Source organism: Strigops habroptila, chromosome 15, assembly GCF_004027225.2.
Source record: "Strigops habroptila isolate Jane chromosome 15, bStrHab1.2.pri, whole genome shotgun sequence".
Taxonomy (NCBI): Eukaryota; Metazoa; Chordata; class Aves; order Psittaciformes; family Psittacidae; genus Strigops; species Strigops habroptila.
The window spans coordinates 4,071,428-4,557,612 of NC_044291.2; the positions used below are offsets into that span (position 1 = coordinate 4,071,428).

Consider the following 486,185-nt stretch of genomic DNA (forward strand, 5'->3'; position numbering starts at 1 on the left):
GAAATCAAAAGGAGAATTAAGTGCCTTAACCTAGGATTCTATTGCAAGTGCAGTTTACAACCTTGAGTCCTGGCATAAGTGAAATCACATTTTAACCAGGTAGATGTTTTATGCAGCTTCTCTGAAGCAAGGCAGGGGTGAACCAACACACTTAGATACCTGCTATATGACAGGAGGAGTAGAAAGTGGTTGCTGTCTGTTCTCCTGCAGGAGTCAAACATTTTGTGTCCTTCTACTTTCTGTACCAATTCTTGCTTCCCTCTCAGCCTTCTATTGTGGTAAGACAAAGCTAGACTTTTGACTGAGTCCAGAAGAATGCTCTAAAAATAACACTTATGAATTCCATTGGCCATTTGAATGTAAACATGAAAGCTTCCATCACTGTGACAGGCCTGAACTAGTTGTATCCCTAGAAAGTGACTATAACTATCACAAGGAGGTATCTCCCAGAGATGCTGCTTCTGTCCAGTCATGTCGTGGTGTCTGAACTTAAAGAACTCATGGGTTTTCTTCCTTCTGTGGTCACATCTTGCTCACAAGGTCTCTTCTAAAGGTATTGGCAAGAATAATTTATTGCTGTTATCAAAGGATGGACGTGACCAAATATTTCTCTATCCAACATATTTTCAACAGCTAGTATCAGAATTTAAAGAACTGTAACCAAATCAAGGCCTGGGTGAAGCACCTGAACTTGGGTAAATCCATGGGCCAGTCCTGTGTGTGTAACATACTCAGTAAATACAAGGATCCTGTTTTATGCAGCTGCAGACAGTAAAGTGTAGATAGCAGCCTAGCAAAGAGATTTTGCAGCTTGTCTATTCCATGACACTTTGTTAAATACATTATTGCTTCATCATTGCTTGTGGTTTATTTTGGCAAGGCCACAACATCACATTTCTCAAAGTCTTCTGTACCTTAATAAATCCAAGCACATTTGGAACGGAGAAGGAAAGAATCTAGATGCATTGTGCACAACTGGTAACAGTTTCCTGCCACGCCTGATTAACGGAGTAAAAACAAAACTCAGCTTCTGTTGGAAGAGGTCCCATCCAAGGTATAGGTTGCGTAAATTGCCCTTAAGGAAAGGAGGAAAAGGGATGCTTGCTCTGGGGAATTGTTGTGGGCTTTTGTTAAGGTTTGTTTTATTACTGTTTTTTTTGAACAAACAGTTTGATTTTACTATGAGGGAGGAGAGGAGGGAGTCCTGCCAAGCGGGACTGGGACACTGGTTCTACTACTACATTTGCTGCCAGCACAACGCTTCTGCAAGCAGATTTGAACATCCTGGTGTATACGTCTTGTGCATCTCCTGTGCAGAGTCCATGGGCTGCATGGGGTTCACACTGATGTGGTGCAGTGGTTCAATGGATAGGTGGTAAGATGTAGTATTTAGGAATGGGGGAACTACCTCTTTACTAGTCTAAACATGACTCCAGACAGGAAAATTCCCACCTCCTACCCCCCCACTTCATTTCATCATGCTTGGTTAAATGATGTCATGAAACCCAGTCACACAATTATGCCCGTTTGTGTGCCAGTCACTGCCTCTGCTCTACACATGTATTTCAAAGAAAAACTATGGAGTTAAAGTAGCCAATTCTCTGTTGTTCGCTTTTTCCTTTATTCTTTTTAGAACAGAGGAAAAACCCAATTTTTATTCCTGCACAGGTTACTTTCCATTCATTCTGGCAGCTACTCCTGACTTCAGTGCCCTTAAAATGGTACAACGGAAAACTTCTTTTAGGTCTTGCAGTGTATAGTTAGTGTTAATGACAGCAATTGACAACTGTGTCATTTTACACAAGGTTGTCATCCTCTCTCATTAGTATCTATAAATATTTATTTGTCTACCAAGGCAGATTCAGTTTGCCTCCACTAAGACAGCCAAAGGAATTGATATCTTCATGTACATTTGTGACTTCTTTTGAATCCAACTGTAAGATCTAATTGTGAATCCAAGAAATTAAGTGGCTTCCTAGAGATTTCCTTTGCTATAGTTCATCCTCTGTTCCTAGAGCTCTTGATTCTTCATTGCTGAACCGTTCTAAGATGCTTACAGCAGCTGCTGAGTGCTCATGGATGTGGAAGGTTTGTTCCTCCAGCTGTCACTCAGCAAGCAAACGCTATATGCCTTATGAAATATTTGTTGGCTGGCACAGTTGCCCCATTTTTTCAGGTACCACTGCTGACTGCAGCTAAACCTTGAGAAACTTGTGAAGTCGAACAGTTAGCAATGCATACAAATGTTCTACCAGCTCTTTGTTAGAAGTGTATAACAATTTGGAGTTTCCTGAAACTAGGTGCTTCCTGGATGCTCCTAGAAGACACTGCTGGCTCAGTGGTAAAGGAGCCTGCCTCAGTGTTGTAGGTGGGAAGGGATTGCAGCCTGTATTACAGAGGGGGAGATGCTGAACACGTACCATTAATATACAAATAATGAAAGAAAAGAAGGAAAGAAGAACCCTAGTTTGTTTCTAGCCGTGATGGACATATAGTAACCTTATGCGATTTCTGTAGCACTCCAACAGATTTCCTTATTGCCCTTTTCATGGCACGTTGCAGAATATAGCTGGGATCTGCAGGCCAAAGCAATGTCAAGCAGGACAGTTAAGAGACGTTCCCACAAATTGTTCCAGCTTGGGAAGATACTGCTTTGTGATCACAGCAGCTGGAAGTAGCAGGAGCTGAACTGTGGCAGGGAGAACAACAGTGTTGTAGTTACATGCAGAAAGTTTTATAAAGTCTTCAATGTATGTGCCTTGTCAGAATTTACAATAATTTAAGGTGCTTATTATTCCTCCAGGCATGGAACTCATAAATATTACTCAGTGCTATTTGTCATTGGCTTCTCTGTCATGCATAAAGTAAAATTAAATACTTATCTCTATATCGTTAACGTATTAAACATTAGGATTTATGGGGTTTGAGATCTTACTTGCTCTGAGAACATTAACTTCCTGATGAAAGATCTAAACGCAAATAGAAGGAACGCCAAAATACCCTGGAACATAATTAAAGATACTGAGGTGCGAAGAAGCCCCAGGCATAGGAATGTGCAGTTTTCTTATTTCCACTTTCACGGTGGGCTAGTTTTCTTTGTTCCACATTTCTGTCCACTCTCCCGAGGTGCCACCATGCTTCTTTGCACCGAGTCATCAGGTGAAGAAAATGGAAGTGCATTCTTACATGGATTATCAGAGAAAAAGCATCCCTGGCTTAAAACATGTCCTCACTATCTGTGCTGGGAAACTGCAATTCAGCGGTGTCTAGAAGATTAAAAATATCATAGATTGCTCTTTCCATATGAAGAAAAATTCCTTTGGTAGCTTTACTTGATTTATTGCTGTTGTTGCTACTTGAGGGTTCCTGCAAACATGCATTGAATAGGGACAACTTTTAACCAAATCTCTATTTCTGCAGCACAATAGAAATGCTTTCTGTGTTGGTCTGTATCTCTAACCAGCAGGTAACTTTTTCCATTTCTCCACTTCCATGAATTTGATGAAGTTAGTGGATTTATGTAAGCACTGATTTTGATTCTATGGTTTTAAACAAGGATGGGAGAGGGTCTGGCAAAATTGTGCAAATACATGATTTTATTCAGTGAATTAATCCTCTTGTGAGAACAAGGTCCTTAAAATGTGTCTTAGTTTCCCATAGTGTCTGTCACTTTTCTGACAGAAACCAGAGGGTGCATTTAAGTTTACACTATTGATGCTCACCAAAGCTGTCCCTGTATAGCATTGTGCAGGCATCTGCCAGGGGGTTTTATGGGCTGGGATGAAGAGCCTGGCCTCAGAAGAAGGCTGTGCACACAATGGTGGTAGAAAATGGTGTTTTACACAATGAAAGTGCCCATGTCCATCTTGAATAGCACAAATAAAACATAATGCAGGTGGATGCTGCATTGTGTCACGTCCCAGGCAAACTTTCAGCGTCAGAAAAGACAAGTTTCTTGGGTAGAGTTGAGGGCAGAGAACAGATCCATCACTGCTCACATGCTCTCACAGTCAGTAAGCATTGCAGAAAACATGAGCTATGACAGCAGAGGCGTGAGCCCAGAGGATGCTAGCCTCCAGGACACCGCAGCCCAGCCAAGGGTACCACTGCTGAGCCTCCACTCCAGTCATGTACTTCCCCTTGTAAATTTTTCCCTGAAGGCCCTATTTAGGCAGCCAAAAACACTTTACCCCCTAAGGATGCTTCTCTACACACATACATTTGCTGCTTCACCATGGGAGACCGTCACAGTCTCACAGGAGGTTTCAGGAGCTGGATTTGTCAGGACTCTGCCTGGGTATGTCTGGCAGCCCTGAAGCCACTCTTCTTGTCCTCTTTACAGCTGAGGCCAAGCTACATCCCAGCAGCAATGTTGGTGGCCTATTCTAAAACATAGAATGAACTTATTGGCACTGTAACATCTTGTATCTCATCCCAAAGGAGTAAGATAAGTATTCTTTTCAAAAGACATTCTCTACTCTACCTTGTTCTAGTTGATTTAAATGTCCTTAGTGACGTACTCCACCCTTTGCTTATGAGACTTTCTCACAGCCCAGCAGCGCTCACTGCCAGCCCAAGGTTTGCCATTATTCATTCCTTCCATCATTCTTGCTTTTACAATCCTAAGTAATTCCTCTCCCACTTACGTGTAGGCTGTAACGTCTCATCTTTGAGGCCAACTAACCTCTGCCACTTTTCTCATCTCCCTTTTGGCCCATTTTTATTACATTTTGATTCTTGTTAATATTTGTAACTCTTTCCATGAAGGTACAATTAAGTAATTGTATTAATCACTCTATGAAAAAAAACACAAGTTAATGAGTTCAGGCTCCACACCAATTGTTGAAAACCCCTAGCTGATCCTTTCCACTGCTAATGGGAAGCAGAGAACAGCAATGAAGGTACCACTGCCACCACTCACCTACTGTACTGCTTTTCCTCATTCCATAAGGCTGTTTCCGCTTCTGTTCATCTACATTTACTTGTCAATATTGCATTCAGTCAGCACTAGGCCTTGTTAACTAAAACACGCCAGGTACCAGAGCTGCATCATGCTGTTTGAACAGCAGCTTCCTCCATGGCCCAGATACACCACTCAGAGAAAGTGGGCAGACGCTATTACTTCCTTTCTCTCAAGGCAGTTAAGAGGGAGAATTTGCATCGTTTCATGGTAAGACAAATACCAAAATACACTTGCTAGAACTGTGCAAAGAACTAGCAAATCTTCGTGCTGTCCTCCATGAGCGAGCAGCAACCAGCTATGACCCAGCATAAACTACTCAACAGATGGATACGCTTCTCTGTGTGTGTCTTGATTAAAGTACTTTTCACAGAGATTACTGTGCAGTGGTAGGAACTGGTTTACAGACTGGCAGAGGGGCTCAGAAACTTTTCCCGTGTGTGGATTTAGAGTATGCTAGCTCTGACTTCAAAATAGTGATTGTTCCCACATCTCTCTCAGCTTTCTCCAGATTACATTACCATTGTGTTTGGGACAATCTCTTTAAGCAACCCAGTCTCAGCACTCAGGAGAGCACTGTACGCGCCAGACCAGACTGTGCTGCCTCTCCAAGTCTGACTTGTGACAGGAGTTTCCTCAGGCTGCACCAACCTTCATGTGATCAGCAAAATGCCTGTCTGAAAACCTCTCTCTAATCTATGGAGTTTGTGCAGATCAATTTATCGACAAGTCAAATCATCCTCCTGATCCAGGCTGTTGTTGTAGGCGGAGGTGAGGAGGGCTGATTTTTTGAGGGAGACAGGAGGTAACTGGCAGCTGATTCCAGCTCTGGCTGATCTGTGTCTTGTTTTCTAGGTTTAGGGCAAACAGGTACCTTTTCTCTGGTTACTTGTACTGTGCACAGATTAAGGATTTTCATTATACATTAATAACTCAAAGAACAGTGGCACATTCACATGACTGGAGTCACAGATTTTTTTTTTGGAACTAAAGAATCCTGAAAAATTAAAGAACCTGTTATTTGTTTGGAGATTACTTTCTAAACCCCAAAACGAATACTAAAATGTCAGCAATGTGATTTTTCAGTATCCCACTCTTCTCTTTTAAGGAGATCTTTTCTCATTCTGTGCATTACGGATGTTTAATTGAAAGGTTACACACAGGGTCATCAACAAGGCTCACAATGCCTCTAGCCTTACAATACACTTCACTTCAAAGGGATTGGCTGCATTCCTGAGCCTTGTACCAATAAGCACTAATAACACTGAAAAATGAAAACTGAAACAGATGTCTCCAATAGCATTGATTCTTATTAGCTGTTCACAGCTATTCTTACACCTCTAGGCATAACGAAGCCAAGCCTGCGTGCTGGGTGTGCGGCTGCACAGGGCCTTGGTAATGCCGTTGGAATGCTCCCCTCCGCTGCTGCTCGCTGCATTCTTGACAGACTGTCTCCATTATAATCTTAAGAAAACTTCTTTAAAATGTCATTTAAAAACGCATCAAATATGTAAACTCTTACTTAATAAGGACAGGATTTGACAGGAACATGTATTTCTTAAAATTAACTGGGAAAACCAGTGATCGAATGTACGTTAGAAAGACAGAGCTGAACTGTACGTTTATCTGTGCCTCGCTGCAGATCCTGTTATGACCACCCAGAAAGAGCTTAGGGCAGCAATGTGGCAAGATAGTGGAAGAATGGCAATCAATAGGTAAAAAAGAAAGGTGTGCATATCACTCTGCTGTACATAGTCAAAACAGACAAGTAATAGACATCAATTCTTTATGCAATCTGTTCAGTGAACAGAAGTGAAACTGATTTGGTATAACCCACAAGTGTAATGAGTATCTGTACCCTCGCACACAAAACCAGAGCCCAACCACACACTTATTTGGGTTTGCAGAGCTTCCTTGTCTGCCTGTTTTTCTAACACATTTTTGCTCTTGGACACCATCCAAAAAGAAGGGCAGCCATGAGAAATGTCTATCAATCTAGAAGGAGCAGATTTTAACCTCATTTAACACATGGACAATGGAAGCTGCTCCTGCTGAAGAAGTAGATCATATTTATATTGTAAAGGCTTGTAGTGTGAGAACAACTTTCCAAGTGGACCAACAGCCTGTGTGACAAGAGGGAAAGGAGAGCTAATGCAGAGATGCTGAGAGGGATGACAGGAAGAAAGCAGTGGGCTGTGCTGAGGTTCACAGTCCAGCTTGTGCACTCACACGTGTGCCAGGAACTTGCACATTTCCATTGCTGGCAGAGTTCTGTATATTCACCACTGAGTTTAGGTTTGAAAAGTTGGGGTTGTGGTACACTGTGTGTTCAGGCCCAAGTGTCCACTTTCCATGCAGAAGAGCCAATATAAGGGAGAACTGTATTTTGCTGTGGATCTCTTAGGAACTAGATCCACTGTCAAAGTGGTCAGTGAAAAGATACTGCTTAATACTATACGAAGCATCCTCCCTTTCCTGAATCTCTCTTCCCTGAAGACCTCCATGTATCTCTGGAGACCATTTTATACCTTTGAAATATTAAGTCTGACTTAATCCTGCATCTAAAGATAATCCTGAAAATCATCCTCACCCCTCAAAGTAACAGAGTAAAACTGGGAAAGAAAGATGATGCCTGTCCTGTGCAACTGAGAATGAAAACACGGTGCTGTGCCCACAGAATCATCCCTGTAATGTTCTAGATCCTGTAAAACTGTATGCATTAGGCTGTGGAAGAAAAGCAGGAATCTGGTGCGATATGCCTGTGGTAACTTTATCCATGCTGAGAAGATTTCCAGACAAAGGTGAAGCTCCTGACTGTCCATCCCAACCATTGCATCATCCTCAAGGTACGTCTCTGCTCACTGTCCTGTTCAGCTTGTTAATTTAGGGCACTGAACAAACCCAGCAGCTCTTCCCCATGCCTATTCTGGCACTAGGGAATTCGTGCAATCAAATCAAGATGCTGTGCTTTGCCACTGATAGTGATTTTTCCTATGCACGCACTGTCTGACCACTCAGCAGTGCATTCTTGCCTCAGATGAAGAATGCTATCACACAACATACCATGTAACCAGACCAATTGTAAAAGTCACTTCTGGAATATTAAGAATGGGCTGGTGATGCCTGCACAGGTCTGCAGGGATTGTTCAGCTTGCTCGAGGGGAGGAGTTCACGGCATTTATTGTGCGCTGCACCACGCAGAACACATATTTTGACTTTTCAGAGAATACCCCTGAAGGGAAACATCATTCAAATGGCAGAAAAGGGAGGGGACCTTTTCCATGGAGGTTGTGCACCAATGACAGGTTCAGATATATCAAAACCATCAAAAACACCGCTGCAAGAGTTTTCGTACAGCTTGCTACTCGCTGTTGTGAGGATAAAGAAAAAGGATGTCCATCCGCAGCTACGAATACATTGTAGCTGCATTTCAACTGTGAAAATTTCCTTTTATCTTCAAGTGGAAAGCCAGGTTTTGTTTTGGTAGGTGTCCATAGAAATGTGAGCTCGTTGCTCGTGCAGGTTTTACCAGTGGCTTCTAGTTCCATACATAGAAACATTTCTGCCTCGTCAGTGAGTCCAAGTGAGCATTCACTGCTCAGAGATGTAGAAGAACAGCATTCTGCCTGAGCTGGGGTCAGGAAGGAACTCCAGTGTCACGCATGGCTCCTGAATGGCTTTCATGGCTCCTCCAGTGTCACACCAGCTCCCCTCTGCCTTGGATCTGCTTAGGGCAGTCATTCAGGACAATCCAACAGGCTCTGGAGTGTGCTGAATGCTACCAGCTATTCCCTCTGTTTCCTTTTAGCTGCCAGTCCAAACTATTTTCTCTCAGTAAAGGCTACACAATGAGGTGGATCCAGATGCTTCATCCAGATGATGCATAAAACTCAGGGAATTCAAATACACATCTAGTTACTCAAAAAACCATAATAAAAGCAGAATTTATTAATAAATAACCAATTTTCCTTGGTTAATAAAGGTTGCTGGTGCAGGTAGCATCAAGATCCTTGATACAAGGATGAATCACTCCACACTGATAACTGAATGCCCTTCTGTTTGTGGCACGGAAAAGGCACATAATGGCTGCACCTCGCTGAGTTCTCATGCTGTTGCTTCTTACCTGCACAATGCAGCTCACACTAAATTACCACAGGAAGGAAAATACCATAAATCTTCTTGTCTGCTGTTGAGCTCACTTACTTGCAGCTATTCTTGCATCTCAACGGCCCAGCCTGTTCATGGGTGGAAAAGCTTAAGATATGGGCCATAGCCAGGGAACAAAACTGGCTCAGAAATAGCTAACATGGATGCAAATTATGCTGGAAGCAGAAAGGCTGTCAATAAACTTTCAGAGCTCCTGCTGGAGCTCATGGAGTACATTAGCACTCAGGTAAATAAAGAAGGATTTTAATGGTCTAAGTGACTATTAATGCAATAGAAACAAGTGCTACGGACTGGTGAATGTAAATGGAGACCCTGGAGAAGGATCTCTCTGCAATCACACCTCCGTGGAGGAATACACCCAGGAAATATAGGAAATTCCATTCAAACATAACAAAATACTTTTTTATGGTAAGACTAGTTGAGCACTGCTGTGGGCTGCCCAGAGAGGTGGCAGAGTCTCTGTCCTTGAAGATAATAAAACCCAGTTACACACAGTCCTGAACAACCTGCTCTAGCTGGTCTTGCTTGCGCTGTGGGGTGCCTAGATGATCTCTGGAGCTGCCTTCTAACATCAGTGTTGTGTGATTCTGATTCCTGCTATTATTTGCTGTGTTTAGACAGTAAACTCTTTGGAGACAGAGCTGAAGAAACACCATGCAGGCTTTTACGAGTTGACCATGAAGCATTCTCCAGAATAAGTGTAACCCAAAGAAGGAATGCAGACAATGCAATTAATACCCAAGGGAGGACCAGACAAGCAAAGCAATAAAGTTAAGAACTCTTTCATAGAGCAGTTATCCATGTGAACAACATGAGCAAAGATGAGATCTTCTGCTTCAAGCGTAATTCATACATTACTCTGCTTTTTCCTTTTCCTCACCTAATGCCAGAGTTATTCTAAAGGCTCCATGGTGATGAAAAGCACAGTAAAGGAGGAAACAAAGATGATTGCATCAACCAAGGGAAGCTTCAGAGAACAGATATTTATTGGGTCCATTTGGATCCATTTGTAAAGTAACAAGTGGAGTATCACTCAACTGATTGGATGGAGCTTAAGGTAGGCAGACAGATTTAGGACTTAACTAGAAGAAAGAAAAGTTGCAATGACTTGTAAAATATGTCTGTTGGTTCTTGGCTTCAGCCATCCCCTCTTCTGTCTGTAAAACCCATTCCACAAGCTCTATATTGGGTTATATCCCAAATGAGATTATTTTACACACAACTATATTTAATTTGCAGTGAGGGGAACACCTTGGTTTGTTTTATGTCCACATGCCTGTTTAATTGGGCTTCTGATTATTTAATGTCACTGCTGCAGAGGTAGCTTTTATGAGGCACAAAAGAAAATTTAATGAAAATTATTCACAAGCCCAACTTCTGACTAGTAAAACCAAGAGCTTAATGTAAGAGGCAAAGTCCCCATCTGGTACTTCTCTTTGAAAAGAACAGCCCACATGAAGGATTTATTGTGACATTACAATGCTTGATGTCAAATAATCTAGCCAGAGGAACAATATTGCCCTAAAGAGAGCCATCAGGCCCTGTGTGACATGGGTATTTGAAAGGATTAACTACACTTAAATCAATACGGGCAATGAAAACAGAAATAACCAATCTCTTAGCCGCTCAATTATTTAAGAGTGTCTTTAGTCCCCACAGAATGGAATTAAACGCTTGTTTAAGAGGACTGACAATTAAATCTATTTCTTTAATGTCAAGATAAGGACGTGGGATCCTTGACAGTGGTATGGTGTGAAGGAGTGACATTTCAGAGAGAGGAACATTCAGGAGGAGCCCTTAGGGTGCTCACCAGTGAAGGGCTTTCCCATGGGGGGTCCCGGCTGCCTCCCGCAGGCACAGCTACATGCACTGTGCACGCACCTCTGTGTGTGCCTGATCACACCACGTCTGCTTCCCCAGGGGTGCTGCTGCTCCACATCCACCGGCACATCAGGCTGCGGCTGCCAGTCTGTGCCTGGGCCACCGTGATGGCAGTGCCCGCGCTGGTGGGGATGGCAGCACCGGCCAGGATGGGACCGGCAGCAGTCACCACCCCATCTCCAAACCCACTGCGCTCATGCAGGCAGGTCTTCATGAAAGGCTACATCCAGATACAGCTTTGTAGCTGTCCCATTTCCTTCCCAGTGCTATGTTTTAAGAGTAGAAACTGCAGGCTTTAAAATTCACAGAATACTAATAACTGTTATTTCAGGTGATAACATATATGTAAGATAATTTAATTGAAGTGGGCTGACAATTTCTCAGTTATTTGAGTTTTGAAAAGTTTGTCTGACCTATCCCAATATTTTTTTTTAAGATTTTTTTTAAGATGTTTTACAGAGCAACCACTCTGACCTTTGCTGATGATATTATTTCTCCTGAGGTGTTTGTTCATCTCAAATGCAATGAAGAAATTCCTAGTGAGGAAAATTTTAATAAGAAGTTCTATTTTCACACGCTAAAAAGGAGGCAACAGAAGCAGGATTTATGCAAAGCATTGAATGTTCATCCATCATATTGCAAATACTCTAGGCAACAGGAAAATACCAGATACCTGCATGCCTTCAGTTAAAGTTCCCTGCCAGAAAAGCTGAAAGATGTTCATACATTAGAGACAACCCAATACACTAAGAGGTCGTGAAAAAGAAGTTCTAGTGGCAGTTGTCCATCATGAATTTCAGTTTTTCAAAGGCTTCTGTGAGTTGCAAGGCAGTTTAAAAGCCTGATGCTTGATTTTTAAGCTACTTCACTACATGGCAAATGAACGCAGAAGCCCTCCTCTGGTTTGTAACCAACATGTGAAAGTCATTGTCAATGTGCCAGACTGACTCCTTGCTGTGGTTGAGCTCTGAATCACTACAGACAAGCCCATCTTCCATCCCTTTTTTGCATTTTCTATCTGTCCATTAAGATATCACTGTGATTTAATACATTAGTTTCTTTCAGGCGGGGAAAAAAAGGGCAGTCCAGAAAAGATTATATTTTTCTACGTATTTTTTTTTATAACAATTTGTGAAAATGTATTGCAGAAAATCATTACTCATGATTTTTGTCTTGACACTTATAAGCATAATAGCTTGGAGGTATTGTTGATTAATGATTTCTAGTTCCTCTGATGTTCTTGTACGAACTTGTCCACATTTTAGTGTCAGAGTAAGGTGCAAAAAAAGAAAAAAAAGAAAGAAAAAGAAAAAAGACAATTGTCACTTTGTAACCAGAGAATGTAGATTTTATGGCTTATATGTGCCGTGACAGCTTTGCATGCAATTCTCAACTTCAACACTTTTACTATTGATCAAATGGCTGCGATGCTGCTATGTTGAGCCTCACCCTCAGCACATGTCTGGTTTTGTGGTCACCCTGCTGGTTATTTTCATGCCATTATTTTGCTGATCATCACCAAATGATTTATTTCTTCATCTCCTGCATCAGTATTACACAGCTGTTCATTCTTCTCTAGAGCATTTAAATCGCTTTCTTTGCCCTTCTTGCCCTATTACTCCTTATACATTTCACAACAGTTGCTTTGGCACACATCTTTCAGCCACACATAAGCCCATCTAAACTGCAGCTTTCCTGATGTTGCCATCATTATTAGCTGCCCTGAAGAGCTGACAGTCTGGGTACAAGATGATTCATGACAGGTAAAGATCACAAAGATCTGCAGAACATAAGGTAACAATGAGACGATGCTGATCCACATGGTCAGATACAGTCACAGCACATCTGCAGCCTAAGCACTGTCGATGCTTTTATAGCTACAGATGCATATCTGACATAGTCGTCTGTGCCTGTAATTGCACATGTGCATGGGGAGAGCGCCAGGAGCTGCCCTGCAGAGAGCTGGGACGCTCCTCAGGCCATGGGGAAGGTGCAGTGTTAGTGCTTTGTGAGGGGAAGGCTCTGGGGCGGGCACCTGCTTTGCACTAGTGAGAGCTTCTGTGTCCCTTTTCCAATCCTTTGGAATGAAACTGTTAAACCAATGCCATTGTTTCATGAGCTGTTCTTTACCATGTCATTTCAATCAACTATCATGCTTGGTAAAATTTGCATTACCTGTATGTACATTATACAGGTTAGAGACAGAAAAGGCAGATTTGTTTGCAGATTTCAGAACCAAGGTAGAATTCCATAGAAGAGAAAGTTTTTTTCCAGCATGGAATTAATTGTATGAATCCAAATCTGAAGCATTCATTCCTCACCAGCTTACTTTTGCAGCACGTGAAGGATATGGACCTTGAATGACTGTGACACTGCTGGCATGCTGTTGGTCTGTGAAGCTGGGAGCTAACTACTCTGGACAATAATCTTAATGCAATAAGCATGATGAAGAAATCCAGGTAGACCATCACTGAGCTGTCCACAGGAACTTACAAGGGACTAAATAGCTCAAGAAGCAGCCCTGTGGATAGCCGGCCTCCCTGTAGTGCTACAGTGCTATCTACTGAGAGCAGATAGCTATGATTTGTTGTTAGCAGAACTCTTGGGAACTGAAAAATAAAAGGGAATCTCTCACTCATTCCCATCTTTTATTCTGGCTTCAGCTGTTCATGGACTTGGAGGCTGGATTTCAGCTACATCGGCACTGCACCACAAGCAAGAGGAACTCTGTTTCTCATAATATTTTACTTTCCATCCTCTTTTACTATACAAGAATTACTGTTATTACATGTAAACAGTTCTAAACTGGTGGCTACAACCTAGGAAATATTTGTCCAGAACTGGTGCCAACCTCCTCCCCTTCCCCCTTTTTGACCTGAAAGCCTTTTCTGATTCTCCTGGGAGGAAGACACAAGTCTCAGCAGGAGAGCTCTAACTAAGCCAAGGAGGAATCCTGCTGTTTGCTTTCAGGACTGACTTCTATCTGCTCTGCCCCAGTTGTTTTGACCCAGTCACCTGTGGCTGCTCTTTGACAGGGCTAGTTTATGCCTGCCTCTTGCCACTCACTGAGTGGGAGAACTTGTCTTGCTCAGACTGTGCTGTCACTTTTTTTTCACCTGACAGCAGACTGGTCTGACACGGTTCCTGCCACTCAAACGGTGTAGAGCACAGATCCCTTTAATCCACCTAACAAGAAGTTCTCTTGTCTTCTCTCGGCACCAAAACTAATTACGCAGCAAACCACAAGTGTGTGGTTTCATGCAGGGATATAAAGGAAGAAAAGACAATGTTTGCATGAGGGTATAGAGAATACCATCAGATAAAGTCTGTCACATTTTGCTTCCTTTCAGCCCACTTCCCACACCTGAGAAAAGCCAGGGCATTGCCTCATCCCTCCTAATGCCAAACCCTTTGCTCTTCGTGGCAAGCTGATGCTGCAGCTCCTTCTGATACAGGTTGCCTTCACCAACTTTGTTACAAACTGCAGCAAATTATGCCCTTTAGCTCCGGGTCCACCTCATTCACAGAAAAGTTCAAATCATGGACCACCCTTCAGAGGAACCACTGGTGGTCACCTACAATCACAGCTGTGGACACATCCCACTATGACCATTACATCAGTGCAAACTGAAGCTGTGGTCTCCAGCTCTCCATGCCAGGTTTCTGCTCTTACTTTTACTCAAAGTTTCAATAGAAGAGAGGTTCAATATTTTTGAGATGAGAAAATAAGGATGTTTTCCCTGTGTTAATTTTTACTGTTCTCTAGTGTCACAGCACACCTGGAGCATTACACTTTAATCTACCTCTTAGCCCAGTTGCTAACTGATGGGCAGGAAAACAAAATTATGCAAGACAAGAATTCATCCAATGCTAATGCTTGTTGCTTGTCTTGGTAATTGAAGATCTGTGTTAAATAAATGGAAATAGGGTCATGTCTGCTTAAATAGAAAGATGAGGAATGAGCAAGAAGTAAAATAAGAAGTCTAATCTCTGTAATAGGAAGACCATTAACATTCACGGCATGGGGTGCACTGGGGGAATTGTAGAGTAACTCATTAGAGTTCCCAGCCCACGGAACAAGGGGTCACAGCAGTCGGGAAGGAAGGAGCTGTTAGAACAGTAAGGCTATTCTCTTATGAAGGAATCTGACTTGGACAGTATGTTTTGGAAGGAGTGTGCTGGGTAGGCTGGAAATCAACATTTTACTTTGTGACTATACTGTTAGTATGAACTGTCAGCACAACTATAACTAGATGCACAAGAACATAGGATTTGAATACTGCCTCTAACCTTTGCTATCTACTACAAAAGAAATAATTCCTGCCTATGAGTTTTAGAAACAGAAAGGAAAAGATGTCAAAAGAACAAAGTTCTGTTTCAAATAGTGGGATCTTTCTGCCCTGTATTTCTCTTATGTCAGGAAGTCAATCAGCTAATCACAATGGTACTAACAATTGCCAACTGTTCTCTGTGAAGGTATTTCTGGTCAGGACAACTATCAGACATGGGAGTAACATGGGCTTTTTTTGTGGTTGATTCAGACTAGGTTTTTAAATGCACAGTCAGCAATGGTCATGAGGCACTAGTTGTACTTTCAAACTGGTTTGACTGCTTACCACTTGTACACAGCAAAGCGCTGTTTGAGAGCAAGTGGAGAGGTGTAACTTTCAAGAGGGTGTAGATTTAACATTTCTCTGCACTCACACGTGCCTGCACAAGGTGCACTGCAATGAAACCGCTTCTCAGGTGGATGGGCAGAGCCAGGTCCTGTACAGCACTGTACATCCACTTAAAATGAACGCTTCCAAATACCTAAAAAGAAGTACTTCAGGTCTGTCAGTGGTGCTTTAGTGCACAGTGCTGTTCACTAGCTGGCAGGTAACATTGCTGGTACATCTCAGTACACCTGCCTTGTGGGGAAGGGGAGCCCATGGCCGAGGGCTCTCAGGGGGCTGAACATTCCTCCTGCAAACCTTCAATTCACCTGTTTCTAAGCTGTGCCCCAGCTCCTCCCCCTCACCAGAGCACCCTTTCATCTTATTTATTAGGCAAAATGGTGGGGATAGGTTTAATCAGTGGAGAGGTGGGATGGTGATAGCCCCAGGGCCGCCCCAGCTGTGTGATGGAGCAGCACTGCGGGGGGAGAGGATGGCTGATGAGCTTTTCAGCTTGAATCTCCCTGGGCTTCGTGTTCACGTGGGGAAGCCCATCTTAGATCTGAGAGATTGCTCAGCACAGGGCTGCTAGGCAGCTCTGCTGCTTACAAAATGCTTGTTATTTGATTAATTTGTTGGAACACAACATAGCCAGGAATACTTCAGAAATCTCCCCAGATGTCCCCCTCTGTGTCTTTTCTACATTAATGTGAACAAAATCGATGGAGTCTGAAGATGCTCTTTATAAATAAAAGATACAGCATGTCAAAGGCAGCAGTGACTTAGCACTTCTCAGTCTGTTGGAAAGCGGAGGCAGTTTTGAATGTAGCAAAGCAGCAAAGTGCATTTGTGCATGTGCTGAGAGAAAGAGAGAACAATACTGGCCTATTTTACTTAAAAGTAGTGGAAAGCACATACAGAACATTGCAACATACTTTTGAACGTATGTCGGGGGATAGGCAGGTTCAAACTAATTCTTATTAGTAGAAGCCAATAATTCTGCTTATTCCTATATAAAACACAGGGAGTAACTTGAAATCTGATCCTTCTTCAAAATGCACTTTAACTGTAATAAAGCAACATTTCTGAAGTAATGTTTCTTGTGTCTGTCACTATGGCAACCTGCTAGGTGCCAGTATGACAGGAAACCTGCATTATGAGGCTGCATCCCAAGTGGTTGTATCAGAAGGCGAAGGCAGTATCATATATGCCAAAGAAACAAACACAGTTTAAAAGCTTCTGATATTGTTTTAAGGCAGTTCACAAAGGCGTTGAGCAGGACTTTTCAGCAAACTCGGAAAACAAACTGAAGGTTGTCAAACAGCTACCTCTAAAATTACCTTTCAGAAAGCCTTTCAGGCTGCATTGCTTCCTCCAGCCTTTCGTTACTGTGACACCAAGATGATGGCTAGTGCCTGGGCTTTGGTAACACATTCTAAGAACTGCTTCTTGCACATTTTTGTTCATAAACCCAGTAATAACTTCTTAATATTGAAATACTTAAATAGCAAATAAAGCAACAAAACATTTTCAAGAGAGAATTCATCAGGTAAAAGGCTTTGGTGATTATCAGAGGCACAGAACTGAGAAATTCTCCTTTCTACAGCATTTTTAAGGCAACACAGAAGAAGAATTACAAAGTCTCAAGTCAGATGTTGGTAAACATTTCTGTGGGCAGCCCTGACTTGTTGGGAAAACATCAGTTTTATTTTGCCACTTGTTACCAACAAAATATTTTTCTTACAACATCTACACTGGAAAGTTTATTTCAAGTTGAGAGAGGGAAAGAAAAAGATACTTTCGGAAGAAGCCCTTTTTCTGTGTGATCTTCGAGGATGCTTACAAATTAAGTATTTTGCCATTGTGTTACAGAAATTAAAAGCCTTTAAGAAACAAGTTCAGGCATTTTGCTGGAAACAAATGTCCTGACCTGCAAATTAATGCCAGTTCTGTAGTCAGAGTTCTCAGAAGGATAAACATTTCTTGCATACTTATTGAGAAGGATCTGCCACTCATCCAGAGCCTGCTCCAGAGCCCACTGAAGCAGATAATAGTCTTTCCATTAACCCCCCCAAGGTGAAGATCTGACCCATATGCAGACAACTGTAAAGACTGGCCCTGCAGTCGCTAACATCACTGCTAAAACTTTCAGCACCTTCCACCAGGATCACAACTCAGCATCCAGAAGGGCCCATCTGTGATCAGAATAGTATTCTGAGACCCTGACCCTGTGCTCTTTACTAAGCCAAGACTCCCACTCAGAGTCAGTAATGAATAAGGTAGGCAAGATCTGACCTTCCCTGTAAAAATGTGTATCTCTTCCCAGGACAGCTGATGTTTGGGAATATGCCTCCCTTTACTTCCCCACTGAGTAGCAAAGTTTTCACGTAGCTGGAACATGGACACCCCACTTCTTTCCCAGGTGACTGAAAACAAAGGTAGAAACCCAAACCAACACACAACTGCACGACAGTTATGGAGACAGGGAGTGTTCCCTGTCTTTGGTGCAACATCAACCATACATGGATGTTTCCATGCTTTCCTGGGACAAGAGCCATTATATCACATCACGGAAAAATAGCATGCAGTGAGGGTATCACAATAGAGGCTTTACACCTTCCATGGTACAGATAGGTAACAGAAAGCAGTGCTGCTCCCAAATGAACACACGTCATAGCTTTTTATTCCTCCTTACCCAAGAACAAAAGAATTGCTTTGCATATGGTTTCTTTTTTCTAGCTGTTCAAGTTCCACTGGCCAAGGCTTCCAAAACAGGATATCACTTTATTATGCATCATATCTACATATTCATTTAGCATCATATCTACTTTGCAACTGGATAACAAATACAAATCCAGAAGAATTGCATGTTACTGCCTAGTAATTGTACTCAGGATCACCAAAAAATTCAGGAACTAATGCCATGAGCCTTATATTCTTTTCACCTCCTCCTAACACACAGACCTTAAGCAGGCATTAATTGTTTTTTCATTAGCTTGAATTCTGGTCAAGAAACCTTCTGGGCTTCACCTGGGTAAGGGGTTATCCCAAAGCTCATACTCTTCAGCAGCACAAAATACCTCACTCCTTTGGTGAAGCAGTCACTGTCCTGGGCTGGAGCATCACCCTGAGATGCCTTGTGAGGTTCTTCTTACCTCCAAGGTGAAAGGCTAAAGGTTTGTGAGGGCACACCAGACCATGGGTTACTTATTTCCCCTGAGCTGGTAGGTGGAGTAAGAGACCAGAAAAGGGCAGTCTAAGCTCTCTTTATCTTCTGACAGCTACAGAAACTGGTTTAGCCTTTTGTCTGTTTGTTCCTTGGCATCCAAGTCAGATCTAATTTAGAATCATTGTCATACCAAAGCATAATCAACAGTGTCAGCGGAGGTCTGAATCAAGCTCAGCCCTGCTATTCTGATCTGACAGTGCTGCAAGGGAGGTCAAACAATGTTTTCTCTGCTGAGACTACCAAAGGGGATCCAAAGACAAGGAAAGGCATTATTGTTCTTTCCTATTTTTTTAAGGTTTAGATTACACCCTGCTAAACTGTAGCTTTTGTTAATGAACTTAAGAGAAAAACTGACTCTCCAATATATCAGGACCTGGCTTAGTCTTTGCCCTTTACAGGTTATTAATGAGAAATGGCCAAGGATAGAAATGTTATCTATGCTAGGTACCAAACCAATCTGCTTTCTGCAAAGCAATTTCCCCCCTTCCCTCCCCCCCCCCCAGTGCTCTGATCAGAGTTTTCCAGAAGTATTTCCAGGTATTTCCAGAAGTATTGAGTATTTAGCAAATATTTAAGGCTTTAAAGATACAAAGAAGCAAGGGGAAATTCAGCATCACCAAATCTACAGTGCTAATTGCAGGCAACAATGTTTTCTGAAGGAAGCAGTAGGTGAATTTAGGGAGTTCCAAAATGAATAGATGTTGGTTAGATTGGCAAATCTGTTTGATCAGTTTTGATAGCAGCCTAAGATACCTAATTCTGAATAATCTTATCAGTTCAGATTAGAACAAGATGCTCAACTAAGCCAACATTTTATACAGTTTGTGTTTTCAATTAGAAATGAAAGGGTCTTCATATCAGTAAGGCAAATCTGTAACTATTAGAATCTCAGTTACTTTCACATACAGGAGCCCATCTGAAATGACAGTTCATCTACGCATCCCTAACATGGTAAAAGGGTATTACTTTGCTTATCAAAGTAAGCAGGTGTGGCAGTGAAGATAAGACAACAGGTTACCCAAGAACTGCCAGTGAAGCAGGCAGCATTCCTGTCAGTGGCATGTAAGAAGTAGGACATACAGAAATTTCTAGGAGTTTACTCACCACTGCCATCTCTTCAGCAAAACCGGTGCTGTACTGCAGAGATCCAGGTGTATGAGCAGGGTGGTCACAAGGCAGAACACATGAGTGTGCCTTTTTGCTTGCAGGTGGTTGCCTTGGTGGCAATGCAGAAGGAAATTCCCCTGTAAAAAAAAAAAAAAAAAAAAAAAAGAGACTTCTATCAATAAAGAAATTTTAAAAACCTATAAAGAGACAGAAAAAAAGAAAGGCAGAAAAGTCTCTAATTCTCTAATTCTGCACTGTGATTGAGTTTCAGTTCCTGAGCTGATAACTCCTGAAAAGCCATGGTAGGTCTTTATTTCTTTTCTATACCAATACTGTAAACCTGTAACACAAAATGGATCTGCTATATGTATCTTACTGCTCTGGCCTCAAAAGCCTCTTTCCTGAAAACAGAAGTGTAATTTAATTATGCAGTCCTCAGTAATGGCAGAGCCACAGCACCTGAAGGTGATGACAATAGTGTTATTAGAGTTTTCAGGATAGACTTCCTACATTATAAACTTCCTAAAAGATTTTGACCCATTCCTGTGAGACCACTATTCTTGTCGAGGATCCTCACAAGACACACATCTTCAACAGATACTACAAGTGTATTGGGAAGCTCCTTTTCCATGCTTAACCGAGGTTCCTTTTCTTTCTGCAGCCATAGGTGACTGGGTTTCTCTCACAACCACAGCCACTGAGGGAAGCTGGAAATGCACAAGTGCAACAAAACACTTAAATTTCCACTCTACAAAAGGCTGGCGTAGAGATGGTACCTCCATCATGAGAGGCTCAATCTGAGATTGAATCTCCATTTAATGTTCTTTTTTAACCATTTTGGAGAAGACTCTATTTTTTGTCAGCTTCTTGGAGAGCTTTCATACCCTCACTTTAGCTTTCCCCACATTTTCTTCTTACATTGATTTTTAAAAGCATATAGGCATAAAAAATGCTGCACAATTATATACCTGTGTGTAAGGGACAACTCAGTAAATTTGCCATAGCTTCCAAAAGGACCAGAAATAAGTCCATGTCTCCCATAAGATATGGGAGACAAAGATATCCTGCTTTTCTCATTCAGGCACTCTTCAGAAGTTGGAAAAGAAACAAAGAAACATTAAAAGTAGAAAACAAATCACATTTAAGATTAATACCTACGTATTGTTTTAAGGTTGCAGTTACTTGGGTTACAGCTACAAAGAGCTAAGTAAAAGCTAGATGAACACAAGGGTTTTGATCAGGCAATTTTAAATTTATACTGAGAAAACATTTGCAGCAATGTTGTTTGAAGAGCTTATGCCTATTTTCCAACAGAACAACACTGTGCCCAACCAACACATTTCACTGTGCTAATGGAGAAGGAGGACAGAGTCAGTCAATTACATCTGAAAGTTTTTTAAATTCACAGAAGAAAACAATAATATGGTTTCTAAAAAACGAAATAAGGTCATAATTTGCTTGTGGGTATTCCACAAACAGGAAAGACGCCAAATTCATTTAATAAATGATTCACCAGGAATTACACACCCAATATAGACAAAAATAAAGTTCATTCACACAGCCACAACCCAGCCTTGATGGTTTCAGCTGTTGCTTTCTCTGTGAAGTGGTATTTCATTAACAAAAATCAATGAGACGATATTAGGTGCTTTCTTATTATCTCTGTGACTAGAGCAATACCATCTGCTTAGATCAAGGACCAGGAAGTAAGGAGGAAGAACCTCACATGTAGGCTAGGAAATTTCAGTGCAGAGGTGAGGTGGGGATGCAAATAAAATACAAATCATTCTTATACTGAAATTGTGCCTAAAATTAATAGTGAACAAATACTGTCCTTCAGCCAATACTATGGAATGGGTAACAGGCTTACTAGAAAATTAGTGGGACTATTAATGGATTACTTTGCCTCAAAGATGCTCCATAGAGGAAATCAGGTTATTAATATTCTAGTTATAATAGCCACAATTCCTTTAAAAGCAGGTCACTCTAACCTCACTTTCCTGATCATTCTTTAAAAGTCCAGGTTTTTGGAATAAAATAGGTTGTCAGTAGTGTGAATTTGTGGTGTAAATTACTTTAGAGAGAGCACTGTGATATAATGGAAACAGGACGATATTAGCATCTGCAGACACAGAGCTTGGGGCTTGCCCATGATTTTTGCACAACTGATGGACATTAACTTGCACAATTAAGGGTACAAGATCAGTTCCCGAAGCATATCTGTGCCCTGGATTTATAGAGGATGCATTTTCATTAAAGATGGCTGAGTATTAAGATGAAGACAAAGACAGTGATGGTGAACAAAAAGAACTGTGTATTTATCAAAAGGTTTGGCATAAATATGGTGCTGGTAGAGGGTTTCAGCTGTTTTATGTCTCAGCAACAGTTTAAACAATAACATTCATATCACAGAATGGTGTAGATAATATCTGCAATAAAACTGGGTCTTTTATGTTCAGAAGCAGACAAAGCCAGGAGAGCACATTGATAAATGAAGCTGAACCTTTGTATTTCGTTGTGGTGGAGCTCCCTCTAGCTTATGGCATTAACCCTGTATCTGTAAATCATATTTGCTTAAACTCATCCCTCCATTTTCAGGGTAGAAAAGGCTTCTGATTCTATATTCTTGGAAGCATTTATGACATTTATAATTCAGCTGAAAAAACCAAAAGCCCCTAAAGCCCAGCTGCTAGTTGAATGACATTAACAGGTCTGATGATAGTAAATTTCATACTTTTAGAAAGAACAGTATAGGGAAAAATTTTCTACATCTGGGGATGTGACTGTCATGAGGAGTGCTTTCTGCCTCTTCCAGCTCTATCCTCCTTTATTTTTATGTATATAAAAATACGTATCTTTTTACCCACTTGGTTGAGAGAATTAGCCCTTCCAAAATGGCAATAAGCAAGGAAAGTAGATTCTGCAAGGTAAATTTGTTTGCTAATACAGCATTAAATAGTCTGAGTAATCCCAATTCCTCAAAAAATTATCACCTTAATTTACTGACAAGAACAAATCAGAAAAACTGATTAAGTAGTATCTTAGTCTGATTAAAGGTAGGAAAGTAATCACCGTGACTTCTCTTGTTCACAATAAGAATAGTCATTTGTTTTAGTTGCAGAATACATAGAGGTTCCCCTCTTTAGGATTTCTCTACTTTTCAAGGCTGAATTAATGGTTGTAAATACTAACTGTACCTTTAAAAAAAGGTGGAATGAATGGTGCATTATGGAAACATTGTTTTGCTGAAATGCTAATTTGGGGAGATTAAGACAACATTTCTGAAGAACAACATCCAAAATCTGATGTGAAGCTTAAATAACTACTGAAATGATAAGCAGGCAGAGCTACAGGAGAAGAGTTAATTAAAAATCTCCAAGGCAACTTATATTCCTTTGTCACAAAATAAATGCTATGCTACTGATACTGTACCTGTAAACTGAAAAATCACCAGCTGCTGCAGCAGCTAACCAGAGAATAGAAAAGGATTTACTGGTTAGCAATGTCCGAAATATTCTGCATTTTAAATGCATTTGGCCACCCTTCTTCATAAATATCGCTCCCTGGGTTTTCTTTTTAACTTCACAACTACTTATCATAAGCTCCTTTGTACACTGAAAAATTAAGTTCACCCATATTAAAATTAACAACAAAGAATCAGCTTATTACAGACTTTGAAGAATTTGATTCAATAGGAATTAATATTAAATCCAGACTGAACATTGAGAGACAAAATAGACGCTTTATATACCTTGTTTGAGATCCTAAAGCATAATGTAAAAATCTTTAGGGCTGAAACTGTGTCTGTATTATTGCTCCCCCCAATAAATCAATGTATGAGATTATTTTTATTTTTAGAAATTAAGTGTTACGTAGCTGGTTTAGAATGCTGATTTTAGGAACTGAATGCCCTGAGAATTGTCTCATCCGAATTCCAATTTATCTGTTGAACTACAGCACTGATAAAGAGATAAAATGTTAAAAATAGTCTGCTGAAGTTTACTCTTTATTATCTAATGAAAGCAATTCACCACAGAATCTGCTTTAATTCAAGTTACATTTAAATGTACCTTAAAGAGATGGGTGAAAAGAAAAAAAATTACTTAAAGGGACAACTTAAATTGTTCTCAAATATTGATGCTCTTAAAGTGGTTTTTGTCTCATTTTTAAAAACATGTTTGATCAAATTCATCTTGTTCAAGTTTAAAATCCGAGCAAATGCAGTGTAATTTAAGATGAGTCATATAGGTAGAAGCCACAATCACAGCTGATCAGTGATAAGAATTTAAAGGAAAGAAGGGTTATTTTAAAAGCCTTTTCTCTGTACCATGCAGTGTGTTTGTTTGGAGTACCAGCATGGCAAGGAACTGTGACAAACCCACTTTACTGCCCTAATTTTAGATTAGGAATTCTTGCTCTTGAATTGACTAGTGTCAAACTGCATATCCAGTTCCATAGGCTTTTTGAATTAATTTTTCCTATTACATGCTGAAGTCAGCCTCTATCCTCTAAGTTTGGAGGGGGGTGAGAGGGCAAGAGGCTGACACTCGCTATCCCTAATGATTTAAGGGAATTGTCCCATTTAGAAGCATTTAGTCTGCATTTGATCTAACAAGATTCTTGTCACCTTGTTTTAAAATGTATTATCCAAGTTAAGCTTCAAACTGAATACAGCTTACTATGAAGCTCAATAAAATATAAATTATTTTGAAATGTATATTAGACTTGAAACTAAAATCTTAAGCGCAAATAGATCTGATAGTTGTGCACAGGAAGAATCCAGAGGCTTTTATTAAACATGCTAATAATAGGAATTACATTCCTTAAATCACACCCAATACAATTAGCATGGATTTGATTTATAGTAAATTCTAACTGCTGTATTGTAACAGAAATTGCTCTTTTGATTTAAAGAATGAAAATTAGTTATTTGAAGCCTTTTTCTTGCCATAAAATATGAATACTATCATACACTGAAATACTTAAGAAGTCAAAATCGGAATACAGAAGTCCAACAAAAAAAGGTGAAATTACACTATTGCAGCACTATACAGTACTATACTTCCATGAGAAGATCCTGCTTTTGAATTATCACTGCAATAAGAATGCTTTGGAGTTGATCTGATTAGGCAAAAAAATGTCTTTACTTTGCAGCCTATGTAGGGAGACAAAACTTGTTGTACACACTCATATTCAGCTTTAGTTTTCTGTGTGCTAGCAGTAATCAATACAGCAGGAAATCAGAAAAAAACCAAACATGAAAACAACAGCCTAAATGTTGCAGCTTAAAACCAAGTGACCTGGACTGGAACAATTTGGCACCATTGAAGTGTGGTTATTTAATGCTTTTTCATTGAACATTTTCAGACTACATAGAACATGTTCAGGTTTTTTTTCTTTAGACTTGATCTGCATTTAGGTGTGCAAGCAACTTCAAATACAAAATGTGAGATAATTGTGGAAATCTTCCCAAATGTCTATGTTAAAGGACAACTGTTCTTACACAAACTAATATTATCTTTCTTTTCCTGTACATTCATTATAAGGATTTCTCTTAATTTCAAAACCGTTAACACTAAACCTGCAACTTTCTACTTCTTGCTGTGTATTCTTCACTAAAACTACGGTGTTCCTGTGAATGAGAAACCTACAGAGAAATGTTCATTTTCTCTTACTTGCTGCATTTCACTCACTTGCTGCAATTATTTTGCAACTCCCACAGTGAATTTCTAAGCCATCCATAACACTGAGATATTTGCCCAGGAGAGAACACCAACCAGGGCAAGATACAGCCTCTGAGGAAAAAAAGAATATACACACATCCATCCCATCAAGTATATTATTCATGAATCAAATCAGAGACGCAGTGAACCTGTGTCTAAACAAGAATGGGGAAATCTAGGGAGGAAAAAAAAGGAGGGGGGGGAATAAAGAGAATGAAAGAACCAGCAGAGAAAACAGTCCCACAACTCCCTGAGCAGGGAAGCACTCAGGATGGTTCATCACAAGCTCCTTTATATCCTCTGTTGCAGGCAGGGGTGCTTTGTGACTGAAAAAGATAACTAACACAAATTTTTCCTTAGCAGCACAAATAGTTTGCCTTATTATTGAGTTTTGGTCTCTGCCATAGGTAGATATAATTACCACATCAAGCAGGGTCAGTGGTGGTTGCTCCCTTCAACTGTAGCCATCACAGCCAGTAGAGAGAAGATCCCAACACTGACCCACAGCAAAACCTCTTCCCAGCTCCCAGCATAGACTGGTACATGGCCCAAGGGAGGAGTTCAGCATCCTCTCTTGTGTTTTGATTACCCACACACCTTTCAAATCTTCCTCTGACTCCTGGAACAACCCCAGGATCTTCTGGAGCACTGAATTTGTAGGCTAATAATATAGCTTTCGTAAAGGAAATCCCTTTTATTCAGATTTCTTACCTTTAATTTCACTGAATTTGAACATATGAGGAAAGTGAGGATATTTCTCTCTCCCACAGGCTAGCCCAAGTGATTCCTGCCTCTTCTCTTGCCTCTCAGCAATCCCACTGCCCACCCTAGGCGCTTGGTATCATAGCTCTGCCTGAGCTGAGGCTCCTACAAAGCAGAGGCCAAGCTTCTCTTTTCATCTGCACAGTTTGCTCTTACACCTCACACAGATATCTAGAAAAAGACAAGGTGAGAAAAATCATGCATAATATTTAACTCTCTACAACTTCTCCATGAACTTACTCACCCACAGGACAAGCACAGCAATCATATCATGGATCCCACCAATACACCAGAGCCAAACCCAACAGACAGAGCACGCCTGGTACCTTAAGAGCACTGGGGCAAATCCAGCGTCCCCTCCCACCCCACACACCTGAAAGCACTTCCCTTGTTACAATGAGAATCATCTCCTTCTAATGGTGCCTCTTTTCAGGTTTTGTGCAGCAGGTTTTTTTAATATAAACACCTCATGGCCCCCACAGCTGGGATGTGAAAATTAGCTCATTAGAGTAACCTGTGCTTTTACTTGGTGACTTTCTTCATGCTGGTTCATGATTGTTTTATTTTTGAGTTACCTTGCTGTCTGTAAAAGAGGTTCTCCAGAGCAGAGGTTTCTCCAGAAAGAAGGATAGAAACAGCAAATACAGTGGGCTGAGCTAGCCAAGGAGTCTACCTCTGACTTCCACAGAGCAAAAGGCTTGCTATAGTGCTGTGTTACTTGTGGATGGAGGAACTATTTGCTCTGTAGCCTCATTAGAAATATTGGTAGAAACTACTGTTACCTGAGCTATGACTCACAGGGAAATGCCTTCAGATAAGCATGGTGCCACAGTACTGGTGTTTAGTAAATCAGTTCAAGAACTGCAACAGCTCTGTTGGGGAAAGTTACTCTGCTTTTGAACCTGGAAGGATCTGTATGCCACAGAGAGTAACGGTTCTTGTGCTTTTGCCTCAAATGTTTTCCTGCATTCTTTGGAAGGGAGAAAATATTTAGTCCTGGAAAGAGTCAACCCCTCTGAGGGCAATACATGTTAAAGGGAAGTTTTTGTATAGGGAAAATAACAGGTGGGGAATTAGAAAACATTGCATGTTGGGTCAATTTGCCCAACTATAGTTTGTCACTCGGTTTATCCATAGAATATCCATAGAATTCAAGGAAGGCAGAGGTGACACAGGTGGCCAGCCCACAGTGCAAGCGATCGAGCACCTCTGGCCCATCTCTGATCAGATGGACCAGAGAGGAGCTGTCAGGGTGAGCAGGGCAGGGAGTCACAAAAGACTCCTTATTACCACGTGTACTTATGTCCTGATCTTAACAGGTTGAAGCAGTAATAGGCAGGTAATAGCTGAGCAACATACTTCTCTGCAAACGTTTGCCTTAAGGGAAGCAGTCTGATTTTTCTTGCATCCTCTGAAATGGGATCTGTTGCCACACAAAGCTGTACTTGAGTTTATGATAAAGAGGCTTGGTTTAAAAGAGGATTATTCACAGCCAAATGCAACTTTAGGAAAAAGCTGGTTTATTACAAAATTATTACAGGATGTAAGAAGAAGAGATGCAAGATACACTGACCTGGGCTGAAAATCCCAGCAGATGAAGGCAAACTCCTGAAGCCACCCAGTGTAAAGAACTTGCTTCAACTATTCTGGATTAACTCCCTTTGAGGGCACAAAAGCATCTTTTTCCTCAGCAGCTAAGAGGCCTTTAAAAAATGGACTAAGCTAACAGAGAAACAAGACTGTCTTGTTAAAAACCACTTTATGTCCATAGGAGGAGCTAATCTTAATGTGGGAAATTTGAAGTGCATTACTTACTAGGCATTAATTTCCCAATATAGTTCAGCAAAAGGAAGAGGCGAAAATTATCCTCAAACTTTGTGTGACAGCTTTTCTTTCCCTGGTCATCAAGAGCCTGCAGCAGGCTGTATCCCTGGCTGCTCCCACCAGTGCTGCCCTAAATGTGGGCAGCTGACAGCAGGGAAAGCCCTTGGGGTACCAGCTAGTGGGACATGGAGCAGTCACATCACAGCTGCACCCTTCTGTCAAAATGCCGCCTCAAAAGCAGAGGTTTACCTGTGTTCTTCAAGGACTGTGAAAAGCTTAGTGACTGTAACCCACTTTCCTGCAGCACACCCTCAGTGGTGCTCTGGATGGGCTCAAAGGCAGCTGTGGGTGAGTGGAAGTATCTCTTCTTTCATCCCATAAATTCATATGCAATCCTCAGTCTGTGGCTTAGGCACGGATGTGATAATTGCTTAACTGGAAGATTACTGCTGGGAGCAAGGTAAGAACTGTCATTTCCATAATGCCACTGATTTTTTAAAAAGTTTATTAGCACGTGTAGTATCATCTTTTTGGGTTATTTTTCTTTTGTTATTAAATTCCACATAATGACTGAAATGTAAATTAATTTATGCTGCAAATTTGGCTTCGACTGTATTAGGCTGTTTTCTACTTGGTGGCAAAGACAGCACTAACGTTTCACTTGCTGAGAGAGTGCACTTTGTAGCAGGTGTGCTAAACAAAGTTACTGCTCCATTTTATGCAGACTGATGTCCTTATTGCTCTGTGTTGAAGTCTGCTGTGTGCTTAACTACAATGTGCCTAAGGTAACAAGGAACTGGAGTCCTGCTGTGTTAGGTGCTATATGTTGTCTTTTACAGTCTAAATATAAGTAAATGTGGGTTTAAGAAATCAAATGTGAATGGAAAGTCTTTTACCTACTGACATGCAGATTAGCTCTGTGGCCCCCAAGACAAGAGGGACATGGAGCTGTTGGAGAGAGTTCAGAGAAGGGCCACGAAATGCTCCAAGGGCTGGAGCACCTCTGCTACGAAGACAGGCTGAGAGAGCTGGACTTGTTCAGCCTGGAGAAGAGAAGACTCCAGGGAGACCTCAGAGCAATCCTCCAATACTAAAGGGATACTACAAGAAATCTAGAGAGGGACTTTTTACAAGGGCATGCAGTGATAGGACAAGGGGGAATGGCTTTAAGCTGACCAAGGGGATATTTAGATTAGGTATTAAGAAGAAGTTGTTCCCTAAGAGGGTTGTGAGGTGCTGGCACAGGGTGCCCAGGGAAGCTGTGGCTGCCCCATCCCTGGCAGTGTTCAAGGCCAGGTTGGACACAGGGGCTTGGAGCAACCTGCTCTAGTGGAAGGTGTCCCTGCCCGTGGCAGGGGGTTGGAACTGGATGAGCTTTAAGGTCCCTTCCAACCCAAACCAAGCTGCAAGTATTACAGCATATGCGCTTGTGTAACATTTCTTATTTGGTATAGGTTACCATGAGAAAAGTCTAAAGTCCTTGTGCATAGGGTCACATAAGCCGCATCCTAAATGCAGCCACAGCTCAGACAGCTTTTAGCAGCTCTTTATTAACTGCAGCATTATGGCAGATACCTCCACTCTCTGCAGCTAAATTAGGTCTTACAGACACCACATCTCTTAAACGTCTGTCAGAAGGCAGAGCTTTCACAAATAAACAATAACTTCTCAAAAATGTAATTAAAATCAGTAATTTCTATTTTAAAATATTGTTTCAGGTTTATTTCAAATTGGGGTGAAAGTTTAATACTAGATACAATCTAACCTGACTGATAAGGGCACTTTTCTGCTAAAAATATCCTTCAGTATAAAGTTCAAAATAACACTATTGTTGTTATAAATAATGTGGTGTTTATTAATGTGTGACTTATTAATAAATTTGGAAACATCATTATTAAATAAGTTGGCGGCACATTCTGGATGACATTTCCCAAAAAAGACCCAGTGAAACCCAAGGTAAAAACACAGACACTGAGCTGGAAAGGTTAGGAAGCGGATTTAATCTCTTTTCCCTACCAATTCTGTTTAAGCAGGGTGATGAACAGGAAAAAGGCCCTTTAAAGTCTTCTATGACCTGTCTGTGTGTTACACACTGGAAAGGACAGCTGACCTGTGCTGGAAAGAGCTGTAGCTTTGCAGAAGGATGCGAATTCTTTGCTACAACCTTAAAATCATAGCTCAATGTTAATTTCTAAAGAATAAAGTCAAGAAGAATCAGTATAAATTCAGAGACAGTTTAGTGTGACTGAAGCGAAGAGATACCGTGATGCGTGATTTAAAGAGCTCATAAAAGCAGACAGCTGGCTTTAGAATCTATGGAAAGCAATAAAGCAGTTAAAAATTCTCCCAGTTGTAAGGCCTATAGATTTCCTTATCTGAAATTCTTTGGCTAAAGCCCTGGAGCAAATTGCGGGGCGCATGGTGGGAGTTTTGTCTTTCAGCCTGGGGGCTCGAGGGCAGTTTCCCGGCCCCTCTGTCTGACCCCCCTCGGTGCGCAGTGTCTCCACTATAGGGGAGCTTGTCTTGGCGGCAGTGTCTAGACATTCCCAGCTACTATCCTTCCTGACAGTCTCATGCCAGTGGTAATTTAAAAATTGTTTGGGATAGGCTGTGCCTCATAGACGCAGGGAGCCAATAATAACCCCCAGTTCAGTGACCCTGGTCGGAGCATCAAAAAGCCGGTAGAGGCAACCTCAGTTCAGCATTGGGTCAGGAATCGTGACCTCCCCTGACCTTTCTTGTAGATTTAAAATTGTTTTGAGAAAGAGAAGAATAAAACAGATACAACTCCAGGCGGTTCTGAGCAGCACTCCGGCTTCCTGTACTGTACACACGCACGTAAGTAACATGTTTAAACAGATGCAGCTCTGGCAGGCCTCAGAAATTAGGATTTAGATACTTGGTGTATTTCTTTTTAATGGAGTGCACATTGCTTGTATCTGCTTTGAAAGGACAGTGTATGAAAACATCATTTTCACTATACTTAATAGCAAAGACAGAAAAGAAGGGCACTAAGATTATTTAATAAGAAGAAAAGGAGAATGAGCTAAGCAAAAAAAATCCCCAATAAATCACCCCATGTGGGTTCTTCTGTGGGTTTTTCAGATGTGTTACAGAAATCACTGTCCGGTGGATCAACCAGATGAAAAAAATTAACACTGAGATTACTAGACAAATTGCCTTGTAAGAGTAAAATGCATACAATTGTAAGCTGGTTGGTTTTCAAAGGTTTCCTTTGTGTACACAGTATTTGCAGTCACAACCAATAAAACAAAATATACTAGCACTTTATTTGTGGTTTTGGTTTTGGAATTGCATAATGGTGACTAATATTTTCTCAAAACCTACTTTATAGTGTTTACTTAGCAGAATTTTCATGCACCGTACCTGGAAAGTATGAAATGTACTTTGTGTGCTTCCAAAGGGTTGTGAAGGCTCAGGAAGAGGTTTACCAGTTTATGGAAAGAGAGCAGAGAGTGTTTCTCCTCGCTGGGTTTTTATACGGGCTGGTACAGATCAGAAACACTTTAGCCTGGAGAGGGAAGAGTAAAGTAATAGGAGCTCTCCGAGAAACGTAGAAATACAGAGCGGGCAGATGAACTGCAAGCTCCAGAAGAGCTACATACAGATTTTACAGAGATAAAATTCAGTTTAACAACGCCAAGAACATCAATGCTGTTGCTGTTTACAAAAGGAAAACATATAAATTTCTGTAACAGAAATGAGACTGTCAGCAAAGCTCAGCACCAACACGTCACGGTAGGGCCCTGGGCTCTGTGCCATTCCAGAAACAGTAGCATGTTCCCAGCATTTCCACTAAGCAGGCAGCATGATCAATTAGCTTCTGATCATGTCCAAGCCATCAGCACTCTTCCCACTGGCTGTGCACACTCCATCCTGGAAAGGCACAGGTAGCTCCTGTGAGCTGCTGGTCTTGAACTAAACACTCCTTGGAAATACATCTGGAGTTCTTGCTATGCCAAAATTATTGCTTCAGACTCTCCTCAAACACAGGCAGCTGTCTCTATACTTTGAGGCAGCTGATTGTATTCCATTGGTATTCCGAAGTTGTCTCCTAACGCCTCAGAGATGCACTCTGATTCCATTTTTTGTATTGAAAGGTTACAGCCTGATCTAATCATGAGCACGGGAGACAGGGGCCCTACAGTCGCATCTGTGATTTCCTAATCCAGTGCTGGCAAGACTAAGCTTTTGCAGCATAAACCATTCTTTAGAGGCCTATTCCTCACGGAATTCCTTTATTTAACAAGAGATAAGTTTGTCAGTGTTCTCACTGTGAGGAACTACTGGCCTAGAGTTTAAGCAAATTCTGTAAAAGCCAGAATTACTTAGAATTTACTCTTAGGTAAAATTCCTAAAGACTTCCTATTCCAATAGACCAGGGAAAGAAAGGGGTTGCAAGATCTGATGTCATCTCTGAGTGAGGTGGGACATGGTATTTGTTTGCCAGAAGCCATTCATATTGCAAATCCTTTATAATTTGTTTTCTTCTCCAGCCTTCTCTGGCTGCAGCAGTCGTCGTAGAAGAGCAACTGGAAGAAGCAGCAGTTCTAGTAACATACCTTTCCTAGTGCAGAATCTGCCATGGGCCTGGATCCGCTCAGCTCTTAATGATGCAGAACTCACCCAGCAGAGACCTTTGGTATCTCTTTGTAATCAGTAATGGCAATTTAAAACAATAGCTGCATGGTTTTTTCCCACCCTGTTTGAAGTATCACAGCACTAGCCTGCTCTTTGATGCCAGAGTATGTGCTCACTAGGGTGTGCAATGTCAGTAAACTGATCTAAACATCACAACTCACAAGGACTGAATACAACAAAAAGCTCTGGTTCTCATGGATTCCTTGAAACTGCAAATTATTAAAGATTACCCAAAATTACTGTTCTCTATGCACCCAATTATAAAGTCATATTGCCTGTCGGAGACAAGTACTGGAGGAACAGTGCTCCCCAGTACTTTTATTATAAAGGTGCTTTCCTGCCCTTGTGACCTGCAGATATTGCCATTCTTAAGTGGGAGTAAGAGGAGAAAATAACAGAATTCTACAGGCTAAAGTGATCACTGAATCATGACAAGGTGCTCATAGAGGGCTCATACTAGGCTGCAGTCCATGTGATGGCCAGAGCTTCCCCAGAAAAGGAACAAGAATCTGAAAACCAGCAGTAAAAGGGGGAAAACCAGTCTGGAGTCAAAAGTCTCCAAAGCTGAGGCTGCAGCACTGTGTGCTAAACGGAGGTTGCAGTTATGACCAGTGTCTGCAAGCACAAGAAATGTGATTCAGTGGAACAGACCAAGCAGGCACTGTGTGCCAGGCCCCTGGCTGAGGCACATTCCAGCACGGGATTCAGGAGCCTCACTTGTCCCCCAGGGTCTCATCCAGGTCTCCCTGGGCTCACATGTGTATTATCCTGAAAGTTTTCCTCTACGGCTGCATCAGTAGATGACTGAAACTGGCATCCAGTTAGTCGTTTGAGCAAACAAACAATAATAATAACAATAGGAGTAATAAGAGTTATGATGGTTCTGGTAACTACGGTGTTGCTGGTGCTAACAATTAGCTGCTGTAATTTTAATATAGCATTAGTGGCGTAAATAATTAAATCTGCAGGAGAAGGTCCAGCAGGAAACCCGGGCAACCAAAAGAAAATCACTTCTAAAACTTAACATCAAATTGATTAATTTTTAAGGGCTGAATTTCTGCTTCCCATGGGGGCTGATATAGGAGAGCGAGAGGTTAGACCCAACTAGATGCTATTGTGTTTCTATGGCAACGTGGTGTTTCAAGTAGCCTCTGCCATTACCTATGATTGGTAAAATCACTACACAGTGTATAAAGTGGCCAAGAGAAGCGGCAGCCAATAAATGCAGAAAATCCTTAAATCAAAGAGACACAGAAATAAGAGATGGAAACAACCTGTTAGATCATCTTGTTCATTCCCTGAGGCCCTGTGCAGTATTATTAACAGTCTCAAGAACCCTGAAAAATCCTAAAAATTCCATCCAAGACACTTGTAAAAACTTACTGAAGGGGAGAGCAATTTCTCAGGAAGTTATAAAGAATCTTCCTAATCTGCTTGTGGTAAGTATGCACGCACTGTACCGAGCATGCTTAGGCATCATGTTTTCCAGCATTTGAGAACCAGGGTGCATGGCAGAGGTGTCAGGGTATTACTTACCCTAACACAAGCACCTTTGCCAAAGATAAGACCTCTCAGTGTCAGCTACATTCCACTGGATTATCCCTTCCCCGCCCCGGAACAGCTTTTTGTACCCTGGAAGCAGAAGAACTATTTTGAAGATCCTACAAGAGCCTTTGCTACTGCCTGTCCATTTAAGCTGGTGGGTTCCAAATGTCACGCTGATGAGCTGCAGAGTAAATTTCATATAGAAAGAAGACATTTCAGACAAGTGTTTGTGTCACAGTTGAAACTCCACGTCTGCTTTTTCAGACAAAAGGGAAGAGAGGGATTAGACTGCCTCAAAACTTTGTTTAGCCAGGATGCAGCACTACCTTCTTGAAGCAAATGGAAGCCAAGTCTGACAACTTCTGAGTGAGTAATTCCCTAAAGCCAATGGGATTAACATATGTTTGCTCAGGTTAAGAGAAGATACATCTCTTCCATAGGTGTTATTATACGCTGATCTTCATACAGAGCTATGCCTGCAAGCATGATTTCCTCATCAGCCCAGATATATCCTAAAGGAATGCTACCTATACCTTGGCATTAAATTATTGCTGTGCTGCATAACACAGTTACGCAGGTAGCCACATTTTCTATGTGGGTGCACCTCATCCCTTGTCAGCCTGACCAGGGCAGAGGCTGCCCATCTCTGCACAGGGAGCTGCCAGGAAGATGGTTCTGCTGCAGCTGCTGGTCCAGGATGTTAAATCTGTCAAGAATTGGGTGAGCAGGAATAATGCTCAGCAGCTGATACAGAAGCTCTCGCATCTCTCCACATGCTTCATTTTCTTGAAACCACCTATTGATCACACTCGGCCTCTCAAGAAAAGAAAATATGACATCTCATCCCATATTTTTATTCCCATATTTTATCCCAGCTGCTGTTCTTTCCAAGCGTGGGATCCTGATTAGGTTCATATTGAGGACTGACTCCTCCTCTGATAAAGAAACATGGACTTTGAAGCTAGCCCAGGCTGGGATCACGTTACCAGCCCAGTTGCATTCCCGGTGGAAATGAGTCTTATTTTATTTACAGATAAAAAATAAAAAAGTCGTATGGTCTATTATCCCAAGGGCATTGTTTACATTAATTTAGCAACTGCTTTCAAGGAGCTACAGAGTTCAAGAGCATTGCTAAACAGTGAGAGCCCATCCTGGATTGAGTTACTGACAGAATTACAGCTGACACTAAGAACTGCTTGAAATGTCTTGAGGGGAACTGCAGACAATGGGCTGTATTATTTAGCAGAATAAAGGTGAAGTTACAGGGGATACTTGAGATCAAGAAAGGCAGAGTCAGTGAGTCTACCACAGGCATCAGCTGTGGTTATACTAACAGCTAGCAGGGATCCCAGACCAAGGCAAGGAGGAGTTAAACTCCAAGTAAACCAATTTGCTGAAACTTTAGCGATTTTTACTCTGTCTTCTCCCAAAACGCAGCCACACATTGGACCATCAGACACATTCTTTGCATAGAATCATACAATGGTTTGGTTTGGAAAGGTCCTTAAGATTATCTAGTTCCAACCTCCCTGCCATGGGGAGGGACGCCTCACACTAGACCATGTCACCCAAGGCTCTGTCCAACTTTCTCAGCCTGTCTTTATTCAGGAGGTGCTCAAGCCCCCTTATCATCTTCATGGCCTCCTCTGAACTTGCTCCAACAGCTCCATGTCCTTCTTACGTTAGAACACCAGAACTGCACACAGAACTCCAAGCGGGGTCTCAAAAGTGGGGTCTCACATGGAAGTGAACTTCCATATGTTAAAAGTCTTTGCACCAGCTTTCTTAACTCAATCTATATGAGAAAGAAAATCTAGAAGCACCACAGAAGCTGTCTGATCACTCCCCGTTAAGCAGCAGAGCTTGAGTTCCAAATATTTATAATCATTAGTGCAAAAGATGGAAGAGCATTTGAGTTAGTCTTTTAGAAAGCACAGTACATTCATGGCATTTCACAGGCAGAAAATGAGAATAAATTTGTCATAGAAGTTATTTGCTGAAAATTATTCCCTAGAGTCCCCATATTAGCTAAAGAAAACAGGCACAAAATGCAAAAAAGATAAATTAAAATGCTTAGTTCAGGTTCTGATACCAGTGTTTATTTACCATGGGGGTACTTTGCAACTCTCCCACTTCAGTGGATGTGGTGAAATTCCTTTCCAAGGCAGGTGCAATATTTTCTTGACAAGTATCAAGTGAAGGTAGTAATATGTTATCGATAGTGTTGAATGAATCTCCTGCCTGTAATTAGCTATTAAAGCATAAAAGTCTTGTGCTCTGCTAGTGGGAGAGGTTTATTGCATTGTGGGTAGGGACAGTGGTCAGATGTTTCCCATTTCACACATACATGCAGCTTTCAGACCTGCACTTGGCCATTTCGCGGAGCACTAGATGAAATTTAGGCAGATGAGTTTCCTTCAGTGCCCCCACGTCAGGGCACTTCTCAGCTTCTTGAGAAACATCTACAGAGAGCACTAAAGCCCAATTGTCCAACCAAGCTCTGCAATTGTGCCAAAGCACTATCAGGGGGTTCAAAAATCATTCTTCACTCAGTGTTCCACTTAGTTACTCTCTACATTAAAACTCTTCACCTTTACTGCATATATGCACCCTTATGATTCTAGCACTGCTCAACACTCCTGAACAGAAGGCAAGAATTGCCTAATGAAATTTGCCTAACAAGAAATGATAATTTTGTTGCTTACTTCAGTTGGGGCATGAGCTACAATTAGCAAGAGCTAGCAACCTTTCAGATGTAAGTACGTGTCCCACAGCACCTCTCAGCAGAGAGCGCAATAGCAAATAATGTGATCCCATTACAAGTTATTTCATTCTCTGCCCAACTGGCCTGACAAGGCAGCCAGAAAACAACTGCAATTCTCTTTCTTTTGCATGAAAGAGCATTTCCAAAGCACGCAAAGATGGAGCTGAAGATTGAACTTCAGAACTGTCAGAATCGAGGAGGAAGCTGTCTGCTGTGGCCAGGTTAAGCAGGTCTGTGTTTAAAAAGCTGTTGGTTCCTACAGGTTGAATTTTATTTCTTCTTGGACACCATGGAAAATGTGGGCCAATTTTCTTCTGTTTCCTGCACAAAATACTGTCAGGAGATAGCGATAGAGGGAGTCTGCCCTGAGGGCACTTGACTGCACATGCAATGGAGCTGGGCTCTGAACCTGCAACACTGGCTATCAAAATTGCACCAACACGTAAGTACAGATACAACCAGCACCACTCCTCCACCAGCCTCACATGCCAGGGTCAGTGAATGGGCAAAAAGTTGCACTTTAAAATACACAGACCACGGTCAGAAGGGACACTCTCACCCACAACAGCAGGGAAGAAGGTGTGATATTTGTCCATAGCAACAAAACATTAACCTCCTGACTGCTGAAAACCTGCTTTCAACTCCTGCAGCCTTCCAGGAGTCGGGAGCAGGGAGATTCCCTTCAGAAACACTTCCTCTGGCAGTGTTTCCTTTGCAGATCACCACCCCTCCATCTGACTCCTCCCTGCCCTTCCTCTGCTCTCCTGCCTTTTCCTTCTCCACCTTCCCACAGCAGGACTCCCCTCTGACAGGACTCTGCAGGAAGGCAAGAAGGAATCCCTCCTCCCCTCCACGAGCAATGGGAGATCATTCCTCATGTATTTTATTCCATATTATTTTGACATTCTTAAGTTAAAACACGATCACTTGGCACTTGGGCCAGCAGAGCAGCATCTCCCTTTGATCGCAGGTCAGTGCACAGCTCCTGCTGGGCTGCCTCACAGCCTGTGTCAGGAGCTGTGCTGGGAGCGTACCAAAACCAGCTCTGATTCCTGGCAGCACAGTACAGATGGTGCTTGATGGAAGTCACACACAGCACTGAAAATCAAAGAGAAACGACGACGACAAAAGCTCTGAGACATACAGAGGGAAAGGTGCTGAGACTCACTTTATACTTCTGCAGCAAAACAAAGCAAAAGACCTAGAATGTTTTCTTGCCTGAAACCCTTAAATCTAATCTCGCTGCCTTGCCCAGCCCAACACTGCCCAACTGTAATATCCTTACATAGAGATCAGTGAAACAGCAACTGCTGTGAACTCATATACATCATATCTGTTACAGCATTCTGCGAGTGATACTGAAGAATTTCCCCCCTATCTTCTGGTAATTCAAAGCACTACTTGGCTTTTTTTGATGGAAATCACATGCTGGATGTTCAGCAGGATTCAGAGTTGGGCAAAACATTTGGGAGAGTGGCAAGCACCCTGTCCTGCACCCCAGCAGGACGGGCAGCTGCTCTTCTGCAGAAACACAGGGTATTTCTACAACACAGATGTGTCCAGCAGCCTGAGCCACTGGAGAGCAGCGCGAGGCTCTGGTCGAGGCTCCCTCAGCCTGCAGCAGGGCAGCGTGAGCAGTGAGGGGAAACGTGTGCAAGACCTGAGCTGCCACAGCTACCGAAGCGTCACGGGGACATGTCTTGAGAAACACTCAGATGCCCATGATGGTGTAAAACAGCCTGACCCGGCTCGTTCCCTGGCCAAAGGCACCTCCCTGGAATAGCCTTTGATGCTGAAGAACACAGCCGCCATCCTGCCTGTGCCTCCTCGGTGCCGCCCTGCCAGCCCCATGCTGGGAGGGCCCAGGCTTGCTTGCCAAAGTGAGAAGGTATTTTACACCCCCTGTTTATTTACACACAATCATTTGCCTAGGCCAACCTGCTGAGATCCACGTCTCGTTTACTGGTATGACCCACCTATTGAACACATAGGTCCCATGGAAGAGAGCAGGGCTGGCCACTGCAGATCTATGCTGCTATTGTGGTGTAGACTACCCCCTACCATACCCACAGAAAACCTTCCAGATTTAGCACACATGTTCTGGCATGCCATCTGATCCAAATTAGAGCAGGCTTGCGCTGGGTTCCCTTGCTCAGCACTGAATTCCAGCTGCGGTAAGCCACTAACGCTGTTACACCTAGTCTCTAATTTGAATGCATTTTACATTTCAATATATTATGTCTGAACGTTAAAAATTTCCACAAGAGGTGGATTTTTTCCTACTCCATCAAGTCAACCTGCAGCACAGTCAGCCTGCAGAAAGCCACGGTTTGATAGAAGTTGTCTCCTCTCCTGCCAAGGCCTTCAGAAACAGAAGACATGGCTGCGAACATAGGGATAGGAGCCCCTTTAGTGATGCTGCTTAGAAAAGCTTCTATTATAACAAAGCTTTTTGTCAAAAAGGCTATTCTGATGAAGCTGCATTTTTCTGTCAAAGTTTTTCAACTCCAAGGAGTTACTGGTTTACTTAGCAGTAAACAGCAACTGTCTTGAATGACTTTAAAAGTAACAGAAAGGTTCGTCTACTTCACTGGATCATTGTCACAGCCTCAAAAACAAACAAGCAAGCAAAACCAGCAGGGAGGAATGGGTAGAACACCCATTTCAGAGAAGCTGGCCCAACCCTGAGGCTTTGCGGGGCTTGATGGATACATGGGGGGCTTGGGACATCCCTGTCCCATTCAGACCAGTTTTCTATATAAATTTAAGTATCTCTGGAGCCAGATCAGTGAGAGCCATGCTCCAATGTCACCTTTCTCCAACATGCCAAGGATGGCATTAAGGTTACTTAACCAGGTAAAGGCTTCCTTGCTGCCTTCCAGACATGCAGCCCACTGGACAGAGACTAGAGTTCAAGTATTCTTGTGCCCTGGGAAGTCTTGTTTGCCAAGGCAACGCAGCTTTCTCTCTTACCATCATCCCTTCTGGACACTTTTCAACAAGCCCACGCCTTTCAGTCCAGGATTATTGGTGTTAGACAGCCTTTGAGAAGCTTCCTGGCCCACTGGCCACAGCAGCCCCTCCCCACTGGAGAGCTCTTTGTGTTGATTTAGTCTCTCTGCCCCCAAGCACCAGCACTGCTGAGCACTCAGCAGGTCATTCCTGGGACCCAGAGGCCCTAGGGATGTTGTTGGCAGAAACTCTCCTCACTTCCCTCACCTTCAACCCACCACCAGAATGTGGTTGTTCATAAGTCAAAGACTGCAACTTGTGCCAGCCCTTTGAATTGTGAAAAAGCTGAATGCACTGAGGAAACACCTGGCTTGGCTGATTTACAGGTGCAAACTGATTGCCTGTGTGACTTTAGAAGCAGATTCCATACACTTGGCCTGACAGCCACAGGTTAGATTTTAATCACCAAATATCCATGCACTGCTCCACAGAAAGCTCTAGACACAAAGTCTAGGTGAGATACTCAGAGCTTAATACACACACTCCCAAATTTATCTGCAGTCTGTACGGTAGGAGCAGCACCACTAGCATCCTCCAGGGCCTTGTCCCAGCCCAGGGAGCTGGTAAGGGGTCTGTAGTGCAGATTAGCATCTCCTCCAGCACCAGATGAAATTAAGATGGCAAGGCAGCCTGTACAAGGTCAGCTTTTCACTTAGGCCAAAGAACTATTAATGAGGAAGAAAGGTTACAAACAAGGTAAGGAACAGGAGAAATAAATGCCCATCTTCACAGAAGCTGAGGGCAATTTCAACTGACAAATTTCAGAACTTGTTTTCAATGATAATTAGGCTTAACAAAAGAAAACAATGAACTTCAAAGGAACACAGGCTGGATGTTAACTGCACCATGCTTATTGAAAAGTAGTTTGTTTTCCTTTCAGCTACCCCCGTGCCCTCATTTAGTAGAAACCTGGTATTCCAGACAAGCGAAGTATCTGCTGAGTTGGATCTCTCCCCATCCACAGCGAGGAGCTCTGGTTAAATCTGGAGCTGCACTGCTGAGATTAATACTGACAGCAAGCTCACAGAGTCCTCCTGTCACAGCACCTCTCTTGTCTCACTTGGCATCAGGGCGGGTTCACATCCTCATGTTAAAGACATGCAGTAACAACACAACTGCTGCTGTCTTTGGAGCATACTATTGCCCCAGAGAATGTTCTTGTTCACCTGCAGATGAAGTAACATGCAACTAGTGAGTTTGGAAAAGGTTCAAGAAAGAAAATCCTACAGCAATGACTACAGCTTTTGTTTGTGTTTGACACAGCCTAGAAGTTCATCTCCAAAGATGACATGCGAGAAAGGACACAGGTGCAAACCACATTCCTGAGTATTGTTTCCACCATAGTCAGGGAACAAAGGGACAGTCTTACCAGGCTGCTAAGGCACAGCAGTCACTCACCATAGCGCCAGCACCGCAAACTTCCTGGGGCAAGAGATGAGTTAGGATTCCCAGGAAACTCTGAAATAGAAGGCACAAGTGGCACACAGAAACATCAAATTTAGGTTTTGGAAGTTCAGAGGAGCTTGTTGAAAAATATCCCTGCAGACTTAGAAGCCAAAGATAGAATCAGCTACACATAGCTGGAGACATGATGCAGATTAGAAATGTGGCAGGTGTCAAGAAGCAGCGATGGCCAGATGCTTGCTAAGGGATGGGAGCCAAGCGTGACAGCATGGCTGGCAGCTTAGAGGCTTTTTAGCCATGGCCTGTCCCTGTCCTGGAGTACCTGGCAGGGTGGATGGAGCAGGACAAGCCCAGGGATGGCAGCTGGTGTTAGCAAAGAGTCCAGATCATCAGGCAAGTCCATGGCAACGAGGCAGATCCAGGGTCAATCCACAGGTCAGGGTCAGGTCCAGGTAACTAACACCAGAGACATACTTTCATCTGCATCTGCAGATTTCCTAGTGCAAGATACTTCCCATATTAGTTACATGAATTCTGGGAACCTAAAGAAAGGAGAAAAAGAAATCACCCCCAAAATGAACAGGTTGTGTTTAAAAAATTAAGCACAGGATAAATAAATTATAAAGAATAAATAGAACATGTGCTGATCACATCCTACTCAGCCCTCACCCCACTTGGGAGAATGGCCAGCATGAACTGCATGCAAAATGCTGTCTCAGATCCTGCAAAGCTTGGAGGGACAAGTACAGGGATAAAAGTGATGGTGTCTCAGAGAGAATACTTCTTCCAACTCCTCCTCACCTGTGCCTGTAGGTACCAGCTTTGCCAGAGCTGGAGGGGGCTGAAAGGACTCATTTCCAGCATGAGGACTTCACTGAGCACTGTTGCTCAGCATAGTGCTAAGCCTGCTGTGCACGTGCCTTACCAGCCCCATCCAAATTCACATCATCTTCCCAGTCCCGAGACTACCACGACACACACCATCTGCAGCAGCACTCCCTGCAATCCCAGGAGGAATGAGCCTGCCCTCCCTCCCTGTGCAGCTCTCCCCACAAAGCCCATGCAAAACCCCCCTAGATCACCTAAGTGGGAAGGTGTGAGGTGTAGCACAGGAGCTGCCCATCCAGCCAGGTACAACCTCCAACAACCTGCTAAGTGGAAAAAGCACCAATCTCCAATGCCACTTTCCTTGAGTTTTGCAGGTGACTGGACCTCTATTTCAAAAAGAAAATGACAGTTGTTTTGTCCAGCTGAATACTGCAGCTTTATGCTCAGTGGACATGCAGGAAGGAAAACAGTTTTCCTCAATAGTGAGGCCAGAAGAACTGCAGAAAACCTCTCTTGCTAAGGAAATTACTGGTTAAATCTGAGTACAGGCTCCAGGAGAGTGAGGGCAGAATGGTGGGTAATTCACTGAGATAAGGAGCACACAGCAGGTGCTGCTTCTGCTGATACCAATATGAGAGTGACAATGTTGGCATGTAGGTTCTGTAACAGCAGGCACAGGGATAGGCAGAGTAATGCAAGTGGAAGAAACAAGGGGGATAGGACACATACAAGGTCCTGGGTTCTATAATTGCAGGAAAACAAATTATAAAAATAATAGTAATTTTGAAGGTTTCAAGAGGTGAAATCAAAGAGATGATATTTAAGTCATACAATTGGAGCTGCTGAAATTTTATTTGAAAACTGTAATGAAATCTGTGTGACCAGTAGCTTTTGTTGTATGTCTGCCAATTATTCCCATTGATCTGCTAATAATAGGATATGGAATGCTTTTCATCACCAGAGAAGCTGTAGTTATTAGTCAACCTTGGGGTTGTTGGTTCAGTTCATTATTCTCAATTATGCTAATGGAAAAGCTGATGTGCAGAAATGAAGCTGTTGGTTTTGCTGGGATTGCTCTGGAACCCGGGAGTACAAGGCACCTCCCCAGGTCTTTGCTCTTACCAGCTCCTCCTGTGGAGCAGAATGTCCTGGATCCGTGGACAGGAAACAAAGGTTCAGAAAGGCAAAATAAGGCCTAAACCAAACCAGGCCCAAATATCTGAGCAATGTATCCCTACCCCAACCTGCTGTTTTCTAAGCTATATAGTGGAGTTTATCTAGGAAGCAGCTGGAACAGAAATGGCTAAGTCAGAGAAAAATGGTTTTCTTAAAACCTTCCCTGGTTGTAGCCAAAATACTTTCAACTGATGCAGCTGTTCAGGTGCCTTTGTGGGACTGGGATGAAAGAGGTGCTCAGGTGGCCATCAGCTCTGAGTTTCATTCCACTGGTGGTCACTAGCAAAGGTTCAGTATTTGGCTTATTTACCTCATCCCATGAGCTGAGCCACAGAACAAGGCAAACAATGCCAGCTGTCTGCAGATGACATGCAAAAAGACATCACGTTGATCTGTGCAACTAGAGAAATTGCATCACAAGCTTGATTTGGTGTGCTGAATAACAGCCATATCCTGTCACCACCAGGCAAGGGGGCAGGCAATAACAAAATGAAAATCCATGGGTTAGAAATAAAGGTAGAGAAGTCATTTTATTGTGTGGCATTCCTATCAGCAGGTTATAGGGCAAGTCGCTCCAACAGGATTTAAAACAGGGCAGGTAACTTGGTAAACCCCAGAATAATACAGACAAATATATAAGCTAAGGTGATGATGCAGAAGAAAACACGCTTAGGTGTGTAAAATGACTCTCTGGGGGTCAGAGGATGCTGGAGTTCTGCAGTTGGCATGAACTGCAGTGGGAAAGGTGAGGTGTGAGATAAACTCGCTGGACAAGTGCCCTGGTGAGGGTGGGTGCAAAGCCAACAGGGCAACGCTTATCCTAGATCTGGCAGAGAGCATCATAGCTGAGCTCAAGTCATGAAGCAGCTCTTTTCTACCAACCATTTCAACAGCCAAAATATCTTTCATTAAAACTATATATATATATTTCATTTATTCACACATTAGAACTTAATCTTCCCTTACAGATTCTTTCTTAGAGTTGTTCCTATTTGCATAATTGAAATGAGGAGAGCAGAGTCTGCTGTGTCCTGCCTTCACGTTTCCTTTTTCCCAAAAGGCAGGGGCACCACCTAACGGTGACTTGGAGCCCTTGGCTTTTTCTTCCTGCACTTGGCTAGTGATGATACCAACACTGACACTACAGACACCAGAGACAGAATTGAACTGTTCGAGTCTGAGCTCTCAGTTCCTAATCCCAAACACGGACAAGATTGATCAAGGCACCTCGTATCACACATAAACCCCTCAGCCCCTGTCCCCAGCTGATCTTAAGAAAGAAAATAAAGCAAAGAGTGCTTTATGCCAACTGTGTGTTAAATTAAACTTAATCTCTTAGAGACTAAGTTATTCTAGTGCAGGAGAACACAAAGCCCTGATTATAGTCTGGGATCTGTACAAGCAAACCAGAACTGCAATACGTTGTTTTAAAAATAAGAAAACAAAGCCACAGCTGCTGGCAAAGCTAGTTTGTGAAATAAACCTTCTCTCTGTCACAGCTCCACACACAAACCTGGCTTCTCAGTGCCCACTTCATCAGATGCAAGTGCAGAGAGGGACAGGGCACACAGACCGTGTACCAGGTGGTAACCACCAAAGACAGGCTGTGAAGTTGGACAAAGGCAATATTTAAAAAATAAAAAATGGATTTATTATTCAAATAATACTTGATTTGAAAAATATTGTTCAGTAAATATAACAATTATTTAATATTTTCACTTTAAGTCAACTATAATGATGTTGGTTATATACATCCTATAGTTTTTAGAATCTACTACAGCTATATACTTCAAAAAAAAAACCCAATATCCCAATTATGTATGACGGTTGTGGCAATTTAAATCAAATAATCAAAGTGAAGGAAGTTAGCAGAAGGTATAAATCTAGTGTGGAACAGTGAGGAAACATAGGTGTTTCTAATTCAGACTGTGTAACAGCGTCAGAAATCATTAGAGAGGGAAAGTTTAGCCTTCAGCCCAAGTTTTGGCAGTCCATAACAGAGTACCTGTAATTGAAGTCACTGAGTATGAAAGAACAAAATACACCTATTGCATTATGACAGATTGACATTCCTGCATATGAACTGTACAAATCTGAGAGGTAACGAAAGAGCACTCACTTTACAGAATGCCTAAGGACAAAACGTGGAACTCTGGCCCAAACTAATTAATGGTCTGTAGAAGCCAGAAGTTTGGAAGAGAAGTCCTTGCTTTGTGTCTGTAAGCAGACCGGAGGGGTCTCTAGTTCTTGTTCCTTCAATCAGAACTGGTCTGGCACTGCAGAAATTTGCATTTTGTTGTTTTCCTCCATACACAGGCTACGACAGAATGAACTGCTTTAAAAGCTTCCTTTTAGCAAGATGCAGTCCTCACAAGTGTCAAAGCCCATTTACACCCACCCACCTACATGTGGTTAAATAGCTGTTACAGGCCGGGCAGGATCAGGCAGGCTCCTCTTGCTAAATGCTGTATGCATGCCTAGTGAGATCCTGTTCTTGCCCCAAGGAACTTTAAATTGAGAGTAAGCATCCAGACTCCCCAAAGTGTCTTAACAAGCTTTCTAACACCTCATCCTTTCTCCAGGTAAGGCTATTGATCAGCGTGACTTCTCATAGGAAATGTTACCAGTCCCTCATTTCCCTGTACCTGACTTGTGTTAAGCAACTGGTACCTTCACTGTATCATCACATAGGCAGCTAAGAGGAATTTAGGAGCTAAGCCAACCTAATGCCATACATTGCTTTGGCTCTCTGGGTAACTGGTGCCTGAGTGTCACAGGTCACTCTGTCACAAACCAGGAGCCTGCTCTGTCTCGCAATGCTGGGCTAACACAGCAGCTTGAGAAGCCCTTGCAGTAGGTGCCTGTCATTATCTGTCCTGTGACTAGAAAGCACGCTGTCCCAAACACTTCCAGACCTTTGGCTTCTGTGGCTGGGCTTACTTGTAACATCCCAAGCAGCCTAGATCCAGAACTCTGTAGTCCTTATCATTGTTCACAGTGTTAGCAATCTCCCCTGAAGGTAGTGCACAGAAGGATGGGAAGAGATGAGAAGAAGGAAAGAGCGTTTTGCTTTTGTGAAATCCAAATACCTGTAGATTATGTGTTTGGAGGACTTGCAAAACTGTAACTGAATAAGTATAATGCAGATCAAGACATTTTGCAGGGAGAGCGTGGCATAGGGAGAGAAAGCCTACGTTCTTCTAAGTTACCTAGAAAGGACTTTATTTTACAGTTCCCCACAAGTATTTATCAAAACTATAAGAAGAAATAGCTCTTCTCCATACACTGACTGGGCAAACCTAACTCTGGACAAATTTCCAACACATGTAAATGTCACTATTATAGCTGTAGGGGATTCTTCACTTGTACCAAAATGCTTCTTACACAATAGCCTTTTGCCACCCATATGCCCAGACCTGCTTTACCTTGTCATCTTCTCATACACATTACTCTCCAGTTAACTTCTCCCTGTTGGTGTGAGGTGGGGACAGCTCCAATCAGGACCAGCAACTCCTGCACGAATCCCTCTAAATGTCTGTTCATTTTCTAACAGTTTCAGTGGGTCTCTGCAAAGCAAAACTCCACCAACCTCCTTATTTAACATGATGTGCCAAGGAAATGCTTTCATTTTGACATAGTCTGAAATTGATTACAAAGCTTTCAAATGTCTTTTTCTATAAATACAACACAGACTATTTCATCTCTGAGTATCACACCGACAAAAACAGCCCAGACGTTCCTGTTGCTTTCTCAACCAAGAATTTAAAATGCCATAGCTACCTGTTATTGTAGCAAGCAAATGCTTTTTGGAGCAGAGAGCTGGTGCCACTGTTACTGCCACTAAGCATGTCCCATCTGCTTTCCTTCTCACAAAACCTCCTTAATAGTCAGGTTAAGGTGATTACTGCCTGCTCTGACTGATAGAAGCATGGTGCACCTCTACTGCCTTTTGGAAAATGCCTGGCTTTGCTTGTTGTATTTGGCAAACAGGGACCAACCTGGTTTCAGCCTCAATAAAATGGAGTTGTGGGCAGCTTGCTCTCTTTTTGGAAGAGGATTTGGGGACTCTTGACCCAATATGACCTTGACTTTTATGCACTTTTTTTATAGCTTTATATTGTAAAACCAGTTTGGACTTAATGAATTGTTTTTACTACCAACAGGGTGTAAAATCTGCATGTGACCTGCCTGTACTGCAGCAGCCCACAATGCTCTTCATTGCTGCAATAGTCAACTCAAGTTAGGTCACAGCAGGTCAGCAAATAATCTCCAAAGTACTGAATAATTTAAAGGGTAATTCAGTGGTCAGCAAATGTCAGACCTTTATAATTCCATAAATCATCTCTCCAAATGATCTGTAAATTGCATTAAACAATGAATTTTACACAGTTTCCCCATTGACTGTCCTACGTAAGTATGGATTTGAGGCAGGTAATTGTACATGCTCCAATTGTTCTGATAACTTACATGACAAGGAAGCCAAGCTGGTTATTGTCACTTGCATTCAAAGCAATGTGTTACAGTGTCCTACCAATAGATAATTCAGTAGAACACCATCTCAGGAACACAAAGGCTCACACAGTTTGGAGCTGCTGTGCCCTTAGGGTTCATTGGGAACACTTTGTACTGGATGAGCTTCATTTTTGTTTCTTGATTTGCTCTGAAAAAAATGAAGCATCTTGCAAGCATTAAAATCATGAGCTGTGGGGGTACTAGAGACTGTACAATGGGTTCTGCCAACCACGCAGTTCATTCTGAACTGAATCTGAGTCTTCAAAGTATTTTCATCTAAATATGCTCACATTATTTTGATTGACTAAGAAGTTTTTACTGAGCATGCCCAATGTTGTGTAAAAGTTGCTTTTAGTGAATATTCTTTGTATTGCTTCTTTAAACATCTGAAGTGATAGTGGTTTTTTTCTGTACTTTCTTCCATGTAAATTAGTCTCCAGCAAGTTACTGTGCAAAGTCAGGGATAGCAGCATGGAGACAACGAACAGGCAAACCCTGAAAAGAGAAATTACTGATGCCATTTCCACCTCAAGCAGAGCAAATGTGCCAGCCTCAGTTTCTCCTGCGGCCCTAGGCTAAGCACATGGTATTTCAGTCTACCAGTCAATGACTCTGCTAGCCACTTAAATCTGATCAAGGCAGATATAGCACTCCTATAGCAGTTTCCTCACCCCAGAAATGCCAACTGTCTCACTGGGCAGCACAAAGTCACTTTATGGGTGATAAAGATCCTTTTTTCTGAGGCTTATTAATAGACTCCACAAAGCATAGCAAACAATTCTTGGTTCTTTTTTGTGGTGCTGCTTTTACGTTCCCATTGCTATTATAGAACAATGAAATCTAGAGGAAACTAATATATCCATTTATTTAACCTAGAAAACTGATGAGCAGATTATCCAAGGTTACTGTACCTGCTTCAGAGATTAAACATCATTTGGAAGTCAAAGGGCAACTATTTATCGGCTGCAATGTATTTGATTCAGAGCCTTGAGCAGGATTATATTTCTCATGGGTATTTGTGCTAATTTCAAAGGCTAGACTGACAGACAGTGTCTGAAAACAAGAGTATAGAGGGATGGATTTAAACAGAATGTTTTTCTTTCCAGAATCCAAAGTGGCCTTATTTTTCAGTTGCTGGACTGCAAAATACTTCCACGTCCTTGGAGGATCAAGGGCTATCAAAACAGACAAAAGGAAGATCTGTGGTTTAGTGGCATCATAGTTCACATGGTTCGTATTTCTACTAAGCTCATTGTGCTGTTTCACAGACCATGTGGCTTGGGATTGCTTTCAGACACAAAACTATGCACGGAAGTACAGATTTAGATACAACCTAAGATACATCCACAGATATTTGGTGCTTCTGAACAATCTGTATTGAATCAAACCTGCTTATATTAAAGTATTAAGTACATGTTGTCTTTAGAAATTTTCAAAGGCATCTTTGGGAAGTTGTTATGTGGAAAATTTAAGTAATAGCTTTAGACCAAAAGGACAGTGTGCCATCTGAACAAACAGTCTGCAGAGTATCTTTTAGGGTGAAGGTCTATTTCGCTTGGACCTGCCATAGCAGTAGCATTGGATTTTGTTATTCTAGCACGTGTTGTAAACAAAACATATTTTACAGTTTCTTTGTCATTAAAACAGAATTTTTTGCATTCATTCAGAGCTCCCAATGCAGTGTTGAGGTAAAAAAATATCTGAAAGAAAGCTCTGAGATGACTTTGGGTCTGAGCTGACTTTGGGAGTAGGAGACAGTATCTCTTGAACTCGGAGAGAGGACTGCAGTTTGTACCTGACAAGCGATATGAGTTGAAAGTCTCAGTTGCTCCATATGAAAGGTGCTGGTTATCCCTGGTCGGCAGCTAAGCTGCACACAGCCACTCACAGCTCCCCCGCAGTGGGATAGGGAAGAGAACGGGGAGGATAAAAGTGCAAAAACTCATGGGTTGAAATAAAGACAGTTTAACAGAACAGCCCTTGATGCTGTGTAAGAGCTGCTCAACAATACCTGAAACATCAGCTTCTGTGTTCTCAAGGCTGGTTTGGTCACAAATCCAAAACGCAGCACCACACCAGCTACTACGAAGAACAGTAACTGCATCCCAGCCAAACCCAGCACAATAACGTAGTTGTAAAATGTGCTGACCAATCATATGCAGTCATAGTGGATGCTAGGAATTAAATAGGGGTTTCTAGGAGAAAATAGTAAGCAATTTGAAACTAACTAAGCACCTCTTTCTTAAGAACCTGCAGGGAACAAGAAGATCCAGCCCTTAGCCTTGCAATGCGTATCTGAGATGGACACATTATGAAAGCTTTGGCTAGATTTGAGTCATTCTTCTAAGCAATAATAATCAGCGTGTGGAGGCCACAGCTAAAAAATCTTCCTTGGTGCTTTGCAATCTTTTGCAAATTCCAGAATTTCCAAATCTGGGTCACAAGCAGTTTAAAAGGCAGAGAACTGATTCTGGACTCCTTTTGTTTTGCACAAGAACTCCTAAAAGCAAGTGACTGGTCAAAATTAAAGAGCAAGGTCTACGCCAGTCCCCATTCTGGGTGCTGGGGTAGAAGGTTTCTTCTTCCAAACAGCTCTGATCACAGTTGCAGAATTTCAGATGCCTTGTAGGATGCCAGGCCACACACTGTTCACATCTGAGCTCTACCAGCATCACCCTAGACCTGACCTCTGTTCTCCACAGTGGACAGGTACAGCCACACACCTGCAACCTACAGTGTAAAGACAAAGCAACAGGGAATGGAATTTTTCAGTGTAACACAGGGAACAGCACCCTTTCTGTCCCAGAAAATAGGCTATTTAGGGTTTCTGCACAGTACCTGCAGAGTCCCTGCTCCTTGTTTCCTAGACTATAGTGTCAGTCATCTCCAGAGAATCCCCTGCAATGCATTCTTACCAGCACTTCTGAAATGATGTGTCTGGAGAACTGCAAACTGGTTCAGATCACTCTAAAGCCCCCTTAGTGGTTAGTGCTGTGGGACATTAGTTCTGGATGACTAATTATTTGGTTTAAAAACAGGTCTTTTGTTTCTTGGGCTATAAAGACAACATGACCACTTTCTGTACTTTTGACCCCAGGGAAAGAAAAGCCACAGATAATAGAATTAAACCCTCATTTCACTTGAGATAATATTTGTGTAAGCTCCCTTAGTAAAATGTCATGTACACTGCCAAGTCTGCAGGTTATCACTTCCACAGTTTGAGTGTTTGGAGACAGGGCTTGGAAGTAGGGGGTATTTGGGGGAAAGCTCTGAGAATTATAAGAGCTGTAACTGTAGAACTTTTTTCCTACTCAGCCCAACGTTTCCTTCAAGACTTGAGCTCAGACAAAATAACGGTGAGGATATTTTTTATTGGCCCAACACAGAAACATTATATAAGGTTTCAAGGCCACACAGACGATTTTCCCCCTTTTAGTAAGGCTCTCTGTAGACTTTGCAGGGAGAAGAATCAACACATTGAACTGTGATTCCAATTGTGCTCTTCTTTCAAGGGATTAGTTTAAAATTCTAAGCGCCATGAAGCAAGAGTGCAAGTCCTCCCCATCAGCACTCAGAGCTTTTTCCTTATAACTCTGAAATCACACCAACAATAATAAAGCTTCTTGGCCAAGCGTTAGTTTGAGACATGTCATTCCATTCCAGGGAAGAAATGAGCTCTCCCTCCCTTTTCCTGCTGCAGTCCTGTTGTGTTTGGATGCCCGTATGGTTTCAGGTAACTGGGAACTAATTCTTCCACCACCTTCTCCCTTCCCCACCATGTTATCTTTCTTAAACAGTATTGTTTTGTAAACTGCAAGAAACACTCATAAAGGGAGAATTTCAAACTCTCCTTGATATCAGTAACTCTCTGAGCGAGTTGGGCAGTCTGATAATACAGAGCTTTGTAGAACGGTTTGACTTCTCCATAAGGAAATAGGAGTTAAGAAACTTGGCTTCAAAACGTACAAGCCCATTCTTTAAATATTCATGTCATTGGTATTTCTGAACTGCAGAACACAGCTCCAGTCTTCCCCATGAAGGAATTGAAACTACTAGTTCTCTATTTTGTCTGTCTCCTATCAAACCTGAACACACCTTTTTAGGGTGCACATGTTCATTCAGTAAATATACCACAGTATAATGTCTTCCTTAATTCACAGCTCCCTACTGTTTCTCCTTTTATTATATCTCCATGCAGGAATTACAGAGGCAAACCACTGGACTGCTGTGTCTTCATGTACAAAGCTGGCTTTTGTAGGCCAGAGAAGGCTGCTGGAGCCAACAGAAGGAAAACAAAAGACAAAGAAAATATTAGTTCTGCTTTGTGCCATATGCTTTGGTGTCTTGTTACAGAATAGTCAGTCTACAGTGGAAATCAGAGTCCCCATACAATGCCACAGCTGAGACGTGACACAGTATGCAGGTGGCTTTTAACTAGGGCATATGCATATAGGGATACTCTTTCATTCAGCATCCCCCTCACACGTCAGTGTCCGCTTTGAGCAGGTCCAGAATGTTCATTTGAAATACTTGTCCAAAAGCACTGAGAAAGCTGAGCTGTAAATAAACTCTGGGAAAGAAATGGACAAGGGTTTGAGGAAGAAAATCTGGAGAAAGAGATTAAAGCAACCTATAATGTTATGGCTAAGATGCAGGATTCTGGGATTGGAACAACACGAAAAATATTGTAAGTGGAAAGATGCTGAAGTAATGCTCCTTAGGTCCTCTTGGAGTTTATTATGCTTCTGGCAGTGGCCAGTTCAATATTACCTGCCAAAAAGCAATATGACCTTGCAGACAGGAGACTGGCTTTGCTGCTCATGGCCAAGTTGCTATCAGAAACACAACCCAGAAGCGACCAGAAACTAACTTGTATTCACTTCCACGGGAGACAGGCACTTGCCAGTCAAGACAAGCAAAGCCCCAGCTCCTGGGCTTGTGTTTCTAACCATTGCATGGACCACGTACTCCAAAACAGGACAGCTGTACAACAGACCACTTTTAAGGCCATAAGGAGGCTCCTCTGGTTACTTAGTGTATACTGTGCTGTAATAACAAGCAATACAATAATCTCTTACTAAAAAGGAAAAGGCTAAAGATTGTTTGAACAGAAATCTTGGGGAAAAAGAGCCCTATAAAACTTTCCACAGAAGTTTAAGCAGATTATTTTAAAAATCATACTGTTAGTAAAGCCTTTACAATTCCACGTGAGAAGGATTATTCAGCCAAAATCCCAGAGAGCAGTTGTAGATAATTTCTAGTTGTCTTACTGTTCAAGCAGAGTCCTTCCCAAGGATTTCCACTACTCATCCTCTGTTTCCACCCCTCCAGCAGAAAAATAAATGAATGATGGGTCTTCAGGGTTTTTTATATTCCAGATACTTAATATTGAGCAATATGAGGGATCCAGAAAAAAAGAAATCTTCCAAGTCTTCTTTTTCAGCCTTAAAAATGCTACAGAGAATAAAAACACTAATTCTTCTCTCTTGCAGGTCACTTGTAATAGACAAGCTGCTTGTGATGCATTCCATGCTGGGACCAGCTATAAGCCATGCATCTGCTGAATTCAGGAATAAAGAGCTAGTCCATAAAACGTGGAATCAGAGGAGTGGCCTCAGGGGCCTAATGGTGCATTACTTCTGTGAGATCAGAGTGTTTCACTAGAAGATATATATTGTTACAGGAAAAGGGCTTCCATGCTTTTTGATTCTGTCATTATTTATTGTTTGCATTGCTCGTTCTGCTATGCTAGATCACACAGCAGAGGTAACCTGAGAGAACACTGCATCTTGCTCTGGAGCTCACATTATTTGCCACTGCAAAGGAGATTTTTGCTGTTAGAGTAAGTTGTGTGCAAGAAAAATTAAGCTGTTGCTCATCTAAGATCCTTGGGCCTCCAGTAAGTGTGAAAAACCTTCAGTTTAGGACTAACCGTGCTCCCAACAGTATTTCCTCTGTGTTCCTTTCCCTTCTCACTAGAGGCATTCATGTAAGCAAGGCCTCTGCAAGTAGCACCATTGTTAACTGTCCTAGAAAATCTCTTTTACAGAAAGGATTTCAACTAGTTTTCTCACTGTAGTTTGCATGGTTAAGATGACTATGACAACAGGAAATGTCAACTGCAAGAGAAAGGTGGGGAATAACCAAACAAATCCCATCTTAAGTCTCTTTACCAATACTGCTTAATTGTAGAACATCAAGGAAATCCTATTGACAAAAGAGCCTGCAGTGGGACTCTGCTGCTGTGGAGCTCTGCAGGAGGACCTGCCAAGCCAGAGGCAAACCTTCTGGGCAGGGAAGGCAGCAGGAGGATTGCACTGGTGTGCAAAAGCTCAAGACACACTTTTCAGAATACTTCCATAGCTGAGTGATTTTCTCTGTTGCTCTTTCACATGTTTTCTTTGAACTAAGGCACAGGAATAAGGTATCCAGCCTCAGCCACAATGCCAAACACAAGGAAAGTAAAAACTCCCCATTTCCACTTCAGACTCCATGTATACCTGCTGTGCTGTGCATACCTGTGACATTCTGCTTTCCTGAACAAAATGGCAATGGTACCACAGCAAATGATGTACTAGAGGCTGCTCTGCCTGCATCACTACTGCAGACTACAGCTCCTGCTGTTCTGTCGTCCCCTGCCCAGCCATGATCACCAGCAAATACTAAGGAGACATATATAGACCAGCCTTCCCCAGGATAAATCCCCATTTCACATCAACTGCCAATTATGGATTTCCATGTTTTCTCATAATAAAAATAAAAGATCACAGATAGTTGACAAACGTTGTTTTTCATAACCCAGGCGATCAGCATTAATAACAGCTTTGTCTTTTGCCTTCCTATTGACTGAATCTCATATCAGCTGATGCAGATCATTCCTGTGACCGTTGCCAGCCTCAAAGGCCTATAAATTATCTCTCTAATCCCACTTATTTATTACTTTCAGTGTTATCATAGAGCTTACTAGCTTCTACCTGCAGGTGCTTCCCTACAGAGCCTACTGTGGTTATTCAGCCTGAGCTGGCTCCAGCCTTCTTGCTTTGCTTCCTGGTACGTTCACAGACAGGCATTGCTCCTTGCTACCTCTTCATTAAGCAGATTGATGGAGACGCACAGGAAGAAGAGAGAGGAAGAATGAGCAGGACACGGAGTGACTTTGCCACACAGACAACCTAATTTAACATTAGTCCCAGGCACAGTTCCAGCTCTCACCCTTTTTAATATCAACAAGAGGCAAATATCCATTCCATTCTGATCAGGCCTTAGTTACTAGAAGTCCCCCGGCCATGGGAGGAACTACCACTCAAGTGACTGTTACCAGCATTAGTTATTTGCTGAATACACCTAAAAACTGTGACATTCATAAAGCAAGAGCCAGTGACCCCTTCCCTATTGATTAGCTGTGGATAGATATACTAAGCTTTTTCTTCTGTAAGGGTTTCTCCATAGTATAAGCTCATAAGCATATCGCTCCTTAGCTTTGTTGGATTAAAAAAATATGGATTAGAAACAGCTTGAATTAATTATTAATTAACCATCTTATGGGATTTATGGCTAGGAATAGAAATATGTCTCTTTAGATTCAGGTGTCTGTATACATTCCTGCAGCCTGATTTGCAGCTTACTGCCAAGTGCCATTTGGACTTTCACATGCTCTTTGAACTGGTGTGATACCTGCCCTTGCCGAAGCTGGCTCAGATAGGCAGGCTGGCCAATGTGTTTCTGCTTAATAACTTCGCACATAAAAGCAGCCTTGTCCAAAAAGGCAGAGCAGCACTGAGTGGCAAGCAGGGATGGATTCCGCATGTTGGGGGGTGTAACTTTTACTAGGTAAATCAATACCACATTTCCCTTCTTATCTTGAAAGCTATGGGAGGACAAATTACATTAGCATGGATCTCTGCTTTGGCTCCTGCCATGCTCCTGCAGAACAGCAGGCTGCAGCTTTGCAACCCTTTGCCCTGCCATGCTGTCAGTCAGCTATTGGGAAGGCTGTGGCAGGCTTGAATGCAGGATCATAGAATGCGCTCAGCTAGAACATGTCTGGGGTATTTTTTGTGGAGAAAACACGGAGGCAGTGGCTGCACGTGCACTGGGGAGCCAGCTGTGGATCCTGCTGCTGGTAAATGGTCCCTGTTGGCTTCAGCGTTGGTTTCTGGCTGATGACAGGTAAGACCAGTCTCACCTGAAGCTGACATGACCAGAAGCACCACAAACACTAACTCTGCTCTACCTCTGCTATTTTTTGGCTCCTCAGAAAGTCCACTCAGAGGTCAAGGGGGGATTCTGAGTATGAATTTGTAGTTTATCTCACTGCCCAGAGATGATTCTGGGAGTTACAAACTATGCCAGAAAAAAATTGGCAGAAAATATACAGAATAGGATTACTAGATAATAGCTAGATCTAATACACTGGTTTCTTTTGTCCCTTTTCAGCACTGGCTGAATTCTTCCAATTTAAATGTTTCTATCAGGAGAAACCCTGCCACTTCTACCTTGTATTCCAAGCCCTTAGAAGATGGAGGTGTCAGTACAGTTTGTTCCCAGCCTTTTACAGAGATCGGATTGCATTCAGTTATGTTTCTTAAAGCCTGGCAAGGCCAGGATTGTAATGGAAAATAAGGTGCCTTTCTGAGATGGTGGTTCTGGCTGCCCTAAGCCTGCAGAGACTGACAGCAGTGGAAGCAGGATCAGCAGCTATCATCAGTGCACACCTGCAGCCCAGCACGCCAGTGAGGTGGTGCATACCTTCCACCTTCCCTGGGTACAGCACTGAGTGCTGCCAGACCAAGCAGCAGCCAGGCAGGTGGATCTGCAGCCCATGTGGAATGCCCAGTGAGTGCATACTGGGTGGTTTTGTGCTATGGATCGACTTTGTAAAGATGATACTTTCTATAGAGAAAGCTTTGTCACTATCACACAAGGTATCCTTTATTTCTTCTGAGCAGTTCTTGGCATCTGCAAATGGAGTTTCTAGGTAAAATGCCAAAATGAACTTCATCTCTGTAATCCCAGATCAAGTGAGGGCATCCAGAAGATTAACTGAGGAATTTTCTCTACAGGGCTGCTCCTGGAGAGACCCAAAACACCCCCTGTGACTTTGGTTTGCTCTTTTTATTTAGGTCCCCCCTTTTTATTGTGGGGCAGGCTGTGAGGAACAAGAGGGTAAGCCACTTAGCACCACAGTACAAGTTCAGTCCGCTTGCGCCAGACTTTCCACTGACAAGACTGGTTGATCAAGGGCTTTTCAGTGGTGCCAGATAGGAAACTAAGGAAAGACTCATTTGGGTTGGAGTAGCCATGCTAGACAGGAGCAGACAGGAAGGCCACACGTGCATCAGTAAAACAGGAGTGACAATGGCACTGAGGACAGCTGGCACAGAGCCACCAGTGTCTGTACTATTCATTTCAGTCTGCAGAAACAGTGGCCACATGGAGAATGCATAACGGGAATACTTCCTAAATTGGGTTAACTTCCAAACAAGGCTGGGAACTGACTGGAGAACGGTAGCTGGCCTGAGCCAGAACTGGGCCGAGGACCATGCTAACACTTCAATGATTGGTATGAATTAATTCCAGCACCATGAAGTGCTTAAATACTGGCATAAATGTAGCCTGTATTGGCACTTGCCATCCCCTGCCACTTTTTCCCCTGGGAAGGGGGGACTCAGCAGCATCCTCCCCAGAGGCAGCTGCAGGTACCTCCACAAGCACTGCACTCAGTCTGCAGCACAGCACAGAACAGATGTCTTGGTGTCTAATAATATCTGCAGTGAAGAATCTTTGCCTTTGGTGAGGATAAGAGATGGGTATGATTTTTAGAGGCTGGGGGAGTGCCATGGGACCAGACTGTTTCAGACTGAAAATTATTATTGGAGACTGTGTGCAGGGTTAGAGGTTAAACATGAATTTGTATTTTATAAAACAGCTTCTCCTGCACTGGCTTGTCAGATATTGACCTCAGGGTTCTGTATTTCCCATATTAGATTGATGATCTCACATATTCTGCTGAAATAAGATTTTCAAAGCTGGTTTAGGTGCCTCTCATGTCACCAGTAAATATATGGAAAATCCTAACCCCAGGTTCTGGCTGAAATAGTAAACAGGATATGGTATTTAAATCTTTCTTTTAAGATGCTTTTACCTTACACGCCTGTTGGATAAACAACATCTGAGATTTTATACTGCATGGGGATTCTTTGTGCAAAGTTTGTGAGCCACATTTGAAGGTATTGGGGTTTTTTCCCCAAGTAAATACGGATGCCTGAATATACTGCTGGAGATTTCAGAGGCAAGTCATTAATATCCTGAGAAGAAAACAGGTTAGTCAGTGCCTTCTTTAATACAAATGCCATACGAGAGGATATAAGACATAAAACCTGCATATATATGCTTGATATTAAGTTGGACACTCAGCAAACTAGTCAGAAAATGTAATTGCAGCAGGGTGAAATGTGGAAAAGTGGTCTCTACAGCCACAGCCCCGTCACCCATGGGGACATATCATATCTGCCAGCCCCAATCCACTCCAAAAATCAGTGCTGAAAGGGCCAAGTCCCTTCTGGGCTTTAAACAAAGAAACTAGACGCAGAAAGAGAACTACATCCATTTTGCAAGGATGAGTACTGGGTCACGGGTCTTTATATTGTTTTGTAAAGAAAACCTTCCCGAGATGGTTATTCTCAGGAACAGCCAAAACAGACATCCTTCTGACAATATAATTTGAAACTCCAGAATCAGAGTTCAGGATCAATCCCCTGTTCACATCCAATCTTTATTTACTTTGGGTTTGGGTTTTTGGGGGGGGGGTGGTTTTAGTTTGGGGTTGGGGTTTTTTTTTTGTCTGTGATGTTTTTTTTCCTTAGCTCGAATTTTACAGCACTACAAGAAAAAAACTAACTCAGTATTGATCCTTTAAGGTTAAGAACTTGGTGCACTTAAATTATTCTAACCCAGAGAGTTTGAAATTTATAGTCCCTCTTGAACCTCCCTGCCTCACCAGCTTCCTTGGGAGGACCCTGCTGCAGGCTGCATGCCAACTGCAGTAAAATTTAAAGAGGTGAGAGAGAAACTTCCCAGAAAATATAAACATTTCATGGAAATGAAATAAGTCTTCCCTTATAGGAACTCACCTCAGCAAGCTTTAGATAAATGGAAAGGTATTCAGAATTGTAAGTGGATATAAAGTGTGGTGTTTTAGATACATTTGTTTATGAGCAATGCAGAAATGCATATTGTCTTAAGACGGTGGAGGCAAACAGCAAAGGGCTGTCAGTCCCCCTCCCCCTGGCCCGAGGTCAGCAGCGAGCAGGAAAGCACGGGCTGCAGAGGTGGTTGGCTCTGGTTTATGCCTCCCTGCAGGATGGATGGCAGCCGCACACACCTTCACCCCCCCCCCGGAGCAAGCCCCCCACTCGCTGCAGCCACAACACTTGAACTCGTGACATCAATACACCCTGCGAGGGAGCTGAAATATTCCCCGAGCTCAGAGATGGGGAACTCAGAATAATAGCAACGAACAAGGTACTGGAAAGTGCTCTCCTCGTGTGTCCGAGGTCTCCGGCTGACACAACACAGAAGGCTCACATGGCTGCACAATAACAACAACTGAGGAGAGAAATAAAGTGTGAGCATTAGAAGGGCTGTAAATTCCTCAGCCCCACTCGCTGGGCACCGGCTCTGGAGGCCTGCTCCTCTTGCAGCTCCCCGTGACCCGTGTTTCCTCAGAAACCTCACCACAAGCACAGAGGGTCTGGGAAGCTGCTGGGAAATGACACACTGGAAGCACGAACGGGGATTTCAGAAGGGAACCTTTTTGCCAGGGGAGATGCTGGAGAATTCAGGTCAAGTGGTAGCTCAGAAATGCAAGGGGTTTGATGCATAGGTAGTGCTGCTCCCTTTCTGAAGGTCTCTGTCATGAGCTCAGAAGAAACCTGCCAACTGGATCTCAACATTGCTGCTCTGGCCATGCTTCTCACACATTCAACAGTGGCTTATGCAAAGAGCGCGGGTAAATGTAACATAGGAGCGTGCAGGCCCAGCCCCACAGGCTCGCTGCCCAGCAGCAGGGGGTTTGCTCACACCACACTGTCCCCAGCGAGCACCTTTGCTTTGTAAATGTTTAACTAACCCCTACGTGTACCCACAAGAAACCATATGTTCACTTCTGTACACGCAGCGAAATCACAGATAAAATCACGTCCTTATCAGGCTTGTCACCTTTAATAGGAAATACAGGGAGGGAAAGCTGATGCACAGGATGAATCGTGCAGATTTAACAACTGTTCCCAAGTTTTTCAAAACATCCAGCAAACTCTCTGCTGTTTAATCCTTCTAAGGTTTCCTGTGTCACTCTGTGAATTTTAACTCCATGCTGCTGCTGCAGACATGGCTTATGTGGATGTGTTTCTGTGAGAATGAACGTCAACAGCAGAGAAGTGATGCTGCACTCCAAAATGCCACTGAGTGTCACAGGACAGGTGCTTGGGATGTTTCTAACGTATAAAGCAAGGAAATTGCTGTCCTTTTAATGCCAAACAGGGATATCAGCTGAGGAAGAAAGAAGGCAGAAGCTTCTGAAACACAGATAAAGCCAATGAGCTGTACAGTTTGGAGAAGCCTGTTGCTGAGATTTTGGAAGGCAGGATGTGAGAGTCTGTCTTCAAAATCCTGCTGGAAATTTTCTCCCAGTTTCCTCCACACTTGGAAAAGCTCTATTTTCCAGTAAACACACACACACCCCCCCACCATGGCTGATTCTGTGGTAGAAGTGCTGAGCTGGGGAGACAACTGAGTTCCTCTGTGGGGCCAGTAGCAGCCTCTCCATAGCACTGGGTCGATCACTTCAGGTGTCATTCACATTTGAAAGAAACAGTCTGGGTTTGACCCTGCTTGCAGCGAACTTTGTCTCAAGCCCTTAAACTCTGTGATCCTTGGTTCCTGTTCAGTCAAGCAACACCAGCTGTACTCTCACTCCTTGTCTTATCTATTCAGCTGTGCACCTCAGGACAAGGGACTGCTTTCTATTCCCATGTCACAAACATCCAAGAACCCTTTCTTGGTCAGGGCCCCTGAATTCTGCCTTTATTATGATTGCTACTTGTGTATGCTGAGAGGTGATTAGGCCACGAATCCATGTTAACAATGTAAAATAAAACGAAGTAAGAAGTCACAAAGCCTGGCATTTCCATGTGTTGTAACTAACTGGGATAGTTTCTGAGGTTGGGTTTTCCCTTCCCCGTTGTTTCTATAGAAATGTAATGACCTGATACATTTAGAAACTTAAAGCCATGCAATATTTGTGCATAGGAAATAGATTCTGTGACTCTTCAGCTCAGATTTTTTCTAGAGGCTCTTGGTTTTTTCCTTTTTGAATATTTGTTTCTTACAAACCAGCCAACCTCAGGCAAGTCCCTGCTCAGCAATTGGAAGCTGGCTTCATGTTTACTGACATCACTAAATGTTTTCAGAAAGTTGTTTTTAAAGGAGTTTTAAGCTGCAAGCTTGAAAAAGAAGTTGTCAAAACATACATATGGAAAGGAGAGAGTGTCACGCCAGCTCTGCATGGAAGTTTGGGCAGTGACCTTAGGGAGAAGCATCACAGGCCATAAATCTTCATTTTAATCTTTTAGCCAAAAGCCATACCTTTCTCGTCAGCTAATGGCATTTTGACAGGGTGTGCAGCTGAATTTCTGTAAAGAGAAGCAAGGGATACTGCAGGAAGATTCAGTAGTTTAGGGGCAAAATTCTTCACACCCGCACCTTTGAAACGGGAGCACTGGTGTTGTGCCTCCGCTCTCTGAGAAAAGCTTTATTGCCCACAATTTATTTTAGAAGCTTTATGAGTGGAGTTAAAGATCAAACAAGGATGTCGTTGCTTTAGCCAAAAGCAGACAGGGTATGGACAGAGGCGGCTGCAATGGCCCCATGCCCTCCTTCTTCCTCATACTTTAAACCTGCAGATTCTTTGCAATCACATCACTGTCCCCAGCCTCCACCAGGGCTCTTTCACAGCCCTCCCACCAGTCCGCACCATCACAGTTTGCATCTTGGGCTGCCTCTGGTTCTGGCATTCCCTGCAGCCTGCACTACCTCCCAGCACTGGCACAGCCCACTCGTGCAGGTCTCCAGGAGAGACAGGAATGGTACTTTCATGGCTTGAATAACCTGTGCCTGCGTTGGCAAAACCCACCTGAGACCTGTGCTGGATGTCTGACAGTCCTCCACCCCACCAGTGTGACGTTCTCTGGGCAAAGGAGCCCTTCACCGCCAGGAGATACGGAGAAGGGTGAGGACTCTGGTGTCAGCAGATGGGTACATGGACATGCAAGCACATAGCTGTCAGGGGTCTGTTAAGGAACAGCAGCCTCAGTGCCTGGGCTACCCACAGATTCATGGCCAGAGGGGTAACCATCCCCAAAGCCACAGCCAGACCACTCAAGTACACCACTTCTCTTGGCCTTTAGTCTGTGCTTCTGCTTGTGTTTGTTCATTTTCTTCACCTTTCTGCTAATGAGATGGAGCAACTGGTTACCCTCGTGGGCCTTGCTGTACCCCCAGGGGGGTTCCTGCGAGCACAGAGGACTAGACATGTATGGGTTCTCAGGAACATGTTTTAGCATTTCTGAGAAGTCATCACTTACAAATTCTACTGCAAAGGCTCAAGCAACCCCTGAGTGTGAGCATTGCATGAGAGGGGAAAGAAGCCAGGGCTTGCTGTCACGGTTTAATGTATCTGCAGTATCCTGAAGGCATGCATGGAGGAGGAAAAGGGATAGCAGCAATGCTGCAGCTTCACTTTTTTGTGACATATTACATCCAGAAGAGAAAGAATTGCCTTGTAGGGAGCATAAATCAGGGGCTGCTTTCAGCTTTTAAAAGGAGGTAAAGTTTGTTTGAATATAATTATAGCCTCTGATGCAAATAAAACAAGATGTGACAGATATAGAAAGCTGCCACTACTAAGCTAATGCTATAAAACTTCAGTAAGTGACTAGCACTCGGCAGGAAGTTCAAAGAAGATTTTACTCCCCCCCTGACATTGATATTGTGTCTAAGATATCTCTTTTTAAGGCTTTTTGTTGAATTTTATATACTTTTTAAAACAATGATTAGTTAGAATTGCCTTCGGCTGCATCATTTAAGACAAATTTATTGATTCCGAAGTACCAAATAACTTTCTTCAGTCAGCAAAAAACAACGGTACGATCTTTGTGGTATTTGCTTCTTGACAGTGATGTTCCATTTTCATACAACAAACACATATTCTGTTTTCCAAATTCAGACTAACTGAGGTTATTATTTAACTTCTCTCTAAAGCCAGTCTTATGGCATCTCTCTGAAAGAGTACTTCACTCTACACGTCCCACAGACAAATACATGGAGTTTCTATAGATACACACAAACATGGATGTTCACCCAGCAGCAAAGAACAGTTCAGTTCCTCCACACCCTGAACAGCTCCCAGTGGCTATGGGGACCCTTGACAAGAAGAGCTCTTCCTGATCCCTCCCAGCTTGAGATGTCCCCAGACCACTGTCTCTGGAGCCTAAGGTACACCTTGGGAAGAACTGCTATTTGCACATTCTGGTCCTATGGTCTCTCCTCACCATCCATGACAGCCACTGTCAGAAACAAGAGCACAGACTTTTGGTCCAATCCAGTATGGCTGGGAACCCCAGTGGTCATTAGTGCCTGGCTCCCAGGCAATCCTCTAACCAGTAGCCTTAAAAGACATATGAAACTGTTTCTTCCATTAGCAAGAAAGAGTTTCATATGTATTTTCACGAAAAAAAAATGGTCTATAATGAGGCATTTCAGAATCTGCAGGTTTAAATTCCAAAATGTTGTCCAGTTTGGGTGTGTTCTGGTTTGGTTTTGGGTTTCCTTATGTGTGTAGCAGAGCAGAGTTCAAATGTGTGGGCAATGTTATCTGGAAGTGTGTAGGTTTCATAAACAGATATAGCAATGTTATTTATATGCCAAGTAAAGTGGTTGGATCAGGTACAAAATATCTAGAGGACTGTCCTTGTCCTGACAAGGAATTTGCAGGATTTAGGGATTCCGCTTCCCTCTCCATTAGAAGTTACCCGATTGTTCCCCATTTGACTGCACAGATACTCACCAAGTAATCAATCACCGTGACTCCTCTCAAAGATAACGTTCTGAGCAAGAGTAAATTATAATGATGGAGTCTCCAAGGGAGTATTTAAGCAAACTATAATTACAAAAGGTTACTATCTATGACACTTTCAACTGCGTATTCCTTATCACCAAGTCTCCGGCAATTTGTAACCTTAATTTATAGCCTCCTGGGCTACATTTGTCTTACAAATTGCCAAATTTCTCTGGTATGACCCCTAAAATGATCAGAAATCAGGTCTCTTGATTATACCTTCCATGTTTTGTAAGGCCAGATGCTGTAAGGATCAGAAACACTACCACCATACAGGTGGTGTAATAAGCAAGGAGGCATAATTGACATAGAGGTTTGCAGCCGTGGCTTGCATTGCTTTGACTTCAGCAAGTATTTATTCTGTTGGCACACATTTTCCCCTCGCAAATAGAGCATGGTGCTGGCTGCACTGGTCTTTAGTATCATCTCTGTGCCTCTGTGCCAGCCTCCCTTTTTGTGTGGAAGGTGACTTTTACATCTCAGGGACATTACACAGAGGTGTGCCATGCCGTGTGGTGCCATCTCGGAAAGGTTGCTGCAAGCACAGCTATTCCTGGCCCAGGCCATGCAACCTGCATAGAACAAAGCACCACCTTTTGCTCCCTAAGTAGAGGGTTTCCTACTCTTCAACCCGGGACAGGGTGTTCTGTGGTGAGCCAATTCCAAAAAGAAACCTTCCTTTTGTCACCTGGATGCAGCAATTCCCCACGTCACTAAAGCCGATCTTTCCACACAGTGTCATGCACATACTGTTAGATTGGTCCCTCAGAGCTACACAGGGCCCAGCGAGTGCCTGCAGAAGTTCTTTGGATGAGTCACCCCCAGAGGGGAATTAGAGTCATGGAAATGTCAGCTTTTGTGCTGCCAGACTAAGAAGGGGGCAGCTATAAATCTCTCATCATAGACAGCTAGAACCACAAACTGGAAGATCCTGCAGAAATGAATCCAGGCACCCACAGGCTTGAAGTTTCTCCTCCATTGCCTTTACTAGTGTTAACCCCAAAGCCAAACCCCCAAAGGCAGGTGTCTCACCTCAAGCTGCACAGCACAGTGGATGCAGGGAAGGGTAGGAAAACTAACAGCTTGCATGGCCCAACATGCTGCTTTAAATCCTAGGCATAATAGGAGCTGTATTGATATTGTTTGTCTTCCTTAGGTCAAGCATGTGAGAAATGGGATACCTGACATAAGAGATGGTCATACCAGTCCCTGCCACCCTCCTTTATCTCTCACTATTGCAGGCGATTTAGTCTTCACCTCCACTGCAACTGAGAGCCATCTAAACCATAGCTGCTTCCACTCTGAGCAATATGACTTTCACCAAGTCATTTGCTGTTTTGAGTCTAATAGAGTTTTGCAAAATGCCCTTTTTTCCAACCTCACTGAGTAAGTCTATCCAGTAACCTAACACTGGTCAGTGCCAAAGAGCAGGCAGCCTCCAGCACTGCCTGCTAAAGGTCCCTCCCCGTGCCCCAGCACCCATTCTACTGTGAGACAACATCACAGATCTCCTGAAGGAATTAGAAATAGAGTCAAAGAGTGACAATGGCAGCAGAGAACAGCCTTGGGCAAAGGAAAACAAGACCCACTGCCCCTCCAGCATGACAGCCAGCAGCAGCTTGCCCCACTGATGCTGTCAGGCAGAAGCTGTGGGCCAGTACTGGAAGGCCATGGAGCAGCTGTGGTTCACACTGCTCAGTGAAACAATTAATGCAATCAGTTACTTTCCAGGAATGTCTTGTCTAATGAATCACTGGGCCATTAACCTGAACAGTCGTAATGTATATTCCCAGTGTCAGGATTGCATGAATAATCCCCAAGGGAATAATTAGAAATGCATCCCATGGAGGAATGTGTAATGTGTTACTGGATCCTAATAAACACAAGCACTCCCTAGCACACTGTCAGTGATTTAGAAAGGAGTCAGTGGATGGAAGAAAAAGAGGAAGCGAGAGTGGCAAGATGTATGGGTAGCTCATGTTTATACCTTGCTATCAGTTTAGAGAATTTGTGTATGTCTTTAATGGCATTAAGACTGAAGATGTGAAGCACAGGAGGAAGGAAGTTAAATTCAATGCTCAGACTGTTTCTAGGTATGGGATTTAGTCCTCCCTGTGGCTCACCTACCAGTTTGCTTGCTCCCTATTTATTGCAGACCCTGGTGTCTACATAGTCCATACTTCAGCCATGACATTTCATACTTAGGTTCCTTTCTAGTTAGCCAGTTAATTCCATCCTTGAAGCAAGCCAAGCAGAGCTGGCTGAGTAATTCACACAAAGGATACTCCAAGCAGCAATTATGCATGAGAAGAGGCAAATTTCCTTGCCTCCGTCCAGAACAGACTTCTAACACTAACCCAAAAGCCTCCATCCACCTTTGTGCCACACCACAAGCACACAGAACATTCCTCTATGCAATGTTTCACCAGGCTTGCCCTGGTTAGGGGACGCACCAATGCCACAGTGCACCATCACTGCACAGGAACAGGGGGACAGGGACCAGAGGTTCTGCATGTCCGTGGCACTAAGGGTCAGCTATTACAGAATTAAGCTAAACTGGCTCCTCATAAAATCCCTTTGGTGGAAAAGCCCCCTTTACGCAGCTGAGACTGTAAGAAGACATAAATAATTCACTGTCCTGTACCTTTCTTACTGTAGAAAAGATTTCAGGTAAAACTGACATTATAAGAACATAAAAACAGAGATATACACCCAACATCCACATTTTTTTTCCTCATAAGGATGAAGAGTACATTTAGTGACCTTCCTTTCCAATAGGATAAGAAATCTAATGCCAGCTTAAGAAACTTAAAAGTTGTTAGCAGTTATATAATACTGGCAACATATTTTACACTAGGCAGCTATGAAAAAAAGTCATAAAAAATGCAATTAAATGTCTGAACTGTTGCTATTTTGGAAATTAAAACAACACACAGTATCCTTGCTGCAGCTTATATTACTTACTTATGACTTGTGCACAGTTATTTTCACCAGTTTAACCATGCTTCTTTTCCATAAAAGTCTGCTGTTAATAGGTCCTTTGGGAACCCTGAAAATAACAAGATCTGTAATAAAAAAATTAATAACACTGAGAGAAAACTCGAGTTAGAAAGGCTTTTTAGAGCGCATTAAAGCTTCTATTTAAAAAAAAAAGGAGATATTTGTGCAGAGAACCCCCCCAGTGCTCTGTAGCAGGTAGATCTGAACTCCCCTTGCTAAGAAGTTGAAGAAGGGAAGCCAAACCTTCAAGAGGATGTCAGGACTTGACTATGCTCATGACTTCCTGGTTACTGAGAATACTACCAGCCTCTCTGATGTTGCAGTAAAGAATCTTGTTCTCTTGATAATATCATAACAATGACATGGGTGCCAGTGAACATCAGTCATGTTTACATTATTTCTACATGTATATTCTTTCTGCACATTGAAAATTCTAAAGGTACCACAGCAGAAGGTAGAAATCAGTTTCATATAAGGTTACAAAGATTCCATAAGCTAAGGGAGAGAAGGAAAGAGAATAATACAAACAAAACATGTCACTGACTGTTGCCAACTGGTAGAATGCTGAACTCTATAAACTTCTGTGGTTTCACAAGATAATGGTTTGCTCTTCCTTGTTGCTCAGCATTTGTCACATATTGGTCTAATTGGGACACGGATGGGGAGTTGTATGTAGCAAGACTACAGAGAGTTCTGAAGCTTTTACTGTTTCTAACGGAAATGGTAAACTGATAAGGCAGAAGAGGCAGTGTTCAATATATATTTCTAGCTCAAATGTGAGAAATATTCACCAAAAATCATTATATTGATGGAAGGTGGTGAAACAAATTTCATCAGTGAGGCTGAAGGTTACTAAAGAGCAATAAGCAAAGTCAGATACTTTTAAATCAGCAAATCCAAATCATTTGCATCCAAGCATTCAAGAAGAAATAAGTAAAGGCTGACTTGAACTTTCAATTCTAATTCTTTCAAGAGGCCTTTGAACATTTGGCAGTCTGGAAGATAAATAATTTTTGTTGAGAAAGTGTATATGCAGTAGTGCAAGGGTTTGTAAGCCAGAAAAACCAGTTGTCAGCTTCACCATTACTTTGACAGCGGTGGAAAGGTAGACTTAGAATCAGTGCCAGCAAGGGTAAATTTATGGAGCATAATTCTGAGACTAAATCCCTCATTTTTCCACATGGATTACTAAGATTGATACGAGTGCTGCTGAAAGAGGCTTCTCTACAATAACTGACTTGTTATAAGTCAAGATTTTAATTTAGAAACCCAAAAAACCTCGAAACAAAAGAATATGCAGCATGTAAAGTGGATTGAACATGGTTCACAGATAATGTCAAAATGCGTTTGTTAATAGGAGACCATTGCTTAGTAGGCTCTAGAAAGGAGCTGAAACTGTGTAAATTCAGGCTAAAATTACGTCATTTTTGGTTTTCAGACTTTTTTCCCTTTGACTGTGAGGAAAGCCAAGTAACTTACTGATACTTGTAGAGGACTTTCCCTAATAGCACTTATTTTTCTACTGAGATTATGTGTTCTTACTAAAATGAACTCTTTCGTTCCAATGTCATGACTCTCCGAATTCCCATATCTCATGTTCTGTGGGAGGTTGGAGCTGTTGGTCCCTTACAATCTGTATAAACTGGTGACCAGGACATGATTCACTGGCCAGCAACTCTGCTTCCTGTGCTTCCTTGGCCCTGCAGTGTACTTTCTTAGGCAAACATTTGCTTGTCTGGTGGTCCTTCTGCACAGCAGTGCAAACATCAGCTCTTCCAAAAACATGTATAAGCCAAATCAATTATCAGTAAATAGAGCTAAATTAAGATTGCAATTGAATTGGGTAATTGCAACTTGGGTACCTCTTAGGGGCTACCCCAAAGCTGCAGTGTTACTTCCACCCCTTTTATCCTGACACAAACTGGTCCCAGCTCCAGGGTTAGCTAAGGAGTAGCAATCTAACAACTGCTGCACTTCAGAAAGAGGCAGAGGTGAACAGTTTCTGTCTCACTGCTAACCAGCTTGGCTGGCGTTTCTCTGGGAGACTGTGGTAGCCCTGGGATATTAACAACGACTTTCCCACAGACCATCAATGCCTAATTCATCTTCCTCTGCTGCTGATTCTAACCTGAGATGTCTGGATCTTCCTGGGGTGTGGCAGGGGTTGATGCAAGCAAGCTGAATAATTTTGGCTGCTAATAAAAGTTCTAATATTTGTACTAAAAGTCTGCAATGATCGCAAATCCTGATCTGCATTGTATATGCAGGAGAAAATAGAACAATCTTTGATGGGTCTTCCAGTGTTGGGCTTCATGTCTATTCCTGCTGCAGATTCTGTTGCTGCCTTTCTCAGGATAGAAAACGTGAGCAGGATATGAGACAGGAGCAAAGCTGGGAAGTATCAGTCAGTAGGTCTCTCAGTATGCCCAGAGGAACCAGGGAGGGAATGAGATGCACTTAGAGAAGTGCTGGAAGCAAAATCGACTTCAGGAATAAATCAGTGGCCATTACAAAATGAGTAATAGTCTAACTTCTTTCCCATCTCTCAACTGTTGTGGGAAACATGAGGCAGCTGTGGATGCATTACACATATTCTTGTGTTTGAAGATTATGAGGATTTGTTACCACATCCTCCATTAGCCACTGAAGCTAAGACAGCTGAAAGTGTGCAGGGAGACCCATGCTCTTGGTGGAGAGATAAAAGTGCAGCACCATAAAAATCCTCCTGTCCCACATGAGGGTGTGCGAGTGCTGTTTGTCCATCCATCCCAGAGGAAAGGATCCCTCAGACCTTTGAAAGAGATGAAACCCCCGCTGTGGAAAGGATGGTGTAGCTGGTTTAGAAACAGGTGATCTTCAGTGCCTGGTGAGGCAGGTGGGGACAGGAGCACCTTGGACCATATGTCTTCTCCTCTTCCCCAGAATGCCAAGTGCCCGCCTTGTCTTTTTTCTGAAGCCAGAAGTGAACTAAGGAAAAACCACATTTAAGCCGGGTCCTTTGGCTGCAGTCTGTGGTCAGGGTTCTGAAGTTAATTACATGAACTGATCACACCCAAAAGAGGTCACCATCAGAAGCCAGTTTTACTTATTCTTGTGTCATCCAGACTTTGTGATGTAAAACAATAACAGAAGAGAACTTTTGTAAAAGCACACACGAACTCCTCAATGTGATGGAAACAACTCTGAAGACAAGTTGTAAAAGCCCAGATGTGTGAGAAGTCTTACTCCGCAGCCTTTTAAACTGCAGACTTTGGTGTGATATATATTTTAATAACTAAAACATCCTCTGCAAAGATGAACAAAGACTAACAGATTATATTGCCATTAGAGCTGGTATTTTTATTATTCATTATATCAGCAGCCAAAATGTGTCAGGCAACAAACAAATGTGAAAGAAAGTATTAACATACAGGTTACCCAAGGGAGAAAATTTAAGGTTTGCCATGCTAATCCTGTTATGCAAGAAACTTTATCTGATTTGACCTTTATGACAGTGATTATTAAATGCTTATTATATAAGAGGTGGCCAAACATCTGAGTTTATAGTTTTATAACCAAACATTGTTGGCAATGGCTATATAGTGCTGCAGCACTGGCATCCAAGATCTAGATCTCTGACGGCTGATGTCACCTGCTATGCTGGTACCAACAAAAGTAAAAGATTAAATGATTAGGCATGACTGAAACTCTCTCTTGCTTGCCCTCTCTAAAGAATGTTCTGTGTGGCTGAGAACTGCCTTGCTACAAGGAGAAGCAAAATGGTTAACTACTGAACTGACATCTGGTGCTCCGAAAGAGCCAAGAATGTTACTGCAGAGGTCACAAGGTGAGTTGCGTAGTCCCCGAATAAAATGAACCAGGAGATTTCATGTACAGAGTATCACATTTCTGAGCATATTCTTGACATCTTGTCATATACACATCACCACTGTTATAAATGGGTCGTAATAGCAGTTCCCTTTGAATGCAGTGCTTAAACATACAGTGTTCTTCCAACAAATTCCCTGGTTTTGAAGAGATTTGAAAGCCAAACATTTTTAAAGCAATATGCTCAATCTGAGTGACTCATGAGTCCCTGCAAGGTGCAGACAATGACTAACTGACTGAGACAAAGACATTCACACAATTTCTCCCACCTTTTTGTTTAATACTTCTATTCATCTACACATCTGCCTGGCAAAACTGGCAGCAAGAGAGAAGCATTATCTATGGAAAGCAACTAATAGAAGAGAGAAATTCAGGTTGGCGAGGAGAGGCGAGGAGAGGTGAAACCTGCTCCATATGATTCTGGCAGCCAGGCACTCCATGGGTCTCATCTGAATTTCCTTTGCAGTGCCAGTTTCTTCCTAAACACACTGCTTAGTGCTTGTCCTACCAGAAGCAACAGTTTTTAATATCTCTAAGATGTGAAAGAAACCGTGGATGTTATTTCTTTCACTGTTTAAAATCTGCTAAGTACCTGCTAAGCATCCTGTGAATTCCACAGGATAACCAGGGAGAAAAGCCTTTCCTGCCCTCAGCTGCGTTTGTTCTTACATTATGAGAAAGGATAAATGTGGAGCATGATTTTCTGTGGACTTTTTTGACTTATCATTATTACATTCTCTCTTTTTCATCTCTTCTTTCAACAAAACCAAGTTATGTACAGGAAAATCGAACCCCTTTTGTTGCCTGCCTCTGGACTTGCTGATCTTTGTGCTGTATCATTTGAGGAATGAGAAGTGGACAGAGTAGTCCTAGAGCTTGGATCTGAGTAATACAATTATAACAGGTTTTAGTTTGTTTGCCTGGTTTTTATTTACCACTCTTCTTTGACTCAGGGCTGCACTTTCTCTGCAGAATTTGCTCTCCCAAACCACCTGTTCTTCTTCTTGCCAGCAGCCAAAATATGTTCTCACTCCTCTGTAAGTCTGAGGGCACCCAGGCATCCTGCATCCACACTATCTGCGCTTCCAGGGAGTTTACTTTGCACTGTCTCTGCAGACTTACTCAAATGCCACTGGCATTTGGGGAGCACTGCAAGAGGCCAATCCTGGTCTAAACAACAACATCTTTCCGTTGTGCTTTTGCACCTATTTCCTTCACTGTAAACCTTCTGTCACCAGCAGCAGGAATGCAAAGGCACCTTATCACCAAAGTAAAGTTATATTTTCTCAAACAGTATGTCAGTAGAATACTTCAAAGCCACATTTATTATAAAATTCATACTTGATCCCAGATAGTGTCCCTTAGGGAGTTCATGTGGTTTTATTCCAAATTGCCTTTTTAGTTCTGTTGTTCTGTAGCGTTTTATCTGGCAATCTGACAATATCCACTGACCAGCAGTGACATTGCAAATCCAACAACCTATTGATGGTTTTATGAGTTGTAGCTAAGAGACATCAATTCAGCTAAGCTGTAAATAGCCTTTACAGGCCTTAGAAAGTCACCTCTAACATCTGCTCTGCTTAATGCAAAAGGCTGAGCCCCAAGCCTCTGTCACAGGAGCAGGGCTGGGGTGCTGGCAGCAATGATGGCAAAGTGACAGATACGATTTGCATGTGCCCACAACTACCCAGAGTGCTGAATAGAGGCTGGAAGACACAACAGGACCAATTCAGTAGAATGCCAGGGATCAGCTAGAAATTGCCACATGACTGCTTTTCAGGTTTATGATAAAGGAGACTAGAATTTTACTCTGCTGAACACACCTTTCTTTCCTGTTATACCAACAATGAACCACCAAAGTTAAACTACATGGGGCAATCTTCTTACACCAGGTCTGAGGCAAGAGTGGCCAATACTCCATGTTCTGTGAGAAAGCAGTGAATACAGATTGGGCTCTCTCACAGTGCATCCATTCACCGTCTATAACCGACGTTCAGAAAAGCCATTTCGTTTCAAGCTTACCAACTGTTTCACTCTTGCAAAAGCATTTCCAACTCAGTAACAGCTTATACAGAAAAAACCTATATAATTAAACAAGAGCCATGCAGGAAAAGTTGTCTTCTAACTGCAGTGTGGCAGAAGTCCTGTCGGTCACATCTGTAGTTTCACCCCAGGTGAAATGACTGGAGAAGGAGGCTGCATGTCTGTTTCATTCCACCAAGTACAGTCCACTTCCAATCCACTCTGTGCTAAGATCTGAGGGTACAGATCCCTCCCAGTGTTTTGGGTTTGTACTGGGAGCTGGCTCTTCATCACCACTGGTTTTTGAATGTCTATTGTCAATGCTGACAAATGTGCAAGTCTGCGTTCAAACAAGGACTGGAAATATTACTGGGATTATCTTGCATGTCAATGTCACTACCCAGTCACTTAACAATCACTCAAAGAAATGATATAAAATATCACTTTTTTACATAAATGAATAATAGAGTGTTTGTCAGTCACTTCTAGGCTGACTGAGCCCCTTTAACTCTCTGAAACCAGAATCCTTTTTTTTTCCTTAAACCTCCCGAGAAAATGTTGACAAAACAGGCAATTTTCTGTAATTTCTCTGCAAGCTTCTGTCAGCACGAGAGGCAGCCAGAGCCCGCTCATTTCAGATAACACCATGGGGTAACCTTTGACATCCACCCCCTCGCTGCCTTCGGAGGCTCCTCTAAGTGCAACAGTTGTGTCTTTCAGGTTGCAGGATGCAGGCCCACAATTTGGGCTCTTGTTCGCTGAAGGCAGCCTTTGTTTCCCAGCTGACTAAGAAGCTCTTATAAAAGGGATAAGAAATGTAGTTAATAGCTTGAGAGTGGCCTAATCATCGGCTGCTATTACCCCTCCAATATTAGGGAGGATGACAGACCTATCAATAACAGAGCCCCAGGTGAGGTACGGGAGCTGATAACGTGAACTTTGGCTTGATCTTTGCTCTGCAGAGCACAGCACTTATTTGAAAGAGAAGCCAGCATCTATTTTTTTCTTCATATTGTGCCAAAAATCATTCAGCTGAGCAGCTTTTGTTGTGTTTTTCTATCTTAAACCACAGTGATATGACCAATTTCATTTATAAGCAGAGATGAAAACTTAAGAACTCTCCTATCAGACCATGTAAGCTGGAGATATGCACCTGTGTGCTTGAGGCCACTTGCGTGACAGTAAAATGAGGTGAAATGAGAAAGCAGGTCTCCATGTGCTGCTTATCTTTATATACACATGAGTATAGCACCACATACATGCAGATTTGCACACAGATGGCATCACACATCTACTGGTTTCCAAGCAGTTAGTGTGCCCTTGAGTGAACAACATACAAAAGCTAAACATACAGTGAACACATCATAATACCATCTTATGGTCATGGCAGAGTAAAACACAAGCAAAAGCTACAGACTAGCGCAACTGGATATACTCTTGCTGGAAAATAAGGCTTGGGCACACTGTAGGAGAGGCTCTTTTAGTACCAATCTCACTGCAATCTCAGACATTATGAGCCTGGATCCAGTCTCCATACAGTGGCCAGGACTATCTGTTTTGGAAGATGTGCAGAAGCTCTGTGTTAAGAGACAGGAAAAACATCATATCTTTCTCGATCAATATTAAGTCACACACTACCCACTATTTAAAGATACATCTTTCACAAGCATCTTTATCACCAATTTAGATACAGCTCTTGCAAAAAGCCAGATATGAAGACCTTCATGTGTCCCTAAGCTCCATCCCCCTGTGCGTGTTCAGTCACAGTGAAAGTCTCCCTGTTCTGGGGATACAAGATAAGAAGGCCACTTCCCCATCCAAATTTTTGTCTCAGCTCCATGTTCTCATCTCATTCTTGGAAAACACAAATCACAATGCTGGACTATCAGTAAGCAATCCTCAAAACCAGCTCTTACTAGTGCCCGGGGTACATTGTAGCAAGGCTGGAAATGGGAATTCTGCCCTGGTGTCAGAGTGGGGAAGGTGCATTTCAGAGGACATTTTCAGTGCTGCCTGGAGCAAGCACCTTTATTATGGTGTTTTTCCACTGACTGCTTTTCTCCTGGAGGTGACACTCGGTCAGGGACCTGCCCTCTCTTCCACCCACATGTAAAGGAGGTTATGAAGGGCTGTAGCCTGGGGAGCAACCATTGCCCAGGTAGCTGATACTGGGACCAATTCGCCTTTCAACATGACACGGAGACACCCAGGATGCAAACCACAGAGTCCTTAGCAGGCAGCTGCATGCTCCCACTATGTTTCACTGCATGAAGCTTAGTATTTAGAAGAGATCACAGCTGAGCTGGTTTCCTTCATTGTCAAACTATGTTTAGTTTGGTTTGGTTAAAAAAAAATAGAAATCTGTTTAATCCTTTTCTTTTGAAATAAAGGAACTTTCAATATAGCCAAAGTGGATGCTGGTTTTAAACAGATCCAGTCTTTTGAAAACGGCTTTATTTTCATCAGGTATTTAACTGGAGTTTTGTTACTAATGCTGGACTTATAGTAGCTAAAGCCAATATAATACTTTCCCGAAATATTACTCAGAACTGCTTAGGCTAATATTTCCAAAGCCAGAATTCTGTAAAAAGCTAAGGGCACAATCTCAAATGGCTCAGAGCCACATACCGCGAAGTCTGACGTTAAAACTGTTTTTACTCTAGGCAAGTTCTGTGTTCTGAAACTATTGTGGCAATTCTCGCATCAACTCCTGCTATGGCAGCCTTTTCCTAAGCACTGGTCATGGCAGTCTGAGAAGCGTAAGAATTTGTAATCCTAACACTCATGAGATGATGCAGTGAACAGATTGGGATCTAAACCCAAGGAAATGTGAGCCCAGGAAGAAATAATCCCTTTGAATGCCAGCAGCAAGCAAAGGTGAAGGAACCACCCCAGCTGCACTCAGGGGCCCTCTGCGATTTCCTGGCTCAGAGGATTAAGCAGTTCTCTGCAGGGAGCCTGTTTCATCCAGCTGCTGCTGCCTTGGTCTAGGAGCATGGAGAGGAGCAGTTTTGATCTGAAAGATGCAGAGATGCAGTTCCAGACATTGAAGCCTGTCAGCAGCAGGGCCCCAAGCACAGAGCATCCTGACACTCACAGCACTCACCGTGCACACGGGTCCCGTCTCGGCAGAGCTATCCCCTGCCTCATGCCCGCTGCACCAGTGCCACAGCAGAGTGCCATGCACAGCCACCATTCTGCTCTACAAGAGCCAAAACCCTGACACACCAGAAAGGCTCAATCCATGTGCCTGTAACGACTGCCTCACCAAGGCAGCCTGTGTGCCCAGGTCCCTTGATGTTGTGCTTAAGGATGACAGTGGGCCTGCAGGCTTGCCATGTACACAGCATGGTGATATGCAGGCGAGGTCTGGAGAAAGGCACTGGCTTTCCAGAGCCAAGGACACCAAGATACTGCTGGATTTGGCTGTGCTTTTCATGTGCACTTCAATCAACATGCATCCCAGCAGCTGCCACATCCTGTCCAGGCTAGGATGTGCATCTGGAGCACCCTCCTTTGTCTGCTAAACTCTGTTGTCTGTGAGTGAGGCAGGGTTGATGTTTCCATTGTGCTGCAGCAATGCCGTTAGTGATATTAACTACCCTCCACCCAGAAATGACAATCCAGCATATCTCCAAATTAGCCTTTTTATTGAAATCAATAAAGGAGAAAACACATGACACTAAACTATTTGGTGGCAGCTTTGTTATAAACTCATTACTGGGAAAACAGCAATTGGACAGACCTTTAGCCACTGTCATTGATTCCAGCACAGTGAGGGTGATCTATTGAGTTAATCAGTGAAGTTAGTGCGGTTAGCAGGGGCTGTATGCTGCCCTGCTCAGCACCCAGCCACAGCTAGAAAAACTCCCCATGTGCGGGATAGTTGTAGGCCAGGTATAAGTCTCACAAAGCAAAAATTACACCAGCACCACTATCCAAACAGACCTGTTATAAAGGCAGTACTTCACATTCTAGAAAAACTAATATCTACATGTGTGTATATATATAAATAATTATTTTAAAAGGCAATTGTGGTGCTGAATGGCTGGCACACTCATGTTGGCTTCTGTAGCTGTTTAGCCTTGTGAGCAACCTGCTTCTGCATTTCCTCAGCACCACATCTGGAGGTGCTGCAGGACTCAGACATGCTCACCCTCAGACCTGGGTGTTCAGCTGATGCCTTTGCACAGCCACTACGGTCCAGGAAAACAGCACATAGGTGTAAAGAGCAGCCCTGCACAAGCAGCTCCCAGTGTACTCTGCAGCCTGTGCAAGCCTGCAGAGATGTGCTCTTAAGAATTGAGCAGAAGTTTCAAGGGATATATTCATACAGGTGATTATTTGATTTTTGCAAGACTGACCCTTTCTGACCCTCATTGCCAGTGGCACGCCAAAAGTTTCAGCCCCTTGAACACCGGTAACTTTCAGGGCTACGTATCTAAGGAAAGGTTAACATGGGTTTTTCTCCTTCAATGACTAGACTTTTAAGTTCTATTTGTGTTCCTCACAATTCCTTTTTCATCAAGGTTGCTAATAAAAGAGAGACAGCATCAGTATTAATACAATACTCTATGTCTCATTCCTGGTCTCATGACAGAATTTAGATAGTAAAACACTTAAAATAAGATTTGTTTCACAAGAAAGAATGAATTGAATTTTTGTAGGTATCCAGTATCTAAGAGCTTTAAAGAGCCAGCATCTGATAACAACCCATTCTTGCAGGAGCCTGATATCAGTTTATTTCTAAACACATATTTACTTGCAAGCATTTGGCATCAAGCTGCTTCTTGAAAATACAAGGATATGGCATGTGATGCCAAATCGTTTTTTAACTTTCTTTTTGTCCATGGTGCCCCAGATAAGCCTCTGCTCCCCAGCGCCTGTGCAGTTTAAAAAGAGCAACAAAAGAAATTTTGTCAGGAAGCAAACCCATTGGGTAAAGAAGAAATGTCTGAGAATAAGGCACATGTCTTGAGACACAGGAGACAGAGTTTTCTCCCCTCCTCCCTCAAAAAATTTCTGTAACAACAACCAGGATTTAGAAGTGAATTTCAAAGTGCTTCCAGCCACATTGACAGTTTCCATGAGCTGCCTTTCACTTGCTATTGGCACAGGGTGGAACAAGAGTCTCCCCTCAGCCCCGCAGCCACCCTTTGGCATCCCACAGCCTCACAGGGTAGTTGGGTTTGCTGCCTGCCTGAGACATGAGTCCTGCCCATCACCAGGGACAGGCAGAGCAATGATGTGTTTGCCAAAGACACCATCCCAACAACAAAGATGCATGGCCCCTCTGACTGCTGTATTAAAGCTGAGCTACACTGTTCTTTCTACTTTATAGATTCTTTTAATAATTTTCCCATACAGATACTAACTTCTTTTTACAGAACTTTGTGAGGATACTCTAATTCATCCCAGGGAGAATCTATTCTATTTACTCAAATGAAAACCAACTCTTTCCTTGCGAACTGTGTGCGGGTTTGTCCCAAGGATGAAATTCACTAATTTTACATAAAACCCTATGAAACAGTTGCCAGAGTTGCTGGGTTTGTTTGTGTTTTACAAAGTAACTATTTCACATGACAGTAATTCTTTTCTCCAAGAAAAACAGGAAGCAAATTGCAGCAAATGTGAGAACATGCACTTGTAAAATTTTTTAGAGACCAAAAGCACTTCAACTTTCTTATACAGGAAGAAATGAATGTAACCTCAGAACGCTCCTCTCAGAATGCTCCTCTTCGAATGCCAGAGATACAGAAACTAAAGCAAGACAATTAATTAGACCCAATTTTTCCAGGAAGAGTTCATCTATTTTATGCACAGCCCCAGCATCATAATAATACCATTTTTGTCTCCTTGTAAACCAAAAACTTTATGTGAATGGCCTCTTGGGCAAGACTAAAACCCCTGCCATACAGTTGAAATTTCTTACCTACCTGAAAACACACTGAACTATGCCAGTTGCTTTGGCAAGCCAATACATAACCCCAAGTTTACAAGTGTTCATGCAGCCACACAAAATTGCCTGCAGAAGAGGCTAAAGTCGATGTTGGTAGAATAGGAAAACTTGGGAATCTAGAAACAACAGCATAGGGTTTTTCAACTTCAGTTGTTTAAAGGAAGGCCAGCAGTAATTTCAGTTCCACAAAACAACACTCAACAGACTAGCCTGTTTCTGGGTAGGTTTCAAAGAAGCTCATTTAAAATAGCCACAGTTTACAATAGCGCTATTCTGTGTAAGCATCTGAACTGCCTCAGCTTCCCCATGGTAGCAGACTATGGCAGATTGAGTCTACCATGAAAACCAAACACGTTTTCAGCTTTTCAGTACCATTCCTGGAGCCAAACTTTCATCATTCATTTCAAGAATTCAGTTCAGGGGAGGCAGTGCCAGATTCCAAGTGCTCCACTAAAAACTGTTCAGCTGTTTTTCACATAACCTTTTAACATGAAATCTATACATGGACGATGACAGCTCTGTCATGAATTGAAAGAGAGCTGCTCCTCGTTAGCTGCACATTAGCACTGTCTCATTCCTTCACTCCATGTTAAAAGTGAACCTGACAGTTACCAGGAGAACGCCTTGGACCACTGGTGGTGAGAGGTGCCCTGTGCACTCCCCACGGCTCTAAATGGGCCCCAGGGGAAGTCAGGAGCTCTGCTGGATCCCATTCTAAAATGCCAAACAAGTGCTGACTTGCCAGTCCCTTAAAATTCCGTTTCCCTGGTTAAATTAATCTGACTTTTTTTGTGTTTCCGATTGCAAACCTTTGGATTTATAGGTCTTCTGCTTATCACACTGAGCATCTTTCTGCCACATAAGATCTGCATGGTATTTTTCCTCTACAAAATTCAACATTTGATGGCCTTTACAAACATAATTTGGATAAAAAGATGAGTCAGGATTTTCAGCACTCCAGATAGCAACAAGTTTATGAGTCACAGTCAGCTCTTATTATGACTGAAGGGCTTTTCAGCTTATGGTGCAAGAAAATCTTGCTCCCAGACCATTCCATACTTTATTGTGACTGAGGTAGAGGTGCTGTACTTTCCTGGTAGCAACAGATCGTTTCCTACTTGTATGTCCTGTGCTAAGGATATTTGTGTTTTCTTTCCTCAGCCATCTCTGCGTTACACTATTCCTTCTTCACATTTTCTCCTTTCATATCCTCTGGCATTCAAGACTTTCAGTGGGATTATTGTTTCTTCTTGAGTCTGTCTTGAAATGTTATTAATTTCACAGTTTGATTCTGAACAGCCTCAGTTTCCAGTGATAAAAGTTGCAAGAATCAGTCTGATCTACACTGGACTTTGTGAAGTGCTTTGGGATCCTCCAGAATCAGAGCAGATGGACCATGTCTGATAATATCAGCCCCTGAATGTCCTTTTCTCATGCAAAACTACAGAACTTACAATGGAAAAGAACATTTTATTCCCACTCTTTCCTTGAACTGTTAAACTGACTTTGTTGCTGAACATCAGTATTTGGCATATAGGAAGTAAAATAATCTTTTTTCAGAGCTTTATTTCATTCCTGAAAGGATGTGACAAGCAACTAGTCATGTATTGGCCCCACTATTCCCTTGGATAGCCAGGAAATTTGGGAAAGACTCAGAGGGTTCCCAGGGTTAGAAACACAGCCAACAGCAGCATACTGTACATCTTGTTGAAAAGTTCCTAAGCTACACACTTTAGTTTAAAATTATACTTCAGTTTTCAAGTTCCAGGATATTGGCTTCTCTGGAGACAGTTTGGGGGTGTCATACTTTGATCCCTCATTCAGTTCAGAGGAAAGGAAACAAAAGGCAAGGAAAGAATTTTGTTAAATGGCCAAGTCCCCCTCATTCCCATCATATTGCAGAGTCAACTACATCTCATTTCAAAGTGAAAGAAAGGAGGTAACTGCTGTAAAGTGCACAGACTCCAACCCTGATTTAATATTGGAACAGACTAATGTACTTATCGTGGGAATATATAAATACAAAGCTTAAAATAGCTCATGCAGTGCACTGCAATGTGAAATGTGCTCAGATAGAAACATAAAAAGATGTTTCGAAAATACAAATGAGGAGAAACATACAGATACTGTGTATTCCAAAACTTCTAAATTTTGGTCATTGCATGATTCTTTATCATCGATCCCATATCCAGCAAAATTAGATTTACTGTCCTTGCTTCTTATGAAATTACACAGAGGCTGCTGCTTTATTCCTCTCCAGGACAGTAAAAAGCAATAAAATTCTTGCAGATTTCGACAGCAGGCAATTCAATAAAAGGCTATATATATTTTATAAGTACAATAAAGACAAGTCTATAGCTGAATCATAAATGGGGTTTTGTTTGGTTGGTTTGTTTTCTGTAAGCATCCTTGTTGGAGTCTGTTTTCAACACAGGTTGGTCTTCTCAACACACAGCCTTCCCTTTTTGGGGAGAAGCAGAATGGAATTTATATCGTCATAATGTATTATTTAAGTTTTGCTCAAGGGATTTTGCAGTGTGTGTCTGTTGAAAATTTAAAGGTGTTGTGGAACTCAATACTTGCCAGTTCTTGATTAGCGCTATAAAATTTTACATATAATTTTTTGTTACACTGTAAAGCGTATCTATCTTATCACTGTGGCATTCCCTTTTTTATGAGCAAACAGTAAATATTTGATACATACGTAATATTTCCTAGACTTGCATCAATGATCAGAATATTTTGTGAATTCTGCAATGATATGAGATAACGTGGGGATTAATGGCTTAGTGTCTTTCTGAACAATAGTGCTGCAATGAATTTAGTGCCAGTGCCTGTCTGCTGAAATACAAGATTTGATACAAATGTAAACCACAAACTTAACAACATGCAAATGAACTGCCCTGTAAAATTACAGAGGTGTACATTTTTTCTTCTCTCTTGAAGCAGGAAATTTAAAGATTGTGAGGAAGCTGGACTCAGATTAACTAAAAAAACCCCCAAGTCCCTATTTCCAGTTCAAGTTCTCCAGCACTGAAAAACAGTAAGAGGTTTATCTGAGCAGGGAGTGTGGCATCAAACCCTAAGTTTCCTGGCAAAAGAAACTTTTCTATTCACTTACATAGAATCCATAGGTTCCAGAGTTTGCCCTTCTAAGTTTGCTAGTTAAAGTGTGACTCATACATCAAGGTACAAACTATTGTCATCTTATTAGATTAAATGAGGATACAAACTTTCAGAGTATATGAACACTATGGGACAGACCTAAATACCTCTTTTCACCATCATTGTGCAGCTAAAGCCATTGTGTCTGCTCTAAGAATTATAAATAAAGGTGTTTTGTTAACCAACAGAAGATGATGCAGAATATCTCTCCCAAAATCAAAATACGAATGCTTTGGGAAGACACTTACATCATCCCATCAATGTCAAGGAAGAAATCCCTTTCAGTTGACTTATTAGAATATTATATTTGTCCTTCTAAGAGAAAAAGTGTGAAACCCCCCCACCTTACAAATAAATTATTTAAATGAATCACAGCAGGGAACACAGAGGAGGAAAAAACCCCACACTATTACAAAAAGAGCATTCAAGGGAGAAAAATGATGGTGTCTAAGCTTAGAATTATCAAGATGTGAGTGGGGAAAAGAAAGGAAAAGAATGAGAGCTATGGACTCACCTCAGACTTCTGTTTCCAAATTACTGGTGATTTGAAACCTACTCCTAGATACCAGCCACATAAAGCACTCAGAGCTTGGTATGTGAGCGCTAAACCCTTTCTAAAATAATTGCAGCCTTCTGCTTTCTGCCAAAATCTGATGATAAAATTCTCCTTTGGCATTGTCATTTTGCTGTCTCAAGATGTGCAATTTGTATATTTCTATATGCTTGTGACTTTGGTGGTTAAATGTTAGGGGTTTGCGTATCAGAAGCATTAGACCTAACTGCTTTTCTCCCTTCCAAATAATTTTTTGTCTATTGAAAGCAGATATAACGCTGGAAAAACATTGAGTCACACTGGACCTATACATGTACTGGCACTTACATACCTTGCAGGACAGCAGTGATTCAGGCAGATACCCGGGAGTGTGTGTCCTGTCAGAACATCTCAAAGGTTTGCCTGAAGAAGCAAATAAAACAGAGCAATCAAACCTCAACCTTGACAATGGGAAGATTTTTTTTACAACTGAATTAAATTTTAAAAGCATAATAATTGATAAATGGCATTTTGTCCCACAGCTGATGCACTGGGGGATAAAAAAAAGAGGACCTGGTAAAAGAATGGAGAGTGCTTTGAAATTGCTGTCTTAAACATTAAACATTCCAGGCTGGTCACTGGAATCATCACACACCATCTCCCCAGGGCAGGGGCTCAGGAGTTTGGTTTCCTCCCAAGGATGGTTCTTCCACTTTCCCCCAAGGACAGACTGACTGCCAGCACAGGGCCTGGAATGCTATAGAGTAGGCCTGGCTACAGTCGAACACCATACACTCTTGAGTACGATTGGAGACTGGTCTATACAAGTTACAAAAGTCCTGCAGACATAAGAGCTTCTGTCTTTTCCACTGTGCTGGTGCAAACTCAGCTTTCCCAAAGATTTTCCCACTAGGATGTGACGGTTACCAAATCCAGTTTGCAGCTGCTTGAGAGACTGCTGTTTCCCTCCTCAGGTAAAATTGCCTCTGAAGAGCAAAACTTGACTTGTACTAGAAGTCTGGTACAGAATTGACTCAAAGCTCTCAGGACTTCCCTGTGACCCCACAGGGGAATGAAGGAGCCTCCTGCGGCACCTGAGGAGCATCCAGCCTCCCAAATCCCTCTGCCCAGCCCCTGGAACACCAGTGCTGGTGTCAGAGCTTTTGTATGGCATACAAGAGGTATAGCAAAACATTTCATTATCTATAGTGTTTTCAGCAGAGGATTTTCAGGACATATAGAAATTAAACCCTACAAAAGTGCAATGTAGATGTCCTTCTTTTCGTTCTGTACTTGTACATGAATTTGCTCAGCTTGAAAAGAAATGGATCCTATGAGATGAAGAACTGTCCACCGCGACTGGCACCTCATACCAGAGGGCACGGCTTCATAGAAACACATGACTTTTCCCTACCTGAAGTTCAGCCATGGCTCTAAATTCTATTAGCAAAAGATGGAGGTAACGGTGATTTTTAGCACCATTATTCTCTCTCTGCAGTGTAAAGTAACATCAGTGCAACTGCATGCCAGGACATGAAGCCTTAACTCATAATTCAGAGAGTCCAACTTAGTGCAGCAATCTATGCCAAGCAACTACAAGCTTTAATCAGACTTCCCTTCTGGGAAAATTAATTGGGGGGGTGTCTTTTTTTTAATTATTATTAGTTTTAAGAAACGCTTATAAAGGATTTGATTCTGCGATGAGAGCAGTTAATGAGTATTTCCTCTAAAGAACTAAGCAGTTGGCAGCGCTATTACACAAAAGGACTATTTCAAGTATATGGCTTTGCAGATCACAGTCATCCATTTCAAAATAATTTCTTTTGTATAGATCTGGTGTTTCTGTTTTCCAGCAGGAAGAGGAAGTGCTTTACATTATTTTTAGATGGTATAAAAGTAGGCAAAAGCAAAAATTTCCAACCCTTCAATTCAATGTCAAGAGTGGCCAGATGGTGCCATGTGGGAATAAAATAAGGGTCCCCTCCACAGCACAAGCTTCTGGGATGGTGCAGCCAAGGCTCTGGGAATGACACCATCTGTGGTTTCCTGCTGACCTCAGTGGGCCCTGGAGACATATGTGGCCATCGGGACACAGCGCATGAGCAGCAACCAGGCAACATTCCCAAAGGCTGCTACCAGCAGAGCAGCCAACAGGCAAATATTCTTTTAAATTAAGAGCATTCTTCTTAAAAACACCCATGAAGAGAGATAAGCTTATGAACCACCTGCAGCCTCCATGCAACTGATATCCAAGGAATAATCAGCCTGCAAGCTGGGCCAGTTATTTTGTCTCTGCAGAGGATCCTGGGTAACAGAAAGAGGCCAGCTGAGCTGCCAGCCAGCTTTGCTTCTTGCTTTCTCAGTGCCTTCATTTAGTAAGCATCAGAGAAAACAAAACCAGCTAAAAAAACCAACCACCACAAAGACAACCTTGATGGGAATCTGACATGTTGATAAGCGTCCAACTTGTGAAAGATATGAGCAGTATTAGCACTGCATCCACCCAAAGCAGGAGGAGGGAGGCCAAATGTGAGCTGTGAAATATGCAAGCTCCAGTGCCCCTGGCTATGAGCAAACCTCTTCAGCTGGACCTCTTAACACAAGCATCTCACTAATGGAAGCTGCATTTTTGTGTAATACTTTACAATTCTATTATTGCCATTTTAATGCTGGTCATAATAACCACTGGTTATAATAACCACCAGCCCTAGGGCCCTTGTTTGTGCCGCAATTGAAATGCAAAGTAAACTTGGACATGCCACTAATAGACAATAAAATTCTAACATTTGGTTTGGTATCCACAAGGCTTTTATATTTTTGTTATGGCCACAGATCCCAAACTGAAGCTTCACTATTTACAGGTGTCTGGAACACCAGAAAGTGCCAAAATTGGTAATATAATTGCTTCCATTCAGGAGCTTGATCCAAAATTTTATAACCTCAGGAGAAAGTAAAACATACAACAAAGAGTTAATGCTGTTTCCATTTGCTTCCTTTGTAAAACAGAAATTCTGATTTAATAAAATCGCCTTGACCCTGCAGCTCTGCTCCTGGAGTCAGTGTGATTACACGGTAACTGCAGAACTGGTCACATGAAGGAAATCCAAAATGCTTTTTGGGCCATGCTCATGGATAATCATAACAGGCATTGCAGGAAGATTTTACCTTTAAAAACAGTATTTTTTTCTGAAGGAAATGCAGGAGGAGGAAAGCAGAAGCTAGCAAAAGTAGCTGTTAGTTCCCCAAATCCTACAAAGTAAATCACTGCAGGAGTTCGCAGCACAACAGTTCTGATCCTAACACAAGAAGTGAGTGCTGTCTGTCTGTGAACTATATTGAATGATTTTCTCTCTGTTTCAAATCATAATCATGTATTTCTCATACAACCATGCCCTTCTCCCACTTATTCCATCCACTGAGTGTGCTGCAGCCGGCTGCCGGGTCTTGCGTCCCTTTTTCAACAAATATTTGGGCAGGAACATCCTTCATTTATTCATTACTTTGCACTATGGGATCCTAAATCTAAGAGGGACTGACAGTGCTAATTCAGTATAAATGCTGAGCCAATATAATATTCCAGATCTTTTGCTGACAGTGGTATGCAAAAGAGCCATGTAGAATAAATTCTTTAAACTCGAAGAAAATGCAAGACTTTCCAAGTAGTAAAGAATCAGGTGAGACACATGTAAAAAGAGAGGTTAAAAATATCCATCTAAAGAAAATAGTTTAGTAACTTATAGAATTATAAGGAAGAAAAAGAGGGTTTGATTTGATATCCTTCACCATGAATTCTACTCCACAGTTCAGAGCTGTATCAGGTATGTATTCACTCTAGCTGGCTTCTATTCGACAATGCAGAGTCAGAATCTGTTTCAAGGCAAAGATGAGAGTCTGGCAGGTGAATAATCACCAGCACCTGACTAATTCAGCACAGAAAGCAGCAGGAGCTTTTAAGAGACTCACAGAGGCCCCAGTTTGCAGTATAAACCTGGCACAAGCCAGGATATCTTCTGAACCCTGAGATTTGCTGGTGTGGGCTTCCTGCTGTTGTAACCAGAGGATGGAGCTTGTTGAGTCAGGTAGCAATTGTATTTGAGTGGTTGACTATTTACAGAAATCTGTCATTTAAAAAGTGGATTACATGGTTGTTTCCTACCCAAAAGCTTTGCAAAGCTACCTGCCAAGGCAGGCAAGATGCAGATTTAATACTGTGGTAGCCTAGAGAGAAATTCCACAATACATCTGTGCAAAAGTGGTTTGTGCAATCAGTTACAGTGGAAATTAGATTACCCTTGTGGTAACACCATGAAGCTGTACCTGAATAGTTTGCTCACCAGTAAGGAGTGCTTGACTCCTATACCAGGAGCAAACTGAATCCTCTTTCCTTTCGGCTGCATGCTAAACACACAACAAGGACTGCCAGGACAGGCAGGGAAACCTCTACTGCTCTCTGTGCTACTGAAGGTTGGGCTGAGTTCTTTTCTGATGTCTCTTTCACATCTGCTCTATGCATCACCATTATTCAATTTTTGCAACACTGTGCTTGTAACTGTGGGGTCACAGTGCCCTCCACACAGGCCAAAACATAGGCTTCAGTTAGCGGTCTGCCACGTCATCTCTCAACTACAGTTTATTTGTCATCTAAAAAGCCAACTATGGAAGGTTGCATAAACTTGCTCTTTAACAAATTAAGTGCTTTGTGATAGTAAATAAGGAAAGAAGTTTTTGCTTCTGCCATCTTGACTGCAAGCAAATTGCATTAAAAGAATTCTTGATGGGTGGCATGAGCCACAGAACAGTAAGTACCTGGCACTGCTTGTTTCAGAAGCACATACAAAAGCACTCTCCAATAAACTAATCCTTTTTTTTCCTCTTTGACTCAGAGCTGAAAGTGTTGGCATCTGCAACCAGCATCTGGAATTTGGTCCAGGACAGCTGATTCACTACCTGTTCTGCAAAACCATAAGACATGATGTCTTGAGATAATCATCCCTGTTAGTTTGATCCGGAAGAATTTTTGGTTAAGCAAACAGTAGAGCAGATAACGAAGACAACTTTCAGAAAAGATTACAAGCAAAGATAGGAAACTTTGATTAAAAGCCATTTAAAATATGTTAATAGCTTGATAGCCTGTCAAAGGTGGAAGAAACCTTTTCAAATCACATAAGGGCCTTCTTTCTCGATAGGAGTTTTCTCTCTGGCATACAAAATATTAAGCAAAACCTGTTAATCTGATCTGTCAAAAGAACATGCAGCAGCACTCTGCCCCTGGCCCCAAATGTCTCATCTGCTGTTACCATAAAGGTTTGGTCCATGAGACTGCCCACCAGCAGCAAGGAGCAGTTCAGACCCAGCAACTGTCAGCTGTGTGCTGTAAAAAATAAAAACAAAACCCAAAAAAACCCTAAAACCGAAACCTGAACAAAAAAAACCCCAAATGGGGACAGGCATGATACATACTTATGATCTATTTGGGGCATCAGCTGAACACACTGTATAAACTTGAAGGCTTTTAAGGCTTCTTCATATTTACTTTCTGATTTTTAGAAATACTGTAAATCCTGCATAAATTGGAAGGGGACTGCAGGATTCCCCATGGACCAACCTTGTGTTAGACAAATCCAATGACAGTAAAACTCAAAGTATAGTGGTAGGGTCACAGTGTATCAGCCTTGTGTCTTCAATGGTTAAAATGCCAAGTTAGGAAAAATGTCCATCTAGCTGGTAACTCTTCAGAGCCTAAGAACTCCTTTTTGAGCCATTTCTATGTTATTAGCATTAGATAACATTAACTATGGAAGTCTAACATAGTGAGGATCTTGTACTGGCCTGCTGCCTGCTGCTAAACTGTAGGTTGTACATAGACTTCTACCACCAAGAGACTCAATTCAAGCACCGATTAGAGCCTGCCCTGACATTGCTGAGGAAAAGAGTCGTCACAACTCTCAAGAGCGTGTGTTTAGGCATATGTTCTCAGCCAGCAGAACCCACCATAAGTTTCTGTTCATAGGAGCTGTTTCTCAGCAAAGGAGAATCTGCTTTGAGAAGAGAAAGAGACAGACCCTGCCATTGTGTTAGGGGTTCTTCTGCAGCAGCTGCAATAGTGTAATTGTTTCCTTCCCAAATTTCATCTGAAAATACATCTTTCGTCATTCAAAACTTCCTTGCCCTACACCTTATCATTCTCATATATTGCTTAATTTGCTAAAGTATTCTGATAATGACTACAAAAGACAAGGAGATAATTGTGTTCTATTAAATATCAGCTTTCCCTTTTCTCATGTTTGCATTAAAGTTCTTATTAGGGTTCCTATTCATGTAGGAAGTACATGGACTTAAAACCTGCGAATGTGCACTATTAGACCTGAAAATACATGCAGAGACCAAATGTTGTTCAGATATAATACCTGATAAAACGGGTACGGTTTCCATCTCGAGGAACTCAGCCCCTGTGGAACAGCTCCCTCTTCCCTTCTGTGTTTTAACATGCCCCATCCCTGGCAGCGTTCAAGGCCAGGTTGGACACAGGGGCTTGGAGCAACCTGCTCTAGTGGAAGGTGTCCCTGCCCGTGGCAGGGGGTTGGAACTGGAGGAGCTTTAAGGTCCCTCCCAACCCAAACCAGGCTGGGATTCTTGCTCCGTTGCTTCAACTTTGGGTGACATGCTAAGGAGAGGCGGGATGAGACAAATGCAGCCTGTGAGTGACCCACACCCGCCATGTGCTGACCGCTGCACCGTGGCCTTGCTCCACTGGTGCCTCTTTGCCTCACGGCAGGGCCGGTTTCTGGGTTAGAGCTTTGGGAATGGGAACCAGCGCCGGTTCCCTCACGGCCCGTTACAAACATTTCTGTGCCACATGTCTCCATTCGGCCGCGGTTCGGCCACGAGTCAAATCCAGTTGAGGTCTTTGTGTTGAATTTAAAAATCTAGAGGTTATCGTCTGCTTTCTTTTAAAAGGGATTGAAGACGAAGCGGAATAAACACCAATTCGGGTGAGTTTAGTGCTGAGGTAACAGCTCGCGCCCGGCCTGGGGCGCCACCTGCTGGAGCAGGCGGGAAGGACGCGGCAGGGAGCGGAGCCGGGGGCGCTTCCCGGAACCAGCGGCGGGGTGCGGAGGCCTTGGGGGGGGTCCTGGGGCGGCAGAGGGCATGGCCGAGCCTCCCGGCCTCCCTCCCCGGCCTCCAGGGCCCGAGAAGGATAGAGAACTGGCGACAGAAACGCCAGCGATACTGTTCCCTGGCACAGCGCGCTGCAGGCGCATGGTCACAGTTGGTTTTCCTTGAAGACCATTTTGAGAGGAACGCCAAGTACTCGTGTGAGCTAAAACTGAAGTCATTATTCACAGCTAGACCCAGAGAATCTGAAAAGGACAAGACTGGGAAGTGTAGAGACTCACTGCTCATGCCAGATACCTCCAAGACCAAAATGAGTTTGTAAAGATTCTGTCGTGTTTTCTTTGTAATTGAACTGAATGAGAAACTTGTGAAACCAAACTCGAGTGCCAGCAGCCTTGCTTAGCTCGCCGTTGCTTACCGAGGGGCAACACAGGTCTTTTCCTGCAACCTCAACAACTGCAAGAAGATGCCGCACCATCTAGTGCCACAAGACCCCACTTCAGCTTCGTATTTTTCTTAGAACAAGTCACAGATTCAGTGGTTTACTTTCCAAAAATGCCTGGTATTTGATCACCTCTCTTCCTAGCTCAAGATATTGTCCAAAACTGTGTTAACTTTTTGTTTTGAGGTTTGATTCCTGATAGAAATAGAGCAACTACCTGTAGGGTTATGAATCCCCTTAATATCCAAGCACAATAACGCTGTTATGAAGGCCACGGGATTGTTTGGTGAGTTAAAAGTTGTTGATCTTTTTTCATCCTATAAATTGTTCTTGTGGAACCTCATCTTAATTCTAAAAAGTTCATGTATGTTCTTGTTCCCTGCACAGCTGATGGTCTGACCATAGAACCACCCTTTGTCACATAGTGGATCAGTATCTGTCCTTAGCACGTGAAGGACACAAGCCAGAGCTCTGCCAGGACAGTGGAACAAGGCACTGGTAGAGCTGGAAGCACTGCCATGGAGAACATCAGTGGAGCAGAGGAAAGGGAGGACTCCTCAGGGAAATTGTGTGGTGACAATGTTATTCTTATTGACTGCTTATATTAGAAAACACATCAACTCCCAAACCAACCCATGGAAACTAAATCATCTTCCCAGCAATTACACATTATCACAATCCCTGAGGGGCAAATGCATCTCTTCAGTGTACTGTGTGATGTTGGTGACTTTCCTGCTACTTCGTTTTCCTGTGCTCGACTTTGCATTAAATTTATTTTCTGAAGTAAATGCAGCTAGAAGTGACCTGTACAAACTGAGCCTCTGCATCATCGTCATTCAGGCCAGTTTTCCAGCAGGATTAAACCCAGTATATACTGGGTAGCATGAGAGATTACACACAGCGCACTGCCTGCTTAACGCAGTCTGGCTTTCCCCCCTCAGGGACCCGCACAGAGCTCCGGAGGCGGGAAAAAAGCGCGGGCGCTCCGCGGGCTGCGATGACCAGGGGGCATCGCCGTCGCTGCGGTGACCGGGGCGCCCCGCTGGCTGCGGCGACCGCGGGACCCCGCCATCACTGCGGTGACCGGGGGACCCCGCCGTCGCTGCGGTGACGGGGGGACCCTGCCGGCTGCGGTGAGCGGGGGTCCCGGTCCCGGTGCCGCTGCCCCGAGGGGGACCCCCGGGCACGGCGGGCTCCGAGCGGCGCTCTCGCAGCTGGCCAGCAGAGGGCGCCGCCATGAGGAGGGGAGGTGTGTGGAGAAGACTCGGTGCCGGGGCGGAAGCAGAAGGGCTGACCCGAGCCGTCACGTTGCCGGTACGCGGAAGCGCTGCCCAGGAAGCGGGGGGGGGGGGGCACTTCCGGCGTCGGCCGGGCTGTGCGCGGAGGCAGTGCGGCCGCTCGGCGCGCTGGGCCGGCTCGCACCCCGCTATGCGACAGACTCCGCGGCCCGCAGGTGAGGCGCGGCCCGCGGGGCGCCGCGCTGCCGCTGGCACGGGGCCCGCGGGCCCGCTCTGCGGGTGGGGAGGTGGCGCGGCGCGCTGCGGTGCGGCGAGTGAGGCCTTCCCCATCCCCGCCGCGCCGAGGGGCTGCGCGCCGCGTCCCGGCCGGGCGGCTCTTCCCCCGCGGGACGAGGCGGGGAGGCGGGTGCTGGGCTCTGTCCGTCAGCTGTGGGGGCGCCGGGGCCTGGCCGGGCCTACAGCCTCCGGGACAGGGCCCCAGCGGCGCGGCCGCGGCTGTAGCGTGGTGGAGCAGGCGCAGGGGTTGATGCTCCGGGAGCTTTACATGCGGGGAGCCAAAGTAACTGCCTGCAGGCGCTCCTGAAAGGAGTTTTATTCCTGAGCGAGTAGTATCTGCCGTGTATGTGTCACTCAGTGTTGCAGCATGGAGGCTGTGGGGTTTTAATTATCTAAAATAGAAGGACTTTGTTCTTGATGAGTTGGGATAAAGAAGATGCAGACAGCAGACTGTAAAAGGAGGAAGTGAAAGCAAAGCTTTCTTGGTGTGTGGCTTTATCAATAAGAAATACTTACATTTTGATTTGGTTTACATGAAAATTTAAAATACATGAAAGTTGGCTTCCACCTGGAATTGTTCGTGTGGTGGCATGATGACTGCTGGCTGAAAGCTGCCAGTTCAGACTAGCAGTAACTAGATAAGGTCTGTAGGCATGTCTCTTTAAATTTCCATTGAATGTGTCCTGAAGGTTTATCTTTTTCTGTAGGCAAGTGGTGAAAAATAGTCTTAAATCTGGGAACGTTCTGAAAGGAGGAACTGCATCTGCATAAAAAAGTATGAGTGATAAGAATAAAAGATACATTTTATAATGCACACTAGGTATAAGGCAACTGTTAGAAATGTATATGTTAAATGACATTGTCAAGTTGTTGTAAGCAAAGTGGTAATAACAGTTGAACTGGCTGGCATGGTGTTCTGTTGCTCTCTGGAAAAACACCAGTATTTGGTCTCACATTTGGTCTCCTGAAGTGGTTGGTTCTGTGGGTGCACAGCAGGGCTGATGCTTCCAGGAATAAAAGAGTGCTGAAGACAGTAAGTTTGAAGGTTGTCTGCTACTGTTGTGTAGGTGACAACTTGAAGGTCAGCTGAACTGCAGGCTCTTCAGAGCTTCCTTTTCCAAAGGAGTAATTTTAAAATCTGCTGTTTCTAGTATTAAATACTTAAACCAAGTTGTGAGGGTTGAAGGGGAGGACTGTCTGAGGGGGGATTAATACTTTGTGATGTAAAGGGCTTTCCTCTTTTATAACACTGTTAATCAAAGCACTTGAGAATAGTGGTGTGCTAAACCTGCAAGTTGTGAGCTGTTTCCTCAGTTGGTGTGTGTTGGTTTCTGTCTCAGCAGAATGTAACTGTTTACCCGTGATTTATGTGAGCTGGTATTTGTAGGAAAACTGCCTTGTGCCACCACGTGTTTAAAAACCCCACTAAAAGGATGACTGATCCTCATGTTCAATCTGAGGTAACTGGTAAACACCTCAAGTTAAATAATTATTTCAACCAGTAACACAATAATGATTTGTGAAAATGTAAAGTGAACGTGACTCTACACTGCGAGTTATGATGCTCAACTAGAAAATTTTTAGTCCTTCCATTTCCTCCCACTACCCAGCATTGGAAATGAGTGTAGGAAGAAGGAAAATGCTCAAAAAAGGTACCTTTTTTCTTTGGACTGTTGCTGTGGTTATTTACGGTTACAAATGGCTTTCATAAATGACAGGTTATTCTCCCCAGTCTGTTTTCTTCAGAGACGTTCTTAAAAGCCAGTCTGATGTTGTGCTTTTAGTGAAAAATGAAAAGGAAATTTAAAAGCAGAACTTCTTCATGGTTCTGCAGAAGATGCCAGTTTTATAAGGAGCTTGGGCCTGTATTTATTGAGGTCTCAATGGCTTTCTGGCTCCCGTGCTGTTTGCTATGGAAAGCCTGGTCACCTTTCTGTAAGGTAACAGCGAATAGTCTGTGCTCCATATGGTTGTCATCCTTCTCTAGCTCTGAAGCTTTGGAGATGGGCACTGAGGGTTTTCAGTGGGGGAGAGCTGTCAAGAATATGATTTGGAAAACAGATGAGAATGGTAAGGAAGGGATTATATAACCATGAGCTGTTGATTAAACATTGAGTGATCTACATAATCCCTCCTGTGCTGTCTGCGTCTTGGCAGCGAGCTCTGCTGCTCCTTCTGCACTCAGCACTCACATGTTTGTGCCGACGTGCCAGCGTTTGAACACAAAAGTGCACCAAAAGAACAGTTTCCTCCTGCTGGTTATATAACTGTGTGCAAAGCCCTGTGGTTCTTGTGCAGGCTCTCTGGAGCAGGGATTCATAATCGTCTCTTCTTGATTCTGTATTTCCATAGAAGCACTTTCATTTTGGAGTCCTCCAACTGTTTGTAATGCAAATTCTGGTTTTACACCATATTAACAACGCGCTTTATGTTCTGTGTGTATACACTATCTGCTCATTTACTAAGTATTCTCTCTCAGGTGTGTCTGTTAAAACTTTGACATTTTCCCACTGATGAGAAACAGAACATGTCAGAGGAAAACTGCTTTCTACTTCCTGGCTCTTCTGGAATTCCATTGTATTCCATTTATGTATTATCAGGGTGAAAAATTGCACGAGTTGAACTTACTCAGGCATTTATGTTGGTTGCTCATCGTTGCATTTAAATTTCTGTCATTATTTTTAAGGATAGCATGTAAATTCATCTCAAATTTAAAATTTAAAGTAGACATTTTAAATAATTACTGCTTAAAAGACTGTTAACTTTGTAGTATGACATCTGGATCAAGTGGAAATAGAGACTTTAAAAGCTAAGTGATTAGCTGAGCTTCTAGTATATAATTGTTGCCTTGTTACAGATACAAGGTACCTGCAGATAAAATTCTGTATAGCAGAGGTATCCCTTTCCTGATGAACATTTTAAATTCCATAAGGTTTTTCTTAAAGTAAGGAATGTTACAATAACATCTGAAAAAGCTTGGAATTCCAGGATTGGCTTGTTGTCCTGCAGCTGTACAAGATGTTGCTATTCTACCTTTCAGTTAGTAAAATGACAGGAAAATGTCACTAGAAGAGTCATAAGCCTCATTCTCACTCGAGTTCTGTCTGTGCTGCCTTTGCCATTGTATGAATCAATATCTTGGCTATTGAAAACTCCATTTAAAGTGGAATATTCTGTAAGAGTATCATCAGTCTTTACTGGGGATCAATGAGATGATTTTGTTAGCAGAATCTCTCATATGCTGTTATAAACTCTGGGACAACCTGGAGTTAGAACTTGACTGATAGAATTCCATTAAATAACTGTTATCTTAAACTTATGCTTGAAATGCTTAATCTATCTCAACTGGGTAACATGCTTCTTGTGTCTCCTCTTGATGAGTCCTTTTGGGTAGAAGAAACACAACAAAACGTGCTGGCAGAGCAATTTGTGGCCTCAGTACAACTTTCAGAAAAGACAGAAATGAGGTGGGGTGGGAGGAATTGAAGTGCAGCAGTGACACAGGTTCTAGAAAATGTTGGGTTGAGTTCTGTAGGAGTCTGCTTAAGCGTTACTTGTTAAAGAAAACAGAAAAAGTGGAGAAGGAAATGGAAGGGTCAGTACTTTACTATAAGAATATCTGATTTTCTTTCTCTTTTTCCTTGCAGCACAACACTAAATTTGTAATGAAATGGAGTCTGGGTCAAGCTCTTTTCGAGTGGAATTTCCAGATTTTTCTAGCACCATTTTGCAGAAGTTAAACCAGCAGCGCCAGCAAGGACAACTATGTGATGTGTCCATTGTAGTTCAGGGCCATCTCTTCAGAGCCCATAAAGCTGTTCTTGCAGCAAGTTCACCTTACTTCTGTGATCAGGTTCTCCTAAAAAACAGCAGAAGAATAGTCCTGCCTGATGTGATGAATCCCAGAGTATTTGAAAACATTCTTCTGTCAACATATACAGGTCGGCTGGTAATGCCTGCTCCAGAAATTGTTAGTTATTTGACAGCAGCAAGTTTCCTTCAGATGTGGCATGTGGTGGATAAATGCACTGAAGTGCTAGAGGGGAACCCAACAGTTCTGTGTCAGAAGATGAATCATGGCAGTGATCATCAGTCCCCGAGCAGTAGTAGTTACAATGGCCTGGTTGAAACCTTTGAACTTGGCTCTGGAGGACAGACGGAATTCCACAAAGGGCAGGAACTAAGGGATGGTGAAAACGAAGAAGAGAGCTCGAAGGATGAACTGTCATGTCAGCTGACAGAACATGAGTACCTTCCCAGTAATTCTTCAACAGAACATGATAGACTTAGCACTGGAATGACAAGTCAGGATGGTGAAGAAGGAACTAGTGATAGTGCAGAGTACCAGTATACCAGACCTATGTACAGCAAACCCAGCATCATGTCTCACAAGCGGTGGATCCATGTGAAACCAGAAAGATTTGAACAAGACTGTGAAGGTGTTGATACTCCTTACGATGAACACCAGGTCTCTGAATCCATGAATGCCATTCAGGCAGATCATTCAATCCAGTCTTCAGGTGTTGAAGACTTTCATATAGGTGACAAAAAGATGGAAACAGAATTTGATGAGCAGGCAGATGAAAGTAATTACGATGAGCAAGTTGACTTCTATGGCTCTTCTATGGAAGAATTTTCTGGTGAAAGGGCAGATGGAAATATAAATGCTCACAGACAGGATCTTATGATGGCAGCAGGTTATGGTGAAGGCATTGAAATGGCTACAGGAATTAAAGAAGAAACATCCCTCACTGGATTCTCACATGCTGATAAGCTGTATCCCTGTCAGTGTGGGAAAAGCTTTACACACAAAAGTCAGAGAGATCGGCATATGAGCATGCACCTTGGCCTCCGACCTTATGGCTGTGGTGTCTGTGGTAAGAAGTTCAAAATGAAACACCATCTCGTAGGCCACATGAAAATTCATACAGGCATAAAACCCTATGAGTGTAACATCTGTGGGAAAAGGTTTATGTGGCGGGACAGTTTCCATCGGCATGTGACCTCCTGTACCAAGTCCTACCAAGCTTCTAAAGCTGAGCAGAGTACTACTGAGATGAACTAAGACATCAGTGCTTACATTTGTTTATTAGAGTAAGCAAATTAAACTAATTATGCAAATAATGTCTGGTACTTGCTATTGTAAATTCTCAACACCAACACCCACCCCCACCCCACCCCAAGTTTTAATGATTATGCTGGTATAAACCTACCAAACTTTTATTTTACTTTCCACAGTATTACTCCAGGTGTTCAAAGTGCAAACGGTTAATCTGAAAGGTGCTTGCAAAATGAGGTCTGTAAAGTCTCTGTGACATCGATTGTCATCACAGCAGTATTTAGAAGCCCTGTTGATTTTCCTAAGCCTTCTAAATTCACAGCTCAAAATTGACCCAAATCCTGCAAATGCTTAGACGAAGCAAGAATTAAAGCAGCCCTACTTAAGGAAAAAGAGAACTAGGATGACCAAACCTGGGTGTGTATCACAGAACCACAGACTGGTTTGGGTTGGAAGGGACCTTAAAGCTCTTCCAGTTCCAACCCCCTGCCACGGGCAGGGACACCTTCCACTAGAGCAGGTTGCTCCAAGCCCCTGTGTCCAACCTGGCCTTGAACACTGCCAGGGATGGGGCAGCCACAGCTTCTCTGGGCACCCTGTGCCAGTGCCTCAGCACCCTCACAGTGATGATATGATTCACATTTTAATGAAAAAAAGTTAGTATTCCACCTCAAACTGGAGACTGCCAACACACTTAATGTGCATCATTAGATAGTTTACATTGTTAAGTAGCCTTTGCTGTATTACTTAATGAAAGGCTGTGTTAAATATGGTTTGGCTTTCCTTTATCTGTCTTCCATTTTTTTATCCATCTTCAGTAAAACAAATGTTGTCTAATTTTGTGCCCATTTCTATTCAGAGTCTGTAAAGCCCTGAAATATAGTCGAGCACTATATAAACTTCAATACGCATTAAGTATAATTTGTCTCTGCTCCTCTAGGTCCTAGTACTGTATGACTCTTGGCTTGACTTGATTTTGATTGCTACATCGTGAGAGCTTCTAGAAGTGTGTGTAATAAATGTCTTGTCAGGAAAAAAGAAAGTAACATTTGGAACTTATCCAAAATAATCAAACATTCAAACTGCAGTTCTCTGTTCAGATCTTTTGTGGTTTACTACAGTAGCAAGTACCAAACTCTGTGGATTCCCAAATTAACTTTTTATTGGTACAAAAACTTCTTTGAGAACTTCTATCTAGTTTTAGAAGCCTGCTTTAGGAAAATTATTTAGTCATTGGTAGGTATTTATACTTCTAATTCTTTTACTCTTTGAATAGGAAGAACTATAATACAGATTCTTGGTACTGAACTACTGTGACTGTACATGTGATCACAAGCAGCCAGAGTTGTTTATCTCTGCAGATGAAGTTGCTTGTGGAGAAAAAAAGTAGGAATTATGGTATTTGGATCTATTAATGGTACTGAGAAGATGGTACCGTGCTCATGTCTGAAGTCTGGGGTTTTGCTGGGGAACGGGTGCTCCTGCTTTGTTAGGATGAGGATCTATGTGCTGGGCTCTCATTCCTGGCAATAGATGGAGGAGCATTTGTAGCTCCAAGAGATGCTGCCAGCTCTGCAGGTAGAGTGAATGCATCAGTTGTGAGTGCATCAATTGTAAAGGTGGCAACAGGATTTGGGGGTTGAAAGCTTAATGCAGTCCTGTGCAAAAGCAATTAACCCTTCTTTGTAGTTTACTGAAACATAAAAAGGAAAGAGCCTTCAGAGCATACACAGACTATCACACTAAGAGTTGATGTCCAAGTACAGTGCTGGTAACATGGCAGGGGGGAAGTTACCCAGCACCAAAGGCCTAAGCCTGTCTGGCCCAAATTTATGTATTAGATATTGTGGAATGCAGGATAACATTCTTAAACAGAGGACCCTGTATGGTGAAGCAAAACCACACAAAGATAATTACTATTTAGATGCTCTTTTGAACTCCCAGTTACAAATCGTCTTAAGATACAACCAAACCGTATCCTGAATGTGAATGTCTGGTACAAGCTGGGGTTTTACTTCTCAGTGGGCTGTAATGACTGTAACTTCTTTTCTGGCATTCTACTTACAAACTTTAATTTTTCTAAGAGGCTCTTAATTCTTCTAATGCTTCAGATATTTTTCGTATGGAATTTTGTTAAAACAGATATTCCCAAATAGGATGAACCCGTTGCTGGCAATGGGCATAAATGGTCAGCACCACAGAGTTCCTATTCTTAGCACGTAATTGAACTCTACAATTGTACCATGGTGGCCATATATAACCCTTGTAATCAAGGTAACTAAACAGGGATTTGCTCACTAACACTGTAACCTGCTTAATGTATAGAAGCACTTTGTATTTAAAAAGAAAAAAGTGAAAAAAAAAAAAAGGAAAAAACATAAAACTTTATAAGTATGTTTTTTAAACTTAGAAAATATATTCCCTTTATGGTTTGTTTCCACACTGCTAATATTGTCTTTTTTAATACTGAAAAAAAATAACTATAATGCTTGCCTGTTTACATGAGTGTAGAAGAAAGAGGGTTCTTGCACTCAGTGGCCCTATTTTTCCATTCTGCAAGGCCTTACTACATACAGGGTGTCATTTCTGCAAGTCCCATCATCACACCTGAGGGAAGGTATTCTCATACTCATTTCAAGAATGATTCTGTGTATTACATTAGTTCTCAACCCCTTTCGAATTGTCACTTCAGCGTTGCATACAAAGGTTAAGGCTGCCTCTTCCCATTGAACCATCAGAAAGGCTGGTCAGAGACACCAGGCTGAAAAACACGGTCAAGCAAAAAACCTCTTTCTGTTAAACCCAGACTATCCTACAGAGCTGCCAGCAGAACTGTTTCTTTTACCAGCTTGGAATGACTTTTATACGGGACATTTCAAAGTTAAACATTACTCCTATTTGCAGTTAGACTACTTTGAAATAAAGCTTTAAAATAAAATGTACTGCGAGAGACACTTTAAAGGTTTTATAACAGGTCCAGTAGATCATATTATAGAACCATGTCCTCTTTTAATGACTTAGCATGAATAGTAACTTTATAATATTTCTTATTACTGTTTTACCCCATTTTACGACATTGTCCTGGAAGTCCAACAAATGTTGCTCCACTGATTTTGTAGCACTTGGCTTTTTGATGTTAATTTACATGAAACCAAGTGATTGCAGGAAAATATTGATACGATTGTCATGAGGTTGAGAGGATTGATGATGTAAGGGAAGCTTGAGATACATGTCTAAAATCCTTATTTTTGCTTATCACAGGCAAAACAATTGACTTGTGTTGGTTTTCCTGAATTTAATTTATTGCCCTTTGACAAACCTCTAATCACTGATTCAGGTATTGGGGGGGAAAAAGATAACAAGAAATTACTTTAACGCTTAAGGAAACCTCTGTCCTTCCCCTTCCTCAGTCTCAGCTTAAGGCTAACACCTCTCCTCCCTGCCTTTGTGGTCTCCTACTCCCTTGCTTTCACTGAGAGCTGCGTTCAGCCCGTGCCAGCTCTCGTAGCGAGGTGACAGATCCCTCAGGAGGTTGGGCTCATTGGCACACTGGCTTGTCTGCCGCTCTTCATTTCTCAGTGGGTGTCCTCTGCTGCTCTGGGCTGGTTGGTGTCACTGCTCATAGTGGCACCACACAGTCCCTTCAGGGATGTGTCTGTTCCAGCTTGGCTCTCCTGTGGGCCTCAGGCACTTCGGAGGTGTACCTGCTCTGGCATGGCTTAGCTACAGGCCAAAGTCCCCTCAGAAGTGAATCTCCCAGGCATGGATGTGTCCTTCTGTGAGTGTGTGTCTATACATGTCCTCAGTGTCTTCTCCACTTGTTTTCCCAAGGGCAGCTCTTCAGTTTATCCACGTTTCCAGCTGTGTTTCCTTAGGAGTATCTTCTCCTTATGTGTCTCCTTGCACCTCTTGCTAGCAGCCGCCACTCTTCCTTAAACATGTTTGAGCAGAGGCACCGTGCGCACCTCTGGCTGAGGTTCTGGCATGCACTGGATTGTTTGCATGCACTTCAGTGCAGGCTAGAACCTGTTGTGACCAGCACGGGGCAGTTTGTAACCTCCTGCTGTATGTCAAGGAGTGTCCGGACGACGCTCTTAGTCATATGGTTTAGTTTTAGGTAGTCCTATGAGGAGCAGGGAGTTGGACTCTGATCTTTATGGGTCCCTTCCAAGTGGAGATACTCTGTCAGCCTTGCAGCCCCCTGCTACTGAAACCCTGCAGTTTATGGCCGATACAGTTGTACAGAGTAAACCAAGATCTGCAGATGCAGCTTCTGTCAAGCTCTTGATCTTTGCCATAGAGTGGTCTTGTTCAACATACAAGAAATTGTTTCTTGTTTGTGGGGAGGAAGGAAGCAATCCCTATAAATATATAATAGGAATGCATATGTATATGGTGAATTTCATTAATCTTCCCTTAAGCTTCATCATCTTTAATGATATGGCTTAGAAACATCTGTGCATTTTTATATTGCTCGCTGTTGCCTGCAGTAAGGTGAATGTCTTCTGAGAAACAGTCATTGTACACACAGGAGGCTTTCAGAACTCCCTGCTACCGTGAAGCCATTCATTGTCCTATCAGTGGTAAGAAAATGATAAGCTAAGTTCCTTTGCATTCCAATTTGTAACTAAGGTGTTAATTGCCATGGAATCTGTGTAACTGATCATGCAAAACTGTGTAAGATTATGAAACATTCAACTGTTAGCAGCGTTAAGATCTCTGCTTAGGTGTATATCTGACTTTTTTAAAGGAGGAGGTTCCTATTTCACACACCACTGTTGGGGTTTTTGTTGTTGTTTTGGGTTTTAAACATGACTTTGTTTTATGGGTGAGCAGGTAGACTCTAGAGGGTACTGTCAGGACAAGTTTTGGTCTTCGCTTTTGTTCATCTGAAGTGTTCCTGGGGTTGAGAAACGTTGTCCTGTACCAGAAGCAAGGCAGATGATCAAAGGCTGATGGGTTTCTTGTTACAAAAAGAATACTTGATGTCCCTGTGTTATTGAGCCTGAAAGAATGGAGGCACCTCAGGTCTTGTAATCTCATGGCGTTGGTGCCAGGAAGATGACCTGTCTCTGGGTTACGAGAGCCTACAGCACTGAGTATTTTGCTTTAATGGAATCAGAACATTTCTCAAAATAACATAGGAAAGTTGGGGGGTTTTTTGTCATTTAAATGCTTCATTGGCTCGCTAGGCTTCTTTAGCTGTAAGCTGTAAACTGTCGGTGCCCACAGGGGAGATGCTGGAAAACAAAACGATGGTATATTTTTAATGTGATTAAATTGTAAGTTCCGATTTTTGCTTGAAGCCTGTGTCTGTCGATTGCTGCTCCTTTGTTTTATTATTCATGGGATTCCATATTTCTTCCAGAAATGTAACTGTTTATGCAAGTCAAGTGAATCTTTCTTAATGAGCTCTAAGTTTTTATTCTAAACAAGTCATTTATAATAGTAAATTTGCATATCTTGATATTTTGTGAGATGTTATGCCTGTATTGCAGAGGTTGGATAGTTTTGTCTATAAATATTGCTGTCCTAATTGTACAGCATGGTTTTAATTTAATGTTACTGTTCAATATTTTCTTCTTATAGAAGAGTCCCATGCCCCTTTTTTGTATAACATGTTTTAATAAATGTTATCTGTCAACTTTGTAAATGTTTTCTTAAGCTTGAATGAAAGGAATGCATGTCTAGTACTAGTATTTAATATTTCACTTTTGCCAAAACGATAAGTGCTCAAACAAAAGTACAAATCCAAAAGTTGTTGATATATAACTTTATTAAATATATAAAGAAAAAACGTATCTAGTAACGTGTCTTCTTGAAACACTGAGAACATGCCAGGACCTAAGAAAACACTAAAACCTGGTTCTCCTGACACAGCAAGTGGATGAATTTGTGGAATTGGGCACATTTCTTCGGTGCTGAGGTAGTTAGTTGCCATTTTAGTCCAGATACATCAAACAGGTTTTATTATAACTGTTTTCTGCAGAATATCATCTCTCAAGTCACAATACAGAATGTACAGAGCATTCACTTCATAGTAGCAGCAACTCCATGTCCAAAAAGCCTACAGGTAAACTTGAAGTAGGTACAGATAACACAGAGATTCTTTCTTGTCTAAGTATGAAATAAATTCCACACTGTGAAAAAGGATTAAAGATTAAGTTTCCATTATCTTCCTGTGAGGGTCCCTCTTCTCCCTGAAGCACTGGGGTGCTCCTACTGAACAATTCACTTTGTCCAGCCTCTGTCTATTCTGTCCTAATGGAACTGTCAGAGCTGATGCTTCTTATCCAGCAGCTTAATGCTTCCTATCTAAAAGAAGGAGCTCGCCCTCTTTTAAAGCATATTCAGCTAATTCGTGGAGAAACCAGTGTTTGGGTACCACAGTCCTCAGCCGTCAGCAAGTTGAAATGGAATATGGTACAAGCAAACTCATTTCCTATTGGTGTCAGTTACACTTAATGCACCTAAGAACAAGCACACAGTGTTCTGTCTGTTCAGAACTAGTTCGATTTCCTTTGCTGTCAGTGAACCAATGCCATTTGTGTGCCTGTTATGCCTGGGGCTGCTGCTGTAACCCACCAACACCTCATTTCTCAGGACTCTCTTCCATCAGTTTCATAGGGAGAGAAAGACCCCTTCGGAGGACAGAACGTGATGTCCAAGCCCAGACCATGCGGGTGCTGCAGTGGTACCCACTGGCACCATAGTGACTGACTCATACCCTGAGCTGTGTGGTGAAGCAGTGACTCCACCAGCACGTCCAGGATGCGCTCACAACCCACGTGCACGCTGCTAAAGCAATAAGCGAGGTGTAAGGGTGGAGTAACATGTGAGCTAACTCCTCCGTCGCACCGCTGGGCGCAAGCAGCAGCTCACCGCGGGCGGGGGATCCTTTGAGTCCATCTCTGCACACCCAGAGCCGGGTGCGCGCAGGGACAGACCCCCCCAGCATCCCCACACCACGGGGCGCAGTTCCAGCAGTGAGCGCTCTCATGGGGCGCCCGGCCGCTCGCGGTGATCTCGACCGCTTTCGTTTTCATCCTCTGCGAGTCCCCGCGTTTCGAACTGCACGGCACGAACCCCAGCACCGAGAGCACCCCGGGAGCGGCGCTGCCCCTGCGCGGCCTCGGCTGAAGCGCCCGTGTCCCCCCGCACGGGAGGCGGCGGGACGGGCCCGGCTCGCCCCGGTTCACCGGCGGCTCCGCCCGCGGCACGTCACCAGGAAACGGAAGCGCTGCCAGCGGAATCAATTCCGGGTGCGAGTAGCTGTGGGAGCGGGCGGGAAGCGGCAGTGGGAGCGGGCCGGAGCCGGGCCGGGGACCCGCCATGTGAGAGGCGCTGACAGCTCCGGGTGAGCGGTGGGCGGGCCGCCGCGGCGCGGGGGGAGCCTGGCCCGGGGGCCGGCGCGGCGCTTCCGTGCGGGACGAGGCCGTTCTGCGGGAGGAGGAGGAGGGAAGGGGGGGGGTCCCGGCGCACTGACAGGCCCCGCAGGGGCGGCGGCTGCGGGACGAGCGGCCGGGACGCGGCGCGGGGCTCGGGCTGGAAGCGGTGTCAGCGGCTCCCGCCGGGGCTGCGCTGCTCCCAGCCTCGCCTCGCCTGGAGCCGGCGCCGCGTAACCCGAGTCCGTGTCTCCGGCGCACTCTCGGCTTGTCAGCGGGGCGGGCGGAGCGGCCCCGGGGCCGGTGTCCGCTGCTGGTCGGTGGCGGAAGCCCCGGTCCCTGTCAGCGCCCTTCAAAATCCCGGCAGGTGCGCGCAGGGTTGGGTTGATTTTAGAGTAAACCGGAGCCGAGCGTGAGCTTGGAACAAGCCCGAGCGGTCCGAGGAACACTGACAGGGGAGAGCCGGGTTGCCAGAAAGAAAAGGTGGCTCAGGATTAGCTGCACCGCAGCTTGTGACAGAGCTCCCGGCGTGTGGGGTTGGGATGTGCCGGTGCCTCATTGCTGGGTCAGTGAGAGCCGCACAGTGTTCAGCCTGGCAGGAGTAATGGGCTGGGACAACACCATGGAAACGTGTTTGTCAGAGCTACTTTATATCTACTGCAAAAAACGCTGCTGATATCTAGAGAATATAGGTGCTTCCTTGCTTAAAATAAACATAGGTGCCAGAGAGTTGTGATATGAGCAAGTGGGACTAAGGTTAGAAAAAAAGGAACAAGTAGATGGATTAAAGTGCATAATAGCAACCAAGTATTAGTCGGTAGCACATAACCTATTGCAATAGCAGAAGATACAAAAGCCCTTTCCTCTCCCACCCCACTTAAAGTTCTGGGGGTGTGTGTATATTTGAAGTCCCACGCTATCAGCTAAAGGGGTTCTTTTCTATTGACAGTGACTTCTGAAAGCTCAGAGTTGTCAGTAGTCAGGTGTGGACAGTAACTATTTAGGATTACATAGCATGTTTTATGAAATTGATGCACAAAATAAGTTTGTGATCGTTACTTGTAGGGTCTTGTCAGGTCACTTTTGTAGTCACTTCTAGAGCCAAAACATAGAGATGATTTGCTGAGGTTGCAAATCGTTGGGTGAAGCTTTGTTTATGCATCAATAGTTGTTTCATTTTTACTCTTTTAATCACTTCCATGCAGGCAAGCAATTGTGAGGAAGATAATTTGAGAATAAGGGACGAAGGTTGGACTTCAGTTTCACAACTGCTTTCTTTGGATATTTGCTCAAATAAGAGGCTCCTGTTGTTTTATTTGTTTTGCTTTGGGGTTTTTTTTTTTCTATGAAATGCTAAATTTGCAGTTCCAATAATTTCCCCTGTTGCACCATGCTGAGCATCGAGAATAGGTTTGTAGCGTTACTGATACCAGCACGTGTATGTATGTGTGTGTATATATACATACATATAAATCAATTGCTTTTAATTTGGATGTTAAAATCACCCCCTCCTTCAAGTGATTTTCTGTTCATCACGTTGTGGATGTTGGTGAAGGAAAAATAAATCCTTTTCAATTGTTGTTAGGCAAAAGTCTGAATTAGGAAAAACATTTCTCCCCAAAGTGGGGGGGTTTAACGTGTAGCTCACGCGTGCGAGTGATGGGGCTGTGTCCTGCCACGCTCCTTGCCTGGCAGACAGGAGTCTTACCCTTGGTTTCACTGTGGGTGTTTGGTACTTTGAGTGTTGCCTCTCTGTCTGCAGAGGAGGGATAATGACATTGACTTTCACTGTTATTGTTCTGATACCTACTGATAAAATTGTGCAACAACTAAGTTTTCTAGTAACTACATTTCAGCCTGTACTGACTGGCTTCAGCTTCTGAGGAAACTGGGGGTTTCCTGCATTTTACGAGGTAATTTCATGAAGCTTTACATTGTTTTGTAGTCTGCACAAAACAGGTTCTGTATTTTAGTCTAAAATAGAAGTGAAGCAGACTCATTTCAAAGCTGGTTTCTGATGAATAATAAGACACATGCACCTTTTATTGTATGCTTTACTACAGGTAATTCACTATTTCAAGTGTTGGCTGAGCTGTCTGTATTTCCTTTGATTCCAATGGGCACTTTTTTTTAGCTTAGTTCACACTTTCCTAAAACATAATACACTTTGTGAATCAAAATTGTAGTGATTTGCAAATGGTTGACAATTGGAGGAATGAGGATTTGAAACCTATTTTGGTAAGAAAGGAACTAATTGCTTCCATGGCCATTTATTTTTGAGAGATGTGGTCATTTCCACAACTTTTGCATTGCTCTGATATTAGACTAGTAGAAAGGTTCTCATTTAGGGTTTTTTTTTTGGGGGGTGGCTTTTGCATCAGGAATCAACTGTACTGTGTTCAAAATGGTACTGAGCTTAACAAAAGTGTGGGCAGGGAGTTCATGTACAAACACAGGCTTGTGCAAGTTGCTTTTATTCACGCTGGCAGTTTTATTTACCTGTTAGAGGTGAATCTAACAGAATGACGTGTTGAACTGAGCTGGAAAGGGGTTTCAGATCACTGGAGATGTAAAAGAAGCCATAAATAAAGTGCATTTTATCCTATTGGAGATGCTGCAAACAAAATGAAGTTTCATGCTGCAACAGAGATGTTACAGAATGTTCTGTTGTGCTGTAGCATCTTTTAGGATCTGCGTATCACCTCTTTGTTAAACTTCCATCTGAGTCCATGACTGTCCCACTTTCTGAGATATCAAACTTTCGTGTCTATATGCAGCAATCTCTCCAGTGTGTCTAAGCTTAAATATATTTAAGTTTAAAAACAAGGAATACAAATCAACCAAAGCAAAGATTGTTGTTTGCTTTATTCTTCTATGGCTGATAACGCTTCTAGAATTCAGCTTTGTAATTCCCTGAAAACTCTTCTTCACAAAAGAAGAGTGTAAATAAGAGTGATTTAGGAAATGGTGGTGTTTGACATGACAAATACTTGATCACTAAGCCCGTACTTATTTAATGTTCCATTTGAGGGAAGCTTTGAAAGAAAATGGATGAAGCTATTACTTTATGTGGTCAAGCAGATACTTGCAATTTCACCACCAATCTTAAAGCCTATTGCTTTGTGTTTTCTTTGGTTTTAGTTAATAGTCATGTGCTGGTGAATTACTGCTATAAAGTAACATCTAGATGACCAAATTCAGACAGAGTAAGGTTTTCAACAGCTTTTTGCTTGCCAGAGTGCTATGACTTTGGTGATAAATAATACGTTAAAGAGCTTCTAAATGTTAGTTCTATGTAGTGCAGTCAGAGTTTAGAAAAATCTAGTTAGTACACAAAGACTTATTTTATAGGTCTCGTCATTAAGCTCCAAGTGTTCCCTTAAGTGCCAAGTGGAAACGTTCCCCCAATCATTCTTTCTGTGGTTGGAAGGAGTTGTTCTAATTTTATGTAGATCTCTATGCGTGGCTCTGATTTTAGTGCATAAATTACACTGAGAAGTGTGTCATTAGGTATATTTTCTGTCACCAGGAGGATGCCTCTGGCAGCGTGTTGTACAGAGCACGAAATAGACTGCAGGGATGAGCTGAGAATACACAAGGCTCTATTTTTATTATTCATTGTGTGTGTTTCTGGAAAAACCTTTAGTGCAATTGAATTTTCAATCTATAGAAAACAGCAGTATCTGATCATCTCACCTGAGATAACTATAATTTAGTTTCCTTCATGATCTTTAAAGGCTGGAGAGTTCTTAAGAAAATGGCTGCTTGAATTTAGGAAGAATTGATGCAAAACCCAGTGCTACGTATCTACATAGTACTGCTTATATTGTTATATTATCATAAGTATGCTGCAGTTCTGCACAAAATTGTCTCAGTCGCTGGGAGAGTAGCCTGCCTTTTTACATTATTTATTTGTTTGTTTATTAATGCCTGTGATACTAAAATCTGTCTCCTCACTGCAGGGAAGCTGACCATGCTTCAGAGCCAGATTTTCAGTGAGGCAGCAGCGCTGTGTGGCACACTCCATAAGGCCACGCAAGGGCACTCTGTTAAATGTTGGCTTTTTAAAGAGAATATAGTACTTAACTGTTAGGAGTATAAACTGGCAAAAGACTGTATGATCAGTTTCTTTCCTGTTTTCAAAGATTATTTAAAGAGGACTCTTATGAATGGCCCTAGACTGTGAAGTACCAGATTGTAGTTTTTCTTTGGTACAGCGTTAATTATCGCGGCTGCTGTAATCTGAAAACAAAGGCAAATTTGAACTGAAAGGAGTGAGAGTGCTGAAGATTTTTGCCCTAAATCTTCCCTGATCACAGACAAGAGAGTTACATTCCTAGGTTAAAATTCTTTTGAATGATGATAGTTTTTTGCACTGATGTCTTTTCGCAGCTGGTGTAGTAAATACTGAATGCTCCAAAATGCAAGGGAGGAGTGCAGTGATTTGTACAAATGCCTGTTTCTTTTCTTGCTTTTCCTCTGTATACTGAGCTTTTTCTCTGTATACTGAACAGAAATGCATGGAGTATCCATTCTTGGTGTTGTGAAGCACTTTTCTTGTTTTAGTCTTGATTTTTATTATGATCCTCTTAACTTTTCTACGTATTTCTGTTTCCAGACACACGCTACAACAGCTTTGATTTGTAGCGTCTGGTTTTTCCCCAAGGAACCCATGTTGCTGAGCTAACTAAAGAAAATGCAGGGGATCTTTCCTCGCACCTTTGTGCGAGTTCATATGAGCAGAATCTGTGTTACTCACCTGTCCATGACAACAGCAAATCATACATCAGTGGTGAATGAAATTAAACAGGTGCAGACTTAGAAGCAGAAACTAATACGCCGTTGGCAGACACACAGCTTCGTGTTGTAGTTATATGATGCTTCTCTGCTGCTACTGTATGATGTCAGTAAAATTAAAATACCAAATGTGTTTTCTCACCATCTATTCTTGGGGTTTTAAGTGAAACAAGAGCTTTTCTAGAACATAGTTTTTAAAGTAAGTTTCTATTGAAATGTGAAATGTTCAATGCGTATCGTATTCGCTCTCATGTTCACAGGTTACTGCAACGGACACTGTTGTTTGAAGACATAGGGCAGCAATCCACTACTAGTAAATTCATACTATGGTCTGTGTTTGCTGTGTAAGACCCTGATGAATAAATGCAATGCAGGCGTGAAGAGAATTGATATGATTCTTTTGGGTGTGACTGGATCATCTCCTACAGAAATAGACAGGAGGCTCAACACTGAGCCCTGCTAAGACTTAGTGAACTTCGTGTCCAGCTCTGGGCTGTGCTTTAAAACAAGAAAGCATTTAGCCAATTTCTTGGATATATAATATCTATGAAAACCTTAAATACTTTGATCTACTTATGCAGGAAGGTAGAGAAAGGACCTATTCATAGCCCAGTGCCCAGAGGTGGACTTAAATTTTACAGGATTTTAACCTAACGTTGCACTCTCCCGCAGGCAGGGGTAGAATCTAAAGCAAGACAAAATGCATTACTTTTTAACCATGAGAGTACCTGACATTGCTATGGCTTATCCTAGTTCTTACTACCCTTCAAATGCTTGAATCTGTATAACACAAACAAAATTGTCTTCATTCTGAACTTTCGATAGGTCCCAAGCTAATTTGTGGTTTAGAGTATCTTTCTGCTACTCTCCTCACCCCAAGAGAAGAGCTTAGGGAGACATTTCAACTTGGAGGAAGCTGTTAAAAAAATTGGAAGTTTCTTATCAGCTTTACAAACTGCAGTGATCTTCCAGAATGGTTTCAGAAATAGTTCAACCATAAATCATGCTCTTGAAAGAGCTCCTGGCCTGCCAGCATTGAGGAATAATGGAGTATTGTTATGATGCAGTACCCTCCTGAACAGTATTTTGGTTAATTCTACTGGGATTATGGAACTGCTAACTTGATTCTATATAGAAATAAAATAAAACCTTCTTGTGTATGAGAATATAATCTAAAGATTACTTTTATTGTCTAGGTAGTGACATTGGGGATTTACGTGAATAAATAAGATCGTTCTTCTAACCATTATTCATCAGTAAAACACTGCAAGTGGTGCCTGCTCTGGTGTGTGTAATGCCAGATTTTTTCCTCAGGTCTTGCCTTCCCAAACTGATGCAACAAAGTTGGAATACCCCCAGCAAAACCACTGCAGCCTCAGTGCTGTTCCTGCTGCAGTCCTGCCTGAATGAACCCTGAATGTGGGGTTCATTGGCGTCCTTGTCGGTTCCTGGACTGCTTCAACCAGAGATTTCAGAGTTTGGCTGGAGGTGAGGGAAGGGTTTCCCTTCTGCCAAGTGCTGCTCCTGTTCTAAATTCTTGTCATTTAACCCCAGCTTTCTCCAGATGTTTTCAAGGTCACAGGAAGGATGTGTCTTCAAAGGAGGAAACTAAGGTGGAAAAGTAGTCACAAGTGCATGCTGGAGCTTGTTTGCTTTCTTCTTTTAAGAGCAGATGGGTACAGAAACTCATTATCCACTGCTTTTTGGGGCCGTGTTTTGTGTACTTGATCTGTTTGCTTTCAAAGCAATACTGTATATTCCCTTGATCCCTATTTCTGTATTTTTCTGCTTACATTGACAGCCACACTTGCAGACTTTTAGCTCCATCATTCTCTCCACTCATTACCAGGATTTGTGCTGTTTACTCCTAACATTTTAAGGAAAACAAGCTTCTTTGTTTCCCAAACGAAAGATTAAACAAATCTGAGAACAAGGATATAGCATTGCTTGTGGATATATATACCTATGGACATAATTGGATGTTCTAGCAGAGTTGTGATGTGCAAGGACCGCTGAGGATTCCTTTCCTCTTGGTGTCCCTCTCTTGCTGGTTCTCATGCTTTCTCTGGGATGTGGTCACAGTCCTTTTTCAATGTGTGGCCCTGTCCTAGGGAACGTGAATTCATTTAGAGATACGAAGATGCCATGATCAAAAGAACATTTATTTTTCTTCTCCATGGTAAGGCATAAAATGTCCATTTTCCTTCTACTCAGGTACCTTCATTCATTCCTTCTGTCTGGACTAGTGCAAGTGGTGACAATTTGTGTTGTCTAGGACTAGGTTGTCTTCCCAGTGGCATGGGTGCGTGTGGTAGGGACTTGAGCAGGGGCTCTCTGCACCATGTGCAGGGATGCTCAATAACACAGATGAGGTTGCTGTTTAACTACACTGCTGCTAGGCCGGGGTTTGTTTGGTTGTTGTAATGTTTGATTTCTGACCTGTGTCTGACTTGCATCAGCTCACGAGCTCCGAATCGTTTCGTAGCTTTGTTGCCCTGCCAAGGGTATCTTTGTATAGGTAGCTGTGATCATATCGCTTCTGTTAACCACCTTCTAGCCCTTATTCCCCTCAGCAGATGAAAGAGCACGTAAATCGTCTTTTGTGCTGCTTTTACGTTACAACTGGAAAAACTCAAAGGAATTCTGGTTTACCCATTTTAATCTATGACCCACTGGTATCTTACAGAACATGTTCAGCAACTCTGACAACGTGATTTTGAATGCTCTAGGAGAGTTTTGGGCGGTTTCTAAGTCAGACATAATGTTACTTAAGTCAGGAAGTTGGCTGTCTTGTTTCTCTGCTGAAAAGAAGTTCCATTTGTGGAGATTATGAATGTTCATTTTAAGTGACAGCTGATACAGCTCCAGCTCTTCCTTGTAGGCTTTTTATCATATTCCTATCTGTTGATTTTGTTTTTAGAGTGTCTGAATTTTCATAATTTGATTTAAATTGTTCATATGTCCCATTACAGCATGTAACATAAGACATAAATAGAAAAAAAAAATCCACTAGTATGTTGTGATACATTGGACATGCTTCCTGCATCAGAAGTCAATGGATGATGTTGAGCTCTGTTTATGCAGTTGGAAAAACAGGTACGATGGCAATATTATGTGTTTAGACTTCTGCATTAGTAAGAACAAGAATAGCAATAAAAGTCTGAAGATTTGGGGGCACTGGATTAGGAGCCCAGTCTTGGAAATGTAGGGTGGTGTCTGCTACAGAGAGACACATTCGAGGGGACAAGTGTGTGTGTGCTTTATGTGATAATACTCCATGAAAAATTGGTAACAAGCTTTAGAGCTTGTTTTGAAAGGTACACATCTCCCTACATGCTCTTGGAACATCCTTTCCCGGTGTATCAGGCAAGTTTGAGTGCCCATGGCTTCTGAGTTATAGAGTTCAAATGTCAGATGATTGTAGCGAGGAAATCGCTGCTGTGTCAGATGAGCTTCAACGTTCACATCATGGTTGGTCTAAAAAGAAATCCCAAAAGGAAATTTAAAAAGCTTGAGAGTCCCTGGGTGGCTCCAACGCTTTCCCTTCAAACGCTGCCTTGTAGATTGACCCAAATTCAGTATTATCTGGGAACCTCTGACACGCTGGGTAAATTGTTTGGAACTGAGTCCACGCTTAAATGTTCCCTTTCCCCAGGATTTCTTTGGTTTGTGATGTGCATATTGAAAGATTGATTTTTACTTTTTTAAGTAGTTATTTAGATTGTTTTCTAAGGAGGTAAATGTTTAACCAGAAATGTCACTGTGTAGTGTGTTCATCTTCTCTGAAACAAATTTGACATATCTAGACTTAAATGTTTTTAAAACACCTTTGTGTGTGTTTGTGCACGCACACACGCTCCTGTTGCTTTTCTTTAGCAGGTTTTTCAAACTTCATGAAATACCTTCCAAAAATCATTCTCGGGCAATTTAACAATGCAAATATCAATGTAGTATCTGGCTTGAACAACTCCTAAAGCTTCTGAAGTTTTTAACTTGCCTAGAGTTAAATCAGAGTAAAATCACAGAGTTCCTTTTAGGACATAGACTGAGTCTGTCAAGGATTATGAGCATTGAATTGTGAATGTTGCAGAGGAATAATTGAAATTATAGAAATGCAAGAAATGGGTAGATTAAGACTATTTTTTTGTATTTTAACAAGTGTTTATGCCAACTGTTTTGTTGTAATGCACCTTAAAGAGATCAATGTGGTGATTTAACTTCAACATGTGCAAGCATTTATTTTTGAAATGGAGAACTCTGCCTTCATTCTCGGCTGTAAATCTTCTCATTTTTCTTTCAGATTACTCTTGACATCAGTAGAAATGGACAGCAGCAGTTTCATTCAGTTTGATGTGCCCGAGTACAGCAACACTGTTCTGAGCCAGTTAAACGAGCTCCGCCTGCAAGGGAAGCTATGTGACATAATTGTGCATATTCAGGGTCAGCCATTTCGAGCCCATAAAGCTGTCTTAGCTGCCAGTTCTCCGTATTTCCGTGACCATTCAGCGCTGAGCACCATGAGTGGCTTATCGATATCAGTTATTAAAAACCCCAATGTTTTTGAACAGTTGCTTTCTTTTTGTTACACTGGAAGGATGTCCTTACAGCTGAAGGATGTTGTTAGTTTTCTAACTGCAGCTAGCTTTCTACAGATGCAGTGCGTCATTGATAAATGCACACAGATACTGGAGAGTATTCATTCGAAGATCAGTGTTGGTGACGTTGACTCTGTCACTGTCGGTGCTGAAGAAAATCCAGAAAATCGCAATGGAGTTAAGGACAGCAGCTACTTTGCCAATCCCATTGAGATATCTCCCCCCTATTGCTCTCAGGTGCGACAGTCAACAGCAGGCAGCGATCTTCGGATGGAAACTACTCCAGGCAAAACTCTACGTAGTCGTCTGCAAGAGGAAGGGCATTCAGATCGAGGAAGCAGTGGGAGTATCTCTGAATATGAGATTCAGATTGAAGGTGATCATGAGCAAGGAGACCTGATAGTAAGGGAAAGTCAGATTGCAGAGGTGAAAGTTAAAATGGAGAAGTCTGACAGGCCGAGCTGCTCTGACAGCTCTTCGCTTGGTGATGATGGATATCATACTGAAATGGTGGATGGAGAGCAAGTGGTAGCAGTAAATGTTGGTTCCTATGGGTCTGTCTTACAACATGTTTATTCGTTTTCCCATGCCTCATCACAGGCTGCAGGTATGTCGGAAACCTTCGGAAGCCTGAGCAATACGAGTCCTTCCAGGTCAATGCTAAGCTGTTTCAGAGGGGGTCGCGCACGCCAGAAACGGGTATCCACTGGTCACTTGCATAGTGATGTTCAGGGCTTGGTGCAAGGGGCTGACAGTGAATCCATGGTGAGTAACCCAGGATATGAAAACAGTCCACGGGAAAGAAACACAAGAGGTCATTGGTATCCATACAATGAGAGGCTGATCTGTATCTACTGTGGAAAGTCTTTCAACCAGAAAGGGAGCCTTGATCGACACATGCGATTGCACATGGGAATAACTCCTTTCGTGTGCAAGTTCTGTGGGAAGAAATACACCCGCAAGGACCAACTTGAGTATCATATTCGTGGTCACACAGATGACAAGCCCTTTCGCTGTGAGATCTGTGGGAAATGTTTTCCTTTCCAGGGTACACTCAACCAGCACTTGCGAAAAAATCACCCTGGGGTAACAGAAGTAAGAACCAGGGTAGAGTCTCCAGACAGAACAGAAGCATTTGCGGAACAGAAAGTAGATAATGATGCTTCAGCTTCTGAAGCTATGGATTCTAGTATGGAAATTCATGCAATGTCTAATGCATCTGATTAAAATACTACATTCTAAGTGCAACACAAACAAGCACATTACTAACGTATTTTTAAAAATATATTATTCTTTTAGTAATCTTCAGTACAAGTATAACAGTCTTTTAATTTTCCTGACCTTCTGGAAATCAGTTTGAAATGGTTTCTGGAGAAGACTACATAAGTATTCTTTGTTTTTGAAGGAGGCTGGGTTGGTCTTTGTTTTGGTGGGGGGGGGGTGTTTTGTTTTGTTTTGCTTTTGAAGATGCTCAAAATCTAAAAGACAGTGTGCTGGGGAAAGCATAGAAAGAGTCTGCTAAAGTGTCCCTCCTGGTTGATCTGGCAAGACACAAATTCCAGTGGAGAAAGATATTAGAATAAGATTGGCAGCTCTGCTGGATACACCAAGAAGCTGTAATCTTCCCTTATTTTATTTCTGAGACCCTGTTGCTGGTAATGAGTTACACAGCAGTGGGGAGAGAGAATATTACAGCTTTGGTTCCTTCCGTGTGTCACGATGAAATCTGTTTGCTTTTACTAACTGTTTTTGGTAGTTAGTCTGTTTATATATATAAATTTGCTTTATATATATAAAATGCTTTCACTTTTCCTATTCTGGTTGAGGTGAATGTAAAAGTCAAGGTTTATACCACGTACCACTCTTGCAACTGCTAGGTCTCCTCTCTGCTTAGGATATAGAACTTCGGACTTTGGGAGGATGGTTTTGGTTTTAAAAGAATGTTGTTTGGTTTTCATTTTATTCAACTCTTACTTTGTGTGCAAAAGTGAGCAAAGCGAATTACCTTGGTTTAATAGCTTTGCTTTATAACATATATAAACCAAATGCCATAAATCTATTAAATTATGGTTAAATTGTTGAAGGGTTATGTTAGTTGTCTGGAATGCAAGCTGGACAACCTGTGGTGCTGACCTTTTTATATATATAGAGATAGATATATCTATATATATATATATCTTAAAAAAAAAATATTAGCAAACCTAAAAGTAGCATTGTGGTTTTAAATGTGTTTTTACTGGCCTCAGAATCTACCTTCATTTCGTACTGTAGAACCATACCAGGTATCTAAATTTAACTTCATCACTCTTCGTGGTTGGTTAAACCTGAGAGCGATGTTGTTAACCACAGTATTTCCAAGCAGTGTTTTAATAGGTCTCTTCACAGAGAGCTGTTTTCAGGTGCACATTGACTTCCTACTTAAAGCTCCAAGTGATATGTCAGCACTTGGAATTTGTACTTTTTTTTGTATAAAAAAAAAAAACAAATACTCTATGGGAATTTCGAGCAATATGTCTGTTATTTCATGTGTGAGTATTACAGAGTTGCTATGGCTTCCCTCCTATTTTCCGTGGTTGTTTTCTGCATAAAGGAACTACCAACAACTTTTAAAATGCTCTAAATCTTTCTGTTTCACCAAATGTGTTTTATTAATATGGTGCTAACTTTGTCATTTAGGTCAGTATAATATATAAAATGTGAAGCATAATGGTAACAGTTAAGCAAAAGAAAATAAAAAAAAGAAAAAAAAATACCCAAACCCACCACCAAACCAACCAGAAAACCCTCACCCCAAGCAAACCCCAACAAAAAGAACAGTTATAGCCTAAGAGACCTCAAAAGCATGAACTGGCAAACCCTACTGTGTAAAATTCTACCTGATGAACAGAATTAATCACGTGCTTCTTTAAAATACACGTTTTGTATAATTGGGCCTTAACGTTTGTTTAGCAAAATATTGAAAAATCCATCTGGGAACATGCTGTTTAACTCCTGAAATTCAGAAAAGAAAAGCTCATTCCTAAATCACAGGAAAGCGAAAAGGTAGGTTTGCTACCTTGTCAAGCTTTGCTGGCTCCTGTGAAGTTGGGGCATATTTGTGCAGTAGCTTTATTAAATACACTTGTTCTTAATATTGTGACAGTCTGCAATAAGAATCAATTTCACTCAATACAGATTTACAGTCTAAACCCCACCTGCTCCACTGGAGCAGTTAAATTGAGTCCAGGATTGGTCCTAAACCCGCCTCAGTACAGAGGCAGGGGGTGGGGAGATGTTTCTCTCTTTGAAGCAACAACAGAACTTTCGTTTCCAGTAAGGGAAAAATCTATGTCTGTGTCTAGGGAAGGTAGTCTATGTGTTTACCCACTTAAAAACATGTTGGTGTTTCTGATACTGTTTTTTTCCTGAATGTTTGTTTTAAGTAATTAAATGCAAAAAAAAAAAAAAAAAAAAAAAAAAAAAAGGTGTTTTGACAAATGAAGTTTGAGACATGCAAAATCCAAGAAATGTACAGTTGTTCGTCACCCTTTATCTCGGACCTGTGCTGTGGTGCCTTTGGTGTGACTTTTTCCATGGAAGTATGAGTTGAGGATAGCAGGATATGGGTACTAATTTTATATTTCTTGAATTTCTCCATGTCACAATCTTAACATTATTTAAATCTAGTTCTTTGTATTTGTAACTGTATTAAAATGGTTTGAGTTTACCAAAGAGTGACTTATCCAAAATTGTCTCTGACAAAATAAAAAAACAAACAAAAAAAAAAAAACCAACATCACTTTGATTGTACAGGTTCAGGTTCAAAACATTATAACAGGACTGTTAAGGGGCAGGAAATGATCACTTTTTCTACAAACTCATGATTCAGCAGTGCAAGTTCTGCTTGCTCCTGTTCTTGTGGATGCGCCATTTACCCTCTCCACTGCTAGCAGTGTTAATAATTATCAAGCCATAACACAGTACTGTAAAGTCCAGCAGTGCTTCGAAGGATGCATACGTAGGTGAGCATAAAACATCATCCAGCATTTACATTGACACTTACCAAGTGTGTAACTCTGGTAGGAAACGAACTTCAAACCTGGCAACATCAGTTAAATTGTGCCTTGTCACATAGTGGTATGCCAGGATGAACGTTGTCATGGAACATGAAGCATTATGTGATTGAAGTTCATTTCACAAGTCCACCAAAACAGAGTATGCTGTGTTATTTTAAGCAAATGATGGAAGTACTGTACAGGGTCATGTGTCTGTACAGTTTTAAGTTAGCACAGAGCTGTTACACATTTCATTTACAATAAATGCAGAAGTCAAAAAAAAAATATGTGAAGAAATATTTGACAGCAAAATAAATCATGAAATTATCTAGGCTGGTTCATAATTGAGTCTCTTCTTAATCTACCTTTTTAATTACAGACAAATGTGAAAACAGTGACAGTGTCCTTTCCTCTAGATGTTTAACCTATTATGACAAACTGTGAAAATAAAGGATTTTATACCTTTGCTAATGTTTGTGGTTTTAAACAGCTATTTTAGTTTTCTTAAATCAGTTATCTTCCATATTGTTTCTTTTAAACTTGTAAATACATTTAGAAAACAGCTTTGTAAATACTTCCAGTATATTAAAAGTTCAGTTTGGTCATTAAGGCCTCAAGATTGGCTCAGCTATTTTAGTGTGAAATCTTTCAATAGCATAAAGGATACTGTCAGTTCACTGTTCAGCAGAATATACTGTAGGCCTAAATTGATAGTTCTTAATGCAGTCTTCCCAAGCATAAATTCATGTTTTATGCTGAAGCCTTTGGTTTACTTTCAGACAAAACAGTGAGGCCTCTTAATATGTTTAGGCTGAATTATGGGAAGAACAGCAGGAATAAAATCAAGGGCTGGGAAAAGATCGAATGAGCTTTACCTTTAAATATATATATATATCTCTTATTTGAATTTTTGTATTAGTTTACTGTGATTCTTTTATTGTCATTTTTCTAAACAGGTTTCACATGAAACCATTGAAAGGGACTCAAATATGCAACACCTAATCTATTTTCCAAGGGAATTTTACCCTTGAATGGTGCTTTTTGACTGGTCAGGGTTATTTATTAAATTTTATATTTGAAAGTATTTCGGGAATTATGTAAATTCTTTATATGAATCTGTTTATTTCATGAATTGTAAATTTCATAATACTCAGTGATTGAATCGGAAGTTTAGTAAAGTCATTCAAAATGTTCAAAGTTTATAGAATCTGTGTGCATTTTACATATATTTTAACAAGTGCCAGAATAGTTGTATTTAATATTGTAGATATAAAACTACTTGCACATCCCTGTGACAGCATTAAGTTAAGTTATGAGAGTTTACATTTTTTAAAAGAAATGCTAAACAAACAAGCCTGAGAGCCATGTCCTGTGTTTCTTCAGGAGGTGTGAAGCTGAGTGTCAGGAACGGAGCAGGTTCACTTCTAGTTCATGGAACTCCTGCTCTGGTGGCTACAAGAAACTGCTGTCTCTCCCATTCATATACACTATGAAGTCAGCCTCCGGGCTTGTATTGCAAGCCCCTGGTTGTGTATCTGGTTAGAGGTAGAGCTCTTGCACGATTTAACAGTGTTTGTTTCTGACTGAAAAATGGTATTTTTAAATAACTTTTATTTGTATGGTTGTTTTTCATGAGAAATAATTGAACAGTTTGAATGACTTGACTTGGTGTCATTATCTTGCAATATAAACCGGTAACCTCACAACTCCACACTTCATCACCATATGAAGTAAATGAAGCTAGCTAAGCTGATGCTGTAACAATGAATAACTTGCCATTAAGGATTATTTTATAGCATGAATTTTAAAATATTTATTCAAATGATATTTTACTCTTGTATTCACTTTGGTTTTAGATTTGTGACATGAATATTTCAGTGCTGCTTTATTTTGTTCTGATGAATTTGTTTCTTGCTTGTAAATTGCTTTTTTTATGGTATAAAGTCAATGGGAATTGCTGTTTGTAAATTAAAATGCTTCTAGAGCAAATCTATGGTGTCAGTGTCTACATTTAGATATTTAGTTACTAAGGAACTTGCATTTTAGATGCTTTTGCTGAAGTGTTACAAGAAGCTGTGGTTTAATACTCATGTACCAACAAGTAGTCAGACAAAGTACTCCTGAAGTTTCTCCTTTTTGCCAGCATTGCTGGTTTGGTCCTGAAGAGACGATCACTTGAGTTTTGTGCTCCAAAACTTCGTCCAGCTCTCGGAGCAAAACGAAAGCCTGGCTGGGTGGTGGCAATGTGCCTCGCACCGAGCCAGAGGCAAGTCACTTGGGTTGGGGGTCATGTTTCTTTTTGACAGCAGCGTTTGCATTTTATGTTACACCATATGTAAGAGTAGAGCTAATTCTGTCCTCAGCAAGCCTAAGGGTACAGCTCCTCCTAGCCCACAAGCTTGAATTGAACATGAGTAGCCAGCAACTGCTCAGCTACTTTCTGCTGCTGGCCCAGCCTTAACTTGCTTCATGGCAGCTGGCTGTTGACAGCTCTTTAAGTGCCTTTGTAACAAGCAGCTTCTTGGAGGAGTTCATGTATCCTCAACCAAGTTGTATACTACCAGTGATTTGCTGAGACAGACTTACCCTTCCTGGGACAACTGGAATTCTGCAGAAAGAATTTTTGCTTTATATTCATGAAAACACAGCTGATATTATTAAATTTGGTTAAAAATTTACCATCATCATTGCCAGTTTTTCATTGTGTGAGATGTATGCCAGCAAAGACTTTTGTTCTCTAATAAAGCTGAATTAAATTTAAATGGGTTTTAAACTCATGTGGCGGCAAAGGGTGTGTTTGTCTAATGCTAATGCAGCTGAAGGATGTAGTTACCTTGACTGGCCCTGGGGTTTTGGGAGGGCAGGAGGCTGGTTGGTATGGGCAGATTCAGGAAGATAAACCATTTCAGCAAAACATCTGCTCAAATCCCCTTGCTTATATGGGCTGAAAACATGTGATGCAGAATGGGGTAAAGAAGACATGACTGCTAGGAGAGGAATAAATGTCATGTTGCTTTGACCTGGAGAGCAGGGAAATGGAACACAACGTGCTTCTTGCATCCCCTTCCTTATCTGGTTTGGTTTGTTTTGCTTGAGCTGGTAGAATTGTTCCATCTTGTCAGGCAGCCATCCAGGTTAGAAATGAGATGCAGCAAGGTTGTGTCCATGGAACTCAACACAGCTTTTAGAGCCAAGATGCTCACCAGTTCCTTCAGGAAATACTTGCTGTGTTTCCTTAATGATGTGTTTCTGTTCACAGAGCAGTAATACAGGCAGCTTTAGCTCCTTCCTGTGCAAGACTTGTGAGTTGGGAAGCATGTGAGCTGACCTGATCCTCCACAAGTGCATTATAAATGTCACAGACTTCTTTACAGCAGTCTCCACAGGGAATGTGGCACAGATGTCACAAAACACTGGGCACCTTGTGAAAATTGCTTTTAGCATGCAAGTGTACAGAAGGGGCTGCACTGCAGCATCACTCCAGTGCCCCAGTATCTTGTGCTTATTTCTGTTTGAAGGCAAATGGAAAGTTTCCTCTTTGATATGGCTGACTGGCTTTAGTCAAGCAAAACAAACATGCTGGATTTCGTTTGTGCTATGCAAGTGCAATCTAAGTTATGGAGTTCCAGATAAATTTACCCTTTAGAACAGATACTATCTGTAAGGGCACTAAACTTTTGGGGAGTGATGGAGGAAGGGCAAGTTTCTAGGAAATTCTTTCACATACATACAATCTGGAGAGAGGCTTCTGGCGAGGGCCTGTAGTGACAGAACAATAGGGAATGGCTTTAAACTGGCAGAGGGGAGACTGAGATGAGCTCTTAGGCAGAAGTTCTTCCCTGTGAGGGTGCTGAGGCGCTGGCACAGGGTGCCCGGAGGAGCTGTGGCTGCCCCATCCCTGGCAGCGTTCAAGGCCGGGTTGGACATAGGAGCTTGGAGCAACCTGGCATTAGAGAAATGCCCTTGACCAAACAAATGCCCATCCTTCGATGAAGGATGACTTTTTGAGGCAGTTTTGCAAGGCTGATGGAGAATTCATCAGTACAAGGCAGTGCCAGGGACAGTACAAAGGTGCTTGTTTGAAAACATAGTAAGCAGGTAAAGGACAGTGCCTCTGGCTAGATATAAGTGAAATGTGATGATAAGAAAATAGATATATTGAGAATTAATGGAAAAGCCCTTAAAAGTGAAGATACACAATTGCTTTTGTAAGAGAAAACTTGGGAAAACAATTAAGGGATATGACCAAGGCAGCAAGATTAGATAACTCTGTCTGGAGGTTTAATGCGTCAAAACTTGTCAAGCTAGTCAGAGCTGAAGTGATGATGTTACAATCAAAATGTCACACCGTGTAAAGCACAGTGTCTATCACTTCAAGAGTCATTCATAATACATCAGAAGACTTTGCAGTATCTGAGTAGTCTCTTAAGATTGGTTTCTCTTCTGCTATAGAGAGGAGAATCTTCTGATACAAGACAGGGAGTTCCACTGGGCTCAGATACAAGATGACACAGGCCAATTGCCTGTGTAAATTGGCTCGTAGCTTCAAAGGACCCTTTCTTTGTCCGTGTTGTCCACACAAAGATGTGGAAATAAGAGAACCTGTGGTGGTGTACATTATTTTAAGGTTTAAAAACTGTCTCTAGACTATCAGAATAAATCTGATATTCTTTGCACTTAGCACTAAGAAATTTTTCAGGTTTTTCTTTAAGTCTCTTTTTGTTTAGTGAACCTTTTTTCCATGCATTTTTGCTGCACAGGAATCTAACGTCATCTAGTTTTACCTAGGGATACACCACTGACCTTGGATAGTTCATATTTGCTTAAAGTTGCAATCCATGGCAATAACTACAGTGCCATAGTACAGTATGTGTAGTTAAACTTCAACTTACCTGCTTGTTTAGAGTTTGTCTGCAATAAGTTGGAAAACATTTTAGGCTACTTCAGCAGAGATAGCCAATAAGAGAATTGTGTTGGCTTAACTAAAGTAACTTATTTCCAAAGCACAAATTTGGTAAAGCCTGAAAAAGTCTTTCTCTAAATCAGCTTCAAGTAATGGTGACAGACAAATGCACACAGAAAAAAAGTTTGGTTATTGAAACTAATAGTTCAGAATTTTAAATAACAAACAGAAGTTCTTGATCTACTTTCATTTGGTTCATTTTTCCTACTTTCAATTGTATTGTGCATGGATTTAGGAAAAAATAAATGGAAAATTCAAGCAAATGTCAGTTGAACTATAGACAGAAACATTTTTTTTAAATCTTGGGAAATTACCTGGTTAATGGCATTGTCCAAAGTGACATGATGTGGCTGTGTACTTTGCCAACCTCTTCCCGTAACTCAGGTCAGTATAACCCTAAATCTTGCCTATGCACTTTTTTCCACCAGAGGGTGCTGGCCAGTTTTTGACAGTATAAATTACGTAGGGATCATTTAAGGTGCTGCACGTAGGAGAAACCTGAAACAGGAACTGAAAATGAAGTTTCCAACCTTTGTTTATTATCGTACCCTCAACAGGAGCAGCTGCCACGTAATCCCATTCTTAGCAGGGCAGTGTTTATATCCAGGATTTCAGAGGGTGTCCTGCTGTAATGCACAGGACCTATGTAGGCAGTGGACATTATCACTTTGCAGTACTTTAAGCATGAGTTTGGAAACTCGGACTTAGGATCTCATAATTATTAGGATAAGAAGTAACTACCTTTCAGATTGTTTTTTCTGAATCCTTTAGAAATACCAGTAGATATATATAGATATATAGATATATAAATAAAATTATTTTTTTTTTTTTTAGAGGATTGTAGCCCATTAACTGCAATTTTAATGTCCTGGCATAGTGATATGGGATGGACTGGAAAACATTTTCCCAGACAATCTTGTACTCTTTCTCTAGAGGGAGCTGATGCTAGAAGTTTTAGAGGAAAGTGTATGTAGCTTAGTAGTACCAACAGGATAAACTCTAGTAAGCAAAGAACAGTCTTTGCCTATGAACTGACCAGAGATTCATATGAAATTGGTTTAAATTCTTCAGCCATTTTGGGGGGGTAGTGTGTAGGGAAAATACCTTTTCATATAAGGTAGCATTTGGTTTTGATGTGGATATTGGAGTTGTGAGCATCAGTATTCACAAGCAGATCCCAAATCTATGTTTAAAGTTATTTTTATAGTATATTCTCAAATAGAACTTTTCTGCTTTGGAAAGAAAGCTCACACATTTAATTGGGATGTCTGAAGGCATTTAAAATTTTCTGGACCTGATAGTCATTGAAGTAACTAGGTACTAGCTACTCCTAGTCTCCTTTAGTAAACTGGGAGATTGGAGAGTGTCCTGGTTTCAGCTAACAGTTATTCTTTTCTCCTTCCTAGTAGCTGGTGCTGTGTTTTGTAGCTAAAGCTGTGTTTTGGCTTTAGTCTGAGAACAATGCTGATACCAGACCAATGGTTTAGTTGTTGCTCAGTAGTGCTTACTCTGATCAAGGACTTTTCAGTCTCATGCTCTGCCAGTGAGGAGGGGCACAAGAAGCCGGGAGGAAGCAGAGACAGGACACCTGACCCAAACTAGCCAAAGGGGTATTCCATACCCCTTACCCACATACCTCCCTACCCACAGCACATCATGCCCAGTATATGAACTGGGGGGAGCCACCCAGAAGGGAATGATCACTGCTTGGGTTGGGCTGGGCATCAGCCAGTTGGTGGTGAGCAATTGTATTGTTCATCACTTGTGTTTGTTGTTGTTTTTTTCTTTCCCCTTTTGTTTTATATTCTCTCCCCTTGTTACTTCCCTTATCATTATTAGTAGTAATAGTAGTTCTATACTATAGTTACTGGAGTGTTCTTATCTCAACCCATGTAGTGTACATTCGATTCTCCTCCCCATCCCACCCAGAGGGGGGGAAAAGGGGAATGTGAGTTACCGGCTGGGCTTAAACCACGACAGAGAAACAACTTCTGCATGTGTTCTGGACATCATACTCTCTCTCAAACGGCCTCTGAGTATGCTCACTAGGGTTTTGTTCTGTTGTGTGTATCACTGCAGTTCAATCTGATGGACTGGAAAGCAATCCTGCATGTAGCTAATACCACACAGGGCAAATGTTTTCCCTTCAGTGGTGCTCGCAGACCACCTACCCGCTGACCATTGCTTGTGGCGAAGCTGTCATTCAATGAAAGATGCACCCTGCTTTTGCCATGTAGCTTCCAGCACTGCCCTGCACCACTGCCGAGAGGTGAAGCGTTTAACATGTGGTAAATCATGCACTGGAGGAAATGTCCTCTCTTCCAAGCACGCTCAGGAAGCCGCAAAGCCCGGCCTGTTGCTGGGGGGGAACGCGCTGCTTCACTGCCGGGCGGCTCCCGCACCGCCGCTGGGCTGTGAACCCGAACCCGGGCTCGGTTCGGGGGTCGAGATGTTCTTCGATGTATCGGGGAAGAGGAGTTCCTACCCGCACCGCGGCAAAGGTCAGTGACCGGAGGCAACCGATTTACCGCCTCTGCGCATAAGACGGGCTGCGTCTCCTCAGGGACCGCCTGAACCCGCCGCCCGGTGCCAAGCTGCGGGCGGGACTGACCAGGGGCACGTCGTCCTGCAGGGACAACACCGGCCTTCCCGGAGCCCGGTCTGCGGCCCACGAGGCCCTCCCTGCCCCGCCGAGGGCCCGTCCTCTGCGGGCTCGTCCTGTGAGGGGCCGGGCCGGGCCCGCCGGCGGGAGGGCGGGGGCGCAGCCCAGCACGCGCAGCGCACCTGCAGGCGGTGGCGGCGGCTCCTGCGCAGTGCCAGCCCCGCAGCCGATTGGCTAGCGCTCCCGTGCGCAGCAGCGATTGGCTACCAGGCTTGTCACTCTAGTGCTCCCCTTTGCCGCCCCTCGGCCCCCCTCAGCGGGCTTGGGCCTCGTCCGCGGCGGCAGCAGCAGCGGGCGGGGGGCTCGGTCCGGCGGGCGGCCTGAGGTGGCCCACCCCCGGTCCGGTGCCGGCGGGGTCCCCGCGTCGAGAGGGTTTGTGGGTGACGTTGGGCGCAGCCTTCCCCGCGCAGGTGAGACGCGGACAAGCCCAGCGGGACAGGTGGGACCCTGCCCCCCCCCCACCCCTTCACCTCAGCGCGGGGCGGCTGCGCTCGCCCGGCTCCGCCCCGCCGCGCTACGGGCCCGTCCGCCGCAGCCCCCCCGCCCGCCCGTCGGTCGCTGTCTCCGCTTCGGGCGTGTGCTGCGGCCGAAGCTCTGCGGAGACGGGCCCGGCAGAAGCCCACCCTCCAAGGGCGCGCAGCTCGCGGGGCTCCCGGCGCTCTGGAGGGGCGGTGAACGCGGTTGCGGGGCGCAGCCCGTCTCTACCGGCGGCGGTGGCGCGGCCCGCGGGCAGGTGCGCGGGAGGAGGATCAGCGCCGCTCACCGCGGCCTCCGGCGCGGGGCCCCGCCTTGTGAACGCCGCTCGGGGCCGGGCCCCACCGGGCTGTGCCTGAGGGGAGGCGGCGGCGGCGAGTGCCTGCGCGGCCTTGCGGAGCGGCGGCCCCTCGGGAACGGCCGCTGGGCCCAAGGTGCGGTCCCTGCCCGCTCTGCGCGCTCCCCCCCGCGCCCGGCCTGCGCGAACCCTGCGCGCCTCGGCCGCCGAGGGGCTGCGCCCCCGCGCAGGTATTTCCCACAGGGGCTGCGGTGGTTCGTTCTGGGACACGCGGTGCTGAGCTGTCCGAGGCGCGGTGGGCAGCGGGAGGAGCCCTTCTAGAGGGTATGTGTGTTGTGCAGGGTAACGGGGGGAGCAGGTGGAAACCTGCTGGGTTTGGCCATATCCTCCACTGGACTTTCAGAATAAATCTGAAAACTGTTTGCATATCATGTGAATGATTCTATGCAGGTCCTGTTATAGAGCTTGGGTTGGTTGAGATCTGTTTTAAAATCGCTTCAAATAATTTTTGGGCTGGCTTCGGCATGTCAAAGGGTTTGCCACGCACTGGAGAAGGAACTGTTGCTGAACTTCTCGTTTGCAGAACCGCAGCATGCCTGTTGTCTATTGTTCTGTACCTAAAAATGGGAACATAGTCTCTTACATGTCTAACTGTTGAAAAAAAGCTTATAGAATCACAGGATGGTTTGGGTTGAAGGGACTTTAAAGCTCATCCATTTCCAACTCCCTGCCACGGGCAGGGACACCTTCCACTAGAGCAGGTTGCTCCAAGCCCCTGTGTCCAACCTGGCCTTGAACACTGCCAGGGATGGGGCAGCCACAGCTTCCCTGGGCACCCTGTGCCAGCGCCTCAGCACCCTCACAGGGAAGAACTTCTGCCTAAGGTCTCATCTCAGTCTCTCCTCTGTCAGGTTAAAGCCGTTCCTCCTTGTCCTGTCCCTACATGCCCTTGTAAAAAGTCCCTCTCCAGATTTCTGGTAGGCCTCCTGTTTAAAATTCAATTTAAAATTTAAAATTAAGTCTGGCTTGGTGCCTTTTACGATGTGGAAAGATATTCCTTGCCTTGAAGACATCGTAGTTGAATGTAGCAATCTGCCCTTTATGGCCAACAGATGCTTTTAAAGTCAGATTTGTTTTCATGTTGAACATTCATGCTACGCCTAATAGTAATTCTTCATGTGTGAGAAGGACAGGAAGTGTGAGTAATAAGGACAGAACTATGTGCACTTGTTTGCGGGTTTTCTGTGTGTTGCCTGTCCTGCATGATGTGAAGAAAAAAAAAAAAAAGGAAACTCCTATTATAACCAAGTTATTTTATTCGTTTTTCTGTTCATTTACCTTATTTTAGTAAAGGGACGACATCTAGAAATGAAGATGGGCCATAGTTCTGAGCTTTGCTTTTTTTTCCATGTGAACTTTATATTATGAACTCTCAGTGCAGTGTTACAGGAAAAAAAGGATTAATTCTATAAATAAATAGCAAGGAAGTAGTGGACAGAATCAGGAAGATTTTAAGTTCTAAAGCGTTTGGTGAAAATGATACTTGATTATAATGCACATTTTCATATCCTCATTTTAAAAACGAAGATAAAAGTTCTGAATTTATCTTATCTCATCTTCAAGTGATAGAAGATGAATAAGTGAAAGATTTAGGTGCAGGGTTTGTGCCAATTAGTGTTTTCAGATTTTAAATGTTGAATAAAAAATTCTGCAACTGGTATGTGAATGTAGATTCCACTTTTGTCCTTTGCCAAAGGAAAAAAGACTGCTTAAATAACATAGTTAAATTATGCTGCTTTAAATGATTTTCTGTTTTGACTGCATCTGTTGATTTCATAAGCAGTCTGAAATAGATATTCAGAAGTATCACATCTCTGAAGTACAAGATTTTTTAAATAAGAAAAGAGATTAGTTTAAAAAGTACGTATTTTCTCATGTTTGGATCTGGAAACAGTTTCCTGTTTTGCATAAATTTCTCCAAAATAAATATTTAGATACCCTCTTACAGAACATGTTGAACCAAAGAAGTTGAAGAAGATGGAAGGTTAATGGAAGTTATAATAGTTCCTTTAGCAAGTAATATGAAACATAAGGATTTTGCACTATTTTATAGTTACCTAAGATGTGGTTTGGAATTACCTCATTTTTATAGGTTGTTTTTTTTTCTTTCCTCCCTGATTCCTGTCATTCCTTCATATCTAGAATCATAATCATAGAATGGTTTGGGTTGGAAAGGACCTTAATTTCATCTAGTTCCAACCCCCTGCCATGGACACCTCGCACTAGACTATGTTGCCCATATGTTGTCCTAAATATTTTCCTTAGCTCAAAGCTTTTCATCAGCTATAGCAGAAAACTGGATTATTGTAAAAAGTTATTTTTACTGGGTTTGTTTTGTGAAACACATGCTTCAACTTGAATGAATGTTGTCTCTTTAAAAGTTGTTCAGTTAATTTGTGGCAAGGTGCAGAGGTTGTGTTTAATACAGGATTCCAAATACTGATGCCTTTTTTTTCCAACAAGAGGCTCTTTTCTTCCCTGTTTGTTAATGTTTTCATGGACTTCTATTTGCTGACATCAGGAGCTGAGGGTGTGTATCTGTTTCTGATAAATGCTTTCTGTCTGCCTCATAGATGTCTGTCTTCAATACCAAATGACTCTTAACTGCATGGGGGGAGGTGGAGAAACAGGAAGAATGAATGCTGCCTAATTGAAAAGTTTGGATACACTGGACATTGCCAGCACAGAGTTTTTGCAAATGCAATTTTTTTTTCAGATGTATCAAATTTTTACTTGGAAAGGTAGTTTTTAAAGCCATTGAGAGTAAAAGAAGTAGTCAGAACGGAGCACACTCACAGAGACACACAAAACAAAAACTGAATTGGGAACAAGTCTGACTGACAAAGCTGAGATGGGATGTGAACGAACGTGATGTGTGTAATTTTGCTTGAAATACTGAAGTGGATGCTAACACATGTGTAACTTGTCATTTGAATTCTTTTATGAACTAGGATCCTTTGCTTATGCAGGGAGTGCCTGCTGTGTGCATACTCAGAGCTTGGATGAGTTTTGAGTGGATGGGTGCTACTTTTCTGGCAAAAGATTGCTTTCTCTGATGCCAGTGGGAATTAAACGTATTTAAAGACTAGAAGATACACATTTTTGTAAGTGGAGGTTCCTTAACAGTAGAAGGAGAATAGAGGCTGCAGTAGAGGCACAGTAGTAACACCATGTGTTCCTCAGTGATTTTTAACTTTATCGAAGCAACCTGGGCTTTAACGGGATTTTCATGTCAGCTTCCACATGAAAATATCTATCTTTGATATTCTTTTGTTCTCATTTGATATATACTTTTCTTAAACATTGGCTGTTGTAAAAGTTGGTATAAGGCAAAAGAGGAGAAAAGGGAAGTGCTCTGTCTAAACATCACCACTCAAGTTATCTAAACAGTATTTTCTCAGGTTTGTGGCTGATCATGTTTGGTGGAAGAGCTGTGGCTTAATTTGCTGATACAGAAAAAGAGGAATGATTGTATTTGGTTTTGTGTCCATTCTGCTTTGTTTAGTTAAGTCTTGAGGAAAATGAAGTGAGAATGAGTAGCATTTACCATTCATAAAGCACCTTGAAAGAAGTTATTAAAACCAATAAGCAAACCCATAGTGGCTTGGATATTGTGTTGAGTGGCAGAGTGAGGAAGAGTTACAGGTACATATTTGGAGAATATTTAGTTATGAAATTCCTAGAATGTTGCTCTTCCCTCTGTGATGTATTCTTTAGTTTTGAGTTTGGGAATTTATCACATACCAGTGGAACTAGAATGGGGAACTATCCATCAAAGCTGGGAGGGAGAGCTAAGAACAAAAATAGCAGAGTGCATATTTCGGGTAAAGAATGCACAGTTTGAGAAGAACCAAGTTATATGATAAGGGTCACCACAATCCTGTTTCCTATTAATTTACAGGGATGTCATGCTTTTAAACAGGAGAGAAACCTGCTGAATAGCCAGAACTAGACTCAACAACCAACTGATGGAGGTGTGCAGCAAAATGGGTTGAGTGAGTGCAGAACCACCTTATTCCACTGTAAGTACGCAACTGTAATTGAAGTAGCAGGTATTCCCCTATTTTCACTTGTTTGATACCACAGATTACAGAAGTATCTGTCAGTTCTCTTCTGTTCAGAGAATCTAGAGTCCCATTAGAGTCATGATAGTATTATACTGCAGTGCAGCAGATAGCCATTTCTTTTGCTGTGACTGTTTTATTGAGATTCCCCTGAAGTATAACTCTGCTAAGCATGTGCCTTGTCCTTCTAACCTGTGCAGTCAGCAGGCTTGCTTGAAGGGTAATGGCTTGTAAGGCAGGACTTATGCTGGAGAGGAGGTTCTTAACTTGTGGGTTTGTTTCGTTTCTTTGGGGTTATTTTATTATTTGTTCGTTCCTAAGGACAATTATTGTTTTGTTACTGCTGTTAACCTAGAGATATTTTTCACTTTGTTCCCTCTGACATTATGCAGCAGTGCTTTCTCCCTTTTCCCCTCATTTTATATATTAATGTTTCAGTTTCTTAGAATTTGCTTCCTTCATCAAGGATATTCAAAATAGGCTTCATCAAGTGCTCAAAAGTCCATCACTCAGCAATTTTCTAGCTACTGACCTAAAGGATTCAGACCTGAAGAACTGGTTGGTTCTGGATAGCAACCATTATTTTGTTGGATTAAATGAATAATCATCAAAGCTTTTGCTTTGGTTTCCCAATTTCTGGACTATTGTAAATCAACCTCTGCCACCACAGTGCTCAGTATTAGTTCAATGAAAAAATGGGAAGGGGAGGAAAAGGGAGTTTGTTTCATCCATTTGTTTTCAATTAAGGCATTCTTTACTGTTGTCTTGCCTTTTTTTTTTTTTTCTCCTCATTACTAGAGGAAAAAAAAATTCCATTCTTTTTTGAAGAGATGCTGTAAAATAGGCTCTCAGAGTAATTGCATAAACCCCTAAGCCCTAGAAAGCACTTTTTTTCCCATTTTCATTTCTTAATCTGTCAAAGATGAGTACCTGTTCTTAGATATGAATACACATTAAAACAAAGGATTTAAGACATTTTGAGAACAGGACTGTAGTAAGTTAAGAGTCGCTGCCACCTAGTGGAACGCTGGAACCTTTGAAGTGTTCAAAACTTGATTAAATGAGATTTGGAGAGGAGAGTCCACAGGTTTTTATGGCTGACACAGAATGAGAGATTCCAAGTGGCAGCAAAGGATATTAGATTTCTTATTTTGGAGTAGCTTCTAGTCATTGTTTTTCATTTAAGAAATGCGACGGGGTTTTTTATTCCCTCATTTGTAGTACAGCAGGTGGAACACTCCTCCTGGCTTCTAATATTTGAATACAAACCCAGCTTATTATTAACAGAACACTCAAACCACAAAGACCGTTAAGTTTTCGTGGCAAATATTGCAAATACTGGTCCTTACTAGTTCCCATATATTGTTTCTGTACTGTTTCAAAATACGTTAATGCTGCTTTGTGTGTCAGGCAAGGTGGCTTCTAGTCTTGAGACTGGTATTAAATATGAAGCTTCAACTAGTTTTGCTGAGTAATGTAAATCAGGATGCCATGTGTGAGGAGAAATTGCTGCTTTACTTGAGCTTTGTTGGTTTCACAAGGAGAATGGAACTCAGGGTTTGCAGAAGTGGAAAATATATTCCAGATTCATAATTTACCATAATGCAGCTTTAACCTAACCTGGGGAGGAGTATCTGCAACACTGTGGTATGGGAGCATCACATCTGTCCAGCTGAAGTAGAGCTTTACTCACCTTGCGCTTTCCCAGAAAATCCATGTTTGAATGACAAATTAACAGACACCTCACTGGTTCCCACTTGTCTTGTGGATGTTTACTGCAGAGTTTGGGCTTTGTCAGCGGTGGTCGAAATTGCCAAGTATAGTTGTGTACTATTCTTAGTAGTTTCTAGTGCTCAAGAAAGGGATTTTCAGCATTAAAGCTTTTGTTGTTATGTGTTCTATATTAATAGAACATGAAAACAAGAGAGGACTCTGGTGATAATCACTGGTGTCTTCAATACTGTATGTCATAAAACTTCCTTGAATTCTCATTCAGTCAGGGCAGAGGGGAAGAGGTTATTTTGCATTTTTATTTAGATAAATTCATCCTTAATATAAAGATTTCCAGATGAGGGTGAAACTTCACAGTCTATACAAAGTTCTTCAAATGGTTTCTAATTGTTAGAAACCTGCACTGTATTTGTTATCTTGTTTCACTATCCAGACTGTGATCTTTCTGCTGTCTTCACTTAGTAAATGGCACTTTGCTATGTTTCTTTTCCTTTCGCAAGTCGTGTTGATTGTCTCATAACTTCTTGATGCAATAAATTATGGTAGAGGTAGCGGAATAGGGAGATGAGGAGAGAACGCTTAGTAGTTAACTTGTAAACATAATAAACAGTCATTAGGGTGAACTCAGTTGTCGGTGGATATAATAAAGATATGGGGCATAATCAGGATAAAAGTAGATCCCATTCAAACCTGCACTGTCAGCCTCCTGCTCTTCCATGGTTTTAGCAACTAAGGATCCTGTGAGATATTTAATAATTTTGAAATCAATTTTGACAGTTTAGGAGCACTACGAAGAGCCTTTTCATTATGAGATTGTGCACTCAGGCCTGTATGACCTTGAATCTGCTTTTTCATGAGTTAGATATGATTCATTGGCAGCTCTTGGGAGATGCTGCAAGAATCAGTTTTTCAGCCTGTTTATTCAGGAGGGATTCGTATTATTGAAGAATATTTATTTTGGTGATTTCAGTTTGTGAACAGTTAAATCAGTGGAGTTAACACATAGTTAATCCACAGCCCCTTAATAATATTTGTCGTGGTTTTGGTTAAAATCCTATTTCGGTCCATTGAAGATTGACAGGTCTAGTGATCCTGAGTCTGGGACACACTTACTGTGTTAGTTCTGCTCAACTTCTGTCTTTGTGCTGGTAGTATAACAGTGACTGATCTAAGTTGCTGCACTGAACTTTGGAGTGCTGTTTCCCTTCAAAAGGTGTATTGTCATTGGATCTTGTCACACCCCAATATAGGGCTTTATATAGAAAATCATAAATTATTTCCATTACATTTTCATTATTATTCGTTATCTATAGCAAGAAGTTTCTCAGAAAGGAATGTGCATGAAACTATTAAAACTGTTCATGGCCTATTTTATCTATAGGTGGTACTGTTGCCTAAAGCATAATGGAATATATTAGCCAATTTCTGGTGAAATGGATACTGAAAATATGCAAGACAGTTTTTGTTCAGAATGATCTTTAGTTGTGTAAATGTAGTGGCTTTTTAATCATCTACAGCCTAATTGCTTTTTTCTTACTAAACTGTTGGCAATTACTATTTAAATCTAGGCTTTTGAAAACTTCAGTGTTTTCATGTTGTACAAAATGGCCACCAAGGTCTAATGTTGAACTACTTCAAAAGGACTTTTGAAATGAAAAGAGCCTTTTCATAGAAAGCATTGTGACTATTTAGACAACTCAACTGTCCAGTCTCACATGTGCGCTCGTGCATGCAGTGTGTGTCATGAAAGGGCTCAGAATGGCAGATGAACATTGCTATTTTCTGAAGGAAATGGGCTTCACACGGATCTTTTCTGCCTTTGCTATAGGAGATGTGGTCTTTTTGCTCCACTTTGCAGAAATCATATGTAAGGGGATGAGAAATGAGATTTGAGAGGTGATACTTAAGCGGGCAGGGGCACTCAGGAAAGTGGAGGTATGATGCAGTGTTTGAATGTACTAAGCTTTTGTGAGGGCATGCTGTCAGGAATAAAATGGTTTTATCCTAGTGTTGCTCAGTGCTGCTGAGGTTTGTGCATCAACCTTTCTCTAAGTTAGCAAGTATCCACATAGCACTTACCAGCTGCTGCTTTGAAAGATTTAAAGAAATTCTCTTCTAGAAATCCTTCCAGACTGGCTTGCTCTGTCACTGCAATGACAGAACAGCTGTCTGACAGACAGCTGATGTCTCAGACTCAGAAGGATTTTGAAAATTTGCTTTTTCTTCTGTTTTTAATATTAAAATGATGATATTAAACCAGATAAACTTAGTGGAATATGGAGAACGAGCAATGCATAGTTTTGGATACCTTGCTGCTAATTGCCTTTTTATTCAGCAATAACACAAATAAATGGGACTTCTCCCCCCTTATGAGCCTCTGGGCTGAAGCTGGATGTGATGTAGATACAAGTTTCACATCAGCGGCTGAAAGCAAGCACAGGGGGGCATAAGTGTAGCCACGTTATTCTTTCATCCTGTTTTCATAATATGGTCCCATTTTCCTCTTCCAAGATGTTAACTGTGCTAACATATTCTCATCTGTACTCTACGCCCACAGCATCTGAATATGGACTTTGTCCATGGTTCCTCAAGAAAAGAAATGTTTTAATGGTAAACATCTGGAGAAATAGTTTTGGAATGAAGAAAGAGGAACATGAGTGTAATGATGAAGAACAATTCAGAATTGAATATGGAGCTCTATATGGTCTATTGTAAATGTGTCCTTAGGTTGTGGCAATTGTCAATGAAGTGGAATAGTGTATTGTTGATCTTGCTGGAGGTAGAAAGCAAGATTCTTTCAGTATTCCTTATTCCCTTATCCTAGTTGCTGACAGCTAATCATTCTGATGTTAGATACCACATCCTGGAAGGCATGTCCTCTGAGGAGCAGTACCAGGTCCGATCAAAAGCCTGTCTAGCTGAGTATTTTTTCCTCCTCCAAGAAGATCAGTAAGAACGCTGTTTATCAGGGGGTGCTTATATTGTTATTCTCATGTTTGCTGAGAGCGGTGTGAACAGTTTCTTCCCCAGGTTGCTCTGGTAACTTTCAGGTACTAGGGCACAGGGACTTCCTTGGCCAGAGGCGATGTCTGTGCTCAAGAGCCTTTTAGTGACTTTCTTGTGAGTTGGATAACTAGAAAGGAGAATGAACTTATGGTAATTGTAACTGGATTACATGCATGTTACTAACAGAAATGTAAAACTGCTTTTCTGCTTTTAAAGAATTTTTGCCATAATTTTAAAGAAATTTTGCCATAAATGCCCAAAACTGACAAATGCTGGTAAAACAATGGCTACAGGAATTACTTTTGTGCTCAGTTTTGATGGTGGTGGTTTTTGTTTCGTTTTACTTTGCAGTTGTTCTTGCACCATCTTCACTCTCGCTTCAGTGAGAACTACATGTCTAAATGGGTTTGTTAAGCTGGCAAAGAAGAACAGACAACCTCTGGTGGTATGTATGTTTGCATCCTGATTTATCCATTTTGTTTCTGGCAATCTGTGAATGAGATCTACTGCAATGTACCTGTGAACCCTCCCTACAAACAGATAAGGAGTTTTCTTTGTTTTGATTATTTTTTTTTTCAGCACTGTTTGTATAAGGAATGATTTTAATGATTAACCTGAGCAAGTTGAAAGAGCAAGTTGCAAAAGCAATGAGAAGAAATCATGTCATTTTTTTACCTTTACAAATCATTTTGCTTTTTACCTTTAATTGCCAACATGTAAGTATGGGGGAGTAGCTTTGGTATTATTTTTAGTATCTTTCTGCCTGAAGTCTGATAGCCTTTTGTTACAGTATGCTTAGTAGTAGCTCCAGTGTAACTTCATTTGCAGAATAATACCTTCTATGATAGCAAGTGTGAAAATACTTCAAACGACTGATTTCAGTAGAATGAAACCTACTTGGATTTAACTTAAAAGCGTAATTGCTCCCTGTGACTTTCCTCAAGGTGGTAAAACAAGCAAGTTCTCTTCATAGGAGATGTGAATCTTGGAGAAGCCATGCACACAGGATAAAGTGGTGCATATTTAATGCTTGTGTTATATTTGAAACATTTTTTGGGGGAAAAAAAAATCCATTTTGGTCCATTTTAGAATGAAAGTATCTAACCTTGCAGCTTTTTGTATGTACTGGGTGTTGAAAAGCAGAAGTATGTTAGTGCTTTTTCATTCAGAGATTAAAGCACTTTTGTTGCTCTGGTTTATCGAATGTTAAAACTTGGAGTAAAACTGAGCTTGGGCAGGATACAAGATCACATATGGGATTTTTCTTTCCCCTTTCAGAGCATTTTTGAGCCCCCGCACTCTGGAAAGCCGAGTCAGAAAGGCGGAGAAGGAGGAGACGAGAATATTTTTGTGGCCTTGATGTAAATGCCACGTTTTAAAGAAATTACATCATGAAAATTACTTTCCACTTCAGTATCTCTAAGGGCTATTAACAGGAGCAACTCCAGACCTTAGAAATACTATGCAGTCTGTTAGTACTCAAAATATGAGTTAATCTTATCAAGACACAAGATAAAGGAAATTGCTTCTTGACAAGTTTAACTGAGGAGATTCTGGCATTATTTGAAACACAGTTACAGATCTGTTTCATGTATGCCCATGAGATTGTGGGGAGAGTTGTTTTGTCATGTAAGGCCTTACAGAGGTGACAGGTAGGGTGAAGACCTCATCTTTATCGAGGGGGTAAAATCAGAGGTTATTTTTATTCTCAGCTGCTTGCTTTCCTAGCATTTTCCTGTTTGTGTGATCAGAGAGAGGGTTGTGGGAAAGGGTGAGGATGCAAAGGGAGATGCAAAGGGAGATGTGGCAGAATCCCAAGTTGCTTATTTGAGGAGCTGCAGATTTTGCTGGAAGAGTACCCAGGAGTCTGTGGCAGTGGTTGCCTCAGGGTTCATCCGTGTGTGCTGTGGGGAATGATGCAACAACCATATATGCTGTTTGTTTTCTCAATTTAAAATGAATTAGAGCTTGAGCTGACTTGGTAGTTCTGTAAGCAGTTGTTGGGTTTTGTGCGTGCAAGCTTATACACATGCAGAGACACAGAGTGTATCTGTGTCATTGGAAGTATCTGTTGTCATTGGATAAGTGATTTTATTTTAAAATGTGTAATTCTTTTATGAGTACCATTGCTATCTGAGTTGAATCATGTCATTTGTTCTCATGTTAGTTGTGCCTATTTATGTACAAGTTCTGTTTTTCCTGAATGAGATGCAACATAGATTTGTGAATATATATCCACCTATGTCCATACTGTGTATATCCTTTAGTGTCTAATAACATATATCCAAGAAGGTGAAATCTGATTTCCCAGTAGCAAAGAGATGAATATTTAGAAATACTTAATACTTCCCTTTGTTCAATACTCAGGAATATACTGTCTCAGAATTGTGTTTTATTTCAAGATTGATTGGTTCTTTCAGATATGAGTATTACTGTTGTGATCAACAGTAGTTTTATATTAAACACTTTATATTTCTGTGTGTTCATTAAATAATTAGAGATTGTCAAACAGATTATTTGATCCAAGTAGATAGAGGCAGCTTCTTCGTGGTATCACATACTCAGATTTTTTTGCAGTCCAGTCTTTTGGTTTCTGGAGGAAGCTTAAGGTACATCACATACATGAAGCCAATTTGGACTTGCCTCTGTCAGCTTAATCCAGTTTGGAAAAGTCTCACTTCGGTCAGTGCTGTTGCTGGATTAGCAGAGATCCTTGAGATTCATCCTTCCAGCTAAGAAGGATGACGTTGGCCAGTTCTCTTCTCTGGAAAACTGTTCCTTGGGGTCTGACATAAAATGCTTTTTCAGGCACACCTGTCTGTATAGATATTAGTTGAAGCTTAGCAGCTGCAAATAGGATTTGCACAGTAAGAAGGTACACTGGGACTCAGATCACCAGTTTTGAGACTAATTCAAGTGATGAGCAGGGAAAATTGAGGGAAAGCACCTGTATTTTCAGTAAGTTAATCGTTCTACTCTTTCACAGTTGGTACCTGAAACATAAAAGAGACACTAGCTCCGAAGATTGTCTTGTGTCTGAAGTTCTTTTCTCTGAGAAAGGACAGTGGAATCTCTCGTATTGTTAGGTGGTTTTAAATTTTATTTATTTATCCTCATAAATACATTTGCTTTGCAGGAATTCTGTCTTCATCATGTTGTCTCACCAGTGCGGGCTGAGCTGAAACTTCCTGCATCTTGGGGAGAGCATGTATAAAAGGAATGAGCTCATGGCCAATGTGATGGTCACCTCCGCCACTCCAGAGGTACGGTTCCTTACTTGGTGTTGTCCTTCTGTATCAAAAAGAACATCTTGATTTGTTTCAGCTTTCACAGAAGCCCCTTCCATTATTAGTCCTGTCAGTCCTTTTTCTTAGAAAGGAGTAATTTTTGACACCACTCCATGGTTCTCAGTGTTCACAACCAATTTGTTTTATTGTTGTTGATGATGATTACTCATTTAGATTAGTCTGAAATGGCATTTTTGACCTGTTACTCTATAACCTACAGCAGCCTTTTATTATTAGTAAGTTAGGAGCAATGTAACATACCATCTAAACAGAGCCAGTCAGAAATATTCCAGTTGGTTTGGTTTTTGAAGACCAGGCAGCTCTGTTGTGCTGCTTCCAAGAGCTATCTAGTTTGATGTTGAGCTGCTGTGCGCAGCTGACAGCAAACTGAAGACTGTTTGAAGTTAGATTCCCTACTGAATTTTGCTGGTTTCTTTCATGTAATATTATGATGAAATATTATCAATCGGCTACAGTAAAGCTTGCCCAGTAAAGCACATGCTTTAAATGTATGATTTGAAGTTTTTTTTGCTTTTTCAAAACAGATAACATTTTGTTGAAATTCTTCCCTGCTTGAAAACTTGAAAAATTCTTCTATTTCATCTCTTCAGACAGCTGAAGAGCTGCGTGAAGCAAGTTTTTCCATCATAGTTATGCCTTTTGCACACACAACTTAATCCTGTCAAAGCAGGATTGTCCTGATTTTCATGAAACAAATCAGCTGCTTCAGTAGTGAGCTGATCTTTAAAAATCTTATAACAAACTAAAAAATGCATAATACAGCTGTGCCCTGCAGAGGATTATTTTCTCAAGCGTAATATAAATGCCCTCAGACTAACAGAAACAGGTTTTCATTCTCTCAAGATGGGGGACAGGTTGAATCTAGTTCCCCTTTATTCTCGTCTTGGGTTTGCCAAGTACAAATGACAGGCTTCCTAATCAGTAGTTCCCCAGATACTTTGTAGGGAAAGAAAAATAATCAGATCTCATTTACCGCCTAATAGTTCTTTGCTACCAAGTCAGTTTTAAGTGAGAATTACAAGTCGCAATCAGTTAGGATACCAAAACATCTTGATTTGAAACCAGTGTTCTTCTAGCAAACAAATAACCTCAGCGAGGTGTGAGGGCTTAAGACTATACATGCATAAGTTTTTATTCAGTATGTAGTTTTAAGATAAAAAAGAGAAAACTAATGCTATTATTATTATTAAATCACATTATCCTTGAAGAAAGGAAAATGAACCTCAAGTGCCCGCATTGGAGCCCAAGGAGAAAAGCTTCAAAAGGAAAGCAAGGCACTAATTTTTAAGGCAGGACACACACAGTACTATTCTAAAGTACCCTGGAGCTAAGATTGGGTTAAATTTCAGGATGTGACAGGTTCTGCTCTTTTTATTATGTTATGGATAGAGCAGCATGATTCGGATCTACCCACTCTTTACCTTGCCTATTTAATTTTACGATTTCTATTCAGTATGAATCTTCAAGATCTCAACGTGTTTCCTTTAGTGTGACAGCTCTTTTATCTAGTTTATGATTTTAAAAACAGCTTTCTAAAGCTGAAAATTTACTGGAGCTAAAATTGAATGCCACTGTGGTTTTTGCAGCAGAAAGTGAGTTGGAAACATTGATGAACCATGGAAACTAAATTTTATAACTCAGTGCCTGAAGCTTTTTGAAGTTCTTACATTTTCTTGTCATTTCTTAATATTTTTACACTTATTTGTTTTCTGAATTTGACATGAAATTCATCATTCTGCAGATAAGCCAAATGCTCTCTCTTTGTAGGGTAGTAGCAGCTCAGATTCTCTGGAAGGGCGGAGTTCAGACTATGCCAATAAAAGCTACGATGCAGTTGTGTTTGATGTGTTGAAAGTAACTCCTGAGGAGTTTGCAGTAAGTAGAAATGGTTTTTGCATTTAAGCTTGTATAATATTCAGGGCTTGCAGGATATTAAAAAATAGATAAAACTGTTTCTTAAAATACAAATCTTTTAAATGAACTTCTGCTGTTCTTGGAAACAAATTTCTGATTATGTGAACTTCAACAAAATGAACATGTATTGGGATTTGATCATTCAGTACTGGCCTGACCAGCCATATTTGTTGTTCTGTATAAAGCCATTTGATTTTTTTCTAGTGTTTTAGAAGACCCTAGCATAGGTTTAAAGATGTTAGTTATCCACAGTCTGGTTCCTTTTTCACATGTATATATATATGTGTATATAATTGAAACCACAAACACTCATCTTTTGTGCTGAGACATCAGTTTCTCAGAAAAATCAGTTTCTTAAAAGCAGGAAAGAAGCTTGTAGAGAGGAAACAATTTGCATTCCTTAATAACAAGGTTTCAGCAGTAGACTGAGGGCTGAACTGCACAAATGGCAGAAGTCCCGTATGCTTCTTGTGCTTGACCTCTTGTTTTTAAGTTATATGTTAATTTGTTTGGTAGCATGAAGGAGTGAGGATGAAAGCTACTGAAATTTCAATGTTTTCATTAATATTCTGGGCATCAAAGTGATGTTTCCGTTATTTGGTGTAAGTTCGTATAATACCTGTTCACAAAAAAGTGATGTTGACTTTAATATGGTCACACAAACTTTTAACACCAATGTTTTCCCTGTGTCACGTTAAAACCATTTAATTGGTTTACCCTGATTCTCTTTTTTGTTGACAGCTCAAGTGATGTTTACTGCTTCTGTTCCATACAGAGCAGCAGATCACTTCTTTTTTCAGTAAATAATAGCAGCCAGTAAATTACACATATCATTTCTTGTTACTAAAGACTGTAGTAGTCTGAGTGCTTCACATAACTTGAAGCAGTTCACTTGGGGAGATGGAAAATAACCACTGGTCTGGGTTTACTGTAGTTAGTACAGTTTGGTCACTGGAGACCAGGGCAAAGAGCTATCGAAGATGAGATCTCTATATTGAATATAAATATTTAGAGAAAGGAATGGAGCCAAGTTAAGGTCATTTCCGAATTTAGTGTGTTGTGTTCCTTTATAAAATTTAGAAGGAGCAAAGGAGAAATTCCCTGGTAGTGATCACGTATACAACAGGGACACCAGTGGCTTGACATTGCTACTGAATTTTACTTTCGCCTTTTTGGTGATTTCAATTGAATCTTACTAAAATTACATTTAAGTAGATAGTTATAATTCTTAATTGGTGGGATCAAAGGAGCAGTTTGAGAGGAGATTAGCAAGTTTTTGCTATTTTGGGGTTAGCTTAACAAAATGGCCAACAGAGAAACTTCGCTGGGGAAAGATCCAAAAAGTGTTTTTTGACGGTTTCTTTTACACATGTAAATCATGTAAATTACAAAGTTAAAAGCTCTGTAGGTTTATACACTCACAGTGTAACCTATTGGTTAAACATAATTTACCTAACTTCCAAATACATAATATCATTCGATCACTGAAGCAATTCAAGTATTTAATCACTCAGATGCTAAAAATGTTCTATAAATGCTGTTTTTCAAAATCATTGGCTTTGAAACAGCATTAAAATGTCTCATCAGGACATGCTCATCAGTGACTGAGAATCTGTGTATGACCCCTTTAAAGCATATTCCAGTCATAACTAATTAACACATTATAATGCTTTGTCTTCCAGCCCAGTGAACGTAAAATGTATGATGCTTGCTTGTGAGAGGAAATAATTCTTCCTGCCATTAGTGTTTGGGCCCTTAATTAAATAACAGAAAGACTTTCAAACATAAGTTTGACCTCTGAGACTGCTGCAGGTACTGATAACCCTCACTGAGTTACAGCCGGTAAATGTAAGAGAATATAATGACATGTAGCCACTCAGGATGGTGAAGTTCCTGCTTGTGATGTGTCAGCCTGGACAGGGGAAGCCAAATTCAGGTCTGGTCAGTTGTGGTCTGTGGAGAAAATGTGCCTGTATGGTTTGTAGTTACTAAAAGACAGAGGTAAATACATGATTATTAGCTCTTCATATTATTTAAAGTTTTATCTTTATTGCAGAGCCAGATTACATTGATGGATATGCCAGTATTTAAAGCTATACAACCTGAGGTAGGTTTTGCATTTGCTTTAACTGTTATAACTACCTGTGCCATAAAATTTCATAGCAAAACCAAATACTGATTTGCTGTTCTTCTTTTCATTTGTCATTGCTTCATTTTGCTTTCTGGGACTGAAATTTCCTGAAGTGCTACTCTGGTTGGCAGGTAGATGTAATTTAGTGAGAAATAGTCAGAAAAAACCTAATGTCGTATTTTCAGCTTCTGCTAGAATACAGGTCTGTGAATAAGTAGCAGTTGCTATAAACTATTAGTTTTTAGTTGTATTTTCTGCCTTTCATCTTACTGCAATTAGCAACATAATTTAATTGTTTGTTTGCCAGAAATAAACATCTGTTTCTATCGTGAAATTCTGCCAACTGTAAGACTAGGTTTTAAAGCAAGATACAGTCTGTGTTTTTGTCATCTACCTGCCTCTTGTTATTAGGTAAACTATTAAACTAAGAAGGTTAAATTTTCCCTTCAGATCAAATTTTAATTTATACTCTGTAAGTGTCTGCATTTGTTTGAGGCCTTGTAGCCTTTTAAATTAAGTTGGTGTATTCATTCTTCTGTGTCCATAAGTGTGGATACCCTTTGATAAACTACCCCACTGAGACCTGCAGGGTTTCACATAGGTAACTACTGGCTGTTGCGTTGTTCATGGGCAGATGGTTGTCTGCCATTTTACACCAGAACTCTACCTTGTCAGTCTTCCTCGTCCTGTATTGCATGGAAGAAGCTCATTAGTCAGCAACCATTGGGCTGGCTGCTTTAGGGAGTTAACCTAGTGCTGAATTTTGTGTCTGGGGGAAGAACATTATCTTGTTTTTTCTTCAGGATTTAGTCTTTAACATGAGCTTATGCATGGATGGAAAGACTTAAGATTTTGGAGTTCTGGTTGCCAAGCCTTGTCTCACACAAACATTCTTTAAACCTAGCACTTACTGAGGCGCTTTTCTGCTTCTTGGTTGAGCTGTTACTAAAAAACACATCTGCATGTTCCTTTCCAAGAGTTTGGTAAGATTAACAGCTCTGTTCTCCAGCAGAAATAACTATGCTTACATTTCTAATGTAACTTTTAGGGTTTGTTCTCTTTTCTTTTGTTCTTTCAAAGTTCTGTAAACTGCAAACTCCACAAATTTTGGGGCTTTCTTGCACGCTTGATTAGAAAGCTGCTTATGGCTGTGTGCATTGAGGAATTGCCTGCATCCTTCCATACAAAAAGACGAAGTGTAATTCTAGAACACAGTACGTTTTAGCAATATTAGAAAAAATCCAGCAGGGGCATGTTGGATCACTTACTCTTATCAATCTTCCTGTTCAGGCCAAATTTTAAACCTAGTCAAATGATTTTACCATGCACAGGATTTTCCGTTGTTGCTCACTAGCCCTTTGGCAACTGCTTAATATCCTTAGGTTATTGACCTCTTCCATTTTCCTGATAAATGTAGATTTTGCTGTCCCTAGTAGAGTGACTGAGATTTTTCCACATCAGCATGTGATTACCAGGCTCTTAAGACCAGATCACGTGCAGAATGTGTGTCTTGACAGATGTGAATTGGCATTTTTATCTGCAGAAGGCTTAAATGCTGGAACATTGGGATACAAAATACGTTTGGAACGGGAAATGCTTTTCCTGGTGCTCACATGGGAACATGCAGACCTCCACATCTCAAGAGTGTGCTCTGTTTATCAGAATGTACAAAGTGCTTTTCAGCGGCAGAATTCTCCTTGGCTGTCTCTCTGCCTTTTCATGTGAAGGCATCTAAAGTTAATAGCGTACATTTGGAAAGTTGAACATTTTGATTGAAACTGAAATTTGTGGGTCTGAAAACAGAAGAGTAACTTAGAACTGGTGTTATGGAGAACTCGTTTCCAGTACGAATGTATCTGCCACTTGTCAAATCTGAACATAAAGACTGTATAGATAGGTGGTAACTTGAATCTGTAGTTAAAAAGAGCCAGGCTGTCTAAATATAGTTGGAACTGCCTGAAATAACTGTTGGAAAATGGACATTTTCTTTCTGGCTGTAGTGTCTGCATGTAAGTTTTACTAATTGTAATAATGAAGATGACATTCGGGAACAATAGCTAGTTACTACCTCTGGTTGCACTGCTGAATTTTGTACTCTTTACTACTAATTTTGCTTATTTATATGTTTAGCTTCAGTTTTGAACCAGGTAAGGTTATATACTAGCAAAGTTTTTACTCCTGTGTCTGCTGAGTTGCTCGTATGAGGGAACCCTGGACTGAAATAATCGATGCAGAATGAAACTTCAAACCCATCAATTGTGGCTGATTGCTGAGGCTTTCTGTGTCTGAATATTTATGTGTCTTTTTCTAGTATCAGGGAACACACAAATCACATCATTTATGTACATCAGGAAAACACAAAAGTGTTTGCTTAGACTAGTCATCAAATTGGTTTTAGTAATCATCGGATAGCAGCTTCTGTTGTGTATCAGTTTTTACACTTTAAAATGTTTTTAAACATGATGGATTTGTAAAGCAATTTTTAAATGTGTTTCCTAGGAACTAGCAAGCTGTGGATGGAATAAGAAAGAAAAACATATCCTCGCTCCAAATATTGTTGCCTTTACTAGGAGGTTTAACCAGGTAAATGACTTGATTGCTGTGATGAACAGGTACTGTTTGACAGTTGTCTTTGAGTATAAAGTGAAATAGAGCTACTCCTATGAATTAAAACTGAAGAATATTTTTGTTGCATGTGTTTACTTTATAGGTCAGTTTTTGGGTTGTACGAGAAATATTAACAGCACAGACCTTAAAAATAAGGGCAGAAATACTGAGCCATTTTGTGAAGATAGCTAAAGTAAGTGCAAATTTCCTGTACTATCATTGAAAATCTTACTTCCTTTTTGTTTGTTTCTGCACTGCTCCTGTGAACTTTTGTTGGAGTACAGAGGCTAAAGTTCTTCTTTTAGCGTATCAGCTATGTTTTACCACATGAATAAGATACAGGTATATGACATCTGCTGGTTTTACTTGTAAAATAAAACTACCCAGTTCAGTGTAATTGATCTCGTACCTTTGCTTAGTGTTTTCTGCAATCATCGAGTAAAACTTTGTATTTTATTAATGCAACTTTGAGATTAATTAGTTCTGCTTCCCTTTTCGATGTGCTAAAAGCTATTATTCCCTTTCTTCAGAAGCTTCTGGAACTGAATAACCTTCATTCTCTCATGTCTGTGGTGTCAGCACTGCAAAGTGCACCCATCTTCAGACTGACCAAAACCTGGGCTGTAAGTTATTCCTTAACCATTGTCTTTTCTGTCTTGTTTGAATTCTGAGGGTTTCTGAATTCTTCTGAATTGTCAGATTGCATTTCCTGAAGATTCTTTATAGTCTTGGTTTTGTGCTATGAAAATATACCAATATTTCCTATCTGTTCTAGAAGCCACTGCTTATATACTTGAGAGGACTTTACTTGATAAGTAGTCTTAGAAGACCCTCATACAGAGTGTGTATCAGTATCTCATTATCCAAATCATTGCGTGTGTCATTAATACATTGCCAGAAAGGAAGAATAAAGACCTGTTACAAATACAGAAGCATTAATGATGATGAATTTAATCCTAACTTGACTGTGCTTTCATTTACTGTGGGTGATTCAACAAATTTTATTATTTGTTGTTTTCTTTGTATGGATTCATCTTAAAATTTAATGATCTCTTTCATTTTTTCTATGTAGCTTTTGAATCGCAAAGACAAGACCACCTTTGAGAAGTTAGACTATCTACTGTCTAAGGAAGATAATTATAAGAGGACACGAGAGTACATCAGAAGCTTAAAAATGGTTCCTACTATTCCATATTTAGGTGAGTGTGAACAATTACTTTCTTTATTCTGGAGCTCCTGCTGGCTGCCAAGCACTAACGTAGCATGTTGTGCACCTGGAGAACACTGTAAAGAGAAGGTATGGTTCACTTCATTTCATATTTAAAAAAATTAGATCTGGTGAAGATTTTTAAGGTATACACTGTCTGGGATCTCTGACTTGCAGAAGTTTTGTGCAATAATGACATCTGAAAACATAAGTGTGTCTTTTCTGAAGACATCAAGAGGACAGCATTTACAAGAGCATTGGATTTCAGAAGTGTCTTTGAGTACAGCATGATTTAAGACCTTGTTTCTGTAGCTGTCATTTTTGCTGTAGTGTTTTCTCAGATCCCTCATAATTTGGCATCTCTAAACTGTAGTTGTTGGTTTGTGTCAGTTTCTTGTAAATACTTTGAAAAGAGATACAAACTGAACAGTCAGTTCAATCGATTGACTTGTCTTTTCAGTATTCCCTTGTATTATTCATGCAGGCACACTGTGTCATTATTTCCCCTGTGGCTCTAACTTGCAGTTCCTGCCCATTGCTGAACTGTGCTAGCATTCCTGAGTAACACTGCAAAACCCAGGCTGCTGTTAAACAAGGCCTTTCAGACACTGGAATGTGTTTCTAGTGATGAGGTTTTTAAAAGGAAGAGTTAATCTGAGAAGTATTCAACTATGTCTTCTGTAAGCAATATAATAAACTTTAAGATAATTTATTGTCATTATTTTTAGCCCCCAAGAAGAGAAACATAGAGTTCTTTTGCTATAGCAGTCCACGTATGCAGAGCATGCTCCTGTTGAAGTAATTGTTTAGAACATTCTGTAAATATGACTTCCAGAAAGAATGTATTGTAAAAAAAAAATGAACCTGAGTCTGGAATTCCCATCACAGATATTCAGCACAAGTCACTAATGTTTGACAAAGTTATAACCAACAGAATACACCATAAAGAGTTGTCTTAAACATTTTAAAGTATTGGTATAACCCTAAACTCCACTTCTAAATGCAACTTTTCTCCTCATCTAACATCATTCTGCCTTGTGCTTTAGCTACATGAACCCTGCATATATTGCACCTCAGGTTTCGTACATCAGAGAGCCTCTCCCTGGTGATTGCAAAGACTGTGTTACTGCTCTTTTAAAGTAAGGTTTTCCACACTTGCATTAAATATTTCTTACCTGAAACTTAATTGTTTTCCAGAGTCCAGTAAATAAACCAGTGGAAGATAAAGCTTCAATACTGTTTGAAAATTCAGGGTTTTCATGTGACCTACAAAATGTTCTTCCTTTTTGGGATTTGTGGAGATTTAGTATTAGCTGAAAAATGCTTTGGTTTTGATGTTGCAATATTTGCACACTTCTTACATGGTAACAGCAGTTGCGTGTAAGAGTTGATACGTGACTGATTTGAGCTGTGAGGCAGAGTGGTGTGGAATTAAGTAATTATCTATTCTTTTCCTATGAGTAATCTGAACTAAAACAGGATAAAATCTGAACATGTCAAAATAACATTCGTTGCTTTATTAAAAGATTACAGTATTACAGGGGTAATCTAATATATTAAAAACCCTACTTTCAGTTATATACAACACATGCTACATCACACGTCAGTTTAATGCACATCATACTGTTGGAAAGAAGTGGTGAGGTAATAAGGGAAAAAGTGTGCAAGCACACGAATGCACAGTATCTGACAGGCTTACTGGAAAACACATTGAACTTCCAAGGGCTTTTGCTCTCCCTCTCATATGCAGTCTTTAACTTCTGCTTTTGTAGTAGTGTGTTACAGCAATCTGCTCTAGAAACCTACCTTAGAACAGTACTAGAATCATCCCTGTCCATATTTCGTAGTTGTGACTGACCTCTACATAAATGAGTAAATCTAATAATTTGACAGTAATACAATTGTGAAATATGATAAATATAACTTCTCCTGGCTACAGGTAACTTCTTTATATAATTTTCAGCTACTGGCTAAGGATATTAAATAGCTTATATATTGGTATCCATCATTTGCCTGCAAAGTTGGATAGTCCCTTTAATTTATATCCAGCCATTTCTGATTACAGAGGCTACACAGCAGGTAATGACTGAAATCAGGTACAAAATCCTGTGACAGTTGTTGTGTAGTACAACACATTGGCTATATAGCACCTTCTATCTGTTGTAAATCTGGATTTATTTCCATATGCAGGTAGTAACTTCATTTTGGTAAGAAACATCATTAGTGTTTTTAATCTAAAATATTTGACTCAAATGTGAATTCTGATTTATAGGAGCAGATTATTAAAATGCTCAAAGTGAAGGGAAAGACTGGGTTTATCACAATCTGCTCTCCAAGTCAAATGATATAGTACTAACTTTATTCACGGCAGTTAACAAAGATTAAATCAGAATAGTCACACTAATGTACATATACCAGCTACACAGTTCAAAGGATATGATTTCCTGTGTCAAATGATTTCTCATAATAATAATAAAACTCTTGCTGTACAGTTCTGTATTTGAGAATATTTATACATAATATAACATACAAAAATATTTAAATGTTGTGGCAGTATTTTTACCATCCAAACTTAATTTACAGGGAATAAACACCAGAAAGTTTATCTACAGTCCATCTAAACTGCAGTTCTAAAAAGCTGAATGTAACTGATTTTAGTACCGAGAGGTGTTCAGAATGTTACATTATTTCAGTTCCTTTTCTTCAGCTGTTTTTTCTGGGAGTGATTCTTGAAAATACAATATACAAACCCTCATATCTTAGCAATAAATGTACAATATCTTACATTCCTCACTTCTGAAAAGATATTTTCAGGTAATAACATCATAGCTTTATGGGATGTTCAGAACAAGAAAGCAAACCAAGAGAAGAATTATTTCAGTGGAATGTGTTAGGGTTAGGTCTTATCATCATAACAACCTTCTTTAGTGAATATGATCCCCCCCGGAATTCAGCCCAGTAAACACCATCCTGATACCGACTGCGGTAGTGTCCTCCACGATACCAGACTCCATTAAGATTTGAATGAGCACACGCGTTGTACCACCATCCTCCCTTCTGGTAGTGAGCACAATTACCTAAAGAAAAAGAAAGCTCCAGTTCAGTCCTGTGAGTATATGAAAAACCTTACAGCAAAAAATCCCAGGGCAATGGAAAGGGACCTCGTACCTGTGTATACATCATGGTCCCGGTCCAGCGTGGTGAACTGTTTGCCATTGTGCCAAGTGAAGGAATCTCCTGCATTGCCGTTGTAGCGTCCCAGTCTCAACTTGTAGTATTCACTTTCTGGCTCCAGTCTGAAGCTGGCGTACTCAGCAAACACTTTTCGACCTGACCAGTCTTCCATTGTTATGAGCAGTTTGTAGTTGCCTTGATTTGTTAACCAATAAATATTTTCTAGTCCGAGCCAGTATTCTCCATCTATGTTACCAAATCCTTGCTGTAAAGGAAGCAGGAGAAGCATGTTATTATTATGCATCTGGTTTCATGGTAAATCTGAGTGTATTCTTAAGTAGAAAACCACAGTAACTTATTTTATAGAGACTTCCTCTTCTGGAAAGGTAAACACACAAGTTCATTTTCAAGGAAGCTGTTTGCTAGACTCTTGAATCCTTCTTTAATTTAACTTTACCAATACTTTTTAGATGGTAGAAAATACTAAACTGCTCACTTGTCCTAACCTTGTATGTCTCCCAGTTCCTGAAAAAGTTGACAGACCCATCCAGCCGTCTCTGAATGACTGTCCAGCCACCAGGGTCATGCCGTTGGTCACACCAGACCTGCATAAGCTGGTTTGTGTTTTCTGGCTTTACAAGATAGATGGAGCTTGTATCATGGCCATCTTCTAGTGCTTGTAGACAGTCTCTCCAGGGCCCTGTGTCAAAACAGAAGGACTCTGCATCAAAATGCAATTGAGCGTATCTTTAATAGAGGGCAGCATCTGAATTGGGAGCTTTTTATACTACATTTTCTTCTTCTGCATAGTGCGTTTGCTCTTGCTCTTACTGAAGGTACAGTGTCCGCTACATGTTTTCAAGCAGATTGATCTGTTGTAACTAGTAGATTTTTTTTTTTTTTTTTTTTAAAGCAGCTGCAGTTGTAAGATTGAGTATATCTTCAAAGAAACTCAATATGAAGGGCTCCATATATAAGTATTAATAGTTTCCTTTAGAAAACAAAATAGCAAGTTTGACTTTCTGTCGTGGAGAAATTCAGCTTTTAGATCCCTCAAAATGTCATTGGCACAGACATTAACAATGGAACTGGCAACATTAAGAATGTAAAGTTACTGTTGTCACCTTAATAAATGACAAAAACAAAACAAAAGAACATGTCAGTTCAAAGTTATTATTAAAGAAACTCCTGAAATAGTCAACTACAGCTCTTGTTCATTAACACAAATATATAGCAGTGTATGATGTGGCATTTACAGCTTTCTAATCTTGCAGTTTCTTTCTAGGCCACATGGTAACAGTGCTTTACTGCATATGAATCTTTTCTCTGAAAGTGCTTTAAGATGAAGATAAACTACTATAAATACTTCAAAGCAGAGTTTGTTGGTACTTTTCCATGGCAGGTGTGTTTTGTCAGATACCGACTTTCCAAAACTTTGACTGAGGTGTGTAATCTGAGATTTGTCATCGGGAATCGGAAGTGAAAGGGGAACACGCTGATGACAACAGGCCCCTGATCTGTCAGACACCACAGTAAACTTGGCCTCATGGAAAAAAAATCCCAACAACTTAATTAAGGGATTTTTATGGTTTATTTGTGAGGTTTATTCTTTGTACTTTGTAGCAGCTTAATTTAAACATATTGAATAGGAAACCTGTTCAGTGCTGTCTGGAATTATATACGAACTGTACGTCAGCCAGGACTCCAGTGGCATAGGCACTGAGTTAATTGTTTCATATTCAGTTTCCTTTAGAACTCTTGTGGATGTGCTTTACTCCGTGCAGTTTGTTAATATTCACTTCTTTCATTGCTCTTATAACCTCTTCTATCAACATTTCAGTTCTGAGGTAAATCCTGCAGAGTATCCTCTTTGCCCCTAATTTAGCACAGGAACACAAAGTGTCCCCTCGGTGAATACTCATATCAAAATTAATTTAGATTAATTAATGGCCGTTGCCTTAATTTCTCTGAGTATATCTTTTTATCCTGAAGGATATATCAGTTTAAAGCATCTGCTTCATTAAGCCATAATTATCAGTATGAATTTATAATGTCTCATGTTATTATGTATGTTTATTTTTGTATACTACTGCCTCTTTTGATAAAGTGTGTGACCATATAATATTAATATAAGCTGCACATTAATATTGCATTAACCTTAGCGTTCCTCTTTGCTGCTTATTACTTAACTATTTAGTTTTTATAATACAGCAAGGGCTTAAAATGTTTCCCTGCAAGTTTTATCTGGCAGAGTATAATTAGCCGGCTTGTGTGCATGTTTTTCTAGGAATAATGGCTTGTGTAGCAGTTGCACAAGGAAACATGCATTTCATAAGTGGTATAACTGATGACTAAATGTTTTGTTCCCAGAAAAAGATTTGTTGATTTGTTGGGTAAGGATGATGAATCAAATTAATTTAGTTTTCTAGTTCAGCTTTCGTTTGTCTTGGGTCTAGTCATCTTCCTATGCTGCACTAGCAAATTTATACAGAGCAGTATTTTGGTAAGCTATTCGTGTAAGTCTGTTTTATACAGAAAATGTAGCAGCGCTTCACATAAGAGGGTTTGTCCTGGTGTGTGTCAAATTCTGCACTTTGGTAAATTGCTGTTTCACATCTACTTGAATTACTGATCCTGGGGGCCTTTTTGATGTCATAAACTAAAACCCACTGTAGATAAACCACGTCTATTTGCATTGGCATAATAAAACTTGCAGTTGTTGGGCATTCACACATGCAAAGTTGTTGCGGTTTGGTGTGTCGCAGCCCTACATCCCACCCCAAGCCCCTGGGTAATAACTCCCAGAAAGGAGGAGTAGTTAGTGTCACAGCTAAACCAATTCATCCTGAAGTCTTTTTATTAGGCTTTTAGCTCTTTCAAGCAAGTTTAAGGGGCAGTGTTCCTAAAGAGGACTATAGAAATTTTACTTGGAATTCATATTTTGCTTAGAAGAAGGGAGTGAAATATAACCGTAGTTATTTTGAAGAATCTCTGGTGTTGACATTAGGTGACTTACTGGCTATTGACTAATTATTCATTTTCATTTTTCTGTAGCATTTCAGTGTTGTGTACATGTTCAGTATTTTGCAGACAGAATTAAACTTACGCAACTTATTCTTTTGGGCATGAGTGGGAAACAAGAATGCACAAATAAGAAGAAATAAATGATTTATGGATAAAATTGCAAATTCTTCTACGCAGAATAAAAACAAAGTGTTTTTTTTTTTTTTTAGTTTCCTTTATTTTTGCAAAGAACCAGCAACAGGAACGCTGGGGTGGTTTTATGCCTCATAAAATGAGACTTTGAGAAATGTAGCTCAAAGCATGACACCAGTCCTTGCAGAGAGATAAATTTTTCTGTTTTGAAGTATGTATCTCTGAAAGTACTTCATATCCAATGATGATGCCCACATTTTATACTGCATTCTTTCAGTTTCTTTTCTCTGGAGCATTTTGCTATGAGACTGGGGTTCTTTAACTTATTTACATCATGTTTTTATGATTTACTGCCAATGTGTTATTGTACAGTCATCAGCTACTCTCAGAGGCAATAGTCTGTGATGTCTCTGAAATATGCAATGCTTCAGGTATTTCTAATACATTTTTAACAAGACACTTCTTCTAAGCCTTGCCTCTCAAATCAGGCACATTATTTTGGGTTACTTGGCTAGTTGTTTTGGCTTACCTTTGTGAGTATGGAGAAAATATTCAATAAATATATATTTAAATCACACTACACAGTAAATTATAATAGCAGGTAGGGAAAGACATTTCAAACGTGACAGATAAATACTTCTAAATGACTGTCTTGTAGATTGTAGTCATAATGTTTTGTTCTGAAGTAGCAGATGTCAAATCTTATCTTAGAATCATGGACTTTGGAAGGGACCTCTGGAGATGGACATGAAAAATAGCTGGATAAGCAGTACTTCTTCAGGTGAGGATCTAGGGATTCTACAAGGTTGCAAGTTAGTCAGGAGTCAAGGTTTTACTTTGCGAGAAAGGAAAATGCTGTATAAGGATAAATCAACAAAACTGCTGTGCATGTGAAGTAACTTTTCTATTCTGCTGTGCGATGGCGCAGCCTCGGCTTCAGTTTGGGTACTTTAAAAGCATAAGGAGGACATGCACTGGTTAATGAGTTTTCAGAAGAGTTTAACAGGAAGTGAAAAGGTCTTAAAGGAATGCTTGAAAGATACTTCACTTAAAGAAAGATAGGAAAACACTGTACTAAGAGCTTGAACCTAGCTTGAGATCAAAGTCACAGTGTAATTATTAAAGAGGCAATCCTGTAGTATATTGCTCCAAAGAAATTGTAATAGGTCTGATTTTCTCCTGGGGGTTTTTGGTTGGTTAGTTTTGGGATTTTGTTGTTGTGGGTTTTGTTTGTTGGGTTTTTGTTTGGTTGGGTTTTTAAGATAGAACATTAGAATCATGGTATTTCTGACTGAGGTTCTGCATGCCACAGTGCAGTCTTTGGTGAGTTCATCTCTGGCAATATTGTAAAATAACTGCTCTGTAGAAAAGTGCTTTAGAGCTGGGCTTTAGACTGAAACACCTGCTCAAGTTTCTCTCGTATTTCCCTGGAGAAATAGCTGTTTGGGGTTTTTTTGTGGTTTGTTTCGTTTTGTTTTAATGTGGCAGTTGCATTATTTGATAATTATAAAGAGTTTGCTGTTGTCATTTGGAATATGTTGCAAATAGCCTTGAAATATATTGAGTTCAATTCATGTGCATTACTCTGTATTTGTATCTTTCAGTTGGCTATGGGTACTCTATCTTTTTTCTGAAGCAAGTACATGTTGCCCACACACTGCAGAATAGACTTCTCTTGTGTGAGACACATAATACTTGAACTGTTTTTTTTAAATATGTGGAACCATATGTGAAATGGATTCTTTACCTCTTCATCATGTAGATCAACTGATCTCTAATGTGATTTCAGATGCCTCTAATCTTGCTTATGGCAGAACTCCTAAGACTCTTAATGAGGCTGTATAATATCTCTTATTATCCTCACCCTGTGTGAGGTGCGGAGCAGTTACATATTACTTTTTGAGTTACATAAGCACAAAAATTACCACATGCTACATCAAAAAACTTGTAATAACTAACTTCATAAAAGTTTGCACAGAAACCCCTTCAGATGTCATGAATTATAGGCACAGGTAAAGAAAATTTAGATGACTGACTGCTCGTGACTGAGATTTTTTTGCGGCTCTCATCTCATACATGTAGTATAGATGGTGGGTTTGTCCTGACAAAGTAACAAGAGGAAGATCTGTGGGGCTAGTGTGTCTGTATCTGTTAGATTTCTTTTTTTGCTTTCATTCTGTGCTTGTACTATGACATGTATATTAATACACAAGGTAGATTCACAGACAACATCAGATCTAAGAAATGAGTTCAGTTACTTCAATTCTTCTGCATTTATTTTGCTAAATAAATCTGTCTGCATTTTTGACATTACAATTAAAATGTTACCCACTGCATATTAGCATAAACTAATGTAGATATATCAATAGTATTACTTACCGGATGGTTTATCAGTTGAAGTTGGAATACTAGTGACTGCAGGCATGGTTGGTAAGGTAGGTGGCAGGACCTTTAAGTTCTGATCACTCTGAATCTCATTAGTAGATATCTGGTTGATAATGCGATTGTAAGTAGGAGGCTGGTACACTTTGTTTGGTGGCTGTGGAGTTTGTGGCAGTGGCTTTACAGACGGCATTTTTTGACAGTGTTCTTCCAGTTGGGCAATTATTATTGACTGATTATTGGCAATCGACATCAAATGTTGGTACTTGTGCTCTAAGTCTTTGTATTTGTTTGCAAGTTGTAGCATATCCGCAGTTTGGTTCAAAATCTTATTCTCCAGTTGAGAAAGTTCTAAGGCGTTGTCACGTTTTCGGATAATTTCATGTAGTAACTGCATGTAGAGTTGTGTGACACGAGAATTCATATTTCTGCTCTCTTTTCTTAAGAGCTTGACCTCATTAACAATCCCACCATCCACTTCCACCAGTTGCTGGAGAGTTTCTATTTGTCTCTTTTGTTTAAGAAGTTCATTGTTAAGTAACTGTATTTCTTGTTTATTTACCCTGTTTTCAAGTAGAACTTCAGGCTCCTTAGAATTGACGCAAATGGCACCTGTCACTCTCTGCTGAGGTACAATAAAGGTGTAAGTGCATTTGTCCTGTGTGTCACTAGAACGCTTATATCTGTTCATATAAATGAATTCCTGCTCTGTTTCCTCATCATTGCCTTCCAGTTCCTGTGTCTCACTTGCAGTAGCTCCCATAACAGCTATTAGCATTAAGCAGGTGAATCTTATTGTCATCATGATCCTCTTATTCTGGTCAAATATTCTTCTGCAAAGAACTTCTTAATCTGTTTAAAAATAAATTTAGCAGTAAGTAACAAATAGCAAATAGGTACACATTTACAAGACAAGTGATAATCTATCCTAAAACTTACAAAATATTACATAGTAACTAGTATGGCTGTGTACAAATGAGAGACTTTCCTTGTCCAGCATGAACTTACATTGGCTAAGGGGGACATAATGGGAAATGATTGTCTCATTCTGTGGCTGGAACTGTAGTTAGTAGTTACTAGCTTATCTAAAGCCTGCCACCAACCACAAGAAACTAAGTAATAAATACCAGGATTTGAAGGGTCCTTTTTCCAGCCAAGTACCACCGAAGTTTCCAAGATTGGTGTTTTCATTTAAATACGAATTACATTTTCATTTCTTAGTTAAAAATGTAACTGTTCAATGTATGCACAACGTAAGTTAATAGCTGCTGTTAAAAGTTCTGAAAATATCAAATAGCTCATTATAATTAAAATCTCTACTGTCAAAAATCACAGGCAGTAAAATCTGACTAGTAGAATTTGCAACTAAAATATTTATTGTTATGGAGACATCTCTATGCTCAGCCTGCTCATTTCACTTCATAGTCCTTTCTCAGAAGGGAAGACCACATGCATACATGCATGGTGGACAAAGATGACCCCCTGGCTATTAAAATTAGCTAGTTGTGCTTACTGACATACTGCAGCAGTACCATTTTGGTGAAATTATGCTTAGTTCTCAGAGCAGATTCATATTCAACGTGGAAATTTGAGGCCATCACCATCTCTTAAAAAAGTAAGTCAATACCAGAACTTTATAGGCAGCAGTCGTCTTGAAAACACGAGCTTGGCACTGTCACTGCTGCCAGGAATGCCTTGTCACAAATCACTCTTTTATCAGCTGCTTGAACAGCACTTTGGTATCATGTATTTCTACCAGCTTTAATAGGCGTGTATATATAACCTAGTTTTCTTAAAATAAATAAAATTGGGGAGAAATGCTGTATGGAGCTTTTTCAGTGTATAAAGCCTGCTTGATACTTTTTAAAAGCAGGGTGGTGTTACCATCACATTTTTCTTTGCTTGTAAAACATTGCACATGGAATAACCATTCCGTGTTTAAATAACTGTCACCTTACTGCTTGGTCATCTTTAGTACAGCAATCTTTTTTAAATTACATGAAATGATGATAGTAGCAGCTGTGAGAAACTGGAATGAGTCCCGCTGAGAGCAACCAACGTGGATAGCTAGAGGCTGGTAGACGTTATGTATCAGGAGCAACAGAAAGAGCTGGGCTTGTTTAACCTCCAGAAGAGAAGGTGAAGGAGACCTCTTACTGCTGTCTTCAACTACTTACGGGGTGTTTGTAGGGAAGATGGATTCTTTTAGGAAGTGCACAGTGAAAATATAATGCTCAATGCATACAAATTGCCCCAGGAAAAATTGATTTTTGGGTAAAAGAATTTCCCAGTGAGGCTGTCCAAGAACTAAAGCAGTCACCCAAAGAGGTGGTGGAAACCCCATTCCTGGAAATAGGTAAAGTTTGGATTTGGGCAAGGCTCTGAGCAGTCTGATCTAGTGTTGAAGTTAGCCTTGCTTTGTAAGGTGAAGGTGAGGTCCCATCCGATCTGAATCGTTCTGGGATTGAATCTGGGATTCTAGGCAGCTGCTGACTTATTAAGAGATTTTTTCGTAGGGTTTCAAGATAATGATGGATGTGCATGCTTAAATAAATATACTGAGAAGAGGTATGCTGTCAGTCATTCGTTTTCCTGTTGTTTTGAAATAAACCATAGAAGTTTCTGTAAATGATTCAAACAAAAGTGACCAGGACTTGCTCTTTCTTAAAGGTTTTGGATATACATTTTTGCTTCGGTTTCTTATTTGGAATAAACTAATTTTCCTTTTGCAAATGGAAGGGAATTGCGCTTTACAGCACCTGCCAAGAATCTTGAAAACTTGTCAGATAAAAGTTTGGAGTTTGACATGGATTCTGTAAGCAGTGGAGTGTTATTTGGAGCCCTGGAAAACAGGGAACATAAATTTACCCCAGACAGCTTTAAATTGCATAATCAGCATTTGCACGGCAGGTCACACTTGGAAACCCTGGCACTTTTCCAGGCCTCATATTTCTGCACAGATGGAGTGTTTTTGCAATGTGTCTCATGTATGGGTATAAAATGGGTTTTATTTTTTCACAGTTTGAGTTGAAGTATCTTTCCCTGCCCACTCAAAACCTGTAATTATTGTAACCACTGAAAAGAAATTGAGATTTTCTCAGAGTTCACTTGTGTCTTTGTTACAGCATCTCATGTCTTTAATTGAGGACAGGATTTAGGGTGCACATTCTTTTCCAGGCTGAAGAAATACAGAGCAACATATAACACTTGGATTTTTTTTTTTCTTCAGTTTTTTTATGAACTCTTCAGGAAAAACACCAACCAGAGTTCATCAGCCTCATCTTAACATGTCAGTACAAACATCTGTCAAACTAGGATAGACTATTTCAGTTGGAAGGGACCTACAATGATCATCTAGTCCAACTGCCTGACCAATTCAGGGCTGACCAAGTTAAAGCATGTTATTTATTATAGCCATTGTCCAAATGGCTCTTAAACAGTGACAGGCTTCGGGCATTGACCACCTCTCAAGGAAGCCTGTTCAGTGTTTGACCACTGTTTGCCATCAGTGAATAACATCAGCATAATTAAACAATGCTGAAATGCTTCTTTCTCATGATCATGCCTTTTCTAAGGTGTCCTTCCTATAAGAAAAAAAACTGGAAGGAAAAGTACATTGGTAAGAGAATGCTCCTTACAAATAGCATCAAGAACCATATTATCTTCAGATGTCTTTCTTCCTGTTTATAAGTGATCTCTTCTGTCTTTTTTTTTTAACTGCACAAGTAGATAATAAGTGTTCAGCATGAGGCCTTTTGTTGCATATTGTGGAGAACTGCATAACATAAATGGCATTTCTTCCTTTCTGCAGTTGGATTCAAATGAAGTTCACAACAAACATGCTTGTTCAAACAACTCTCAGTGATTAATCTTTCACAGAGAAAAAAGCTTCCAGAGGAAGCGGGGAGGGAAGCCGGAGAATCAATTTTAAAGTATTCAGTGCTTTTTAATATCTTCCTCTTCTTTTTGAGTAGGAGAACATCAGATTTTACAACATCAGAATTCCTTCCCATGGGAGAGGAAGATCTAATTTACTTGATGTCCAGCACACTAGCTTTCAGTTTTCTTCTGTTGCACTTACGCCAAGTAATTGCTCATACTCTTTGTACTTCGCTAGTGCTGTTGCATGTTGATCACTTGGTTTTTACTGTTTCTCTGGCTCGGCCCTGCTCTTCTCTCCCAGTAGCTCTTCTGTAGTCAACTAGGAAGGAACTATATTACTGGGGCCACATTTGTCCCCAGTGCGAAATTCCACTCAGGTAACTGTAGACTCTTCAACCTCACCATTGCACAACGCTGCCTTCTGTAACAGCATGTTTGGTGCAGCTTTTCTTAATTACCGAAACTACAGCACGTCTGTCATCTATCCTCATGCATGCTGACAAAACTTCAACGAGCAAACATACAAACAAGAGGTGAAAGAGGCACACTTAGAGATGTGTTATTTTAATAAGAAAAATAGAACTTCTAATTAGAAAAAATATGGGAGTTTGAAGCAATTTCATTTCTAGATTCTGTTGTTCAAGACTTGTGTGCTTGTAAAAGCACTTTTCATGGGAGCTGAGCTGAGACAAACTTGCCCTAGTGCATCTAAACCCAGTTTTGTGTGGTTTTACCCTACTCAGCAGTATGGAGTACTTTATTCAGGCAAAATACTATTTTTTATGTTTGTCTTTTGCCAATGTTACTGCATCTGTATGAAAGCTTCTGGCAGCATCATTGTGTGGGTTAGAATCATAATATTTTTCATGCTCCTAGCCAGCATAAGCATTTTGGTTAAAATTTCACTCTGTAGAACAAATGTTGGCCTATCTCTCCGTATAACTGGAAGTAGGTAATTATAAGTTGGTTTGTTTGCTCCTTCATTGTTTGTCCAACTGAGGATGTTCCCATGATCTGGTGAAAAAAGAGGAAATAAACTTTCTGGAAGGGCTATCAGATGTTTCAGCATTTAGTTGTTTTTTCCTGTCGCTTAAAGGAAAAAAGTAAATACAGTCTTTCTCTGGCTTTGCTTTGAAACATTTGTGTGTCCTGGGCTGTCATGCTTATATGGGACTTTTGGTTCCTCAGAATATGTTACCTTTTGATTGTTACCAATATCTTGAAATTTATATGTGATATTTCACCAAGATTTGAGTATTTTACCGTGTGAAATTACACAGGTGCTTCACATCCTATAGTTTAATCAGTGTCATGATCCTGAAATGATAAAGGTAAAAATATTTCGACATGCAAAGTATTAGTTTGGCAAGTGTTCACTTTGTTTTAACCAGCTTGCCTTAAGCAGTAGCATCAAAGGTAGCAATGTCAGCAATGTGACCTTTTTTTTTCTAAGCCGCTTACAACAGAATACACATTTCATTGTGGATATTCCAACATGTACCTTTTTCATAATCTGAATGTTATGATGACATGCTTCAGAGGATCTAATTTTTACAAAATGGACTAGTTAACTCTCAGGTTTTATAAAATACTTTATCTTTGGGATTTTTGTGCCCAAGAGAACAAAGGTATGTCTCTGTCAGATGAAAAATGTGACTTGTAATAACATAACAATTATTAAGCTTATTTGAAAATGCTACCCGTAGCCTTTCAGTGCTGTGGCTGTTTTTTGCTGGATGAAATCTGTTCATAAACTAGACATTTGCAGTATTATTCTGGAAAGAAAAGCCTGAGTATACATTGTCAACACAGTTGCATCTAGATCTAAAGTGGTTTGCAATGTTGAGTCTTTCAACCACTGAGAGATTGGTATCTTGTCTCTGGGAGTTATACTGTGTTCTTTTTATGCCTACATTTTCCAGTGTTCTGCAAAAAAACCCAGAAAGAGCTGAACCAGTAAGAAGGTCACTGGATGGTGGCTGAGCACTGAATTTTATTATGCTTTACTTTGGATTGCAAGTCAGTTCAAGGAGGAAATGTTTTGACGTGTAAGGAAGATATCACCTATACTACAGCAGTTTGGAGAAATATGAAAGCAAAATAATAACCTGGGTAAATCTTGTGTGGAAAACCTTAACTAAGACAAATATGGAAAATAATTGTCTGGATTTCATATAAGAATATACATTTTGTGTCTTAAATTGCACTGACCTTTGTTACTCTTAGAGATACAGAACATTAAAGAACCCAGTAGTTAAAAGCAGCAGAAGTGCTTCTTGCTGCTGCTCTTGTTTTTCTATATATAGTAAACTGTTAATAAGCCAGAGGACTGTAGCTAAGAAAGTGATGCACTGAGCTATATAAATGCAGCTTTTGTACAAGTGATACGTGACACTGTGTTTACCCTTGGAGACTGGTTTACAGAGAAGGCAATTTTCTATGCTAAAACTTAAGATGTTACATGAGTAACATCTTACTTCAGTAACTAGTTGAATTGCACTATCGTGGAATTTATTGCAAAGATAATGTAGCTAAAAAAACCTGCTACCAATATGGTTTGAGGAGCTAATACATCAGAACCTGGTATGTGATGAAGATAGCAGCAATTCTCACTTCAGAAAGTTACAGTGGAATTTTGGTTGCTTGTATGTCAAAGCTCAGGAACTAAGGAGGTATTTTTTAGTTTGTTGGGCTTCAGTTATGATAACTATTTTAAACAAGGTGGGTTTCCTATGGCACTTCATACGCTTAAGCAGGAGTGCTCAGTAAGCTGTCAAAATAGGATTCTCCATTTAAGTCGTATCTCTAGGATAACTTGTTTTTACAACAAACTGCTACCATTTTCTGTCATTGTCACTCAGTCTCCCTAAAAGGGCTCCCAGTGTTACATCCCTAGTTAATTCCAGAATTTGGGGGATGGTGGTGGTGTATTTATTATTTCACTCTTCTGTATGTGGTTCTATTTATGTGTCATTTTAATTTTATTGCCAATAGGTGACTTTCATTTCATTAAAGAATGGATAGGCTCACAGTTTGTTCCTATCCTTGTAAATTGCTCTGACTCAAGCACTTACAGTCTAGAGGCTGGACTGTTCAGAGTGTGTGCAGTTCTAACATGCCAAAATTCAATGCACCATAATTAAACTGGTAATTCAGAGGCTTTTAGAAATATCCAGATAGATGGAAAAAAAACCCCACGTGTATAATGAAGGATGAGATATGCACTTTTTGCAGAGCACTGATGTTTTGTCTGACATCTCCCTATATGGTTGTTTTGACATGAAACAAAAACCAGGTCTTCCATACAGATGAGCTCATTTTGCTACACTGAATCACTGTTACAAAATTCAGTTCTTGTGTGCTGGTCATATTTAATATAACAAAGATAGCACTCATCTGAGAGGCTTTTCCTACATACCTCCCATGCTATGGTACCTTTTGTGCCAATTCCTCAAGTATTTAGACATAAATGGAGGCATGTTCACAAAAGGCATAGTGTTAGCTGTTTCAGCATTTCTTCTTGAAAAGAGAAACTATTTTATTTCATTGTGAATTCACACTTGGTATGATAACTGTTCATTCTAAAGAAACATGGCAAAACTAGCAACAAATCTTCACTGCTTCTTTAATACTTGTGTCTTTGGTATCAAAAGGGGTTTATAGGTTAGTGCAGTTTTACATTTTAATTGAACGATAAAAGCAAATGGAGCAAGGGTGTTGAAAATGTAAAATCCTGCTATAAAAAGATCAGAGGGTTTGGGTTTTGTTAACAAACATTAGTTTTTGCTTCTGCAGAGTCCTTTGATAGTCGGTGTTTGTGGACTTACAGTTAGCTGGCATGTTCCAGGCACCAGGCCAGTAATATGATCTGGATTTCACAACACCATTGTGATAAGATAGATAAGCATGAATTTTCTGAAGCTGCTTTCTTTCTTACTCCCTGCCCCTTTTCTCAGAGCTCATGCTCTGTTCTGACTCCTTCTCCCAAACATCCTCTTGCAAGGAAGTATATTAATCCATCCTCTCAAATTTTCAGGTGGTCTTAATTTTTAATGTGATTTATTAGTTTTTTCTCTTTTATAACAAGAGTGACTTCTACTGGTACAGTTTGGGTCTTTTTAGAATTAACATCATGTACTTTGGTTTTCAGATGAAGGGTACTGCTGTGAAAAACCTCAACACTGATTATTTTTTCAGTTTTGTAAAATGAAGCAGCAATTCACAGTGAAAACACAGCACAGTAGTGTGCATGCCACATGTGTGAGGAAAAGCTTTAAAGTTTTGCTTGAAGTTTTAAAGTAAATGTAACAGGGGATAAGGAAGAGCTGACACGTAAGACCATGCAGTCTCAGTTAAACATGATGTAAAACTAAGTTGAAAAAAATAACTCCTAGCTTATGGGGGGAATATTTTTGGGGTTGTTTTTTGTCACTAGTTGCTTGATTCCATTGTGGGCAGTGCTATGCTGACAGAAACCAATTGATTCCTTTAGATACTTCGATTATAATGCATTCAATACTGAGCTTTTCTGTCCACTTAAAATTGGGGTGAAATTTTGGTTCAAGCACCAATTCTTAAAAGGAAATACTTGTTTCACTGAGCAGAATGGATGACTAAAGCAACCCTTCAGAATGAGTGTGTCTTAATTGGCTCCTGGAGAACTTTTGTTTTGAAATACTATCAAGTGCTGCAAGAAACTTGAAAAGCTGATGTATCTTTTGCTGCTGTGCAACTTTTTTTCCAAGCTTTGGGAAAAAATGAGCTTTTTTTTTTTAGTTACACCAAGTACACATTTTCTTTCTGGATTACCAGGAATTTTAGTCATGTTGATTGTGGATTGTTCTTTGTGCTTTAGTGAAGTTCTGTCATAGATGTGGAATGTAATTATTGAAAGAGAGCACTGCTTTTGTTGTTGCTTCCCTTAACAGTGGCCTCACCTTATTTTCACTTAATCCAATCACTACCAGAAAGTGCTCATACTGTGTGTGCTCCTATGTGTGCATGCACATTGTCCATAATAGCCCTTAAACACGTTCACATTTTAATAAATGTGACTCCTTTTGCCCATGAAAATAGTAGTTAGATCAAACAGTAAATATTTAATGCTTACACAAATGTATTCATAAATGTTAAGTTCTTTTTTTAAATGAAACTTTTCCGAAATCTCTCATACTTATTTTATAGACTCTATTACAGGAACTTTTGTATCTCTTTAATCAGACACCAGCGTAAGACTGAATGGAGACTTCATAGTTTTTAATACAGGTAATCCTTTAGTAAAGTTATCATAGGATTTAGTATATCCTAGAAGGTTTGTTGAAAGGTGAGCATGTCTGAGGTAGCTCAAAGTTACATGCAGCATTAACTAAGATGATAAAAAGATTATGTATCTTGAAAATAGTGGCAAGAAGGCTTTTCACTGCCTGGCATCATAAAATGTCTCAACTGTATTTTAGTCTGTTTAGGGGGTTGTTTTTGCTTTAAGGCAAAAAGAGTCTTGCTGTTTTACATTGGAGCAGTGCTATCTTTGACAAGCTAACTCTCACTGGTACCATCGTCCGGCTGCAGCCCAGTCCCTGGGCACCAGCCGCACACCTCGCATCAACCCGCCTGCATGCCCGTCCTTACCCGTCTCCTTCGGCTCTGCTCCTCAGCCCTTGGTGCGTCTCACCCGAGGTTTTCAGTGCAGCCCGTCCGCAGGGGCTGTGACATCTCACTTGGCTGTGTCAGGGAGCTGAGGGAGCTGCACGGCTCCGTGCGCTGCCCTGCAGTTAGACGAGGCAGTAACCAGCGGCTCTCACCATCCTTTCTTCCCTTGTTCTCCGCTTTTTTCTCCCTGAGGGTACTTCACTCCGTGGCAGCCCAGGTTCAGCCGCCCATCCGCGCTGCTGTGGGGCACGGCCGGGCTTTAGAGTCCGCGGTCCGTCGCGTCAGGCGAGAGGCTGAGGCAGCCCGAGGTGAACTTGAGCTCCTTTGTGGCACGATTGCGTCCGGGCCGGGAAAAAGAGGAGGAAAAAAAAAAGGGGGGAAAGGCGATCCTGCGGCGAGCCGCCCGGCTCCGGTTGGGCGAGCGTCCTCCCTCCTCCCACCAGCGCCGGGACCCACCCGCGACAGACGGCCCCGGGCCCCGCCGCAGGCATGACCTCAGCGCGGGGCGGGAGCGGGGCTGAGGGGCCGGGCCGCGGGCCGGGTGCGCGGCTGTGTGCTCGGCGGCCCCCGGTGTTCCAAAGCGAAACGCCTCCGTGTGTCACGGGTGAAACGGTCAGCGTTGTTACAGCGCTTCACGTTCCGCAGGCCGCGTTGAGCAGCGGGGGTTTGGTTTCTTAGCTCGGTGTTGGAGCGTGTAACTGCGGAGGGTTCGGCCCCAACATGTCGGGGGCGGGGAGGGCCGCGTCCTGTTCGGTCATCTCTTCACGGTGTGCTCGGTGGTGTGGAGAGGTGAGGTGCAGACATTGAAGTCACTAGTCGTGACTTCACTACAGTGACCAGTCACTGACTGGTCCTCTCTGATGCTCAGAGAAGGAAGGCAAGGCAGCTTTATTCAGAGAAGTGCCAATATTCTCCATGTTTTGCCCCTTCATAGGTAGCTTTTATCAAGAAACGGCATGTTCCTAGAACTAAAGGAAAATAAAGTTGTTCAAATTCAAGTAAGCTCTTAACATAATGCAAAGATTTTTCCAAGGCACTAGTTTTATACTGAAAAGGCTGTTCTGGTTGAACCAGAAAGTGATAAACCGTTAACTTTTGACTGACTTAGCAATAGGCCCATTAAATTTTCTTCTAAGGGAGTGGGTTGTCGTGAGTGTGGCTGGTTTTCACAAATTCCTGACTACTTCCTGACTAGGAAGGCAATTCCCTACCTAGATTACTCCTTGAGTATTTAATTTGCATTTAAAAATGAACATTTTCAGATTCTTTGCTTTTGTAGAAAAACACAGGTTTCTAACTTACTGTAATGCCCTGGCACACCAAGGTTCTTGGAAATACAGGATTTCCCAAGGATAAAGTTTGTTATTTAGGACCATATTTCTAAATCACCCATAACCACTTTTGAGCTCTTTAATATATACTTAAGCTCCATTGATTTTAGGGCACTTATTTAAGTGCAGTTATTAAATGCCTGAAAACTTTACCCATTGAAAGAGACTAAATAGAGACTTCTCTTGTGAGTATTTTAGTCATTAATGTTCGCTTACACATAATTGTGTTATAGATAAAAGTATTTGAAAGATCAAAAGTAGCCAAACCCTATTTCTTTTATTGTCCTCTTTTCTGAATAGGAAACAACGTATTATTACACAGATCAACCTTCTGATGAGGTGCTGAGTACCTTTCTGTCGTTTTTAAAGCTAAATGGCCTGGAAACTTTTATATATAGGTCATGCCAAATCGTGTATGATGAAGCTGCTTGATTTCTTCAGCCTGTTGCAGTTTTGTCTACTGGGAAAAATGAAGTTGTGCCAGCTCGATAGGTGGCACAGAGCTTCAATGGATGTGCCAGTGTAGGTATCAGATTTGTTTGGGTAACATGAGGTGTTTGCCCTTTGGGAAGGATTGAAGAGAAAAATGGAATTGGCATTCTGCTGGGACCAAATGGGAATGCCTTTTCCTTGGATTTGTAATACTGTGGAGTTCATTGCCTTTTGTTAAAGGCTTTAGGCTGAATTATGTGATTTTCAAAACATTTCATAGTTGTTCCATTTGCTTTTCATACTGAGAATCTCGGAGATCAGGTTCTATTTAAATCCAGGATTGGAGAATAACAGATCCTGCTAATAGTGATGTACTAGTAGCCAGTTATCTCTGGCTGTGAGAGCTGACAGTTGTCTTCACCAGAGTAATTCAGTCACCAAGGAGAGGTCCAATGTTAGACTTGGCTTTGAGAACTAGTGAAACTACTGTAAAACAGATGGTCAGAGAAGTTAACTTTGAGTCAGTGATCAGACATTCGAGGTAAACAAAACAGATAAGAATGTGCCAATCTTAAAAAGGCAAACTTTGAGCAATCAAACTGATTAGTTTTCTCAGACAGTGCAGTTCAGTTGCTGAATTCGTTTGCCAGAAGATCATTTGAAGCCAAAAGTTAAAACAAAAACAAAACCTGTGTGTGTAGGAATAGCAGGAAAAAGAAAGAGTGAACAGACAGATTCAAAAAAAAAAACCATAAAAAAATACCACCCAGACTTAAACACAAAAGTGTTTATCCAAGATCTATCTCAGGAAGTCCCTAAACCACAGTTCACTGCTGACAGGAAGCTACATCTGGAAAACAACTATTGTACCTTTGCCTTTTTCCTATATTCATTTTCTAAGCACTGTCTTCTTTCTGACACTGGTTATGTTTAGAAATGTTTACATGACTCATTATTACAATATTTAATCTTCTGGGTTTTTTTTTCCCTGATAGATGGGAAAAGCATTAGGAGATGGTTGGGTTTGGGAGAAAAATAAAGAAATAAAAGTAAGAAAATGGTACTCTTGAGAAAATGTGATGTGTTCAGGGGGAAAGCTTTGCTAGGAAGCTCCAGGCTGCTTCAGAACTTTTTAGACTGGTTCAGTGGACGAGAGATTGATTTGCGCCACTCAGAGGTGATTTTGGCCATAAATTCCTGAAAATAATTCCAGCTGAATTAATGGTAACATTTTCTTTCACACACTGGTATCTCATTTTGAAAGTTGCTTCGTTTGTGCTTCACTTGTCTGGTTTTCTATGTTAGGTTTCATTGCTACAGTGACAAAGGTGGAATTACTAATTCCAGTGATCCATTAGAGTGAGGATATTCAGGAAACACCACGGGATTGTTTCCTTCTTTTAGTTTTGGCATGACTAAGGATGAAGCAATGGCAATACTTTACCTCGTTCATTAAACATAGATGAGAGGAATGGCTGGAAGTGAGTTAGTTGAGTTAAACCGGTTTCTTTGGCGTTCCAGTGATTTTCTGAGAAGTCTTATGTTCACAGATGCTCTGGAGTGACCTTTTGGGTTAGAATCCTTGCTTCTGACAGATTTTCTTCTGAGGTCACCACTGTGCCTGAGTGAAGAAGAGCAAAACTTTATATAGATCAGCAACAGCCTCTGTTCGCATGAGACACAACAGGATCGTAGGCTGCTCGGTTGAGGATTTGATATATCAAAAGGGAAGAGGGAATGTCTGTTAGGAATGTTTTATTTTCTCTGAAGCCCTTGATATCAGCTGTCAAACTGAAAAGTCAATTCGCTGAAATTGTGTTACTTTCAATTCCTTGAAAACTTGTGAATTTTTAAGCATGCTGAAACGTCTCTGTAGAAGCACTAGTATTTCCATCTGTCTCTGCCAAGCATTAGTAGAAAATGCTTGTCATACTGACTCACTGTTATACTCTTTGTATTCCTAACAGGACTGATACTACCCATTAATTCAGTTTCAAGTCTCTAATAAATGAGCCATGGTAGACCTGAGAAACCACGGAAAGGTTAATAAAGTTTGGAAAGGCTGGTCTACATCTGTAACACTCATAGAAGCCATAGCTCTGCAGTTAAAAGCATTGGCACTTTTGTTTGCGATGTGTTTTTTTTCACAGAAAAGTTAGTTATTTTCCTTTATTTCTAGGAAAAAAAAACCCCTTACAGAACAATGTTAAATATGAAAAATGAAATGCAGTTTAATGGTTTGAGTACTCTGCCTGAGGTAGATGTTTCAGTGCTGAGCTTTTGATTAAAAGAAGGACATTACAATCCTTCTTCTGATTAGCAAATGAAGCTGTTTTGGCTTTGTTCTTAATCTTTGTTCTTACGACTCGGGACACAAAATAGATATGACTGAGGAAGAAAAACGTAAGCATTATACAATCATATTTGTGGGTAGAGCTATAATAAGGAACAGGCAGTTGTCATACTCTGGGACCAGGGAAAACACTGATTCTTTCTAAACTCACCCAAATGCTCACAGCTTCCATTTTACCAACTTTCCCAGGGAAAACTTCAGTGAAAATAAGTAATTTTTTTCTGGTTTATATATCCAGTGAATCTTAAGTAACCTGCCTTATGAAATTATACTTTTTTTCTCCTGTTTATTTCACTTTTAACGTATCGACACTGCAGTATAGCATCTAGTGCAAGATACTTTTGAATGCCTCAAAATAATTAAAGATCTGCATTTCAGGATGTGCAGATGTATGCAGGGTTTTAGGATGGAGCGAACAAGGCTGCACAAGCCCAGTGCTTTAGGTCTGTCCTCAACCGTCAAGTGCTCTTGCTCCTGGGCCAGTTCAGTGGTCCTTTGCCAGCTTCTCTCCACTCTGACGTCTGTCCTGTACAGAGGTGTACCAGGACTGTGCTGCAGTATTCCAGATGTTGTCTCACCACTGCCAAGGAGATTTGAAACACTTGTCTTTAATCCCTTTTTCAAAATGAAGTGTATTCTGTTTGGTTGCCACCTCTGTGCATGTAGTAACATTGCATTCTGTAAGAAGACAACATTTTCTGCAAGCTGCATGTTGTAATCTACCTTAAAAATAAAGTGAAATTTGTCATGCTGCTTTCTTAAAAATCACAGGTGGCTGGGGAGTTACTTTATTCCTTGTAGGTCAGAGCAGAGATGTTTAAGCAGTTCATATATTCAAGCTAGCAGCTGAGGCTAAAGTAAGTGCTGCAGCTTCTGAGAAGACAGTGTGGTCTGAGCCCTTTCCCTTTTTCGGGTGATGATTATTTCTGTTTTAGGAAAGAAGAAGCCAAAAGAAAAAGGGCACTGTCGGGCAGTATAGGAGATGCTCTTGGCAGAGGGTGGAATTAAAAGCTACATAGGTGCTGGAGTTCTGATTTTTGTTGAATGAATGCTTGAGTTTAAAGATTCTCATGCCTTTCAGTGGACTTGTTTAGGAATAACGTAGTTGCTCATTATATCCCGTTGTTGAAGCTATTGCTTGTGAGTGGAACTGCTTTTGTACTCCTGCATATGCTATAATAAGGGCAGTGTAGTTTCCATTAATAATGTTACCCTTTAAAAAAAAAGATGTATTTGCCATTACTGTCATTGTCAGTCTTTCAATACTTGAAGTATTGTCTCTCTAAAAATATATACTGATCTTAGCTTGTGTTCTGACAGAGGTAACAGACTACAGCTATTTTAATTAATTGTACAGGATACCATTTGTTGTTTGCAATGATGTTTAGTTGCTTTCCCTGAAGTAAGATAATTTTCAGAATGTTCACTTCAATTTTTGAATAATTTGGGGTTTGTGTTTGATTAATGGAGATGGAGTTGTTGTGTATTGGTTACACTCTGCATAGGTAACTGTGCACTGACACAGCTTTTGAACCCTGAATTTGCCTGAATGATCTCTAAGTTTTATTCGGGTGAATGGTGTTTACACTGAAAACTGAAGTAGTTCTTCCAGTGAATGTCTCAATTTGGATGTGATCATACTTGAGGAATGCTGGGCCTGTAATAGACTGTGTTCCAGAGTAAATATTCCAAAATAGTTTGTCTATGCTTTCCAGGTATAGACAAGCCCAGAGTGGTAACGTGGCTCTCAAGTACTGTTTTCTGGTTCTGAAACCAGAAATACAGAAAACTTCTCTTTGAATTCATCCTTGTGTTGAAGAAATAATGTTGAGAAAGCAATCATAGTAGCTATTCCTCCTCTTAGTAACTTACTAGCAACATCATCACAGACATTGCTTTTACCTGTGTTTTAGGAAGAAGGCTTTTGTGGCACTGTGAGTATTCGCACTTTCATGAGGCTGGTGATAAACAGGCGAAGATGCCAGAGGATGGCAAGAATGCCTGTTGGGGAATTTGGAACTGTATAAGTAAAAATTATACAGACCTTTTTAATGGAGAAAGTTCTTTGTCTTTTTGACTCAGCCTCATTACAGCTCTCCATTTGTGCATGTGTGTGGTACCGAGGCCATGCTCTCGCTACCTGGCATCACATAGAAGCGTTAAACCTGGTCGTAATCCCACCTTTACTTCCTTGTGAGTGATCCCATTCACTTGGCCACTGCGTCAGCAATATATTTTACAAATCACATGTTGTTGCCTTGGCAAAGATTTGTCTTCAGTTGTTTCTAGAGTACGCCAAGTCCTACCAAGGTTAACCAGTATATACATTTGGGTTTGTAGAAAAATTTTCCAGCCCTTAGTCCATGGAAAATATCCAGTCGTCTTGAAACCAGTGATACCACAAAACTGCTGGCGTTGCTGACTATGAGCTAATCTCCTGAGAATGGTGTCTTTGGTTTTACAGACTGCTGACTGCAGTGATTTGGACTTTTTACCACTTAGTTAATTGATAAGTTGCTTTCTCGCTGCCCTCTGCTTTATTTAGTATGATACAAACACACTACTGTGTGTGGGAAAAGGCTTTCATAAATATAGCTGACTACAAATTTGAAACATATTTTTGTGTCTTCTGGTTTTCCTATCAAGCCAGTGTCATTATTTAACTTTTGGGGAGAAAGAAGGGAAAATAATTACTTTCCATGGGTTTCCTTCTGTTATGCATGGCAGTTACTGCGTGTCTTGTAGACGGTGCTTCCTGTACTGAAATAATGCTCCATAATACCCAGACATCCATGTTAGACTGCAGCATCTGTGCATTCAGGGGCTTCTGGGTTGTGAATATCTTCAGAAAGTGTACGTGATGATCAGTAGGGAACTAAATTTGTTCATTAAAACATTTAACTTCTTTTTTTTTTCTCCTCTCACAGTATGTTTGTGGTTGTCACAGTAACAGTACAATTTACCAAACAAGTGTGGAAGACTGTAATAAATGTTAAGTAAGAATAACAGATTGGAAGTCCCGAGGCTAATCTGAAATACTTCCACATCAGCTAATTCTGTGTTGTAAAGTAGTGAATGTCTGACTAACAAAAATACCATACAGCAGTGTTTCCTAACTTGTATTTGCAGAACTGCACAGCAGAGCACTGTGCACTAAAGTATATGTCAAGTATACAATAGGGGTGTGCTTTAACCCCTTAATTTTGGGTTTGTTAGCCCTACTATTTCACAGGATAGTTTTAGATCCATTATGAAAAATAAAAGACAAAAAAAAAGATACACTTGAGAATGATGTGAATTTTCAGTCTATATCTGCACAGGTTTTTTATGATCAGTTTTGCAACAGTGTGTCCTTGTGAGACAGTTTTAAGTACTGTAAGTTTTGGATTACACCTTCTGCTTGCAAATTGTCATAACACACGCCCCACACACAAAAAGATATTTGAACTTCTGAATTGTTAAGAATAAATGGTGCTGCTCTTTCATAGCTGCACATAGTTATGTGTTTTCTAGAACTTAATCCACTTTTGTTAAGCTTTCCTGGTCATAATATTTATTTTCCTGAGGTCTTTCTGGCAGAGCAGTGCTATCTATCTCCCTGAACTCGTGGGAAGTAGTCAAAGAAATCTGTGACAGAACAGAAAATTTGAACCCAAATTTAAGGCAAATATGTTAAAAACAGGATTCCATTTGTTTCTGCCACTGTGGTTTAAAGCAATACCATCCAGCTTTTCTCACTGGTCTAACTCTGTACATGTGATTTACTTGACTGAAAGTATTCTGTCTTTCATAACATGTTATGTCAGTCTGTCTCAATGAGGAACAAATCACACACTGTAGCTGTTCATGAACATTTTATATGCTTGCACTGAGGCTCATCAGAATTGGGTGAAGCTGAATTATCACTGATTTCAGAAGGCTTGGGATTATTTTTCTTACGAGTATGTTGTTGGTACCCATCAACTCCAAAGTGTGCTTATTTATTATCTGCCTCAGTGCTATTTTCTTTCTCAAAAGCTGTATTGAATAAAGAAGTAATAGAAGCATCTTAGCTATGAATGAAGGCACAGAGACTTAAATTTGCATCCTGCTGAACACTGCACTTCTCCATAAATGCTTTTTCAGTAAAAATTTAGCCTTGGAAGTTGTTGTCTGGAGGATGGAGCCCTCAAACTGTATGATCTGGCTGGTGCTGACTGACATTTCAGGGTCGCTTTTTTGTTGTACTTCAGCTTCCTTGTCTTGAAATTGTCAGTACTATTACTGCTTGCTTTGAGTTCTGAAATACAAAATTAAGAGCTGGGTATTAGAGGTTTTTTTGCCAATTTAAAAATAATCAGTTGCCTTAACACAGTGTGAATTCGTTGATAAGTTTAATTCTGGATTATTTGGTCATGCTTTTCCTATGGCTGTGTTATTATTTCCATGATGCCATAAACTAATGAATACGGTGTTGTCTGCACACAATATCCAGCTGCAAAATTAGTTCTACTAACAATGGAGAAAAGTCAGTATCACTGGAAAATGTTTTGTCTGTGGAAGCAGCTGCCCATGAGCTCACCCTCTGGAAAATATCCTGATGGCTTCACATCTTAGAGAGCTTTTTCAGTGCACAGTAGCACAAATGTAAGCCAAGGTTTGAAAAACTAGTACTGTGTGTTTTCTTTGGCATGTGGCAACCCCAAGCCTTTCCTTTGAGAAGCAGGTCTTAAAGTCTTTTGCTGAAGGGAAGAATTTGTATTTCTCTGAGCAAACTAAATGTATTCTCATCTATTCCTATTATCACATCATATATATGGAAGAGTTCAGAATGCCACTGCCCAGATGAAGGCTGGTAACACTAAGGAAAAGATCAATAAAAACTAATCATCCTTCTTGCTTTGAAAGGAGGCAGGAGAGAAACACTGCCGAAAAGGTGTGAGCTTGATGTGAATTTACAGAGAATATGTTTTGCTACATTCCAGCATATTACATTAAGTCTAATTTTTTATTGGCATCCATCAGTTTGCTTGCTTCTGCTTTGAGCTGCCTCCATTGGTCAAGCTTTCGTGCTGTATGGAGTGTGTAGTGACACAAATCATCACGCGCAGGTTATTTTGGGATGTTTAGTTTAATTTATACAGAATCATTAAGTTTTGAAATGCAAAAAGACTGTTTTAGTCCTGCTGGAACTTAGTTATATTTGTTGTAAGTTCACTGTGTAAACTGTGATTTCCTTTTAGCATTGCACATCCAGCAGAATCTGATCTGCACCTCATTTTATCAGTAGAAGTCAAAATATCAAAGTCTATATAAAAGATTTCTACTGTAAATGGTATTCCAGTATTTGGGCTCACTTCATTATTCTTTATCACTACTGGCAATGGCTTTGTGTTTGTGTAAGTTTTACATAAATTGTTTGCAAACCTGTGTTCAAAGTTACGTGATTACAAATGTAAGTGCTTTGTATTTCCTGCAGATTGTGCAGTTATGGGATTTTTCACTTTTAGAAAAGCAAAACCTGTATTAAGAATGGCTGACGCCACACTTTCTTTCTTGTATTGTCCAGTTTGGGTATGTCTGGCTGTCGCATGGCTCCATGAAGAGGCAAAAGAGCAGCAAGTCTCCTTTATGCAGTGATTGCCTTCACTTATTTCAGGAGGTCTTTGGCACAAAATGCCCGTGTGGCCAAGGACACACTGATGAAGATGATGAAGTGTATTGTTATAACGCTACCTCAGCAGATTATTTCACTTCCTTAAGCCACAAAGTACTGTGCATTACAACTTTGTTCCTTCCTGTGACGGCACCCAAGGCCTGATCAACAGAGAGCATAGCTGGAAGTCCTAAACCAAATTGATTTTACACGCACACTCAGAGCCTCTGTATTCCTTCCCTGCATTCATACAATTGAAATACTAAAACTGATGAAAGTATCCTCACAAAAGGCAAGAGTGGTACTCTTCCTCATCTTCATTTAAATGCATTCAGTTAGTTGCTGAAGTAAATAGATGAGCCTTGCGTTATGCTTTCATAGTTGCTTTCATGAGTTTTGCAAGACTGCCTTATAGAATTATCTTTTAGTTTTCCAGTGTTAAAACCTAGAACTTTCCATATAATCACAGTGAAGATCCAGTTTTCTCCAGCTTGATGATTGTATATTGTATATACTTCCCAGTTAGTATTTTCCCCTTCGTTTGTGATTGCTGTCTGACTGTTCCAGGGCTGTAAAAGAAGCCCACTAAAAATCAAAATAGTTTGTGTGAAACTGAATGGCATGTGTTGATAAAAAGCAGATGGGTACTATGTAAAAGGTGTTCTACTTTATTGTGGATTTATTTCAGCCTTAAGTCTGCCTTTTTCTTATAATGTGTAAAGGTAGAAGTACCATACAACAGAGACTTAACTCTGCAAAATACCTGCCTACCAAACACTGGATAGAGGTATATTTATCATGATGAAGATAGCTGACATCTTGCCACACGTAACTTCTGTATATAATACTCTTCTTTACCAACCAAAAATGATGTTTTGTCTCGTAAGCCAGTGTTTTGGAAAAGTGCAATACAAGTAAGAACAATCAGCATCTTTGCATCTTTCTGTATCACTGAGAAATCTGGACCTAGGCAAATAACTGCCATTCTTTCAATTAAGAAATTAATAAATAAACCCCTTTTCTTTCTGCTTTTTTAAAATCATCACATAATCAAAAGCTAAATATCATCTCTTGGTGGAGTTGCTCCAGCAAATGCAGCCTGGAGCCTCAGCCGAAACATGCAGTAATACCATAATGTGGTAAATAGTGGCAGTGCAGTGCTAAACTCTGGTCAGCGTGGCCAGAGGCTGTTGTGCTCACTGTCAGCTTCGTGAACGCTGCCTGTACCGTCATCAGTGGTTCGTAGCAGCTTTCACTCTTTTTTTAGTGTCCTTGAGATGGGCCTGCAAATTGCTCATAGCAGACATTAGCCTGTATAAGAGCAAAATCTTTTCTGTCCTTTCTTCAAGGGGTGTCATAGAACTCAAGTGCTAATTCTGAAGTTTTTCAACATGCAAATCCCAAGCTCTCCTTTTTGTGGTAGGTCCAGACCACAGTGGGGGTCAATAGTTGCTGGCTGTTCTAATCATTAAAAACGATGCAACTATTTCTGGTTGAAACATGAGATTAGTTGGTTGATTGGTTTGTTTGTTTCAGGAATTTATCTCCTGGATTTAATCTACATTGATTCTGCGTATCCCGCTTCAGGCAGCATTATGGAGAATGAACAAAGATCCAATCAAATGAACAATATTCTCCGAATAATAGCTGATCTGCAAGTCTCCTGTAACTATGGTTGGTAAATTTTGTTCTATCTATTAAGCCTTAACTAAATTTTCTGTAGGGCAATATTGTGTGGTTTCAGCCCTGTGTAAAGGCAACACAAGAGGCTAACATTGATAGAGTTGATTACCAGTTTAAGTGATGTAGCTTCCACTTCTACGCAGTTTCAGTCTTACAGTAAATTAGGCAAATAAGCATTTATTCTTAATTGTAAGAGCTATACCAGAAGTTGTGCAGTGTTTACTGCAACATGTAGACTACAAATGACATACTTTCAAGTACAGCTATTGCATTTGGGTTATATTCTGTTTCCACCAGAGGCAGTCAGAATTCTATCTTAATATGTTTCCTTTCCTTTGCAGTGGATATGATGTCTTTGGAGCATACAGCATCTTAAATTCATTATTGATTTATTGTTGACATACTGATGATACGTTTACAAAATGAAACACAAATACTGCAATCTATACAACAGTTGTAAAATTGTGTGTTAAGCTTTTCCACATACCTCACTTGTTGATGAAGTGAGGAACTTGGGGGGCTGCTCCTTTTTGTTAACAGCATTTTACTCTCCAATTCATTTCCCCAATTCTAGCCTGTGAGTGAAGCCTTTTGTCAAGAAATGTGCTGGTCTGGGGCTCTTGACAAATACTTAGTGCTGTTGGTGACTTAGCATGTCTTGTCTTTGCTTAAACATGAAATAAGCTGGAAAACATTGAGAGCAGCTGCATAATTGAATAAATTCAGGACATTTAAATGCTGCAGTTTTGGAGAGTTTTGAAGAGGGAAAAAAGAATTTAGATTGTGAGAAAAAGAGGTGAGAAATCACTTGTGTATGCTTAAGTATTCAGTTCTTGCCCTTTGTTGTCAGCTTGGGTGTTATAGAGTATTCAAAGGTAGGGACTAGGCATAATAGTGTATGATTCTGAATAGCTGGATTATTCAGCTACCATGTTCTTGCTATGAGTTTCATTTTGTCTTTGAATACTTGGACAAAGAAACCTCATTATGTCACTAACCTTTTCCTTTTTACAGTTTTGGTGGCTTCCTGTATTGCTGTGCATTAATTTTTAGTGCTTTTGTTGAAATGAGAATGAAAATTAAAGCGTGTCCTTGAAGAAATAATATTCTGGAATAATAGGTGCCTTTAAAAGAGTTGTCTTTAGGAGAGGATAAGTTAGATACAACAGGGTGTGTTTCTGTCCTAGTTCCGGACTAGATATCAAAGGATTTTTCTGTCATTCTGAACTTAGTGTCTTTGTTTCTTAGTCTTCAGCATTGTTATTTTTAAATCTCTTCATGTTTCTACCTGATTTATTGTTTAGGAATGTTCAAAATCTCAGTTTCCATTAAGATAAGCCTAGGAACCAGAAAAAAAAAGCCAACCTGAAAGAAAAATGAATTTCGGTTGACATGAATGTTCATCTTTCTTCTGTTTGAACACTCCACAGATCATCTTACAACACTGCCCCATGTGCAAAAGTATCTGAAGTCTGTTCGTTACATTGAAGAACTTCAGAAGTTTGTAGAAGATGACAATTATAAGTAAGTTCTATTCTTGTCTTCAGATTTTGGGGAATTCAATGGAAAGATCACTTGGCTTTGGTTTGATTTGGAGTGGAACAGAACGTCATTGGCTGAACATAGTTCACTGTAAAAGATCATACTTGACTATGGTTTGTGCTTTTGTGGCTGGTTGATAACAGATACTGAGCATAGTGATGTTTCTGTAGGAAAATTATTTGGAAAAAAGAATGTGTTTGTATGATTTTTTTCATAGCAAAATTTATCTGCTTTATGGAATTGGAATTCCTGCCAGAGTACCAACGATAGAATACGTATGTTCTTCCTTTTCTCAGCCTCCTGGCATTGTATGTGTTCACAAATAGAGATGCATTGTGCAACAGATGCATATTGAACATTAGCATCGTGCACAGCTTTTTGAAAAGCTCAAGCAATCCATGACTTCTGTTAAGAGTAGCCTGAGATTTAAATCTCAGTGTTAACATTTAACAAATGGTCATTATTTACTAATTTCCCACAAAATTCTGTGCTGCTTTAAAGTTATGAAAATACAGAAAAACTACAGCAGCGATTGTGAAGAACTGCAGTTAGTACAGGCTTTACAGTCCCTGGCTTGGGTTCAAGAAACTGGTCATGTTGTTTAATGTGGTTTTTAGATGGAGTTTCCTGATGATGCATCAATGTTAACATTGTATATACAACAGCTTTCATGAACTAATATCTTTCACGTAATATCTTAGGAAAAATAAATTAAACAAGTGGTTTCTGTAAGTATATGATACTATGACATAATCCTTTGAAAAACTGCAAGTCATGAGTAATTCCAGTTTAAGTTTGAAAATCATTTTCACTTTAGCTGCAGCCTTGCTGATAATGCTGGAAGGTATTTGATGTGTCTTAAAGATTTCGTACTACTTCTTTTGCTTTAGTTATTTCTGAGACTATTTCAATCAAATTTAGGAGTTTTCTTTCTAGACTTCACTATGTAAAGGAAAATCAGGACTAAAGTCACAAGAGGTATTAAAAAGAGGGAAATATTTGATTCTTAGCACAGTGAAGTTGCTGCAGTTTTATGTACATTGGAGAAGTTGACCTTTTTCTGCCATGTTTGTTTCATCAGAATAAAGCTTTAAATTAAAGCTTCTATTCATCAAAACTGCACACAACTACCCTGAAGGAGAACTCTCATTCCTCTTCCATCTTTGTATTTGTGAAGAAGTTTTTGGGTTTTGTTTTGAATATTTGGTATCACATTTTCCTCTCAGTTTTCCCTGATGGATCTTCAGTTTCATAGCATTTTCTGGTCCCATGCCAGAAGAAACTGTAAGCCTTAAAAAGGCAAAGACTTCTAAGTTTTTCTAGTGGAAAAGAATCTCCTGTCTCTTTCTCTTTCCAGTGACCACTCTTTTTGAGCCAGGGACAGCATTAGTGTACTCTGAAGAGATGTATGCTTGACCTTTGGCAGGGAGAACAGAACTATCTCAGTACCAGGCTGTCGGGGAGAGAAGCTTAGATAGTTGCCCTAAAATGTGTTGGCAGGATCCCAACACACATTTTGCCAAACGAGAACCTCAATTACACTGAAAAGGGAAATTTGGCAGCCACTTTATATAAACAAAGCTCTTCTCCACAATTTTTGTGCCAGTCCAATCGCTCGCTTTAGGTTCGTGCTTGTCAGCAAGTAGGGACACTCCAGAAAACCCCTGACAATGATGTCATAACCTAAAAATAATAGGTCCTTTTTGCTCAGCCCATATACTGTTCTCTGCAGAAGCTGGGAGATTATAACTTTTGCTGTTTAGAAGACGAAGGGGGCTAAAATAGGACCTAAAGCATCAAGATTCTTTCCAGCTGTACCCAAAACGTATTGCTAATCATGGTTATCTCAGGGCGTTACTGGTACCAGATGCAGAGGTGGCCTTCAGAGGTACCAGATGCAGCTGCTGCAGGATCTTCTTCCACCTTCAGAAGTGTAAGACAGTGCTTGTCCCTAGGTATGCAGTGTTTCCCTTAGCTAGACAGTGCTGTGTTAGAGAGAGATTTCTAGTGATCCAGCAGCCATATGGGTCATAGATTCATAGAATCATAGAATGGTTTGGGTTGGAAAGGACCTTAAGATCATCTAGTTCCAACCCCCCAGCCATGGGCAGGGATGCCTCACGCTAGAGGTATAGATCAGTAGCTATAGTTGTGACTTGGCTGCCTCCTCCACAGGACATTCTTGGGGACAGTGAAGCTTCCAGAAGCTGTTGGACCTACTGTGTAAGTGCTATACAGGCAGCCCAAAATGTTCCAGATACATCAGACCCCTTTTGCTTTGTGCACAAATGCTGGTCAGAAATGCCCTCAGTGACAGCTTTGAGGACTGCACTGCTTTACTGCAACTTAGGTCTTGTCTCAAGAAAAATGAATAAGTTTTGTTCAGCCTCCTCATGGAGCAGCTAAGTTTCTTCTTCATGTAAGGCTATTCCCTCTCGTCTTTTACTCCCCTAATATTAGGAGGATTGTGTAAAAGTAGCTTTACTGTCCTAGAAGTAGTTCCATCCTGTGCTGGAGAGAATCTTCCCGTGAAACAGAACCATGTTCAAGACTGACTACGTATTGCATTTTCTGCATATGTAGTGAGGTGAGAGCAGAGCATGCGTGTACACGCGTGGAACCTGGGCTGCTCAGTGGAAAATGCACTGTCAGAGGAATTGCAAAAATGAATTTGGGTGGTGGCAAACAAGCCAAGGCTGGTTGAGACTGTACTGACTATCAGTATCTCTTTGAAATAAAAATGTTTTCTACTGTTGCCAGCCTTCTGGGCAAGAGAGGGAACAAGAGAGGAGGTGGTGGAGGAGTGACATCTCATTGTCAAAATATATTCCCTTTTCTCACAGTTTATTTTCAATGTTTTGTTAAATGGGTCACCATGAGTATTTTATATTTAACGACATTCAAATTTCGGCTCATACTTATTTCTTATTCTTTTAACACATCCTGTATCCTCCTATGTTGAATAGCTAGATTGCATTTTTGAAGGACTGCATTACAAACCACATCACTGTAAAAGGGAGAAGCTATTTGCTTACATGAACTGAATTGCAGTTGTATCTTTTTGCAATGGGCTTATTAGACAAATGTTTCCACAGTGACCAAATAAATTGTGGCTCTTGCCACAGGGGACTAGTAAAACTGAGTAATGTCTTTGATAACAACATAAGGAAAGAACATCAGAGATGAGTTCCTCAAAGCTGGCAGAAACTGCAACATGCAGTTATCACATGTGGGGAAGGATAAGTAACAGCTCCCTTGTACAGACAGAAATAGAAGAAAGAAATAAGCATTTGTGGAACAGTGAGAGGTTCGCAGGATAAGGGTTGTCTGCCTCTGTTTGGAGAACAACTGTTATATGAAACAAGTTGAAATGGGTGTTCTGTTTTGCATAAGGACTTTGGTTTTGAAATGCTGTCTCAAGTTGTTGTCATCCGTTGTCATCCATCCCACCCCACTCCTGTGCATGTCTTTAGTACAAAAGCCTTTCACTGGTGTTTGTATCCAGCTGAGTACTGCAATCTGTAGCTTGAAACCTTCACAACTCTTGAGTGTGTAATGCCATGCAATGACAGCAGTTACTTCCTTTGGGTTTAAGCCTGTTCCATTAAAGTTTACTTAATATTGTGGCCTTCCACACTTCTTTTTGTCAAACTGGTGCAGAACAAAGGACCTATAAATGTCAAGTTAAGAGTGTGTAAACTTGAGAGGTGGCAGAAGTCATATGCACTGGAAGATCAAGATGTGTTGGAGTGCTGAGATAAGGCAACAATGAGTGCATCATAAAAACCACAGTGAGGTAGGGTGGCTTTTAATATTATAACTTCTAATTATCTTCTTTTCCAGATTGTCATTAAGAATTGAGCCAGGTAACAGCTCTCCTCGACTCGTTTCCTCCAAAGAAGATCTTGCAGGTACGAAAGTTCATTTGAAAATTTGAGTAAGGAAATAATTTTCATTACAGAAATCCTCCACTGAAGTATATGGGTAAACCCATTTTATATCAGAGGGATTTTGGAGGAGTGAATCAGTTACAAATAGTTTCATTTGCAGAGTCTGTAGAGGAGGGATATACTGTTCTTTGCCTTTCTGGAGAACAGGTTTACCTGGATGGCAAAGAGGAGTGGTTTTAAGATGATTTATTATTAGATTTCACATTGGGTTCAAACTTAAACAGGGGAAGTTTAGATTAGATATAAGGAAGAAGTTCTTTACAGTGAGGGTGGTGAAGCACTGGAATGGGTTGCCCAGGGAGGTTGTGGATGCTCCATCCCTGGCGGTGTTCAAGGCCAGGTTGGACAGAGCCTTGGACTACATGGTTTAGGGCAAGGTGTCCCTGCCCATGGCAGGGGGGTTGGAACTAGATGATCTTAAGGTCCTTTCCAACCCTTACGATTCTATTCTATGATTCTATGATTTTTTTAATAGGTAGCATAAAAATCTCTTGGACTGAGATTAGAAACCTAGGGAAAAGGAATAAGGAAAAAGGAATCAAGTTCTATGGAAAAAGGAGTAAAATCTATAGAAATAAGAATTTGGAAGAAAACGTTTCTTCAGGAAGGCACTCTTCCCCTCCCCCTCAATGCTCAGTGTTATTAATTGTTGTGTAGAATACGAGGAAGTTGTTCACAGGAGGAAATGTTTTTTAACTAGCTAAGTTCAAAAGGAGTTCTTAATTAACACTTGCTCTGTGCAGATGTGTATTGGGTCTGGCTGGGATGGAGTTAACTTGTGCTTGTGGCTAGAAAGGTGTTGATAAGGCACCAGTGTTTTGGCTACTGCTGAGCTGTGCTCGCAGCATCAAGGCTGTCTCTCCAAAACCAGCCCCCCCAAAAAGGCCAGAAGGCTGGGGGTGGGCAAGAGGTTGAGAGGGGACAATAGCCAGGACAGCTGACCCAGGCTGGCCAAAGAGATGTTCCATACCTTATGACATGCACAGCAATAAAAGCTAAGAGAATTGAGGGCTGCAGGGGGGGCATTCATTGTTAAGGTGTTTGTCTTCCACATGAACCACTGCAAGTGCTGAGGTCCTTCATCCCAGTGGCTGGGTGTTGTCTGCTGATGGGAAGAGGAGGATAAATTCTTTTTGTTTTCCTCTATTTCCATGTGCAGCTTTTGCTTTTCTTTATTAAACTGCCTTTATCTCAGCCCACAAGGGGTTTTTTAATCTTATTTTCTCCCCCCATCATGCAGAGGAGGGGGAGTGATGGAGCAGCTTGGTGGGCATGTGGAAGCCAGCAAGATCAACCCACCACATCATGTAATATTTGATTTTGCTCTTGTGAGGATTTGCTTTTTCATACTTGAAACTTAAAACTAAGTCATTGCCTCTTATATGATTGTATTTTCCATATGTGAAGCAGACACATGAGTAAACTTCTCTGTTTTCTGGCTTTCACTTCATATTGCTCATGTTTAAATGCTTTACACTAGGGTTTTGATATTAACATTTCATTAGGATGATGGTGGAAGTTCCAATATTGGTTGTAGCAAGATAGGATGTGATAATCACCAGTACTCTGTAATTCTTAATCGAGGGCTTAGGCGTTATTGGAGCTGTTATGGAAGGCAACTAGAAATCCAGTTCCAAAGAACTGTGGAACTCTCCTGGCTTTACACTGCAGTGAGCTCAGCTGGAGTACACAAATATTGATCAGCCCAGTGTTCCGTGGTACCCACTCAAGTGACTATGTGATCGTATGGTATCAGGCAGTATTAGGAGAGGATGAACTTTCCCCTCTGAATCCACAGTGCCCTGTATCCTCTGTAAGGTTGCTTTATTCAGAGTAAGAATTAATATGATGACTAGAAACCAAGTCTTGAGTCATCCCTATTGCTCTGTCCATCTGTTAATATTTCCTTTGAAAGCTTGACACGCTTTTGGACTGATGTACTTCGTGCTCAGCTGGGCAGTTCTCACTTACTGCCAGTTGGGCAGTGGATGCCACCAGCATTTTGTAATCCCCACGGGAATGTTTCCGTGACCTGCACCTATGTGGCTGCAAAAATGCTCCTAAAGGGAATCCAGTGTACTTCATTGGAAAACCCAATTAATTCCTGGGGAAGTTCAGTTAAATTAGCATGAATTCAGATTGAAGTTTAACGAAGCATGAAGGCAATAATTTATTATTTATTTCACAGCATTAATAAATAGAAATATAGTCATATGTTAGTCTTGAATAATTCTGAGCTAAAATACCCAACTCGCAGTAATGAGATACTTGACCATGCAGAATTAAAACCAGCACATTTGAAAGTGGGTGAGTCAACTTTATTTGGATTCAGATTAGAGTTTGAGATTGTTTCCACTTCAGCCATTGCGGACCAGGAGTAAATCCTTTGCAGTTAGCAAACTATAATGGTAAGAGATGATCTCAAAATAATTTAGGCAGTAGTTTAATGTTCCACTCAATAGTTTAAGGCATATGAGTCTGAACATAATGATCCTAAGGTTAAAATAAAGGTTCTTGGCCCAGAAGGGCAGTCACCAGTTCAGTTTTCCCGACAGTCAAAAAGTTATTAGGTTACTAATGGCAGTTTAATGTCGAGTTGAGTTCAGCATGTGACATACTACCTTCTATAGGTTGTCATGTGTTTCCAAATACGGAGAAAAAGCTTGATATCACTGGCAATAATTCCAAAGGCTATAATGGACTTAAGTGCAGGGAACAGTGTCTTCATCATGTCCTAAAGTATAACTACTTATGTCGATGATGGATATTAATTTTTCTTGCCAGCTTTGTGACTTTATCTTCTACCCAGCTTCAGTTTCCTCTCTTTCAAAAGACGATTAACAGTTTACTTTATCCAGAGACATTGTGGGTTTCTTTTTTTCCCCTTGAAGTATCTTTATGAGTGTGAGGCTCAATAAAAACAGTTAAATCCTTCAATATTTCTATTTGCAAAGTACTGGAGAAAACCATGTGTCCATTTTCCACTTTGGTTGCCAACTGGTTTTCCAGTAAATTCAAACAGGAGGCAGACATCTGATTAAAGTGAATGTCTCACAACAAGCTATGTTTTGTGTATTAGTGGCTGAGATGGTCTCCTTTAATTACCAATTGCATATATAATTGTGAATAGTGCTTTCAAAGGGCGATTTCATGCCTTCCATAACGCCGCAGAGATTCTTGTCTCTTGCAAGCAGCCTTTAAAATGGAGCTTTAAGCAGTTTAATTGAACGCTTTCAGGAACTGTGTGATTCACACAACTTCCTTGGCAGCAGCTTAAGTCTGTTCATTCTGCCTTGCTATGGTTTGAGAGAGAGAGAGGGAGAATGTAGCTGGAGAGCTTATAGTATGCTAACTGTTCACAGTTTCCAGTTGAATTAGCTGTAAAAGACATCTGTGTTCCTGCGGTGTTGGCTAGAAGGTGCCCAGCGTTTATGGTACAGCTATTAAGCAGATTGTTTTGGAAGGTATAACTCAATACGTTTTCCCAGAACAAAAGAAAAGATTTAATGTTCTATATGGTAAATAAGTTAACCTTCTAAGCAACTGAAGTGCCTTAGAATTTGCACACCAAATCTAGCTCAGTACAGAAAAATTTGTGCATGTCCTTTACAATCATAATGTTGTTTAGCAAAGTTCAGGGCTTAGTGCTAATCAGAATATAGACAACAGTTACTTGTTCTTTGAAATATACCATGTTTATCCTGTCTTGGAAAACAGTATAAAAAGATTAAATAATGTTAAAATAATTACCATATCCAGAAAATTATATCTAATACTAAGTGACTCAAAGGCTACTCTTCATGATATTTTGGGTTTTTTTTTTTTTTCATTTTTAATGAACCCCTTCATTACAGTTAACATTTAGCAGTCATTTTTAGCAGCCAGGTCTCAGCTGTGGGCAACCCTCATTTGGGGGGGGTTGTTCTGCAATAGTCAGGGACGGACCTTCACCCCCTTCTGGTTTCTTCTTTTTTCCTCCAAGTAGGTCCTAGTGTTATTCTTGAGAGGAGAATAACGAGCCCAGAGGTTTTATGTTACTGCCCTACCAGGAGGCTGGAGTCATTAATCTGAAACAGGTGTATTCTCTGTTTTGTTATTGGGGTAAAATCCAGCCCATTGTGCTGAGTCCATTCAGCTTTGAGAGTTGCTAAAGAACTTTTAACATATATTTTCATTACTTAGAAGCAGTCGCTATATCAGATGTAAAAGATGTAAAGTCGATATATCAGACAGGTAGGGGTTAAAACTGGGGGTAATGTGGAAACGGAAGGGAGGCTGAGGTGTTTGCACATTTGTAACCCTCTGAAAGCAGGTATCCTACACCAGTGACATCTGTACAGCAGTCCCAGCATTTCAGAATTAAAGAAAAAAAGCCGTACACCGTCATTTTCCATGTAAACACTGAGTCTGACATTTAGTTTTGCCATTTGTTTTAGTGGTTGCTTTGGCAACTAATAAATAGTTTGTGCTAAGTGCTTTAGCAGCCAATCAGTCTGTGGAAAGGAGGATTGTCTAATCCTCCTGCAAGTGCTTGCTGATTGCTTCATGTGCACAGTGTCTGCTTTTCTTACACTGCACTTAAGGTAGAAATGGAAGAACGTGAGTTTTCTTCACAGAAGTTTAGAGACCATCCAGAAAACTTTGCTCTTTAGTTTCAAACTTACACTCTTGCCCAATCTCTGCGTCTGTGATACTTTCCCTACAAGTTTTTACAACTCCATTGAGTGTTTTTGAAAGAAATTAATACCAGACAATTGTGTGGGATTCACATGTTGTTATCAACCACTAAATCCAGCCAGAATTAGTGTGCTGTGGGGTTTTTTGATCCACAGACCAAAGCTTCACAAAAACTGTAGAACATTCTGTCAAAGCAAATACAGAGTTTTCAGGAAGGGAATTATCATGCTCAGTTTTTCACTTTATCACTCTCTATTACTTTCTGTGACTTCCTTACCAAACTAGTCTCTCTCATGTCCTAGTTTACTGATGCTTATTTTAACTACGAGGCTATTAACTTCCTCAGAACATTTAAGAACATGTAAAACTGCCCGAGGACAAGAGGCTTTTCTGCTCTGTGGTTTGGGGTTTTTTTTGGAGGGGGAGGAGAGGAGGAATTGTCTCTCTTTTCAGAGCAGTCACCTGAAATAATGTCTCCAAAAAGTTATTTTTTTGATGGTGGGGTAATGTATTTTATTGAACCCAAACTTGAGAGTTTTCCCTGCAGCTCTGCTCTCCCAATGGGTATGTCTTCACTGCCAATGTGGATGTCATCCAGGTTCATGCACTACCCTGCAGGTCCAGCTGCAAGAAATTCAGTGTTTTAGCTGATGTGTAAGTCAGGGTTTTGCACATCCCACTGGTGCAGTATCAGTAACACAAATGCTGGCAATTAGAGATTCCATAAATCCATAAAAGAGAAGAAAAAATAAGTTCATATGCTCATGTAATTGAAAGTTCTCTTTTGAGTAGTTGTTATTATTGATAGACATTACACAAGACTGACACACATCACTGTTTATTCCCTCACTGCAAACCAGGCTTTTAGAATTAACCTTTAAATTAGTAGATTTTGTTAATCCAAATTTGAACATAAAGCAAAGACTACGTCAAAGGAGGATCACACTGTGGCCTGGGCCAAACTGTTCTTGTTACAGAGTTGAGGATATATACAGAGACAGTAAGGGCTATAAAGGAATCTCTTCTAATGAATTGCCTAATAAGTGTTTTCTGGAGTCATGTAAACATAAAATAGGTTCTAAAAATTAGAACCTGGCAGTAAAGTGAAGCAAGAGAATACCATGTACTACAGGTCTCTCTCAATCTCTCATTTTTTGTTCACTTGTTTAAGAAATTTGGGATGGGAGGTCACTTGCACAAAAAGTATCAATTACATTTGAGGAAGGAAGGAAATGTCCATATCATGACTTTTTTGGATTACTAAATGAAGTTTGTTACTAGACTTCTTTAAGCTAGTTATTTAAAAAAGCAAACCTGTCCGTTTCACCTGAAAATCCACTAAAGGCTTTGATAAAGGAAAGACCATTGAGAAGCGGAAGGGAATGGAGGAAAAAGAACAAGCTGTAGCTGGTAAAGTGGGAGGTAGAAATTAAATGGAGAATGTTTTCAAGGCAAATGTGAACAGCAGGATGTTCCTTACACACAAGTAGAAGGCACTTGGAAAAATTGTGGTTCATCTGGACTGTCAGTGAACGAAAAACACTTAAAGCAGGAAAGGACAGTGCAGCAAAGCCAGACAGATTCTGAAATCTGCTGAATGTTTGCCTAGATTTAACGTACTCTTCTTAAATGCAGAATTGAAAAGAGAATGAGGATTTGTGGAAGTTGAAAACTATAAAGTCTGGAATGAAACAGTGAATTCATCTTTTTCTTCCTGTGGTATTTCTAGAATTAGAAATTCTTGATTGCCAAAGTAGACAGACTAATACTCTATACCACAGATTGTCCTTAGGGTAAAAAAAATAATGCACTGCAGAATGAGGTTTCCAAATTACTTCTTATAAACGCATCTGTACCTTTTGCTGTTACGTAGCTTAGAGGTGGAGATTAGAATAGGACACTAATTACAGCAACAGGGGTCATGTGGCAAAATACAAAACCCTCTTGATGTTCCCCTTCCTCCCAGGGCAGGGTGTTAGAAATAGTTCATGGTCCTTTTGAAACAAACGAAAAAAAAATAAGAGTGCTTTCATTGAACAACCAAAATCATGTTCCTGACCTCTGCAGCAACAGGCTTTTGCCTACTGCTTCCAAAGAGAGCAGGCAGGCTCCAGTTTTGCTGAGCAAAACACACCTTTCTTTTCTTCTCTTGAGGGGACTGGGGGGTTGGCCTCTGGAGGAGCTGGGGGGACCATGGAGAGGTGCAGCCAGAGGCTCTGATTCTTATTCTTAGTTTGCCCTTGTCTGAGAAGCATCCAGAACAAATATGTGCTTTCATGTTGTATGCATTCTTAGGCTTTAGTTGAATTGTAAAGCAATACTCTAAACATTAAACTATGCTTTTACAATAGCCGTCATTCCAGATTTATTTGGTTTGCATCATTCTTGATTCTGTGCACAAAATTCTTCTGAAGTTCTTTATTGTGTGTTTTGTAAGTAGGTCTTTCTGTTTGAAAATTTTAATTATCACCCACTGACTTTGGTTACAATGGCAACAGAACAGTAAAAATTTACAGCGAAGATTTAACTAGAGAGTCTGTGGCTTGGAATGCCTTTATTAAGTTTTAGAAAGAGAGCTGGGAAGTATCAGTTTTACTTCTTAGCTGCTCACCAGAAAATAGTAAAAATGAGACTGTTTTACCTTCCTGACAAATCACTCTGTTTTTCAGCATATAACATGCAGCTCATGGTCAGTTTTTAACTTGGGTGCCTCGTGTTGGTTTATTGGTAGGTTTCAGTGGAGAAAAATTGCGAACTGTAACTCCTTCACCCTGGTGCTTTTTATAAAAGCTCTGGAGACTGTAAATGTTCACATGTTCTACTGGAGGATTGCAAAAGTAACATTCATTTATAACATTTGAAGGATTATTCATGGAAAAATTATGCAAAGGAAAAAACAGTGAGATCCTTTGGGATATGTGTAAACTTTTCCAAATGTTCCTGCCACAGATCTCTGAGCAGCACTCAGCTCGCTCTGATGAAGTTGTCTCACGTTCCCTAACGCAAACAAGTCTTTAATAATGTTTTAATATTTTTATACATTATTTTTGTGCATGTCAGCATAGTCTTGAAAATGATGCTGAGAAATAATGAAAACCAAACTAACCCTTGTTCATGCCAGCTGACTGGAAAATCCTGCTAAGAGTGCTTTGTCTCCATGAAAGGCAAAATAACAGAATAGCAATCATGGTAACAGTATGCACTAGGAGTGGAGCCAGGAGAGTAAAGAGGAGAGTTAGCAGTAGCAGATGACTTCACTTATTGGAAAAAAGGGGGCAAAATAACTCAATCTCCAATGAATTTAAATATTGGAATTTTGTTATCAGCAGTATCAAGCATAGCTTCCCCAGCTAATTGCTCAGCAGTCTGGTATGTCCATAAGTATCTCACCACTTACCCTCTTTGGCATCCTTCTTGGCACAGGCTCTCTTATCTCTTACCCCTTTACAGAAATGAGGTCATCTCCCCTGAGCCCCATAACTCATGCTGACACCCTCTGCACCCCAGACTTCTTGCTGAACTGAGTGTGCCCTGCAGCACAGGTCCTGTCTAACGAGAACTCTGAACTGCAAAGGTCTTACAGACTTCTGACAGCAGAGCAGATGCAAAGACTTTGTAAAGGGTTTTAAGCTCAGATTCCTTTTCCCTTAGCATAGGGTTAACAGAGCCAAAGTGTACATATTCCCTTCTCTTGCCTTGGAGATGTGGAAGATGCTGAACTACATACAAAATGGCCACTTCAGAGAGAGTAATACCAGCACCACTGGTATTTCTGTCTTCATCTTATCCCACAAAGCATTCTGTTTCCTGCTGTCAGGATCTTCACTAAAGACACCTAACTAGGAATTAGAATAAGTCCATTACCTTCTTTCACAGGACTGATGCAAGCAGTTGTAATCACGTTGTAGCACAAGGAAGCCAGGCTGGAACTGTTGGCTGAAGTTGTAAGGCTCCTATACCTACTTCCATAAATTCTGTCAGCCTTGACACATGTCACCCTTAGCCAGGTAGAATTTTAACCTGAAGTCTGAATCTGTAACCTTACTTTCCGAGACACACAGATAGGCTTTTGTTGGTAGACATCAAATTAATCAAATAGTCCTACTGCTTGCAGCTCTGTGACTCTCCACAGTGACAAACCTTTAAGTTATTATGTATTAGAAAATTCAAGTTATTTTTACGTGTGGAATGTCTGTGTGAAGAAGCACTGCACCATACTGGTACTCATTTAGGGCTGCGCCTTGAGATTGCTACTCTTTCACAGGCTGTACTTTCAACAGTTTGTTAAACATAATGTTTCAGTAGCTCTCTGTGAACTATGTCATCCACTTAAAAGAACTTAATATAAATCAGGATTTAATACTGGCACCAGAGAGACAGAGCGAATGACACAACAGGAAGCAATAGAAAACCGAACAAATCCTGCAGCCAAATTAAGGGACAAGCAGTGATTTAATGTGTTGCAAGGTGTGATGGTAACTTTAGAGTGGCCACATGAACACTGAAGTTTATGCTGAGTTTCAGACTAAACTCTTGCTGATACATGCTCATAATTTTCAGGAAAACTCTGTTTCAGCTGCCACTGTCTCCATACTGGGTCTCAGTTCCAATATATTTTAAGCTTCTTAGCAGGTAGTAAACACCTCAGTAGTCCTCAGTATTTTACTGTTCACGAGTTGAAAAATATCTGATGGAAGGGCACTACTTTTTATATTCTAACTTGTGCTTAGCCTCCACAGCAGAAGAGGAGGATGAACCCTATTTTCTCTAGAGAAAAAGCTTCCAGTATTGTCTTACAGCCCAAATGCAACAAAATTTTAGGGTTTGAAAATGAAGCAGAGCACTGCACTCAGCCCTCTTCCAGCCTCCCAGGCATATGGTTCTGGTTGAGCCTCTGGACCAAGTAATGATTTTAAACTGCATTTGGCCTTTAAGCATAAGACCTTCTCTGCAGCCACATATGCCAGTGACTCATGCTACTGCTGTCATGTTTCACAAAGTCTCAATTGTGTGATGGCAGCAAAGACAGGCAGGCAAAAATGCTGTCCTATGTAAGATGGGATATAGGAATAAGGTAGAAAACAGGATCACAAACTATTGTTCTCCCACTAAATTGATGATCTGATGTATGATATTACTGGAGGTTCTTCTAATGAACCCATTTTCTCTCTCTGTTGCTAGAAGCATTTTACTCTTTCTGCTTGTCTTGAGGCTCCTTTCATTGTTAATTAAACAGCACAATGAATGATTTGCTCAAATGTGCACATCACTGTGTGCATGAGATTTTTCCCCTTACTGCGAGGGAAAAACCTTTGCAATTCTTCATAGTCATGACCCAGTTCGTAGTGGAATTCCTGAGTCTAGGCTACGGGGAAATAAAAATACAAGTAATGTGGAATTAAATCCGGTGTTTCATACAACTTGATTTTGTTTGTATTATTTTTTGCCTCTTATTAGGGCAAACTCATTACTGATTCTCCTATTTCTTTGTTGTGTCTCATGAATCCTCAGTTCAAGGCAGAAGAAATTGATTAATAACTTCTGTGTTTGGGGAGAGATGGTGTGGGCTGTGTAACATAGAATTAGAAAGTATCTCCAGTTGGAAGGATCCCATAAGGATCATTGAGTCCAACTCCCTGCTCATTGCAGGACTACCTAGAACTAAATTCTATTACTGAGAGTGTTGTCCAGATGCTCCTTATACTCTGACATGCTTCGTGCCATGACCACTTCCCTGGGGAGCCCGTTCCAGTGACCAACCACCTTCAGAACCAGGTGGCCTGGAATGTTTGCCTGATTTGAGGCCAGACCTTTTGTAAGGACTTTGACGATAGTTGTATGTGGTTTCTCAGATCACAAAGTTTCTGTCTGTGTTGACCTCTTAATGGGTGGTTTTAGGTTAGAGGCTAGAAGCTGACTAAGCTGAGATCGCTGGAGCCTCCAAGAAGCGGTTCCTGTAACATAGGGGGAAGTCTGTTTCGCTGCTACCTGAGCTGTACCAAGTCTAGAGACAGATACAGGGCAGATGGCCACTTTCATGACCATTATTCCCACTTCTGTCACAAGCTCCAGTGCCACGACTAAATGTTTAAAAGTGAAGTCTCAGCTGTTTATTGTGAAACCAAGAATAGCCTTGCATTCACTGGGGATGATAGGCCATGTTGTTCTTCACTGTACTGCAAAGTTCACTGCCAGCCTTTTGCGAACAGTGTCAAGGAACTGGAACAAGGAACAGCTTGTCCGTGTTTTCCGTGAGGCCTCGTAAAGTCTGTAAAATGAGAGGAAGAATAACTGCAGTGAGACATCTCTAGAGCTCAGAGATGATTGAGAAGTAATGCATCTGTCTGGCCATTAGATACATGAAAAGCCCCTGCTTTCTCTTACATGCTCAAGCTGTGAGTCAGTATGAGCAGATTGTTTACAGTTTATTCACAACATGGAGTTGTGAACAAAATTCAAAACATGTGTGAGCATTCCTGCTCACACCCGAAGTACAAACTGACTTTATGGCTCTGCATATTACATTTTGGCACATCCAGCTGTTGTAAGGGTGCCAAGACTTTTTGTAGGAGTTCATTGTTGAAAGTATGTGCAAAGCTGTTTTAAAAATTACTTCCAGAGAGTTCAAGATTATAGAGATGAATTCATAAGAGAAATGGATGGTGTAACCCTAATGCGCAACAAACAGTTCAGAAATGGTGCCTTCTGGTTATCTGTAACAATTCATTTTAATCAGTAGCTGAACACACCAGCCCATGAGATTTCTGGGGTTTGCATCCGTTCAGTGTTAAAATGGTGTCTTTTAGGTCCATCTGATGTGTCAGCAATTATGAAGTTCGGCAGGAGACCCACGTGTCCCGATGCTTCAGTGTCGGCAAGTCTACCTACGCCTCCTGTACCAAGGCACAGGAAGAGCCACAGCCTGGGAAACAAGTGGGTACTTCGGGCTGGCTCGTGCTCAGGCCATTGCATGCATCACCAGGGTTTAAGCTAGCAGCAGAACTCTGCTGTTTGAGAACACTCTGGTATTTGTCTCTTCCATTTCGTGTATTTCAAGAGTGCTTGAGGCTTTACTGTGTATTCTCTAGGTTTTCTCTTGACACTTTGTTATTTTTACTGACTCTATTCTCTGCTGGTGCCAGACATCGGCACTACTTGAAAGCTGTGTATCCACTTTGTCTGTGGGTTCCTGGTGTGCAGAACTGTTTGGTTTTTTCTTCTGTTCAAACATCTGGCTAATACATCTAGGAAGTCTGACTAGCTGCTTTGCACACCTTATTCAGGAGAGTTGTAACCTTTTATACTGTTTTACCTGGATAATATGGATTAGAAACATTTTTCTCTAGCATGTAGAGAGCACTGCCTCCCCACTGAAGGTTTCTGCATCTACCAAATTTCACAATTAATGGGTTAGGGAAAAAGAAATTCGTGAGACTTGTCCAAGGTCACAGAGTGTTGATGTGTTAGTTCAGCTTAGTGTGAAAGACCACTAAGCAGTGGCTTAGCTGGGGTCTGCTTTTTCCTGTTTCTCTACCTTTGCCTTCACCCAGGGTGTTCAGGTTTTGTATGGAGAGGAGTCAAAAAACTTAAAACTTCCCATCTGCAGAGATTTCATAATTGTTACTTACAAAGACCACTAAAAGCTGAAACTTGTGTTGGTGGTCAAGGAGCAGATGTCCAGCAGAGAAGTGTGAGCAGTACATTTAATTGCCTGCTACTTCATAGCCTGTTGATAAGGCACAGTCTGAGTGGAAATATCGGGATCCAAGAGCTGCTGTTAGATGACATAAGAGGGGTTTTGAATTTTTCTCTTTCCAACTTTGCAGCATGATGTGTCAGTTCAGTGTAGTGGAGAGCAAAAGCGCCACCTTCCCGACGGAGAAGCCGCGGCACCTCCTGGATGACAGCGTCCTGGAGTCGCACAGCCCAGCCCGCAGCCACGCACCCAACTCGCATTTCACCAACGGCCTGTCCATAGGTAGAGTCTGGGAGGGGATCTGACATTCCTGCTTTTCTGTCCCAGAGCGCTGGAAACTCAGAGAGATACCCAGAAGTAGGGAATTAGGAATATCATTAGCTCCTGTGCAAAGACTAGTCCCTTTCATGGCAGAAGGTAGATCAGAACAGCTCTTCAAAAAGGCATGAAGGAAGATTTTCTTTGTGTATGCTCTGTGTCTGACACAGTGTTTGTCAGCTTTCAACAGGGGGTGCAAAAGAAAGGGCTATGGAAAGTGGGTTTAGATTTTGAATGCTCCCTTTTTACCAAGAAAAGTTTAACAGTATGGTTTAGAATATGGGAGAACGGTTCAGCTGTGCTGAGACTTCAAAAGAATCAGAAAACAAACTTGTGAAAGAGAGTGGTGGCAATTATGGTATTATGATTAATAAAATAATTATTATGATAAAAAGCAAAGTGATCAAGAATCTAAGTTAACAAGAGAAAGCCACCTTTTAAGTGACTTGGGCTCTTTCTAGAATAGGAAACAGACTGTGAAGGGTAGCAGGTTACTTGATGAAGAAGGATTTGGCGCAGATGATCTTTGAACTTCTGAAAATACAGGCACAGCTCACTGTTACACTGAGCATTAGAAGATCAGTCCTGGGCAAATGAAAACTGTGAGCTGAAAAGGAGGGACAAATTGGTCATGGGCTTGGAGGAGAAATAGGAACTATTGTTGTGAGTACCATCATACTGATTTGTTACGGCTCCTAGCAGCAGTGTACAACTGGCATATCCTCTTTTACAGGTGTGCTTGCTTTTTGAACAATGATATCATGTCTAATAACTTTTAATCGACTTAACAGATGTGGTAGAAATACTGTCTTATAAAGTAAGTGGATTTTGTGTTCCTGAAGTGCTCAGCTGCTGAAGGAAAAGCAGCTTAATGAAAATTAAAGTAACGTAGATATCTGATGTTTAAACACAGCAGTAACAATGACTTTGTTCATCAGTGATATACTATATTCTCATTATAAATGGGAAGGCTCATGTAAGCCTCTTCCAATTTTAGGTTTTACCACAGACTCTAAAGACTTCACCTTTGAAATGCGATTTGAGTAAGCAGTTTCCACGGTTCTAGATATAAAGATTATTCCGGTGATACACAAACATTGGCTTTGTATTTTCCCTTGGGTGGTTTTCTTACTCCTTCTCTTTACTACTCTTTTTCTAGATAGCAGTGAAAGCTCAGAATTTAGTGAGGAGCTGCCGTCAGGGCTTGAAAGGTGAGTCAGTCTTCATGTACGCTCAGCACTCTACAGATTTAGCTAAGAAATTCACGAATGATCCCTAACATAGGTAAGCCCTAAATCAATAGTTATTATTATCAAATTATCGATTAGTTAGGGGGAAAAAAGACAAACTTTTTGAATTAAAGCACTGTAAAGTTGTTGTGGTTTTCTTCCCATGGACCTGAAAAGATCGGGAACTCTCTTTGTCACATTTACCAAACCCCTGAACTGTTGAAGTCTCAGACTAGAATTTTCCTCATGAGATATTTGCATTCACAAACAGGGGTCGTTTATATGCCACGCTGGGGCCTAACTGGAGGGTACCGATGCGGAATTCTCCTAGAAGTCGAAGCTGTGTCTACAGGTACAGTTCAGGGTCTACCTTGCTTAGTGTATGGTACTAAACTTCCCCTTGGGTCTCTACGCTTTCCTAGCGTAATGTATTTTATGTCCAAAAGTATCCTTGTATGACCATATCAACTCATGGGAGCCCTCCTCTCCTGCTTGTAAAAATTCCTATCAATGCTGAAGCAGGGGAATGGCCCACTCAGATGAAATTGAGTTTAGCCGTTGATTTAACCAGTTATATTTGGCTTCTGTATTGCAGAAAACTCGTGTTTACTTTGGGGTTTGTGACATTACAGGAGCAGGCTTGTCATAAAGGCCATCTTTGCCTCCTGTGACAAATAATGATGTTAGAAGGATACCTTCTTGATCCTTTCTCACAGTTTATTTCCTGCTTTGTAGGACAGCTACCCATAACATCTGTTTGTATCAGAGAGCTGTAGTATGATGTGTTGATTTTGTACAGTAAAGAGGTGTTACTTGGACCCTGAGTAAGAGAGGGAACATCTGCAATGCCATATGTAGCAGGCACTCCCAGTGTTGCTAGTCACTAAGACATGGACTTTGCAGAAACAGATAATCCATTTACAGGCCAAAGAGAGGTGACATGGAAAACTCTGTATAGTTACAGGGATAAGAATCATTCATTGCATCCATAACTGACCCGGACTTCATAAATTCTGTGGTAGTGGGAAGTGAAGAAGTGTATGTGAACAGTAAAGAAAATAGGCCCCTGAAATAGGCCCCCCATTTAGTTGGAGTTTAAGTCCAGCTGCTTGTTATTTTGTATGAATTAGTTTGGTTCAGTCATTGCAGAATTGTTGATATAATGTGTAAATGTAAGTACAGTCATTTTACTTGAGCTAGTACCATCTGGTAGCAGCACAAGTTAGAAGTTAGTAATAAAAATGCATGCATTATAAATAAGTAAAGGAATACATTTTGGAACAGTATTTCATCTATTACACCTGCTTCTAGAAAATCCTTTCATACCATGTCTGTGGTAGATTTGTTTTCAAAAGGTATACAAGCTAGAAATACAACATGTAGGAGGACAAAAATGTGAAAAGCCTGTTAAATCCACAAAGAAGAATTATTCCCTAAAATACATTTGTGATGTTTATCCACCATCAGGTAATTCACGTGCTTGCATTCATTCTTCCTTTTCTGGAATCTTCTACTGCTTTTATCAAAAGACTAGAATTGGCAAGAACACACATCAGCACAGACAAAGCAATTCCATTTAATCCGAGGAGATGCACTTGTCAGTGGTGGTGCTGCATCACTTTCCCCAGCATGTGTTTATAGGAGACCATCATACTTGTTCACAGACAGAATAGTGTTCCTTTCACAACTGAATGGTAGATTGTACACGTCCTTTTCCTTGTATTCATTATTAGACATTAGAATAATTAGAATTAGGTGGCTCTGGTAAACTTCACTGGCCCTCCTAAGAATATCAGGGCTGTGATCACTTGGCAATGAAAAGAGATCAGCAGCAGCTTCTAGCAGATCATCACCTGCCAATCTTTGGTTCTTATGTTCTCAATGGCTGTTTACATCTCTAACTTAGCCTGTGCTTGGGTTCTTTCAGCTGGAGCACTTTCTCACTGTGGTATGTGGGGAAGCTCTATGTTCATCCTGGGAAAGCAAAAAATACTTTAATCACTGTACAATAAATCATTTGGCAGTTTTATATAGTTTTCTCAGCCTTCTTCCAGTTAGCCAACATAGTTTTCTACGTTCTTTTTTGATAGCTAAACTTTATCTTAAGATAAAATTACATTTGTGAGAGCTCTTATTGACAAAATTGTAAGCCATAAATTTCCAAAAATCCAGATAATTTCTGTAATTTGCCAGAATAAAACAGAAAATTGCTTGTTTTCCCTTGGATGATTTGCTGTTTTTCAAAGATCCTTGTTCCTATTTGATATCTGGGTCTGGAAAATACATAGAGTCAAGCATCAGGTGATACAATATAGGTAAGGCAATGCAGGAAAAATGTATTTAGAGCTAAATTCTATTGCCTACTTCTTGTCCTTATTTGTCTGCTCGAATACATATGGCAGTGTTTTGTCTCTCCAGCCCAACAGGGGCCTGCAGCTGCACATTAGGTAGTTCCATAGGAGTCATTACCATGGAAGGCCCATTAAGAAGAAAAACATTGCTCAAAGAAGGCAAGAAACCTACTGTAAGTGATTCTAATTTTTCCTCTGATTCTAATTCAGTAGTGGTTGTTTTAATTTCCAGGATTAGATTAAACCTGCAGCTTGACACCACACAAAACAGTGCTTTTTGTTGTTATCATTTTCTGTTCAAAGTTTTAGCTGGGTTAAAACAACGTAGTAACCTTTGTATGTCATTTGATCTACAGCAATTTTCCTTCTCCCTGCATTTGCAAGTAATGTCTTTGAGTTGTGAGAGCAGAGCAAGAATAAAAGCACTTTATAAATCAGCATGCATTTCTGTGAGGGCAGTAATTTAGTATGGTGGTGAAATGGAAGGGCTGCAGGGCATCCACCCACAGCCCCAAAGTCATGGTAATTCACACTTCACCTAAATTCACAGGTTTCACATGGTTCTCGTCCTATTTATTTGGTAATTTCTTTGTTTCCATAGAGTTCATTGATATTTTCTATGTGCAACCCTTCTGCTTAGTGCTAAAAGATTTGGAGGATTGCAGAGATGTCATCTCAATAATTTTTACTGATCAAATGCACAAGTGTTAAGATCTGGCCAGTAGAAGGCAGCACGCTATTTTGCTGTGAAGCAATCAGTCCTGGTATTTTTAGGAGACAGCCGAGTAAGATGGATTGTATTCACAGCCAGCCATCCAAATTTAGGTAGCTGGGCTGATTTACACCCGGAGACACTTTTTATCTAACTCTCCATTCCTTGCTTCTGAAATTAACTTTGGTGGCACTTGGACTGGCTTGTGGATAGACTTATGAAATGCCAGAGAAATGCAGAGTTTTTCCTAATATTTTTCCTTTCTTATTCAGCTCTCCTCATGGACGAGATACTGGGTTATGCTTTCAGGATCAACTCTTCTGTACTTTGGAGCAAAATCTTTAAGAGGCACTGAAAGAAAACATGTAAGCTTTAAATTTATTCTAACCCCCAAAATTGCATATTCATAAGCAGACCTGGATGGGTCGTTGAAGTGTACTTGCTGTTCCAGGCTAAGCCATATGTCTGCACAACTTTTACAGTCAAAACTTAATCCCTGCTGCTACTACAGCCTCAGCTGTGACTGTCTCTTCTCTTCCAGTATAAGTCTACACCTGGTAAAAAAGTCTCCATTGTGGGCTGGATGGTGGCACTTCCCGACGACCCTGAGCATCCTGATATTTTCCAGCTAAATAATCCTGACAAAGGTAGATGTTGCAGGATGGATGTTGTCTGCATTGTATTTCTGTGACAGAAAGTAGATTGATCTCTGTTAATGAGTTTGCAGGTTACAGAACTTGCAGTGGCACTTATTTAAAAGGCTGAGGAAGGAGATTTTCAATATAGAATTTTCAGGGGAGGGTACAAATTAAATTGAACATACTTCTATACTATGCTCCTATGGTGCCTACAGAGATATTGCTGTATCTTGACAGTTACAGTTCTAGAGAAATTGCCCAACCAATATGAGATTACTGCATGTCCATGTGCCCACATACCCTGGTGTCTCAGCTTCTGCATAGCTTTCTTAAAACTGGTCAATACCAAATCTTGACTTACCCTGAGGCCAATTAAAATACTATGAGAATTCTTCAAACATCGAACCATTTTATTTAAAAAAAGCCTTTGGAGTACTTATTAATTACTTTTTAATAATTACTTTTGAAGTGCCATAACTCTGCCACCTTGATTAAACTTCAAAAAATCTGAAAGCTTTTGGAGTTATTTTGCACTTTGAGTGGTTCCAGAAAGATTTTTCAGGGTTCCTTCACTTTTCACATTTTCAGCTTTGGTGCTGGCCATGGATTTGCACCTGCTGTACAAAGTACATCTTTTGGGTGTTGACTAAAACGCACAAATTGTTTGATTGTAGAGTATTTACAAAATAACGAGGCATAAAGGAAACTCACAGGACTTTGACGAAATAGGACTTTGACGAAAACTAAGTTCAAAAATATCAAGAACATTCATGACAAGTTGGGCAGTACACATAATCTCTGATAGATGAGCAGATCAATTTATCAGTTTACTTCAGGACTTTGGCTCCTGCACAGAAATGAGAATCCCTTTGAAAGTCTGTGTCTCTGCAAATGTAGAGCCTTTGATTTTCTGGTTTCTTGTAGGCAATGTTTACAAGTTCCAGACTGGTTCAAGGTTTCATGCAATATTATGGCATAAGCATTTGGATGATGCATGTAAAAGCCACAAGCCTCAGGTAAGGTTGTGAAACTTATTTCTACCAACTTTGTAACATTTTCCAGAAAATCCTGACTAGAAAAGATGCTTCTTGTCAGTCTGTGTGCACACACAGTCCTGTGGGGACAGACAGAATTCCTCATTTTGTACGTTGGTCCAGTTTTTCAGTAGGAGGAATTAAAAATATCTAAAAGTACATAATTCCCAACAAATCAGGAATTGTGCAGGTCTAGCTATAGGTTTGATTACCTTAACAGCACATAATGTCTACACTTACCACTTCAAGGGAGGTTAACCCCATCTCCACTACAGAAGGGACTTTCTCATGGACAAAGAAAGCAAACATGCTAGCATTCACTGCAGTGCCTGGGGCTGTAAGTGCCATTGAAGAGAGTGCTCTATAAAACATCGTGTTTGTTCTTTGTATCGCAGCCTTGTTCTTCTCTTGAGGAAAATGTTCATTCTTAAAAGGATTTCCAAACATTATATTAATAGGATGCTGATCCATATAGGACCTAAAACAGGATGCAGCTCAAGAAACTTCTTAAAACACACACATACATCCCCCACACACATACTGATGACTACTTAGAATACTTCAGTTGGTTTTGGTCCATGAATAGAAAAATCATTTGAGTCTTTATCTTTCGGTTATGGGGTTAGCCCTCTTTTGGGCCTGCTGTGGACTGATTACACTTTTCACGTTGGATAAGAAATGATTGGCCAACTTTATTTCGTAACCTTGAGATTTCCCAAGCCTCAGGAGCATTATACTGCTGAATAATACACATTCTTTTCCAGGTACCTGCTAATCTAATGTCATTTGAATAATTTGCTCTCCTACCTGGTGCGACTTCAAGTGCCAAACTGAAGAAACGGGCTATTGTTCTCTAAGGAGGAAGAGGAGAATGATTTTCCTGACATGAGCCAGCCACAAATATTACAGCACTTTCCTATGTAACTTGAAAGTGATTCTGACACAGCTTTTAAAAGCAGAAAGTGAATGTTGTCCTTAGGACCTGGTATAGTCTCATGCACTGAGTGAAAGCAGACAAGTTAGATGGACAGAAGATTAATCCTGACTCCTGCAGGATTCTAGACCCCTCAACTTCTTGTGGTCAGAGACTGCCATGAACTGATGTCTGGCCACAAACTGAACATCATATCTTCTGCCTATTCTTTTTTAAACAGTTCTTTTTATTGTTAAGCTGCTTTGTGTGACTGAAAAATATTTGGCCCATGTTGGGTTTCAATTCTTTCTAATGCACAGAATGATTGACAGTGTTAACTTGCTGTAAAGTGTCAATTAGAATAGAAAATGGTGGAACAACATTTTTATAATCTAAGTGCACTGAGCTGCTTGGCAATGTGGCTGCCTCAGATTTTGTATCAAATCTCTGGACAATTCTGCTGTTCACATTTGAGCTATTTGGGAAAACATGTATTTTGGCACAGGACACTTGGGTTTCTTTCCATTCAGTTATGTTACTCAGGAGTGCCCTGACAGTGGATTTAAGGCTGTTTAAATTTGTTGTGCTACGGGTTGTCTTTCATTTTCTTCCTAGTGGCATAGTTGCTTACAAGTTTGGGGGTTTTCTTCAGTCTGAATGTTGTTCATCTTAAATGCCTTGGTACAGGGAAGCAGGTAATGAGGTGTTACGTATTACATGGCCCTGGCTGCTCAAAATGATTCCATATCATCATTTCTGTTCTGTCTTTCTGTGGATAACTCCACTCAATTCCAGTATATGATGCACCTTTATGTACTGGCACATGGTACTGCTATTATGAAATCAGGATGGCAATGAAAGGTAAGGAAAACTGTCTGACAGTGGAGCAAGTACAAAGAAGCCTCCAAACCAGTGTCCAGAGAAAAAACCACCAACCCCCCACCCTGCCAAACCCACCAAAAAGAATGTACCTGAGCTGCCTTCGCTGAAAGAACTCTCTCTGCATCAACAGCTGTATCTCTGCTGTGCCCTGTCACTCCTGTGGTCAGAGTTTTTCTCTGTTCCCATGCTAAGTTCAGCACTTTCTGAGTTTGAAACTCTTTGGCCATAATGCCAAAGTATCCAGACTTCATCAATCACCAGAAAACCTCTTCTGAGTTTCCTAAGATTGCACAGAGGAGAAATTTGCAAGGCAACCTCTAGCTTACAAACCATGAAAAAATGGAAGTCAGTTTAACTGAACAGAACCTCTATTAGAACAAGCTCCCTGGCATTGGGAGTATTTATTCTGTAAACGTGCATGATTTTCTACATTTTGGGTTTGAAACTTCTCTAACAACAACAAAACAAACTGTATTTTTAAATGTAGGTCACCTTTGTGTTATTTTAAGTGTCCATGTTACAAACCTGAGAATGAAGCCTAATACATACCAGCTTTTCAAGAAAATTAGTTCCTGACAATTGCATTTAGATCCTGAGACTTGTCAAAGTGTATATAAAGTTGACAAAGTTTCTTTTATAACTTAGGACTTGTGTGAAGAGTGCTAATGCAAAATATATTAATACCTTTTTCTCCTTCTTTGCTAGATTAAGACAACTTTGAACTAGGAAAAACATCAGTATCTGTGACTGCAGAGGGTCTAGTGCCGTTAGAGACAGTGTAGAAGCTTTTGAATGTGGTAAAATCCTGTCACCAGTAAGTTACTTCAGGCTGTTAGACTATGATATAAAAGTATTCTGCAACTGTGGACTTTTGTGATTAGTTATCAGTGAGGTTATTCATGAGGATGCAAGTGTTAAGCGAACTGTCATTTTAGTGAATGTGCCTCCTATGACCATGTGTATTGTGTGTTACTAGCATTAGGGTTTGAACCATGTGCAGAACAGTGACCAAAATGATGACACACTGCCCAAAACACATCTGGTTAAGGTAAGAGGGGTTTTAAGTTACTTTATTAGTAGCCATTTCCTCTTAAAAGATAACCACCTGATCTGTCTTAGATATAAGCTAAATTTAAAAGAAGCATGTAAATACCTACTCATTCCTAATGTGATGTAGTGTAAGCGAACACCAGTGAGACTAGTGACATGTTTTCTGGCTTATTGCAATTGAGATAAACTAATGGATGTTGTAACAACTTTCAGTTATGTTTAACAAGTGTTCCTTGGAAAGACGAATAGCTGCTGGCTGATTCAGTAGCAATAAATGAGCCTGTACACACTCAGAATTTAATGGCTTCTAGAATTTAAGGGTCTCTAAAGTGTTACGTGTTATTTTGTGTACAAGAGGTAGAGTGTGCTAGCATTCAGAAATACACTTTTACTCAAAATCACGAGCCATAGAGCCTATTGGAGAAGCTACAAAAGGGTCCATTTGCACTTGATTGTAAAACAGATTCCCAACTAGAGAGAAGGCGTCTTTGCCAGAAACCACCACGGGCCCCAAAAGAGCGTGGCATGAATGAAAGGCAATATTTATGAATGATTCTTATACTCAGTCATCTGTCACTGACAGAAGCTGGATCTGTGGAGAAATGAAACCCTTCAATCCTGTTCAAGCCTCAGACTCAAATCCTACTCAAAACCTTGGAATTTGGAAATACATCAAAAAACCCCTTTAATTCCATCACACTACTCTCATTTGAATGTAACAAGTGTTGTATCGAAGAAGGATGAACATAGCAAATAATAGTTTTACACAATAGCCAGGTGCACATCTTTCCAGGATAGCACAATTGTGGCATTGCTGCACAATATGACAAAAAATCAGCATTATGGCAGTGTAAGGATATTATTTAAATATCTTAAACCAATTTTAAGTGGGGTTTTAAGTATTAAACAGTTCGTAGCTGCTGATTTGAGGTTTTATGCTGTCATTTGGTACTATTTGCTGTCATCTGGTACTTCTAATGTGAATTGAAAGCTGCTATTGAAATACAATGTATTGCGTATCAGTCCTGATTAATACAGCATTTTCACAAGAATACCACAGACAATACAAGTGTTCATCCATCAAAGAGAAGAACTGCAAGAGTTGGATACAAATAAACATTCTCTCAGAACCACTGTTTTCAGAATTGTGGAGATAGAAAACGTATGTAGGCAATATATTGATTTATTAATGTGCAATTTTGATGTCACTCAGTGCCAAAATGCATGTTTTTCCAAATAGCACTAAAACGAGGCAAATAAAGTAGTTTTCAAATTGCGACTTACTTGTCACATTACAATGTAAACCGATTTCAACATTTGGGTTTGTTTTGTGTGAAAACTGTTGCACTATTTTTGGCTGTATTTTCCAGCAGTCCACTGCATGCCATTTGTGTAAGGACTCTTTTCTTTAATCCTTGTGAACTGTCTCACCCATAATAACCCTGGCGTTGGAATCTAGGTTTTTGGCAAAGTATTTTGTTACCTCAGTCTTGTATCGAGTTGCTGTATTTTTCAGTTTGTTACATTGATAATGATTGTTTCACTAATTAAATAATGTAAAAAAAAAAAAAAAAAGGAAGAAAAAGTTTGTTTACTTCAACAGCAAATTGCATTTGGTTGTAAGTTGAAAAATGTGCAGACTGTATATGCTGTTAACAATAAAATATTCTGAAAAAGACTAGTAGAGGTATAGAAGGAACATGTGAGCTCAAAGGCAGCAAGCATGTTTTCTTTGTGAATTAATGGTAATAGAGTTGAACAGATTTTATAGTGTGGCCATTTAATAGTATAAATACAACATCATCCAAATTAGTAACAGCAAATTGAAAACCCCTCCAAATTTGCAGTTCTTTTCAGTGGGATTTGGAAAGTCCAAAGAAGTGGAGACAAACCTATCCTGTTGTTTTCCTAAGAAATGTATTTTTGTTTGATGAAACACTGGAGCAGGTTGCTCCATCCCTGGCAGTGGTCAAGGCCAGGTTGGACACAGGGGCTTGGAGCAACCCACTCTAGTGGAAGGTGTCCCTGCCCGTGGCAGAGGCTTGGAACTAAATGAGCTTTAAGGTCCCTTCCAACCCAAACCATGCTGTGATTCCCCACTCAAGGCAAATCAGCTCCATGTTATGACTGGCAAAGAAGATGCTTTAATTTCTGCAGAAACATAATTTCATGAGCAGTTGCCTGAGAGATAAATTGTTACCTAATGCGAAGGTGAGACCAAAATCAGCTCATATAAAATAGCTGCTTTTAGAGCTGAAAAGGAAAGCACATATCCCTTTCCTGAAATGGACTCCTTTTCCTGTTATCCCCCAGAAACAGGAAGACTGGTTTGGGGTTTTTTTAATTGCTTTGTAGTCCTGGAAATCACTTGGATCTGTACAGCTTTTCTCCAGGGTCATGTCCAGTGTTTCACTGTAAATATTTCTTAAGGGAAGCATCAGTAAGTGTCTCTTAGATCTACCAAATGGCTCTTTGCACTGATAGCATCAGTTTAAATGGAAAAATTCTTTGAAATTCCTCTCCTCCCTGTAGACAACAGGATAAAAAATAAACAAAGTGAGGCATTAGGAAGGAAAGGCAACAATCACTACATGCCAGATTGTCTCTGTAACAATAATAATGGCAAATTGCAGGGGAGTAAAAGGACTGCTTTCTGCATTTCAGTATTTCGCTATAAAGGAACATGCTTTCATGATGAAACACCCAAAGATGTGTACCGAAGAGCTCGTTAAATGCTGCTAATGTCCAAGACATTTATTTTGTAACCTGGGAGAGAAAAACCAAAAGGAAATCTTTAATAAGTTTGTTCCTACTTTAGATGCCAGGCTGTGCTGGGTATGTGAGTGAGGGCACTGGTAAATGGCATTTATTTTTGTTCTGAAATCAGTAATGGTGGTTGTATTTCTATAGCTGTGATCTACTACTGTGAACATTTATTTACCAGATTCTGAAATTCTCTTTCCTTAGGGGGAGTGTAAAGAAAAAAGAAGTCAAAGTTCACATGTCTCAGCAGACCTCAGATGTGAGAGTAACTCAGATAAGCATATTAGGAAGGATGAAAACGCCCGTTTTACGTCAACTAAAACACAGTTGTGCATAAGAAAATGCGGATAGTAATGAATTGGAGGAAGTATCCTTTATATTTCTGGACTTGTCTGTAGCCATGCTCTTACTGCCAGAAATCAGCTTTTCAGATTTAAGGAAGAGTAGATTGTGTTCTAAGTGATTATTTGCTTCCTATGGTCCCTGCTTTGGGTTTGCAAGCACGTTGTAACCAAGTAAAAAGCGAACAAGCAAGATCAGAAAGCAAATCCATTTGTTGTAGTGTACGTATAGAGAAAAGTGTAGCCAATTCTGCAGAATAAAAAAAGTAAGTAAGCAGCTAGATAAATTATTTTACATCTGATTTGTTAATCGATACCACTAAATAAAACAATAACTTTTTGAACACATAGGAACATCCTCGAACCCTGGAAACACTGGAAAGTAGTTGTAGCAAAATGGTTACCATTGCTTGCAATAATACAAAACTGGTTATGTGAACCTGTTTGACACGAACACAATGAATGTATGTCTTGTCTTTTAGAGGGTAACGTCATACTCTGTCATGAGGCAAAGGCAAGGAAATGGAAAGCAAGGTAAGGGGCAGCCAGTTGGTGCAGGAATGAGTAGGTGAAGATTAAAGAAAAAAAACGAACCAAAAACCCCTAATTTCTTTTCAATTACAAGATGTTCTTTGCCGCCTTCAAGTACAGCATACTCGGAAGTCCAGCTAGTCCTGCCTGCATTGTTTAGTAGCAGAATTGTTTTAATTCTTTCAACAGTTGGGAGTGGGGGAGGGAATAGTTTCTATTTTGTTTACCAGCCTCAAAGAAGGTTGGTTTGTAACTGCTGAGGAGACTTGATCTTCAGATCTTGAGGGTGAATGCAGGTGGCAGAGTAAAAGCATGTGTTTGCACAGCTACTGAGTTACAAAAGTTACTTAAAAACACCGTTTTTGCAGCCATGTTTTTGGATCACTGTGTGAAGCTGAGCACCTTGTATGTTGTATCTGAGAGTTAATATAATTTAGTGTTTTGCATAGATTGTTTCCTACAGAAGCATCGCATGTGCTGAACCCCTCCACAGCCAGAGAGGGCTTCCTAGGTCCTACAGCAGCACAAACAAGGATGTTTGCATGGTAGTTCAGATGTGACTAATTTTTAAAGAACTAAAAAGGTTTTTTCCCCTGTATATATTTGCAGAAAGGGAGAGGAAATGTGGGGCACACACAGACAGGGAACAAAATTCACACTTGGGCTTACCCCGCACTGCTAACCTTGGCATGCACTATGAGGAGCACAGGGCTCCATCAGCCCTAAAGAGATCACCAAGTGGTGAATTTAAAGCTTTCCTGAATTTGCTGAACTGAGTAAAGGGGGAATGAGAGAAGAAAGGGCCTTAAGGGGGACGTGGTTGGGTTTTTATTTTTCTCCTCCAGTTATTATTTTGTAAATCCTTCTCATGAGGTACTTTGCTTATGCTTTAAGGTAAATGGGCCAGGCAAGTCCTTTGTGTCTGTGAGTGAACCCTTTAGTCTCCCTTCTTACCTGTCTCTGAAGTTTACCGTTTCTCTTACCTTTCACCAGGCAGAATAAACAGAAATGCTCAGTGAACTTTCTGTTTCCACAGAAACACTGAAACTTGTCAGTATATTTCAGGATGGTTTTTAACATGTTCAAACATTCCTCTCTCTCTCTAGTTAATTAACAATTAATGTAGCCACCAAGGAAAGCTCTGCCAGGAAAGAGGGACACATCGTTACAAAGTCCAACTGACAATGGCCTGGTTCCTTCTGTTGGTGATTTACACAAAGTCACAACGGATCAGACTGAGAGACGCCTCTTGCTGACCCCCACTCTTCCTTCAGTTTAGTAATCTCCTGACATCATGATAGGGACCATGAGAAGAGACCTAGAATGGAGATTTCACTGAAGAAACTGGAAGTCAAAGGTAACTATAGATGTTTGGAGTCACCTCCAAGTACAAGGTTTTCCTTTAGAAAAGGACTAGGCATGAGCACAAGCCCTTTGGAAAACCCAGAGTGCCCAGCGCAAACTGCTGCAGCTCTGGTGGTGTGGTACAGCTCTATGAAAGTAAATGTGAAGTCTTAAAGGTGAAAGACTTTCTTTTCCTAATAATGATTTGTTTTATCATGACGTTGGTGGGGATTTGTGTTGGGTTTTGGTGGGTTTTTTTAAGTAACTGGCGGTCCCAGCTGCCTGTTGCTTTCAGAGCCACCAGCCCTCGCTGCTCTGACACATTATATGTGATGGGCTGAATGCTGAGACGTGGAGACTTCCACAGCTGAGATGGATTCTAGGCCTAGTTTATGTCTTTTCGGGGCGGGGGGGGGGGGGGGGGGGGGAGGGGGAGAGAAAAATGAGGAGGAGGGAAGCAGAAATGTGTGTTTGTAGCAAAAATACGAAACATTTCTGAAGTTGCACAGTGGCATAGGTGGATTTTGCAAGAACAGATGTGTGGGGAGATAGGATGAGGAAAGAGTAGGCTGTCGTTACGTTCAGGAAGAGAAAACAATGACAGACTGGTTGCTTAACTATCTGAAACGGGTTATTTAGCAAGAATAATTACCTTCTTTTTTTGTCCAAATAAAAGGTAAAAAGAATGCCAGAAAAAAAGATGAAAATGAAGCTGCTGCCTGGCTGTGTTACTTCATTCCTCTTGGTAATTTTGTACAAGTATAAACTAATTTCACTTTTGTTTCTGCCAAGTTTCTCTCTCTAGTTCATATGTATTGGTTACAGTCACCAAAGAAGAATGTGCCACTAGTGTTATAAATTGCATTATTACCTAAAGAACTTTTGATACAATTAAACAAAAGTGCAAGATGGTATAAAACATAACACAGTGGGTAAGATAGTGCCAAGTATTTGGTTTCCTTGTCAATAACGGAAATGCAAATTATTAGCGCAGGGAAATTACTAAAATTTGCGTATTAGGAAAACACAGTCGACAGCCAAATTTCAGTGACAAAATTCTGTTTAGTATGAATCTCTCTTCTGCACAGAAAAGCTGCAGACAGCTAGTTAAAATTGTCTTAGTACAGACTTTTCTAGTCCTCACACTAAAACCAAGAGATGAGATTTGAAGATTTCCAGTCAGGTGCCTACAAGTGTTTGCCTGAAAGTTCTCCAGAAGTGAGTGTGTGTGCACTGCAGCCCTTGCTGCTCAAGTGCTTCACAACCTGAACCTACTGAGAAAAAGAAAACAAGACTGTAGCGCTTTTAGGGCAGGGTCCCTCTTGACATTAGTCTACTGAAGAGTATAATTAATACTAGGTAGCTGTAGCACTGTTCACTCCAAACCTTTTAAAACAAACATACAAAAATTCAAAACCTTACCTAACGCTCTTATAACCTTTACATTTAGTGATGGGGGAGTTATTTATTAGTGTGTTTTTGAAACCTTGTAAATGAGAATTTCACAGATCCTGATAGTTTTATAGTGGCATCTGTTGCTTATGCTGCTGAGCAGTAACAGGCTGAATACGGGAAAGATTTGACTGCATTGCTAACTAAACACTGTAAGTCCACAACTTTTCCCAGGAATTAGCAACTTGGTTCCATCAACTCACATACGCAGGCAAATCATGAAATACTACTTTCATAACAATCCCTGCAGTTATCATCATAATATTCAAATATAATACATGAGTTACTGGCAACCTTCTTCAACCTTTGAAAAACTTTTATAATGAAAGGTACGATCCAGGTCAGAGCTCTCAATCTGCCTTCTGAGAAGAGTCAGTCGGCTCTTCATGTTACAGCTCACATCAGTACAACGTGTGTTACGAGAAGAGATAAATCAGCAGAGGTGATGTGCTGCTTACTTCTTCCCCTCCCTTGCCCCTCAGCTGACTTCTTCTGAAGTGAAAGGCAAACGTAAATTCAGACTCCTTTTGCAAATAGTTCCAGTAAGGACTTCTTAAATAATAATAGCATGGTTTAGAATTCAAGGAAATTTAACAACATATATGTTTGAAAATGTTGACCTAGTGATTCTGCTGACAAAATGGGCTTAAAGGAGATCAAAAGTTCTAATATTGAACTGAACTAAGTCAACGTGTGGCAAAGGGAAATGGCTATTAGTCATGTAATAAATGGTTTTGCTTAGTATCCAAGTTACTAATGGATTCCTGAGGCTACCTTAGTTGTTGTTACCTTGTTTTACTTGGAAAAAAAAACCCTGTGTAAAGACTTGTTAACATTGCCATTGCAATTCCATAGCAATGTTACCTAAAGGGCACAACCACGTAACACAAGCAGCTACGCTTTAGACAGGAGCTGGGGTGGACACTTTTTTCTGGTGGTTTTACTCCCAGACAATGCTGAAGAACTTCTAAGGTTGTTGAAAACTGCATGTTTCTTCTGTTGATTTATATTTATCTATTTATTTTGCCATGACTGTGCTGACAACAGGATGGTAGAGAAACAAGTAAATGTAAATAACAGTAAAAATTGCTGGGGAATGTTTATTGTTCCCCTTGAGGTGAATTAAACACATCTGTGCTTAATTACAGAGAGATTTAATGAACAATGCATTGAACATCCCATCACCATAAGCAGTTCTACAAGGAGTCAGCAAAGGTACAACATGAGCCACGTCTGTATGTGCCTTTGTGTGAGCGCTGATCCTCTGAGTCTTGGCACACACGTGATGTGACAGTTACTGCAGCAGGTCTTATTGGCAAGGGAGAGTTTTCTCCCTTAGATGGAGTCATTCTGTTTCTGGTCCTTGCTGCCACACAGCTTAACCCATTTGAGAGTGAGGCATCCTTGCCCTCCATGCCAGATCGTTCCTTAGTCACAAATTACCACTACTGAGTAATGGTTACAGTTTGAATTTCCCCTTTAAAATACTTCAGCTGTAATCACGCTACTGATGCAATTTCCCTTTTCCCATCTAAGACAGCTGAAGATGTGTCTTTCCATAGAAATAAAAATTATTTAAACTAAGAATTGCAAGCACTCCTATTAAAAGACAGGAAGATCTTTGTCTCTCTAAACAGCTAGTAAGGTAGGCAAATCCAGGTTTTGGCCCAGAATAAATCATTCTGTTCTTCTGCATGTCTACCCAGTCTACTTCCATTTAAGTTACTATTTATATTAGCTATTAATACAGCCCCACCAGCCAATCAGTTGTTGACTCAAGTTATGCAGCAGCCTTCCAATACATAAAGGTAGGCTTACCAGAAATCTGGAGAGGGACTTCTTACTGTTGCATGGAGTGACAGGACAAGGCAGAATGGCTTTAAAGTTACAGAGGGGAGATTTACACTGGCTATAAGGAAGAAGTTCTTTACTGTGAGGTTGCCCAGAGAAGCTGTGGCTGCCCCATCCTTGGCAGTGTTCAAGGCCAGGTTGGACACAGGGGCTTGGGGCAACCTGCTCTAGTGGAAGGTGTCCCTGCCTGTGGCAGAGGTTGGAGCTGGATGAGCTTTAAGGTCCCTTCCGACCCAAACCATTCTATGATTCTACTATTTCAGACACCTGCTGTGGTAGATTTAAGGTTGATGTGATGAAATACTAGGTTTTATTTTTTTGGTCCCACAACTGTGCACACAATTGCTGTGTTGATTTTGTGTCACTAGAAAGTGAAAGAGAGAATTTTAACAGGGGAAGTTTAGCTGAAAACTCCCCAAAATTATGATCTATCATTCTGCCAGTTAATAAACGTGACTGTTGAGAGGCTGAGATGGTATAAACATCAATTGAAAAATGTGTCATTTAATTAAGTTAAAGTTGCTTATGTGAGAAAAGTGAGTGAACAGAACAGAAAGCAAATTGATTTGCCGTACAGGAAACTACAAGTCACGGGATTTCCCACAGGCTGTCAAAAGTACTAATAGAATTGTAGAGGAAGCAGATGTTGGGGAGCGAGCAAGGTTGCAAGGTCTCTCCTATCAGTGGAAGCATAAAACAGAATTGGAGCACTGGAAAGCATGAAGTGCTAGATAAAGAGGCTCGAAACTGTGAGTAAATGCACTGTCATTTGATTCCTCTTATGTTAAGGAGGGCACAATTTTATGCGTTCTGGTGAAATACCGACGTTGCACATAGCAAACATAAACTCCGTTGTTTTCTCTTTACATAACAACTGAAAAATGTTGAGGTGTTACCTAACTGTTCCAGGTAAAATGGGTGTCAGATTTATAAAGTTTCACTAAAAGCAAGATATTAAAAGCAAGGCTTTTATTTTTTTGTGCGAATAAGTTTCTTGAACTGTGTTGATATAACATATCTTGCAGTAAAAAGTCGTCTTCAAGTTTCTTCTCTTTCCTGTAAGTGATATTAATCTGAACAGGCAGAGAAGGTCCAGAGTCGCTGAGGTATTTTAAAACTCTTCTTTTAAAGAGGAGGGATATTTTTCTGTTTCAGAGCACACAAATATTTCATTCAGTAACGGAGGCCACAGTGATATCAGACACAGTGAAACAGCGGTCGTTTGCTCAGTTTTGGGATATTGTCTTACATGAAGTGAGGCTTTGCCAACATGTTCATTTGAACAGAGGACAGTACAAAGCAGTACAATAAGTACCTCTTAAAAACTTCACATGTATAATCCTTTATCAGAATGACAGTGGCTAGTTCTGCTTAGAAATTATTTCTCTGGGAAATAGTTGAAATGCTGGATTTTTTTAATGAACTTAAAGAAGAGAAACTTAGCATTTTTAGTCCCCTTGTTCAGTGGACAGCAGCTAATGGTTGCAGCTTGTGGATTCCAAAAGAGGTGGCACAAGCCTGAACCCAGAATCATATTTCATATTTAGGAACTGATGCCGTTTCTTCGGAAAACAACTAATTTCCCTTTGAGCAGGTCAGGACAAAAAACAGAAATGGGGTGAAAGTTAGCAACCACTGGAGGTTTCCAGACACTCCCCTTTTTGAGGAGAAAACACTAGATTATTTAAACAGTGTATGTAGATCTCTGTGTGCCTCTATCGTTTTTATAGACTACTTCATGTAAAAGGGACTTACTTGTTTGTTTATTGTCCTTGTCTGTGAAGTTTTTACTCACAGTCACCATTCATGCCCTGGCAGGCCTCTGGTTTCCAAGAAGAATGCTAGTTTAGTTTTTTCCAGATCAAATGCTTCATACTACTTTTGGCATGCTAAAACTACTCGTTGTTGTTAGTCTAAAAATAAGCGATTAGGATGAATTTGCATTGCCCGAATTGGGAAACACATGCATACAAAACTCATGAAGAGAAACAATATCAAAACGTTGTTCACACATAGTTGAAACAGATTGTTTCGCGTAGAAAGCGTGAGATGCAAGGGAACATCTGAGCGAAGTTCCTCCTTTATGTAACTTGTATGTAAAACTAAGATGGAGACTTCTGTGCAGATGCATATACAGGAATTGCTGTCTTTTTATATGGGCTAGAAAGTAGTACTTGCCATGGGTGGATTTTAAGATTAGGTCTTTATTGCAGGAGGAGAATACTGGTTTTCTAATATTCCTTACATCTTAAAAATGCAATTTTTATGTAAATTTCCCAAGCCTGATTTAACAGGAAATTTTTAAGGTGTATTTCTGCCTGGTGTAAGACTGACAGTTGAAAACATATTTCACCAAAACAGTGTAATGATCTTTGCACTTAGCATCTGTATCAAAAACCTCCAAACAACTGAACGCTGTATTTCTGTAAATAAATGTGACAGACATTAATGATGAGGACCTTTATTAGTGCTTTGTTTCATCTCACGCTTTCATAAATTTGTCCCATCTCTTATGCAGTAGATCATCCTCCCCAGAAAAGTTTATATCAGGATTCTGTGATGATCTCTACCTTCCTCAGTCACTTTGAGTCCTACTGAAAACAACGGTGGATTTAGAACTGTGGTCTGAGACTTGGCATCTTTAGTGGCAAAAGCAATGTACATTTAAGGTAATCTCAGCCCTCTGATCAAGTGAAAAGGTCATTGGTTTCAAACCTCTTTTATTAGATAATGTTGACTACCATAAGATCCTACTAGGCTCTGAAAACATTTTCGTTGTGACTTAGTCAGGAAACTGAGAGACTGTAACAATACAAAAAAAGGCAGTTTGAATTTCTGTTCATAGCACCTTTAGTTAGGAAAAAGAGGGGAAAGGATAACTCTACAGTTTTACAAGCTTCTTGGAATACCAAAAGATAGAGATTGTGGGTTTTCACGAACATAACATTTCTTCCAGGCCTTAAAGTGATTCAAATTACACTGTATTACCATTGCTATAAACTAAACAGCTGAAACTGTTGTACTGGGCCCAAATGTAGAGTAAAATATAATAAAGTTTGGAATGAGAAAGTGTAAGAGGATGTCTCATTTTTTTTCCAAACCTGTATGAAAGGTCAGATTTTCATACTGAAGTCTGAAGTATCAAAACAGTAACTACCGTGTTTAAGAGAATATAGTTGGATAGAAAACATTCCTCCTTTTTTGGCAAATCTCTGAAAATGTGGGGGGTTTGTGTGTTTGTTTTTGTTTTAGGGAAAGTGAACAGAAGACTGACTGTAAAGACCTGTGAAGTTCCAGATTGTGAAATTCAGCAATGATACACTGTGGAAAGAAACGTATTTGTGCTGTTGTCACATGTATTCTTATTTTTGCAACTGCTTTAATCTGTTCCTGGAAAGATCCTCAGCTACCAAATAACTTAACTAGAAAAATCTTCCCCAAGGTAACAACTGCCAGTCCAGCAGGTCGGCTTTGTAGGGGAAAACCTGCTCAAGATGTTATAACACCATTAACAGATAACAGAACTTTTATTATATCCCCGTACTTTGACAACAGAGAAAGCAAAGTCACTCGTGTGATTGGGATTGTTCACCACGAAGATGTAAAACAACTGTTCTGCTGGTTCTGCTGTCAGCCCGATGGAAAGATCTATGTATCAAAAGCAACAATCGATGTTCACTCGGACAGATTTGGGTTCCCTTATGGAGCAGCAGATATAGTTTGTTTGGAACCCGAAAGCTGCGACCCAACGCATGTATCCATTCACCAGTCTCCGCTTGGAAATATTGACCAGCTGCCAAGCTTTGAAATCAAAAACCGCAAGGCCGAGCCCTTCCCTGTTGACTTCACCGTGTGCATCTCTGCCATGTTTGGCCACTACAACAATGTCTTGCAGTTTATACAGAGCATGGAGATGTACAAGATTCTTGGGGTACAGAAAGTGGTGATCTATAAGAACAACTGCAGCCACCTGATGGAGAAAGTCTTGAGGTTTTATATGGAAGAAGGAACTGTAGAGATAATTCCCTGGCCAATAGACTCACACCTCAAGGTTTCTTCTAAATGGCACTTTTCTATGGATGAAAAAGACATTGGCTACTATGGACAAATCACAGCTCTAAATGACTGCATATACCGTAACATGCAGAGGAGCAAGTTTGTGGTTCTTAATGACGCTGATGAAATAATTCTGCCCCTTAAGCACCCAGACTGGAAAACCATGATGAGCAGCCTGCAGGAGCAGAACCCAGGGACTGCCGTTTTCCTCTTTGAGAACCATATCTTCCCAGAATCCGTGTCTACTCCCATGTTCAACATCTCATCCTGGAATACTGTGCCAGGTGTTAACATATTAAACCATGTTCACAGGGAGCCTGATAGGAAAGAAGTTTTCAATCTTAGGAAAATGATTGTTGATCCACGAAAAGTGGTTCAGACGTCAGTCCACTCTGTCCTACAGGCTTATGGGAACAGTGTGAATGTTCCCATGGATGTTGCCCTCATTTATCACTGTCGGATGCCTCTTCAAGGAAACCTTCCCAGAGAATCCCTCATCAGGGATACAACACTGTGGCGATACAACTCATCATTAATCACGAATGTTAACAAGGTGCTATATCAAACTGTACTGTAAGCTCAAAAGTGAAACTCAGGTTAGAAGAAGGAGGGAGAGTGAAGAGTTACCTGTGTTGTGGGGAGGCAGAGGAGAGAATCTGAAAATCATAAAATGAAATTCACTTCCACGTGAAGTTTACATCTGACAGAGGTTTAGGAGAACATCTCTTCTACGTACTGTACAAAGGTAAATGCATTTGATTTGTGAACTGAATCAAGGTATCCAGGGAAGAGATTTTCAAAACTGAAAAAATCTTTTGATCCAAGAAGGATGATTGAGGCCTCAGCCCACTAGTTTTCAGTCCAGTTTTCTGGGGATGTTTGCACGTGGTTGGAAAGGGCCTGATAACATTGTTGTTACGTGCCTTTGCAGGAAATCAGTGTGACATACCTCTTAGCAGGGATACATCCTCCTGGAGATACACATCTTTGGCTCTGAAACTTAACTGTGTTGGGTTGCTACAACTTTAAGTGCAGTAATGAAATTTAAAGGTGTTGCAATAGGCATTTAATGCCGTGTTCTCCCCAACAATAAATGCACTGTGTATTTAAGATCATCTAGTACTCACAGGAAGAAAGGTCTGTAACATACGGCCACCACCAGAAAAGATCCCATCCTCATATAGGGTCTCATATGAATGTATTTCGTTGTAGGAATGATTCAACTACCAGTTGCTGTCTCTAAAAAGTAAAAGTACTGGTGTGAACGACTGGGTTTATCATCTTTAACTATCACATTTTCCTTTGCTTTTTTAAAAGTGATTTGCAATTGGAGCTCACTTCTGCTTTTCCGTTTCACACAAGTTAATGAGGCGAAGTGCCAGCGAAACGCTGGGCTCGAGTCCGGAGCCCTCCTCCTCCGAGGCACAGCCTCTCCCTGCACACTCTTGCTCCCCGTGCTGTTTATCCCCGCGATGCTCTATGCGGGGCGGTCCCCGGCGCTCCCGGCACCGGCCGCCGCGTTGCTCCGCTCCCGGTTTTGCGCGGGGTCTCCGCGATAAACGCACCGGGGAACCCGCGGCGGTGGCGGAACGGCCGCAAGGCGCGGGCGGGGCGGGGCTGCGCTGCCCGGTGACCCGCACGGTACGCGCCGGGGCTCGCAGGGTCTCTCCGCCCGCCCGCCCGCAGCCGCCGCCTCTCCCTGCGCTGCGGGGTCAGCGGGGCTGGCGCAGCACGGGGGGGGCCGGCGGCCGCTGCTGGTATCCGGTGCTGCCCCAATGCCCCCTCCACACCCTGCGCCGGGAAAGGCGATCCCGCCGGATGGAGGATGCGGGAAGCAGTGGGACATGAGGCTGCTGCCGGCACGTCCGTCTGGTCACACCGCGGGCACTGCGGAGGGTGTCGGGCGGCGGCTCCTGCTCAGGGTCCTGTGACCGGCATCGCTAGCAAAAGAGGCTCGGCGGCTCGGGACCTTGTTTCCACTCAAGAAATAACAAATCAGATGGTGCTCAGCTGTAGCAGGTTTTTTTGGGGTACTGTTTAACGGTTTAAGGGTAAGTTAAAGGTGTATGTTAATTGCACAACCCAAATTTTTGAAGTCTCGCCCTCCAAACTTGGAGTTTAATTTTAGATTTAAAGAACGCGTACCTCCTCGCAAGAGTGGTTTCAGCCTGTGTTGTGGGTTAACCCTAGGCAGCGAAGTATCGCACAGCTGCTCACTCACTACCTTCATCCTCCTCCCCCAGCAGGATGGGGAAGAATGTCGGAAGGGCAAAAGTAAGCCAAGCTGTGGGTTGAGATAATTTAAGAGTTAAAGCAAAACTGCATGCACAGGCAAAGCAAGATAAGGAATTTACTCGCCACTTCCCATCAGTCGGTAGGGGTTTAGCCCTTTCCAGGAAAGCAGGGCTCCATGAGGTAGAACAGTGACTTGGGAAGACAAATGCCATAATGCTGCCTGTCTTTCCCTTCCTTCTTCTTCCCCCAGCTTTAACTGCTGCCACCGCATCTGGAACAGGCCTTTGGTCAGTCTGGTTCAGCAGTCCTGGCTGTGTCCCCTGCAGACTTGTGCTGCCTTACACCTGGGACAGGAAGGAGGGAGCAGCACGGGAAACAGAGGTGGCCTTGACGCTGTGTAAGCGCTGTTCAAGCTCAGCTAAAACATGAATGTGTTTAAAGTTTGGTCACAAATCTAAAGCACAGCCCGTTACAACGTGCTAAGAAGAAAATTAACTGTGTCCCAGCTCAAACAAGTGCAGTGTGAAAGACACACAGTTGAAAGAACAACCTTTTAAATGTTGTCATGCCTGAGCAGTTCCTCCTCAAAGGACACAATGTCTGATTATTTACAATAGCAGAAACTTGCCTTAGGGATGTACAGTGGATTATAGTGGAGAAGTTTATGACTGGTCAGGGAAACTTGTGGTTTGTCAGTTCTAACGGCACAAATTAAGAATATGGCACCAGTGTCTGGCTTCCCTGCTTGTGTTTAGAATAGAAATGGCCAGCTTAAACTTCTTTTAGAGCAGTATTTTATGAATAGTGGGATAATACTGCACTCAGCTTAATATGCTTCTGACTTTGGATTGTATAAGAGAGGAACACTGGTGTTTCAAAGAGTCTTTCTGGAAAAAAGATTAGCTTTCAAAAGATTAGCATCAGACAATCTAGGTAAAGATGGTAAATGATTGTTAGCCTTTGGAATTTTTATTTAAGTACCAGTTTGTTACTTTTGGAGAAAAAACATAAACCAGAGGATAGAGAATAACTTGTTTCCAGAAATAAGAAATTAATAAGGCTGTTTGTTAATGGTGACTTTTTAGTTAGGCCCTGGATAAACCAAGGATTAGGCTGTTTATTCTTTGTATACTGTTGAATCTAATACTGCATATTAGGGACTGAAACTTTGCAGTTGCCTCCTCTCAATTGTCCCCCATCCTCACCCTAGCTTGGGAGATAATGTAGTAAGCTGAGAGTTACCAAAAATCAAACTCAATGTGGGCATTGCAGAGATACTGAAACGAGCAGCATAGAAGGTCTTCAGCTGTCTCAGTGCAAAGAAAGCAAATTACAAAGGAAAGCCACAATGCAGAGAGCATGTGAGGGAGATTAGACCTAGGAATGGCTCTTGAGCTAAATTAGCACTTTGTTCCACCTTTTCTTAAGGACAGTTCTAATTGTGGATGGTTAAAGAAAGATGATGGAAAAGAAGGTTTGAAAATAGAAGTTGTACAGCAGAGGTAAAAACAGTATTCCAATTAGAAGGTGATACTGAATAATTTCCATTCCAAAAATGTAAGACAGGCAAGATATTAAAGAACCTATAATGGGTGTTTAATAAATATGGCAAAAGAAAGGATGAGCAGCTCCTTGGTTTAGGGAGGCAAAAAAAACCCCTGATTTAAATATATGGAAGCTTGTAAGTGCACTCTTGGTCACATACAAGGTTTTAGAGTAGGTTTCAGAAGCAATATGGCAAAAGAAATAAGGAGAAATGTGATTAATTTGAGTGACCTGATCTATTGAAAGATGTCCCTGCCCACAGCAGGGGTTGGAACTAGGTGATCTTTAAAGGTCCTGTCCAACCCAAACCATTCTATGACACTGTGATCCTAACTGGGGCAAGAGTTCTTTAGTATGACCTTGCCAATGAAGAAAACACATTGTGTAACTGCACCCGGCTGAAAGACTGGCTGGATGTGTTAATCGGTGGCTGACGACAAGATTAGATGTATCTGTGCAGTGTGATGCATCTGCAAAAAATACAATCCTAGCATATGTTGAGAAAGAAAATTTCCAACAATGGTGAGGGCTTGTCACTGTCACGTACAAATGGACAAGGAACAGAGATTTCTGGTCTCCTGTGCTAGAGGTTGATTGAAACTGGGCCAATTGCACACAAGCAGCTGGTCAAAGAAGAGTGTTTCTTAGGAAGTGGTATTAGAACTGTCTTGTTTAATGGAAAAGTAGGAGGTGATGTGACTGCAGTCCAGGAGGAAGAAAGGCTCTTTACTATTAAGGGGAATACTGAAAGAGAACAAACTGATGCCGAGTAGCCACTGATACCATTAGCTAATTTAGTATTAAAGCAAATCTGTGTAATTCGTATCATGTTCTATCTGAATAGTAATTAGAATTAAAAGACACTAAACCAGAATGAATTATTGTTGTTATTCTTACATGCTGGAAATATATTTTTTAAGTTAAAATTTGCCAAGTCCTCTCTGTAGTGAAGAAACACGAATGTAATGTTCCTAATTAATCTGACTGTATGTATTTTCTGACTACACATCTGTGCTGTTAATTTCAAGGGACAAAATTCATGAGTCGTGTTGGGAAAACCATGAATTTAACTCAAATAATTACATATTTCTGTAAGATTCTGTGTTCTGGTGTGTCTCGAGTTCTGTATTTTGCTCTTTCTTTCTGCTTCTAGAACCTTCTGTAGTTTCAGATATCTCTCATACTTACTCATCAGAATCTGTATCTCCCTATTTTAATTAGGCCTATGGTATGTTACTAAAGAAATGATTGCCCAAGAAGCACTGATATATAGTACATTTTTCTAGTTCTCTTTAAGAAAGTATGTGAACTGTGGCTATATCAACACACAGCATTCAATTCCAGAAGGAAATTAAGTAGCCTTAAAAAAAATCCCCCGAGTGCTTAGGTTTGATTTGCTTCAGCAACCCCATACTCAAGTTTGTAATTTATAAGTTAATGGGAGGCAACTGTATGCTTTACCCCAGAGAGGGAAAACTTGTTTTTCCTGTAGGTGTGGCTGCTGTTACTGACATTAAAGAACATGAAGCATGGAAATGAAATGTATCGGCAAGGTATCGTACCAGCAGTTTTTGCCTCAGCGTTGTTCGGAATTGAATACCTCCTGCAATTTATCTTAAAAACATTTATGTTTTTGCCTGGTTACCATAAACAATCTGTAGGTTATACCTTAGCAAAAAATAAATGAAGAACTGAACAGAACTTCACCCGGCTATCTGCTTTAAAAGGTACTTTTTCCTTTCTGATGTTCACTGCTCAAAACACTGTTGAAAAGGTATAATTTTAATTGTTTGTTATTTATAGCTAGCAAAAGCAGAAGAAACAACAGGTAATAAATGAAATTGTATTATTTAATGTTGACATGTTTTGCTATTTCTCTAGTAAAAACTGTTTGTAAGACTGAATAAGATTTTAAATCATAAATAGGTAAAGACCGAGATAAAAATGTTAAATATGACCTACTCTATGTTGGAAGAATGCTGGGAATAAGAATGTTCAGGGGAACCTTTTTGTTTAATGAAACCATTCATGTTTAATGAAAAGACTTAGAAAATTGGAGTTGTTCTCAGCCACAAATCTCCAGCAGAAAGTTGTGTAACAGTATCAGGCTCTTACCCTGTATTTGCAGTTCTGCTCTAAATTGTAAGGACTTCTGGGGGGGGGATACTTAGAGACAGAACAGTCAGTGCTGGCAGTTGTGCTTTGTGTCAAGTGCGATGTAGTGAGATTTCTGGTGCTCTATGACTGTTTCAGTGTGTAAAGCAGTTTCTTGGTGGCTGGAAAGGCTGCTATAAATCACATCAGCTTTGGCAAATGGGGCATTTTAGCAAGTATGTCATGATAACAGTTCTCCTTACTTTTTCAGGAAAGAGCAGTTGTGAAAATACTGCACATTTTTCTGAAGGCATGGACTGTTATTTTTTGCCTAAATTTGAGATTCAGAAGCGAGATTGCTGTATTCAGAAGCCAGGTTTTACTGTTTGGGAAACACTGTGTTTAAGCAGAACACCAGACTCCAGGGGAAATTTTCAACCTAAGTAGTGAAGTTGCCAAGGAATTTAGGTACTTCCAAAGTTACGAAGCTGTCAAGTATGATATCTGGATCATAACTATGGATTGAGGTTCTTTCTAGTTTTGTATCTATCTTTGAAAATGCTCATTTCCTGTTCCATCACAAAACTGTATTGAGACATGGACTCTCAAAAGAGCTTTACACAATGTGTGTGGGGGGGGGAATCAGATTTAATTATTATTTTAGAATAGACTGAGTAATATGCTTTGGAAAAAACATTGTTAGATATTTATCATGTGCATGTTCTCTGAAGATACCTAGATTAATAAGTACTTAAGCAAGTGATTTTATTAAGTCTCGAGAAGTAAGTGAGAGGACAAGAAATATGAGAAACTTCCAATACCTGCTGCACTTATGACGTTACTACCTGTTCTAGCTATAAAATATAAACCTAGAAATCTGGGCCTTTTAATGGTATGGTTTATTTTTTTTCTCAGGAGCTGGCTTTATGCAGCAATGACATGTCTATTAGAAACATTTCCTTCATCTTGTGCAATTGAATCACTTTATTGCATCTTGGCATTTTACCCTACATTTCTTGCGGGCAGTCAGGGCTATCAGTCCAGTTTTCTGATCTAACATGAATCTGATTAATCTGGGGCACTCTTCTTCCAAGAATCCCTGTGGTACAAGCAGGCCTTTGAAGAGACTTGCTGTCACCTTATAGATCATATCTGGATGCCTAAAGATGAGTTTGTAGGGGAAACTTCAATTTGGGCTGATTTACACAAATTACTGCTTGAAATTGCCATGAGTTCCCTGTCAGGCATGAACACTTGCTAGCATGAGTGCTCCTAAAGGCTTTGGCCAGTCTCTAGGAGACATCCAGTACTTGGGGATGTCTATCTGTTCCTGCAGCAGCAAGAGATTAAGACCTGACCCTCAAGCCATGACAGGATCTGAGCCAGCACTAAGGCAGTGTGAGGAGGCCCACATTTCTAGCAAGCACAATATGAGGTGACATTTCTCTGCCTTGTACAGTGCTGAGTAGAGTAGAGCTAATAACTAAGAAGTTTTATACCTGCATAGGTTTCAATTTCTGCTGAATTGTATGAATTGACCTTCCTCTGTATGTATTGTCTCATCTGTGGTGAACTGCAAGTTAGGGAATTTATGTATTAGCAATTATATCTGGACCATCATGTGCAATCCCCAACTGCCTTGTTTTTTATGAACTCAGTTAATTCTGTATACATTTAATTTTTGTGTCTGCCCCTAACTTGTCTGTGAGAAGTCTGGTTGAGGGGGATTTTTCCTGTATAATTTACATTTACACCATGGGGAGGGAGGGGGAGGAAGAAAAGCTTTTGTTCTGTTTAAAAATCACTGCCTAATTGTTTAACTGGATATTCGAAAATGTGGCTTATAGAAAATAATGAATAATGCCTCCTTGTTCTCCTGTATATAGACCTGTATCATACTCTTTCACAGAATCCTCCATGTGCAGAAACCATTCCACACATCGACACAGAGGCATTCAGTGTTATATACACTATTGTGCAGCCCACTGACTGTGTGTTCTGTGATTGATTTTCATGAAAGACTAGTGGCTGGGTCTCTGATGAAGTCAGTGCACAATGCTACAGATTTGCCCCACATCTTGTTTGTGAAGTTCTTGAGCAATGATCATGAGTTCATATGATCTCATACTACATATTTTCTTTTCTACAGATGCGGCAGCATAAAGTGCAAGGACAAAGAAATGTGCATCCACATTTAGATACGTTCAAAATGTTCTGTGGTGGGAAAAAATCTTACTTTGCTGCTACCGTGTGCATTGTTACTCTAACTTCAATGGTCACACTTTCTTATCTTAGGTTACAGAGACCTTCTTACCTGCCAAAAATAATTTATGAAGTTAGCAAATGTAAAGGGAAAATTACCAATAGCACAATAACACCATTAACAGATAACAGAACTTTTATTATATCTCCATACTTTGACAACAGAGAAGACAAAGTCATTCGTGTGATTGGGATTGTTCACCACGAAGATGTAAAACAACTGTTCTGCTGGTTCTGCTGTCAGCCCGATGGAAAGATCTATGTATCGAAAGCAACAATCGATGTTCACTCGGACAGATTTGGGTTCCCTTACGGAGCAGCAGATATAGTTTGTTTGGAACCCGAAAGCTGCGACCCAACGCATGTATCCATTCACCAGTCTCCGCTTGGAAATATTGACCAGCTGCCAAGCTTTGAAATCAAAAACCGCAAGGCCGAGCCCTTCCCTGTTGACTTCACCGTGTGCATCTCTGCCATGTTTGGCCACTACAACAATGTCTTGCAGTTTATACAGAGCATGGAGATGTACAAGATTCTTGGGGTACAGAAAGTGGTGATCTATAAGAACAACTGCAGCCACCTGATGGAGAAAGTCTTGAGGTTTTATATGGAAGAAGGAACTGTAGAGATAATTCCCTGGCCAGTAAACTCACACCTCAAAGTTTCTTCTGAATGGCATTTCATGCATGATGGAACACACATTGGCTACTATGGACAAATCACAGCTCTAAATGACTGTATATACCGTAACATGCAGAGGAGCAAGTTTGTGGTTCTTAATGACGCTGATGAAATAATTCTTCCCCTTAAGCACCCAGACTGGAAAACCATGATGAGCAGCCTGCAGGAGCAGAACCCAGGGACTGCCGTTTTCCTCTTTGAGAACCATATCTTCCCAGAATCCGTGTCTACTCCCATGTTCAACATCTCATCCTGGAATACTGTGCCGGGTGTTAACATATTAAACCATGTTCACAGAGAGCCTGACAGGAAAGATGTAATAAATCCCAAGAAAATGATTGTTGATCCACGAAAAGTGGTTCAGACGTCAGTCCACTCTGTCCTACAGGCTTATGGGAACAGTGTGAATGTTCCCATGGATGTTGCCCTCGTTTATCACTGCCGGATGCCTCTTCAAGGAAACCTTCCCAGAGAATCCCTCATCAGGGATACAACACTGTGGCGATACAACTCATCGTTAATCATGAATGTTAACAAGGTGCTATATCAAACTGTACTGTAAGCTCAAAAGTGAAACCTCGGTTATAAGGAGGGAACATGAAGAGTTGCCTGTATCATGTGGAGGCAGAGGATATCATAAAGATCATTAAATAAAAATCACTTCCATGTGAAGTTTAAATCTTGCAGAGATTTAGAATAACAGCTTTTTAATGTGTTTTAGAAAGGTAAATGCATTTGATTTGTGAACTGAGGCATGGTACCTTGTAAGAGTCCACAGTGATCAAGTGCTGACTAATAACTGAGTTCCTCAGGTAAAGTCTCTACTGCAACCTTTTAAGATGTGTGAGCTGAGGCATAGTGAGAGGATAGCTCTTTTATATGCCTGTAACTATGAAGGGGCATTATTCAAGGCCTAGGAAGTGTCCATGCAGAAATTTGAAATTTAATTTACCGATTTCCAGCTTTCTCTCTTTTTCTGTTCCCATCCTCATATGTTTTAACTTGTACATGAACCTGTAAACTTCCTGAAGAAGGAATGAATTGGTTTTTGGTTATTTGTGTCTCTGAAGGACTTGGTGGTTAACAAAATACAGCTGTGTTTAGTGGTGCCTATTAAAAGATGGCTTGGGACAGCATCTCCCAGGTGAAGAGCATTAACACTGTAACTCATTCTAATCACACAGGCAGGATAAGAAAACCCACAGGCTATAGCACTGAAGCTGTCACTTGTTAGAGGTATTTCTTCTTAAGGGAAGTAGGAATTCGTAGCAGAGCCATGAGTCATTTAATGATCCCAAGCATCAATGCAGATGGTATTTCTTCTGGAAAATGTAAAATGAGGTTATTTTCAATTAAAAAAAAATAAAATAAAAATCAGTATTTCTCAACTGATTCATATAATGCAGAAGGTTGTACAGAGCTTTCAACCTATGTACAAAAAATACAACTATACTATAGTATTAATGTTGTTTAATTCTTGCAGTCTGTGTGTCACTGTTTGGGTACAGAATTTGTATGTGCCAAATTGAGTAAAAGGCAAACTAATACATTGTGAAAATAATTGAGCAAAATCTACCAGTTTCCATTGTAAGAAAAAGAACCTTTTATATTCTTGGAACTAGTGTTTGTTCAAGCGGTGATGTATTGTAACAGGAAGCTGTTGCAGTTTTGCCGATCCAAATGGCTGCTCAGCTGGGGCTTTGACACATGTAATTTTAAGAAGAATGGTGATCCCTTTTGTTACCCACAGCTGTTGTGAATTACTTAAGTGATAAGTGCTGAGTTGTGTTGGAAAGCTTTAAAACAGGCAAGGGCTACAGATTGATGTTGAAGGAACTGTGAACTGAAAAGCTGGCTGTGTCCAGGTGGAAAGATGGAAGAACAAATACTTATGGTACGTAACAGTTGTTGGTTTTTTTCTGTGACCTTGAAATTTCGTAACAAACTGTTTCTTCATGAAAATTAGATATCAGGTGGATTTTAGACCTTCCTGTGATGGGTAAGTTAAATTGTATTGCTTTCTTATATAGGTGTAAGGGTAGAGAAGCTGTGTCTTTTCCAACCCCTATCTAAAACCAGTGCTAAGTAGTTGCTAACTTCTGCCAAAGGGTCAGAAGGAAAGAAAAGCAAACAAACCCTATTTGCTCACTGTAGTTTCACAATTTCAGTCATATTTTTTCTGTTTTCTAAATGCTGTGTTCATTGTACTGATGGGGTGATGTATTAGAACCTTCTTATGAAGGGACATCTAGGGGCAGTTGTAGTCTGATACTGGTATGTGACAGAAGTGTGTGTGAGAGCAGCTGTGCTTGTTTTCATTTCTACACCAGCTTCATGTTTTCATTCATTTGTTTTGAGCTGTCATTAGTGGGTTAGTATCATTAGCTTGCAAATGTCCAGTGGAACTTTTAATTGGAAGTCTTCAAAAGACAGTCTGTAACTGTTTGCTAATTGCGTTTATAACAATCATCAGCTGCTATGTAACAGGCTACAACTTCATTTGTAAAGCTAAAGGGGTAGAAGAGCAGTTTTGTGTGTTATTGGATGCTTCTCATCATGGTTTTTTGTTTGCATTCTCTGGATAATGCTTCCCCACCCTATACCCACTGCCACCTTCCCTTCCCACCATTCTCTTTGGAAAGCTGAATTCAGCTCTCAGATCCCTTGTGCTCCGCCTTTCTGTGGCCTCTCATGGAACTTGCTCCAGTGTGTCAGTGTTTTGTACTGGCTAACACAACACTGGACTTGGATGTGGCTTTGAGCACAGAACAGAGGTGAAGAATCCCTTCTCTTGAACGTCTAGCTATGTACGTGTTAGTACAGCTCAGTATAGTTGGCCACCTTTGTCACAAGAGCATATTGCTAAATTTGTTGTGCAATAGCATTCCCAGGTCCTTCCCTGTAAGGCTGGTTTCTATGTAGTTGGCTCCAACCTGCCCGTTGTGTGGGATGACTGTGTCTCAGGTGAAGGAGTTGCTTTGGTTAAACTTCATGAGATGTCTGTCAGCCTACTTGTCCAGTTTGTTGAGACCCTTAGAGTTAGGATTCCCTGTGCTCTTGCATATTGATTGTTTCTCCTTCCCCTCTAAATAAATCAGTGTTGTTGGAAATTTCCTGAGAGACTGCATCATAAAGGTCACTATTAAAGTAATTAACCAGTTCTATCCCCTAAAGAACACTTCCATTAAGTGGTTTGCAATGTTTTATAGGTGGTCTGTCATTACATGGCTCCTTTAGAGTTAGCTGAGTTACTGCACACATCATACACAGTATAGTTACACTCACATTAAGAATGAGAACTGGGTTTCAAGAAAAATTATTGAAAGCTGTTTCATGTAAGCTTTCACTTTTGACTGAGAAAACAAAAGCTCTTGTGTGCCCCAGTGAGTGAAGGCTGTGAATTTGGCTTCCAGCTGGTAAAATCCTTGACTAAAAACGCATTTGAAACGTAAGTTTATGTGCATAAAGGTGGAAAACCAGTTACTTAAGACGAGCATTGTATTCCAGAGACACTACTGTCACTTCATACAATTCCGACTGCATCACTCAAATGCTGATTCTTGCATATAAAAATTTCCCTTTCACTGGTGTAATTTATACTGTATACAGTTGGGAACCTTGGCCTTTGTTCAGTACCAAGTATGGAATTAGGTTTCCTTGGATAGTGGAAAGAAAAAAACCATCACACTAACAACAGTAATGCCAGGCAGTTCAGGCAGCTTCAGCTTTTCTAGGATTTGAGCCAATCTTCATGAAAACTCATGTTTTCAAGTTGTGAAAACAGGAAAAAAAAGACATTAAGGGGACATTTTATTGTAAGGGAGGAGGGGAAACCAACCTAAAGCATTTCTAAACCAGGTGTTGTCATAGATACAGCTTTTAAGTACATGTCAAATACCACAAAAGTATGTGGATAGGCATTTGCTACTCAATAGTTAACTCGTGTGTACATCAGGTCTCCTATGACGATCAAAGCAAAAGACCTTTTCCTACTCTTATGCTTTTCTTCAGACTTTTACTTGTTTTCCCCAAGAGATGGGGCATTCTCACTGTTATTTGCCCCCACTTTCCAAATCTAGATGAAGTAACTACTTGAAGTGCAGGATTATCTTAAATGTAACGTCTGGAAAGAATGAATGGCTGCTAGACATCATTTAGTATAAGAGAGTGATGCTGCAGAGATTGAACATCATCTTCCCACTCATTAGATTTCTACCTCCCTGTGAGCTAAAGCATGTTCTCACACAAACTATAGGAAATGTGGCCTATGAAATACTGGTCAGGCCATTCTGAGTTACCATCAGCAAATACGATGAATACTGTCAGAGGTTCTCTAAAGTTAATTGTGATGGCGAGCTCTATCAGATAGATGAAAAGGTGGCTCATTCTCACTGAGGAGAGTTCATATTGACATGTTCCCAAACTTAAATTATTATTGTTAGCATCTGATCTTAGTTAAAGGACTCACTCAATTCCTTTATTTCAAAGGCTAAGTATTTAAAGCTATCATTAGGAAAAAACATTTTGAAGAGAAGGATACTGGAGAGAGAAAGGGTTTGCTATCTTCCCATTTGCAGTAAGCAGCCATGCACTGTAACCAGTATTTGCTGTTACATGTACACAAGCCTATGGTTCTAAAATAGTAGCTTCACCTTCTGTTTCAACATCAAAAAAAATAGATCAGAAGTCAGGTCAAGCACTACTTCATTTCAATCTTGATGGTGGATTTGAATGGTTTAAATGTTACAAGCTATGCTTCAGAGCCCAAATAGGTATGTTTAAACATGAGTACAGACAGAATTTTGTGGTGAATACTGTTGGCATGCTGTATTGCATTATGTCCAAAACAACCCATTCCCAAATGCCCAAATAAAAGTAAATGATTGTGCATTGCATGATGATACCATTAGGTGTGCAACTTTGGTTCATGCAAAGTCTCATTTTATGGACACGCTGCTGATAGTCCATAGATTCCTGAAGATGCTGCACATGTGAGCGTCTCAGCCATGTTCTTTCCATAACACCAAATGGATACTATGGTCTGGCATACTGGTGGCAAAAACCAAGCCCATATCATTTTGTCCATTTAGTCCATTTAACCAAGACATTTCACCAGCCAAAAAGCTTGAACCTCTCTTTGATTTTCTATACTCTGGTAGAGGCCAGCGGCTTATCAGTTTTTCTGTCCTCAAGTCCATTATATACAGGTATCTGTTATCAAACAGTAGAGCAAATATCTCTCCAAAGCCCAGCAAGGAAACATTTGAGAAGTCAGGAGGCTTGATAACCCTAGAAAACAAGACAACATCATGTTAACAGATGGTAAATTAGAATTAAACCTGACAATATATGTAAAGAAAGATGTTTACAGAATTTTCATCAAGATTCTTTTGGCCTATATCTAAACTAATGTGTTCTACTTATTTAAATAAAGAGATATTAAATAAATACATATTCTTCTTCTTATTTAAAGAAGATGAAGTCTTAAACTGAAAGATTTACCTGAGAATATCATAGCTGGCAAAGTCCCACTGGTATAATCCTAGGGCTGAACTGCACACTATGTATTTGCCATCAAAGTGTAGCCTGGGCTGTAGGCAGATGCTGCGATCCTCAGAAACAGACAGTGTTTTTAAGCATTTGCAGTTTATTTCCCTTCCAATAGGCCAAATCTACAATTAAAACACAGTTTAAGGCCATAAAACATTCACATTATAAACCATTACATGAACAGAGCAACCCTCACAGTCTCTCTTTAAGCATCAGGTAAATGTGTGCATGTTTCTTCGGAAATACTTATTTCCTTTAGGTAGGAACATCAATTCTGTAAGTGACTCATCTTACAGTATTGTTGCAGTGTGTGGTGTTTCTCGCCTAAAAAAACCCAGTGAAAATGGGCACTTTAAAGAACAAATCAACCATCCAATTGGACAAAAATGTGTTTCAGTTGTGAAGCACATCCATAGCCACAAACTACAGCACTCTCCCACCCAAAAGTCCCCAACTGTAACAGTACTTGCAGTTAAGTGCTTTGCTGTCAAGTTCGCACATTAAGCATGCACTGAAAGCACTTATTGTTTGCATTACCATTCATGTAGAGCTATGATTTAAATCTAAATGTGAAGGAAAGCATTGAAAAGATAGCTTCCAAAGAGCTGCATGTCTTGTACACAACTCTACAAGCAGGGAACATAGGAGAAAATAAAGCTTTATATTATTTGTAAACTTCAGTGAAGCACTTGAGCATTTCTCTAGATAGTGAAATGATGTATGTATGAGATATGGTACACACCTTGATTTCATACTTATCTGCACTTAGAAGAATATAATCCCCAGGACTATGCATAAGAGATTTGACTTTGCACTTCTGCAAAACTACCTGTAATTGAAGGATGTAATGATTTATGTTGATGCTGGTAAATAACCAAACTTTTGTTTGCATTTTTCACTTCATTGACAACCTGCATTCTGTACTCTTGTATAAAGGCAATTATAATACTTTTAGCAACTGAAGAGAACCTACAGTTTACATTTTTCTTGTTCCTACTAGTGACAACTTATTTATTAATAAGCAAACATACGTACTTCACCTTTAGAACGACTCCCCCCCATCTTCCAGTTCTGAAATACTCGGAAGAAAAACACTGTTTCTTGACTTCACAACACTTTTCATGCTCGGATTTTGGTTATCGAGATAATTTAGCTTTTCTGTATCATTTTTAAAGTAGCTTTCTTTCAGAACCATTGTTCTATTCAGTCTTTGAACCAAGCACTGATTCCTAATGCTATTCCACCTGCTTTGAACTAGAAATATCTTCAGTGGTCTGAAAGGTTTAATTACAGCTTCTTTCAGGGGGTTTTCTGCTGTATTTTGCAGTATTTCCTGAGGTTCTAGAGATTCTACACCTACTTGCAGGGTTAGGAGTAGGATACAGAAACTTAGAACAAATTTATGGCAAGCGTTTTGCAAGATTAATTGAAAATCATTATTCCCACCTTAGTGACCCATTCTGTGTGTCCAGTGAGGGTATTCAGGCACGTTCCTGTTGATAAGGCCCATACTTTCACAGTGAAGTCTGCAGAGCCACTGACCAGAATATCAAGTTCATCATTGTAATCCACACTAAAAACTACAAGCAAAGAGGGTACTGAATGAGGAAGACAAGTCTCTGTGCACGTGGTTTTCTGTGAGACATTAACTATTAGCCTCTAAACCCATATGCTGCTGCAGCTTTAATATGGTTCCTGAACTGTAGACATGACTGGTTGCTCTGGATTCCTAAGCTTCCATTGCAAAATTACTGATTTTTGTCCAAATTAAGATTATGTACATCAATGGATCCTTTACGGTTGGATTATGGCAAAGCATAATTTAAGATAGTTCCTATTTTAAGAGTTCTAGTAAATCAGTTCCAGCAGGATTAGTACATTTGATGTATCTCATTACTCACAGGGGAGAACAGACCTACAGCTGAGTTGAAGATAATTTGCAGTAGAGGACAGAGAAGTTAATTATGAGGGAAATGCAAATACAGACTTGGGACAAAGCCTAAAAGAAAAAGGTATTGTGCAAAGAGCTAACTTAAATTATAATTTGATGATGATGATGTATGTTACTTGACTGGTGAAATTACAAATTGTAAAGCTCAACATACCTGCACCAGTATGTCCTCTAAAATGCTGTGTCTTTGCCCCAGAGCTCCATTCCCAACAGGCTACTGTGTTATCAAAAGATCCAGTTACAAGCTTTTGTTCATCAAACTTCACTGCAGCACAAGTGTGTGTCTGGATACCATATATGCACTGTCCTGTGCTTACATCCCATAGTTTTGCAGACAAGTCATCTGATCCTAGAATACAAAAGAACAGGGTAATTGAAAACAAAGACTAAATAGTATTTCCACTCCTATACTCATCTTTCACATTTGTCTCAAATTTTCATGGAATCACAGAATGGTTATGGTTGGAAGGGACCTCTGGAGGTCAACTCTTCCAACCCTCCCTACCCAAACTGGTTGCCCAGGACCATGACTAGATGGCTTTTGAATATGTCTAAGGACGGATGCTCCACCATCTCCCTGGGCAACCTGTGCTCAATCACTATCACAGTAAAAAAAGCATTTTAGAGGGAACCTCCTGTGTTTCAGTTTGTGTCCACTGCCTCTTGTTCCCTTACTGGGCACCACTGAAAAGAGCCTGCCTCCTCTTTCTCTGCACCCTCACTTCACAAATTTATGAATATTGAGAAGATCCTCTCTGAGCCCCCTCTTCTTCAGGATAACAAGTCCCAGCTCTCTTAGCCTTTCTTCATATCAAAGATGCTCCAGTCCCTTCTTCACCTTCATGGCCCTTTGTTGGACTCTCCAGTGCATCCATGTCTCTTTTCTAGCCCAGAACTGGACAGAGTACTCCAGGTGTGGCCTCACTAGTGCTGAGTGGAGGGAAAGGAGCACCTCTTCCAGTCTGTGCCAACACTCCTCCTAAAGGAGTCCAGGATACTGCTAGCATTCTTTGCAGCAAGGGCACATTGGTGGTTCACATTCAACTTCGTATCCATCAGGACTCCCAGGTCCTTTTCTGCCCTCCTCAGGTGCAGGGCTTTGCATTTCCCCTTGCTGAACTTTTTCTCATTAAACAGTACTTCCAAGCTGCCTGAATGAGGAATAAGCCCTAGTTTTAAGTCTCAGCACTACAGCAAAGCCTCTTGTTTTCATGTTAATTAAGTTAACAGATGTCTGGCCTTCCACTTTCCTCACACCCTTTTAGCACCTTCCATAGATTCCAGCACTGCCTCCGATTGACAGTGTCTACTGAAACAGACATGTGGAAGTTTTACATGACACATCACTCAGCTTTGCAGAGCCACTGATTATCCTGCAAGTTTTGGTTTGTTTCAGGTAGGAAAGGAGGCCACCAAATCTCAAAAGACAGCAGGTGAATACCAGGCCCCATCACCTGCCAGTTTCCTGTCCCCAAAGCTTCCTTTCTCTTTTGAAGAGAAAGCATAACTGGCAGCATAACTTTGTTACTGTTCTTTCATATTTAAGGTTTTGTATTTGTTCTGGCTGTATTTTTAAGTTCAAACTGAAATCTTGAAGTCTGCTGTCTTCAGGGAGGAAGCTGAAATTATCATTACAAAGTGCAAGTCAGACTAGTAGCAAGTTTAAATCAAGTTTACAGGTCTTCATATAAGCTCATATGTTAAGAACTGCAAGTACTTATAGACAGTATCAGAGAAACTGTCTTGTTTCAAGGAAGAAAACAGCCTTTTCCTGCCACACCTTAGGAGACTGCAGTGATCACGTAAGCCCAAACAAGGTCCCTTTAACTGGAAGTTATCCTCTAAGAACTAACATATCTGTACTTCTCAAAGCTGAAGCATGAAACCTGCTGTTACTGTTTTTTTTTAACAAACAACAAAGAAATTGGTTTCCTTTTTTAAAGGAAATTCAAGAAACTAATAGGTCTGTTGGTGTGCCAGGGGTTACAGAAACAGGGAAAAAACAGAAGTGATGTTGCATCATCTTAACCTGTGTTGGCACTACAAAAATAATCTGGTAAAGGAAAAGCAAATTGTGATTATCATATGGGGAGGGGAAAAAACAAAGAATTGTAAGACTCCAAGTTTTCTGTCCATCCTACCTGTACACAGAAGTCCATCCTTATAGTAAAGTGCATATACTCTGGCACTGTGTCCAATTAAAGAGGATGTCTCAAAGGCTTCGTGGTCCTTCAGTTGCTTCATCCTTAAAATAGCCTTTAGGTAAACCTTCTTCCAATGCAGAGGATCCTGAACAGAGTCATCTATTTGCCAACCCAAATTCTTACATGCAGTCTGCCACACCTCTGTACAGGCACTTATAACCTTGTTCCACTGCTTAGAGACGAGGCAACATGTGAGTAAGGTCTGAGGATCAAGCCATTTTAACAGATAAAAACTAAGCTCCAATGGAAGAAGTTTGAGGAAGTCCCTCTTGAGGAGAATCTCTAGATTATTGGAGAGGTGCCTGAGCTGGACTGCTCCACTCAAGCTAATCAGGTGATCCAGAGTTTCATTTTTCTGCAAGTCCGTCAGAGAAAGAAATGTAATAGAAATGTTATCAAGCCATGCTTCAAAGTCCTTTTTCTCCATAAGGTTATGGAAAAATTTACCTGTGATACATCAAAATACTGTATTAGTTCTGTTCAGAAAACAAGGTAAGCATCACATCTTTATTACTGGTACATCAGTATTCCAAATGGCATGTTAACACATAGACAGAAGTTAACAAACACGTTTTAAGATATACATTAGGTCAGGACTAACCATTTGCATGCACTCTCAACTATCATTTGTCCCACATCAGACTTAGAAGTGAACTCTATGGAGCTAGCGAATGCTGGTTTTCGTTATGAATGGTAACAGCTTTCCTCTTCTAGGTTAACACTTTCAAATTCAGAATCCAATAAGGTAAGGGTTAGTTTTAAACCTATTATAGCAAATAAACACTGTCTTAAAGTTTACTCATGGATAATACTGGTAAATGGAAGAAACCAAAGCATTATAAGCAGAGGGATGAGCTAGCTGCTGACAGAACTTATTAACACCTTTGTCCTAAACTATTTTAAACACAAAGCAGGTAACTTTGTGTTTAAAATGAAGTTGCAGAATAGATACAGAGAGATGTAGCCAGGTTGGATGGAGTCTTGGGTGACATGGTTTAGTGCAAGGTGTCCCTGCCCATGGCAGGGGGGTTGGAACTAGATGATCTTAAGGTCCTTTCCAACCCAAGCCATTCTATGATTCTGTGTCTGAAAAACTGTGTTGAAGGATATATTGGCCATCTTTCTATTTGACTTATCTAAAGACTATAGATTGTGCTGGTCTAGGATCACTTCTAACATGTTTGTACTGCTTTGACCTAAACACCTTTTTTTTTTTTTTTTTTTTTTTTTTTTTAATTTCTGCTTTTGTTTTGTTTTTTCCTATTAGGTTATTTTTAATGAAAAGAATTAACTGTGGAATTGAAGGTCTGAAATACCACCTCCTGAGCTACACGATCTGTACGCATTTGCACTATCCGAACTCCTACAAGAAGCTTGGACAAGACAAACATCAGGCAAGTTACAAAGCCATAGTTATTTCTTTTCCCTGGGAGATCTAATTCTGTTCATTAGACTGGCTGAATTTAATTAATAGAGGCTCCCAAACCCAAAAAATTGAGGAATCTGGGAGTCTGTATCGTGTTTATTTCTATACAGACTTTTTACCTTCACAGAATAAGATCTTAGCCTGCACCTCTTAATGTTGCACAGTAGCACAGAAAGCGCAGCCTTTGCTATGCAAGGCTGCACCTGACACGCAGTGCTGATAAACGCACAAGAAGGTGCTGGGGGTCAAATGCACTGAAACAGCCGCTCCCATCAAGTCACCAGTTCGTACAGTAGCTCCTGCAGCCGACAGCACTTACCGGCTTTGCTCAGCACATAGGGCAGAGAACATACCAGCTGTTCTAACGGGCAGGGGCTCGCTTTAAAACACACAAAAATTTCTAACGGGCTCCCTACGAACAAAAAATAGGTGAGCTCTAAGGGTCTGTTGTGCTCAACACGGGAAGCCAATACTGCGCTCAAGGGCTGCGCTGAGGCCGCGGCACCGGTGCCGAGCTCCGTGCACCAGCCTCGTTCCTCGGTGCCCCGCTCCGCTCCCCCGCCCGCTCCCAGGTACCTCCGCACGCAAAAAGCTCGGCCGAGGCTGGTGCCGGCAGCCGCCCCGCCGCTCACCCGAGCCCCGCGGGCCGCGGCGCTCACCTCAGGTACCGGCCAGGCGCGGGGCGTCCTTCAGCAGGCGGCAGCCGCCACGGCCCCCCCGAGCCCGGTATGGGCTGGGGCTTCCCTGCGGCCATCGCTCCCTCGGCCGGGCGGGGTCCCGCACCGCTCGCTGCGGGGTCGCTCCCTGACGGCGCTGGCGCCTCGGCCGCGGGAAGGGCGGGACGGGCCGGGCCGGGGGAACCGGCCGGTGCCTGAGGGACGGCGCTGCCCGGGACCCGCGGCGCTCCGTGCGCGGCAGCTTCCGGCGCACCTCCGCGTCGTCATCCCTCCCCGCTGCCGCTCTCCATCCGTTTCCGGCCGGGGCTGGAGGGCTGCGGCGGGACCGTGCCTCGTACCGGCTGCCCCGGCAGCAGCGCCCGGCGCCGGCCGGCCATGGCTGCAGAGGAGTCCCGCTCCCTGCTGGGTCACCCCGCGCCGGACCCCGACCCGAGGTGAGCGCGGGCGGGCTGAGGGGCAGCGCTGGCGGCCATGGGGCGAGCAGTGCCGGGCCCGCCCGAGCGTTACGGGCCCTCCTGAGGGGCCAGGGCTGGGGCCGAAGCGGGAGGTGGGAGCGGCGTGATCCTTGTGGGCCTCTCCTGCCTCAGAGTGCGGAACAAGAAGCTGTACCTGGCCGCCTTCGCCGCTGTCCTGGGACCGCTTAGTTTTGGCTTCGTGCTAGGCTATAGCTCACCGGTTATCCCAGAGTTGAGGAAAATCGACGATCCTAAGTTAAGGTTGGACAGCGATCAGGCCTCGTGGTTTGGGGTAAGTCTCTGTATGGTGCCTCACCATGATGTGAGTTCACTTGAAGGTATGGGTCAGGATGACGCTGCTTGTATGGTGGAGTCTTACTCCTCTTAAGGACGAGGGTAAATGCAGATCTTAATGAAATCTAGTTTCATTAGCTAAAGTCGGTGATTGGTTCGAGTTTTTCCAGAGTGACAGGGCTGTTGTGCTCTGATAACTTCCAGTTGGCATGTACGACATGAGCCTGAGGGAACTGGGGTGTTTAGTCTGGAGAAGGCTCATGGGACCTTATTGCTCTCTACAACTGCCTGAAAGGTGGATGGAGAGAGGAGGTGGCTTATCTCTTCTCCCAAGTAACAAGCGGTAGGACAAGGGGAAATGGCCTCAAGCTGCACCAGGGGAGGTTTAGATGGAGATGAGGAACAGTTTCTTCCCCAGAGGGTGCTCAGGCACTGGAACAGGCTGCCCAGGGCAGTGCTGGAGTCACCGGCCCTGGAAGTGTTCACACACCATGTAGACGAGGCCCTCAGTGACATGGGTTAGTGGTGGCCTTGGCAGTGCTGGGGGCACGGTGGGACTTGATGAGCTTAAAGGTCTTTTCCAATCTAGTTGATTCCGTGATTCTCTTAATAAATACCCTTATTATTTGAACTTATTTTTTGCACTAAAATGTCCTCTTAACTATTCTCATGTTTCTCAGTTGAACCTGTTAAGAGACCACAGGAAATAAACTTTTTAATAAATTAGTGCAGTCCATCAACATGGGGAATATTTGCTTTTTGGATACAGGCTGGACTTCAGGTTAGTCAAGATAACGATTTCTTCAGGGCTTTAAAACAGTTTGAAAAGCCTGTTTGGGAATGGACAGCTGTGCGGACAAATTAAGAATCAATTTCTGCTGCTTCTGGTTTTTTTCTTAATTGAAAGAGCTTTGTATATGATATGAAATGTACTCGCTGTTCACTGTGGTGAGAGGTGCTCCTTGACTAGGTTTTGATTAGGAAGTTAATGTTTATCTTGATTTTCAAAACACCTGCGTATTCTTGCACAGTTTTTGGAAGCTGTTAGTACTTTTCAACATGTTAAAAGCAATTGCTCTTATATTTATTTATACATATGTATAATATATATTTTTTTTTTTTACTTATTTTTGAAGTCAATAGTAACATTAGGAGCTGCTGCTGGAGGAATACTAGGAGGCTATCTTGTGGATAAAGTTGGGAGAAAGCTGAGTCTAATGCTGTGCTCGGTACCATTCGTTTTTGGATTTACAATTATTATATCTGCTCAGAATGTTTGGATGCTTTACCTTGGACGAATGCTGACAGGCTTAGCCAGTGGAGTTACCTCACTTGTTGTTCCGGTAAGAAGTTCTGCTGGGCTGCGTGCAGCTGTGGCTGCTTTTGTGTTTGTCTGTGGGGCTTTCTGTTTCTTTTTCCATAGCAGCATTGTAAGTGACTTGGGTGAAGGAACTGAGTAACTGTGGCCAAGGCAGGTTGTGGATTTTGAAGAAACTGATTTCTATAGAACCGTATTTTGCTTGGTTTTAGTCATGAAGAAATAATAAATGAGTTTCTTCTAGTGGCACTTCTGTACTGTGCATTCCTGGTACAGTGGTGTGATCTGTTAGATTAGTAGTGCTTTATTTGATTGCTTCTGTTTATGTTCTACCTTAGTAATATCTCTGCAACTTCCTTCTATGTGGCTGCAGTGATGAGGGGGGAGAGTGTCACATGTAACATCAAGTTTTTGTAGCTCTATCCTTGAGATGAGGATTACTTATTGTCCTTCCAGAAAAAGTAAGAACTGTGACTTTAGAAAGAATTGTATCTATAAATGCAAATAATTTCTTTTAATGTATACAGCTAAACTGTAGCTGTTGACTTGGGGTCAATATATTAAAAAATAGCTGAAAACTTTAAGTTGATCCCAAATGTTGGATGAGGTGTGATGCTGTTCATGGTCTGTGCTAAGATGAGCTGTCGGTCTAGAACTTCACGGAGAATGAATTCATTTGTACTCTTAATGCTGAATTAAAACTGGAAAACTTTCCTTGCAAACAGTTGGGCTACACATTTGTGCAAGGATTGCTCTAAGCTCTGCTTCGTGCTGTGTGTTTCTTGTTCAACATGACTAACAAAAGCAGCTCTCACTAACACGAGTTCATTCCCCTTTCAGACGCGACGCTGCATCAGCAGCTCCCGGCTTAGTTCCTCCCTTTTTTACAGCACTTCTCATAATGTGGTTATACAGTAGCGAGGGGGCACCTTCCTGCCTGCTCCCTTTTAGTGAGGCTTTTCTTAAGGAGGGAGGGAAACAGAGCTGTGAGTGGGTTTGGTTGGGGGTTTTTTTGTGGGGGTGGGGGGAGAGGGGGTGTTCCAGAAATGAATTACTTCTCAATTCCTTGATCCCAAGTTGCATACAAGTAGTTATTTGATGGTTTTCTCTCTGCTTTAGGTGTATATATCCGAAATATCTCATCCTAAAGTCCGTGGTATGCTTGGCTCTTGTGTGCAGTTGATGGTGGTGACTGGCATACTGGGAGCCTACATTGCAGGTACTGGGGTTAGGGCTTGAGGTTACAAACAAGACTTAGTGCATGCAATGGAAGTGCTACACTGAAAAAGTCAACATTAACTTGCTTGTACCACTCACTGATGCTCATAGTCCTCTTTCTTTCCTTTTTATTACCAAGGAATGATACTACCATGGCGCTGGCTGGCAGTGCTGTGTTCCTTCCCATCCTGCATAATGCTCTTGTTCATGTCCTTCATGCCTGAAACACCGAGGTTCCTGCTGAGCCGGAGCAGGCACTCGGAGGCTGTAGCTGCTCTGCGCTTCCTGCGGGGGCCACATGCGGACCATGAGTGGGAGTATGGGCAGATTGAAGCTGGTGTTCAGGAAGAGGTGATGAGAATCTCATTTACTCTTAAAAACACTCTTTTGTATGGGGATAGCATCTGGAAGCAGATAGTCATTAAAATGGGGTTACCAAAGCTTAGTTAATAGACTTTTCTACAAGCGGTGTCCAAACCTGTTCCCTCAGACAAATGATAAGAAGCAAGTGAGATTCTTTGACTCTTTCTCCTCTACCTTTCAGCTGTCACTGTTGGCTGCCATCAGTGCACATGAGTAGTGTTCAGGCTCGTGATCTTATATGACAGCTATTTTCTTTTTTGCTTTATTTAGCGATTTGTAGGATTGTTTCACACCTCTGACACTAACGCCCTGTTGCCTGTGTTGTATGAATGCATTTCTCTTGCACCTCTAAAAGCATCATTGACCCTGTTGTGGGATGAATGCTTAAATAGACATTGAAGTTCAGCTTGTGCAAGCTGTGGATTTGTGTTAACTTTCTCTACAAAGTACTATTAATTTCTGTCTTTAGAACCTGAGAAAAGGGGAAAAATGCTTTTCTGGAGTTCTCATACTCCAGATGTAAACATTATTGCTGCTAAGGCACTTAGTTTTGCTAAAGAAAGGGTGTAAAACACTGAGTTTGAACAGATTGAAATGTTTTGAGGAGGTTTTTTGTTGGTTTCGTTCTTGGAAAAGATGTTTTTCACCAAACCATTGCTTAATCTTTTTAACAGGAGCTGAATGTCTCTGAATTTAAGAACCCCTCAATCTACAGGCCACTCCTTATTGGTGTGGCTCTGATGTTCTTCCAGCAACTCACGGGCATTAATGCAGTCATGTTTTATGCAGAAACTATCTTTGAAGATGCAAACTTCAAGGTAATTGGGGTCTGCTTCCAAACTGACAAATGTCTGTAATAGTTTCAGCTTAGTCAGTGCTGTAACAAGTCTAAAACACAGAACAAATGACTTGATGATGATGCTGCCTGTGTCATAATTACAGAGTTTGTGTTTTAGTGGGCTTTTTTTGGTTTGGGTTCTAGATACTCTCTTGACTGTGTTACTCTGGCATTCCTGAGTGTTCTGGGGAGGGGGAGCTGGGGAATGATGTTGTGTTTTGCTAGTCTGAAGCTTTGGTACTGATAGAAATTCATATTATAGTCATCTTCCTATAAAATCTTTTTAATTGGAGTTGCAAATGGAATGTTTCAGAGAAAGTGAAACTCTAGGAAGAAGTTGTGGCTTATTTTAAACTTTATTAAGAGGATTCTATGTTGTATTAACTGGGGATGGGGTTTTGTTTGGGGTTCCCCCCCCCGTTTTTTCCTCTCACCGTTAATTTCTGTGGCATAGTTTGTCTTCTGTCAGATTCAAGTAACAAATGCATTTGTACTGCTTGATAAGTGATCCTCTTGTCAGCCTGAAGGAGTAAATTCTCCTTACTTCTTACTTTCTTTCAGGACAGCAGGCTGGCTTCTGTTGTTGTGGGCTCCATACAAGTATGTTTCACTGCTGTGGCTGCACTTATCATAGATAAAACTGGACGAAAAGTGCTGCTTTACATATCTGGTAAAACATGTTACTGAATTTTGTTCAGCAAGAAAAAATTACATATAGTATCAAAAAATGTCTTAACTGTTGGGGGAATTAAGTGTTGTGATTTACACATTTTAAGTGGTTTGCTTTTATATTTATAATTTGGTATAACTGTAGATTTGAACTTGTAAGAGGAAACTATCATATTATATATACATTGTAGGTGGAACCCCTGGAAATTACTTACATCTTTTTGTCTTCTTACCACGGATGTTTCAGTTGGTGCTAAGCAGAGCTTACCTAAGTCAAGGACTTTCAGTCTCTCATGCTCTGCCTGTGAGGAGGGGCACGAGAAGCTGGGAGGGAACAGAGACAGGACACCTGGCCTGAACTACCCCCAGGGGTATTCCATCCCACAGCACGTCATGCCCAGTATAGAACCTGGGGGGAAGAAGGGACCGATCGCTGCTGGGGGACTGGCTGAGCATTGGTCAGCAGGTGGTGAGCAACTGTGTTGTGCATCACTTGTGTTCCTTGGGATTTGTTCCTCCTGTTTTTGTTGTCTCTCTTTTCATTAGTAGTAGTAGTAGCAGTAGTAGTAGTATATATTACTTCAATTGTTAATCTGTTCTTTCCTCAACCCATAGGTTTTACCTTTTTATGATTCTCCTCCCCATCCCTTTAGGGGGGGTGGCTCTGTGGTACTTAGCTGCTGGCTGGGGTTAAACCATGACAACTGTGTTGTGTGGCTGGTGTTTAGAATGCTTGTCTGGCACCTTTCACTCCTGTCAAGGCCAGTGTTTATTTCTGCTAACAGTATCTTTTCAGAAACACTTTGTGAGGGGCACCATATCTTACATTTGGCTGACAAACTCAGAGAATACCCAAGTGGTAACTAGTGACAACTTAGTTCTTGCTTACTTTTCAGGGCTGATCATGGCTCTCAGTACTGCATTGTTTGGCCTTTACTTTAAAATGGTCCTTCCAACTCCAAACAACTCATCCAATCCTGATGTATGGGTCACTCTGAATTCAGCATCACCAGGAACAGAAAGCAGCATATCCTGGCTTGCAGTGGTGAGCTTGGGCTGCTTTGTTGCTGGTAAGTGGAACAGGCGCCTGAGGAGCCATTACACCAAACTCAAACTTTCTGTTTGGCTGAATGTGCAAAACTGGCTGAATGTGCCAGTTTTGTTCCATTTTGTCACATTATTGATAAGTTATGTCTTTGACAGACCTTTTCAGGGTATAATGCAAAGTTAGGCTGAGCGTTCAGAACCCTGCTGGTAAAAGCTAGGAGCTTAGTTAAGCCAATTCCCTGAAAAAGGAATTTATACCTCCCTATGCTAGTAGTGAGTAGTGATTGCTCAGGTTAAACTGCTTTACTGTTAATGGAAAAAAACCAGATCGTGTTAGTGTCTGAGCCACACTGAGTTCTGCAATGGCACAAGGCAGCAGCAGTAAAAAACAAGGTTGGATTTTAAGCTTATCAGTAACTTCATGGCAAGAAGTCTCTCTTGTTAAGAATACTTGTCATTAATTTGCTGTAAAATGCACTAGGGTTTGTCATGCTGCCCTAAAATAATCTACTCTTTCCTTCGGGCAGAGGTACTGTGCTATTGGAATCACCCAAGAATCTAGAGTGAAAATTGCATCTCCCTTGTTTGACTAATGGGCATCATTCAGTCTTCCCTTTAATATCTATTTAACTTGCATTTATTCTCTTCTGTTTGTAATTGCAGGTTTTGCCCTTGGCTGGGGTCCTATTCCATGGCTGGTGATATCCGAAATCTTCCCCCTTAAAGCTAGAGGCATATCGAGTGGTGCTTGTGTGTTAACAAACTGGGTTATGGCCTTCCTGGTAACCAAAGAATTCAATGATTTAATAGTAAGCATTGGAAATTACCATCTGAAGTGTCTTTTCATAGGGAAATTGATTAAAGATGCTCTTGAGAGAGCCTTGAGCCACAGTCTCTTCTGGCAATACAGAACTGCAGTTGTACAGTAGCGAGCTGCTACTAATGTGGGTTCTGTTGTTTTCTCTCCTTTAGGGTTTCTTAACATCCTATGGCACGTTCTGGCTCTTCTCTGCCTTCTGCTGCCTCAACATAGCTTTTACAGCCTTTTATGTTCCTGAAACAAAAGGACAGACCCTGGAGCAAATCGAGGCCTACTTCAGAAGATCTTGAGTAAGGCTTTTTATACTGCTACGAAACCTTGGTATCATGAGTTATGGTGCTGTAGTTGAGGGCAACTGCATCACATGGCAGACAGCTCAGCTGGTAAACTTGCTATCATCTAATTTTAATGAATTCTGATAAATATGAATTCTGGTTTTTAAAAAAGTAGCTATGGGATGTGCATACACTTCTGCATAGTCCCTGTCCACATCTCCCTTTGTGGGTGTTGCACGTATTCTTTGATTCTAAGATGTAAATTAAAGTCTAATTTTGTAAGTAAATAGATCTAGTTTCCTTGCTCCACTTTACCTTTCCCTTATGGCACAGCTTGCAGTGAAGAAATGAATTATGTAGCCTGACTAATGTTAAGTTCAGGCTGCAGTACTTTACCTTTCTGGTGCTGCTACTGTTTCTGGGATGCCTGACCAGGGAATAAGTCTTGGTCCCAACAGGAGATGAATGCTTGGATTTCATGGCTGTTAGGGTTAAATTGACCTTATTTTTCGTATTGCTGTCAAGTTGGCCAGGAATGCATTGAAATCACAAGAAGGGCTGTAGCTCTTAGGAATAATGTATTACAGAATTCAAGAAAGAGCATTGCTTTTTCAAAAGGAATTAAAATATATTGGAGCCAGTGAGAATATACTCTTAGCCAGGTAAGGAGAAAAGCTTATCATTTGTAGTGCTGATTTAAGGGGTAAAGATCTCCAAGTGGAGGAGGTCTCTGAAAGTCTAACAGATGCCTGGAAACACAAAGCAGTGCTGGATTATAGCTCTTGTCAAGCATGGGTAATGCTTAAAAGACAAACACCAATCCCTCAGGCATGATACAGAGCTTAAATGAATGAGATCTCTGAAACACAATTTCTAGAGAACTCAGATGGAAACAGTAATTCAGAGCTGTCTGCAATAGTTCTACCTCCCGTCTGTTTAATGTCTTGTCTGATGAACCAAATTCAGAATAGTCATTAGTTCTGCATGTGTGGAAAAAAGAAGTGAGGTCAAATTTATGATTCATTATACATGAAGGAGTAAATCATCTACTCCTTCATAAAGGTGATAAATGGCACTTAAAACCGTTCCAGCTGGGATAGGACTGTTTCTATTTGGAAACACAAACTGTACACGCTGTCACATGACATTAAAACCAATGGTAATACAGCAGCAGTTAAGACAAGTGGTAGGTAAAGAGATTGTGTCACAAATGTAGCAACAGTCTTAACAATAGGCAATTACTAAATTACAAAGCAGTCTGCTAACATTCAAAGACTTAGTTAAAACTGACATTCCAGGTTGATAACACTTTTTGCATAAACCTTTTAGAGACACAACATTTTCCATCCAACCAGATAAATACCTAATAGAGCTAGAAATCAATATGCAGAAAATAATCTCTTACATTTGCTCTTTAACTCATGTGCTTAATGTCATGATTTCCAGGAGCAAACAGGAGGCAGCTGCAGGTCAGCAGCAAGGGAAGCAGGTAGGCAGTGTACAGGCTGGTGAAGCTGCTGTGCTCAACTAGCAAACATACTTTCTAACCTGCATGCAAGTACAGATGTTTGCTGCATGCTGTCACATGAGCTTTCCTGTACTGTTAGTATGATTTATCCCTCCCCAAAATCAGGCTAAGCCTATCTGAGACAACACTGCTTCAACTGAATTCGCAAGCACTGTGTGCATGAACCATGCCATCAAGCTGGTAATAATGACAATAGTGTGGTACTCATTTTCATACACAGAAGGCAACAAAAATTGTTCTCCAATACCTCATCACTTGCAGATGTGATAAGATCACATTACTTTAGATTCCTATAGATGCTTAGGACTTCTAATCCCTTAAAACTTGTGGTAAAACATACACACAAGTATATATATATATATATATATATAATCCTTTGGATTTGGTTTTTACCGTATCTCGAATGCAGATTAAGCCAACAGCTCTGGGAAAGCTGCTGCACAAGTTAGAGTCCACACCTTTAGGAAAACATGCAGGAGTTTGTATCCGTGCCTTGGTCAGAGAGACACGGACGAGCAGAAGGTAAATGGTGGGAGCAGCACCCTGGACCCTATGTAACTGGTTATGTAGTAGTGTTACACTTCCATGGGTGCTGCCTCCCTGCTCTATTAAGAACTGTTTAAGTATTTATTCAGTTGACTGGCCTAGTAAAACCCAAATATCACACAAAGCCATCCCCTAACACTTGCCCCCCCACCAAACCCCTAGAAACCAAACACCTCAGCCCCAAACCAGGGAAGATCTATAATCCAAACAGGCTCTACTTTTTCCTTGCAAGCTGGGAAACTGAAGGTTTCATTCAGCCTAGGGGCAGAGGTGTGGGTACGGAACTAGATGATCTGCAGGGATTCCTTCTAAGCTCAGCTATTCTGTGATTCCATGAGTCACTACCCATGCTGGTGAGGAGGCACGAGTACACTCTGAATTAACTGCCTGTACAGTCTAGTGCTTGCACCAAAGTAAATGACATTCCTATAATTTAGTCAGACTAAGGCACAGTGCTGAAGTGGTGACAATCCCATTAGCCAGAAGAGGTTAAGAGCCCTGCCTCCTCCAACAAATCCAGCCTGTTGGGATAGTAAACATTTCTTGCACAATCTGTTATAAGAGTCCAGAATAGGCCTTCAAGTGAGCTTGACAGCAAGTGTCCAACTTGGTAACAATTCTTCCTTTATGGAAAGGATTTCTTCCATCCATCTGTAGCAAGATTTTTCAGTATTCCTCTCTATTAGAGCAACACCCGTCTTACACAGCTGTAAATTAAAGGTTATCTATCTTTTCTCCCATACATGAGCTGGCCAGCCAGTGCCAAGAATGCAGGCTAAAGGCAGCTTTAACAGATGTGAAAGTAGGAAGGGTTGTGCTTAGGGTGGACATGGCTACAGTTTGTGCCCACGCCTATTTTGTAAGTTCTAATGAGCAGATGCATGCACATGCTGGAAAAGCAGGAGGGAAACAACATGGCTCTAAGGCTGGAGTGAACAACAATAGAGCTGTCTACCCCAGCAGCCCTCCAACAAGCCTTGTCATCTAACACCAGTCTGAAGCAGGACAGGTTGCATAGATGCATAAAAACCTTGCTCTTTATAAATGATGCACAAGAGCTTATATACCACCAGTTGGCTTTAATTGGAATTAGCAGTCAATGGCATGGATTTAAGACAGTATATTGAGAGAAACAATGGCTAGAAGCTAGGTCAGAGGATGCCAACTCATCACACCAAGAGGCACAGAACTCATGGGCATCTGATGAGACACAAGCTCTGGATATAACATTCTCAAAAAGAGTTACAAGCTCTTGCAAAGACTTGGAGCTGGCACTTCCCTTTAGATGCTTATTGAGGTTCACCCCACACATTTATGGGTGCAAAAATACTAAAATCATAGTAACCACTGGTTAATACTGCTTCTGCTCCTAGATTAGTTACTGCTTAAAATATTGCTTCTTTCCTTATTGGCCACTCCAGCTGAGAGTAAGAAATGATCCTTTCAGGTAAGGCATTGTGTATTTTCTTAGGTGGAGCAGTTAAACCATTGTACACAATAATCTGGGCAACAAATACTTTGCAAAAAGAGTTTTACATTCAGACAGACTGAAGCAAAAGGCACACGTCCCCAGATGGGCATGCTTGGAAAGAAAGTGAAATCATGACACAGGAATGGTATTATAAAATAAAATCAAGGCTACAGAAGTATTTCTACATATAGAACAAGAAATACTTGCTACTAAAGCTAAAATCTTTCTGTATCTATTAAAAGCCTGGAAGCATCACTCTTTCATGGAAGAACAAAACAAGCAAAACAAAACCCCCCAAACAAACGCAAACCCTTTCAAAATATGGTTTGAAATAAAATTATTGGCATAGAGGAAAGGGTTGAAAAATAATAAGCTTTAAAAATGAAACCCTGTCCTTTAACCTAACAAAAGCTTTAAGATGACTATTTCATCATAGAAAACTAGCTTCTTAGCAGTGCAATTTCCATCTGGATCCAGTTAGAAAAAGCTGATTATCTGGAATAATGACTTACACTGTTGGTGCAAGAGCAGGCAACAGCTACTGCAGTGTTGCAGGAGATGGAGAAATGCACTTGGTTTGGGGTTTTTTGCTTGGTGTTGGGTATTTTTTTGTTGTTTTGTTTAACTTCCAATTCTTAAAGAATATTTTGAGAGTTTGTGTTTTCTATAAAAAGTCTCAGTTCAAGGATTCTTGACTCCAAAACAGTTTTCAAGTTTATCTAAAAAATATGCATGGACAGGCCAGAGCAAAGGAAGCAGCATCTTCATATCTTACCTGATCTTTATAGAACATCCTTGATTCTTCACTGAACATACCCCAGCTGCACCATTTGGAGGACAGAGTGACTGGTTGGAAAGACCTTGCCTGCAAGCCTTTGGTTTGGTTGGTTTTTTAAAGACTTGAAAACCAAAAGGAGTGATTTATGTCATAAAATTCCTCTTCCCACATGACATACACTGTTGTAAAACAACTCAAGATAGTAATAACAGTGATTAACTTAGCTCTTGTCACTCAGGTACTTCAAATTACAAGAAGCTCAGAACAAGTAATACTTTTTATTTACTTCATTTTCAGCCTAAATCTCTCATTGATAACCTACTGTTAGAATTCCACAAAAAGTAATGGGTCGTTAACTGAGAAAACAAAACATACCTATGTCAAAGATATAAGCATCACCAAATCAGGCTGAACTATCCAGAACAACATGGGTTCTATAAAGATTAATCACCAATACTTCCAGCCACATTTTACCACTAGAAGCAGTGTTTGTGACATTCCCACAGAGCTCACAGAGTTGTAAGAAAATGTAAAGTAAGGAAGAAAGGTTTAAGACTGTCTTCACTTCAAGTCAATGATGTCTTCATCATATAAAGAAATGGGCTGAAAGGGACAGCTGGATGGTGAGCTCTCCTCCCTGTTGGCTAAAGTATCCGGATCTGAACTAGTGGAAAGATGACGTCCTTCAGAACAGCTTTCAAAAGAGCTTGAGATTATCCTGCAAAAGGGAAGACAAAAGTCACTAAAATACACAGCTCAGAGCAAGGAGGATCACTGGCTATTTCTAGATTTAATCAGGTTATCCTAAAGACACAGACAGACCATTAAAACTGAGTTTCTCTGGTTTACTGAGTATCATCAAAAGGCAACTGTTAATGAAGAAGTCCCCACTCAAATAATTTCCAAATAGTGAAATCAATCAGACATGGAGTTACATTGCAGCAGGTTTTGTGTTTTATTAATCTCAGTCTACTGTATCTTGGCTAAATTCTGTCACTGCTCTATACAAACATAGGTTATGAGCCAGTGAAAATAAGAGAATGGCAGTGGGGCCAGGGGAGCAGCGCCAGGCACACCAATGCTGTGGTATTTCTTTGGAAAACACATTCTGGAAATAGCAACACAAGAGGATACGAAGCAAACAGCAAGTGACCTGCACAGTGCAGATCCAGCAGTCCAAATCACATCACAGGCTCAACTGCAGCAGATCCCCACAAAATCCCCTTTACTGCTGCTTTGCTCTTTAACATGTCTTTAGCAAACAGTGGAGTTGCTTCAATATTTACAGTATTCAGATACTCTACAAACACAGCAGCATGAAATTCCCATCATTGTACAAAGGTCTCAGTCAGCACCACACCAAGCAAAGCCTGAACAATCAATTCGGAAAACATTTACAGCCTAACTTAGGTTCTTTTCTAAAGCCAGTATTTACCTGTCACTACTGGTTGATCTTACTGCTCCCTGCTTGGGGTCTGACTGTCTTCGAGGAGCCTTTTTTTGCTTCGGTGCAGTTTCTGTCTTGGGTATAGGCTCATCCAGGAGGCCTTAATAAGGCAATAAAAGATACTCTTAACAGAAAAGAAAGCATTCAGGAAAATATTCAAGTATCTATTACTGGTTTCTGTTATTAACTAAAGAGTTTCTATTTGGCTTAGAAATAACCTGTGATCAGATGCTGGCTAGACTGCTTGCAAATTATGTTTTCTCAGAGTTTCATTTGTTTGTTCATACTACTTAGTTCTGAGTACTGGCTGCATGTTACAAATCTGACTGTGATGGCTCGAAGATTATGAATTCTGTACTTAGCAATTGCTGTGTGCACTGAAGATTGAGGAGAGCTTACCCAGCAATTCTTTACGTGTTCTGCTTGCAATTTCTTTAATTTCCATACGAGATAAGGAGAGTGAGTGAGTAACGGGCAGAGAGGGAGTGCTGCTGGAGGTTGTGGTAGTGATGACCTTGGGAGCCAAAGGTGACTTCAGAGGTCGTTCAATGCTTCGCCCAACCAGGTTACTGAGAGGAATTTTGTATAAGTTCTTGCAGGGAATTTCACCTGCAACACGAAAGGAAAAAAGAATGTTACACTTTCACTATAGAATCAATTCTTAATACTTGAAAACAAAAAGTTATACTCACTGTGCTGGGTGCTTTGTAACCCAAATAACAAAGATCTTTCTTGCATTATCTACATGATGTTCCCTTGTTTCTCTGTTTCTGTTCCCCTGCAGACTGATTGTTCACAGATCACATTACACTACATTGACTGTGTAAACTCTTTCAAGGCTAGAATTTCTTAACTTCTTTCTTTGTGTTCACAAAGGAGCTTTAACCATCCAGTGGCAGGTTAGCTTTTCTTAAATGAAAGGAATTGTGTATGCGAAAACACAAGTTTTCCCACAATTTTATACCTCTTTTTGCATTATTAGTCTTGGCCTTAGTGCCAAAGAGTCATCAAGCTACTGAAGCTTAATTCTTCCCTTCCTACAGAAATGAGTTCTTCAGAACGGTGCTACCACACAGTCAGAACTGAGATTCTGTGAGGCAGAAGCTCAGCCAGGTGCTCTATATCTGTGGAGAAACTGAAAAATCTCTCTTCCAGACTCTCAACTAGGAACTCAAAATCTTTCACCTGATCAATTTCATCTTACTAAAGATCAGATGTGATAGCTGTTGGAATGATCAGAGATGGTTATTCGAGCTGCTTGGAAACCATGTTACCTTCTAGAGAAGAAAGAGGACTTTCTGGCATTTCATAAGCTGTCGGTGTTTGAGGAGAACTCCTTGAACTCATTTCCTTGGAGCTGCTGTCAGATGATCCACTTACTGCAGCAGTAGCTTTAAAATAAATATCTGACTGAAATGACAAATAACTCATCGTTAGTACAGCGAGACTTTATCTTCTGAGTAAGAGCTCAAATGTTTGTCCACTGTGTTCTATTGCTGTAATGCTGCCAAGTCAACTAGGGTTGGTCATGGAAAGGTTATCCCACTGTAAGTGGGAGGAACGTCTGTGATGTGGAGGATAGCATTTGCTAAATGGTAAAATATCTCAGATCTGCATTACGGGGAGCAATAAAGGACAGTGAGATCAATTTTGATTCTCTTTGTACTTGATATAAACTAAGAGCATGGAGATGAACAGTTATCACAGATCAAGTAGCTCATGTTACAGTTTTTGGTTGGTTGGTTTTTGGCTGCAGCAACTTTATATGTGAATTAGATGACAACATATGACAGAAACAGACAAACATGATTTTCCTCTGTATTACCTTTGATGCTACAAGTTGAAGCTCAGGCACAACTGCTGTGTGGACTAAGTTCCCATTCACCACTAATCGGATCTCAATGGAATCAGTAGTGAAGGCAAGGATATAAGGGAAAGCACAGACTGCAATGAAACAAAAATTATTTGGCAAGGAAAAATGGTTAATGGAAATGTTTTTTGGATGCTCCATCAAAACTGTTCTTGAGTATCTGACCTCTTCGGGCATCTCCCTTTCCTATGAAAAGGGTTGTCTAACATACTGATGGACATTGAGCTACATCAAGCCTGAAGAAAACGTCACTCTCCATGCCTGGCAGAACGCAGACTGAGTGGAAAATGAAAAACAGAAAAAAAGAGAAAGGAAAAAAAGTTCAGCAAAGAAAGAACTTGGCACCAAGACTCCACTTTTTAAAATTACCATATGCAGAAACTTAGCTAAAGTGGCATCACGAATGTAACATGCTTATTCTCTAGCACACATACTGTAATTCCACTAAAAGCCAAGTGCAAATCTTAACAGTCACATCGTAAAAAGAAATCTTTTCTTACCAACAGCATAAGGGACTTGATTCCAGCTGAAGTGGAAGTCATAAGCTGATGGCTGGATTAGTGGAGAACCTCCATTGAAAGGATGTACCTTTCTGTACTGGCAAACATCTGTAACAGAGAGAAAAGCAGCATCCATCACCTTACACTGCACGTGACAAACACCAATCTGATTGATAGGCACATTTTGCCTAAGTGTGCCCATTATATGCATAATCAAGCGTTTATGTAGAAGTCCCTCTAAAGAGATCAGGAAGTGTGCTTCCTCTGTGAACAGAACATTTGAATGATCAAAATGAAAGGCCTACATTTTCATAAGTTGTCATATTCTTTACTTCTTTACTCACATATTTTGCGAGGGTGGTGTTCCAGGACTGGAACAGGCTGCCCAAAAGAAGTGGTGAATGCTCCATCCCTGGCAGCGTTCAAAGCAAGGTTGGACAGAGCCTTGGGCAACACGGTGTAGTGTGAGGTGTCCCTGTCCATGGCAGGGGGATTGGAACTAGATGATCTTAAGGTCCTCTCTAATCCAAATCAGTCTGTGATTCTATGATCCTGTAAGTGTACTCAGGGATCCAGGTAAACATCTGTGACCCTCTCAAATACGTGCTGCTTCCAGCTCTTTTCTATTTTCAGGCAAAATGGGATTTTTTTTTTTTCTTGTAATTACTGTTCTTAGATTAAATCAAAGTTTCTGTCCAGAAATGTATTACAGGTCTTTTTCTAAACACAAACTTAAGCCACTGCCAAATCCTGTGTCCCATTTTATAAAAGGAGATTGGGAGAATTACAATGAAATAATGCAACAGTGCCAAGAGGCAGGCTGAAGGAAAAGCACAAAGACAGAATGGGGCAGCACACAGAGGAAAAAGGGCTGGAATACTAAATTGTACATGTCTTGCAAATGCCTAGGAAGTGTGTAACTACCTACAGAATGAGCTAGAAGAAATAGGACTTTTGTGAGTAAGGCAGTAACATATATAAATATATAGATACCCATCTATATACCTGAAGGTAAAACCCAACACCTAGAATGTCTAAATTCAACATACCCTGCAATAAAATACTTCAATTTCTAGTCTCTCTAACACACATTTAAATTCAAAAGCATGTATATTGAAAAACTTTCCATGAAACACTGAAATTTACTTAAAAAGACAGATCTAGACTCCAATGAAAAAAGATTTACATATACAGATTGAGGTACTATCATTTTCAACCTTCCCTAAATACTTACAGTTGTAACACAACAGTAGACCAGCTTCACCATCTTCATATACATCAATAGCTGCAACAAAATTAACCTGCAGAGATAATGGGAAAGGTTAATGAAGAGGCAGAGGATACTGAGATAACCTATTAACAAGAACCAGCAAATGAAAAGAGAGACTGTAACTGCCTCTCTTGGGAATGATGATGATTATCATGTATTCCAAAAGGAACAAATATCTCATAGTGCCCTAAAGCAGAGGTTACAGAAGTGAAAAGTAAGAGACATGAGGATATTAACAAATTACACTTCCAGAAGGTCAGCACAGGATGCACCGAGTCTGCAAGAAATTATGTTCAGTGTGGTTCTGCAAGAAAATAGTCTCAATGTTGAAAGCTTACCTTGTTTGTTTCAACGTGATGCAGTCTGTAGGACTCCCCAGTGCTCTCATTAACTAAATCAAACTGATGCCGATACGCTACACAGATCATATTGTCACTGTCTCCAGTAGGCCCATCCACCAGCGTCATAACCACGGGAGGGTCAGAAAGGCATATTTCCTATAATGTAAATAACAGAATTATTCTCTTTTTCAGGCTCCTACTGTGGGTGCTGCAGGTACTCCGGGAATTTAAAGGGATGTGCTCTAAGAACAGAAACACGAAGCAGAAACTTCATTAAAAAAAATGTGAAAGATTTCTTTGGCATACACGTGATGGAACTCCATCAGTCGGCTTCTCCCTTTTATTTGTCTGGAGGTTCGGAAGATAAACCCCATGTTCTTTGGCTTCCCTCCCCCAAGGGCTGCCCAGTCTGTTAAGGTAATTAGTGATTAGATCACACATACCCGGATGTACTGGAACTCCTCTACTGGAGATTCAGATGAGGACAGCAGAGAGCTGCTGGTTAAACTGTTGCATGGATTGTATTTCTTTGTGACGAGAAGTAGTTTGTTGCGAATAGCCACGACAATCCTCAGTTCACTGCCATGGTGAGTATTAATGGCATACAAATGGCAGCCTGAGGAAATAAGGCTCTAGATCAGAAGTCTTTGAGGTAGGATCTGCTTATCTGTATAATGATTAGTACAACAGTGCTCTGATGCATGACTTAGCAACACAATTACAAACCTCCCAACAGGATAACATTAACTTCTAGAAAAAGACAAAAGGCAAATTCTGCAGGTTTCAGCTTTCCAAAGCAGCTTGCATCTCAAGACTAGAAAACGGCTTTGTCTACTAGTACAATATGCGACACCCAAAGTAATCTAAGCACTACTATTTAATGGAGCTTTGTCAGTGTTCCTCCAACTTAAAATCTTAAGTCTCACATAATTCTTCTCAAATCCCTCAATCCTGAAAGCAACGTATCTATTTTTCTCTAGAGTTTTCCACCAGCAGTGATTGCCAAGTACCATGGTATTTTCACAAAGTTCTAAAATACCACGTTGGACTACACCAGACTTGCTTTCACATCTAAGCTTAACGAAGTTTGAACTGACTGTCCAGAGAAAAATATGAAGGTGAACACCTACAACTGCCTCAAAGGAGCTAAGAAGTCCCTGGCAACTACAAGCATTATACCACAGTGGATGTTTTTAACACAAGAGAAAATAATCACCTTTTGTTCTCTCCAGTTTATTTTCTCTGCAGTCGTATTTGCTTCTTATGATTTGCTTTGTTTCTATATCCTTTTGGACAGCACTGAGTCTGAAGACAAGGAGACGAGAGTCTTTGCCTGAAGGATGAAGAGAGACAGGACACGGCAAGTTAAAAAAAGATGATGGTAGTTTGAAATGAATACTTTCAAAGAGAAGCAGCACCTCCCAAACAGAGTTCATAAAAGGTGTCAGGAGAGTTTTCTGTTAACTGAGCCCTAGTCCTGTCAATTTTTGTAATAACTACTTAGGATTATGTGATATCTGTTCAGAAAGTCTCACAGCTTTTTGCCAACTCTTGGAGAGTGCAGATTATAATGGATGGCTGAGGTTGCTGCCTAGCAACTGGTAGGTTTTGTCAATCTTAAGTCCCTAACAAGTTTGTGGCATCTTTGATACCTGCTGCATTGGTGCCTTCTTCAACACCTTCAGCAGCATTAAGTCATCTCCCCGACATGTTTGCACAACTGAATAAACATATGATTCAGTCAAAGAGATTTCCAAAGAGTGTCGAGTTCCAACAGTGGCTGAAGAAAGCCCAAAAGACCACATGATCTGTTTCAGGCTTGCCTTGAAGGAAGCATGAATGAGCATTCTGCCTTTTGGAAAATAACAGCAGTTGCTGTATATGCTCCCCTCTTTGAAATGAGGCATCTAACACACTTGCCACTCATAGACACAATTGCCTCATGAGACATACATACCCAGCACTAGCCACATTCATATGAGAAGAGAATCAAAGAACAGGCACCTCTCCTACCTTTGTCTGTTCGAGCAATCAAAAGATCCAGAGTTTCCAGCACATGCATCTGCTTTACTTGGAGAGTTTTATCAAACACTTGCACTGAGGGTTGACCATCTAAAAATGAAACACATACGTGTGTATTCAAAACCCTGCTAAAATTTGCTAGTCACTGGTTTTGACTTATTTCTTTCTTGTAATAAAAGCCTCAGGTTTTTTTCTTAGGAAAATGAGAAAGCTGCTACATATACCACAGCATCATAGCCAGTACTTGCTCATGGGAGAGTTTTATCATCACCATGGATCAGATTATGCAACTGAAGCCCAAAAGGGACCTTCCTTTGGAAGGTTTGAGAATTATCACCAAGAACTAACGTCATTCCCTCAGTACTGCTGGCCTTATGTGACAGCCAGAAGACAAGGGGTCAAACTAGCAATATCATTGCTATGCAAAAAGCAGGCTTTCTTTGTCACATAAGCTTTTGGCTTCATGCTCACTATTATCAAGGGCTAAGAAATCCAGACAAGCCATTTAAACACTCCTTGAGCTTGGATGCGAGTTCATGAGTCTTTTCAGATGGTCAAGAAAACAACATCTGCAATAACAAAACATTCAGCAATCTGCGTTAACATTGGCTGCCCAATATGGCTTGGTTCTGGTGCAGCAAGAATTCTTGCAACTAGGTTACACAAATGCAATAAATTCACTTGGACTGGGAACTATCCCTGCAGGTGAAGACCTCCCAACACCTGAACATTGCTTATGAACATACATTTTCAAGAAAGTGGTCAGATACATAGAAATTGACACAAAAACACTGGATCATTTACTAACCATCTATTAACAAGATGCCAGCATCTGTAGAAACCAGCAAGGACTGGCCCCAAGAATCTGCACAGACAACCTCATGAGGAAAATTACTGCAGAAAGATTGAGATTCCCAAGGCTATGAAGTAACATAAGGGATACATATTAAGTACACTAAGAAATACAGAGCATACAGACACAGAATGTGATGGACAATGGCAGGTAGTAACATGTAAATGCTTTTGGCAGGATACATTTCCAAACACACTATTTTTTTGAATTTGAAGTATCCAACTTAAGTTAATTTTCTTGCAGAGGAAATAACTTCCATGTTAATTGGGTTTGGAGCTAGTACGTGTAATACACATTCCTGAAACACTGGAATTACAACACATGCAGCTGATACTCAGTGCAACCCTGGAAATACCCAGTATGTATTTTACTTACAAACAAACAAACAAACAAAAAACTATAGACTTAAAACATAGGTACCACCATGCACATGCAATTTGCTTACATTTTATGGCTCAGTTTGTGATGTTTAGTCACTAGCACATGGTACAGCTAAAACTGTCTTTGTGCCAAACTCTTCTTGCATCATACGTTCTCTGTACTTACCTCCCAGTACAGAGCCCCTCCTCCCCCAATTTAAATATTAGCTGAAGTCTCTGAAATTCTAGAAGTGCTTCTGAAGCTTCTGTATGTAAGATGCATGCAGAAGAGCGTGGTTTGCATCTCTGACTCCCTAAATGCCCTTGAACAAAATCTGGGACTACAGGAAATAAAAACACAACTGAATTTTGGTTTAAACTTCATGCAGAAGTTAAAATAAAAAATGACTGCATATGGAAAATGATACTTTCATCAAATATTCTCAGATATAACAACATCCACACTTGCTTTAACTTGAGAAGTGCTTCCACCTCTAGGCTCATCCTTTATTAATTTGGTATTGGCTGCAGAATCACTTTGACACTACACGTCATCTTTGCTGCTACAGCATCTAATTACAAACGTAAATACACAATATGCAGATACGCAAAGCCATACTTTCATAACTCTCCTCAGACAGACAGGTTCACTCACCTCCTTTTTACAAAAGCTTGTGGTTGCCAAGTTAGCTGTGGCATCCCCTTTCACAGTGGTTTTCAGTTTCAATGCCTAATACAAACAGATGTTTTATTTAAGTTGAGTTTCTGTCAGCAATACCCAAGCTAAATACTATAAAGAAAAGACAATTTAGGACTACAAAGTAACTTCAGTTTGAAATTCCTATCACATTTCACATTTCAAGTAATTGGGGAAGAAGCAGAATTCTGTATATCCTGAATAAAGTCTACATGAAATACTAGAGGGCTGCTAAGTATCTTCTCAGCCAAAACAAATTCCAACAAAAGCAGTGATGCAGCCTTTGTAAACGTAGGTGCATACCTCCTAAACTGATCCTACCTGACCAAGTCGGACAAACTCTGCTTGCCGGGCTTCCTCTTTCTTCCGTGTTGATTTTGGTGACTCTGGTAGGACATCACTGAAGGATCTTCTGTTGAGCATGTTCTAAACCAGAAAACATTTTTAACTAAACCAAAAGTTTTCATAATCTTTCAATCTGAGTGAATGTGATATCATTTAAATATTCTTTTTCCTGGATATTTTCCTGTAATGATGACTCTAACTGTAGAGCTTCTTAGAGAACAGACATTGCAATTCTTCCAATCCTTGTCTGCTTTACTTTCCAACTTGTCATAATTTGTCAGTGTCACATTCTATACAATCATAAGAAAGACCTCGGACATGAATGTATGGACAAAAAGGTTCAAGCAGATCTATTTAACTAGGAGAAATAGTGGGGGGAAAAAAAGATAGCATCTTACTAATTTTAGAAGTATTAAACTTCTTTTAAGTTAGTTAAGAATCACCTTAATAATGTCTTTATCATCTAAAATGAAGTTATCTCATTGTTACCCAAGGGTAAAAATCATTCAAGTTTACACACAACAGGATGAGTAAGTGCAGTTTTTATGGTGATGAGACTGATACCTGTATTTGCAGAGCATAAATTTCCTGCCTGCTGCAAGCAAGCTTATACAAAGTATGACATTTTTATGCTTCTCCTCAGATCTGGTTAAACAAATGCATGAAAAGTCCTATCCTGAAATGACAGTCTGACAACTTCCATGTAAAACATATATGACAACTGGCGTTTAGTGTATGCAGTTCAGTGCTCATCAGGATTACAGTCTTCTAAAGGAACAGAACATGCATTTACGAGTGAGAACAGGAAAGCACATATGAAGGATGAAAAGACTTACATTTACCTTGTGTAGATCAGGCATCAGGTCTTGGTATAAAGAGCGGATCAGCATGTCCAGAGTGCGCTGACGTTTCTGGGAAAATGTTGGGGTTTCCAAGGTGGCTTTTTCCCCATTGATTACTAAAATATTATGGAAAAGAAGATACGTTACCTAAACGAATGGTGACAACTGCCACTGACTCTACTTGGCCTCTGCATAAAAATACCTGTTCTCCCCTTAGTAATTTAGAGTTACCTCCTTTTTGCACTTTTTTTAGTGCATAATGACCCCTTAAGTTTAAAAGGGAAAAATAGTAATAGGAGAATTCTACAATAACTACCTAACTAATAAAAAATTAAAGACAAATTGCTGATCAATTTAAGTAAACCAATTTAAATCTGTGAAATGAGTTATCAGTCCAGTTCCTGTCAGCTAAGCATTAACTGTAATCATCATGATCAGTTCTCAAAAGATTTCTTTCTTGCTGATTTAAAAGGGCGAGTCAGGGTCAGTGAAAACTGGAACTGAATCCTGACAGAATTGAAAAGCTCTTAAAGGTGCTGAAAGGCACCTCTGCAGCTTACATCCAGAAAAGCTTACACTTTTGGGTTTCCAGAGCTGCTAACCTAACAGCTTCTATTCCGAAATATTGAACAGCATTACAAATGCCTTCAGATCTCCAAGTCCTTTAGGAAAATACAAAGCTAAGTATGGCTGCACATTCTGCAAATGAGAAAGTCAGATTCTGTCTCGTAGAGAAGCTTAATTGCATAGGAATTAATTTCTTTGTTAATCTGAGTGGAACAGTTTGGTAGAACTGACATCCCACCTATGAAGACAAGTGTACACAGAACAAGAGCATACGCAGGAAAATGTGTTTACATTTTAAGCATCATTCATTGAAAGCACTTTTTGTAGTAAGTGTTTCTAGCAAAAGAAAAACTGACTTACATTTCACTAACAAAAAATCCCTGAATTCCTGGTGATTTGTAAACACAGGTGGGGATGGAAGGGGAGGCCCAAAGAGAGGAACACTTTCTTCTGAAAATATTTTCAGCCTATTGAGAGAACAAATCTTTATCTGTATTGAAAGTCACATTCAAAATGCACCTTTTTTTATAGACACTATTCGAAATAGAAGAACTGCAAACTGTTATCTAGGTATTTCTTAGGTAAGATGTCCCATGGGTCTAACAAAAACCATTCACTTGGAATTACTCAGTAGAGCAAAATTCTTCCTTTACACAAACTCATACTGAGTTTGTTACTAACAAGTAAAACAGAACTTTGCAGTTCTACCCATAGAATAATGCTTTTAATGGCACTAGCAAAATCTAGTCCTTTTCCAAAAACAAGCTGTAAAACAGTTCTTTGCCTTCACAACATGTTGTCCTGATAGATTTCTCCTTTACCTGTGCACTCAGCAAGTGCATGATTTGTTTCTTTCTGAATAATAATGCCTTACTACAGCTGAATATGTATCTTGGGAATAGCAAATTCATTTTCACTGAGGAAGAGAGTCAGAATGACTTCCATGCCAGCTGGACCTGCTGAGTTCTTTTGATCCATAAGGAATCCAGCATGGATCCTGCGTGGTATGCACTATGGGAAGATGTGTCAAGACGGGCAGAATGAAGCCACTAAGGAGTAAGATGGACTCATCTAGTAAAAGCAGTCAGTTATTCACAGCGAGAGAGGTAAATTTATCTTACTTACTGCTACTCCTTTTCTTCCCAAATAAACAGCAGTGTAAAATGTAAATGTGTTTACCATGGACAGCCCATCTATTGACTATGAGCTTATCTGGTTAAAGCGATTTTGCTCATTAAAGCCTAGGCACAAGGCTGCAGAAATACTTGCTTTTCAGATTCTGGTGAGACCTAACAGACTCAGACTTGGACAGCATATGCCTCCAAGAGTGAGGGTCCCAAGGCTAACTGAAAAACAGATGAAGAACACATTATTTACCAGCAAAATTCCAGAAGGTTTTAAGTATGTGATGTCCAACTGTACTAGTACTCTATGAAGGTCCTTAAAAATTAACTGGTTTGCTTTGCTACAACCAAACCCAGACCTGTAAAAGGATCTGCAGTCCATGGCTATCACATCACATCTAATTAACTTTCATCATACATGTAGTTCACCATGTCATTGATCTCACCATGTCAGAATATTCCAGGCATATCTTCCATCATTTTGTTACATTTAATCCAGAAAGTAGTTTTGTTTTGCCCCCTTATCTTATGCCTGTTTCTTCCATTTTTCTGATGCAAATAAGCAACTATTCACAGCCAGTTTAGAGCCACCCACATCCAGGTCCGTATTGCTCTTCAGTTTCTTAAGTTCATTTAGCTTCCTTTGGCATAAAGACAGGTAGACAATACAAAATGTTTTCCCTTTATCTCTAAACTGAATCAGAAATTCAGTGTGAAGTTATTTGTTACTGCTGTGGTTTACAGTCAGCACCTACCTGTAACTATCATTCTGCTTATTGTATCTCACTAAGGCAAAAATATCTGCCATGCAGTTAAGGAAGTTAATCCAGTACTAATGACTCACAGGTATTTTAATACACTTTTTTTCCTCCTGCAGAAGATCACAGATTTAATAAGGGTAAAATATATTAATCTATGTAAATATTCTAGACTATACACGTTCTACTGTTTATAAAGGAGGTCCCATACAAAATTATAACACAGCCTGTAAGTTTTCAGTCCTCATAAACAGTGTCAAAGAAAACATAAGTCTGAATAGCTTCATTGGCTGTATGGGTTTGTGCCAGATAGAATGGAAAGACCTTTGCCAGCAGCTGTGATCAGCACGATCAGAGACTGCACAATAAAATAGACTTATAATGGGAATCTATTATTTCAATGTAAGCATCCAGTGCAATTTAGGATGCTTGAGAGGATATTGCCTAGTCTCCAGCTGCTATTCCAGAAGGGACACAGATCTCCTGTAGGCCCTGTGTCATCTCTGCCAGACCTGTACAGGCATGTCAGATATGCTGGGATATCTAAATTGGTGCTGGATGCCTTTACCTGGGTAACTCAATCCTACCCTACAGATGACACAGGGCAAACCCTTACAGCAGCTATTGTTGCTGTATAGGACAGCACAGTGGGATATCTATATGCTAGTTTTTCCCATTAAAGAAGTAGCAAAAAAGGGGTGCTACAGTACATAAAGAACGTGAGTATGAGGAGCCAGTACAGATTCAATGAGCTTTGAGATTTACCACATCTGACACAGATCAGTGGTAACCTCCAGTTTTCTTGCAGACACCTTTATTCCTGGCTGTTGTCAAGTTAAAACATCAGGAAGGTGATGGAACTCCACTGACCAGCTGTGGATTACTTAAAATTACCTAAACAATAATATATAGTAAGTCCTGAGGCAGACTCAGAGCCTCCTAGTCAAGCAGTTGAAGGTAAAGAATGCAACTGTCTTTCTAAAATAGCTTTCACTCCCATAACCAGCAGGCAGGAGGGACTTTGGGTAGGATTAAAAGTAATACCAATCTCTAATAAATAAATAAATAAGTCATTAGAAAATGTAAGGAAAAAGATACGTGTAAAATGAGAGCGAATCATGGATGGCTTGAATGCTGGAGAAGACTCTTCGCCTTCCTGAAACACGATAGTGACAATGTCGTTCCCAATGTGTCGCTTCCTTTCTACCTGGAGAAAAAAAAAAAAAAGAAAAGAAAAAAAAGGAAAAATATAAAAAAAAAAAGGGATGGGGGGAGAAACAGACAAAATGAATTAAAAAAATGTATCTAAATACCTTAACAGTTCTGTCAGAGAACGGTAAAACAACGTTCCTAAACTGCAAATAGAAAAGTTGTGATATGAAAATTATGTCTGAAGCCAATATAAATTATAGCAGTGCCAGCTGCTAAAACAGCAGCTATTGCATATTAAGTTAGCAAAGCACTCCTATTTTCCAGAATTTCCATATTTAATATTCACAAATAGGGCATGGAACACCCAGCATTCAAAAAAAGCAGATCCACCACTTGAAATAAAAGGAAAAAACCCCGATGCTGAATTATTGCTTAACAATAGTAAATGTCCTGATTGGCCTCTGGTTTCTGCTGTGATCCTGTCATCAATGCAAGGCAAAAGCATGAGAAAACTGGCATGGAAATAAAAAACCAGTAATATAATTATATTATTATTATATATAATTATTGCTTAAGTAAGAAAATAGTAAAACAATTTGTGAATAATTTTAGGTAAATCATTACAGATGTGATGGAGAGGTAAATGCATGTGCTTATAAAGTATTTTTTTCCATCATATAATACACAGAAAGGTTCAAGCAATGGATGATGGCTCATTTGAACAAGCACCCAAGAACTCACCTGGTCAATCTATGAGAGGGCAACAGCAGTGCTTTAGAGCAAATGCACAAAGCTTACCATTAACGGTCTCACACAGGGAATTTCTTTCAAGCTACATGAATTGCTACTTGTGTATGAGTTGTCTGTTACATATGTAATCTGACAACTCACATGACATAATTTCCAGCCTTCCTGAATTCTTTGAGGCAATGATAATTGCAGCAGTGAAGCTCTACAGTCATCTGATTAATAGAATACTCAATCACTTCTCAGACAATCCATTTTGACCTTCTTCACAACTGTCTTTTGTACCTTAATAGAGTTGATATGATGCATTATCTTCTAACAAACATCATTACATTTTCAGCATTAGCTATAATATTGAAGAAAAAAAATACAGCAGAAGCCTTAAGGCTTAAATTTCTAAAGTATTAACAGGCAAGAAATCCCTCATTTTCTTTTAAAGTTTTGGAGTTTGTGATTTAATAAAAAAAATAATTAAAAAAAGAAAGGAAAAAAAAAAGAGAGAACCACGTACCTGCTGCTTGTTCTCTCTAGAATATGGTAGCATGGTTGAAACATGGAACATGATTTCATGCCCTTGAAAAACTGTATAGATGGAAAAGATTCCTGTTGTATCATCTGCAAGGGAAAACAACATTCTCAGCAGGGATGTGAACTTTAAGTTTTCTAAAGATCAAAAGATATTTCAGGTCCTTCTACCAAAGCTGCTTGAGTCATCCTTTTTCCTGCTCCATTCTAGAAAATGTTCACACTGCATGTTTCACATGGGTCCAAACCCAAGTTTGCAACCTAATCTGCACATTCACACTCTTATGATGTCCACTATTATGAAAAAAGTAACGTCAGGTATTCTTCATCCCATTCCCATATAAAATGAAAGAGTTCACCTTGAAAATACAGGTCATATAAATACTTTTCTTCAATAGCATTACATACGAGTGATTTAAGCTAACCTGACTTTTTCCTGGTGAAGCAAAGCATTTAGCATGCACATATTTCTCTAATATATACAATATGCACATGCAATAAGCAAAAACATTTATACTGCGCACCCCCCCCTACTTTTTTGCTTTCAGATGAGTTCTTACTTTTAGTGTCCAGTCCTCCTCTGTAGCCTGTCCAGCCTTTCAAAGTAACTGTGTCACCCAAGAGATGCAAAAATCTCTGAAAGCTTTCACTTCCCATTTCTATATGTGGAAGAGAGAAACATTACAACAAAAAAGCACGTGCAGTAACAGAACAGCTATAAAAAATAATCAAGATACAGGAATATTCGGATTAATAGAATAGAAAGGTGAAAAAAGAAAGCTCACCATTGCTGAACATTTCATCATCTGTAAGCTGCCCATCCTTAGCATAAAGGATTCCAAATTTAAAATTTACAGATCCCTGAGAAATAAAACCAAATAGTGTATGATAAAAACAGGCAACCAAAAGATGTAAAATCATGTTTTCTCTAAGGACTTTTATGTACGTACCTTTGTATACATCCTACACATGTGAACATGAAATTCATTCCAACTCCATTATGTGCTCAAGTAGCAGAAATCAAGTAATGTATCTCTGACCATAGATTATGAATTTTATGATATACCAAGTTGGTGTTCTATTTATATGATCTATTAAGTTGGAGCTTTAAGCTTTGATCTTATGTTGCAAAGAAATACTTTTTTACTGCAATCGCAATTGATTTCTAAGGTGTCACAAGCACGTCAGTGCAAATAGTTCATACAGAAAGCTGTACTCATTAAATAGGTCGTGAGCTACAAGTGGTAAGTTTACATTTACCTCTTGCTCTTCAAGAACCAGTAAATCCTGTAAAAAAAAAAACAATACCTTTAGCACACTGGTATTAAAGATAACACAAATAAAAAAGTAACATCCTTGTATACTTAAGTTTTGTTTTGAAGCAGCTAGTTCAGCTGATAAAACAGTTAACTTCATAATACCATGTAACCTGACTCATCGCTCTCATCCTGCTACTGAAACAAACCAGTAGCATTTATAGTTAATGACTTATTTTTCCTGAAAATAATTAAGAAAAAAACCACCCAAAAAAAAAAAAAAAAGGAAGTTACCTCCTACCTTTTGTATCTCAGGATGAAAGATTTCCCTTGGGCTCTTCTCAAATTTGTCAAGACTCATAGCACTGAAATGCAAATGAAATACTGCTTTAGAGAAGGGCACATATATGTATCAAAATTAAACCACTCACTGGTTGCAGTTAGAATTGGTTACAAAAGGAATTGTTCAAAGAGCCTCTCTTACTGGTGTCAGGCTTGCTCACTTTATATTCTCTTCTGCCACAAAAGAGGCAGGACAGACCACAAGCATGCCCATACACACTGTGACTGGGAGAAGGAATTTTCTTGGTTTCACTGTGTACAACACACCCATAGCAAGACTTACATGGAGAAAAATCAACTGAAGAAATATTTATTCTTTTTTTCCCGTTTGCTTCCTCCTGCTGGGGTCACACAACCCCCACCTCTCTAGTCAAAATCTGCTGTTCCTTATGTCTGTTTATTGTCTAATTTAAAAAGGTATTTCCTCACAACCACTGCAGTTCCACTTAGCACCTGATTTCCAGTTAACTTGAAAATAATCCCTCTGCTGAAGAAAAAGTGCTAAGAATTCTTCTCTGTTTTAAGTTGTCACTTCATTTGTTCCAGAACAGGCTTTAAAACCACTTTTTGCTGCCTTAATGACTAAGATTTGTAAGCCTGTTTTTACTGATTTTATAAATCTATCACGAAAACCATGCAACACAAGCTCTGAACTATAGGAAAAGGCATACAGACAAATAGCTTAACTGATTATTTGTAAATACATACCTTAATATAGATTTCACTGATAATGTTTTTGTGGGACTATATGGGAGACATATTTTCTGAGTACCCTATAAAGAAAAAAAAAAGCTAGGAGCTACTACAGGACATACTGAATTGTTCTGTATATTCAAATAGGAATATTAATAAAAACAAGTAAAAGAAACACCAAAACTGTGCTAGTTTTACTTAGCCACATTTTCCACTAGCTTGGAAAAACAAGCGAACAAAAAACCACAAACTGAATGTAAAAAGCCATGGACTGCGCAAAATTACTTTTTACCACATGCTAACGTAGTCAAAACTAAGTATAAGGACTGCTGAAACTAGAAAACATTACAGACTATGAACCATGCATGCATACAGCGTAATTTTAAAATCAATTGCTTGGATAAAAGGCTCTTATGGAATGTTAAGAGGAAAAAAAAAAATACATTAAACAGTACTACTGAATCCAGTATTACACCTGCCTACTTGCTTAACATTGCATAAGAAAAGCACTATAAAGTCACAGCCTAAATTGATCATAGGACATAATCAAGAACAATTTAGGCAACATTTCCAAGAATAACAGAATTGAAGGTAAGAACAATTGAAAAATATCTGGCATTAGAGATTTCTGTCAGAAATTTTAGTACAATGTTATCTACAAGACTGGTTTAGTTTTATCTACTATGGTAGAATTATGTGTTCTTATTGTATAAAATGAAAAATATGTCATAAATACTGGAATTCTGAAGAAAGCAAAAAGGGCATGATAAATGTATCCAAAACGAACAAGCAAACCAATATAAAGCCAGAGCAACAGTTAAATATTGGTTTCTCACAGTTTTTCTCCAAAGTATTGCATGGTATTGAGGAACACGCTGATTATTTTGGTCAGACAGTACAACAGACAGAAAGAAAGGGTTCTTCTCTGCATCAGTACCTATGTAATTTTGATGAACTGTTAGGGAAAACCAAGAAGCATTATCAACCATAAAGAATACACACACACCCGCTCGCACACAGACACACAGGTATAGATGTGTAAATATATGCATTCAGATGTAAAAATCTACCTAAATAGCTATGTATTTATACAGGGATGTATAAAAACCCCAAGAGAAAGGTACAGCTTTAAAGGCCAAGGGTTTCAAAACATCCCTTTTTGGTAGCAGGGATTCTGCCACTTACAGAAACCCTCTGTCTTCATGTTAAAAATATATGAAACAAGAACTTGTTTTCTGTACAGCATGGAAAATGGATACTAATTTAATACTATACTTTTTTCCCATATTTAAGTAATAGCAGTTCAAAGCTACACTGCATTTTCATTGATCAAAACTTCAATCCATTCACAAAACGATCATTACCTTTCCCTAAAAAATATTTGAAATACCATCTTGTATGATACTCTGGGTTTTCCAAATGCACGTCCGTTCTGTGCCATGTGCCGGGAGTGTAGTCTGTATTCTGAAATGGAATTGGGAGACTGTTAGATCAAATGCTGAAACTGAATCATTTTTTCAGCTTTCTGTAAGTATCTTTAGCCACTTACCTCACCAGAGGAGCCATTTTCCACACGGAACCGTCCAGCTCTTTGAATGGCTCCATCAGCATCGCTAGATATAAGCTGTAAGAGAGTTTAAGACAGAGGTTCTAGTTCCAAAAATAGCCATATGATCAGCAGTCAAAGCTTACCACAGTTTCTTCTTCTCCCAACCACCAGATGACTACCCACAGAGAAGGGATCGGCACTGCTATTACCAATTTGACTACAGATTTGGCATGGCTCAATTATAACTCTAATCAGGTAAGACAGCTGGAGTTTAGCTTCTTTACCCCTCCCCAATTCTGTTTTCCTGCAGTAAGTTTATGTAATTTCATTAGAGCCTTGTCTAACTTCATTAGAGTGACATTATTTTAACTGTTGATATACTGCTGCTTTCACAGTAGAGAAGAAATTTAGATACGAAAAAAATGAAAGGCCAACTTCATCTTTAAATTTGAAGAAAATGCCGAATAAGTGATAGATTCTAGGGAACAGCTTTCCATATCCTTATTCCGACTAGTTCCTTTTAATTTTAAACCTTCTCCCACTATTCTGAGGCACATACGCATAAAACCACATACATACATAAGTACACACACAAGCACGCACACCGTTTTTAACCCATGTAATTGCACGTACTTCATCAAATACTAGCCTAATATTTTGCCATCTTCAGCTCGTAAGAGGAAAAAAGCTCAATCTGGAGGTAAACATAATATTTATATAATGCTTCCTGTCCCATTATGATGAAATATTCATGAACAAGGCAGTAAAAAGATTTCCTAGCGCAGGTCAATATATCTATACTGAAGCTTCTTTTTATTACCCTCTAACTTTCAAGTCCAGCTTAGAAAGCACATTTTTCTAAACTAGATCCAATTTTTTTACCTGGAAATGAAAAGGATTTGAGCTCTGCATTATAAGCTGCTAAAATCAAAGGACCGGCTGTATAAACTTACAAGCTCCACAGATCCGTAATGCTTTCTGCTAAACTCTCCACGTCTGCAACCCAGATCTTCAGAGACAGAGCTGGAATAGAAACACTTCATCAGTGTACACAAGCAACTCGCCTTCCATCTCCTGCAATGCTATACCCTGCCATTAACAAATATCATTCCTGCAGAACAAGGTTTGCAGTGCATAAACTCATTACTGCAGGGAACACTCCTTACAATGTGCACAACCTCCAGCAGCCATTGCAGTCTGGCTTTCATATTATCCCCAAAGGAAAAGAAATGTCTGTCCTGACTGGAGGAAAAAGCCAAGATTAAATTAAATATTTAGTCATAATTTGATCAGAGTTCCAAAGCAGATGGTGGCTTATAACCACATTTGAAATCTGCATTTAATCTAAGGGAAGCAGAACCTGTAATAAACTTAATGCCTCAAACAGGACAACTGCACTATGCTCAATATCCCCATGCTTAGTAGCTTGCTACTGGTTTTTTCAGATGCTTTTTTTGGACTACACATAAAGATAAACTACACAACTACTTTAATTCAAAAGCATAAGGCAAGAAAAGCATTTCATGTGAAGTTCAAGATCTACATGCATTATCACATATAATCTCATACCTTCACATCACATTAAGCACATCACTTAATGAGGTCAAAACAGATAGCAAACACCTCCTCTAACTGTAAACACTAAGCCTCCTGCCTTTGCAATGGGCATATATATGTTACAACTAGAGGCTAAATAAAGATTCAGATGCAAATTTAACATAAACAATTTAACAGAAACAAAATGAGAAGAGAAACAGTATTAAAAACTTAGAGATACATAAATTAAAAATGACCAGTCAGTTCCCATGAGTAAGGCTACTTCAGGTTGCTCCCTGAAAAAAAGCATGCCCCAAAGATGGAATTTTCAAAGTGTGTGGCAGCACATCTCTATCTATCTTTTCACATTTGTGACACAGAATTTTCAGAGCCTTATCAATTGGATGGAACAATCTTAAGAGAGACCAACAGAAAAAACTGTTCTGAAGTCAGGAAGTCTGAGCATCCAGAAGCAGGTTCAAATCTTAAGCGATCACACACCATGAGGACTTCATGTCCAATACTTATACACACCAACCACTGCTACTGTTGGACCTTTGAGTGAACATTGCCATGTAACAATGCCACGGTGTTGCACAGTTGTGGCACTGTAGGTTTTCTATTGGTTTTGAACTCTTACAGGAAAATAAGGTAATCGTGGTAGTGCCAGCATTTCTTCTGTGTGCTACTTTTGCTCTACAAAACTCACTTTTGTGGCTAGGTGTGCTAGTTACCTTAGAAACCACTGTAAAAGCAATCTGAATCAATGAACACTTGTCACCCTCAGTACTGGTGGCAGAATGTTATGGAAACAGCAGTCAGGGGAGATTTTGCAGTTGCTGATCTCTGAAATTCAGCCTTTGATCAAACGAAGAAATGTATGTAAGATGACAATTCAGGGAGTATGGAAGAAAAAAACCAAAAAGATCCAACAACAGTCACTAGCACAACAAATCTCAAGCCTTGGGAAAGACAGGTCACTGTTTTGTGTGTTTGTATCTGGACAACCCCAAACACAAATATAGAACAAGTTAGAAAGTCACCACAAAGAGCATCTGGCCTACTGTGCTTTGAACAGAACCATCTCTGCCTGGATAATTTTTAGAGACTTTAATCAGTCATGTGATAGCTCCACAAAGCAGGAGAAAAAGCAAGCTGTGGTTTAGAAAACTGAACTACTTTCAGCCTTGTGGAAAAACTAACCTCAAAATGCATGAAACCAGAGGAAAATGCCATCTCAGGAAACACCCGCGTGATAAACCCAGGGAGTTCCAAAGGCATTTTAAGCTATCCGCATACACACAAACTAAGTCCTATACTTTCATTTGGTGACATTTCAGCTGAAAGTCAAACTCCATCAGGAAAAGCATACTGAGATCTGAGTATATTAATGCTGCAGGGATAACAAAGTCAGTAGCTAACAAAAAGCTTTAAAAAATAAAATCTGAAGAGAGTATTCAAAACCAAACATTGTATAACTAAGATATAGGTGTACAACATATGAATACAATAATGTAACATAATATGGGCTACCAAATTAAAGGAGAACATGACATGACAGCCATTAGTATTTTTCCAACACCACTCTTGCTGTTTAAAAAGAAAATGTTGATTAAAACCATAGCAGTTTAATATTAATATTCTTATCCATTTGTGTCCCAATTCAAAGTACCTAAAACACATCTAACTTTCAAATACACTAGCAGTCCTCTTAAAAATCAGAATAGCTCACCTCTGCTGCTTCTCAACCTAACTACTTCATGTTACACTTCTACTTTGTATTGCACTTGTCATCTGCTTCATATCAAGCACTTAAAGCAAAATCTCACAGCAGCGTAAATGCTACACAGACAATCTCATGAAAGTTAAGCATCTTAGTATCTATTTATGTATAGGTACGATTTACATTATCAGGCTATTTGCATAAGTGCACAATTCCCCAATGAATTCTAGCCTGCACATCTCTTTGGCTCTCTGTTCTGTTACCACCAAGAGTTGTACTCAATCAATTCTCTGACATATCACATCATCTAATGTAAAGAAATACGCTGTAATTTATTAACTTTCCTTATTTTCTTCACTGGATTACATCCTTCCTCAGTCCCAACCTGATCTACATCACAAAAACACTGTTGCTCCAGTTATGCCAGTTTTAAAACAGTGTTCATCCTATTAAGAGGAATTACGAGCATGGAAATATTTAGGGTTACCAGTGGCTCGAAGAATTTTGGCATAATAATTTAAGATTTACTTATATTGCAAAGTGTTTTAATACAGATAAACCTTTATTTATGTAGTGGCAGGACAAGGGGGAATGGATTCAAGCTGACAGAAGGTAGATTTAGGTTAGATATTAGAAGCTCTTCCCTGTGAGGGTGCTGAGGTGCTGGCACAGGGTGCCCAGAGAAGCTGTGGCTGCCCCATCCCTGGCAGTGTTCAAGGCCAGGTTGGACACAGGGGCTTGGAGCAACCTGTTCTAGTGGAAGGTGTCCCTGCCCGTGGCAGGGGGTTGGAGCTGGAGGAGCTTTAAGGTCCCTTCCAACCCGAACCATGCTGTGACTGTCACAGGCGCGGGTATGAGCCATGAGAGCACCGCCGCTCCCCTCCCTGCAGCACCGCTAGCGCCGAACGAGCTCCTGAGGGCGCCCGTCTGGCCCCGCCCACGCCACCTGCGGCAGCCCCCGAGGGGAGCCGCGGCTCCCGCTGCTCCGCTGCCTCAGCGCCACCGGCCCAGCGCCGCCTTTCCGCCACCGGCAGCGCGGGCCCGCACCGCATCGCGCCGCGCCCCAACCGAGCTCGGGCCCCGACCTCCACCCCCGGCTCCGGTTACCGCTGAGTGAGGCCGAGGAACCGCGTGGAGGCCGCCTCTGCGCCGCTCAGCTCCATGCGGGCGCCCAGCCGCAGGCCTCACCCTTCCAGCGTCGCTCTACGCGGCTTCGGCCCGCGCGGGAGCAGCGGCGGGAGCTCCGAGCGCACATCCCGCCACACGGCCGCCGCGCACCCGCCCCGGCCCGTCAGCCACTCATGCGCCGCCGCGGCAGCGCCCGCCGGGAGCTGTAGTCCCGGGAGCGAACCCCTTCGCCAGCTCTCGGTCCGTCTGCGGGCTCTGATCTGCTCTGGGAGCCAGGCTTAATGCTGCTGCGCCAGTAAAGGCTCGTAGAATGTACTCTCAACCTGCTCCCCCACAGCCCAGAGCCGTTAGAAGCGCAGTCACCTCGCAGAGGGACGGGCTCTGCCATGTTCAATCGCAGTCACCTCACAGACTGATGGGCTCTGCCATGTTCAGCTGCAGTCACCTCACAGACTGATGGGCTCTGCCATGTTCAATCGCAGCTGGCCAGGAGGGTGAAACCTCACCGAGGAAGGGATGAGAGCTCAGCTCAGTATTCCTGCTCTAACAAAGTAGACATGTCAGGCAGCACACGGCAAGGGTCTTGGCCTGCGAGCCGGCACCAGCCCACTTCATCACACCTGGGCTTTAGACCATCTCCACCTGTGTGACTTCAACACAGAACCTTCAACCAGCAGCACCTGCAAGCGTGTCAAGCTCTGCCCTCTGTTTTCTCCTTTTACATAGGTACACACTATTGTTCTCTACCTCTTCAGAAAGTAAAACATAGTCCATGCTTGCCATGAGACATAAACCCTGGAGTAGGGTTTGAACCCCCACTTTGGGAATCAAACCACAGCCCAGTCACTGAAAGTACTTTGACTATGTGAGGACTTACTTTAAAACTTTCCAGTAGGAGTTGAAGCCAGTATTACAGTCAAGTACTATGGCTAAAGATGAACCAATGGATAGCTCCTCTGTGAGGGTGGTGAGGCACTAAAACAGGATGCCCAGACAAGCTGTGGCTGCCCCATCCCTGGCAGTGTTCAAGGCCAGGTTGGACACAGGGGCTTGGAGCAACCTGCTCTAGTGGAAGGTGTCCCTGCCCGTGGCAGGGGATTGGAACTAGATGGGCTTTAGGGTCCCTTCTAACCCAAACCAGTCTGTGATTCTATGATTCTATAATGTTTTGGTAGAGCAACAACTTCTACCTGGGCTAACCATACGTTAGATGACTGCTCGTTAGACAAATTTCTTCAGTAATTTCAATTGCTTTTATGTCTTGTAATGAACTGTATTGCGATACTGTGTATTACTAAATACTGCAGCCACCTATGTAGTAAACTGTAATGGCTTACTGAATGATGTGATTGGATATATAATCTTATCTTTCTTTACAGCAATTATTACAAAATAGTAACGTCAGGTAATATACTAACACTCTACTTTGGGGTTTGAATTTCATGAAAAGCTTCCCTAGTGTTAAAAGACAATTCAATTCAATGGGGAGTGACACAAGAGGGCAAAGGACATCCATTATGCAGTAGAAGCTACCAAAGAGTAATTTTGAATTAATGCTGATCCCAGCTGGACTCAAGCTGGTGATGTACTGCTGAGGAATTCTGTTAAGCAATAGCCTTGCCTTAAAGAATTCAGACAATGTAGAACCTAGAGCTTATTAGAGTTAAGACCCATTTGGATCTTGGATAAGCAAAGTTTACAACATACTGACACCTGGGATAGCTTCACAGTGCAGCCTCTGACAGCAATTCTGTTTAAGTGAGTCTGCACCTTCCACTAGTTACTTAACTCCTCTATGATTCTATGTCACAGTATCACCCTTTGCTGTCAATTCTGCTATGGTGTTTGAGGAGTCAAACTTAGCAGCTGCTCAATTAAGTAACTTGAGGTTAAAATTAAAAAGTCTTAAGTCTTAATAAATAGTAGGGAGAGACTCTTTTTGGTTAGCCAGGGAACTAACAGGATACAGTTGGACTGTGAGTATAATTATAGATTGATTTGAGCAAAGTGCAAGCATGAATAGTGATAAAATGCATCTGGAACCCACTATGCTATTAACTCTGAATCTCACATCAACACACAGGACCACTTAGATGGCCCACAGCTGCTCATTTGTACCCATACACCCAGCATCTGCAGCCTCTCATCAAAAACTAATACAGTGAGAATTCCATGCATGGGGCATTCTTGGAGTAACATCTCTTAATGCTTTCTCCTGCATACTGCCTTTTCCCTCATACAGGTAACTGTAGCATTCCATAGTTCTATCTAGAAATAATCATAACTTCATTGTCCAAACACAAATCCAACCCTGTGCCACTTGAAACTACATTTCAACTAGTTAACAGCATAAACTCAAAGCTGACTGCTTATGTATCAAGAAATACCATAACAGACTTAAGTATGCAAACCCAGTAAAATAACTTCAAAGGAACTTCCATACTAAAAAAACAAAACTCTTTATTGAAAGAAATACCAATAATAACTCCTACTCAGTAGTTTGCACTGAATCATAACTTTCCCTCTTTCTAAATATCTGGATTGCTTTACAAGACTGCCAAAAATGCGGCCTCATTTCTCTGGTTCCTTCAGAAGAACCTAGTTCCACGGAAATAATTAAACAGAAAGAACCTTCCACTTAATTTCCACTTTAATGCAGTTGTCATTTACCCCATTCCCCCTCCCTTCCATGCACTAGGTATAAAACAGAGTTAATATGAATACACTCACTCCTTCAAACCAAACTGGCTCTGTGGTGCCCCTTTGTCACCCTGGAGAATACCAACTTTTAAAACACAACCACTCCTTCAAACAGCAAAGAAACAGCCTGCTTCTGCACAGATCCTCCCAATTGCAACAACAGCTTTTTCTCAGCCAATTTCTTTCTAACTACACCTCCTGAAATAGAAATCCCAAAAAAGTTCTGGGCTGGTCTTAGGCCGTACAAGTCTAACAGCTGCTAAAATTCCACACAGGGTGGAATGCAAGCACAAAGCCTCTGCATGAAAATGGCCACAACAATTGAAATTTGAACGCTGGGGGTTTTAAAATGTTGGGAAAAAAAAAAAAAAAGGCATTTCTGAAGCAATATCATTTCAGTGCTGCAATAAATCTTGAACACCATAAAACCCATAAAATTCTTTACACAAAGGACTACCTCCCTTTACAACATACTGTCTGCAGTTCTTTCCCCATTTTCTCAAACAATAAGCACACAAAGATGAAAATGAGAAAGGTCATAGCAAATTAATAAGAAAATAGAGCGGCTAAAGAGGTATTCTGCAAATGCATTGGCTTGGATGCTGTCTAGCTAAAATCTGGGATTCCTGTTGGCAGCTTTTAGCAATGAGATGTTTCCAGTACCCTGTTGCAGGATACAGCATGTCTCTGCAGCTAGAGGCTGGCAGAGACACAAATAGTAAATCTCCTTAACTTTATTTCTAGTTACTGCTGTTCTATACTTCCCCCAAAAGAAGAAAACCCAACATAATGTATTTCTTGATACCCATGTGGCATAGGTTGGCTACTGCCTGGGTAAGTTTGAGATTCTACACTCAGGGTAGCATACAGGCCATCTCTGAAGGCTTTCACAAGGCCAAAGTGCAGCCTGCTTGCAAAACAACCATGCAGAATGATGACAACGTACTTCATGTAAGCTCTCAAACTAGCTATATATAAATATATATATTTACTTGGTAAAAAAATGGACCAAGACCTTTAAAATTACAATGATTGGCACAGAGGAAGTAGGAAAATAGTTTATGTTTAAAGATTTCCAGAAAAACCTACAGCACTAGCAAGGCAAGAGCCCCAGAAGGAGCAGCCCCTCAGCTACTTCTTACTAGCCTGCAGCACACTGATTATTTAATGGATTGTAAAGGCAGAACATCATTTCAGCCATCTGCAGGGAGTTTGCTGGGGAAAGTAAACCTGTTCTGTCTGCCTGCAAGTAGCTGAAACTAGGCGGTTCCAAAAGAGCCAAGCAGGTAGGTCAGTCGGATTTGCTGTGGAATACTACTCTCAAGATGTCACACCAGAATAACTTCCATTTGCACACTGCAACTAAAATCACAGGCTCACGTGGTGACTTGCCTGCCAGATGGAAAGCAATGGAATTGTACTGAAACTAGAAGCACTACAATCGCATTCTTTTAAGTGCAGCCAGCATCACGTTTGACACCAAGCAGACAGGTAGAACTTCAGTGGAGAATTTGGTACATGAGTGACAGTTCTGGCTTACTAGAAATGGGGGGAAAGTTCTTGCAATGACACAGCTGATGCAAAGAGGGGTGAAAATCTAAATCAGTAAAGTCAATAAATCCCAAACCAGAATGCTAGCTGTTAGGAAAAAAACAACAACAACCAAAGGCAACTCCAACATGGGGATGAAAGTTCAATGAATATTTTTAAGAAGGCTCATGTACAAAATGAGTAACTTAGGAAAAACCCCACATGACCATTAAACTGTATTTCTTCTGGGGGAAAAAAATAAGGGATATTACATAGGTAAAGAAATTATCTTCTAAAGTGCACTGGGAACTTTACAAGATTGGCTGAACTACCTGCTACTTCTGCAGGTAACTGGTTGAGCCATTTCCATTAAAACAATCATTCTCAGTAATTAAAACAGCTCATCAAAACAGTGGATGAAGGAAGAAAATACAGATTTTTAAGAAAGCAGCAGAACTCCTTACTTTTTAAAAACTAGGAATTTCCCAAGGGAACGATTCAACTGTACAGTTCTTGGTACAGTTTTGAGCGGTTTTTAAGTCAAAGGAGCAGAATTTCTTTTCCCATGGGCAAGACTTTCTTATGTCACTGAGAATACGCACGTGCCGACCCGTACGTATACACAAAGACATAAGTGCAGTTAAATACATACAGAACACACGTGTCAACAAAAGGAAACGCAGCCTTATCGAGGGTTGGAGCTTCACCCAGACCTCATTCCGAGGAGTTCCTCAGAGACCGTGTTTGCTGGTTTATTCAAGGCAAATCCCTGGAGGCTTCTCCTCAGTTTTGTCATGCTGCAGGGTCACCATCAGGTCGGGCAGGCCGCTGCCACAGGAGCAGCACGTCCACCTCGCCTGCCCCTGCCAGGCCGCCGCGGCTCCGGCCCCGCCGCCCCGCCGATGCCCAGCGAGGGGCCGCCCGGCCCCGCCACGCCCGCGGCCCGCCCGCGCTCCCGGTGGTTCCCGGCGGCACCCCGCCGGCCGAGCGCCCGCTCCTCTCGGTCGCTGCCGAGCCGGGTAGTTACCAGAGGACTCCCAGAGGCGCCGGGCACCAGCAGCAGCTGGCGGGGAAGCTGCCCGGCGCCCCTGAGAAGGGCATCGGGACGCGCTCCCGCCGCGGCACCCCCAACGCTGCCGTCGGTTTCGGCGCTCCCCCGCTGACGCACCGGGCCGGGGGTGCGCGGCGGAGCTCCCGCCCCTTCGCCCCCTCCGCTGCGGCGGCGCCCCGGCAACCGCGGGGCCCTCGGCAGCGGACCAGGGCGCAGGCCGCGGAGACCCGGGTCCTAGAGCCCGCGGGTCCGCGGCGCCGGCGGCGGGGAGGGCGCGGCACTGTGTGTTAGCGAAGCCCTGCTGCTGTCCTTGGTGCGGCCAGGGTCAGCTTCGCCTTAGCTCAGTCCTTCCAGTGCCTGGAGGTTTTAGAAGCCGTGTTTTCATCGTGTCTTGGCTGGACACAGCCGAAGGTTAGGCTGCACACACCGGGCGCTCTGGCAGTTTATGTGCCAGCGCTCGCTACAGAGGAAGGACTAGGGTTCCACTTGGTGCGAAAGTATAAATGGACTTAGCGGGTGACAAGACTGGGGAGCTGGCGGTGGTGGGTAGTCTACTGGCTCTGTATGGATGAGAGGCACGCTTCTGGTGACAGAGCGCTGAACAGTAGCACAGTGACAGATGGTCCCCTGGGCATCCCTTCCGCCTGTGGAAAGTGAGAGGATCGGCTGCGGCACCAACTGATCGTCAGCGGGCGGCAGCACCACCGCAACGATCGTGTTCCTAACAACGGCCGCGCTCCCAGCCCAGTTTGTACCATCCCAGGACGGTAACTTCTTATTGGGCGTACAGGGCGCACCTTTCACTGCCCTTTTCGCACTCGAGCCAGGCAGAAATATTCTGCCTCTGTCCCAGAAAGCGTCCCAGTAGCTCAAGCTTTTCCATCCTTTGCATTTGACCACTTTAAAGTTCGGGGGACTGTTCCTGTCCATGCCCTGTTCCTGTCCCATGTCTCTGCTGAGAAGCTCCAACTCTGACACACGCAGACTGAGACAACACAAACACAAAACAAATGACTCAACCCAGAGACATAAAAACACTCCCAGCAAGAAGAATTACTCCAAAAGGGAGGAAGCTTTTAGGTGAGAAGACATGGGGGGCCACGAGGAAGAATCTACAGCTGCCATGGCCTGTTATAAAAAGATACAGCTGCAACTGCGATGATGGATGCAGGAGAAGCCAGGCTTTAAGACCTAAGGCCAAAAGGATGCACAGAAGCAGCAGTTCCAGAAAAGGGCTTCATCAAAGCAGACCACTCAACAGCAGTGCTGGCACATTCTGGGTTGCCACTGCAAGAGAAGACCATCCATAAACTTCTCGGACACAAGACACACCAGACGGATCTGTGCAGTGAGCCTGTAGCACAAGTAAGGAAGTGCTCAGTTGGGATTGTGCACACAAGACCATTGGTATGGCTGCAGACATTCCCACCTAGCACCAAAAAACAACGGGAACATTGAGCTCTGAGTAACCTGAGTCCTTAAGTCGGGGTTGGTGGCATGTCTGTGTGTGTGTGTTAGTGTTCCAGCCGCTGCTGTTCCTCCTGCTCATCCCAGCAGGGTGGGAAATGGCTGTGTTCATTCTGTGAGAGCTCTGGGATGGGGCGGAAGCAGGACCACCAGCCCCAAATCCCCAGGAGCCATGAGCCAGCCTCCCTCCCCACAGAGATGAGCCTGGCTTAGAAACTGCGATTAAAGAACCTGAATTATCTATTCGCTGTTTTCAGCCTGTAGAGTGCAGTAGTACCACGTTTTCATAGAATCATAGAATCCCAGCTTGGAAGGGACCTTACAGATCATCTGGTCCAACCTTTCTTGGCAAAAGCATGGTCTAGACAAGACAGCTCAGCACGCTGTCCAGCCAAGTCTTAAAAAGTGTCCAACATTGGGGAATCCACCACTTCCCAGGGAGATTATTCCAGTGGATGATTGTTCTCATTGGGAAAACTTGGCCATTACCCCCCTCATCTTTTTTCCCATGTGACCCCTTTTAAAATGGAAATCTTTGTGTTCTTTGTAGCCACCCTTGAAATACTGGAACATGGTGACAAGGTCTTCCCTTTTGAGCCTAAAACCTGTAATTCCCTCTTATTTTCATTAGGATTTCATGGCATTCTTGGAAGGCTGGGCTCTGACTGGAGTGTCAGGACTGAATGCCATTAGGGGAAATATTCCATCCCCTAACTATGGTCTGGCTGAAGTTTCTTCTTTACTTTCTATTCTAGGGACTGTAAAGCTCATACTGTATTTCACTCTGGAGTGGTTACAGGAAACAAAAGGATTATGGAAAAGGCCTTATAATACATAAATGTGATACAGTGGCCAAAACTGTCAGAAGTTAAAACATCCATTCTAACTGCTCTCTGCCATGCCTTGGGTACAAATGACTTACAGAACTTTTATTTCAGGAACAGTAATGTTTGAAGTACCTGACAAACTATTGAAAGTCTTGATTACAGGGATCAGAAACTCCTGAAAATAGTTTGCTTAGTGGAACTTTGTTCCAGTGTAAACCAGAATGGACTATTCAGTTCTCATCTATACCAGTAAAAATCCATATCAGCCCTGTGCAATGCCCAGATAGCAGAGGGCAGAATGTGCTTCACTTCCTTCCACCTTGTGTTCTTTTTCACTGTTAGCAGTGTTTCACAGTGTAAAGAATCCAAATTACAACCCTCTTTCTACATTATTATTGCCCTCCTCTCTTTGTCAGGCCTTGGATCATGCAGCTTCACCAGCTTTTCTCTCCCTCCTTGGAGGCACAGCTTTTCCCTGCTCATCTTTGTAATCTGACATTGTGATTTCTTCATTTATGTGCTTGTTTTTCTCCTTGGAGAAGATTTGCTGAATCATTGGGGAGGAGGCAAGAGCTCTACAGGCAGCTGGTGGCCAGTGATAAAACCACGGCCACATCCAGTCTTCAGGGTTTGCAGATGACAGCCCTTCAGTTGAAGGCCTGAGGCACATTCCCTTCCGAGCTAAGATTGCTGAGGACTTTGGGATTGAGGAAGTGGGGCTGAGGAGATGGTGCCCCAAAAATATAAATTATTGATCCTGAAAACCACAAGGTTTGTGTTGTATCTCCTGCAAAATTTATAGTGATGCTGTGAGAAAACTTGCTGGCTAGGGGCTAAATCCTGCTGACTGTTGTATGTGGTACTCACTTCAGAGGGGGCACATAGTTAAGAAAATAGGAATTTTGCTTGAAATAGGTCACAGTATGTAGTAGCTGCTTCCAGATTTGCAACAGCAAGGTATAGTGTGAGTAAAGGTGTGCCAGAGCTCCAAGGCAGTCATCTGCCTGTTTATTTGGAGAGAACGCACCAAATTCCACTGGTACAACTTATGCAGCTGTTTCTATTGCAACAGGTCTGAATTTTGTCCACTGCTCAATGATTGAAATAAGAACTGGGAGCTAAAATGCCTTGGTTCATTTCTTAAATCTATTACTTACCCTCTGTACATCCTCCAGTTACTTTCTCTCTCCCTGGCCCTTAGTTTCCTTGCAGTAAAACAGGGATAAGGTGTTTCCATCTTTGTGGAGCAGTTTGAAATCTTTAGGTTATTCACATGCGAAGTATCATTAGTATTTCTGAGCCTGCAGCACCATTGCATTCACTCTGAAACCAAAGGCTTTCTGTCCTGTCAGCTCTGCCTTTAATGTAAGGCACTAGAAAATGAGGTTTGTGCATAATTTTATAAGTATCTTTCAAATCTTACCAATAGTACATGGTACTTTTCCTGAGACCAGAGTTTTCACTTGGGATGTTCTACTTAGTTATACTTCAAGGATGTAAAATAGTTGGTTAACAAACAAGACTGGAAGCCCAGGTGACCTGAGTTCCACTTCTACTTGGCCTATTCAAATTTAGGCAAGTATTTTAACGTGACGAATGCAGGTTGGCAGATGACAATGCAGACCTCCCTTCGATGCCTTCTGTGGGATTTTGTATTTCCTGTGGCATTTCTTCACCATGCCACTCCAGTGTAAGGTTACTGTGCGTGTGCAGCAATTCTACCTTGCTCTTATCCGTAGATCTCAAAGCATGTCCGTGTCATTATCCTCACTTTGCAAATGGGAAACCTGAGACATGGGGAGGGATAGTGACTGGTTCAGATCAGCTGGCAATGTCAAAGCCAGGAATGCAATCCTTCTGCTTTGAGTTTTGAGTCTCCTATGTGGTGTTCTCCATGATGCTACGGTATCAGTTTCTAGATTCTCTTCTCCAGGTGCTGTCACACCCGGGTGTCCACCAAGCCTGATGGATTTACAGTCAAGCTCCTCCAGGCTGGATCTAAATAAGGAGCTGGGTAGGGACGTGTGACTGACACGCTGGTTCCCCATGTCCACACTCTCAGGATGGAGCCCTTTCTAGAACAGGAATGCTCCATCATTTCTGACTTCCCCTTCCTCAACTGAGACAAGAGATAATTTTTATTTTATAAGGAGAAGAAACCAGTGGACTTGACCACTGCCAAAAATCCCACCAAAGCTCCTAATATAGAAGGGCCTGGGATGTAAGATAAAGTCTCATTGCTTTAAAATTATTCAAGAGGAAGGCAGAATCAATGGGGTAGAGTTATTTTTAACTCCTTATTCTTCATGAGAAAGCCCTGAACCTCAGAGTTGTGTCTACCAGTGCTGAATATGGCTGTTGTACTTAGAGCTTATTTAGCAGCCCTTGATGCACAGAAGAATTAAATGGCTTAAAGGTTGTTCATGTCCTGGAGAACAGTAGATTATGGATTGGAACAGAAACAGCTGTGAGAAACTTGGCTTCAGAGTGGTGCAGAAACCACAGGGGTGTGACACATCTGTAGACATCTAAAGTTACATGAGATACGAGGCTCCTTTTCTCTTCACGGAGAAAAGTAGGTGCGTTGAAGGCACGACTTCTGTCCTACTCTAGATAGGTGCTTTAGGAGGAGCTAAATTTCTTCCTAGATATATTACTTGCCAGAAAGGGAGCCTTTGAGTGACTAGCTCACACTGGAGATATCCTGGCCTGCATTGCTGGTGCAGAAGGTTTTCTGCCTTGTATCCCACGGAGGGCTTGGGACAGCACTTGCCCCCAGGCAGCCAAGTCTGAACACATCCTCCCAGCAGAGGGTCAGGGCTTACACTGGGGCCAGCTCTCAGTAAAATCCCCTGTGACAGACTGAAGCAATGCGGTGTGTTGAAGCTGCTGATCTGACACTGGTTCTATGCTGCACGGCCCATCCTCAGCATGGAAACCAAGGATGTGCCCTGTGGGAATCTCTTGTCACCCTCCCTGTCACAGCTGAGGTATCTGGACAGGGAGCTTGCACAGGTCCAGGGAAGCTCATCCAAACGTAGGAGAGTCTCTCTGCTATGATCTTAAGCTGTACTGATTTGGTTATTGCTGCCCTAGGAATAGTGTGAATGGTCATTTGTTGGCCCATACTCTTGCAGCTCAGATGGGAATGGTCAGGTTTTTCCTCTTCTATTCACTGTTTTTACTGGGTTTTTTTTCAGAAACAGTAAAGGGAAAACTAAGCAATTAACTATACATCGAAATTTAGTGGCTGCTGTTGTTCTGAAGTGCTAGATTCCTCTCCCAGACCTAGGGAAGGCAGTGTGGGGGAGAAGTGCTGCTCTGGGCACTGAACAGGAGCAGCTTGCTCAGTAAGCATCTGAACTGTTTGCTGTAAATCTGACTCTCCCTGCTGTGCAATGTTCCTAAGAAAGCCTACCCCCTGCATTCCCTTAGGCCCCTATGTTCATGTTTGCAGTCCTCATGCTGCACTTACCAGGGTTATTTGCGTGGATGGGGGCTCCCTGTTGATGCCTGGGTGGCAGAAGCGAAGGGCTGACAGGCCTTTCCTGCCAATCTGTCTGTTGTTCAGATGAAGTGGTTGGAAAGTGCTCACTCTCCAGTTCCCTCTTTGGCTCAGGCACTCTGATAAGGCATGGGCTGTCCTATCTTGCCCTGGGAGCTGTTCCTCCTCCCTAACAGGCCCACTTTGCCGGCTGACAGTTAGCAGCCGGCAGTGCTTGATAAACTTATCGGAGCAAAGCTGAGCTCAGCGCACATTCAGCTCCTCCCCAGCCTCAGATTTCCCCATTCTTGGGGACTCTTTGCTCTCTGCCTGTCTGTCCATCTGGTTTGGTGAACACAGATCACCCTGGGGCCAACAGGTCAAAATCAGCCCAAGGACCAGATTGAAAAATGCTTGTATTAAAGCAACAGCTTTAAAATGAGGATATCAAGGAGGATGTTTGTAGCATCCATATCCAGCTCTGTATCTCTCTCTGGAATGTTATTCACTGGTGAAAACGCTGCTCGTGTCTGGTTTATCCTCTCTGTTTTATCCTCTGCTTGCCCTGTTTCTCCTCTCATTTGGCAGTTTAGTGGTTTTAATGTAAGGGTCTTGCTGTGCTTGGAGGATTTCTTTCTAAGCCAGTTAGAGAAATAGGTTGCTTTGCTGAATTAAGTTCCTATCACTCGTTATTAGTAGCACTTGGGCGTTCCAGCCGAGATCAAGGCTTCATTGTGGAGGTGCTGTATGTAGAAGATAAGGAGGGGCAGTCCCATTCCTGACTATCTTACCGTTGAAATAAACAAGTGAAATGAAGGAGAGAGGGGGAATTATTGTCCTCCTCTCACAGATGAGGTGAAGCTTTCTGTGAGCCTCATAGTGAGCTGAACAACTTCAGAAATCCAGAGCTCATGTCTCTTGCCCTAGGTCATACAGGAAACATGTGGCAGATCTCAAGTCTCAGTTCAGGGTTGCAGCCTTAACATCAGTGTGTGTCTGTGGTGACTGTTAGTTGTGAGATGGTTTGTCAGAGCTCTGCTGGGATATGTGTTTTCTTGGCTCTCATTCAGCTGAGATGCGACTGATCGATTTATTATCCTTGAATAATTTTGGTGTGGCTATTTTTGGCCATCGCTTCTGTTTGGATGTGTTATTCCAGGGGAAAAGTGGGAAAAATTCTCTGCTTTGTGAGCAGGAATGTTTGCCCTACACAAGGATATGTGTGTGTGCAGCTATTTCTGGGAGATAGATTGTCTAATGCTTTCAGGTTTCTCCTTGTGTGCCCTGCTGATGGGCTGGAACTAAACTGCTGGTGTGTCCCCATCACATACACTGTGTGGCCCTGGGGGAATGACCTGCTGTGAGGACAAGGGACTCTGCTCTTATCTCCTTTTTTCACTGAAGAGACTTTCTCTCAAGTCTGGGGTGGGAAAAAACTGGACTCAGCAAGTTTTAGTTTACCTTTTTCTCCCCCCCAATACAACCTGTACCCAAATGAAGCCTAATTCTTCCCTGTCCTTCTTCTCGGTTCCTTTTAGGCCTTCCCTAACCATTGCTGACACAATGTGAAAACTGCAGGGTTTTCCTTCTCTGGGATTCCACTCTGTGGAGCTTAATACAACCTGAGCATAAGTTCCAGTGTAATGCCATGCTCTGCTTCCTGCAGGTGTCCCGTGGCTCTGTCGTCATTAGGAAGAGAAAGATGCATCCTGTGCCCATACTTAAATCCACCCTTGATCATAGTATTTCTGGGCTGCTGCTCTCAGTGCCTAAAGGGTGTCTGGAAGACACAGAGGCACCTCTCTCCTTCTGACAAATGCCCGGGGTTATTGCTTTGCATGTCCCTCATTTGCTAAACAAAACAGCCCAAAGACCAGGATTTTCTTTCCCTGGCAATAAAGAGAAGAAGGTGTGAGGAGGACTGGGGAAGTGCAGGATACAAGGCGGGCTTAGAGGGAGGCAAACAATAAGCTCTTTCTTCAGCCACAAAGATTAGTTGAGATTTTGCTTTTTGTTATCTGTTTCCTTGATTGACTGACCAGAATGTTTTTGATGCAAGGGGAGATGGTGGGAAATGAGTTGTTTTCAGGATGGTCAGAACTGGGAAGGATTTGCATGTTTGGCGAACAAGGGCAGGTGTGTTTGGAGTTGGTGACAGCCACGGCCAGATCCAGACAGGTTCTGAGCATCCTTGAGTACCTGTCATGTGGATTGAGCAGCTCCAATGATCATGGAAGCCCTTTGCCCGCTCCATGCAGCAGGACAGCCCACGGCTGGTGCTGTGTTGGGAGTGGAATGCTCTCCCCCAGCCTGGTGTGGTGAGATTTGGGTAATGCCAGCTCTGTTTCCTCCCTTGCTCCTTCACCTACATTTCTAGAGCTTCAGGGGGTGCAGATGAAAGCCCAGGGGTTTCCTTTGGGCTGCTGGCATCATAGTTCTAAAGGAAGCAGGGCATTACACAGTGGTTCTTCAACAGGAAGAAACTGTAGTGTCTTAGTGGAAAACTCTGCAAGTTAATTCCCTCTCCTCCTCCTCCTCCCTGCTCAGGTCCTGACTCTGGCTGTACTGTCTCACTCCACCTTTGCTGGTTGGCCACCATCCACAGCCTGTGTTCCTAGAGATATGCTCCCAGTGCTGGTGGGAGTGGGTCACCCTGGCCCCCCTGGGCTGCTTTGGCCACAGACGTGTTTTCCTGAGCACAGCTCTGCAGCAGCATGCTGCCTAAGACCATCACAGTGTGCCCATCACAGTGCCCATCCATTGAAAGCAGTCCTTGCATCTCCTGCGGATGTGCCCACCAGGCTCCTCTCAAATGTAAGGGTACAGCAGACACTGCCTCCTCCAGTGTAACTCCTCTTCAGTAAGCACAATAATGGTGTAAGATCTGCCTGCCCTAGAGTGTAGGGCAAATAAAAGACAGGACTGGGGTGATCTTGCTTGGTTAGGAGGGAGAAGCAAGCTGTAGAAGCACAGCCTTAGGACAGAAGACCCCAGCTGCCCACTGAAGGTTATACCTCCTCTGTAGCGTGGAAATCAAAGATAGGAATGGAAATCTAATGGCTGGAGTAGCCCTTGTTCAGCAGGCTCAGAAGAACCAGCTGCCTGATTTGCTTTTATGAGTGGTTTTACAGGCAATCTTGCCACAGTGCCAATCTGTGTGTGCCAGCACTTCCCTCCCCATGTGTGCCCAAAGTGGGCAGCTTCAGCACACCTACTGTGCCAAGACACAGGCAGGGAAGTCTGTGCTGTTGAGCCTGTGTGTTTTGGGGCTGGAGGGTATTTACTGCTGAGCAGTTCAGACGCTGACGTGCTCTTTAAATATTTCTGTTTGCAGATTTGTGGAGGATAAACAGGGTTTGCATTTTTGGCAGCAGTTTCAATAAGCTGAAATGACTTGACTTTGAGTAAGGCTTGTGCATGTGTGAGGATGTTCACACGGGTGTGTGTGCCTGGTGTTACAATCAGGACCTGGGGACCTATTCTTTAAGCCCAGTTCCGTCACTGGTCATAGACCTCCGCTGGAGTCCCTGCCTTGACCAGGTTCTGGCATGACCAAGGAAAGGACAGCAGTTCTGGTAACAAAAAAATGGGGGTTTTGGTAATGCCTTCTGCTGGGCACACAATCCCACGTCATCTGTGGTTGTAGCTACACAGCGCTCTTGCTCTGCAGAGCTGACTGGCTGCCGGTGTGGGCTCTGCACCAATTTGTCTCTGAGGATGAATGTCTCTGATCCCAGGCTTTAAGCACTGTTTGTGGCTGTTCTGGAGCCAATAGGCCCCTGCTCCCTGAATTTTATTTCTTTCAAGTCTTACTTTGGGAGCCCTGTTCTGCATGTGAACTTCCATCTTTATTTCCACTTGAACCATATGGGGCAATGCTGTACTCTCTCCCTTCTCCTTTTCCCCTCCATCCCACTGCCTGCACCTCCAGAACCAAGTATGAGCCTTTCTTGAAATGGGTGTTTTTAACATGGAATACACTCTGTTAGCCCAGTTACTGAGAGGGAACAGATTTATCAGATAAATCCCAGCAGGCCTGTACATGTTGTCTGGTATAGTGCAATAAAAATATACATTAGAATAAGTATAAATACATATTTACAGTGTACAAGTAAAGCCAGGAGTACAGACTCTTGAGCTTCCACAATGCATAATAATGACTAACAGCTTAGGCACAGGATGATAAAGGGGCAAGTACATTTTAGGTCTTAGGAGAATAACTGGATTTACAGCAGTGTAACTGAGGGCAGGACAGATCTCTCCTGGCAATAAGTGAATTTTCCACTTGGACCATTTCTTTGCCCATGATGGCCCATTCTCCAGGCTACTTCCCACTGGTGCCATTGTCCAAGGCCATGTGTTGAGGGATGTAGTTATGGAGTGGGCTGTGTGCTGCTACAATGCCCTGCTTAACTGAAAGCACTTGTCTTTTTAATGCTATAATAATACTTTGTCCTTCCTGTTAAGAACTGAAGGGACTCTACAAACCTGAGTGAATGACTCCACATCACCAGGAGGGGTGGAGAAATAAAAGCCCAGTGCAGTGACTTGCCAAAGGTTATATAGCGAGAACATAGCACAGCTTGGAGGGGAACTGGCTCTTATTCCAGTGCTTTGCTTTAACCCCTAGACCTGGAAGAAGGAGGAAATACCACAGCTCTGATTGTACAATGTTTGTAAGGTACTTGCATACTCTGCCAAAGTGTACAGGCTGGGTCACTTCCTCCTTTAAGAGTGGCTGGAAAGCAGAACTCTGGCCCTTGACATTGATATCCAAGGGCCATTCCTGACCATGCAGTGAGACAGGATTGCCCAGGACACCTCTAAGTCGGTATGTCTAGCATGCAGTGAAATACTGTGGGACATACCAGCCTGGATTCCAAGAGCAGCTAGTCTCTCTTGTGTGGTACTGAGATATGGGGCTTACTAGCTTACGCCTCATGCTGTGGCGTGGCTCTCTCTGGAGCTTGCTTGGTTGCCACTAACCCAGGGATTTTTGCAGCATGGTGCATATGGGGAATGCATTTAGAGACCCCTGTTATCAGCTAGGGATAAGGAGCTGTTTCTTCAGTGTTTTCCTCCCACTCCAAGCTAAAAATACAACACAGTTAACTTGTCATTTGATCACAGTAAATGTTCTGCTGGAAGAAAATTACTTTAGGTGCCTGTTGCCAGAATTTATGACCTGGGCAAGTCTCTGCAGAAGCCTTGTCCAGGTTGAACACAGCTCACTAAATGCAGTCTATTTGCATGCCCTGGCCTTATCTTCCTAACCATCAAAGCAGAACATGGTTACAGCACTAGCTTGGCACAGCTTGTTGCTGCCACTAGCCCAGGAGTTCCCACCTCACTGCTGGTTCAGTCTGATGAGCTGAATCCTGCACATGGGGTAAAACCAGAGTAATAGAGACCTTGGAGGAACTCCTTGGCTTTGCACTTGAGCAGGTGATGTCAGATCTGGGCTGGTACCGGTTGTAATTGAGAAGTGAGAGCTCCCGCAGGTTTCTTTGTCACCTACTGGGATGTGCAAGGCCCTGGGGTGCCAGAACTCCAAAGCCAATGGCATGACTTTGCCAGTCCCCAGGGGAACACAGGACACTATATGAGCTTCATAGGGTAGGCAGCCCCACGATGGATGGAGATGCTGGGGAGAGTCTTCTTCCCTGGAGCATGTACTGGCAGTGGGAGCTCCAGCAAAGACTTGGAACCATCCCTCACTTGAGACTGTGTTGGGTCTCTCGGTGCCTCCGTAGATCCACCTTGCGCTGGAAGCCCTTGGCACAGAGCTCACAGCTGAAGGGCTTGAAGCCAGTGTGCTTGCGGCTGTGAGTGATGAGGTTGGAGCTCTGGCTGAAGGCTTTGCCACATACCTGGCATTTGTGGGGCTTCTCCCCTGCAGGGCAGAGAAAATATTAAGAAACACTTCAACAGATGAAAGAGGGGAGGTAGAAATGCCCTTTAGCAGATGCACACCTGACTGGCTATACTTGGGTGCTATACCAGGGTGCTAGTGTCCTGCTAATGTGTCTGTGCTCTGATCCAGCACCAGAGGGTGAGAAGAACCAGAGGCAGTCCTCTCCAGCTCTGTGACCCATTCTCTTTCTGCATCCAGGGCTAGATACAACCATGACATCCTCCAGAGGCTGGTCAATAACCACCTCCTTGTCACACAGGAGGACATGCATCTCAGTGATGCTTAGACCTTCTGCTTTCTTACCACTCAGGGTAAGATAGGTGCCTCTGGGCACCTACCCCCAGTCCCGTATCTCTGTGTCTGGGATTTGTGTATGTGTAGCAACATGATGGACTCTAATTTGCATTTGCTTACTGGGAATATTTTGTTTCTCACCAGTATGGATGTAAGTGTGTTTCTTCATATCCGACTTCTGGTGGAAGCGCTTGCCACAGTATTGGCAGGGATAGGGCCGTGTGTCTGAATGGATCAGCAGATGAGTGGAGAGGGTGGAGGAGCGTTTGAATGTCTTCCCACACATCTTGCACTCAAAGCTTCTTTCCTGTTAGGGAAAGAAAATCATGGGAATGTCTGTGGCTGCAAGACATGTGACAGAGCTTGAAGAGTGTTACAAGTGTTGAGAATAGTAGATTTGATAAGCAAATCTCCTCAGCTCATGGACTGATACGTGAGGTGCAGTACAAAGAAGACTGTGGGAGGGATACTTATGGAAATGGATTATGTCTTGTGATCCAAACTCCTGTGCCCTTTAGGAGGAGGTGAGGCGCAGAAGAACAGGTAGCAACAATCCTCCCCTCCCATCCAAGGAATTCTCAAGGGCAGTCTGTGATTTGTGAGACCATGATCTTCAGAGCTCCTATCATTGTCATTGAGTGCTACAGGAAAGCCATCACGTTTGTAACTTAGAAAGTGTCACTTTCTTTATGACAGAGAAAGCAATAGCTAAGGTCCAAGCACTCCTGAGCTCTGGAGAGCTGGTTCTCTGGGAAGATGCTACCCACCTGGGAGTGAATATTGGTGTGCTGCTCCAGGCTTACAGCGTGTCCAAAGGTTTTGCCACATACTTCACAAGCGAAGGGACGTGTTCCACTATGAGACCTTCGGACATGGACCTCCAGTCCATGGGGAGTGGAGAATACCTGCAAAACAAAATGTCAGTGATGTTTTGAAGTGACTGTCTCCATCTCTGTTTTCAATTCCTTCTTTTTATTTGATTCTTCCCTTCCATAGGCCATGTGAACTGCATCATTCCTAACGCCTTAGTCAGGAGAACAAGTAAGTACCCATTTTGAGCTGCATGCACTACACTCTGGTATAACCCAGTGGAACATTGATGTATGCAATGAAGATCACTCCAGGCCCTCCCCATCCCTGAGCTTCTCATCTGACACACACCTTGTTGCACTTCACACAATGGTAGGTCTCCATGTCTGAGGAATAACGCATGCTGTAATCCAGAGGGGGCTCAGTGCTTGGCAGGAGGTGGCTTCCATACAGGCTAACTGGGTGCTCCAGGAGGGCTGACTGCATGGTGGGAGACATCTGTCGGTAGCTGTATGGCAAATGGAAAGCATCCCAAGAAAAGCCAGTTTTGTAGAAGGAAGAGGTGCTTGTCGTGTTAGTGCAGTCTTTGATCTGCAGACCTGGGATGGCCATCTCTGAGTTTGCAAAGGAGAGGGAGAAGTGAGTATCATGCCTGCAGCTGGGCACCAGTAAAAATGTTCCCCAGGTATCACTCCCCCGTTTGATGTCTTGCCTGACCTTTTGCAATTGGTAACTCCTCCTTCTTACACTCAAATCCTGATTCTCATACAAAGCTCCTGTTATGGCTTTGATTTCAATCTGAGGAAAGTTTATGGGAGAGAGGATGCTGAGGGAGTATTAACCTCTCTACTAGCCCTGCTTCATGCGGTGTTTGAACAAATATCAATAGGACACCTGCCTTTACCCATATAGCTACATTAGTCCTTCAGATCTGGAGGCTCGCTCATTGGGAATCAGTGCCATCCTTCAGGGAAATGCTGATCTAGACCAGAATCATAAAGGGAAATACAGAATTCTCTTGATGAGCTCTGCCTGGGCCAAGTTTGACCACTGATGGCAAAATAAGAGCCGCATTTACTGAAAATCTGGACCTAGCTGTAGGGGCTCCATAAGCCAGCTCACCCCGACCTCTTTTGCAATTGTGGTCTTGGGTAGCACACCTTGAGCTGAAGGGCCTGGTGGCATCCTGCTTAGGTACTGGACGGGGACACTTTCTTCTTTCAGTTCAGATGGGTCATTTTCTTGTTTTGGAACCACACATTCTAGGTCCTGTTTCTTTATGTCCTCCGGTGTCTTGTCTCCTATGGCTGTAATCACATAGTGGTGTCACAGTTAGTTTATTCTGGCTGTTAAGAGCTTGTTAAGGTGGGTTTTGTACCTATGTATGAACTCATGCTTGGATACATGAGCCCATGCTCAATTCCCTGAATAAGTGCAGAGTGGCACAATCAGCACAGCAATCAAGGTCCATCCATTGCTGAGAAAGGGAAATTCCAAGCAGGATGAGATAGGCAAGGTAGAGGGGAGCAGGAAGAAATGAGAGAACACTTGATACCCTTTATAGTTAGAGAAAATTAACCCTACAAGGCCACATGTCTGTAAGAATGATTTCCCTATTTAAAACTGTTTTCATTTGTGTGGGTAACTAACAATCACTGATTTATTAACCTCCCCACCCCTCTGCTAAGAGAGTTCATTATTGTTAACCTGAATTTATGGTCAGCCAAGTAGGGAAGCAGAGAGGGGAGGTAACTGCTTACACAGTTAAGCACTTACTGCTGCTTACACAGCCTTGTCTCCTCCTGCCCACACTCCATTTTCTTCCAGCCCCTAAAGGGATCAACCAGCACTTGTTAGAAGTAGACTTTATAGTAAGAATCTAAAATGGACAGAGATCCAGTACATGTGCCTCCTTTCTGCTGGAGATGGGCTGCTGAAGGACAGTATTCATCTGTTATCCAAACCCTCTTGTGAGGGTCACACAACAAAAGGATGATGGCAGGAACTGAAATTAAATGTCACCTCCTTTCTTTTTTATCAAACTTATCATAGGGCTGGGCTCTAATTCGATAGCCAGGGCTGGAACAAAGGGTAAATTGATTGTGGATTTGAATAAAGACTATTTGAATGGTGCATGAAGGAAGAGGGTAATTGCTCCGGCCCTGCCACTGCTGTGGGAGAGCATGAACAGGAGCAGAGAGAGGACAGCAGGCCTAGGCAGAAGCAGTGTTGGTTGGTGTTAGTACAGTATATAGCAGCTGGCCCTTCACCTGTGAGTGTGTAGGACTCCTTCCACAGTCACTGTTAGTGTCACTAGTATTTTCTCTCTCTAGCTGTAACCTTCCTTGCAAATCATTGGGAGGAGGTGGTAACACTGAGGTAGAGAAGATGTAGGTCCTGAGAGAATGTGGGCAATGAACATAGCAACAATCTAAATTTGGTTTCAGTGGGACAGTGTGGTTTTGGTCTAAAGAAAGAGAGCACACAGCAGGGAATCAGCTTGTCCTTAGACTAACATCCCTGTGTGAAGCCCTCAGCTGCTCTTTAGCTCACTCATCCCTTAGTTTGCTACTCAATTATTGATCTGCCTTGGTGTATTCTTACAAGCCCAGCAGATGGACTGACTCACCAGTGAAGGGAGAGGTTACTGGATCCCAGGTTAATATAGGCAGGTCATCTTCCACGAAGCGGTGCTGATGGTAGGTATGAGCCTTTTTGCTCTTCACCAAAAAGGAACGTGGCATTTTCCATTCACTGCCTGGGCAGAAAGACAGAAAAGCAGCAGGTAAATCTCTGTGGTTTGAGGGGTAATTTCTCATTAGTTCCCCCAGCAAACATGCAGCAGTGACAAGAATTAAAACTCTTCTACTAGCGAGACAGAGAGTTCATCTCAAAGGTCCCTCCACCCAGCTGAAGAGCAGGGAGCGTTGCATGGATTTAGGTGTATGGTGGATCTCAGCTCTGGGGAAAACACAGCTGTGGATGGGGCTAAGCAAAACAACTTCTCTGCCACTGCATGTAGAGATGGGATGGCACATTGAAATGGGATTGCACATTACAGCATTCTCTGTAAAAATTACACCCCACAATCTACCCCCAGTTTGAGGCAAAGGATTCTGCTATCTTTATATTGTAGGTGGAGAAACAGAGGCATGCTTAAATTGAGTTCTGTGGCAAGGATACATTCGAAGGCAGGATCACTCTCTTGTGTTCTCTGCTCTGGCTACAGGACATAGTGCATCTGACCTTATCCTCCCTGGGGGGACACACCAGGGACTGCAGGTTGGAGATGACCCCTTTGAGAAAGGGTCTGTCCTAGTGTTTGTACCGCACCTTGAAGAGCATGGTCCTGAGCCATGACATGGGCTCCTGTGTGATATTGCTACAAAAATAATTATAGAAACAACATCAATAATAGGAGAGACAGTGGAAAATCCCCACAGCCATGTCGTGTGGCAGGTTTCCTTCTTGTTGGTCAGAGCTGGAGTATTTTGTATTCTGGCTGACAAACAGCAGTCAAGCAGAGGCAGAGCAGAAGTGCTGGGTGACAGAGGTAACTTTTTGGATCTGACTCAAGTATCACAGACCGTTGAAATGTTGGGTTAGGAACAAACATAAAATGCTGAAATTTAATCATACAAAATGCTCTTGAAATGCATCTGTTATCTTTACTACCCAGAACCCAGCCCGCCCTGTGCCCGCTCCCCATGGCTGGTAACTGCTCTCATGGAGGCAGTATGACAACAGGCTCGATGCTGTGTGTGGCAATATCAGCTGGCACCTTATTTGCATATGTATTTGCATTTTCCCTTGTAATTGTTCAGGATAGGAGCACTAGAAGCAAATCTTGCTATATTTCATATGAAAAGTCAGCAGTAAAAGCCCTGGCTCTCTGTTGATGGGAAAGTGCATTAAGTTTCTTTTCCTGAGAGCAGTTGAAGTGTATTTTATTATTTACTAAAAAAACAAAGAATAAAGTTCTTTGATAAGTAGGAATGACCTGAAACATCTGTGTAAGCCAGGACAGAGCACTGTAGGCTCCTGGAATCCCAAACAACCAGAGATGGAAAAGGCATCACTCACAGGATTCCGAAGTACCCGCACTACCCCTGCACACTGAATGTAGTCACACAGCCCAGTGGTGTTTTGTTTAATGGTCCAAGAGCCACATTTACACTTGTGCCTATGGCTGCAGGTGCTGTGGAATTCACACAGCAAGGTCTGCAGGTCTGCTGTGGACAAGTGGATTGCCAAGCCTGCTGTGGTTGGTGAGAGTCAGGTGCTCACCAGCCCAGCTGCCCTTGGAAGCACAGTTACAGCTGTCTCTTAAAAGCCGGTCCAGGATTCCCACTGCTTCTTCTATGACTTCAGGGATAACTCTTGGTGTCTCTTAACCATATTTTTTTTCTTATGAAATGACTCACCTGTTTTTCTTCATCTTTTTCCAAGAAATTTGCATGTAACTTGAGATGAGTAAGAGAAAACAGAGGCCAAGAGTAGATTTGTTAATTTAATTTTAGAAAGAGGACAAAACAGTGCTGAGAATGAACCATAAGTATGCCCTTGAGGGAAGGGACACTGAAGTACATTGCTGTATTTGCTGTATTTACTCTCCCCTAACTCTCTAATGAGCTTACTTCAAAGTATTGTAACGTATGTCTCTGCCTGAAAGGCTGCAGGGGCAGAAATACCTCCAGCTTGGTACAAACACAAGTGCTCTGCAATGGGTATAACCCTTTAGCAGTGTGCTCTGCTTTGCCTGTGCACCTCATGTCCTAGCAGAAAGGCTTAGCTTAGGGGGTCTTGCTGCTCTTGGTCAGTCCCTGATCCGTGCATGGAGCTGCACTCTGCAATACAGACATGCCCCAAGTTAAAGTCCTGCCACAAACCCTTTCTACATGGAATTTCCATGCATGTCAAAGGGATTTTCCCATGTGGTGGGGCAGGCTGCATCCACAATGGAGGGTATTCATACCAGTAAGCTTTAGACATTGGATTTTCTGCCTGAATTAACCAGTTAATTTCCCAGGACTTCCTACACAGTGGAGGAAGATGCTCCAGCAATGGGTAACTCTGAATGTAGGGTTAAAGACTGTGCCCAGCAGTGCCTGTTGGAAGAGTTCCTCTTTCTGCCCACTGGCTGCAGGACCCTATAGCCAGGTAAATTACCCAGAATTGGAGATGGGTGCATAAGCAGTCTTGCGGTGGTTTATGATAGTACCCATATGCTAACTACATGAAGGCACTAAGTGCAACCCCTCTTTTCTGATGGTGGTTGAAAGTAGATGCATATGAATCAATGGGATTCTTCTGGATGTGTTTGCCCCAGCATATGTGAAAGTCAAATTTGGTCCAATATCTTGACTGCTGACAAGGGCCTCTACTGAGCACAACGATCTTTAATGGACTACTGAGCGTTACAAAAGGAAGTTACCTTCCCCCACCCCATTTTACAGAGAAAACAGGAACTGGGAGCCCAAAGCATAGTTAATTAACAACTGCATTGGGCTGTCTTTGTGATTCACACAACCAGGTTAGCGGAAAGCTAGAAGCACAGATTGTGAGAGAAAAAATACTATCTGTCCTTGAAACTGAAAATTATCAGTAGCAAGTGATCAGCTGCTACTAATGGCTAACTATATTTCACAGGGAAGGCAGTGCTATGGACAACAGACCCCGCCACGTCTTAAAGTCATTGCAGCTTCTGGCAGAATTTAGCTTCAACCTTTTGCTAAAAATTAAACTCTATTTTAATGGAGTCTGTTCTTGCCAGCCCCTGTGGCAGCAGCTTCTACCTTGACTGGCAAACACACAAGGGAGATCATTGCTTGGGCAGGAGTGCCTACCCAGAATGGAAATGTAGTGGCACTTTTTGGATTCAATGCAGGATATAAAATCACTAGCTGGCTAGAACTGACATTTTTATTTGTTGCCATTCATGTAGCTGTACAATAATGTTGTAGTAATTATCCCTGAGGAGAAGACAGCCAAAAGGACCCAAGGGAAAAAACCTGCTTCACTATTTTAGTGAAAAGAAGCACCTTAGAAGAGCTTCTTTTGCCGGTTACAAATGTCAGACCTGAAAGCAGATCCAGTATTTGCGTGTTCCCCTCCTATGTTCAAACTCAAAGTTCCTTCATCCTCAGTGATGCTCTCTGGTGATTTTGCAGAGTATCACATGTGAAGCTGTAATGTAATACTGAAACACTGGAGATTGTGGGGAAAAAAACCCCAAATTAAAAGGCAGTTTTTTAAGAGGGTGGTTTCTGACTTCAGGATGTTAATTTCACTTGATCCCTGGTGAAGCCTTAACTCCTGCTTCACTACATGGCAGCTCAGAGTACCCAAAAATACAGGATTGGGCCCTTTGATATAATTTAGAAGAAATTCATATTCTCACTGAATTATATCAGGGAGCTGTTCTTTCTGGTTCCTTCAGTGGGACAATCCACAACACAAACCACTGTATTTGGGAGTAGGTGTTTGCAGGATTGTGCCACGCTGAATCAAGAACCCAGTTTGCAGCGTAAGTTCCATTCTAAAGCTGACTTGCATTTTCCTCTAAATTCAGGTAATCCTGTTTTGAAATTTTCAAGGTTAACTGTAGAGATTAAGCCCTTCTTCCTGCTACACTCAGTGGAAATACTTAATTTTAACCTACAATTGATATATGTCTTCATGTAACTTGATGAGTGTATAACGTTTTAGGCTACAAGAGGCTTATTTCCTTCCCGTTGCTTAATTTATATTTAAATCTTATTATTGCTCTTTTCTGTTCTTTCTGGCAAAGGTGAAGCTTCCAAAGATAAAGCACAGTTTGTCTTTCAGAAGACATTTTTGAAGAAAAAAAAGCACAAAACAGAACACAACCTGTGTCTGAAATTTTTAAGAGCCCAAATAAAAGAAGAGGTTTTATGGATTCCTGATTCTTTACATATAAAGTCATACTAAAAAGAATTTCGGTTCTTTACAACAAAATTGTAAATAATGATAATCATGTATCACTCATCCAGCCTTGCAAAATCAAATGTCCTTGGGGCAAGTAATTTGAATGTGGGGGGGTTTTTGTGGAAAAATGAGCAGGATATTTGGAATTCCTGTGGTAAAACTGGGCAAATGGACATTCTGGCAGGGAGAGTAAATTATGGTAGAAAATTTGTCCAAGATGAATGGAAATCCTTGTACATCTGTAGTATCTATGAAAAATGTTTAGAATAGAACTACAGCATTTGTTCTTTAGAAACCTCATTTAGCTCCTAGTGATGTTCGGAATGCCACCGGCTTTACCAAACTTTGCCGTAGGCTTCCACGGATAAATATATAGTGTGATCTAACAAATTCTACATCCCCTGAACGTAGAGATGCACTTACTGTGGGAACTTGCAAATCTTTTGCTTTCCTGCTTTAAAGTATTGAATCAATCTGGTGGTATATGAGAGCGTCTATAAATAGCTAATTCCATATGCTAAAAATTGTTACCCTAATCAGCAGATCATCCTTGGGAAGGCTGGAAAATTAATAAAATCGGAGATTTGAAGCAAAAATCCTAAACAGGAGAGACTGAATTTGCATAAAGCAAAACTGGCACAGATGAATTGGTGTCAGCAGAGGTGTGCTGTTCTCTGAACTTAAAAGTCTGGCCCTATAAAAGAGCAATTAAAAGGAAAAATTTAGCACATCCTCTCCTCAATCCTTAAGTATCAAAGTCTACATGTAGAGGCTACTCCTGCTACATGGAGCTTGCTGGGACACAGGTGTCTGAGACCATTGTCACATCTTTTCTATTTTGTTCTATTATTACCATTTTCACATGTGAGAGTGAAGAAAGTATATGGTATATACTGAGGTAAGTATCTGAAGTAAGTATATGGTATAACTTTAAAAGGTTTAACTCATTTGAATGAAGTGAACGGTTATCATAAAGGAATCCTCAGGACAAGTGACTTAAGCAGTGGAATATGTTAACATATTTGCAAATACAAGCAGAGAAGAAAAAGCTCAGAAAAACATATCAGAGAAATGAGAAAAACAATTAAATTAAAAGTGTTTAAAAGAATAAATCAATCACCTCTTTGGGGGACTTTGCTTTACTGGATTCGCCTCGAAATCTCCCCAGACAAGCAAGACGACGTCTTCTCTCTGGACTCCTCTTCCACTTTTTCACTTAGTCGCAGGCTGCTGAAATAGATACTTCTCCTTTTTTCTCTCTCTGTTTTTTTGCCCCTGTTCCCCTCCCTGATTTTTCAATCAGATTATTTGTGTCAAAATCTGGCGGTGAAGAAACAACCAATAGAGAAGCAGAGCCCAGACAGTATTTGCTTATCAAAACTTTCCAGGACTTTGAAAACTTGAAGAGAATTCACGATGCCCAGCTCGAAACCCTGGGGGCAGCACCCTTCACTCTCTGGGGCAGCTTCGCCTTCTGCAGGAATACTCCTCTCTTATTGACACAGAGCATGACACGGTGAAATAAGGTACCGAGCAGACATTTGTTATTTTGTCTTAAAAAAAAAAAGCTCTTAAGAAACCTGTATTTTTACACACATTCATCCACGCATCGTATCTTTCACAAACAGGCACACCATCTGTCTCGCATACACACACTCACATACTTCAGGCTCATAAACAAAGCCATCTAGCACATATGCACAAAATTATTTTATCCCAGAATGGATCTGTTATCTCTCCAATTTCCAAGGAAAAAGGAATAAATACTTGCATGGTAATAACTGAAAAAGATGTGTGTTTATCAGCCTTCATTTTCCTAGGCATATGTGTGTGTAATATGTACATATTTTAGGCATTGCTCTATCTATATACAGCTGTATAGAGGATATAAATATAGATTTAAGAAAGCTCATTAAGCAAGCTCATTAACAAGCATCTTTGCAAAAAGCTCTTCAACAGCAGTAATAAGAATTTGCACTTCTAACACTCGCTTTCAAAAAAGGTTTGAAAATGGGTTTGCAAAAGTAAAATAATTGACTGCCACCCCTCTGTAAGGGCAGGGTGGAAGGAGGGAGAATGAAGCAGTGGCTTTTCTCAGATCACCTGCTTGTTCTCTAGCAGAGGTAGGAATAGGAGCTGCAGAGGAGTGAGCTTCTTTTCAGAATCTTTGGTCATGACTGTTATTTAGGGACAAACTTGAGAGCTGATCTCCCCAAACGCTGGGGGGTGTGTGTGTAATTCCTTGATTTCACCTGTTCTCTGCCACAGTTTTACGGACTGTGCAAGTACCCAGTGCCTTCAGTTACGCCCTGTGCATTTACAGCACACTCTGTGCGTGGCTGGAACTGGGACAGCAAAGATGCTTTCTGAGAAGTTTATAACCTAAGACGTATATAAGCACACATACAGCTTTGAGTGCCAAGTACCGGGACATCACCAGCAGAGAAATGCCTTTAGAGAATGGAGTTTTTCTGCTCCCTGTGAGCTTTCAAACACTGTTTTCTACAGTCAGTTGTATTAAACCAGAACTCAGTCAGGTCCCTTTCCCTACGACAGCTCAAGGTGGTGAACGCACCAGGAAGCCATAACCTTTTGACTGCCCTGCAACAGGGTCGGCAGCAGGCTGGTGTTTCCCTGACGGAACAGATGTGGTCCTTCAGATTCAGATTCATCGGTAAGGTATTTTGCTTCCCGCCGTGGCAGGCGGAGGTCAGGTCTGGTGGCCCTAGCGCTCTCTGCTGGGACAGCCGCAAGTCACAGCCCTTGTCATCGCGGCTGTCATTGCCCCATGGCACTGGACAGGCTGTGCAATGGGGTTTGATGCAACGCGGAGATAGGAGTGTAGATTTCACCCACATTGAGAAAGATTCTGATTTTGATCTTAACCCATCTGTCATTTACTGAACCTAATTAATTCTTGTTGTTTATAGAAGCAAACAATCCCTTTTCCCTCTCCTTCCTCCCCTCCTTATTTATCTAGCTGGGTTTTGCATGAAAGAAACGTTCCCAAGGCATTGCACTAGCACGCTGATTTGCATCGCCTTAAACACAGGCATGTGAGGGATTACATTTCCCGCTACAAAAACAAGCATTGTAACAGAAAACCAAAATGTACATTGCAGCTTCAGGGTTTCATGTGAAGACAGTTACAGGAATTAAACAAAACAGGAAAACTACAAGCTGCTGAAAGGATCGAGATGTTATTTTATGAAACATTGGAGCTGGCTTCTGCCAGCACCCCTGAGCACAGGCTTCCCGTTGACATGAAGTGCAAACGGCTGCAGAATGTGGCTCTTCAAACTAGAGATAGTAAAAGCAAGTAAAAAAAAAAACCAGTTGTGCAAAAAATCAAATAGCATGTTCAGTAAAACCAAAGAACACTGGCACAGTCCTTTGGAGAAGGAGGATGATGAATACACCTCCCAGTGTCAGCAAACTGTGCAGAGCAGCTGTAAATAAAACATCTGTATCAGATGTTTTGCTTCTCAAAGTAGCCGTTGTCTCACGAAGACCAGATATAATTGCATACAAACTGATCCTGGCCATATGGGCTCCTCTTTTATGACTATTACTGTTATCACTGTGCTAGAATGCCTGAAGAGGGATGGGGACAGTGCTGTGTCCAGTTCAGCTCTCACCCACTCCTTCTCCCTTGATTTTATTTCAGGATATTTATTACAGAGCAAACAGTTGCAGGATGGGAGCACGGTCAGCTCTTGCCTTGGCTTGTTGTGTTCGTACTCTTCCCTAGATTTCTGTTTATGGCTTCTGTTAAACTTATCAGCTCTCCTCTCCATCAAAAGACAATTTACACAAGTGGAATTAAAAAACCAGAGTGCCAGAGATGCATTTTGGGCTTGAAGGACCTTTGAGCTGACCCCGTGTGGTCATTCTTACTTTATGTTCTTCCTGTTGAGATAAATTTCCCTGTTCTCTTCTTATTTCAGGGTCACCAGAGAACGTAGAGCTGCAGAGGGCTTATCTGGGCTCACATAGGCTTGTCCTGGCCCTGACCCACATGGGCCACAGTGCATCTACAGTGAGTTCCTCTTCCATCTGAGGACAGTTTGCTTTTGTGTATTGCTGTGAGTTCTTCCTGCATGCCATGTGCTCCAGCGCATCCTGAGTGAATAGATTATTAAATGTATAACTCAGTAATAATAAACAGGTTAATTATAAAACATCATGTCCATTCTAATGCAGTCGTTTTCCCTTTCAAATGTAGTACAAACCCCTCCTGTAGCATCCATGTTTTCTTTGTCAATTTGAATGTTACAGCAATTAACTCACAGTAAAATAACAGGACTAATTGCTTCCAGCTCTTTTCTGACGCTCATCCTAATTTCCACTCGTTTCTGTGGCAGATTAAATAAACACGTCTTCTGCACAGCAGGGAAAAAAATACCATCACTCATTCCGGACTGTAATAAATATTAATTGCCATGTACAAGGCAGGACTAGATTGAAAACATGCTGGCTCCAAGCAGCTCTATCTCATGCAGAAGCAGGATGACCTATTGCAGGTGTGGTGGGAAGGGATGGGAGCTGTGAGACACAACTAACGTGACCAAAGTTAAACCATACTGATGCTCTCAGGTTGGGTTCTGATCTACTTTTATTTGTCTTACACCTAGTTTCTACCTTGCGCATTTAATGTCTGTGGTTCCTACTGGCATCTGAGGACAATTCATACGGATTGAGGAATCAGATGAGCAGCTGCACCCTCAGTGCATCCCATAGAACTGCCCCTCCTTGGAGAATGGGAAACAGCAAGAGCTGAGGATTGACATGTTGAGGTGAAAACCTGTTGGCTGCGGCATACCAAACTGAAGGCTGGACAACGTTCCCCAAGGTAATTCCTGTTCTTTCCTATTCAGCACTTTCCCCAGGGAAAAATAACCTTTATCTACAACGAAGGATGGAATGTTTTGTGTCATGTAGTTGCTGCATTTCAGCAAAAACATAATCTTTATCCACAGTTTGGATGAAGCAGCACTGAGGGGTCCAAAAGAGGATGAATGAAACGAGCTTTGCACATTCACCAAGTGGAAAGCCATCAAATTTTGGGTGCTTGCTCCTGGAATTTCTTTCTAGGACTCCAGCAGTCGAGCACACACGGCTGCCCAGTTAACATCACTCCCCTCACACACACAGAGGCACTTAAGTGACTTCTTTATTCCCTTGCAGCGTATTCACGCATTGTATAAACCGCCTCGAGCCTGACACCGGCTTCACGGCGCGGCCACTCCTGCCCTGAGGGAGGGCGGGCGGCACAGCCGGAACCCCCGGCCCCTGGGTGCCGCGGGCGGAGAGGGAAGCAAGACGAGCACCGCGCGTCCCCGCCGTGCCCCAAAGGCCGCACTCGGGCGCCGCCACCGGCCCCTCCGGCCGGGCCTTGTTTACCGGCCGCCGCCCGGGCCCGCCCCGCCCCGCGTGACGTACGCGGCGCCCGGGGCTCCTCGCGGCACCGCCCCCAGAATCACGCGACCTCTCTCAGGAGCCGCATCGCTTCCCGCGCCGAGATACCTCCGCCGCGGGAGAGCGGGGTGAGCGCGGCGGTGGCCACCGAGCCCCCGCTGCCCCACGGGGATGAACGGCTCTTGGCGGGGAAGGGACGGGAGGGACGGTGAGGGACCCGCGCGGCGTCGGGCGAGGGGGAAGTGAGGAGGAGAGATGGGACTAGTTCGTACGGCGGAGGGATTCGAGGGGAGAAGCGTCCTGTGAATGGGAGGGGGAGGCAGGGCCAAGATGGCGGCGCCCTGTGGGCTAGAGGAGCCCTGAGTGGTAAACAGCTGAGGGGAGGAGAAGGAGAGGTGAGTGCTCTGGGCCTCCTCCTTCCTCCCCCAGCGGGGCGAGAGCGGAGGCAGACGGGGGGGGGACAGAGAGAAGGAGGCAGAGAAAAGAGATGAGGCGGGAGGCAGGGAGAAAGGGCTCGGGGAGGAGGCGGCAGGAGAAAGGGAAGGAGCCGGGGGGATGGGGAAGGCGAGGGTAAAGCCTGGCGGGGGGAGATGTTTCCCCTCCGACCCCTTTCCTTCTCCCGAGCCAGACTTGCTCCTGGTCGCTCCCAACCCCCGCCGCGGTGGGGCTGCCTGGGGGGCTGAGGGCGCAGGGTCCCCCCCCCACCAGCCAACGCGCCCCTTTAATTGTGTGCTGTTTATTGAGAAAGGTTCAGCATCTCCGTTTCAAGCGCTGAATAGCGATTTCCAGATCTCTCCCTTCTCAGTTACTTGATGAGGAGGTTCCCTCGTCCGGGGTTAGGCATTAAAGCAGTTGTTAGAAGTCCCCTTGGTGAGGAAGGATTTTCTTATTTCCTTGCTTTTGGGTAGGTAATGTGAAGTCAGGATGTTTACTTCTACAAGAAAACATTTTGCTTCCTGTTATCACAAAGAACTTGGAAGGCTGCAGCTCTGAAGTTTTCACTCTTTGTTTGCTGTGGATGCAGCCTCTATCATTGTTTTATCAGTTTAGTCAGTGCTTCTCCTGTTGTTTGGAGTATTTTTAATGAGCCTTTTACAAGGCAACGAGTGGAAGAAAGAACATGCCTTAAAGGAGCATATGATTCAAACCCCATAGAAATGACACAGAAACCGGGGTCAGGTATTGTGTGCAGAACTGTTTCCAGAACTGCTGTTTCCAGAGAACCTTCCAGTGGATGCTTATACCGAAGGTTTTCATTCTTTGTCTGGTCTGATCCTGTAGTTTCCTGACATTGACTTCTGTGGCAGGTTGTTAGAAATCCATCGTAATCGAAGCACTAATACTGAAGTGATCCCGTTAGATGGAAAAATTCCTCTTCAGTTTACATGTAGGAAGAACTAGAAACTGAATCTTTGGAAACTCTGGAAGTTTTAATGATTAGTGCAAGCATTGGGAATACATGCTCCTGTCTGCAGTTGACTTTGCTTTGCTAAGCAGCAGTCGGGTACTCTGCTTATCAAAAACAGCTATGTCACATTTAAGCTTAAAATAAAGTCATGGGCTTAAGATCCTTTCCTCAGTAAAACACCTTTTTTGGTTTGTTTGTTCATCTGTTCTGGGTTTTGTAATGTTTGGGGGTTTTGTTTGGTTTGATTGGGTGTTTTTTTAACAGCCCAGTCAACCCAGTACTAAATTGTCTTTGTGGGGAGTTGCATGAGCTTACTGAGATGAAAATACAGTCAGAATATCTAATGTGTCATGAGATAAGCTTTAATTAAAATGATTTTATCTCTGGCTGTGTTTAATCCTGGCTTCTTAACTCATTGTTACTTCAGAACTTAGTTTTATGGTAACTAATAAAAAGTAGCATTATTAAAGTGATCCCCCCTGAGAGATACTGTCCAATTGCAGATGTTTTGGTATTTGAACAAGTATTTGACTTGAGTAACTATGTGTAGTTTAAAATGAATGCTGGTCCTACTTAGAGCTGAACTGCTGCAATGTTGACTTGTATCAGTTCCCGAAATTCCTACTGCCAGCCACCTTCTTGTTAGCTCTGAGATGAGCTGGCGATGTGATTACTGGTCAGTCCCTGTAAGAACTGAATAGCCTGTAACACATGTGCACATGTTCATGTATCTATATATATACAGATACATGTCTATATATATATAGATATTTTTGGAAAAGATACCTTCCATAATAAGCAACTCAAATAACCGAAGCACTTTATAATGGTGGAGGCAGGGGAGAGGTGCCAGATTTCATAGCATGTTGCAGGCAGGTATATATTTTTCACAAGGATGTTACAGTTTAGGGTCTTGGTCTGGGCTCTAACTGCAGTATTTTCAGGTAGCTTAATAAACATAATGAGGACGAGTAATAATACTTCCTTTGTTAGCATTAGCATTTCTTTGCATAGCACATTAAGATACAGAACAGACTTCCTGCAGTGGTGAACTGCTGTCACTTTCCAGGGTGTTACTCTTTTTTAGTTTTACTTAAGAAGTTACACATCATTTAGTGTTGTTTTGTTTAATGCAGACTTTAATTCTTGGAGTACTTAAAATGCCTCGACTGAGCACACTAGGTAGTTCATGGTGGTTTCAAGATTTACTGAACTCTCTAAATATGTTTAAAGGCTCCTTTTGGTGGCAGAAAAATCTGCGCAGATTTGGGAGTCTTGCTCCTTGTGTTACTGTGAAATCCAGAGCTTTCTGTTTACCTGTTCATAGCTTTACACAGATTCCTTAGTTGAACTTATTTTCCTTGTGTACTGTTAATTAAATTGGTACAGAAAACCAGAGCTTGTTCTTATTTATTTGCTATTAGTATGTAGAGTTGTATGTAAGGAATTGAAATCATTCCCTTTCATGCTTGTTAGTGTGGCTCATGCCAAAGGGTTAAGTGTCAGCCCTGCCGTGTTTGGGCTTTTTTCAACGTGCATTGCTTTTAAACAGTTTTCCCTCTGATGGAAATTTGATGGATAGCAATTAGCACTGTGTATCAGCACAGTGGAGTTGCAAAAGAATCTTAAAAACTGCTGAATACAGTCCTCTCTGTTTGGGGTTATTGGGGGTTTTTTTTGTGATCTTCCTGTTCCTGCATCAGTTAAGCACCTGTAACAAAATACAGAAGAACTTCTATAATACTGAGTTATAACTATATATAATTATGGAGTTTAGGAATGGGATCTCATATCAGAGCTTAAAATAACCAGAAAAGTGTGGGCTACTAGAAGCCACATACCTTCAGTGTTTAAAAATGAACAAATAAATTGTACTGCCAATTGTAACGATCAGTTTGAACTGAGGTTTAAAGTGTTTATAGAGTTGTTATTTCTGTGTGGTTAAAAAGGGAATGATCAGCTGCTTATTTTCCAATTGCCACCAGTGGATTTCTCCCTGCTGTCACTTTTCATTCATTGCTAATGTCACTTCTCTAATACAGAGTTTAGTTTACCTGTGAAGACAATATAAAAATGAATTTTGTTGGGAAATATAAAACAGGCTTGGATTTGTATATCAGAGGGGAGGGAGTAAGGCTTATGCTGTCGTGATAAACACTTCAAAGACTTGAGTGAGAAGAGCTGCTTCATTATCAATCTGATTTTTTTTTTATTGGAAGCAGTGATTGCTGTAAAATACTTCTGTCCTCATTCATGGCCTCTCCAAAGCAGTACCTGAGGACTGACCTTTACTTGAAGTAGAAATCGGGTGGAAAAGTGTTAAGTCTTGAGGTCTGCTTTCACTTTATTGCTGTCAGCAGTGGTCTTACGTTGTTGAAAATCCCCCTTTTCCTTTGGAGTAGGGCGAATAACCATTGACTGGCATGCCCCAAATTTAACTGTGATGTTCATCCCCATGCAGAGCACCCCTCAGAATAAGTGCTTCTGGTGGCTCAATTTCTGTGTTGTTCCAAATGCTGAGGCCGTTCTGGGAGGAGCGTGCATTTATGTTGAGTGTGTCCCCCTCCTCCCCACCCCTTAGAGAAGCATAACTGGCACTACCAGCTGCTTTTTCATTTGGCTTGAGATAAAAATACACTGAACAGAAGAACATCTTCTCTTGACAGAAATACTTCCAGAAGTCATAATCTTTTGAAATACTCAGCTATCTCTTTCTCTGTTTAGCCTTTTCCAATGAATATTTTTACAGTCTTTTCCTTTGTCTCAAGATTGTAGCTTAACTGTATTGTGTTGTGGTTAAATTAGCTACTAATTTAAAAAGAATTGTTAAAACAAATTGGCTCCTGGCTTGTTGTCTCCTTTTTTTTCCCCCCTCTGGAAGCTGGCTCCAAAATTGTATTGGTACTTAAAATTAACACTTCTTACTAAAAATTGTCTTTATGAAAGCTCTTGAATATAAGAGTAAGAAGTTTGCTACTGGTGTTACATGGTCCAGTGAGGTTAAAATGTTGCATTTTAAAATTTATTTAATCAGATTTATTTTTTTCACTCTTTAGTCTCTAGTGCCCTGGATCTGTTTTATAAAGCTCATTTTAAAAGTTAGTGAAGAACCAGTGACTCAAACCATATGGAGAAGTTGCTGACTTTGTTTTAACCCTGTCGGTTCCAAGTAAGGCTGCAGGGATGTGGAAATTCTTCAAGTAAGGGAATTGTTGCAATAGCTGGGGATGGAAGCATTAAAGAGACTCATCTTGTTTACTGTGTATTTGAGAAGAAAGAAGTGGCTGTGATATGATACTGTAAAGATTTAAGAGAGATCCTGTTCACCACAGATGTTGTATCAATCCCAGATACAAACTACTGTACATTATGGCATGTACATTGTGGCATTCGATGGATGAGCTCGCTGTTTTACAGCATAATGGATGTTCCTTAACCTGTCGTGAGTTCCTTATCTACAAGATTTGAAAATCACATCACAAATTGCTGGTGGGACTGGTCATAAATCACACTGACACTGTGGGCCCTGGGAACCATCTACCAGAACACGGTGTTTCTGGTTGAAGTTAAAAGCCTGTTGCCTGGAAAGTAGTTACTCAGCTGTCTTTGCTTAAAAAAAAAGTGTGACGTGATTTAAGACTATTGCTGGAATTTCCTGATTTGTTCATTTGTGTTGGGCATCGTGGACCCAGTATGATTTAGAGGATCTCAGTCTGACTTAGGATTTCAGATCTGTTCCTCACAAATTTACAAGAGATCCTGCATTGAGAAAGCTGTGATTTGCTTTTTGTAAGATGTGACCGTTTGTGTAGAGCAGGGTGACAACATTATACTGGTGTTTATAAAACTTCAGCAGGTAAACTGCCCACCTCCTGAACTCCCTGTGTGTAATATTGTCCCATTTTTAGATGGGGTTCGAAATACTTTCATTAATATTTTGAATACAGGCCTTTGGAGTGGAGATTGTTCCAGTTTACATCAAGTACTTCAGTGCACAATCAACTGATAGGCAAGTTTATTTAAACTGTGCTGAATTTATTGGCATAAGTTCACCAGAGGCATCTGGTTTTGTTTAGGGAGTTTGGGAAATTATTTGTTACCTATGTGTATAGTTACCTGCAGCTAAGCTTGCCTTACCAACCTTGCTTTTATCTGATTGCTGTGTCAATGTGTGCCATCAGTCCAGTAGCATAAAGTTTGAAATCCTCTTCCCTACTGAACATTTAAACCACTGTTTTCCCATCTGTCTGCAAGTGGTTTGTTGAACCTGATCTCCACAACCCACCTAGAGTGTCTGCAAAGGCACGTTGATTTTACCATGCTATAGCTTTTCCTGTCAGAATTAGTGAAACCTGCTGTTGAGGTCTTTACTTGAGAAGATCTGGTATTACTAGAGGAAAATAAGATACAAAAATCATTCTTTTCACTCTGGAGGCAGGGTGGGGAAGCAGAGAAAAAAGAGTTGTCAAGGTCTTTATGGGGTAAAAAAGCAGAGACTAGCATGTATGCTGCTCTAATTCTCCAAACAGGTTTTGCTTGCAGCTGGTTTGGAGGTGTGGTCATGCATCTCTTTTGTTAACAAGACTTTAAACAACTAATTCGTGTTGCTTAGGAAGCTGGTGAATCTATTGCTTAACCATAGCTGAGCCTCTGCCCTGATAGAAATTGGGGCACCTTTACAGTCTCAGAGATGGTGTTCTCAGAAGTAAAAAAAAATAGATTAATTGTAGTAAAGTATTTCCCCATATATAGTTGTGCATGCTCTCTGCTATCTCAGTGTAACTGTAATTTAGTAAATTAACTATTACAGCTGTTGCTAGAACCTAAAAAAGCAGTTGACTCCTGAAAATGAGTAGCAGAGTGGAAGGTTGACTACTTAGGTTGCATGGATGAGTGCTTTAAACTTTCTGAAAGGATGGTGTCACTCTTTGAACATTGCTTGCCTTCTAAACAGCAATCTCTTTGAGGAACAAGTTGAAGCTTGGAAGTCTGCACAATGTAGAGGGGAAAAAAAACCCCAACAAAACCCCAGAACCCCAAACCACAACAAATCCCAGCTCTAATCTTTTTGGAAAGCACAGATCCATTCTGGTTTGACTAAAAAGCAGCTCCTTATTTCCACCCCAAGTTTTTATTTTATTATCTTTAGTTGGAAGTCTTGCTTACACTACCAGCCAGCTTGAAGTGTGCAGTTTAAACGTCTTGCCAGCATGGGACTTACAAAGAAACAGCATTTAAATCCGAAGCACTTGGTTTAGAGCCTCTGCTGGGTGCTTCAGATGAACTGAATTGTTGTTTGGACTGTACAGCTGTGAGCATTGAGAACTGGGGTGGGGGGGATGTTGTGTTTTAAAGCAGTGATTACTGGAACACTTAAAAAGGTTTGTTGCTACAGAAATGCCCGTTGTGAGTGTGGTGCCATATTATCACCTTTGAGTTTGCAATCAGTGCCAGATTAAGTAAGCTGATGTCTTGTGGCTCTAATAAAAGTGACCTTGGGCAGTTCTGCAACTACAGAGTGATATGTTGCAAATGACAAAGTTTACTGGTAGACAGGTTAACTCCTGCTGTCCAGAAACATTGTTAAACATAAGTTTTCAAGCAAGTAATACGTATATAACCAATTACGTTATTATTATTTAAAATAGAGCACTGATACATGGTCCTTTGCTGATGCCTGACAATGTTTTGGCTAGAATCTGAAGACTTAAATTGTTACAGTAATTATTCTAGGTTCAGACTTCTTTGTGTGTAAGATTTTACCTACCATAAATAAAACTCTTCAGCAGCTTTTAAAGGTTCACAGTACAAAACTACACTGTTGTGAAAGCAATCTTGTTTGAGGCAATTGCATAGCTTAACCTGTGGACAATTGTGGAAAGGGAACTGTGCAAAACTTTTTGGGGTTTTTCAAACTAAGGGCTAACTTTCCTCATGCAGGAGGTTCATAGCTCTGCTATTCTGGTAAAGAACTTAATGCTGTTCTGAATATCCGAGGTTTGATAAGGAAGAAAGAAGTGGTGCTTTTTGTTAACTTCTTTGTGCGTTTTCTTTCCTAGTGATCATGAAAGGTGTGTGGCTGTCAGCACTGCAGACAGAAGCACAGCTCGTCCACAGAACAGGTGCTGTATACACAAGCGCAGTAAAAAAAATATCTTATGTGGAAACTTGGAGTGTGTCAGTCGTGCCTTCCATAAAGGAAGTGAAAAATGTGTGCTGGCTGGAAGGAGGAGGAAAGAAGAAACCTTTGCTAATAAAATTAGGTGTGGTGTGAAGCCAGATTCTCTCTGCCACTGGGAGAGGTTCAGCATGGGATTCTTATGGTGTAAAGAAAAGATTCATTTTGGATTGACAGATAGATGTGATACCTGAATCCCTCCATTGCTGGTACATGTGAGAAAGACATCTTACAAGCCTGGAATGGCCTAGATTTACTCCTGCTTAGTACTATGGAGCTGACCAGTCATGTTATTTGCACGCTGTTGCATTTAGTAATCTCTGCAGGGTTTGCACTGCAAAGGTTTTAATATATTATGCACTAATTATACATGTGCAAACAAGGTATGTTGTGCTGCTAAGTTTGTGATTTAGTATGCACAGGGTGGCCAGAGAACAGCAGCTGTAGTAACCCTAACTGAGTTTCCTAACAGCTGCAACTTGGCCATGTTGCAAGTATTAAAGCACGAATCTATTAGTATGCAATAATGCAAAGCTGAGGGCAGTGGATTTCTAACCTAGCCACAGGAGTGGAGAAGGCTCTCAAGATGCATGTTGTCTCTAGAGTGTAGACCACTATGTAAAGGACTTGAAAGTTTGGTCGAGGAGGAATTGCTGTAAGAAGGTGAGAATGGAGTAATTCCAGGGTGCTATTTGCATTTTATTCAAACTTCAGTCTTAGTTGACTGACCTGGGGAACAAATTAAAACCAATATGGTAATGGAATGCTCTGACAGAGTATATGTGCTAGCCAAGGCCTTCTGCAAAACAGATTAATGTCTCAAAAATATGAAGAAAACCCTGCTTGTGACTCATTGGCTTCTTTGGAAACTTTTCTCTTAAAGCTTTTATTGCAGGTGTGTAAACTCCATCAATCCTTTCAGTGTCAAATGGGCAATACTGCAGAAAAGAAATAGGGAAGAGATGGGAGATGCAAGATGGAAAGGGGAAAAGGAAAGTTCATTCATCTGCTGTCTCTTCTCTCCTAGTCTGGTAAGAGAGGCACCAATGAGGAACTCCTGAAATTTTAACGTCCACATTCATGTCAGTACGTGCATCATGGCACAGCAAGGAAATGTTGGTGAGCTCCTCTCGATGCTGGATTCTCCAATTCTGGGTGTCCTGGAAGATATAACAGCTGCATTCAAAGATAATCTCATTTGTGGTATGTATCCTTTGACGTAATTTGAGGAAGGGTTTTGCTTTTACACCAATAGAGATAGTGTGGCGTTTTTTTTCTATCAAACACAGTCTTTGCAAATGTAATTGGAAAGAAACTCTTGATATTTGGGTTTGAAATTGCTTTAAGGATTGAGGCTTCTCTTCAGTCCATTTTGCTTAATGGCATGCCTCTTGGAAAGTCTGTTACATAATTGTTAAAATGCTATTATAAAATGACTAGCTTTCCTAGGGCATAACCTCAAGCTGTGAGCTGATGAAACTTTGTCGAGTGTATCTAGAAAGAATTAGGCATCCACGTTATGGGAACTAGTAGGATTCTGTTAATTCAAAAACTAAACATTAAAAACCCCCACCTAAGATCAGACATTACTTGTTAGTTATTAAAAAACCCCAGTTACCTTCCCCGAGCCAAATGCAACTGCTTGAATGGTTAAGAACTAGAAAATAGAGTTGAGAGGTCTCATTTTCCCAGAGGTCTTGTAAACACCAAGTACTGGTTTGTGTTATAAATTGTGTAATAGTTTCTAAAAAGTTGTGCAATGTCCCTGTAACAGATGCCTCAGTTTTAGTGTATTGAGAATGTATGTGTGTGTTTTTCTTGCTGGAAACAAACTGGCAGACCGTGGACCTATGCTTGTGAACAACCTGGTGGACTATTACTTGGAAACCAATTCTCAGCAGGCACTGCATATACTGTCCACACTGCAAGAGCCTCATGACAAGGTAGAAAAGTCTTTGTTATTAAGTATGGCAGATTTTTAGGCTGGTATTGAAGCAGCCTTTAAATAGCATCTGTTAGAACTCTGTTTTTCCATGGCAGTATAGAATTACCTTGTTATAGAGATATAGTATCTTTGTAGTAAGAGTAGTTAAGGTTTAAAAAAACTTCAAAGGTCTCTGTTTCTTGAGTTTCTTAAACTGACCCAATTAAGCAAAGAACCTCTATAAATGAAAGCTTTTCTGAGGACTAATGATGTCTTTGCAATGTTACTGCTGCTTGTTCAGTGCTGGTTGTGTTAGCCTAAAACAAATGGGATATTTTGAGAGTAAGTATGGATTTTTAGAGAGAACAGCACTACAAGTTGCTTTACTTCTGCTGAGCAGATTTTTATTTATTTATGTTAAACATTTTGAAGTGCAGTGACAGCTTCTGGACTGAAGCATTTCACTACCAGCAGGCTTAAATTTATTGCTGAGTTTTATTTGCTCCTGGATCCTGTATATTTGTAAAATGTCCATAGTTTCCATATTGCTAGTGGTAAACTGCTGAATAGAGATTGGTGAAAGGAATATGTGCTAGTTAAATATAAATGCCTTCCCTTTTTTTTGTCATTCTCTGCAAAATCCTCTATCAGCATCTACTGGATAAAATTAATGAATATATGGGCAAAGCTGCTACCCGGTTACCCACTCTCTCTCTGCTGGGACATGTGATACGACGACAACCATCTTGGAAACATAAACTTTCTCAAGCTCCTCTCCTACTCTCATTACTTAAATGTCTCAAGGTAGGGATTGTCAGTGTTGTCCATAAAATCCTTGTACACCCGATGTAAATATACATACTTGTAATGCAAGGCAATTACTTTCGGTTTTGATGCCATTTAGTTAAGCTGTGAGAGAATGTAAAATGTTGATTAAAATATTGAGCCAATTGTATTAACTAAATACTTTGTGCTGATCCGGTTACTACTGACAATCTTGTTCCTAAAAGCCACTGTCACTGCATGACTTTGAGTTAGGAAAGTTTACTGCAACTGTTCTAACAAGAAGGTGAGGGCAAGAGGGCCATCGGTGAAGTTGATGGATATCTTGAGTGTGAACTTAGTGAGGAATACAATAACTTCCCATTAGTGCATTCTGAAACTTGTGCATGTAAGGTAATATACTTTACTTGCAGTGTAGATGGGTCATGCAAGAGATTATTCCATGGTGAAATTACTTTGGAATTAGCAGACTTTCCCTTCCTAGCTACAGACAAGGAGGTAGCTGTTTCCCCATGCTTTGCATTTTTTTCCCTATCTGCACATTTAGCAGTTATAATACTGTACAATATTGTAACAGTGAGTAAAGAACAGAAAGTGTTTTGAGACCTAGGATGTGTTGTCAGTAATATAATTTAATATGATAGTGAAGGATTTGTATTAGTCACTAAAGTCACATTAAAATGCATGATGTAGTCAAGTGCCAGTGCTCTTCAAAACAAAAATACAACAGATTTGGAACTGCCGAAAAAGAAGCTACAAGTGCTGTTACTGGGCCTCCTGATGTGCCTGATGAGTTCTGTTATCCTTTTCAGTGTGAGCCTTACCTCATTGTGAGAGGAGTGAAGTGTGTGAGAAAGCTAGTGGGAGCAGATCAGAGATGCAGAGTGCTAGGGATGTGTCAGAGGGGTAGGGATGGACATGAAATGTTCTGTGACTGAGGGACAACAGAGGTGGTAGATTGCACACAGGAAGAAAAGTCCATAACGCTAAATATGTCTGATCAGCCCAAGTGGCTCTTGAGAGTTACCAAGACCAGTTTGGTGGCACCTGCCTGCAGGCTTACTAGTGCTGTTTGCACCCCTATCCTGACAAAGCAGAGGAGCCAAGGAAAATGTGCATTAAGCTGGGAAAGAGTTTAAACATCATCTGTGTCCTGTTCTGGAGTCTGATTCTTCATTACTGTTTTATCTAGCGAAAGATTTTTACTGCCACATCCCTTTCTCTTGGTGTAAGCCATGGGGTTCTAGTTATTGTTTGAATTACTGCTTTATGAAATCTTAGCAGCCAGAGTCATCAAGCAGCTTTAATAGAAAAGCTTTTGACACTTGCATTGGTAATGGGTCAACATCCTTGAACACTCTGATCAGATTTGCAGTTTCCTAGGCTCTGAATGCAGTGTGTTCTTAGCTCTGGGAAAGAAGGAAGACAGTACATAACGTGCTTCACATACCAGTGATGTTTTATTTTCTGCTCAACTGTGGAACTGTGGTGATATTCCCTTTTTAACTGAGTAAAATCTGTGTACAATAAAGCGGCAGTAGAATAGGAGCCAGAATCCCAAATCTTTTTTCTTAGAGTTATTGTGGATGAAAGAGAGAAGAATCTTGGTCCATGGAGTTCAGATAGGTTTCAGAGGGACTGTTTCAAAGTCGTGGACTTTTTCCGTGATGATGATTCAATGTTCATTCCATCCTTGGAAAAAATTAAGTTCAACACTTTTAACTGACTAATGCAGGTTTTTTCCCTTCTTGCAGACTGACACAGATGTAGTAGTACTCACCACAGGTGTCCTAGTGCTAATAACCATGTTGCCAATGATTCCTCAGTCTGGCAAACAGTACCTTCATGATTTCTTTGGTATCTTTGGGCGTCTCTCAGCCTGGTGCTTGCAGAATCCAGGTGAGATTTGAACTTTGTTGCATGCAGTTATGGTTTAGTAGTATCCTTGTTTATCCAGTTGGTAAGCGCTTTCTTTTCAGAGACTCTTAATGGTCTGAGCTTATTTAAATGCAGAAAATGATGTATTAAGCCCTCAAAGTAGTTTTGACAGCATTTGGGAGTGCTGCTTTGCTTAGAATTTAGAAGTCTCTTAGATTCTTCCATGTGGTGCTGCTACTACGTGAAGTTTCACTGGACCGAAATGCTACCCTCATGACAGTGAAAAGCAGAGATCGATCTTGATAGATAAAGAAGGGAAAATGCTGACATTTGAGGCAGATACTTGGGAAATTGAGATTCCCTGGTATGGATGGGGAGGGGAAAGAAGCAACATATAAGAGTTTCTTTTCATGTGCAACTATCAGTAGTCATGAAAGTGTTGGTAAAACTAGTCCTCTCAGTTGTAATTGGGTTTGCTGAATTTGTTTTAAGGTGCCTGATATCTAACTGATATCAGGTGTCTGATATAACTGCTGTTACCTACGTACATGTCTCATGGCTGTATGAACAAGTGCTGTGTTAAGCACATAGAGATGCTATTTAGAGGGCCATTTTGGTTGCAGATAGGATTGGAACTTACAAGACAGCTGGTAAGATTCAAGTCTGTTGTGATTGCTTTGTGTTGATACAAGCTTTTAGTTTTCCCTTTTGAAGCAATGCAAACCTTTTTTAACCATTCAGTCCTGCGGACTCTGGCTCACTGGCTAGAGGTGTTTCTGGTTTTAGCTTGAGTAAATGTTGTGCTTCAAGAATGACAGAATACTGCTTGGAATTAATAGTCCATATCTTAATATTTGATTTTGCTGTGAGCTGATGAGTAGGTGTTGCCTATTCTTTCAGACTTCACGGTTTCTCTAGGGAGTATTTGTATCTCAGAAGACTTGTTCCAGTTAACATTTCAAATTTTAAAGTACTTCGTTTGCATTCTTAGAAGCTTTCTTCTTTTCTCCAATGTAATGAAAAAGATTTTAACTACTTTTTCCAGGTCATGTGGCAGAGATTTATCTTGTCCATCTTCATGCCAGCGTTTATGCTCTCTTTCATCGTCTTTATGGAATGTATCCTTGCAATTTTGTCTCCTTTCTGCGTTCTCACTACAGTATGAAGGAAAACTTGGAGACCTTTGAAGAGGTAGTCAAGGTAAAATGCTGCTTATTTCTATATTACCTGAGACAAGGAATTCGTAGCTCTATAAAGGCAGGTATTTGCCAGTTTAATACATTTACATGGATTTAACTGAGGGCTGCTCAACAAAATAGAATTAAACCTGCCTGTTGGAAGACTGATACCTCAGTTGGCAGCAAAATTATCTCTTGAAGCTGTGATGATGTGCATTAGCTTTATCTGTGAAACGTAACATTCTGAACTATTGGGATCAGTAGGTTGCTCATCAGCTTTGTGTAGTTCAGTGCAATCAAAAGATGCTGTGCTGATAACACATTCTTCTTCTTGCTCTTGCTCATCCAGCCAATGATGGAGCATGTGCGAATTCATCCAGAATTAGTGACTGGATCTAAGGACCATGAACTGGACCCACGAAGGTATATACGTTCACTCTGCTATTAGGAAGGGCTATAAATGAGCAGCTCTTAGAGGGGTTATTTCACAAGGCCTACAGCAAAACCTTTTCTGTCAGCAACAGTGTGTGCCAGTGGTGTTTTGCCACCCATATTCATAGGTACACCAGGTAAACGTTTAGACTTTCTTCATCCAAGCCTAGAGCTGGATGAATAAGCAAAGACTGTTGTGAAAGGCCATTAACAACAGTGGGGTTCTAAAATTAATCTTGTGTCTGGGGTAGAATCTCTCTTCTATTTAACAGTTGACTTTGTCTTAATTTTATAACTTAAAGATTAAACATTCTCATCAAGTTCCAAAAGAGTTTGCTTATATGGAATAAACTACCACTGACCTGCTTCATTGGTTTATGGTTTGGGTCGTATTTTTTTATTTGTTGAAGTACTTGGTGGGATTTAAGTGTTTAAAATGGCTTCAGCGTGTCTTGTTTTGGTACCTAGATATTGGTTCAGTTAACAGATCAATTCTTTTAACAGGTATGTCTTAACATTATCAGCTGTATTAGTTTTCTTTAGAAATAGGCTCATTTGCCTGCAGCAGCACCACTTGCTGCTTTTCTCTTGTCTCCACAGGCCCAGCCACTGAAGAGGAGAAATTGACTCTTGTTGCTGCACAGTAGTGCTCTTGCCCTGCTTTTCAGAGCCACTAGGAAAACACTGCTAAATGGGAACCTATTGACTATCACAAGGCTCAATTTTGCAGGCTTCTCCCAGACAGGGGGGAGGGTGGCACCACTAAGGAGTACAATTGGCACAAAAATACCAGTTGAAGCCTTCTGATTTGGTATCTTGCACGTAATATCTTACATTCTAAAGCAGCTCGGCCTTTAACAGACAGCCTTCAGCCAGACAGCTTTTTTTACAGTGAATTTCCATCCCCTGAAATAGCAGGTGATCTATAATCTGGCTGCTTGATTTAGCGGCAAGAAGTTTTCAGAATGAAGGAGGTAGTAATAGTAAAGAACATTCTAAAACTTGGGAGATAAGACACAGACCTGAAACTGGTATTGCAGATAGTGTTTGCTTAAATAATCTAGGATTCCCTCATTGCTGGCATGTCTAAATTTTGACTACCAACATCTGAGTCTAGTTGAGCTGATTTCTACAGCTGCTGAAGCTCAGGATCAACCAAGTCTTCGTATGCTGTTCCTCCTTTCCAGAGTGCTCCATGGCAGACCTTTATGGATCTCTGTGTCAAAGCTGTTTGTCTCCTCTTTGAGACCCCCTCTTACAAGTCATCTGGTTGCAATTTCTGTATGGTGCCTTGTTCCAGTTTTGGCTGGGAGCATGCAAAGCTGTCTGGAACAAATGAGCCATCCTACAAGCCAATTCCTCATATCTCCAGGAACTCTTGTGTTGTAACAATAATTGACTAACTTACTCTTTTGGATCCAAAAACTGTCTGCAGGTGGAAAAGACTAGAAACTCATGATGTTGTGATAGAATGTGCCAAAATCTCCCTGGACCCTGCAGAAGCCTCATATGAAGATGGCTATTACTCTGTGTCTCGGAAACTCTGCACAAGCTTAAAACATCATCAAACTGACCCCAGTGCCAGCTATTATATTGACACACAGAGCAGCTATGGTAAGACCTGCCTGACAGCTAATGAATACCCAACTTCTGGATGAAAACTGGCCCTGTAGCAAAAAGACATCTTAATAATTTATCCCATTTAAAGTCCAATTCTTAGGCACCAGAAAATAAACCATAATTTAAAAAGATATATATATAGATAGATAGATACGTATTCTGGTTATGCAGACATACAGCATGCTCACGAAGTTGCCTTTCCACCACCCCAAAACAATGAGTCAGCAACAACAAAAAAAACCTGTAAGATATGTAATATATTCAATAGGTATTTTCTTGGGCTGGAAGAAAAGTCTCTCATTTGCTAGTCTCAAATGTGTATGTTGAATGGATTTGAAATGTTTTGGTTAAAAGCCTTTAAATACAAGCCAGAAGAATCATTAACTTGTATTTGATGTGTTGGATACTTTTAATTTTTATATTTTTTTAAACTTTCAGGGACTTCTACCCCATATTCTACTCCTCGGCTAACACTATCACAGATGCCAGGGCAGCTACCTCAGATCCTGAGCTCTCAGTCAATACGGCTGTCAACTGAGCCACAGCAGGTAAAGCAGAAGACAAAGCACAGCACACTTTTATGCTCTGTACTTTTTTCATAGTTTCTCCTCACAGTCTTAAAAATTCATGTTTCTGAGAAGTACTGTGAGTTCTTCAGAGCTTAGTGTCCATTTCAGATTTAATCCCCACCTGATTTCCTGTGTCAGAACCTGGATACAGGTGCTTCACGTCTTCCTTTTCTGAGCTTACCCGATCTGTGTTTGTTGTGTATTGCTTTTCCATAGGTTACCATCTGGAGTCCTTCTGCAGTTTGTGGTATGACCACTCCACCAACTTCCCCTGGAGTTGTCCCATCAGACTCATCCCAGTCTGCATCACAACCTTACAGCAAAGCATTTGGCACACCAGGTACGTGCTGAATTTTGGAACTAGGCCTTCAAGGTTTATAATAGAAATTCTGGCTATGAATTTTGCTGTCAGCTTCTTAAATGGGAGTACCACACCATACTATTTGATAGGCTTAAGTCATTACTTCTGTTAAGTGAGTACCTGGTCATATGGAGCAGTGCTAATACTGAGATAGGAAACAACTTACAGTGAATTAAGTGCCAAAGTCTGAAGCAGGTCTTTTGGAAACTGTGCACTTTTATGTTGGTAAATAGTTGAAAGACATTTAAGAAGTAAATGCTTGAGATAGTGGTTAAACGAACAATTCTTCACATACAATATTCAGCTGAAGGGAGGCAGTGGGAGCCTGCTGAGAAAACGTTTGCTCCTCCTTTTCAGCAGGGGGGAAAGGAACACCTTTGGGAACGCCAGCCACATCTCCTCCTCCACCCTGCACTTCAGATGACTTTGTGCATGTTTCACTCCCTTCAGCTGCTGCCACGCCTCCTAAAAAGGTATAACAAAATTCTTCTGCCAAACAAATCTGGTTATTTTTTCATTGACTTCCCATACATGCAGTGACCATAACTGAGAAGGAAAACACTACCAAAATCAGAGTAACTGAGTTACAAAAAATGTTGCATTTCATTGCAAAAGTGCGTTTTCTTCTAAGTTAAGACAACTATTGCCACGTCCAGTTGCACAGTTTTAAGACTGCTTGTATTGGTTTGCTGTTTAAGCCATCTCTTTGCTGGAATTTCCTTTTGATGATACTGTCAAGAGGTTTGTTTCCAAGAGATGTCTGATGCAAAGAATCTATTTTGGGTTTTGTTTTGTTGTGTTTTTTTCAGGAGGACAAACCAGATTCTGGGAGGCCTTTACTGTACCGACAGCAAAATGTCATAAACAGCGATAAATCATTGGGTAAACTCTGTTTTCCTCTCCTCATTTCAGTAACATATTGTAAACAAATCCTTTTATTGACACATGTTCCAATTGCCAAACACTTTTCCACAGGTTTTTCTTTTTCCCTTTTTCCCCCCTCCGAGTTCTTTGTAGTTCCAGTATCCTCCCTTAACCTCTGAGTCAACTTAAAACCTTCTTGTGATGCTTTTGCTTTCATTTTAACTATTCACCTTCAGAAATAGCTTACAGATTTTTTTTTCACTGGCCTTCATGCATTCTTGTGTATGTTTAACTGTACAGATCTACACTGAAGGCTGAAAATTATGTATTTTTTTTAAGGAAAGCTGATTCTTTGAGGGTGATTTTTTTTTGTTTTTATGAAAAGCAGCAAGTTGTATCTCAAGTCCGACTTTAAGTTTTGTATGACATGTCTGGATCAAACTGTAAGGCTGCACATAAGGATAGATATGATGCTCCCTTTTAAAGGCTCTTGGGAAAAATTGTTTTCTATCTACAATTGCATTGCTGTACTTGAACCTTGTTTTTAAAGTCCTGTGGATAATTGAAATCAACAGTGGATGGTTGAGGAGCTCAGCTTCTAATAGGTAAATCTAGATTCCATTTTCCATTCTCTGTCATCTACAGCTGTAGAAAGGGATTTTGGCAGTGTATTTGAGCCTTCTGTACTGTGAATCTTTACAGTCCTCAAAGTGGAGATGATAATGAAATTTAAAGCCATTTTTCCTTGGTGAAGTCATATAGCAACACTGGAATCTGAACTTCCCGAACTACATGTTAGGAACAGGCAAGGCTTTTCACTGGGTTCCTAATCTCTGACTGAGCTGTGAGCATGAGGTTTCTATCCTACATGCTTCAGTGTCTCAGAGTTTTGATCAGTAGCCAATATTGTCAAGTCTGTATTACATCTGTTTGCTAAACTTCCTTTTTTCAGGCAAGTGCTGTGTCCTTGTGTAGCCAGATCAGAAGCTGAAGGGGAGTTTAATGCCAGTGTGGAAGTATAGTAGTCACACTACACTTAAGCCACTTTATTTAATGGGTTAAATTGCAAACAGCACATTCTTATTCATAGAGGTGGTTGACTACACTTGTGCAGTAGCAAATGTTAAGTTTACAAAATTACATTTTGGGATTAGGACCGATCAGTGACTGATCTCCGAAGTGGTTCCCACATGGAATGGACTTCCTCCTTTGAGGAAGCATCTGAAGGAGCGACAAGTTTATTTTAAGGACCCTACAGCAGTAAAGGACTTCTGTTTTGTGCTGTGGTAAGGCTGAGGAAAACAGCATCTGTACAATTAACTTTTCTTTTTTCTTTTCTTCAGACACACCTGGTAGTAAAAGTTCAGTAACCTTAAGTGATCTTGCCGAGTTTTTAGGTGGTTTGTCTTTTGAAGATAGTGCTGAAAAGGACAGAGAGGAAGGTAATTACTCATCATCCTTACATTCATCTTGGCTAAGGAAATGTTTGTAATGTCAGAATACAAGATATGTAAATTATGCTTCCCTCTTCCATCCTTCTCAGATGCAATATCTAAAGAGATCTCTGAGATCACAACTGATGCTGAGCACATGGTGCCTAGAGGAGGATTTGACTCTCCATTTTACCGCACAAATGAAAGTCAGTCAGGCTCTCAGAAGAAGACCCATTCAGTAGTCTCTAGTGTTCAGGGAAACAGTCAGACCTCTGAGCCTTTAACATCTTCTCTGGACAAGTCTGGGCCTGAGAGTGCACGGGAAACACCCAAACAAACATTTACTCCCATAGACAAGCCCTGTGGAGGCTCTGGTGAAAGCCCTGCTGGTAACAGGGAAGGAACCTCTGGGGAGACCAGTATCCTCACTCCCAGCCCTTGCAAAGTACCAGCACAAAGAAGAGTGGTGTTTGGGAGTGGGCAGCCTCCCCTGTATGAGCACCTTTTTGAGGTTGCATTACCAAAGACTGCCTACCTCTTCGTTGGCAAGAAGACTGAAGAGCTGCTAAAGAAAGCCAAGGGAACCCAGGATGATGACTGCATGTCCTCTACTTCTCCCGTTGAAGTTCTGGACAGACTGATACAGCAAGGAGCAGATGCACACACTAAGGAGCTGAACAAGTAGGTGCTGAAAATCTTTGCAGACTTTCTTGTTACTCCTATTTGTGCTGGCTTTATTTTAATAGCTGTGCCTGAAAAGCAGCTCTGTCTGCAAATCTACAATGAAACCGTGTTCTGGTTTCAGGTTCTGGGTGGAGGATTTCTATATTTGCAGTGGTAACATGTTTGCTTTGACATAGAAAAAAGGTTGTGACTGCTGTGCTCTTGCTGCACTAACAGAGCTTGGGATGGAGAAGCAGGTTTTGGTACCACTGTTAGCGAGATTTGTTTATCAGGTGTAAGTCCCACACAAGATACTTAAAAGCAAATGTTGAGGCTTATGCCCTCCATGCTCTGCAACCTGCTCCTTGCACAGTTCCTCCTTATTCTTTTCATATCGACTGACTGTAATTGTACTTTTATTAAGCTCTGTTGAGGTGGGCATTCCATTTTCAAGTGACTTGCAGAGTGGTTTTATATTTAAACTTACTGGTTTATGCTGCATTTTCATTTTTCAGACTGTCTCTGCCAAGCAAATCTGCTGACTGGACTCACTTTGGAGGTGAGGAGGTTTCTCATGTGTGTTGGCAATCTATTCCTCTGTTATTAGACTTGCTTAAAAAATGGCCTGCAACCTATTTGTATTTAATTTTTTTAACTAATGCTGCAGAAAGGTGGTGCCCTCCATTAAGTCCTGGTTTATCTGCTCAGCAGATAGACTTCTATGCTCCAGTGAGAGGAGCTACCTTTTTTCACCTTTGAAAAGTGAAAACTGCCTTCCCCACAATCATTTCTGCTTTTGGCCATTGAAGAGCTGCTAACCTTCAGTGATGCTGATCATCTAATAGATCCTTCCACCTTTTCAATACTATTTGAGTCTAAAACTCAAATGATGATTGTTTTTCTTGCTACTTCACATGTCATAGTTTCGTGCTTTTAGCTTCTGTGGTGATGGTGAGCTTGGCTTTTTTTTTTCCTAAACAGAAGGAGCAATCTCTTGGAAGCATATACATATTGCACTGGGAAGATAGTTTAAAACTTTAAGTTCATGTTAGAGACCAAATGGAGCAGACAGAATTTTTTAAGTGTTAATTTCAAGGAAATCTAATTTGCTTATTTTAGAAAATATGTTTTGTACATGGAACACGGACAGTACAATTCGGTGACACCTTCTGTCTTCTAACACCCCTCCAGGTTCTCCCCCTTCAGATGAGATTCACACCCTGCGTAACCAATTGCTTCTGCTGCACAACCAGTTACTGTATGAACGCTTCAAAAGACAGCAACATGCCCTTCGGAACCGTCGGCTCCTGCGAAAAGTGATTAAAGCAACAGCTCTGGAGGAACATAATGCTGCCATGGTGAGCAGGGACACAGCTCCAGCAGTGATTTAAACACGCTGCTGTTAGAACAAGTATTAATTGGTTTGGCCAGTGTATTTCAGTACCACTCAATTAAAAAAGAAGCCTCATTTCTCCCCTTATTAAAGTCAGTGTTTGTGGAATAACTTGTGGATGAGTTGTGTGCACTGTGATTATTAAAAGCCAGTAGTTTCTACTTGACCATAGGCAACTGAATCAGTGGACGCCTGCATGCATGACCCCTGCCAGCACTTGCCTTTGGATAATATTAAAGGCTTCACAGTTAGTGGAGCAGTTACTTAATGCCTAGCAAGACACCTTATTATTGTATTATTTCACTCTTCAACTGGGGAGTAGTAGCAAAATCTTTGAAAACTCCAATGTTCTTTCCCAGAGGTATTTACTATTTGAAGTTATAAGTGCATTGAAGGATGTCTTATTACAGATTCAGGCATGTTTTATTCTGTATTTCCATATTATAGCTAAATCCATCAACAGTTTCACCTTTTGATAAGTCAGTGGAAGAGCCAAAAATAGACTTAGCTTTTGGAAGATGAACTGGTGCTTCAGCTGTGAAGCCCAAGTCCCTGTTGAAAGCGTGAGGTGCATTGGAAGAATCTGCTGTTGTTCATTGTGCCTTTGGATGCGACTTGGAGTTTTCAGTGTGTCTGCTATGTCACTATTTGATCTTTCAGCCAAAAACCAAACCAAACTCCCAAAACCTTAAGAATAGAATACTCTTAATAGAATATTGAATGCTGTATCTATGGAAAAGTGTAATGCCTGCATGCTATTGATAGCTTTACTTAAGTAGCAACTTAAGATAGATGTTTCAACTCAAAGCAGGTGTTCTATCTGATGCTTCTTATGGGGTTCTTAACAGAAAGATCAGCTGAAACTACAAGAGAAAGAAATCCAGGCCTTGAAACTGAGTCTGCAGAAAGAACAGGCAAGGTACCACCAGTTTCAGGAGGAACATGAAAATATAGTGTCTCAGCTTCACAGCCAGATCAGGCAGCTGCAACATGACCGGGAGGAATTCTACAACCAGAGCCAGGAATTGCAGGTATGAAGCATGACACTGAACAAAATTGTGTTATCTACTTACTGGTTTTAAAAATAACCTTCCTAATAATATGGCATGAAATACCTGAGAGAAAGTTACATCTCTCTGTTGGAGAAATTGTCCTAATTCAGTATATGACAGTGGATAATTGGAAATGCCTTAAATCATCATCCTTTTATAGTTCTATTTAGTCCTGTCTTCAGTTTGGAAATAGGAAAGAGCAGTTTCATAGCTGGATTTGGGGCTTTCACAAGTGCTCAGTATAACTTGATCTACAGTGCCAGGGGTTAGAGGCCTCCTGCCATCTCCTGTTGCTAGTCCTTATTAAAGCTTCAGAACCCTGAGTAAGTTGGTGTCTTCGTTTGAACAGACCAAGCTGGAAGACTGCCGGAATATGATTGCAGATCTGAGGTTAGAATTAAAGAAGGCTAACAACAAGGTGTGTCACACTGAACTGCTGCTTAGCCAAGTTTCTCAAAAGGTAAGAAAAGTCACTCTTCCCAGAGTCCCTTTGTGTCTTTCTGTTTGGTTGGTTGTTTCTTTTTCTGATAGTTTTTATCAGGTGTCTTTTCTTTCTTGTTCTGAAAAAAGCCAGTGCTTAGTTCCATAGAATCTGATATTAATTGCATAAAAAGAACACAGAGAAATGTATTTTGGTGAAAAAACTTTAAACTTGGTTGAGAGGCTTCTGAAACTTCTCATTTTGGCTGCTTTTTCCACAGCAGGAATTTGCAGATTGAGAAATATGAACTGGTATTAAAGCTCTGCTAGATCTTGAGGTTTTCTGTTCATATCAGAAGTTAAATGGCCTTCTTGTGTAAGTGGAAACATGGTTATCTTAAGGGGAACAATGCCTATAAGGTGAAGTTCTGTATGGACTGTCACCAGCTTTATCAAAACTGATTTATTTAACACTTATTACCTATGATGCATTGGATTCTTGTCTTTGTTTCCCTCCTTTATAAAATACCCTGTGAACACAATGCCTGTCAGATGTGACTCTCTCACTGAACTATTCAATCCAATGTTTAATTCCGTTCAATTCCTCTTTGAAGCTTTCCAACAGTGAATCAGTGCAACAGCAGATGGAGTTCTTGAACAGGCAACTTCTGGTTCTTGGAGAGGTCAATGAGTTGTACCTGGAGCAGCTGCAGCACAAGCACACAGACACTACAAAGGTATGCTTGCAGAGGAGGCCTTTTGGGGAAGACTTCACTTGAGGTCATCTGCAAGCTGTTCTCAGCCTTGTGTTGACAATGAAGGAAAAGCCTCATAATTTAACAGATACTTTGCAATCGATTTTCAGGGATTGGATTTCATATTTGATCTTCTGTTCAGGTATTTTTCACACTGCAGGCTTATGGAATATCTTCAGTATCCTGTGTCTGAAAGCTGAGAAGGCGATGTTAGGGTACACCTGAAGTCAGTTTTAGCCACTTGATGTAAATTATTAGTAATTTTTTTTCTTGCTAAAGGCCAAGACTCTTAATGTTCTCTTAATGTAATTGGCAGCAGACTATTGCTGGTGAAGTAACATTGGGCTCTTATGTTTGTGAAAGTGTATAATGCAGGGTAGGAGTGCTAGAATATGTAGAAAGATCTTAACCAGGATTTCATGTATTTTTGTGAGGTGCTGTTTTAAAACAAGCAGTCTTACTCTCATTCAGTCTTTTTCCTATTCAGAGTTAGTATTAACTTCACTAAAACTTCTGTGGTTCATATGGTTTTACTTCCTGACTTCAAAGAAACCTTTTTTTAATTAGGAGCAAGTAAATTACATGACAATGTAACTGCTCCTGCGTGAGAGCAAGTAATTAGAGGTGAATAATAAGCCAAACAAAAAGAAGTATTTTAGTGGTATTTAATGAAAGTCATGTTGCAAAGTGGTTTTGAAATGGAGTTTGTCTGTTCTAAGCCTGTGCAGAACTGACAAGTTTGCTTTGCTGAAAAGAGTTTTTCATAATGAACATGAATGTGTTAATAAATGCCAGTGATGTGTAGTTATTTTCACAGTAACTTAACAGTGCACATCCTCAGAGTGTCTCGTTTTCTGTATCCGTTTCTAGAAATACTTCTTTTATTCCATCTTGCTTAAAAATGTACCTATTTATAGCAACTGAGACATGTCTAAATACTAACAAAAATAACACACGATCAAATTATACTTTAACATTGTGTTCTTTCCTTTGAGGAGGTTGAAATGTTGCATGCTGCTTTTCGGAAAGAACTGGAGAAAGCAAAATTGTGTGTTCAACAGCAAAGCCAAAGGCTTGATGCTTCCCAGAAACGGATAGCTGAACTGGAATCTCAGCTTGCTAAAAAGGACCACCTCTTCCTGGAGCAGAAGAAATACCTGGAAGATGTCAAAATCCAAGCAAGGTAGGTGTGTCCTGTGTAAAAATTGAGTTGTGTATTGACAGATGCACTATTACAGTTGAGGTAGAATCTGGAGACACTGGACCTGATGGATTTTGGTGTCTTTTTCTGTTCAGAGGTCAGCTGCAAGCAGTAGAAAGTAGGTACAAGGCCCAAAAAAGAATCACTCAGGCATTTGAGCTGGAGATTTTGGATCTCTTTGGCCGGCTGGAGAAGAGCAGCCTACTGAAAAAACTTGAAGATGATAAAACAGAAGCAGCTGAAGCAGCAGAAGAAAGGTAAGGGTGATGATGTAAAATACGCTTGGCTCATGACCAGCTCCTTGAAAGCTGGTATCCTTGTGGAATTCCTAGCACTTGGGTGTATCATCTCAAAATATTTCTGTTACTCCCCCTTTTGCAGATTGAATCTATTTTGGGACTTTGCTCAGAGCCATTGACAAAACTGGAAGTGCTCATGAAGTACTTCTCAGATAGCTGAACTGTTACTCGAAGTTTGAGAGAAAGCTCTGGTTTGTGTCATAGACCAGTCCCTTTAATCTACAAAGTGTTACACTTGTTAGGTAGTTGTTTTACATATGTCTGCCTAAAGCATCAAGCTAGTGCTGTACTTTCAATCATGCTTGGTTTTTTCTACACCAAATTCTGCTACAGCATCAGGATAATTTCTTGCACTGCCAGCAGATTTGTGGTGATCACTTGTGCTTGGGTTAGTTAAAAGAACGATCTACAATCCAAGAATGGTCTCCTCCTTTACCTGAACAGATCAGGAGCCAGTTCCGTTCTGCTTTGAGATTATTGTCAGCTTTGGACTTAAAACACTGGATGTTGCAAAGCTGAGTGTGTGACACTTACTTTTCTGGTTACCCTCAGTCCCTTCTGCTTTGCTACAAAATTGTGAAAGGAAAACTCTTGAAGTACATCTGCAGTAGCAGAAACAGAAAGTGATCAAAGTAACCTGCCTTCCCCAGTGTTTCCCTAGTCATTGTAAACAGTTGCTACCATTTCCTTGTCACTGTATCCTCATTCTTTTTTCAAACCAGGCCGGATTGTGGTAATGAAGATACTGTGGCAGGATACAGTGAAGAAACAATTGGTAGAAATGGAGAGACCAAACCTCCCAGCACTCGAGGTAGTAGTAGCAGTAAGGGTGGCAGCAGCAGTGAGCTCTCCACCCCAGAAAAACCCCAGAACCAGAGATTCAGCAGTCGCTGGGAGACATCCATGTTGCTGGAGCCCTCGTCTACTGTCCCACTGACTGTAGGTTCACTCCCCAGCTCCAAGAGCTTCCTTGGAATGAAGGCACGAGAATTATTTCGCAACAAGAGTGAGAGCCAGTGTGATGAGGAGGGTGTAACCATCAACAGGCTTTCTGATGCTCTAAAGACTGAACTATGTAAAGATCCAAGCATGGAGACAAAGGCCCCTCCAAGCCCCGATAACCTTAGCCTCTCGCCTAAGATCCAGGAAAGCAGTGTTGGACAGCTTCATATCATGGACTACAATGAAACTCATCATGACCACAGTTAAAAAGGAAGATAGTCAATCAGTGTTATTTTCATATTCTTGGCATAGAACAGGAGGCGTGAATGCAAGTTTAACTAAAAGCTTTTATGTTTCTTTGGTCTGAGCAGCTAGCTCATGCAGCGGAATAGGCTTGATGTCCAGAAACAGAAGGCGGCTGCTGAATGAATGCAAAGTGGATTTTTGGGTCTGGAATTGAATGGCCCAGCCTAACTCCTGCTTCTTTCTCAAATTCAGTCCTTAGCAGCGTGTACTAATTTGAAGGGACAACTGTTAGCAATTGCAAGTATTTTTTCCCTTTTTTCCCTGTCCCCAGTTGAGTGGCTGCGTTTATGAACTTGAGTGCAATATGAGGCCAAATTAACATTTGTGAGTCTACTATGAATGCTTTGTATTTCCTTGCAAGCTTTCAATTTAGAGCAGTTAATTGTGCTGCCTGTCCAGGTGACTCCGGTTGCTTTCATCCTGGAAAGAAGCAGCACTACGATTTCTAGTGCATTCATCTAAAGGTCTCTATTTTGCCTGTCCACTGTCCCATGTCCCTCAGAGCCCAGTCTTCATTAAGTTGGACTCTGAATATCTAAATGTTTAAAGAACAGTGTACCTCTGCAAAACGATTCATTCACCCTAATTCATGATCATTGTTTATATTGTCCTTAACATTTCCTGGAAAGTTACATTTGAACAGACACTTAATGAGGAACTGGAGCTTGTAATGCAGAAGAGACCATATATGCTGGAGACTTGGTAAAACACTAGCTTCTGATCTTCTTGGTATTTTAAGTGTTTGCCTGACAGACTGGTACTGACCTCAGCCTGGTTCGTATGGGAAAGCGATTGGGGTGGGAGAAGAGGGAAGATGAAGCTTCACTCGAGTAGGGGGGAGCATGCAGAACGTGTGTAGAATTGCAAGCTTATGAAGGTTTGCAGAGGAGCATTTGTTTCTCTAATCAGGGAAATGCTTGTGCTGCCTGACCCTCCTTTGTGATTCTGGTCTTTGTTCCTGGTCTGAGCAAGGCCACTGTATTTTGAGTCCAAGAAATTGGCTTCATTCTTTCTGGGAATATGTTTTCAGACTTGTCTTGGAGAATATAGTTTCCTTTGAGTGCTGTTGTGTTCAGACTGCAGCACATTTTTCAGCTCAGCAATGTCAATTTGGCTCCAGGTATCTCCCCTTTGCCCTCATCCTGTTTCCTTAGAGGACAAGGCTGAGGAGGAAGCCTGCTCAGGCTGCGGATCAGAACTCTGTGTGAAGCCTTTCTGTGTTAATCATGTTTTAAGTCAATGATGAGCCTTCTGTGAAGGAGGATTGTGGGATCAGGGCTTGTCAGTGGTCAGACTCAATCTCCTTCGTGACAGAGCAGAGCCTGCAGTTAGGAAGGCAGTGTGCTTGTTTTAAATGTTAGATATGTCTGGGTCCAGGTGTACTTAGACATATCAGGCTTCACAGTTACCCTGCATCACACGTGGCCTCTTTTCTTAAATGTTCTGTGGGTGGCAGCTGCTGTTTGAGAATCGTCTCGCATATAAATCAAGTCCAAGTACACTTGCACTTGTAGTTCAAATCCCTTCTTAACCCGAATAGGAACAAGACTCTCTAAGAGCAGCTGGCAATATGCTAACTTGTTCCTGACAGTACTTTTCCTCCCCTTTTCTGCTTCTTCCATAACACCTAGGGTCTAAATACATTTCTGCCTGTCTAAATTATTCTCAGTGTCCTTTCGGTTGGTCAGTCCTAACTCTGAAAGTAAAGGTGAACTTCAGTGGTTTTGTCCAAGCTTGAATCTGCATGGAATAGAAAATAGAGAGTTGGTTGTAAGTGACAGACTGGTTTTGTCGACATGTTTATAGGCTTTCTAAGACTTAGTGGTAGCAAACGTGGTAGCGTATGTTTCGGTCAGATTTGGAGGTTTCCTGCCCCTTACGCCAGCGGGTGCCAGCCCCAGGAGTGAACGGTTTGCACATTGACCTGGAAGGGGGCTCGGCCACTGGATGCTCGTGTGTTGGAGGAGTTCATTGACCCGTCCTTCTGCTTTGCCGAGCCCAGGAGAGTGTCTTGTAGGACGAGGTCACTTGCTGTGTGGAGAGGCGGTTTTCGTTGTCGGTTACCGAAGTGCCCTGGCGGTAATGCAAGCTCAGTGAGGAGGTGACTTTTTTCTTCTTTTAAAAAGGATTTTAGCACCAGGATAGTAATGGAAACCACTTTAGGTTTGTTTATGGACCACAAAGATTATGGAGGAACAAATTTTGCAATTCCTTTTTTCTTTTCTAAGTCTAAAAATCATGGATCTGCTGTATGTAGTTAACTTGCAGTTTGTTTGAAGGGGTCCCATCAGTGAAGTGGAAACAGATTTTTTTTTAACTGACTGCTTTTAGTTAAATCTAAAATTGCTGTCTTTGTCAAGTTAATCTGTTCCCTGCCTCGCTCTTTGTAAGCATGTTAAACAATCCACATTAAATGCCATAAATATGAAATACGAGGAAATGGTACAATCGTAAGCTAAAGAGAACTTAAACCAAAAGGAGGTTTTGCTGTCCTTATTAGAATGTTCTAAAATGTCAAGGCAGTTGCTTGTGTTTAACTGTGAACAAATAAAATGTATTGTTTTGCACTACTCTGTGTTAAATTCCCTCCAAGCGGACCTCTTTGGGACCAAGCTATGCTGAGACAAAACATGCAGAAACAAGTTCAGTATTGAAACATCTTCCAGGAGCTGCATAGCACAGAGCAGGTAAGTGGTTCTGCCCCTTTTGAGTGGGGTTCCATGAGTTCTGCAGCATGGGGTAAGTGAAATGAATACAGAGCAGAAAGTGAATTTGACTTGTTCTTACCTTATTTTAAATGCATTTGCATATTCCTTAACAAGCTTAGCCTTGAAAAGCTACACTTGCCAGTGTAAGAAAAATAATCAGATACATATTACCCACAGAAGCACATCCACTAGGGAACAAAAAGAGAAAACTCAAGTACCTTCCTTTCTCACTAACGCTAAGTAGTGTGTTTGGTGGTTTACAGCCAAGGTAATAAACATGGAGTAGACATTAGGGAAGGAAAGAATTTCATTTTCTGAATTTAAAGTATCTTTGCTGATTGATCTTGATTTATTGGAACTGCTTAGCTGCTGGTGCAATGGTAGATTTTAAAAGAGGTTACAAAAGAGTTTAGAAAATCAGCGAGTTCCTTCATTCCTTCCTACATTTGTACACACAGGAGCTTCACAAGAAAACTTAGTTACTGTTCACCCAGGCTTTACTTCTCAGACACAGCTTTATTCCAGGTAACTGTGGCAGGTGGGTGCACGATTCTGGCGTCCCTGAGCTCTCTACTTGGCTAAATCTGGTTTTCCTGATGTCCTCTTCAATCCAGCTGCACCCTCCCGGCCGCGGCCACTAGAGGCCCTGCCAAGCTCGCCACTTCCCACCGCCGGCTCTTATGCCATTTTGGGGATGCTAAGTCCCTGTTCTCCCCCGAATCACCCCTCTCCTGCCCTCAGGAGCCCACTGCCGTCCCCAGTGCTTGGTCATCACCTCATGGGGCCTGACCCCATCCCCTCTGTGAGTGAGGTGCTGGGCCTGGGTGTTTCGCTTACAGGATGTTTTGACCCAATTACAGGTTGGCAAAAGCCTCGTTTGACCCTTGGCTGAATCGAGGGGAGCAGAGAGGATATTTATAGTCTGCAGAGGCCAGGATTCTGTTGAGATCAACTGCTACCAGCCCATACCTCTATTTCAGTCTTTGAATGAAAAAGCAGCATTTATTTCCTGGACTAAGTGACAGATCTCTGGGTAAGTCACTCTGGGGCCCTGCCGGGTTTCTCAGTGTGTAAATTGCAATTTTATGCTCACTGAGGCTAAAGTTAAACTTTATTGCACTTCTGTGTTTGGCATTTACATCCTGTTTATGCAAATTCTTCAAACAGCTTGATTTGTAGTAGAGAAAAACAATTCTTGCTGTATCTTTTTGTCTTTTGAAGTGTCCATCCACTCTGGAAGAGGAGAACTTGTATGGAAATTAAGTAATTTGTCTAGATGTTTTTGTGAGTCTTAACTTTGCAGTCTTCCAGCAGATCCTGGTCATGTCATTACTAAGCCTCACACTGCAAGTTTTATGCACTCATTTTTCTGCTTGTGTCTTAAAATTTGGCTGCTTAAGACTGAAAGGATAGGGCTAGGCTAGAAATTATTGATAAGGTTTGGGAACTGTTTCTTGCATATGTGGTGACCTTGATCAAGCACAAACGGACAACTGCATTGGCATTGTGAACAGTGAGGCCAGAGTGGGGCTCATCAGAGCCTGAGTGTTCAAATTTAAACTATATGACAGGGTAAGGAAGGTTGGAAACAGGATCTGGGAGCAGCGTCTCTTGTGTCCCCACCACTTGTCATCTTTTAGTCCACGAAGCGTGTGCTTGTACTGAAAAACTTTCCAAAACAGCAACTGTCATCGGACACTTGTCTTTGCCACGTGAAACACAATAGGGCAGCTGTGAGCAACACTGATTTTTCTGCCTGAAGCTGCCTTTGCAACAGGGCTCTCAAGTAGAAGCTGGGAGGGTAACGGGCTTGTCCTGCTGGCTGTGTCCCCAGCAGTGCCTGGAAGCCTTGCTGGGACCCTGGCAAGCTTTATTACCCACTTGAGTTCACCAAGATTCAATGCAGTTGGATCATGTTGTCTCCTAAAAATAGGCTTTTACTCCAGTGTGGACACAGGTATTGCATTGCAGTTTAAGTGGATAGGGGAAGGGGGGGAAAAGTGCAAAAGAAGGTGGGGTTATGTGAGGAATCAAAATACTCCTGAAGATAGTTGCCATTTCATCTGGGCTATCACTCCTTCCTACGCTCCCTCCTCTGTATTAATTCTTCCTCCCTTTTTGGCTTCTTGTTGCCAAAATCTGGTCATCTTAAGGTAAAAGTTTTCCCACAACTTTAGCAAACTGAGCCAGGTATGCAAGGGGAAATTGTTTATTCAGGAGTAGTGTCTTCCAGCAGGAAGCAAAGGACAGGAGCTAATTTCCCTGTGGGAGGGGAAAAGAGCAGTCAGATACAGGGAAGGCACTGTGTTATTTAGATCTTAAGTCTGTAGTTAACAGTGCTTGAATAAAAGCACCACCAGAAATGTGTATCAGCTCCAGAGAATGGGGAGAGCCTGTGGCTCTGCTGACCCTCTCTGAGCAGGCTGGAATGAAAGCTGTTTCCAGCACTGGTATAAAGTCACTGTGCTGGAATTGTAAAGTGTTGGTATAAAAGCAGCATGAGACTATTTCAAATGCCTTGCAATTTTAATGAGCTGAGCCTCACAACATCTTTGAAAGCTAGGCAAGCTGGATTCTCATCTCAAAAGAGGGAAAGCACAGACATTTTAACTTACAATTTGAAAAGGAACTATCTGAAAATGGCCACAGCTTTCTCGCTCTCTCTGCTCCCGCCAGGTTCCCATCAATCACATTGACTGGGAATGACTTTGTTAGTTTTGCAGCGCTCTGGAGATGATAGGGGTGTTTTATCCAAGTTTGGATATTGTCACTACACCAAACTAAGTGCAGATGAAGTTTTTTTTTCTCCTTTCCATCTCTAGCTCTGACAGCAAGGAGTCGAAAAGGTGTAAGGGAAGATGTTTGGAGGTGTATGTGCTGGCCATGGTGTGAGAACCTGCAAGAAGGATGCAGCAGAGCACAGTCAGTGCAGCTAAAACACACTGACCTTTTTGGTTGCCAGTGGCATGTAAGGGAAACATCATTAGTGTCCTGTAAACGTTGATTCTGTGCTCCAGATAACCAAAAAATTTCAACGGGGGTGAGGGAACTTCAGGGACACGTCTAAATCCCAAACACTTGTCTGAATCCAGCTGTGCTGCTCTGCATCATGTTCTTCAGACATGCAGGTTTGTCACACCTCTGGCTTTGGTGACTGAGTGGGTGTTCCTCAGAAAGAAGTCTGAGAAAGTGTGAAATCCCATTTTCAGGTAGGCTGCCCAAGATTCATGGCTGAAAGGTTAGAACCTGATTACTCCTGACTATTCCCTGCTCTCACAGCAGTGCTGGTCAAAGGCATAAGCTATAGTGCTACAACTACTGCTGGTAGGGATACAACTTTAAGGAGCAAAGGGGAAATACCAGCAAGGGTGAGAGTGTGTACCTGCTCAAGGCTACACAGTTGGAGGGACAGCTGTTCAGGAAGTGGACTCAGATAGGCAGGATCTCTAGAAATCATTTCAATCAACCGCCTGATTAAAGGTAGTAAGCATGAGATGGGTGAACTCTGATCCTTTAAAAGGCATGTCTACCTGGAGGCTTCCAAGGACTTTTAAGTTTCCCACTGTGATTTTTTGTGTCATTGAGGTGTTTCTTCCAGACGTGCTTATTCCCTTGCACTTGTACATTATCTTTCTTATTAGCTGAGGTCTGAACTTCAAGATGCACAGAAGGTGCTGTTTGGGAAATGACTGCCCTATCTGGTGCACCTTGGGGTGCCGACTTCTCAGAGGTAGCATTTCCACCACTCACATTTTGCAGCACCTCCCGTGACAGCTTCTCAGTGTGGGTTATCCACTCCTTTATGCAGTCTAGAACGATGGGGATGAGGCTCACCACCCCTCCAAAATGATTCTTTGCTTCATTACAGCTCAGGTGATTCACAACATCATGGGGGTATCTGTGGGACAGAAGGAAACAGATGGCAGACTTGTCCCAGCAGTGTAACCCCAGTGAGCCCACAGTGCATCCCTGAGACCCCTCGGGAAGAGCAGAACTGCAGCCAGGCATCTCCCCACAACAAAAAGGCACAGATAGGGCTGCATCCTGCGAAATGAGTCCTGCCGAACACACCACCTCGGCTGTTGGACTGGAGCTGGAAGACTTGAAGAGCGTGTACAAACACTTGCCCCATGGAAATTATTCCTGCAGAGCAGGAATAGGAGGAAGGAGGAGATAAACTGCCTGAGTGTTGCATGGGACTTCAGGGTGCTAACCTGCCTCTGTATGCCCTTCCAAGCACCAGTATGAATGAATAAACAAACCAACCCCCTTTTTGTGAACAGAGGCTGGCAATGTTTTTCCACCAGCTGGAATGGTAAACTGGATAGCACCTTGTGCCCTCACCAAAGCCAGAAGGGTGTTGTAGCAGAACTGATGGAAAAGTCAGGTGGGAATATGCATTCCTGTGACAGTTCCCCAGCATTGACAGGCGCCTCAAAGAAACTAAGCTGATGGAGACACCTACTTGGCTCGGATGCTGCTCAGGTCGTTGCTGTGGCTGAGGAGCACCTTGCACCTCCTCAGGATGTCGTTGGTTGTGCTGTTATGAGGATGCACACTTTCTAGCTTCTGGCAGAGCTTGCTTAGGTCATTGCAGATGTTTAGGAACATGTTGAGGATACGCCTGTCAGTGGAATTGTTACAGTTATGGTCCATGTAGGACTGTACCTGTATGTGGGGAAAGACAGGGTTGTGCATGTTAAATTACATGTAACTTATGCTGTAAAGGTGCTGAGGTTAGTGAGGAGAAGCTGCTTCCTCTTGTGAGTGCAGGTGTGAGCCACTGTGGAAACCACAACACTGCAGCAGGCAGTAAGATTTCTAGAGTATGTCCAAGATGTTTGCTTGTCCTTCATCATGACTAAAGAAGGGGGTAACAGATCTGCTTGTCAGCACACCAATGAGCCTTCCTCCCTCTTTGAAGCAGTATAGGAGAACCATGGTCAAACCACAGCTCTGCTGCAAGCCCTGCAGGAACAGGCTGAGCATGAGCAGAGTTCTCTGCTCCAAGCAGGGCATCCTGTGCCACTGCCACAACTGCCTGAGCAGAGCTGGGTGTGAGGTGAGGGCAGTGGCCAAACAGGGAATAATTTGGAGTGATGTGTTTGCATCATGCATTCTTCATGGTTCTTTGTCACCACTAGATGCGACTGCAAACTAAACCCATTTAACCTGAACTGTCCTTACTAAGCTGTCACAGCAATGATATTCGCTATTTGCCTTGAGCATTTTTGTTAATCGGAGTGAACGGCGTTGCATGATGAAACATTGTGCCAAGAGATTAAGTATTTTCTCCAAAGAAATTACAGATACTTCAGACATGAGTGGTCAGAATATAAAATACTGAGTGCCTGGTTGGCAGTCATAGCCTGGCTGTTATACCTTCAGAGCTTCCTGTAGCATTTCAAGACAAGAACCAAGTAGCTGTTCCAACACTGGCACAGTTCCTGCATACAGAAAAGCCATGCTCTGTGCTCGGGGAAATACTCAGCAGGTTTGTAAGAAAAATAAAAAATGGGCCCTGAGTGTCCATTTCCACTCCAGATTCCTCGTTCCACACTGCTCACTGAGCATCCTGTCCTTGGGAGTGGCAGGATTTTATATTGCTGCTATGAGCAGATTTTATTGCTGCTCTGTTCTCTCCTAAAGAGAATAGCATTTTAGCCTGGATGTTCACCGATGGGATAACTGGACTTCTTTTTGTCCACGTCAACAACAGAGTTAATGCACCTGAGTAACCAGGACGGGGACCAGGACTACAGAAACAAGAACTGCCCAGCTCTGCATTAGCCATCTGCTGCTGAGCTGCAGCCTGGGGAGCTCATGGACAGCCTGGACGCTGGGCTGATGTCGTGACCACAGCCAGGCTCTGCAGGGCTCCCTGGGTGATCTGAATCTCTGGCTGAAGCAATGACTGAGGGGCTCGTCTCAGAACCACTTGGGATTTGACTTCATATCCTACTCCATCTAGAAGTCTTTAAGGAGCTCTTGCCGTTGCCTAGCATGGTGTGTTCTTTGACCTTTCCACCTTACTATGCTCTCTCTGAAAAACTTCATCACTCAACACTAAAAATGCTCCCACAGCTTTCAGGGGTTAGAAATGCAGCTGTAGTCAAGTACAGTATCATTTTCTTTATGTAGTGTCTACATACAAAGAAAGCTGGCTGTCAAGTCAGCTGTAGGCTGATACCACACATATTTCTGCATTTGTTGCTTTTATTCTTGTGCCCTCCCAGGCAAAATTAGAAATAGGCTTGGGCTGATGCAGGAGAATGGTAGAGAAATAAAATGAATGCCTGGTTTTGTCCCAGTGAACTTTCTTTGGTGGTGGTTCAGTTCCTGCCCAATGCATCACCAGTGTGTGCTTACCCCTCGCTCCCTGTTCTCCCCAGTAACTTGCTGTTTTCCTTTTCCCATCCTCGCCCTGGGTTGTACCCTCAGCACTGTCTGGGCAGTAGTTTGCCACCATTAAGTTCACATATTGCTGTACCACAAACAATGCCACGGATCAATGTAATTGCTGAAGTTGTTGCCTGCAAGCTTTCATCCCCACAACAAGCAGCCCTTCCACCTCTGCTGAGAGGCAGAGTCCGAGCTGGCTCAGAACCACTGAAATATTGGCACTTTTAAAACCAGCATAATGTTACACAAAATCTCAGTGCCTATTTTTGGAAAAACTGGAGTGGAATGACTGTCATGATCCTCTTCAGTGTTATGAGCAAAACCTTTATATTAGAGAGAGTCAGTCCTTAGAAAAGACAACCAGCTGACTCCTGTGTCCCAATCCTAATAACAGCTTGGCTTTCACTCTGGCTTTGGCATCCATCTGGGTTTTGTGCCTGGCTTCTGCTGTCTCAAATCCACAATTCTAATTTGATTTAGACTTTTCTTCCCCTCTGTCTGCAGGTGGTCTAAGTTCTTCCCACTACTTAAAACATCCCATGTTATAAAAATTCCAAGACAATTCACTTACCAGAAAACCTGTAGCCCGCTTGGGACTTCCAGCTCTCAATCCATCATCCTACCTCTGTAACACAGCCATTATTTTTAATAAGGGCTATAGAAAGCTACAGCAGCACCAATACCAGAGGGAAGAGGCAGGCATGCTGGTTACTGCAAGTTAAGGATTACACATTCCATGTGTGGCTGGGGAAGGAGCATTGGTTTGTTTTCTTGTACCCTGGATTTGTGGCCATGCCTCAGCAGCGAAATGACAGCGTTAAACTAAATCATAAAGTGATGCTCAGCAGTAAAATTCCTTCTCTGTAAGCGGGAAGATCTAACACAGGTATTCCTCTCCCCTACTTTTGCCGCTGGTTTGCAGAGTCGTACACAAATGTTGCTGAGAGGTTTTGTGCATCTTCCCTTAGTAAAAACATTTATTCATCCCTGAACTAGACCCGAGTGCGCGACAGCACCGCGCCGGTCCCTGTTCTTATCGGCAGAGAACTTTGTGCTGCATCCTTTGTACCTGGCTGATGCTTGCCACAGGTCTGATCATGTCATGCGCGTTCTCTCGGGTGTGTTGCAGTGCTCCGATAAAGGTAAACTGCTGCTGCAGGAAGAGCTTGTAGTTCTGCTCTATGCCTCTGAGGGCGTCCTTTATCTCATTCATGTTTTCCCCCTCCTGGATTTGGGAAGAGAAGGAGAGAGAGGAAGCTGCTTTTCAGACGTGATGCAATTCTGTACATGTAGCTTTATCTTTCACCTGAGTTGGAATTGTGTAGGTTAGTGGAAAACTTTTTTTAAAAAGAAGAATAAAAAAGGAGATGTGTTGTGTCGCAGCTCTGCAGTCCCAGAGCCCCAAACGGGAGGTCAGCGAGTTCATAATGCTGCTGCAAACAGAGGCAGAGAACCCAGAGGGGATCCTGACAGTCGGACACCATAAACCCCAGTGGGTCTATAGTAAGATAACGTGGCGATGTGCCAAAGGCGCGGCCGCGGAAGGCCGCAGGCGGGGTGGCGGCTTCTCCTTCCCCATACAGCTACCGCCCGAGGGACTCAAGCGCTGTGGCGTTACACGAAGCCGAAAGAGGCTGGAGGGGCCCGGCCCGCCGCGTTCCTGCCCGCCCGGGGGCCCCCTTCTTCCCTGCAGCCCCCGCCGCCCGCCGGACCCCGCTACCCGCGCTGCCCGGGCCTCCCGCATCCCGCGGGTCCCTACCGGCCGGCGCGCTCCGCGGCGAACCGCGCTCCGCGGGGCTCCCTAGCATCTCCCGCCGCGCTGCCGTTGCCCCGGCAACGCGCCGCTGTCTCCGTGGCAACCGCGCTGACGTCGCGCATCTCCTCCTCCGTCGCTGTTTATCTAGGCGGTGGTCACGCCCTCCGCACCACCATCAGGGCGCGGCCTTTCCGCGTCGCGGAGGGATGACGCGCTCCTTAGCAACGCAGCGGCGGGGCGGGTTGCTAGGGGCGGCCATGGCCGAACTCGCCGGGCCGTGGCCGCCGCCGGTGGGCGCCTACGCGGAGGAGCGGGAGCTGTTCCGGCTCCTGCAGGTGAACGGGCCGCGCCCGCTCCGGGGGCGCCGTGGTGGCTGCCTGGAGGACCCCGGGGGGGGGGTGGTGAGGGGCACCCCCCAGCGCCGGCCTGGCCCGGGGAGAAGGGCCCGGTTTTCTCCCGGTACACACCGGTGGTACTGCCCGGTGGTGGTCCTGGGAAGGCTCGTCTGGGGCGCAGCGCCGCGGCCATTTCCCCCAGCGACTGGTACCGGACTCCTGTGGGGACTCGCGGGCGGTGGCCCCCGTGTGGGGGCAGGTGCACCGGGCGAGGGCTCAATTAATTAATTAATTAACTTAATAATAGCCTGGTAATTGCTGGGGCTCATACATGTCATGTTGTGTGGAAGAAAGCAGCAGCCTGTGGAGGAGAAGTGCTGAGGGGGAGGCGGCAACAAAGCGCGGGAAGAGCCGGGGTGAAGGGGTTTGTCCCCCAGAGCTGCTGAGGTAACCGGCTGCTCACCAGCACTGCCCGATAGATGTGCTTCTCGGCGCATTCCTGCTGCTGCCGCGGCTTTTCTGTGGAGATGTGTGTCAAAAATAAAAAGAACTACACTTCTAACATGGTTGTGATTTCACTAAATAGCCAGAGTGGTTTCCCTGCCTTAGAGAAAGGTATGTTTTGTTCTGTGAGTCTGGGAAAAGCCCTTTTGTTGTGCGTGGGGAGGTTTGTGTGAGGGACTAAACGCTCTGGTGCGGTTCTGAGGTGGGAACTTGGTAAAGAGGCTCCCCTGTGCACTGCTGCTAACTCACAGCTCTGGTATAAGGCCTTTTTACTTAAAATCTCCGTGGAAAACACACAAATGCTTATTTTTATTTCCTTATTCTTTTATTTGTTTTTCATGTAACCTAAGGCCAATTATTATGACCAGTGTAGCATAATATTTGTGGGGGTTTTAAATAGAAATATTGTGTTTCGCATGCCGTGAGGTATTGAATGCAGCTGCAGGACCTCGTATTACGTAAAACAATTGTGGGATTTACTCAGAGTCTTGTTTTCTTTTCGTGCTTCAGTTGTGGTGTAGCAATGTAATGGTACAAACAAACACAGCTTGAAATTATTGTCCTAAACTTAAACATTTACAAAACCCAAAATGTCAAACCTAAAACATGACTCCCAAAACATGAAACTCCCGCAGAGATTCACAGAACTCATGTAAAATTAAACTGGGATTAGCAGAAGTGAATAAAATGAAGCATGCATCTAAGTGCAGGTAGGAATTGGGCACAAAATAGTGGAAGGATCAGTTGTCATCAGCCTGAATAGGTTTGAATTGTAGTAAGATTTTCTAAGTTCTTTTATTTTTATAGCTGCTGATAATGGTAGTTCCAGATTCAGATTTCTTAGTTTAAATGAATGTTGCTGGAAAGTAATAATTTTTAAATGAACTTCCAATAAAAATACAAATTTTATACTGTGTGCTATCTGCTGCCCAGACCTTGAAGCTTCAGATCTTGCATGTGAAACAGTTTATAAATGAAATTGAGTGTTTTAATTATTCTAATGAAGTGGATGAAGTCAAAAAGGAAAATGGGCCACTCCAATAAAAGACAATTATTTCATTAACATATAAAATTTTTATGGAATATACAGACTTTACGGTATTTACTTGCGAATATTAAAATGTTATGACTGATTTTTAGCAAAAGATGTTCTATTCCAGCGTGAGCATTCCTGTAGGTCATGTAAGTTAGAACATTAGCTGCTGTTTGATGTTTAGTGTTAATTACAGAATTCTTGGCTGTGCCGAAATGTCTCATAAGGAGATCTACAGAGTTTGCGTTTCTCAGTGTTACGTTTTCTCTGCCTGTAAAGCTACAATCTGCACTGAAATCAGCAGAACACCCCCACTGCTGTCAGTGGGAGCTGAAGCAAGGCCCAGTGTGACCTTAAACATTTAGTATGAAAATGGGCTTCAAATTAGACATTCAAGGAAATGTTTTAAGACTCCCTCCCCCCCTAACCCTAAACCGCCCCCCCCCCTTTCATGTAGGAGGAAGACTAGTATGATTACAAAAAAGAGATGTGCTGCTTTTGAGGCTTTGGTTGTTGGTTTTGGGTTTTCTTCAGGTCATATCTTTTCCACAGTCCTCTAGGCTATTGAGAAGCTTGTGGGAACGTGCTTGAGAAGGAGGTTTAAGTTGCCCTGCAGAGATACTGATTTAAGTTGACTCTGGTTTTGAAACTCCTTGTATGGTTTTTATGTCAGTGCTAATTCAACTGTTATCAACACCAGGCTCACGCCAAACCCTTCTGGTGCCCGTATGTATCATAAATAAGCCAAAGCAACGGGGTTACTTTTGTTTCAATTGGCAATTATCTCGCCATGCTTCAGTTTTTCAGCATCTAAAATAGGTTTCTTAGTTTCAATTTTGTCTGTGAAAGAGGCCTTAAGAAAAGAAAGAAACATTTATAAACACTTTAAGATCCCTATTGTAACATTGCTGTAAAAATGCAATACATTATGACTGCCCAGATAAGGTAGATTTTCCTCTGACTTTGCCCTATTTATTTGCAGAACATGCTTGAAGAACTAATAATTCATCAGCCAGATGATCCCATTCAGTTTATGATAAACCATTTAAAGCAAAACAACGATGATGGTAAGTGAAAATTGAGACACCATAAATAGTTCAGCTCCTTTTTTGTAAACAGCTGTGTTTCAGTTGGCAGATGATGGATAAAACTTTTCAGACTGTGTCTGGGGGGGGAGGTGAGTGTTTTGGAATAGTTATAGGTAAGATGCTTTTAATTTCTTTTTTTAGTGGGTAATCTAATAAAAAATGCACTTTAACAGTTATAACAATGAAACCCTCTAAGGGAATAACAAAGAGTTCTAGTGTATCAATTATTAATGCATTCTGTGCCCCATCTGATATTTCCTGTTGTCTTTAAGCTCACTAATTACTCCTTTTGTCAGGTGTAAATTTGGGTTCCTATTCTACCTGGGCTGGCAGATTCTTTGTGGTTTTGATTAGTTAGTTACTAGCTGCTGTTAATGAGTTCCACTGCTCAGTGGCATCTCAGCTGAAGGAACAGTGAGCGTGCCTACTTCGATGTATAACAAAACCTGGTAAATTGAATAGGAAGTCTGTATGCTGCACAATAAAAGCATGTTCTCTCAATCAAATTATTTGATTTACAAACTGTTCACCCTTAGGCAGATTATATTTGGATATGCACAACTGAACTATAATTTTTGTTCTGCATGAGCTGTCAGGGGTAGCTGGTGTCATGTTGCTTTGATGTTTCTTTAAAACCATAGTAAACCATTATGAAAGTTCTGCTGCAGCATCAATGAAATCGTTCTCACTAGAGGTGCTGGGAGCTCTTAGTGGTGGGGATCAGATGGATGCTGATTGAAATGCTGCTAAATATATACTAAAAAAATAAAAATCAAACCCTGCAAATTGTGTCCAGCCTTTTCTGATGCAGGCAGCATGAGTAATCAATCTGCTTTATAGACCCATGGAAAATATGTGGAAGAATTTTATGTGGTTTGATAGAATGCTGGTAAAATTTCTGCACATCATTGAGCTAACGTTTGTCCTCAAGCCCCACAGTATTATTTGAACAGAATTAGGCAGGTTTCCATTTCATGACTTCAGTACTTGGAGGCTAAAGATAGAACTACAGCAGTTGTTTGTCAAAGGGAAAATGCTGTCTGCTTTTGGTCTGGGAAAAAAAAAATGAGCTATTAAGGAAGGAAAGGAACTCCAATTAAAATTAAAGCCTAAATGTTGTTCTAAGAATAAATTATATGGAAAATAATGTAACAGGAATCTGTAGCAGAGTTGCTTTTACTTTTTGATCATGGCGGAAGGTGCTGACTATTTAGAAGAAAAAAACCTTATTAGAGCCATCAGGAAAGTGATGAATTTTCATGATCTTGCCTTGCTAGACAGTTTTAGCCCTAGAGAAAATTTCAAACAGAGATGTGTGGAAAAGCAGCATTGCATCTATCCCAGGTGTGAAGTTAGAAAACCTTTTTAATTAATAATAGCATCTAAAGTACTCTTAAAAATATAAACAAGTCTAATGATGATTATAGCTTGCAACTGTCTTCTTGTAATCTCCTAGGTCAAATGTGTGGCTAAGTGTTTGTGCTTGAGGCTCTGTACTATTGTTCTTTCATGTGTTCCTTCTAAAAACCTTAAAGAACCAGATAGAGCCTGAGAATTCTTTCATATACAAGATGCTCATTTTCTACGCTGTGTCTTGGTTTGTACTCATGAAAAAAGCTTTTGGGATCCAAGTGGCATTTCTGCGAGTTCTTCCTTTACAGTCAAACCTCTGAATAGATGTAAGAAAGTTCTGCACGAATGTTCATCATGTACTATGTGCTTTTCCTGTTTGACAAAGGATTTCTCTTACAAGTTAAGCAAATTTTGCCACGTTAATATTAATCATGGAATCTCTCAGACTTAAATGGAACTGAGTGAGTCCAGCTGGTTTTTTGCATTATTCCAGGATTAATTTTGTTATTACTAAAATAATTGTTGAATGTTACAACTTTTTTTACTTGGAAGAGTAAATCCTGTAACATCTCATCAACACTAACCATGGAATGAACTATGATTTTTTACTGAAGCAAAAGGCATTTTCTAGATTTCCCTGTCTTCACTTAGCTGCTGCTTCCAACCTCCAGTATTAAATACTGACTATTTGCTGATGGGAGGGGATTAAACATTACATCCAGCAGTGTCCTGGTTGTGCCCTTGTGTCATATGTTTAGGGAGAATGCTTTAGAGGAGTCTTACAAGTGTGCAAATGAGTAAATCAGTGAATTACACTGCCCCATCTGCTGCCAGCCACTAAGCAGAGAGAAAAGCAGATTTAGTACAAAGTGAGCATTTACAGTAGCCCTGGGCAATATTAAAGCATGATGTGGTGTATATAATGGTATGTTTCGTTTTTTATCAAACGTTTGTCCAAGAAAGCTGTGTATTAAAGCTTCAATACCTGAGGGCTTTCTTGTGAATTTTAAATCATGCTCCTAGTTAAACCTCAAAAGGATCTGGGGATGGAAAGGTTTTTTGATTTTCTTTGAAGTGGTTTGAAGAAGTTGATTAGTGTTGGCACCCGAGCACTCTTTTATGACGCTGTTTATAAATAATTCCTAAGTATCAGGCTGGAGTTTCAAGGTGCTAGATTTAAAAAAAAAAAACCAAAAAACCCTAGGATTTAATCACATTACATTTGAAAGAAATTAGGTGATAAAAACAGCTGATGTATCCTTTTAAAGTATTTTTCTACATTGTGTACGAGTTCTGTTGCATTTGCAAGAACCAAAAAGGGGGGAGTTTTTCTTAAACCGTCCAAGTCAGATAACTTTGTAAAGATGAATCTGTAATTTGGGTTTCATGTATGTTTAAAAATTGCACCTGCCCAGTAACTGTTAAGTGCATGGAAGGCCTCATAAAAATACATTTCACATCCTTCCCTGTCTGCTGCCATCACACACTGTGCCCTCCTTTGGTTCCCAAGAGCTAAAAAGGGTTTTGGTTGAGTAGATCCCTCCCCTGTTTTGACCTACGTTACTCCCAGAAATACTCATCAGTCCCTTCTGTGTAGTCTGGTTTGGTTTGGTTTTTATTCCTCCCAAGGTATAGGGGAAAGAACATCGAAGATATTAATATAAAATGACATCTCAAGGGATTGCAGCTTAAGGTGTGTTCGTGGAAAAAGTCCCAAATACTTTCCTAAGGGTTGCTCCATTTGCCCATGTTTGTCTCACCTCTGCTTCATTCCCAATGAAGCTTGCAATGGCAATGCCTATTGTACTGTCTGTAAGTATTAGATTAAGAATTCCTCAGCACTGGGATGCATTTTTGCCCACCTTGCCCCCCACAGGGGGAGGACAGGGACATGCAGTAAAGAAACACAAGATATGGAAATGAAGAAAATTACTTATACTGATGACTAGAAAAAGTGAAGGAACTGTCAAAAAGGGTAGAGAGAACATGCTTAATTTTGCAATATCTAAATCTTCTCTGAATCCTGACACAACCTATTCAGATGAAACTAAAAAGTGAAATTGCATTTTTTGGGATGCGAGCCAAAAGCTCTGCTGAAATAAAAAGTATTTTTACCACCATACTGTGTAAGAGAAATAAGAAGCAACCTCAAGAAGTCCTCTTCAATCTCCACCATTCTATGATTATGATAACAGCCACTTTGAGATAGTCCTGTTCTGCATGTACAAGTTAAAATACTTTTGCATCACAAAATGCATTAGGTCTAAATCAATGTTTTCAGAATAAACATCAAACTTGGATAAGGAAATGTTTGTATCGTGCTCTGGTTCACTCGCTAAGCTATCCATGCGTTTATATATATATCTCACAAAGCGGCATGTTTAATCAGAGTATTAATTTCATTGACCATGGAGATTAAAGGAAGGCCCGGCAGACACTGACTTTTTGACTTTCTCCCCTCAAGTGGATCCCAATCCTGAAGTCTCTGTTCAGGCAGATTTCCAACTGAAATAATTGTTTTGTCGTGATTACATTTCTATTCTGCAATGCAATAGTGGGAAATTGGGTGGTATTTTTGGTGTTCTGCATCTTCACATTCATCTATTCTTGTTTCATAGCTCCAAGAATTTGTGTACTTGGTCCACCTGCTTCTGGGAAAACGACAGTTGTAAGTGTCCTACCTTCAGGCAGATGATCCTGTCCACTTCTCACTTTCTCCTGAGCTCAGCACGTGTGAAAATTTTAATCTGATAAAATAATTTTCAGAATTATGTAAGTGATGGAGAGCACAAGGCAAATTGGAGGGTGGAATTCTTAAGGGATACACCTGTATATTACACTACAGGTTAAATGGAAATACTCAAGTGAGCTCTGCGAGAACTTGCTATCACTAGTGGTAGTGATACTGCTGCAACGCAACAGAACTTTGCCTGCCTTGTTTTCCCAGCTTTTTAGCAGGACTGCCTAACCTGGGAGAGTACCACAGTTACACGTTTGTGGTATTCCCATATTGTGGATTGCTCCCTTTGCATAGCTCATTGCCATGCCCACCGGTACCACTTAATTGAAAACGTCAATGTTGTGTTTCAACCACAGAGAAAGCTGACCACAGAAACTGCAGATGATGGCAGGCTGTGCATGCCAGGAAGAATGCTTTCTTCTTTAAAATCTCTGCTATAGCACAGTAGATGAAAAAGACTTTATTCAAATCTGTACAGTCTTAAACAACTTTATAAGAAACTGCTAAAGTTACACATATAGTCTGTGTACTTAAATGGAAGGCTGGAAAACACACTCTGTCTTTCTGTAGCCTTCTGCAAAAATGCTTCATTTTCTTTCCAAGTATTTCAAGCTGTATTTTTTTTTGTTTCTTCTTCCCTCAGGCACTGTGGCTTTGTAAACGTTTGCATGCCATACGTATCTCTCAGGAGACTTTGTTATTCAAAGAAGCATTAGCGCTGACAGAGGAAGCAAAGGCATATAAAGAAAGAAAAGAGGTGTGTAAGAGGATATAACAATGGTAGTCCTCACTTCACGGAAGAATTATATGGCATTCCCATGATTTCAACTGCTATGAGTTGAGCACATCAGAGTAAATGTTCTTATATCTATGGTGGTTTGTACATTGGTTTGTGTATATGTGGGTAAAGGGCCTTTCGGAGAAGGATTACCTCTGCTAGATAAGAAGGTATGAACAAAGATAAAAGGTGTCAAGGTATAAAACGGGCAGGAGAGGAAGTGTAAAGTCATGGAGTTCTTAAAAACATTAACCTTAAATTCAGAAGATAGTTCAGTTCTAGGGGTGATGCACTCTACCCAACTCCGAGTATCTGCTTCGCTCCAGACAGGTTTTCCAATCTATGCCTGCTTCATTTTGAGCCTCTTCACAAATGTTCAAAAGAGCTTTTCCAGATGTCATGACTCTCAGGATTATTTGGTCAGCAATGTAACTGTCTTGTTATTAAGGGATACTGACAAGTAGATCAGAAAAATATGTTGAAAGAATATCCTGAATCCAGAGAAGCATCTCTGCTTCTGATTCCTGCTCTTTTTAGCTGATTCCTTTCTCCATATGTCAAGGTATTCCATGAGTAATAGAATGGAAGAAGTCCAGTTTTCTGTGACTCTCTAGCAAGGCCACTGGTTGGAGTTTATCTTTTTCCCCCTTATCACTTATTTTCATAAAAACTGAAGTAATTTCATATCCATGAGAATTCTACACGCCTGCTAAATTGGATTGGAATTGGCCAACAGATTCATAATTTGCTGAGATGGTGTGATACACAGATTAATTTTTTCCTTAGAAAATTAGGCTGAAAATAGGGTAGAGTTTATTATAGTGAATTAGTGAATGAAGTTTGGAGATACCTTGAGTAATAAAGATCTGAGAGGAAAGAGTACATTAAACTCCCTGAACTTACTGGCAAAAAGGTTTGCTTTTGGCGGGGATGATATAAAATTATTCGTATCAAGAATCTGTACTTTGAAATCTTCCTTCTAATTATTAAAGATTGTTTTGCTGGGTTCATAAATTTCAACTTGGAGGGGGAGAATTTAAAACAAAAATTCCCTTTGGTTTAATTACTGTAATTATTAACATATTTCAGACTATACAGATGCACTTTCAAGGGTGTCCTTTTGGGCTTATTTGATTCAAAAAGAGGGATAGTGTGGAAGATGAAAGTCAAAAATGTCAAGGCTAATCAGGTAGTAAGGAGTGCCCAAAGAGCAGAATCTAGTGGTGGTTTAGTAGTGTGCAGTTTGCCTTTGAGTTTGATATGTTAGAGCCTAGAAGAACATTTCTGCTTAATCATTTCTTTTGTTCTGAGTTTATTCTTTGAATGTAACTCCTAAAACTAGAAGGGAACTTCTCGCTTCCTCTAAATCAATGCAAGCTTTACAATGACTTTAAATGTAGCTACATCATCTCTATGAGATGACAGTATAGCTCTAAAAAAATATAGCTATAAAAATATAGCTCCAAGAGCTGTATTTTCCCTTACCTATTCCTGTCTGCTGGCTAAATCTGCTGTTGCTGTAACTGACCCCTGGTTCTGCTGAAGCGAGTGGTAAACTTGATTCCTGTAGCACACACAACATCCATTAGCACTAATAGGGTTTGAATGTCTGTTCAGGAACAGAACAATAGCTGTTTATACTATCTTTGATACAACCAGGGCATTAAAAAGGTGTAGTTGTGGCCAAAGCAATTTAATAAATGGAAAGAGGCAAAGCAGGAATTGATTGTTGTTTTGAAAGTCTGGTGTGAAGATCATATAACACAAATTAATGTTGTTAGAGGAACGTTTCATGCAGCTAAAGTTACTGTGGCTAAATTAACCCCAGTGCCAAAGGTCATTCATTTTTAGGTCACTAGGCCAATGTTACTAGATCTGAGCAAATGCTGCAAAAAGGTCCACAAATGTTCCTTCACATATTTTACTTACCTTTAGCCAAGCTTTCATCTCTTTTGTGTTTGCTCCCAGGGAGCATTAAAGCATTTGAGTTTTCCTGGCACAAGAATTCATGGAATTCAAGGCGTATTTAAAATATGTGATGATTCTTTGAAGCTCCATTTTTCAAGTTGGACATGCAATCATTCACTGACACACACCTGGCCACTCACTAATGAGCACAGCTCAGGTACTTTACTTTAAATAGTGACTGTTCAAAGCAAAATGATCATTCTGCATGTAAAAATAAAGTCAAATATTTTTGAATATTCAATAAATTTGCAGAACCACAAGCTAGTAATAAATATTCCATGAACAGAAAAAGAGGCTACAGTTTTGGATAAATCATTGCAAATTATTCCCTCATCTCTAGTTTTATAATGTTAATAGGAAGCATCTTCAGGTTTTTCCTATAGTGAAGTCTAATGATGAGCTATTGCATATTTCACTTTTCCTGTTAACTGGATGAAATAAGAAGTTGAAGCAACTGTGGTAATTGTGGGCTGGTGGGATGGGTGTACTCTTAACACTGTACTAAATTGCAGTTAAGGTGTTTGCATACGACTTCATGGCTCAAATGATGCTCCAGAGTTGCATCATATCCCTGTGCTTTTGAAGAAGAAATATAGTAGAAGAGAGAAAAACCTGAGGCGTCCTTGTCATGGTCATCATCCTAATCTATTCCAGGCCACTATGAAAGAACAAGTAGGAATGGTTCCACTCTTGTGTGTACATAAAAAGGACTGGTCTTTCGTGTGTATTATCTGAAGAAGCTCGATCTAACCAAACTAAACCAAATTTCTTTAAACTTGACTGCTTCTTATCTCCAAGCTGCAAACCTGGAGAAGCCAGAACTTCTTATCTGTTGCTGTTTTCAGAACAAATTTATCCCAAACTTCCAATAAAAATGTCTAGAGAAAGTGCTCCCTGCAAAAAAAACGTGTAGCAGTTTTATGAAAAAATCATTAAAATATAGCTCTGCATAGATCAGGCATGTGAATTGAAGGATGATGTCCCTGAAATAACATGGAATATTTAAAATGAATCATGAATGAGTACAGCTTTACAGCAGTATGGAAATAGTGATTAAACCAGTGTATATAGAAAAGTGGCCTGAACATAAAGAAAATACTGTAGCAGCAGGTCTTATTGAGTAGCTAAACTGAACGTTGGATGGGCTCAGAGTGCCTTAGGTAGGTTATGGTTCTGCAGTAACCAAACATATGTGTGTCCTTGTCCATTATTGCAGATTTCTAGGAGGTGCAGCCCCATCTACCAGGCTCATGAGATATTTATATGAGTGTTTATGAGAGAGAAACTGTAAATACGTTCTCTGCTATGTATCAGATTTAATGATTTCTAGTTGAATAATTAGGCATTCTGCAAGCAACCTATTGAAAATGATTTCATAGGCCACTGCTCAGTAGGAGGAAAACTGACCAGGAAATGAGACTGGAATTGAGCCACAGAGAGCAGAAGGAACTAAACCAGTGAAATACAGCATGCGTGTCCTTGATCGTTTTTGTGCAATAAACCCTGCTCAAAGGAGAGGACTGAGAATACCACTGCACTGAAAGAAGTTAGTGTAATTTTGGTTTAAAGGGGTTTGGCAAGGCTTAGCAGAGTGGACCCCCAGCAGTCACTAGCCTGTCTTGACATGACACATCAAAGAAGTAAGCAAGACACTAGCTGTTTCTGATAGCAGCGTGATGCACCTTTGGAAGGTGACAGACTCAAAGCCTCAGACCCAGGCTCCAGCAGCACGAGGCTGCAGGAGGCTTTGACGCACCACCCTGTGGGACCTGCTGACTTTCAAGAGACATGGCAATTTCTTTCCTTTTTTCTCTTTTACCAGCTTGAATGTTGCCTTATGAATGGCTGATATTAGGAAAGGCACTGAGAACTGGGGACAGCAGAGAAACAGAACAAAACCCGCTGCCTGACTGGGCCGCCTTGTTCCACAGCCAGATGAGGGCTGGTTGCTTTTGTGTACCCTGGAGTGCTTGGTCCATTCTGCTATAAAAGTGACTTGTGTGGAAGCATTTCCTCTGCTCCTGGTGAAGTTATTTCATGAAGAAGATTGTTATAAAATCTTTACATAGTCACATTTTCATTTTATCTATCTACATCCTTTAGTATAACATAAGCCTGCAGAAATAGTCTTTTTTTAGTCTTTTAGCTTGCATAGTTTGGTGAAAGATAATTTTTTTGAGTTGGGAAGTAGAGACTTTGCAGAATTTTCTCTGAGTCTTCATTTTACCAGTAATGACAAAATGAATGAGACTGAGACAAGGCATTTAGTCACATGATTAATGGATGCTGTGACTGGCATGGCCAAAAGTTTAGACTTTATCAAATTAAACTGGCTAATGTAGAATTTGTTTAACCATGTTCAGCATAGAATGAAGGCCTAAATTAACAAGATAGTCCAGAAAATTCTTACCAAAAGGAAAGAAGGGATTGTTAATTTCTTTTTAGGAAATCTAATATAATAACAAGGAATATTGGGGGAATGCTAAACCTGTAGAAGAACTTTGTTCTTCTGCCAGATAGCAAATATTGTCTTACAAACCATCGCTAGGTGTGGACAAAGTAATAGTCATGGAAAGAAACAGTGCTTCTGAAAATATTGGCACATGCAGTTTCCATCCTGTTTGACAGTGCTGAGTTCAAAAATAAGCTAACTTTAACATTAAAATTAACTTGAACCATAAAATGTATTTAAAATAAACTTTCTGGATGATGCAAGAGACACGGTTGCCTGAAACAATGAAACAAAGCTCCTGAAAATCAGACTCTGTTCTTTGCTCCATGTTTGAGTTGCTGCTTGTCTCGTGTGATAGCTGTTACAGTCACTAACGCTGAGTCCACTGGCACATGGAGCAGCAGTGGGTCAGATACTTGTGGTAGAAAAGACTGCTTGTGGCTGTGGTGATCTTCTGGATCCCTTTGCAGGTTTGATGTCCAGTGTGTATGTTAGTGTGCAGAACTCAGCACTGCTTCCATGTTAGTGTGCAAAAAGCACGGATGGAGGCTTTGTGTTCAGCTTACCTTTAACACTGATTTTTGTGCCCTTATTAGCTCTCTGATATATTATGTTAATGGCTTGGGACTTGCACAGATTTATTTATTTATTTTTAAGAAGACATCTCACTTCACCTTTAACCGGGCTATGCCTGCATGGTAAAATTCCTTTTGAACTCAATTGTGAATATTCAGCCTTTTTTTGTTCTTTCTTTAGAAAATTCCCAACGCGCTTTGGGCCAATCTGATCCAGGAACGTCTGTCAAACGTGGACTGCATCAAACAAGTAAGAATTGCTCCTCAGAGGGCTGGTGGATAAGCACTTACACAACTCGTGCATAGTAGTTAGCATTCCGAGTCCTGAGCAGAGGAGGGAATGGGGGCAAATCATTGGGGGCTCTGGAGCCGATTGCTTTCTTGAACATCAGCAGAGGGAGTTTGGAGCTTTATTAACAGGATAAAGGGGAGGATGAGAGTATGCATATGCTAATCTTCTAGCACAGAGATGATCAAAGGCTGAACAAGCATAGCTTTGTTGATTGCCTGGGGCAACTGGCAGAGATATAGTGGACAAAACAGATAAACATGAAATATATAAAAATCAATATGTTAAGATTTTTAACTCTTATTTAGGAAGGGGGGGGAGGAAGAATCTAATATTACTAATTTCAATTTTCTTTATTTCTCAATGTCTTTTTTTTTTATTTTTTTAGTTCCTGTGTTAGGAAAAACTGCATTTGAATATATTCCTGGTAATAATAATTATGTTCACTGTTAGTTTATACAAATATACAAGTGAATAGGTTTAGCTGTATTCACAGATGTGTGGCTTTTCTTTTTTTCTCTGTGTACTTAGCCTTAATATAAGTAGAGACTTTTCACATAACACCAAAAGAGAACTTAAGTAGATTATATACTGGTCTGGACTCAATGAAAGCAAAATCTCTTTTATGTATTTCCTTTAAAATCTCAGATATTGTAATGGTTTATTGAGTCCATAATCAGCCCATTATAAGGGATTGTTTGTAAGAGACATAATAATGGATAATAATCCAATGGATAAAACCCTGTTTCTAAACAGTGCCACAATCCGAACTGACTGTTATTTGATGCATATCTTGAGAGGAAAAAGTCTGGTCCAAAGTAGGTGTTACGTTCATGAGGGGCTAAGCAGCTTTTTTCAGATAAATAGTATGTGTTTTCAGAACAGTCACTCTGTTGCACTCACACTTTGGGTCAGGGGATAACTAGTACTTCCTGGCCTCACAGAGATATTGCAAGGCTCATAGCTTTATTCAAATCTGTGCTTCTCAACATCATCATCATCCACCTTATTGGTTGAATTACCAAGGCTGGTAATCCACATTTCATTGAGGTGTGAAAATTGCTTCCTAAAGCTTCTTGGCATTAGGCACTGAAAACCTTATGTCTTGTGCTTCTTCCTCTGTCTCTGTGGCTTTTGGTGTAGTCTGCAGACCAGATCCTTCCATCCGTATAAAACAAAATCATCCGGGGGGCTGCACTATTGCCTTGTAGTTTTTGAGATGGTAATTCTCTAATGCAGAGGTGTCTATTGGTGCAGAGAAACATCAACAAAACTAGCAAGAACTGAAAAGAATATTCTGCCCCTGATTGAAGGTTTCAGCTTTTAGAACTCGGATAATGTGAGTGATTGCCAAAGAAGTGGCTTTCAATGGACCTGCCTTGTGTAAGCTAGATCAGATCATCAATTACGTGGATGAGCTGTGGAAAGGATAACTTGATCAGGATAGTAATGAATAGCTGCAGACACAATCTCTTAAAATGTTCCTGCCTGAGGGGTTTGCTAGAGGACATCTGTCTGTGTCATGTTTCTGTTGTGAGCACATAGTTGTACCAAAAGAGGCAGTAAGCTGGTCTCGAAGCACTAGCTTGGAACTAGCAATAGCTAAACTTCAACCTATCCTGTTATCATAATTTTTATGTAGGTGATTTTTGAACATTTCATTGCATTTGTAGCTAAATCCAGCTTTAACAAGAGACTTGCTGTAGCAGAACATTGGGATGCATTGTTGGCTCCCACACCTATTTACAAATGACACTATAGGACTTTTAAACTGCACCAGTATTTCCTTACATGGGGAATTGCCAAGATGTTAGGATTTTAAAATGTACTGGCAGCTCTAAAGTGCAAAGTGTGGATTTTTCTGATCCCCCCCTCCTGCCTTCTTTCCCCTTTCTGTCAATTAATAAAATCTACTTTGCCATGCAGGTAATACATGTTTTTAGGAAAAATGCACACTACTGTTAGTTCAAGCCCTTACTTTCTTCCTAAACCTAGCTGTTGTTTCTCTCTGCATTCCCTTTGTACACTGGTGTGATCAAGGCCTGGGAAGACTGTGGAAGAATTTTCTAGTTCATTATGTGTAAGCACATGACACACACCCTGCCCTTTCTTTTCCAAATGGACTTCTTGGGCCTTTCAGTTGACAGGAGAACCTGTTTAAAAACACGCATGTGGGGTATCATCTTGTTCATTTTTGAGGCATTTTGAATTTAAGAGTGTAGCTGAGGAGCACTTGAGAAACCAAAATTGTCAGTTCTGGATATATGAGCAAATGAGCAGCAAAAAAAGGCTCTGAATGTCAACATTTTTTATGTAAGCAGTGCAAGGATATATCATGGATATACAGCAAGTCAGGTGACTGTATGATTTACTACCTTGTCTTTGCAGCAAGATGTGGAACATCTGTCTCAAGTGAAATTTCTCTAGTGAGTATGTTTAAAATATCTTTAAACCTGTAGAAGTGGAAGTGAATTAGAAGGATGATAAACCCAAGAGAGAAGCTGCTCTTCTGCCTGCTAACTACTGGGCTTTAGGCTGGTTTCAGACCCCAAACACAGTTCCCTTCAGCTTAACACTAACAGCTTCTCTGATTGAGCTACTAGTATTTGCCTGATGAAAAGAAGGTATGTTTTCAACAGCTAATTTTTCCAGGGTTTGTTGTGGTAAGGTGAGTTTCATTAACCATCACTGTATAAGGAAAATCCCTTGCTCTCCAAAGGCTGCATCCACCTTATGCTATTTTTGCCCCATGCTTTCTATAATTGTTGCCATGGTTCTAGTTCTCCTTTTAATAGCGAGGGAAGGATCTCTCAGTGACTGTTATTTTAAGTATTAAGTCATGTAAACTCTGAGTAAGGTGCCAAGATGGTTAAAATGCCAACAACTGCATAGTGTCCTGCCTGCGTTTTATGTTCCTGTTGTTAGCACCTGCAACGCTGGACCAGTGCTGGATGTCTTGCAGAACTAGGGGGGAAAAACCACCTTTATAAAGCTTTCCTGCCCTTCAGCAAGAATGGTGTGGGAGTTAGTGACCTGGGTAAGGATTCAGCTGCTCTTAGGAAAAAACCACACAATTGAGTTTGCAAAGTTGTGATGGTTATTAAAAATCTTTGAATTACTGTATAGTCATTCATGATCACATTGTACACATCTTCCACTTGGAAGGGGATCTATGCAATTTAATTGCAGTATTTTCCTTGTGTGATTGGAAATAGAATTAATACTGTGGATTTTTTCACCTGGTTGAACAGATTTATGCTATTTCTTTCAAAACATGAGTCAGCATTTTATTAGTGAACGTGTTAATAGATGAGGAGCAGTGTGTTGGACCACAGTACCACAGCTCTTTGTTTTATTTCTCCTTGTGGTGTCATTGGCTTGGCATTAATTGTACAGCTTTCATCCCACCGACAGTAGGAACACAGGATTTTTGTGCCATTGTTTTGACACTCGCAGGTTTATAGATGTCACAGGCATTCTCTAAGGAGAACATTTTTATTGATCAACAGCTCTGCTGAGGCTCTGTGTTATGTGTTCTTCTAACACAAATGTAGTTAGGACTGCGAGGGATCAGATGGGTAGGTCTTCCAGCATAGGCAGAAAACTTATTGCAAGCATTATGTTAGAAACTGGGGCTTGTGCAGCTGATATGAAGACTTTTCATCTTGCAGGGTTAGCACATGTTGGCTGTGGCACCTCTGACTGCTGGTGCTGTAGAGGGAATTTATAGAACTGGAGAATGCTAGTGAAGAGACTGGTACGTGAGGAATTTGTGAGAGAGCCAGCTGAAAAACCTTACCGATGGCTTAGGACTGTTTAGAAACTAAGCTTAGGCCAGTGATTCATGAGTGGCAGAATTCCTTTTGCTGTGAAACAATTCCAAATGGTAGTGGCTATCCTTGAAAGGGAAGGCAAAGAAAGCAGTGGTTATAGGTTCTTTTTGGGTTTACCTTAGCAGATAAAGATCATCATGTTGTCTCTGTGAAAATCCATGTGAGGATAGTGATGCTATGTAGGTTTATCTGGGGAGAGAATGCTCCTATTCACCATATTTTTGTTTCCCCAAGAAGAATGTGGCTTTTTAAAAAAGCTTTGCAGCTTATTCAAGCTACAAAAATAATGTGGGGAATAAAAGGTTTCTTTCTAATGGCAAATCTGGAAAAGTTTTCCATATTACTCATGTTGATGGACTGCAGGGTTGACTATTCCTACTGCTCAGTCTGCTGTTTTCTGAAAATCTCAGGAATTTTAGATCCATACAGGCAAAGGTATTACTATTTTTTGGCATTATTGTCTGTCCCCTTTCACAGTTAGGACTGAAAGGCACATGATACATTCTCAAAAATACTGAATGATGATGTGGAGAAACTGCCTTGGTTTCCTAAAGGCAGCATGTTCATGACCTTTGATGTCTATGCTTGTGGCTGAGATTTCTTTCGGATGTGCCACGTAATTCAGCATTATTTCTCTGTGCTATTCATTTTCATTGTTCTAAAGCAGTGTCAATTCTGGATTTTGTAATTAAATAATAATAATTATTGAGGATGTACAGGTTAAATAACCAGAGAGACATCGAATACCCAAGTCATTGGGGTGGAAAGTGTGAAAGTGTGTAGGCTTGGCGTTATAGCTGAGAGTAATGCCAGCAAAGGAATGAGATTTACATTTGGGAATGACCTTGAACATTTCCAGGTTCCTTAAATCCAGAGAGGAAAGTGATGGCTTTGAAAGTACTTCCTTGTTGCTGATTTTCAGCATGGCATGGGTCTCCAAGGAGCACTTCACCTGGCATTAAAGCAACAGCAGAATGCTGTATTTACAGCAGTCTTCATCTGGGGAAGCATCGAGGTTTCCAGCTGAAATAGAGGTAACAGTGACCACAGAGTAAAGGCACCATGGAATTACTCACTTTTAGCCTTTGTTCCACCATTGATGTGATAAGGTGCGATCTATGCATGGATGTAAGGTTACTGCTATCAAGAACAAAAAATAGATGGCTTCTGAAAGAAACAAATTTACCATGTGAAGTTACTAATTACACTTTCATGATAGTCAGGAGGGCAAAAAAGACCAGTGTTTGCATAAAGCATGATAGGCATATTTTTAAGTCAGGTCTTGCTCTGCTGTGTCTTGCTTCCTCTCGCTTCGTTCCCAAGCCACAATCCCTTTTTACTCCTTCTTTTTTTTCCCCCTATTTTTTTTTATCTGTGACATCTGCTTGGAGCTTGTCCCTCCTGTGATCCCATACCACTTGCAGCTGTTCAGACCTCCAGCTCTGAGCTGTGCATGGGGTGCCCTGAGCATACGGCCTTTTTGATGTGTGATAAAACAGAACCAAGCCACTGGGGGTATGGAGAGGGAATGCAGCAGAATATCAATAAACCTGTTCTGAACAAAGCTGCAGCTCTGTGGTGGAATAGACGTTTCACTGAAGTGTCAAGTAGATGGATAATGTATTCTAATTAGGGACTGACTGATACCCAGCAACTTGGAGGCCTTTGGAAATCACATCCAAAATGTTAACTGTTTTTGTAGTGTGTGTTTATTCTGCGTTTGTTTAATGCCTTAAAACCTATTCGTTGCAAGAAGCTATTTATTGAGCTATGTTTTCTTACATTGCAAAAACTTCTAGCTATAAAATTGCTTAGTGCCTGTTTTAAGGACCTTTTGTAATTTGTATATAAACCTCTTGAAGTTTGTCAAAAATACAATATTGTGTTTTGCTGCCTGTTGCTCAGGGTGTGATTTTTGAGCAATAAGCTGTAGTGACACCAGAAGCCATGGTTTTGTGTTGGGGTTGTTTCCCATTTGTTTTGTTCTAGTTGCCACAAGTGGAGTGGAGCAAATGAACCAGATTTGTAGCCTGTGTAAATTGGCAGAGATTTATTGGCTTCAGACCTCCAATGCCATCTCTCCCTAGAAGAGGATCTGGGCCGCTCTGTGCATTGTAGAGGCCCAAACTTCAGAAGTTTGGGTGCTGATGTTCCTAGCATATCACTAAAAATATTGTGCAGCTTTACCTCCTGCAAGTCCCAAGGGATAAATTGATTTCTCAGCACCTGGGTGACCTTAGACAGCAGTTCATTCTAATTCGACAGAGCAAACACTGGGAGTGGCAAAAAAGGCTTGCAGTTCCTTGAGTCTCTTATTTCCTACAGCTATCAGCAGGATGACACGTTCCTGAAACCAGGCTAATTAAGGAATTTTAAATAGTCTACTCTATTTTCATGTATAATTGGAATGTCCCATTTCCTCCTACAGAAGTCATGGAGATATGTTTCCCTGAAATACTTCTAAAACCTTTGGACCCCAAACTGACAGAGCTTCAAATTTATATGGGTGATGAGAATGATTGCCAGCTAATGCAATATTAAAATATCTTCTTTATTTCAGTACAAAGATGGTTTCCAGATTTATGGTGGTATCACAAAGTTATTCTGAAGTATAGGAAATAGTGCTAAGGACACGTGTGGCTGAGCAACTAACGGATAAATCAGAGAAAGTTCAGGAGATTCAGACTTGAGACTGGGAAGTGGATTAGATTTCAGAAACTGCATCACATAAACCGAGGCTGCAGATCTCCTATGGTATTTCACAGATCTGTAAATGTTTTTTTAAAGATGCTCAATCCAACACTTAGCTGGCTATAACAAGGACTTAAGGGAGCAAAAGGCTCTTTTTTCTTTTCTCTTTCTTTTGCTCTGTTGCTTCATTAGCTTTGGGAACGCTGGTTCCATTACTGTGAGTTTTCCTGTATAATTTCAGAAAATAATAAAAGCATGCATATTTTCCTCAGTGTTCTTGGCATTAAATCTGTCTTTAGATTTGTTTAGCCTCTTTTTTTATACACAGTGTGGGCTGGTATACTTTTCAATATTTCAAAACTGTAGGAATTGTTTTGGGTTGTTTTTATTCAAGATAGAAATTTTGGATTTAAGATTGAAACATGAAAAAAAATAGTCATGACTACAATACATAAGTTCCCATTGCTCTGTGGCAATGTGTGTGTATTAGTGTGTGCCATTTCACAAAAATATCAGTGTTCCACATTTGGTTTCTTCTCTCACAAACATCCATAACAAACAGTGTACTGTCAGGGGATCAGAATGAGGTAATTTTTGTACAGACAGCACTGATATTTAGTGCTAATTTGGGGGTTTTTCTCTTCCAGGATCAATAACTGTTTCATGTTTTTGTTCAATAGGGATGGATTTTGGAAGGCTTCCCTGAAAATCAGGAACAGGCATGGATACTGCAGTCATCTGGCATCATTCCTAGGCATGTCGGTAAGCAGTGCAAGGTTTATGTGTGATTGCATCCGGTAGGAAAGACTAGAAGTGTTTCTCCCAAAAATCCTCAATAAATTCAATACTGGTACTGAAGACACCAGAGTCACCACACAGAAAAATGCTTCACTATGGCTTAGATTCATCCAAGAACTTGAGGTAACCTGTGAGACTTTACACCCTGTCCTTCATACATGAACCCTTTTCTTCTTGCACATTAGAGTTCTGTATATTCAAGACAATCCCGGCAAGTGTGTCTGAGCAGGTATATGCAGCTGTGCTTCTGTCCTAGGAGTGGGTCTCAGTTTTCTCTGCCTTCCATCTCTAGAAATCAACCTTTCTCCTCAGACCCAAACAATTCCTTTTGTCCTAAATACAAATTCGTCCTTCTGTTGAATTAAAGAATGCAAACTTTACTCCACCAAGTCAAATGGAAACATCACACTTTTAAGCTTGACCTTTCAGAGTGTGGGTGGATTCTTACTTCATTTGAGAGGAATCTGTTTACTGGCAAAGTGCTAATATCCAAGATCTTGACAGCTGCCCTTGCCATCTAGAAGAATCCAGCTGTCCCAAATTGTTATGGTTAGAGGACCTTCTTAGAATGTAAGGAATTATTATGATTGCGTGGAATACAGTTTAAATGCTAGATGTAGAGCTTGCCAGTGGATAGCGAAGAGAACGTTAGTGAACTTGATGAATTGTCACTTTGGATTTGATTTAGATGAGATTTGACTGTTAATGAAGAATTTGGAAATCACTGCAACAGAGTTAGGCAAAAATGTTTAATGTCTAGTACTTGCATGTATTTTTAATATACCTAATAACATTTGAAGTTGAGTTTTGCTCACAATTATATCTGTGCCACCAAGACCTGAAGGAGAATCTTAAAGCTCAGTCTGTCTAGCTAATCAAAAAGAAGGCTGAGAAGAGAGGAGATTTACAGTATGTGAGTACCTTAATAGGGAGAAAAAGTGTCTGGAAGAGCTATTTGATACAGAGAAGAAAGTAATAAGAAGAACTTGTTTGAAATCTGTAATCAAATGCACTGAAAATAGTAATTAAATTACAGTGTTTAACTGTGAGGATGATTAGCCAAAAGCAACCAGGGGACCTGACAGATTCTCCATCTTTTGATGCTTTCTAATCAAGTTTGAACACTTTTCTGGGAGGTTATCAGAAAATAAGTTTCACTGGTCTCACTGCCAAAGTACCTGGGTGAAAAGTAATTGTTTGTGGTATACAAGAGATTCAGTTGTGAGTAACCTGTGGGTACATCTATCCTGGGCTCCAGATACAACGTAAGTGAGGGAGAACCTTGTTAACTGGCGTGGATGATTGGGACAGCCTATGTACTTGTGGGTACCGGACTGGATACATACATTAATGTGTATTTTGTCCCACTATGCTGTTTAGGAGATGGAGCAAAATTCTGATTGAAAGTGAAGTATTTGCAGGTAGAACACTGGAAAAGGAGAGTAAGGCAAATGTGCTTGAAATGCAGTCATCCATTTTTAATACTAGGACTCATCTAAACAGTTACAGGAAATAAAGCAAGCAACTAACAAGAGCTACACTTTTTTCCCTCATTTTGTTTTGGGGTTTTTTTTGTGCCTAGTTGTGCTTTATGCTCCAGACACTGTGCTGATTGAGAGGAACAGTGGGAAAAGGATTGATCCCATCACAGAAGGTACAGTATGTGTTTGTTCTTGATCTCCCCTAGAAACTGGAGTGTTACTTGATCTCAGAACCATTCTAATACCAATAGGATTCAAATTTAAATGGTATCCCTTTAAGAACTAGTAGGAATTTATAATTATAAATTTATCTGTTTGGAAAAAGTATTTGTTGATGTTGCATTATTTTCTGTGCCAATAAAATATGGAAAATACAAAGCTCAGTATTGAGCCTGCAAACAGTAGACTGTGGCTACAGCAGAGAATATCTGAAGGTTGTACCTGCCCATATGAGCTTACATTTTGCTGTGCATCTTTGCTAGAGCCTGGGATTGCTTTTTCCTGAGGTACAGGTATGCCTTTAGGTATCTTCCATTAAATGACTGTCAAATAGACTTACCTCTGTATTGTTTGTTGTGTACCGATCATCCATCACATAAAATCCTGACAGTGATCAATAAAAAAATCATACTGGATGTTTTAAGAGTGGAATTAGGAGGGATGTTCTTATCTAAAGAAATGGCTTTTATTTGCTCTAAGGGAGATTTGCTGATCAAAGGTTGCTTAAGGTTAACTTGCTTAAGGTTCAGTCTAAGAATTTGGAGAGCTATCCCCAACCTGGCCACTTCCTATCCGTTCATGTGCAGAGTAATAGCTGTCAGTACAAGTAGGAAGGGAAGTGCATAGGTTATTTGCTTGCCACACAGTCTAAAGCTTAAAGACCTATGATTTTGTTAGGAAACCTTTTGGAGCTGAGCAAGACCTATTAAATAATCCTCTTAGTTCCTAATCACTGTCTAACTTGCAGAGGTGTACCATACAACCTTTGACTGGCCACGTGATCTGCTGATCCAGGAACGTTTGGTGAAACCAGAAGATCTATCTGAACAGGAGATATCAAAGAAACTGCTGGAATATCACAGAAACTTCCCTGGGATTTTCCAGATCTACCAAAAGATTCTGAAATCAATCAATGCAGACCAGCCTTCCATGGATGTCCTCTCACAGGGTGAATATGCACCTTTATGGCAAACCTGATAGTTGATAAACTCTTATTTGAAAGGTAGTTCCTTTATTAGAGACAGTTTGTAGGATTAGGATTAGTCAACACAGATGGCTCCCAGCTGAGTTATGTTCTTTCTAGTACAGCATTTGGGCTCTTCCTGGTGATTATTTTACAGGACTAGAGTAAGTGCAGGTGACTGGAAAGACAGTGCCACAGTCCTGCCACAGAGCAGCTGAGTCAGAGCAAATGTCGTGGTTGTTTCTGCAAGAGTCTCTTCTAAAAGGCTGCATTGTGCCTCAGTTGTTAATCTCCCAAAGGGCTGGTACCTTCCACAAGTCTGGTAACAAGAAGTAGGAGTAGTTCAAAGCCAGCAACATTTCATTATTTAAAAGCTGTTCTTGCTGGTAGCTTTTCTGTTCAACAGTTCTTGTTTGCCTTTGTTTGACTGTAATGCAATCGGACTTCTAATGTTGATTCTTCAAGAAGAGAATAAGGAAACTTGCCAGAAAAGACCAATTGATAATGTACTTTGTAGCTGTCAGTCTGTAGATGATCTGTTATATCCCAGTAATTTTGCATCTCAAAAAGGTCTTTTTTTAATAACAAGTGCTGCACTTTTAAGATAAACAAGGAGGAAGTTTATATTCTGAATTTACAGATTAATTACCTCTAAATTACTTAATTAAATTTAAAAGTTCATATCATCATTCATAAAGAATTCATGCCTTGAATTGTAAATAAAAATGTGAGTGTCTGAATATTAATTATTATTAATTAATAATGTAGTGAGATAAATTGAAAACTGGAATGAAAAAGTCCTCTCTAGATCTTTTTTTCTGCAGCGCCTCAAGCAGCCAGAGGCTTTTTTTAAAGAATAATTAGCTGTGGAGACTGTCTGGGGGATCATTACTCCTAATTAACTTGGTTATTTACTGCAAATTAAGCATCATTTGTAAGCAGGGTGCTTTGCCTGTAATGTTTGTGCTTTTCAATACACTGGGTTATGGCAAATGTTAAGAATAACTGGAGCACTCCTTGGGTAGCTGATACTCGGGGTTTAGGAAGTTCTGCAGCAAACACACCATTTGCTGTTAGGATTTTCCAGGGGTTTTGTTAAGATTTTATTGCTACAGGTAGAGTTTAAAAAAGAAAGAGGAGATCTCTCATCAGTATTAGTATTATTATGGATTGTTTCATACAATTATAAAATTGTGTAAATTTTTAAACTACAATGCAATTACTGCTCACGTATGCTGGGCTGTGTGACATCAAATTCAGTTGTGTGGGGTGGTGTCCCAGTACAGCTTGTGGCACTGGAGAGGAGATAGACACGATCCTGGGTGGTTGCAGTTTGAGTTAGTTTCGCAGTTCTGTAGGTTCACTGTCTAGAAATACCAGGGCTGGAGTTTGCTGGAGATGCTTCTGGGTTACAAATGGACTTTAGAATGATACCAAAGTGTCTAACAGAGGGTCCTCGGGAAATTTGTTTGTTAGTATTCAGCAATGTCATAACAATCATAGTTAAAATACTGATCCTCAGGGTGCTCTCCATCAATCCTTTTATCCTTTTGTGGTTTTGTTTGTTTGATTTTTTTAGTATGGGCTTATGATCCTTACAAACATTAATGTCTAAGCCTGTCCTATTTGTTAGACTAAAATACTATTTTCTTACAAAGACTCTTTTAGTCTAGAGAGTCTTTTATTTGAACTGGAGATTCTGGGCTAACATTTAACAGTATCCATTGCAATTACAGAGGAAATCAAAGCATAGGTGTGCCCATGCTGCTTTAATCGTGGGTAACCATGGCAGTCACAATACAGTGACATGAAGTTTAGCCTTGGCATTTGAATCTGTGATCCTTGGGAAGCTTGCATAGCTTGTGCTGAAGCTTGAGCTGCTCTCTTCGTTAGTATCTTTAGCCATAAAAGGGGCACAGGGAGTAAGAGTCTTTGGCTATGTCCAAATACGATCCTAATTTGTCTTCACTGCCAAGCCATGTCTTCTTGTAGCTTCTTGGTGATCTATCAGGTTCTCTTTTGAGATTGTAACAAAGTTCAGATCTCTATAATCAATCCCATGATGATGCTTCCTATGTCCTGTGATCTTTCCAAAGCTCTTATAATCTGTAGATTGACCTGAATGTAGTATTTCCTACACAATACAAAATGTGGAAGAATAATGTCCAGCAAACAGGTAGAATGGGACAGAGAAGCTCAAGGCAAAAATGATGGACACAAGAATAAAATCAGACTGGGTTGTGCATTGTCAATGCCGTGTTGTGTCGTGACATCCGATGCTACAAGTTTATAATACTATAATTAGGAGTCTGTTAACCACAGAGCTGGTTAAATGTCATATTAATTTAACATCCTGAGTTTTTACACTTAAATATTTGTTCAGAAACTGCAGAAAGTGTTAAATGTAATAATTATATCCCTCTATATTTTGCATAGTAAAATTGTACCTATCAAGCAAAAATTACTTCTGCTAAAAACAACATGGTAAAAGAGAAGTTATTAATTGAATCTACTCTTTAAAATGGTTTGACATTTACTGATGAAAGGAAGTATAGGGAATGTAATGATAGCAGAATTTCTCAAGTGCCCCTTGGTGTAAGTTGGTGACATGACAGATGTCAGCGGCCTGGCTTTGGTTGGAGTATCTGGAAGTTTCAGTGATAAAATAGAGCTAATGTTTGTATTACTTTTTTTAAAAAAGAAATAGGATGTCAACTCTATTTCTTGCCTCATGTTCTAGTTCTTACCTATGTCCAAACACGGCACCGATCAGCTGCCCCATTTACACCACGGATTGTCTTTTGTGGACCCCCAGGCAGTGGGAAGAGCCTTCAGGCAGCACTATTAGCTCAGAAATATGGTGTTGTCAACAGTAAGTTCTCAGTAAATATGTGCTTTGCTCAATTCCCCCTTTCTCTCTGATCATTTATCTTCTGCTGTCTTTCCTACTTGCTCATAAAATTTCTGTTTGTCCATTGCTACGGATGCCAAGTTTTTGAAGGAAGTGATGTAGTATAAACCAATAGAGCATATACCCTGTGCCAAACCAGCTCTAACATTTTTTAGATATAAGTTTTTATACCCTTTACATCAGTAGTTTTCCATGTGTTAGATTCCTGGAGTGCTCTGAATTCTTCTGTGGATCAGTGGATCATGAGTAATGTCTTTGCCGTTTCAGCTGTCTGACCAAAACTGGGGCTCTTTTAAGGCAGAATTTACTCTGAACTTTAACGAAGGCTCAGGTTGTGTGCATCTGAAGTAATGTATTAGAAAAGAAGTGATTATTTAAAAGTGCATTCTCTTTCTTTGGTAAAGGAGGCCCAGCAAGTTCTAGATGATGCTTGTTCATGGTTAGCGTGCTAATGCCTAGGTCATAGGTTTGTGCAGTTCCATTACAGGTACAGAAACAGTCGGTTTGGGGTTCTAGGTTTAGCGTTTTTCTATTTGAAATCTATTTTTATTATTTTAGTGTTTTAAAAGCCCTACATGACTGTGGCTAAAATGACATCTGGTGAACTTGAAAAAGGTAAATTTAAATTATTTAAAAATCTCTATTACAATACTGAAAAGTACAAATAAAATTGATAGGATGTTTGTGCTATCAGTTATTTTAATATTGCTGCAGTTTATAATTTCATATTAAAAACAAATGTAGCTTTATTCAAAGCTGTATTTTTAATAATGATGTAATTGGCTTAATGAAAAATAAACCGTGTTTGAATGTGTTTAAAAAAATTAACTTGCCCTCATGTTTCGGAATGTATTTAATTTTGGGGGGGACTTTATTTGTAAACCTGCAAGTTTGATAGTGCTTTCATCTAGGTCAAAATTTGCATTTCTTTCTAAAGTAACTACTATGTGAGAGTGCTGCAGCTGCTCTTACTAAATACATTACCGCTGCTTTACCTGTATGTTGAATTTTAAGTATACTGTAAACCAAATATTAGAATTAAGTATTTAATTAATAGCCCATTGTTAGACCATCAATAGACCATCATTTTTCAGAAGAGTATTCAGCATATATTTAATTTCTAATCAGGCCATTGGGATTGAAGCACAGGCTTAAAAATTGAATCCTCTGTTTAAGTAATCTCATGAATTGGATTGAGTTTAGGTTTATATATATTAGTTGTCTTAAACTGGGATCTGTGAACTGAGTTTCTGTTATGTTTTCACTCATTTATTGTAAATATGAATTTGCTTTCTCAAGACAACTAGCGACTGTTAAAATTTGTGCTCATCCCTTGTTGCTTAAACATTAAATTCCACCAACTTTATCCAAGAGATGTTGCTGTGGAGTATTCTTCCTCTTGTTTGCCAAACAGGGTGATTAATGGCCATAAAGCAGATGAAAGGGCTTGCTGCTTTTGCCATTAAAGTCAGTGCGGCTGTAGATGTTGGTGCTACTGATTTCAGAAAAGGTGGAATTAACTTACAATTATTAATTGAAAGGTCATGCAATAATGTACAGAGTGACTGTTATCTAATACTAACCAAAACTGAATTGAAATTAGGATTTATGATGTTGTGTAATCTCTCCATGCCTTGGTTCCCTCCCTGTGAAATAAGGGTCAGGACTATTGTATCGAGCTCCTGTGTGGCAGAGAGACTCAGTAAGTCTGGTCCGAAAGCAGTATTTCATGTACCACTGTCCTGACTAAAACTTTAAATCTGCATCTCCTGGTGTTCTGTGTATTTGAAGTCAATTATAACACTGCATTAGCACAGTTTTTTAAATATAATTCGTACATGATCATTAAATGATCCAGGGAGTCACTCCTTGAACTGCAGATTTTCCTGCACCTCCAGCTGGGCGGCTCAGCTGCTGTTCAGCAGGTGTAACTTTATTCAGTAATTACAAGTTTATAAAAAGTGAAAACCATGAGCAATCCTCGAGTTATTATTTCAGAAACATATTTGATTCATATCGTTATGTCTATTTTTAATACGTTCTTTGCCAAATGTATTCTTTTTTATTCAGTATTCCCCCCTGCTCAGTCTCTTTGCTTTTAGCTTTGCTTGGCCAGAAAAAAAAATAAATCCTAACAACCAACCCCCAAACCCTACAACTTTTATTTTATTCAGTGACCTTATTCCAGTATGCAGCTTCTGGGTTTTATTTCTCTTCTTTGTTGCTTCCTTTTTAAAATTTAACCTTGTGTCTTTTTTGTTCTTCCTTCCTGTTAGTTTGCTGTGGGCAACTGCTAAAGGAAATTGTTGCAGGCAAGACAAAACTTGGGGAACTCGTTAAGACTTACATTGAGAGTGGATACCCAGGTAGGGCACGTTGTTGTCTCATTACACTGTACTTAAACATTTGTGGCAAAAAAAATAAATTGCGAGTGAATTTTTCTTGGTCAGATTCTAACCTGAGTTACATCAGAGTAATCTGGGAGTCGATTAATTCCGTTCCTTACATGTGATTTGTAGCACTGCACAGAAGTTAGATCGCTAAGCTCTTTGATATCTTCAAAGCAAATAGTTCCAGTTTCACTGTTCCAGTGAAATTCAGGTTTCTTCTACACATTCCAAAATTTGAATTCTATGTTTTTATTTCTAAATCAAAATCAGAGTTCTGATCTAGATGTATAATTCTAAAATGTTTAAACTGTCACTTGAAGCACAGTATCATGTTTTGGTTTTATTTCAAGGGGGCTGTAATAAAGACTCTGCTTTTTTATGACTTTTAGTATGTTACTGTAGATTCCTCTACTTTGAGGAAAATATTTTACGCCTAAAGTTTCTTTGCATTTCATTTCTATCAATCAGCGGTTTTGGTCATAGGAGGGGACTACCACAAAGAATATCTAAACATACTTTGCTTTTGCAAGGCTCTGCAGTGATTTCAGATAAATCATGAATACTGTAAGCTCCTTAGGGCAGCAGCTTAAACTTCAGTGTTTGTTAGTTGTCTTGCACAAGGATAGCTGGCTCTATATGCTGGGTATTAAAAATCAGAAAAGGGCTATAGTTCTAAAGGAGAAGTTGTATTTCAGTAGCATGGAAAAATGTTTATTTTTCCAAATTACAATGGCCTGGAAAAGGAACTTTCAGTCCTGTTTCTGGCAACAGGCCATAGGGTTACCAACGATACAACTATAAGGAGACAATCTAGTTTAAGATTGAGAAATCTTGGTTAAGCTTCAGTATTAATGGAATTTTGAGCAAACCCCCCCGAGCAAAGAGAAATCTTCATTGTCTTTTATTTTTAGCAAGGAAAGTCATTTGGTGAGGTGGAAAGCTTGAAAGTCCCCTTCTTTTGCACAATAGCTTAATTCTGAGACTGAATTACACAGATCTGAAACATGAGCCTATAAAATTAACTGAGGTTCCCTTGATACCATGGCAAGAGATTCAGTACTTTTCTAAGCATTTCAAAAAGACCTTTGGCAGCTTGCAGCTTTGGGTATTCTATCCCTCTGTCAGGCACTCTATCAAGCCATGAGGTAATACATTTTAACTCTAAACTTCATCTCTAGTGAATGGATTGCATTTATTTGTAACTCTGCTAGTTCAGTGCATTAATTTTCTGTGTCAGTCACCATATCACTGGGACTAGGAGCTTATGTGGGAACCATGGGAATGGAAAGCATGAATCTCTACAGCCTGAAAGAGGAGCTGGGTCCTCTGGAACATGGGCACAGAGATCCAGGAGAGGATTTTCTGATTTAGAGACACTGCTCATCAGAATGGCCGTTTAACTCAAAAGCAAGAGATCTTGGTGTATACTAATTACAGTCTATCCTAGGTCTTCATGTATGGAAATAACTTCATGTGTATGGTGTGATTGACCTGAATGTGGCTACTTGTGCAGTTTAACTCACATGTGGAGATCATTTTAAGCTCTGGGGTCATGTCTTTTCATCATATCCATTAAATTCAGAATCTTATGTGTATATTGTAATTTCACTTCTCATGTCTGTGAAGTAGAGGACAGCCACTCTAAACACCTTACTCTCTTAATTTCAGTTGTGTCTGAGATGGGAGTTTGGATGATCTATTTAGTCAAAGATAGGTCCTTTAAGACCTTTCTTTACTAAAATGCTTTTTGTGTATTTTAGAAACTTTATCTTAACCATTAAGGTTCCTTAAAGGAGATACCAAAAGCATTCTCAGTAGAGTATAGTAATTGCAGAGATTATAATTTTTAGCCATTCCTTAAAATACACACATCCTTAGTCCAAGGGAGCTGGTTCAGGAAGAGGAAATTGAAGTTGTAATTCCTTTCTCCCTCCAAATTAGAAATGATTTCAGATTTAGATTATTTTTTTTAATGTAGCATGCAAGGATAAAGCTGTACAATGCTTCTGAATGTTAATGGGAATCATAACTATATTTCTGTGCATTCTGCTAAAAAAATTCCCCCTTTGTTTTTCCTTGTGTGCACATATATTCTTTTTCGTGGGACATACTACAACATTAAAGGCTGAATAAAAATAAGTATTATATAGCAATACCAGAAATAATAAGTTCTGTCATTTTGCTAATCCTCCTTTCCCAGGGATAACAAAGAATGAATTTACATTAGTAAACACTAACAAGAATTCATTACTGCCCTCACAAGAGGCTTGGAGAAAATGAAATAACGTAGTGTACTGAAGAGGAAAGATGGGCAAAGGATCCTTGCTGTCTTGCTACAGTGGTGCAACCAGGTTAATGCAGAGGAAGGATTCTCACACTATGATTGACTACATTCAGTTTCAAGAAAATCACATTTAAAAAGAGTTAGTTGAGTCAATAGCAGACAGTGTTAGAGCTGGAATAGCAGTTAGAACTTCAACATTTTCAGTGCATTTCTAGTTAGGTACCAAGTAAGCTTAGTTGTTCCTTTGGGCGAGGAATCATGTAAGTGGCATTATCACAGAATATCCTGGAACCAAAGGCAGAGCGGGAGCAATGCTGTGTTCAAATCATTCCTAGTCAAAATGAACCTAGTGCCATAAAATCTTGAGGGCATGCCTCATATATTCTTAAAATGCTTGCCCTAGGGACTGATTTCAGTGTGGTTTTCCTTCTTGTGGACACAATTGCATACAATTAGTCATTTAAGATACGCCAGCAGGGTATGTTGTGGTGTCATAAAAAGGCTCAAAACCCAGCTTATTCAAAGCTAACTCATTATTGAGTTATTGAGGCTGCCCACTGTCTATTGTGTTCTAGTTCTGGTTGACTAACTCAGATCTCTTCTTGTGTTTAGGATTCACGAGCATTCTTTGTGTTGTTTTTTTCTGTATGGCTGTTCGCGTATACAAGATGTACTTCAAGAGCCCAGACAATTCTATTATTTACCCCAGAAGGCTACTCAGTGCATTCCCATTTTCTGTATTTTCTAGTGTTTGCTGTCTCCTAAAGACCTTATCTCCTGCTTTATCAAACTTCTCAGTTTTGTATACGGTAATTTCTTTTGCTTAATGAAGGTAGCAGAGTTATATTTGAGCCCATTAATTTTGTAATTGCCAGTACATTCTAGTCTACAGTTGGTGCACACTAAATAGTGAAAAATCTCTTTTCAGTGGGAAGTTCAGCAACCTGACTGCTTTCTGTCTGTCATAAACACAGAGCTATGGACAACCAGTCTGAAATGCACAGCCTTTTTCTTTAGGATATTGTGGTTTCCACTGAGTTCTGGGCTATTATTGCTAACTATACTCTGGGCAGAAAATTACACAGTCTGAGACCAGTCTACTGGTCACTAACTTCAGTTAGTTTAAACCTTGATCAGAAATTCAGCATAGGCCATTTGGGCAGCTGAGGAAGAATTCCATCTGGAGTAAGAGGTGAGTGTAGTGGCCAGAACACTTCCATAGGCAGCAAAACAACACAAATTCATTCAGTTTGATTCCTTCTGAAATGTTGTGAAGAGACTGGTCCTCCCCTCCTAGTCATTCAGGCTATGGACAAATGATGCATATGTACATAGCCTGTCATAGACCTCACGGGCTTGATGAAGACCTTGGTGCAGGATTCATGTCCCCAGGTTGCTGTAGTTGTGAGGAGGGCTAGACAGCCTTCTCGACCTGTCTCCTTGAAAACATGGGCACGCATTAATTTAAGGTTCCATCTGCAGGATCTCTGTTCACCATTTTAAAGGTGTCTGTCAGAATTTTGTACCCTGAGTTAGAAAAAAATGCAGAAAGCATATCTGCTTTTTTCCCCCTAAATGTCCCTGGTGTTTGCCCCTTGAGATGTTTGCATTGGATTAATGAAAATAGAAGCAGAAGTGTTTTGGTGTTGGGCATCACAAAAATAGGAATGGTCATCAGTCAGTTGAAAAGGAATTTGCATGCCACTGTGCAGTTTTGTGTGTTTTCATGCTGAAATAGCATGGAGTGATCACTGCTAATTAATATATCTGTTTGCAAGGCTGCAATAAATGAAGCCAAGAAAAATGAGATGGCAGGAAAACAGCATGAAGAGCAGGGGGGAAAAAAAACCCCACTCCCAAACCAGTAAGATTCTGCTTTTCAGCTGGGAGAACTGCTATTAGTTTGGGTAATTGTTTTTTCCACCAAAATGAAGATTCAGGTGGTAAGGAGAGCTGATACGTGGAAGACATAACATTGCACTGCTTGCAGCCTGTTAGAGCTGAACACACACAATCTGTGTTGTTTTTTCCCCCTTCCTTTTTCTATTTTTTAAGTAGTAAAAACTGAAGTGGTCCCCAATGGCAGGTTGTACGTAGGGGGTAAGATCTGGAATTCCCTAATTTCTCCTATTTTCTAATAAAAACTATTACTGTACAAATGTAGATTATTTTTCCCCATTATTTTAAATTGGAATGGTTTTAAAGGGGTGCTTTTTGGTGAAGCCTCTGAAAGTTGGGGTCCCCTGGTGATTGTGATCACAGTCGCACTGAAAGCACTTGGGGTTGTTGGGTTTTTTTACATCAAATTAATATTCTCATCACTCAGTGTGGAGTACAGATTTGACAATAGAGCAGCTTCCTCTTTGTTAAAAACTTGCAAAGAGTTTCAGAGTTGAAAGGCTGAGTAAATCTTTATATCTGAGGAGGTAAGCTTAGTGTTATTTCTTGTTTTTAACAGCGCTGTACTGGCGAGCTGCAAGCTGTCTGAACATTGGAGAGAGACCCTTTGGGAGCTCCATTGGTTTTCAGCAAGTCTTTGCATGCAGTGTGTTTGTACTAGCTGAAGACAGCGCATGGCTCTCTAAATAATTTACAAGTTGATTAATAGACTCACATGGGTATAATTAGAAGAGGGAGAGACAGCAGCTCCAGTAACGGGTACAGTGCTTGGGGGAACTAGAGACTTTATTTTTTTTAAAGAAACTTTCTAGGGTGCTGGGCGTTTGAAGATAAGTTGGGAAGAGCTCAGTGCCTCTTCTCTTTTGAAGTGGAAATAGGACAGTTTGAATCCGTCGAGTTTAATTTTTCACAAGCTTTAGGGGCCCTGCAGTGCAACTCCCTTTTTATTATTGAAAAAAACTCTCCATTTTTCTTTCATTTTCCTCACACATACACACACACACAGAGCCCAAACAGTAGCTAATAAACAAATTGATTTTCTACTTTATTTAAGTTACTTTTATAATGCCGCTATATGTTCACCTGTCTGTGCATCTCTATCACAAATATACCGTGTAAAGTTATGGAGATATTTATGAATGTACTATAATTTATGATTTTTAAGAAACCTTCACCTCTGTTTGACAATGCTTTTGAAGTAGCTCCGTTTTTCAAGTCAAACTTTTGACTTTTCCTCTGGGACTGCTACAAAGGTTTTCTTATGGAAAATAGGTAGCAGTCTTTTTTCCTACGAGGAGAAAATTGGTGGTCAAGAGAACAAAATAAAATTTAATTTTTTTTTTTCTTGTTTTAATAAAAGATGCAAGGTTGTAGAATAAGAAGTTTTACATGAAGGCAGAGAGGCAATAAGTTGTCATCTTCTTTCCTGAATTTTACTTTTCCTGTGTGTTGAATCACTAAACATGATAAATTAGACCCCCTTTTCCTTGATTTGAAAATCTAGGATATATTTTTCTTTACACACCGTACAACAATCAAGATTGGCATGTGGGGCTGGCAGCTATTCAGGGCTGAAGCAAGACTTGGGAGGCTCAGTCTACAAAGCCATTTTTAAAGGCCATCCCATTTAAGAATAAAAACAAAACAACAAAAAAACCCCACACCCTAAAAAGCCAACCCTGGAAGCCAAAGCAGACAAAATCAATGTGATTTTATTTAGGAGTCTAAAGCAATTGTTTCCTGGAGCAATTGTGGTAAGTCAGTCAGTGGGTATGGTCCTGCTTGTATAAATTCTGCCAGCCTCCTGGCTTTGCAGCTCTATTCATTGGACTATTGATACTCTGTTATTGAAATATCAATAGTCCTATATTAGGCATCCATTGTACTGTACAGGGATAGTGCTGCTGGAGTCTGGGGGTTTGTGTGAGAAAGGGGGTATAACAGGTTTTAAGTTAAAACATCTTGGATGCTCACCCATGCCCATTTTCAGTGAGCAGGCATCATGGTGCACCACCAAAGTGCCACAAAGCTGGTGGACTTGAGTGATGTTGTGGTCCTTGGCCATACAGGGTACATACATAGGCACAATATAAATGCTAACTATTAATCTGTTACATTTATTTTGGTCTTTGGTGCTGACAGTCATTCTTAAAAACAGAATAAAACCTGAGTGTTTCCTTTCCTGCTACTCTTCTTGCAGCACTGGCGCTTCAGCAAAGGGCTGCTGACTTGAGTTCTGTTTGGTGTTTGGGATGGGGAAATTGTGTGAGTTTTCATAGGGAAACTGGAAGGAAAAGCATGTTGCATATCGACAGCATCTTCTTTTATGGTCTTTCAGGTTTAACATCAAATTCTGCCTTTGACTCTACTTTGCTGGGTGTCATATGCACAGAATCAGGCCCCTGTATGAAACAGACTTTTTTAATGACAAGCAAAGCATTTAATACCTCTTGGGTGTCACTTTACATATTTGATGTCCTATTAGTGTGGCTGGTAGGTGTCAGGAGGAACAGCAAGGGCAGACACTCCCAGTGCTGGGGATCTGGAGTACTTCCTGGCCCCAGGCCCTACTGCTGAGGACAACAAACCCCTCACTGCCCTCCCTTCTCACCACGTGGGGAATGCCAAGATGGGTTTCACCATGTTATCAGACCAAATTCATTCTTTTTTGTAATATTATCACTGTTGAAAAGGGGTTTGTAGGCCAAATTCTGCCTGTCAGAAGGCCTGTGTTCTTCAGTAGAGCTGAACTAGGTTAGGAATAAGGAGGAAATAGGGAACATGGTTGGTAATGGAAATGATACATTAGATGGGGTAGAACTGTGGTTGCTGCCTTGTGTCTAGCAGTATTCTCCCTGCAGAAGCTGGAGTAGTAAAAAGGAGGAGTGCAAATACACATTTTGTTACTACTTTTAGAAACTTTCAGGTTGGAAGCATCCCTGTGAGGTAATTCAGAGTAGCTGTTGTCTTGCGGGTGGATAAACTGAGGCAGAAACCGAGTTGAACTCGAGCTGCACCGCGATGGGTGAGTGAGGGTGGATGGGAACCTGTGTGTGTGGAGCCTGACCCTGGTGTCAGTCCCTGCACCACCCCTGTGTCACTGGTACCTGGGCATTAGGCAACTACCCACAGACACCGAAAACATCCCAGAGGCTTTTTAGGGGGGAAAAAAGCTTTCTGTGTTTGTATGCTGAATACCCAATTTGGGCTGAATTTCCATTGCTAAATCTGAAGATGCCACTAACAGGTAAAGCAGTGCAAGGGGCTGGAATCTTACCTAGTCACTGAATGGGACCAGGTGTAGATTCCTGAATTTCTGACTTGATAATTGTGGGAGAAAGCGAGATGTGCTCCTTTCATGGGCATTTCTGAAGGTCTTCATTTACCACCTATCATTTGATCGATGATTTGAATGGTACCTGGTGTAAAAATGTCATCACTTCCTCTTTAATATAGCTAATTCCTATTTTAAATGACTAAAATCCTCCATAAAATAGGAGGTTCTGGTATATTTGAAGACAAAAAAAAAAACGTAGAAACAAAATATTTTATCATATTATTTAGTGTATTAAAATCATCATTCCAATTCCTGCAGGGACTCATTCTTGGCAGTGCTGTAGATGTAAAATGAGTGCAATTACACCTCAGTGTAGATTTGCCATTTGATGAGATGACTGACCGGGATTTACCGTTCCCCACAAACTCCGCGTTACCGGGGGGGCGGTTTCCACGTCGCCTCTTCACCTGCCGGCTCCGCGCTGGCTTCGGGACCCAGAGCGTTAACGGGGGGCGCGGGGTCTTACTTACGGTGCTTACGGACAAATTAAATCACGTCCGTGAGCTGCCGCGGTTTCGGCGGCTCAAAGCCCCGGTACCGGGTGCCGCCGCCCCGCGCTGCCCGTCGCGCCCGGCAGGTGGCGGTAGAGAACAAGAGTGCGGGGCTGGCCGGGCGGGGCTCCCCCCGCGACTCCGTGCTTCGAGGTATAAACCGGCCTGTGCCCCCCAAACCGAGAGACATTGCGGCGAGGGTTTGTTCCCTACAGCAGGCTGTGCGCTGTGGAACGGGAAGCCAGCCTGTTGTCACGAATCTGGCGTGTTGTCAGGGTTAGATTCAAATATCGATCAACCTACCGGATGGTAAATCACTGTTGAATCATTCTTCAATGCATTAAAAACCAATTGATAATTGCTGCCATCTCTGAGGACCTTAATGTGCGCGAGAAAATAGAATACTTCCCTAAAAGACCCTAGTAAAATGACCTGTTGTGGATAACCCAGAGTTTATAGAGCAATAAAATAAGCAAATCTCACGCTTTGCTAAATTTAGGATTGACAGGACAATCCAGGAAAGTAGCCTTTGGCGGTAGCTTATACTCAGGGCAAGATGTTAACTGTCAAGTTCTGGAATCAAGCCTCAGGCATCTGAATTAACTGTGAAAGTCTTCAGACCTAGCTTAAAAAAAAACGTATCTCCAAGAGAAGGGTAAAGGATAAATGGACAATATTGTCCAAAAGACCTGAAACTTTTTGCAGCACAAAGCTGCAGGTGCATTTATGCTGTACTTAAAATTGAGGTTTTATAGGTTTGGAGAAGTGAGTCAATGCCCTTCAAAAGTCTGTTTTAAAGGGTAATATATGGAGGAGGAATCAATTTAAATATGATAATCGTATAGCTTGGAGCACTGACAGCACTGAAGCTATTGGAGAATAGTGCCCTGTAATCTCCAAGTATGTGCCTTTAACGTTCTGTTGCTTTTGTCTGGAGCAGATGGTGTGATTTTGTAACTGATTGCCTGATTCGGTTTTCCTGCAGATCTATGGGTTGGGTAAGAGCTAATGGGCCACACTCCTATGAGTTCCATAAGGAAGTGCTTTTCCTAAGGAGCACCTTCTACCTGTGAAAACCTTTGAAGCTCTGGGAAGTAAATTTATTTTTTAAATGGTTTGCTGATTGACAGCCCTGGAGATAGAAAATCTCTATGTGTCCACGCAGCAGTTCCAGCATGAACAGCAGCACTTTAAGCCTCTGTTGCCTGTCCCCTGCCTGATCATAGCCGTGAATTGATTAGATCACTTCTTAGGTCCGCAGCTGCCAATTCAGCCGCGTAGCCTAGACCATTAACATGGTGGAGACAGGCCAGGAGATAAAGGAGGTTTGGTGTGTGGTATTGATGTTAGGCAAGGATGTATGCATGAATGAATTGCATTTCTATGTGCAGCTGGCCTCATTCTGCCACGTATACCATTTCTGAGGTTCACCATGACCATGGTCCACAGTTCTGTACGGTGCTGTCAGCACAGGGCATTGCTGTAGCTCAGCAGCTCTGCAGCATTACATCTGAGGGGTGAATTTTACTCCTGTACCTTGATTTCTCGCCTTAATAGAGATGTGCTTCCACATTACCTAATCTGGATATCTCTTTGTAGCACATTGTAATTTTTACAAGAAACTTACCTTTGGACTTCTCTAATGATAAAGTAAAATCTCTCTAGAGTCTCATTCCCCCAACTTTCAGAGTTGGAAACTCACACAAGCTTATGTTGAAAAGGAATTGATTATTCAAAGCTCTTGTGCTTCATAATCTACTTAAAACATGTAGATTGACTGTCTCATCAGAAAAGCTCTAAATTTTACTTTGCTATATAGCCCGTTGGGTCATGTGCTTAAGGCCAGGAGACCTCTGGCTAGTTACTTACAGGCTGTGTGCCCCTCCAATTACAGGTTATTAGTTTGCCTTACATTCCAGAGACAGTTCCACATGAGTGAAAAGGAATACCATACTGCAGAGTTCTTCATTACCTACTCTGTCTGTACTGCAGCAAAATAAGAATAATACTGATTTCTTTCTTCCTTTTTTCTCCCTTGTTTTTTTCCCCCTCTGGTCTGTGGAAAATGTTTTACAGTTTTAATGCAGCTGTTTTAAGTGTGACTGTTCCTGTTCAAGGGCAGCTGATGTACTTTGTAATGCCATTGAACAGCCAACAAGCTATGTTCCCCTATTGTGTTGAAGTGATAGGTATGTTTGCTAATCAAGAGGAGAGCAGAGCTTGCTGTCTTACTTGTTTATGTTTTATTTCTCACCATCAAGCTTTAGAGGGAGGCACAGAAAATATGTAAGCATCTATATTATTCAGTGATGTATATATGTACATGAGCGTACAAACAATCTAAAGTGTATTGCTGGTATCTTCTAGTCAGTCATCGCTGACATTAGCAGGGTGTCAGGGTCAGGACACATCCCCAGTATTACTCAAGATACCCCAAACCTGACATGTCATGAGATAAATTGCTAATTTGTTGCCACTGCATCTTGATTGTTTTCTTCCCCTCTTGTGATTGCTTCAGTTTTGCTCAAAAATAGTGGCCAAATTGGAGGATTTTGATCATCAGGATTCACAGAAGGCCTGTGGGAAGTGATCAGAGAGAGGAGATGCTGCCTGCTTCCCATCACAGTTCCTTTTTAATTTTCTTGTAGGCTGTCATGTTTCTCCTTCTCATATGCAGGATGGAAGCAATTTGGCCGCTGGAGCTGGAGAATCTCCTATGATCTGCTGGAAGCTCAACAGCCCAGCATACCCCCTTATTTCTCTGTGCCATTCCTGGGGCTTTCAGCCTCTGCCCTGATTCCCTGTTCAGCTCCCAGGGATGTCAGATCTGGCAGAATCCCACTTTAGTGCAGTTTTACTCAGGGGTTTGTAGGGTTTATTCCAATCCTTTGCAAAACTGTTTTAGGCATTCCGAAAATGTTTCCAAAACCCAAAAAAACCCAAACCAAACATGTAATTTGGCATCCTTGTAAATCCATGTTAATGATTCCAGGAGGAATCATGATAAAATAGCATGCAGCAATACGGAAAGTTTAGTGCTGCAGCCAGAGATTCGGGACTACAGGAATACTGCACTGGTCTTTGTATGGAATACATCTTGGGGAAAGAGAAGGTGGGATTTTATTTTCTTTTTATTTGTATTAGTTCTTGTAACGTGGAGGGTGGGGAGAACAACTGCCCTGCAAAGAGCACTGAAATTCTCCTGTTACCCCTCTATGCCTGCCTGCAGCTCAGGTCTTAGATAACTATTATCTGTCTAAGAACGCTTCTGCCTGCTGCTGTGCTATTGTATAGTTAATTTTATGAATCCCATTTTTAATGGAATGCCTAGTTTTGCATTGTCATTTTGCTCTCTGTCAAGTGTCTGGTTTTATTCCATCCCTTGTTTGTCTCAGCAGATGGAGAATATTACTCTCTTTAACTTGGGTTTTTTTTAATCATGTGAAGTAGATATCCTCAATTAATACACTAATCTGTTTTCTAATTAATTCCCTGCGGTTTTCCTCCCTTTTTGCTGGTACATTGAATCCTGAGTGCAATTCTGTAAACTCAGTAATTTGATTATTTAAAGGAGAAGTAACGAATTTCATGCTAGTGGTGTAAGTTATTAGGAAATGTTAAATTTCAGGAAGCAAGTGGATTCTATTATTGCAGCTTAAAACCTGCTTGTACCCAGGGTATAAATGTGCACTGCTAATAATATACTCTACTCAAATACAGGCACATTCCTGTCAGCTAGTCCTAAAGTGAATTGCATTGTTAGAAATCTGACACATTTGCTCTCCTACAAGCACTTGTTGTTGTATTTTTGTATGCAGATGTGATGGCAGAGTGAATATCAAAACATCAACAGTCCATGATGTGGATTTATGTAGCATTTTTTATCGCTTGTTTCCAGTAGAGGCAACAGTGTATAAGACATACTGTACAAATAAAGAGAAGGGACTCTCGCTGCTGCTAGAAAATTGTTTAGGCTGCTTCTTTGGGAAGTAGCTCGAGGTGATTTTGCTGACCTTTCTTTGGGGTTATTTAAGCCCAACACATTGCAAGAGCCCTTGGAAATTTTACAGTCATTCTTGGTGAACCTGATCATTTCATTCTTCTGTAAAAAAAAATTAAATTACAAGATACATAAGTTGAAGTATCTCGATGGAAATATTTTAGTGAAAATATGCAGGATACCTCCTTACTATTATGTCCCATTAAACAGAGTTTTACAAGCTGCATAGTAATTGTCACCCCAGTCAGCATCTTGCTGATGTTCTCTTTTGCCCTGAAGAAAAATAATAATAGAGGAAAGAAAACTTTTATCTCTAAAATGAGGAGCCATCAATGCAGTAATTACACTACTTGAAATACATTTCAGAAATCTATTTTCAGTCGTAAAAGCTTCAAGCCTTTGGGCAAATGGGAGAAGAAGTACACCCAGCCTGCTGTGGCAGAACTATTGTCATCTGCAAAGTTAAATACAGAATGCTACAGAAATTTCTTTGCTGTTTTAGGGTTTCTTTTTCACAACTCAGGTCATTATTTTTGCATCATGATAAGATTGTGTCACACACTTCACTGTGACATCAGCCCAGTAGGGCTGAGAGGAAAAAGTACATTGCAGGGTTATGTAGGCATCAGTTTTTACCAAATACTTCGCTTTAGTCCTACAGTTCCTTATGAGTTTGGGGCTTCCATGGTAGCACAGTAAAGATGCAAAAGTCAACAGTAACTCCTCTCTCCAAAATCTATCAATTGTAAATGGGAATAAATCTTTGTGGTTTAGTTCCTGTAGCAGTCCAACCAGAAAAAGTAGCATGTATCCTCCTTAATTGCAGACTCAGCATACAAAATAAACGTCATCTTTTGAATCCTTTGCAGTCCCAGACAAGCTTGTGATGAAGATCCTAACGGAACGCCTGAATGCACTAGACTGCATGACCAATGGATGGGTGCTCTATGGCTTCCCAAGAGACGTGGAGCAGGGAGAACAGCTGCAAGAATCTCATTTTGTTCCAAACAGGTAAGATATACATTTAGTAATCACAACATTACATATATGAAAAATTTGTTTATGGAAAGGTATGGATCTTTATTGGCATCGTATAGGCTCTTGCATCTTATTTATTACTTCCTTAGCTAGAAAAAGGGTCTTGCTCCTGGAGAGTAGGAAATGGAGCACTGGCCTTACAAATCCTCCAGATGGCCAAACTGTGGGAGAGAGAAGAGGTTTGTTATTCTGATTATTTGTTTGAGTTGCCTCTAAAGGCAAAGCATAAGAAATGGATTAAAGTTTGGATTATATCAGAAGGTGTATTTTATTTGCAGCAGGAGGGGGGATCTACATCTTCTTTCTTTAGCATTGGCATAATGTCATGGAAATATATTAGTATTGTGAGGAGCTCATTATGAGACTTTCGGGTTTTGTGAAATAATTAAAAACAACATGAGAATTATATTTTATTTGAGCTGTGATGAAGTGTTCAGAAGTGTAATATAAGAGAAATGAGCATCAAAAGAGAACTGTTATGACTGTCAAGCAAATAAAATAGGGTTACCCTTTACAGCTGGTCCAAAGCTTCTGAAATGCTGGTGTACTCATCAAAGCTGACAGGCTTTTCCACTCCCCTCCCAAGGGTTCCTGGTTCAGTCTGTACCACTGACTGACACAGTGGCCATTCCAAAGGCATACATTGGAAATTTGCAGTCTTTGTACTTCCAGGAAGTTATTCTTATTTAAAAACTCATAGTGGAAAAGGTATATTACCCACATAGGTGTTTAAATTGGCAAAATTACTCTTCCTGTGTCTTTTGCGTGGCTGCCCTCAATCCCATCCCCTCTACAGGGCATAGTGGAAAGATGTAAAAGGCTAAGACTTAGTTGGGGGGAGAAAGGAGGAGAGTGAAAAGGGAAGGAGGTAGCAGTCATGCCATAAAGTTCTAAAAATGAACGTATATGAAAACAGCAGTGGCTTGCTTTATTAAAAGTAAGACAGTATATATGTTAAACAGGAATCCATTTGATAATAAAAGGGAGAAGGAATCTTGAAACTTATGTTGGTAATATGTCCCATGGATTATTCTTCATGTGCATTTAGAAGGTGGGTCCTGAGTCCCTAAACATGTATCTGAGGACCCGAGCTCGGTGTGAATACTCAAGTGCGTGCCAGGTGCTCCTTTACAGGATCAAGACCTCATCAAGTGAGGAGGAACAACTCATTGTAAAATTGTATGTGTGGAAATTAGGCACCAATCCGTTTGCTCAGCTTCCATTTTCTTTAAAGAGCTCTGCACATCCATATGAGTTAAGAATTTGGCCCCTCCAATTTTACACAGGGGTTGAAGTAAGGGACAAAAAGAGACATCATGCTATCTGATTGATTTTGGAGCTGGTATTTTCCAGGCAACTGAAGTAGTAGGTATATAAGGGAGAGAGGGTGATTATAAACCAAAGGACATATTGCAGCATAGGATGGCAGGGCAGTAATTCAGTTTCAGTTGTGATGCTAGTTATAAAACACTATCTGCAGAGGTGGTGTTTCTGACATCAGGAGAAAAACCTGATAGAATTATAGCCTTGAAATCAGTCTGGGAATAGGATGCAGAAATCTATAAATCAGACACAGAACAATCTACAAAGTCTCATTTTTAGGAGGGCTCTGTTGATGAAATTAGATTAAAATAAATTTACATATATATCAAGTTTATTATTAAAATCTAGTCACATCAGTAAACAAAATTATTTGTGAACGAGTATGTTACTCTGTGTTTTGAACTCAAAGTAGACCTCTTTGGCTGATCAGAACCCAGAGTTATTGTCTGCTTGTCAAGTCACAAATCTATTCCTTAGAGCTAATAAATGGTTAGTGTTCAAATACTATGTTTTATCTGACTCCCACCTCATAAAGCTAGTACACATAATACTAAATTATACAGCATTGAGCAGGATCAGTCTCCTGACTCCTCCATCTTCTGGAAAGAAAAACAAACCTAGTAATTGATGGTAGAAAAGAAGGAAAATAAAGTTATTTGAAAACAAACAAAATGGGCTATAAAGTTTGTTAAAATGTAATAATAAAAAAACTCATACAGCATCAGCCACTGCATCCAAAGAACTACCCTGGCACAAAAAGGAAAATAATTCATTTTTCCACTGAAAAAGTAAGGTACAGGGTTTTCTTTAAATTAGAATTTGCAGTAGAGCGAAGGTTTGCTTACAGCCTGATGCAAGCAAACCTTCTGTTTGTATCTGACAAAACCTGGCTACCAAAGGACTGCTCTTTCTGTATTCAGAGAAGACATGTATTGCTTTCCATATTCCTCTCTATGAAGCAGTTGCTGCTTAAGTGGACAGGATCCTAATCGCATTGAACTGTGGCAGCCTTTAGGGCAAATAAGAAGCTGAATCTATTAGTGGTCTCTCAGCTATCTGGTAAAAGAACACCATTAACCACTTAGTGCCTACGGTAAGTGGGAATCCAAATCAAATTACAGGTTGGCATCTGAAGCTCGGAACTGCTAACGCAGAGGACTGAATTCAGTTCTTCATCCAAATGCACGTAAATAGGTATTTTAGCTTTTTTAATTGCTGATGCTTGAGCAACGATAAGAAATACATAGTATAGCCATAGATAGTTCTAATATACTGAAAAACTCTATTTGGTATCTGCCAAAACATTTCTTACCCCCTTCTGCTCTCTCCCAAACTTACAGTTAAAATAAGACTCAGCAGCAACAGTGTCATCTGTTCGATATCTCTTGTCGTTAGCTTCAGCTGGTTCCTGAGCAGCTGTCTGCTGGTTCCAGGCCAGTTGAAGGCAATCAGCAGTTTAAGGATTCCCTGAGCTAGGGGGTCATCTGGACAACTGTCTAATAGCCCATTTTCCTTGACTTTACAGTCTCTTTTTCAACACTGCGCTTTTGGCCTCCACCATATATCATATGGAAAGGAGTTTCACTTTTTCACTGACTGTCATGTGAAAAAACTTCTCAGTGTTTTTTCCGGGTTCCTTTCTTCTCTTAAGAAACAGGTATAAGCGTTCCCTGTTCATGTCTCCTAACACTCCTGATTTTATAAGCTTCTCATGCATGACTGTTCAGTCACCTCTTTCCCAGGCAAAGAACTTGGATCTGTTTATCCTTTATTTTCCTGAAAGTCATTTCACTGTTCTGATCAGCCTGTTCTCTACCTTTTCTAGTTTCTTTTGCTTTGATGGGGAACAGCCAACAGAACTTCACTCAGTTTTGAAGGTAGCACTGGATGTATATGTATTAGCATAATCTTCTTTTAGTCTAATCTTAAGTCCATTACTCAGACTTGCTGATATTCTGTTGGATGATATTGTGATATTTGTTGGAATATCTTGTGTGTGTGGACTGCTCTAAGAATACAGTGTTGCTTTCATTGAAAATACACTGAAAAATCACGAAGTGTCACAAATCTCAAGTGGGTGTGCGCAGGCTCAATGAGGAGCTTAAAGACCCTTTAACTCAAGATCTCTGTAGTTAAAATTGTAGCCTGGTTCGTGTTAGAGTTCTCCTCAAGCTGGTAAAGCATCTGTGCTGATGGGCTCTGCTGCTGAGCGTGTCCTGGGATTCCCCGTTCCTCTGTTCCATCATTTCCTTTGGTTTTTTCCATCTGATCTGAATCCAGGGTCAATTGTTTTACATTTCAGTATTGACTAAATGTATTACAGTCGAATCTACAAACAATACAAGTGGACAGACAAACCTGGGCGGGGGGGGATGAACTTGAGGATTGACCTGACAATACATATATAATATCTCAAATATCCATTTTTCCAATATTAAAGTTTTTTCTTTCCCAGTAGAGAAAATAAACAGCACTTGCTTCTCTGGTGCAGGTTTTCCAGCAGTGTTTTCTTTGGTCTTCAAAATGGTGTGGCTGTATCCCTCATTATGTCATCTTTTTACATAATATATTTAAAGCTTGTTTTTCGTCACACTGCTAAGAACCTGTATTCAAACAATATAGGATAATGAAGCTCCTAATTTCTAAGGTAGAATCTGTGAATATGTTGAGAAGGGAAAAATCAGAATGGAAAAGAATATTTTTATTTTAACTAGTTGGTCTTTACATGGGGCTTTCATATTTCTGCAGCTGATCCCAATGTGGATTAGGGATAATAAACAGCCTATTAATGGAGGCCTGAACTAGGAAATGGAGTTTGAATCAGCAGCAAAATTCAATGGCTGGCGAAGGTTAATAACTCCATTACTATCAGCTCTATTTTTTAGCCATTTGAAGAGCTAGGTGTTAGCCTTATCTTACTCCTCATTAATTGAGCTAATAGAACCCCAGTGACCCTACCATGCTGCCATTATCTGAGAGTTTACCAGACATGGACTGGAATACTTATCACTGAATATGTATTCCTCAGATTCATTTTTATATCAGAAATAGTTTTGTTAAAGATTGGCTCTCTCCGGGTTTCTTTTTGGCTTTTCATTTCCTTGCTGCCTTCTGTAATCGCTACATATTTGGAAATTAAATGTAAATGACTTAATTAAAATCCTATCAAGGAACAAGCTAAGTCCCAGAATAGTTGCATCAAGGAAACATAATAGTGATTGAATTATTCTGACATGGAAAAATCTTACAGGGCATTTTTAAAACTTTGGCCTAATTTAAACGATGGATATTGTGTATTTATAATAGATGTGTTTTTAATTGATGGCATACAAAAATCTGATGAGGAACAAAGAAGAAATGTTATAATTATTTTCTCCTCATTTTTGGGGAGGGAAAAAAAACCCACCAGGAAAATGATGTGGTAATCAAGGTACTAAGTCAGTACAATAAAATTTGCCTGCACCAGGAAGGGAGAGAAACAGTAGGAAAAGTCCGAGTGCCTTATGTAGGATTTGGCTTAATTTATAAAGAAAGTAGTAAAAATAATAAGCAGACAAATTCTGTTTCAATCATTCTCATTTTTTGTCTCTTCTGATTAGAAAGCAGCTCACTCTTACCAGAGCCATTATATGGTTGCTGGTTTACTGACTATTGTCTTCACTCATGCTAATTGGTTGCCATTTATTATCACTTTGTGTATCAGCGCTCCCATCTCAGAGAGTCTCTTCCTCCTCCCTGGCATGTTCAAAGTCAGAGTGACTGGTTTGGTAAAAACTAAGGAGGGAGACAGTGGGAGCTAAAGGGGCAGGATCTTCTTGAGGTCAGCGCTGTGTTTATGAAATAGGAATGTATTTTGGAAAGGGCGTTTTAGGTGATGAATTCTTCATCACAAGGTTTTTTTCCCCAGCCAAAATCCATTACAGATTGTGCTTGCTGGGCAAACGTAAAGAATCTTTCTCTCCCCTGCATTGGTGAATGACCCATCAGCTTCACTGAGTGAGTGGAACCAGTTTAACCCGCAGTTGCTACCCCTGTGGCCTTTTTCAAGCTACAGCATTTCAGCCATTGTGTTCTCTCTTGATGCAAGTGTTTTGAGACTTACCCTGTTCATTGACAAGATTTTAATTAAGTGCTTTACCTTTGTTTCCTGATCTGCCTTTGTTGCAAGAGGCATCGCTGAGCACTCTGTAATGGGCAAAATATATTAGGGAAGCTCCAGTTACCTTATGTGTAACAGCTGTGCATAGAAAGGTGTAATTGCTCTGGCATGAAGGTTCTGTTAAGCAGTCACACCCATGGGCTACTTAATAGTGACAACTAATTCTCCACAGGTAGTGCAAAAGCTGCACACACAGAGGCTCTTGCCCTACACAAAACTGATGGAAGCAGCTCCTTAAGCAGATTGGATGATTACAGTAAAAAATTATCACTTCTGCACATTCTACCTGTCCTGTACCAGTACCATAGGAGCCTTTCTATCCTGGGGAAAGGGCTTAACATGCATCTTGAGCCAAAAATAACAAAACATCAAGTGCAGTTTTAAAATTCTTCCATTGGCTTTCAGTAGGATGCTGCATTTGCTGTCACAAGTTTATTCTGCTCCAACAAGGATAGGAGGTATATTTGGCATCAGCTGTGGGAGGCAGGTATTATTTTTAGAAGTTACCTCATACAAGCTCCTTTTGATGGAGTTTGTGTGATGAAATCCTGGATACAGCAATTAAGGAGATCTCTGATTTCAACAAGCTTCCCAAGTCTCCAGGAAGAGAAAGGAGAAAAACTGCTTCTAAGTCAATATTTTTATTTTTATATTTTAAGCACCTAAAACCATGCACAATCCTATCATTCTTTTTGCTGCTGAAAGGAGGGTTATTTTTCTTCAGTAACACTCTCTCACAAATGAAGAGACATTAGGAGACCTGAAGACTGCTATTGCCTTTAGATTGAAACCATTTTTCTCAGAAGATGCCACTGGTATCAAGATTGCCTTTCTGAACTCAAAACCTAACTGAAGAGAGAGAGAAAACTCTGTAAAAGCAGTACATAACATCCAGGTTAACATTCAGGCTGAGAGAGTTGGGGTGATTGAGCCTGGAGAAGAGAAGGCTCTGCGGAGACCTTACAGCAGCCTTCCAATGCCTTAAGGGGTCTACAAGGAGTCTGGAGAGGGACTTTTTACAAGGGCATGTAGGGACAGGACAAGGCGAGTGGCTTTAACCTGCCAGAGGGGAGATTTAGGTTAGATCTGAGGCAGAAGCTCTTCCCTGTGAGGGTGCTGAGGCGCTGGCACAGGGTGCCCAGAGAAGCTGTGGCTGCCCCATCCCTGGCAGTGTTCAAGGCCAGGTTGGACACAGGGGCTTGGAGCAACCTGCTCTAGTGGAAGGTGTCACCATTACATCCGTACAGGTTAAAACTGAGTTTAGGAAAGTCTGCTACTGCAACTGCTGTCTGATACTGAGAAACTACATTATAAATGCACGTTACCTTTGAACTCCATGATTACTAAAATTCAGGAATTCTGGAGTTAAAACTTAAGATTGTGCCAGCCATGCTCTGATTTAGTAGTCTCTTTGGGTCTGAGACTAATCCCAGAGTAAGCCATTACTCAGAGCTAGCGTGCCTGGCAAAATTGGCCCATACTGAAAACCCCAGGCAGAACAGGCATTACGCTGCTTTTGCTTAGATTCTCCAGCTGAAGATCTGGGAAGACAAGTGCATCAGTCTGTAGCAAATATAATACGGCTTGGGTGATTAAAACTGTCAAGTAATATTGCATATTGAATGGAGACTAGTTTGTCATTATCATGAGGATTAGAAAGTGTAATCTTCATTAAAGCATCAGTGGATTTACTGCTGTTTGCCTTGGAACAAGATATTTGCTCAGAATTTTCTAGTAAGTAAATTTAGCAAGTACAGGGCAATTTAAAGAGCAGAGCTGAGTATTGTCGTAGCTTATTCTGTGGGAAAGATGTAGGAATGATCCCTTACGTCTGACAGATGCACTGGATCTAATTCTATTGTTCTTTTTATATAACTGACCAAAGATCAAGGTACAGCCAGTTACAAAGTAATTGTTTTATTTAACCTTCTAGAAAATGCTGCTACTTTGTGAACATTATTTAAGCTGATTTTCAGGCTAAGTATATAGAAGGAGTAGTTCCTGCGCAGATGCTTTTAGTGAAATCAAAGGATTTGCACTGGCTCTGAATGTGCCTCAAAGTTAAAGCAAATAGAAACAAAATAACGAAATCATCTGGTTTCTCAACCCCATGAGTCCTGTGGGCTCTTCAGATTGACGTATTTTTCTTAGCAGTGTTTGCAGTAAAACACTGAACTGTCAAAGCTGAGTGTATGGTGAACTTGCCATACTTTTGTAAAGTTCACTTTCTCCTTTTAAAAGTACAGTTTCTTCACAGAAGTCTGTCTCCAGCTGTACATTTCTAACCTCCATGGAGGAGACTGCATGGAATTAACTGGTGCAGGAGCAAGCCCTTACCTTTCATTGCATCATTCAAAACATAACCTCAGCTTGGATACATGCTGCCATTTCTTTTTTTTTTAGTTAAAAATGTTACTGGCAGCCCATTGTACTGAATCCAGGCTTTTATTAACTGTGACTAAACTGCTGAAATCCATTTTGCATTGTGATTATTAAAGAATTCCTTATATTCCAATTCTGTAATTCTTAAAGCAAGTAGCTGTTACTCAGAAAAATCCAATAAAGCACAGCAAAACCACTGATGGCAGGAGAGAAGCTTCGATGTGATGACAAGGGAGATGTTAAGACCAGAGGTAATTCTGAAGGTCTCTTCTGTAGCTGTGTATTTGCATTACAAACCTAGGAAGTTTGTTCAGTACAGTTTCCACATTGTCCTGCCTACAGAATCTTGGGTGGCTTCCTCTGATTTCTGAAGCATCATGTTGTTTTACTGCAGAGTGTAGGGGAGCTCCATATTCAGGCTGAATATTTGGTTTTAGTTCCTGACTTGTAGAGAATTTGTCAGGCGGTTCCTAAGTTTCTCATCCTGCCACGTTCCTTCCCCTACCCCTACGTGACCCTGCTATAGATCTCAACTGTTGTTTTACCTTGTTGATGTTTTGTCTATATTTGCTTTAACCAGCTGCCCCTCTTTGCATGCAGCACTGGGACTCATCCCCTCTCTCCTATCAACAATAATTAGCCTTGTAAGACTAATGGAAGAAATCGTGTCTAATTACCCTGTTGAAGGCCCAATTATGTTATTAACATTTGTGGGCTATAAGCTAATGATGAGGAGAGCCTCTCATTTGCATAGCATTAAGTTAATTGAGCTGGAAGCTATGGGGTGGATGGCAGTGATGATAGCAGGATTCTGTTACAGAATGGATAATGATGACCGGAGCAGGACGATTCACCTGACAGGTTTATTAATTAACAGCTATCTGATTACCTAAAAGAAATGGCAAGTGGCAGCTCTTCTGAAAGAAGCTGCAGTATTGTTTTAATGGAAGATGCTATATCGCTGCTGATATTCGGGGGTGATTGATGGTAATGGCAGTGCAAGCTCTTTACTGGAAGCCTACACAAAAACCTGTTCTGATTCCTCCCTGCCCTTGTAAAAACATGCTGCAAAGGTCTGATATTTGTGAATATGCCCAATTCTCACATGGTGCCTGAAGCAGCTCTGTGCCAGTGGGTTTGTGTGGCTGCATGAGCAGCGTGGTTTGAAATCCTGCATTGTTATGTAAGCTGGAAGTTTTGCCCTTGGAAGAACCAGAGGGCTTGATTTTGTAAACAGGTTTCTCCCATTAAGGTGTTAGGTGGGATTCTGTGTTGTATTAGGGAGAAAATAACCATAAACATTCAGCTTTTCACATTTTCCTGGTGTGCACAAACTGCAAGTGAAGGTGAGTGCCCCTACCTTCAATTTATTTCTAAGTACAAACAGTTATGCAAAGTTGCTAGGCCTTTTAAGGAACAGGAATCTTCTTTATTTAAAACAGTTCTAAGAATAAAAATCCATCTTTTTCTTTTCAATTAGATGTCAGGTTCTGTCTGGTTATTTCCAAACACATTGTAATTCACAACAGATTCAGTCTTGTTTGAACTATAGTATCTTTTAGATGAAAAAAAAATCACTCTTTAAAAGTTACCTGTACAATCAATCCAAGACTAAGTTGCTATGCAGTTACTCATCGTTAGAAGCCTACTCCTCCGTTCTGAATGTCAGATACAGCTTCCAGTCCACAGATCATCTTAGATTTTTTTCAACTACAGTGAGAGCCCATTATTAAATCATGTGCACTCCAGACATTACCTAGTGACTGAGATCCCCAGTTCATCCTGGAACAATCTTTGACCAAACCCATCCCAGGAAAAAGAGAACACTACAGATGTTAACCTTTCAGAGAGTGATTTTTAATCCCCATTTAGGTGGCCTGATGATTAGTGTTTAAATAGTAATAGATTTGTGAAGAGTAAAGACCTACAGATAAAATACAATCACCATTATTTTGCCATTGGAGAACTTACATGCACAGTCTCTCTGTGTTCTGTGACTGGCATTTGTTGAGTACAAAGGAGCTGACAGCGTTGCCTTGATCTGATGTGGTAAAGAGGCCAAAAGTTTAGTTTACTGAATACATACAGACATTCACAAATTGCCACGGGCACTTTTGGACAAAAGGAGAAGAAAAATGAAAAATCAAAGATGAAGGAAGTAATCTGGGAGACTGGTTCCTGGAGCCAGCTGATAGTCTGGTCTGTTTACTGGCTATGGCTCACAGCCACCAGCAAGAATAGAGAGTCCAGTGGGTTACCACCAGTGGAGGGTGAACTACTCTGTGTAGCTGTGGTGGACACCTGTGTGATGTGGAGCAAGCGAGGGAGAAGTGTTTGTATAGCACTTACAAGGAGCATCCTCCATCTCCTTCCAGCTCTGTTGGCTCTGTACCTAGGCTGTACCTGGGATGGTACAGAGCCTAATGTCCACAGGTGTGTAGAAATTGCCCAAAAAGTTTATTCAGGAAATCTAGCACAATGAATAAATTCCTTTGCTGGAATTTAAAACCTACATCCTCCTGGTCCTCCTTAACTTTCTGTAATCACCAACCCACACAGCGTTGGATGGAAGTATCTTTACTGTATAAATTAGTTTTTCTGTGAGGTGTTCTGTAGTTCTCTATGGTGCCTTGATGTATAAAACAGACAAACATAGCATTAAGCCAAGATCTGATAGATCAGAAATTATGTATTTAATTCAGAGTTCTGTATAGAGTGCTCATAAAAGCTTGGTCATGATAGAGGGGGCAATAAACATTTGGGAACATAAATATTTCTGTAGGAAATGGCTTTGTGAAACATTTAGTTGTCGAGTAATAAGAACAACAGAGAAAATCAGAAGAGTAGAAATCTCTAGGTACTAATCTGATGGGTTATATGTGTTGCAATGATAATAATGTTGAGAGAGAACTTTTATGGGAGGAGTAGCAACAAATACATTGAGTCCTGCACTTTTTACTAATGTCTTCATCTTCTTGTGCTTGCCTCACTTGCTATCTCTGCTGCTCCAAAATTCAGCTTTAAACCTAGAAAAGCAGTGGATGAGACCTCGGGGTGCTCTGCTGCTCCTCTGCTTGGACACAAGGGTGTAAGTCCTCTGAATTTGCACGAGCTCAGTGTTTGGAGCAGGCAGGACAAAGCCTTGGAGTCTCAGGCCATGATCAGATGTTCACCGGAGGAATGGATCAAAATCTACGGAAGGCCAGGCAGTGTTTGTTGTCAGGGATGGACTGCAAGAGAAAATATAACTATGTGAGGATTTCAGGGGAAATGATGCTCTTTGTCTCTTGTTTTTCTGGAACACCCATTACATGAGTATTTAGGCATCAGTCCAGCCAGACAACAGAAGGAAATATATAAAAGCACACATCAGAAAGTATTTTAAATAGCCAAATTGTAGAACAAAACATTCTGGCAACACAGCTGATGCTCTTGTCAGTCTCTAGGCTGGAAAATAAGAAAGGAACCTGTAAGAAAAATAAAAACAACCTGGGAATAGCCAGTTAGGTTAGAAGTGATGTTTTGGCTGCAAGAATTTTGAGGGCTGTAGAGAAAAATAGTAGAAGATTAGAAAAAGTTTGTCCATCCTGTATGACAGATGTGGGAGAAGATGTAATCATTTGTTACTTCTCTCTTTTTTCCTCTGGAAACAGCAGCCGCAATGAGCTGGCAGGCACAGTGAAATGCAGTTAGCAAAAGTAATGGGAGTTGAAAGTTTGACCTTTTATGATGGAAATTTGATATGAAAAAAGGGCCTTTTGATAATTTCTCTATCCAATCAGCTATGGGAGATGTCTTGATCCTGTTTCCTCATTTGCATGCTGACTGATCTCATTTGAAAACCCAATCATTCAGAAATACTGGGACGTCAACAGAAATGTTACAAGGAGTTGTTTTATCTGAAAGGTCTGCAGGATGTCATCTCTTGTTTTTCACTCCAGTGGCCTGATCTCTTCTTCATGATTCCATGTTTTTATTGGCAGGAGAAGTTGAACATATTGAAATGCAAATAGCCCTTTCCACATTGAACCAAAATATAGGAGTGTTTTTTTCGGTGTGATTGATTGTATTGCTTAAAAGGCAACAAAGAAAATACTTGCTGCAGTGCCTTTGATTTCTTGACATTGGAAAGTTCTGACGTTTCCTGTTAGCAATCATTGGCAGAAAGTGGTTCCTGGACCTGGGTCCCACCTCTGCTTTTTCCCTATGTAAGGCCCACATTGATGCAGCTCACTGATTCTGGGTCCAGTGTGTGAGCTCATTTAGTTTGTCTGCACGAACACACACACTTTTTGTTGTTATCCCAAGTGTGTTTAATGGTTTTTACCAAATTGCAGATGTCTTTAATCCAACAATGGTATAATTCAAAGCCTACCAAGATCACATGTTGGCTTTCAGCCGTGTGTATAAGCGACCAGATGATTATCTGGCTAGTCAGATTTCAGATCCCAGGCACTGTCCACTTAGGTGAGTTGAGGATCAACTTTATCTCCCAGACAACTTAACCTTTCTATTTTCTAGAACAGGCAAACCAATTTCCATTTTAGTCAACCACGCTGTGGGTTAATGACAAGTTTTCCTACTGTGTAACTGGTGTCATTATCCCTTATTTTGGAGACTACCTATTAAACTAACATCTTAAGCCAAAGTTTTACATTGCTTAACCCAGAAATTAGGTACAAACTAACAATATACACTAGTTCTGAATAAAGGGAATTATTTAAAATAATTTCTTTTTTTGGCATACTATCTTTTTAACATCAGGGTCAACCCATATGAGAAATCATTTTTCCTTTAGCATCCCAAGATTTTTATTTCTCACCTGTCTCTCCACCTGGACAACCCCTAGCCTGCTAATCTGAGTGCTGTCTTGGGAGATGGGCTGTTCATCTCCTTTCTGGGGCTTCTCAGGCTTGCTTTGCTTTGTAGAAGAAAGTAAGTATTCACTGACTGTGTCTCGCCTCCCTGGTGAACACCTGCATTGAACTGCAGAGATATTCTGCTTTTCTGGTTTGATGTAATTCTTTATACAAAACAGAACAATTCCAACAGGAGAGCAGAGATGGATTTTCTTAGTTTAGTGTCGTGGCGCTTGGCTGGGAGATGGTTCATAACTGGAATGTCAAAGTGAAGCTGGCATGTTTTAAAGAGTTATCCTGAGCCCCAGCTGTTGCCTGTCCCTCCCTAACACAAGCTTTCTTAAAACTGGTGTGGTTTTGCACAGTTTTGCTTCTGGCAGGCCAGCATCCCCTCTTGGGTTCACTGGTGTGGGCAGATTTGGCGAGGGGATTTCATGCTCTGTGCTGTAGGGTGGAGGAGAAGCACATACCGGGGCGTCAGTGGGGGCACTCCACAGGGACTGCTTTCCAAAGCCAAATCCTGGAGGCAGCGGGTTTGAGGAAAGGGATGAACCAGATTATGAGCTTTACATAATAGGATATCTTGAAAGTTATTCAGTTGGTGTTTGTACAACACTTTGAAATGTTAAGCTCTAAATTAGACGGGAGGTGAAGATTTACCATGATGTTCCTCAGGTGAGTAGCAATATACCTCATCAGGGAGCCACAGAAGTTTGCAGTCTTCATCACTGAGCTACAGAAACAGCGTATTTACCCAGCTTGTTCTTTATTCAATAGATTTCAGGGTCTAACCACAAATTAATGTACGTGTTTGTGATGTTTATCTGATAATACCTAATTCCTTCAGCAATGCGTGTACTTCTGTGTACAGGTTGGGGATTTCATTGGTAGAACAATGTGTGTGTTTTGGACAGGAGTAACTTGACTAATAGGCCTCTTCAAATCAAGGGAATCCATTTCATAAAATCCTGTGGCCTGTCAGCTGGGGGGGGATGCTTTTCAAAACAGCAGAAATGGTAAATTCCCCCATTCCTTGTGTAATAAACTGAAGTTGTTGGCATGACTAGCTAGCACAACTCAGCAGCTCTCAGAATTAGACACAGAGCATTCTCCCAATGGGAAATCAACCTCCTTCATCTCTCATGTATTTTAGAATATCGAGCCATGGAAGTTAAACCGTGATGTGTTATTCTTGATAACCACAGCAATCTAGCTCCTCCCTGCTGGAGTTTTTTTAATCTACTTCTCTCTCCACCACCTTTTGCTCCGCAGTATTAAAAGAGAAATGCAGCTTAGCATACCAATATTTTCTCTGCAGTGAAGTCAGCATAGAATATTAGTGTCCAAAAAGTTGTAAAACAAAAGACTATCATATGTTGCACCTTTTAATCATGTAATTGCTGAGTGACATTTAACTCTGAGGCTTTAAGTTACTCCTTTGTCAGCCAGCCTTCTCCTCCTGCCCCTCTCATTCCTCCCTCCTCCCAAAGCAACCTGCTTTTGCAGAGTAGTGCTTTAACTACACTGAAGTTTGGCTGAGCTTCTACATATTACAGCAGCAACACGAAAGCAAACAATTGAAGTATTTGAGAACAATGAAATATGTATGGCTATCTGTGACAGCCCTATAAAGCAGAGCAATTAGCCGCGTAATCCGAGAAAGCCAAAGCGACCGGCAGCCCACGGTTCCCTATTAGTTAAATGCTTTTTGTACGTCCTCATCCCATCAAATCAACTAACACTTCCTTTAATTGGTTCATGAATTATACAGCTTGGCTGCATTATAATTTAATCACCAGTAAACATTCCTGGGGCCCGCTGTAAAGTGTATAGCGCTCATTAATTCCTTAATTTCAGCAGATGGAAGGGGAGATCGGATGAACGGTGGCAGTACAGAGCGCCTTGGGCAATGGAAGAAGGAAAAAAAGGTGGGGGGCCGTTTAGATTTTTTAAGGGCTGTCAGAAACTCAATCTGTGAGCTGTCAGCAGCTTGGACCCGTTTCCCCCCGCCTCCCCCTGCCTTCACCCCACCTACTGCTGCAAGTGACTGACGGATTCATATGGAGGCTTGTCAACCCGTCTTTAAACATCAAGCCAGCGGGTAAACCAAGCCCAATGTAAATTAATTCTTGTCTTACGGGCCCCCCTTTCTCTGTCCCCATGAATATTTCATGGCGGGCAGCATAAATATTAATTCTAATAGCTCTGCACAGTGGTTATTATTTCTGTTTTATGACAAATATTCATAAAATATTCAGGACCCTTTTTTAGAACATTTACACACTTGATTGTGAAATTTTCCAGCTTCCTGGGGACACAGTAAACATATTGGGGTTCTCTTGATGGACTTTTTTCTCTCTTAATTAATACTACGCCACATTAATATTTAATCGGATTTAGTTTTCTTTTCCCCAGAAGTGAACCCTATTACATTTGAGGATTTACTTGACAGTATTTAAACAGGGAATTTTTATTCCCTATTATGAAATTGGTTTCCTTTGACACATATATAAAATGACACATTATAATCCATTCTTTTATTCCCTCCCCTTGCCCCTGAATCATACACTTTTTTGGTGTCAATTCTTTTATTTATTTCATTTTACGTCCCAAATATCCTACCAACAACAAAAGTTAGTGTTTAAGTGACGGGCTTGGGGGGAGTTTAATGTAGCATTTTATAGGAACACTGAAGATTAAACATCATTTACTATAAATTTGATTCCATTTATTTAATGAGAAAAGTACGGAATCCTTGTTAGGAGCAGGAGGTGCTACAGAAAGGCTGCAGACAGGTAGCAAAGGCATCAGTTCTGATATGAGTTTGCTAGTGCTTAACCCTGCAAGTCTTGCTCCACTCAAGACTTGCTTTGCAGAATCTAATTATTGCAGGGGAGGGTTGCAAGCATCTGAGGAAACAGGACTGCATTTGGGGAAGTGGGCTCAGGTTCCTGACCTGCGGCCTCTGGGGCTGCAGAGGCTTTCGATTATCTGAGGCTGAGTTTGATTAACCTTGCGGAGAGTGGAAATCGTGCCAGCCACGTTACTTTAAAGCAGCTCTGGCTGCCATCTTACTCTGTGATTCACAAAGCACCACTGGAATGAACTCCGGGGGGAATGCAAAAATGCTGGAATAACAGCTGAGAGTAAGAAGGAGGCAAAGAATAAAAATGAGGGGAGAAATGTAAAGCAGTTTTGAATGGAGGTACTAATGCATCCAAACCACTTATTATATATGGAAAGAGTTAATACTGCCTTCACAAAAGAAGCTTGTGGTGAAGCCCCTAGCATGAAAACACTTGTTCTGTGTACGTGTGCCTTTCGCTGTGCTGATGGAATGTTTACACAGGCAGGAGTTCTTCCACGTAGAATGGCTCTTGCTGCCAGAAGGCCTGGGGTTTTTCACTGGTGTAAATCTGTGTGATGCCAGTGGAGTGGCTTTGCTTTATCCCAGCTCAAGCTCGAGCCCATTGTTCTGTAAAGCCGAAAGACAGCGCTACCTGGCAGGGCTGCGCCTGTTCCCCCAGCATAAGCTGGTGTGGCACCCGCTGAGATGCTGTTGAGATACCAGGCTGGTGGGGTGGGATGCGGCAGGGACTCCGCCACCTCAGCTGTCTGGACTGTTGGAGGCTGAGCGTGTCTAACTGGTGGGTGGAAAACATCTAACGGGGTCATTACTCTGCACTGCTGGTGAAGTCAAGGAACATCTGCAGCTACAAAGGATGTTGTTCATCTCGCTCCCCTGGCCAGAAGCCATGTCCTGGGAATAGTGCCCCACTTGGCTGCCTTTTGTAGTTACTGGACAGAAGTGCATCCATTTGAAAAGAAAGATCCATTATCTGGGAACAGCTTGTTGTCACATGAATCCTTATAGAAGCTCAATGAGCAAAACACTTGTGCGGATTAACCTGTCTTTTAGACTTTATGCAATGTATTTTCCCTTAAGGTCAAAACCTAGAGGGTGAAATTACTTCCCAAAATAGAATCAAGCATCATTCATCAGAAGATATCCCAGAATTTGAAAGACATCATTGAATAAAACCTCCCAACAGCTCCTTCCATAAATAAGAGATAAGGATCATTTCATCCATTGCAGAGACATGCAGAAGGAGTACTTAGGGTAGGATGTAAACTAAGATCCATGTCCAGTCTGTAGTGCAGCTTCAGAAGATCCTTTGTAGTCTGGTTACCCATGGGCAGAATGCCTGGTTTACTGAGGAATATTGAGAAATTGAGCATTGAGAGAAGTCTGAGCAAGACTGAGGAAAAGGCAGACGGGATCTATGTAACCTGTTTAACTTTTAAGAGAGGATTTGGGGATGCAGAATGTAATTATGGAAATATAATGTGCTCAGGATCTCGTGGCTGGGCTCCTGGTGCTTGAGAAGAGGCTTGGCCAAGGTTTCAGGTTCAAGGTGTCTTTATATTGCGGGAAAGGGAACGTTCTTTAGGGGAACTGATTGATCCAAGTCAGGTATCTCTGGCTAGGAAGTCTATAAACAAGATGACCTGGGTTTTAGCTGGGATTAGTCACTTCGATTCAAATCTGAACTTCCTTCTGCCTGTCAGCTTGAACCATTAACTTGATTTGCCATATTACTGTGATAATTCAATGGTGCTACCCAAGAAAAAGACCTTTTTGCAGTGCAGATTTTTCTTGTATCTTGGCCAAGCCTGTCATCCCATTCCTCTCTGGCTTGTGGTCCCTTGTATGATCCAGAAGTTTGTACAGTTGTATGTGTTTTTGGAAACTTTTAAAACAGAATTGTGGTCAGTTTTAACAGTGTGCTTTAAAGTTTAGCCGAATTCAGGACGGTTGCTGGAGATGGTCCTTGTCTCTCTGCCAGCTGAGTCCATAGTGCCCCCCAAGGCTTTTCCATCCTTTTGCAAGAACTGTGTTATTTCCTTCTCTGCCTGCTTTGGCTGTTTTATGAACCAAAGGGAGGAACTTGCATTTGTGCCAGTGATCACATAAGTATTTTACCTGTGGTAGCCTTTTAGAGAGCTGCTGCATCCATACACTTCAACAGCCTCATCTCTTTTTCAGCTTTATATCTCAATTACAAAAATTACAGCCATTGCATTGCCAGAACCAAGTCCTCAAGGAGAGTTACTTTCCATGGGGAATTGTGCCATAGAATCACATAACACTGCATTGATTTCTCCATATTGAGTAGGATGTGCGAGGCCTTATGAAAGGCTCAATTTTCTAGCCTTGAATTTGACGTTTTCTGTTTGTCTACCTGGAAGAGAGTGTAGCTCTGTGTCCCTTCTTCCCCTCCTTCCTCCTTCTTTTGCTCTCCCTCTCTTGCTCTCTCTTTCCCCTTCTCTTTTGCTCTGCTTTAGCTGAGGTTCCATCAGAGTTCTGCCAGGGAAGTTTGCTGTAACTTTGAGATCACACAGGCATCTGATCTTCACATTCTTTTTTTTTCCAAGCAGACTGATGTGGTACGTTGTAAACTGCCAGGAGCACTTGCTAATTTAGTAGTTAATGACAGTCACAGAGAGTGTTTTTCTTGCCCCTGGAGAGGCTTTAGACACAGCTGGGGTAGATTTGCCACTATCAATTATGCACAATTTTAAACAAGAATTGGCCAGCAGGGGCCTCTTTTTTTTGCGGAGTGCAGAGCGTGAAGAATGGGAATATGGCAGCTGGTACCTGCCTATGAGGGAGAAGATATATAGGAGTTAAGAATATAAGAGAAAGATTAATAGCTTACTATTTTTAAAGTTGCAGTTTCAACTCAAAAGTTTAAATGCTACATTAGAAGTGGCCATGTGTTGTTTCATGCTGCGTGTTTTTTTAATTCAGGCATTATAACTTGACTGCAAGGCTTGATCTGGCCCTGGTAGAGCCACAAGCACGTCAGTATTCTCTGTCATTAAAAGCCAGCTAGAGAGTCAAGATTCTGTCTTAGATATCATGTTGCATTGTCTTTTCATCCTTAAATGAAAGCAAGGTATGAATTCAATTGGTTTTAATGGTATAGGTCAAATTTTGCAGACAATAATTTTACAAAAAGGGCTTGGCTTTGGTCTCCTCCCCACCAATGTCAGCCCAGAGCAACTCCAGGAAGTGGGAAATGACAAGGATGGGGATGTGACCTAAGTAAATAGCTCAGGTCTAGAACAGTCAACATCTCATCCATCTAGGTCAGCCTTATCAAACAGCTATGTTTAAATTACAGGACCAAAACTGGTGGAAGGCCATGGCTTACAGGCAGAGCTTTAGTTCTCTGGAGATGTGAAGGCAGCTGGCAAGGCAGTGGAGCCATCCTGGACAGGGACTGTCAGTGCACAGGAGGAGCGTGCCTTAATCCCTAGCTCAGGGGTTCCAGAATTCAGGCGTACAGCACTCGCTTGTCTTATGGAAATACTCGTACTTTTTCTGTTATAGGTGTTTTAATTTGGTGACTATATCCACAAAACAGAAAAACCACCACCAAAAAAATTCTCCTGAGGACAACTCTGAGCGCTGTCAGTTGTTAATCACTTGGATTAACTGGGTTGGTTGCCATCTGGAACAAATGCAGTTCAGGATTAGTTGAATGCTGTTGCGTAGGGCAAAAAATCTTTCTTCACTTATTGCATGGTTGTGACACATTTTACCAAAAATGCTGTCTCACAATCAGGCATGAAATAAAACTTGTGCCACCCATACTTTTACCTTCTCTCTGCCTGCGAAGAGGAGCCATCAGGATGCCCTTGTCACCTCTAGGATCTTAGACGACACTGTCTGAATAGTCAGAAGCCAGAAGCAATTGGAATACCCTTTTGGAATGCCAGATGGCTGGTAGGAAAATGACATTATATTCCAGCTGGTAAAGGCCTTATATATTTCATCACCATCCAAAGGCAACTAGTTCTCATTTGACTAGGTACACAGTGAAGGTGTCATCAACATTATGAATTTCTTGGAGTTCTCTAAAGTATCTGAAAGCAGTGATAGATGAGGTAAATGGTGTCAAGTACAGTGAGGAAGAGACAGGATTCTGACACACAATATTTTTTTCCCCTTTTAACATTTGTGTTCATGGTTTTATTATCCATGCAAGCTCACTGGCAGGACTGGACCTTCTCTCACATGCCTCTCCTGGGAGAGGAAAACAAAGGAGAGAGGACACAGCTTTGCTTACGAATCACTTGGCTTCAGTCCTGCATCTAGCAGCAGCGTTGCCACTCAATGGTAGGTAGTTTGTCCTCAGAGTCCTGTGCTGAGAGGCTGTACCAAGTTGTACCCCACAGAGCACCAGTTTGTAACTAGCTGACAATGACTTCAGGTAGGTGCTGATCCTGTGAAGCAGGAGTGAGGATTCTTGGTGCATCTCTGCCCAGCCCTCCCCATGCATACCTCATGTTGCTACTGATTGACGTTACTCACCTGTTGCAGAGCTGAACGAACAGCTTGCCAGCTCTGAAAGGGAAGCTGTGCTGGATGCTAATCTAGCAGTATAATGTAGTATACTTTGATATGAGGCTGTGTTTCCTTGCCTCCCTGTCTACCAATTCTGATGACATCTGTTTCATATTTCCCCTTGATAGAAGTTGTGACACATTACAACATACAAAGCCTGGCTGATTCCTAAAGCGAGCTTTACAGAGGATGCATTTATGTGAAAAAAGAATTACACTTGGTATGTGAAAGGGGCCAAGCTCTGCTTGGAGGTGAATCCAGTACTTGTAGGGCATTGTTCCAGCTATTGCTGTAAATGCTGGATCAATGTCATAGGTGCAGCCCTCTGTCTTAGGAGGATTTCCAAGAGAATCCAACAAACCTGTTAGCTGGACATTTCGAGGGTCAAGTTTGTTATGTGATCAGAGTCATAGTAGCCTGAGACAGGAACACAGGCGAAATGTTGCTCAGAAATACCTTGAGGAGCTGAAGGAGATGTATCATATACCCAGGCTACCACTTCGCTGAGAGTACATACATGTAAATAGGCTTTACTTGTGTGAGTAAGCCTCCTGGGGCTGCATAATAGACAGTGTGTGGTATGTTTCTCCTTCAAAATGATAATAAAGCTTTCTAATTGGAAGTATTTGAAGTCTAGACAGTAGTTCTGTCAGTGTTTTTCGCCTTCATCTTTTTTCCCTGTTTCTGAACGATTTTAAACTGACAGCCCTGGGGAGTGTTGTTTTCTCTTGTCTGTAAGAGATGTACAGTATGGCAGGGTGAGGCATCCCACCTCCACTGGAAGGACCACTGGATTAGGAGTTGGTGCTGTTGTGTAGTATATTCTGTGTGCCGTTATACAATGCACATGGGGAAAAAAAATAAATACCCATATTAGCAGGGATGTCTATACTCTCCCGCATCTTCCCTCTACACTCTTCTTTAATGGTGACACCAGACTGGATGATAAGAAGCATCTTGTATGGAAAAGAAGGGAAGCTCAGACAAGGCTTTCAGAGTTCATTTTGTTGGCAGCTTTTTAAGTGGAGTTTTTTTAGGCTCTTCTGTTTCAAATACCATAATACTTTTTTGTGTTAGTAACTATGAATTACGACAAGCTTGCTTGATATGCCAGGTTATAATCCTTTAGTGGGTTTGTTTATTTCAGAATATAATAGGAAGCCGTATCAATTATCATGACTGTATAAATGCTGTTCCTCTCTACTAGAATATTCATCTTGAGACATATCATCAGATGTTACCTGTTCTGACAATCACATTTTTGTGCCATTGTTGGGCAACAGAAAAAAAAGGAAAACAAAATGTTAAAGAGTGTAAGGGATAAAAGAGTGTTGAAACTGTTGTTCTTTTCCTGTCTTTGGAATCTCCGAGATCTTGAATGTTTTATTCCCGGCTGTTATTTTGTTACCACAGTGTGAATAGAAGTCATTATCTGTAAACATTTGAAGAGAGAGATGATTTTCATAACTTTAAATCCTACAAAGGATTCTAGTAATCTGCTATGTGCATGCCAAGGTAAAGCTCAGCCTTTCATCTGGTCTGATCCCACCCTGTCAGTGTAAAATGCTCCTTTGGTGAATGTCTAAAGCATACAGTATCTTTTGTGAGAGGCAGATACAAACAAAAATAGGAAGCCTCGCCTTGAAGGCAGCAGCAGGAGAAGGTGTAATATAAAGAGAGCTGTATTTACAGCCTTTGGGCTGTGCTCAGTTGGTAAAAGTTGATTTTCATAAGAAGCCTTATTTTTCATTCTGAATTAACCATTGAATGTGATCTTTGTCCAGATCTGCTTTAGTCTCCAGTAGCTGGGGGACAAGGGACTCATTCTCAGCAGTTTGACAAGAATTTTCTGCTGAAGAGTTTTTAAACTAGAACATAAAATTAACAGGACCATGATAATGAATGAAAATGCCAAGGAGGAGTCAGTGTGAGATGGGCACAACAGTTTATATGCAACAGTGTAATGTGACTGGGATCATCAGGGGTGTACATTGTATATTAAAGCTCCAGCTGTGATTCAGTCGTTGGTGTCCACATGGTGTTGTCCATTAAGCCCTGTCAATGCACACAGCACCACACAGGCTGTGTTTCAAAAAGCTTCTGTCCTGATGAGGTTGAAGACTAAACAAGATGTGAGGAGAAGAACCAGAGGAGAGAGGGCCTGCGCATATGCTCATCTTCTCTGGTGCTGCAGTTTGGAGTGATACTGTCACTTCCATGTCTGTGTGTGCCGTTCGTTTAGGTAAGGATTAATTCATACTCTGAAGGTCACAAGTGATGTTCTCAGGATGTTAATGCACTTAATTGTTATGTTCTCCATAGGGTATTTTTCTTTAATCTCCCCTATGAATCCATTGTGGAACGACTGTCTCAGCGGAGGATTGATCCCGTCACTGGGGAAAGGTTAGCACTCCTGTCTGATGTTTAACGTTTTGCAAGACTGCCAGTGAGATGAAAGCACCAGATAGACTTCATAGAAATCTAAGGATACTCAGGAATATTGTACTCTTGCTAAGGGATTCCTTAAAAGAAAAGTTAAAACTTTCATAGCTACTCAAGAACCAACCCACCTGCGTGCTGCAGCAAGCTCCTCTTCTCAGAAGAAGACATTTTAAAACCTTGGAGCCTGAAATCTGTGGTAGCAAGTAGCTCAGGTCTGATATTTTAATGGTAACTAAATTGGTTGGTAAAATAATGCTGAGGGAAGATGTCTGAAACCTAGCCTAAATGCAGATGGTTTTCAGACATTCCCATGGGAATTTTGAAAGCTTCCCAGCTGGGGAAAAATGGAAAACTTGCTGCATTTCACTTCCCCCAGCTCCTGTGATGGTTCTGTCTGCTGTGAGATATTAATATCTTTCCTGCTCAGTAAAGCAAGCTCTCTTGAGTCACTGAGCCACTGTAAGATTGGATTCTCAAATGTGGCTGTTCCTCTCTCTGGCAGTTACATCACCTCACTTCACCAATGACCTCCAGGTCTTCTCCATCCTTGTTTTTGGGGGGACAAGTAACAATGAAATATCTTCCTGCTGGAATTGGTGTGGGTTTGCAGCTTCACTTGTGCTGTTTTTGATTCCCCACGCTTAAACATTAAACCATATTTTACTTTTCTAATGGTTAAATGCATCCTGTTGAATCAAAGACAAATACCAAACCCTCAAAGATTAAGGCCGTAAGTACTGGATTTGTCCCAGAATGATACATGATTATTCAGACATCTCACTTGAGGTGCAACATTAACTTATGACAGCAACAGTGATTTGCTGTAACTGTTCTCTTTGGCTTAGTAATGAGTGATGCAGTTGTCAGAAGAAATGAACACCATGAAGCAAATCATTCACACGTCTTTGCATTTCTTATCGTTAGGATTAGCCTGTTCAGTGTCTGCTCCAGTTAACACGCTTCCTTCTTCCAAACTCTGGGTTTTATTCGTTCCAAATTCATTGTGAATTGAATTGGTTTAGATGCTATATCTAATCCTTGGCATTGTGTTAAACCTGCACTGCTGGCTACAGTGCAGAGAAGAGGGTGGCCTTCAGCTGTGCTCTAAATGATTCTAACATGGAATGTGCTCTGTGTCCACATCATTGTACCAGCGGGAGCTGTAACACAGTTCTGTGCAGACACAGAGATTCTGCTGCTCTCCTCGGTTTGCATCTATCCCAACAGTTTCAGAAAATTTGGCTGTACAGGAAGAGGGATAAACTGGTTTGTGTTAGGGCACAGGAGCCATTTACTCAGAGTTCCAGTGACTGCTGGAATTATCGTGGCAGGAAATTGAAGTACGTGTTTGCAAAAGAGCTTTTAGCAATTGTTGGGAGCCCTGGGCAATGCAGAAACATCAGAATTGCTTCTGGTGTCCACTCTCTGGGCAGACCAAGCTGGATGCTGGTGATGACAATCCTCTGTCTTGCTGAAGCCTGTGAGTAGCTGAGTGACCCTATAACTGTGAATTCAGGGAAGCCAAGATCTGGCATTTTGGAAATTAGAAATCACCAAAACCTGCCTCAGAGCGAACCTCTTTATATCTTCAGCTACTATAAGATGCTGGCTATTCTGCCTGATGCCTGCCCAGAAGTAGAGACTGAAGTAGAGTATTTGTGTCTTCTTCCAGTGATCTTTAACAACAACAACAGTATTAACCCTCCTTGTAGTGGCTTACCAAGAGGAAGCACAACTGTCTTTCAAGCTCGAGCTTGTGGTGATGTGGAGACTGTGTCAAGCAAGGGCTGTGTTTCTGCCACCCATCTGCTATTTGCTGGAAGCACTTAGCCACATGTCTGCTAATAGGAAACACTTTCAAAATTTAATATTGGTGATCTCAGCCCTGTTGCTGCTATTTTGAATCTTGGCAGGGAAGTCCCCAATGTCTGAAAGCCTTAAACACATTTGAACTTCCAGGTTCTTCAGCAATGCCTGGACACAGGGCTGTGTTTGGGCTTCCTGATTGAGTGCAGAGGAAACACTCAAAGTTTGGTAGGTTTTTTCCTGACTAATGTCCAGCATTAGCATAACTGTAAACCAGCAGAGGTTTTTAGTTAATGCTAAGGTTTAAGGTTAGGCTTTTGTAGATGCCTTTTTTAAGATAGGAATCAAAGATTACAAGTAAAACGTGTTACGTTGGGATTAGATCTGGAACCTGGAGCACTGGGCATGTAATAGGGATTTCTTCGCACCTTGTGTGAAGTGTATGAACACTAGCAGCACTATCTCTGTGTCACCTCAAGAGAAACTCTTGACTTTTGAGTATCCAGGATTCTAGAGAGCAGGAATGACAGATTACTTGCTTTAAACCCCCAGTCTAGAGTTAGAAAGAGGCATTTCCAAGGAACTGTGCTAAGCAAAACCATGGATTATCTTAAGAAATGACCACTGTGTCCTCAACCTGAGCTCTGAAGTGACATTTGTATCTCATCTCCAGATACCACACTACATTCAGACCAGCACCCACACCAGAGATCCAAGCCCGTCTCAGACAGAACCCTCGAGACAAGGAAGAAAATATTGAGATGTGCGTGGAAAGCTATTACAGGAATGTCAAGGAACTGGAGGATTTTTATGAAGATGCCTTTTATGTCAATGCTGACCAAGACCCTTTTGCTGTCTTTGAGTTTATCGAAAGCTGTATCATTAAGCCCCTTCCATGCAAAAAATTTAAAAGCTCATAATGAATATGGACAATTGCTTGAACTGTTGATTTGAAACTTTTCCCTGTAATGTTTGCAGTCTGCTCACTGAAGTGGCACGTTATCATACGTGGAGAGGAAGGCAGCCAAGCCATGTTGAATTTGAAGCTCACCAAGGCTGAGTGAAGTACAGAGAGTAAGAAATTGTGCTTTAGGGGAAACTTTTTTGGCTTCTGTTTTGTGATGCAAGGTATGAAGCACTGGGGCTAGGGAAGTTCCTGTGTTTAATTCAAATATATTTTTCCAATTCTGTAATCCAGTGAATAGTAGTTTTGTCTTAACTATGTAAAACACACGAAGCCAGTTGGAGTGCTAAAACTATTAGATGTGTTTGTGTCTTAATTCATTCCCTGCTCTCCACCAAAACTACACAGGCACCACCTGGCTACCTCACTGTCACACTCTGCTGCAAGCAAACATGAAAGCAAATGAAAAATGAAGTTTGCAGCTCTGCAGTGCAGTGGTTTGAGGCCAGGGTGAAGAGGTTTTTACTCCCTTCTAATTCAGATCACTTCAGATGTTCTGACACAACACTCTGCAGATGCACCGGCTGTCGCTGTCACCCTGTTCTGCACTCCAGTCCTGTGACTGGGCAGGAAGACCCGAACTGCAGAAAGTATCCAGAGCCATAGAAAACTGGTTGCAGGTTCATCCCTTTCACAACCTAGTTAAGGACTTAACGAGCTGCAGGAGCAGGTAGGTTACTAAATTGTTTTCCTCAGGAAGCAAGGCTCCCAGCCTGGGCTGCTCAGACTGAGCTGTGGCTGAGGCAGGTTGGTGCCCAGGTGTTTTTGCTCTGGCTGCAGTAAATGCTCAGGTAAGTCTCTTTTTAAACTGGAAAATCCCTGATGAAAAGCACAGCGCTCTGTTGGCTAGCCCAGGCTCTGCCTATGGAAATGATTTGTTGTTGTCATTCAGAAGAGCACTGAGTTTGATGCCTCTATTATGTCTCCCTTGCATATGCATATGAATTCCCTTGAGCAGGGGATGGGGAGCGGCTTCAACTTTTTCCTGGAAGCCTCTGTACCTGGGAAGGTGCAGGAGGCACATGTCTCTTGCTCTTGGAGAGGACAGGCCTCCAGAAGCCTTTTGGTTTTAGATGACTTCTCCGACCCTTTTGCTGTAAATAAGTTTGGGTCTTTGATGCTATCTCTGATTGTGTTTGTCTTGGTCTATGCAGAGTGCTGTAGAGATGTACGTGCCAAATTTCCTTCTCACGTGTAAATTCAGATGGAGAGACCCTGGTTATCCAGATGGCTGTGGGGATATTGCATTGTTCTGGGAGAGCTTAAGGTCAGAATTTTCAATACCTTTGGGGCATTTGGTGAATGGGAAGTAAACTTTCCAGTCTTGAGGGCAGCTTTAAAAATCTCAGCATAAATATCTTTGAAATCAAAGAAACCCAAATCCTCTGGCACCAGCAATGCAAGCTGAGTTCTCTGTGCCTCTTGCACTGAGAAATTCCAGCTCATAGCACCAGGCTGAAGCAGAGGCTGCGCCCACAGCACAGGGCCCAGCCACAAACCCTTGCGTAAAGCTGCGCAAGGGCATTGGTAACAGTTCTACCTGTTACAAATGTGCTGGTCGATAACCTGCTTGGGCAGCTGTTTTTTATGCCATTGCTATAAAGATATGCTGTAGCATTCATGCATAATTGGGAGCCCTTCTATTAATAATACATGGGAAGCTCATCTTGCTAATATCACCTTCATCTGAGTGTTCCTACTAAATATTTTGATAGATGAAATGGATAGAGAGTGTATTTAAATACTGTTTGTACTGCAGCTAGGGTACAAAAGGGATAGTGCATCTTTAATTAGACAGGTACATCTGCTTAATTAATTTAGCTGTAAAGCCCTTTTTCCTCTTCATTCTTTCATCTATATGCGGATGCTATATTAGTTCCGCTCTGCTGGTTCCACAGAAACTGAGAAAAAGAGCTCATCTCATTGAGATGCGCTTGGCATGTCTGGGTACGGAGTCTCAGGTCAATGGTCAACCCCCAAGGGCTTGCAGCAGGCCTGAAGTGCAGAACGTAAGGGTTAGCAGAACATGCTAATACTCATGTAGAACTCTCCCTCAGAAACAACTAAAACAATTGACATTCATTTAATTACTGTAAACGAAACAGCCCCTGCATGACTTTGCATAGTAAAGCCTGTTAATACCAAAAAGGTTCAGTGGGTGGAAGGAGGAATTAGGCTTTTATAATTGGAATGCAACACTTGAAAACCAATTTGGTAACTACACTTGATTTTATTAGCATCTTATTCTGGCAAAACAAATGTTGAGCAATGAGAAAAACAAGGTAAAGAGGAGGCGGTAAGGACGCAGCAGGGACCAGACGTTACGTATAGCACAGCTTGCCTGGTCCTGAAATGGACGTTGTTTATCACTCTGCCTTCCAAAGATGCTTTGCAGAGAGGGCTGCTCGGAGGTTGTGCCATACCCTATATGTTATGCTGTTAATTACATAGTTCAGCATCCAAGTGTTCCACAAACTTTAGCGTCCACCTTCTCCAAACAATACAGTGTACTATGGGGGAAGCACTCTCAAACACCCCCAGGCAGAGGCCAAATCCTCCAGCACCTCTCTGCAGGGCCCCTGTGAGCCCATGAAGGATTTCCCCTGCCACCTCCTTTGGTTTCTCACCTTTCCCTGTAAGGCTCAGGTGCTGCTCGTGTGATGATGCCAGCACAAAAACTTTCAGTGTTGCTGGTTTTGCAGCCCCCATTCACAAGGTGGTGTGGGACTGCAGTGAGGGGTGGGCCAGCCAGGCCTTCATATAGGTCCTCAAGGGTTGGGGTAGAGCAAAGACAGGCTTGGTGGCTCAGGTCTGCTTCCCAGAGGGGCAGCGGGAGCAGAGCAGATCTGAAATAGGAGCAGACTGTGGTTATGACCCTGTAACTGTGTCATGGTTGTCAGAACTGAACCTGACAGGTGACTCTTCCCTTGTCACACATACTTCATACAGAAAATTGTCTGTTCCCCTCTACACGAAGCCTCTCTGGGTCTTTCTCCTCTTTCTGCAACAAGAACTGTTTGATTCTATAAAAGAAAACGAAGGTGATGTCAGGCCCCTTTCATCAAAGGGATTTGGTTCATTAGTAGCGTTGTTTTTTGGAGCTGGAGCACTGCAGGTGGCAGTTTGGGAGACCAGGGAAAAGAGGGGCTGACCCTGTGCTGGTGAGGAGAAGGGACTGGTTGTGTGGCTGAGGGGCACTGTCTGACCCTGGGTCCTCTCCCAGGTTTTACCACCCGTGCTCTGTGACAGTGGCCACAGTGAGGCTTTTATTATTACACCTTCTTTTTAAGTGTGAAGTCTTGTGCTGAAGGTCTGTCTGAGTGTTAAACTACACTGCTCTCTCTTACCACTCTCAGCTCTTGGCACCCCATGTCCCTCCCAGGAATTCAGTCCCTTGAAAGACAGGCATTACAAACAAGTACTTTATTTATTTATTTAGAGTAAAAAAGGAGCAGGATTACAATGCTACTGTGGTGCTATACAAAACATTCATCCAGGTTTGCTTCACGTTTACAAAATGTGCCATATACACAGCATTGATATTCACAGCAACTTTGTCACAACCTGCTGTGAACTTGAGTCTCAAAGGAAAAATCCAGAAACTGAAGATTAAAACTCAACGTTGCTTTTGGTCAGCCTGGTGGCCGCATGGTCGGCCAGCTACAACCCTCGCAGCCCAGAATGGAATTAAAGAGCATGAAGAGATCAACTAGATTAGCAGAGTAATTAAATTAAGCTTTCCTCTGAACAGTTCCATGTGGATGGATCTTGGGTTTTCCTGTTGCAAGGCTGGTCTCCTGGCTTTGTGCTCAGTAAGAACGCTCTGGGGCTGGTGCAGTCCTGACTCCTGCCGCGGGCTCTCAGCAGTGCATGAATCCTCCTGTGATAAACTGCTCCAAGGATTCGCATTTGGGTTGATTCAGCCACAGCCTAGGACAGCACAGGGAATTACTCCACTTTCTGCCCCCCAACGTAGCATAGTTAATGCTACCAAGTGCCCCATGTACTGGCAGCATTGCAACAGTGACAGCAATCATCCACCAGCAGCTGTGACACTCCTGAGGTCACCACCCAGATCGTGACAGAGCAGCAGGAGCTCCAGGTCTTTCGAGTGGAGTGCTAAAAACTGAGTTAGCATTAAAAAATAGTGACAGAACGAGAATATTCCACCTGACACCAAGGGTCTGGGAACATCTCCAGTGTAAAGTATGAGTTAGAACTGAGTACAGCCAAAGATTAGCACAGAAAGAAATTTTAGTGAGAATAAGTATATAGAAGGCCCTCCTCTGTTAGAAGTGCGAACTTGAGCTCTGTGGACATTGCTACATACACATACCAACCTCTTCAAGCAGTGAAAAATTACTTTGGATTGAGACTTCCGAGGCTGAGCTGCATCTTGTTAAGAATCTGCACCTTTGGCAGGTAGGACAGGGCTCCAGATGACTACAGCCAAGCTCAACTTGTCCGTGTTTACTCACATGGTGAGGGGAAAAAGGCAACTTCTAACCTGGTGTTTCCCAGCAGAGCTGTAAACTAGCAGGTACCTCCATGGAGACAGCTGTACCAGTTCTGGGTGAAGAACAAACCCTACCCTCTTCAATGTAAGCCTGGAGTATGACCAGCATAACTTGTGCCTTTACAAGCCTGATACAGAAAGCTTCCAAAGGGAATGAACAGTGGGATGAGGTCAGATGCAGTATTGGTAACTGCTTTGAGCGTTTTACCTTTATTTACTGAGAACCCAGAAACACCTTCTTCCAGTTAATGTAAATCTGACTTACACCATGACTGCCAACACCTTGAGGCTGACTGCTATTGCCCTTACTTCTAGCTGCAAAAATACACACTAGTGCTCTGCAGTAACAAATTCTGAAGTTCATTATATTGTTAAGTATTGGACTGCTCCTAACTGCACGCTTATAAGGTGATTGCCAGAAAGAATTCAATAAACAGCGTGAACTAGGTTGTAAAATGCCAACCAGCCCTTTACTGTGACTGACAGTGCAAAGCTTCACCTTCACAAAGTGGGTAAGTCAGAAAGAAAGGGCTCTGTATGTGAGAAATTAAACTTGTACAAACAGGGCTCCTGTAATTGCTAGTTTAGGGCATAACAGCACAAGTGTGATTTGTTAGCCTTTAACTAGGACTGTAAATGTTTGAATCCAGTTCTTTTATGTCAAGAAACCTTTAATGAGGATACAATAAATGGTGTTATGCTGCCCATAATCGCTGCTGCTACATTCACCAGTGGAAAACCTGGGAAGTTTAAGAAAATCAGGGAAATATTTATTGCCTGTGTGTATGCATTAGCAGCCATAATATTTCCTCTCTAGAAACACACAATAGGATTAATGGGATGGGGGAACATAGAGAAGGAAAGGATAACTTAATGATGATGGCCCCAACCCGTATGTGAGTTGAGGTAAAAGGCAGCAGTGAGTTCCATGGTCCCACTCCCGGAGCAGGAGGTGTTGTTTGGAGACCAAGACAGAGTCCTCACAACCCCAGACCTTCACCTTGGTTCCAGCAATGGCATCCAGCCCCAAGGCACTAGGCAGCTGCATGGTTCAGAGTGGTTCTGCTTATCCATGGAGCCTGGATTTCTTCATCCCAGTGGAGGAGGGATAAACTCTCGTTATCAGTGTGAGTGGCAAATCTTATCTGCTATTAGAAGTTACTTATCAAGGACAACGACACATTAGCTTCGGACACAGAACTTGGCATCTCTGACTCTTAATTCTCAGATGCAAGAGCAAGTACCAGAATCCTTAAAAAAAAAAAAAGGAAAAAAAAAGGGGGGGGGGCGACAAAAAGAGGGAAAAAGCAGCAAAGCAGCAGTGCATCAAGAACCACTCAGTCTCTCCAGTGGACCACTACTCTTCCTCTGGAGATGAGGCACCATAAACAGGCACAGTGTTGCCCACCAAATGGCAAAGCAGTTGAGGACAGCCTTCAATTATTCATTTATTTGAGATATCTCGCAAACTTCAGACAAAAACTTAGATGAACTCTCTGATTCTGTGGCGTTTATTCTTTTAATACTTCACTTGGTGGCTTCAAAACAGACTGGGCCTTAATACCAGTTTGGGAAGGCAACTTTGTTAATGGCAAAATAGCACAGCGATTGGGCAGTAGGCGCTTGTACCTTCCTCCCCCATTCGCCTTCTCTGTGTGGATGAAAGCACAGGTTTTGATGAGGAAACATGAGGGATAACACATGAAGGTGCTGCTGCAGCCCTGCAGGTTGTCATAGCCCTCCAGCAGGAATGGGATGAACCTCCACACTCCCAGAATGGCAAGTTCTGAGTCCAAGATGGGTAAAAGGTTTCCTGAAGGAAGCCTCAGCTGCCAGCTAGGCAGAAAAATCCACTTAGATCCACGTCAGAGGTTAGATGTTGCTGGGCTGAGGAGTGCTGTGCTATTTGTGCCTACACTAGGTAAAAATACACTTGGGGACCGATGATGGCTTTAAAAAACGCCAACAAACTAAATCACAATACCTGTTTGCCTGTGGTGAATGGATCAGGCTGAGGAGTGAAAGCTTTGTGCTAAAGGATCTCCACTGGCATGCAGACAAAGCTGACATCATTGGCTTTAAAATTCCATTCTTCCAGCAATCATTAATTATGTTAAATAAACTGGCAATGGTATATTGAGTATCTACTGCCTTGAAAGACAAGGAAAATCAACATTAATGCTGCAACATTAATGCTCTGTGTACTAGAGCTTCTACATATCTAAAGCATCAAAACTCAATCCAGGAACTGCTGTAATTAACCACCAGCAATTAATCTAATGGTATCATGCTGAACCTATTGGTCAGCGAGACTTCGACACTTCAGCAGATCAGAATATTATGGTTTCTAAGCCAGTATTGAAGAAATGGTCTTTGACTTTTTAAAAGCATTAGCACAGGGTTCTGGAGAGTTCTCTCACCTTTTCCACAGTCAGGTAAATTCCTGAATTGGAACAGTTACTCACTGATGAACTGATCAAGACTGCCTGGACAAGGACTTGCCGCTTCCACCTAAAATGTTTTCTCTACCACCACGAATCAACCCTCTGCTCAGCTTATACTGGCAACTGCTGTTCTGTTCCCCCCAAACCCAATCAGCGCTGGGAAGGAGGAGGTAAATGCTGCCCCAGGTACAGCACCCGGCCTCAGACTGCACACACGCTGGGTATCGAGCTTACTCTTTGTTTTACTGGGTGCTATCACAATCTACATTTTCCTTCTTCGCAGACACACTGAAGTAATTTCAATTTTCAATGCACAGCAATAAAAAACTAAACATTTCTTTAATACAGTTATGGTATCACTTCCAAGGATATTTACAAACAAGGCTATTTTACAGACGAATGTGCTTCTGCTGTTCTAGGCTACTATATTAGTTATTTGCAGTCAAAGCACTATCATGCTTAATGCATGAAACAGGGAATAGTAAGGACTTGGTTTAATGTTAGCTGAAAAAGACTTGCTCCTACTGAAGGTGAAGGAACATTAAGAAGATATGCATAGTCATTGACTCAAGGAAGTTTAAGCACCGATCCACACATGCACTGCTGGAGACTGATACTGTCAGACAGTTCCTCGATTTCTCAAGGAGCTACAGAGCACTTCACACACAGTAAGAAGTGTCATGAGAACCACAGACAGGACAACACAGCTGAGTGTCCAGACAGGTACTCTGAAGAATGTAAATACATAAGCTTTGGATTATTTGACAACATGGAGTTAACAAGACAAACTGTACCAAATCACTGTACACATTTTTGAGGTATTATTCCTCTTAACGCTGCATAGGAAGTTGAAAATTATTCTCCTGCTCCCCACAGGAATGAGATATAAAGAGAGAAAGATGGGGTTTTTTGTGATAGGACAGTTAGGAAGCAGATTAAGTCTCTGGGCTCAGCCATGCTACATCACTGGTGTATTTATGAATCTCTTGATGAGAAAGTCAGGATTATACAAGAGTAGCTCCAACAGACTCCATGACCATCCATGGAAACTTTACCTATTATGTGTCAGCCACGGTGGTGGTGGTTGGGTTTGGGGTGTTTTGTTGGTTGGTTTGTGAGTGTTTTACTGCTTTATTAAGAAAAGAGAGACCGTCAGCTGAGAGTGATTACTTGTGTGTCAAACTTCTGTAAAACTCAATTACTGTATGAGGGAGACTCTCAATTCAACCAAAAATAAGATAAATTGGTAATGGTTTTGGTTAACTGAGTTACACTGGAAAAGATCATTCCTGTTGGTAGAGGTTAAGTGAAACAAAAGGCATATACATTGGCAAAAAGCTAGGAAGTAGTTAGAACTTAGTTCAGGGAAAGAAAGGGGGGCAAGAGACTTAGGAGCATTGGAAATCGTGTGTATATATTAGTGTTTAATCTAATTGCTATTAGTTTAATAATTATTACATTTAAAAATTATTCTTACTGATCCACATTTGACCCAGCCAGCCAGTATTACCCTTCTGACTGCAATACTGTTCAAACAGTTAAGAGGCAGTTACTCCTCTAAAGTAAAACCAATATAACAGCCAATTTCTTTCATATGGCTGTAACTGGCATATGCTTCGCTCTGCAAGAAATTAGAACACAAATTATTTTGATAGTTTAATATTCTGCAGCAAGTGCCAGTGCTTGTTAAAAAGCAAGTGAGAGCACTACAAGCTGAAGCCTTCTCTACCCACCAAGAGCATTCAAGAGGCAGCTCCACTGTTCCCGTCCTGGCTTTTGGGAAGTCACATTGTTGTCAGGCAGAAAGGACAGTTCATGCTGCGTGCTTAAGACTTCAGTTCCTTTCCAGCAAAAGGAAGCGTGTCCAGCTGCTGATGCTTCGGGGCGGGGGTGCATTTCCAAACCACTTCATAAACTCGCTCTTCCAGATGTATTCCTGTTTCTGGAGCATTGAATGGGCTCTGGACTCAAGGAGTTTCTAGAACCAATGATGTTCTATTTACAGGGCTATGGACAATGTCTTCCCCCTCCAGTAAAGTCCGATTCCTGTGCTCTGTATCCTTCGAGACTGAAGGGAGCTTATGCAGTAGAGAAAGTACTTTCAATCTTTACATAGCTTTTCTCTAGAAGACAGGAGAATCACAGAACGTGCAAGGTCCTTGCAATAACCTCTTGATCCATTCAGGATCTGCAAATAAGAACACAAGTTGTGTAAAGCTGGAGGTAGAAATGAACACAGGAATGATGCCTGAGTTGAACAAACTAAACAGTAATCCTGAACAGTTTGTATATAGTCACCATGCAGGACTAACTGAGAGTGAAGAGGAATCCAACTCCATTTCTGTCTTGAAATTTCAAGTAATGCCAGTTTAAATTCCACTTCAGCAGGGGAAAAAAATCAAGGTGAAATTCCATGCTATATCATTACATACTACACACTAATGTAGTGTTCTCATTTTCTTAAATGAAATTACATCCTTCATATAATGCAGTCCTTGGTTCCTGTTTCTTCATCCCTCTCAAATATAGGGTAATTAAGTTTACAGCCTCTCTACTTAAGTTAAAGTTCTGTGGTTGATCCTTAGTACTGACTGGAATGCCCACATACTGTGGGCAGAGGAAAAGTATCACCTACACTTTGAGACAGACTGTTAGAATACTCCATTATTTATTTATTTGTTTTTAAGTGTACCAGTTTGGAAGAAAACAATTTTCTTGCACAGCTTGTCCTTCCTCAAACTCTGAAAATGCAAAGCCAAAAGGCTGACTGGCTCATTATTGTCTCTGAATGCTGCACTTATGGCAAGCTTGGGACCTAAGCCAGAAGGTGCCAACTTTTTCTTAACCTGTGCTGGATCAACACAGCTTGCACTGAAGTACAATGTCAAAGACCCTCAGCTCTCACAGAACTAGATGCTAATATATTCAACCTGAATATAAACTAACTGTTGTAGCACTCCAACACAGATTATGTGTTTACCCAGCTCTCATTAAAATGTAGTATTTATAAATTGACTTCTGCCGTCACTATTTTGTAATTAACATATGCCACTAATGCATGGGCGACAATGAGACACAGTGAAATGTAGAGTCCTAATACTTCACATGGTAACTGCCTCAAAGAGAAAAACCAGTGAAACTAATTCAAGTCATTTTGCAGGTACGAATTTAGGAATATGTAATCCTGCCCCTTTGGGCCACAGAAAGAGTTTACCTTCTGGGGTTGGATGCCGTGCAATGCTGTCGTGAAGCAAACACCTCCTGTACACCAAACTCTGGCAGGATTGGTAAGTTAGAAAGCACCTGTGAAAGGACAAGGAGTTTTATCAAGAGGCTTGGGGGTTTATTATGTTTTCATGACCTGCTCCTATGCCCTGACTGGAGGCTGGCTTCTGTTCCAAATAGACCTTGCTTTCTCAGAGTAAGGGAGCCCCATTAAACACAAAAATTAATAATTTATCAATTCAGGTAAATGAAACTTCACAAGTACCCAATTACATGTGGTCACAAACATGAAAAAGGCCAAAAGTTTCATCACTGGCCAAAAAATTTTAGCATGCAGCAGAAGAGGTGAAAAACTTGAGGGTTACTGCACAGGGGAAGAACCATGCTGTCTTTAAGGCAATGTCTATTTCGCGCAACTAGCACATAAAATGTGTTAGACAAAGGTTTTTCTTTCTGACAGACTATTGACTTGCCAAGTCTCCAGGGACAAGCACCATGTACCTGATACACCTATATTGGAAGGTTTCCTTTTCTGTATGTTCCAGAACTTGTCTGACATCTCAATGTGGCTGTTTCCAATCATTTTTTTGTTAAATAATTTTGTTTTCAAATGCTGAAGTAGCTGGAACAAACCCTCCTTCACGTGCTGTTCCAAAGGATGACTTGTGCTTCCGCTTCCCTCGCCTACTGTCTCCCTGTCCCCATCCCCCCCACTCGAAGGAAGAAGTTAGATGATCAAAAGCATTTGTTTTAAAAATGGTACACTGATAAGAGAACCAAATCCAGTCTACAATGCCCTCCCTCTCTCAGGAGAGGACAGATAACAGCCAGCAAAACCTGCAATTAACTGCAGCATGGATAACAAGCTTCATGACTTTTTACTCCAGCACTAGGAAGTGCTTTAGGTTAGCTATTTAACTATGTTTAAATTATGCAGAGGAGGGCAAAAACTCTTTAAGAACCAATTACCTGAGCCAAATATGTCCATTGGAGCAGACTGCCTGTTTGCGGTCGGTGAACGGCAGGATCTCTTTACACAAGCTGCAGTGCTCTGGAAAAGTCTGTTTGTTCATTTTCTTTAAGATATGCCCGATCAGCACCTGGAATACAGAGCAGTCAGCACTGTATACAGCAGAGCTGCCTACTGAAAGGTGGAAATGTCTCTCAGGATACTGTCATTTCAGAATATGATACAGGATGCAAAGATCTATGCTCATCACTGAATTCAAAGAAATAAAAGCACAAGAAATAGAACGCATTGGTAAGTATCAATTTATTCCCATTTTATTGTTATCTCCAAAGATTTCTGCCCCACAGTAAAGGAATAAGAGAATTAAGAGCAAAAGTGTTATGTTAACCTACTTGCAAATCTGAAAGTACTGAAGAAATTGGTATCACACCACCTTAGGGGATGCCACTGACCATTATAGCAGTGCTTTTTCTCATGCCTGTCACAATGGATGTGCTAAAAAGATCCTGTTCTGAAATTACCTGGATGCATGTCTTCAGTAGTCATCTTAGAGTCTACATAATTTATAGTAGTACATGTATGTGATCAAATTTGTCTTTGACATTTCAATAGCTATAAACCGCATCCCAAGGACCTTTAAAATGTGACAGCAAACTGAATAGCTAGAATAGAATTTGTAAGTCAGCTTTTTAATCACTATAAAAAAGAAAAATCTTGTTTATAAAGTAAGAAAAGCAACCTCTCAAACCTTCAGTTCACAGGAACTGGATGCTAGAAAAGCACGGTTCTGCCAGGATACTTTCCTAGTGAATTACCAAGATCCACACTGTGGCCTGCTTGCTTTTAAGTCCAGCAGAAAGACCACCACACCACATCAGTAGCAGAAATGTGCTCCCTTCCTCTTTCTGGATGCAATTTAAGGGTTGATTTTTAGACTTCAAGTGATTTAAGGACTTGGGTACTGAAAAGAACTGTTCTCCACTCATACAAAGAGGTATAGAGACATCTGAGACATTCTTGTCATCAAGTCTTAAGAGCCAGGAGGCTGATGGCAGAGTGTTCCCACTGAAGCTTCCTTTGTCTGATGTCTATATTCAGAAAACTTCATTGCCCAGCACAAGGTTTACTGACCACTTATTTCCTGCCAAAAATACTTACTCTACACACTGCAATAGTCAGGATACTGTGTCCTTACAGTTATACTTTTATTTTGGTAGGGAGTATTGCAAATTTGGGAGGACTTCCTATCTTGGCCACGCATTCAGTGATGCTCATTTATTGTAGTTCAATAAATGCAAGCATGCCTGAAGGTTCAGGCCATGTCTGCTGTAACAAAGACCCTCAGTCAGTTTGGTTAATTGGAAGTCCTGCACAAAGTTCTGCATCACTGAGTTTAACTCACAGAACACAATCACTTTCTGAACCCCTGCAACTGATCCTTCCACTGAAGGCTCATGGAGCAATGACATGACCTGATGTACCACCTGAACAATCACAGTATTTTCAATTATAAATATCTTAAGAAGCGTTACTGCAACTCTTAAATTAGAACTTGTCCTGGATTCAGCTGTAACAGTTATTTTTCCCCTTCTTAGTAGCTACTGCAGTGCTGTGGTTTTGACTTTAGTCTGAGAACAGTGCTGATGTAACTGGCAGGAGGAAACACCTCCCAGGTTTAGTTCTGAGAGATGACTGATTAAATAAGTTCAGCCATGAAAACAAACATCCCTCAATCAGTACCTGTTCTTAACCCATCAACAGCAGCAGAATAACCATAGTCCTCTTTCGCTCTGCAAAAACTCAGGCATGCTTATTCTTTACTGTACCTAATCCAAATTCCAACATTCTCTCCTCCGTAATTTCAAGGAAGGACAACTTAAGCTGTATTGCACTAAAGAAGCTGACTGGCAAAGATGACATGATTATAGTTCTCTTTCCCACCTCTAAGTTGTATTTTAATTTAAGGATATGGAGGGGGGAGAAAGAAGTAACTTGTAACACCGAACCCCCAGAGCATAGAGGTGCACTTACTCGTGCTGTTCTGTCATCATAGCCATCATCGGACATTAAGAAGTCACAGACTCCTCTGGTGGGAATACTGGTGTTTTCTGTAATCCATGTGTGTAGATACACTTCTCCCAACACCCGTTTCATGTGTTCTCGTGTCAAGTGCATTTCTACTGCCTCAATCTGTGCCTGTATTTCAAGAAGCTTTTCTTCCATTGGCTCGCGGCCTCCTACGTCACTTGACTGAGGAAGAGAATCATCTGCAGTGTCATCTATGTCCATACCTTTGCCCGTGTCACACAGGCTCTGCCTGCTGGCTTGTTTAGAAGTTCCTTCCTCCTGATCATCTTCAGTGCTGCCCATCCCAGGGGAATCCGATATCAAGATTTTTGTGTCCTCGTGTGAAGGTCTCCACATGACCTCCGAGGGAGCTTTCTGCATTGACTGGTACAAAATCCTTAGGAGAAATAGCTTAAACCGCCAGAAGTAGGTGGAACCACAGCTCTCAATCTTTTTATCCAGTGCTTCCTGTAAGAATTGAGGAATATGCTTATCCTTCAAGATTTTCCAGCGTACAAGATCTGTCAAGTCCACCTGCCGGAAAAGGTTCTGAACAGAAGACTCCAAGAGCTGCGCAGCTGCCTCCTCGAAAGTCTTAAGGGTGACAAACTGGACTTGGTAGTTTTTGTTAACTGGGTGCAGACCGTTAGTCATGCCCTCTGTTGTAATAACTGCCAAGTACGCCCCACACGGGCTAACGGCTATTCCATGAGTCCTGACAGAGCCAAACACTTCCGAGAGCTTAATCAGCTGGTGCTCAAACTTTAAAGCAACATCTGTGAATATAGGAATGAGCTGCCTTACCTTTCCATCACTGGAGCACGTATACACCGTGCCGTTCTGTTTGTCTGCAGTCATGGATACAATTGGCAAAGAATGAAGCCCTGTCACGTGGGAATTATGGACATTCAGACCTGCTTTGGATATCAACAGGAGACACCAAAACATGTAAGCTCCTCTTGCGGCCACCACTAAGCTACAACTACATTTCTGGTATGGGTGGTAGAGAGGAATACATTTGATACTATGCACTGGTAACTGGTCCATCTCTTGCCATAAGACTACAGGTTGTCTCAGTGTAAAGTAGCCTTTGACTGCTTTTAGATTGACAGGAAGGATCTTAACCGGCCCAAAAGCACTCCCTACAATAAGTCCACTCATCTTTCGGTTGTTATGTTCATATTCCCACCAAGACAACACACTCGGGGAACTTATTCCAGACTCTATGGTATTGCAAGAAGAAATTGATTCCTCACCCAGAAACGGAAGCTGAAATTGCCAAACTGCAATGTTACCATTTTCAAAGAGTACTGCTAAGAGCACGCTGCCGACATCCCGGCATTCGTTGTTGTGCTTGACCTGCTGAGTGGTGCAGATGCCCGACCACTCCATGCGCACTGGAGTCTGCATGCTGTGCCGCCGCTGGAATTCAGGGAAGTCTCCCAGCTCCCCCCTGGGAGCGTCAGCCTTTGAAAGTCTGTAACTGGCTTCGTACAAACGCTCCCCATAGATTTCTGTCAGGTCCACCAGCTGCAACCACTGCAGCCTGTTGAGGTTTGCATGGATGGTCAATCGATTGTCCATGGTTAAAGCTGCAAGCAGGCACCTCCCGTTGGCGTCGCAGCCCAGCGGTGACCAGCTGGAATACTTGAATCCTCGCATGGGTGGCAGCGACTTCCCCTCGGGATTGAATACTCGATCCAGCATAAAAGTTTGACTAACCGTTGGATCCATGGAATTTGCAAACTTTTCCTTGCATTCGGCTACCTCCTTTCTTGGACCAACCTAGAAGATAACAAAAAGAACTTCTAAGAACAGTTGTAGAAGGAAGACTTTCCCGGAATTAATTTCCCCTTGAAACAGAGCATCCCCTATCACAACCTATACTATGCTGTTCCAACGGTTAATTAATGTCAGTTTTAAAGACTTATGCTTCATTTTTGGCCCGAATCTGTATAGTTTTGACTCTCAGCTATTGAATCTTTGTCTGCTGAATCAAAGAGCCCGTTTTCTACTTCTTAAGCATGTGTACTTAAAGCTCCAAGACAACAGACTTATTCTCTAATAAGATAATTCACCCAGACTTGCTACCCCTCTGTGCTACGAAGCGTCAGAAGTCAGGTATCCCATGCAAGCTCTGCTGCAAAAATCTTTCAGCTTAGGTAGCAAACCAAGGAAGATTTCTACTTAAAATTTTACTGAAGTAGTTATCAGCAAAGTACTGGAGCTCAAGTGACGCTTAGAAAAGAATCCTTAAATCTAATTGACACTGGATCTGTTTCACCTTCATTTTCCTGCGCTATACGTGGGGGGTTTTATTCCCTTTTGCTTTTAAACCGCACAAACACGAGATGCCGCGTGTACCGCTGCGCAGGGCAGGAGCAGCCCGGGGGCACCCAGCGAGGCAGCCCCGGGAAGCGGCCGGTGCCCGCCGCGGCGGCTCACCTTGAGCAGACAGGCGGCGGAGGGCGCGGGCACGGCCGTGCGGTGGATGACCATCTCCTGCCCGCCGCTGTGGACGTCGCTGAGCTGCTCCAGCACGGCGATGCTGCGGGCCGTGCTCACCGACACCCGGTGGTCCTCCGACCAGGCCAGCGGTTCCAGCCCGCTGACGCCGTGCTGCAGCCGCACCGCGGGCTCCCGCCGCACGGCCGTCAGCCGGAACCCGGCGCTCGGAGCTGCCGTCGCCGCTTCCTCGACGAGCGAGTCGAGCCCCAGCGGCGGCTCCTCCTCCCCGGCCGACAGCGAGGGGCTGCCCTCGCGCTCCGCCGCCGCCATCTTACCGCCGCCGCTCGCGCCGCCGAGCGCATGCGCCACCACCGCCGTCGAAGCCCCCGGCCGGCCCGGCTGGGGCTGCCCTGCCGCCGCCTGCACCGCCCCGGGGCGGGGAGGGACCGGCCGTGCCCCGCCGAGCCCCTGCAGCGCGGCGGCTGCGGCCCGGGGGTTCCGGCACAGCGGCCGTTCCCGTGGGGGACTCTTTACCCGCCTTCCCTCGACCCCCGTGGGCTGGGCCCGGCCCCAGGGACGGCCCCGGGGCCCTGCGGGAGGCGGTGGGCCATGGCGGCGGGTGGGACGCTGCTCCTCAACTTCGGCCCGGCGCCGCGGGGCCGCAGCCGGGTAGGTGCGGCCGGGGCAGGCTGGGAGCCCGGCGCGGGGTAGGCGAGCTCTCATGGCCGTCGCTCTGCCGGGTCCCGGGAGGCTGGAGTGGAGCTGGGGGCACCGGCTGGGGCTGGAGCCGCGGTCACCGAGGCGAGGGGGGGGAAGAGCCTAAAAAGTTGTTAAATCGAGCTTTTGGCTTTCCCCGACGACAGGGGGTTGTGCCTGCAGAGGGGCCGGGTGGCTGGGCAGGGAGACGGGCCGGCCCTGGGTGGCGTGGTAGTGGGAAACACGAGGTACGAGCTTCTCTGATCCCTTCAGCTGGGCTGCTCTGCACTTCTCTTGCTTTGCCAGCGGCTTCGGAGTGCTTGGGTGGCTGCTGAAGCTGTGGGTAACGCTTTTACAGGTCTCTGTATATATAGAACTGCTCTGAAATGCTGCCAGGAAGGGGAACTTGTCGTATTTCAGAGTACACTGGATGTGGGAATGCCATGCATCGCAGGAATAGGTGCTTTACTCTCATCAGTTTGAGGAAAGGAGAATGAGAATGAGTTAAACAAACATTTTCCACTTTAAAGTTATTGTTTTAGTGATTCTGTGTTGTTTCAATTGTTATTCTGAATTTTTAGGTAGTTCTTTAAATACTGTGCAAAAGTATGTAAGAGTTAAGTGATTGCCAGGATTTACCCTGATTATATCAGGCACTTGGAGCTAGGGCACCACAACCATCACTTTTGTGATAGTGAATGTTGGATGAAGGAGGATGGGTTTTGGTTGGTTGCCAAAAATGTGAAGAAACAAGTGAAAAAAGTAACAGAGCTTGGAAACAGTATAGGCCATAGGAAGAAAATCAGAGCGTGCAACTAGGAGTGGAGAAAAGAGAAAAAGTGGGGCAGGATTGTGCTGGTGTTTCACACATTTCAGGAGTTTTGCAATTGTGTAGGGGAGGAAAAAAAAAGTTCATTGAAAAAGGGCTTGGGGACATTGAAGAGTTTTGGGGACCAAAGGAAGTTAAATTTAATTTTCTTCTTCATTGTTCCTGGAGGGATATGGGGAGAGCAAAAGGTTTTTTTAATATGATTGAAAGATCAGTAAAATAAACTTACTGCTTCAGAAGGAGAAATAAGGAGCTCAGAAGTGCTGGAAGTTGGCAGAAGCGTACGTTGGAGTGAAGCACAGGCCATCCCTCCTGGCCACAGAGTGAAGGAAGCCTGCAGGGATGGCTTTAATGTAATCAGGAGATTTGCAGAGCTTTTGAGAGAGATTTTTCAAGTGTGTTCTGCTTGGTTTCTGAAGAAGCTAGAGATGCTTTTATAGAGAAGCTTTTGTAGAGATGAGCACTATATATGATTTAAGATTTCTCTTTACATTTCAGTGATGTTCAGAAGTCTCAGGCATGGTGGTGAATCTCTTAGAGTAGGAACTATCTAGCTGCAAAAATCAAGCTTAATTTTCGTTAGTTATGGGGCAGGGGATTCCAAACATAAGGGGTCTATCTGTGGGCTAATGTTTCTGTTCAACATGATACCACGTTGTTAATTCTCGGTGATTAATGAATTCTTGCTCTCTGGTTTGTTAACATTAAAGCAATCTGGTGCTGTGAAAAGAAAGCTCCAGTCACCACATGGAAACCCACCTTTCAAACGTAAACGTAAGCCATCAATAAACACCTTCAAGAAACCAGCTATAGAGGCTGACATCAGGCAGAAGGGAAGTTCATCACAGAAATCTCTTCCTAAGAAGCAGTTGACTGACAACCGAAATGAAAGCCAGAAAAGCAAACCTTTCATTAAGACATCCAGCCTGTTTAGAAACAACCCTGATATCCCAAAAATTCACAGGTATCTTAGATATATTTAGATAAATAGGAGGAAAAAAACCCTTTGAATTCTTACCCTTGCTTGGGCAAAGCAAGCTACTGCGTATACTACTGTTGTATAGTTTTTAACCACGCCATGTGCTTTGTTTTGTTTTTGTTTCCCCTAACTCAGAAAAGCAGTGCAGCAGGTACAAGAAAATGTTTTCACTACGGATTCTTTCAGCCAGTTGGACCTCCATCCACATCTGGTGAGTGGCAGCAAGGCTGTGTGTCTTGAAGCATGCTGCTTTGGGTGGGGAGTGGGTTAGAGAGCTGGGAGATGCACCTTTGTTCACGGTGACTTGGACAGGCTTGCCAGTACTTCGCCTGATTTTGTTGCGGTCTCTTAGCTGAATGTGCTCCCCAGTGTCCTGGCCCATCCCTAAGGACACTGTCCCACCCTTCACTTTCTGTAGTTATAATACCAAAAACTCACAGAAAACTATTTGGGAGTGCAGTATTTTAACAAGTCAGGTTATTTCATGATGTACCAGCAGTGGTGTAATTCTGATTAACTAAAAAGTATTTTGAGATCATGGGAACTTTTACATCCAGTTGCCCTTTACCAGTAGTGTAGAGAATCAGCATCAGTCTTCTGGTTTTTGCTCTGTTTTGTACTACAAAAAGTAACAAAAAGAACAGTTTGACAATGAAATCTGTTTACTGCTGTTTATTATCTCTCTAGATCTCCACAATTAACACTGTCCTAAAGATAAATAGCATGACCAGGTAAGCAAATTCATATAAAAACTTTGCGCTTCACTACTCCTTAAAGCCAGTCACCTGTGATTGTTTTGTTGTATGTCACTGGTTTGTGAAGACCACAGTACCTGTTATGCTGTGCCATTTACCGTAGGGTTTGTTGCTTTCAAAATCCGGGATGAGAAGTAACTTGTAAGTTACACAGTAAGTGAGTTGTCACAGCTGAAGGTGGAACCTGTGAGTCCTGCCTTCAAATTTGGTACTTGAATCATAAAACCATCTTTTTTCAGTTTGTCATACCTGATGCCTACCTAGTGACTTTCCTTAGAAATTATCTTTACTGATGTAACTACACAGCAGAGATGAATGCATGGAATTTGGGGTAAACAGTTTTGGGATAGACCTGTGTGGCATTCATATTTCCTAACCTGTTTTGTTTGATGCAGTGTTCAGAAGGAAACAATTCCTGTTCTCCTGCAAGGCAAAGATGCTCTAGTGAGATCTCAGACTGGTTCAGGTCAGTGTGTAATTGTCAGCCTCCTTCCCCAGGGCATATTAAACTGGATCCCAAATACAGAACCAAAACCTCACGTTCCCAGTACAATTCATACAAGTGGCAGGCTGGGCAGCCTGGCATGGGACTGCTGTGACACTGACAGATGCTGTGCAAACTTCTGTATCAGCACAGTGCTGGGACTGGCTGTTGCTGTGCAGCTGCCACCCATTGTGCAGGGGCCTGTTCCAAGGCTCATGCTGGAGACAGAGAGCCAGAAAAGAGCAGAGCTAAACAGTGCACGCTCTTACCATGCAGACTTAGGTGCTTGCTCTGCAGCAAGCTATGTCTGGATGTCTCATTTGCTTGGGTGGGTAGGGATATTTATTTAGGTAGATCTTAGTGGGGTACCACCACCTCTCTGTTTTTTAATTTGACCCTTTGGTGAACCCCTGTCAATCTTCCATTCTGGGAACTTTATACTTAATTAAAACTATTCTGGACCCTGACCTCAGTTTAAGAATAGTAGTTTGAATGGTACTTTAATTTGCTGTAGCTTGTACAGGTTTTATTGATGGAAAATCTTCCAAATTTCTCCCTTTTAAAAAGGTAAAACTCTTGCCTATGGAATTCCACTTGTACAGTCTCTGCAAGGGATGGAATCCAAAATACAGGTGGGTGAAACAGAATAATTGCTCCCAATTTGGATCATCTGGTTGACCAGAAAAGACTGCTGCAGATCCGCCATCTCCTGTGCATTTTATGGAAAGAGTTCCCGACTTTCCCTATGCAATGAAATGTTTCCAGCCCATTCTAGATTGTTGCTTTCTACAGCTTTTACCTGCAGATTGTTGCTGTGCATCAAACATGGAAGTATTTATGCAGCTCGGAAATACAAGAGTGAAACAATATGTGTATGGAATAAAATGTTGGGTATGACTGTGGGCAGGTTTCCAAGCAGGGAAGAGAAGACAATGCAGTATTGATATTTGAAAGACTGTTGATTTTTTAAAAGCTGGGAGGGGCGAATACCCCAAACTGTTGTATACAAGCTTGTACTAAATCCCTTCAGAAGTCACTTTGTTGGCTAAGAGCAGTTAGGTGTGGAAGTGCTCATTTCTCAGTGCTACATTCTTCTTAGTAGGCCTCATATTCTCTCTTTGCAGCGCAGTGATGGGCCTTACACACTCATATTAGTCCCAACAAGAGAGGTACGTGGCTTTTCTTCTTTCTGATTTTGTATGAATCTGAGTGTTTGAACACTGATATTTAGTGTGTAGATGTGGGCCCACCAGGGACTGTCTTAGGAAACGTTGTCTGTCCTTTTGCTCAGGTCTTGCCCTCACAGAAAGAATGCTTGCTCTCTGGATACGTATTGTCATTTTTGTTCAGTGGCATACCAAAGAAAGAAGGAATCTCTTGAGTTTTCCTTATGCAGCTGGAAATAAGTGAGTCCTGGAGAAAGTCCCTAGCTCAGGGCAAGGCAGGCAGAAGCTTGCCTGGCTCACACAGTGGGAGCAAGCAAAACCAGTGAAATCAGCTTTGCGAATGTGTAGGTTTATACAAAGGTTTCATTTTTAAAGCCCTTTTCAAATCCACAAGTGAATGCTGAAGACGAGGCTTCCCAGAGTTGGTTTCTCCACTGAACTCTATTCTATTTGATTTATATTATTTGCAATCACAAAGGCAATTTCAGAGGAGGGTATCAACCTTTTATTTATTTGTTTTTTTTGGTATGTCAAATGATAATAACTTCCATGTAGAGAATTGATTGCACGTATCTGGTTTGGGGCACAATATTTTACGCAACCTGCAGTGCAATATCTCAGCTCAGTTCTGTGAAAGGAGAAAGCTCTGAAGCTATTTAAATTTTTACAGCAGCAAACTTACTGCCTCTCTAGGATGCTGTACGAATACTAAGCGTGGGGGAAACTGTTCCTGAGCTTGTTTAAGGGGATGCTGGAGACTACTTAGGAAGATAATTTGTAGTTACAGTTGGTATTAGTTTAGCTTTTTGTTGAAAGCAGTGGCCTTTCTTGAGAGCTTGGCAAATATAGTATGTAGCATGTGTAGTCAGAGCATTTATTGATTTAAAAAAGTTTTACATAGTTTTACTTCCATAACCAAGCCCTGCTCACATACTCAGTCTGTGAATGAGTTGGGGAGGCATTATTGCCTTTCTCAGTCTTCACTGCCACAGCAGAAATGGCTGTCAGACAGCACATGAAACCCAACAGCTAAATGCTTCCTACTGACCAGACATTCGGTGTGCAAGCTTTGTGTACACCATCTCTGTTCTGCTGACTGTGAAACAGAGAGGTAGGAAGATACAGAGGTGATCACTCTGTGGGTCACGTGCATTTTCTTTTCGTAGTGGTTTTCTTCCAGAAATTGTGCCATTTTCCCTCTACTCTTCCTGTGGGGCAAAATCTTGTGTGGCTTCAGCTTGTTTTCTCCCTGGAGCATTCACAGAGCCAGCAGAAGTCTCTCTTGTCCTGAGAGCTGGCTTGTGGAGCTGAACCAACAGCAAGGTTTTTGAATAGGTCCAAATATAATAAAAGAAGAATTATGCAAGAGAATAAAACAATAAGGAGCTTCTAAAGGAAAAAATAAGGACATCTTTAGAATTCTGATGATATACATACAGTTTACAGATTTTTGAGCTAACGGGGCTTGTAGGCCAGCTTTGTAGTCCAGGAATTTTTCAGAGCTCACTTTCTTTTCTTGATTTCCATAGCTTGCACTCCAAAGTTTTGAAACAATGCAGAAGCTACTTAAGGTAAGAATTCGGTGCTCTGTTTTCTTCTTGTTCCTTGAGCCTCTTGCTGTAAGATGCAAAGCAACTTCAGTTCCTGTGAACTCAATTGAATGGTTAAGGAAATTCAGCATCTGGCAAGATATGTGGTCCTTAAAGATAAATCTGTTTGTAAGTGCGTGATTTCCCTGTGGCATGTTTTAAACTATTACGTGAAGAATTAAGTGCTTAATTATAGCACCTTAGTTGCATATGTTTTCATAAACAAGTGTAGTTGATTTTCAGTGATTTGTTTTAAGAAGTACCTGTCATTGTTTCAGTCTGAGTTATGAATGGAAACTCTCACAATGACACACACTGTTTTACTGAAACTGATACTAGACAGATGGGTTTCAGATGGGGGAGCAGAACTTGGTGAACTGCTTTGCCAATTGAATAGCTGGAGAAATTAGAAGGCTTTTAAAATCATTAAATGATAGTCCTTTTAATTGAGGCAGAGTATCTTACCATGAGGTTAGAAGGTATCCAAGTCATTTATCTGATCTATATTCCCAGTCCCTCTTCTGTTTTTTCCTTGAAATAATAAGGCACTTTCCAAGTGGTTTTTAGTGGTTTAATTACCAAGTAAGATTTTGTTGTGTCATGTTGAAGTTTAAAGTATTTCAGTCTTCCTTCATAGCAATTAGAAGTTGTTACGAGTGGACTTTCGATGTCCTTCAAAGGGTGAAGTCTGGATTGACCCCCTTTCATTTTTCTTTGTTACGTATAATGTATAATGACCGTTGAGTCCCGTGTAAACTGCCCCAGCGACCCAAAGCAGAAGATTTAGATTGTGGTCTGACTGGAGAGTTTAGTATGATGGTGTAATTACGGAGAGAGAAAAAGGTTGGTTGGGCTGCTCCTGGCGCAGTTAGTTTAATGCCAACTGCCTGCATCTTGCTTAGACATCTTCCTTATTTTAAGCCTTAAAAAGAAACTCTTTTTGTAGTAACTATTTTGTTGGAGCATTTCTGGCGAGCAGTGACCCGTGCAAACTTAAGCCTATTTACTAGTCATGCATTTGTGTGATCTTTACAAGCTGTGCTCTGCTTCTGTCCTGCATTTCCTCTCGAGTGAGGCAATGGCAGTACTGTGCTTTGATTATCTCCCCTGTAAATACTGGGCAATATTCATTGGATTCAATGAAGGATTGGACCTCATTAAAGTAAGTGGCAAAAACCCCTGCCAGTATCAATGAGACTGATATTTAATGTCCACAGCCACGGTGACTGTGTGCATGCAGGGGGGTGTGTGTGTATGTAAACTTCATAGGTCCTGGCTTTTTCTGAAGTTTTCCTTGGCCACAGGAAGATCTTGCTTAAAGGCAAGATGAAGAAATAGCATTGTAGCTTGTCTTTGAACATTTAGGCTACATGGGGAGAAGGAAAAGAAATTTATTATGTGATTGGAACTGGTGCAAAAATGATTGCATTTCTATCTTCCTAGACAATGTGGGAAGCAAGTAACATGGCTGGAACTAAAGGTGCCATTGATATGTAGCTGTGGGTGAGAGAGTGCATGTGGGCTGTATGTGTTAGATCAAATCAGATGCACACTGCTGTCAGCCCCAGTCCTTTCTCTTTTTGCTGAGAAACATCATTTTTTGGATTAGGGTATGTCCCTTTATTAAGAATCTATATTGGTCTTGGTTTTCTTTCTTGTAGCCATTTGCCTGGATTGTGCCTGGAGTGCTAATGGGGGGAGAAAAGAGAAAATCGGAAAAAGCCAGGTAGGAAGCCAAGTTCTTAAATTGTATTTTGGGTTCTTCTGTTCTACAGCGTTTTATCTGTTGCTCTTCTTTAGAGTGCTTTTCTTACTGGGAGAGAGGATTGTGAGTTTGGATCAAGCTGTGATCCCCCTGGATCTTACACAGACAGAGTGGCTGGGTCAGCAGGAAGTATTCACTTCCCCCAGTTGGATCTATTTCTAAAATGTTGATGAGCCTTCTGAGAAGATGATCTCTTGTGTCAGTATTTTTTTTCCTCTTCTGACAAACACCTGTATTTGCTTACCACCGAGTGCTGTCTACAGTATTTGTTATGGGGGAAATTGCTTTCTGGAGAAGAGATTTCCTGGTGTTAAAAATCTCTTTCTTTTCCCTTTTCAAGAATTGAAGTGTAAGCTGGTAATCCAAAATGGAATTTTAATTTCTCTCTGTATAAGCATACACAAAAAGAAGTTTCCTCTCGACAGCAAAAGAAGTTTAATCTTGATAGTAAAAGAGGTACTCAATTAGAAAAGAAAACCTAGCTTGGGTGGTTTGGATTTTTTTAGTATTATTAATATTTCTTTCTACCCTGTCCTTATCACTCAGTATGCCTCTGAGTATCGATGATGATCAAGGATAGAATTTAGCTGTGCAATAAATTTCAGTTTTAATCAGTGAGAAAGTACCGTCCCTGCTAATTTTATGCCATGGCCATAATGTTTTCCTCTGTAGGTTGCAGTTCCTCACTCTAGGTTCCTATTCCAGAATTACTGCTAACCTGTGTGTTTTCTTTTCCTTTCCTTTTTTCTTGTTTCTTATTATCTTTATTTTTGTGTTTTCTGTTTTGTTTGTTTTTGTGGATGGTTTTTGTTTTGATTTTGATCTAAACAGATTACGTAAAGGAATAAATATCCTCATTTCAACTCCTGGTCGCCTGGTTGATCACATCAAGTCCACAGAATGTATTCATTTCCGTCGCACTCAGTGGCTGATTATTGATGAAGCAGACAGGTAAGCTTCCAGGTGTTTAGATGTTCAGAATAACTATGGTATCCTCTGCATCATAATTCACTAAATACAAACAAAAGATAATAATGAGGAGAGATTTTAAACTGTTCATGCTCAGTGGCCTCAGCCAAGCACCAGATGGCTGGGATTAGGAAGAAATGTCCCCTTTGGACAGATTATTGTACAATTATTCGTTGCAGAGATTCAGTGTCTTCTGACCCTGGCAAAAGTTGAAGATGGAACATGAAACTAGATGGGCCAAAGATCTGATCAGCTCTAGCACTTCCCCTCTCCCTAATTGGCTTACGTAGTATGAAGACTTTCACCTCATTCCTTCCAACAGCATCTTTCATCAGCTCTGCTGGTTTTGTAGGATCCTGGACCTGGGCTTTGAGAAGGATGTAACTGTGATACTCAATGCTTTAAATGCTGAGAGAGAGACACGTCAGAATGTCCTGCTTTCAGCCACCCTCACAGAAGGTAGGATATAGATAGATGGTGTATCTTCTAGCTGAATAATACACAGGAAACTACAAAATAATTGATTGAGTCTGATTATATTACAGCCCAGTCTGAAGTGCTTTGCAGAAGTGGAATAATGCCTACTGATTTCTTTGGGCTTATGACACTTGTCCTGTGTTACTGGAATTTTTGTATATACTTATATGGTCCTTATACATGTCTCTGAAATTCCAGATTAAATTCACCATGAACCTGGGAAGCACTGGTTTGTTTCTTTGCTTTACAAATACAGAATTAAGGCAAAAAGCTAACGACAGGACAGCCAAGTGTGGTTTGCTTGGTGTCATACAAGAGGTCAGTTGCTGAGGCAGGAATTGAGCCAGGCTTTTTGACTCCTGAACTTCTGATAGTGTGAAGGTGTGTTGGGTTTTTTTCCACACACACTGTTAGAAAACAGGCCTGCCAAACACTGTCTATCTAGTCAAAACCTTTATATAATGTAAAGTAGCCCAGTTGGCTGAAGTAGCAGCTTGTGGTGCTTTTGGGGAGTCCACAGCAGCTAAACCTGGCTAAGCCCCAGAAAGTCTGAAGTTTGCAGGGGTGTTCTGTCAGTGTCTGAGGCTCATTAGGTCCTTTCCCTTTGCTGCTTTTCACTGGAATTGTGTTAGTTGCTTTTTTTATGTGACGATCTCATCACCTTCCCCAGCAGCACCCCAGAGTGGCCCTCATGTATTTTTCATCTTCTATGATTTAGGAGTAACACGACTGGCTGATATCAGTTTGAATGATCCCATCAGCATTTCCATAGCAGATGAAACCCAGATCAAACCAGCATCACAAATGGATGGACAAGCCAGTAGTTCATCAGACTGTATGGAGCAGGAAAATTTTGCTGTTCCAGAGAAGCTCAAGCAGTATGTCATGGTGGTCCCCAGCAAATTGAGGCTTGTCACGTTAGCAGCTTTTATCCTTGAGAAATGCAAGGTGAGACTCTGTTTGCATTTATATTACTAAGCAGCCCTTTGCCCTTTCCAACTCCTTTATCTGTTACTCTGTCAAGGATAGATCTAGGGCTTTGAAGTACATCCAGTGTACAGGGAGCCACAAGAGAGCTGAGGTGCTATTGTGTCTTTCATGCTGGCACTGAGATACCTGTGCAGCATGTACTCGAACTCCTTTTGTGGGCTCAGTATTTGGTGTCAAACTCCGTTATCCTTTCCTGGATAATCATATCTCTTGAAGTCGCCCAGATCTTACAGTGATCATGGAATTGAGAGAGGCCTATAGAAATGGTTATATGCAATTTTCTTGTTTTTCTCACAGTTTGAAAAACACCACAAGATGATCATCTTTTTCTCCAGCTGTGAACAAGTGGAATTCTACTATGAGCTCCTCTTAAAGGTCCTTTCAGGAGGGCTGGAGTCAGAACAACCTGAACGTTCATCTCTCTCTTCTGCACGCTTACAGTTTCTACGACTGCATGGCAACATGGAACAGGAAGTAAGCATTCTGAAATGTCAGGATACACTGGTTTATTCCTTATTCCCTTTGATTTATTATTTTGTGGAGGAGGGCAGAAGAGAGGACAGAGAATCATTTCACCTCTAGGGGCCTCACTCTTCCATCTGCTAATGAGAATAAGAATATTGTCCCACTTCTGGAAAGTAGCTTGGTAGCTATATCTGAAAAACACAGCTGAAGAGGCAAGAGGTGTTATTTCAGCAGGCTGAGACAGCCATTCTGTATTCCCAGTGGGTGCACTAAACCATTTATGTATCCATGGTTCTCTCTTGTGCAGTCAAGACAGGCTTCTAATGCCAAAGGAAAACCTCATCCAAGCCCTGAAACATTACTACTGACTAAGTTGACCCATTAGATGGGGATGGAGCAGTTTGGCTTTGGTTTTGAAGAACAGTGTCTTGACACACTGCTCTTTTCCCTGGGATGGAATAATAGCAATTAACAGTGATTACCCCAAAGTAAGTCTAGGTTTTAGCTGGATAGGTCTGGTCGATGAGATTCGAGCTTGCTACAGACAGCTGAGAGGCCAGGGAAAGAGTGTCAAATGAACTGGTATTGCAGTGTTTCAGTAGCTGAGGGACCTGCCTTGAAAGTTCAGCCCCTGATCCTGCCCTTGATCTGTGATGGAGAGAGTTACTGCTCTGCTCTGAGCTGCACAGCAGAGATCATAAATGAATAGAGCTCTTCTGATGAAGCAAGAGGTGAAGAGCCATTGTTTTTCTCACTCATTCCCATCCTGTGGAGACCAGAAACATGTGCTTTGCTGTCCCTGCAGTCTGGCCTTTCCTCAACCTGCCTGCCTGAGCAAGTGAGCAGGCCTGGTCTGGCCCAACTCTACCCTGACCAGCTGTTAAGCCAACAGAACACCACTAAGTAGCTGGCACCAGGGGAAGGGTTTTGCCTTTTTAGTACCCAGTGTGTAATTAGTGCTCGATGTCTTCAAATTAAGAGCATTAATGGAGCTAAATTGTGGATCCCATATGGTACTGCTGAGCACGGCTGCTGTCATTGTCAACAAGATACAGCGTGCTCTCTTCTTTAATTTTTGTCAGCAGAGGATTCAGTGTGTCAGCAAGGCCCAAGTTTCCCTTCTTTCCTGGAACAGTACCCCTAGCTGGGAGTCAAATATGTGAGGTTCTTTCTGTATCATCAACATAACAAGACATTCACTTAATCTATAGAACTCTGAGGAGCAAGGCTTTTGAAACATGGGAACAAGGATAGTTTAGAAGGAGGAAGCAAAAGGCACAGGAGGGAAATGGGTATGGTGTTTCTGAGGCCAGAGACAGCCTAAGCTATGAAAAGAAAAAGAGTAAATGGAATCAGATCAAAGGAGTGTGTGTGTGTGTGTGGTTATTTCCCATAGCTAAGGAGAGGGAGTGTAGGTGGGTAGATGGTACTGGCAAATGAAGACCACATGCCACTGAGGCCTTTGGTTATTAGTGCTCAGAGATTGTCTTGTGTGATAGCAAATATCAGGATGTAATGTGGGTTGAAGGATCAGTTTCTGTTGCTTGTGTCAAGAAAACAACACACCCTTAAGTAGTTAGTTAAACTAACTGGCGTGTGTTTAGGAAGGTTTGGGGACTGACAAAGCCCTTTTGAAGGTGAGGAGCCATACTGGTGGGTTCCTGCAGTTCTGGGGCTCAATGGCTCACAGGCTACTGGTGGGGTAATTTGGGGTCTGGGGGCTGTGGACAGCCCTGTCTGGGAGCCTGAGCTCGTGGTAGAAATGGGGCTGCAGGAATTCTGATGCAGACCAGCAATGAGGACAAGGCTGGGGAGCTCTTGCCTCTGACACTCACAGGAAGGAACAACCTTCATCCCAGTGTCAGCAGCCCCATTGGTGGCCCTCGCCAGCACGAGGCCTTTTCTTGTGGGAAGGCCATGGGAGGGTATCCTGGGAGCTCTGTGGCAGCTGCCTGCAGGGCCCGGGAGTCCTGTCTCCTTGCCCCCTTGGGCAGGGGTTTCTAGCCAAGATCTCCTCCCTCCTGCCCTGTTACTTTGAAGACTTATCCCACAACAGTTCATGTGAGCAAGTGTGCAGCTGAGCATCCCCAATACTTAATAATTACTCAGTTCAGTGACTGTCTGCATGCCTCATTGGGCACATGATGAAGCTGATCTGTGGTGATGTGATTATATCACTGTGTCAACCAAATGGGCTTATCCTGCCCATCTTGTGACTGGACAGACAAGATGTCCAGGTTTTTCTTGCATTCACAAAAGCCTGTGCTGCCCATAAAGTATGCCAGTGCTTCTGTTGCTGCTGCCTAATCTTTTTTGGATCCCCTTTCCATGTAAAACATTAACTGCTTTCTAACATACATAGCCCATGCTCCTGTGCAAACCCTGGAGGTGTTGGCTGCTTTGATTTGGACAAAGGCATTCAGGCTTGCCCCAGATGCTCTGCCTTCCTACCCAGGACCACAACTGTATGCCATAGATATATATTTTTTTCCATTTGCAGGAAGAGTCTGACTGGAACTAGTGTAGTCAATTCCTTTGCTTTTGAAGCTCTACATGATCTAGTGAACAAGGCATAGTTGCTAAATTGTTACGTTAGCTAATTTGCTTTGTGTTTGATTGTAATGTGCGTAAGCAGTCTTCCATTTTTCTGTTTCAATCCTCTAGGAAAGAACAGAGGTCTTCCAGGAGTTCCTGAAATCCAAGACGGGCATCTTGCTTTGCACTGTAAGTAACTTGGAGTCCCTTTGCAGCTCCACGCTAATGGGCCTGTCTGATACCTAATGGTAGAGCAGAGGATTTGGCACTGAGCTCTAATTCCAGCTCGCTGTCTGACCTTGAGGAAAGTCATCTCCTTTTTCTGCATCTCACATGTCAAATAAGGACCAGTGCCCTCTTTGCAAACGTGTACATGATCCTTTCCTGCAAGGTAGCACATACAGGAAAATCGTATGTCTGATTCAAGAGGCCTCTAAGTATTTTGCATGGTCTTACATCTGGAAAAATCTGATCATTTGAAGCTGGAACCTTGCTCTCTAGATACAGTCAGTAGAATGCAATCCTCATTTGTAGTATGCCCCAGAACTGCCAGGTAAATTGGATGTAAAGTGATATTTCCCATCTTAGTGACTACCCCAAGGTTAAAAACAAAAACCTGCAGGGATGGAAGGGAAGCCCAACCAGAGAATGGTGTCACTAGAAATGCACACGCTCTGCTGCTCTCCGTGCTTTGCCCTTCAAGCTTCCTTCAAGGGTGCTGAGGGAGAAATTCTTGTCCTCTACTGAAGTTTGCTGGCACCCTTGTGCTGTGGTGGCACCTTCCTCTTCTCGTTTCTGACCTGTCGGTGCCACAGCTAGCCTGCTGCAGTGGTGCAGAAGGCTGCACGATTTGCTCTCTAATAGTGGCAGCTGTTGATCTGAAAATGTGTGAATCTTGGCGATTTCTACCCACCGCAAACTTGTAAATTACAGCGATCGGGAGTAATTAGAGCTGAGAAACCCTCTCCGGCTCTGAAATGACTCCTCTTCTTGCAGCAGATTATTCTTAAAGGAAACTAGTTGCCCTTTTTTTTTTCAGAGTGGGGGGTGAATTTTGTCTTTTGAATGCCTGAGTTCAAACTAGGGCTGCCATGTGGATGGGAGTGTTTGATTTAGTCTTGCCAAATTATGTATTGTATCACCTGTAAAATTGTACTTGTTCGTGCTAGTCTTGGCCTTGCATGTGTGTACAACCTTTCAGTGATGTGGTCAAGGTCAAAATGCATCTTTGCAATGCATAAGTGTAACTATAACTTGGTTTACATGTGTACAGAGGTAATAAGTCAATGTCTTAACTGAGGAGGATAACAAAGCTTAAATCACTCAGTGGTGTAGATTAAGTGTTTTGAAGATAAAAAGTGTTTGGTAAATTCTAAATAATAGCTGAACTTTGTTATGCTTCATGTACATGCTGTTTTTAATGAGAAATTTTGGGGACATGTCTTGTTAAACTGAAATTTAAGTTTATAAGTTTGGAAAGACAGTGAATGCTCAATTTTAGACAAAGAGAAAATGGAATCATTGCAATCACTGGAATATCAGTTCTGGGGTGAGACTGCTCAAAAGGGAAATGCAGCCTGTGACAGGAAAAATCTGCCAGGAAATGTACAGCTGTTGACAAGGTAGGAGGAAGAATAAGTTGGATAAAGAAATCCCAGTAGATGAGATCCCCATCTTGAGACACTGGAGATGTGGTTTGATTTCCTGCCATGCCACAGACTCTGTGCAAGTGGATATGGAATTGTGATGACAAGGCAAGTAGCCACACGTCAGCTGAGCAGCGATAGTTGTGTGTTTGCTTCTGACCTGTCAAAAATGGGAGGTATTGTGAATTAACCTAGATTGCCATGAAGAGGGTAAAGTAATGCATTTATCGTAACCCTCCTTCATTTCCATCTAAGCTACTTTGCGTTTACTGCAAAGCAGGGATGCAAATCCTGACAGTTACTGTTACTGTGGCTCAGCTGGCACATGGTTAGCACGTTAAGCACAGTAAGTTGTGTGTCTGAGTCCAAAATCTCTCTGTGCTTCAGCTCCCCATCTGTAAAATGGGGATAGTAGCACTGTTCTATCTTACAGAGATGTTGGGAGGACAAATGCATTGAAACCAGGAGGTGGCCTGTTACCACAGTAATGGGGACCATATGGACACCTTAATATAGAGATACACTTTGCACTAGTCCCACATTACAGGTGCCTCCCCAACGCAGATGTCCAAAGGGCAGCCAGGCACTGCGACCACCTCCTGCCTGCGAGGGCATTGCTTTTTCTGATGCTTTTCTTCATATCAGCAAAAAGGTTTTGCAGAAAGAGGGTTCTGTTCTTTTTACTGCAAAATCGTGTTTTGTGCCCACGAAATCTTGAAACCTGGCTCACAAAAGAGCAACACAAATAATGTTGCTGTCCTTCCCTTGTCCCTTATGCCATGTTCTCCACCCATCTTTCCGCTCTAGTAAGCAATGGGACCTGCTGTTCCTTTTATTAATTTGCTCTATGTCATATGTATATTAATATATTCCATAAAATATTTTTGCCAGACAATATAAGCTGGCAGACAAGAAAATAAAGGAAGGGCTGTGTATCTCAGAGGGTCTCATCCAGATTTATTTCTCTCTCCTTCACTGAAGTTCTTTGCAGCTTCCTTTGGGATGTGCCTTTTAAACAAGTTCATCTCTTCCAGGGAGAGAGGAAAGATCATTTGGAGATTGTTTGCTGTTTACTCAGTCACGCTAACTCATCTTGCCAGTTTTCTGGCGGCCCCAGCCAAGAGCTTTCACCTCTGACAGCTTCTGTGCTCTCCCCTTCCTCCTCTGATTACGCAGCCCAATCTGTCACCCTGCCGACGGGGGTCTCTATCCTGCTGATGGCTTTCCACACTCGGCAGTAATGACTTTTGGCAGGCCGGGAAGGCGAGAGAGCTTCTTCCCCAGCTTGGAGAGCCGTTAGGCCCTCTCTGCCTGTTAGCTAAAGCACTTTGTGAGGTTCTTTGGTAAATAAATGAGTCATTTTAATCCAACTGACAGCCTGGCACCTGAGCAAGCTGCCTTCCATCTGTACTTCTAGGCCTCATGTAGGCAGCCAATTGTCAAGCTCAGGGCCTTCAAGACCTCACCATTGAGTGTCTTTCAAAAGCAACTTTAGCAATTTCCTTTGCCCTAATTAGATTGTGTGAGAGGGACTGAACAAACCAAGGCCCTTGCAAAACTTTTGTGGCTGTGTCTGTTGGATCTTCTACAGTGCCTTGCTTTTGGTCTGACCTTTCTGCCCTTTGCTGCCTTGCACCCACCTCTCTGTACCCCATTACCACAAGCACAGGCTGGTAACATGAATTGTTAGAAGCAGAAATTTCAGCATTTTTAGGGGTCCTCAGGTGGATTGTACCTTGGTACTGTGCCATTCTGTGGCTTGCAGTTGGGATGGGGGCAGGAATATGGTTAAGGCTTCAGGTCATCACATTTGCTTGGCATCTGGGTTTTCTTTAAAATTGCACTGGTGTAGGTTATTTCTCCTTTCTCCTCTTAGATGCCACTTAATTCTCCCTTTGGTTGCCCATTGAAAGGAATCAGTGGTGACTTGCTGATTCTAGATCAGCAATTCGTATTCCAGATTTCCCCGTTATTAAGGAATGGTGGTGTGAGGTCATGCATGGAAAGGGCAATACTGTCTGTGGCAGTGGAAAAGTAGTACATTAGAAATCTATTGGGCTTTTTGGAAGAGCACTGGCAGGTTAGTGATTCTGTGTGTGGAATAAATGTAGTGCTAGCAAAACTGGATGACTGTTGCTTGAGTTGTATTCTTTCCTGGTATGGTGACCCACAAATACTTTCTAAAGATCTGAGAAGCGGGAAGCTCATGGGCTCTGCCAGCAGGGGAAAGCAAATCAACTCAAAACTTTTTATCCTAATTCTACCTTGCTGCTGTGTGCTGTGGTCTTTGAGGAAAAGGAGCTACAGGAGACGCAGGTGGACTGATACTGAGGAATCTTTGAGAGTTTGCAAAACACTCCAATTACCAGTAAATCCCAAGACACTTCTGATAGAAAGCCAAGTTAAACCCCAGGAGAATAGCTGCTGATATGTGGCAGTAACAGCTGAGTGGAGTTGGTGGGATTGTGAAGGCAATAGTGAGTGCAAGGCTGATGATGGGAGAAAGCCTCCTCCAAAAATGTTGTCCCTGGCTATTTATTAGGCTTTTGGTTAACTATTCAACTTCTCTGCATGCTTTGGCTAATGCATATGAGAACAATACTGTCTGCAGCAGTAGTTTCCCAGCCAGAGGTGTTGAGAAAAAGGTATCTTAGAAGAGGAGAGAAAAAATCCTCATGGATGAGAGGGATGGCTCCTGCCCCTGCTGTCTCCTTCTCTTCCGCATGTTGGAGGTGCCTGCTCCTGACCACAGGGGCAGCTTGGCTATCTGTTTATTTTGGGTAAGCTGACCCTGCCGCAAGGTGACAGTCCTCCCATCAAACACAGCCTTCCCTAGACTACTGGGTATGAGAAAGAGCACAGTATAGGAAAAGACCAAAGACTTGTCAGCATGGAAATGTGTAACAAGGCCAACCTGATCGGAATGAGGCATCAGCACTCCTGTCTGATTGTGCTGTAGAGTTTATAATCTTGTTATCCTGGTAACTGCTGTACACGGTCCCCGACTTCTCTTGATTTATTTCCTCCAACCTCCTTTAAATGGCTTTTTGTGCATCTGTTCATTCTGACTCTGGGAACAAGTCGCTGCTTAATGAGCGTGTTGGAGCGAAAGTGTGTGTTATTTCAGAGTGGGCGCTGTGGAAAGTGTCTCCTCTTTTACTGCAGTTGGAGGCACAAAGCAACCTGGCTAGTGCTTATGGGAAGGCCTTTGCTGCCAAAACATCAGCTTCCGAGTCTTTTAACGTGTGTGGGAGTTGCATGAAAACACTTCAGTGGGTGGCTGACACATTTTTAGTACATTAAGCTCCTGCTTACGTTCTTAATATATTCTATTTTGCAACTAGCTAAAAGATACATGTGTTCCAAAACATTTCCTAACAGAGTTAAATCTGCACACCTGCTCTGCTATTGTGTGTGGTGAATGTAAAATCCAAGGAGTATGTGAGGACATTACTAATGAACAGAAAATCAAGAAGGGAGATTGAAACATGTTTATGCTCTCTCTCCGTTTTGAACAGTATTTACACTCACTTTTCTCTTTGAAAGGGTATGTTTTTTCGAGCTATACTGGCTGTGGATAACTAAAGGGTCCCATTCCAGTCCTTCTCCAAGTTGATGGGTTTTCTCACCAGCTGGCACATCAAATAACAATGCTGACAGCAGCTTCAGACTTGTTTCTTCAGGGCTGAGTTTTGCTTCTCCAAATAGAAACAAGACTGGTGAAAATCTCAGGGGTAGCTGAAGTCCCCTCTCCTCAAGCTGTACTCCAGCTTCCTGCAGGTTCTAATAAATTGTTTGTTGACCAAAAAAAGTGACCTGCAAGTCACCTGCTCCTCAACTTCAGCCCATCACCTAGGAAACAACTAATGATTTGTAGGTGGAGATCAGGGCGTCTTTGGGCATTCCACTCAAGGCCTACGATCCTTGACCATTGGCTGTATGGCCATTTTCCTCTTCATCATAAGCAGCTAGGTTTTAATTCTTAGGCCTTCTGTGAAGAAAAGTATGCTCAGAAATAGTGATGCCTTCCAGAGATTTCCTTCTACCTCTCTCATTGTTTGGGTAGTAGGTGCCTATGAGCAGATGTGTTTTCATCAGTGAAACAAACTGAAGAACCGAAGGTATCACTGCCATTAAGACAGTTGATTCTCTCAGATATAATATAAAGGGACTGTAACAGACTGCTGTAACTCAACACCACTCTCCTGAAAGAGGTGGTTTTATATCCTCCAGGCTTTGGGCCATAGTAGTGGATCATTTCTATTGTATTAGTCTGTTCACAATACTCCTTGTGTTTTAAACCCTCAATATTATTTCTGACCTTTGGTCCATCTCTCCCCGAACAAGGCACGTAAAATTCCTACTTGCATAGCTAGTTGTTTCCTGGCATAATTGCCATCCCAGAAGATTTCTTACTTTGCTGATATCTTCAAAGCATTTTTACTAAAGTAATTTCCTTATTAATTTTAAAGGATGTTGCAGCACGTGGGCTAGACCTGCCTCAAGTGACATGGATCGTGCAGGTAGGTTTGCTGTGTGTGTATGTGTGTACCTATGTATGAAGTGCAGTCTTGCTCAGATGAAATCCCTCTCCTGTCCAGTCCCTCTTTCTGCAGCTTGCTGGTCTTTGTGCTGATGCCTACAGGTGTGGGAGACCCACATGTTCCTGGCTGCAGGATGGGGACTCAGGGTTTTGCTAGGATACAGCATTGTTATCATACCTTTGGTTTTGATAGTCTGTTTTCCTCTTCAATAACTCCAGTGTTACCAGCTGTATAATAGTATTTTACAGGCTGGGAGGAAATGCCCTCCATTTCCCCCTACAGGAAGCCAAATCTTGTTAAGTACTGACCATCTCTATTACAGTTTTGTGTTTCTGTGCTTCTCAGCTTGCTGGGGAGGCAGTTCTGTTAGGAGTTTATGTGTGATCCTAATGTTAAACATTGAGTAGCCCAATAGTGTCTGTGCAGTGACCCCTGAACGTTGCAAGTGAGGCTTTGCTGGGTTGGAGCTGTAAGCCTTCAGCTTTCAGTAGAACTGCATAGTTCAGATTTTCCCTGGTCAAAAACCGACAACCAAACAACAAAAAAAACCCACTGCTGCATTGCTGTTGACAGAAATATTGTCTTGGAAAAAAAAAAATAGAAACTAAGGGAGATGGATTGAACCTTAAAAATAGCAGCCTGTCGTATCAAAGAGGAAGCTGAGAGCATGAAGTAGATCTCATTTTTATAAAAGATTAATAATTAAGAAAAGGTGAGTTGAATTGAGGAAAAACTGATCCAGAGATTCTCATGTATCAAGTGACACCTGGGTAAAAAGAACAGGGCTCAGAGCCTCAACAAGGCTTTTTAATTTCTACCTCATCCCTTCAGGTAACAAATTTGATTTTAATTTTGTGTTTTTAAAAAAGAAAGGTTTTGCAGCAGCTAGCTAGCTGGAGAAGGCTGGGGAAGTGAAGTCTTTAATTCCCAGATCTGTATATTAATATAATTTAACCAAAGATATAGTTGCCAGTGTTAGAACGCAGTGCAAATTACCTAAAGCCCTGGGAGACTTCTGTGTGTCCAGAAGGCGAAATCTCAGCTGTCCTGAGAGCTGTGTCCAAGAGCAAGGACCTGCAGGGAGCAATTAGATTGCTCACAGCATCTTACTCACACCTCTAGCCAGTAGAAACTTTGCCAGAGGGCACAGGTATAAACACTATAGTGGGCTTTGGTGGTTGGGTTTTTTCCAGTTAAACTGCTGAGGGCTCATTTCTGAGCAGTATCTCTGTGCATGTTCATTTTTCCAGGAAAGAGAGGAGGGGGGAAAGAATAGGGGGAGGTTAAAGGGAGGGAAATATGTCACCCTTTATCAGATCTTGCAAATAGCTGGGCAGTTTTCATTCCCAGTGAAGTAAATGAGAGGCACCACTATATTGGGGATGACTTTAAGCAACGTTTTTATGCTGCCTGATAGTTGTACATGGGAAGAGAGTTGTTACCTGCATTTTACACTGCTGAAAGCACTTACTCCCTCATCTCTCTTAGATTTTTTTCTTCTCTCCAGTAACCAGCTATGATTTGCTTTAATCAAAACAAAGCAATTTAGCCCAAGTCCAAATTTGAATCAGTTATCTTCTATTTGATGACACAGAGCAGGCGGCTTCCTGCTCCATTGGGGCACTATGGTTTAAGGTCTTTCTGAGATTTTTTTTATTTTATTTTATTATTTAAGGGAAGCAAACAGGTTCCTGATGTGCCTGTATAGAAATAAAATGTAAAAGGCAAAGAGAGACACTGAGATGGAGAAGCCGTCCTATTATCTGAAAGTTGGCCAATGTGTCACATTCACATGTCAAAAAACTGCTGGGGCTGAGGGGGCTGAGTGATGGTTACAGGGATGAGCCTGATGGGCTCTTTATAAACAGGCCAATTCCGAGGGAGGTGCAGCGTGTGGGGTTTGCTAAGATCCCTTTTGTTTCAGATGAGCGGGCTGTGTCGTTCATAATTAACACGCCGTGTTCTGTTAATTCCTTTTTTCCCTTCTCATGTTCCCTCTTTGAAGTATAATGCTCCGGCTTCACCTGCGGAATACATCCACCGGATCGGGAGGACGGCTCGCATTGGCTGTCACGGGAACAGCCTGCTTGTCCTGGCGCCTTCGGAGGCAGAATATGTCAGCTTGCTGGCTTCTCACAAGATTAAGTGAGTCAGAAACGCGAACAAAAGTTTCAGCTCATCCTTGCTAATTAACCTTCCGTGGCACTTGCAGCGGGACTGTGTCTCGTGCAGGTTTTAATAAGAATTTATTAATTCTTGTGATCCAGGACCGGCCCCAGACTAGCAAAAGGAGAAAAGGAAAGTGTGTGAAAATCATCAGCCTGACAGATTGTGTGTGAGTGCGTGTGTGTGGTGAGGGGCAGAGAGGAGACGATAGTCAGAGATCCTTTGCACTCCATTGTTATCTGTCTGGCCCTGGGTTCAAATTGTGGCTATGTGGAGATCACAAGTCAAATGAGCCTGTCAAATGCTAACTGGCCATCTGCCTGCATAGCACCATATTGTCAGAGATTGTGATTTCTCTTCAGGAGAGATCCGGCGGGGAAATAGCAAGGGAGCTGTGGGTCATACCTGGCACGTAATTGGCCAAGATGAGTTGTGCAAGTGGCTTGTGACAGGAATAGTAGGGCCTTCTGCAAGTGGTGAGTGCCCAGTGCGGTCCTGGAAGGTAATAAGGGGGGCGGACTCTGTAGTCCAAAAGTGGGGTGTGCTTCCCAGCTAGCTCAGAAAGCTGTTTGACCATCTCTAGCTCGGACTTGGGAGTAGGCAGTAAGGAAAGCATGGAAGGGTGGGTAAGGACCAGCCCAGTGTGCAGTCAGCTACCTGATGGCCAACCTATGATGAGATTTTGGTCCAGCTTCCTTGTGCAATGGTCCTTTTGTGAAGAAAAACCACAAGAATCTGCTCAGCATTGATAGTCAGGAGTGCCATCAGGTCTCAAGCCTCCTCAGCAGTCAGCTGGATGTATGTGACTCTCCTTGCTACCTGCTCTGCTGTCTCTCAGCATTTCAGAACATCAGCCAAGTAGAGTCTCTTCAGTGTTGTACTAGTGTTCGTGGAGCCCTGTAAACTCATGCACAAATTAGTTCTCTCTTATTTCTTGTGTTTATGTCGGGTGGAGCTGCTCGGAGTCGTATTTGGGTTTGCATCCTTGAAACAAACAAATGTTGGCAGTAAATACAGGCTTATTCTAGGCTGTGAGCCATTTAGTGGTCTAACAAAGAGCCATCCATCATCCCAGGTAACTATCTATTAAGCAGACACCAGCAAGACATGGAGGGCTAAGCTGACAGGGGTTTTTTTCATGTAACAAACAGCACTGACATTTAAAGGTGAAATCCCACATAATTGTGAATTTTTAACTCCCAAGTGGAAAGTTCTATTTTTCTATTTTATAATATTTTGGAAGTGTTGGAAGAAGCAGAGGGAAATTTCCCTCCTTTTTTATTTTAAATGTTAATGCTTCTATCCCATTTTGTTGTTTCTTAACAAGTTTAAGGAGCAGTGTCACTCTCACTGGTAATTATATCTGCTGAGGAGACCTCTTGAGCTCACCATGTTCTTCATGGATCTGTAGAAGACTGCTGAATGAGCAGAGGGAGGTTTCTTTTAATACTTCTTTTTTGCTCCACTTCTCAAATCAACAGAGCCCAACAACTCTGGGGATGGTCTTTTCTTCTTTCTTTGTTTTATGTTCTTCATAAAACATGCTGCCCTGCAGATGAGGGACTTGCCAAAAAGGAGTGTGATTTGCGTTCCTTGACCCCCATCTTCAGATGGAAGAAGATGAGTGTCTAATTGGCATGGGTGGATGACTCGGCCTCTTTGCAGTCATGCGTCCTCCGCTCTTCCTATACAGTAGCGCATGGTGCGAGAAGGGGCAACGGGATAGAAAAGAGCTGATGAATTACAGAGAAGATGCAGGAAGGCAGCTCGAAGCTAAAGGCAGCAAGTGCCATCAGCCCAAATTGCCATTACCCTTCATAAACAGAGCATTATGGTGATAATCCTGACAATTTAATTCAGTGCGAGGGCGAAAGACAGCATGTGTTGGACTGTCACTGATCCTCTTAAGCACTGGTAGTTTTTGTTTCGTTACCCTGAGTCTTCGTAGCTTTTGACTTGGACTGCACAAGTTTCTGGAGTTTGCATTTTTTTATTCTTTGCTTAATTTTTAAATCTTTGGGGTTTGTGGAGGGGGAATGTGTGGTGTGAATATTATTTTTTTTTAAATTTGTTTTCTCTTTTTTTAAGTGAAATTCCTGCTGGGTTTATTGAAATGTAAATACTTCATAAAATATGTATTTCTGAGAAGACAAAGCGTGAGATGGGTCCCCGCAGCCTTCAGCTGGTGTAAATGAGCCGTGCCGTGCTGCTTTACAGTAGATGAGGATCTGACCTAGAGTTTCTTCTTAAGCCCCTCCACCCACCCCAGCATGCATGGGAGCAAGTCCAGAAATGTTGAGAGTCGGAAGTAATGAGAGCAGACGTGGCTTTGTTCCTGGATGAAAATCCACTTCGGAATTAGGGATGACTGCCTTTGAAATTGGAAATCGCTCGCAATTAATTTTCACCGGTACCTGAAGCCTCTCCTTGGCTTCCACTGTGGAAAAGCAGCGTTAGCCTTTGCCAAAACGGTCTCACTTTGGCTCTGCTGAGATCAGTAATTCCCGATGGGGCTCAAGAAAGCCGCATGCATCTCTCTGCAACTTTCCTTTCGGTCTTTGTGTGGCTTGAAGTTGTGGTTCCTCTACCGAACTGTAACTGCGTGCGTGCACATGCACACTCATGTTTACATTTCCCCTTTCTTTCTTTCTTCTTTATTTTAAAGGTTAGACTCCAAAATGTTCTGTCTCAGCTCTCAGCGTAACTAACAGATTTTCCTTCAAAGGAGGGAGGCAAGAAGCAGAAGAAAGTCAGCGAGGTTCACTTCTATTTTTTTTTGTTCCCTTATGTCTCTTTTAGCTCCTTCAACTGCAATCTAGCAGCGCCTGCCTCGACAGCTATCAGATAATTTCTTTATCTCCTAACGGCGGCCTAACTAATTTATAAAGGGAAGCGCCTCGCCGTGAAGGCACGAGTCATTTCTCTCCCTTCTGGAGGGCTGTGCTCGCCCCCCTCACGCGGCGCTCCCCGCTGTGAACCCGGTTCACATATCTGTTAGGCTGCGAGCTGGCGGCGCGCCAGGCGAGAGGAGGATCGGAGAGGGGGTGACATCCCACACAAATCAATGTCAGAGGTTTGACGTTTTCATTCATGGCGGTGTCAAAGCAACCTTTGGCGGGGGGGGGGGGAGATGGGGTATGCTTTTCTCTTGCTTAAGTGATTGCCGTTTATGTTTTAATTTGCTGTTATACTGTTCAAAACCAAACAGAGAAACCCTCAGTTGTCTTTTTATGCTCCATTTCCCTTTCTCTCCCATCACTCTCCCGCCTTTCTCCACATCCTCTGCAGAGGAATCTGCTACATCGTGAGTCCCAGCTGCTTGTCTCCCATATAGGATATCTTAGGGCTACACTATACCTTCCAGGCTGGATGTTTCTCTGGACCATCTTTTTTCCTTTCTTTATATTGTGGTGGTGAGCTGGCTGAGGCTGAAAAGGCAGATTGCAAAAGTAAAGGTATTTGTCACTTTAACTGGGAAGGACTGGGGAACAGGCAAGGATTGTGGTATCCTGTTACACAGTGTGGCAAAGATTCATCCGTTCTTCCTAGCCAGGTGTTTAGAGATCTTTGAGTGAAAAGGAAGGGAATATCCTTGTTGTTAGAATGTCTTTCTGTAATTTACAAATTAAAGAGTAATGCTTCCTTTCAGAAACCGCATGCATCTTTATAGTCATCTGACATCAGGAGTCTCAGAGAACTGTTGGACTCCCAAGATTTCTCTCTTCTTTAGACTGATGTAACCTCAAATGAACTCCTTGAACTGCATAAATAATCATGCAGTATTTATGATATATTCTGGCATAAAAAGGAAAAGAATTTCTTTTCTAGAGGTGACCTTTGCCCATTGCTGAAAATTTGGGCCCATGAACTTCAGCTTTTATCATCTGGGTAATTCCCTTGGAAATGGGACCCAGTTTGGACGCAGCTGTAATATTAATGGCCTGGAGTTGCACAGCTGTTCCTGTATTGTCACCTGGTGTACATGTGCCCCACAAGACAGCATTAAAGAGGACGAAGAATTTCTAGTCTCCTATAAATGCAGCTCTAAGTAGGACCACGCACTTTAAAATGAAGCAGGTTTGTAAGCGTTTCCAGTATCTGGGCCATAAGAGTACCCAGCAGTGTCTCGCAGGCAGGGCTGGAGAATAAATCATCTGGTTGACTCTACAGGAGGAATGTGAGTCGACAGAATGAAAATAAATGCCCAGTGTGAAGCCTGGCTAGGACAGCTGACTGAGTCTCCTGTATTTAAAAAAGATGCTGTAGGGTCCCTACTGGGCTGGGCTTTGGCTTTGCACTTCAAATGAGAGGGAAGGTGAGTTCTCAGAATAGGGAAGGAAATCAAACAGTGTATTTGGTGTCAGAGGTGGCTTTTGAAGCTATAAGTGAGTTGGAGGGGGTGTGTGTCCATCAAGAAGACCCAAGCAATGTAGTAAGAAGTTGGAATGATGTAAGATCTTGTGGGAAAGAGCAGTGATGTGACCAGAGGGAAGGAGGCTTCAGAAGAGTTGGCTTGGTAGGAAATGTTCCTTGGGATCCTGTTTTTACACTCTGAGCTTGAGTCCCTGTGACAAGAAGGAGCTGTGTCTTTATACAGCTTAGGTTTTAGGAGCGTGGTCGCTAGCATAGGTGGAAACAAATGTGTGTAAACATCAAAGCACTTTGTTCTTTTGAGGGTTGAGCACTGTCTCTGATTCCAGGGAATCTGGAAAGTAAACTGGGGGAGACTAGGTGTAAGAGAACTGCTCCCTGCCCATGGCATCTAATGTACAATAAAATGTTTGACGTGCTCTGAGTTCAAAGTGGAGGTTACAGATCTTACTGTTATAAAGTAAATCTGCAAGAAGCGTTTAATGTTCTGAGCTGCTTCAACTCTGGTTTGAGTTTCTCTTAGTGGAAAGTGTAACCAAATGTAAATGGTTCCCAGTTGTCTTGGTGCTTCTCAATTCAAGGAAAGAAATATTATTAAAACAAAGAAAATATAACTCAAGACCTAATATTTTTCTTGAATCATTTACTCTGGTTGAGAACCAAGGAGACTCCCAGTGAACTGAAAGTCCACCCTCAGTTATTTTGATGCTCTGTTAGAAGTGGAGTGTTTGTTGGTGACTTGTAACAGCAACAATATTGTGGGCAAACTTGTGTCTCTTCCAGTGAAAGCACCACTTTAGCTGGGGTCGAGATTTTGCAGTAGTTACACTTTTAGGGTTGCTGAGTGAGTGTCTTGAATAAGATCTTGTGTATTTCAGGGATAAATTCTTAAGTTGAACGTGTAAATCTCAATCTTTTTGCTCTCCATTATCAGCCTGTGGCTCATTTACATGCTATATTTGAAAAGTTAGAGAAATGGTAATTTTTTGTCTTTGTTGCTTCAGTGTTTCAGAGATGAAGATGGAGCAAGTATTATCGAGCCTGATGAAAGATGATCGCTTCAGATTGCACAGACCAGGAAGAAAGGTGAGTTATTCTGCTGATTTGGAATTGCTCCAGTTTTCATTTAGGAGTTAAACATCGTAAGTATTCTTCCCTTAGCTTTTGTCTTTACAATACGAGGGTTGGTCTATCCATGATGCTGGGCAATGCAAATTATTATAGAACTGCCTTATATCACAACTGTCCAATTGTTAAACTGTTGTCCCCAGAAAGCATCATTTTTTAACTCTTCAGCAAGTATTTTTGTAACGGACAGTAGTAAAGGTTTCTGGCTGCAAAGGCTTGGGGTTTTTTCACCCCCCCAGTGTTTCTGTTCTTGGATTTTCATCACTAAAATACTGTTGGAGATCACAAATGACACAAAACTTCTCCTAAGAAATAAGATTTGGTGATGTGTTACATATGGGGTTTTATTATCTGTATTTACTTGGAGTCTAAACTGAAGCTCACTGGGTTGATAGGCATATTTTATTGGCTTCAGCAAGGTTTAGGTCTGCCTTCAAGTTGCTAATTCACAGAATTCAGTCATTTGCAATTGAAGTCTTGAGTGTTTCTGCATTCTGGCAAATTAAATCCTCCAAGAACCCTCATTTTGAATGGAAGTCAAGAATGTGTCAAGCATGATGCAGCGTGCTCTTTTTTCTCTTGTTGCTGTTTTGCCTGCTCGTTGTTTCTGTTACACCATGTATGAGCCTTCTTGTTTCCTGCAGATGACTGTTACGAACTGTGGTGCTCTTGGTAAACATGCTTTTGAAAGATGTTCAGTTTCCCTACACACCCTCTATTTCACAGAAAGCCAGTGGCTTGTCTGAGATACAGCTCTGTTTAAAGCTCTTACCCATCACTGCATGGTTTTTCACTGAAATCAGCCTGTAATGCCTGTATTTCAAATGTCTGGATCATGCCTAGGATATGACCTCTTAACTCATTCAACGAGTATGTAAAAGTTTAGTTGTGCTTGGTTAATTCAAAAATTATGTTAAATAGTTCTGTCTAGAAATACTTTCCTTTGCTCCCAGGTGTGCTTATAGGCAGGTAACTTTGGGCTTCTTTTGGAGAGTTTTTGCACAAATACATTTATGCGGAAATTGCTCTTTAAATTTGTTGCTCACGTGGGACAGAATATTATTTGTTCTGGGCTTGAGGACAAATGTTATTTCATGGAAACTGGGCAAAAAAATAGAACATGTTTTTTCTAGGAAATTATGATGTGGCTTTTGAAAAGTGGCAGGAGAAAAAGCCTGCTGAATGTCAGAGCCCAGTACGTGCAGAGGTTCAAAATTGTTGATTCATTTCAGAAATACGCACCTAAACATCTCAGTGCCTTTATGTTCCTTGTTCCAAAGGAACAGCAATAAAAAGCTAACAAGTCTCTTTGCTATGAGGACTCATCAAATAGGTATTTCTACCATGCTTTTAAATTGTAAAATATTCTAGATGTCTAAGCACAGAATATTCTAAATACTCTTCGTTTGTCTTTCTCCCTTTCCTTCATGAAAATACCAAACCCAAACCATGTTTGAAAGCAGCAATTGCTCTGGTTTCTGCTCAGCAGTGCTGCCTGGGCATGCGCTGCCATGCCGGGTACATGAGTACATGTACAGAAGGAGCTGGTTCTTTTCACTGGCAGTCAAAGGTGGGATTGAATTCCTCTTTTCCCTCTGCCATCAAAGTGAATGGGATTTTGCTGTTGACTTCACTGGAGCTGAGATATATCCACCCTGGGTTTAGGACAGTCTGAATCTGCTGCAGGAATTTACAAATACAGAATAACCTGGTTTTGTGTGACTCAGAGTCTGAAAGGATCAGGACTGAGAAATAGAGTTTCTCTTTATGGAAAAAAATATGTATTGTTTAGTGGGGATGAAATTACAGTAGTTCTGTCAATATCAAATAGGCTTCTTCAGGAATTGCATGAAAAAAATGTTAAATGCAGTCAAACCTTTATTCTGTTAGCTTTGTATTTTATCACTATCAGAGGCTCTGTAAGTGGTCTGCAGTGCTTTCTCAGAAGCTGCAGGGGCACATTTCTAAGTTTTCGGGAGGGTTAATCTCTCTTAAATTCTGTACATTTGCTGTAAAGACAAGTGCAGTGAGCTGGGAATGCAGTGGGACTTTGCATAGGACAGAGAGTGATTGAGGACTTGTTATGAGGAGCTGAACCTGATCTGTTTGTGATGTTGCCATTTGAGAGAATGTTAGCTTTGCTTATCAGCTCTCCGTGCATTGAGTCGTGTATATATTATAGTCATGCACACAGGAACCTCATTATAATGCTCTTCGGTTCTCATTGCCTCAACTAAAGTCCATTATAAGTACCACATTGGAACGTGTGTATTTTGGGCTTCTGTGTGCAGCCAGGGAGCAAGCTGAAGTGCCTGTAAAATGTATATTTTATATTTAGGTATATAAAATATATATGCGGCTATGTCTGGGTGTGTGAATGTTCACCTGCCTACAAAGAGAATAAATTTGATCTTTCAACTTTTATGGAGGGGGCAGGGGGACTTGGTGAGTTCTAGAGAAGGTGTGCAGAGGTTAGTAAAAAGTTGTTATTAAAACAAAATCCTTCATTTTGTTTTGACAGATAATGGAAGCAGGAGATGTTGCAGCCTGGCATTTTGGTGCTTTTTTCCCCATCTCTTTTTTGTGTTTTTTACTGTTTTAAGAAAGAACTTTTCTACCTTAGTCTAGTTGTATTGTATTTCAATTCTTTCTCCCATTAACGTATTGTTTTAATGAAATCAGAAGCTTTCAATACTTGTGCCAACCTCTCAAACCTAAAAGCTGCAGTCTTTATAATGAGAGGTTTCCTTCTTCTGAAAGAAATAAGTGTGTCTTTTCCTGGCACAGTTGGCATTTGGGGGAGTCCCCTAATGTCTTGAACCAGTTAAATAACTTTGCATCCAGGTCCATTTCTTCTTTTAGCTCTCAGATGTTGTTATTGACCACAGTTATCATACTGGTGGTTAGGGATCTGCCAGAACAGGCTTTTAAGCAAACACAAGGTAGAAAAAGTTCTCCTATCTCACTATTTCTCCATAATGGCAGCAATGCTTGTTACTTAACAGATGTAACAAATTCATCTAGATGGAGTGTAGATCAGGCAAACCCCTGGGGTAGGCTTTTATCTTTTGGGTCTTGGAGAAATGTGTAAGGTCTCAAATTAATTGTCCTGTTCCTCCAAACCAGGATACGTGGAGGATTAAAGCTTGCCTGTGTGAGCAAAGCATACAGGATGGCTTCCAGTGCACCTCCAGTAGCACTGTTTTATTTGATCTGCCCAGCTGTGGTGGCAGGTTTTATTTTCTCAGTTTGGCTCTGAGTCAGTTTTAAATTTAGATTTATTTTTTTATGATTATTATTGGCTTGTTTTTTACTTTTTTAGATGAACCTCCCTGGAAGGCAGGAATCAAACACGGAGGGTTTTCATGCCCATTAGGGGGCAATTTTGAAATGAGATCTGTCTCAAGGGTCTGAAGGGGGATAAAAGACAAGGTGGAGATGGGAGGAGGGGAGAAGCTGTTTTCCAAGTACATTATGTTTCCTGCCATTTGCTTTTTTTTCCATTTATTTCTCTTGGACTGACCTCACACTTTGGAAATTATGCACCTAGTTTTTTATCCCTCATTTTTGTCTTTCTTTTTTTTTTTTTCACCCCCCAGCACCAGGAAGAAGAGATGCCTCATTTTGAAACCTAAAGGGGGGAATAAGAAAAGTCCTTTGTAATATATTGCCATATTATCACTAAATCCCCTGACAGTTGTGACACAGAAGCAAGTCACCTGTCACTTAAGCTTGAGGTCTCTTTAATTTTCTCCTGGAATTCGCACCAGGCTGTCTTTAATTTGAGGCCTTTATTGGAATTCTGAAACCTTTCTGCCTCCCCGGTGCTCAGATCTATTCTGAGTGCTGTTACAGAATGTATACAATAACCAACAGAGGGATTCAGAGGGGGCTGAAGCACTGTTTATTTAACACTCTGGAGGGATTTTCGTGCTTATTCGGTCCTGGCTACCCGGCTTTCAATATCGCTTTGACAACCGTTATGCCCTTCTCATTAATTTTAAACAGTTAAAACACAGGAAAAAGAGAAAAAGTTTTCATTATTAAAGTGCTTTACTTTTTAATAACAGAGGATTCTGTCCGCCAGGGGAAAGGGCAAACCTCACTAATTTCACATTCATATTAAAAAACGCTGGGAAGGTGACACTTTGTGCTGCCAGGAGGCTTAACAAAAGAAAAGTGATGGGGGCTAGGAGGAGCAGGCGGGGCGAGAAAGTTTTATGTTTCACATCAATGGAAACTTGTTAGTCACAGCAGTGAGCGTCCACTTCGGGAGGCAGCACCACTTGTAGTTTATTAAACCTTTACAGAGGCCCCTCGGCTGGAGACTGTCTCAACTGATTAACAGGCGCATATGAAGTCAAACTAAAAGGTGTCTGTGAAACAAGTTGTATAGTGAGCCTTTTTCAAGTGGATTGGGAGGCACATAGCAGAGGCTAGAAACCTGGGAGACTCTTCATGTAGCCTTAATGTGCCTACCACTGTCTTTGGAGATGCCAATGGATAGTTAGTCCAGGTAATGAGTGAGCAGGAACTCTAGTCCCCATGTGTGTTTGCTTCATTGAACCCAGTGGCTGGAAGCTGGGGGATCCTGAGTTCAAAGGAGGGCGCTGTGCAGGGAGTTTTAGGCTGCGTTTGAGGTCTGTCTCTGGGCAGATTTGCTGTTGGGCTACAGAGTGGTAGATCTGGGTCAGCAAAACATTTTGTGTAGGGTGCCTGCAGCATTGCCTGGCTTCCACAATCAACGAGGTTCCCGGTGTCAGTGTGATACAGTTCCCCTGGGCTGGCAGCAGTGCAGAGGTGAGCTCACAGCTGCGAGGGAAGGAGGGGTTTGCAACATTAGCATGCAAATCTGCCAGGAAGGAACAACAGGATTGTTGCCTTGGCACAGGCCTAGTACGGAATCGTGGGAGGTAGATGTTTGTTTTCAGTCAGCCCTGGTCAGAAGAGGGGATTGACCAGTATCAAGTTGCTGTGTTGGACCTGGCACTCTTAGTCCTGGATGCTGGTTTGTGTCTAAGTAGCTTTTGAGAACTGCGGCTGTTTCTTGGGAGAGGTTCACATCCATGGATGCTTGGCTTTGCACTTTGCTGTCAACTTCCCATCAAAAATTCCCCTGTTTCCTTGTCCACGTTTCCTTTCTCTGCCTGGGTAATTTAGAGAGAGCGAGAGATACAGCCTCTTTTCTCCTCCCAGTAACAGCTTGTTCCCAGGAATGTTTGTTTTCCATTTCCTGAACTGCATCTTACAGTCTGAGCCTGGGAATGCTTGAGCGCATGCAAAATTGCCCTTTTGGTCAGAGGAAGCTTATTCTGTCCTGCCTTTGGTGCGAGGGGCTTGTCTTGCTCTAGAAGAACCACGTGATGGCAGTTACGATTAAGTATGACTCGTTGACAGTAAGAAAACTTCATGTGGACATTAATAGTGAGAAGTTCATACAGTTGGCTTTGTTCACAGGTGCAGAATTTGGTCCATTCTCTGGAGCCTGAGGGTGAATGTAGATCTTCTGCCCGAGGAGGAACTTGCAACATCAGTCTAAAACTGTTAATTTAGAGTCTGGGGGGAGTTATTCCAAATAACTGCAATGGAAACAAGCAGTGGTATCTGGCATGTCGAATCGAGGAGGGGGTGGGAGTGAGGGAAAAAGATATATGATAGATGTTAGAAAACACAAAATTAAAACTGATTTGCTCTCCTCACCGCACAGGCTGCTTTGACTTTAACATCTTTATCTGTGTGGTTTTTTTTCCTCTAGTAATATTGAGAGGATTACCTTTGTTGGCCCCTGGGTGGTTACTGTGTGATTTTACTGTTATTAAATCTATTGTAAACTGCTTCATTATTCCCGACTCAAATTCTCTCTTTCTTCTAATCCTCCCACCGCCCTTGCAGCAATCCTGTGGCACGGACCCTCAGGAAGTCCGGGAGCGGGCCACGGTCTTGCAGACTAAATTTGAAGACCATGTTCATTCCAGCGAGGGGACAGTCCAGTGGGCAAAGAAAGGTCAGTGTGTTTCTTTTCAGCTTAATCCAGAAGGGCTTATAAAAGCTGCCAAGGTTTTCTTCTGGGGGAGAGCTTCAGGGGAAAGGCCTGGAAGAAACATTTTGGGGCCATTGGGCTCTGTAGGGGGTTGAGATGAGCCCAGAAGGCTTTGTGATGATATTAAATGTTAATTTCTTGCATTCCCATATTACGTGCAAATGAGGTTTAATCTTGGCTTTCGATAGGATTCACATCCAAGGGCTCTGACCCAATTGCATGAGCGAATAGATTGTGTTATGCTGGGGAGGTCATGGGTGACTTGCTTAACCACATCCTGGTCCAGTACCCCTTAGATGCTTTCAGTTTACACCAGGGATGAATTTGAAGCCTGTAAGACAGGATGTCTTGGGAGCAGCTCTTAACAGGCAAGGATCTTAGACTGGAGGTTGTTGTTTAGAATGGGAGAAAAATGAGAGAGTGGGCAACTACTCAGAAAGGCAGGAAGGAGAAAAACTGGGATGGATTTAATAATTGTAGCCAGGTGCAAATCTGGGATTTGATCTCCCATCTTTGCCAAGCAGGATGCACAGCACTTGTCACTGAGCAGTACAAGAAACTTCTGCTTCTCAGTTTGGGAAATCCAGAAGAAGGTAGATTTGGGGGAAAGATTAAAAACTTTGTAGGAAAATACGTTGTAGGAAAATAAACACTAAGCAGTCTCCTGATAAGAGCCAAAAAGGTGGTGCAGTGTAGGCACCCCTCTTCTATGTACTGTTCTGTTGCCCATTAAGGCTGACCTGGTTGTAGTTAATGTTCCAGGTACATGAAGATCACATTGATCTGACTCAAATCCTGCTGTCTGTGCTTGTATACAAGTCCTATTGATTTCAGTTCTGCAGCATTTCCAGTTAGGTTTGGATGAGAGGGGTCCTGTTGTGATGAATTTTAATGGTCTACACCATTTCAATTTACGTGCTGTATGTGTGTGTGCACAAGTGTCCCATATGTGCTAAACTGCATAAATTGCATACTAAAAGGGTCCAAAACAAAATGGGGAAGTTGGCCTTTGAGCTGTGCAGTGTCATCATAGAAACTAGATAAGGGAAGGCCATTCTCAAGATAGAAGTTAAGTTCGACATTAAAATTGTTTGGAATCCTGAGAAGTGATCGTTCAAGTGGTCAAAGGTGCTGTTTTTTTTGAGTGTTGTACTGACTTGTTAGGTGATGACACAGCAGAATGACCAGAGCTCATTCTACCTGCTTACCCCAAATTATTCTGCATGCTTTTAATGGTGCGTGGTTGTACTGATGTACTTGAAATCCTACTGTTTCGCTCTCCTCTACCCCCTGCCACTGCATGTCACTGTACTGATTCTTGCACACACACACTCCGATGGTTGCAGAGCTGATGTTTTTCCTCAGGGGTTTTTTCTCCTACAGTGGAAGTGTTAGAAGCTGCAACACAAGTGGCTTGCACCCATTTTCAGGTTGTGTTGTGCTACTTGACTGGTGTAATTACTTTTATAGCTGCACTTTTAAGTCCTCAGTCTCAAAGCATGATCATAATCTTTGATTCTGCATGAATGAGTTTCTTGTTGCTCCCCTGGGATTCCTCATACCCCATGCAAACTTCTAACCTGAAGTGACTGGTGGTAGAACAACCAACTGGCCCTGCTCATCCTTGGAAAACCTCTGTGGTTTCTTTACACAGTGTGCACACACATCCACACACACTTGTTGCTGACCTCAGCACTAGTAACTTCTTTAGCCACGGACAAGAAGTGCAGAAAATAGATCAGGAAATGCTGAAGTGTTGTGCATCCCATTTGTCTTGTACGGGAGCACTCCGCCTCTTTTTCCTACTCTTCTATCTGCATATGCAAATTTTCCACTGCTGAGTGGCTTCCATACGCCCCCTCTTCCTCCCCTCTGCGCCAGGCATCATGAATAATTAACATGGCAGCTGGCTTTTGCTTTCATGGCAGGCAATCAATTGGAAGCTGTGCCAGAGATGCATTTGTTTCTCTCTCTTTTTCTCTTTTTCCCTATTTTCTGACCTAGTCAATGTTAATAAGCAGTGTTTTCACTGCAGCCTGCTTTCAAAAGGCGAGTGGCTCCCTGCCCGCTCACCCCTTCTGCCTCTTGGCCGCCTGTTTTCCAAACTCAAATCAAATGGTTCACTGAAGGTGCTGCCCTTCAAACTTGATTGACGATCAGCAGTGAGACGGGTGGGAGGAGGAGTACAGTTGGGCCCTGCTGCCTGAAGGACAAATCTCATGAAGTGTGGAGCCCTTTTTGGGAAATAGAGGGCTATTTGAAGAGTTGCATGGTGATAGGTACTCCGTTTTGGAGCCATGGGGGCAGACAAAGCTCAGGAGACTCTGATCCTTCATGCCACTGGGGTTACAGTAAGTGATAGGACAAGGGGGAATGGTTTTAAACGGAAGGGTGGTAGATTTAGATTAGATATTAGAAGTTCTTAACTATGAGGGTGGAGAGACACTGGGACAGTTTCCCTGAGAAGCTGTGGCTGCCCTGTCCGTGGCAGTGTTCAAGGCCAGGTTGGACACAGGGGCTTTGAGCAACCTGCTCTAGTGGAAGGTGTCCCTGCCCATGGCAGGGGTTGGAACTGGATGAGCTTTAAGGTCTCTTCCAACACAAACCATTCTGTGATTCTGTGAAACCTTGCTTTTCTCCTCCGTGTTTTCCCATTCTGTAGTCACTAGTTGAGCATTTTGCCTCATCTTTTCTGTCCTCAGCACATGTGTGTTTACAGGAACAGCAGAGTTACAGGAGCCCACTGCTGTGGCACAATGCTTGAATCCATAGCAGTTTTGGTGCATGCTTCCTCCCTGTTCCCACATGCTCTGTGCACTGACAAAATGCATCCACCAGTTTATCCAGCTGTGTGGCTGAGGCTGCACTCCAGGCCAGCGCTGGGAACTGGCTGCCAGCTGAGAGCATGGGGAACAGGTTATGTCACCTGTCTCACTTTCATATCTCATTACCCTCTTGTCCTCTGTTTAAAAAAACAACACTTCAACCTATCTAACCTCCATCAGACTTTCCACACTTAGATTTCCTATAGGAAAGTGGGGATGCATGGGTACAAAGGACCAACCTAAATCCACTCTCCTACATGAGTGCAATTCTGAATCCCACCCCAGGCCAGTATACATTGCCTTAGACTCATATTGGCATGGCAAAACCAGTAACAGCTCAGGCAGTTTGCTCCTGTGGCGTTAAGATGAGGTACCCTTTATGTGAGTTATGGCCTGACCAGCACGGTTCCCAGTATTTCTGAGTTGTTTTCATAAAGCTCTATCTCCTCGATTATAAAATTATAAAAGAATTTCAACTTAGGAAAAAAAAAAGCTAAAATTACACATAAAAGCTGTAAAACATGACTCTGGCAACACTGAGAGGTCTAAAGACCTAATAATAAAGATTTAAAAAAGATTCACACCCACAGAGGTCTTCATTTAGATCTCATGGTGCTGTGGTGAACATTAACAGCTCTGAGCTCCTCAGAGGTCAGGCAGTTGCATGAGCTGAGGTTTTGACCTGCAGGTATGGCCGGGTTGTTAGCTCGGCTTTGGGTTAGTGTCCTGCAGCTTGCTCTGGCTTTACATGCTCTGACTCAGGACTGGATCTGGCGTGTGTCTGTCAGGACTTTGGGAAGAGTGGGGCCTTTGACGCTTTGATTCTCTAACTCTGATCGGGGGAGTTAGTGCCAGCAGCCTTTCCTGCCCAAAGAACTGTAGGAGGTGAGCTCAGCCTTCATAATAACAGGATCTTTAGTATCAACCATTTCAAATGCTGTGAGAAAGGCAGTTATATTGGCTCCAACGGGACCAAAGTCGGAGCGGGAGCAAGCTCGTATTGTTTCTTTTGAAGAGTTACACCTTCTCATAGCAGGTGAATTGGACCAATAACTTTATGAAAAAAAAAAAGCAGCAGAATAGAGTTTTTGAGAGCATTTGAGCTGGTTTATAAGCCCTCAGAAGCATGACCTTTAGATTAGACACCAAGATGAGGTATTTGGAATTTAGCATTCTGGTTTTGGGGAAAACATGGGTCTCATGGCTCAAATGCCTCTAAAAGTAGCATTGTGAAATTGGGAAGAAGGTGCAAAAAACTCAATCTTTTCTTCTCATCGATTGGGAAAAGGAGTTCGCTTTACTCAGTAAACAGAGCTTTGATGGATTCCCTGGGTCCTTCCAGGAGCTGATCTGCTAAAATGACATTTTTATTACTGTTCATAAACTCCAATCTCTGGCTGCTGCCAAGAGATTAGACATAAGCTGTGGGCAAACTTGCTGGTCCAGTGGCTCAACAGGCAAGGGCAGGAGAGGTTAGAGTTTAGAGCTTTCTGCTGTCCGGGGTTGAGAGGGAGAGAATGATGTAGGTGGTGGATGGAGCGAGGGCTCGGGGGGACACAGGAGGTTTAGCAAGCAGAAGGGCAGCAGAGGATTGAAGGGAGGCGTTTTCTGAGCTGTACAGTTTCCTTACTAAAAGTCCCTCTATTCCCCTTAGCAGAGAGGACAGCCTGGGTGTAATGTTCTGGGTATGTGGAGAGCAGTGGTAGTGTTCATATTAGTGGATGGTCGACTTTAGAGCAATGAGCCCTGAGGGAAGGGCATTACAGGAATATAAAGATGTGAAGGGAAATTTGCACGCAATTCTATTATTTTTTTTTCCTTTTGAGAAGGTGAGCTCTGTTCTCAGTGTGATGATGAGTCAGGAAATCCGTCTGGCTCTCGCATACTTATAAGGGACTAGCTAATAACTGGTGAAAAATGCATGGACTACTGGGACTGTAATATCAGAAGAGTCTTCCTATACCATCTCCGTGCTTCTGTTTCCCTCTCTTCATCCCTGTCTCTCCATTTCTTCTCTCCCCTTACCTGCTACCACTGATGTCAGTGACTCTTCCTGTGAGATGTGCTACAAACATCACTGTGGCAGAAGGGGCATCCTTGCAAGAGGCAAACCTAATGCAACTTAATGTAGCTTTATTTCAGTTCCTAAGGCTTCTCCACCACCTACCTTCTCCTTTCAGGATTGTATTAGTACTATACAACCTTCACAGATTTTTAACGTACCAACCTTTTCTACCAGCTGCTGACCAGGAGGTGTCCCAAAGGACAAGACCAATGTCCTTTCGGCTGGAACAGCTGAATCTTTAAGTATATATATATAAAAATGCAGTAGCAAACAGAATTCACTCTCTTTATTTTTTTTTTTTCCTCCCATCAGCACTGCAGTCTTTCCTTTGTGCCTATACCACCTATCCCAGGAACCTCAAGCACATCTTCCACATCAGATCTCTCCACCTGGGTCATTTGGCCAAGAGCTTTGGCCTGAGAGATGCCCCCCAGAACCTGACTGCTTTTCCAACTGCAGGCTCAAAGAAGAAAACCAAACCAAGACCAAAAAGGTAGGCCAACTTGATGTTTCTGAGCTGAGGAACACCACATGACAAACTGGTGTTCTTTGCTCCTCAAGATGATTGTGCTTGCTCCACGAATCCTAGAATGATTTGGGTTGGAAGGGACCTTTCAAGATCATCTAATCCGGCTCCACTGCCATGAGCAGGTCATGTGTGATTGTTCCAGAGAAGCTAAATGATACTTAGCCATTGGCTTAGGTTGCATTGCTCTCTGAGCTGTTGTTTCATTCCCCTTTTCCTAATAGCTTCAGAGAGCCTAAAAATTACATTTATTAAACCAACTTGGTTGAATGTTCAAGTGGGAATTCAGATGCTTTTTTTTGAAGGAAGCTGCTGTGTGGAGGTGCACCTGCACAGACTAGCCTGGGTTTTGCTGCAGCTTTTCTATTTTCTGATCACTTGAAAAATATCATCTCCTGTGAGTCTTCTGAGCAGGCACAGCCTAGTTTTTATTTATTTATACTTCACTGAAGAGCTACCTTGAAGGATGAGGAAGGGTACAGGCGATACTCCAGAGCAAAGAATGAGACTTCCCATATATTGATTCTCTTTCTTGCACAGGTCGTGGTAGCTAGAGCTCCAGCAGCAGTTCTGTTGTCAAGGCCAAGCACCTCCATAGTAGAACCTGCCAGATTTTTTCCGTTCACATGCCCACTTCCAGTCGCATGGTCCTATGGAAAGCTATGATCCCTGGCTCAGGATCAACTGTACAGCAACTCTTTGTCCTCATCCGTCTCTAGGGAAAGGCTCTCGCACATACAGCTGTGCTGATAAGTACTTGCTGTTGGTGTAGGGCACAAGATGATAAAAGCATCAAGGAAATAGCAGAAAAATTAATATTTTTACTTCTCTAATTTGAAGTTGGCTGTCCTGCACATGATGAGCAAGGCTGTATAAGTGCTGATTTATCTCACAAGATAGTTTCTTCCTTCCCGGCCTTGACAAATACCACTGCATCAGGAGCAAAATGTGTGTTTTACTATCTTTAAAGGCCTTCTGTGGGCTCCTATGGCATTTTTTATCACCTTTTCTACACTAGACAGGCAGTCTTTTGTAGGCTTTCTCCTGCACTTCCACCAAAGGTTTCTTGGCTGTCAGATTTGCCACGGGACAAATTGTGTCCATCCTCCCAGAATGTTCAGCTGCAACTTTGACTGCTTGTTCTCCTCCCTAGGAAGAGATTAGCTTAGTACCTGAGAGAAAGGGGAAGACTGCAGTGTATTTTTTGGTTATTCATTATATGAATGACTAGTTATATAGATACAAGCACAAATCAAAAGGCAGATCTGTTGGTAGAAGTGATCCTTCTGCAAACTTGGGCACTGCTGCCTGTGGATTTAAGTAGTTCTGCCAAAAGCATTCCTGCAAAATCCTGTGGGATCTCCCCAAGAAGAGTCTGTAGCAAACCTAGAGTTACAGCTCTGTCCCCTTTGGTGTGTGGACAGGGCTGTTCTGAGTACTCCTGTCATGTGTGAGGAATTTGAGACTCCCTGATGCTTCTGGAGGAGCAGAGCCATGAATCCTCTTTTCCACTTGAAACGGAGCTGAAGGTGCTCCGTATATCCGATCCTAGTTACTTTGAGTTGGTTCCAGAGGATAGATAATCCTCCCTTTTGAGATTACAACATTAAGGGCTCACTGCCTTCCCTAGCACAATGGCAGGATACAAACCTCTGGCTTGCCAGGGAAATCACTGCAATAATTCAAAGGAGGAAAATCTTTTCTCAGTATCAGTTGTGACTCTTTCTGTGTAATTGTTGCTGCAAACTCCATTAGCAAACATTAGCCATTAATACACTAATCCACATAATTGTTCCTGGGCTGGTGACATCTCTTGCACATGTACATATCTTGGGGGGGGGGGGGGGGGGGGAAGGGGAAGGGATTTTAAAATAAAAAGTTGGAGACCGCATTGTCCTGCTTTGAGAAGCCACCAGGGACAGGCCACTGATCTGCCTCCTGCTTCAGCTGACCCTCACCAGCAGATGGGCAACAGGATGGGAATGCCCCTGTGAGCAGGGGATTTAACGGAGCTTTATTTCGGGAAGAATAGCCTGATTAGCCGATAAAGAGCATGTAAGATGGTATGGGGTGGGCTTTGATGTCTTGCTGGCCCAGCAGGGTGTCAAGCTATGACTGACAGTAGCGTGTCATAGGATTACTTGGCCTGCAACAATGCCTCTCTCTGTTCCTGTGATGTTGCTACTCTGTTAGAGCTACTTTTTCCCTTGTTACGAACCTCTTTTAGACAGAGTTCCTCCTCCCCAAGTCTTCATCCTATTATAGTACAGACAAGCTCAATATACAGTAGGTAGTTTATGCACAGGACATGTGGGGTTGGGGGATGTGGAGGTGTTAGAACAAATGGTCTGAGAGTGATTTGAAAGCTCATTTGCACGTGGATCATATAATTGCAGCTCAGAGAAAGTGGGCAGACTTTGCACAGGTTCATCACGGCTCAAGCTCCAGATTTCAAATCCAGGAGCATCTGGAATGTTAAGACCCTGCAGAAATAGCCAAAGTTGTGACATGCAACAATTGTTCTTGCCTGTGAACCTTGTTTCTAATCAACTTTCTCTGTGTCTGCTTAAAAAAAAAAAACCAAAACAGAGGGAAGATATGTTAGTATTTATAGGGTAGTTCAGAAAAAGTGAATATAGACTCAAATTCAGTCTGCACTAGCATAAATTCAAGATAGCGCTGTTAACTTAGGGAGAAATGCTTTTGATTTCACACTCAGAATTTATCCTGCCGTTTAGAAGACAAATGGCTTTTAATTGTAAAATGCAAGACTTGAAATTATAATAGCATAGTCACAGAGCAATCTTTTTAATTATATTTCCTATGTGATACCGTGAGTGTTGGTTGTCATATTACACATTGTCTCCAAACATCCGATACTTGTTTTTAATCAGTCCGCTCACTAAAGCCTCATCTCTCAGCACCTGCCCAGAGAATAAAGAACAGGCAGTCCAGGTTGAAAGTGGGGTAAAGGCAATCATTAGATGTTTCCTTAAGAGGACAAAGAAAACTCTTCATTTCTTTTGAAGTCTCCTTTTGTACTTAGCGCCTCCTTAGAGAGCCTGCTTGGGGAAGGTGAGACAGGAAGACAGAGGAGCCAGGTGCCTGGTGGTTCACTGCTGAAGTGTGGAAGCAGCCCTCTCCTTCTGAATGCACATGTAAAATTTTCATGTATCTTTTAGATCTCTCTGTGCAAACCAACTGTCCTCTCAGCTGTAGTGGTTCTTGCAAAACCCGATCTGAAGATGGTAAATAATTGCTCATGATTTTGTTTTTGAAAGTCAAAATGCTGTATTTAGGTAAGACATGAGCTCATGAACCAGATACCATGTATTAAGTTACAGTAGTACATCAGCTTAGTAAGTGTCAGGGCTCATGCTTTTACTGAAGGGTAGACGTAAGGACGCTGATCCCACTTCCATTGAGGGATTAACTGTCTTTCGTTCACTGCAGAGAAGCAGCATGTGCAGGAAGTAGCTGACATGCCAGATAGACATGGGTTTTGACTCATTCACAATGCAGATGCCAAAGACCTATTGCCATTCCACCAAGCATCCCTGTGCTACTCAATCTTTTGCATTTTGGGTCAGTGGGGTTTTATGAGATTCTGTGGTGACTGATGGTCTGTTTTCTCCTTTTGAACTCTGGAAGGCTGGTGTATGTCCCCAAAGGGTTTCACTGTGGTGAGGAGTTGCGACTTAATTTGCTCAGTTTGTGAATTCAAGTCATTATGAAGAAAGAAATAAATCTTTAAGTTCAATAGATTCTGTGGGACTCATTGCTGCAGGATTTCTCTGATGCCAGAAATGCTCAGAAAGATTGAATTTACATGTGAGTATCAAGTATATTCATAGTTGCTACAGCATGTACAAAAAGTGAGTATAAAAATTAAGGTGAAAATCCCCTCATGCTTCAGAGTTTAAGTCCAACTCTTAACTAAAATGGAATCAAGAAAATGTGTTCAGGATACTTCCATTTGAAGGAATTTATTTACATCATTATTACACTGCTATTGCTCTGAATATGGGTATCATCGTGCCCTAAAGGTTTTGGCTGCAAGATTATTGTACTAATTCATTCTTCAGTATTTAGTGGTCAGATAGAATTAGACTCCTGCTGGGAAATATACCTTGTAACCCTGTGTGTCCTCCTTTGTATGGCTAGGGCAGCAGTCTCCTTTGGGTGGAAGCTAGTAGCCTCTTGCCTTCTGTCCTACCTCGTATTTTTGATTCCACTTTTGAACATCTTGGCATTGACAATTTTGGAAAGACTAATGCTTCTATTGACAGGGCACGCGAATCAAGGCTGCAGCTGGGTCTCCCTGCACAGCAATTGTATAATCATTAGAAGCAGTTTCCCTGCCAGTTTTTGTGTGCCTTTTATAGCTTTCCTAATATCACTTAATTAGTCAAAATGCAAGTTTGGAATTCTGCCCACTGGGAATTACACTTGGTTTGGGCAGTCTGCTCTAGAAAGCCAGACTGGAGCTCAGGTAAGAGCGAGTATTCATGGACTGGAGTGCAAATGGATCCAAAAATTAGAGTAAGAGCTGTGGCTGTTGTGAAAGGAAATATCACCATCAGACTTCGTTAAGGCAGTTCAGGGAAACAGATGAGTCCTGCTTACCACATCATGATGTTACAAAAAAGTCCTATTAGGAAACTGAAGTTGTATAATTGTAAAATCCATCTGATGGATATCTGCATGCAGCAATGCCCTTTATTACTGTCCTGTTCCACCATAGCTGCAGTACAAAGCTTTTGTTCCGTCTTTGAGCAAGCTAATAGGGGTTGCACATGGAGCTGGAAAACTTCCGTGCTGTTTGGTACACACCAAAAAATGATCAGCACTCTGTAATTGAAATATATTCTGTCCTTTAGGCTGGGAAAAAGCCTGACAGAAGCAAGAATCCTGGGAGGTTCCCAGCCTCCCAATCATGCTTTTGTGCTTTCCATACAGGGTGAAGATCAAGGGATGGTAGTGAAACTGGGAGGTTTGTCTCTGTGTAGCTGAAGTACAGTTCACTTCAGTAGGGGTAAGGTGGGCTTTACTGTTTAGCACATCTTAGTATGAAGTCTGCTCTGACTGTTCCGGAACAGCACTTGATGGTCATTCTGACTAAGTAATAATTTTCCTTGAACTTCTCAAGCTAGGGTTTACATCAGCTGATACAGAATACCTAGGCCATCTGTTGACTTGTCGAGAGCAGTGTAGGACTGCTGATGAATTCCTTGCCCCAACCCCACAAAAAACAGCAACAAAAAAACCAAACCCAAACAGGGTTGTATTGGCTGCAGATGGTTCATCCAATGCTATAAGTAGAAAAAGCAGGTGTTGCAGCAGCCTTGGCCCAGAGGTAACCCAGCTCTGCTGCTGGCACAACTTCAAAGAGCTGTTGGAGATGCTGTCAGGCAGATTGATAGTGTGATCCATGTTGAAATGTTTTCTGATAAATGAAACAGCCTTCTCCTGTCTCTTCCAAAGACACACCATGGGACAATGTGTCAGAACTTAATACTCCTCCTTCCTCAGCTGGAGAAATTTGGGAGCCTTTGGTTGCTGCAGATGCTGTGTGTTGGTTAAAGATCACTATACTTGCTGCACTGTTTTGCACCAGCATTTCACACAGCTCAAGACAAAGGAACAGACAGCAATGCCAACCAAGTTGAAGGAGACATCTCTAAGAACAAGCTCATTCACCATTTGGTTAACAAGACTAGCAGAGGTATGTTCTGAGCCATCAAAAGATACTCAAGAAACCACACATATATGTGAACCACTATTCTGGCATGTCAGAGTTTTTGGCTTGGGGATCAGCTTGTGGCTCAGGTCTCTGACAAAGCAGATGTGCCAAGGAAACATAGAATTTTGAAATGAAAATGAAAAATGGTGTCATACTGTTTCATTGTCTTACTGTTGCCAGTTGGTCCTTTCACACCCACGTGTTTGAGAGTCTCCAAATCCAGGATGATGGTCTGCATATTGTAATGAATTCAGTCTGGTGATCGTTCTTACAGTCTTACCAGTAATGTGTGGGAGATGAGTGGGATGTTACATAGAAACATAACAGTTTGTGTATGTTTTTCTTCTGCTTGTGCCTTGGAGCTGTCCATGGGATCTCAGCTATGTTGAACATCCTCAAAGCTTAGTTCTGTGTACTTGTCTTGGGAGTGTTTTTTGCCATAGTATTATAATCCCTATTGCTCTACCGTCTTGTTGCCAGTGATTGTGGAATTCAGTGGAAGGTGTTTTCAGAGCTCTCAAAGCCACAAGTCACCCAGGGCATGTGGAAGTCACAAACTGAGTGCATTGAAGGTATGTTATATATAGGCTAGGTGAGACTTCTGTGGCGAGTTAGTGTCAGGTGGCAGAGCAGAAGATAGAGCTAGAAACAACAGAGAGGATTTCAGGCTGATCACTTGTGCTGCAAATATTCACCTGTTCGGGGTTCTTTGCCTTGATTTGCCTTGAATCTTTTCTGATACTCTTGAGCAAAACAAAGAGTTTAGAGTCAAGTGGCCAGAAAAGGAGACCGGTCCAAATCATTCAGGTTTCCTCTGAGGTTGGGCAGCACCAGTACTGTGGCTCCTGAGTGGGATGGGGAAGGGGAGCAGTGTGCTGGGAGTGGCTCTGTAGGTGAAGGTAGAAGGAAACTGAAGCAGAGGAAAGAAAGATTTTATTCTCCTTCCTTCCCTGGACACTTTTTATCTCTTGTTTCTTCCAGATGCTCCTCTTCTGCCTTTTCATTATTCAGAGATGCATTTAGCAAGATTCGGGAGTTTCTCATCTTTAAAAAGTGGATAAAATTATTCCAGTTTTGTGGAGGAGAACAGAGATCTTTTGTCTTTAAAAGTTGCTTTCTGGCCTGGTCTTTCGTGGACTTTCAGGATATAACAAAGTCATTTGGGGACAGTTTCTCTGTTTCCTTATTGTCTCTCTGTTGAGGCTCTGAGTACCAGCCTTTGTGAGGTTGCAGCTTAATTACAGATGTGCACAGATAGCTGTAAACCCAGGTCTTTTATTCCTTCCACTGTCTCCTTTAGGAGGAGAAGAGCATTCTCAGACTATGCTAAGCAATTACTAGGCTTTCTGCCTTCCCTTCCTCACTGTGCAAAGCACCTTTCTCTCCCCTTGATAATGAGGTAGGTAGATAGATCTTAGAGTGATATGGCTTTTGCCCTGTACGCCAAACATAAAGTCCAAAGGAGTGGCTGGCCTGGGGTTAAGCCTTGCAAATGAAGGGATGATGTGTCCCCCACTTGAACTTAGAAGGTGGTGCTTACTCATCTCTGCTGGCTCTTGACTACTTACCAATTCCCATCTGTCTTTGATGGGAGTCCTGATATCCCAGTTCTGGCATAAAAGAGCAGTAGTCCAGTAGTGTTTCTGCCTGGCATCCAATTTGTCACAGCACTCAACACCCAGTGTGCCGGACAGTAACACAGGGAAGTCAGATCGCTTGTGTTCAGGGACTGGTTCTTCCTAACTCGTGTGTTGGGGCTGCTTTCTTTTCTGAGTTATGACTTCTCTATTCCTGTCTCATTTTCCCCCACCTAATAAAAGTGGCTATTTTCTCATCCGTTTGAACATTCTTTTCTCCTTTAAGCCCTGCTGAAGTCTTCACACTGTAGCACATTGGGATGGGTCAGTCATAAGTGAATCTTTTTTTCCCTTGCAAGTTCCCTTTAGCTGCACTGTTTTGTAATTCCCACCTAAAGACTGACTGTTGTGTTTGGAGGGAGGAATTTAAAGGGCTGGGGATTTCTCTGCCCATTATCAACGTGATGTGTTCTCATTAGGGCTCAATATAGTGTGATATCTAGACATGAGATCACAGAAAGAGATGCTGACAATCCAGGTGTTTATCCAGTGATGGGAACATGGGTTCTGTCTGTGTTGCAATTGCATCTTAAATTCACAGCCTTTCTGTGAAGCTTTTTGCCACAGTATCACCACACAACTCTCTTAAATCAACGTCACACAAGCCTTTCGCAACAGGGAAAATGCAGTCATCCCGGGTTATGAGGTGGGAGAATGGACATAAAGGCCAAAGAGATTAAATACCTTGCCCAAGGATGCTCAGGGGGTGAGTGTCAAGGTCTTGCTCTGTTCTCCTGGGCTTTGTCTCATAACCACAGGGCGCCTTTCCTCACTGATGTTATCTTGGCTGCTTTGGCAGAGCCCCAGAGACTTTCACCAGTTGAGCAGAGAGGGGAATTTACAGGTTTACAGCAGTAATCAGAATCCAGCCAGGGATTCTGACCTGGGGCATTTTTCCTGATGTACTGTCACTGCAGATTCTTGCTGTTGTTGGTGGCTCTTCCTTCTCGTGGTTACACAGGGCCTTGACAGCTGCTTTTCTTCTTTTTCAGTGATCAGCACAGGTTCCACAGCATAGCTCCATTGATTTTTGTGGCCTTGGTTAGAGGGAGAAACCTCACTTTTCCCTGCATCCCTGCTTTTCTGTGTACAGCTGATCACCGCACCAGGGGGTATTGATTTACTAATTGGGCAATGATTTTACCTGATTGATAATAAAGTGTTGGACAACCTCCCTGCTGAGCTGAAACTCAGCCCGGCAGCTACTGGTGGATTACTTGTCCTTTTGCGGCAGATAGTTCCCTGTTGTTAAGTAAACTGATCTGTTGCTTGGTAACCCTCGAATTACTGTAGTAAATGCTTGGAGACACAATGAAAGTGTCAAACAGAAACTTTATCAAGTGATGGAGGGGGCTGAGCAGAGGATACAGCTGCGTTACGAGGTTCTTGCAGCAGAGCTGGGTTGGTTGAGGGCACACCTTGGCCTGCCACCCACAAACACCCCTCTGTGCTGCTGGGGCTTGTGCATTCAGGAAGGCAGTTGGACAAGGCACGTCTGCTGTGGAGGTGCTGCAGATACAGCTCTAGCAGCAGCACATTTGCTTCGTTAGCTGTACAGTTGCTTTTGAGTTCATTCTGTCGTCTTGTCTCATTTCTGTGGGTTCAGGCTGGGTGGTGGCTGTGTCTTATTTCTCTGGTATGTCTGGTCTCTGGCCCTTCTGCTTGAACATTTAATTAGTGAGAGAATGGAAGCTACACCAATGGTAGCAGAGTCTTCTTGCCTCTGTATTCCAGGCTTTGTCTTCTAGGAAAAACTGTCAGTGGTAATCATCACACCATCCTTTTTATCATTCTGATCCATCCTTCCAAACGCACTCCAGCCATCAAACCTACACAGGGAAGGAAAACAAGCTGTGAAAAGGGGACAAGCAAATACCCCAGACAGCCAAGAGTTTGCTTCCCTTGCCTTCATTGTGTGTTTGGCCTAATGAATGGGTTGATCTGTTACAGCAGCCAAAAATGCTTCCTTCTCCTGTGATGCCAGCACGGTTCTGGACATCTGGAGGAACTGTGCAAGGCAGTGCTATAAGGTGTCAGCCTTCAGGACTGCTGCAGTCCATGCGTTGTTGTAAATGCACACTGGCATGGATGGGGGACTTCTGTTTCCTTGTATTTAGAGGGACAGATTTCTTTTCACTGTTGGAAATTTTTGGGGTCTGTTACTGGTCTGTATTATAAAAAAGAGAGTGGGATGTGCAGACACCAAGGGCTGTGGATACCCCTTGTGCCCGGGACCATGGGAACATGGTAGGGAATGACAGGTCCTGCAGTTTAAATGAGTGAGGGTGATAGCAGCACTGAGGATGAGATTTGCCCAAGGTTATAGAGCAGTGGCAGAACTTGTGGTGGAAAAATGCTGAGTGGGTTTTTATATTTATAGCTGGCAGTTTAGGGCTACAGGGAGATCCACACTGGAGTTTAGTGGCTGGGCAGAATGCAGCTACCTTTGCAAAAGCTGGTCTCTGGAGAGGGAGGCTGTAAGGTGCATGTGATGTCTGCAGGACACTGCAAGAAAAGAGTCTGTTGGGTTTAGACTCCAGACTTTTTTTTGCTTGTTTGTTTGGGGGTTTTGTGTTTTCAAGCTCTGGGTATAAGCTCTGTTTATAAAATGTTTCCATTGTTCAATGTCTTAAGGCTGTTAGGGGGGTTTTTTTATTATTATTATTATTATAATTTTCAAACTGCTGTGTCACCTAATTCATCAGCCTTCAGCGCACAACCTACCTCCTGCTCCCCACCACCCCTGCAGGAGCATTTGTACAGAACAAAGGCTTGCTTTTAAAAACGGCATGATATTTTGCCACCTTTGTGAAAACCTGTCACAACAATATCTAATTTTGCATTAGACAGAATTTCAAATCAAGCCTCAAGAAAAGGAAGCTGTTCTTCTGCTAATGCGCAAATGTCACTTTCCACGGCTGTAAAATAAGTAACCCACCCAGCAGCATTTCAGAGAGAAGGAAATCTAATTCCTCTTCTCTTCCCTCTGCCCAGGTCTGACCTTCTCAAGAAGACCCATGGCAGACATCGCCTTGCTGAGATCTTGCGATCTGAATATTCCAGTGGGATGGACACTGGTGTATCCAAGGTCAAGAGGAAGAAGAAAAAACAGAGAAAACCTGGCAACCAGCAGATTCCAACATAAGCCAGGACCTTCCAGTGGTTGGCTGCAAAACCTGCTTGAGTGCCTCTGCCGGGGGTCAGGGTGACCTGCCAAATCAACACAGGAGTGTTTCAATTTATCAGGCAAATATGGGAGGGATCTTGGGGTTCTTGGCCTCCTCCCCTTCATTCCATAGGTCCAAATGGAATCGAATCCAGGCGTGTCCTGTTGCACTGCTGCAATTGAATGTGGCTTCATGGAGATGCACCACATTTCTAAGGTGGTTTTTGCAAGAAAAATAAAAAAGATTAAATATGGTTTTCAGAGAAATGTGATGTCTCTACAACATGAAGGTGAGACAAGTGTACTGAGACAGGAGACGCTTTCCTGTTTAAAAGAGCGGTAGAAATACTCCACAGTCTGTTTGCTTGCTCATTTTTAACCAGATAAACAGTAGTGGCAGAGGAGGTTCCAGGACCATGTTTAAGAGGAGGCTGCCCTTTCCCCTGTCATTATACATGGGGTCTCTTCTGCTCCTGTCTTGGGTCACATAGCCATGTTGCTGCCACCTTCTCTCCTGCCCTTTGTGCACTGGGGCAGAGTCTGTCCCTGGACACTGATCATTAGTCAGATATTGGCACCTGTAAGGAGTCTCCCAATTTCAGTGCAAGTGGTAGGATTGTGGAGAACTCTCTTCAGTGTAGTGACACATGGTCCCTTCGGGGCAGAGCTCATGGGCACAAAACTTCATGTCAAAACTCCTGAGTTTGGGAACGAACATCACTGTGGAAAGGAGCCGGTGTGGCATCCAGCAATCTCCAAACTTCTCCTTGCCTGCAGCGTATTGTCTCACCTAATTATAGAACGCAGAGCATGTATGAAATGTCTCACCTCTGAACATTAAAGCCTTTGCAGGCTCTTGCTAACACTTGCCAGTAGTAACCCCGCCTTTCTGGGTTCTGTGTGCTTTGGCTAGGCTGGTTTTGAATACGTCCCAAGCTCATGGATTTCACTTCTAGCTTTTCCCATCTGTCTTTTTTTCTTGTTCTTGCTTATCGTCAGAGGATTTGGATTATTGAGAAGAGAGATGGAGTATGGCCTAAATGTGTTGAGGCCAGCACTCATTCACCATTGTCCAGCATGTGAAATGGAACCTGAGCTCTAGTGGAGTTGATGACAAAGCTCCCCTTGAGTTGGTGGGGCATGAGGGAGAGTGGGTGCTCCCCAAGGCTTACAGGAGACTTACAACCTCCCCCAGGACCTGCAGGTGAGCACCCACCTCCCTCTCCCCGTCTGCCTCACTGTGCTTCTTCCAGCACCTCCTATAACACAAGCTCCAAGCAGTACACACTTGCTACCTGTGTGCATCTTCTTTGAGGAAAGAGATGAGGAAGAGCAGCCCATCCATGACCCAAGCTGGGCACATTGTTTAACGCGGGACTAGAAAGTGCTAAAATCCAGTGGCAATTTCAGATGCAAGTAGGAAAAAAGTACTGAAAAAGGAGTATAAGCAGATGAAACTGATGCTCACTTTGTGACTACGGAATTGAGGGCACCTGCTCAGGACTATAATGAGTCATACTAAGGATTGTAGGAGGGAGCAATTGGCCCAAAAGTATTTAATTTCTGAAATGAATGCAACTATGAGAACCAAAATGATTTTTTTTCCTCCCAGGCACTTTCCAAATACGCTGCTTTTACTTAAGATTTCAGGAAGATGTTTAAAGGAGTCCAGGATAAAATTAACCATGTTTTTGCAGAGATAATGAAGTTACCAGCATTTCCTAGATTAAGATAAAATAACAACAAAGCCCACCAGATTCTGTTATGAGTACTGTTTGGAAGAGCAATCGGGTTTAAGGCAAATGTCAGCTTAAACAGAAACCTCGTGAGGTGAAAATGACTCAGAGAGAGTGATGCAGAGAGTGTAAGTTTGGGAAGAACTGATCTTGTGCATGAGGAAAAAATACATGACCTTCTCCTGACTGTCACATATGAATTAATAGGGACTGTTTGCAAATTCATAACAATAGGAATAAAGGCCAACTGCGGATGAGTGAGAGATGTCAGGAAATCTTATTGCCATCTGTATGAACTGGGAATGTAACGTTACAAATGGTTATGATGAATAATGTGATTAAAAAAAAAATAGAATGCCTTTTTATTCCGGCTTCACCATCTTTTAGCAGGTAGTGCTGGATTACTTGGGGGATTAGGGAAAGGAAGAGGACGGGATTGTTAAACAAGAACGAGAAGGTGTGAGAAGAAATACACAAGCACCTGAAGCTAAGCTGAGTTTGCTCTTAATAAGCTTGAAGGCCGATGTGCAAAATGTGTTTGAGTTGTAGCTGGGTCAGCAGGAACCAAGTTCTGCCCTTGCTTGTACTTTGGCAGCTCTAGCTCAGCTCTGAGCTGGCTTTGTCCTGGTGCATCACACAATTCAGGTAGAACCTGGTAAGTTTGCAGTTAATTTGTGATCAACTGAAAGCCCCTTATCAGCAGGGCAGGGCATGGTGTGATACCTGCCCTGGAGCAGGGGTGACCAAGCTGCAGAGCTCCACTGGCTGCAGCAAGAACCGGATCCTCCAAGCACCTGAATGCTGGAGAAGCTGCTGAGGGTCACAGCGGGTTCCCCTGGCACAGCCCTGGCTTGGAGCAGGTGGATGTCGCCCTGAACCACTCCTGAGTTTGTCCCCCCTTGCTCTGAGGTACGTGGTGTGTGTTGCAGGGGCCTTGGCTGGGTGGGAGCTGCCTATGTGGCTCATATGGGTGGGGAGATTGGCTCTTGGCAGTGTGCAGTGAATCTGCAGCTCTGTTTGGCTGCACCGGTGTTTGGTTAGGCTTCTTTCTTGTTTTGGTTATGATGAGTGGTAAGGGCCCTCCTGCCTTGCAGCTTTAAGTTTCTGTGTTCAGTCTGGAAATGATGGCACTGTGGAGCTTTATATAAAGCTGCCTATGAGACAGACCTGGTTTGCCTTCCCTGCTGCCCCTCCACTGCCTGCTCTCACACCCGGGGTTCTGCCATTCCCAGGAGATGCTCTTGCACCTTTCCTCAGCTCTCTTCTGGCTCCATGTCCTTTGCCAGCAATGGGAGCCCATGTCCTCCTCTGCTCTGCAGCTGGAACATCTGGAGTTTACGCTTCAGGGCTTTGGGATAGCAAAAAGCAAGGAGGTCCCCTAAGGAACAAAGGTCACAGTTGGACACCCACTTTCAGTGTCTAGGTCAAGCACAGTACACCTTAGTGCTGGTACCCACTGTGGAGAATCACTCGTAATTAGGCAGGATAAAAAGCAACAGAACTCCTTGTTCACAACAACTTATTTTCTCCATAAGCCTGGGGAGAGGGCAGGAAAAGCACTCACTGTTCAGCCTTTCCAGTCTGGGTTAATTTTGTTTGGTGTTCTGATGAAACCATGAAATACCTCTTCTAGAAACAGTCATTGAATTTGTGTGCGTGGTTCAGTGGAGCAGCTTTTGTTCTCTCTCTGGTCCGAGGGTGGTGGTCCTGATTAAAGCTGTGTCAGGAGGAGAGGAAGATGGCCCTCAAGCTGGGTGAAAGCCCAGAAAGAGTTTGAGAGCCAGGACTGTGCTTGGGCCTGGCAAACCCACTGCACTGACTGGTTTGTGAGCCTGGAGCTGAAACCAACCACCAGCAGCCTGTCTATTGGAGTCACTGTACCCCGAGAGAAATTGGTGGGGCAGAGTTGGTGCAATGCTCCAAAGGTTTCCTTAATGGGATTGGTGCTTGTTCTCGGCTCTGCCACTTATACTGTTTCACCTAATTTCAGCACAGCTTGTCCCACCCCGAGGACTTGCCAGGATAATGCCCGCCTGGCACCAGCCTCTAGAAATCTAGAATAGAGTTTCCAGCCTAGTCAGGGGCTGCTGTAGGTGCAGGTGGATTCTGCTGTTGGACAGTGGGGTCCCATCTCATCCCTGCACATGAGCTGGAGGTGAGGCTGGTCCTTCAGCTTTTGAGGCTGCTGAGATCCTCCTGCAGAAGATGCTGTTTGTGTGGCAAGTGCGGAGTGCTCTGACAAGAACCTGCAGCGTGTGGTGTCTTCCCTAAACTGTTTTGTTTTGAAGCTTGCCTTACTTGACTCTGCTCTGAGATCTCCCTAGAGGAGATGGCTCCAGCCCTTGCTTCCCCTCTGCTCTCCTTCCTTCCCAGCCAGACCTGATATGGCTGTTCCCCCTTCCCGGAGAGCAGGTCTCGTTGGGCTCTGCCCTGCTCTCACCCACCATCCTCATAGCACAAACTGGACCCTGTTGCTGTGCTACGGCACTGGCTCAGCCCTGCTGTTACAGGGGAGTTTCCATCTTCTTCCAGATGTGAAATGGCAAATTTAAATATTGCAATTACAAACGTGTAACGGAGCCTTGTACTTCATTAATGTCAGAGGAGGAATCTGCTACGGCTACAAGGACAATTAAATATTAGAGAATGTCTTTGATTCACATTCCTGCTGTGTAAATGGGAGGAAGGTTGCTGTATGCTCCTTGCCTTTGCGCTCACAAAATGAAAAGCACACCCACTGCAAGTTGTCCTTTGATAGATTTTTAATATGATTTTAAAGAGTTTTGTTTGGCCTCATTCTTATTCAATGAGATTAATTTAAAGCACTTATCCCCTGGGTTTAAGTCAATCCATGTAGGATTTGGGATGGGGGTTTGTTGCCCGGGGAGGGGGGTTGTTTGCAGGCCTCTCTGAAAGACTCCTTTCCCACTTCATTAACCCCGAGCTGGGAGCGACCCCCCCTTCCTCCACCTCCTCCTCCTCCTCGCCCCAGCCGAGGCCCAGGGATTTACCAAACTCCCCCATTCACATGCAAAGGAACAGCCCTGTCCACAAAGGCCGGGGGCTCTCCCCTCCAGGCGTGGCTGTGCATTTGGCCGAGCCGACAATGACCCTCCCGGCGGGACCGGGGGTACCGAGAAGGGGGGGAACCGGGTCAGAGCTCCCGGGACGGAGCCGGGCCGGGGCCGTCGGGCTGGGACCCGGCCCCGGGGAGAGGGATCTTTGGGGCCGGGGGGGGGCCCGCAGACAGCCGGGCCGCCGGCTGCAGAGGGCCGGGGGGACCCCGCCGCCCATCTGCCGGCGCCCCGGGACGCGAGCCGCTGCCCGGCTGTCCCGGGGACCAGCTGCCGGGCCCGCTGGCCGCGGCCAGATGAGCGACACTTTTAAAGGGTGGAAACAATCCATTTTCCAAAGCGATCATTTAAAGCACTTAGGCAATTATACACTTAAGATTAGCGTTATTAATTCACCAGCGCAGCGGCTACCACCGCGCCAGGCAGCATCAACCCGGTCCTTCCCCTTCTCCCCGCTGCCCCTCAGCTCCGCATGCCGGCACTGGGGCCGGGCCCCGGGGAGGTGGGGGACACAAGCCCGGGAGGGGATACTCCCCGTGATGGGAGGTGGGAAAACTCCTCTTCGCTTTTCCCTTTCCCTCGGCGGCGGCTGCTCCGCCAGAGCAAACAAGCAGGAGGGGAAGAAAGGGCCGCGGAGGCGAAACCCGTTTGTTTGTAAAGAAGTTTTATTTCCACATTTAAAAAAGCGGGGAGCGGGAGCGGCGCCCCGGGACCCCCCCGCCCCTCCCGCCCCGGCCGGGCCGGCCCCGGGATACAGACTGACAAGAATCACTTACACAAATACGCCCTCAGGGTTCACAAATAAATAATTCATATACATTTTGCGCAACGTATTTACATTTTGCCCCTTTCCCCCCCCTTTTCTTTTTGTCTTTTATTTTTAGTTACGGACGTCCCAAAGTCTCTCTCTCCGGCGGCCGGTTGCCTTCTCCCTTCCCCGGCCCTTCCCGGCGGCGGGACCGGTGCCTCGGTATCGAGGAGCCGGGGAAGGCGGAGCCGTCCGTGACGGAGGTAGCTCGATCCCCCCGGCGGTTCTTGGGGAAGGGCGGAGAGGCAAAGCCGCCCCGGGGCAGCCGGTCCCTGCCCGAGCTCCGGGCGGGGGGCACACGGGGATGGGGGCAGTCTCCGGCTCTCCATCCTGCCAGACCTGTCCTTGCTTCTTGCGTTCTTTATATATATATATTTAAAAAAGGGAGGGGGGAGAGGTCTCATATATATATATATATGTATATTTGGGGGTGAGCGGGAGTCTGTCGCTTGCCCGCGGCCCCAGAGGCGGGGTAGCCCCCTCCAGCCCCCCGGCCCGGTTGGGTGCCGGTGGGGCTTCCCGGGCGGCCGGGGCTCACCGGGGCTGCGCGGCCCGGGGCAGGACGCCGGGCAGCGGGGGCAGGGGCGGCGGGGGCTCGCTGCCGCCCTGCAGTCCGTGGATGAGGATGCGGGGCACCAAGGGTCTCTGTAGGGCGGGGGGCGGCGCGCTGGGTCCGCGGTACAGGTAGAGAGCGGCGCCGGGGTCCAGGTTGGAGACCAGACTCTGCGGGTAGAAGTAGGGCGAGGGAAACATCCTCTGGAGAGCAGAGTAGTTGCCAGCCTCGGCCAGCAGCTCCAGGCCCACCGCCGTTTGCCTTTTCCACTTGGTCCTGGGGGGGACAAGTCGAGAGAAGGGGTCAAGAAGGGTGCTCCAAAAGCTGCTCTTTTTACCCTTTGCAGACCCCCTTTCCTTGTGCATCCCTTCGCCGCCGCTGGTTCCCTGGGCCAGTCCCCCCTGGACGGCAGGGAGGGGATGGGATGCAACGGGATGCGATGGGTGGGACTAGTTCACTGTGGGGGGATGTAGACCCCATTAACGGGGCGAGGGGCTCCTCCCGTTGCTGTCCCCGCGGCGCCAGCATGGCGTGAGCGCCCAAGGAGCCTTCGGAGACACCGGAGCCACAGCCCGGCGGGGATCCGATGTCGGGGTGTAAACCCCTGCGATATAAATCGCGACCAGCATTTCAGTCCCTTCCTGGGCTATAAATTCCAGATTACAAATTACGGACCTCGTGTGACCCAGGGGATCCCCCAGCGGTACCCCCGCCGCCGGGCACGGATGCTGCTACTGCTGCTGCCGCCATGCTCCGGCCCGAGGCCGCGGCAGCTCCGCTCCACCGTCCGGGGCTCCGGGACCCCCGCCCCGGGCCGAGGCTACCGGGAACGGGTCGGGCGGCTGCGGAAGGCCCGCAGGGGACACGCTTCGGGCAGTGTCGCGGGGCATTCGTTTGTGCCAAATATATGTGTGTGACTGTATGTGTATATACAGAAACCGCCAACGTGTTGCTAACTCGCGGATCTTTGCAGGTGGCGAAACGGGGCTGGAAATAGGGGGGGGAAGGTTTGGGTGTGCTAAAACCTGGGGTGAGGGAGGGTGCGGGGGGGGGGGCAGCCAGGGGTCCCTCGTTTCACGGCGATGGCAGTGATGGGGCTGGGGATGTCCGGATAAATCCACCGAAGCCGTCCCTCACCTCCAGCCCTTCCACAGATTTGTCGCTGAAGCGCTAAACCTATTTCCACCAGTAAATTATTCATCATAATAATAATTGTGTAATTACTGTAAAGGGTGTTAATTATTGATGCCCAAAGCAGTAATTGGTATCTATAATTAATGGGCCGATGTGTTATGCTGTTGTGTTTAGCTGGGAAGCCCGGTCCTGCCTCCCCGCCTTTTTGGGGCTGGGGGCATGGATTGTACCCCCAAACCTGCCCCTCCTCGGCACGGTTTCCTCCTTGTTTTGGGATAAAATGCCGTCGGGGAGAGAACGACACACTGCACCTCTCCTGGTGCCAGGAGAGACGTCCCGGAGGGTGGTTGTTGGTTGCCCTTCTCGGTTTTGGGGTACAGGGCCGGGGAGGGGGAGCAGGATGGGACCCCATCGCTGTGGGCAGGAGGGAACGGTGCTTTATTACCTTCTGTTCTGGTACCAGGTTTTCACCTGCGTGTCGGTGAGGTTAAGGGAAGCGGCCAGCTCCATCCTGTCCTGCACGCTCAGGTACTTCTGCCGCTCGAAGCTGCGCTCCAGCTGGGCCAGCTGATGGTCGGTGAAGGCGGTGCGGGCTTTGCGCGGCTTTTTCAGCCGCACCGGGGGGCTGTCCCGGGAGCTGGAGATCTCTCGGTCCCCTTCTTCTTTCACTGAGCCGAGAGGGAGGAAGAGAGGCTAGGTCAGGGCAGGAAGGAAAGAGAAATACCCTCAAAGGAGGGGGGTCCCGCACTGCAGCTCTGAGCCGGAGGAGACGGGCCCAGGTACCGAGCCGGGCTACATTTGCTCTGCAACCGCGTAAATTTTAACCCCGGCTGCCCACGGGGTTCCCGAGCCGGGCCCGGCCTTTCCCCGTCCCAAGGACCCGGGTGATGCGGGGAGCCCCGGCCCGGCCCCGCCGCGCTCCTACCGGGGCCCTGCACCCCGCGTTTCCCACGGGGCAGCACCCTCGGGGTGTATCCCCAAACCCAACAGCTTTCTCGATGCGTGGATATTGTTATATTTTATTGTCCTTTCCCTTTTCTCTCTTTTTTGTTTCTTCTTTTTTTCCTCCATTTTTTTTTCTTTTATTATTTTTTTAAACCCAAACCAAAACCAACCCAAAGTGAAAATTAGGAGCCCCCATTTTTGGAGAGGAAGGTGCTTGGTGGTGCTGCTTCTTCCCATCCGCGGAGGAACCCCCGGGGGATGGTGCCGGGGCCCGGAGCAAACCTCCCTTCTCCCGAGCGCACAACGAAATACCGGGGAAGAGGCTCCGCAAACCCGTGCCCGGGCTGTTATTTATGTTTAAAAACACGGATTGAGGCGGGCTGGCGGCGGTTCGTTAGTGCAGTCGGTACATACGCACTGGCTAAGCGACGCGGGAATTTACGCCGCGAAACGTTAGTAGGTGACGGGGAAATTTCCGAGCAGAAACAAAAAGAAGAGGCAAAAATAAAGACCTGTTTGTGCTCGCCTTGCCCACGCTCCTGGAGGAGATTATGGAGCGAGCAGGCTCAGGTTATACAAATCGGCGGCGGTTGGGGTTTTACGGGGTTTATGTTAAATTCGCTGGTGGCGGGGCCGGGCTGCACCGAACGCGAGCTGATTTCTCTCTGTAGGAAGACAATAATCCGGTTAATTGAGCCACTGGGGAGCGAAACCCTTCAACCAGAACTGCCGAGCAGGCACAGCCCGGGCCGGGCTGAGCACGGAGCGCTGAGACCGGCTCCGGTTCCCGGGGAAAGCAGCATCCGGACCGGGCCGAGCGGGGGGGTCCCGGTCCCGCTACCCCCGGGAAAGGCCCGAAAGTTTGTGCGGAGCTTGTCCGGGGAGGAAAGCGGGGCCCGGCCCCGGCCCCCCGCGGAAGGCGAATCCCCCCGGCTACCCCTCGGCTCCTAAAAAGTTCGTGCTCGCCGAAGGGCTGCGCTGGGCGGCGGCTTCCTGGGGCGGCTCCGCATCATCCTCCCCTGGTCCTAGCTAAAATAATGATTTTAATATATAGTAATATCTATATATATTACTTTATTTTTTGGCATTTTGGCACGGGTCAAATCCTGCCGCTGCCGCCGCGGATTAGGCCCAGCCCCGCAGCCCCTTTGCAGAGTAAATCGGAGGCAATTTGCCCGGGAGCAGCGGCTTCCAAAGCAGCAAAAAGGGATCTTGGGAGAGCGGGGACCTTCACCCACTACCCCACTGAAGGGTGTTTTTACCCTCGTCTACGTGGTGGTTTTATCCTCATTTAAACTGTGGCTTCCTCCGCATTTAAGCTGTTGTTTTGCCCCATTTAAAGTGTGGTTCCCCCCCCATTTAAGCTGCGTTTCCCACCCATTTGAGGTGTGTTTTTCCCCCCATATAAGGGATGGTTTTCCCTTGATTTAAGCTGTGTTTCCCCCATTTAAGGGGTGTTTTTTTCCCCCATTTAAACTGTGTTTTTCCCCCATTCGGGAGGTTGGTTGTTTGGGTTTTGTTCCCCTCTTAAGGGATGGTTTTGCCCCATTTAAAAGGCGTTTTCACCGTGGTCGTGGCTGCCCCGTCGCAGGGGCAGGAGAGGAGCCGAGAGGTAACGGCTCCCATCTCAAACTGGACCCCCGAGCCCGGGCTCGGCCGGCTCAGGGGGACACCGAGACTCCGCGGTTCTTCTCCTCCTCCCTCGCTTCCTTCGCCTCTCGGCGATTTGGGGGAAGGCGAGAAAAGCTGAAGGAATTCGGGGAGGAGATGTCTGAGGCGAAAACAACAGCCAAGGTGGGAATCGCGGCTGTTTTCAACCCTGGCCTTGCAAGGCGACGGGGCTGATCCTAGGCTTCTCCCGGGCCACTTCCACCCCCTGCACCGACCCCGGGCCCTGTCCTTCGTTCAGAGCGACCCCCCCCGCGGTGCCAGAGCCTCCCGCAGCTGTCCCAGGCTCTTTGAGGTGCATATTTTTCCCGCCGTGAACCGGGTTTCAGCGCGGCCGCCCCGGGCGGGCCGATGGTGCGTTTGCAGCCGGGACGGGGCTCGGCCTATCCTCCCAATTTCCTGTTAGGCACCCCCCAAATCCAGCGGTCCCGCAAAGTGCCATCACCTCCTTTGTCTCCCCCCGGATGGGCACCCTCGTCTTGTCCTCCCAAACATTCAGCAAACTATTTTCCCGGCTGAAAGTTTCTGCAGGGGTGCTGGGGGTGCGATGAACTGCTCCGGGGGGCCGAGGACCGACCCCAACCCACCCCGTGCCGTTCCCGTGTCCCCCTCGCCCCGGCTGCGCGGGGTTGGCCGGGAAGGAGCCGCAAGGGCCCGGGAGGCCGGAGTCCCCGGTCCGGGGCGAGCAGCCGCGATGGATGCAGCCCAGGGCTCCCTGTCTGTCGTGCTCATTTTTAAACCATCTCAGAATAATGATGTAAATAATACAAATCGAATCAAACCCCGCCGACTTTCTTCTTCGTTTCTCCTCGAGCAGGGGAAATACCCGGAAATCAGCGATTATTTTATTATTGTTTTCTTTTCCTTTTTTTTTTTTTCTTTCCCAGGCAGAATTCCGTCCCCGCTTCTCCTCTTTCCCCGCGAGAAGGAACGAAACAGCCGGATCTTCCCGGCGGAAAACCTCCCGGCGCATCCTCCGGGCGCGTTTACCCAAGTGCCGATCTCCCCAACCCCTTCCACCGGCTCAAGCCCCGCCGGCTCCCGAATCCTCAAGTTTTCCCAAGTTGGTGCCGACACCGCGGTCGTTTCGGGGGCGACCGGTGCCGCCATTCCCCGTCACCGAGGCGCGCCGAGCCGACTCCGCAGTGAGCTCCCGGCTCACCGGGAGGCTCCGGTGCCGCGGGAGGCTTTGGATAGAGGCCGCCGTGCAAAGCCCGGCGGAGTGAGCGGCTCTTACCTTTGTACTCTGAGTCCGAGGAGGAGCTGCTGGTGTTTTTTTCCATTTTCTCCCGAAAGTCCTCGCCGGGCTTGGTGGGGATCCTGCCCGCCGGCTCCTGCCCGCCGTGAGGTCCATTAGTGCTGGAGTAAGGCGCGCAGGCGGCCAGGGGCTTGCAGTCGGCCAGGATGTCTCGGATGAGGAAGGAGGAGGTGACGGTCCGGGACTGGGAGGGGGCCGAGACCTGCCCCGGCTGGAGGAGCACATCCAGGCCCGGCCGCGGCACCGCCGCCTCCAGGCACTCGCGGCCCGGCGAGCGGGGCGAGGGGCACCCGCTGCTGCCCTCGGAGCGGGGGCTCAGCTCTAGCGGGGACCGGCCGTCGCCCACCAGCGGGTCCCCCTTGGGCACGGCCGGGCTGCTGGCTCGGTGGGAGAGGATGGAATCGATCCCAAACCCGGTGGAGCCCTCCATGGCCCCCGCGAGGTGCCAGCGCTCACACGGGCATTGGCAGGGAGGGCGCGGCGGAAGCGGTTTGGTAACGATAGTTAACAATAACAGGAGGGAAAATAAAAAATAAAAATAAAAATAATAAAAAGAAAAATTAAAAAAAAAAGGTAAAAAGAAAATAAAAGAGCAAAGTTCAGCCTGGGATCCGGGCCACAATTGCTGCAAGGCTCTCCGAGGCGCCGCGCGTTAGATCCAGGGCTGCTCCGTCTTCAGCATCGCGCCCAGCTGCACTCACAGACAGACAGACAGAAGAAGGGGGGAGAGGAAGGCAGAGTCAAACTTTGGCCGCGAAGGGGGTGGGGTGAGGGGGGACGGACCCCAACCTCACCCGGGGCCCCGGCCCCTTACCCGGCTACCCCACCCTCGCCCGGGGCCGCGGCGGCGCGGGGCTGGGGGCAGCCTGGGGGCTCCCAGCCGGAGGTGGGGAGGCAGCGATCGATAGTGATGCTTCGCAGCGCCTTAACCGCTTAATGATCCAGAAATCGATGGGGAAGGGCGAGGGGAGGGCGGAGGGGGTGGCCAGCCGTCTGGCCGCCGCGGCGCCCCCCTCCCCGCCAGCACCTCGGACAGCACCCGGGGGGGGCGGAACCGGAGTCACCGCGGGGCCGGCGGCGCCGTCAGCACCTCGGACAGAGGCGGGAGCCGCGCCCTGGGGGGCGCAAGGGGAGGAACCCCCAAGAGCTTGCCCCGTTAGCGGGGGGACCCCGGCCCCTCCCGGGAGAACGCGCCCATTGGCCGCCGGGCGTTTGGGGGTGTCACTCCCCGGCGGCGACACCTTGCAGGTTCATTAACGGGAATTAATTGCCGCCCGGGTCCCCGCGCTTTCCGGGCGGTTTCCGCCCTCTTTTGCTGTCATTATTCCGCTGATGGGGCTCGTAATGGGATGATTAGCTGCGGGGGGGGAGGGGGAAGAGGGAGGGAAGAGAGATGTGGGGTAAAGAGGGGGGTTGTCAAGGGGTTGCTGCGTTCTGCTCGCAGCCCCCCGCAATTAGCCGGTCTGAAGGTCCCTCCCGAGCAGGGAAAGTTTTGCTGGGCGTTAAAATAAAATTAAAAATATAAATTAAAAAAATTAAAAAGAAATAAAGAAAAGGAGAAGCACCGAAGCCCTCCCCAAAGCTCCAGCGCAGAGGCGCCTGCTCCCAGCCCGCGGTGAGCCTCGGAGCTGCGAATTTCGTTGAATCCCCTCGAAACCCGTTGCGAGGGAGCAGGGAGCTTCTCGAGTGAGGGCAGCCGGGGACCGGGCATTGCCTGCCGGAGCCGGGGCCGCTCCTCCCGCCCTCCCAGCGCCCAGCGGCGGTGCCTACTGGTGCAACTGGGAAGGGACCGCGCTCAGGCCGGATTTTTCCTGACGTCCATCCCGTTTTAAATAACCCCCCTATGACCCCAGCCCGTCCTGCCCGCTCCCTGCCCGCTCTCTGCCCGTTTCTCCCAGAGACACCAAGTTTCCTCCTTCCCGTCACGTCGCGGGGTTTTGCTGCCGTTGATTTCCCGGTCCGGACTCCCACCTTCTCCCGGCCACAGCGGCTCCTGCCTCCTCCAGCGGGTTTATTTAGGGGCTTTTCCTGCGGGTAGACCCTTCGTTGTAGAGATGAGAAAAATCTCCACACACGGGTGCGTGAAGCTGCGCCACTTTAAAGCGGTGTCGCCGGTTATTTCTCAAATACTCGATTTCCTCTGTTGCCCACCTTCCCGGCCAGGCAGATGCATCTTGTCCCTCTTCCAAAGCCGCCCTTGGCCGGCAGCTTGGAGGCGATCAAGGAGGGGAGAGCCCCCCCCGGGAAGCCCGGCTGCCAGCTGTCGGGCAGCGGCGCAGGCAGGGCCTCAGCACCTCCTGCCCTCGGCCCTGCAGGCTCGGGGCCGGCTGGGATTGGGGCAGCGGAACAAAAGAGCCTTACAGGAGGATAAGCCCAGGGACAAAATCGGCATCAGCCCCGGTGCCAGCCTATTCCCCACCCCGGGGGTGCCACACGCCCGCCCCGGGATCCCGCTGCTGCTCGGCCCCGGCACGGCGATGCCAGGGGCCGGGCTGAAGGGTCCTGGGCTGCCGGGAGGCGGTTTTGCTACATCCACTGGGCTGGACCAGACAAATGGATGCGCAGGAACCGCTCCCAGTGAGAAATGGGGCAGAGACTCCAAAGGGGTTTCCCGGTTCTTTGCAGTGCAACTGTGTTGGCTCTGGTTGCCTCCCTATTCAAACAGTAGACCCATTTGGGATGGAGATTGGCACCGGGATCAGGACCGGTACTGAGTCTGTGTTACGGTTGGGTCCAGAGGCGGCAGCAGGGCTGGAGTGGGTTTGGAATCACGATTTGGATCAGCCATGCAGAGACAGGGTTGGGCTGGTGGGTCTTGCTGCTGTTTTTCCTTCCTTGAATAAAGCACCTGCCTTCAAACAACCACAAGAAAGTTTCCAGACCAGATCCACTCTCTGATGCTGGGCAAGGTTTTGGGGTGTGTGTGTGTGAGGTCCAGTCCTCATCCCTGGGTGGACATTATATTGTTCCACCCTTGTCCAAGGCCCTGGGGACAGAGACTGTCACTCCTAGGCCGTACTTGGTGGTACAGATGCACTTATTTCTCATGTTCTAATGTCAATGCGACTGACATGAATTAATATGAATTATTAATACTATTATTATTAAGTTTTGTTGGGTTTGGGGTTTTTTGTGTGTGTGTGTGTGGGTTTTTTTTTTTGTTTGGTTTTTTATTTGTTTTTGTTTATTTTGCTTTTTTTTCAGAACTAGACTCCCCCAAGGCAGAAATGTGCCTCATTCTGCCCATATGTGGTGTGTCCTCTGCATCAGTGGATAAATGGGGTTCAAATGATTTGTCTGTGGCTCCCAGCACAGGTAGGAAATCCCATAGACAAACCACTGAACAGTGTACACTGCTTTCCCCTGTCCTCCCTGTGTGTGTCTGCCTTTAAACCCCATCTTCTAGACTGTTCCAGTTCACAAATACACAGGCATGCACCCGGCAAGAGGGGATCACTGGTGTCGGTTGAGTTTCCAGCTCCTTACAAACCTCAGTTGCACCCCAGGGTTGGCTTTAGGACTCCGGCAGCTTTGGTGTGTCCCATGTCACTGGGTGCTGCTGATGGACAGGGTTAGGCTCTCCTGGCACCAGTAGCCAGTGCAGGTTTGGTCCTGGGGCTATGGGATAGGGCTGCGGGTATGGGGGGAATCCTGATGGGGCTGGGGGACACCCCCAGAGCTGGGCCAGGGGCTGGAGGGCCCGGGCTGCTGAGCTGTGGCCATGACCACAGCAAGAGTTAGTCCAGAAGCATCTGCTAGTGGTGCCAGAGCAGTATGTGAAAGGGTCTGGTTTAGGGAGGAAAATCCCCGGGGGGCTCTGCTGTACTGAATTTCAATCTGAAGCCAAGCTGGGTGCTCGCAGAGGCTGTGCCCAGGCGGGAGCAGGGAGCGATGCTCAGCAGCGATGGGCTTCGCTGGGATGCTCCGGTGAGGAAGCGAATGTACCTTAGTGGGAGAGCGAAGGGCAGAGCGGATCGGGATGGGGGGGAACGGCAGAAAGCGGGGGGACAGTCAGCGGGGGGTGGCAGTGCCGGGGAGGAGCAGGGCCTGGCGGTGGGGAACCTGCAGCAGCGTTAAAACCCCCTTTGCCGGTGGGTGTCACTGCAGGACAAGGAGCGGTCGGCGCCGGCCGGGGCTTCCGGGGGTCGGGACCGGGCGCGGCTGGGGTAGGGTGAGGGGAGGCCCGTTTCGGGCGGTTACAAGCCCCACCGACCCGCGTCTCCTCCTGAACGCACTTTGTTTGACTCGGCTGTTGCATTTTGGGTTCTCGTCTCTTTGCTTGGAGCTTGGAGCTGTCCTGAGCCAGGAGGTCTCCGTGGGCTCGGTTCACACCATGTTCCTTGGGCAGCCCTTTTCCAGGGATGCAGGACACCCCGGGGATGCTTCCATCCCCGTGTGAACCCCAAAGTCCTGAGCAGTTTGTGCAGGCGGGCACAGATGCTGTGGCTGGAGGAAGGGCTGGAGGTGGCTCCTAATGGGCAGTGGGGCAAACCTTAGGCCGGGTTTCTCACACGCTCATCAACAGTGTCATTTTTGGCAGGACAAGTCGTTTAAGGCCCAACTCCCTTTCCCTGGGGAGTGGGAAAGGTGTTCAGTTATAATCCAAGCTTGCCAGTATGGCAAACCCTGCTGTTATCCTCCTGGTTATCTTAGATGGGTTCTATTTAGAGGCCTGTACTATAAAGAAGGACCCACATGCCAGGGTTTCCCCAGTGTGGAGCAGGTGATTCCTTTCTCCCTCAGCTCAGGTGTGGGCAGGGTGGAGTTTGCTACAACTGCTTCCTTGTATAAAAAGCAGATTGAGGCATAAACTGCTGCTG

The 486,185-nt window shown here is 42.1% G+C and overlaps 16 protein-coding genes and 1 long non-coding RNA gene across 71 annotated transcripts; 10 read left to right on the plus strand and 7 right to left on the minus strand.

Annotated features, from left to right (window-relative positions):
• The first annotated feature begins 91,814 nt into the window (after nucleotides 1-91,814).
• On the plus strand, nucleotides 91,815-101,658 carry ZBTB43 (zinc finger and BTB domain containing 43). 3 transcript variants are annotated; one of them, XR_003994461.1, is made up of 4 exons: nucleotides 91,815-91,941; nucleotides 95,650-97,096; nucleotides 98,002-98,069; nucleotides 98,338-101,658. XR_003994461.1 is itself a non-coding variant. In XM_030506925.1 (3 exons), exon 2 carries the CDS (start codon nucleotides 95,673-95,675, stop codon nucleotides 97,065-97,067), a length of 1,395 nt encoding a protein of 464 aa, XP_030362785.1. In that variant the 5' UTR covers nucleotides 91,815-91,941; nucleotides 95,650-95,672; the 3' UTR covers nucleotides 97,068-97,096; nucleotides 98,002-101,658. The 3 variants fall into 3 exon arrangements, 2 of the variants coding, with proteins under 2 accessions (XP_030362785.1, XP_030362784.1); XM_030506925.1 differs by having other exon boundaries at nucleotides 98,002-101,658; XM_030506924.1 differs by lacking the exon at nucleotides 91,815-91,941 and adding an exon at nucleotides 92,305-92,327 and having other exon boundaries at nucleotides 95,650-101,658.
• Nucleotides 97,030-119,537, plus strand: ZBTB34 (zinc finger and BTB domain containing 34). 4 transcript variants are annotated; one of them, XM_030506923.1, is made up of 2 exons: nucleotides 97,030-97,096; nucleotides 113,544-119,537. In XM_030506923.1, exon 2 carries the CDS (start codon nucleotides 113,566-113,568, stop codon nucleotides 115,063-115,065), a length of 1,500 nt encoding a protein of 499 aa, XP_030362783.1. In that variant the 5' UTR covers nucleotides 97,030-97,096; nucleotides 113,544-113,565; the 3' UTR covers nucleotides 115,066-119,537. The 4 variants fall into 4 exon arrangements, with proteins under 4 accessions (XP_030362783.1, XP_030362781.1, XP_030362782.1 ...); XM_030506921.1 differs by lacking the exon at nucleotides 97,030-97,096 and adding an exon at nucleotides 97,645-98,069; XM_030506922.1 differs by lacking the exon at nucleotides 97,030-97,096 and adding an exon at nucleotides 104,291-104,418.
• A 6,195-nt stretch (nucleotides 119,538-125,732) lies between these two features.
• Nucleotides 125,733-204,679, plus strand: RALGPS1 (Ral GEF with PH domain and SH3 binding motif 1). Of its 7 annotated transcripts, none has more exons than XM_030506785.1 (22): nucleotides 125,733-125,936; nucleotides 130,231-130,351; nucleotides 135,482-135,575; nucleotides 138,267-138,393; nucleotides 140,206-140,313; nucleotides 142,409-142,459; nucleotides 144,983-145,066; nucleotides 145,194-145,283; nucleotides 145,621-145,713; nucleotides 146,163-146,289; nucleotides 175,828-175,965; nucleotides 177,405-177,498; nucleotides 181,360-181,427; nucleotides 192,950-193,076; nucleotides 193,970-194,121; nucleotides 195,317-195,368; nucleotides 195,658-195,738; nucleotides 197,805-197,910; nucleotides 198,722-198,814; nucleotides 198,991-199,096; nucleotides 200,012-200,103; nucleotides 200,886-204,679. In XM_030506785.1, the coding sequence occupies exons 4-22, from the start codon at nucleotides 138,337-138,339 to the stop codon at nucleotides 200,913-200,915; spliced, it is 1,749 nt and encodes a 582-aa protein (XP_030362645.1). In that variant the 5' UTR covers nucleotides 125,733-125,936; nucleotides 130,231-130,351; nucleotides 135,482-135,575; nucleotides 138,267-138,336; the 3' UTR covers nucleotides 200,916-204,679. The 7 variants fall into 7 exon arrangements, with proteins under 7 accessions (XP_030362645.1, XP_030362651.1, XP_030362648.1 ...); XM_030506791.1 differs by having other exon boundaries at nucleotides 125,741-125,936; nucleotides 140,211-140,313; XM_030506788.1 differs by having other exon boundaries at nucleotides 125,741-125,936; nucleotides 130,252-130,351.
• ANGPTL2 (angiopoietin like 2) lies at nucleotides 147,792-164,954 on the minus strand. The gene is made up of 5 exons (XM_030506797.1): nucleotides 164,520-164,954; nucleotides 155,007-155,861; nucleotides 149,978-150,171; nucleotides 149,466-149,736; nucleotides 147,792-149,374 (listed from the first exon to the last, which is right to left on the minus strand). Exons 2-5 carry the CDS (start codon nucleotides 155,812-155,814, stop codon nucleotides 149,175-149,177), a joined length of 1,473 nt encoding a protein of 490 aa, XP_030362657.1. The 5' UTR covers nucleotides 155,815-155,861; nucleotides 164,520-164,954; the 3' UTR covers nucleotides 147,792-149,174.
• Nucleotides 204,680-207,125: 2,446 nt separating the features above from the next.
• On the plus strand, nucleotides 207,126-227,231 carry LOC115616943. Of its 6 annotated transcripts, XM_030506814.1 has the most exons (4): nucleotides 207,126-207,958; nucleotides 211,855-211,997; nucleotides 214,501-215,889; nucleotides 224,692-227,231. In XM_030506814.1, the coding sequence occupies exon 3, from the start codon at nucleotides 214,562-214,564 to the stop codon at nucleotides 215,879-215,881; it is 1,320 nt and encodes a 439-aa protein (XP_030362674.1). In that variant the 5' UTR covers nucleotides 207,126-207,958; nucleotides 211,855-211,997; nucleotides 214,501-214,561; the 3' UTR covers nucleotides 215,882-215,889; nucleotides 224,692-227,231. The 6 variants fall into 6 exon arrangements, with proteins under 6 accessions (XP_030362674.1, XP_030362669.1, XP_030362672.1 ...); XM_030506809.1 differs by lacking the exon at nucleotides 224,692-227,231 and having other exon boundaries at nucleotides 207,128-207,958; nucleotides 214,501-216,582; XM_030506811.1 differs by lacking the exons at nucleotides 207,126-207,958; nucleotides 224,692-227,231 and adding an exon at nucleotides 207,983-208,121 and having other exon boundaries at nucleotides 214,501-216,582.
• On the plus strand, nucleotides 217,219-227,231 carry LOC115616941. 3 transcript variants are annotated; one of them, XM_030506804.1, is made up of 2 exons: nucleotides 217,219-217,347; nucleotides 223,328-227,231. In XM_030506804.1, exon 2 carries the CDS (start codon nucleotides 223,328-223,330, stop codon nucleotides 224,681-224,683), a length of 1,356 nt encoding a protein of 451 aa, XP_030362664.1. In that variant the 5' UTR covers nucleotides 217,219-217,347; the 3' UTR covers nucleotides 224,684-227,231. The 3 variants fall into 3 exon arrangements, with proteins under 3 accessions (XP_030362664.1, XP_030362662.1, XP_030362663.1); XM_030506802.1 differs by lacking the exon at nucleotides 217,219-217,347 and adding an exon at nucleotides 217,964-220,811; XM_030506803.1 differs by lacking the exon at nucleotides 217,219-217,347 and adding an exon at nucleotides 221,050-221,646.
• A 1,577-nt stretch (nucleotides 227,232-228,808) lies between these two features.
• FBXW2 (F-box and WD repeat domain containing 2) lies at nucleotides 228,809-236,171 on the minus strand. 4 transcript variants are annotated; one of them, XM_030506806.1, is made up of 7 exons: nucleotides 235,912-236,171; nucleotides 233,764-234,273; nucleotides 231,777-231,971; nucleotides 231,118-231,251; nucleotides 230,414-230,500; nucleotides 229,624-229,793; nucleotides 228,809-229,410 (listed from the first exon to the last, which is right to left on the minus strand). In XM_030506806.1, exons 2-7 carry the CDS (start codon nucleotides 234,251-234,253, stop codon nucleotides 229,122-229,124), a joined length of 1,365 nt encoding a protein of 454 aa, XP_030362666.1. In that variant the 5' UTR covers nucleotides 234,254-234,273; nucleotides 235,912-236,171; the 3' UTR covers nucleotides 228,809-229,121. The 4 variants fall into 4 exon arrangements, with proteins under 4 accessions (XP_030362666.1, XP_032776195.1, XP_030362668.1 ...); XM_032920304.1 differs by having other exon boundaries at nucleotides 233,764-234,181; nucleotides 235,912-236,165; XM_030506808.1 differs by lacking the exon at nucleotides 235,912-236,171 and adding an exon at nucleotides 235,372-235,822.
• Nucleotides 236,172-236,194: 23 nt separating this feature from the next.
• SLC2A8 (solute carrier family 2 member 8) lies at nucleotides 236,195-255,074 on the plus strand. 6 transcript variants are annotated; one of them, XR_003994442.1, is made up of 12 exons: nucleotides 236,234-236,363; nucleotides 236,517-236,676; nucleotides 237,815-238,021; nucleotides 239,116-239,215; nucleotides 239,354-239,565; nucleotides 240,252-240,395; nucleotides 240,977-241,085; nucleotides 241,981-242,154; nucleotides 242,795-242,940; nucleotides 243,104-243,241; nucleotides 253,170-253,394; nucleotides 253,958-255,074. XR_003994442.1 is itself a non-coding variant. In XM_030506798.1 (11 exons), exons 1-10 carry the CDS (start codon nucleotides 236,305-236,307, stop codon nucleotides 243,239-243,241), a joined length of 1,449 nt encoding a protein of 482 aa, XP_030362658.1. In that variant the 5' UTR covers nucleotides 236,234-236,304; the 3' UTR covers nucleotides 253,170-254,213. The 6 variants fall into 6 exon arrangements, 4 of the variants coding, with proteins under 4 accessions (XP_030362659.1, XP_030362660.1, XP_030362658.1 ...); XR_003994443.1 differs by lacking the exon at nucleotides 236,517-236,676 and having other exon boundaries at nucleotides 236,195-236,363; XM_030506798.1 differs by having other exon boundaries at nucleotides 253,170-254,213.
• GARNL3 (GTPase activating Rap/RanGAP domain like 3) lies at nucleotides 246,365-284,430 on the minus strand. Of its 11 annotated transcripts, none has more exons than XM_030506770.1 (29): nucleotides 282,246-284,430; nucleotides 267,762-267,831; nucleotides 266,809-266,883; nucleotides 266,624-266,723; nucleotides 266,096-266,214; nucleotides 265,275-265,339; nucleotides 264,526-264,589; nucleotides 264,229-264,255; nucleotides 263,754-263,829; nucleotides 263,529-263,627; nucleotides 262,955-263,058; nucleotides 261,643-261,751; nucleotides 260,542-260,587; nucleotides 259,023-259,129; nucleotides 258,096-258,211; nucleotides 257,230-257,334; nucleotides 256,867-256,941; nucleotides 255,808-255,919; nucleotides 254,991-255,089; nucleotides 254,194-254,310; nucleotides 253,421-253,593; nucleotides 252,975-253,133; nucleotides 252,601-252,667; nucleotides 251,367-251,474; nucleotides 250,822-250,940; nucleotides 250,271-250,406; nucleotides 249,396-249,605; nucleotides 248,985-249,096; nucleotides 246,365-248,267 (listed from the first exon to the last, which is right to left on the minus strand). In XM_030506770.1, exons 7-29 carry the CDS (start codon nucleotides 264,583-264,585, stop codon nucleotides 248,111-248,113), a joined length of 2,493 nt encoding a protein of 830 aa, XP_030362630.1. In that variant the 5' UTR covers nucleotides 264,586-264,589; nucleotides 265,275-265,339; nucleotides 266,096-266,214; nucleotides 266,624-266,723; nucleotides 266,809-266,883; nucleotides 267,762-267,831; nucleotides 282,246-284,430; the 3' UTR covers nucleotides 246,365-248,110. The 11 variants fall into 11 exon arrangements, with proteins under 11 accessions (XP_030362630.1, XP_030362633.1, XP_030362624.1 ...); XM_030506773.1 differs by lacking the exon at nucleotides 282,246-284,430 and adding an exon at nucleotides 276,453-276,637; XM_030506764.1 differs by lacking the exon at nucleotides 282,246-284,430 and adding an exon at nucleotides 276,453-276,637 and having other exon boundaries at nucleotides 258,090-258,211.
• Nucleotides 284,431-286,248: 1,818 nt separating this feature from the next.
• Nucleotides 286,249-297,476, minus strand: GFI1B (growth factor independent 1B transcriptional repressor). The gene is made up of 7 exons (XM_030506816.1): nucleotides 297,341-297,476; nucleotides 291,902-292,030; nucleotides 290,433-290,579; nucleotides 289,624-289,886; nucleotides 289,230-289,367; nucleotides 288,604-288,769; nucleotides 286,249-288,147 (listed from the first exon to the last, which is right to left on the minus strand). Exons 2-7 carry the CDS (start codon nucleotides 292,014-292,016, stop codon nucleotides 287,969-287,971), a joined length of 1,008 nt encoding a protein of 335 aa, XP_030362676.1. The 5' UTR covers nucleotides 292,017-292,030; nucleotides 297,341-297,476; the 3' UTR covers nucleotides 286,249-287,968.
• A 3,512-nt stretch (nucleotides 297,477-300,988) lies between these two features.
• On the plus strand, nucleotides 300,989-329,867 carry TSC1 (TSC complex subunit 1). Of its 8 annotated transcripts, none has more exons than XM_030506753.1 (23): nucleotides 300,989-301,072; nucleotides 309,106-309,168; nucleotides 310,252-310,427; nucleotides 311,064-311,167; nucleotides 311,800-311,952; nucleotides 313,686-313,830; nucleotides 314,855-315,009; nucleotides 315,337-315,410; nucleotides 316,855-317,033; nucleotides 317,478-317,587; nucleotides 317,825-317,948; nucleotides 318,327-318,442; nucleotides 318,779-318,851; nucleotides 320,177-320,275; nucleotides 320,377-320,947; nucleotides 321,445-321,488; nucleotides 322,121-322,287; nucleotides 323,171-323,353; nucleotides 323,724-323,834; nucleotides 324,409-324,531; nucleotides 325,545-325,732; nucleotides 325,846-326,007; nucleotides 326,772-329,867. In XM_030506753.1, the coding sequence occupies exons 3-23, from the start codon at nucleotides 310,322-310,324 to the stop codon at nucleotides 327,256-327,258; spliced, it is 3,474 nt and encodes a 1,157-aa protein (XP_030362613.1). In that variant the 5' UTR covers nucleotides 300,989-301,072; nucleotides 309,106-309,168; nucleotides 310,252-310,321; the 3' UTR covers nucleotides 327,259-329,867. The 8 variants fall into 8 exon arrangements, with proteins under 8 accessions (XP_030362613.1, XP_030362619.1, XP_030362620.1 ...); XM_030506759.1 differs by having other exon boundaries at nucleotides 325,548-325,732; XM_030506760.1 differs by having other exon boundaries at nucleotides 318,330-318,442.
• Nucleotides 329,868-329,904: 37 nt separating this feature from the next.
• On the plus strand, nucleotides 329,905-405,258 carry AK8 (adenylate kinase 8). 4 transcript variants are annotated; one of them, XM_030506793.1, is made up of 14 exons: nucleotides 329,905-329,984; nucleotides 330,866-331,038; nucleotides 341,018-341,102; nucleotides 345,095-345,144; nucleotides 345,860-345,973; nucleotides 351,171-351,239; nucleotides 358,483-358,564; nucleotides 360,183-360,254; nucleotides 361,049-361,249; nucleotides 364,005-364,136; nucleotides 366,452-366,541; nucleotides 379,446-379,587; nucleotides 402,074-402,154; nucleotides 404,673-405,258. In XM_030506793.1, the coding sequence occupies exons 3-14, from the start codon at nucleotides 341,021-341,023 to the stop codon at nucleotides 404,917-404,919; spliced, it is 1,362 nt and encodes a 453-aa protein (XP_030362653.1). In that variant the 5' UTR covers nucleotides 329,905-329,984; nucleotides 330,866-331,038; nucleotides 341,018-341,020; the 3' UTR covers nucleotides 404,920-405,258. The 4 variants fall into 4 exon arrangements, with proteins under 4 accessions (XP_030362653.1, XP_030362652.1, XP_030362654.1 ...); XM_030506792.1 differs by lacking the exons at nucleotides 329,905-329,984; nucleotides 330,866-331,038 and adding an exon at nucleotides 338,357-338,498; XM_030506795.1 differs by lacking the exons at nucleotides 329,905-329,984; nucleotides 330,866-331,038 and adding an exon at nucleotides 342,785-342,937.
• Nucleotides 332,199-338,260, minus strand: SPACA9 (sperm acrosome associated 9). Its single transcript, XM_030506817.1, has 4 exons — nucleotides 338,167-338,260; nucleotides 337,477-337,632; nucleotides 334,471-334,673; nucleotides 332,199-333,903 (listed from the first exon to the last, which is right to left on the minus strand). The coding sequence occupies exons 2-4, from the start codon at nucleotides 337,618-337,620 to the stop codon at nucleotides 333,519-333,521; spliced, it is 732 nt and encodes a 243-aa protein (XP_030362677.1). The 5' UTR covers nucleotides 337,621-337,632; nucleotides 338,167-338,260; the 3' UTR covers nucleotides 332,199-333,518.
• A 506-nt stretch (nucleotides 405,259-405,764) lies between the features above and the next one.
• LOC115616946 lies at nucleotides 405,765-408,318 on the plus strand. Its single transcript, XR_003994444.1, has 3 exons — nucleotides 405,765-406,230; nucleotides 407,282-407,283; nucleotides 408,065-408,318. It is a non-coding gene; the product is annotated as an uncharacterized LOC115616946 (long non-coding RNA).
• Nucleotides 408,319-408,376: 58 nt separating this feature from the next.
• GTF3C4 (general transcription factor IIIC subunit 4) lies at nucleotides 408,377-420,991 on the minus strand. 5 transcript variants are annotated; one of them, XR_003994440.1, is made up of 6 exons: nucleotides 420,631-420,981; nucleotides 418,150-419,970; nucleotides 416,118-416,248; nucleotides 415,138-415,226; nucleotides 413,657-414,111; nucleotides 408,377-408,893 (listed from the first exon to the last, which is right to left on the minus strand). XR_003994440.1 is itself a non-coding variant. In XM_030506777.1 (6 exons), the coding sequence occupies exons 1-6, from the start codon at nucleotides 420,961-420,963 to the stop codon at nucleotides 414,047-414,049; spliced, it is 2,100 nt and encodes a 699-aa protein (XP_030362637.1). In that variant the 5' UTR covers nucleotides 420,964-420,981; the 3' UTR covers nucleotides 412,244-414,046. The 5 variants fall into 5 exon arrangements, 3 of the variants coding, with proteins under 3 accessions (XP_030362637.1, XP_030362635.1, XP_030362634.1); XM_030506777.1 differs by lacking the exon at nucleotides 408,377-408,893 and having other exon boundaries at nucleotides 412,244-414,111; nucleotides 418,150-419,102; nucleotides 419,442-419,970; XM_030506775.1 differs by lacking the exon at nucleotides 408,377-408,893 and having other exon boundaries at nucleotides 412,244-414,111; nucleotides 418,150-418,653; nucleotides 418,990-419,970.
• Nucleotides 415,107-472,290, plus strand: DDX31 (DEAD-box helicase 31). Of its 5 annotated transcripts, XM_030506782.1 has the most exons (21): nucleotides 415,107-415,210; nucleotides 416,232-416,409; nucleotides 422,869-423,122; nucleotides 423,273-423,348; nucleotides 423,825-423,868; nucleotides 424,288-424,358; nucleotides 424,944-425,008; nucleotides 425,501-425,545; nucleotides 427,072-427,113; nucleotides 428,793-428,857; nucleotides 429,728-429,847; nucleotides 430,218-430,324; nucleotides 431,061-431,290; nucleotides 431,630-431,806; nucleotides 434,462-434,521; nucleotides 440,451-440,501; nucleotides 442,528-442,667; nucleotides 448,064-448,145; nucleotides 454,080-454,191; nucleotides 459,430-459,610; nucleotides 470,018-470,450. In XM_030506782.1, exons 5-21 carry the CDS (start codon nucleotides 423,861-423,863, stop codon nucleotides 470,166-470,168), a joined length of 1,707 nt encoding a protein of 568 aa, XP_030362642.1. In that variant the 5' UTR covers nucleotides 415,107-415,210; nucleotides 416,232-416,409; nucleotides 422,869-423,122; nucleotides 423,273-423,348; nucleotides 423,825-423,860; the 3' UTR covers nucleotides 470,169-470,450. The 5 variants fall into 5 exon arrangements, with proteins under 5 accessions (XP_030362642.1, XP_030362638.1, XP_030362639.1 ...); XM_030506778.1 differs by lacking the exons at nucleotides 415,107-415,210; nucleotides 416,232-416,409 and adding an exon at nucleotides 420,964-421,302 and having other exon boundaries at nucleotides 470,018-472,290; XM_030506779.1 differs by lacking the exons at nucleotides 415,107-415,210; nucleotides 416,232-416,409 and adding an exon at nucleotides 420,964-421,281.
• Nucleotides 472,291-476,341: 4,051 nt separating this feature from the next.
• BARHL1 (BarH like homeobox 1) lies at nucleotides 476,342-481,795 on the minus strand. Its single transcript, XM_030506818.1, has 3 exons — nucleotides 481,345-481,795; nucleotides 477,940-478,162; nucleotides 476,342-476,636 (listed from the first exon to the last, which is right to left on the minus strand). Exons 1-3 carry the CDS (start codon nucleotides 481,793-481,795, stop codon nucleotides 476,342-476,344), a joined length of 969 nt encoding a protein of 322 aa, XP_030362678.1.
• Between the last annotated feature and the right edge of the window lie 4,390 nt (nucleotides 481,796-486,185).

Coding starts and splice junctions, on each gene's coding strand:
- GFI1B (XM_030506816.1), bottom strand. CDS start 292,016: ATGCCACGTTCCTTTTTGGTGAAGAGCAAAAAGGCTCATACCTACCAT. Junction 290,580..291,901: donor AGTAACCTCTCCCTTCACTG/GTGAGTCAGTCC, acceptor ATGTGATTACAG/CCATAGGAGACAAGACACCG. Junction 288,770..289,229: donor ACACCAATATTCACTCCCAG/GTGGGTAGCATC, acceptor TTTCCCTAACAG/GAAAGAAGCTTTGAGTGCAA.
- ANGPTL2 (XM_030506797.1), bottom strand. CDS start 155,814: ATGATGACAATAAGATTCACCTGCTTAATGCTAATAGCTGTTATGGGA. Junction 150,172..155,006: donor TTCAACTGATAAACCATCCG/GTAAGTAATACT, acceptor GTTTTGACACAG/GGCCCTGGAGAGACTGTCTA. Junction 149,737..149,977: donor GGAACTGGGAGACATACAAG/GTTAGGACAAGT, acceptor CTTCCTTTACAG/CAAGGATTTGGTAACATAGA.
- BARHL1 (XM_030506818.1), bottom strand. CDS start 481,795: ATGGAGGGCTCCACCGGGTTTGGGATCGATTCCATCCTCTCCCACCGA. Junction 478,163..481,344: donor CTCGGACTCAGAGTACAAAG/GTAAGAGCCGCT, acceptor CTCTCGGCTCAG/TGAAAGAAGAAGGGGACCGA. Junction 476,637..477,939: donor ACCTGGTACCAGAACAGAAG/GTAATAAAGCAC, acceptor TGTCCCCCCCAG/GACCAAGTGGAAAAGGCAAA.
- GTF3C4 (XM_030506774.1), bottom strand. CDS start 420,963: ATGGCGGCGGCGGAGCGCGAGGGCAGCCCCTCGCTGTCGGCCGGGGAG. Junction 419,971..420,630: donor CCGCCGCCTGTCTGCTCAAG/GTGAGCCGCCGC, acceptor GTTATCTTCTAG/GTTGGTCCAAGAAAGGAGGT. Junction 414,112..415,137: donor ACGGCATCCAACCCCAGAAG/GTAAACTCTTTC, acceptor TCTTATTTGCAG/ATCCTGAATGGATCAAGAGG.
- AK8 (XM_030506792.1), top strand. CDS start 338,370: ATGACGCGCTCCTTAGCAACGCAGCGGCGGGGCGGGTTGCTAGGGGCG. Junction 341,103..345,094: donor AAAGCAAAACAACGATGATG/GTAAGTGAAAAT, acceptor CTTGTTTCATAG/CTCCAAGAATTTGTGTACTT. Junction 351,240..358,482: donor ACGTGGACTGCATCAAACAA/GTAAGAATTGCT, acceptor TTTGTTCAATAG/GGATGGATTTTGGAAGGCTT.
- SLC2A8 (XM_030506799.1), top strand. CDS start 236,305: ATGGCTGCAGAGGAGTCCCGCTCCCTGCTGGGTCACCCCGCGCCGGAC. Junction 240,396..240,976: donor TTGAAGATGCAAACTTCAAG/GTAATTGGGGTC, acceptor ACTTTCTTTCAG/GACAGCAGGCTGGCTTCTGT. Junction 241,086..241,980: donor AGTGCTGCTTTACATATCTG/GTAAAACATGTT, acceptor CTTACTTTTCAG/GGCTGATCATGGCTCTCAGT.
- ZBTB43 (XM_030506925.1), top strand. CDS start 95,673: ATGGAGTCTGGGTCAAGCTCTTTTCGAGTGGAATTTCCAGATTTTTCT.
- GARNL3 (XM_030506762.1), bottom strand. CDS start 276,221: ATGACAAAACTGAGGAGAAGCCTCCAGGGATTTGCCTTGAATAAACCA. Junction 265,340..266,095: donor CAATACTTTGGAGAAAAACT/GTGAGAAACCAA, acceptor TTTTCTTTATAG/GGTACTCAGAAAATATGTCT. Junction 249,606..250,270: donor TCCTCTTTCTTCTCTAGAAG/GTAACATGGTTT, acceptor TTCGTGTTGCAG/GTGAAATTCCCTGCAAGAAC.
- FBXW2 (XM_030506806.1), bottom strand. CDS start 234,253: ATGGAGAAAAAGGACTTTGAAGCATGGCTTGATAACATTTCTATTACA. Junction 231,972..233,763: donor GGATGGACTTCTGTGTACAG/GTAGGATGGACA, acceptor TTTGTATTCTAG/GATCAGATGACTTGTCTGCA. Junction 229,794..230,413: donor CAGATAAGTATGAAATCAAG/GTGTGTACCATA, acceptor TTTTAATTGTAG/ATTTGGCCTATTGGAAGGGA.
- ZBTB34 (XM_030506919.1), top strand. CDS start 112,299: ATGGATGATGTTGAGCTCTGTTTATGCAGTTGGAAAAACAG. Junction 112,340..113,543: donor TTATGCAGTTGGAAAAACAG/GTACGATGGCAA, acceptor TTTTTCTTTCAG/ATTACTCTTGACATCAGTAG.
- LOC115616943 (XM_030506814.1), top strand. CDS start 214,562: ATGATACACTGTGGAAAGAAACGTATTTGTGCTGTTGTCACATGTATT.
- TSC1 (XM_030506753.1), top strand. CDS start 310,322: ATGGCACAGCAAGGAAATGTTGGTGAGCTCCTCTCGATGCTGGATTCT. Junction 313,831..314,854: donor CTGGTGCTTGCAGAATCCAG/GTGAGATTTGAA, acceptor TACTTTTTCCAG/GTCATGTGGCAGAGATTTAT. Junction 317,034..317,477: donor TGACACACAGAGCAGCTATG/GTAAGACCTGCC, acceptor TTAAACTTTCAG/GGACTTCTACCCCATATTCT.
- LOC115616941 (XM_030506804.1), top strand. CDS start 223,328: ATGCGGCAGCATAAAGTGCAAGGACAAAGAAATGTGCATCCACATTTA.
- SPACA9 (XM_030506817.1), bottom strand. CDS start 337,620: ATGAATGAGATAAAGGACGCCCTCAGAGGCATAGAGCAGAACTACAAG. Junction 334,674..337,476: donor CTGTGGCAAGCATCAGCCAG/GTACAAAGGATG, acceptor CCCCACATACAG/GTACAGTCCTACATGGACCA. Junction 333,904..334,470: donor CTGAGCAGCATCCGAGCCAA/GTAGGTGTCTCC, acceptor TCTGTCCCACAG/ATACCCCCATGATGTTGTGA.
- DDX31 (XM_030506778.1), top strand. CDS start 420,994: ATGCGCCACCACCGCCGTCGAAGCCCCCGGCCGGCCCGGCTGGGGCTG. Junction 423,349..423,824: donor TGGACCTCCATCCACATCTG/GTGAGTGGCAGC, acceptor TTATCTCTCTAG/ATCTCCACAATTAACACTGT. Junction 427,114..428,792: donor CAATGCAGAAGCTACTTAAG/GTAAGAATTCGG, acceptor TCTTTCTTGTAG/CCATTTGCCTGGATTGTGCC.
- RALGPS1 (XM_030506785.1), top strand. CDS start 138,337: ATGTATAAAAGGAATGAGCTCATGGCCAATGTGATGGTCACCTCCGCC. Junction 145,284..145,620: donor ATTTTGTGAAGATAGCTAAA/GTAAGTGCAAAT, acceptor CCCTTTCTTCAG/AAGCTTCTGGAACTGAATAA. Junction 195,369..195,657: donor CTGCCGTCAGGGCTTGAAAG/GTGAGTCAGTCT, acceptor ATTCACAAACAG/GGGTCGTTTATATGCCACGC.